We start from the raw sequence: 576,716 nt of genomic DNA on the forward strand, positions 1-576,716 counted from the left end.
ATATATAGAAAACCCTGAGAAATCGACAATACAGCTATTGGAGCTAATAAACAAATTTAGCAAAGTAGCGGGATACAACATTAATGCACACAAATCAGTAATGTTTCTATATGCTAGAAATGAAAGAAGTGAAGAGACACTTAAGAAAAAGATACCATTTTCAAAAGCAACTAAAAAAATCAAGTACCTAGGAATAAACTTAATTAAAGATGTAAAAGACCTATACAAAGAAAAATACATAACTCTACTAAAAGAAGTAGAAAGTAACCTTAAAAGATGAAAAAATATTCCGTGTTTATGGATAGGAAGGCTAAATGTCATTAAGATATCAGTTCTACCCAAATTCATCTACAGATTCAATGCAATCTCAATCAAAATTCCAACAACCTACTTTGCAAACTTGGAAAAACTAGTTATCAAATTTATTTGGAAAGGGAAGATGCCTTGAATTGCTAAAAACACTCTAAAAAAGAAAAACAAAGTGGGAGGACTTACACTCCCTGACTCTGAAGCTTACTATAAAGCCACAGTAGTAAAAACAGCATGGTACTGGCACAAAGATAGACTTATCTATCAATGGAATCAAATTGAAAATTCAGAGATAGACCCCCAGATCTAAGGCTGATTGATCTTTGATAACTCTCCCAAAGCCACTGAACTGGGTCGTAATAGTCTTTTCAACAAATGGGCCTGAGAGAGTTGGATATCCATATCCCAAAGAATGAAAGAGGACCCCTACCTCACACCCTAGACAAAAATTAACTCAAAGTGGATCAAAGACCTCAATATAAAAGATGGTGCCATAAAACTCCTAGAAGGTAATGTAAGAAGACATCTTCAAGACCTTGTATTAGGAAGTCACTTCCTAGACCTAACACCCAAAGCACAAGCAACAAAAGAAAAAATAGATAAATTGGAACTCCTCAAGCTTAGAAACAAGAGATGGAAACAACCCAAACATCCTTCAACAGATGAGTGGATAAATAAAATGTGATATATACATACAATGGAATACTATGCAGCAGTAAGAAGGAACGATGTTGTGAAACATATGACAACTTGGATGAACCTTGAAGACATAATTATGAGTGAAATAAGCCAGGAAAAAAAAAGAAATATTATATGCTACCACTAATGTGAACATTGCTGGGGGAGAATGCAGGGGTGTTGGGCTTCCCCACCTCGATAGTTGCTGATGTGCTCACAAACATTGGGGACTGGTGGATGGGCTGAGCCCTCAAACATGGGACTTACCCTTGGGAAGACTGTTTGTACAAAGGAGAGGCTAGGCCTGCTTATAACTGTGCCTAAGAGCCTCCTCCTGAATGCCTCTTTGTTGCTCAGATGTGGTCCTCTCTCTCTAGCTAAGACAATTTGGCAGATGAAATCACTGCCCTCTCCCCTACATGGGATCTGACACCCAGGGGTGTAAATACCCCTGGCAACATTGAATATGACTCCCGGGGAGGAATCTAGACCCAGCATGGTAGGATGGAGTACATCTTCTTGACCAAAAGGGGGATGTGAAATGAAATGAAATAAGTTTCAGTGGCTGAGAGATTCCAAAAGGAGCTGAGAGGTCAATCTGGTGGGCACTCTTATGTACAATATAGACTACCCTTTTTAGATTCTAATGAATTGGAATAGCTAGCAGTAAATACCTGAAACTATCAAACTACAACCCAGACCCCTTGAATCTTGAAGATGATCATATAAAAATGTAGCTTATGAGGGATGACAATGTGATTGGGAAAGCCATGTGGATCACACTCCCCTTTGTCCAGTGTATAGATGGATGAGTAGAAAATTGGGGGCAAAAAAAAAAAAAATAAAACACCCAGTTTGTTTATTTTTATTATTTTTGTGTGTGTGCTAATGAAAATGTTCAAAAATTGATTTTGGTGATGAATGCCCAACTATAATGGTACTTTGTGAACAATTGATTGTATGCTTTGTATGACTGCATGGTATGTGAATTTATCTCAATAAAATTAAATTATTAAAAAAATGAATGAGTAATGTATTTGTGAAACAGATGGAAATTGTTGTTTTAAAATGTAAAGAAAAAAAAAATCCCCAGCTTTTCATAGGGGCTCTGTGGCCCTGGAAGATGTAAGTGTAGACTCACCTTACAAGAAATGGTTGCAAAATTCCAGGCTAGTAAGTGTGGGACAGGGGTGGGAGAACAGGTCTGTGCATATGTGGAGAGGTAGAAATATAATCAAGAGAGAAATAAAATTTCATTAAGTGCATGCCTTATCCAGAGGTAGATTTTCCATAAAATGAATGAAGTTTACTTCAGGAATATACTACCCCTTCTGAAGTTTGAGAGGGGCCCTACAATGTGTAAACATAGTTTTGTGCTGGTAATTTTATAACTATTTTCTTAAAGAAGGCTCACAAAGTGGAAAAAAAAAACAAACCGTCAGACCCCCAAAACCTGGATCTTCATGGAGCCTTTACCTCTGAAATGAATGTGTTCATTCTTAGGGATACTGGAAATCCACGTTGCTTACTCTTCCTAGAGTTTATATCTGCCAGCCTCTGTGCCATGGAATATGTTCAAAGTTTCATTTGTTGGCACAAAACATGTACTCTCTCAAACCAAAAACCCATAAATGATTGGAAACTCTTCTCAACATTAAATGGAAGCTATCTCCTAGAGTTCCTAGCTCCCCATGGTTCTCAGAGCATTTCCTTTGTTCCACCTCCACTGCCATGTTCACGTTCAGAATCTCACCAACTCTAGAGGATGAATGCAAGAGATTGTTGATTAACTGATGCCAGAGCCTCCAGTCTCACCCTTTCCAGTCTTGTTATCTTCATAAACTCAAACATGATCATAATCATCCATTTTATAAAATCCTCCAGTTACTTCCCATTTCCTAGATGGTAAATGCTGACTTCTTAATAGGAAATTTAAGCTCCTTCATAACCTGGCCAATGCTTTCCTTTCTCTATAGTACCATCTTCTACCACTTACCTTATTCCTATGCCCCGGTACATTGAACTATTTATTACAAACATACTGTCCTACTTCACACTTCTACACTGTCCAGTCACTCTACACCAGGTAACAATGCCCTCAACCCCACCACCTCACTCCTGATTAACCATAATCTGCCTAGTGAATTCCAAGTCATCTCTTTAAAAATCACCAAAAAGAGAGAGAGAGAGAGAGAGAGAGAGAGAGAGAGAGAGAGAGAGAGAGAGAGAGAGAGGAAGAAAATGAAAAAAAAAAAAAAAAGAAAAAAAATTCATCTATATTAAGAATTCCCTGAAATACCCTGGGAATTAGGCAATCTTTCCATTTACCTATTGCTCTTTGTTCATAAACCTTCATGATCATTGCCACATTATCTTTAAAAGCAGGAACCATTTAGTTGCTTCATTGCAACACCTAAAATTAGCATATTTCGGGCATATAGTATGTATTCAATACACCTTTGCTGAAAGACTGATTAAAAGAATAAATGAAAAGAGATAAAGAAATGGTTGTCTAGAAGTCACTGTTGATGAAAAATCTTGCCTTTCCGAGAAATATTTCAATAAGTATGTCATTGACAAGTATCTTGTCTTTTCCTTTTGTATTAGTCTCCTGAGTGCTTAGCATAGTACGGAGAACATTGTAAATACTTCTTAACTGATTAAATGTTGTCAGTAAGGGCAATCTAAAAGACACTCCATTTAACTTCTCTGACAGAAAAGCTAGAAAGTGTCACACAGAAAAAAATAGTAACCAATAGAAACCAACTTCTATCCCAGGGATGGAGGATTTGCCTTCCTTCCATAATGTCCCTAAGAATATACTGAATACTCACTTTAGGGAAGAACATTTCTGTGATAAGAAGTCCACATAGTTTGTATCTTGTAGGAAAAGTCAGTGGGAGTCATGAAATTCTTTAAGAGATTAATCTAACTTAGGTTTTTATTTTCCCATGGCTTGCAATACATGTTGTCTGCGTCTACATTGATTTCACAGCATATAGCACTGGATTCTGCACACAATGTATGTTGATATAATTAATTTATGTTACAATTGCAGGAAAATTATGTGGCAAACTTCAAGATCAGAGCTATTTATATTCTTAGTATAAGCCAAAAGAAGTGGGGATGTGGTTAGTGAAAACTGCAGTTCTTTCTTGCTCTTCCTAATAAACCCATAATTAATATTTTAAGAAGGGCAAAATTCCTTCTTTTAAACATCTACACATTGCCATCAAAAGTGCATGCAAAAAGACCAAACTGAGCAAGATGTGGTCAAGTTCTAGATGTACATGCCAAATATGATTTTTGGAAGTATTCAAGCATATTCCTATAAAAACATACTCAGAAAGAAATACATTTTGTCATTTATTTCTCTAAAAATCTGGTGGGTAAACAAATCTAGATTGCAATGATAAAATTAGCATATTACTATTGTAAATTAGAATAGCAAGGATATGGGCAATAACACATTGCGAGGTGCCATTAGGGAAAAATGTGTTTCCCTCTCCAGGAAATATTGAGAATCCTCTCTCTATTATTAAAGGGAAATAATCATTGTCAGTTACATTTTTTTTAAGAAGCACTTTGTATATCACTTGCCAATCTTCTTTTACTTCCAAACAAAAACTGGGCAAATAATCATTGCAACTGAAATCTCCTTTGAATGTTCATTATGTATATTTTTTATATAAATGCTTTTTAAATCCACACACAGTATCTCTAAGAGTTAAATATTATTATTCACCTTTTATAATTAATAAAACAGAGGCTAGGAGAGTTCAAGTTGTACAAGGACACAAGGAAGATGCAGAGAGAGGAATCAATCTCAGGTTACAGCATCTCACCCACTGAGTCCATTTACTCTCAGGAGAAAGCTCAAACCTGCTAAGCTTCTATCAATCTTGTCATCAGGGAGGTTTCCTTCCCTGTAACTTTCCATTTCCTGTGTAAGTCTATTTCTTCCCATTCTGCCCCTTGAGGAGAACAGCTGGTCAGTGCCTTCCTTCTAATAATGTGAATTGATTGATTGGGTGAGTAATTTTTCTTACGAGAGATTTCAAACCCTAGAGAGCCAAGTATTTACACATGAAGGAAAAAAGTTCAACAATGAACTAATGCAAGAACATTTCCTTAGCATCAAGCTTTCCCTATATATTCCATGGGGGTGGAATGGAAATGTAAAAGAGTCAGAAGTAGATAAATTTTCTTAATTTTTTTCTCTTAACTATGATCTAGAACTTGCTAACTTCAGACAGAAAAATGGAAACTCAAAAACATTAAGAGAATACCCACGCAAACATTTTCGGTGTTTACATCCCAAACAAAATTGTCAAAAACTGCTTAAAGTATCATAAATAAAACTTTCACTACAATAATATTTGTTTTCAGTGTAGCACTTTTTCTCATATTTAACATTTAATAATCATTTTGCAATTATTCTTATTTCATGAACATTTTGCCAATTTTTATGTAAGTTCTCTCATCAGACTCACTTAATGCATCACTATGTTTTTACTCATTAATCTCTGCCTCTCCTTTGAAAGATAATCTGCATTTAATAGTCACCTTATGTAATATGCAACAAGACAGGATGCTCCTATACATTCAAAAAAGGGCAGCATTGAAATGTGTCAAAAGATTTACCTTTGAATCAAAATCCCATTCATTCATTACCAACCTTAGGAATTTTAAGGCTTTATTATATATGTTTTCTCTTGTAGTTAACTTGAGGGATTAGAATTCCAAATCATTCTGCCATTTCCCAAGGGATTACCAACATCATAGAGAAGATAAAGGCCATTATAAATTAAAATGAAATTAGATATTTAAAAATATATTTAAATCCCTAAGTACTTGGAGCAGGGGAGCTCTTTAGTTTTCCTAGTGTTTTAAACATGACTGCAGCTCCTAACATTTACCAGGCCCTGATCATGAATTCAGAAGATAAAGCACTTTCTTATGAGTATAAACACTGCTGGGCCCCATCTAACCCAAAGTGGCTAGACTTCATAATATATAAAAATTATCTCTAAAATAGAAATAATTGAAAGTTAATACTATTTTGTTGACAAGGAGATGAAGAAATGAATCTCTTCAGGGAATGAATGAATGAATGGTGAAGTACTTGAGTCATTTGGATATGATTCCAGCCTGAACTTCCCTCCCCTTTCCTTCCTTAAAAATTTCCAGACTGTGATAAACCCACAATTCCACAAAGGAAAACTCTCACAGAATGAAGAACCAATCCCTTACTTCTGTTTTTTTAATTCAATGTATTGACTTGCTATATATCTATTTGACTACTGTATTGAACTCCTACTATGTACCAGATTCTGAGTAACTCACTGTGGTGGTTTGAAGCTGTATGTATCCCAGAAAGATGTTCTTAAAGTTAATCCATTCCTGTGGGTGTGGACCCATTTGATGAGGCTGCTTCAGTTAAGGTATGACCCACCTCATTCAGAATGCATCTTAATCCTCTTACTGGAGTCCTTTATAAATGTATTGAACACAGAGAAAGAGTGAGAAAGCCATGAAAATAAAAAGCTGAAAGCTGTGGAACCCAGAACAGAAGGGAGGGACCAGCAGACGTTGCCATGTGCCTTGCCGTGTGGCAGAGGAGTCAAGGATCGCTGGCAGCCAGTCTTAGGAAGAAAGCTAATAAATTCCCATTGTTCAAGCTGAGCAATTTCATGGTTTCTTTAGAAGCCTAGGAATCCTGTTCTCATTTGCTAGGCTGCTGAAAGCAGATGCAGATACTATAAAATGCATTGGCTTTAACTATGGGAATTTATTAGCTTCCAAGCTTACAGTTTTGAAGCCATGAAAATATCCAAATCAAAGCATCATCAAGATGATGCTTTCTTCCTGAAAACTGGTTGCCTGTGATCCCAGACTCCCTTATCACATGGCAAGATACATGGTGGCATCTGGTGGTCTCTCCCTTGTCTTCTGGCTTTCATTGCTTTCAGCTTCTTGCTTCTGTGCCTTTCTCTCTGTCTGAATTTCATTTGCTTATTAAGGACTTCAGTAAGAGGAATAAGACTCACTCTGAATAAGGTGGATCACATCTTAAGTTAAGATCCTACTCACCAAAGATCCTACTTCCATGGGAATGGATTAACTTTAAGAACAAACTTCTCTGGGGTACAAACAGCTTCAAAACTTCACAGAAACTGAAACAGTCACTGAGGTACAAAGATGAGTAAGAATAGTTCTTGTCTACCCGGAGCTGACATTCTGTAAGTTAAACAAATGCAATGTGGAAACTATAATGATTGAGATATTAATTCAGTGGAATGAAAGCACAGAAAAGAGGTAACTAACCATTTGTCAGAGCAAGTATCACATTACATCACATTGTATAGCCATTCCGTCTTGTCATTTGCCACTTGAACTTTACCCATGCATGCTTTAGCATGCTACATGCATAATGATAAACCACATAATTACCAAATTATACCAGGCACTATTCTGACTTCTTATGTGTATTAGCTCAGTTAATCCTTCCAACTCCCTAAATTAGATATGATTATTAACTCATTTCACAGATGAGAAAACTAAGGCAAGAGAGGCTAAATTACTTCTCAGAGTCACAGAGCTATTAAGTGGAAGAATTAAAATTCATACCCAGATACTCTAACACTCCAGATACTCTACTCCACTGTTTTCTAATGGTAGAAAGTGCAAGAAAGTAAGGAGACTTTGGTATGCATCCCAGCTGCAGTACTTATTTGCTCTGTGACTTTAGGCAAGACTCTTCTCAACATTTCAACTTTCTTCAGTATAAATTGCAAATAACTACGTTTTTCCTCTTGCAGTGGTTTTAAAATATAAGTCGAAAATTCCTTCACACTACTTCCATTGAGTGAAGGCATCTATATTCCCTCTTGCAACTAGGCCCTGTAATTAAACAACAGAATTCAGTAGAGGTGACACTATGCCAGTTTCCAGGCCCAGTCTTTAAGAACCTGTCAGCTTCTATTTCTTGTCTCTTTGGATTCTCTTTCTTGGAATTCAGTCTCCATGCAGTGAGGAATGCAAGGTCAAAAGGAGAGACTGAGTAGCTGTTCAGACCAACATCTCAATTAGGACCCCAGTTATCAACCCCATACATGTGAATGAGGGAACCTTCAAAATGAGTCTGGATCTAGCCACTGTCTGAATGCAACTGCATGAGATCCCCTAGTAAGAACCACCTGTACACAGTCAACCCCCAGAGCCATGAGAGATCATTAAAAAATGGTCATGTTGTTTTACGCTGCTAAGTTTTGGGTGATTTGGTATGCAGTAATAGATAACCAGAACCCTTCTGTTCCCTGTCAGTATTATTGGGACATAAGTGAAAGTCCTTTGTATATGATAAAGTATTATACAAATGTGAAGAAATATTAGCCTATTTGGGGTATATATAAGCAGGTGACACACTATAGAATAATACAAAATCGCAGAAATACCAGTCAATACCAAGGACCGGTTAGTAAATTTAAATCCAATAATATTTCTTGAGTGTCTACAAATATATGAAAGTAATTTCAAACCAAGCAGCAAATGAGAGGAGATATGCTTTATTCCCTAAAGCATATCTCACTTCTTGATAGAAAATTGGTGCTGACATCAGAATAATCTGGATTTCAATCTTTCCTCTAATGCTTCCTTGAGGGCATACAAAACATCTCTAGGGTTCCTATTTGTACAATGAGGATAATAATTTCTACCTTGCTGGAATCTTGGGATTTTCCTTCCTATGTATCAAGAGCCTTGTGCATGGAATGAGATCAATAATCGACAGCTGCCATTATAATTGACGCTTCTAGGCTTGGTCTCCATTACAAATTTGCCATAAAAATACGCCAGATGCCTGTTATCACAGATCAGAAATATTTCTGTGAAGTTTTTCCAAGTTCAATTTTTAGGAGAAATAGGCTTGTTTATTTTTGAATCATTTCTAAGTCTTCTCTATCACATCCCACATCCATCAGCAAATCCTGTTCATTTTGTCTTTTTAAAGTACTCTAGATCCAACCCTGCTCATGACTTTCACCAGTACCAATCTGGCAAGGTCATCGTCATCTCTCACATGAATTATCACCATAATCCCCTAACTGGTCTCTCTTGCCTTACCCTTAACTCCTTTAGACTATTCACTGCATAAAACAAGCTGCTCCCCGTATCAGATCACGCCCTAGCTCTGCTCAAACCCTCTGGTGAGGTTCCATTTCACCTGACATAAAAAAATCACAGTTCCAAAAGAGGACAAACAGGTTCTGCATGATCTCCCTGTACCTGGTCCTTCACCCATCCAAGGGCTATTTCTCAGAACTCTTCTCCCTGGAACTCATGCCAGTCGAGCCCCATCAGGCCTCCTTTGAGTTCTGGTGCTCCTGCCTCAAGGCTCTTGCACCCAGTGTTCCCCATATGTGGAATTCTCTGTCACTCAACCCCACCCCCCATGGTCCATGATTTGCTTCCTTTCTTTCTTCAGGTTTCCACTCAAATATCACTGTAGCAGAGTCCCTTCTAGTAACTTCATATAAATTAGCACTCCCCTTTACCCTTCACTACTCAGCTTCAGTATCCTGCTTTATATTTCTTCGTAACACCAGTCTCCAAAGGACATATTATATATTTATTTGTTTAATATGTGATCCCCCCCACTGACCCTAGCCCCATGCACATGTGCGCATGCGTGCACACACATACACACACACACATACACACACACACACACACACACACACTAGAAAGGAATCCTCAGGAAGGCAGGGTCTCTGTTTTGTCCACTGTTTTATTACCAGTGCCTAAAATAGCCTTTGGCAAAGTGTAGAATATAGACAGTAATGCATATGTTTCTTGTCCATATAAATACAAATTGTGGTTGGTAGATATTTGACTGATTATTGCCCTGTGGACATTTGAGAAGTTTTGCCAGTTTTTCATTTATTAAGCAAATTTATTTCAGCATTTCTGATGGAAGGTGTTCTCTGAATTCCTTTGAATCACTTGAAACATCTTACTGGTTTCCTCATTAATTATCTTTTACCATCATCCACATTCATAAATGTTCCGGAAAGGGGTGGATATGGATTGAGCTTCGCATACTGGAAGTCAAGAGGGCATGTAACATGTGGGGACTTACAAAGACAAAGATGGCCAACAGGGACCCAGGTCGAGTGAATCCCATTAAGTCATAATTTTTGTAAGGGTAAAATCATGACCCATGCAAATATAAAATGAATGGAGTTGACAATTTTATTTAACTCTTTTATTAATGGAACCAGTAAGATGTAAAATTCACTTGGAAGAAGAATTGGAGTGAGTTATAAAGAGTTAAACTTTCTATTGGACAAAATTCGGTTGCATTTGCTTGAACAGGAATCCCTTGCATCACTATGGGCCTGAAACATATGCATTTTCATCAGCCTGCATGTTAATGTCTAGCTCCACAGAGGTACAAAATAACTAGTCAAAGACAATCAAAAAGCGAACACCCCATAGAATCAGATAATCCCTGGAGAATCCTCTAGACAACATCCAACATTTCATTGAAAGGACATCCAATAATCCTTTTCAAAAATCTTTCAGAATATTCCTGGAAACTATAAACAGATTATGCAAGGTGTAGAAGCTCACATGTTCCTGAGAGTGTTGACTGGTTAGATGAAGGTATAGTCCAGTTGATAGAAGATGCTATAGCAAGGCAAGTTTGGATTTTATATAACAATAGAAAGTCACTATACATTCTCAAGCAGAGGAGTGACTTGATGAAGACAATGTTTGAAAAAACCATTTTAGCAGAAGCATGTAGGATGGAATGTTAGGGTTGGAAGAGAAGCAGGGAGAAGATAGGAGGCAAGAAAAGTCTTAGCAATGTGCTGTAGGAATTCAGACCTGATTTAGGCTGAGTCCATGCAAATAGTTCAGATAAAATTAGGTAGGGAGGTTTGGGCTCTGGGATGGTTAATGTAATCCATTGAGTTGACTGAGAGAGATTCCCTGCAATTTTTCATAGCATACCTGACTCTGGGGAGATTTTATATTTTCAAAATGTGCACTTTCTAACATCTGACAGTTTATTTTTCTGTATTTAGATTACTTCTTAACAGTATGTTAAGTGACTTTTCAATTCAAAATATTGCATTCACCTTTTATTTGAGCCTTGGACTTTTATACAGTTTTCTTTCCTAAGATGTTTTCTTCCCCTAGGATTTGAGAAAGGCATACATCTATTAAATCTTCAAGTGTATCTAATCTACCTTTGTAATAGTTATTTGTGATATCCTTTCTATGATGGATGTTATTTAATTATCAATGCTAGTGTAATTTCTTAATATAATTTACTAATATTTATTTAATTCTTTATTTAAATATAATATTGAATGCTAATTAAAGCCATACTTGCAGCAGACTTAGAGAAATCTACCCCCTCTTTGTAATTTTTTTCTTTAATCAGTAGTTCAATTATATTTTCTCTGTGTGTATATATGTGTTTTACTGGATTTTACCTGGTTTATAAAAATAAGAAAAAATCATGACTCTTCAATAGTAGAAAGCAAAACAAATCATTCAGGTCATTTAAATCTCTAGCAACACATGTTCAAAGTGTTGCTGATTTCAAGGAAACCAAATACCAGGGAACACTTTCATGACAATTGCAGCTAAACAACTGAACTTCAAGCCGTGCTTCCAATCTTTGATTTGTTTATGCTTTCTTCATTTCACTTGTACTTTGTGAAAATTAAACAGTGGTATTTTAAGAAAATGCCCTTTTGTGGCTTGACATATTCTAATAAAACATATGCACTCTAAAAATGCACATCCAAAGTTAACCTTTTGAAAATTCACACTGCACTGAGGACATCATAAATGATTCACCAGTGACAGACATATAAGTAATTTTTATGACCTGAGCCATGAATTGTTCTTTAGTTCTTGATTCAAGTGACTACTTTTCACTATATTGAGCCATGAGTTTCAAAATAAACCTTCTGCTGATAAGGAGATTTACAGAGAACAAAAAGCCTGAGTCAACTATTTATCTACGACCAAATACTGTGAACTAAGCTTAGTTCAAGCAAGAGGTTTTCTAAGCAGTTCATTTATTTTAATATGGTACAAACATTTTGGAGTTTCACTGTAGCTTACGTTCACAGTGCATTGTCAGAAGAGGAGGGGGAAGGCCTCGGGGTAGCATTTCATGCATTCTAAGAGATAAGAATTGAGCACCTGCTAGAAGCAAAGCTCCATGCCAGATGCTCTGGAGATACACAGACCTATCCCTCAAGGAGCTTATATGTATTATGGAGGGAATAAATCACAAATTATAATATAAGACAGAATCTTATAAATTCTACTGGAAGGATGCAGAAGCAAACTTTTTTAGAAATTCCAAAAACAGAGAAAGTAAAGTACATTGGCTTTTTTTTCTAGGGAATGAGAAAGACTTCATGTCATTTGAATGAACAGTTTTTCCCAAACCTCTGCGTTCACCTAGGGAGTTTGTTACATTTAGATTTCTGGACCTTCCCAGTTCATTGAGATAGAAATGGGACAAGTAGCATGCTTTAAGAATATGTGGGTAGAGCCTTAAGAAATAAATAGCATTGAGAAGGTAGAGATGAAAGGAGAAAGATATCAATTGAAAGGAAAGATAGAATAAATGATAAAGGGGTGTGCATTATTGTCTGATCTCCTCTTCCCTCTCCCAATTAATCTATTAAAATGACAATTATTTTCTGATGAGCAGTTCTATACTATGGGAGAGATTTACAGTTTAGTAATAGAAGAGATATAATATCACCAGTCTAAAATTATTCCTAATTGCCCAGAAGTTGATGAAAGAGTACATAAAGCATCAAGAGGTCCTTGCATCCATCATTGGGTGCTTATCTGAACAGCCACAGGAGGACATCTTAGGCAATTCACAGGGAAGATCAGCAGATTGATGAGCTCTGTTTTGGAACAACATGAAGCTACTGGTTTTCTGTGGGCCTGCTCTTGGGAGCTCTTATTTTGCTGGTGCCAGTCTGATATCTCTTACCCTACAATCAGGGGCAGTACTCATGGACATGTGCCAGTGATTGTCATGGCAGACAGAAGGGCCAGGGAGTAAACCACCTTTCTCCTGTGCCCAACTACAAGCGATTGTCCTGTATTTGTGATGGGGCACAAGCTCAAAATCCCTCATTTGCATTTTACTCTCACTTGTGTACCTACTTTACATATTATCTGCCCTCACATAATGTACTACAGGAGAAAAGGAACCTAGTGCATCTTATCTGTGTCCGCGAATGGCTAAAGTAGCAGAAGTTGGGGCCTGCACGCAAGGAAAAAGATGACTGGTAAATAGCACGCATTCGGCTTCCTGTACGTGAGAATTTTCTAAATGCTCATTATCACGAACTGAGTGCAAAAGAGTCAAGCATACTATAGCTAAAGCATGCTGTATGGCAGCAAATGAGAACCAATGAATAAATAGTAAGACAAAGGCAAATTATGAAAGATCGTCAATGTTAGGGCAAGGAACTTTTTCAACAAACCAAGAGGAATCATTAGTGATCCAAATGGGATGTAGAAATTTGAACTGGAATGAGTATGTGGAGCATGAAGAAATTGGCTAAAGATAAGACAAACAGTAAAATCTAAAGAGAACTGCAGAGTAAGAAATATTCCTACGTAGTCAGCCCCCTAAAATATCCCACACTGATCTATGGAAGGCATGCACTTATAGAATTCATTCCAAGACCTTTCATGTAACATCCAAAGCAGAATCCCAGAGGCCTTCTTAGCAGGCACTCTAGTAGAAAAATACTGTTTTAATAATTTTAATTATATAAAATATTATAATTATATAAATAATTTTAAAAGCCATAAGGTGGAAACTTGAAGAAATATACCCATATTTGCTTATTTTTTTCCTACCATATAGTTCCATCACCCACATTTTAACAAGACATTTGCCCATTACCATAGATTCTTTCTATAGCACTCACTGCTTCTGAAAAATAGTTCTCAAAATTGAAACCATTTGTTTTCATCAAATCAGACAGAATTATGTTAAAAAAGACCAGAGCATTTCTCAAACTTGGGTGGATAAAACGGTGAATAGAAGAGCCTCAAAGTCTTCTTATTTAACTTTTCCTTAGTCACTAAATTTTTTTTTAACTGCCCTAGTCACCTTGTCTTTTTATTTTGTCTCTTATCAAAACTGCAAGTAATGGTCAATAATCTTCCTCCAACTCCATTTATTCCACAAAACCTTTCCTGGAAAGTTCAGTTTATACTCTTTTCTGACTAGTGCCCTCAAAATATTTGTTATGTATCTACTTATGCTTCCTTATGGTATTCTGTTTTATGCATAATTGTCATTTGTCCAATCAGAAAAAGTCCTTCTAGGCTAAGAACTATACTTAACGTTATGTTAATGTCAGCATAGCATCTAACGTAGGTTTAAGCACACTGTAGGTGGTCAAGAAAAATTCACTTCATTAACTTCATAGTGATTGTTAGCAAAGATCTTTAACAGTCAGGAAAGATTATTAAGCATAATTGTGGCATGACGGCCAAATGATTATATAATTCCACTTTACCTCTATTTTATATTATAAAATCAAGGAAAAAAAGCTTAATATAATTTCCCAATCCAATCCATGATCTTGCAAGGAATTTCAAAACCATGAATGACATCACTTTCTTGGATGGATTTATATTTTGTGGTAATAAGGGAGATACTGCAAGTTTTTATATATGAAGATGATTCTGGAAGGCAGCATGTATGCAAAGTCAAGTATATGTGAAATTGATAGAATATTAAATGGGATATGTGCTTTGGCATCACAGAATCTCCATTAACAGCAAACAAAAATCTCTTTAAAGAAACCACTTTTAAAAAAATATATACTTCTTGGTAAGTTCAGCTCTCCAACTAAAATTTCTTTCTCCCTTGTGCATTTTGCAACCTTTTGGCAGCTTTATTGTTGAAAAGCAAGGTACATTCATAATTGCACCATGGTAACATGCATTTATCATTGGAAAAGGTTCCATACTATAAATGAATTACTGTAATATATGTGTCATGAAATAGCATCTTATTATCCTCCTCCTCTTCTACTTTCTCTACTAAGCGGGTCAAAGTCGATAACAAGTGTTACTCTTCAGCGATATTTTTAAACAAATTAAAGGAATGGATGAGTTTTAAACCTTTAGCTTTGCAATGCTTCAAAATGATCAACACTTTTTATTCTAGTTATGTCTCTAAATCCCTAAAACACTTCCTGGTCTGTGCAATGTTTTCTCATATAGAAGCCATTGGTTTCTATACTGGCAGTCAGGCTGTTTTCAATCAACAAAATGTGATTGAGAAGTTATTATATTTGAAGTTGCTGTCAAGAAATAGAAATAGATATCATCTCCACCCTTCAAGAATTTATATCTAGTTGGGAGATAAAATATGTTGATATAAAATTGCAAACAAGTATGAAATGGATGGTATAGCCGGTAATGACTATATCCACTGAAAAGATTATCTGTGCAGTAGAAAGAGTTCAAATTTTAAAAATGTAGCTGTGTGTAAATCAATGTCTAATGTAGATTATAAAGTTTCCAATTGGTTTTATTCAGGTGTGTTTTAAAACATCGAGAGAAAAATAATCTACTCTACCATCCTTCCAAAAGCTTTGGCAGGATAGAATAAAAACTTTTCTGGCTATCTGGTATGTGGATAGCTGCCATTTCTTTATTTCTTCAGTAGCTAAAGTGGAGTGATCAGAGACACAGAAGTATTGGATACAGTTACCATGTTTTTTTAGCTCCTTATACAAGCCCAGAAAGCAGGCAGCACAAAAACCTGGAAGGAAAAGAAGTTTTCCCCCAAATAAGTCCCATATGTAGACAACTTAAGTATTGGATCTACACATCTAACCTTGTGAAAACAACTGCTAAGTATCAGATCTGCTGGTATGATGTCTGGGAAAAATAATCCCATCTGGTGATTTTTGCAAGGGTAAATATGACATGCTACTCATATATGTAGAGAGCTTGTTAACACTGGCTGATGGGATCAGGATCACCAAATTCTCACACAACAAAATTTAGCAAGGTCAAAATATGAATTTCTTGGCTTGGTTACAAAAAAATAATTAAGTATTTAGTTTAGGCGATTTGGATTAACAGTAGGCAAGCTTTGGACCATTACTTGACTCTAAGAGCTAAGTGGATCAAGTAGATCTTTATTATGAAACTATGCATATTTATACATTATTAGTGCATAGCACCTAGGATATGGCAAGTAATTTGATCAATCTGTTTAAGGTCTGTATTGCAAAATTAAATCCTTCAAGTGATGACAAATACTATGGTAAATAAGGTAAGTGTCCATAGACAAAGCAAATGAGATAAGTACCCATGAAACTTGGGCAAAGCATTTACCTCCACTCAAGTCATCCAAATAATTAAGAATGACTAGGAACTTGACAAATGGGGGCCTGATTTTAAAATGGATTTGTGACAGAACAAACAGATGCTCATGTATCACCTCCAATGTTAGTTCCTGAGTTTTGTTTCTAATCAGAAAAGGCAGCATGATTTTTTTCAGTTTCATTTATCCAAAGCCAGTTTTTGATATTTCCTTTTGGACTCAAGAGAACACCCATTTTCTATGTACCCAGATATCTACTGAATCTTATTTGACAGTTCTAGAAACCCATGTCACTTTCTATTGAACCCAAAGTAAAAATATTATCCTTCAGTCTCTCTTCCCTAAATCATCACATATACTCTTATATGCAACAAGATGAGAATTTTCAAACTATAAATAGAATAAATTGAGTCTAAATGATTAGAAAACTATTTCAATCTGTAACATGGGCTCTAATTTCTTTTTTGTTTTTGCTTGTGAAAATATGCTTTGTTAGAAATTCTATATATTCTCAATTTTTCTTACTCCCCCTCTTCCCCAACCTAAACACACTAAGACAAAAACACACACAGACATTTAAACACATAAAAACCTATCTAGCGTTTTCTCTTTGTAGCCAATTTGACCAGGATTGAAATTAATATTTACTTTGAAAATTGTGTTTATCACCTGAAACATTCCAGTTAACACTCAATTATTTTCATTCAAATACCACTGGAAAATATTGAGGTCCTCCAAATACAAGAATGCCTTCTGCATATAAAAATATTCATATTGTGTTTAAACTGTCTGAAGTTGTTTACACACCTATTGTATCTTTTCACATTTCCTGACAGCCATAGTCCACTACTGTCTTAAATATGGCAAGTCTACTTTCCAATCCCATTTTTGTGTGAAATGTTGCTATGTGTTTAGCAGATAATGTTGGATAGAAACCATTCTTATTAAGATTTAGCCCTGGGACTTCCACACAGATCTTTGCTTATTAAGCAGTTCCCTCCTTTCCTTTGCCCAGCAGGCAGTTGTTGGAATTCTTAGGTAGATCTGAATTTGTCACAAATGTCTCACTGAAGTTAGCCATCCTAGGAATTCTGATGACTAAACAAGCTACTAACTTGGAAGGTCTTACTCTACAGCAAATTTTCTTTTCTGGATAAAATGGATTCAATTTTAAATCCTATGAAGACAATTTCATATAAGATGAAAGATGGAGAACGAAAAAATGGCAAAAATAGGAAAGAGTGGTGTGTGTGTGTGTGTGTGTGTGTGTGTGTGTGTATTTGTGTCAGACATGTCTCAAGAGTTTCAGAGGTGAAACATTTCTAGTCCCCTTTTTACAAAAAAAAAAAAAAAACAAAAAAAAAACAGAAATAATTTGTATTCTGAAATCTCTAATTAGCTAGAAATTTTAGCAAATGAAAGCAAATTTTAACAACCCAAGAGTGACCAGAACTAAAGGACTGATGAATGAGCAAGACTCAAGAGCACAGCCAAGCAGTTTCAATGTACCCAGATGCCCTTTGGGCCTTGTTTGACAATCCTAGGAACACATGTCATTTTCTATTATACACAGTGATACAGAAACAGCTCAAAACGTTCACTGTATTCTTTTTGCAGCGTCAAGTGAAAATAAAGTGTCTGTTGCTTGTAAAAGGGGGCTCAGTGTTCAGCTGGCTGGTCACATGATAGAGTGAGAGAAAGGAGAATGAAGTAAAAGAAATTGTGAAGAACTAAAAAAAAGGAATAATATTTCCAATGATGATGGTTTATAATCATAGTTTATGGCATATTTATCTCCCTTCTGTAACAATTTTAACACGTGTCATGCCTGGCACTTGCAAGATGATCAACAAAAAGAAATTGTTCTCTGTTCAGAAGACCAAAGGAGCAGTTAGTTCATATGGAAAGCCCTTACAATGGGCCCCTCCTGTATTTGAAAGAAATAAAAAAGTTGAAAAATTGTTATGCTGATAATAGATGTAGATATAGTCATACTCATTAGGACTTTTGAGAAAAAGATTTAAGACAAATTGAGTGGCAAGAAAATGTCAGTGTCAGAACCCATGGAAAATAAGGGCTCTACATGGGAGGTACTGGACATTCTCAGCTTTCTGTACCAGCAGAGACATGCTAGTTCAATAAAGTCACTTGTTCAAACTTCTTGCTTGCTTTCCATCATTAAACCAATTGAGAACACATTTTTGCCTTCTGTAATTGGTGAAGAATGCCAAACCATAATAAGAACATCTTAGAGAAGTGGCACTTTCTTTAAAAGTTCTGTAACTAGTGCTTAAGCTACTTAATGCTCCATTTAGTACTTCTAAGGCAGGGGTTTTAATGCTGGCTGCATTTTAAAATCATCTTGGGCTTTTGCAAAATGCTAATGCCTGAACCCCATGCCAGAGATTCTTCTTTAATTGGTTTGGAGTGTGATCCAGTCATCAGTATTTTTGAAAGCTCTGCAGGTGAATCTGGTGTAAAGGGGCAGATAACCACTGCACCTAGCCAATGTTTCTTAAAGTGTGCCTAGATGGATTGCCTCCTGGAGAATCATCTACATACCTTGTAAAAAATGCAGGTGGCTGCACCCCATCCACCACCAGCTGGGACAGAAAGCCTAGGGTTGGGGGCCAGAAATTGCTTCACAACAAATCCCCCGATGATTCTTAAAGAGGATGCTTTGACAGGCCATGATCCACTCCCCCAATTTTATTTGCATATTCTGCCATAGCTATTTTCTGGCTGCCGTGTTTATTCTGCAGCACGATCATTACTTGGATAGTGATGGTAATGGTGTGTGTGTGTGTGTGTGTGTGTGTGTGTGTGTGTGTACTCCTTTAATGTGGTGCCAAGTAAACACTGGCTATAACCTCTAATAGGAGTATTTTTGAGTCTGGTTTGGAAGGCCTTCCATTTCTTACCCTCATGTTAATGGGAGAGGAGGATTTCCTACGGCTGTATAAAATATCATGGGCAATACTCAAATGGGTGGCTATGCAGAGTCAAGTTATAATGCTCTCAGAATAATCCTTAGAAAGAGAAAAACCCAGAGATATTGAAAAAATATATTTGAGTACTACTTGAGAGCCATGATTATATATATTTTATATTCCTGTTGTTACTGAAAGCTGTTCTTGAAATTCAGGAAGCCTGACAGTCTGACGAATGCAGAAAACCTATTAAAAAGTAATCTGAAATGCATTTCAGGTGAAATCACTTTACCAAAGTGCAGATCATTTCATTTATTCTAAAGGCATATAATTAGAGAGACCGAATCGGTATTTTTTTCTTTATACAACATAGCACAAATATATACTTCTTTATTCTAGCTTCAGCATGTCTATAGTTTTGAAAAAGTCCATGTCAAAAAAGAGAATGACTTTTTTTTTTCTCTTTCATGAGTTCACAAGTGAAAACAGGAGCATAATAAAAAAGCAGAAGGTATTATTTATCTTGGCCTTATCTGCCCATGTCAGAAAATTTAAGACAGTGATGAATTACACATTACTGTACAAAATTTTATTATCAAAGGCAAAATTCAAATTTGTTCTGCTTAAAATACAGAAGACAAATTTCCTCACTTAGAAAAATCCATTTTGTTAGTGTTTGGTTATAATGGAATAAAAATCTCATGTTGAATACATACTGATTCAATTTTTACTGAATAATTTTAAAGGCATACCATAGAAAACATTTATCTGGTAAACTAATTCAAAGTTATGTATTTGGTAAATGCTTTAGTAACTTACTATAAATAAATAACTTACTTTAGTTATTTAAGTAAAAATAACAGTTCTTTTTAATCCCTAAGTCCTAAAATATTAATAAGGGAAAAAAAGTACTTCCATTTGGCATAGTTAAATGTCTTCATTTCGGGAATGGCTTTAGGAAAATAAACTTTGTTACTGAATGCACTCAGGTTCATTAGGAATAGTCCATGTAATCTTTTAAAATAATATCTGATGAATTCAGTGATGTCCAGAATTCTCAAAGGTAGAATTTCTCTTCTTGCTACAAATAACAGGACAATTCACAAACTTCAACTCTGTTTTAACTTTGTAGTCCTAATCTGTCTTCAGAGATTAACAAAATGTAAAGGGACTAAAATTTAGCAAAGAAAAATAGTAAATATATTCATTTATGGCAATGCACAAGTAGCATTTAAAAAGATAATATGAGATTGTTATTGTACAATATTTAAAAATGTAAAATTCAGTATTTGAGGAGAAATATATTTGAAAAATGTTTCTTACTTGAGAAATGACAGATAATGAGCCTATTTTAAATGAAATTGAATAACAAAAAATTGCTAATGGATGTTCTTACCCAATAGGTCATAAGCTATGTAACGGTGGGAACAGAATTGTATACAAGAGCAAGCACAAATCTATGAGCCTAGTAGGGGTTAAAAGGATAACATCTAAACGATTAACTTAGAAAATAAATGCACTGCACCTTCAAGGAAGAAGTTCTTAACTCCACTGTAATATTTGCTACAAAACATTTTCCTCTTTCATTCACTTACATGACATTACAATAAAAATGTAGGGGATTAGAAGTAAATTGACCTGTGCAGAGCCAGGTCAAACCAGTTATCTTAGACTGTATCTACCCACAGCAATCCCACTGAAATTTACTGCTGGTAAATTAAGCAGCTGTAATACTTCTCTGACCTGATTGCAAAGCAAGAGGAAAGTTCTGGCTGGGTTTCCTCCACATGCAGAAGCAGAGGTTTAACCTAATCTTTGTGGTCCACTGGTGCAAAGCTTTGCAATCCACCCTCTCTTTTCACTTATTTTTACATGGCTCATTGCCTGGAGTATCTGTGAATTAACTGGTTATGGCTTAAAACACACTAAGCAACAGTTAAGTAAAACATTTTGATGAGAAGTTTTAAAGGGGGTATGAGGTAACGTTGTAAAGAAATGCACTAATTAATACTTCTTTCAAAGACAATGAGATAGTGAGTGAAATATCCATTTAGTTTCCTAAAAATAACTGTCTGTATGGATAATCATTATGTTTTGTGCATGCTAGAAGCAGATGAATGAGTAATTTGAGCCATAAAGATTTGCATTTTCAGGATTTTGAATACCAGCTAATGCCACTAATAAGTCATATAAGTTAAGAATAGTTCCTCAATACCTCTTAGCCTCAATCTCCTTAGTAAAATGAAACTAAAGTCATTTCACAAAGTTATTAAATGATGTATCTATAAAGTGCCTGGCGTTTAGTAAACACTCAATAAATGTTTGCTCTTTCTCTATGTTGTAATTCATTTAACATTATAGAAGGCAAAAAAATATAATTTGGAACAAAATGGAGGATCAGTACTGTTTGTTTCTTTTTTCTTAGCACAATAAGACACAGACTAGCATGTCCAAAAAAATAAACATCTATCCTTGAAGTGCTAAATATTCAAACTCAGAGCCCTTAAAGTGCTGTTTCCAAAATCTGTATAAAAGTCATTCATCAATCTACAATTATTTATTGCATAGCTACTATGTGCAAGGCATAATATTGGTTGCTAAAATAGATGGATAATATATATGTGGAATATATATGAATATGAATATAAATGATTAAACTGGTCAGAAAAATAACAGAAGCAAAGTTTTAAAATTCAGTTAAACAAAAATGCAATGAAAATTATTTGCTTATGCCATATGAATAATAAACAATACTCAGGAGAAAGATATTTTATGTTCAAATTAATTGAATGTTGTAGATAATCATTAGTAAAGTTTGCTATTTGCTTGCATAATCTTAACTGGAAAATACAAGCTCTTTAGGGTAAGGAACCTATATAATTTCACTTCTTGCTATGAGTTTCCAGTTTTAATTAATTACACAGTACACTACAATAATATAATAGCCGGAAAGATAAGTCAAAATAAGAAGCCAGATTTGTAAAGTAGGGCCAGTATGTGAAAAACCTATTCAAAAAATAAAATTCATGTAATTACACATAAGTAGTGTATTTATAGTTAGAACAAATATTCTCACTTCATAAGTAGTATATTTAAAGTTAGAATAAATATTCTGTTTCTTTATAATATTTAAAACACTTTCAAAACTTTCCTTATCTATGCTCTGAAATAAAATTTCATAAAATAAAGTTGAAAATAAAAGTTACTGGAATACACTTTTATTGGACTACTCCTGAAACTATACTCCATTAAACAAAATATTTCCTTACTAAAAACAATGACACAATTCCCTTATTAATTTAAAGCAATTGATTGGGGGGGTACTTTATATAATTAAATTTGGAATTCTAAAACATTTCATGAGAATAATTTTGCACTCAAGTTCACATAAACTAATTTAAACAAATAAATTATTGCCTAGGATAAGTATTGTTGAATGTGCTTTAAAGAATATGATTATCTTTATATTGCCACGTTGTGAATATAAAAATGGTATGCTAGAAGTTTTAGAAAACTTGAACTACTTTTTCATAAGTAGGTTAAACATTCTTCCTGCAACTTACTGATACCACTAAATTGCTTTTCTTCAAAGAAAATTCTATTCCAATTTATATTCCAATTATTACAGTTTAAACTGTGTGATTTTATTATACTTTCAAAATACTAAACATGTCCATAAAACACAATTAAATGCTGTGAAACCAAACAATGAAACTTATACTGGAGTACCTTAAAATTTTGAGAACTAGTGTATAAAATAATTACATAATATCATCTATAACTAAAAATGATGTACTTCCTCCTCTATAGTATGTAATTATTTTTCTTGTTTCCCTTATCATTCTGATTGGTTCATTATTTCTTTGTTTGTTTCATTCCTTCAGGCCTTATTCATTTCTGCTTTCCTTGTTGCTCATAAAATGACTTGTGAATTAAAAAGTGCTCAATAAATATTTGTTTAATTAAATTGAATTCTGTCAAGATATAACTTGCAATGTCAAGTGATAATTCAGCTATGCTCTCTGATAAAGGAAAAAAACAGGTATAGAAATCTTAACTTCTCATCATATGAGCTTTTGCTACTAGGTATATTTGGTTACCTCTTTGGAGTGCTGTTTTCCAACTGCTTAGAAAAGAGTTCTTTAAAGTATTAATAGCCAGCAGATTTTAATTAAATATATTATTGTAAACTTCTTTAGGAATCCCTTTACAGTATCTAACCCAGCACTACAGTTGCATAAAAATTGTATTTCACTACTTAGTCTGCATAGATTTATAATCATTTTGTCAACAGTATTACAGAATATTATTATCACTGATTTAGATGGACACCATTTTATTTTAGTCTGACCATCAGAGAAATTTGTGCTGAGAGTAAAACAAATGATCAGTATTTTAAGGTCATATTTAAAAAATGTTAAACAAAAAACAATAAACTATAATCGATGAATTATATTCTTTGTTCCAATTTCAGCTACCTGTGATGACCAAAGAAAATGCTGATTAATATTTTCAGCCAGTTGTTTGACATCATTAAAGTTAGAAATATGGAGTTTAAAAATAATTTAATTATTGTACATATATTTAAACACATATTTCAATACTACTTCTGGTATTTGGAAAAGCTCCAACTAATGCAAGGGATAGAGGTATTTTAAATATGTCTTTATAGTTCAGTAATAGGATGGCTGTATACAGGTTATTGCATCTGTTCCCAAAATAAAGATTAGACAATTTTAAATAGTTCATTTTGTTGTTACTCTGAGCCTTAACTTCCTCATCAAAATATTGGGGCTAATAAAATTTATTTGCTTTTGTGAAGACTCAAAATGCAGGCGTAAAAGCTATTTGAAAATGAAATGCATTTTACAAATACATAGTATCTCTTAATAATCTTGTAAAATATACAATTATAATATTTATAAATTGCATTACCACAAAAAGCTCATTTCTGTGATATAATTATACTGTAAATATATAAACCAAAGTGAATTTAAGCTCCAGCTAAAATCCATGTTATTGAAACTGAAGAATACCTCCAGCATTATAGATTATTAGCCTTAGAAGTTGAGATTGTATATTTTAAAAACTTCAAAGATTATAAGAAAATTTTACGGGAAGGAGTCACTGTGTACAAGTAGGGGGAAAATTTTATTTGTAAGTTAACTAGAGACATTTATTACCCAGTGTGGTAACTAATTTAGTCCTCTCTAATTGAAACCAAGTTTTATTATTGTACATGTATTGAAATAGTAAATTATTATGCCTACTTGTTGTACACTTTTCAAACAATCTGTGATTTCATGCATATGATCTGTAAAACAGACAAAGAGGAGAGAAAAGATAAAAACTCTATGTAAAAAATATAATTTTATAACTATATTTTACAGAGTATTCCAAGAGATATCATTGGTTATCTTATTTTGAAAATATTACTTATTTCAACAATGAAAAAACATTAAAGCCTGATGTAATTTTCAACATTGGAAAGGATGAATTTTTGAAATATATGTAGAACAAAAATTCCATCTCAATGCCATTGATACCACTATACTCTAGAACAACTATTACATGAGGTATTGAACAATGCACATAATTATACACTTAGAATTCAACATTGTAGTGAAACCAGTTGCTCAAGGCCACTAAAATAATGAAAGAAGAGATATGATTATTAACAGTGGGAGGAAAAAAGAAGTATAAAATCCCTTCTAAATCAAAGTTGGAAATGGTAATTTCACTCCAAGGAATGCCACAACTACTAAGAATTTTCCATAATTAATGACACAGAACAAGACATCCACCTCTAATTTTTCATCTTTTCCGTTTCATGAAACTAATGGTGATATAGTACATGTTTGAGACCTGCATGGCGGTGTGAAATGTGTTATTATTATGACTCAGAACTTACCCCTTAAGGATTTCACAAATGGGATGTGCAGTAATTGGATAGGTGGATGACTTTTAGTTTTTATACTAAGCAATACCATGCCTTGTTAACACCACATGGAGCCCTTAAAATTCCTGTTTCAATTCAGTGAAGTGCTGAGACATTCAGGTTATTGATAATATATATTAATTGCTAAAAGGAGAAAATTCATTTTAGGTGGTATTTGTTATATGAATTAGGAAATTGCACCTCTTTCCTACAAACTTACAATAAATCTATGGCTCCAGTTTCTAAAATATCTAATTGATTTTTCAGTATTCTGTGACTATTAGAGTATATTTGTTTCAACAGCTTGCAAGGAGATTTGTAGAAGTGGAAAACCCATGAAAGTAGGAAGTGGTCCATAAACATTGGGCTTATGAACAGTAGCGGTAGTGGTAATTTACAGTGGTAAATTTAAAATATGCTAATTTGGGAACATTTAAGCAACATTTGGAGAGCTGGCCTACTGGGTGAGAATACCATTTCAAAAACACGTTACTTAACATACAGCCATGAAAAAGGCTATTCAAAATTCCCAGGTGGAACAGAGTTGTCAATGCCAAAAGAAAAGTTTTTCATGATAACACAAAGAAAGTCACTTTTCATCTTAATGGATGGCACCACTGGCATAAAAGGTCATTAAATACTAATAGACCTACTTGAGGTATGGTTGCTTAATGGAGGATTAGAGTAATATAGACACAAAGACCAATACAGAGGGAGAGATTTTAACTCTCTGGACCATGCAACATGAGATGGGAAAACAAACAAGATGGAAAATAAACACGTTCTCAGCACTGATAATTATAAGTTTACAGAATTGTTTTATGTGATAGGATAAAAATGATGACAGAATCCATATTTAGGATGCAAGACTGCCACTTACTTAAGATAATTAGCAGAGTGATTAGTTTATACATAAATTTAGCATGAATTCATCTTCACGTGGTATAAGAGACCACTGTTGAGGAAGGAGATGAAAAATCCATTATACTTGAGAAATTTAGTCAGGAAAATGTTAGGAAGGACAGAGTTGAGATCAATTCTTTTAACCCTTTTCAAAGTACGCATATGTTTATAATAAGAGATAAATTTTCTCTGATCTGAAGAGGTTCCTTACACGTGTGCAGTGTACAACATACCATATACATATGGGGATTCCCTATGTACATAACCATATGCATACACCATTTCTATGCCTGTTTAAGTTGACACACAGTTTTAAATCGATGAAAATGAGTTAGCAACACAGTAATCATTGCCAGACAATCCAAGTGCTGAAATCAGTGTCATCACTTAAAAGGCTATTTTATCTCTTACATTATATTGAGAATATAATTCCCCTTTTTAATTTTCCTTCATTTCAACACTGATCGTCATGATAATTTTTTGTGCTTTTGCATAATGCCCATCCTAGATGTAACATATATTCACATACAACATTGGACAGTTTTAATAAGCATGCTGAAAGAAGTCAGGACCATACAACCATGCACAAAATATTCTGAATAGGTTTTCCCAAATTGACTGTAACATCAACATGCACTGCTATCATATGTGGTCCTGTATAGCGAGTAATGTACAGCTGAAGCAATCGTGGCTAGTTTCACTTGTCAGAGTTTCTTTAGAAAAGAATGCCCAGTAGAACAACAAAACAGAATGAATGAAACAAAAGAGTCCCCCAAACAAAATAAAACAAAAATTCCTCCCACACATTAACACTTTGAAAATCTGGCCATTTTTCACATAGCACATATTTCTCATTTCACATAATAAGGGTCTTCTCGTAAAATTCCGAGTTGAATTGTTTGTGAGACACATCTTAGTGTCTCAGAGCTTTTCCTAGCCATTGGAAAAGTTCATCTTGATAAAGCATTTTCCAGTGCACATTGGCTTCTACAGTTTCCACAGCTCGTGAGAAAGAGGCGGCAGCTACCCCATCATAGTTCTTCATAAAGTTCTTTAGCTAGAAATAGAATTTTTAAAATGGTAAATTTACATGTCTTAAAATGAACTCATGCTACAATGAACAACAGTGTGCAAATATCTGTTCAAGTCATCATTTTCATTTCTCTTGATATGTACCTAGAAGTGGGATTGCTGGGTCATATGGTAATTCTATACTTAATTTTCTAAGGAACTGCTGAATTGTTTTCCACAGTGTCTCCACTATTTTACATTCCTACCAACAATGAATGAATGTTCCTATTTCCCCACTTCCTCTCCAATGCTTGTTATTTTTCATTTTTTAACAGTAGCCAATCTAGTGGTTGTGAAATGGTATCTCATTGTGGTTTTGATTTCCAATTCCCTAATGGCTAATGATATTGAGCATCTTTTCATATGCTTTTTAGCCATTTGTATATCTTCTTTGGAGAAATGTCTATTCAAGTCTTTTGCTCATTTTTTTTTAAGTGGGTTATCTTTTTGTAATAAATTCTGGATACCAAACCCTTATCAGGTATGTGATTCCATTATTTATAATTTACAAAAGATGGAAGCAATGCAAGCATCCATCAACAGATGAGTGGTTAAACAATATGTGGCATGTACATAAAACAGAATATTATTCAGCTGTGAAAAGGAATAAAGTTCTGATACATGCAACATGGATAACCTTGGAGATGTCGTGTTGAATGAAACAAGCCAGACGCAAAAGGAAAAATATTGTATGATCTCACTGATATGAAATAATTAGAATAAGCAAATTCATAGAGTCAGAAACTAGAATACAGTTTACCAGGTGCCAAGGTTGGGTAGGGAATATGGAGTGGATTCTTTATTAGTGCAGAATTTCTGTTTGGGTTGAAGAAAAAGTTTTGGTAATGTATGCAATGGTGATGGTAACACAACACTGTGAATATAATTAACATCACTGACTCATGTATCTGAATGTGATTAAAATGGGAAATTTTAGGTTGTATATATGTGGCTAGAACAAATATTAAAAAAACAAATAAACATAGGACTGAAAAACACAGTGAACCCTAAGTAAATGATGGATCATAGTTAACAGTAGAGTTGTACTAATATCCTCTCATCAATTGTAACAAAATTACAACACTAATACAAAATGTTAAAAATAGGGCAGGTAAATGGGAACTTGGAATTTTCTGCATGATCTGTCTATAAACCTACAACTTATCTAATAATAAAAACGAACTCATGTCCAACACATGTGAACAAGAATCTATCTGGGACAAAGTGCCACAATCACTACAGAAGTTACCTTTTCATTGAGGTGTGAGTTTGATAATGATTTGCAATATGATAGATTGTTTCAACTAGATGTGATATAATTGCTTTGGGGACTGAAAAGAAAAAATATTGGGCATTACAGTTTAGATAGATCCAAATTCAGTTCCTTGTTTCATGAATAAATATTAAAAACAGATATATTTATTTTTCATAATAGGTTGATGGGATTGTGGCAGACTAGTTCTAATTATAAGGCATATCTAATGTAAGAAATAGAGTTAGAAACTGAATATAAGGACTAAAGTTCACCTTTTGTTTATAGAGAGAAAATTACTCTTCCTCTTCTCCAAATAAGCACTGTGAGGGCTTGACACTATCTTTCATGGCAAAGGTTTAGCAAGGTTATTGGGTAATGGGAAAAAGCAATGATGCTATGAAATTTGGATGATTAATGACACTGCAATCACCCGAATAACCAGATTTAGTAAAAAGTACAGAGGAATGTTGTGTCACTTAGAGAATTTGAGCATTTAATTAAAAAAAAAAACAATTTTAAATATTTTGTCATCATTTCTATTAATATATAATATTCTTTGGAAAGTTCACATATTCTGGGGAGATTCAGGGATTTTATTTACAGATTAAATACTAGCAGTTTTTCTTTCTGTTTGATTTGTCTTAAGAAATTGGCAACTAACCAACAATTGCAACCCTAATAGACAAATGTGAAAAATCAACTTGCAACACAGAAACATGATGTGGCATAATTAGTGTGGGGTGCGATTCACCACACGGTGGGCGCCACATGGAGGCTATGCTAGGGCTTAAAGGCGGGAAATGCAGAGCATCAAGATCGACTCAGGGGCAGGGAGGAGAAAGGAGGGAGGATTTAAAATGCAGTTAATTACACCTTTCTGACTTAATTTAGAAATTGGTTCATGGATAGCTTGGCTTGTTTGTGACAGAGTTACTTTGCTTACATGGTGTTGATGGATTTTTCTCATTTGCAAAGTTTATCCTCTATTTTTCTACAAAACCCTTTGCCCTGCAGGATTAGCAATGGATAATCATATTTCAGCACTATATCCTTTATAACAGTTCCAAATCACTATGCTTTTTAAATAAACATATAAAATATACAATGTATAATAATCATCTGTGCTATCCTTAAAACTGATTTGATATTTGACAAAATTTACACATATTAAGGAGAGCGGATGAAGGGAAGGGATTGAAATTTATTGGCTATCTCCAATATTCCAGGCACCACGCCACATGCGCCTGTTAACATGTGCACACATATAAAATTTTCCCAGGGCAGGCTTATGGAAGCACATGAACCACATTTTTACAATTTAGCTGATTAACACAACAATAAATTTTTATTCATAGATTCATGTTAGGACTCATTCAGTCTCTATCCATTTTGAACTATGTTCTGAATTATGTGTTTTAATTTATTGCAAAAATGCCTTGCAAATGGCATTATTTACATAATACATGTCAATGAAGACAAAAATTATATCTACTCCTTTTAAAGTATGTTCTGCATTATTACATTTTTTTCTTAGGAATAACTGGATTAGCCAGATTGTGATAAACTACCTCTTGGCAACTCTGTCTCTGTGGAGCATCCTTTTGACCTTTTTATGAGATAGTGAGCTAGAATGAATGCATGAGGTAAAACTCTAAGTCCTCCTTAAAGGTAAACTACGGATTTGAATATGAATGTGTTATTAACCCAAGAACAGAAGGTCAGATCATCCTGGAAGAGAAGTCTCAACAGACAAAGTAACTGGCAGGTCTCTAGGGATTCATTTCTTAAATCACTATTTAAATGCACTAAATATGTCCCTCGTCCCTAGTGAGCTCAGAGAGCCTGAGGTGACTCATATGCAGCTTAAGAGCAGCTTATTCATCAAAGCACATCTGCTCCACTTTCCATATTTGGCATAAATTGCTCCTCTTCCCCATATATGTCCCCAGCTCTTACAGCCAGTGTGGCCAGAGCAGCTGTCTGACTGGTCCTAGAGCATGACCACGGACCCCACAGATCCCGGCCTCACTTTAGATGGAAGGCATCTGGCATTGCAGTTTGCTTCTTTCATCAGCAATTTGGTAGTCCTCCTGCTCTCATTAATTTTGTAATCCTATTTTCTGAGAATTTATGCCATTTTATGCTTTTATTCAAAAACATTGCAAGCCTAGACACTATTTATAAAACAATATTTAGTAAGAGGTCAAAATTGTTTGTGCTCACTGTTCTTAGCATAAACTTTCTAGACATTTTTGTTAATTTTTCCATTTAAAAAGTTCTGAATTTCAAACAATAATTCTTATTTTAGGGAACCCTAGACCCAAACATCACATAACAATTTGCATCATTTTTCTAGTAAATTGCAAAACATAATATACTCTTAGTGACTATATAAATGAATAGAATTAGCTATTGCCCTATTATGAGGTTTATATTTTCAACATTAAAACTATAAATAGGATGTCTGTGATGCACAGGATCTATAATCTTCTACCAAAGCCTTGTAGAGTAGGTTTAACAGGCAGGAAACAAGGTGGCTGATATGTTGGGGCACACTGCTTAATAGACATGACTGGAAAAAAAAGGCAAGAGCCTCTGAGGTTCTGTGAGGTTGTACTTATTACTTTAAAATGAAGGAAATAATGAACTGTTTAATGGGGAAATATTGTTAAAATGTCTAGAAGCCATGTAATTAATAAGGAATTCTCTCTCTCAAATACTAGAATGCAATTTTAGGGAAGAGACCATGGTGCAATATTATTTTCTCTACTGAATGGCCAAAAGCTGATGAGATCATTGAAACCCTGAATGAGTTTTCAGAATTCATGAGAACGCTGATTCCCTTTCAAGCCATAAACACTCAGAAATAAGATTATGGCATATCCAAAGGGATCAATTGAGTTTTCTGATTATGAGGCTTGTGGGTTATTGGGGGAAATGACTGGATTTTCCTCAGCCTCCTTCTTATTAAGGAAGGGGATTATTGGCAATACAAATGAATCCACTGCACCCAAGCAACAGTTGTCCCCAATACTACAGACTATGATTAGATGATGAAAGCATGAAAAAACCTACAGCAGCAGTTTTTAAACTAGAAAGTCAGAGCAAGTGGCTCCACAATGAAGGGATTCATCACTGACTCCACTGAAAGCCTTTATTGTGAAGTTAGCTGCCTTGTAAATAATGGAATGAAAGTCACAATTCAGTTTCAGATTCAAAATTGAAACTTTCATGATAGGGGCATCTTGAGGCATGTAAATGCCAACTAAATAAACTGTAAAAAAAAAACAAAACAAAACTAAATATATTAGTGAAATATGTAAAGTGACCTGGTCAGTATTTGATAAAATCAATTATATGTCCATTTAAAACATGCTTTGTCATGGCTTGTATTACCAATAACAGAAAAGAAGAGAGACAGAAGACAGAGAGGGGAAAAGGGAGAGGGGACAAGGGAGGGCAGAGAGGGGAAGAGAAGAGTGGAGAGAGGGGGAGAAAAGAGGAGAGGACTGGGGGAGTTAAAGAGAGGGGGAGGGAGGGGAGAGGAGAAAAGGGAGGGAAGGAGAAAAGGGGAGAGCCAGGATTAGAGGAGAGGAGGGGAGGGGTCCTTTCACTTCTTGTGTTCACTTCATGACTTCACAGGCTGTCACTAAATGCATCGTTAATTCCTGTATTATTGAATGTTAAATCATGAAATTAAGAGTACTTCATTTAAATAACAGAAAATTGGAAGCAATCATTAATTTAATTGCTCTTCCTTTCTGCTTCTTATGGATATGAAAAAATTCCTTCCCATTTACACACAGGGAAAAAAAAATGTGTTGGGTTTTCAAAATAAATCCTTGAGAGGCAGGAACACACATTGCAAGGATAAAAGTTGCATTTCAAATCATCACAATCTGAGACTTAGCTTAGCTTAGTCCATAACATGCAATAATTCAAGTAAGTGCATGGGGGATGATCATAGGGAAATGGGCAATGTCATAAGAAATTAAGGAGGGTGACAGGTCTACACTTCTAAAGGAATGCCATCCAATGTGATTAGCTCTGGGTCACAGCATCAGGCACTTCCATCATGAGGAAAACATGAATCTCAATGCCAACTCCCAGCAATACTTTTAGTGGATGAGAACGAGGAAAGAGCAATAGGTATTGAAGCCCATCTCTTTTCAATTAAAATTATCTATATTTTGTTCCTACCTCCTATCTACTTAACTCTTGCCATATTATACTCCTCTCTAGTAGAGATGTCAGTTAATGGTCAAAGAACTGGCTGGTTTAAATTTCCAGTAAAACACACTGAAAGAGAAAAAGGAAATGCTAGATACTCCACAAATGGGACAATGGTCCTTAAAAAAATTAAGTTTATTTTAATTAATGAAATTCATTTGTGATTCTATCAATCAGAATTTAAAACAAATTATTAATCTCAAGAAGTATTGCCAGATTGTCCCTTTCAACACATATAAATTCACTCATTTTAACACTCTAGATAATATAAGGCATCATTAGCATGTCCAGTTATCCAAACTCTCTACTGCATAACTGTAAAACTGTGAAACTAATTCCCATTTCTGTACCTCAACATTAACTTAGGTTCTTTGTATTCAAATACTAAATCATTGACAGGAGAGTTTTTGCTATTTAGTGGATCCTGTGCTGTGTTCATAGAATCAGCTGAGGAGCAACTGTTTGGATCAAAACTTTCTGGAGTGGCTTATGGGTCCCCAGGTTTGAAAATCACTAGGTTCAAACACCTCCTACAAACAATGCTTATTCTAAATACCTTTGCAAATAATGATCTGAATAAAGTCTTTAACATGGGTGAATGGTTGTATGACTGTGTGTATGTAAAAAGAATGGGTGTGAATCTTTTGGAAACAAATGGTTAAAATAGACGTATGATTTCATATGCATAAAAAAGAAAAAAAACATTAGAACTCATTCTAAAATATTTACCTCCTTGAGTTCACCTTCAGTATTAAGAAATTCTGTAACTCCACTTATAAGTTTGGAATTCATAAATAATGCTTCTCCATACCTCAAAAGATAAAAAAAAAAGAGTCTTAATGTCAATACAGGTAGTTATTTAAGAAATACTACTATAAAGAATTTTACAGTCCTTCTCAAGGGTTCCATTCAAGGAATATTGCCTGGACTGCCATTAAGAACTCTGAGCAATCAAGGCCATTTCTCCAGGGTCAGGTAGATTCAGGAAGGTGTGTCTACAGGATAGCCACCTAATTTGGTGTGATTCCAACTGATTTGGCCAACAGTATTTCAGAGAGGTCTAAGATGCAGTAACGTAAAAATAAATCCCTCTGCAAATGGACTTATGCTAACTGTTATACTTCCAATCCAAGAAATGAGAAAAATTTTGAAACTTTCAACTTTAAAGCAACTTAGCTTACTATAAGGAAAAGGATCCCAGTAAAGGAATGAGGTCTGTAAGATCAACACAGGCATTATATCTGTCTGTCACACAGATCCTCTTGTTTGATCAGTCATAATTGACATTGGCATCCTACTTTTTTATGCTTAGAAACCAAGCCAAATTTCTCAACAACATTGCCAAAATATTAGCATTTTTTTCATGTGGGTATTGAAATAAAATATCTAGTTGTTCATTTGGATTGCATAACCCCTGTACCATAAAAATAATTATTTGACTCACTTATGACCCAAGGCAAGGAACAATCTGTGGTAGTAAGCTGGAAAGAATGCTTATTTTACTTATTTGTTTCTACTGGGCTAAGGACCATCATAGGCTATCATACTCTTAGGATTAAAGTAAACCAAAAATAAGACTAAGTTTTGAAAGCAAAGCTCCAGTCACCATTATAAGATTTTACTAATGCTGCCTTACCAGATGTCCTTAAGTATTTTAGCTTCTGGGACCTCAGTTTTCTCAACTGTAAAATGAGGGAGCTGAACAGGATGACCACAATTTGTTGCAATTTTAACATTAGAACTATTCCATGGGAAAGAGTCAGTTAGGTAAAAGCAAACAAACAGGTCTGCAATTAATGGAAGTAATCATTAGTAATCAGTATATGGTTACAGAAGTTGCCTTCTCTCTAGAAATGAAAATATTTTTCTAAGGGAGTAGCAATTGCTTCTGCTTATACTTTGTTATACTGTCATGTAATGATGAATAAGGCATAATCCTTCCTTCCAGGCATTACCCTATCTAGTTGAGGAGCTAAACATGTAAACAGATAATTTCTATCTAATGTGGCTACGTGTGGTGAAGATAAAATTATATGCTGTGATCAGAGAAGTCTCTGTCACTGTGGGACCTTGGGAAAGGCTTCCGGGAGATGTTGGCATCTGGATTGAGTATCGAGTAGATCTGAGCAGCAGGGAAGAAAGTAATTTTAGGCAGAGGACCAACATAAACATGGCAAGGTGTGAAATGTCATGGTGTGTGCAGACAATCACAAGCAATTCAGGATTAAGAGAGAATAAACTGCAAGTCTGGGGATAGAAGAAGAGGAGGTTGAAGGGGTGAGTGGTCAGGGATTTACTAAGAAGCATAGATTTTAGGTGTGGCAGAGAACCATTGAAGGTTTTATAGCAGGGCAATGTCACATTTGCTTTTATGGGATGATTCTTGGAACAAAAGGGAAGAGGCTGCTGTAGTGGGAGTAGTTTTTATAGGAGGCGGGGAGACAGTAGGCTTTTGTAAGAGTACTGGCAAGAGATAAGAACCTGCACTAGGGCAATGGTAGCAGGGAAAGAGAGGAAAAGGAAGAATTCAAGAAACATTTAGGAGTTGTTGAATTGGCAAGACCTCAAGCTTAATTGTTTATATAAGGCAAGGGAAAGCAGCCCAATGTAGACTTCCATGTGTCTGGCTTGAACAACTGGTGGATGATCCTACAAATCACCGAGAAAAAGAAGACAAGAAGAAACTGATGAGATAAGCTTTGCAGGCTCATCCCAGCAGAGGCCTCCAATGGGAAGCTGGATATCATAGGGTAAAGTTTTGATGAAATGTTTGAGCTAGAGATGTACATCTGGGAATGACTGCAACATGAGAGTGGATGACAACCAAAACCTGCAGAGTGGGAAGAAAATAGTACATTGCACAGGGCTCCCAAGAACTCCAACAGTCAGGGATTGACAGTGGAGTAGAAACAGATAAGACAATCCTATTTATCAAGGTAAACACTACTGTATTAGTTAATACACTGAAACCTTAACCTTTCTACCTTTGGCATAGAGATCACTGACTCTCAATGATATAAAATATGCTTCAGAGGAACCAAATATTTTTTAGCAGGGATTAAACCATATGTGTGTTATGCTAAACTGCTCTGCAACACCATTCTCTAAAGAAGCTCCTGAGTATTGGTAGATATTTGATAATTTTAAAATGAAATGCTTGTATATATTAATTTCACCATACATGTCTAACAATCCATTCTATTATTTGCATGACAGAAAAGCAAACTCTAAGCTTCCAATCATTCCCAGTTCTGAGCCCAAAATATAAAGGAGCCAATGTGCCCTCTAGGATTATCAGTACTTCCTGATAATGCTATACCTGTAGATAGAATGTGTTTTAATATGACACAGCCATTCATATAAATTTCTTATATGTGGGCAACTGATAAAAGTATGCCTAAAAATAACAAATTTTGTGTATCAGTTTTTAAAAGAGAAAAAATACTGTCTGGGGACACTGAAGTTTGAGAAGAACATGAAGCATTTACATGCTCTATAATAAATTTAATTTTAAAATACCACAGAGATTATCAGAGTAATAAATTAACATTTGTTATAATATATTTAAATACATAATGATATATTTTTAAAAACTGAAACAGAAGAAATCTCACCATGAAACAAGACGCCGTGGGAATGAATTCTACTGCAACGAGAATCTTACAGTGATTCAGAATGGTTAATGCTCCTTTTCCATACCATAATTTTATTTCAGATGTTTTATGATATTTATATATAAAGGACATTTAAAACAATTCTACAGAGGTAATTAAAGTTTTCTTATTATAGTACCATTATATCTGCCTTATAAATCATTTTTTTCTATTACACGTTCAGGATATAGGAGTTTTATGGTGTGATTTCCTCAACCTTGGACAGTCTGATAGCTTTTCGGGAAAGCTGCTCCACTAAACCTTTTGTACTTCCTACCTTTCCAAATATAATTAATTTTAAGGTTATTGATATTTAATAAATGAATAATGTTTAGAATTGTTAAAATAATTCTTAGTTTTACAGGAGTACTGATGCCTAACTTGGTTGATTACTTTAAAATCTAATCCTATTACCTGTATCTTGGCTATAACACAAAAAAGTTGGACCTTTATCAGGTCACACTGCATTTACTCACTCATGTATGAATGACTGAACTCTTATTTCTACCTGGTATTTAATATCTTCCATTTATCCCTGAAAAACTTCCAGGCAAGGTCTCGGCCATGTGGATTTCGAGCTACATGGATTATGACATCAATTGCATCTTGATCCAGCACCACCTCAGAATTCAGAGACAGATTCAGAAGCCTTTAAGGACAGATATGTGGAAAAAAATTTAGTTCTTTAACATTTTAATAATCTTCTTAAAAACTTTGTGGTTTATATTGTTAAAAGAAGTTTCAAAAGAAGACTTCATTGTCAACTTTAATAACATAAATTTATCAATTGAACAAATTTCTGCTTATAAAGGGGGGGAGGTCAAATTCACAGTAATTCTCAAGAAATAACATTAATCAAACACTGAAAAATTCTTGTGGATGCAGAACTCACAACTCTGGTTTTATGACGCAATACACACTTTTTTAAACATTTTATAATAAATACTTCCTTTTATAATGAAATATTTTCTTTTTACATGTATGTATGTATAAGAATATTGGCATATAAGAAGATATAAGTATGCATATGTATATATAAAAATTAGTCATAAAGGCATATCTCCCAAGTCATGTTAACATGGCAATTTTCCTAAGCTTTAAGAAGATATATTTTAGAGTAACTAGCAAATATTAGTGACAATAAAAACTAAAAACAATTTCAGTTAACAGAAATATATTCATTACATAGATTAATTTGACCCACCTATTTAATAAATTCCTGTCATCACTGCAAGTTAAGGCTTCCAATAATATTTTCTTCTCAGAAACTGCTGTGGTTGAATGGAATTTCATCCATATGAATTCCCAGACATCCTCATCCAGGAGTGAAACTCCGGTACAGTAGACGATGTCTCTAACATTTAGTGGTATTCTAAAGAAGCAACCCATGGTGGTTTTCTGTTAATTAAAAACTTCATGGTATTGAAAATAAACATAGATGCTGTTGTACTAAATTCACTTTTTTAAAAAATATGATTTTGTTAATTAAATTTTACTTGAAAGAGAATACTACTATATAGTAACAATATTCCAAGATAAAAAAATAACTTGAATGAAATTTCATGTTTTATCAAAAGGTTGTTTTGAATACAATTTTTGTTTTCAATCTTGAAATTATATTTAAATAAAAATAGTGAGATAAAAACCCTCAAAAAATAATAAAAATGGGGTGCTTTATATTTCCACAAACATTATTATATTTTTATATTATATATTTATTTATATTACACTTATTGTCCAAAACTTTTGCTTTCATAACTGATAGACCCAAGAATGACAAAAAAGCATTGGTTGAAGAGAATGACTCATTAATTTGGAGAAAATGGAAAAAAAAATTCTACTAAACCCTTAGATAATTTTCTCAAAGCTCTCCAAATTCTGGATCTCAGAAGATATAATACAGATTATAAAACATAGGTAGAAAATTAGGAGAAACTATAAAGTACTTTTTTACTATATTTATAAAAACTACTACCTAAAAATAGAAAAAACTTTGACTTTATATCCAAACTACAGTGTTAAAGTGGCAAACTCTATTATTTAATTAGTGTTGTGTATTCCTAAATTATAAATTTTCATGTCTAGTTTTGCCATTGCAAATTTTTCAGTAAATACTATTACATCAAATTTTGGTCTATATCCCACATTTCCTGAGTTTAAAAAAAATATTTCTCTGCAGTACTGTGGGAAGATGGTGGAGTAGGAAGCTAGAGAAATCAGTCCCCCCACCTAAACAACTATTAAGCAGGCAGGAACTGCCCAAATCAACCATTTTGAATCTCCAGAGTCCCTATCAGCACTATTGTATTGTATTTTTTGGTATGTAACCCTACTTGCTACTCTGTCCAGGCGCTAAAATGTAAATGCATGTGAAGCAATGATAAATCTATGGTTTTGGAAATACAAAGTACAAAGATATAATTTGTAACAGGTACAAAAAAAGGTGGGGGTGGAGGGGGTAGATGAACAGTGTATGTGTATGCAATTGAAGCCAAGATATTATCAAATAAAATGTGATTGTCATATATTTAGGATGTTGAATTTTAACCCGATGCTACCACAAAGAAAACATATGAAAAATATATCCAGACAGAAATGAGAAGGGACTCAATATGGTACAATAAAAAATTTAGGAAATTTTTTTAAAAAATCAAATAAATAAGACAGCAGGAATTAAAGGAAGAATTGAGGGCAAACAAAAGTATAATACTTGCAAAGACTAAATAGAAAAATTGCAGAAGAAAGCCCTGCCTTATCAGTAATGACTTCAAATATAAATGGATTAAACTCTCCAGTCAAAAGGCAGAGATTGGCAGAATGGATAAAAAAGCATGACCCAACTATATGCTATCTAGGAGGGACTTACCTTAAATTCAAAGTAGCTTTAAAGTGAAAGGATAGAAAAAAATATATCATGCAAATAGTAACCAAAGGAGAGCTATGGGAGTTATTCTAATATCAGATAAAATATACTTTAAGTCAAAAGCAGTTATGAGGGACAAAGAAGGTCATTATATACTGATAAAGGGGTCAAGTCAATAAGAAGACATAAAAATTGCAAATATATATGCACCTAAAAGGAAAGCCTCAAAATATATGAACCAAATACTGACATATTTGAAGGGAGAAACTGACAGTTCTACATTAATAGTAGGAGACTTTACCATCACTTTCAATAATGGATAGAACATCTAGATAAAAGATCAGTAATGAAATATAAAACTTGAGCGATGGTTTAAACCAACAAGACCTAAAAAATATATATATAACACTTCACCCAACAAAAACAGAATACACATTCTTCTTAAGGGCACATGGATCATTCTCTAGGAAAGACCATAACTTAGATCACAAAACAAGGCTCAATAAATTAAAAAATATCAACATCATAAAATGTATCTTCTCTGATGAAAACGGAATAAAGCTAGAAATCAATAACAGAGGGTGAAACAGAAATTTAACAAATATTTGGAAATTAAACAATGTACTCTGAAAGAACTAGTGAGTTAAACAGGAAATCACAGGGGAAATTAGGAAATAGCTTGAAGCAAATGAAAATAAAAATACAACATACTCAAAATTATGAGATTCAAAAAATGCAGTGCTGAGGGGGAAATTTATAGCTCTAAATGCTTACGTTAAAAAAGAAGAAAGATTTCAAATCAGAGACCTAACTTCAAAACTGGAAGAACTAGAAAAAGAAGAGAAACTAAACCCAGAGTGAGTGGAAGAAAGGCAATAATAAAAATTAGAGAGGAGTTAAATGAAATAGAGAATTAAAAAAAAATAGAGAAAATCAACAGAACCAAATGTTGTTTCTTTGAAAAGAGCAATAAAATTGACAAACTTTAGCTAAACTGATGACCAAAATAGAAAGTGGACACAAATGACTAAAATCAGAGATGAAAATGAGGGAAATTACTACTGACCCTACAGAAATGAAAAGGACTATAAGAAGGTACTATGAATAATAACTGTCCACCAACAAAGTAGATAACCTAGATGAAATGGTGAATTCGTAGAAACAACAAACTAGCTACACTGACTCAAGAAGAAATAGAATACTCAACAAATCAATAACTAGTAAAGACAGTGAATCAGTAATCAAAAAACTTCCAACAAAGAAAATCCTGTGGCCAGATGATTTCCCAGGGGAATTTTACCAAACATTCCAAGAAGAATTCATAACAATCCTGCTCAAATTCTTCCAAAAATTGAAAGAGAACACCCCCTAAGTTATTCTATGAGACCAATATCACCATCATACCAGCATTAGATATAGATCCCACATGAAAACACCAATATCTCTTAGAAATATAGATGCAAAAATCCTCAACAATACACTAGCAAACTGAACACAAGAAAACATTAAAAGAATTCTGTACCATGATCAAGTGGGATTTATCCCAGGTATGAAGTGTGGCTAAATATAAGGAAATCAATTAATGTAATACACCTTATTAGCAGGGAAAAAAACACACGATCACCTCAATTGATGCAGAAAAGGAATTTCACAAAATCCAGCACACCTCTTGAAAAAAAACAAACAAAAAAAAACACTTAGAAAAGTAGGAATAGAATGAACTTCCTCAACATGATACAGAGCAGAAAATGAAGAACCCAAAGCTAACATCAGATTCAATGGTGAAAGGCTTAACATTCTCCCTCTAAGTTGATGGAAAAGACAAGGGTGCCCACTGTCACTACTGTTATCCAACATGTATTGGATATTCTAGCCAGAGCAATTAGACAAGAAAAAGAAATAAAAAGAATTTGACTTGGAAAAGAAGTAGTAAAATTTTCCCTGTGTGCAGATGATATGATCTTATATACAGAAAATCCTAAAAAAATTCACAATAAAGCTAATAGAACTAATAAATGAATTCAGCAAAGTGGCTAGGTACAAGATCAGCATGCAAAATTCAGTAGTGTTTCTAAACCCTAGGTATAAACAATCTGGAGATGAGATCAAGAAAAAGAACTCCATTTACAATGACAACTAAAAGGATCAAATACCTAGGAATAAATCTAAACAAGGATGCAAAGGAGTTGCACATAGAAAACTACAAACATTGCTAAAAGTAATCAAAGAAGATCTAAATAAATGGAAGGACATTCCATGTTCATTAATACTAAATATTGTTAAGATGTCCATTCTATAGAGAGTGATTTACAGATTCAATGTAATCCCAATAAAAATTCCAAGAATCTTTTTACAGAAATGGAAAAGCCAATCATCAAATTTATATTGAATGGGGAAATGCCTTAAATAGCCAAAGCCATCTTGAAAAAGGAGAACGAAGTTGGAAGACTCACACTTTCTAGACAGCACGGTTCTGGCGCAAGAGACCAATAGAATTGAATTGAGATTTCAAATATAAACCCTCACATTTATGGACAACTGATTTTTGACAATGGGGCAATGACCATAAATTGGGAAAGAACAGACTATTGAAAAAATGGTGCTGGGAAAATTGGTCTCCACTAGCAAAAGAGTGAAGGTGGACACAACCTCGACTTATAAAAAATCAACTCAAAATAAATAAAAACCCTAAATGTAAGAGCCAGGACTATAAAACTCCTAGAAGAAAACATAGGGAATATCATCAGGATCTTGTGTCAGACGATGGTTCTTAGACTTTACATCCAAAGTACAAGTAACAAAAGAAAAGAATAGATAAATGGGACCTTATCAAAATTAAATTCTTTTGAGCCTCAAAGTACTTAATCAGGAAAGTAAAACCACAACCTACACAACAGGAGAAAATATTTGGAAATCACATATCTGGTAAGGTTTTGATACATAGAATATACAAAGAAATCTTTCAATTCAACAAGAAAAAGAAAAGTAACACAATGAAAAAATGGGCAAAAGTGTTGAATAGACATTTCTCAAAGGAATATATTCAAATGGCCAAAAGCACCTAAAAAGATATTCAACACCATTAGCCATTAGAGACATGTAAATCAAAACCAAAATGAAATCCCACATCCACTAGAATGGCTACTACTAAAAAAAAAGTTAAAAGTGTTGGAGAGGTTGTGGAGAAATGGGAACATTCATTCATTGCTAGTGGGAATGTAAAATGCAGCAGCTGCTGTAGACAACAGTTTGGCAGTTCCTCAGAAAGTTAAGTATAGAATTACCATATGACCTGACAATGCATTCTAGGTATATTCCCAAAAGGATTGAAAGCAGAGATTTGAACAAATATTTGCATACTGATGTTCCTAGTGGCATTATTCACATTTGCCAAAAGATGGAAGCAACCTGTGTCCATCAACTGACACATGGATAAACAAAATGCGGTACCCAATGGAATATTATTCAGCCTGAAAAAGGAATGAAGTTCTTATTTATGTGACAGCATGGATAATCCTTGAAGACATCAAGTTGAGTCAAATACACCAGACACAAAAGAACAAAAATTGCATGATATCATTGATATGAAATAATTGGAATAAACACACTCATAGAGTCAGAATCCAGAATATAGGTTATTGGAGGACAGGCTTGGGTAGGGATTAAGGAGTTAAGGCTTAAAATGTACAGAGTTTCTACTTGGGATGATGGAAAAGTTTTGGTAATATACGGTGGTGATGGCAGCATAACATTGTGAATGTAATTAACAGCACTGAATTACATATTTAAATGTTGTTAAAAGGGGAAATTTTAGGTTATATATATATGCTACTAGAATAAAAATTTTCAAAAATTCCACAGAACTGCAATCAATTGTGATAAATGTACCACACCAATGCAAGGTGTTAATAATAGGTTGGTATAGGGTAATCCTGTATTTTATACATGATTGTTCTGTAAACCCACAACTTTACTAACAAATATATATATTTACATATATATACACATGTACATATCTTTATATGAAAGGTATGCTAGTGCTTCAAGATAAAACAGAAAATGTGTTTCATCTTTGTGTAATAATCACTAGACCATTTTTAAAACCTCACGTTTATAATTTGAATGTGGCTAATTATAACAAAGAACTTTTTCTGGATATGAAAATATTTAGGAATGTGATGGTTAAAACACTATTATTGGTTAAAGAAGTCTCCAGACAACAGGAGAAAGTATCTGGATGACTATCAGTAAGATGTTCTTCATCTTATTTTGTTAAGCAACTACATAGGGCTGGGCTATTGTTCTAGTTTGCTAATGCTGCTGGAATGCAAAACACCAGAGATGGATTGGATTTTATAAAAGGGGGTTTATTTAGTTACACAGTTACAGTCTTAAGGCCATAAAGTGTCTAAGGTAACACATCAGCAATCAGGTACCTTCATTGGAGGATGGCCAATGGTGTCCGGAAAATCTGTTAGCTGGTGCCTGCTCCAAAGTTCTGGTTTCAAAATGACTTTCTCCCAGGACATTCCTCACTAGGCTGCAGTTCCTCAAAAATGTCACTCTTAGTTGCACTTTGGGGTATGTGTCCTCTCTTAGCTTTTCCAGAGCAGGAATCTGCTTTCAACGGCCATCTTCAAACTGTCTCTCATCTGCAGCTCCTGTGCTTTCTTCAAAGTGTCCCTCTTGTCTGTAGCTCCTTTTCAAAATGTCAGTCTCAGCTGCACTGAGTTCCTTCTGTTTGCCAGCTCATTTATATAGCTCCTGTGATTTAATTTAGACCCACCCTGAATGGGTGGGGCCACACCTCCATGGAAATTATCCAATCAGAGTCATCACCCACAGTTGGGTGGGGCGCATTTCCATGCAAACAACCTAATCCAAACATTCCAACTTAATCCCCACTAATATATCTACCCCACAAGATTGCATCAAAGAATATGGCTTTTTCTTGGGGACATAACACATTCAAACTGGCACAGCTATAATCTGGATGTGGTGGTATTCTATCAGATGTGTAGAGTTGTAAGAAGCATCATTCAAAATTCATACTTCCCAGAAATGGCTAAAAGTATACTATTCTGTCTCTTCCAACAAGTAATAAAAGTATTTGGAAAAAAGCACTTGGACTTTGCTGACTGTAGCTTTTTTCTGTGTGGTATTAGAAGGCAAGTGGTTTGTTTGTTTGTTTTTAGAGAAACCAAAAGAACAGAGATATAGAAGGAAGCAGCAAAGAGCTTCACATACTTTTGCTTTCCTCTCAGCTCTGGACCCCTTGTTGTAGAAAGTACCAGTGATACCCTTCCTGATTGCTGGTGATACATTCTTTTCTGGAAGTGCTCTATTTATGAGCATCTCACACACAGCACACCTGAAATCATTAAGGAGGGCATTGCCACCATATTTTGAAGAATTTGCTCAATCCTGTAGACAGAATTTGAGATTATAAACATGCCACTGTCTCTATTAACTTCAATAAGAAAATTAAGAAAACCAATCTTTCTCTAAATCAACTGCTGTAAAAGAGGGTGAGTCATTTAGTCCTAATATTACAGGACATAGAGCATACTGCTGCATTATTGGCATAACTTCAGCCAAGAAAGCAATACAAAACTTTGCAAGAAAGAACAATAAAAATGCCTACTGAAGTCATCAATTCATCAATAAATGCGTACTTTCTTAATGTTAGACCTGATAGTACCATTTTACTTTCTAAGAAAAATTCATTAAGATATCAATATACCAAAGACAGCACAGTGATAGAGACAATTGAAGTAGGTCTATTTCTGCCTACAAACAGATTACAATCTCAATGGCTTCAAGTAGGAAGGGCCTACAGAAATATAGAAAGGACAAAAGAAATGAAGAAGCAAATATTAAACCATGTTTCCTAGAAAGAACTTGAATGCCATAAACTACAGGCACCATCCAAAGTCCATATTGTTGTTTCCAGTAGTGCTATTGGCTGATGCAGAATTATGTGAAACACATACATATATAAAAGGGTTGGCCAGTCCAAAGCCCTGGACACTGGGCTAACAGAGCATTAGATGTAGAAAATAACATTGCTTAAGACTATGTTCCAGGTTACACATCTTACTTTAATCTCTATAATAATACCATAATGTCTATATTAATAACTCATTTGCAGGAGAGGGAACTCTGTTCTTAGAGGGGATATTTTGCACAATAAAGACTAGATAGTAAGTTAAGAATCAGGGTGTGTGAACACGAAAATCTTTCCTATTTTCTTCAGCTTAGAGATGGCTAATGAGAATGAAAGCAACATAGAATGACTTACATTAGTAATAATAATTTGACAATTGTTATTGAATTCTGCTTTTTTGTTGTCCAATAAGACAGACTGATAGAAAGTAAAAAAATGAAAAACTTAAATGACAAAAATAGTCTCTCCTTTAAGAGATTACTGCAGCCAAGCTCCTAACCAAGGGGATGTAGAATAACACCAGTGTAGCTGAGGGTTGAACTGGCCACAAATGTCACTATCACTCTGTTTTAGTTACTCTTTTGTATTTGCAGTTTAATCAGTCATCTTTAAGTAATAGTCAGTATTGGCAAGAGAGGATTCCAACAATGAGAATCTATTTTTCTCACCAGCATCGAAGTACTATCATTAAAATGCAGCATCTGGGTGACTGAAAAGGATTTGCTGTATGGCAATTAGTCACAAACAGAGCAAGGAAAAGAAATCTTGAAAGGACAGAAATGACAGACAAAGCCTGAAGGAATCCAACACAAGGTGTCCTAGGCCAAGGAAGCCTTTGAAGGTAAGGCTGCCCAGAACAGGGACAGTTTCTTCAACTGCAGCTGCAGCCACAAACCATGACAATGACCGCATAATTTTGGTATGTTCTGCAAGGAACTACAGGTTGAGTTTCAGGTTCATCAGCAGCCGTCCTTCTGCACGTAACAGACATGTTAACTTTGATTACTGTGAAAATGAGGCACACATGTTTACAAATATAATCTGAAACCTGTTGATGGTCTTTTGAAAAACAACCCTCGATCTCAGCTACAAATCACCAAACTCCCAGAGAAGAAATGGCTCTATCAGCAGATTCAAGGATGTACACATTGCATGGGTTCTTAGCCCTCCTTGGTACAGCAAAGCAAAGCTGATCAGTCTGAGAATATGCTCCGATTTTCTAGCATCTCTTCCCACCCCATCAACTCCTCATCCTTCTTACCCATCCATTAGAGAATCACTGTACGGCTCACAAGATCATTTGTAACCATCAATGAAAATAAAACCAGATTAGAGAGCATTGTAATTTGCCAAGGGTCCTCAATTCTCAATCATTTCCATTATAATGAAACCCCTTTTGTTGCTAAATGTGTGGATGTTCCAATAACATTTTAGGAAAATTATTGCTCCTGAGACAGTTTAAGATCTCTTTGTATAACCCAAAGTCATTAGGAACAAATTAAAAAGCTCATCTGTGTGTAAAACATGAGCTGAAAAACCCACAAAGCCCATAGTTATGAAGAGTAAAAATGAGTCCTGTGAGGCTCTTGATATCAGGGACACAGGGAGGGAGGGACCCACCTCATGAACATGAAAACTGTTTATGAAAATGTGAATATCCCCATGGTCATTAACAGCTGCCTCAGAAGTAAATATTTTAATGGAATTTGATTATCAGAGAAGAAAAACTGCTCTGTTTTTTTTTTGTTTGTTTGCTTTTGCCTAGGTATAGAAATCTGTTTCCACGGTATGCATATCAACAAGTGAGTTGGCTATCCTAAATACCTTCACACAAGATGCATGGGGTACTGCTTAGCCAAGCCGCCTTTATCTTTTCTATGGCACCAACATTATAGAAATTATTACCCTATTAGTGTAACTTGTACTATACTTTTTATTCCATTTTCATTTTAAATAAGAATATGACAGAGTTCATTTGTATGATAAAATTTTAAAAGCATAAAAATTCAGTGTATCATTTCGAAAGAATTACCTTAGTATTTTGGTGATATGTATAACCTTATTTATCTTTCTAAAAGCAACTGCTTAAAAGCCAAATGCTCTAGAGAAGTTAAAAAATGAAGTAGGTAGAAAAGTAAAGACATATATCCTTCAGGAAAAGTTATTTTACTTAGTTAAGTAATGATGGTGGAATAAGACTAATGCTTTAAATAATAGTTAATTCAAACTTTAGCTATTAAATAAATTGAAATTGTGATGTAATTTATATTTGTAATGTAGATTGGTAAATTCAGATAAATAATTAAAATTTCCAAAGGTTTTAATATGAAAATATTCACTGCTGCATTGTTTTTAAGGTAAGATACCTAGAATCATCCAAAATATCAACAATAGGGAACTGGTTTGTTAAGTGAAGGAACAGATAGAAACTCAGAATGATATCATAGAAAAATATTTATTGATATTGTAAAATATATTATTAAAGACTGAATATAATACTGGTATAATACTATTGTGTTTTTTTTTGTTTTTTTTTTTTAAAGCATAATATGCATGTTCTTAGGAAAGAATAAAGGAAAAGGATAAAAAGAGAATATGAACAATCATCACCTCTGGGTTTGGATTATGAGTAGATAGTTTTTTTTTAAATAATATATTTAAAATGTAATAATTTAATAATTTTTGTAATTACTTTTGAAGTAAGATAAATCAATTACAGCTATAAAGATAAAATTCTGTTACTATTGGAATAAAATATATTCTGGTACCTAAAAATGCTATTGAATAATGTGTAGAAATAATTGCGATGATAAATTTAAAATATCTTCCAGAGGAAATTATATTTTCCAAAGGAAAAAAATCACACTATTTTAAAATATAAATATTGTTGCTTAATCATTATATGGGTCTATTTTAAGCAAGTTTTCAGTAGACCTAATTCAGCCAGTAACTACCTCTCAGACTGGGCAAAGACAAGGTCATTGTCTTGGGCTTCTTTCTCATCCTAATTGGAGAGGGCTAAAGTACATGAGTTCTAAGGTCCCTTTCTGCTCTGTTCATACAAGATTCTTTTCATTAACAATCGTATTAACATTGAATTTGTGGGTTTAATTATTTTCAGAGACAATGAAAAACATTTCTCAAAATGCTAGCCTCTTTAAGAGTACCTCTTTCTTTCAGTGGTACTACATATGACATTGATATTTCATGGGGCCTATCACTTAATTAATTTTAATTAATTAACTTATTTGAAAGATCATTTGCCTACTCTAGAAATTAAAGTTTCCTTGCCAACGCTCTGAATCTTGTTCTGCCTTATAAATGCTTGTAGTCTTACTTCTTCCAGGACAGACACTCTTTAACATTATAATATCAGAATGAAAAATAACTTTCATTTGCCAAAGGTTTCCATGTTCGTACTGTCCCCAACCCACATGTCATTTGACCCATGTCCTTCAGCCCATTGGCTGCTTCTCAAAAATCTATTCTTAATAAAACTTAAAGCTACTTGGAATGAATGAAAAATTTGTGAATTCTTGCATCTATGTGTCCATTTTCTCAACTATAAAAAAGGAATAATTCCTTGTAGGGTTGTTACAATGATTAAATGAGATAATGTTTATCCAGTGTATATCACAGGAACTGGCACATGTCAAAGACTCAGTCTGGGCTTTATCCACATGGTGTACATAGAATAGTGTGGTCGACATCAAAATTGTCTCAATTACCATTGATCCTTACTCCTACTCATCATTACTATTACTGTTATTATGAGGATGAAGTGACACCCCATATTCCTATTGTTTCTCAAATGAGTACTGTTTGTGCCAAAAAGCAGCAATGAAATTTTAGACAATCTCTGTACAAGTGAATGAGTAGTTTATAAAAACATGACTGACAATAAATCCTCAGTTTCAGGTGTTACAATAAAATACATTTTTTATAATCCCATCTAACGTTACTGGTATATTTGTCAACCAAATATGCCACTGAATCCATATAAAAGTCCTGGCAACCAGAAGGGATATTTTGTTTAAGTATCATTACAAGGCCTCCTGGCAAAGGGAAAACAGAATCCTATGTAAAGTGTGCAGTCAGTAACCAGTGGAAGGGACACTGGGCAATGATGCTGTTGATAGGCATCTTTCAGGGCTACATAGGGCTTATTTGCTTCCAGAGAGTCTGCTCGTTTGTGCCCACATGGCATTTGCTCATTCCCCTTGAACATTAAGATTAAGAAAAAGGAAAACTGAAATGTTGGAACAAAGACAAAGGCAGTTCAAAAACAGTCTGCATGGCCCATTGGACCTCAAAAAGTAGTTGGACTTCCCATAGAGACAGAGACAGACCTACCCAGAAAAACATGGACTGTACACATTCATAAAAGTGGAGGAAACTGCACAGCAAAGGTACCTGGTAGGAATTTCAGCCACACCAGGCCCCAACTGGCTGCTCAGAGAGCTAAAAGGATCAGTTTCACAGGAACCTGGAGAACTCATCTCTGGGAACACATTTCTCCAATGAAAAGGCCTAGAAGCTGTGACACTCCAATTGCAATGAGCTCTCCCAGAACTGGAGAATTCACTGATTCCAGGGATGGGGCAGGGAAAGGACAAGATGAGCCCTGGACAGCTGGTTATGCCAGAAATTAATGATGTGGGGCATGTCAAGAGACACAAGGACAACTTGAAGCGTTTCCTACTGATCAAATCTGAAACAATTTGAAAATCAAATAATGATAACCCATTTTATAAAGTAGGAGTTCATGAGTCCATATAAATATAAATGAATGAACAATTTGAAAGTTTGATGAAGAACGTGATCTGTACCTAATCTCAAAGTGATTCCCAACAAAATTATTGTTAATAACAAAAGGGAAAAGAATAACTTTACAATGGAGGAGGCTGGCAGACACCACTGCAATCAAGTGATCAAAGTGAACATCACTGGTAATGGAACAAATCGAAACCAGGGGCTCCCGGACAGGATCATTGAGAAGAACAGAGCATCACTATTGAGTCTAATATAGGGAAGGAATATAATTTCAAATTAAGGGATAGTCTATAAATGCCTGTCCTGTAATCTCAAAAGTACCAAGGTCATAGAACTCAAGAAAGACTGTGAAGCATGAGTAGTTTGAAAGACACTAAGGAGCCATGATAACTGAATACAGCAGATAATCCTTCATTGCATCTTTTTGTTAAAAGGACATATGGGAACAATTAGTCCATTTGTACCTGAAGATTACAGAATAGTAGTGCATCAGTGTTCATCTCCTGATGTTGATGACTGTCTTGTGGTTATATAGGAGAATATCCTTACTTGTGGGAAATCCATATTAATATATTTGGTGTTAATTGGTCATCCTAATGACAACATACTCTCAAATGAGTCTAGAAAAAATAAAGTTCTCTTATTGCAATTTAAAAATATAGAGCGTTAGAGAAACCTGGTGCAGAATAGACCATTTGTACTTAAAATTATCTGAATGTGTTCCAAAATGATGTTCAATGCCTTTTTATGTTTTAATTTTGCAAGTCTGCTGAGAGGCTTACACTGTTCTTTCTATATAAAAGGAAAACAGATTGCTCAGGGATAATCATTTTAACACAACATCCCAAATATATCAAATAATTGTTGTAGGATAATACACTCTCTTTTGGTGGCTTTTAAAATTCAGTTGCGTGTACCTTGAAAGGGGCAAGATTTAAGGTGAAATAAATGAAATAATATTTGAAACTCAAGTTCCATATATAAAGTAGCTATTATTTCTATTATTTACTGAGCTGGGTGAGAAGGGAAAGGAGTGGTGGGGGTTAAGCATCTGGACTATAAGACTACTTTATCAAATATTATTGCTAAGACACAAAAACATAAGAACTGGGGTGACCCAGACAACATCAAAGAGACTGGACAAAAAGAACATCAAAGAATAGGTAAGAAGACAAAGAATATGAGGAGAAATGTTCAAAGAGGTAAAAAAATGCAGAGCATGATGATGCTAAAGAAATGACAGACCTGCAAAAGGTAAAGAAAAAAAGCAAATAAATAGAAGAGAATTTATGACTTGTCTAAAATTTTTCTTTGGTCTGGATTTAAACACATGCTACTGAAAAGCCTAAAACACTGTTATTTTCACAACAAATTTCTTAGAACCCTTATGACTTTGTTCCATTATTTCCAGAATCAATTATATCCATAACAGTGCAAAACAAAACAACAATAAAAAAACACCAAAATGCTTTATAACAAAAAATAAAAATTAAGATATCTATGATGACTCACTCTAAACAGTGAGCAGCAAGCTGCTAATATAAATATCTCTAATAGCAAAATATAAATTCAAACTTAAGAGATATACAATAGTGGCAGAAGTTGTAAAATATCTGATAAATTGCCCTATCTATTTACAGATGACTATGTTAAAGATGAGATAAAATGTTTCCTGATAATTGATGCCTATTATCCATGGCTTCTCAGCTCATCTGCTCTACCCTGAGCCATGAAAAATTTAAGCATCTTCTTCACTCAGCTCTGGTCAGGGCACTGTAAATCTAAGTGCCTGCTATGATATAAAGTCTAAACATGTTAAAAAAAATTAATGATGCTGGCCAAATCACAATAATTAGGAACCAGTACTTGGGGTTAACTGCTAAGAGGAAAGATAAGTGATGGGGATGGCACATTAGACACAAGAACAAATTCTAAAAACACTGTTATTCAAATCATGACCCACATCTGGTTGTCTATGAAAACTCCTCTGGATTATATTGGGGTCCATCCAGACAATGTTTGTTTTCCAGGAATAATTTACAGCAAAACTCATCATCTTCTGTATTCTTTATACAAAGGTTGAAAATTTGCAGATTTATTGTATCAATCAAAGTACTGTATTTATAAATATGAGTGAAGGTTCTATGCAAATACAGTTCACCTTCATCTTTAATGCACTGCCGAGGTCCCCGAGGTTAGCAAAACTGAGTCTCCAGCCTGGGAAGAATCTACTGTAGCAATTCAGTTAATTTTTTAGGCATAACCACTAAGCTGTCATGAGTAGGAAATGACTAATGTATTTTTTCTCATTTGAAAGAGCATCAACTAAAATTATATATTTTTTTGGCCAAAGTCATATTCGCTGTTTACCTGTGTATGTGTGTGTGTGTGTATTGCGCCAAATGTAATTCTGCAGGTTTTACATAGTTTTAATTGATAGCTTCACTATATAAGAAGATGCTGTGCTTTTAGAAAAATACAGAAATGTTTTCAATCATATCAAATCTAGAAATTTCTATGGCTTCACTGAAATACCCTGTTGATCCTCCTGTTATCTTTTTATGTAAAAAGGCAGTGAAGTCCATACTAAGCCTCATATATGTATATGTTTTAAGGAATATGAATTTATATAATTAGGTTTTATAAAGGACCATTACTCAAAAATTGTTACAAGGCATCTAGTTCTGTTACACAAGAACTATTTATTAAAAACAAAATAAACCACCTGGGTTCTCACTGGAAGAAAAGGGAAATGGTATGAGTGAGTGAAAAGAAATTACACAAGTGGCTAAAAGACACATTTTCCATTGGAAGATTATATAATTGAGAAAAGCATACTTTAAAAGAGTTGATATAATTCATTACTTTGTGGAATAGCTGAAATATTAGAAATGCATATATGTACACGCACATGTAACACAGGTAATGATTATAGCGTTATACATCTACAAAAAGAATGAGAAAACAGAGCATGTTGAAACGTGTTGAATGCCTCCACTGTGTATTTCAGGATAAAATAAGCAAGTTTTATTTACATGTTTCATTTATATATGAAAAAAATAAAATGCACTTCAATATTTTTTCCTATTTGAAAATTCTAGAAAAACTCAAATCAACAAGAATCTTAAGATACTTATGGAACATTTTCCACCTACAGTTATAACATTGTTATACAAATATTATCACATTATTATTAGAAACAAGATTAACATGAATTATTTTTATTTTGTATGTCAGGCACTTGATACAGAGTGAATTACATGCATAGAACTAGTCCTAAACCTAATCACAAGGGGAAAAAAATAAGAAAAAAATGAAATGTTATCAGTTATTGAAGGAATCTCCTCAATGATAATCAAAACACATATTATTTTATGAAAATGTGCAGGAAATCTTCTGGTTATAGAGTTGGAGACGTTACAATGAGGCTTATGTTCAATAAATCTGAATCTTTTAGTATAATCTACTCTCTGTATATAAGTAAGAATGTTTTGGAAGCTGCATATATTTTTGTTGGCTAGTCAGTTCTGGGTTGGTAAATAATAATGACTACTATTGAAAGTTTAATCAGCATTTCTCCCTGAGTTGCCCATGTAAATCTATATTCACTTAGCCCTTGTACTGTGATAAACAGTCAGGCAGTTAAAATAGACCCATTCTATTACTGATCAATAGGTATATCTTTCGATAGATGATACAAAAGGTCAATAGTATTATACCTGAAATTGGTATAATATTAGGTAAAAAATACTAGCATGATAGGAAAATCACTATTGGAAGAAATGGAGAAAAACCAATTACACTGAACAGAAATAAAAGTTAAATTAAATCAACTCACCTTAGAAAGTATATGTATGTAAAACTTAAAATACCTTGAAAAAATACTTTAGACTGTTATGCATGGCTAGTAACACAATTTTTAAAAAAGTAAAATATCAGGGAAAACCCCAATGTGTGGAAAACAAAACAAGTGCATGATTATTTCTGTATTTTGAATTAGAATGTAAAAATATTAATGCATTTAGACTAAGAACCAAATGTGCCCATACAAAAATGTACAGAAATATGCACTTACTGGGTGCATATTTAATAGCCCTGGAGGCTATTAAAGTCCTTGCTACACCAAAATGTAAATTGAAAATACATACAGATTAGTTGGCCCCTCAAATAGGACATTCAAATATTTATCATCTTAACTGTATCAAGTGCCTGACATACAAAATAAAAATAATTCATGTTAATCTTGTTTCTAATAATAATGTGATATTTGTATAACAATGTTATAATTGTAGGTGGAAAATGTTCCATAAGTATCTTAAGATTCTTGTTGATTTGAGTTTTTCTAAACTCAACTTAACTGGGGTAGCATGTACTGAATTCTCCAATGGCAAAGAAGCCTTGGTGGGGGGTGGTTCTCATCAGGTATAGCCACTACTTAAGTAATCTTATAAATGAAGACCTGTATTTGTAAAAACAGTAAGTCAGGTAGTGATTGCTGTCTGTAAATGAAGTTTTCAGTTTGACAGAAGAATTCATAATAGGATCAATTCAGATAGCAAGGCCACTTAGGACATTTCATACATTTTTCTTCTATGTAACTTTTCCAAAACACTTTTGTTTGGTAATGCATTCTCATCTTAGAATAGATATCTCCCAAAACTTTGATGAAGCAGCATACAATCAGTTAACAGGGATTTTCGCTATTCTCAGCAAATAAAGACAAAACAAACTGATTAAGTGAGAAAAAAGAAAATCATCTTAACAAAACTTCCAGAGGACATTCTTGAATCAGGACAGATTCTGCCCAATCAGCTAAATTTTTAAAGGTACTAAGGTTTCATCTTGAGTAACGATGTTGAGGAGGAAGACTACTTTTACAGTATGATTAACTTAGTCTATCTTATTAGACTGTAAACTTCTGGAATGCAGGGACCCGTGTCCTTGTGGTCACCATTGGACACCTGGTGCCTTCTACCATGGTGCCTGGCACATGACCAGGACCCAGGGTATATTTACTACATGAATGAAAAACTGTAAGAATTGGAATACATATGCTTATTATTAAAGAATAAATGTGTAACAATACTTTATTTTAGAAATAGAGCTGAAAGTTAAAACAAAGTTGACTATTAATCAGCTATCCCGTTACCCATATGCAGACTGGTAAACCTGGTCCTGCGACGCTGCAACCAGCCATGTTAAAGATCTTATTTTTAAGCCTTAAACCACTGTAAAGGGATAAATTGATAATAAGCTGTCAATGACAACATTGTCAATGAGGGTGATAATAAGTCATCAACTGACAAAAGCTATAAAGTATTTGGGGTCATGAGAATTGTATAAAATGGAGATTGATGAGGATTGTACAACTAAGTGATAATAATGTGAGATACAGATGGATTGTCATGGATATAACATATGCTTTGTGAACATAGAAACCCCTTACTTTATAAGTTAAGCCCTCGATCTTGAGGCTTGCTTTGGTGAAACTTATGGTTGTATAAGGGAGGGTAAGCCCACCTATAATTATGACTAGGAGTTAATGCCAGAGAACCTCTTTTGTTGCTTAAATGTGGGCTTTCTAATCTCTAAACCTAACTCTGCAAATAAATTCATCACCCTTCCCCCAATATGGGACAAGTCCCCAGATGAATGAGTCTTCCTGGGAATGTGGGACACAGATTCCAGAAATGAGCATTGAGGGATTGAGAATGCCTTTTTGACCAAAAGGGGGAAAAGGAAGGCAACAAAATAAGATTTTAGTGGCCAAGAGAATTCAAACAGAGTCAAGAGTTGTCCTGGAGGTTAGTCCTGTGTAAGCTTCACCTAGGTATGCGAAATGACCACAGTATGATAAGCCAACTCAACAGTAGTCCTGAAAAACTTAAAGAATACCTGGGAGAGGCAGGGCAAGATGGCAGAGTGGTGAGGTGGGGTTTTAGTTACTCCTGTGGGGCAGCTGGTAGATAGCCAAGAACTGTGTGGAATGGACACTGCAGAGGAATCTTAGTTTGGACAAATTATACAACACTCTTGATGCATGCAGCAGCTGAGATCAGTGAAATATGTAAGTTCTCACAGCCAGGATGCCTGTGCCCCTCCCTTCCAGGCACAATCCTGAGGGAGGAGGGGCCATCAGTGCTGGGAACCAGAAGGGAGAACTGCAGTTGCAGAACTGATTAACAAACTCAGACTGCTGGACAAAAACTCCAACCATATATAAACTGAAATCAGACACCAGAGAATCTGGGAGCAGTCAGCCTGGTGGAGAGGAGACAGAGCTAGCAAAAAGAGCAAAAATAAATAAATAAATAAATACATAAATAAATACATAAATAAGTACATAATAAAATAAAAAACAGAGACTTTTGGAGTTGGGGGTGAACATAATATGGAGAAGGGCTGGGCTCAAACAGAATCAGGCACATATGCAAACCCAGGGGACCAGGGACCTTCTCTGAAAAACTGGTTCTTCTGGTTTCTTGATTGTTCCTCAGTTACTCTCAAACTCCTTGTCTTTTTGCATTTCAATAGTCCACCAGAACTGCAAGGACTGAATTAAAGGGCTTTTCTTTAAATAGTCTATACTGGGCCTTCTTTTTCTCTTTTCTTTTCTTTTATTTTTTTATCTTTTTCTCTCTTTTTTTAAATAACTATTCTAAGTAGCCCATTACAGAAAGTCTCAAAGACTTCCATTTTGGGCTCAGGCAAGAGCAGAGCTAAGATAGCTCTGAGAGATAAAGCAATAAATCTAGTGGGGGAGAAAATTCACTAAAGACCATAACTTACCCAAGAAAAAGGGAACATGGGCCAGCTTCAGTGGCAGCCCTCCTTTGGAGACCTCAGACTACAGGGGCTGGAATTCAGAAACCAACTTCAGTCAGTCATGCCCCCGAAAGGATCAGGGTCACCAGGAGAACTAAAGGCTCCATACCTCCCCACACTGGTCGGGGAGCTGTGGCCTGGCAAGTGCCACCTGCTGGACAGCATAGGAAAAGCACAGAGTCTAAAGGCCTCACAAGAGGGTCTCATTCTCAAGGAAACTCCACACCCTCCTTCTGAGACCTGGGCCTCTCTGGACTGGGAAAACCTGACTGGGGTTGACCAAATCTGAGGAGATTCTCACACAAAAAGGCTTTATAGAGGCAGGGCAAGACACAGAAAAACAAGAGGTGAGGTGAAAAACTCTGATCAATTAAATAGAACCTAAGTTAGAGGCCTAGAATAAAATGAACTGAACACCAAAGGTTAGAGAACAAAGCCAACCAATAAGGAAAACCCTAGGTAAAAGAGTGAAAACGAACTCCAGAATAAACTAATCAAGAAAGACAGATGTCTACACAGCTCAAGATAATGAGCCATACTAGCAAACATGAAAATACGGACCAGCCAAAGGAACAAACTAATAGTTTAACCAAGATACAGGAGGTGAGGCAACTAATGCTAAATGAATTCAATGAACTGAAGGAAGAACTATTTAAAGATGTTCAAACAAATCTCCTAAATCAATTCAAAAATCAAGTCAATGAACTGAGGGAGGATATAGCAAAAGAGATGAAGGATATAAGGAAGACACTGGATGACCATAAAGAAGAATTCATAAACTTGAAAAAACAAATGGCAGAATTTATGGGAATGAAGGTCATATGGAGGGATACTACAGTAGATTTGAACAGGCAGAAGAAAGGATCAGTGAATTGGAAGGCCAGACATTTGAATTCATACACACAAAAGAACAGATGGTGAAAAGAATGGAAAAATATGAGCAGGGTCTTAGGAAGCTAAGTGGGAGAAAGTGGCAGAAAGAATAATAGAAGAAATAGTCACTGAAAATTTCCCAACTCTTATGAAAGACAGAAAATCCCAGTTTAAGAAGTACAGTATACCCAAACAGAATAGATTCCAATAGACCAACCCCAAGACACTTACTGATCAGATTGTCCAATGTCAAAGACAAAGAGAGAATTCTGAAAGGGAAGCTTATATACAAGGGAAGCTCAATAAGACTATGTACAGATTTCTCCACAGAAACCATGGAGGCAAGAAGACTGTGGTATGATATATTTAAGATACTGAAAAAGAAGAACTGCCAACCAAGAATTGTATATCAGGCAAAACTCTCCTTCAAAAATTAGGGAGAGATTAAAATATTTTCAGATAAACAGACACTGAGAGAGTTTGTGAATAATAGACCAGCCCTACAAGAAATACCAAAGAGAGTGCTACAGGCTGATAGGAAGACAGGAGAAAGAGGTTTGGAAAAGAGTGCAGAAAAGATTATCAGGAAGCGTAAAGGAGAGAGAGGGAAAAAATAAGACATAACTTATAAAACCCAAAGACAAAATGGTAGAAGAAAGTACTGCCCTTACAGTAATAACACTAAATGTTAATGGATTAAACTCCCCAGTAAAAAGACACAGACTGGCAGAATGGATTAAAAAACAGGACCCATCTATATGCTGTCTACAAGAAACTCACCTTAGACACAAGAACAAAAATAGGCTGAAAGTGAAAGGTTGGAAAGAGATATTTCATGCAAACAGCAAGCAGAAAAAGAAGCTATATTAAGTGGGAATAGCTATATTAACATCAGACAAATTAGGCTTCAAAAGTAAAACAATTAAAAGAGACAAAGAAGACACTATGTATTAAGAAAAGGGTCAATTCATCAAGAAAACAAAACAATCATAAATATTCATGCACCAAGCCAGAGTGCCTCAAAATTCATGAGGCAAAAACTGAGAACACTGAAAGGAGAAGATACCTCTACAATAATAGTGGAGACTTCAATACACTGCTCTCATCAATGGATAGAACTTCTAGACAGAGGATCAATAAGGAAACAGAGATGTTGAATTGTACAATAAATGAACCAGACTTGACAGACATTTATAAAACACTACACCCCACAACAGGAGGATACACATTTTTCTCAGTTGCTCATGGAACATTCTCTAGAGCAGACCAAATGTTGGGTCACAAAGCAAGTCTCAAAAATTTTAAAAATATTGATACTATAAAAAACCCTTTCTCAGATCATATTGGAATGAAGTTCGAAATAAATAACAGGCAGAAGATTGTAAAATTCACAAATATATGGAGACTAAGGAAGAAATTACAAGAGAAGTTAGTAAATACCTTGAGGCAAATGACAATGAAAACACAACATATCAAAACTTATGGGATGCAGGAAAGGCAGTGCTGAGAGGGAAATTTATTGCCCTAAATGCCTATATTAAAAAAGAGAGAGCAGAAATTGAGGAATTAACTGTCCATCTGGAGGAACTAGAGAAAGAACAGCAAACTAACCCTAAAGCAAACAGAAGGACAGAAATAACAATGATTAGAGCAGAAATAAATGAAACTGTGAACAAGAAAACAACAGAGAGACTCAACCACCCACAAGTTGGTTCTTTGAGAGAAGCAACAAAATTGATGAACCCCTAGCTAAAAAAGCAGAAGCAAATAAATGCAATCAGAAATGGGAAAGGAAACATAAATACTGACCCTGCAGAAATGAAGGCGATAGGGAGAAGATACCATGAGCAACTATATGCTAATAAACTAGACAACTTACATGAAATGAACAACTTCCTAGAAAAGCATAAACAACCAACAATGACCCGAGAAGAAAGAGATGACTTCAACAGACCAATCACAAGTAAGGAGATTGAGTCAGTCATCAAAAAGCTCCCAAAAAAGAAAAGCCCAGGACCAGATGGCTTCACATGTGAATTCTACCAAGCAGTCAAGAAAGAATTAATACCAATCCTGCTCAAACTCTTCAAACAAGTTGAAGAGGAGGGAAAGCTACCCAACTCAATCTATGAAGCCAACATCACTGTGAAACCAAAACCAGGCAAAGATACTACAAAAAAAAGAAAATTATAGACCAATCTCTTTAATGAATATAGATGCAAAAATCCTCAACAAAATACTCACAAATCGAATCCAGCAGCACATTAAAATAATTATACACCACGACCAGGTGGGGTTTATTCCAGGTATGCAAGGCTGGTTCAACACAAGAAAATCAATTAATGTAATACACCACATCAATAAATCAAGCAGAAGAAGCACATGATCATCTTGACTGATGCAGAAAAGGTTTTTGACAAAATTCAACATCCTTTCTTGATAAAAACACTTCAAAGGATAGGAATAGGAGAGAATTTTCTCAATATGATAAAGGCAATATATGAAAAACCCACAGCTAACATCATACTCAATGGGGAGAGACTGAAAGCCTTCCCTCTAAGATCAGGAACAAGATAGGGATGCCCACTGTCACCATTATTATTCAACATTGTGCTGGAAGTTCTAGCTAGAGACATTAGGCAAGAAAAAGAAATGAAAGGCATCCAGGTTGGAGAAGAAGTAAAACATTCACTCTTTGCAGATGACATGATTCTATATGTAGAAAATCCAGAAAATCTACAGCAAAGCTATTAGAAATAATCAATGAACACAGCAAAATGGCAGGCTACAAGATCAACATGCAAAAATCTGTAGTGTTCTTATACACAACTAATGTGCAACAAGAGGAAGAAATCAAGAAAAAAATTCCATTTACAATAGCAACCAAAAGAATCAAGTATTTAGTAATACTTGATTACTTAATGAAGGCCACAAAAGAACTATACAAAGAAACCTACAAGAAACTGCTAAAAGAAATCAACCAGGACATAAAAAAATGGAAGAACATACTGTGTTCATGGATTGGAAGACGAAATATAATTAAGATGTCAATTCTACCTAAACTGATTTATAGATTCAATGCAATACCAATTAAAATCCCAAAAACTTACTTTCCAGAAATAGAAAAATGAATAACCAAATTTATTTGGAAGGGCAAGGTGTCCTGAATAGTCAAAAATATTTTGAGAAAGAGGAATAAAGTGGGAGATCTCACACTACCTGACTTTGAAGCATATTACAAAGCTACAGTGGTCAAAACAGCATGGTACTGGCATAAGGACAGAGATACCAACCAATGGAATAGAATTCAGTGTTCAGAAATAGACTCTTACATCTACAGACAACTGATCTTTCATAAGGCAGTCAAGCCAAAGCAACTGGGACAGAGTAGCCTCTTTAATAAATGGTGTTTGGAGAACTGGATATCCATATCCAAAAGAATGAAAGAGGACCGCTACCTCACACCTTATACAAAAATTGACTCAAAATGGATCAAAGACCTAAACATTAGTGCTAAGTCCATAAGACTCTTAGAAGAAAATGTAGGTAAATTTCTTGAAGATCTTGTGATAGAAGGTGGTTTACTAGACCTTACACAAAGCGCGAGCAACCAAACAACAAATAGACAAATGGGATCTCCTCAAAATTAAACACTTACGTTTAACAAAGTCAAAGGACTTTGTCAGAAAAGTAAAAAGGCAGCCTGCACAGCCTACACAGTGGGAGACAATATTTGGAAACCATATATCATTTAAGGATTTAATATCCCAAATATGTAAAGGAATCCTACAACTCAAGAACAGAAAGACAAACAACCCAATAAAACAATGGGCAAAACACATGGACAGACACTTTTCTGAAGAGGAAATACAAATGGCTCAAAAAACATATGAAACAATGGTCAGCTTCACTGGCTATTAGGGAAATGCAAATCAAAACCACAATGAGATATCATCTCACACCTACCAGAATAGCCATTATCAAAAAAACAAAATATTACAAGTGCTGGAGAGAATGTGGAGAGAGTCACACTTATTCACTGTTGGTGGGAATGTAGAATGGTGCAACCACTCTGGAAGAAAGTGTAGCTGTTCCTCAAGAAGCTAAGCATAGATTTGCCATATGACCCAGCTATTCCATTACTAGGTACATACTCAGAGGAACTGAAAGTTAAGACATGAACGGACATTTGTAAGCCACTGTTTATTGCAGCATTATTCACAATAGCCAAGAGACGGAAACAGCCCAAATGTCCATCAATGGATGCGTGGATAAACAAAATGTGGTACATACACATGATGGAATATTATGCAGCTGCAAGACAGAACAAAGACACAGAAAATATAATAAAGTAGATGAAGCTTGAGGACTTTATGTTGAGCAAAGTTAGCCAGAAACAAAAGGACAAATACTGTATGGTCTCACTAATATGAACTAACTATAATAAGCAAACTTTGAGAGTTAAAAGTTGATGACACAGGCTATCAGGAGAAAGAAAGAGGGTAGAGGTTGGGCATTTGATGCTGAAGGACTACAGAATGTGCAGCAGGCTTGACTGTATAGACCCAGAAATAGACAGCATAATACAGTGTGATGGTATCACAATATTGTAAGTACACTGAACAAAGATGTCCATGAGTAAAGCTGAAAGAGGTGGGCTAGGGGCATGAATGACACCTGAGGTAAAGATAGAAGATAAAGACTGGGACTGTTTAACTCAGCAAAAACTGGAGTGGTCAACTGTGACTAAATGTACAATTATAAAACTGTTCTGGCATGTGGGAGAACAAATGAATGTCAACCATGCAGAGTGTTGGAAAGGGGATGGTAGTGGGGAAAAAATATAATCAAAAGCAAACTGCAGTCTATGGTCAAAAATGACATTGTAATATGTTCCCATTAAATGTAACAAAGGCAATAAACCAAAGCTAAATGAATATAAGAGGGGGATATAAGAGAGGGACATGGGACTCTTGGCAGTGGTGTTGTCTGACCCTACTATTATATTGTATTGTATGATATTTTATTTTTTTATTATCTTTTTTATTATTTGTTAAAAAAACCTTTTTTTTCACAGTAATCAAAATGTTCAAGGGCTGATTGTGGTGACAGATGCACAACTGTATGATGATACCATGAACAACTGATTGTACACTGTGGATAATTATATGGTATATGACTATAGCTCTATAAAATCATATGGAAAAATATAAACAGGGATAAAAGTGCTGGAGAAAACATGGAGAGAGGGATATACGTATTTACTGTTGGTTAGGAGGCAGAATGGTATAGTCTTTCTGGAGGACAGCGGGGTGGTTCCACATGAAGCTAAGTATGTGGGTGCCATAAGGTCCTGAAACCTATTAGGGGACATTTACTTGGAGGATCTGAGGGCAGGGACATGAATGAACATTTGCCCACTTGTGTTTATGGAGAGAGTATACATGATTTGCAATGGGTGGAGGTGGCCTAAGGGTACATCGACTGAGGAACAGAATGGTGAACTGTTGGGTGTGCATACAAGGAAATATTGAGCTACTGTGAGAAGGAGTGAAGCTGTGAGACACACAACGAGGTGAATGGAACCTGTAGACAGTATTTTAAGTGAACTACGCCAGAAACAAAGGCAAACCCTCTAATGTCTCACCAATATGGACAACTACAGTGTGTAAACTCAGAACTGAATCTTAGAGCACAGCTTATCAGGGGAATGCTTATTGTAATGGTCCCTAGATTGTAAGCTCTTACAGCAGTCACATCTATTCCTGAATTGTAATGGCTCTCTCCAGATTCTGAGATGCTGATCCCTTTTGTGTATAACCTGATCAATCCCTGGAACTTGGGGTATCTGTGTGACACCTGAAACTCAGAGCTAGAGCTTGGTAGATATGACTGTCAGTATTAGCACATATAGCAACTGTTAAAAAAGTTGAAAAAAATCCAGACTTCAAGAGATATGAATGAAGCAGATATGGTTAGGACTAGGGCAAATCGGTCCAAAGGGTAAAGGGCAAAACTGACTGTTCTAAAACTTCAAATTCCATGTGGGACCAAGGGAAGAGAGGTTTAGTTGGTACAAGATCTATTTTTCCAAACAATTTAACTTGCACAATTCATTCAAGTACATAATTACATGAAACTTTTAATAGGAAGTGAGACCTGGTAGGTTTGCATAGCTTAGTGTGAAATAGTGACTCATCCCAAAGTAATCTGGGCAGAGAATAAAAATATATATGCAGGACCTCCCTGAGGAGCTGGGGGAAAACACAGAGGTGTTGGGCTTCCTCACCTGGATTGTTGCTGATGTTCTCACAAACATTCAGGACTGGCAGTTTGATGTGCCGAGCCCTCTGTCATGGGACTTGCCCTTATAAAGCTCCTCACTGCAAAAGAGAGGCTAAACCTGCTTATAATTATGCCTAAGAGTCTCTCCCAAGTACCTCTTTGTTGCTCAGATGTGGCCCTCTCTCTCTAGCTAAGTCAACTCTGCGGGTGAACTCACTGCCATCCCCCCTATTGGGGATCTGACTCCCAGGGGTGTAAATCTCCCTGGTAATGCGGGATATGACTCCCGGAGATGAATCTGGACCCAACAACATGGGATTGAGAACATCTTCTTGACCAAAAGGGGGATGTGAAATGAAATGAAATAAAGTTTCAGTGGCTGAGACATTCCAAATGGAGTCGAGAGGTCACTCTGGTGGGCATTCTTATGTACTATATAGATAACCTTTTTTAGGTTTTAATGCACTGGAATAGCTAGAAGTAAATACCTGAAACTATCAAACTGCAACCCAGTAGTCTTGACTTTTGAAAATAATTGTATAGCAGTGTAGCTTACAAAAGGTGATAATGTGATTGTGAAAGCCTTATGGATCACAGTCCCTTTTATCCTATGTATGGATGGATGAATAGAAAATTGGGGACAAAAAACTAAATGAAAAATAGGGTGGGGGTGTTTTGGGTATTCTTCTATACCTTTTATTTTTTATTCCTATTTTCACTTTTTCTGGTACAAGGAAAATGTTCAAAAAATAGATTAGGGTGATGAATGCACAACTATATGATGGTACTGTGAACAACTGATTGTACACTTTGGGTGACTGTATGGTATATGAAAATATCTCAATAAAATTGAATTAAAAAAAAGAATATCCGGAACCCTATCTGAGACTCTATAGAAGTTTCACTCATGAAGTTTATTCTTCAGAAACATAAATCCTTCAGGGAATTCCTATGCCAGCTAAGTCCCAAAACCCCAAGGCAATGGCCTCTTCAAGAACATCAACCATATGTGACCCCTTTTCTCATAATGTTGACACCTATTTTCAAAAATGAACATGCTAGGGTGGTCAGTGCTTAGACATCCCTGAATATTAGGAAAGTGATTTAATTAGAGGAAGGGGTAGCAACAGACATGATGGAATTTAACAAAGGATTATGAATACTGAATCTCTATACATTTTTTTTTCTTGGTTGTTAGGGTATTATAATAGCTAGAAGGAAAGAATTGAAATGGTGGAACTCCAACCTATAGCATCCTTTGAAACTTGTTCTATAGATACTTGTTAAAGTGTAATTTTAAGACTATGATCTTTTTTTATACGTTATATTTCACAATAAGGAAATAGCTGAAACTGTGGTATTGTAACTCATAACAACTTTGGAAATTCTCTATATAACTATTTGTTAAATCACACTTTGAAAGATATCATCTTTTTGTATAGATGTTATATTTCACAACTTGGAAATAAAAACTGTAGAATTGTAACCCATAATATTCTTTGAAATTTGCTTTCTAACTACTTGTTAAATTGCACTTGGAAAGTTACTACTTCTATGTATATATGTTATATTCTACAATTTAAAAAATATTAAAAAAGTTGTCAATGATAATTTCGATGATAATTATGAATTATGCTAGAGGTTGCCATTCTACCTCCCACTTTGACAAGTCTCAAGAGCAAATTCTAAATCTCTATGCTAGGCTACTGCTGTCAACAATTCACAATGAAGTAACCTGCCATAACTACTGAAATATAAAATTCCTGGGTCTGAAAAGTGAGACAAGGAAAGTGATGATTCCTTCCATTTTTCCTCAAATATACAGTGCCATTAAATGAAAAATGTGCCCTCAAGTTTTGCACTGGGGAAAGGTAAAAGTGCTTTTTAAATCTGCATTACAAATATTCAAGTAGGTAATCACTGTGTTTTTTCCCCTCAATATTAATGGGCCTTTTATGAAAAACGTTTAGGGTAGAATTCTCACACAGGGTAAAATAAGTAGGGTTGCATACAGTTTTCTGTTAGCTGTGTTCCACACTGTGCACAGTGTGAAATAAGGAACTAGTCAAATAAAATTACAAGTGTAAGATGTTATAGTACTTCACATGCAAATAAAACATGAATGACTAAAAGTATAGCTCAATCAGTTTTAACCTCCTTAATATTATCCAGTGACACTATAGCTATCTATTACAGCAACCCTTCTGAGCACTTAGAAATTAAAAATTAAATAATTTCTTATATTCTGATGAATGAAAGAAGTTTTTTATGCCAGGTGAAGGTAGGAGGCAAAGAGATCCATAACTTCACTTGTAAAAGCAGTAATGGCTAACATTCTAAAATACTTTAAGTAAAATACTAAAACACGTGAGAAGACATGAAAACTACTTTGAAGCTATGATATAAGATTGCCTATTTTATAACATGAAATAGAATGCAAATAGCTGTATTTTTTAAAAGGAAATGGGTAAAAATAAAACATAAGACATAAGACATCTCTAAGGCATAAATTCTTAGAATATATTCCATTTTTACATTTCTATATCTGTAGATATATCCATATCTCTAAAAAATAGACATAACTCTTTGTATTTGTAGTTGCAAGGATTAACAATAAATGAAACAGAAGTACAGATTTATGAATATTGAAAGGGAAAATAACTTCTAGAATAATGCTGTAAATGTTAAGCTTTCAGGGCCTCAACCGTGTCTGGCTTCCCCTGTTTTTAAATGTAATGTTCTCCTTTCTTGGGCTTGAACCCTTCTTCTTACCCTATATTCTGTCTCTGGACAATCTCGTATCCTCTTGCTCTTTCCATTTCCACCCACATCTTAGTGCAATGGACTTCAAACTGAGATATTCATACCTGTGAGGGTTAGGGAATATTTTCAAAGGAATCCCCAGGGTAGTGATACAGGAATCAATTTCCAAATCCACAACTTCCACATGGACATTCTTTCATAAAAGCCCTTCTCTCACCTTCTCCCACTTCACAGGAAAAAAGTCTGTTTCTCACTCATACTGCGTCTTCCTAGGGTGCCTTGTACCACAGTATCAAAAAAAGGGGGAAATTCTAAAATATTAGTGTCAATGTTTAGAAAATGAATTTCTATTCTTTTAAAAACCATGTACTTCCATAAAATTTGAAGAAGGGTGTAATCAAGATGCCAGGTGATAATTAAAAAAAAAAAAAAAACTTATTATAGAGCATTATGCAATTTTTGTCTTAAAACTTGGAAAGATTTTGAAGAACTGTATCACATTACAGTAAGAAAACATCTTCCATTCACATTTACTTATTTTTATGTATAATGTTTTTTGGTACTCTAAAGTAAAAATAGAAATAGAACATATTTCATTTAGCAATGAGTAATTTTTATTAGTGAATATATAAACTAATTGAAAAAGGCCAAACTCCTTTTCTGTTTTTATGTTTAACAATTTTTACTTTTGTTTTGGAAATTATTTCTCAAAGTGTGCAATTTATTTATGTTGTTTGAGTTAATTATTTACTAGTAATAACTGTAATAATAACCCAATTTAGAAGAAAAATTTTAATACAAGTTCTTACAATTATGTGAAACAAGTTTTAGAAGCATGTATGTGTATGTTTTGCTGCATAGCAGTATGATAGGGTGACTTATAGAAGATTTTAAAGCAAAACATATATTAAGATACAGTGCTGGGGTGAGGGAGGAATAATATATGTCACTATTAAATAAGAATATAATTAAATTTTTAAATGGCTAATGCTCGGTATAAAATAATTATGATGTTCAGCTTCTTTTGGATACATTTAGAAGTCTCAAAAGAATTTTATTTAAAGATGGTGAAAGCTAAATCTTTGAAAGATTTAAATGTATGATGGAAAATTTTAAATGTAGAATTAAAAATACTATCTCAGGAGACACATTTACATACAAGTTTGAGCTCTAGTGAACTGCTCTAGTAATTCATCCTTATTGTCTTCCTGTCCCTTACTCCTTCCATACTTCTCCTCAGTAATGCTTTTATTCAATAATGCCACTTTTCCTCAATAATGCACCAATCTGTCCACTTCTCTCCATTTCTACTACCAGCTCTCTGGGCTGTTAATTTCCCCTGATCTGCCTGATCTGGTCAAATTTCTATATGACAGTCTCTCAGAACACTAGACTTCTCTCTGATTGCACTCATCCAAGTTTCATTTTTAGATTTGTGCAATTATTTGAACTTCTGTCTACCTGCCACATTCCCCACTTCCACCAGTGTGTAAGGGCAGAAATCATGTATTCTCCACATCCAGCATGTAACAAGGGCTAACATTAGTTGAATGAATAAATTCTGCATTCCAAACATCTACACAATGCCTGACATGTAGTAGTTCCTCAATATATACTTATTGAATGCATACACAAATGACCACATACTCTTTGACGATAAAATCAGAAGAGAACCAAGAAACACACCTACTATGGGGAAACTGTATGATTTATGTTCATGAACAGCAAGCATGGAATTTTGGACTATGAAAGCTGATGCAAGCACTAGAGATTAGCGGGTACGGGGCAATGGCCACACTTTAGAAACAGGGTTAAGATTTTGAGAAAAATGACTTGTCTAAAGCCATAGCTATTTAATGGCAAAACTAGGAGCAAACCTAATTCCTTTCCCCAAATTACTGCAGGTTTGAGCAGCCCTGTCCTTTCTATTTTTCCTTGCAGACTTTGTGCTGGTTTTACTTGCCTGTAAAATGTTTATGCTGGCAATTGAGCACTCAAATGGCAGGTATGGCTGGTATAAGAATTTGAGTTTATGAAAATTTATAGTGAGACAATTTATACTGATAAGAATAGAAAACTCAGGTTAAAGAACAGAGAATAGGACTAAAATAACTTGGAAACATGGACAATAATGTAGGATCTACATTTGGGGTAAAGAAAACATGAGGTTTGTGGACAATGTCATAATGGAAAGAGCCCTTTGTCCCTCCACCTTCGTGTTCCCACACAAGAAAAGCAAACATTGATGAACAGGGAGCAAATACAAGGGAAAAGAGCTTATCTGGAGTTCTTTACCCTTTTAGAAAAGATGAGCAATGGCTGATGGGACAGGTCCATAAATAGCAACTGATTAAAGAGAGCAAGGAGGAAAAAGTAACATTTACCTGGAAGCCAAGACAAGAAGTATTTTTTAAGCTAGGGGGAGAAGGCAAATGCCCCCTGCTCATAATTGAGAATTTCTATTCAAATATTTCATTTTATATTTCATGTTGCAAGGTGCATCCTAATAAACATAAAGAGTAGGTCTAACATTGAGGGCATTCAATAAAAGTTACGATCTCTACTTTCGGTTTAAAATTCACCCTGCCCAGTACATCAGGGAAGTCAAAACAAGTACAGGGGAGCTGCAAAAAAAAAAAAAAAAAAAAAAAAAAAATAGACTAATGCTTTCCAGTTTCTTACTATGCAGGTGTTATGTACGCAGGAAGGCTGAGGGTGGGAGCCCAGTTCCACCCCCATTAGCTTTTAATCTTGGCAAGTTACATAACCTTTGTGAGTTTGGGGTGTGTCTTCTGCAAAAAAAAAAATAAATAAAAATTATGAGGCACAAGAAGCACTTAGCCTAGTGTCTGAAATGTAATAAACACTGAATAAAGTACAGTTTTTTTATTATGATTATCATCTTAAAGCCAATAATATTAGTAACATTATAATCAATTTCATGAATAGTGAAGTTTATTATTAAATATGTTGCAAAGCCCTAAGATGCCCTTTTACTACCATTTCTATTATAGAATAGCCTTAATTTTTCCATATCATTTCAGGTCAATGAACATTTTTAAAATCCTCCTATGTGCAAGGTACTATGTTCTTTCAGTGTTGGATATCACTATAGATTGAGTAATGCTTTAAATACTTTAAATCTTTACCTTATATTGGCTTAAAGCATTAAAATGAGCTTTAAATATAATTTGAAAAATAATTCATTATGACAAAAGTAAGAGGCTGTGTTATTATGGACACACATTTAATTCCAGAAAACCCTATATTGTGGTATCTTTATGGTTAACTGTACAACCTCAACAATGTTTTAATATGGGGATTTTCAAATAATAATTCAACTGTAGTAATAATATATTCCCTATATTTTACTTAGTGAAACATAGCCTATTATTTCTTGTTTATTTGCACCAACCAGTGAAAGGAATATATTACTGTCCTTTTATTATTGTTTTTATACATACAAAAAGGCTATCTTTTTCTATATCTTTTTTTTTCTTTAATAGTGAAATTTCCAGGTCTTACAAGCTCCTCTCATAGCTCCTGATTTCCTGATTTCAAGATCTTTTAATCATTTGTATGGTTCTCTACTGAACATTTGGCAATTTGTCTCTTTTCTGAAATGTGGTGTTCTGCTGAACTTGTTCTCCAAAACTCAGCCTAACAAGACCTGAATGTAACTCAATTCATTTTTTTTTCATTTTTATTGAGATTGTTCAGATACCATACAATTATCCAAAGATCCAAAATGTACAATCACTTGCCCCTGGGTACCCTCATACAGCTGTGCATCCATCACACTTAATTTTTGTTCAATTTTTAGAAACTTTTCATTACTCCAGACAAGAAATAAAGTGAAAGATGAAAAAAGAAAAAAAGAAAAGGAAACTCGAATCATCCCCTATCCCTAACCAACCCCCCTCAATGGTTGACTCATAGTATTAGTATAGTACATTTGTTACTGTTTATGAAAAAATGTTGAAATACTACTAACTGTAGTATATAGTTTGTAATAGGTATATATTTCTTCCCTATATGCCCCTCTATTATTAACTTCTAATTGTATTGTCATACATTTGTTCTGGTTCATGGAAGCGATTTCTAATATTTGTACAGTTGATCATGGACATTGCCCACCATAGGATTCAGTTTTATACATTCCCATCTTTTGACCTCCAACTTTCCTTCTGGTGACATATATGACTCTGAGCTTCCCCGTTCCACCTCATTCACACACCATTCGGTGCTGTTAGTTATTCTCACATCTTGTTACCAACACCCCTGTTCATTTCCAAACATTTAAGCTCATCCTAATTGAACATTCTGCTCATACTAAGTAACCACTCCCCATTCTTAAGCCTCGTCCTATATCTTGGTACCTTATATTTCATGTCTATGAGTTTACATATTATAATTAGTTCCTATCAGTGAGACCCTGCAATAATTGTCCTTATGTGTCTGGCTTAATTCACTCAGTATATTGCCCTCGAGGTTTTGTCATCAACCCATTTTTTTTTTAATATGGTTTTGTTCACTCACCATACATTCCATCCCAAGTAAATAATCGATGGTTCTCTGCATGGTCATACATTTATGTGTTCACCACTTTCACCACTATCTATGTAAGGGCATCTACATTTCTTCCACAAGGCAGGAGGGAGAGTCAAAGAAGGCAGAGAGTCAAAAGAAAGAGGAAAAAAAATGACAGCTAGGAAGCAGCAAAAGGAAAAACAACCCCAAATCAAAGTAGAATAAAGAATCAGACAATCCCACCAATGTCAAGTGTCTAACATGCCTCCCCATCCCCCCCTCTTATCTGCATTTACCTTGGTATATCATCTTTGTTACATTAAAGGAAGCATAATACAATGATTCTATTAGTTACAGTCTCTAGTTTATGCTGATTGCATCCCTCCCCCAATGCCTCCCCATTTTTAACACCTTGCAAGGTTGACATTTGCTTGTTCTCCCTCGTAAAAGAACATATTTGGACATTTTATCACAATTGTTGAATACTCTTGATTTCACCAAGTTACACAGTCCCAGTCTTTATCTTTCCTCCTTTCTTCTGGTGTCTCACATGCTCCCCACCTTCCTCTCTCAACCGTATTCATAGTTACCTTTGTTCAGTGTACTTACATTGTTGTGCTACCATCTCCCAAAATTCTGTTCCAAACCACGCACTCCTGTCTTCTATCACCCTGTAGTGCTCCCTTTAGTATTTCCTGTAGGGCAGGTGTCTTGTTCAAAGTCTCTCATTGTCTGTCTGTCAGAAAATATTTTGAGCTCTCCCTCATATTTGAAGGACAGCTTTGCTGAATATAGGATTCTTGGTTGGTGGTTTTTCTCCTTCAGTATCTTAAATATATCACACCACTTCCTTCTTGCCTCCATGGTTTCTGCTGAGAGATCTGCACATAGTCTTATTAAGCTTCCTTTGTATGTAATGGATCGCTTTTCTCTTGCTGCTTTCAGGATTCTCTCTTTGTCTTTGACATTTGATAATCTAATTATTAAGTGTCTTGGCGTAGGCCTATTCATATCTCTTCTGTTTGGAGTATGCTGCGCTTCTTGGATCTGTAATTTTATGTCTTTCATAAGAGATGGGAAATTTTCATTAATTATTTCCTCTATTATTGCTTCTGCCCCCTTTCCCTTCTCTTCTCCTTCTGGGACACCAATGATATGTACATTATTGTACTTTGTTTCATCCTTGAGTTCCCGGAGATGTTGCTCATATTTTTTCATTCTTTTCTCCATCTGCTCCTTTGCGTGCAGGCTTTCAGGTGTTTTCTTCTCCAGTTCCTGTTTTCTTCTGCCTCTTGAGATCTGCTGTTGTATGTTTCCATTGTGACTTTCATCTCTTGTGTTGTGCCTTTCATTTCCATAGATTCTACTAGTTGTTTTTTTGAACTTTTGATTTCTGCCGTATATATGCCCAGTGTTTTCTTTACAGCCTCTATCTCTTTTGCAAAATCTTCTCTAAACTTTTTGAATTGATTTAGCATTAGTTGTTTAAATTCCTGTATCTCAGTTGAAGTGTACGTTTGTTCCTTTGGCTGGGCCGTAACTTTGTTTTTCTTAGTGTAGATTGTAATTTTCTGTTGTCTAGGCATGGTTTCCTTGGTTATCCAAATCAGGTTTTCCCAGACCAGAACAGGCTCAGGTCCCAGAAGGAAGAAATATTCAGTATTTGGTTTCCCTGAGGGTGTGTCTTAGAAAATTGCTCCACTCTTTGATGCCTCAGGTCACTGTGCTTTTCTGCCCAGCAGGTGATGCCTGTTAGCCTATAATTCTTGACTGGTGTGAGGAGGTATGGCCATGTTCCCCCAGGCTCTGGGGTCTGGTTCTGAATGGAAAGGGCCCCACCCCTTTCCTCCTAGAGAAGACAGACTCCTCAGGTGGAAGTCATTAGCATTTCAATGGTCTCGCTCTCTGCTTGTGCTGTCTCCACCCTTCTCTGAGTCACAGCCCTGGAAACTGAAAATGACTGGGGCCTTCTCCACTGAGCCGAAAAAGAAACAGATAGTCCCCTTCAGACCCAGTCCAAGGCGACCCTCCGGCTCTCCAAGGTCAGTCGTCACCCAAAGCCTCTGTCTGTTTTTTGGGGATGCGTACCTGTAGTGAGCAGTTCACACTCGCTACTTAAAACCCCAGTTGGAGCTCAGCTGAGCTATATTCACTTGCTGGGAGAGAGCTTCTCTCTGGCACCACGAGGCTTTGCAGCTCAGGCTATGGGGAAGGGGGTCTCACGACTTGGATCCGCAGGTGTTACTTACAGATTTTATGCTGTGTTCTCAGGCATTCCTCCCAATTCAGGTTGGTGTATGATGAGTGGATGGTCTCGTTTGTCTCCCTGCAGTTATTCTGGATTATTTACTAGTTGTTTCTGGTTTTTTGTAGTTGTTCCAGGGGAACTACTTAGCTTCCATTCCTCTCTATGCTACCATCTTCAGACATACCCTCAATTCATTTTTATGTATGATGTCACTATTACAATTCAACACTCTGTAGCATTTGAATATTTTAACAGGGATCAGAATGGTGACATTCAATTTATCATCTACCATAATTCTTGAATTTTTGTCTCTGCTTCTACTATCCCTATTCTTCAAACTTTTTGTTTCCATTATATTTTCCTGTACCAACTTTCACATCTATTTCATTTTCCTAAATTGGATGTCATTGATTCTACTCCTCTCCCCAGTGCATCTAGATTATGTTGCATTGTAGGACAGCACCCCAAAGATTTGCAATCCCTGCTACTTCCATGATTCATTTTTCTTGAGATTAATAGCATAAAAATACAACAATTTCTCCAAACATTTTATAAGTATACTACTACATTACCTATAGTTGTTTTTGTTTTGTTTTGTTTTGTTTATCCATGACTCTGCAAGTTATTCTTTTTAATGTTTCTGTTAAACAAAAACTAATAAATAAACAGCACTGACAAATAGGTTTGTTTCCTCAGGCACCTTTAAAAGGAAACCATTTCCTCCTGTTCATTGATTCAATTTAAGAAAGTTTAACTCAGCACCAAGTACAGGATAATATTATTGTTTCATTATTAAGCTATCATCCAAGTGCTATGGATTAAACCTCTGATCTTCACACACAGAAAGCTCAGTGGTAGCATGTGCCCTTGCTGCAGGAGGCCACTTGTGTATGTGTGGCATGTTATACGATTGGCTGAATGGATCTTAGCAAGCAGAGAGTTACTTTCACTTCACATGTGTACTGGCCCAGCTACAAAGAGAGCAAAGTAGGAGTATATCAAAATGATGAAGGAAATGACAAAAGAACCTTAGAATGTTTGCCCCACCTTTAATTATTTTACATGAATAAATGACAAAGCGATTGAAAGCAAAATGAGCTGACACCGTCATGTGAATTTTCATTTATAAGGATATAACAGCAGTGATGGTTTGTTCAAGTACAAAAAATCAAAAACTCCAACTGTTATTAGACTAAGTATCAACCCATCCACTTCACATATTCACACATACTTACTCCTGCCTCCAGTCTGGACTTGCCCATCTAGCAAACTCCCATTTCACCTTCATGGATCTGAATGTGATTCCTCCAAGGAAGATATCCCTTCTCTGTGTTCACAGCTTGTCTTATACCAAGGTCTTGCTCAATAGTATGATTATTTGTTTATAAAGCTATCTCTTCTACTAATTTTGAGCTCCATCTCTTTCTCTTTGCTTTCCCACTACCCAGCTGGCACTGAGAATTGCTCAATAACAATTTGTTAAATAAATGATTTTTTTTAAAGCATCTTCCCAATAACTATCTTTAAATTTTAAATGTAGTAAATGATCTTAGACTCGAATGCTTTCTAGAGAAACTATGTTCATGCACTGGGTGCAAGCCCGATTTTAGTAAAATGGTAAGAACATGGGTGCAAGCCTAATTTTAATAAAATGGTAAGAACATATGCTACCATGAGTAAATTCATTAAAGGTTAAAAAAACAACTATAAACTCTGAGAAAAAGTTTGTGTTCACAGGCAAAATAAGAGGAGGAGGGTTAGAGACTGCAATACATAGATAAAATATTTTACCACTGATCCAGTTTATTTTTTCTCATATGTATATATGACTATGCACATTAATACATTTTGGGATGTTTTGATTTGGATAAATGCTTGTGCTTTTGTAGCCTAATTATATGTGATAGAATTGAAGGAGGTGGTAAGAAATTTAAAAAATGTTCATTTAGTATTTTCAGGTCAAATTTAATCATTTTCAGAAGACTTAGCAAAAAGGACAATCATTAGTAAACGTGTAAAAAATGAGGACTCTTTAGTTCCAGAGAAGACTGATGATGGATTTCATCACTATCTTCAAGCATATGATAAATTAAAATTAAGAGATGATAGTGATAAAATATTTTCCTTCTTAGCTTAGTACAAAACCAGAAACAATTAACTTAAAGGGCAAACAGGAAAATGGTACAGAAGGTGAGATATGATGACAAATTAATAAATAATTTCATGAAAGATACCCCTTGGAGACCTTTAAAATAGGATATCTACCCTTTGATTTGGAATCATTTAGACACTAAGTTTAAATCTAAATAAGTATCAACAAGACAATTACTAATTTGTTCCCTAAGTAGATTACACTGGCTGTGGTTCTCTATGCTCATCTAGAATAAGTCTCTTCCTCTGTTGCCCAAGGTGAGTCATCTGTGTGACCCAGATCAGGAACAAGCCCATTGTGGCAAGTAAAATACCATCATTTTGGCTCCTCACCTCAATTCTTTCCCATCTGACACAGTTAAACATAGAAACTGGAGAGGAGCAGTTACTAGCTGCCCAAAGTGTAAAAAGAAACGGAACATAAAGGTCCTTGGAAAAATGAAGATGCCTTAAGTAGGTTAAAAAACTGTGGTAAGGAGACTAGATAGCTTTGACTGTTTTGTAAAAAATATTCCCTTCATTAACGTTAACAAACATAATTTAGTAATTTTTTCTCAATTACTTAAATAATGTTAAGTAGCATTATATATTAAAATACTCTTGGAAATTTCAAGGTAAGATACAAGTTCAAGGTCATCACTAAGAGTCACAGAGAGATGAAGATCTCTTTTAATAACCTTTTTGTTTTCATTTTTAACATTAACATTATATGCTACTTTGTTATGACATGATGGTAACTGTTTTCCAAATAAATGGGAACAACCTTAATAAAGAACCTTAAAGAGTTTGGTCCAAATTTATTTTTTTCTCATGAACTATCAGAGGTATCAAAACCTGAAATAAGTTGACACCTTATATATGAAGAATAAGGCCCTCAATTAAGAAAGTTAGCTTAAAACTTGAGATAGTCCAAAGGTAAATGGTGTAGCCTTGTAAGATGTGAACCTGAAATAATGTTTTGTGGTGATGTTTACCTTGTCTTATTTTTGACCAGTTGATTATATATATATACAGACTTGCATCCACTGAAAATCTGAAAGCAGTGTTAGATTATATGAGGAATACAGGATTTGGTTCAATTTACCTGTTTCTGTTGCTGGAAATCCAATCTGAAATAAGTGTTGATGCCTGTTGGTGACAGTGCTTGTTGCCAAAACTGCATGCCAGCATTATGACTTCTCTACGTAGTTCTCTATATATTATCAAAAGGAAAAAAAAATAAAAATCAATGTTAATATCCTGAAAGAAAGTCAGGGTAACTCAATACATAAATAGCAGATAAGTAAATAAGTAGCATGAAATCACTTTTTAGATACTGAAATCCTATTCGGCTGAGTAAAAGACAATTAGGCAGAGTAGAGGTTAAACATACTAAGGCTGCTGTGGAAACAATGTAAAATTGAATGGCATGGGTTCAGATCTCACTAGCACCAATGAAGGCAGATCTTAAATTAAAACATGGCAAGGATATGCCTTTGTTCTTCATATCAGACAGTGGAAACCGCTACCCAGCAGCAGTTCTTCCAGAAAAGAGATACGAAAGATGCAGAATGAAAGAAAGATTGCCTCATGCTGCTAAAGTCACAATGGTACTAGTAGTATTTTATTGTACTGTTCTGGAGGAAAGAAGAGAATAAGAAAACAAAATAGTACTCATGTTGGTAGGATGCTTGAACAAGAGATCCGTTAAAATTATTTTTTGGCCATCCAAGCTTGATGTATGTTGTTGCAACTTGCTTTAAAATATATTCCTAAATGGGGAGGTAAGGACAAATAAAGACGATGTTAGTTTTAAACCTCTCTATGTTGATAATTAAAATTCTTTAATAAAATTAAGCCAAATATTTCCTAAATGCACCTACTTTTCAAAAATATCAGAAAAATGACAGTCACAGTTATGGCCCATTATCACTTCATTAAACTTGGTATTCCAAATATAGGAAATAAGGATAAAATACTATTGGGAAGATGGAAGTCTACTCTATACTTCCTATTGAATGACTAGGTAATTTGCACTGTTAAATATTTTAGATGGCAATTTAAACATATTGATAATGGCATCTGTGCATAAATATATATCTATATGTCAGATATTGTTTATGAACATAAGCATCTAATGTTTATACATTTTATGTGAATAGAACATGTTAAATCAAAATTGTTATATGGGGTCAGCCAACAGCCTAGCATTGTTGAACCTGACATATACAGAACACTCTTCAATATAATGATATAGTGTTTCAAAGTCAACAATCTATCAATTCAGTAATGATATATTTAAATATCAGTAGAAATGCAAGATATATTCTTCCTTGCTTTAATGTGATCCTTGAATTTTGTCAAAGGATTGAAAGCACTGAAATTACAGTAAAAGCAGTTTTTAACTTTTACTGAATAAGATTTGTATTTTACTAAAATACAAATATATACCAAAATGCATTTAACTTCTATAGAAGTTTAATATTGCAGTCTTTTTATTAGGAAGAAAATAGAAGTGTCATAAGTTTTTCTCTAGCAGATAAAATGTATACCTTACTGAAATGACATATTTCTTTGCATGTCTCTTGTAAGGGCTTAGACAAAACTAACAAGTTAGGATTTCCCCCATTAAAAAAAAATGATTAAAACAGAGGTGATTTCATGTAAGCTTAGGATAAGAAAGAAAGAATCAACTCTGACAGTTATCATTTAGATGGTTCTAATAAACAGTTTTTGTACCATGGCAATCGAGTTGCAAGTAATTCCACATGTGTAGGTTGTTCAGCAGAGCCAGTATGTCATATGAAACAGGGTGACTTTATAAGACACAGGACAAGCTCTTAAATAACTAAAGGGAAGCAAATAATGTACAAAGGTGACAGAAGGTGCAGAGATACATCCTCAAATGCAAAGACTCGCTGGTGATAAGAAATTTGGGAATCAAAAACTCATTAGCAATACTTAATCCTAATTTTATTCAAAATGATTGTTAAATTAGATTAGGTCGTGTCAGCAGTACAATTCTGGTTTACCTGGCTTCAAGTTTAGGAAATCTGGTCAGGTAACATTTTGGAATGTTTGTCATGTCTTCATGTCTATTTGGATTATCTGTTGTTTGCTCTCCTGTATCCCCTTGGACCCAATTATGAATGGGCTTTTGCCTCAATGTTGATCTTATCCTTGTTAATTAAGGAAGTGAATTGAATTTACTATGCCCTTTTGGATAAAAAGAATGACTAACAATCTTTACTGAGACTGTCTATATTCTGTTAAGATCTTTAGGATCCCGCTGCCGGGGTTAAATCCTTTGTGAACACAGAGCCCTTTAACTATTGAAAAGTAAGTTTGAACTATAAGGATTTGCCATGTATATTTGTTCTTAAATTCTGAAGCATTTAAGCTTAATTGACACTTTTAGGCCAGAACAAAGGGTAGCCTGTATTATGTTCTTCAAATAATTGTCCTCAGTGTTACACAGAAAATCAGGACAAAATTAATAACCTATATTAGAAGAAGGAACTAAACTCAGGATCAGTTGCATAAAGTAGTTTAGAAAATAGTTTGTCTTGTGAGAATAAGAAAGAAGAAAATGTATATCTTTTTACATTGAAGACATTGTAGTTTTCCATGCGATCCAGTAATTTATCTAGAGGATAAAGAGCTCTGCTGGCAGCATGCCAAGGGAGAAAATCCTTCTCTTCAGAAAGGTATCTGATAATCTCCAGAGGGATATTCTGAGGCAAGCAGCCAGCTCTGCACAGTCAGAAAAGTTCATGTTAGTTATATGCAGAAAAGACACATGATGCAAAAATGAAGGTTTTACTTATGCAAGTAAAAAGTAGAAAGCAAGATTCATCACAGTATAAAGAAGCTACACTCAGTGCTATAAAAATAAAATTAGTCACTTTTTACATATAATCTTAGGATGCCAATCCCCCTTAATATATATACAGAGCTGGAAAGTTAAAAATTCACATGACCACAAAAATAACAGAATGTATAGGTTTTAAAAAGGAAAGAATTGTGGAATTTGAACAAAATCAATGCTAGGTATTTTCCTTCATAAAAACTCTTCAGAGATCACAAGTAATTGAAAATAATTGATTGCTAAAATGGAATTTCAATTTCTCAATGCATTCTCTTTACTTTTCATGTAGCCCTGTTTAATAACATTTAATACATGTTGGATTTTTTCAAGAGGATGGTCAAATTAAAGCAGCAACTTACAGTTTTGACTGTACTTATTTTCCATTATTACATTTATTTTACATTATAAGATAAGCATTTTTAAGCCTGATTAAATAAAACATTGCTTTCTGTAATATCTATGAAACTAAGAGTTAGAGTTTGAGTTCAAATTATAAAAATGTTTAAAGAATAAACTCTTCTCTTTTATTATTTTCCTTTCAAATAAGATGCCATGTCTCTTTGAAGACCAATATCATATTCCTTGGAGAAAACTAAAATGTAGCTCCCTAAAATTATTTGAATGTATGTTGTCCACATTAAAAGAGGGCATAGCCAAAAAAGGAGCCAAAATGCAGTATATATATCTCTCCCCTACAGAAGACTGCAAGTGAAATCCTTGCAAACTCAAAGTATTATAAATGACAATCCTTAAGAGAATCATAGCTTCCAATATTTCAGATTTTGTAATTTGTCTCTCCATCCTAAATAATGATGAGCACAGTGATCATAACCTGCCTACTCTTAACACATTCCATGGACTATACCATTTTAGAGTTGTAAAAGATTTATCTAGAAACTATCATTACTTTTCTGAAGAAATAAGAAAAAATAATTATAGTTTCAAAAAAATTAGTAAGTAATTTATTATGACTATTCAAAGCGATTTGAAAAATTTGGAAAATTGAGTCTATTGTCCCACAGATTTAGATAAAATAGCTTTCTGACAATCACAATATATTGTTTTTATTTCCTGTCTTTAAAGGAATGGACATTATTTAATGATTTATGCTTTGTGGACAATATGACAGCAAATGAAAAAGACAAGAAATTATGTTACAGAGAGGACCTGGACTTGTGAAAGAGCCTGGGCCTGACTCTGTCACTAATGCTCCCTATACAATTAGGGAAAAAAAATTAATTTCTCCAGCCCTCACTTTCCTTGTCTGTGAAATAAGAGGGTTGAACTAGGAGGCATCCTTATTAGCCCCTAAACCTTTCATTCTAACCTATATATGTATAATCAAATTTAACATAATGAAAAAAAAACTGAAGTAATATAGGCATAATTCATTTGTTTAAAAACCTGAAAAAATACTTTTTTTCTTACATATTCCCAATTTTTCAGTCATTTAATATATATAAGTCTAAGAAGCAGGGCTTTAACCTAGGTTTTATAAGCCATCTGACATAGTGTAAAGACAATAAACACAAAACAAGACATAAAATTTCCAAATGGCGACCGGGAAAGTAAAGAAAAGTAGTCACTTAAATATAGAAATATAGAAATGGAACAAGTCCTTATGGCAGACATTGCTAACTTTCACCAGAATCCATGTTCTCCTCTTCTTTCTAGGCTCGACTACAATTACCACTCTCTCGTAGTTAGATATGTTCATGTCACTAACATCTAGCCAATAGAATATGAATGTGTCCTACTCTCAGAGTTATCACAAAGACATCTCTCATTGCCTTTAAGTTCGTTTTCCCTAGAATGAATCTTCCAGGGTGATCTTGGAAATCTTGTATTGATGTCAAAGACTCCACCGCCTGGGCCCCTGGATAACCGCATGGTGGAATAACAGTTTTCACACCCATTTGGTTATGTGAGTTGGAAATACACTTCTGTTGGGTTTGATCCATATACATGTTTGGGTCTATTTTTAAAGCAGTTAGCCTTCCTTAATGCAGTCCTCAAATAGAGTAAGAAACTGATTACACTCAAATTGCCCTCATTCTGCTTTGTTACAAACATATGTAAGTAATTATCTACTATATAATTCAATATATTTGCATCTAGGCCCACTAGTTCAAAATATGTAGCCATACTTAATTGGACAAGGGGATGATCAGCTTCATTACAAAATAAAGAATCATAAGAGATAATGTTAGTGAATAAGTTACCAAACCTAGATATGTGTTTGGGTAATTGGCTGGTAATGATATCTGTGATTACTACTACCAATAATGCAATCAACATAGGAAAGTGTGTGGAATCCAGTAAATGGAACTGTACATTAGCTCAAAGTAATCAGCCCAGCAGGGAGCACACTTGGGGTCCTGATGTTGAAATACAGTTTCCCTAAATTTTCATTACCACAGGGAAATGTTGCTAACAAAATGGAAAAAAAATCAGCAAACTTAAATAATACCCCATGTATAATTAATTGTGTGTTATTAATATTATAGGAAGAAGTTGTAGATGATATCTATCTTCTCTATAGTTGGGATGGGAGTGGGAATAAGAAATTATTTGGGAACCTAAGAAAAGACAATGAAGAAGAGAGGCAAATGAGGAATATAAAAGTAATACAGAAAAGATAACCCACAAGCAGTTATACATCTGCCCCCCATCCCCCACACACACCCTTCTCTCCTCCTTCTCTAATTTATTAGAGCTTGCAAGAAATGTATCTTTAGGCATAGAAAAGAGTATTTTTCAAAGAAGGAGATTCAAATCAGACAGATTTGTTTTCACCTAAGATCCAAAACTGCTTTTTTTAAAACCATTCTGAGTTACTGTGAGTGTTAACTCTTGAATCTCCTGAGATGGGTGGCTTATTAACAAATAACCATTTTTACTGTGAGTTTTCTTTAAGAGCCACTGGTTTCCGGGAGCTTGAAACTCAGAATGAAAAAAAGCAAAATTCTCAGACTTCAAAAAATCATATGTTAGTCTTCATTAATCGAGTATTCATATAAAAAGCCTACCATATATATATATATATATATATTTATATGCATATATATATATCACATCATATGTGGAAGACACTACCACTTTACCTTAGGTCTTAGGTATTTAAAAGCATTTGCTAAAATGCTTAATTAAAAGGCTTACAAAGTTTCATTTGTTATTCTTTATTATGAAAAGACTCTTATATGCAATGATCCAATGGCAGAGTTTGGAAAACTCAAATAGTCCCCAGAGTACCATAGACTAGAAAGAGAAATAATGGGGGAAGTAGTTCTGCTAATCCACATTCCAACTGATCAGTTTCTAAAGACAAAAGGATGTGATTCAGGCATTGCTGAACTATTGTCTACAGAGGTGGTACAAGGAAATTACTTATTTTTAGCGCCATAAAATTGGAAGTGTGAAAAGTTGCACAGAAAGGAGTTCACATAACCACTCCTCCTACTCCAGGAAGCCATCTCCTGAGACCAACTTAGATACCTTCTCTAGACTCAGATAACACCTTGATAACACTTACATTCACAATATTTATTATATTAATTATAATGTTACCATACTATTATCTTTCTTAAGATCATTAAGAAAGCAAAGAAAGTTTTGGCCATTTTTTTTAATCCCCAAAGCTTAATGCAAGCCTAGCATGAAATAGACATTCAATAAATGTTCCTTAAACTAAATTAAATTACGATGATAATGGCATAGCTTGTAAAAAAAAAAAAAAAGAGTACTTGCCATATACATTAAAACTTAAAAATAACCATATTAAAAACTATTAACCATTTTCTAAGCATTTCCCCATACACCAGTAGAATGCTGACATTCCTTACAATGATTCCCATAGGATTTTTACTCATCTTGTTTACTAATGATGAAAAAGTTAGAAGATAAGAAGGCCATTGCTATCTAGCCAATATCTTGAATAAGCCAGGCTATACCAAAATACATTTATAGTCAGTAAGAGAGCAGAGGCATTATATGGATATCTTTCTTCTTTTTTCTCTGATTAGCAAATTGTCTGACTAGAAGCAGTAGTGTTATTTTATACCATGCATTTAAATAGATACATGGAGGCTTTGGAAATCTCTGTTTCCAAGTTAGTAAATTGACAAAGGTAAACTACATGATCTCTAGGATCCCTTCTTCAGTAAACATTTAATAGTTAAAAATAAAACATCAGAAATACTGTTTTTGCAGCTTCTGTAGTTCCCCTATCAACACAGTGACTAGCCTTTCCTTTACACATGTCCTTTCTTCCTTATTTCACATAAATTCACATAATTTCACAGAAAATCAGTTGGCCAGCATTTTAATACTGATGGTCCTCTGGGCACTCAGTAGTGTTAAGAAGCAGGATCAATATTTGACCATTAATTGGAAGAGTTAATAGTTGTCAGCTATTTGGTTAAAAGGGGAAGAAACCTTAGCTTTATGGTCAAAATTAACTATTATTTTTAGAAAACTGTCAACTTAATAATTTAAAGCTATCATGCATTGAGGGCTCACTGTATACCAGCTGTGCTATTATGTGAAAGTGGTCTAAGCTTGATTCAGTTTATTATCCTTAGGGAGCATCAAGATAAATACTATATTATGTCCATCTTACAAAGAAGCTCAAGTTAACAAGAGATAAACACCTTGCCAAGCTCACCTAGCTAATACATAGTAGAAGCGGAGTTCACAGTCAGGACTAAAGAGAAAGCTCTTATTGGTCCCACCACAAGAGGGCGCCTCCCAAAATACCACTCTGAAATAGGGTTAAATGTTTCCTTTCTCCCTTCCCTTAATACCTGTTTACCTGTTAGTACCATAGCAATTATCGCATTAGACTTACTACACAAACAAATACATAAAATAATCTCAGGTGCTCTGAAGAGAAAGCAAGCAAGGTTAGAGATGAAAATCATGCAAGAAACTATTCATATAAGGTGGTCAGGGAATTCCTCAGAGAAGACACCTGCATGAAGTGATGAAACTGATTGAGCAAATATCTGGTTCAAGGAGAATTCTGACTAAGGAAATAGTGAGTTCAAAGGTCCTGAGGCAGGAAGAAATTTGGGATTTGGAAGAAAAGTAAGAAGGCGTTGGTGACTGGAGTGGAGTAGGTTGGGAAAGAAGAGTAGAGTATGAGGTTGCAGGGGTTCAGGATGGCTAGATCATGAAGGGCCTTAAATAATAAGGACTTCAGGTCATTTTTCTAAGTGTGATGAAAAACCACTGCAATTTTTTGAGCTAGGGAATGACATGATCTGATTTATGCTTTAAAAGTGTGACTAGTTGCTGTGGCGAGCAAACTCAAACATGTCACTAGGTCTTTCAAGATGAGAATGATGTGAAATATGATTTTTCTAGTTGATCCTCTGTCACTATACAGACTATGCTTCTGAGAAAAATATATAACCTGGTGGATGAAATGGATGGCATGAATACAGAGTTCATGATTTTTAAAGATAAGCCATACATGATATTTGTTTTAGAAACAGTTTCTTCCCCAGGAATCAGAAAAAAAAAATTTCAAAGCCTGGCCATGCATTATTTATTGTTCAATTGTTAAAAGAAGCATCAGGCAGTACGAGGAAGGTCACTCAGGAATCATTTGAGGGATGAATACATTTTTAAAGCCTATGCGCAGGAAATTATGCATTCCACCTTAAGTTAATTAGAAGAGTTATTCCAGGGTATAAATAGGGAAAATAGTCAGAAAGAACACAAGGAAAATTATCCACATGGCTTAATATTTTCAAGAAAAATACAGCACTGAAAGCTGGAAAGGAATTTTATTTACTGGGTGAAATATTCCAATGCTCTACAGAGCCACATGGGAATAAAAGGAACAAACACATTCCAGCAGGACTTTGCAGAGGTTGAGTTTCGTGCCATCAGGATTTCAAATCATTAACCTACAGGTCCATAAATCAATGGTGCTTCTAACTTCCTACACAGGTACATTTTAGAGAAATGTGTGAAAAACAGGAGATGAGAAAGGAAAAAAAATCACTCAAACTAAACCACTTAAAAAATAACTGGGTATACCACATTTTAAGTTAAAAGTTATATATCTCCTTTATTTCAAAAGTTTTGGTTCTTATATAGAATTTATTCTATTGTATGCAAATTTCATGTATTTTTATCACATCATAATTTTCTACATTATTACATCTTTTCATAATTATCCTTTGGGTTGGCTCTAACAGTTGTGTTCTGGAAAGATAAGCATAGTCCACTACTGTTGAGTATTTTGGCTACGTGGTTTTCATACCATAAGTAAGAAGGCTATGAACATCCTTGTAGATGATGCTTTTACATGTTCAGAATGATTTTCCTTGGATGGAATCTCTAAATCAATATTATCAAGTTAAGGTTATATACTATTGTGGTTCTTGTAAATTTCTGATTTGTGTTTTTAGTCTTTGTCAAACAATAACTGATCCCAGACAAAGGAAAAGAGAGCCCAATGCAGTGCAGAAAGACACAGTGATGGCCAACACTGATTCAGCATTCTCTGCATATCAGTCTCTGGCCCAAATCTTTTACTTGTATTATGTAATTAAATTCTCACAGCAATATTTTGAGGTAGACCATATTACCATCCCATTTTATTGATCATAACTGAGGCTCAAAAAAGTTATGCAACCTTTTCAGGATCTTATTGGCAACAAGGGTGATGGTGGTATTTCAACCTGGCCCTCCTGAGCCAAGCCCTTGGTTTTCTTACCATTATTCCACAAAGGCCCAGCTAGTAATTTTATATTCCCCTTCTGATTCCCTGGTAAAAGAAAACATGGGGAGAGAGATACAGGGGTAAAGGAGTTGGGAGCAAACCATGGAAGCCTTATGAGGAAAACGTAATGTAATAGAACATATGGTTGGTTCATGGATGTGATTTTCAAACTGGAGGCCTAAAGGACTCATTGCAGCTTTGGTCATTTTGGGCCACATCTGCCAAAGCCACTTCCTTCACTGCTATCCCGCATCTCTGGGTTCCCTCAGCACCCAGCCTAATTTCCATAAATTAGGGAGAACCCTCAGTCCAGACTCTGTCCTGGAGGGACAGTTAGCAGCAATATACCCACCACCGAGAGAATGTATTATTACAACACAAATATTGTTGACCCAGGTGAAAAAAACAATGGAGTACTGAGATGTGGTCTTAGAAAGAACAGGGGAGGTAGTGGTATAAAATTATCATCTTTAATGTAAATAAGAGGAAATGCTCCAAACAACAGAAGATATTTTCCATCTCAAAGTCTTATAGTAAAGGAGAGAATTAAGGCAATGGAAGGTGGTTTGGGGCATCTAACTTAAGACTGAGAAAAGGAGGGTGAAGAACTGGAAAAGTTATATAGAATGAAGGGGAAATTGCTTCCTGGACATAACTGTAGGGTAAACTTCTGAGCCTGAAAAGAAATCCAAAGATAGTTCACCCTAAGCAGATAACTTGAAAAAAGTCTCAAAACCAAATCAAGCCCAACCATAGTTTAACCATGTGGGTTTCACTGCATATATGAGGCCACTATGATTTTTCAGGTTATTTTCTAAATGCTTGTTGTACAAATAGGTTCTAAATTTTACACTGTCATAAAGATGAATGATTGAACTGGAGAATAATATAATACTCAAAAGAGTGGATTCATTAAAAAAAAAACAACATTCTTCAGAGTATCATCTAGCAATGCAACAATGAATGAAGACTCAGGAAAAGGCTTTGAAAGATCAGCCAAAAGTGACAGAAGGCATCTAATAAAAGCAAAATGCAGCAACCCATTTAACCTAGATTCTGCAGACAACTTGAAGGCACTACTGGTCAAAGTTAGAACAACTTGAGTATCACTAAGAATAAAAATTGCAATGGATTGAAGCATATCAAATGTATTTACTGCAAGGTCAAAATGATACCTAACTGAAAACAAAACAAAATAATTGATTACTATGGAGCATGCAGGGGAACTGGCTCATTATTTGTAAGAGAAAAAATAAGGGAAACAACCAAGCATGTATCCTGTCTTTCCTTTAAGAACTGAATCACCGGGGCACCAAATAATAAATGCAATTTCCTCTTTAAAGAAGTTTTCCACTTAGAAATGAAAATGGAGTGAAGTAATCACCATTGAATAACCTCTAGTGAATTAACAGATCTAGGCATTTAACAGAAATAGTTGAAAAAAAACATAAAAAAAAAAAAAGAGTGAGAGAAAACTAGAGAAAACTAGGTATTTTATGTCTTTGATGGAAAAATAAAGCATCAACTCTGAAGTAATCTTGTCAAAAACAATCTGAATCTAATCAAGCCTCTAGATACAATTATCAATTTAGAGGAAATAGAGTTCAGAGAAACATATGAAAGTCCACATTGGGGATATAGGCAGGAAGATCTAGACTGTGGGAAGTTGTATACGACAAACAACCTCATTCTTCACCAAATAAACCAGAAAGAAAGAAAAAATTACAATATGAGGGGAAAATTTATAATTTAAAAGAGATTGAAAAAACTATAAAAACAATTCATGGGACAATTTAACCATTTCCTGGGTATTTGATGTTATCAAGGAAATGTTAAGTTTTAGGTGGCTACGTTTAAAAAGAATTATTTTTACAGGTACATACTGAAAATTATTTTGATAAAATGATTTGATATCTGGAATTTGCTTCAGTGTAATATGAAAGTTGGGAGAGTGTAAATGGGAATATGGATGAAATAAGACTGACAGCAAGTTTAAAACTGTCGATGCAGAGTGATGGATTCAAGGCAGTGCATCACACTCCTCTGTCTGTTTTTGCATATATTTGAAATTCTTCATAATAAAAACTTAAAACACAAAATTAGGAGCTAAGTCTTATTTATCTCTTTTATCCCAGTGTGCCTTAAAGGATAAAGGATGATATTAACAGTGTTTTAAAACTTAACTTCTGTGTGAGATCAAAGGAAAAGATGTTTATTTGGTGAAAAATTTATATTTTCTGTAGCACACCATATAATTTAACTTGTATGGTCAGTTTATTCAAACACCATAATTACATGAAACTTTGAAGAGGGAGTGAGATCTGGTTGGTTTGCACAGGTTAGTGTGATGCCCTGATACATCCCAGAGTAATTTGGGCAGAGAATAAAAAAGTATTTTCAAAGTCCCCTTGAGGGAAAAATGTGAAAATATTAAACTTCCCCATCTGGGGAATTACCAATTTAGAAGGCTGAGCCCTCGATCTTGGGGCCTACTCTTATGAAGCTTCTTACTGCAAAGGAGAAGCTAAGCCTACTTATAATTGTGCCTAAGAGTCACCCCCAGAGAATCTCTTTTGTTGCTCATATGTGGCCTCTCTCTCTAAGTCAACTCTGCAGGTGGACTCGTTGCCCAACCCCCTACATGGGACATGACTCCCAGAGATGGAGCAACATGGGGGTTCTATTTGAAGAAACTATACAAAAGGGAAAGACTTTAATAAAAAGTTGCCCTGTAACCTTTATTGATCACAAAATAAAATAATACCAACACAGAAGCTTTGTTTCTTTAAGAAAGGTCTATGACTTGGCCATTTATCATTTCTCTGTGATTCCCTTTCAATTTTTTCTTTAAATAATATGAATTTTATTGTCTTTCATGAGTTCTGATTGATAGTACAAATAACTTATTTTTCCCATACATTGATGATTTATCAAAGTCACCACATGCCGAGAGACCCTTTTTCCCAATGCCAAAATAACTAATTTTAAAAAATTTCACTTACCAAAATGCATTCATTATGTTATTAAAAATATATATCTATCAATAGATAGATAGATAGGTGTCCTTAGTAACAAGCTTCAAAAAAGGTAACCTTTTCATTTTCAGTCTTGGTGTCCTCCTTTACAAAATGGGATTTACATCCCAGGTCATTGTGAGAGTTAAAAGACAATAAATGGAAGCATATTTTACAAACTGTAAAATACCAAACAAATGTGGAGAGCCTTAAGTTGACAGACCAGAACTAGAATTCAGCAACCATGTGCTTTGCATCTGTATTCTGACCTTGATTTGCTCCTACACTGAGCCACTAAACTCATGGATAGATCCCAGCACATTCATTTTCCCCTTAGGGACAAAGTACCAAATGGTAGTGTAATTGCCAAGGGAAAATTATTACCCTGTTCTGAATTATTTCCATCATAAATCCAAAACCAGTCAAACAGGCTCTGTCACAAAAACAACAGGGCTGCTGTACAGTGATGACAATCCCACATACAAGCACCCCATAAATCCAAAAGTATGACAACCCTCCAAAGTCATTCTGAATCATGTATTTAAATCAGAAGACTTGGCAGCACATTGGTCAACATTGTGGAAACAATGAAAATGAGGTGATTTACTCAGTTGTCAGTAAGAAACATACCCCATCATCTGTCTCATGCATATTCCAGAACATGTGACAAATTTTTGTTTATGTTTACATTTTTCTGTTGCTCAAAGAAAAAAAACCTTTTTAATTTAGTAATGATAGCAAACATCTACATTTCTCTTAAATTTAATCATCACTGCTATTAGAGATTTTAAATCATGTCAAAGAAAGAAACTCTTTTGTGCAACAGTGAATGATAGAAAAGGAATAGAGGGCACATCTGTGTGTGCTATACATTTTCTCCTCTAATCTTGGTAAAACATCCATCTTTACCTACAGGGAAATGAAATACTTATTCTAATTCTTTATGACTTAAAGAGGTATTTTCCTGCCTTTTGGAATATTATATTCTATTCTAAATTAGAGTTAATAGCCAAAAATGCCATTACAGATGAAATGAGGAAGGTAAAGGTATTTCCTTATTACTGGGTGAGGTAGAAAAAGGCCCTTTTCAGCTATATAATTCACTGAATGGACAAAGGATTAGTATCTTGAAAAAGACAGCAGTGCCCACCTGAAATCATCTTTGGGGAAGCATGTATGTTAGATTTTTTTTTTTTTTTTTTTTTTTTTTTGACATTTTGCTCTTCCTTTTAAGAGCAAAAGGAGCTAAATGATTACCTAAAGAAATATGGGAGAAAGCTAAGCAAATACGCTGAGCCACAAAATGTATTAAATAAATGGTGGCCTTGGAACAACAATATCAACATATTTGAGAATTTGCACCTACAAAGAGCTTTGGATTTATTTGAGGAAAATTTCAATTCTTAGAAGTATAACAATTAGAACCCTACTGAAATCAGCTAATAATTACATATTTTAATAACATAGACACTATTTGGGGAATAGTCTCTGGTAGTCAATTTATAAAACTCCAGGGACAGAAGGTTTGGGGGGATATAGCTTCTTCTATTATCTAGTCTCTCAATTTTAACTTCAACTCCATGTCACAACATTCTGAAGATACACTAGTTACAATAAAATCTTTTAATAATCTGGATGACCATCTTAGAAATATAAAACTCTAACCTTTCCTCGATTTTCTTTAATGCTGATGATGTTTAAATAAAACTCAGGAAAGAGTAATGATAATTATGCTCTAACTCCTTAATGATGATTAACAATTAGAGGACATTAATGGTATAGATTTACTGTGTTCTAACAGTGCCACTCATTAATTTTAATAACAATCCCCCAGATAAATCCTTGCTTATTGTCTGAAAATTTACCCCTCATTACCACTTGTAGGAAGTAATTTTCTGAGGTTGAAGCATCGATGAAAATGCAAAACAAAGACAAAAAATGTGTTAGTTAACTCAAAATAAAGATATGTGTTTATATTATTCCAAAATATATGAGTGCAGAAACAAAATACATACAAAATATTTTTACAAGAATCATGTTAAAGATATTTTATATTTTGCTAAAATGTTCACATATATTTTGACAATAATATTGAAATTGAAAGGTATATGAGATTGAGAAAATTGAGAAATCTCTCTTCAGTAAAAGAACTTTTATGAAAAGAAAATTCTGGAATCTTAACTTACTAAAAGTCATGATCATTATTATATAATGTATGATATTGATACAACAAGAATTGTAACAAAAATCACAAGTTTAATATGTAGAAGGAGAAATTTAGGAGAAAGAGGACAAAGTGATAAAATCTTTATACACATTGATAAAGTGTTAGAAAAATAACAGAACACTGGTACATGCCAAGTGACTAGACTACTTTTAAACAATTTATACTTCCTACTCTTTTTTTCAAAAGAAACTTTTCCTCAATTGAATTATTTTAAAAGAATGCATTATTTTTCTTATAGATTTATCAGTAGTTTAATCAGTGTCCGCTGACTCCCTCCTAAAATAGATAAGGAAATCAACACACTCTGAGTTTCTACCACTTCTCTTGACCCCTGTTATTTTATTTGCTGAATTATTTTTACACTTTCTTTGTTCAAAAATTTACCTCCTATTTTGTAACCTTAATTTCCTTGTTTCTTTAGACTTGAATCCATGCATAAATGGATACAAGATTCAACATCATTCCTTTGTAGTCAAAGGGTAACTCTGTTACATATAAGACCATGTATTCTATCCAGTGGAATATTTTGCTTATAGAAATCTGAATCAGACTGAATTTTCCACTTTCTCGGTAAGTTATTTTATTTATTTAATCCTTGAAGCCAGCATAGCGTATTCATCAGGCTATGTCTCAACATTAATCTCTCTGTATTAACATTTTCCTACAACACACGGTGGTGCCCTTTCAATCTACTTATTTAAGTCTTTTATTTAAGAAAGTTTACTTCCCCTATGTCTTCAAATTTATTTTATTTTCCATTTTCTTTCTCCTTTTCTGAAATACCAAGTACACACACACCAGACTTCTCTTGCTTATGTTGTGATTTTCATTGCTTTACCCATATCATTTATCTCAACAATCCCAAACCAATTGCCCTATGTTTTCCCATGTTTATGAGATTTTTACTGATTCTCACATGGTTTTCTTTTTTGAATGCCAGGCTAATTTCATCTTTTGTTTGCCTCATTTCTTTTTTATTGTCTTATTTTTTTTTTTTTTTTTAAATGCTTTCGTTAAAGCCACATTTCTTTGTTTAATCCTTTGAAAATAGAGATGGGAATATTTGAATTTTTCTTCTTGATATTGTAGTTCTTCTGTTACAATCACGATTTTATACTATTTTTTTATGGTCTCTTTCCATAGTGCTAAGTCTCTCAGGCTTCTCTAAGGGTAAACATCATTCATATTTGAAGAAAAGAGTCCTATTCAGGAAAAGTTGCTGAACAATCATGCCTAAAGAGCAATCTTGGTGAATAGGTTGGAACAGGAGTAGTTTTCATTTAGAATTGCTATTTCAGACATGTTTCTAATCAAATCAGCAGTTCCGTCTGTTTAGAAGCATATTTCTGCTCCATAGTCCCATTTCAGAATGGGCTGGAAAGCTGTGTGATTCACAGTTCAATCCTGTATATTGCAGGTTATCATTGTGGTGATTTAGCTTTTAATTGTTTCTCTCCAGCTGTCTCAATTAATGGTTGCCAAGCCAATAGCCATATATATTTTTCCCCACCCCGCCACTTCTGCCCCCTGTTTCCTGTAAAAACAGGGGATTTGCATGCATTCTCTTTCAGGACAGAATTTGTTTTCTGCTCTTCCATGTGGAGAAAGATTCAGCAATGCAATCTATCATGCTTCTAGGTTTCATTATTTCAAATAAGGAAGTCCCTTCAGGGCTATGCCTTCCACTTTTGAAGATCTCTGTGTTCTGCAGAATATCTGTAGATTCTGCATCTATTTATTCTTAGAATCCTTCTGTGTTTGGTTCATAATTCACTGTACATGTCAGTCATTCTCCATTGTCTGTGGTTTGGACTTGTGTCTGTCTTCAGGTTTCACAAAATATGGAGAAACCATCTGTTTTTCATTTATTTTGTTTTGTTACTGGCATTGGTATTGGGGAAGCAGGGGAGTAAAAATACATGCATTTCATTTTATTTAACTGAAAGTCCTTAAAAAATAAAGCAGAACAAAAACAAACAAAAATGGTGCTGCTAATACAGACTCTGAGAAGGCTGTGTTTAAACTAGATTTTCTCATGTACTTCCGGTAGCATATTTGGATGGTGATCTGTGGGTACTCAATTTTGTCTTCACCAAATCTGTTTTGGTTGTTATCCTGAAGACACAATCAGACTCTATTTTTCCAATTTCCTTAAAATTAGATGTTACCTTGTCATAGACTGTCAGGCTGCTATGATAAATACCACATAATTAGTTGGCTTAATAAGAATTTATTGGCCCATGTATTTGAAGCTAGAAGAACCTAAAATCAAGATACTGGCAAGGCTTGTTTTCTTCCAGAGTCTGTAATGTTCTGATGCCAGCTGCCAGCCATCCTTGGGGTTTCTTGACTTGTATCTCTGCCTCTGTCACATGGGGATGTTCTCTCCTTCCTTTGGCTCTTCTCATTTTTGCAGATTTCTGGCTTCTTCCTGGGTGGCCTTTTCCAACTTCTGGCTTCCAGTTTCTTCTCTTTATAAAGCTTCCAGTAATATGGAGTAAGATTCATACTCATTCAGTTGGGCCACGCTTTCACATGACATCTTCAGTTACTGTTTACAAGTGGTTCACACTCACAGGGATGTGGATTAAGGTTAGGAACACATGTTTGCTGGGGTACATGATTCACTCTACCACATACCATGTGACTGATTTCTACCAAAGGCAAGTGGGCAGGGGCATGTAAGTCTTTTCCAGACTGGCATCATAAAGCCTCTTGTATCTTTCTTCATGCTGTGTCACCTCTGGTTGGTTGTACTCGAAATAACTCCAAGTTGACTTAGGAGCTACTAGTTAAAGACAACAATCTTGGCTCTTGGGGAGGAACATACAGATCAAATAACTCAGGGGAGGAACCTCATGGGTGGTTCTCCTGTTAAAGCCTAATGAACTCAAGAAAACCCCCTATGTGTCAAGAGATATAGAACATCTAAGACCCAGTCTTATAAATAATAGTGGGAATATGTACTCACATATGGCATTTAGTAGAATAAAATAAGAAAGCTCCTAAGTTTTAAACAGAGTTTTCTACTGCCAAAGAAGCTACAACTTGGACTAAAGAGTGTGTGTGTTCGAGACTTGTGTATTCAACCTTCTACAGCAGGAAATGGGTTGATAAAGCCACACACTGCCCAAGGAAGGTAATGCCCAGCACTCAACTCAGATATATCCATGGAGTATAATGGAAAAGGAAGAGACTCTCAAAGGGCAGAGTCAGAGACTACTAAGAAAAGACTGACCGGGACTCTCTTCCCAAAAGAGCAGAATCAGATTCTAATCAAGAACTTGCCCACCTTTAGGACTCTTTCACAATACCTCCGGTGTCTTCCAGCTTTCCCTGTCTTGAATGGAAGATTTTATTCCATGCTCCACCATTAAAAATTGGTTGCATGAGGAATAGCAACTCATTAATTCATAGGTTTCTACACTTGATGTAGATGTCTATGCTTCACTTAGAGATACTGAACTTGGAGCAGGGACATTTGTCTGTATTCAAAAGATAAAATTTCAGAAGGTATTGTTTGAATTCCAAGTTTGCTGTATAAGACTATAGAACAAATATACAAGAAATCAGCCTTTCATTTATTAAAAAAGTAGATAACACTAGCTACTCATATTTTATCAGATAAAGGTTTTTTCTGTGGTTTTGTAATATAAAAAGGAATGCAGAAATTTAGCTGGGAAAACTTGGAAATCTAACATGGATAAAAGCAATGTTGATTATAATCATATCTAAATATACAGATAATGATCACTGATGTTAAACTCTGTTAACTACTAAGCATAAACCAACTGATTAGTTTTCTGTCACATGCTGGGTATGTTAGACAATCCATCTATGGAGGAGAGAGTTAAGCATGCTTAATTAGTTTGAACAATTAAATAAGTATTACTTGTTAATTTTATAAGGTAAATGGAGTTTTAAGAATACTGTATTTTAAGAGATTGTGTTGGTTTGACTCTGTTATGTACCCCAGAAAAGAATATATTCTTTTAATATAGTCTTTTAATCTATTGTGCATGGGATATTTTGTCATGCTATTCCAATTGAGATGTGACCCAGCCCATTCAAGGTAGGTTTTATCTTTCACTGGATTCCTTTATGAGAGGACAAAAGCAAAGACATTTTGGAGAGAGCTTGGAGAGAAATGCCCAGAGACATTTTGGAGAGAGCCATTGGAACCAGAACCAGGAAAGAAGAATCAGCAGGTGTCGCCATGTGCCTTCCCTTGTGACAGAGAAACCCCGGATGCCGTCAGACATTCTTCAGAGAAGATATCTCCCTCTTGATGCCTTAATTTGGACATTTTCATGGCCTTGGAACTATAAATTTGTAACCTAATAAAGCCCTATTGAAAAAGCCAACCCATTTCTGGTATGTTGCATTCCAACAGCTTTAGCAAACCGAAACAGATTTTGGTACCTGAGAAGCATGATGCTATGATTTGTAAATACCAAAAATGCTAGAATGGCTTTATAAATGGATAAGGGGAAGATTCTGGAAGAATTGTGAGGTGCTTTTTAGAAAAGGCCTAGACTGCTGTGAAGAGACTGTTGGTAGAAATATGGATGCTAAAGCTACTCCTGATGTGGCCTTAGACAGAAATAATGAATGTGTTATTGCATACTGGAATAAAGGTGGCCCCTGTTTTAAAGTGGCAGAGAATTTGGAAAAATTGAGTCCTGGTGTCAGATGGAAGGCAGAATTTGAAAGTGACAAACAAGGATATGTAGCTGAGGAAATTTCCAAACGAAATGTGTAAAATGCAGCCTGGCTTCTCCTTGCAGCTTATAGTAAAATGTGAGATGAAAGAGATAAGCTGAGAACTGAATTCTTGGGTAAAAGAAACTCGAATTTGATAGTTAGGAAAGTTCTGAGATTTCAGAAAATGAGTCCCCAGAGAATAGTACCCCACATGAAGATTTAACCAACCACAGAACCAGTCAGCCACTTCAGAAAAAGCCAGGATTAGAAATGGAGTTATCCAGAAAGGATTTCTGGGAAGTTCTTTTGTCTGACGGTTGGGACCCCCGTATGTTGCATGCTAAACTGGCAAGTTTTTTTGAAAGATTTGTATGAACCAAACCACCACCAGCCTGGATTAAAAGGGACAGAAAAGGGACAAATTGAAGGAAAAATAACTTCAAAGGCAGACCCATGGAAACTGAGGTCTGGAGCAAAGAAACCTTGGGCCAGGAAAGCAGACCCACCCATCCACGTGGAAATGGTGAGTCTGTCCCAGAGTTTGCAAAAGGCAGGTCTTCCTCCCCATTGTTCAGGAAGGTGCTACCACCTCAGGGCTCTCAGATGCCCAGGGAATTGAGGGGAGCTTGGTCGCCCTGTTCTTTAGGAAAAGTGTCGCTGCCCCAGTCTTCAGAAAGGGTTGAGGACATTCCCCAGAGATTGGTAAGAGTCTGGTCACCATCCCACTGTTCTAAGGAGATGGGACTTGGGCCCCAAAGATGGTAGTGTCCAGGTGCTGCCCCAATGCCTGAAGAGGGTGGAGCTGAGAACATGGTACTCTCCCCAGTGTTTGGAAATGCTGAAACCCTCACCCCAGGGTTTGGAGAGAGTGGGGCTATTGCATAAGCCCTTGGAAAGGGTGGAACTGCCATTTTCTCAGGCCTCAAGGATAAAATATCTTTCTGTAGATGACTCTCAGACTTTGCAGTTAGTGAAGTATGCCCTGCAGGTTTTCAGAACTGTTTGGGACCTTTGAATCCTGTTTTCCTTTCCAATTTCTCCCTATGGAAATGGGAACATTTATACTATGACTGTCCCTCCTTTGTATATTGGAGCAGATAACATGTTCTAAGTTTCACAGTCCACAGCCTGAGGGAAATTTTGTCTTAGAACAAACCATGCCTGTGACTGATTTTGCTAAGACCAAAATGATTTAAGGCTTTTATGATACTGTGATGGAATGAATGTATGTTGCATATGGAAGGAACATGTCCAGAGGGTGGAATGTGCTATTTGAAGCTGATATGTATTCCATAAAAGGCCATGTTCTCTTAATCTATCCCTGTGGGGGCAGACCTATAGTTGGGTGGAACCTTTGATTATGTAGTTTCCTTGGAGATGTCACCCACCCAATTGTGGGTGGGACCTTGCTGGCGTCTTTTATGAGAGGATAAAAGACAGATGAAACTCAGAGAGCTCAGAGAAACTAAGAGAAGTGCCCAGAGACATTTTTGAGAAAGAGAGTGATTTTGAAACCAGAACCCAGTAGAGAAGGGCCAGCAGACTTCGCTATGTGCCTTCGCATGTGACAGAGGAACCTCAGATCACAGCAGCGTTTCCTCAGGGAAGGTATCCATCTCTTGATCCTTAATTTGGACATTTTCATAGCCTTACAATTGTAAATTTGCAAACTAATAAATCCCCATTGAAAAAGCCAAATCATTCCTGGTATATTGCATTCTGTATTAGCAAATCAAAAGAGATTATTACAGTCTTTCTCTCCTTTTACTTCCTTAATTGTAACATGTAATAGGCAGAAATAGTTTAACATACTAGTGGCTTTAAAGAAGTTTAAAGAAGGTCCATATATAATTTCTATTTTAGGAAATATGTATTCATATATATATGAGTGAATACCAGCTCATGTGTCAAATTGTCTATTTTTCCCAATTAAAGTACAAATTGCTTTGAATAATAATAAAATATAAAGGCAGCCACCAAAATTGCTAAGAGTTAAAAGAAAATGCATGCACTGTAATATTCTAAGCTTGGATCCAACAATAAGAAACTCTATAGATTTCCTGTTCAATGAGGCTTAATGGAGAGAGACATCTGAATTCCCATCTCATCAGTGAGTTCCTATATAGAGTGCATAACTAGAGGTATTTTATATTCTCCAGAGTGACAGATTTTTACTTTCCTATAGTGCTATCTCATTAGTGATATCATTCAGAGAAAGATGGTTTAAAACTTCTTCACATAAAAAAAGTAAAGCTGGTTGGGAAAAGGAACATTTTAAAAGGACTTTCTATTTTAACAGGTCACTCTAACTAGATAAAGCCAACATTTGCACATACTTCAACCTGAGACTTGAAATGTGAGCATGCTTCTTAATCTGAAATTTGGTACAGGGATTTCTTTTTATTATTAAAATTTAACAAAGTTACTTCATTTTATCTTGCCCATGCTGATTTATTCATATTTGCCTCCCTCTTCTGAATGCATCTGCAGCAGTCACTTTATTTTGGAACCTCTTTGGAAAATTATCCTAAAATACTAGCCACTGTAAAATGTTTGAGTCCAATCACCAGATATGCTAGATACAGACATTATTATATTATTTGTATGATGTTACTTGTTTCCTTTATCCAAATGTTTTTTAAAGATCTCCCTACATTCTCAATTGTCACCTCTTTTCCATGAAGGATTAGGAAATTGTCAGCATACCATAAAGAAATTATCTCTCCCTACTTTCAAACATTGTTTATATGTGCTCTTAAGGCATGTAATAGTTATATTAAATAAATATTATTGTGAAATTATCTCTCTAATTTCTAAGCCATTTGCAGATACTCTGTTAGGTCTTATATTTCAGAAATAATACACTGCTACAATAGGTTCCTCATAAATATTTACCTGAGTGAGTGTTTTGGTTTCCTAAAGCTGCTGGAATGCAATAGGCAAGAAACGGATTGGCTTTTACAATGGGTGCTTATTAGTTCACAAATTTACAGTTCTAAGGCCATGAAAATGTCCCAATTAAGGCATAAACAAGAAGATACCTTCTCTGAAGAAAGGTGGATGGCTTTCAGGGTTCTTCTGTCATATATGAAGGCACATGGCCGGAGTCTGCTGGGTCTTCTCTTCTGGGTTTACCTTCTGGTTTTTGAAGATTTCTCAAAAACGTCTCTGGGCTTCTGTCCTAACTCTTTCCAAAATGTCTCTGCTGTTTATTCGCTCATAAAGGACTCCAACGAAGGATTAAGACCCACCTTGAGTGGGCTAGGTCACATGTTAATTGGAATAGCCTAACCAAAAAGTCCCAACCACAATATGTCTGCCCCTACAAGACTGGATTAAAAGGACATGGCTTTTCTGGGGTACATAACAGATTCAAACCAGCACAGTGAGTGAAATGCATGTATTTCTAATAACTATTATTTGATGAAAAATTTTCATTTTGCATGTGAATCTTGTTTTCAGAGGTTCCTTACTCTCAACATCATGAAGCTATATTGACCCATCAATGTTTCTACTTTTTTTAGACATTTAATTATCAAAACTACTATAATTAATGTTAGTATGCAGTTTTTACATTTAAAATCATGTGCTGTATATTGGAGAGATTATTCTAGATTACAACAACATTTCAAAATAAAGCTAAGACATAATACATTATAGAGAAGATGAATTAAGAAGAAAACCAAATCAAGTTCATCAAAATGGACTCAGATGACAAAACTTGTGTATACATTTCCAATAAAATCAATTCTGAATAATTTTATTTAAAGCGAGGTAAAACTAAGTTAAAAAGGTTATATTCTGGTTCCTGTTAATTACTTTTTCCACCCCCTCAAAAATCTAAGTGAAGTATCATATAACCCCAAAATGTTATTACTGAGATACCAGTCAGTCGTAGAAAATACTGTTTGAATGCTTACAGGGGCTAGAGCTATACAGAATGTTTTAACTAGATTAATGCATTTAATGTTCAAAGCAAAGCTATGATGTAGATACTGCAGTATCCACATTTTCTAGATGATGAAACTAAGGATTAGAGAAATCAGTAATTGGCTCAAGGTCACATTTCGTTGGATCTGGTACTAATATACATTTTTAATTCAAGAGCCAATGATCTTAACCATATAATTTTCTAAAACTAAAAATTAAATTTTTAAAAATAATTATTTCTTAGGATTCCTTTAGTCTAGAGAACAGAAAAATATAAAAAGTAAAATTAATAACATCAGTTTTAAATTAGTATGCTGGAAAACACTCTCATATTCTGCTTGAGAGAAATTTGCCCACCTTTTAATGACAACTTGAAAATGTTTCAATACTCTTAAACATGTTTACAACCATGGACTCAATAATCAAAATTCTAGAAATATAACTCTAAAAACAGTAAATAAATAAGAAAAATTACAGGCATAAAATTCTTTAGAATTGTTCATGTAAGTAAAAGTTTGAAAATATCCTGTATTATCAATAATATGAAGATATTTAAGTCAATCATGGCATATTCATCCATATTATAGAATATTAGAAAGCATTTAATTTTTTTTAATCAAGAATTCTTTTGGAAAATGGAAAGAATACTTCAAGGTTAATGAATAAAAAGGCAAGTGGAAAAGACACCAAAATATAGACTAGGACATAGGATTATAGGAGTCACTTTTATTTTTACTTAATGTTTTATTTTTCTAAGTATCCATAGTGGGTATGTGTTATTGTCCCAATGAAAATGAAAATATTACCCAAGAAATTAATCCTTTCAGATTACTTTCGTAGGTGTGACAAGAAAAGAACATGATATTTAGAATCATTCAGATTTGGGTTGGTTGAGTTTCAGCTTTTATATTTAATGATAGATTGGCAATATTATTCAAATAATTTTATCCCCTCTGAACCTTAGTCACCTTACCTATAAGACACAGATACATGTTCTTTTAGACTAGGCTAAGGACAGTCTGTGTAGCATAGACAGGCATACTGACATAGTGGCAGTGGAAGCACATGTGGAAAATTCACATTCTTTCTGTCTGGAGACCAGAAAATTAAGCAGGGAAACTGTAAACACTGAAGAGATTAAGGGAATTCTAGAAGATAAAGAGACAGAGAGGAGATCCCCCAACTCTACCCGCTCTTCTAACTGAGCTCCTTATCACACAAGAGTCAAACAGACTCGAAGTTCAGCTAAAGGCAAAAGAACTTTACTGAGACTAGATATGCCTATCCAACCCCAAAAAACAATGTTTGTATTTCAAACCAACCCAAGAAAATTACCTTGAAAAATAAAGGAAACAATACTCTTCAGAGAAAAATAACAGAAACCAGAATCTCCTCAATTTAGCATGCAAAATGCCAAGGATACAATCTAAAATTAACTAATTTATGAGGGAAAAAAAAGTGTATCAAAAATAGATGAATCAGGGGGGCAAGATGGCAGCATAGCAAGGAATGGAAGCTAAGTAGTCCCCCTGGAACTACTACAAAAAAACAGAAACAACTAGTAAATAATCCAGAATAACTGCGGGGGGACAAACGAGACCGTCTGCTCATCACACATCAACCTGAATTGGGAGGAATGCCCAAGATCACAGCATAAAATCTGTAAGTAAAAGCTGTGGATCCAAGTCACGAGACCCCCCCACCCATAGCCCAAGCTGTAAAGCCTCGTGGTGCCAGAGAGAAGCTCTCTCCCAGCAAGCAAATGTAGCTCAGCTGAGCTCCAACTGGGGTTTTAAGTAGTGAGTGTGAACTGCTTACTACAGGTACGAATCCCCAAAAAACAGACAGAGGCTTTGGGTGACAACTGACCTTGGAGAGCCGGAGGGTCGCCTTGGACTAGGTCTGAAGGGGACTATCTGTTTCTTTTTCAGCTCAGTGGAGAAAGCCCCAGTCATTTTCAGTTTCCAGGGCTGTGACTCAGAGAAGGGTGGAGACAGCACAAGAAGAGAGTGAGACCACTGAAATGCTAATGACCTCCCCCTAGGGGGTCTATCTTCTCTAAGAGGAAAGGGGTGGGGCCCTTTCCATTCAGAACCAGACCACAGAGCCTGGGGAACATGGCTATACCTCCTCATACCAGTTAAGAATTACAGGCTAACAGGCATCACCTGCTGGGCAGAAAAGCACAGTGACCTGGGGCATCACAGAGTAGAGCAATTTTCTAAGACACACCCTCAGGGAAACCAGATACTGAATATTTCTTCCCTCTGGGATCTGAGCCTGTTCTGGTCTGGGAAAACCTGATTTGGATAACCAAGGAAACCATGCCTAGACAACAGAGGATTACAACCTACACTAAGAAAAACAAAGTTATGGCCCAGTCAAAGGAACAAACGTACCCTTCAACTGAGATACAGGAATTTAAACAACTAATGCTAAATCAATTCAAAAATTTTAGAGAAGATATTGCAAAAGACATAGAGGCTGTAAAGGAAACACTGGGCATACATAAGGCAGAAATTGAAGTTCAAAAAAACAACTAGTAGAATCTATGGAAATGAAAGGCACAACACAAGAGATGAAAGACAGAATGGAAACATACAACAGCAGATCTCAAGAGGCAGAAGAAAACACTCAAGAACTGGAAAACAAAACACCTGAAAGCCTACATGCAAAGGAGCAGATGGAGAAAAGAATGAAAAAATATGAGCAACGTCTCTGGGAACTTAAGGATGAAACAAAGTACAATAATGTACATATCATTGGTGTCCCAGAAGGAGAAGAGAAGGGAAAAGGGGCAGAAGCAATAACAGAGGAAATAATTAATGAAAATTTCCCATGTCTTATGGAAGACACAAAATTACAGATCCAAGAAGCACAGTGTACTCGAAACAGAAGAGATCTGAATGGGCCTACACCAAAACACTTAATAATTAGATTATCAAATTTCAAAGACAAAGAGAGAATCCTGAAAGCAGCAAGAGAAAAACGATCCATTACATACAAAGGAAGCTTAATAAGACTATGTGCGGATCTCTCAGCAGAAACCATGGAGGCAAGAAGGAAGTGGTGTGATATATTTAAGATACTGAAAGAGAAAAACCGCCAACCAAGAATCCTATATTCAGCAAAGCTGTCCTTCAAATATGAGGGAGAGATCAAAATGTTTTCTGACAAACAGACAATGAGAGACTTTGTGAACAACACACCCGCCCTACAAGAAATACTAAAGGGAGCACTACAGAGTGATAGGAGAAGACAGGAGTGCATGGTTTGGAACACAATTTTGGGAGATGGTAGCACAGCAATGTAAGTACACTGAACAAAGATAACTATGAATATGGTTGAGAGAGGAAGGTTGGGAGCATGTGAGACACCACAAGAAAGGAGGAAAGATAAAGACTGGGACTGTGTAACTTGCAGAAATCTACAGTTTTCAACAACTGTGATAATATGCACAAATATGTTCTTTTACGAGGGAGAACAAGCAAATGTCAACCTTGCAAGGTGTTAAAAATGGGGAGGCATTGGGAGAGGGATGCAATCAACGTAAACTAGAGACTGTAACTAACACAATCATTGCATTATGCTTCCTTTAATGTAACAAAGGCAATATACCAAGGTAAGTGCAGATAAGAGGGAGAGATAGGGGAGGCATGTTAGACACTTGACATTGGTGGTGTTGACTCTTTACTCTACTTTGATTTAATGTTCCTTTTCCTTTTGCTACATCCTAGCTGCCATTTTTTTCCTCTTTCTTTTGCCTCTCTACCTTCTTTTACTCTCCCTCCTGTCTTGTGGAAGAAATGTAGATGCCCTTATATAGATAGTGGTGAAGGTGGTGAACGCATAAATATATGACCATACAGAGATCCATCGATTATTTATTTAGGATGGAATGTATGGTGAGTGAACAAAACCATATTAAAAAAAAAGAATGGGTTGATGACAAAACCTCGAGGGCAATATACTGAGTGAAATAAGCCAGACACATTAGGACAATTATTGCAGGGTCTCACTGATAGGAACTAGTTATAATATGTAAACTCATAGACATGAAATATAAGGTACCAAGATACAGGATGAGGCTTAAGAATGGGGAGTGGTTGCTTAGTATGAGCAGAATGTTCAACTAGGATGAACTTAAACGTTTGGAAATGAACAGGGGTGTTGGTAGCAAGATGTGAGAATAACTAACAGCGCTGAATAGTGTGTAAATGAGGTGGAAAGGGGAAGCTCAGAGTCATATATGTCACCAGAAGGAAAGTTGGAGGTCAAAAGATGGGAATGTATAAAACTGAATCCTATGGTGGGCAATGTCCATGATCAACTGTACAAATACTAGAAATTGCTTCCATGAACCAGAACAAATGTATGACAATACAGTTAGAAGTTAATAATAGAGGGTCATATAGGGAAGAAAGTTATACCTATTGCAAACTATACACTACAGTTACTAGTATTTCAACATTTTTTCATAAACAGTAACAAATGTACTATACCAACACTATGAGCCAACAATTGAGGGGGGTTGGTTAGGGATAGGGGATGATTCGAGTTTCCTTTTCTTTTTTCCTTTTTTCATCTTTCACTTTATTTCTTGTCTGGAGTAATGAAAAGTTTCTAAAAATTGAACAAAAATTAAGTGTGGTGATAGATGCACAGCTGTATGAGGGTACCCAGGGGCAAGTGATTGTACACTTTGGATCTTTGGATAATTGTATGTATCTGAACAATCCCAATAAAAATTAAAAAGAAAAAAACAAAAACAAAACAATGGAAAAAAAAAAACAAAAAAAAATAAATGAAACAATCGACGCTAATCCTGAGGTGAAACAGGTGTTGGAACTAAAACACAACATTTAAAAATGGCTATAATAGATATCTTCAATGAAATAATGTAAAACATGTTTTTAAGACATGAAGTAAGAAAGGTAAGAAATAGGAAATTTCAGGAAAAAAATAAAAGGAGATAAAAAGAACAAAATGGGCATTGTAGAAATAAGTAGTAAAATTCTGAAATGAAAAAAAAATTAACAACTTGTTGTATATGGGGAAATGGAAGAAGAGATAAACTTCAAGACAGATCTATAGAAATAATCCATGGTGAAGAACACAGATTAAAAAAAAAAAAAAAAAAAGGCGATACCAAATGTCTATTTGTACATAACTGGAATCCCAGAAATAGAAAAGAAAAAGGAGCAGAAAAGAAGTATTTGATAAAATAATGGCCAAAATGTTTTCAAATTTGATAATAGACAAAATTTGCAAATACAAGATTCTAGACAAATACCATGCATAATAAACACAAAGCCCATGCTAAGGCAAATGTAGTTAAGCTGTTAAGACAAATACAAAGAAAAAATTTGAATGCAGTAAGAGAAAAACTATACTGTAAAGAGGAACAGTGGCCAATTTATGACTGATTTGTCATTAGAAACCTTGGAGGCCAGAAGAGAGTGGGGGTAAAGAAAAACTGCTAACAGAAAGAAACCATCAACTCAGAATTCTGTAGAGGAAATATTCTTCAAGAATGAACCCAAAATGAAGATATCTTCAGATAAAAGAAAACTAAAAGAAATTGTTGCACCATAATTGTACTATAGGAAATGTTACTAGAGGAAACTCAGATCCTTAAAAATAAATGAAGAGAGAACCTAAGATGGCGGCTAGGTGAGAGAGCAAAAAAACACCTCCGTGAAAAATACTAGATAAAAGCCAGAAAGTGACCCAGAACACCAGTTCCAGTGATGCACAAGCTGGACAAGGTCTGCTAAAACCACAAGGACTGTGCACTTGGTGAAATCGGAAGTCTGCTTTCTGAAACAAGTGAGTGAGCCGGCTGAAAGTCCCGCAGCCATGCTGCAGTGTGGGGAAACTGGGGGTTGGTGTTTGGAGATGGACTAGTTCTTTTTAAAAAAAACAAAACAAAGTCCAGGAGCAGCTGCAGTTACGATGGTGAGAACCATGCACTGAAGCATGGCAAGAGCAGGCTGTTCCAACCTCTCAGTGTCTGGCATGGAGGATAGCCCGCTGCTGATTCCCTCAGTGCCAGGGGGCAGAGGGGAGAGGCAAAAGGAGAAAGAAACCACTCAACTTGCAGCTGGCTCCCCAGTGGGCTGGAGACACTCTTGCCTGGGACCAGACCCACAGCCCAGAGCCACACCAGGAAACCCAGTGTGACGGGGAGTGTATCCCACAGCACCATGCACACACCACAATATCGGCTGTGGACAGTGGCCTTGGGTGCACACACAGCTAGTTGTCCCAGAGCTGGGAAGGTGGACCTGTGTGAAAAGGAGGGGGGAGTTGAGACGCCCAATTCAGCCATCTTTGCAACAGGCTGGGAGTGCTCCTTCACGGCCCGGCTGCCCAGACCTTCCCTTGAGGGACGGTGCGCACTTGTGACGTAACACAGCCTTCCCTCAGCAGAGGTCCTGGAAGATCACAGCTGAGAAGGGGGCCCGCTTGGAAATCCAAGTTACCCTACGTCAATGCCATGGACTTGTGGGTCAGCGGCAGAGACAATCTGTGGCAAGACTGAAATTAAGGCTTAGACTCTTAAACAGCCTTGAATCTCTGGGAACACCTGGAAGGTTTGATTATTAAAGCTGCCCTGCCCCCGGCTAACCACCCAGACACACGCCCCACATTCAGGGCAGACAGCACCAACAACACATTCAAACTGAGTGCACCGATTGAACCCCACAAGAATCATTTTCCCACACACCACAAAGACAAAGTTGAGGAGAACTGACTTGAGGGGACTAGGTGACTCACAGGTGCCATCTGCTGGTTAGTTAGAGAAAGTGTACGCCACCAAGTTGTAGATCTGAAAAATTAGATTGGTGTTTTTTATAACTTGAAAGAACTCTATCAAGCAAAGCAAATGCCAAGAGGCCAAAAACAACAGAAAATCTTAAAGCATATGATAAAACCAGATGATATGGAGAACCCAATCCCAAACACCCAAATCAAAATATCAGAAGAGACACAGTACTTGGCGCAGTTAATCAAAGAACTACAATCAAAGAATGAGAGCATGGCACAGGATATAAAGGACACGAATAAGAACATGGCACAGGATATAAAGGACATAAAGAAGACCCTAGAAGAGCATAAAGAAGAAATTGCAAGAGTAAATGAAAAAATAGAAGATCTTATGGAAATAAAAGAAACTGTTGGCCAAATTAAAAAGACTCTGGATACTCATAATACAAGATTAGAGAAAGGTGACCAACGACTCAGTGTCCTAGACGACCACAAAACAGAAAATGAAAGAACAAAAGAAAGAATGGGGAAAAAATCAAAAAAATCAAAATGTATTTCAGGGATATGATAGATAAAACAAAACATCCAAATTTAAGACTCATTGGAAGGGAAAGGTAAAGGTCTAGAAAGAGTATTCAAAGAAATTGTTCGGGAAAAATTCCCAAACCTTCTAAACACCATAAATACACAAAGCAGAAATGCCCAGCAAACTCCAAGTAGAATAAATCCAAATAAACCCACTCCAAGACATATTCTGATCAGACTGTCAAATACTGAAGAGAAGGAGCAAGTTCTGAAAGCAGCAAGAGAAAAGCAATTCACCACATACAAAGGAAACAACATAAGACTAAGTAGTGACTACTCAGCAGCCACCATGGAGGCGAGAAGGCAGTGGCATGACATATTTAAAATTTTGAGAGAGAAGAATTTCCAACCAAGAATTCTTTATCCAGCAAAACTCTCCTTCAAATTTGAGGGAGAGCTTAAATTTTTTACAAACAAATGCTGAAAGATTTTGCCAACAAAAGACCTTCCCTACTTCAGATACTAAAGGGAGTCCTACCGACAGAGAAACAAAGAAAGGGGAGAGAGAGAGAGAGAGAGAGAGAGAGAGAGAGAGAGAATTTTAACAGACATATATAGAACTTTACATCCCAAATCACCAGGACACACATTTTTCTCTAGTGATCACAGATCTTTCTCCAGAATAGACCATATGCTGGGACATAAAAAAAGCCTCAATGAATTTAAAAAAAAAAACAATTTAATATATTCAAAGCACATTCTCCGACCACAATGGAATACAAATAGAAGTCAATAATTTTTTATTTATAACTCCACTATTTACTTCCTACAGGATATAAAATGCATAAACTCTAATGACAAATCAGTGGTTTTGGACTCAATGTAAAATATGTAATTTTTAACAAGAACTATATAAAGGTGGGGGAATAGAGGTATATAGGAACATAGCTTACGTGTCCTATCGAAATTAAGTTGGTATCAAAGAAAAACAAGATTTTTATGGATTTAAGAGGTTAAATTTAAGCCCCACAGTAAACACAAAGAAATTATCAGAGAATATGACCATAGAGATGAAAAGTAGAGTATGGGTTACGAGAAGTGGGGGAAGGGGCAATGGGGAGTTAAGAAATGAGTATAGGGTTGCTGTTTGAGGTGAAGGGAAATTTCTAGTAATGGATGGTGGGAAGGTGATAGCATTGCAATTCTAAATGTGATTAATCTCACTAATGGAATGCTAGGGAGTGGGTGGAATGGGAAGATTTAGGCTGTATATATGTTTCCACAATTAAAAAAAAATAAAAGTCTAAATAGATGACAATTGAATGCCACGTATGATCCTGGATGGGAACTGAGGATGGAGGACAGGAGGCTCAAAGGGACACAGTTGGGACATAAGGAAAAAAAAAAAAGGAAATATAGAATGTAAGCTTTCTATCAATGTTGAATTTCTTGAACTTCTTAGCTGCGCTTAATGGGATTGCATAAAAGAATGTTCTTGTTCATGGGAATTGTATACGTGAATTATAGTGTTTGTTCAAGGATGTGTGCAGCATGCTCTCATATGTCAGAAGACAGAGCAATAGGTGATGGATGATAGATAGGGAGGGAGGGAAAGAAAGAAATGGCGGTGTGACAGCATGTTAAAGTTGGTGGATCGGGGTATCGGGGGAGGGGTGTCAGGGTATGCTGAAGTTCTGTGTATGGGGCTTGTATTGTTTTTGCAACTATTCCTATAACTTTGAATTTATTTCAAAATAGAATTATTAAAAAAATGAATGAAGAGAATAAACAATGTTAAATATTATAGGTAGATGCAAAATTTTTCTTTTCTTTTTGCTATTTTTCTTAATTTCTTTATAAATATAAAAACATTTAAAAATCATTACATTTTATTTTGGGGTTTATAATGAATGCATTTTTAATCTATGTTACTATAATATAAAGGTAGAGGAAGACAGTATATGGAACTATGAGGTTGCAAGTTTTCAATGTTTTATGTGATGTACATTATTACTGTAAGTGAATTGAAAAGTTGTTTATTATAGTATGTAGGGTAATGAATGAAAAATGATGCAAAGAAGTACAGCTAAAAATCCAAAAGGAAAATTAAAAAGGGAATCTGAAAATATTCAGATATTTTTTAACACAGGAAAGAAGAGTAAAATAACAGAAAAGACAAATAGAAAACAAAAACCAAAAAATGGTAGATCCAAATCCAAATGGATCAATGATTACATTAAATGTTAATGGACTAAACACTCCAATTACAAGACAATGATTGTCAGAATGATTTTTTAAAAATAAGCTGTTTGCAAATATGCATTTTGAGTATAAAGACACAGAGAGATTGCAAGTAAATAGATGGAAAAAGATATACAATGCAAAAAGTAAGCACAAAAAGACTGGAATGGCTAAGTTAATATCAGATAAAAGAGATTTCAAAACAATAGTATCACCATGGATAAAGAAGGATGCTTCCTAATGATAAAAGAATCAATTAACTAGGGAGACACAAAAATCATAAGTATTTTCCCATAAATAAAGAATAAAAATAAAGCAAAATCTGACATAATGAAAGTAAGAAATAGACAGTTCCCCAATCATAACTGAAAATTGTAAGACCATTTTCTCAGTAATTGATGGAATAATGTGTTAAAAAAAAATCAGCAGACAAAAGATCTGAACAGTATATCAACTACCCTGACTCAAATGTAAAGAACAAGAGCAGATTGCACACTCTTCTTAAGTGCATAGAATACATTTACGAGGATAGACTTGTTTCTGAGTCATAAAACAAAACTGAAAATTTTTAAAATTTGAAGTTATAGAGTATGTTCCCCATCTACAATGCAATTATTTTGTAAATAAAAACTAATAAAATAACTAGGAAAAGAAAACATGTTAACCAGGACATTTCTGAATAATCATTGTACTAAAAAAGAGTTATCACAGAGAAATTTTAAAAGATTTTGAACTGAATTATAACAAATATGTATCACATTTTGTGGGATGTTGACAAAGAAGTACTTAGAGAGAAATTTTAGCTTTAAATACCTAATTTAGAGAAGAATAAATATTTCAATAACAAAAATCAATCAATATAATTCACCACATGTGAAAAACCACATGATTATATTAATAGGTGTGGAAAAATCATTTGGCAAAATTAAACACTCAGTCATTAGAAGAACCCTCAGGAAATAAAGCAGAAAGGAACTTCCCCAGTCTGATAAATGGCATCTACCAATCCTACATCTAACATCATACTCAGCAGTGAAAAGCTCAATGCTTTCTACCTAAGTTCCCGAACATGGGTGTCTTCTCTCCCTGTCTATTTAACTGTGTATAGGAGGTCCTAGCAAGTGTGGTAAGGCAATACAGAGAAACAAAATGCATACAGATTAATAAGTAAAACTATTATTATTTACAGGGGGCATAAATCCTAAAGAAACTATTTATATATATAAAAACTACAAGAACTAAGAAGTAAATTTAGCAAAGCTGTAGCAGACAAAATCATTACAGAAAACTCAAGCATACTTCTATAGGTAAGTGGTGGGCAAAATGTTTTTCAAGGGCCAGACAGTAAATATTTCAGCCTTGTAGTCCACACCGTCTCTTTTAAAAGGACTCAATGCTACCTTTGCAATAGGCAATATGTAAATAAACAGCATAGCTGTTTTCCAATAAAAAAATTATATACAAAAACGGGTGTCCAGGTTATGGGCCATAATTTGCTGACTTCTGCTATTTATTAGAAACAATTCAAGCAGGAAATTTTAAAGCAAACCCATTTACAATAACAAAAAATAAAATTTATAGGAATACATTTAACGAAGTATGCAAGACCTGTACACTGAAAACTACAAAGTATTGCAAAAGGAAATTTATAATGACCTAAATAAATGAAGAGAAATGCCACAGACATGGATATTAAGATGGCAAATCTCACCAACTTGATTTATAGATTCAAAGCAATCATGATCAAAATCCTAAAAGGCATACTGTAAAGTTATAGTAATCAAGAAATTGTGGTATTGGCATAATGACAGGCATATAGATCCATGAAACAGACTAAATAGTGCAAAATTAGATCCACAACTTACATAGTCAACTGACATTTGACCAAGTTGCTTAGGCAATTCAATAGAAGAAGGAAGTCTTCAATAAATGGTGCTGAAAACACCATTAGCCTTAAACCTTTGCAACATTTATAAAAATTAACTCAACATGGATCATAGACTTACATAAAAGGACTAAAATGATTAAAATTCTAGAAGGAAACATAGGAGACAAATTTTAACAATGGGATTGGTAAAGATATCTTAAAAGTACAAACTATAGAAGAAAACAGTAAAATGGACATATCAAGATTAAAAACTTGATCTCAAGAGATAAACAAAAAGGTAAGCTACATATTGAAAAAAAATTTTGTAAATCGCATATCTGACAAAGTGACTTGTGTTCAGAATATTAAGAAAAAAAATTCTTACATGATAATGACACTAACAACCCAGTTAACAAAAATGGGTGAGAGATTTCACCAAAGAAGATGTACAAATGGCAAATAAACACATGTAAAGATACCATCACTAATCATCAGAGAAATGCAAAATAAATCAATTACAATGAGATACCTTATACACACAATATAATGGCTAATGTTAAGGCTGAATAAAATACCAGCATTAGCAAGGATGTGAAGCAATGAGACTCCCATATATTGCTAGTTTGAATGCAAAGTGGTGTAGCCACTTTGGAAAACAGTATGGTAGGATCCTATAAAGTAAACTGATCATACTTCCCAGCAAGTCACCTCCTAGGTATTTACTAAGAGAAATGATATCTATTCTACACAGAGATGCATACTCAAATGTTTATAGCAGCATTATTCATAATGGACTAAAACTGGAAGTAACGCAAATGTCCATCAAGTGGTGAATGAATAAACAAATTGTAGTATATCCATAATATGAACAGGAATGACATATCAGTACCCATAACAATATGGATGAATAGAAAAAATATTATGTGAAGTGAAAGAAGTCAGACATAAAAGATTACTAACTATAATTCCATTTATACAAATTCAAGTAAAGGTAAAATGATAATGAAAGCAAGCAAATAAACTGTTGCCTAGGGTCAGAATGAGAGGAAAGGATAGACTGGAAATGGGGAAGAGGAAATTTTTCAGGGTAATGGAACTATCCTACATAGTGGTAGTGGTTACAGAATTTTTATGCCTGGGTGAATTTTTCATATGTATTACTTTAATAAAAGAATACTTTTCAAAACTAAAAATAGATTTCAAAACTTAAAAAAAAAACTAAAGAATACCCATCTACAGGATTGCTGGGAGAATAAATGAGATAAACAGGGAAAATCACTTGATGCATGGATGCTGCTCAAAGTATATCAATGTCCATTTTTTTCCTGCTTTGAGTGCATAATGAATAATTCGTTTCCCAGGAAATAAATTTCCTTGGGTTTGTTACTACCATCTGTGCATGTCTGCCACTGGGGAGACTACCAAGGGGCTCTGGGCACCTCTTGTTCCTCATTGGGTAAATAGTCTTCAACATTTCTCCTCAGGCATTTTATCTTGTTTGTCCTGCTAACAGGACTCCCTGCTTCTACGCTTGCCCCCTTTCAGTCCATTCTCAAGAGAGCAGCCAGAGTGTTCCTTTAAAAAACATAAGTCTGATCATGGCATTTTTCTGCTCAAAACTCTCCCAAGGGTTTTCCCTCTCACTCTGAATAAATCCCCATATTCTTACAATAGTAGACAAAGCTTTGTGTGATCAGTGCTCCATTACATTCCTAACCTCATCTACCCTATTATACTGCTTACTCACTCCATTAGAGCCACATCCTCCTGGCTGCTTTCTCTTAAAGATGCCAAGCACATTTGCACTTGCTTTTCTTCTGCCTGGGATGCTCTACTCCCAGATAGCTCCCTTTCATCCGTCTTTCAGTTTCCTGCTCAAATACCAACTGAAAATTAAGGGCCTCCCTGACCATCATATTTAAAATAAACTCCTCTGCCTTTTATCTCCAAACACTCCCTTTCTTTACCTCGCTTTATTTTTTTTTACTCTTCGCATACCACCATATGATATATATTTACTTATTTATTTGCTTGATAATCTGACACTCTCCACTGCAGTGTAAGCTCTTTGAGAGCAGAGACTTTGGCTTTTATATTCACTGCTATTCACTCTAGTGCTATGACAGTGCCTGGCACACAGTAAGTGTTCATTAAATATTTGCTGGATAAATGAACTGTCACATTGTCATTTCCATCCCTTTCTACATATATTTTCAACCCCCATGTATTTTCCAATATACAAAGCTGAGTTACTATATAATTGGAATATATTGCTGACAAACTTTGTATTACCAAATTCACCATTTGTGAATTACTCTTACTAATGGACATCAAAATTTAAAATAAAAAAAAGATCAACCCACTAAAAGCATTGTGAAGTGCTTCTCATGCTCCCCATTATTTTCATTTTGCCTCCTTGTGAAAGATGCTCTCATATCACTTATCTGTAGAGGATAAGGAGAACACTAAGTTCATTTCAATATTGTGATGTATATACCCTTTAGAAATTGATTAACTTATCTGTAATGATAGTGGATGATGACAGCAAAAACAAACCAGGTAAGTAAATATTGGAAGATTTTCCTATTAGCTTCTATGCATTTTTCTAATGATGAAATACAGACCAACAAATAAAGAACACTTTTCTACCTTACTTTTAAGTTGGCATATCTTTGAAGTAAGTGAATATGTGAAAATTTCTGCAATCACTTGTAACTTTATATTGTTATATGTGATATAATCATTTCATATGGAATTAATATGTCTAAAAGACTTGTTTCTCAAAACATTTTCCTTCTCACTTGAATTTATTTACCTTAACTAAACATCAACTCTGACCCTCTAATTTTAAAATTTTATATCATTTTTCTCATGACAGTCAGCATGACAAAATAATCTTTTTGAAGCCAAATATAGCGACTTCATCATAGCATAAAATAAGTATCATCACTCAGTCTTTCTTATCCACCTACCTTCCAATCCAATTATTTATCAATCATCTACCTATCAATCAAACAATATATCTGTCAACAAACTCATTGTTTATACTGTACATATAATTTATCGAAATACACTACACATTACTTTTGAGTCTACTGAAACTCAGATTTTCATATGGATTTCTTAAGTCTTCACACATCTAACAAACAACTGTTAGTCCAACTTCCACAGAAGGCAGCAACATTAGAAAAATGGAAAGAGGAATCTTGAAAAACTCTTTAAAAATGGAAGTTAAAAAGTATAGTAGCTAGGAGGCCAGAGGTCTCTGTTCCACACAGTGCTATATTTCTATAGCAATTTTAATCTATCAGTTGAAAAAAGAAGTAACATTTCCCCCCAATATGACATGGATACGATTCATGATCTGCCTTCAGCTTACACCATTAGCTTCCAATACATTTGGATGCGGTAATGCAAAACCAACTAATTTGAACCTGAATTTTTCATTTAAGCATTTCTGACAGCATTCCCAAGAACTCTGCACTAATTTAGAGCATGGTTAACTTAGCATCTACATAAAACTCTGATAATCATTATTCTCTTCAGGGCCTATGAGCCTTATCTGTATTTTCTCAAATTTAGACTGCTAATGTTTTCTTCCTTGTTGCAACATCTCTTTTTTCCCCTTTTGGTTAGCACGGCCACCTGGTGATTTAGAGAATTGATTTTGAACTTCTGTTTAATCCTCACCCTAATTAGGTGAAGCAGCTGAGTAACAAGAAGTCTCATCTCCCTCTCTTTAGAGGCAAGAATCCAAGCCATTCCCAATTCAGGTAGGAATGATCTAATCTGCGATTCAAATTGGCCTGATTCCACAGGGCCCAGCACTATTGCTATCTGAGTAGGCCTGCATGGGTACCTTTAAATAACATTAAAAAGTGGCAATGAGTCAGGTTTTCCTAGTCTGATGTTTTCTTACATCCAAAATAGTGCAGGCCTTTTCACTGGTACTCCATACCACTTAAGGATATTTGAAGCGTTCACACAGAATGGTTAAAATTACATGCAATTAACAGAGAACTTCATGTATTTCAAATCATCTCCCAAGGCTTTCAGATTTACTTCATAAGCAAAAGCATGTGTTAATTTGAATTAATCACTCACCTTCATTGCATAAAATCTTTGAACTGAATTTTCTTTCCTTACCCTTCATCCCAAAATATCTCTTCAGACTTAAAAAAAAAAAATGGAATCGTCTATATTTTCATTGTAAGTAGAAAGTAATGTAAATACCTATTTCCTATAGTTTTTTATTCTAGTTTCATTATCCAGGTAGCACTGCTACCTTAAGTAACAGTAGAGGCTAAAAATAGATGTCATGTGTTCTGGAAGAAACATATGAGCAGCTCTATACTTTGTCAATTTGTCATGTTTGTTAAGAAAGATGAGTATCAGAAAGGCTCCTATGAATCTCTGTTCCAAGTTGGGAAAAATATAATTACAAAATGACTTAAAGCAGTGACTACTCTAACATAAAACCTGTGTTAATATCTATATTCATAAGTTCCTCCTTTTAAATATTTCTTTATAATTCAATTTAATCATAATAGAAATGAAAAGAGGCTTTGTGTAAGCAAAGGAGATATATATAGATTGTTGTAAAAATGAGGCATTTACATGAAAGATCAAATCCCAGAAGGATTCAGTTCAATTTTTGCATAGACCAGCTCTACCTCAAAACTCTTGTTTCCTTCTCTGGGATACTGTAGTGCTGCATTTTGGCTGGGTTCCTATGAGATTCTTCACATCAATCAAAAAGCAAGTAGTTTCCATCATGTTTAGCAGAAACAATAAACAGTTATACATTAGCCATATTCCTCTTTTGTTTAGAGCTGGCATGGCCTTAGCATATGTGATAATGTATGGTTTGGGGCAGGCTAAGAAAGGGACCAGTATGGAAGGAAAACAGTGAATACTGGGATTCTGCAAGATGATATGCAGGAAAGGACTATGATGTTTACTTGCTCTGGAGTGGCTATAAGAACATCCTATGCAGGTAGGAAAGGGAAAGGAAAAGAAGAGAAATAAAATTTATTGATGTCTTTGAAAGTTGCTGGGTTTGACCATTATGTAATGTATTTGAATGCTTATAAAAAACCCAAACCAAACTGTCAGTAATTCATGGGGTGAGAATTCTATTTTGCCTATCTCTGCAGTCAAGGCTCTTGCAATTTAGGAAGGGAATTCAAATTAAACAGACTGGGGTTGGTGTATAAAGTGTAAAACAAAGGAAAAAGAGAAAGGCAGACCCTGAATGTCCAGAATATGGTAAAGACCAACATACAAAACTATAAATAAATAAATGAATAAATAAATAAATAAGAAAAATACAGAAAATAGCTTTTAGAATCTATAGTCCCAGATTAGCTAAGCAGATCCAAGCAAAATGACAAAGGCATCAGGTTTTCCTAACAAGTAGACTCTACTTTAGCTGAATGCTTACTAGGCAAATATACGGGCAATATATTATTGTTTTTAATCAGTGGTACTCTGGTTGGCAAAGAGCAGACTTCTTGGATTTTTCATGTAAATTACCCATTCAATTTATATTCTAATCTACCAGACAAATAATGACCATCCATAGAGTTTTGGCCTACCAAAACTAGTCATGATGTTCTGGGGCTAATCTGGAAGTGAAGATTACATCACATTCATTTCAAGGAAGTATTATTAAAAAGGCTTATATAATTTTAAAATATTATGTGAATCAATACTGAATAAAAACAGAAAGGAGAGGGCTATGATGCTATGTGAATTTAGACATCACGTAGGATCACACTCTTCATTTCCAAGAGACTTAAGGAAGCTGACACAACTGAGTGACTATGTCTTTGGGCGGATATCAAAAGATGCCAAGTTTTGCCCTCAGCGTGCACTTACGAAAGGTCAAAATTTGTCCAATAATCATTAAAAGAACTTTGACCAACTTTTGAGGAGACTGCCAAATTGTGTTGAAATTTGATAAGGTTCTGAATTATCAGAATTAACTCCTCTTCTCAATCTTGTTCTTATAAAATATTCTTGAGTAAAAGAGTCTATTATCTTATGGTTTTTTAAATTTCCTCCATCTTTCAAAGTTCCTGATGCCCTCAAAAAAGATCACGGAATAACTGTAAAACCAAAAGTTGCCCTCTTCTCTTAGTGAACAACCATTGCAAGTGGCAAGTGGCACTATTTGTGTTATCAGGATATTTGCAGAATATTTCAGGTTAGAAGCCAGGAGCCTGTATTTAAAAAAAAAAAAAAAAAAAAAAAAAAAAAGCAAGCACTGCAATGTCTCCCATCAGGACAAACTACAGAACACCTTAAAATTATATACACTGTGGATATGTGCCAGTATGTTTATTTAAACATAAGCACTTCTCCTAATTTCATGAGCACCCTCCAGTACACTTCCGTGCTGCAGAAAATTTCTGAGATTATGATTTGTTTACAGATCTCAAATGGAATATCTGATATGGTAACATATTAAATAATAAAAACAAAAATTCTTTTGAATATTTATACCTGATCCCCTGATATCCTGATTGTTGAAGGACCAGCTCAAGGCTGTAGGATCCAAAGGAGATCATGCTTGCTTTGTGTTCAGGGGGCTTATTTTAAGGCCTCCTAGTTTCAAAGGAGCACTTGCCCTTCTAACCTGCTGCTATAAGGACCCTTGGGCCTCTGAAGTGGTGGGTGTCACGCTGGTGTGTATGTCAGAATCAGGTGACCTGCTCATTAAAAATGCAAATTCCCAGGGAGTCCCAGGAATAAGCATTTTTAAGTAAAACATCCTTGGTGATTCTAATGCAGGTAGCCTTTCAGCTCATACTTTTAGAGAATGTGCAAAAGATTACCATTGAGTAGCAGAAGATATAACGCAAATCCATGAAAGGAGAGACACAGAGATAACACTATCCCCACCCAGGAATCTAGGGTCAGCAGAAAATTCAAGTCTTTATGTTACATGTATAACTTTACAAATCTAGTTAAGTAATATTGGTGGTATAAATGGACATTTTGGAATCAACTCGGCCTAAAAAAACTTTTAAGTTATTTGTGAACAGATGAGTACTTTGAATTCTTGGGAAGTGCTGACAGCCTAGAGCTAATTCCTATGAAATCTCAAACTTAGGTTTCAAAAAAATTAGAGAATCAAAGGAATCACAATTTGTGTCAAATATGACCAAACAGTACTAACTACAATATGAGAGCTATAAAATTATTTTTAACATTTGTGAAGCTAAAGAGCATGAAAATATATACTTATTCAAACAAATTTGTATTTGCATTTAAAATTTAGAATGTTTATTCTCAAAATAGAATGGCTCATGCAAATCCATGCAGGCTCCAAAATCACCCACATTTTTGTAACTCAAGAGTGCAGGCTGTTTGCTATGAAAATTGATCAGAACTCGAGAATAATGTCAAAATACTCTTTCTTACTTTCTACTCAACACTCTCAGACATTAGGCATTAATGTTAAAACAGTTTCCCCTACAGAGCTGAAACACAAATTTGGTACCAGGAGGTTACAAATGTGTTTTTTATTTAATGCAGTACATTTTAGAAGTCTCAAAGAAAGTTTGCTGTCCTCAAGAGCCATAGGCCTGTCCCGAATACAGCAGGAGGTTTGCACTTCTCAGAACTACCTGGTGTAGTTGCACCCCCTAAATCCTCATCGAAAGGACAGCATTTGTGACAACACCCTCAACAGATTTCTAAATATAGCTCAGAGGACTGTGTTAAGTCATTCTCAAACCCTGAGCAAGGCTGTGTAGGCCTGTAGGAACATATAGCTTGAAAATCCAAGAATATACTCAAGGCTTTTGCTGGGTTATCACACAAAGAAAACTGAAGACTGCCAGCCTATTACAGTAAAATGTCCCAAAAATGTTCTCAAACTACTTTTAACGTTTACCTGTGGCAAAGTGTTGTATAAACTAAAACTAATTCAGAGGCCTTTTGGATATGGATTTTTAAATAATTGCATGCAGAAAAATATAAAATGAGATGGCTTCAAGGTGGCTTTTGGCATATCTATAGATGAGCATTTATAGATAATGAGAAGAAAATAATTAGGATCCCCAGACTCAGAAATGTGAGAAATGTGAGTTTTTGAGAGTGGCCACGAAGCTCCTGAATCTACGTGCTCAAAGCTCACAACGACCTGCACTGGTTAGAAGGGGCTGAGAGGATAATTAAGAGTTAATTTGAATGGCTTCTGGTCAATGGCAGAATACTGGAAGCACATTGCTAACAATAAATCTTTTTTTGCAATAAACAATTTTATCACTTTCAGGATTTCATAAATATTTAGCATTAATCCTTTTGCATACGCATTCTAGTGGCTTAACAAAAGATAACTAAAAGAATAATCATACATGAATACTTCTCCGAAATGAATCTAATAGAAACAGCTAAAGAACCACCCTTCTCTCAGCAACCAATGAGTATAATCTACAATACATCTGAATCAAGTTCTATTATTATTAATAACTCTCATGATTCCACAGTAAAATGCAACTAAGAAGGAAAACTGTTTAGGCTGAGGTTATACTGTAGTTTAAACAAAGGGTAGGGATTGAAGAAAGAATTCCAGTACTAGACATTCTTCATAAAATCAGCATTTATAAAGCAGTGGGCAGTATCAGAGAGATCTAGAATCCTCAAACAGTTTTTGCATAGTAATGTTCAGCTGAGGTTAAGTATTTCCATTATCTCTATTACAATTGGGGAAACAGGGAGAGTCCACTCTGCCAAGGTATTTCAAACAAAAGATTTCTAAGTTATTCCTCCTCAATTTCATTTGTGAAAAGTCAGCACAGTTATACATTTATGCAACCAGATATCAAACTAGGAAAAGCAGCTCTTCATCTGGTCTGGTTCAGGGTTGGGTTGCTTTTTCAGGAGCATCACGCTACCATTTTCTGCAATAAGAGAAGAAATGATCAAAAATGTTTTGCAAGAGAAACCTTTAACAAGGTAAGGAGAGCCATCCAGAAGACACAAGAGAACTTCTAATAAGAAACATGTTAGAAGAAGTCCAACAAAGCAACAGATTATTATACATCAGTTTGCAAATGGTGTTAACATTATTTCAACAATGCTGTTACCATTCCTGAAACCAGGTCTCAGAAAGGGAAAAAATAGGTTTTTAATATTCTCAAATTTGCTTCTTCATGAGTTATTATATTTTCAGCAGCTAATATACTAAATTCCAATTTTCCTAACATCTCAGATTGATAAGCTGGGAAACAAGTCGACAAAATGCATTTATTATAATTTTTAAAATTAATATATGCATCAAGCATGTATTAAGCATGACTGGTAACTGCTTATCAATATTTATAACATTTCTAAGGTGACAGAAGCATACTTTTCAGACATGGGTCCTTATGTTTGTTGTTAATAAGGCACTAATATTTTAAAAGAAATAACTGGTATCTATTCCTTATCAAAGTTTGTGAATTAAGTCATAATAATCTCTCCTTATTAAGATTTTTTAAGTGACTGGATCCTCAACAGAAAAGCCTACAAGTCAACTGAAAAAGTACATTATACAGGTTAAAAAAGTATGTCATGATATTAACAGCACAATAAATTGGCATGTATTCTGCATAATTGAATTTTCCAGGAAACCAGTGACTAATTAAATCAATCAATGCAATAGCAGCCCAGGGTAAGGTTGATGATGAGATGATGATGATGATGATGATGATGATGATGATTGTGGTGGTGGTGGTGATTTGTCCCTGAAACACTTTGGATATGTACAAATTTTCCCAATAACTTTTATGCAGTTTGAATATTTTCAAATAAAATGCCATATAGTTCCACAATCCAATGGTATACACTTTTATTGGCTTTTCAAAGTTAACAGGTTTAAAGTTTAAATATTAACAGTTTTAAATATCCAAGCCATTGGTTATTATATTTCCTATTGCAAATATTCTAAATTTCCAGTATCTAGCATATTCCAAGATAATAAATAACTTCATTAAGAATTTTTGCCTTATCTAGCTGCCAATTCCAATCCTGAAAAATCCCAAATCTCTGCTTTGCTTAAATTGTAGCATGACTCATTACTGTTGTAACAGTTCTCCTGCCATAAGTCCATCCTCTAATTTACACTTTTTTCTCTTCTCATTCTAAAGTTTTGGAGTGCTAAATGTTCACTCTCCTGATATTATTTCATACATGATGTTTTCTGTAATCTTCTTAAGCCACATTGTATTTTTACTCCTCAATGCTTTCATAGTACTGTATTCATAGCATTTATACACTGAATATAGTTAATTATGTACTGTGTTTCTTCCCTGCTAGATTGTTAATTCATTGAAAATGAGGAATGGTTTATCAAAAGAAAAACAAAAATATCCTAAAACAAAAATATCTAGGCATTTTAGTGATTCATTTTATTTCAAGTCATAACACAAGGAAATTTGCATGGCAATTGATTAATCGATGCCCTATACTCAAGCAATGAAAACTAAAATATGTAAGCGCAAAAACAGTATCATTCCCCATAGCAACTTATGTCATAAAATAATGAGGAAGGAGCGCAAAATTACCAGAACCCATGAATATACAATTATTGGGCTTGACTTAAGGGCTGAATAAATGGAGATAAAGAATATATTCTGACATTGGAAAGCTCAAATTTGCAAAGATGTTAATTTTCTACAAATTAAGTTATAAATTCAGTGCATATGCAGTCATAGCTGAAACAGGAATTTTATATGGAATTCATCAAACTGATTTTAAAATTCATATTGAAAAAACTCGTAAGATTTTAACAAGAACAAGAGGAAAATTTGACAACCATAATTTGCTATAAAGCTAAATTAACACTAAAAATATGGTAGAGGAGCAGGAATAAAAAAGGGGCCAACTGAGCAGAATTGAATAAATTCCCTATAAATATGAGAATTTATATTAAAATAAAGATATCATTTCAAATCAGTAAATAAAGGAAGGCTTTTCAAAGAGGTAAGAATAGAATAATTGACAATGAATACCTAAATGTTAAAGAAAATTTGACCCTGCACTCCATACATAAAAATTAATTATAGAAGGAAGGGTTGATAAGTTACCTGTGAAAACAAAACAATATTTAAAGAAAAAAATGGAATATTTTCTAACTCACCAGATAGGGAAGGCCTTCTATGCAAGACAAAACTAAAAAGCCATAAAAAGAATGACTTGCCATTTTTGATTACATGTAAATCAAAAATATTTGAATGAAGAAATGCACCATGAAGAAGGATGGAAGGGAGGAAGGAAGGAAAGGAATTGATATAATGTTGAGAGAAAAGTTTGTAAAATGCATGCTAGGAAAGTATTAACATCCAAATTACATTGGAACATATAGTAGGTAAAATACCTTTGCCTACTTCTAGGAGGCATCTTTTTTTTCATTTTTTTAAATTAAAATTTTTATTTTGAAATAATGGTAGATGTATATGCAGTTATAAGGAGATGTCAGTACTCTTCACCCAGTTTCTTTCAATGGAAACATCCTGCAAACTCTAGTACATGTCACAACCAGGACTTTCACTTTGACACAGTCAAGGTAACAAGCACCCCCATCACCACAAGTATTCCCTGTGTTGCCCTTTTATAGCCACACCCACTTCCATCCAGCCCCCACCCCTTTCTTAACCCCTGGGAACTATCCAATCTGTTCATTTCTATAATGTCTTCATTTCAAGAATGTTATATAAATGGAACTGTACAGTAAGTAACCTTTTGAGATTGGCATTTTTCACTGAACTAATTCTCTAAAGATTAATCCAGATCATTGCACGTATCATTACTCTTTCCTTTTTATTGCCGAGGATTATTCCATGGTATGGGTATATCAAAGTTTATTTAGCCATTCAGTTTCAAGCTATTATGAATAAAGCTGCTACAGACACTCATGTACAGGTTTTTGCATTCACATAGACTTCATTTCTCTGGGATAAATATCTAGGACTTCAATAGCTGGGTCATATGGTAGTGCCTTGTTTAGTTTTTTTATGAAACTGCCAAACTTTTCCAGAATGCCTGTTCTATGAAATTCTTCTTATTTTTTTTTTAAACCAGGAAGTATGTCACAGAAAAAAATACAAATGGCAAATGCACATGAAAGGATACACAACCCCATTTAACCAGTACTGTAAACAATTTTAAAAATACACTTTTTGCTATCTGACTGTCAAAAATGTAATACATTTATACTATTCACTGTGATGTAGGATTTGAAGGAACAGAACCTTCTCATACTTGGTTGATGGACGGTTAAACCAGTAAAGCTTTTTGGAATATAATTTGTAATATTTAATAAAATTGATACTTTTAAAACATCTTTGAGCTAAAAATTCTTACAGGAAACAATCCTATAAAAATACACATGTGCACAACAAAAGACTGTTCAAAATACCCACTGCAATTTTGATTCAAATAGTGAAAAATTAGAAACAATGGAATAAAGCTCTCCAGAGAACATTTATCTCTCTCAAATAACAGAACACATTCCTGTTCATGTAGAAAAAAATCAAACCATGTGGAAATGCAAATAAAAATGGCTGAACACATACACACCAAATATTAAATAATTTTACATCTGAGGAAGGTAATGTGATGACAGAATGGGAAGAACTGAAAGAGTTTCACATTGTATTTCTATTTTGTTTTAATCTTTTACAATTAGAATGCATTTATATGTTATTTATATGCTTAGAAAAAACAACCACAACCAGAAAAAGGAATACCCAGAGCTTTTTTACTTAGTTACACAAAAAATAGTAGCACAGAAGTTTATAGTTTGAAAATTAATAATTAATCATCAACTCATTCAAGAAACATGTAGTGGGCACAATCCTGTACCAAAGATGAGGTTAGGCAATAGTAAAACAAGGATGAGACAAAGTCTTGTCCTCAAAATCATCCAAGAATCATCAAGGACCCCCAAAATAAGTGGTCATGCTACAAAGTAATGATTGCTACAACACAGGTCTGCAAGATGTGCTAAAGAAAACCTTACTCTTTCTGGGAGGACAGATGAAGCTACATTTCAGGAGTGCCAGTGAACTAACTCCTATGAAATGAATAGTAATATCACCAGTAAACAAGGAGAACGGGGATTGAGAGGAATTTCAAGCAATGGACAAAGCCACTCCGACACAAGGTCATGGACTCTGCTTGCCACTATTTGGGGATGAATCCCACACTCCATAGGTGTATGAAAAGATTAACGAGATAATTCATAAATATCTCAGCATAGTTCCTAGTATATAAGTACTTAATAAATATTGCCTCTTCTTTTACTTGTTACCTTTAAAAATGTCTAAGAGAACATGATGTGTTCCATAAACTGAAAGGTTGCTATGGATTGAATAGCAAGACTATGGTATATTTACTCAAATACAACAAAATATGAATAGCTCTTAATGCCATAATTAAAGTGCATTTGTCTGAAAAAATTGATTTGTATTTCTTTATTAGCATGCTCTCATAAAAAGTATTTCATGGTCAGTAAAACAAATTAGAAATGATAATGAAATTATTTATTTCAAACTTTTAGGACTTCCAAAATTGGAATTGAAAGCAATGTCCTACCTTATCAACCACTAAAATTAAATAAAGTATTCTTTTTAAAAATAACTTATCATCCTAGGGCATATTAGTCAAAAATCCCTGTTTCCATTTTCAGCTGTCCTTTGTCTTTAGGACATTGCTCCTTATTTGCTTTCTCACCATCATTTCAAGCTCATACGAATTCACATGAACTACTGCTTCAAGACCCCTGAGCCCTTCTTTATTACCTGGTTCTTTTATTAAATAAATACTATTACTACTGAAAAGCTGTACAGTGCTCTGGTTAAATGCATGGGCTCTGGAATGAGACTACCTGAGTCAGAGCATCCCAGCCCTGCCAATTATTAGCAATTATTAGGAAAGTTACCCGATCTCTCTGAGTCTCAGATTCCTCACTATAATGGAAATAATATTAATAATATATATCAATTGTTTGTTTGGAGAATTAAACAGATTACTACATGTAAAGCAGAACAATATCTGGCAACTTTAAGTATTTAATAATTGTTAGCTTGTGATATTATTATTTCTCTTCTAGTTCCCCAACCTTTCCTTGTAGTACTCTACACATGTCTCTCTCCTTTTCCTGCTTCTCTCTCAGTGCAATATCACATTTGGTACACTCTCTTACTGGCTTTCTGGACATTCTAAATTTCTATGTCAAAACAGTCTTTCCATCATACCTAATGCTTTTATCAGTCTTCATATCTTATTGCAAAGCAAAATCTACTTCTTAATCATTTCTCCACACATCACTATCTTGGTAGGCCTTTTCCACCTTTATTATTTCTAATTTTTTTGCCAAATAAGATAGTGTCATGGCATGGAAAAGCTCTCCTTTACTCTTGTTGGAAGTGAACCCTGGTTCTCATTAAACAACCACATTCAATGCATACAAGTTCACCTGAAATTGCTCATAAGTTGTCCTTAGTTTTGCCATTCAGTAGGTAGGCAATTTTGAGCCTGACACTTTGCACACCTGGTCAGAATGAGAAACTGGTACAGTGTTCACTCATAAAGTTAGAAAAAAGGTTAGTAATGGTTCCTGGCTTCTTTAATGACAATGAGCAAGGGCAATGATCAGAAATAATTTTCTAATAGAGAAGCACCTGAAATTTCTTTTTTATCCTTCTTCATGCATTCTTCCCTCTATATTACTTCTTTCTACAGAAACTATTCTCTGTGACCTGATCCCAAACTTTGGCTTTGCTTCTGTCAAAGTAATGATCAGGACTTATAAATTTAAGTTTATTACTTTTAATTGTAGAATGCTACAGGGTATGATACGCTTTTTAGCATTTGCAAGAGAATTGAAATTTGATTGAATACACAGGATGTAAAATCAGTTTCAGACCCCAAGTATATTAATATCACTAAGACAAGTTCTGTGTTCATATCAGCAGAGACACATCTAACTCATTTATACAATTATTAAAAGAGAAAATATGATAAATAATGATAACCATGTAAGTAAAGAGAATGACCATATCCTAATATGTAGCTTATAAAAACATATTAAAATTGAGCTGTACTTGAGTGAGAAAAAGTACAAAATGTAAGTTCATTTTACAGGCTACTCTGAAAATTAGGTAAAGTATCTTGGGGTTGTGATCAACATAGTTTCAGTTAATGACTATTGAAATGAATAACTGATTTTATTATTACACATCTAATAATAAAAATAACACAAATATTACCATAACTACCAGGACTAAAGGCTTCTACTATAAGATCACTATATATTTTGTCCAGAACAGCTTTCCCTTGTGGAATGTTTATTTTCTGTCCTGCAGCACAAGCTTTTCATAATGAATCACATTTTAAAAACACATTAAAAAAGATACACTAGTACATATCAAGAAAAAATTGCTGATGCTTGAAGGTATTTTCTATCAAAAATTAAATATTGCACAACAGTCATTTTATAGAGTTTTAATGAAATCAGGAAGACATTCTTAATCTCCAGAGTATGAAGCTGAATGCACAGTGAAAATTGATCAAGTTTCTCTTAACTCAGAAATATCTTATGGCTAGTATTGATCAAGGCTTTGGGACTCTGATTATAATTCATATTCAAAACACAAAGAGCAAGACATAGGAATTGTTTTAAAAGGTTTCTTAAATTCAAAACATATATACTATTAAGCTTAATAAAGGAAATCTTACAGCCATGAGTGTTTATTGTGGAAATCCACAGGAGAACATACCTGGCTAGGCTGAAGGCGTCGTCAATCAAACCCGCTCTGTTACTGACTGAGAGAACCTATGAAGCCAAACAGAAAAAAAAAGGAACCACTTAAGATTAAAATGGCAGGTATTTACATATCAAAACAGATCTTTTATGAGCAAATCCAGAGTTTACCTTATGGTTCCTTATTAATTGGTCAATTAATAATCTCCAATTCCTTAGGTCATAGTTGACCCTAAAGTAGCCAGTTTGATTGATGTTCCCCAGCAACCAGCTTCCTTTGTCCAAAGTTATTCTGTGGTGCTCTGAAAACAGCATTTTTCAGGGTAAAATAGATTTTAAATTTTAAGGGTTAAAACGGTATTAAGTTATGTTTTCTTAATACCAGATATAACATCAATAATTAACAGAGAACACCATCCTAAATACCTAACTGAAATCCACTTTTTAAGTCAGTTTATTTGTGTATTCAGAATTTGCTAGAAAACTTTTAGTTGGTTACTCACTGTTATCTCAAAATATTGTTTTCTTATAATTATCATTTTTCTTCTTGATTAAACCCTATCACCTACCCCTAATTTTCTTTCTCAATATAACCTAGAAATCTACGAGTGCATTTATGTGGCTTCTAATTAGATTGAATATATGGCTAGAACAAAATAAAATATTTTAGGCACATATTATAGTTATTTTATTCATCAAGGAAGTCTAAAAACAATAGCATTCATCTATTTGAAAGTCAGTAGTTTCTTGCCTTTTTCTCTTGTGCTTTTTTGGACGTATTAATAAAAAACAGACAGTCTACATCATCAATAATGTTGGAAAAGGAACCTCATTTGTTCAAGACTCTAATATTTCTACATATAATTAGAAACAAAGATAATAAATTCTGCTTATTGGAATCACTTTGGAAAATGGTAACTTGATTATGTTCACCAGCTAATTCAATTAAAGGAAGCTAGTAGAAACAATCTTTAATTTCTTATAAATTTAACTTCTTCAAATATGGTAAAGATAAAGTACTCCAATTACCTTTTTTTAATTAGAGAATTTGTAAGTTTACAGAAAAACCATGCATACACTATATAGTTTCCATATACCACCCTATTATTAACTTCTTGCATTAGTGCAGTACGTTTGTTACAATAAAACATTGTTATAATTGTACTATTAACTATAGTCCATGGTTATATTATGGTTCACTGTGTTGCACAGTCCTATTTTTCTTTTAATTTTATTTTCTAGTAACATATATAAACCTAAAATTTCCCCTTTTTAACCATATTCAAAATGTACTTCATTGCTGTTAATTATGTTCACAATGTTGTGCTACCAGCACCACCATCCATTACCAAATCCAATTATTTTTAAAGTTAGCCTTCACTGACTGCAGAACCATAGTGCACAATTCTAACGATTTTGTTGTTGTTTTCAGAACTCATGCCTCATATAAGTTGCATGATGTTTGAAGTTGACTTGAAATATCAATATCAGAACCCACACTTCGAAGGGTCTGACATCCAGGGGTGGAGGAAACTGTACTGGTCTATCTAGTTTCCACAAAACCAGAAAATGCATCACAGAAAGCAAATGCATCAAGTCTGAGGGGGGGACACAGTCTCTCGCTCTCACTTCATCAAGGATTTTATACCTTAAACTCCAAAACAGATTTTTCTCCTCCCCCCCACCCCACCCCACCCCAAAGGACTGCATTTACAAAGTACTCTCTGGTAGAGGCCACACAGGAAGAGATTATAACGCAAAAAGGGGTGTGGTGTGGAGACATTAATGACCATTAATTGCTCAGGTCTGGAATGCGGAGGGCTAATTAATCCAAATTATGTTACAGATTACTAATCTTCAAAAATTTATAGTAAAACAAAATATACTTAAATGTATTAGTATACTGCATGTAAAAATCTGATCTTTAATGTTGCAAACGGCACTCCAACTTCTCGCCACCTTTACCTAAAGGAACAGATAAAGAAATGAGGCTCAGACAGATTGATCCAATTGTCCAAGAAAGCTGGACATGGTCCATCTCAGGTCTCCTGACTTTGCTGTCCTTTCTATTCTGTTATACTTTTTTGATACAAGGTGATATAACACTTTTATTGTAACATGATACACATTTTTCACATTCCTATATTAATTTGAAAGAGAGAAAATGACACTGAAAAAAGTAGAATAGGAGGAGGAAAGCTGGGTTCTTTCTCCAGCTCTCCCATATATAAATATTTGAACTTAGATCATTGATTCTTTTTGGTTCTCAATTTTCTTACCTATAACCTGAGCACCAAATAATGGACTTTAATGTCCCTTCCAATTCTATAGGTCAATGGAAGAAGGGGCTATTTCCCTTAGCTTGAGATTTACCCAGCTTAATCTATGATACTAAGGAAAATAAATTTATCAAATAGTGCTTTAAAATATAAATCACTTTCCAGGTTCCTGAAACTTTATAATTGCATGTTTTCCAAAACTTTATTGTATTCACATGATTGTCATGAATGAGGACTCTCAAGAATGTCACCTCCATTTTACAGATGTAAAAATGATGACAAAAATAATTAATAAGAAAATACAGCATTTTAAAAACCTAAAATAACCTTATAGAGAGAAATTTTAATTTAACATGTCTGAAGTCAGTGAAGAAAATTTACATGGAATTACTGAGGATACAGCTTTTCCTAGGTAACCTTAACTCTGTCTTTATGTAGGATTTTTTATTACCAAAAAAATATTAAAACAACCATTGAATTCACTCCAGTTAAGAGCAAGTTTGATAATTATCATCCAAGAAGTGGTTAATTAAAAAAAAAAAGCTGCAACGTTAAAGCATCAGCTTTAATATATAAACATATGATTTAGGTTTTGCGAGTTTGAAACAGTCATGAATTTCTATGATCTTCAATCTATTTTTAAAGTTACTTCCTGTTCACGTTTAAGAAAATTGGTATGACTTAGCCCCTGGTGATTCCCTTGGCTCTAGTTTTTAAACGTATTCCATTCAACAATTTATAGGAAGAGTTTAGTCAAATTAAAATTAGTATGCATATATAAAATAGGAAAACAATCCTTATGGTTTCTATGTAGTCTGATCAGAATAAGAAAGGCAGGCATCTAATGTTTTTAAGCATGCCATTATTAAATCAATAACCAAAACCTGAATGTTATTGTTCTTCACTAATATTTTTATACCTTTGTTAAAAATGAGATCTTTGGAGAAATGTTTTCCTGAAAGATTTTGCAATAGATTTTTAAATCTCTTTTCAGTTCTAGTTAATTATATCCTTAAAATGTTCTTCAAATTAACTAATAGCAAGCAATGAATTTTAAAGAGATCCTTTTTAATAGCCTAATAAGTTATGGTATGTGATGCGTATCATAACAGCTTTGTATTTTGAGGATTAGCAATAATAATTTAATAACTATATTTAGAATGGATTCAAAATGGCAAAGAGTTAAATAATACCAAGAAACAGATTACATGGTATTTTATAAGATTTTTTGATCCTATAATTTTTTTGGAAATAAAAAAGAAAGAAACATTAGGCATTTCTATCCAAACTTGTCTGGTTACAGAAGTGTTAATAACTCATGCTGCTTTCTTTACTGTACTCTTGTGAGAATCAATTGAGATAAAAGTTCCATAGATCCTATCAAAAAACATGGGCATGTATTCAGTAATTGACAGATCTGCAGGGCAACCTACCAAAGCATTAAAATCTTACCAGTGTGTATGTTGACAAAAAGGGGGAGAATGCAGGGGACAGATTTAGAAAACCCTAACTGAGCTAGTTACCTATCTAACCAACCAAGTTTGGGCAAGTTACATCTTAAGCCTTAATTTCTTCCTTTGCAAAATGGAGATAAAATTCATAATCACTTTAAAATCTTGTGAGTCTCAAAAGAGCTAATGCTTGAGAAGAGCACTAAAGCATTATGCTGTTTTTAACATTTACTTTTAATGTTCAAGATAGATTTCTCTTTTATTTTTAATCTTTTATTTCCCAAAACTTGGCATTTTACTTATGTTTTATTATTTTATTTATTGCTATTAATCCTTTCCATTCCCCATTAACTGATAGTCAAGAGGCAAGCTACATTTATAAATGCCTGCTTTCTCAATATTTTCATAGTAAGAAGAGATAAACAATTTAACCTGAATTTAATAACTAAAAAAATTGTATTAAAAACAATATTTATGCTAAATAATAAATATTTTTATTATTTATCATTTTATTTTTATTATTTTATTATTTTTATTATTTATCTTTGCTTTACATTGAAATTAATTACATATTCATTCAAAGGGCTTAAAAAATTGAACTGTCAAAAATATCTGATGATTCAAATCAAATTTATACTTCATCAATGGCTTTGCCTTAATATCTTATGAGCTCAAATCAATTTCACTACTGAAAAATAGAAAACTACAAAAATATTTATCTAAATGTTATAATTAAAATGTGGATATTTTTACATATATTGATAAGAATTTACCAGAGTGTTTTCTTCATGTTTTTATGGAGAAATATTTTTCATTGATATTAATTGACTATATTTTGAAAAAAAAAAGGATGTGACAACAGATAAAAAGAGACAAGTTACCAATCTTCCATGTTTTTTTCCTAATCTTTGGTGCCAGTTTTTTATTAGTTATTATTGGGATGAAGGACATCAAGTTAAAATTGAATAGAGTTAGAATGAGACTGAAAAGGCAAAACAGGAATGTGCCCTTTACTGTAGGTCCCTCTTGGAACATTTTTTCCAGATCTGTGTATTTATAAATTTTTTAAAAATCAACTTGAGAAAGTATTTACATGCTATGGGCATCTCAAAAAAGCCTCAACATTTCAACTGTGACAATGTTTATATCAAACCGAAGACTCTGCTAGGATAAAAGGGAAAGTGACTCATTATCTAGTGCAGGTAGCACACTGCTTAATGTCAGAGTGGTGTGTGCCCTTCGTATCATGGTCTATGTAAATAACACCTCCTAGAGGTACGCACTGCACAAACTGGGCAGCTATACTGTGACCGTGCATATAAATAAAAGTGATTTTTTAGGCAAAGTTCAGCTTTGGACTGATCTAGATGTTTGATCAGTATCTCTATACCCTTCAAATTTCCCCATTTCCACCCTATCTTCCAAAGGGAAAAGTTTTACTATATTTCTATTGACTGTTTATTTCATTTTCCTACCAATCCTAGCTGGATCATGCAATAACAACTCACTGTTTTCACTCATCATTTCATAACAAATTATGTAAATAAATAAAACTACATGATTGTAAAAAAAAGTACAAAGGTAAATAATATGGTGAATGTGAATACAGAATCATGGGTTGAATACTAACTCCAAGAAATGAAAAGAACAGTTAAAAATAAACTACTTAAAAGGAGAAGCACCAACAAATTTTAAAATAAAAATTTCAATGTCACATTACATATGCATGTTTTATATATAATGATATAAATAAAAGCATACATTTTCTTAAGTGATCATGTGTTGAAAATATAGTCACGTGAATATCTGAATAAAAACCTACCTAGAATAAAAACCTACCTAGACTAAAGTTTATATTTCCTGTAACCAGATTAGATTGTGCTTTAAGAACTTTTCCTTTTATGTATGCAAGTATGAATTTATTTAAGCACTAAAATCTCCTTATAAAAATAAGACTGAGAGAAAGAAGTATTTATGTGTGTGTGCATTTATTTACTTATACCTCATCTTATTTCAAAAAATTATTTCATAAAATGACTTGTGACTGTCTAAAATGATGCTTATGACATAGTAAGACAACATCAATTAGTAGCATGTGAGAAAGGAGTAAGAAAACAAAATCTAGCCACACTTGATCATCTAAATCTAAATTAAGCATTACCTAAAAGATGATAATTGGCTTTTGCTCCAACTCAATGGAAAACAGAAATAAAAGGGACCTGTTTCACACTCTAGCATGAAGAATTTAGATTGAATTCAAGAAATAGCTTTCTGACAGTGAACTGAAATAGGTCACTCTCTTATTTGAAGATATTAAGAAAAAAGAATAGAATCTCATCTCTCTGCTCCTTGAGGTTTGACCCTACCTAAGGATTGGTTTGATGACCTATCAAGGTCTGTACTTTCTAGTCCTATAATTATCTAATTCCATGGAGAATATTGCCTTTCCTATCTTCCTTCCCTCAAAGAGACAGTCTGGTATTAGGAAGATAACAGAGAAATGGATTAAAAATGTGACTTGTGTTTTAGCACTTGGGGTACTCTTCTGTTGGGCATTATGATTATATTTTAATTACATTTAGGATTATAAAATTATACAGTTTAAAACACCTAAGAATAGTAATACAATTAAAAAAAATCTCTTCACCATCAAAGAAACAAATACATTTAATCATTATACAGGCAGAATGAAATTAGATGATTTGGAAGCTATTAAAGTGATAATGTTATTCCTCCTAGTTTTGTCAAAGTGATTATCATTCTTCCATCTTCTCTTTCTAATTTGTCTTTATTCACATTTTTTAACATCTGAAACCAGAGGTTAAGTTACTGAACAATTATCTGAAACCAAACAGTTCTGCAGGGGAGAATATATATTTTACCTGATTTGTTAGACACCCAAATAATTGCTTCTGAGGACACATGGCTTCTATTTCCTACCACAATAGTTAATGGAATCTGCCACAGGCAACTGCAAAATAAAAGAGCAGCTTTAAGAATAAAAATTGTTATATAGATTTCTAAAAAGTATTTCCCACATACCTTCTGCATAATTTTTATTACTCTCATTAGGATTACCAAAATTTTTTTCCAATAATAGTAAGGAATAAGTCAAGAAGATGAATTCATTCATTCAATGTCATTAAGAAGACTTGGCTTCTAAGAGCTTAAATTTCAAAGGCAACTCCTAACAAAATAATTTATCTTGCCAAAAAACATAGATTTATGTTTTGCATTAAGAATAAAAAGTGGCTGAAATCTATAAATCTTTCCCACTCCATATACTGATTAAAGTCCAAAAAAGTCCTTTCTATCTGTTTCTACATTGGATTAATACATATTTTCATGGTTTTGTGCATTAACATGTCAGCGTTCTCTTTATTTATTCGTCTAACTATTCTGAAAGACAGTTAATGTTTCACCGAAAGGTCAATATGACACACCTAAAGATACTTAGTATAGCAAAACTAAAAAGCAAATCCAATCAGACTCCCCTAAAATCCAGATCAGTACAAAGAACAATGTGGAACATACTTAAAGCTCTATTTCCAAATTAATGAGCTAAAGCATTCACCAACATGCAGAAATCAGTCAAGAGTCTCAGCTATTAAAGAGGAGCATTTTCTTATGATTTCTTTTCTATATGATAAAAATTGAGGCCTATGCTTGTACATGAAGTAATATCAATTTAATTTCAAACAAATAGCCAAGGAAATGCTGGATGGTCTTAACCATATGCCCACTGACCACATTTTGTTACCTTCATTGAAATATAGCCATATTACTTTGACCTAACCTTGTACCTTAGCAATAGGGGTAGCCAACATCTGGTATGGGAAAAATATATATACATATTTTAATTTTAGAAGTATAAGAAGAGAGACTGTGTGAGCTCAATAACTGGAAAAGTGAATGGAGAATCAAGAATATAGACACATGCCTAGCATAATTAACAGTACATTTAGCATGTCTTTTTTTGGGGTGGAAGGGGTGACATCTCCTCTGAACCTGTCCTGTGGAATTTGATTGTTCTATAATTTAATGTTTCTCATTCACAATTCATAAAAAAATTCAATAATAGTTAAAAGTTCCAATGGGAGATAGGAAGAAATTCATAATTTTATACCAACTGCTATCTCCAATATGGAAAATTAAAATAATACACTTAAGATGCTGAATTTTTAAATTGCATGCTATACTTAATCAGAGAAACATTTTTGAATGTAAATTATTTGGAGACACTATGCTCTACATCAATGATTTCAGACAAGTGGTAAAGTAACAATCTATAGTAGCCAAACCTGTACTGGTTCTTTAGATAGACGTTAGTGAACGTGAAAGTTCTTTAGCAAATACTTCCAAGCTTTTAGCATAGTACTGAAACCAAATAGTTCTGCAGGGGAGAATATATATTTTACCTGATTTGTTAGCATAGTACTAAGAATATGTCATATATATTTGATGATGTATTTACTATGAGAAAGACACAGGGAATTGATATATTTCTTTAATAGCCCTTCTTTTCTAAAAATCATGCTTCTCTTTTCATTAATTGCAGTAAACAGTCAAGAGGCAACAGTGTCCAATTCTGGATCTGATTCATCAAATTAAACCACAAACTCATTTTTGCATACCTAACACCTTGCTAACTGGACAGAATGAGATTGGATTGAATTTAAGTAAAATAAAGGGACAAAATCAGGCTATTGGTAAGACAGCTTAATTTATGAACTTGACTGTTCAATACATATCTTCCACAGTGAGGTGGGTCAACCTAAATTGTGAAGACAAATGAGAACAAATTAAAGGAAAACACATATAAAATTAATGTTCTCAAGGAAAACTACATCTGTTTTTAGCATGACTATAAAATGTTTGTGAAACATTATTTGGGCATACTATAAACAAACATAATTTTGCATGTATTTAAATTGTATTCTTCCAAATAGCTGAACTAGAGATTATGATAAAAATTGGTATTTTTCGATACTGAGTTTTAGAAAAAGCCTCTAAAATACAAGAAAAAAAGAGATTCTTAGCAATACTTGCATGCTGCTTACAATACCAAATAAATATACAACACTCCCTAAATAGTAGACATTGAATTATATAGTTGTTCAGGTGCAAAAAACAGTTAATTAAAATGCATTGGATACAGACAATGGAGCATTTTGAAAAACTTTGAAATAGACATATATTTCCTAAGAAATTTTTTGCACTATTACATATATACACACACACATACATCCAAAAAGACAAAAGTTATAAGTTACCAAGCATGTCTGAAATTTATAATCATTTTGAAATTCTATAGAAGTTATTTGTCATGACTTTCCAAAGAACACATATTTAGTCTTTTTTAAAATTCGTTTTAAAAATCAAAAAAAGCATGGCACTTATGTTGTTTTATGATCACAACTTAAAAGTCTAGAAGATACTAAATACAGTTGAGATAAGAGCACTTTGTGGTATGCTGCAAAAAAATCTAAGACTGCAGTCAGTGGCTTATGTTTAAAAAGAGATTAGAAAAATGAACTTGTGTAATTAGATTGTGTTCCAGTTGCTTAAGTTGAACTTGAATTTTAGATATCTCATTTTGAGCAACAACACTACAAAAATGCATTTTAAAGAACTCCCTAAGATATATTTTCTTTAAATAGTCCCTCAAACTACTTCTCTTTATTAGTAGTTCACATTTTTTTAATAAACCAATGTTTACTATAATGATTACATTAAGGAAAAGGATAAGTGCATTTTTCCAGTTGGGCAGGAAATTTTTTTTAAAAAAATGGTATTAATTTTAATGAAACATTAATGTAGTGAAAAACTGTCCAGAGATTGCTGTCATCTAGGTCAATAAGAGAAGGAATGTATGCCTGTGGAGGTACACAGAATTCACTATAGCACATGTTACACAGTATATGAGGAGACCTACTTAGCATTGCATTGCATTAGCTTTATAAAGCTTTATAAAGAAAAAAATAATTATACAAATTTACAACTTCCCAAATACCAGAATTCTAGAAAACATTTCACTCACATATTAACATTAACTAATTTTATATAATTATTATTTATGTAGTCATGTAAACATCTTTCCTTTCTACGCTGTAATACAGCTATTGCATATGGAATACACAACTGTGTATAGTTTAAAAATGTTCTGGGCATGCTGTAAGAAAAATTGAGAGGAAAAAAACCCAACTGTACTAATTCAGAAAATATCCACACTTCATGGAATTTCTGGTGTATTTGGGCAGTAAGGTTTATTACATCAACTGTTTGCCTTGTATAGTAAAAATCTAGAAAGGCTATACAGAGGGCAAACAGAAAGCTTGACTAAAATGTTACCATGAATTAAATGATCCATTTCATAAAAATACAAAATACTAAATTTTCACCTACAAGTGCTATTATTTCAAAATAGATAGAAGATAATTTTTGAGACTAATAGAACATCATGCATTATCTTACTCAATATTTTATATGCCAAGTTCTCAGGGTTCAAAACCATCCATATTATTTTATACCTCCAGCAAAAGCAAAGCTCTATAGATGTTCCATATGCCTATGGAGCCTCAGAGAAATTTTTCCCTTAAAAAGTCAAACTCATGGCTGATACATCTAATGCATGTTATAGTTTGACAGAATATTTTTATTCAATATTTGTTCTGTCATCTGTGTGTCCTTTATGTTTTTCTGCATCAGTGATGCTTCTGTCAGACTGATCATTCTCAAAGGCATGGCCTGAATCATCTCTCTAACTTTGCCACAGTCAAGTAGTTTTTATGTACTTTCTGCCAAGGCCAGGGTTGATGGCTAAGTATGTTTAGCCTGAGGCCAGATGGTGGAAGATCAGAAGCAGCAACTGGCAGCGGTGGGGAATCCAGACTGGGTGAGGAAGCACTGACAGAATCAGACCCTGCCAGTATGGAAGGATAGTATTGTATTTCATGAGTCCAAACTGATCGCAAAGGGCAACTTTATATACATATACATATGTATATGTATATATACATATACATATGTATATGTATATATACATATGTATATATACATATATATATATATATATATATACACACACACATATATATATATATACAGAGAGAGAGAGAGAGGGAAAGCGAGAGAGAAAGAAAAGAGAGAGAAAGGGGATTTAAAAATTTAATGCTTTCCTAAATCAGATTCCAAATTTAGTCACTAGAAAACAGTCATGAGTGTCTCAATCACTTCCATTTATAGCCAATCTTGGTGCTAGCTTACTTGGGAATCATTTCCATTCTCCTTATAGATAACAAAGTAAACTTAATGTGTGTTCCAGATCTCCTAGATACTGGTGGATGTTAAGTCAGATTCTTAATTTTTCAAGGAATGGAAGACAGCCTGAATAATCTAATCCAAACACCTCATTTTATTTATTAATGTTAGCTTCTATATCCACTCCATCCCCAACCTCTTATCAGGATATCTTCATAAAAAAATAAAACTGTCTTATTTGGGTTCTACTCCCTTTTTCTTGGCTCAGTCTTTCATGAGATGTAAAATAGTCAGAAAACATGAAGTTGAAAGACAGCAAAAGAAATGCTTTATGCTGAATTATCAGGAATTAGCGTTTCAAAAGAAAATTAAAGAACAAATAAAAATTCTATGCATGTTACGGTTTAGTAGTTTTAAACACTAAAGATGGGTCAAAGAGAAATATTTTTATGGTAAGTGGTACTGATATTTGACCATTTAAAAATATTTAGTTTAAGTTCCTTTGGCTCAGACACTATTTAGTTTAATTTTAGGTTTTTTTAGAAAAAATTGTTTATCTTGATTATTTCTGTTCTCTTTTGTTTTATAAATCTCAAAGGTGCTCAATTCCATTCAATTCACTTCAACACACCTTAACTTTCTTGAATTTAATTCAACAAACATTTATAGAGAAAAGTAAAAATCACATCTTAATTTTTACACTGTGATAATTTAAAATTCTGTCTTTTTTAAACAAAATAACTTTTCTACACCGTCAACAAAATAGCCTTGAGGAGGAAATATTAAGTGGAATCAAAATGAAAATAACATTATTAATACAGAAATGAAAAAGAGAATGCACTTATAGCATTTCAGAATTGGGTTATCAATACTTTTACAATATGAATAGTGAAAAGTGAGACAAAAAATACCCCATAATTGTTACATGCTGAAAAGAGAGTTGTACCTGTTATTTCGAAGTTCAGATGCTTTGGTTTTAGCACTGATGTCATAAATAAAATGTTGTTGAGTAATTATTATCCTATTTTCTGCTGTTGTATTTCCCATGATAGTGATAACAGGATAGCCCATCTGGAGTGTCCACTGATCCATTACTTCTTGTATATTTACATATTTTCCATTCCTTTTTAAAGCCTTTGTAACCAAAATTGCATTAATTAGTTTTCAAACATGAATTATAAACATCATTAACATTAAACAATTTTCATTTTTAACTTTACAATTTACCTAAATATGAAAACATTTAAAATCATAAAGCTAATATAATGTGCTAGTAAAGTTAATCTTAAATTAAGCCCCATGCTTATATATACACAAACACTAAGGAACATTTCATTAACATTAATGTTTTACACAATGGAGGATAAAATACATTTTACTGTTAAAGCAAGTACTCACAGCATCATTAAGTATTCCCTGTATATCTAGTAGCACATTTAAATATTTTTTGTTCATAGATAGAATATTTCTTTTGAAACTCAATATTTCTCTCTTTAATATGAATATCTGACTCACCATATTAAAATTATATTTCAGAATTATTACCATGTTTGAAAATAGGTAATTTTACTCTCATTTATAGTTTAAGTAATTTTGAACCCCATTATCTCTATATCAAAAATAAATAAGAAAGCAGTATGAGAAAAAGGGAAACATAAAAGTAAAAAAAAAAAAAAAACTGTCACTAATAAATATGAGAAGTTATGAATGCCTCATAAACTCAATCCAAATATTCAAGTAGAGGTTTTGATACCCAAGTTCCTATACTTTACCTCCGATAGTGTATTCCAGAGATCATTTCTGGCTGCATTGCCATACTTATGAATAGTTAAATAATCCTAAAAAAGATATAGAATTGTAATTACAATTCAAAGGTTAAGCAGTTACCAGTAAACACACTCATTTTTCAATTCAATTAACTATTTCCTTTTGTTGCAATTGCATTAATACAAAGACACACAAAAAGATATAAGAATCTTATTTTTAAATATTCCAGAGATTTAACCATAGCATATTTCCTAATTAAGTCATCAAACAATGCTTTCTGAAAAAAATGATTTTGTCATAATCACTTCTTATGGATTTTCAAGGTCACAGGCCGTCCCTGAATTCATCAAGTCAACCTCAACAAATTGGGAAGAAACTATCACTGCAACAAAATATTTAGGGTGACTCTGCCCATTAGGCTTTTACATTGAAGTGCTGGGAAAAAATAATTTCTTTTCTGGAAAAATAAAGAACATTGGTTGAAATATACTGAAAATCTTTATTTCATAAGCTATTATTCAAAATTTACATGTGAAGGAACATTACACAGTAGAAAAATATATGCCCGTGTGGGAACTTTATCAGAATAACTAGATCACAGGTTTGATCAGGCTTCAGCCTGGTGCATTTTGATTATTCAGCCACAAAGTCTGTGCTGTTTCTCCAAGCTTCTTGCAGCCATCAAAAGGCCAATGTGTTATGAAAGATTGTTTTGCCAAGTGGAGGGACTGTCTCAGTACCCCAGCCTCTCTATAAAGGAGGTGCTGCCTATTACAAAAGTGATAAATACTGCTCTCTATGAGTTTGCAGTGCACATTAATATTTAATAAAGAAGTAATTCATAAGTTTATTTAATATTTTGGGGTGTAGGACTTTCTATTACCCATTTTCCACCATTCTAAAACATATGAACTTTTCTCTCTGCTTCATGTTTTGCTCCTTTCTAAGAAACATAGTTTATATTGCGAATGTGTTATTTAGTTCTGTCTACTTGGCATTAAAATTTTCCTGATTTCAAAGTGGGGAAATAAATAAAAAAATAGTGTTTTATATTGTAAAACAAAGGATCCCCTCCTTCATTTGAAATTCCATCATCTACAACATGTAGGTAGCAGACAAAATCCTAATTTACATCCCAGTACTGAAATTGGAAAAAAAAAAAAAAAATGCTGACTCTTTTCAGTACTTTATGTAGAGTGTGATACTTTGAGGATAATTAAAGTTGGGGAAGCAAATTTTCTGAAATACAAATTGCAGCACCTGTGACAGATTCAGCTTTTGTTGGTGAATCACAGCACAGCAAACGGAAACTCCCACTTAATCAGATGCCTGGAGAAGCAATGTCCAACACTGTCTCAGCAATCACAAATTCACTATTGTCATAAGACGTTGCAAACAATGTTACTGAAAAAATACATCCCCATACTAAGCAGTCTAAATCCAAATTTGGCTTTGAGCACGTCTGTGAGGTATTTTCCATTTGAACCCAGGGATCAGTAATTAAATAAATTATTTCAGATAACTGTCAAAATTATTTTTAAAGCATTCTTATGCCTTTTATCAAATAAATACATTTAAGAACAATGGGAATCATGGAACATAAATTTGAATTTTATTTAGCGATGCTATAATAAAGTTTATTAGAATTATTTACTATTGGGTTCAGTTTATGGGGATTGCTGCTAGGTTAATACAAAAGGAGGAAGAAAGGAATACTAAATGGATCCTAAAAGATCCAATACCTAACACTATAGGTTTCTCCTCGTAGACAGATCATAAAAGCTATAGACCATCCAACTGTTCATGATCTGAGTTGACCCTGTCCCAATATCAATTATTAGCTCAAATTCTTGATTCCCTCCCCAGTTCAGAATAAGGTTCAAATTTATGTTTCAAACAGGCTGAAAGCAATTATCCAGGCATAATAAGCAGCTCGCAATATACCTGGCATAGTAAGCTGGGCAGATAGCATGCCTTCTTAGCATCCTAACAGCCCCAATATTCACGTGTTATTGGAAATCAACATATGTTAAGCTTTTTCCAAAAATTATGTTTTCCTTTGTTATTTTGGCCTTTCTCTTGCACAAAAATATTCATATTTTGAATTAAGGAAATTTTGCTTTGTCTGTGCAGAATTATAAAGAAAGAAAGGATGGTGAACATGTTTATTTAAGAACCAAATCATTCATTTATTCATTGACTGCACAAAATAAATGGAGTACCCAGCAAGTGCCAGGTGACTTTCTAGGTGCAGGGGGAACAATGGTGGACAAAAGTTCACTGAGAACAACTGCAAATACTGAAATGTGATTTATGCAGGAAAGTCCTTGATACTGAAGCTATGGAACTCTTGGTATAACAATGACTTGGCAAGAAGAATTCTAACTTTGGTTTGTGATTGAATTAGAAGATTCTGAGTTCCTTTCAAACATATAAGTAAATGAATATGGATATGGCTGGAGATATGAATCTAAGATAGGAACATGTGTTTATATTTATGTGTATGAAAGTCAATCAGCAGTACATTAGACATTATGATATAAAGTAGAAGGATATTTCAATATCAGCTGTAAGAATATATATGCTAGGAATTTCAGAAATAGTAGAGTTATTGAAAAGAATAAAACAAGAAGACCACTAGAATATTTTAAAGAGACATAACCAGCGATATAAATTGATTTAAAGTTAAAAGGGTATTAAGCATCTGTTTGTGGAGAGAGGTTGCATAATATAGTGATTAAAGGTGCAGAAACTGATGCTCAAGTACCTTGGTTAAAATCCAAGCTCCAAAACTCACTAGCTGTAAGATCTTGGGCAAGTTGTTTAACCTCTTTATGCCTGTCTCCTCATCTTTAAAATGAGGATAATAAAAGTACCCATTGCACAGAGTGTTTCTGAGAATTTAATGATTTATTATATGTGCACTGCTTAGAAGAGCATCAAATACCTTGTACACAGTAAGTATTCAGTAGACATTAGTTATCGTTTTTTAATCATTTCAAGCTATAGCTTGAAAACAGTAACAGAAGGGAAAGCACCATTAACAATAATTAAGGAATATAACATATCAGAACAATAATATCCACATCCTGTTTTTAACACTGTGTGAGTTGTTTTATATTTTATCTCATTTACTCCATACAACAACTTTATTAGACAGATATCATCATCATTTCATATATTAGAACACTGGGACTCAGTGACTCCAGCCATATTCAAATCTCATACCTGAGTATACACTCCCCACCCAATATCCATTAGATGCCTCACAGGTAGCTAAGAGTTGGGTTCAAAATTGAACTCATTGTCCTCCCCTGTATCAGCTCTAGTGATGACCTTCTATTCACCCTAACCAAGGAGTCATCTTACTGATTTGATGTCCTAAATATTCTGCCAAGTTGCTTCTTCCTTGTACCTATTTCACAACCAATGTATGGTATCTTTCCTGGATGATTATAACCACCACTTCTTCTGCTCTATCCCTTTAAAATCTCTTCTCTACCATGCAGCCAGAATGCTCTTCATCGAATACACACAGGAATCCCTTCTGTGTTCAGACTAGAGTCCAAACACTTTAATATAACTTAAAAATGTCCCTCATGGTCTAGTCCCTCTATACCTCTCCAATCTCTCTGTTACCTTGTCACTCCCTGCCTCAAGCTAGCAACATTTAGTTTTCTGAAAATGCATAATGCATATTTTGTCTCTTTTCTGGTTCTGCACATGACATATTCTTTTCTCCTTTGCATTTTTCAATTCAATTCAGTCTCCAGGTCTCAATTTTGGTGCATTCCTCCAGGCATCCTTTCTTACCCACTCCCATTCCGTTCCTAATTCTGAGCCAAGTGCCTGTCATATTCTCACATCTTGCACCAGAGCACAGCATTTATTACACTGTATTACAATTACCCATTTATTAGTTTGATTTCTGTCCTAGTTTGCTAATGCTGCAGAATGCAAAACACCAGAGACGGATAGGCTTTTATAAAACGGGGGTTTATTTTGCTACACAGTTACAATCTCAAGGCCACAAAGCATCCAAGGTAACACACCGGCAATCGGGTACCTTCACCGGAGGATGGCCAATGGCGTCCGGAAAACCTCTGCTAGCTAGGAAGGCAGCCGGCGTCCGCTCCAAAGCTCCGGCCTCAAAACGGCTCTCTCCCAGGACGTTCCTCGCCAGCAAGCTTGCTCCTCTTCAAAACATCACTCACAGCTGCACTCAGTTAGTTCCCTCTCTCTGAGTCAGCTCATTTATATAGCTCCACTGATCAAGGCCCACCCTGAATGGGCGGGGCCACGCCTCCATGGGAACATCTCATCAGAATCATCTCCCACAGCTGGGTGGGGCACACTCCAAGCAAATCCAACCAACACCAAAACCTCTGTCCCACAAGACCACAAAGATAGCTCCACCAATCAAGGCCCACCCCGAATGGGCAGGGCCACGCTTCCATGGGAACATCTCATCAGAATCATCTCCCACAGCTAAGTGGGGCACATTCCAACAAATCTAACCAGCACCAAAACCTCTGCCCCACACAAGACCACAAAGATAATGTCATTTGGGGGACACAATACATTCAAACTGGCACAATTTCCCACACAGTCTGCAAACCCCAGCCTGGCACACAATAGATGCCCAATATACATGTGTCATTTCTGTCTTTCCTTATGCAAGATGACTTTCTGTTAATAACAGACAATGCAGTAAATAGAGATATCATACACACACACATTATGCTCCCTCAAAATATCGTATTTAGACAATATAGGGCATAATTAATTTTTTATTGCATCTTTGCCAGATATATAATTTGCACTGACATATGCAATTGTGTATGATGTCATCAAAAGATTGTGAACTATTGACTATGAGACCATTTTTGCTTTACTTCTTTGCTCACAAGTGACACAGTTCATAATGTTTCATGTTTTAAAGCCGGTGGGACCAGTAACGGCAAGAGGGAAAGCAAAAATAGTGAGCTGAGGAAATAAAACTCTTATCTTTTAAAATTTACAAGGAGATAGTTAGGGAGTACTTAGTCTCTTATTAATGAGTCCTTCAGCATGTGACAGAGGATTAACTGCATGAATGGTTTATTCCTCAGGATATGGAGGGAAGTTCAATAAAAACCAAAGATGTATGGATTGGTGTATATGTGTGTAGCTACAAGTAACAAAAAATTCACCCTAGAATGACTTTCAAAATGACAAGATTTATTCTTCCTATTATAAGCGGCTCCTTTCCTCTGGGATTCTTTTTCCCTACCCTTACCTATGTTTTGGCTCCATTCTCAGGTTTGTGGTTAGATGGCCCCAGCAATGCCAGGCATCACATTCAGACGTGACATTGTACAGAGAAAAGAGGCAAAGTTTCTTCCTGTGAACCTCTTTTTTAAAAACCGGGAAACCTTCCACTCAAATCCTGCAGCAACTCCCCACGTTTCTCGCTGGTCAGAATCGTATTGTGTGCACTAGCCCAAGCCTGCCCCTGAAACTTTAGGGTGCATTGTTTTGGGCTCACACAAGGCAGGACCCAGTCCTCTGAAGCACATGGCTATACAAGAAAGGGTAAGAACCTGAACAAAATTGGAATTCAGTTAATAAATAAAGAGGAGACTTAGCTAACGAGTAGACCATGAATGGTGCTCTGTGTAAGCCAAGACACAAGATCCTGAGCCTCTGTGACACTGGGAAGTAGGATGCCCTTTACTTATAAGACTAGTCTGAGAAAGACTAGGTAAATTCAGGCATTGATTTTTCTAACTATGTGACAAGAAGTTTGAAGCAGAGGTTTGAAATAGTTTCTTTCTATTAAGAATAACTGTCCCCCAAAAAGTTTTGGTGGACATTTGTCATTTTTTTTTTTTGGCTTTCCAGCATTTAAGCATCACTTTTATATCAGGGCAATAACTCACACTAGAATCTGGGAGGAAGGCAAGGGATCTGCCACCCACTCTTGAAATGGAAGGGACAAAATCCTAAATACTCCCTCTCCACTCTCATTGACAGCCAGAGCTAAGACAAAGCCCTAGCTTAAGACAACTGGATGCTTCTTCCCAGGACTGTGAATCCTACAAGAGTATTGCAAAGGAACACGTATAGTTGAAAAATTATTCCCTGAGATGGTGACACTGACAGTCCAGTGTAGACTACACAAATGGCAGCAATTAAACCAACCACTCCTGTGGTCTGATCTTGGCTAAGTTTCTTGATACTTGAGCCTCCCTTAGTTCCTACTATCTGTTTCCAAAGCTTGGGTCCTTGAGTCTTCACACTGAATCCTACATCCTTCCAATAAATTCCTTTCTGTTTAATTTAGCCCAAGTTTGTTTTTGTTGCTTGCAACCCCAAACACTGGCTGATATAACAATAATGGGTGATATAAACAAAACAAAACATACTTTTAAATTTTATTGGTAACCATCAAAAAGAAAAATAGAAACTACCTCTTACAACTTACACAAAATAAAAACAGAACACCAAGCTCTATTTAGTAAATCTAACAAATACTAGGCTTTTGTTCTGTTTTGAAGAGTAGATATGGGAGAAAAGAGATGGATAATTAAATTTAAAAAAGAAAAGAGGTATACAAAACTGTTGGGAAAAAAGACAAGAGCTGAAAAGGAATGTAAGAAGCCCTGTAGACAGGGGAGGGGTGCCCACAAAGTAACAACTTAAAAACAAAATAAAACTATTGCAAAAGTTTTTTCTTATAAAAAGCTTTTAAAGCAGGGACCCTTAAATTGGGGACCACAAGGTCTGAACTTAAATATTTGTAAGTATGTGCATTATTAGAGTGTGGTGGTCTCAAAGGGATCCCTGAACAACAACAAAAACATAAAAAGCTACCAGTTCAAAGCAATGTCACCAAAGAAGTTGGATAAAACCCATTTGAAGCCTGGCCTGTGCACCTCAGAGCATGTTTCTACAATTTCTGTCCTTGAGAAATGGAAGCAAGGAGACTAAAACAGTGACAGGTGACTAACTAAAATACTAGAAAACTAGACTACAGAATGAGATATTTTGATCAATACTTGGAGACAGGTTGGGAATTATTAGAGTAAGTAAAAATGAGCAGCAAGGACTTGAGAAAGCAGTATGCAAAAAAACAAAAAGTGGTATTTACATTTTAATTCTATTAGCTTCTATTCTATTAGATAATTAAATTTTAATTTCTATTAGAAGGAGGTATAAATAATTATAACCTTTATCATTTAATTATAAAAAAATCAGTTTCCTGAAAGGAAACTCACTATAATAGGGATCAATATCAAACTTCTGGGGTACAGGGGATTCTGGCCACCAGATAGAGTAAAAGAGAGGTGACATTTAGGAAAAAAAGCATTTGGATACATAGAACAATAGTTGAACAGTGATATGGTTGTTTGCAGTGCCATTCTGATTGTTTTTTTTAATGTTATGTTTTTACCCTACATTTACCTTTAGAAGTGGTTTGCTTTGGATAAAGGAGCATTCAGATATTTCTCTAGGATCAAAATGACATTTTGCATGTTTATAAATCTATTTCTCAACCTAATGAATGTTAATTTTGTAAAAATCAGTATACTTTTATAGTTATTAAATACAGAAAAAAATCAGAAAAATTTAACTCAAAACAACCTGCAAGTACACAAACGACTTTTGTTTGTTTCTTTTCAATTATAGACAATGACAAATTTTCACACCAATTTTATTTTCAGGTATCTCTTACATAGTAATTACAGATCACACCATCAATGCTTCAACATACATCACCAGAGATGCAATATTGCCGCTGCTGGATTTGTACTACATTCCAGAACAACCTGACAGGGTCCCACACCTATCAGTGAAATAGTATAAATGTAATCATCTATAGGGGCGTTCTGGGGTACTAAAATATCCCCACCTCTCACTTTTGCTACTGGACTGATATATTACCAAGACATAAAATGAATCTATTGGTAAAACTGAAGCTGGTGAATTGCTTTTTCTGAATGTCCTGATAAAGGTCTTTGGCCATTACAAGCTCACAAAATTGATAAATTATATCCTGGCTGGTAAAAATACAGTGCCTGTTCTAAATCAAGGTGCCCAATGACTGTAAGCCATGTCCACAGAGTTCTCCTCCGCACCACTGTTCTCGCTCAGCCTCCAGTGCTGGAAACTAGTTGAGAAGAAAATGTAATTTAAATGAGAAAGAACTGGTGTGTATATTCAGCAAACCTAAATAAGAATTATGGCTGACCCTTACCAGCCATGCAATCATAGGTAAGATATCTATTTTCTCTAAACCGAATTTATTGTACTAAAAAACATAGATAAGGTAATTCTTAACTTGTAAAGGATGTACAAAGAAAATGACATAAACAAATAAAGCACTTAGAAAAATGTCTACCACCTACACAAAAAAAGAAGTATTTGCAATTTTAAGAGCAAGCTCAAGGGAGAAAAAATGTCTAGAATCAACATCTTCTCCAGTCCAAGAGAAGTCAAAATGTTTTAGGTGTCCAATGAGAGGAAATTATATGCACTAAACAGAAAGATAAAAGTGCCTGGAGGAAAAAAATAAATATGACAAGCAGGAAAACAATTGAGACCAAAGCTTCTTTACACTTTAGGAAATCTTCCTTTAAAGTCTTGGAAAGGAAAAAGGCTTGTAGGGTCCTCAAGGTGTTGGATCTAGCACCCTGTTTGAACATAAAGCTCCACTGAGATGACAAGACCACTGGTGGGGGGGTGGGGTTCAGGGAATGGAAGGATCTAATTAGGTTCTTCAATAAATTTAGGTTCAGCGGATACTAACCTTCAGTTGACCAGAATGGCTTAGACGAGACATACCAAACACACAACATGCACTATTTCTACTTCTCTCCCATTCATTCTTCAGCCCAGCCTCTGAAACCAATGAGTCTGCACATCAGTGTGGATGAGATCAGAGGGCTCTTCCTCACAGGGTCTGGACTGAAAAACCTCCCTGGAACTTTCTCACATTAATGGGCATGACCTTAGGGGAATCCAATAAGGACAGATTAAATTTCCCTTATGCTCAGAGGCATGAGGGAACTCTTTGATTCAATGTTAAAATCATTCATACTGTGCTAACATACTATTTACTCTAATTATTATTAATGGCAGGTGTTTGTCTATCAGATCCTTTCTGCTTTCACTTCCTTGATTATCCAGCTTATATTTAATAGTTCATCTTATTAATCAGTTCCTGGCAAAATGCTTCATCTTTGCAGCTCTGTCCTTCAGTATTTATCTCCTCCAGTGTTTGTCTTCTTCCGTTATTTGTCTTCTCCACACTCATGAAGCTCAGCATCACAGGAGAAAATCATGCAATGAGCAGATTAGTTTCATTATAAATTCATAATCACCCAAACTCAAGTAAACACTCAATATTGCCAGAAAGTTGTGCTTTCCTACTCTTCTCAATCCTGCGCAAACTTCTCCACTTCCCACCATTAACTCACTTGTCTCAAACAACAATGAAATAAAGAGACTCTATCAAATCTCCAAATTTACTGGAAGTATCTCTCCTATTCAATACCAGTCTTTCACCCTCTCAAGAATTGAACTACCAGTTATCGCTTACTGCATTATCAACCCTTCTCTCCTAACTTTATCTCTACCAGACAAAAGGTAGTACAAGTGATTCCCACCTCTAAAAATGAAACAGAAAAGCCTTCCTTGAACCCTTATCTCCCTCCAGCTATTGACCCAATTTTTCTGATTTCCTTCCATGGAAAATTTACTTAAATAGTACTCTCTATATACTATCTCTACATCCATGTTCTCTATTCACTCTTGAACCCCTTTTGCTAAAACCAATCACATCATAGACTGCCAAAAGGAACACTGTTTAGTCTTTATCCCACACCACCTCTCAACTGCATTTAACCTTGTTGTCCACTGTTGTATTCTTGAAACACACTTTTCTCTTGGCCTCAGTGACCCCTCACACTTGGTATTCTGCCTGCCTCTCCAGCTATTTCAACTCAATTTCCTTCCTTGACCCTTCCTCCTCTCTTAACCTCCAACTGTTACAGGCCTTCAGGCCTAGTTCCCAAACCTTTAAGCCAGAAACCTGAGAATCATTTTTGATTCCCTTGCTTCTCACTCCTCACTCTTCATCCAATCTCTCCCTAGGCCAGATTAATTCTAGCTTCAAAAAACATTTTGAATCCATCCAGATCGCTGTATGCCCTACTAACACACCAGCTAAGTCTCCATCATCTCTCACCAGAATAATAAAATACCTTCCTGATTTTATAATCCAGTTCCTCTCTTGGTATGCTGTCCTACCCAATCTCAATGTATTATTTCAAGTAGCCAGATAACTCTTTTAAATGTAAATAAAACCATGTCACATCCAGCTTTAAACCTTTTAATACCAATCTGCTAAACTTGGAATAAAATCCAACCTTCTCAGCAGTCTACTTGTTTCCTGCCCATCTCTCCCAATCAGCTCTTGTCCTTAATACTCTATTCATCCACACCAGTCTCTTTCTTTACCTTGAACACGTTCAATTCTTTCTTTTCTCAGCCCATCGCACAAGCTCTTTTCTCTTCTTGAAAAGATCACACACACACACTCACACTCAACTCTTTCTCATCCTTCAGATCTCAGCATATATGCCATCTCCTCATCTCCTGAGCACCCCATCTGATGTTGCCCTCCCCAATCCATTATCCTCTCTCACAGAATCCTATTTCATTCCTCATAGAACCTACTACATTGAATAAATATATAGCTACTTGCTTTTTTCCTAGTTATTTTACATCTCCCTTACCATATTATATGAATCATGAGAAATGAGGCCATATCTGCTGTGTACAGCATGCACTAGATACTCAGCACTCATCACGGTGTCTGACATAGAGTATGTGCATAATAAGTATGTGTGGAATAAATAAATGACTCAAAATGCCTGATGGGTTGACAATGTGCCTGTAGACATAGATATACAACTAAGCAAAGCTTCTGATGCAGGAAGATAAATCATAATTTTTGTTTGTTAGGCACAAAGTATTAAAAGGTAATTTTAACAGTTAAATGTATTCTTGTCCTTCAATGGAAAAAAATCATAATTTAAATAATCGTAGGTAGAGGTCTGGAGTAAAAGAGAGAAGGTGAATATAGGAGACTGATTCTAAGCAGAAATCAAATCATTATAAAAAATGGATACCACCATTTCTTTGTGTGTCATGTGGACATGGAGTTCTTTCTTCCATAAAAAAGCATTAAAAATACAGAGATAATGGGAGGAAGCCATAGACTAAAATGGGGTTATGAAAGTATTTGATCATTTTGTAAGGCAGGCTCCAAATACATAATTTAGCGTAGGACTTTGTAGCACTCCTTTTAAGCCAATGATTTATAACATTTGGTTTTTCATAACAATAATTTTGACATTTTAGATATCACAGGGAAAAAAATTTTGTAGTAAGTACATTATGGTTCATTATTTTTATTATACAGCATTATACAAAGTTCATAAAAAGAGAATAAAACCCAAATTTTTAAAGGGCAAAATACATGGGTAAATATTTCATTAAACAGTAAATGAAAGGAATGACATGCAAAGGAAATTATATGGAAAAAAACCTTATTTGTGATAAAAATATACACACTAAAATAGCAATGTGATGACTTTTACTTACTAAATTAGTAAAAATATGATTTTGAAATGAAATAAGACACAGTGCTGTTTGCTTAATGTATAACAAAAAAAGAACTTTCAAATATACTGCTAGCATTACACTCTAGTCTAAAATTATGGAAATGCTTCCAGTAATGTATGAGCAGAGATAATCCAAAATAAAAGGGAATATCTACAATTTGAAGATTATTAGTGTGCTGTTTACTTAATGAGAATTGGAAAGCAATGTAGATGTTCACAAATGGGAAAATCTAAATATATTATGGTGCACCTATATCATCTTAGTAATTTTAAACTATGTCTTGGAATTATCAAAAAATGATGAAATATGAACAATGAGGAAAAAATTTTCTCAACTTAAGAGCTTTATTTTTAAGTGTCAATACTTGTAACATTGCCAAATATGTAGTTCTAGGCTATTACATGCACTTTTTGAGAAAAAAGAACATAAAATAAGAGGACCAATAAATTAAAAAAGGAAAACTGCTGATGCAGGAACTAAACAAGTTAGAGAAAAATGCCTCCAAGGCAATTTTATTATACTTCTGAACTAGCAATCTAACACCATGGTAGTATCTACAAAGAGTAAGAGAAATTCCTTGATGGGTGTATCCAAGTGCGTGCATATTTGTGTATTGCCAGGCATTTACACACATGCTAGCACACACATATAGTTATATCAACCCATCAACTAAATGAGTTACTAATTTCAAATACATTTGAAATAAAGTGATCAAAAATATCATTTTATTATCAACTCCATTAGCTAAAATATATTTCTTGTTGCCTTAACTGATAAAAGATAAAAATAAGTATAGATTTATATGGCCACCCATGAGCAGGGCAAGTGCCTGTGGTATGACCAAATAAAAATATTTATATTTAACAATAAGGACTTTCTAGTTAATGCTATATAGCCTCAGTGGTCAGTTATCAACATGCCCTTCAGAGGTAAAATGATAAAGAGTAAATTGTTGGTCTGTATATAAACAAATTAATTGAAACTGATGAATAAAGACTTTTTTTTTCCTGATTCAGAAACAGGAATATCTATGGTTATTTAATTTTTAAGCATTTGTTTTTTATTAGAGATAGACTTCTTTATTCTCAAATTTAGGATTTCTTTTCTTAAATAATTTTTTTCTTTGTAACATGCTTGTTAATTTTAGCTCTGTAGTTAAGTCTTTAATAAATTAAATGCTAATTACGTCAAATCCAAATGACAAGAAACCAGGAATGATGACATCATTATCACATGGTATTGAGAGACAATACCAAATTATGATCAAGTATTAACCATTGCCCCTCTCAGATGTCTAAAACTGCACAGAATTTTAAGTGAAACATGAGACATTTGATCAAAAACTGCCTATGGTCATTCATTTTAGATTACGTATGAGTCAGTTACCATCTGGATGAAAACACAATACCGTCTTTTCAGAAAGGAAATTAACTTTGACACATTGTCTCTGTTCCTCTGTTATTTTCTGACTTTTCTTTTATCAGAAAACCTACATGCAAGGGAGCAACACACTCTCTCACAAACGTAAGCCCGCAGTAATCAAATAAAAATTCTGCATACACATGTTAACATATAACACCTCATTGGAACACAAGTTATTGAGTATGTTTTTGCTACTAATAATCCCTATGGCTTTGTGCCTATCATTACCTTCAGGCTATTAGAATTTTATGAGCACAAACCAATAATAATGATATTTCCCTTTTGCTTTTTATCCACACCTCATTGCCTTACATTGATTTGCATAAGCAATTTCCACCCTGATAATTGGAGCCAAACATCTTGTTGTAAGTTACCTTATGGAAAAGAGCAGTTAAATACTAATCAAGAGAAATCCTTCTTTATTCAACCATATTTTAGATGATGCTGAATTACCCTCACTGGTTGAGTAGAAAGATGACTCAAATTTCTGACATGGATTTCAGAGTATGACTTTCCATCAAGCTTAATAATTGTCTTTCTTCATAATTTCAATTCCCTGATGTTGACTCATAACAACTTGAAGAATGGTACCACTAGGTCCAAATCATTAAAACAATATTGTTTTGTTTGAAAAGAAAAAGCAATAGTACTAGATACTAATTGTTTTTTTAATAGCTACTGAGCCAATCAATGTTTTCTGAGGATTTCTTAATTATAGCTTTTCTCTTTTATTACCAGAAAAATTGGAGAAAAAGAAAAAGATGTAATTAGGGAGATCAAAACAAGTAAAAATAAAATAAGACTGTTCCAAATCATATAAAGAATCATTTACCTGAATTACTTGTTTTAAAAGTAAACCTATAGTTCTTACATACAGGATCAGGATTTGAGCCATAGGAACTAATCCAAATAAAAACAAGCCAAAATATGGAGACCATATTTATATTTCATCCAGAAGCATTGATACATAAGAGTGAAAGTTAATATATAAACAACAAGGAACCTAGGAAATGAAAGAAGCAAGAATTGCCAAGAGATGTTTGGGGTGGACAGTTTTTATTGGAAGGGAAATTTAGAGGAAGTGAATATGAATAGGGCAAGAAAGAGTTCAGGGGGACACTTAAAACCACCAATAACTTGTAGCAAGATAGAAAAAAATAAAGAGGACAAAACTGAAGTGTATTTATGATTCAGTTACCACACAGGAAAGGAAAATGAATAACGTAGGGCACTGAAGGTTGTCCAAATGGAGAAGAAAGAAATGAGGTTAAACTGCATATACTCCACCTCAGTGCCCCACCAGTGAGCACTCTGCTCATGCTTGTGGCTTTATCATGAGAAAACTACGTTCAAATAGTGTAAAAACCAAACAGATGTGGAGCCTCCAAATGATCTTTCTAGTTTCTTCTAGAGGATGACCTAGGAAGGAGTTTGGAGATGCTAATGCCACAGACAAAAATAAGGTCATAAAGGGTAGACATTACAATGTATATAAAAAGTCTAACTTGAGCCTATATGCAAGAGACAGTCGGGTTACTGCTTACCTGCCTATTGCATTTCTCTATGACTCTATGTTCTTACAAGGCATGTGTCATGCAATTGTTTTCTCAGTCATCATTACTCGCTGGATTCTCTGCTAGGCAGAAATCCTAAACTGGGAAAACACGTAAACCCACTTTCCAAATGTCCTATGTACAGTTGGTCTTAAACTAAAACCAATTTAGCCAAATCATGTCTTAGATTCTTCTCTCTGCACTTACCATGTCCTAAGAGGAGTGGTCCACCTGGGGGGAGGGGAGTAGAATGAGGTATCAACAGTTGAGATCATGCAAAAAAAAGTCTTCAATTCTTAAATTAATCCAAAATCAAAACATTTTTCCAACAGTGATTTCTCCTGTCTTTCTTCTTTAACTCCTTATTTTGGAAGACCAGCAACTTTAGAAATTTAAAAATTTTAGACACATTATAGATACTGATTTACCCTAGTATAACTAGCCCAACTCATTCAAAGAGGAGACTAAAGATTACACCAGAGGCATTGCCATGTAGTTACCTAGTGAGTGAAATATGGTCATTGTTGGTTGGATTTTCCTAATTTCTGCCATTATAATTCCTTACAAAATTATTGAAATAAGTCAGTCTGCTCTAACTGGAGAATTATCACATGGTCTTACCACAAATATTACAGTAAGCAATAATAAAAGAGAAAATATAAAAAAAAACCTCTGAATTTTAATATGACAACCTACAAAAATAATATAAATAATATTTAAACAATAGAACAAATCAATGCATAGATTAAGTGTGTCAGATAGTGTGTTGGCAATCACTATTCCCACCACCTTCTATACTCATTTGTGCAGTTCATGGGCTGGAACCCTGGAAGCTATATTTCCAAGATTCCCTGGTTTGCTGGGTTCCAGTTAAAGTTCTGCCAAATGGGAAGCATGTATAAGAGACATGCAAGAGCTAATGAAGCAGAAGCCTTCATTCCCCAGGCAGCAGCAAGTGGGCAGGTACTCTTTGGCAAAGCACAGAGGTCAGGTACTGCCAGTGACTTCCAGATGTACTGCAGGCTGCTAAGAATATGGGTGTTAGTTCCTTGTGATACATGAATTTCTCGATTTTCTGAAGGCTAGCAGTGGCTTCCCTGACCTTCACTCCCCTAACCCACCCAACGGTTTTATAGAATTCATATTCCCCATATTAAATCCCTTCCTGTTTGAAATATCTAGAATGGTTTTGGATTTGCTACTATATTACATACCAGGAATGATTACAGGAAATAGAACCTCAAAGATGGGAATCTAAGGTTGTTCAGCTACCTTGATTACACTTGAAGGATGGGATATCGTTGACAGCAGGTAATAGGACCCTGGTAGTCTACGGTTTTCAGGATCAAACAGATTCTCAAATTATCATCTACAGTTCCCTAAATTGAAGAAAGAAATTTGGAGAAACAAGTGACCGTTTCATTAGAATATTATGGTGGAAAAGAGAATTACAAAGTCTGTGAGGTGGACGGGCTATTTTTGACTGGACTAGAGAGATTACAGAAAGAAAACGGTCCAGCTCAGTGCTTTAAATTCTCAAGTTAAGGCATGAGCAGGGAACAAGAAATCTTCTATGAGTATGTTCAAAAAATCAACTAACTCCTATACGTTTAGAACCAATGTAGTTGAAAACCAAACTATAGTTCAGGTTTCTGAGGGGCAAAACTACAACTCCAGTTGACTTAATGGCTTCATTAGTCATCTAGTGAATGTTAGAGTACTGATTGGGAAAGTGTGGGCACTGAGATTGGAAACAGGAGACTTAAAAGTCTAAATTCCACTGAACATTCCTTAGCATCAAAAATAGCTCTTCTTCTTGTCTATGGTAAAGTAAGTTTTCCATTGCTTGAATCCACTATAATGACACTCATCAAAGTTGATGCTGTATCTTTCCAAGACCAGCTTCCAATGCCATCAGATCCAGAAGTAAAGCTGATTCCAGCAGATTTAAGGAACGCAGGTAGAAAGTTTGATCTCAGAAAAGACTGCATATACACTGATAATCACCAAGAAATTTTCAAAAAGTACTGAGAAAATATCACCTAAGATTACTGTAGCTTAATCACAAAAATGTAGAGTAGACAGAGGGAAACATGAAAGTGAACAGGTAACTAAAAAAGGAAATATAAACTGTTTCCTAATACTGGTAGAAACATATTACCAGCAAAAACTCTGGAACACTAAATGATGTTCTGGTTTGGCTACAGTTATAGTACTATATACATTAGAAGTCTACAGTCTTAATTTTCAAATGCTTAAGCAGATTCAAGAAGAAGAAACACACATTCTTGTACATCTGGTTTACAAATTTTCCCATAAAACTAAAAACAATGGTCCCACATTAAAGAGGTCAACTCCAACTTGTCTAAATAGTTTATTGCATTAAATCTTAGATTCAGAGAATACAAAAGGTGGAAAGAATTTTAGAGATTATCTAGTCCAACCTTTGATTTTATATCTGCAAGCCCAGGTCAAGAGAGGTGTACTGACTTGTAGTAAGCCCACCATTAATTAGAGCTAGAAGCAAGGCTCATTTTGTTTTATCCTGCTCATTCCATTGCCACATACTTTCCAAAATATGCCTGCTGTTATTTTGGAAAATGGATTATATAAACAGCAGCTATATAGAATTTGCAAACATGAAAAAAGATTTACTTGTTTATGAAAAAATAGTTTTAAAAATGTATTATTTACAAGTGGCTTTCATAACCCAACAACAGAAGGGCTCAACTTTTGTTTGCCCCAAGTTTTGCTTTCAGTCAAACATCAAAGTGGAAGCTAAAATGTTAATAGTATCCAGGGCTAATTCTTACATTTGTATATACTATTTATTTACAAAAATGTTTTGAGACAATTTAATATTTTTTTTAAAAAAGGTATGTAAAACTGAACAATTTAAGCATCAAACAAAATTCAAGAAATAAGGAGGACCAGATTAAATTATATCCAAAGTCTAGACCAAGGAAAGTTGTAATTACCCGATATCAAACTGTTTTCTGGACTTTTTAATAGCTAATAAAATGGATTATAGGGCTACTGAGAACAAAACTCTTCTCAAAAAGTCACTATTCTCTTCCTATTGGGGAATAAATACATACAGGACTTGGGGCTTAAAACATATTTTCCCATAAAAAATACTATAAAATGTAGAAAAATTAAACTGAATCTGTATTTAGATATCTTACAATTTAAATATGAACATACGAACTGACCCAGAAACTTATTACCTTTCTATATACTAATTTTATTTTCTTTTAATATATCTATTTGTGGTTTTGTTTGTAAAAAAATATGTCCTGCACCCAAAAGAGCTTAAAATGGGCACTAAGGTTACACACAATTGCAAAAGAACACAAATTTTAAGTAGATAAATAAAGAGGAAATCACCATTAAAACAGTGTACCTATGGAAAGTAAAAGAGACAAAAAGAAAAGAGAGGAAAGAAAAGAGTGGAAAGGGTAGGGAAATTTTAAAAAGGAAAAACAAATATGAAACACAAACTATTTGAAATTTGGAAGTGTCTACATTTGCAAATCTACTCCTGCATCTGTTTGCTAATAATGAGTTTCCATCTGTCAATATAGATATAGCCATAGTTAATCTGAAAACAATTAATAGGTTTTTCAGCAGAGGTAAGCACTGGCATGCTGGATTAGGTGTTCCAACAACTTGTAAATTAAGACTCCCCAGAGTCTTGTGGAAGGGAAGCATATTAATATCAACTCTGTGACCACTCAGCACCATGACAGAAAGTGTCTGTTCAGGGGGTCATCTCCAAAATGCATCCCATACATCTTCACACACAAGAGATGATAATTTATCACCTAGACATAGGGATCTACTGTAAACTAATCCGAAGTGCTGATGATACACTAAATCAGTTTGAATGATGAGTGTAAATAAAGCTGCAAGTGAAGTACTGAAGAATACAGATCTATTTGATCAATGAGATGTTGCAAGGCAAATGAAATGCAGTGTTGACAAACATAGAGCCCCATAGTTGAAAATTAACCAAATCAAATATCAGAGGATAAAAGCACACATGAACACAAGCTTCAAATGAAAGTTTAATATAAAGGGAGTCAGAAGGTATACTCTGTTTCAGATAAAATCGAACAGACAGGGTCACTGGGAAAGGATGTATTAAAGTTGATGTATTTTACATCCCACAGAAAGCAGGACAGGCTAAAGAAAAATGTTGCATAACAGTAATACTTCCCAAATAATATAATTATTCAATCTGCCAAGCAAAGCCATACACAGAGATGAGGAAAAACAATAAAAACTGTACATAGAAAATGAGCACACATCAACTTGCTACCAGGAAATCAAATTCAATTTGCATTGCCCTTATGAAATTTTAGATATTTTCTGGAACTGTCATGCTACAATTTCAATGGGGAAAACCGGAGGAGGAGGGATAAGGGCATTCCTCTAGACAGTTGATGTTCATAGAGGGCATTCCTTGAGAAAAAAAGATTTTCCCAACTTTGTGATCAAAAAACAGCCTTTAGCACATGGCAAAATAGGTCCTATGGATGAAGTTATTCTGAAGGTAGAAATAGCTGATTAAAGTAAATTTCATCCCCTGCTGGAATAAATCTGTAAAATATTTTGTAAGGGAAATTATTCATTAAGAAGTTTTCATTTTTTTCTTTGTTGTGTCAAGTCTATCTGGCTTTATCATAGTATATTTAACTCTTGCTTTGTGCTTTATCTTTTGGCTTATTTTGGGTAAAGGTACAATTATACTACTAAAATATGACCTGATCCCAGATGTAGTTTATTTAAATTTCAAAATGAAAAGCTTACTAAAAAGAGATAAGATTGATTGCTCTCTCTGTCTTAGCATAATTGTATTTCAGGTGAACATCAATTTACTTTAAAGGACACTTCTAAGTAGCAGAATGCATCATAAATAATTCATCAATCACAGCTGCTAGAAACATGATTTGCTCCAGCAGATTTCAATGGAATAAAAATCCTATTTTCCCATATTTGTGCTTGCTTTTAAAGAATTTAAGAATCCCCCTTTTCTATGAATTCCCTTCCAGATTCCATATTTCATACACTAAATGAAGTATAATAAACTGCTTCTTTTTCTTCTTTTTTATAAACATTGTATCTGCTAATTGGATAAAAGCATATAAATATCTCTGGAAAAAATAATCAATGTACATCAATAGTTACACAATATAAAGGGTACATATCTGAAAAATAACCATTTTCTTAAATATATAATTCTACTGAGGTTAATATAATTTTTTTCACCTTACATAAATTTAAATGGATGAAAAGGCACGTAAGATTTCTTAAAAATCTTACATAAATTATTTAAGATCTCATATATTTGAAGATTAGTATATTACATCACTATATTAATGCAAATTAAACAGACTCTACACTGCCTAACAGTTAAAGTTTGTTTGGTGATAGAACATGGTGTCTGTAACTTTCATATATCATACTGAAATCTTAAAGATTTCCATCACATTAAGCAATTAAGTATTAACAATTTTCCAAACTTTGAAAAATCTTTAAAATAAATATATTGATAAGAAAAAACAGAAAGCATGTTACTTACTTGCAAACCTCTCTGAAATACTGAATGGCCCATAAAATTAGCCAGCATTCGAATTAAGGCAGCACCCTGTAGGAAATAATATTTAAAGAGAAGAAAAGAATTTCAAGCTAGTAACATCTTCCAAAATGTTACTCTATCAATCAAAAATAGTCTGCTTCATTCATGGTATTTTATTCTAGAAAACACAGCTAAGATACAAAAGAATCATGAAAACATCCCACTTACATGTAACTATTGCATTTTTGTTTTGTAGGTCTAAAATTTTGTGGATCTAAAGCCTACACTTGTAGAAGTCTTCTGTATAGAATATTTCAAGACAATAATAAGCTATAATTCAAGGGAAATAAACATTTTACCAAGCACTCAATATGATGATGCTAATAAAAGATGGTTTTTGTACTTACAAACTCATAATCTAGTAAGAGAAGGATGGATATTCATGTTAATAAATAATCATATTAAAACAAAGCTTTGGCAAAATAGCTACTTACCTGCATTCTTAGTTTAACAAAGACCAATTTAGTTGTAGGAGTGGAGAGTAAAGAGTACTTGTTAAAAACTTTGACTCGGCACTCAGACTGCTTGGGTTCAAATCCTGGCTCTACCACCTACTCATTGTGTGGTAGATTGAATTATAGACCCTGAAATAGATGCTATTCTTAATCTTAATCCACATTCCTGTGAATGTGAACCCATTGTAAATAGAACTTGTTGGAGATGTGATTTTTGTTAGAGTGTGGCCCAAATGAATGAGGGCTGGTCTCAATTCAGATTACTGGAGTCCTTCGAAAGAAAAGTGGGAAGTCATAGAAGCAGAAAATCAGCAGGAACCCTTAAGAGAAAGGAAAGGGTATTGCTATGAGATGGGAAAGCCAAGGAGCCCCAAGGATTGCCGGCAGCCAGCACCAGAATACTAGTCTTTGGGGAGAAAACATGGTCTTGCCAATGCCTTGATTCGGACTTCTGGCCTCTGAAACCTTGGGCCAATAAATTCCTTTTCTGTAAACCAACCACTGCATGGTATTTGTGATAGCAGGTTGGGTAAACTAAGATATCATGTTTTCATCATTTAACAGCTTGCTCCTCAATTGTCAAGTGTAGGTAACAATAGTCCCTGTTTCATATGGTTGTTCTGAAGATTAAATGCATTAGACTACGTGAAGTGCTTCAGAGTTTGAAAAAACAGTATGCCCTATAAGAGTGCTAGGCATCAATATTACATCAAGCTGGCTAATTATTTTAACTACCTGTCTATTTCTTTTAGAAGTTGGATTTAGCTATAAGCATCCATATGCAAATAAAACATATGATCAATAAAAATATTTACAGCAAGAGAAAAATACTAATTTAAGAGTCTATCTAACCTTGAGAACCATTATTATAATATTAAAGAATAATATAAATGCAAAAAAGTAAACATGCAGTCAATATGAAGTATTCCAAGTAAAGATGGTTAGACCCAAGTTATCACAAACAGCAAAAAAGTCAAGAGAAAAGGTAAACAATTAAATTGGTTATAGCATTTAAATTTCAAGAATCAAAAAAATATTTAAAGTAGACCACTATCAAATCATTCTAACACATAACCCATTTTATTGTCTTTATGGAACTCACTGCTCTGTGCAATTATCTTGTTTACGTATCTGCTTATTTTCTGTTTTCCCCTCCCAGAACATAAATTCCATAATGGCAGAGACATGTCTGTCTTTTTTGACTATAATACTCCTAATGTGTAGAACACTGCCCGGCATATAGCAAGTGCTCAATCAATATTTGCCACATCAACAAATGAAAGAGTGAATGCAAATGTGGACAAACTGTCACTTTAAAATTATAATACTGATACATGAAGACCAAGTATGATTCAGAATATACAAAAAATTGGGGTAGAAAGATGATGGTTATGATATAATGATAGTAATGATGCAAAAGCTTATCTCTATTTTATAAACATTTCTCAAATTAAAAATCCCAATAAATTAATACTATTATAAAAAGGAAAGTCTCAAGAAAGATACAATAATGGAGTCAGTATTATGTCCTAGTGACTTGATAAGAAAAATATAAATGAGCCTTCAAGAAAACAGTTCATTCCACAATAGGGTGTTTTAACTGTGGAGCAGTGGGTTTAAATATAAATGACAGCTTGGTTCTAGGGGGAAAAAAAATCCCTTGTGGTTACATATCCCATGTCACATCTTCCAATAACTCATTTCTTACCACATGTCCCTTTTTACAGTATAATCAGAACTACATATAGGTCCAATCAGCATGGGACAGGTCTGCTGCACAATGTCCAGAAAATGCGAGAATGAATACCACCACACCCCCGCTGCCTTTTTTTAAACCAGAAATGTTTCCTGTGATTTTTGGGATTTTAATACTCAAGCTCCATGAATCACCATTAAAGAAATGTCTCAAAAAATTTCAATCCCCACCAAAATTGCTCCCCAACTTTGTATTTTATTCACCTATCAATAAACGATAAGCTGGACAAACCAGAGTTTTATGCCTTTTTTTTGATATTTTGTATTCCCATATCATCTACCCTTTTCTCTTTCTTTTGCTTCTTCCTCCGTATTTTCTGCACACTTATGTAAATCCATAAAAGATAAGCATTTATGATTCAATCTGGGGACCTGGTTAAAATTCCCTTTAGAACTTATCAGCTCTGTTCCTTGAATTTCCTTGACAAGCTCTCCTGTATACTTTTCCCAATCTAATCTACCTACCCCAAGGGTGTAAACTGTCAGCTCTGCATCAAAACTAACCCTCACCACCTGGGGAGTAGAGTCTTAGAATCTCAAGCAGTTAACTCAAACTTTCCTTCAGAATAGAATAGCCTCTTCAGATGATTTAAGTGTTTCCCTAAAGGTAATGATGAGTTGGTCTCTTGTTGGGCTATAAAACCTATCAATTTAGCTTGATCTAATGACAAAAGAATCCTTTCTAATCATAAAGAATGTACACCTTTTCCTGTCTCAGTGAAGCTAAAGCAGTGTGCTAATAGGAAATAAAACCTAGAATCATAATCAGTATTTTAAAAGTTACTATCACTACTCCTAGTGATAGGGAGTTAATTAAATTTTAGAACACGTTTATTGCCAACTAGAACATTCTGTATTCTATGTAGTATGCACTCTTCTATATTTAATGTAAACTTTTCCTTCCAACGATAAATTTTAAGGATCCCTTTTTCCAGAAATTCCGAGCCAGGTGGGTTCTCCAACTGTCATCATTCAGACACCAACACCAGTCACCTACTATGCCTGGATTATGAGAAAGATCTCATCTCTTAATAAAGATATAACTGATGGTAAACCTATTTTAAAAACATTGAATCCTCTTTCATCAAGTCTTTAAAGTATCTGTTCACCAAGCAAACAGTATTTACAAAATTGTAACTTATACTTACTTGCCATGCAAAATTCCAGCCCCAGTAGAAAAGCTGGACATTTAAGCAGCCTAACTAGGCTTATTTCCCTGCTTATTTATGGGAATTAAATACACTATTTATGCAAGGTTTTTGAATTTTAGAGACTAGCTTAAGAAATCCCACCACTATGTTTCCTAAATATCAGTTGGGAAATGGCTATCCATTTTAATGTTACATAAAGAATATTCCATAAAAATATGCTTATAAACATACTTGTCATTTATTAATTTTTACATTTGAAAAAATCATTTTTCACATAAGTCCTCATATAAAATTTCTTTCATTTCTCCGTTGTAATAATTTGTATGCATTTCAGTCTTGGAGACAAACATCTCCTGAGAAGGTCCTGTGAACTCATGACTTGTTACCTTCCATGCCTGGCTCAGAGGAGGGGCTGAGGGAAAGAGAAATTACCTGTACACATAGCGACTACTTTGTAGTCTTGAAGACTTGCTACTCAGCCAGAATTTATAGGTATTTCTTCATTGATAAGTGTAAGTAATATCACTCTTGAAAAGAGAGAGATCTCTAATTTATTCCTTCAACATATGTTTATTGAGTAAGGTGGTATGTTCTGTATCCTGTAGAATATAAGTAGGAAGGCCACAAGTCTCTGTCCTCAGGGATCTCAAAACCTTATGAGAGAGATGAGAAGATATAAAACAGTATATGATGAATGAAAAAATAAATAAAATTTTCTACTGATCCAAAAGAAGGAGAGGTTATTATTTCTCGAAGGATGAAGGATAGAGAGGACTTAAAGAAGTGGCATTTGTGTTGGCCCTTGAAGGATGGATGGGGTACCATGAGCAAAGATAAGCAGAAAACATTTGAACAGATACAGTAGGAATGGCCTTTGTGTGGTCATGTAGGTGAGAAAGTGGAAAGCAAAGGTAAGGAGCATGATTCTGAAGGGCGAAGGGCATATAACCAAACAATGGAAGATTAGATTGGAAAAGAGGGTTGGGGCAGTTGTTAGAGAAGTTTGAATTCCAGAACTAAGGCATTTGGATTGTGCTAGAAGATTAGAAAGGATTCTGGAAAGGTGGCAAAAAAAAGTTAGGACTTATTTTTGATATTCTAGGAAGGGTATAAAATAACCAGAAACAAATGGTAGCAATGAGGGCAAAAAGAATAGACAGGTTTTAGGAATAGAACAAAGATAACTGTGAAAAGGATTATGATCAAAGAAATAAATTGGGATTTGGAGTGGCTGAGAAAAGTGCTGAGGTTTTTAGTGAAGGAGACAGAAAACAGAACCTTAGAATCTTTCTACAGATTCTGCATGACCTACACTTGATTGCCCCAAAGTAGGCAATCAGTAAATCAGTGAAGGGTATCAGGGAAAGAAATCAATGAAGAAATGAAACTAAGATCAATGAATGGCTATTGTTACAATATTTACTATTCATAAAGCTTCCTGTCCAAGAGGTCAGACATTTCCCACAGACCTGGACTCAAATCATTTCTCTGAAGTCAGAATTCTGACACACTGCTGGTGTGAATGCAAAACAGGGCAGTCACTTTGAAAAAAGGTTTGCCAATTTCTCATGAGGTTAAACACACACTTCCTTTATATGGCCCTGCAATTTCACTCCTGGGTATTTACCCAGGAGAAATAGAAACTTATGTTCACACAAAATATTGTATACAAATGTTTTTAGCAGCTCTATTCATAATTGCCAACAACTGGAAACAACTCATATGTCCTTCAACAGTAGATGGATAAGCAAACAGTGGAACACCCACATAATGGAATATTACTCAGCAACACAAAGAAGCAGACACACACCCACAACAGTGTGGATGAATCTCAAATGCATCATGCTGAGGCAAAGAAGACAGATTCAAAAGGTTATGAGTTGTATGATTCCAGTTATAAGACATTCTATAAAAGGCAAAAATATATGGAAAGAAGGCAAATTGATAGTTGTCAGGGGTGGGGGGAGGGTGTGATCACAGGGGCAGCATGAGGGAATTTGGGGGTGATGGAATTCATCTATATTTTGATACTGCAAGTGGTAAAAAAAAGACAGAAGAACTGGGAATAAGTAATGTCACAGGAGACATGTTTTAAGAACAAGTGCTCCAGATTTCAATGAAAATTATGGCTAAGAAAAGGTCAACTTTAAGGGAAAGCTAAAAGCTATTTAAATAGCCTGGTGGGTGTGAAAGCCAAATTGAAATAAAGACGAAAACAGAAGGAAGGAAAGAGAAAGTCAGAGTATGTACAAGCGAGGTCTGTTTATATTTTTCTTTTTAAGACTAGGGAGAAAAAATAGTGAAAAGAAAAAGATGTTACAGTGGGCATGCAGACTGGAGATGCAGTGTATCAAGAGAAGGTTGTTGGAACAAGATTCCAGGAGAACCAGATAAGAAGAGGAGCAAGGTTAGTCCTGGAAAAGAATAAAGACAATCTTCTTCTGAGACAGGGCTCAGACAGAAAAGAGAAGTAAAGATACATGGAAGATTTTGAAGTGTAAGGCAAAGAAATTGAGGAAATGTATTGCGTGGACGAGCCTGTAAGCTCCATCAACATTAGGGATTTGGTCTGTTGCCACTATAGCTCCATTGCCAAAAACAGTTCCTGGCACATAACAGGTTATCGAAAAATACTGGTTAGACAACTGCATGATTGATAGTCTCGTAGATCTCAATAATATAGGAGGTGTGGTCCCCAGCACACAGGAGTTGGAAAGAGTAGAAATAGGTTGGAAATACTCCCGTGAAAAGATAATTGGGTGTCAAGAAAAAATGGAAAAGTACAGAAAAGCCAGAAATCTTAGTTGAAGTAATTAATAATGTACATACCATCATTTAACACTACTACAAACCACCTTCACAATATTATAAGGAAAAATATTACTGTCTTAATTTTCCAGATTAGGAAATTGAAGTTTAAAAGGCTGTGTAACTTGCCCAAATTGATATTAGTAGTGAGTAATGGAGCCAGTTATATCCACTTATATCCAATTATATGCAATTCCAAAGTCAATCATCTTAACCATTTTAGCTTACTTTACTGTGACCCCAAATCAAAATAGTTATGTGACTCTCTCCAGAAATGCAGTGCATAGCAAGTCAGGAAAAAGAGGAAATTCTCAGAGTTACTCAGAATTTTGAATCAATAAAATATTCACAGAAAAGTATGAAAATAAACCTAATTCAATGAGACATTATTGAAATGGCTGACCAATATGCTCAGAATTGGCGATGGAAGAGAAGAAACAAATGAGCCAGCAGAATAGAACATGTTAATGGAGTAGGAGACATAAAGCTAATCGACAACAGGCTCAGTAAAGACAAAGGGCTTGCAAAGTTGAGAATAATATTTTCATCAGAAGCTAAATGTGGATATGACAACCATGGAAGTGCACTGCTCAGATCTCCTACTGCTGCCCCTCTGCATCCATCACTCCCCAGGTGACAAGCTACCCCCCAATTACTGAAAACAGCAACGGAAAAAAGACTGACCCATTCCAACAAGGCAGAGGACTCTTCCAATGGAAAATTGTAACTCAAAAATTTACCAATTGCCTGGCAAAACATTTCTTGTAACTGGGCTGCAGTCTGAAATTCTTCCAACCCAATCCTCCTCCTTCCCTCTCTCCTTACATGGCTTGTCAGCCTGCATTGTTGCCTCAATGCTCTCCCAGCCTTCTCCTGCTCCTTCCCCAAATATATGTCTTGCATATCATGGTGTTGTAAACTATTCCATTAGGGTAATTTTAAGTGCTCCTCTCAAGCAGTCCTTTGGCTGGTCAATATTACACACTACAGATGTATTTGCTTTAACATTTGTTCTCCTCCAAGGTAGGAAAAGGTAAGGAATAATGTATCATTATTTTCAGTTTACATATGGGAGATACTGAGGCAAAGGGATTAAGTAATTTATCCAAAGTTAAACAGGTATAGTGGTTACTGGAACTTGTCTCCAGGCTTCCTTCCATCCATTCAGTTGTTGAGTTCTTTGATTAGTAGAGAAATTTGTGAGTTATGATTTTCTTTTTATCCTCAGAGTTACTGAAGGGATGAGCCTACTGATTCTAAATCAAAATATACTTTCAAAATTTAAATTTCTAAAAGAGGTCTCTGTACTAAATATGGACAGGGGTGTAGATAATACAATGTTCTAATATGATTTGCTACTGAAGGATGGATTTTGGTCTCCAGTAAAGGCTCATCTTAAATCCTCTGTGGTTTTTCAAAAACATGTTTTATGTTTTTTTCTTTTTTTTTAAACAAGCATATGATAGCTATATTTAAAATACGAGATAGAAAATAAAAAGAAATAAAATGCCTAACTCTGTATATCCCCCACTCACAAATTCATTACCATAAAGAAAGGTTAAGAGAGTAGAAAAGGAGAAGAAAGAGGGGAAAAAAAGGAAAATTAATTTGACATAAGAAAGCAGAATTAATGCCACAGTGGCCCAGTCACCCACGCTTAAAACCTTGAAGTCCTCTCTGATTTATGACATCATGAGGCTAAGCCTTTATCTCTGCACAGCTGAATTATTGCACAGCCTCCCAGTGACAACCCAAATGCATTCTCTCCTTCACAAAACCATCCTATGGACTAGCATCAGTCTAACTTTAATAATTACTTTTGAAGGAGCATAATGCCTGCTAAAAGTCCTAGCTCTGTCACCTACTAGGTATAAGACCCTAGGCAAGTTAGGCAATTTCCCTAAGTATCTATAGAAAATAATGATAATAATACTTGCCAATAATATTAAGCAAACAAGGAGCTTTCTGCAGTGTCAGAAAGAGTAATTGCATGCAAGTATTCAACAAAAGAAATTTGAAATTTAACAATACCGTAAACAAAAATGAACTTAAATGGAAGGATAAAACATAAGAGCAGAAATTAAAATACAGAAAATTATTGAGAAGATGAAAAATAAAATATACTGTATCTATAAGAAGACTAATAAAATAGTAAAGCTCTGGGAAAAATAGTCAAGGAAAACCTAAGAGAAAAGCAACATAAATCACCAATATTAGAAACCAAAAGGGGCACATGAAAATTAAAACATTAAAAATAGTAAAAGAATACAATAGTAACTTATGTCAATAAAAATGAAAAGAAAGATCTACTAAAAACAAAATAAAACCGAAAATCCAGGTCAGACAGTTTTACGAGCAAGTATACGTTTAAGGAAACTTTGTAACATTTTGCCCTTATCTTCTACAAACTATTTCAAGAGAGAAAGAGTAAAAGCTTCTTAGCTCTTTTGATGATGCTTATATAACTTTGAAAGATAAATTGGACACAGTAAAATATAGGTCAATTTCCTCTACAACCTTGTATGAAAACTTAATTATATATATTAAATTATATGTATTACATATATTTAAGTTATAAATCATATAGAATATATATCTATATATACATATAAATCCTAGCTAACACCCTACTTATATCTTATATATAATAATATAAATGCTAAGTAGTCAATATATACTATAATATATATTATATTATATGAATATATATTATATACACATATATAGGTAGGTAGAGATTAAGTAGTTTGTCCAAGTAATTCAATAATGTTTAATAACAAAAATTCTATTAATGTAATTTATCACATTAACAGATTAAAGGAAGCAAACAAATAATCTCAATATATGTGGAAGATACATTTGATATGACTTACCATTCACTCAAAATAATATATCTCAGTGAACTGGGAAGAAAAGAGAATTCCATTCCATTCCAAATTAAGGCATCTTCCAGAAATATACTTAATGGTGAAATATTATATGCATTCCCCCTGAAGATTAATAATTATATTCAAAAGTACAAAAAAAATGAAAACTAAAAGAAGTAAGAGCCAAAAAGATGGAAGTGAGGCAACAAAATTAGCATTGTTCACAGATGATGTAAGAGTCTTCACAGAAAACCAAGTGAATCTATAGAACTAATCTATAAAATCAATAAGTTCAGGAAGGTTGCCAGACAGAAGATTAGTTAATAAAAACCAAGAGAGATGATACATATCAATAAAAAATATTTTAAATTTAATTTATAAATAACTCTATTCTCAAAAGCAAAAATGCAAACAAATACAGAAAAATCAAAAATTATATTGAGAAATTCAAAGTAGCTTGGCGCTTCTATGAAGAAAATTACATAATTTAATTATTTTATTAGGCTTTAATAAGGGTTAGGGCCTAATAAAACAAAGAACTATATTCTTTACAAAGCCGGAATGAGCTGTTATTGAACAAAAATGTCCAGTATTCCAAAATTAATGTACAAAGTCATCTAGAGGCTATTTTTCCCCAAGAAATTGTCTTACCTGAAAATTCATATGGAATAGCAAAGAGTGAACAATAGCAATTTTGAAAGAGAACAAGATGGGTTAACCATCACACCAGATATCAGATCTATGAAACTGTATAGTTAGACTTTAAACAGTATTGTTGGAGTAGGGATAACATAAGACCAGGAGACCAGAAAAAAGGACGGGCAATAAACCAATGCTGATCTCAGTGATAGCTGACAGTGCTGGTATTACAAACAGTAGGAAAGAAGCAGGGAATTCAGTAAACACTGGAATGTCTGATTATCCAAATAAAAATGAAATTACTTCTTACATTAGAACATAAAGAAACAACAACAAAAAGCATGGATTAAAGACTTCATGGTAAAATGTAAAACTTTTAAAATATTGGGAAGACCTTTCAAAGCCTATATTTAGGAACTTGGGATTAGAGAAAGATACTTAAACCAAATAAAATAGAAAGCATGAAACATCAAGGAAAAAATGGACAAATAGACCACATTTGAATTAAAAATATCTGTATGATAAAGGATCATAAATTAAAGGATAAACTACAAACTTGCTAGCAAACAAAAACTATTATCCAGAATACAAAACAAAAACACACCTCTTAGGAGTTAATGATTAACAGAAATAAGTAAACAAAGAACCAAAAACAACAAAAGTAAACAAAAACATCACCCCACTGGAAAATGGGTAAAAGACATAAACAGAAAATTCAAAAAGGAATCCAAAAGGGAAATGCATACTCAAAAGAGACAGCTCACAAATAAACAAGGAAACACGAATTAAAATGGCAAGATAGCATTTCACAGACATAAGCCAGGCAAAAACTTTAAGAGTTTAATAATACCAAGTATAGATGAGGATATCAGAAAATGGATCTCTCAAATAGTCTAGTGGGATTGTACATGTATACAAATGCTTTGGAGGAAGAATAAGGGCACGCTAATGTAAGTCTGAAGATTCATTTTGTGAATTTAACAATTATTGAGTGCCTACTGTGCCAGGCACAGACTAAGGGCCTAAAAACGATGCAGAGAACAAAACAAAAATAGCCTTCATGGAGTTTACATTCTAGGTAGGAGAGATGGTCAATAAACAAATAAGCTACTAAATATAATAACATCAAGTATTAATTACTGCTTTGAAGAAAATAAAGTGGGGTAAGGGAATAGAGAATGCCAGGGGAAGTGAACTCTCAAATTTTATATAAGATAATTAGGGAAGATTTCTCTAATGACATTTGAGCAGAAATATGAATCAAATGAAGCACTCTAGGCAGAGAGAACAAACATAGCTGGATTTTGAAATCTACAATTCAGGACAAAAATTGGGAGTTGAACAAAAGACTTCCACAGGGAGCAAGGTTGCTTGGAGAAGATGAAAAATATGTCTGAAGAATGAATCCTGGAACAATTCAATATTTAGAGGTTCAGGAAACTAACTGAGCCCATCAAAAGAGATGAAGAAGAAATGGACAGTGAAATTGGTAACAAACCAAAAAAATAAAAATCCAAACAAACAAACAAACAGAATGTAGTGTGTGGCAAACAAACTGAAGACAGTGTTTCAAGGAAAGAATGATCATCACTTTAAAATGTGCTTGAGAAAGCAAATCAGCTAAGATGAAGACTGACTGAATTTTGCAATGTGGAGTTAATTTTTGATCTGACAAGAGTTTTGATCAAGTGGTAAGAATGAAAGCATAATTCGTGGTTTTTAAAGAGAAGGGGATAAGAGAGAAGACTGTGGGAAGATGGCAGAGTAGGAAGCACAAATAATTAGTCCCTTCACCTAAACAACTATAGAACTGGCAGGGACTATCTGAATCAAATGGTTTGAAACTAAAGAGTCTAGTAGAACACTGTGCAGCATCCAGAGAAGAGTGGAAGGAAGATGCTGGTAATTTGCAGGAAATACTGGCGAATTTCACCCCCCCTGCCGTGGCTACCATCTCCCACCCCTCATCCTCACTACAGCGAGCAGTGGGGTCCTCAAACACAGCTGCTAATCCAGCTTGCTAGGGCCAGGTTGGGATATAAAGATTTAGTACCCCCAAGATATCTGCTCACTGCTTATGTTCATTGACTTCAGTTCCCTGGGTCCCCAGCTCTGAAGGCAGCCATTGCTCCAACCTGCCTCAGGCAAAAGCAGCAGGGGAGTCTTAAAGCCAATACCATTTCTCAAAACTATAGAAAATAGTTAAAGGGCTGCATTAACTGAGCAAGAGCTGAAACAACAAAAACACAACTTCAAAAAGCTTTAAGAGAAGCTCCTGGTGCCCTTGCTGATCTTTTCCACAAACCCTCCCCAGCACGGTATGGAGCTGGCTTGTGATCCCGTTGTGGGTCCCAGTCTTTCAAACACGAGGGTGAGATTAAGACCTAGAAAATCCCTCTGGGTTCAACATGCTCCCCTGAAACTTCCCCTCCAGGCAAAATCAGCTTGTGACAGCTAAAGCAGTGTAAGAAATAATTAAGTCAAGCAGACTGGGGCAAAGGCTTACCAGTTTTAAATCCTACAATAGAGCACCCAGGAGAGGGGGCAGAGGGAAGAGAGGGGGCATTCAAATTCCTGTAGACAGGAGAACTCCTAAGGTCACCAGCAAACACAAACCCAGGAAAAGACACAGGCATAGAAAAGACAGGAAGGACCCTGTACTTTATTTACCGCTTACTGACCTTCTTGACAGGAAGGCTGAACTCTGAAGACCACTGGCCAAAACCAACTCAATTTTTAGACTTTGAAAGGTGTTTTTTACATTGGTTTGTTCAGTTTTGTTAGTTCCTAGCACTCAAGGAAGTTTCTGTCATATCACTAGCTGGATAAAAACTCAAGAAATACACAGTTCAGGGACTAAATCTCACAGTTAAAACTTTAAAATATTATAAAGTACAGTGTTCAAAAAAAGATTGCAACAAAGAAAGGAGCAGGAAACAATGGCCCATCCAAAGGAAGAGAATGAAAATCCAGAAAGCATTAATGAAGAAGATCAGACTCTGGGTGCTGGAAAAACGGAATCTCCATTTAAAAAAAAGAAAGGCTCATGTTTTGGGGGGAGAGGGGGCCGTGGCAGGGCAGAGAGGGGTGCTTAACTCATGCCACATATAAAAATTAACTCAAAATGGATCAAAGGCTTAAATATAAGAGCCAAAACTATCAAACTCCTAGAAGAAAATGTAAAGAAGCATTTTCAAGACCTTGTGTTAGGCAATGGTTTCTTAGACTTCTCACCCAAAGCACAAGCAGCAAAGAAAAAATAGATAAATGAAACCTCATCAAAATTTTTAAAATTGTGCCTCAAATGACTTTATTAAGAAAGTAAAATGACAACTTACACAATGGAAGAAAATATTTGGAAACCACATATCCAATAAAGATTTAATGTCCAGAATATATGAAGAAATCATTGACAAACAAAAAAAGACAAACAGCCCAATTAAAAAATGGGCAAAAGACTTAAATAGACATCTCTCCAAAGAAGACATACAAATGGCCAGAAAGCACATGAAAACATGCCAATGCCATCAGACATCAGGGAAATGCAAATCAAAACCACAGTGAGATACTATTTGACACCCATCAGAATGGCTGCTATTCAAAAAATGGAAAATAACTGTTGGAAAGGATGCAGAGAAATAGAACACTCATTCATTGCTGGCAGCAATGTAAAATGGTGCAGCCACTGTGGAGAACAGTTTGGAGGCTCCTCGAAAAGCTATGTATAGAACTACCATATGACATGGCAATAACACTACTAGGTATTTGCCCAAAAGAACTGAAAGCAGGAGCTCAAACAGATATTTGCACACCAATGTTCATAGCAGCATTATACACAATTGCCAAAAGGTAGAATCAACCCAAGTGTCCATCAACCAATAAATAAATAAAATGTGGCATACATACAATGGAATATTATTCAGCTGTAAAAAGGAATGTGGCTGTGATACATGCAACAACATGGATGAACCTTGAAGACATCATGCTGAATGAAATAAACCAGATACAAAAGGGCAAATTTGTATGACTGCACTGATTTGAAACAATTAGAATAAGTAAACTCATAGAGTCAAAATATAGAATATAGGTTACCAGGGGATGGGGTAGGGTTAGGGAACGAGAAGTTAAATCTTCAAATGTACAGGGTTCCTATTTGGAATGATGGAAATGCTTAGGTAATGGATGATAGTGATGGTAGCACAACATTGTGAATGCAATTAACCACACTGAAATATATATCTGAATGTGATTAAAAGGGGAAATGTTAGATTGTATATAGAGTAACAGAATAAAAGTTTTTACAAACTCCATGGAAATACACTACACAAACAGGGAACCCTAAGCTAAACCATGGACTTTAATTAATAGTACAATTATAAAAATGTTCCACACCAATGCAAAGAGTTGGTAGTGGGATGGTGTATGGGAATTATTATGTATGATTATTCTATAATCCCAAAACTTCTCTAACAAAAGAAAGATCAGACTTTGGACATATCATGAAAAAACTTTTTAAAAATGATCCTCAATATGCTCAAGGAGATGAAGGAAAATTTAGAACAAGAACTAAAGGATGTTATGAAATCAATGAATGAACAATGTGAGAATCTCAGTAAAGAGAAAGAAATTTTAAAAAGGAAACAAACAGAATTATTAGAGTTAAAGGTAGCAACAACTGAATGAAAAATTCCCAAGAGGGTTTCAACAGGAGATTGGAGCTGGCAGAAAAAAAGAATCAGTGACCTTGAAGACAAGACATTTGAAATGAGTCAGGCTGACAAGCAGAAAGAGAAAAGAACCAGAAAAAGTGAAATTGGCCTAAGAGACCTGGGGAACACCTTCAGGCATACCAATATATGCATTATGAGAATCCTAGAAGGAAAAGAAAGAGAGAAAGGGGCAGAAGGAATTTTCAAATAAATAATGACAGAAAACATCTGAAATTTAGCAAAATACATGAATATGCATATCCAAGCAACAAAAGTTGCCTCTTTGAAAAGATAAATAAAATCAACAACCTTTCAGCTAGGCTGACAAAGAAAGAAGAGACAGGATGAAAATAAAATCAGAAATGAAAGTGGGAAGATCTTAACAAACCAATAACTAGTAAAGAGATTGAATCAGTAATTAAAGACCACCCAACAAAGAAAAGCTCAGATCCAGAATGCTTCACAGGTGAATTGTTCCAAACATTCCAAGAAGAATTAACACCAATACTACTCAATCTCTTCTGAAAATTTAAAGAGGAGGGAACACTTCCCAACTCATTTTATGAGGCCAGAATCACCCTAATATCAAAACCAGATAAAGACATGATAAGAAAAGAAAATTACAGACCAATATTCCTTATGATACAAATGCCAAAATCCTCAACAACAAAGTAATAAACTGAATACAACAACACATGAGAAGAATTGTACAACATAATCAAATGGGATTTATCCCTAGCATGTAAGGCTGGTTCAATATAAGGAAATCAATTAAAGTAATATATGAAATTAATAGAACAAGTGGGGAAAAACCACACAATCATTTCAACTGATGCAGAAAAGAAGTTTGACAAAATCCAGTACCCCTTCTTCATAAAAACACTTAGAAAATTAGGAATAGAAGGAACCTTCCTAAACATGATAAAGAACATATATGAAAAAACTACAGCTAAGCCTACTCAAGGGTAAAAGACTGAAATCTTTCCCTCTAAGATCAGAACAAGACAAGGATGCTCACTGTTACCACTATTATCCATCAATGTACTGGAAGTTCTAATCAGAGTAACTAGGCAAGAAAAAGAAACAGAAGGCTTCCAAATAGGAAAGGAAGAAGTAAAACTTTCCCTATTTGCAGATAATGTATTATAATATATATATATATATATATATACACACACACACACACATATATATATATATATATAATTCCAAAAAGTTTTCAATAAAGCTACTAGATCTAATAAATGTATTCAACAATGTGGCAGAGTAAGAGATCAACACGCAACAACCTGTCGTGTTTCTATACACTACTAATGAAAAATCTGAAGGGAAAATTAAAAAGAAAATCCCATAGCAAGTGAAAGAATCAAATATCTAGAAATAAATTTAACCAAGGGTGTAAAGGACTTTTACATGGAAAACTACCAAATATTCCTAAAATAAATCAAAGTCCTAAATAAATGGAAGGCCATACCATGTTCATGTATTGGAAAACTGAATAGTGTCAGGATGTCAATTTTACCCAAAACATTTTACAGATTAAATGCAACCTCAATTAAAATTTCAACAGCCTTCTTTGCAGAAATGGAAAAATCAATCATCTAACTTAAATGGAAGAGAAAGAGGCCCTAAATAGCCAAAATCATCCTAAAAATGAAGAATGAAGTTGGAGGAATCACACTGCCCTATTTTAACACTGACTACAAAGCTACATGGTCAAAACAGCTTGGTCTGGCACCAGGAAAGAATTTAGACCAACAGAATAACATTGAGAATTCTGAAATAAACCCTCACATCTATGGCAAATTGATTTTTGACAAGAGTGCCAGTCCACTCAATTGGCAAATAGCCTCTTCACTGAGTGGTATTGGGAAAATTGGATATTCATATGCAAAGAATGAAGGTGGATACCTACATCACAGAAAAATCAGCTCAAAATGGATCTAAGACCAAATATAAGAACAAGGACTATAAAACTCCCAGAAGAGACTGTGGGGATGCATCTATAGGACATTGTGTTAAGCAATGGTTTCTTAGACTTTACAACAAAAGCATGAACAACTACAGAAAAATAGGTCAATGGATCCCCATCAAAACTAAAAATGGTTGTGCATTACAGGACTTTATCATGAAAGAAAAAAACAACCTACAGAATGGGAGAAAAATGTCTGGAAACCACATATTGAGTAAGTGTTTAATATTAAGGATATATAAAGAAATCCTACAGTTCAACAATTCAATTAAAAATGGGCAAAAACTTGAATAGACATTTCTTTAAAGAAGATACACAAAACAGCCAATCAGCCCATGAAAAGATGATCAATATCATTACCCTTTAGGGAAAATGCAAATCAAAACCACAAATGAGTTACCTTTTAGCACCCAATAGAATATTCCACTATTAGAAAAATAAGAAATAACAATTATTGGAGTGGATGTGTGGAAATATGAACATTCATTCATTGTTAGTGGGGATGTATAATGGTGCAGCAGCTGTGCAGAATAGTTTGGCAATTCCTTAGAAAGTTTACTATAGAATTATCATATGACCCAACAATTCCACTTCCAGGTATATGCCCCAAAGAAAGCAGATACTCAAACAGATGTTTGCACATCATTGTCCATAGCAGCATTATTCACAATTCCCAAAAGACAGAAGCAATCCAAGTGTCCATCAATGAATGAATAAACAAAACGTAGTATACACATAACAATCGAATATTATTCAAATGTAAAGAGGAACAATATTCTCATTCATGTGACAAAATGGATGAACCCTGAAGACATCATGTTTAATGAAATAAGCCAAATACAAAAGGAAAAATACTGTATGATCTCTCCTATATGAAATAATTAAAAGACAAGCAAATTCAGAATCACAAACTAGAACACAGATTACCAGGGGCCAGGGTGGGAGTAGGGAGTGGGGAGTTCATTCTTAATTGGTGCAGTTTCTACTTGAGATGATGGAAAGGTTTTGGCAATGTATAGTGGTGACAGCAACACAACATTGTGAATGCAATTAACACCATTGAATTATATATACCAATATTGTTAAAAGGAAATTTTATGTGCTATATATGTTGCTAGAATAAAAATTTAAATAAATGAAAAGAGAAGGGAAATGGAGAAATGGGGGGTTTGCACTAAAAGTGCAAAGACAAAAAAGAAATAGCCTGGTGTAGATGTATAGCCAGAGAATTCTATTAGGTTCAAATTATTATAGCATACTTTATCCTGATAATAATCGAGTGGAGAAGGAAGGCTGATTCAGGAGTAAGGGGACAGCTCGGCAGGAGCAATGTCCTTGAGTATGCAAGAGAGTATGCGGTCCAGTACACAATTGAGGGCCTGGCCTAGATTGGAACACCAACATTCGTCCACTATAACAAAGGGGAAGGAAAGCAGCATATATAAGGAATTTACAGGTGGAATGTATAGGTTGGTGGTGGGGGAAAGTGTGCTGTGTTTTACTATCTCAAGTAGCAGAATCATCAGCTGAGAGTTAGGAAGGAGAAAGGAGTGTGAGCCCTGGAAAAGATGAGAACAAAGTAAATTTTAGGTCTGAAAGAAAGGGAAATTGATTTGAGAAGTACATATGAACACATCTTATAACCCAACAATTTCACAAAGTATAAACCCTGTTAGTGAGAAACACACATGAACACAAGAATGTGTGTAGAAAGATGCCATTTGCAACACTGTTTCTAATTTGTAATTCTAAATTTATTTGTTCTAATAGACAAAATTGCACAAGTCCATGAATAGGGGGATGGATTTATAAATTGTGCTTTATTTGTGGAATATATAGCAGTGAAGATGAATGACATAGAGGTATGAGTACAAAAACATGGATGAGATAAAATCACTGTCTGTTTAATGGTTCTCTCTGGGGAGAGAGGGCTTGGGATTGGGCAAGGGATTAGGGGCTTCAATTCTATCTGATGCTTTATTTCTTTGAAATAAATCATAAGTAACTATATTTAAACAAAATGATTAAATCTGTTAAATTTGGACTTTATGTACACCTTATACTAGTATATATATAGCTATTATTATCTGTTTGAAATATTTCTTAATTAATATTTTGAAATAAAATAACAAATGGTATTCTTTGGGAAAATTGCTAACCCAGAATACCTTATAATCAGTCCTCATGTTTTACCTAAATTTATTATTCCTCTTGTCTTAATCTTAGTGGTAGATAAACCCACATTACATGATCTATGTGTAGAGATTTCCAGGTGTATTTTAACATGATATATATATATAAATATTAAATATAATGTTATATATATTATAATATATAATATATATTAATTTAAAATTATTTTATCTGATAAGAGGAAAACTGAAATAAGAAGTCAATTTAAAATAGCCAGACACCATTTGGTGTAATCTTTTTAAAAAATTAAGATCTTATGAATAATAACCTATAAATCACACTAATAATGAGCCTATTGTAATTCCCAAAAAAGTTTAGCAAAGCAGCGATTTAAGCATGAATTACATATATAATTTCTGAACCAGATGTTAAGCTGAAATACTCTGTGATGTTTTGGAGCTGTATGTACCCCAGAAAAGTATGTTCTTAAAGTTAATCTATCCTTGTGGGTTTAAACACATTGTAAGTAGGATTGATGAGTGAGATCTTAGCTTAAGATTTGACCCACCTCATTCAGGGTGGGTCTTAATCCTCTTACTGGAGTCCTTTCTAAGAGAATGAATCTCAACCAAAGAGATAAAACCGTGGAAGCAAGAAGCTGAAAGCAACAAAACCCAGAAGAGAAGGTTGAGAAGAGCAGATGTCACCATGTGTCTTGTCATGTGACAGGGATTGCCATTTCCTGGTCTTCAGAAAGTATCATCCTGCTGATGCCATGATTTGGACATTTTCATGGACACAGACCTGTAAGCTTGTGAGCTAATGAATTCCCATTACTAAAAGCCAGCCCGTTTTTTGGAATCTACTTTCAGCAACCGAGCAAACTAGAACAAACCCAAACCATTAACAGTGTTCAATGAGTAGAACTCATTTTATTCTGTTTTAAGAAGTTAAAGAAACACCATTTATTTAAAAAAAAAAAAAAAAAAAACTTCTTTAATCCCAAATTCATTTTAGAACGTGAGGAAAAACAGGTTGCAAAATAATTGAAAATATGTCGACATCATTTATGTTTTTTGAATATCAGACTACAAATGGTATCTTTGTCACTTATAATGGAATAATTGTTCCTTTTCAGTATTAGACTATCACAGCTGGAAACCCATATGAAGTTTAGCTTATTAAAAAAAATGCAACATGAATTAATGTTAGTGAACAAGACATGTCAAATGTGCTATGTAAATAAGGCTTAAAAGACGTGAACACAATATTGTTCTAACAAAAGTCACAAATTAAACACTTAACAGGATCGTTACAAATCAAGTTATACATTTTAATAAAAATATTTCCTAATTTCCATCTAATAGAAAAGATGGAATGGTACATCTAAGAGACATTGAACAGTAACAAGTATTTTGTGAACAACCATGTACATCAGTTGTAATGAAATTTTACTATCAGTTGTGTCTATTTTCTTAAAGTTATAATACAGAACTAACCTCTAAAAAAGTAGAGTGCTTTTTATTGTCATATATATTCCTGAATAATCTAAATATTCACTTTTGCACATAATCAAAATAAAAAATATTCAAATATATGAGAGTTATTCCTAAACAAGTATATAAATCAGAAAATTTAGTTACCTGATTAAATTTGTGCTTCTTTCCCAGGTTGTCTTTTCTTGTCAAATTCTATTTTTGTTATGTATATTGATGTATATATTTTTGATGTCTATAAAACAATACAGGCAACATATACCCGATTCATCATATTTTTATTTGTATTTAAAAGAAAGAAGAAAAATAATGGACATATGACTCTTATGAGAAAAAAACATCTTGAATGTGTCTCTTATTTACAATCTCTCTCCCAGATTCTGGTCCTTATTGTCTTTTGAGAGGCTATGGAAAGACCGTCTATTTCTGGTCTTCCTTCCTTTTGATTGGCTCTTTCTTCTGGTTCTTCAAACACACCCTGTACTTCCCATTATCCTTGACTTTATACAAATTCTCCTTGCCTGGAATGCCTCAATTGTCCTAAATCAAAGTCTTCATGGGATATAGCTCTAATATCACCTTTTCTAGAAATCTTTCCCAATTCAAGTCAGAATTTTTTTCTTACAATTCACCTACAGCTCTTTTTAAATACCCATTTTAGCATATATCAGTTTGATTTATTTTTTAAATTTTTATATAACAAATATGCCTGTACCACTAGAATGTACCAAGGAGGAAAGTGGCCAAGTTCTGTAAAACCCAGCATTTCTCTGCATGAGTAGATATTCAATACATGTTTTTTAAATTAGATAGCCAAGTAAATGCATTAATGTGTGAAATATTAATATGTAATTATAGGGGAAAAAAAGAAAAACAGTAAATAAATATAATAGCATGTTGGGGACAATTAAGGTAGCATGTATAAAATCCACCCTCAGCGATGCCGGAGATATGCAACATGACAGCTGGGGCTGATGCAATAGCGGCTTAAGTTGCCCTCAGCCTTCTATGGAAGTGATAGCCGTTTGCGCCTAAGATACACATCTAGAGTGCTAGCTTTACTACCTGCCTTCTATCCCAGCAACAGTAGCCACCAATCCTGTGCTAGCCTTACATCTGCCATCCGCCCTAGCAACAGCAGCAGCCAATCCTAGGCCGCCACCCGTTCGTACTAGCCACTCCCTCTACCTTAGGGTATATATACCCTGCCTCTTCAATAAAGTTTTGCAGCTTGATCAGAAACCTGTCTTGCTGTCATTCCTCGCGTCTCTTGTCCCATACCATTCCTCCCTCACAGGATTTGGAGCTTCCGTTGAACGTCCCGCCGGCCGGGACAATAGCATTATTTGGGTCAAAGACTAACTCTTGGTAAATATTTTTTCCTGTTTTCTAGATACCAACTCGAGAGGTCAGCAAGAAAATAATTGTACAAAACTGGATTTTATCATCTATATTACCTCTACTCTTTTGTGATCCCCAAACTAAGAATTCCTTTTCTTAGATTAGACCTAATGCTCTTAATATTCTGATACTTTTACTTAAAGAATCTCATTCATTTAACCAATAAATTATAGCCCTTGGTTATGAGAGATCCTTTTGGTATTTACATTAAAGTTATAAGAAGACATAATTTCAGAACTCAGATATTCACATGCACACACCTTTCCCACTCTGTACTCCAGGTGGAACATTGCCAAGTTTAGCTCTACTGAAAGTGACCTTTGGACAAGGACAAACTACCAGAGAGAAAACGTACTTTTGTATAATTCTCATGGTGCTACAGAAAACTTGTTTGCATTTTATGAAGAACTGATTTTAAAGTATTTGACAGAAGGTGTCTACATAAAATTAACCATTTTAAAATGAACAGTTACTGCACATCAAGAGGTCCCTGGTTCATATCTGGGTGCCCCCTCCAAAAAAAGAAAAAAAAAGAACAATTCAATCACATTTAATACATTCACAATGTTGTACAACCACCACTTCTATCTAGTCCCAAAACATTTTTATTACCTCAAGAGAACTCCTTACTCATTAAGCAAGCAGTTCTCCCCATTCCCCCCTTCTTTCAAACCCTGGCAATCTGCTTTCTGTCTCTCTGAATTTGCCTATTCTGGGTATTTTCTGTAAGTGGAATGATATGTGATCTTTTGTGTCTGGCTTCTTTCACATAGCATAATGTTTTCAAGGTTCATCCTTGTTGTAGCATGGATCAGTACTTCATTCATTTGTATGGCTGAATAATATTCCATTGTATGCATATAGCATAATTTGTTTATCCATTCATCTGCTGGACATTTGGGCTATTTCCATCTTTTGACTACTGTGAATAGTGCTGCTATAAACATGTATGTTCATGTCTTTGAGCACCTATTTTCAATTCTTTGGGGTTATACCTAAGGAGTGGAATTCTGTGTCATACGGTAATTTTCTGTTTAACTTTTTGAGGAACAAACTGTTTTCCACAGCAACTGAACCATTTTATATTCCCACCAGCAATTCATGAGGGTTCCAATTTCTCCATAACCTTGCTAACACTAATAATCATTAGTCTTTTTGATTATAGACTGGGCATAAAGTGCCATCTCATTGTGGTTTTGATATGCATTTCCTAATGACTAATGAAGTTAAACCTCTTTTCACATGCTTGTTAGCTATTACTATGTTTTCTTTGAAGCAATGTCTATTCAAGTCCTTTGCCTATTCTTAATTGGGTTGTATGTGTTTTTGCTGTTGAGTTTTGGATTTCTTTATATATGCTGGATATTAAACCCTTACTGAATATGTGGTTTCCAAGTATTTTCTCCCATTAAGTAGGTTATTTTTCAGTTTCTTGATAGTGTTCTTTGATGCACAAAAGTTTTTAATTTTGATGGAGTTCAATTTATCTATTTTTCTTTTGTTACTCTTGTTTTTGGTGTAATATCTAAAATTCTTTCCTGAATCTATGATCATGATGATTCACCCTACAGTTTCTTCTAGGGTTTTGTGGTTTTAGTTCTTATGTTTAGGCCACTGATCCATTTTGAGTTAATTTATGTATATGGCATGAGGTAAGGATATAAGTTCATTTTTTTTTTTTTTTGCATGTGGATATCCAGTTATTTCAGCACCTTTTGCTGAAAACTTGATTATTTCCTCATTGAATGATCTTGACACTCTTGTTGAAAATCAATTGACCAGAGACATGTAAGTTTATTCCTTTATTCTCAATTCTATTCCATCAGTCTATATGTCTATCCTTATGCCAGTACCACATTGTCTTGGTTACTGTAGCTTCATGGGAAGTTTTGAAATCAAGAAATGTGAGTCCTCCAACTTTGTTTTTCTTTCTCAATATTGTTTTGGCTATTCACAATTCCATATGAATTTGAGGACTAGCTCTTCCATTTCTGCAAAAATATCCACTGGAATTTTTGATAGGGATTGCATTGAATCTGAAGATCATTTTTGGTAATATTGCCATCTTAATATCAAATTTTCTAGTCAATGAACATAGGTGTATTTCCATTTCTCTAAGTCTTCTTCAATGTCTTTCAGAAATGTTTTGTAGTTTTGCAGCATTCAGTACACAAATCTTTCCCTTCCTTGATTAAATTTATTTCGAGGTATTTAATACTTTTAGATGCTATTGCAAATAGAAGTTTTTCTTAATCTCACTTTTGATTGTTTATTGCTGATGTATAGAATCACAAATCATTTGTGTATGTTGATTTCATACCCTGCAACTTTGCCGAATTTGTTTATTAGCTGTAGTAGTTTGTGTGAGTGTGTGTGGATTATTTGGAATTTTTTTTATAAATAAGATTATGTCATCTGTGAATAGAGATAGTTTTACTTCTTCCTTTCCAATTCAGATGCCTATTTCTTTTTCTTGCCTAAGTGCTTTGACTAGAATTCTAGTACAATATTGAATTGCAATGGAATCAATTGCAATTGAAAGTGAATATCATTGTGTATGAAGTTCACTCTGGGTTTTTTTATAAATACCCTTTATTATATTGAAGAATTTCCCTCCTATTCCTGCTTTTCTGGGTGTTTTTATCATGAAAGGCATTGGATTTTGACGAATGCTTTTTCTGGGTCAATAGAGTAGATTATGTGGTTTTATTCCATTGTTCTGTCAATGGTTCCATTACAGTGATTATTTTTCTTATGATGAACCACCCTTGCATTCTTGAGATAAATCCCACTTGGTCATGGTGTATAAAACTTTTAATGTGCTGTTGGAACCAGTTTGCAAGTATTTCGTTGAGAATATGTGCGTCTATATTCATAAGGGTTATTGGTCTTTAGTTACCTTGTCTTGTACTGTCTTTTTCTGACTTTGCTATCAAGGCAATATTAGTCTCACAGAATAGGTTAGGAATTCTTCTATCCTCTTCTATTTTTTTTGTTAGAGTTTGAGAAGGACTTGTGTTAATCCTTTTTAGATGTTTGGTAGTATTCAACAATGAAGCCATCTGGTTCTGGACTTTTCTTTTTGGGGAAGTTTTTGATTACTGATTCAATCTCTAGTTGGTATAGGTCTTTACATATTTCCTTTTAATTTTTGAGTAAATTTTGGTAATTTGTGTATTTCTAGGAATTTGTCTATTTCATCTGATTATCTAATATGTTGACCTACAATTGTTCTTGGTATTTTCTTATAATCTTTTTATTTCAGTAAGGTCAGTAGTAATGTCACCATTTTCATTTCTAATTTTAGTTATTGGAATTTCTCTCTCATTCTTTGTCACTCTAGCTAAAGGTTTGTTAATTTTGTTAATCTTTTCAAAATGCAGACTTTTGTATTTTTTGATTCTATCGTTTTTCTCTCTATTCCACTTTTCTCCATTATCTTTATTATTTCCTTCCTTCTGCTAGCTGTGTGTTTAATTTATCTTTTTTTTTTTTAGCTCTGTAAGGTATAAAGATAGGTCACTCATTTCAGCTCTTTCTCTTTTTATAATAAAGGCATTCACTCTTGAGCACTGCTTTCACCACCTACTATAATTTTGATATATTGTGTTTTCATTTTCATTTGCTTCAAAGTATTTTCTAATTTACATTTTTATTTCTTCTTTGGCTTATTGGTTGAGAGTTTTTCATTTAATTTTCACCTATTTGTGAATTTTCCACTTTTTCTTCCGTTATTGATATTTAGCTTCATTACACCATGGTTGGAAAAGACAGTTTGTGTGATTTCAATTATTTAGAGTCTTCCAAAGTATTTTCTGAGCATGTGTCCTGGCTTGTACCTTTCTCAATCTCCCAGTATGCAGGGATGCTTTTGGATTTTTAATGTCCTAATTTTCTAAAGAAACTCTCTCCCCAGCTTTTCCTTTCAGGGTTTTGGCACTCCATTGTTTGACTTAATTGAAATTGTTTGCTATCCTTTGCTCCTGAGTATCTGGAAGTGCTATTCCAAACATATAAAACATTATTTGATATAATTATGTTTTTAAAAAAATCTATAGGTAACAATGTCAGAGGAAAATCAGAGAAAATTCAGAGGTAGGATCAAAAGTTGAAAAACAAATGAAGTTTTTTTTTTTTTTTTCTGGAAAACAGAAGGCCAGATAAACATGCAAATATAATTTTCAAATATAGGAAAGTCATATAAAGAAGATGCGGTCAGTTGATCTCCAACTTTACTCGGATTTAAATAGCAACTACATGGGGAAAAATGACCAAAACAGAGATACTTAAAAAGAAAAATAAAATATTTCTTAACTATAAAAGACATACTATTTGGCATTAATAATCACTAACAGAACATGCAGACTGTCCTTCAAAAGGAAGTTTAAATAAACTGCATTCTAATATGCCTGAAAATAGAATAATATTCTCTAAGACTTTCAAAAATCAAACAGCTGTGTGTGGACTCTTTCTCAGCCCATCCCCAAACTGGTGCATTCTCTCATTTATTCATTTATTCATCCACCCTAACCACCAGCCTCCTACTAGTATTGTTGCTGCTCTGAAATCCTCCTTTACCATAGCTCTCAGGTACTCCTTTTGTGAAAAACAGAATGGCCTAAAAATTGCCAACCACTCGTGTGTGCACGCGCACACACACATACACACAAAGCCATAGGAAAAACCTAATGTAGTATCTCAATGTGCTGTGTGATTATAAGCAGTAAATGTGAAAAAATCCAAGCCTAAATTTCAATAATATCACCCGAGGTATACTAGACGGAATCTTTTTATTTTTTATTCACCAGGCTAATTAATGTTTAAATATTTCATTATATTGCACCACTATTTAGATTTGAAAGAATTGATAGGAATGGAAATGAAAAACCCCTAAAAAATAAAACAACTTGGTTCTGACTTAAGGATAGAATATTTCTCAATTTAAACATAAGACACAGGTTAAAGGTCAAAATTGTCTTATCTTTATTTTAAAAAGGGATTCCAGATTTTCAAAAGTTCTTTTTTCTACAACATACACATAAAGAGATTTTTTTCCCCCTAATGACACTAAAATGAAGTAAGTTTTAGTACAATTGAATTCCCACAGTAATTTGTGTAAATGTCCATAGCTTGTTGGTCTAATTCAGAAACTCCAAATTCAAACATATATTAGCATAAGTTTTGTCTTTTGGGTGGTATAAATGCATCTTTGGGGGAAGGTATTAAACGAGGCCTCCAAAGAAAACAAGAAAATTCAAGTAAAAAAGATCTGAGACTTAAAGGTCAGTTATCTAGAAGTTTAGGTATACTTTCCACATGAACAAGATTCAGCAGACATAACCATAAATAGTTATGTCCTTCATGTGAACTCAAGATAGTTTTTTTTTCTATGAAAAGAAAGACGTACAAGCTGATTACTCATCTAGACAAAACATTGCTGGGCATCCCCTTACAAGAGAAGCTTTATTTAGCAGTTGTGCTGAACATCTCATATGTTTTGACATGACTGACAAGGACAAAAGCATAGCATATTTTCTCATTAAGCAACCATATGAGGAAGCCTTCAAGGATGGGCTCACACAAGAGGTTGATGAGATTATTTACGGAGATGGGGCATCATGGAGTTCAAGAACAATACTGAATAAAGCCATGCTTTCCAAGCTTCACTGTGTTATAAAGTTGAATTTACCATTCTACTAGATCCATAATAAATAAAATAGCACATTACAAGTGAATACCAGCATAACTAATGCTTCAATCATGGCAATTAATCCAGAAAGGAAAGGGACCAATTGAGATTTGCACATCATTTTTATTACTCATATAAATGTAGAGAAACAAAGTAAAAAAAAACATCTTGAGTAGGGTAAGGAACATGAGAGCTGAATGACAAGCTTTAATCCTTATTGTCAGATTCATTTACACATGACATGACTAGTTTTCTGAAAGCTAAGGAAATTCTTTTACTGTACCAATATTTGCAGGATAAGGGTAAAAATTGCCTGAGTAAGGACTTATCTATCTACTTTTCTACTCTTCTGACTACAGTGCAAGTTTATGGAAAGAATTAAATGCCAAGATTAAAGTTTCACCAAAGTAACTTCAGCTGTTCTTAAAAAAATAAATGAGCATCTTCACATATTTCATGTGAAATGAATTATTTCCTTCCTGGCTTCTCCTCCATAAAGGCAAAAGTCATAACCTCAGTTTGGATGCTTGTGGGTAGCAAAGTGTAATAGGGAGTATGCTGATATCACAGAAATTGATAATATCTAGAAGTCAGTCAATAAAATAAATGTTCATCACTACCCCTTCTCGTAAAGCATAAGGACAGCTTCCACCTCCAGCTTTTGATTTTTTTTCAGTGTGGCAAAGCACGGATGTATTCTGTTCCTTGAGAGTTTCAAAACTCAAAAACATATTGTTCAGGGAACCAAAAGAAGAGAGCCATTTATCATGAAACAAACTCTTCTGACAGTGGTGAGTCATGAGCAGAAAGAAACAGCCCAAGTTTTTATATCAAGACAAGTAAATACTATCTTGCCAGTCTTTACTCAGCAAGTCAATGTAAGAAACTCACTGCTTAAACTTTCACTTATGGCACAATTTTGTGTAATGACAATAAGCTAAATCTGATGAAATCTGAAGTATGAATATTTGATTAAAGAGAACAAAAGTAATTATAAAAGAACATAGTGTAGAACTGGTATTCCACAGATCACACTTTGGGACACACCATCTTTATAGGACAAAACTTTCCAAGACGCACAGGAAAAATATGCACAATTCTCTTTCTCCTAGGAACCTATAAGCAAGCATCTAACATTCTCTAAACAAATATCCATATCACAGGCTCTGTTACTGGCTCTCCAAACTTTAGCTTCTTGTAAATGGTGGCAAAACTTCCACCTCTAACTTTCCTTCATTCTTCTCACCATCAACCAAAACGAGAAACATTGACTGTTACTATTACCAGAAGCCTAGAAGAAATAAAATACCCTCATACTTGATGATCCACACTCTTCAATTTTAGAACAATTAAAGGTCAACTTGACTTTCTTACAATTGCAAATAATTGGAGCAGATTTAAAAGTGAAATAGCAAGCAACTACCATTTTCTTATGTCTTTAAATAAAGAAAGTGTTTTACTTCACTTGTAACAAATTTCTCCCATATTCTACTAGCCAGTTGTCAGCTGACAACAAGGTTACTGAAAATAAGAATGAAAATGAACTCATGAAAAACATTTTGTCCCAAAGCTATAAAAACGTTTTCTCAAGCAGAAGTGGAAAATATTGAAAGAGTTAGCTCTTAAAGCAAACAAGACTAAAATCATGAAGAAAAATGCCATATTGGGGCAGATCAATGGCCCATCCGACCTTGAACTATCTCTGACAGAGGTGACAAGGGATGGTGAGAGGCCGTGTTTGCTCATTACTTTCCATAACCTTCATGACAAAGGTGAGGGATATATTTTGAGCATTCCTAACTTCTCCATCAGGTTTGTCTAAGGAATCACAGGATACCAGAACTAGGCAGTTACACTTGATATTTGAAGAAAGTTAGTTAGGACAAGCAAAAGAAGTTTAACTCAGCATTATCTTGCAGTAGAGGTGTGAAGAGTTCAAACTAAAGAACTCTTTAGAAAGTAACGTGAGCAGTAAGAAAGTATGAATGTTTAGTAGTATGGTGACATATTTACTTCTCTTTTTCATGCTAAACATTTAAAATAAAAAAAAAAGCAACAATGTCCCAAAACTCACTCCTGATAGGAAGAGTTTGATGCAACTAGATATTAAATTTGCATCACTAGCTTGAAGGCTTCTAGAGTTTAGAAGGTAGAGTTAATAATCATTAAATTCATTTGAACTGCAAACATTTAGTGTGCATTCACTATGCAAAGGGGCTGAACTAGGTAATAACTAGGATATTGCTAAAGAGCCAGCTTCACATTTCCAGGACCATGTGTTAGGCAATGGTTTCTTAGACTTTTCACCAAAAACATGAGCAACAAAAGTTAAAAAAAAAAAAAAATTAATAGATGGGACCTCATCAAAATAAAAAACCTTTGTGCATCAAAGGGCTTCATCATGAAAGGAAAAAGGCAACTTACAGAATGGGAGAAAATATTTGGAAGCCACATATCTGACAAGTTTTAATATCCAGAATATATAAAGAAACCCTATAATTCAACATCAAAAAGACAAACATCACAATTTTAAAAATGGACAAAAGACTTGAATGAACATTTCTCCAAAGAAGATACATGAATTGCCAAAAAGCACATGAAATGATGCTCAATATCATTAGTTATTAGGGAAATGCAAATCAAAACCACAATGAGATTCCATTTGTATATCCACTAGATGGCTACTATTTTAAAAATGGAAAATAAGTGTTGGATAAGAACTGGAGATATAGGAACACTCATTCATTTTTTGGGGAATATAAAGTGGTGAGCTGTCATGGAAAACAGTTTGATGGTTCCCTAGAAAGTTAAGTATAGAATTACCTTAATGCCTGGCAATCCCACTTCATGGTACATACCCTAAAGAATTGAAAACAGGGACTCGAATAGGTATTTGAACACTGATGTTCCAAGAGGCATTATTCAAAACAATTACCAAAAGATGGAAGGAACCAAGTGTCCATCAACCAATGGATGGAAAACAAACTGGGTATGTCCATATGATGGAATATCAGATGTAGAAAGGAATGAAGTCTTGATACATGCGAGAACGTGGAGGAACCTTGAAGACATCATGTTGAGTGAAATAAGCTAGACACAAAAGGACAAACACTGTATGATCTCACGTATATGAAATAATTAGAATATATAAATTCATAGAGTCAAAAACTAAAATACAAATTACCAGGGTCCAGGGTGGGGATAGGGAATGGGGAGTTAATGCTAAATTGGCACAGAGTTTCTGCTTAGGGAGATGGAAAAGTTTTCGCAATGGATGGTGGTGATGGTAGCACAACATAATGAATGTAATTAACACCACTGAATTAAATAATTGAATTTGGTTAAAGAGGGATATCCTAGCTTGCATACATGTTACTAGAATAGAAATTTTTAAAAAACCATAGGACTGAGCAACACAAACAATGAACACTAATGAGAATTCTGGACTAAAGTTAATAGTACGTTTACAATAATATTGTTTCATCAATCGTACCAAAAGTACCACACTAATACAAAGTGTTAATAATAAGAAAAAGTGTGTGTGCCTGAGGGTGGATATATGGGAACTCTATTTTCTGCATGATTTTTCCACAAACCTACAGCTTCTCTGATAAAAAAAAAGGCCAGCTTTGATTCTGAAAGGACATATTAAACAGATAAAAACCAGTCTTAACAAAATATAAGAACCCCACTAGAAAAGTAATGAGTTTCTTTTCATGTTTTAAAATATGTGCAACAGGTCTTTTAAATACAGGAAAAAAAATCAAAGCATTAGCAGATTCATATAGTGACTAAGAGCACAGAAAGAACTGCCCGGTTTGAATACTGACCTCACCATTTACTAACTTTGTGATATCAAATAAGTTACTGCATTGGTTTCCTCATCTGTAAAATGGGGATGGAAATAGTATTTATATAATATGATTGTTGTGAGGATGAAATGACTAAACATATGTAAAGAACTTAGGCAAATGTGTCTGGCATGTAGAATTATATAGGTGTTAACTGGTGTTATTATTTCAGCCATAAATGTCTGTAAACATGTTGAATCTTCCCCAGCATTAGCACCATGCTCATTTCAAACTGGAAAAACAGTTTTTTGACATTGAATAGCATTTAAAACTCTTGCTTTTATTCTTAACAAATCTGACTACTGAAATCATTTCAACTAGCTCCAATATAGTCAAGAGGTTCCTGCTGTGACTGATGCCCTTCCAGAAGGAAAATGATGTAGTGATAAATGTTTGCACATTTCATCTAAAAATTGTGGTACTGGAAAACAGTTTGTGGAATATGCAAGCAAAACATAGTCAACTGCTTGATCATTGCTTTGCTTTAGCTTATAGTTAATAATTGCTAGGGGGCTCTGTTTTAAGCTAGATATTTTTACCACACTGAGGTAATTGCATCCTACTGTAAAATTACAACAGGAAGGCAATGCACAACTGAACATCAACATTTGGTTTATATCTGGGTGTGATCCACTCTGTAGAAGCCTAACCATGCCTCTCAAGATCTCCAGACCTCCACTGTTCCACTCTGGCCAATGCCTACTTCTATTCTAGAGTATTTCAGAGGCAGTTTTGCCATAGCATTTGTCTGAGGATCCTAAGTCTGTTGACTCAAATACAGAAAGGGGTGTGCCAGGAAGAGCTAAACAGGGTAAAACTGCGATTGATGGGAAGGGAGGAGAAAGAAAATAAAAGTATCTGATCAAGGAAGATTCTTCAGGAACCATAAAATGATGAGACTGGTTTTCTTAGGCAGGTAAGAAATTGGATCTGAATTTTATTTCAGAAGGCAGATTAAATATATGGTCTTCAAAACGACAGAATCATTTGAATAAATGTGTAACCTTCTCTACTGTGAAACACGACATCTATTTGACTATGTGGTCAGGCAATATACACGAATTGATGAAGAAACAAAGTGACGCTAAGCCTTGAGTTAATATATTGCCAATTCGTTAGACCTTCTCCCTCCTCTTCATCTCTGTGGTATGTTGAATTATGTACCCCAATTTATATGTGCTCTTAATCTTAATCCACATCCCTGTAGGTGAAAACCCACTGTAATAGGATCTCTTGAAGACGTTATTTTAGTTAAGATGTAGAAAACTAAATTAGGATAGGTCTTAATCCTGTTACCAGGAGTCATAAAGAGAGAAGGCCACAGAGGACATGATCATGTGATGAGAAAGCCAAGGCACCCAAAGATTGCCAGCCTACTAAACCCAGGAAGAAGCAAAGCCTTCTAGCCTGTGAAATCATGAGCCAGTAAATTCTTGTTTAAGCGAAAACCAGTTTGTGGTATCTATGATCATAGCCTAGCAAAACTAAAACAATCTCTTAATCTCTTTTTCATATTTTCTTTCTCTTTTTCTCTCTGTGCTGCACTCTGGATAGTTTCTTCAGTTCTATCTTCCAGTTTACAATTCTCTCTTCAGCTTTTTCTAATCTGTGATAAACCATCTAATATGTTCTAAAATGCAGTTACTACATTTTCATTTCTAGGAATCTTCTTTAGTTGTTCCTTGAGCCTGCTGGCATTTTACTCATGCTTTCAATACTTTATTTATTCAAATTTATTAATTTATTTATTCTCTATGCCTAATACATCCAATATCTTATATGTAGAGCTGATTCTGTTCTTGACTGCTTCTGCTGATTCATGGTCATGGAACCTTGCTGATTTTTCACTGTAAGATGTTCTTTTTCCTTGGGATTTATCAGCAGAAATCTTTTGAGGTTAGATATGAAGGTGGGTTTCTCTAGAAAGGATTTGCTTTAGTTTCTATCTGGCATCTGGGACACTTCTCATACAAGAACAGCCATTTTTAAATTAAATCCAGGCTTGAAGTTTGCACTGTACTGTGACGGTTTTAATTTGAGCTGCAATGCCAAATTTTTGTGAATTTTCAGGGGAAATTTTCTGTTCCTCTCTACTCATTGCCAAGGTTTGGAACAATTTCTTTACTGTCCCTTAAAGATGAGGATAGGCATATTTCTAGTTCCTCTGTATGTTAAGGGTTCAGTTCTTTAAAGTCCTGGTTTTATAGGAATCCTCCCATTAAATGTCTTACCTTCAGCTTTGTCTTCTTTTCCTAACTCCATGAAACCTTGAAACCTGATGTTCAATTCTCCAGGTTGCTAAAGCATCCTCCAGCTGAAAGCCAGTTTCAATATTTTTTTTAACTTCTCTTTTCTTTAAAAGTAAGGATATGTTGTGTGAAATCAGGGCCAAGTTTTCTAGAACTAATATAATGACAACTCAGAAAAGATGAAAGGCTTTCTATTTTTAAGAAGATAACGACCAACAACTTGATTATAGTGCTGCTAGGAAATATGCAATAGGATAAGTGATAAAGGATGTGGGAAACATGTAGTCCCTGATAATTCCCTCATTTGGTTATCAAAAGTCCTTAACCCCTCCTGAAGAATTCATGAAAATATCTGTGAAAATGTGTTTAAAGAAATATTTTAATTATTTCACACACAAAAATTGTATGTATACATTAAAAAAGGCTACATGGGCCAAATAGAAGGAAATTTAGCTTTGACAAGAATTGTATCTATCGTGTGTGGTAACACAATTTGGCTGTTTGAAGTAAAAGCTCTGACTGAAACACCTATTTTGTCTTTCATTTATAAAGAGGCAAATTGTTTAATGCTTGGTTAGTGCTTTTTTTTTTTTTTTGGTACAAAAAATAGACAATCCACATTAAAAAGAAACAATAAAAGGGGTCCCTAATTGTGAAAAAATTGGGGACCAGCCTTTTTGAATTTTATATAGCACATTGGTAACCATATAGGGCTGTAGAAGATTGTTTTACTCATCAATATATCATATGTGATTGATTAAATCTGAGCTTACTTCAAGAGGTGAGTCCATCAGATGGTAAAAGTACAACCTATTCGTGATTATTCTACAGGAAAATTGAATTCACTTCAACCTCTTCCAATCTCTTCCATTATTATAATACAAAAACTACTTATATTATAAAAACTGTATTCTGAAGTTTCCCCAGACATTCTTTTTATAAAAGAAGTTGTATCTGTTCTCCTTTTCTTTCTTTCATACTTCTCATTTGTCAGAATGTTAACCCTTTAATTCCAGTTGCCTTGCTTGTTTATCCTTGAAATCTTAATTTGTTCCTAACTTTTTCAACTGTCCTTTTACTAAGCACTGTAGAATCCCTTCATTCTGGAAAAATCTATTCAAAACATTGCAATTCCCTATTTCTAACTATGTGCTTTGACTTTACATTGGCTGATTCCCACTTCTGCTTAGTTTTTATCTTCAATTACTATTTCTTCTCTTTATCTTGTATAAAACAATTTGAAATTCACAGAGCTCCTGACTGAATTGACCTTGTAAGGTTAACAGACACCCCAATCCTTTCTGAGAGGCATTGTAACTGCCTCCTAGCCTAATGGATTGAGTCACATGTAGTTGCAGGGTGAGGAACATACAGGAATGGAATACTCTTTGCATATTTTCTTTAACTGAAATAGTAACTTTTTTATTCTTAATTATGACTACTGAAGAAGTCTTCCATTAGTGAATCATTACAAGAAAGTAACTAGAATTAGGCTTTTTGCATAAGCAAAACACTAAGAACAACTGTAGCTGCAAAAGTATTTCAGAAAGCTACAGAAGATGCTCACTACAGCCAAGTTCTGAAAGCTAAGATTGACAAGCTCTGGTTCTAAGGCTTCATATATTGTGTGATCATCACTCTGGCTTTCACAAAAACAGCATAAGAGAGAGCAGAAGAATAAAGTCAAAACCAGCATTGTATCTTTGTAAGTATTTCAGCAAAGTAAAAGAAACAGAAATTGTGTGCAACACAAAAACTCAAAAGTAGCATACCTAAACCATCAGTTAATAACAACACAATGAAATAAAAGAGGGGTTGAAGAAGATAACCATAATCCATTGAACAGATTAATCCATTCCTTATACTTTTGAATAACCTGCTACATGTATTCATTAAATAATTGACTTTTTCTTTCAATTTCACCAAGTAAATGCTAAATCAGAGAGAAACATCTAGTGGGGAGAAGAATAAATTACTAGAAAGAAAAAAAACAACCTGTTTTAAGTATTAAGTATTAAGGTTTGAGCAAAAATTAAAAGAAGCCATTCAAACACATGTGCAAAAGAAAACTTACCTCTATCAGCAAAATGTACAAATTAATAATTAATTAGTAAGTAGTAAAGGCATTTGTCACAGAAATGTCAATAAAATCATCTCCTTCAACGATGTACATTTTCTTTACAAGGGCAAAAGGGCATTTCCTTTACATTATGTCTTAAAATCAACTTTGGCCTAGAATAATGGTAGTTCATGGCTAAAGGCAAAGACAACACTCACTGATAATAAAGAGAAAAAGTCACTGAAGTGTGTTCCATGCTGAAAATTCTTTTGATGATTTTTTCACACATAGCAGATGATTCAGAGATGGATAGGAATTATTTTAAAATTTTCCCATTTTATCTAAGAAGTAAGCAGTTTGTTTCTGTTACTATGCAAACTTCTATATTCATAACCAAGAAAAAGAAGGAATTATATAAACATAGACATGTACATGCAAACTTATTTTCTTATACACTATGAATTCTTATATTTCATTATTGGACTATCATATACCATGAGGTTAAGATCCAGGGAGAATTTTTCAGTGGGTCCTCCAACTTAGTACACTGAATTAGGACTGGATTTTCAATTATATTTTTAAAGAAATAAAAGAATGAAGATTTTACAAACTTGGATAGTTCATATTGAAACGTTTAATTGCCTTCTATGTCAAAAAGTTCTTTCTTATATTAACTGAAATTCTTCCTGTAATTTAAGGCCATTCATCTTACTCTGACCTTGATGTTGACAGAGAAGTGGTGAGCAGCTTTCCAATGATGATCGTTCATATATTAAAGCCAATTACTAAGTTACCTCTTAGCCCTCTATTCTCTAGGGTGAACATATGTAAGTTCTTTAGACTTTTCTGATAGGCTTTATCTCCAAATTCTTCAAAATCAGTCTCCCACCCTTCTTCCCTCCCTCACTCTGTCTCTTCTTAACTATTTTTCTCAGCCTCATAAACTTATTCACATTTTCTTTATAATTGAGATCATCATAACCAGTGATTATTATTTTCCATATTTGATAATCCCTATTTTTTAATCTTTATGCCAGTACATTAATTCTTTAAAAAAGTTGCATTTTTTCATTTATAAGAAAATTCCTTACTTTGTTATATGTCAAAAGACATGACTTTTCTTATTGAAACTATGGCAAAACAGGCAATTAGTTAAAGAAAGGATCTGGTAGAGTGGAAAGAACATGAGTTAGAGATGAGATGTGAATCTGATCTCTGCCACATGGGAGCCTGAGCACATCATTAATTCACTGGACCTGTGCTTCCTTATATGTAAAATTGAAGATGGTAATATCTACATTATAAGGATGGGAACTTAAATAAGGTAATAAAATGTGCCACAATAGATCCTCAAAATCAATTAGTGATATTATTCCTATTGCATTATGCTATTAAATATCTGACCAAAAAGTTTGTTCTCCTACTTTTTATAGAAATGATTACAAGTGCTATAATTAATCAATATATATAACAGCTACTATAAAGTAAAATATATACAAATCTGTCAAAAAGGACAAAATAGCAATCCATTACATTCATTTGATAGTATGTATGCAGTTGAGATTGTGAGTAGAGAAAGCAAAGGGTAAGAAGGACCTGTTTAGAAGAAAAGGTGGAAATACAATAGAACAGGGAGGCTGATTGTGCCTCAGACCAGAGAGCAAAAGACAGCAGGAAAAGAGCTGAGCTGACTGGAAGAATCTCTCATGAGATCCAAGGCTGAGGATCAGGCTGCATGTGACAGAACCCATTAAAAAACAGCATGACTGGGCAACACATTCTTTCTTCTCCCTCTGGAATTCATTTGGAATTATGTCTCAAACTTTTTAATTCTATTTCTGGTGGCAACACTTTTTTCCTAATTCCTGTAAGTTGAGGGATCTTTCCCTCCAAAACCCCGTAATGTTTTGTTTATATTGCTTTGCTGGAATTCACTTTAATTCAAATAAACAAGTATTTCTTGAGTGCCTGCTATACACAGACTGTGTAAAAGATCTGCAGATACATCAGGGACAGACATAGAGCCCTCTCTTTATGGGGCTTATAGTCAATGATAGGTGGGGAAAGCTAGACAGTGTAATAAACATAATATTGAAAAAATTATATGTTAGAAGATGATCAGTATCATGGGCAAAAGAATAAGTGGAACAGAGTAAGAAATCAAGAGGGAGAGTGTCAATTGCCATTTGAAATAGACAGCCTCTTTGATAAGGTAACATTGAAGCAAAAGCTTCAAGAAGAGAAAGTAGAACCACCATGATATTTGGAGTAACATCAATCCACGCAGAGGGAACAGCCAGTTCAGAGGCCCTAGTGTTGGAGGGAGCTTAGTGGAATCCAGGGAGCCCCAGGAGTGACTGGAGAGTAATAGAAGATTAGGTCAGAGGGAAAAGAGATAAATCAGGGGTCACTGAGTGGTGGGTGGGAAGAGTGGGATAAGTGGAGACAAGGTACAGTCCTGTGAGTCATTGTAAAGATTTTGACTTTTATTCTCACTTTGGTAGGGAGTCATCTAGGGTTTGAAGTGAGCAACTGACACTATCTGACTTAGGATTTAAAATGATCACTCTGACTTTGGTTAAAAATAGACTATAAGGGAGAAAAATTAGAAGCAGAGAGGCCTTTTAGGAAACTATTGCAGCAATATGGTAGTGATTCAGATCAGAGTATTAACAGTGATAGTGGTGAGAAGAGGTGAAGTTCTGGAAATATTTTGATGGTAGAGCAACCAGGATTTCCTGACAGGATGAGGGAAAAAGAAGATCAAGGGCAGCTCAGAACTTGGGAGTGCCATCAATGGAAATGGTGCGCATATGACTTGACTTAACATAGATTTATTTTTTTTGTGGAGGTCGTTACAGATAAGAGCCCAAGATTTGGAGTGAGATCTCAGTTCAAATCCAGGCTTTCCACATGCTAGCTCTCTGACCCTCTGCAAATCACTGAACAGATTAATCTCGGTTTTCCTCATCAGTAAAATGGGGTAAAAATAACTACATTCCATGTTTTCTGTTAGAAGTCAATGGGATAATGCATCCAAAGCATTTCACAAAATGCTTTGTACATAGTAAGTGCTCCTTAAATGATAGATATGCTTTTCTGTTACTTTAGTGTAATTATAACTATCGTTTCCTGTGTTTTATATTTCCACAAAAACAACTTATCATCTCTAGAATTAGTATGTGCTATCTCTGTTTGCCATGTCCTGACTGACATGATTCTGTTGATGGGGAGCCTGATGTGGAAAGTGACAATAAATACAAATAATTAAGTAGCCTTTTCATATCCATTTCTAAGGATAAGAGAAATTGTATATATTTGCCTCTGACTGCCACACAAGGATTTCTGAACTTTAGGCGTGGAATGGATTGGCAGAGCATTGAAAGATGAATTGTCTTTTTTTTTTCTTTTAATTTGTGTTCACCATGTCCTCTTATGGATTTTTCTATGCTTGCCAATTCTTTCCTTTTACTTCATGCAATTTTGTTTAGTCTTTAAATATCAAATTCAATGTAAGAATTACTGAAAAACATTCTTGTTTTTAAAGGATCGTCTTTTAATTCCCTTAAGTCATTTTGAAATCTGTTCCTTTCTTCCAAGCTTGTAACAACCATCTTCAACTTGGCACCATATGCAAATTTAATGAGCATTCTTTGACTTTCGTCCTCCAAGTCATTGGGTCATTGATTCTTATTTCCCTTTGTCCTTTAGAGCCAAGAGACTGTCTCAATCCATCTCCTCCAGTCTTTCCTGTCTATGGATAGTATTGTCCTGTTTGGAATGCACTTTTATCTTTCATCCTCTTTTTTCAATCCACTATTAAAATGGAAAACGTATTTCACTTGACCTAACTTTTTTTTCCTTAAACTAGTTTTCACTTTTTTCTCTTTCCATTCTAATAATATGTATGCAATTTTAGTACCTTTTAAAAAAATACTGGCCTTGGAATTATCCACATTGAATATCACTCAGTATTTCTTCAAAAACATTCAGTTCTTAAATTCAAACTCACCAAAATTAGTATCTGGTCTATTGGTTCCATACCCTCATAACACATTTCTGTGTAAAAAGCTAAAGTGTAATGAAATTACAATTCAAGAAGAATGACAACAGAAGTGGGGATAACTAAAATAATTATTAAGCGCATAATTACAAGAGGTGATAAGCTAGTGGATCACTAATGCAATGAGGGGTTGGCAGTTGGCAAAGGTTAATGTTGACTAGTGACACAGATCTACAAAGAGGACAGCACAGAAGAACAGTAGCAAGAAGTTTATTTATATTAAGTGCTACAGACATTACTGGAAAAAAGTTCTAGATTCTATAACTCTAATCTCCATAATCTTTTCTGAATTATTCAGATTTACTATATTAATCCTGCCTTCTACCAAACCTACAGTAATATTATCTCTAGAATGTGAATCTAATTATGCTGCTCCTCTGCTTTAAACCTTCCTTTATGTACTCTTGACCTGATGTATAAAGTTTAAACTTCTTAGCATGGCATAAGAGGTTCCTGTCTCCCACATCAACCATGCTATGCTATGACCATGCTAAACTAAATCACCATGCTATTTCTTTTCTGAGATCCTTGTAAAGAATGGTCTTCTCCTGCCTTTTTGCTGCACCCCTCTACTCCGTCACTATATTCTGTACATATATCATAACACCTAAAATGCTGAGGTTGGCATGCATTACTTGCTTCCAGTGATTGTTTTCTTTTGGAAATTGCTCCTCCCCTCCTTCATGCGATCCAGTGGAGCCTGTCAAATATGTGGCCTTTCTCTTCCACCACAGAGGGTGAGTTCATGACCCAAGCTGCCAGACAGAATACTCCATCTCCAAGGACACAGGTAATGGTCATTGGTAATCTATTACCTAATCAGAAGCAATCCTAACCATCAGGAGAAAGGAATATGGATACTGTTGGGAGAGACACAATTTACTCTTTCTCTGAGCTCATTGGATCATGAATTTGGGGACCTTATCAGCCTAAACTTCTTAGGGGTCAATGACCCAAGAATCATCCAATAATGAAGCCAGATAGAGGCAAAGAGAGCCAGGAAAATGATGAGACCTAGAATCTTGATGACATTGTTAAAAAGCCTGGATTCAACCATTCCTAAAGCTAATTGTAGACCTCAGACCATGAGGAATTTAGTCAGCAAATTCCTTTTTATTGCTTAACTGGGTTTGAGTTAGGTTTCTACAACTAAAATGGAAATATTGCTGGCTAATACCCCCACATTGTTACACTGATTTATTTTTATGCACTCTCTCCTGTGTGTCTTATCGACTGTTGTATCCCTAACAGCCAGCATGCAGTGCCTGGAACATAAGCAAGGGCTTATCAAATGATTTTGAAATGAATGCTCCAGTCAAGCTTTGTTGATAAAATGTTGTTGTGGTTAAGAATGTGGGTTCTGGAATTTGATTGCCTAGGAAGTATATCCTTGGGTTGATCATGACTCAGATTCCCCATCTGTGAAATGAGGATTATAATAACAACCCTATAAGGTGATTATGATAATTAAGTGAAATAATTAATGTAAAATGTTTGGCATAGTGCCCAGCAGACTAAGCACTCAATAATAAGTGTTGGCAGTTACTACTTATGCCAATGAAATTATTTAGATTACTTGTCATACATCCTGGAAATGAATTGGTTTAGCCAATTCCACCTATAAAATCACTGTGGTTACTGCATCTTACCCACACATTAGCTTCACAAGAGGAAGAGGCTGAGTAAAGTCAAATGGGAAAAATAGACTGAGACTGAATATGAACCAAGGCTTGATAAAGAGATTATCAAAATGAAGTGTCTGAGACTTCAGCTTGATTATTCTGATCTTTATGTTTCCACATTCACATTTGAAGATTACTTTCCATACATGCTAGCAAGTGACTGGCCTACTACTTTTCTCTGCATTTTGAGATATTTTTTGGAAGATTTTGGATGTAACTGAATCCAAAGAATGTTTATGATGACAAAGAAAGAATGACATATGAATTAAAATGATTTCCCCAAGTTTGCATCAACCCAATAGCATAATTTATGAATATATTCATTGAAAAGGACGAAAATGTCCTGCAGAAAAAAAGTGAAAAATAAATCACATAATGAAAAACAGAAAAAAAAATCAACAATAAATAGTAACTAATATATCACAGCCCAAAATTCAATATGATTTGGAATTAATTCTCATTGTATATTCTGTAGAATTTGAAAATATTTCCTCATTTTAGGAAATGCATAGTCTTCTAAGAGAAGTCTTTCAAATGATTCACTATCCTTAGGAAAATTTCAAGAGCTATCCTAGAAAAGAGGAAATTGTTTCCAGCCCATTTACAAATAAAATTAAATTATTTGAAGGTATTCTTTAAGATTCGGAGGAGTTGACTTGAAAGTACACATCTGAAACACTCGAACCAATTTGTAAAGACTCTTTCTGATAGTAGTAAGTCACTGAAATCCAATATCAACATCAAACATGGTCTATGGGATTCTGAAAGCTCAACATGCTAACGTCAAGAATGGGTGAGGCCCAGAATTATTTTAATCTTTAGCTGGGTTTAAAACTACCATTTAGAGAAAGGGCTATTTTAATGGAAGCACTAACAAAGTTTACAGTTTAGTGTTATAGTCATCACATAGAAGATAATACTAGCCATATAGCTTTTGAAGGACGGGAATTCAAACTTAGAATCAAAGTGTCAGTAACGTAATTCCACCTTATTTGAAAAGTATAGGAACAACTAGAATAGTGAAATATGAATTGGACAGTTACAGTCAGTAAGTATTTTTAGTGCCACTGCTTTAGATGTTTCCAAGCTGCTTCCCCTAAAGGCAAGTAATGGGAGGACAAGTCAGAGAAGCGTGTTCTGGGTTACAGTCATTCAGCTTACCCACCAATAGATTGGCACCAACATAAAAGACAGCTAAATCAATGTAAAAAATGACTAAATCAAAATGGTGTGGGTAAAAGGACTACCATGTTTAAGAAATACAATAGTGCACCCTGGAGGAAGAAAAGTTTATTTCATAGGTAGTAAAGTGGGCATTAAAATTCCTCTAATTGGGGGAATTCTTAAGGCCAGACATGCAAGCCAAAAACATGATGCAGGCAAGGAAAAGATAAAGAGGATTATTATTATTATTATTATTTTGCCTCAGGCTGATCTTCTTGATAAGAGGGATAAATGCCGAAGAACACCAGTCAACACAACCAACTCACAAAGCCTGTGAAAGATGTCTTTTGCTTTTGTTTGCCTCTTTTTGTTAGAGCCTGGCATAAAGCAAATCTGCCATATAACTAGTGGATACATACTTAAGGAATACAGAGCTAAGGGACTAAATGCCAGAGTTTACACATTAAAATAATAAAATGTGTACTGTACAACAAAAGATTACATGACAAAGAAAAAGGAAATGCTTGCCTATCCAGAGGAACAAGATAAAAATTCAGAAACAATCAATGAGGAAGCCCAGACTTTGACATATGGACAAAAACTTTAAAAAATGATCTTCATATGACTCCCGGGGATGAATCTGGACCTGGCATCCTGGGATTGAGAACATCTTCCTGTCCAAAAGGGGGATGCAAAATGAATCGAAATAAAACTTCAGTGGCTGAGAGATTTCAAAAGGAGTCGAGAGGTCACTCTAGTGGATATTCTTATGCACTATATAGATAACACTTTTTAGGTTTTAATGTATTGGAATAGCTAGAAGTAAATACCTGAAACTACCAAACTCCAACCCAGTAGACATGATTCTTGAAGACAACTGTATAACAATGTAGATTACAAGGGGTGACAGTGTGATTGTGAAAACCTTGTGGAATGCATTCCCTTTATCCAGCATATGGATGGATGAGTAGAAAAATGGGGACAAAAACTAAATGAAAAATAGGGTGGGATGGGGGGATGACTTGGGTTTTCTTTTTTCTTTTTATTTTTTACTCTTATTCTGATTCTTTCTGTTATAAGGAAAATGTTCAAAAATAGATTGGGGTGATGAATGCACAACTATATATGGTATTGTGAACAGCTGATTGTACCCCATGATAACTGTATGGTATGCGAAAATAGCTCAATAAAACAGAATTAAAAAATAAAATTAAATTTAAAAAATGCAAAAAAAGGGGGGATGCAAAATGAAATGAAATTAAGTTTCAGTGGCTGAGAGATTTCAAATGGAGTCGAGAGGTCACTCTGGTGGACATTCTTATGCAATACATAGATAACACTTCTTAGGTTTTAATGTATTGGAATAGCTAGAAATAAATACCTGAAACTACCAAAGTCCAACCCAGTAGCCTTGACTCTTGAAGACTACTGCATAACAATGTAAATTACAAGGGGTGACAGTGTGATTGTGAAAACCTTGTGGATTGCACTCCCTTTATCCAGTGTATGGATGGATGAGTAGAAAAATGGGGACAAAAACTAAATGAAAAATAGGGTGGGATGGGGGAGATGATTTGGGTGTTCTTTTTTATTTTTATTTTTTATTCTTATTCTGATTCTTTCTGTTATAAGGAAAATGTTCAAAAATAGATTGGGGTGACAAATGCACAACTATATGATGGTACTGTGAACAGTTGATTGTACACCATGGATGATTGTATGGTATGTAAATATATCTCATTAAAACTGAATTTTAGAGGGCGGGGCAAGATGGCAGACTGGTGAGCTGTATGTTTTAGTTACTCCTCCAGGAAAGTAGGTAAAAAGCCAGGAACTGCGTGGACTGGACACCACAGAGCAATCTGTCTTTGGGCATACTTCATACAACACTCATGAAAACGTGGAACTGCTGAGATCAGCGAAATCTGTAAGTTTTTGCGGCCAGGGGACCCGCGCCCCTCCCTGCCAGGCTCAGTCCCGGGGGAGGAGGGGCTGTCAGCTCCAGGAAGGAGAAGGGAGAATTGCAGTGGCTGCTCTCATCGGAAACTCATTCTACTGATTCAAACTCCAACCATAGATAGACTGAGGCCAGACACCAGAGACTCTGAGAGCAGCCAGCCCAGCAGAGAGGAGACGGGCATAGAAGGAAAACAACACGAGAAGCTCCAAAGTAAAAGCAGAGGATTTTTGGAGTTCTGGTGAACACAGAAAGGGGAAGGGCGGAGATCAGGCCTTGAGGCGCATATGCAAATCCCGAAGCAAGGCTGATCTCTCTGCCCAGGGCACCTTTCCTTAATGGCCCTGGTTGCTTTGTCTATTAGCATTTCAATAACCCATTAGATCTCTGAGGAGGGCCGTTTTTTTTTTGTTTTTTTTTTGTTTTTTTTTGTTTTTAAAATCCTTTTTGCTTTTTCTAAAACAATTACTCTAAGAAGCTCAATACAGAAAGCTTCAAAGAATTGAAATTTGGGCACGTCAAGTCAAGAGCAGAAATAAGAGAGCTCTGAGACAAAAGGCAATAATCCAGTGGCTGAGAAAATTCACTAAACAACACAACTTCCCAAGAAAAGGGGGGTGTCCGCTCACAGCCACCATCCTGGTGGACAGGAAACACTCCTGCCCATCGCCAGCCCCATAGCCCAGAGCTGCCCCAGACAACCCAGTGTGACGGAAGTGCTTCAAATAACAGGCACACACCACAAAACTGGGCGTGGACATTAGCCTTCCCTGCAACCTCAGCTGAATGTCCCAGAGCTGGGAAGGGGGAGCAGTGTGAATTAACAGAGCCCCATTCAGCCATCATTTGAGCAGACTGGGAGCCTCCCAACACAGCCCAGCAGCCCAGAACTGCCCTGGGGGGACGGCACTCACCTGTGACATAGCACAGTCATCCCTCAACAGAGGACCCGGGGTGCACAGCCTGGAAGAGGGGCCCACTTGCAAGTCTCAGGAGCCATACGCCAATACCAAAGACTTGTGGGTCAGTGGCAGAGACAAACTGTGGCAGGACTGAACTGAAGGATTAGACTATTGCAGTAGCTTTAAAACTCTAGGATCATCAGGGAGATTTGATTGTTAGGGCCACCCCCCCCTCCCCGACTGCCCAGAAACACGCCCCACATACAGGGCAGGCAACACCAACTACACACGCAAGCTTGGGACACCAATTGGGCCCCACAAGACTCACTCCCCCACTCACCAAAAAGGCTAAGCAGGGGAGATCTGCCTTGTGGAGAACAGGTGGCTCGTGGACGCCACCTGCTGGTTAGTTAGAGAAAGTGTACTCCACGAAGCTGTAGATCTGATAAACTAGAGATAAGGACTTCAACTGGTCTACAAACCCTAAAAGAACCCTATCAAGGACAGCAAATGCCACGAGGCCAAAAACAACAGAAAATTATAAAGCATATGAAAAAACCAGACGATATGGATAACCCAAGCCCAAGCACCCAAATCAAAAGACCAGAAGAGACACACCTAGAGCAGCTACTCAAAGAACTAAAGATGAACAATGAGACCCTAGTACGGGATATGAAGGAAATCAAGAAGACCCTAGAAGAGCATAAAGAAGACATTGCAAGACTAAATAAAAAAATGGATGATCTTATGGAAATTAAAGAAACTGTTGACCAAATTAAAAAGACTCTGGACACTCATAGTACAAGACTAGAGGAAGTTGAACAACGAATCAGTGACCTGGAAGATGACAGAATGGAAAATGAAAGCATAAAAGAAAGAATGGGGAAAAAAATTGAAAAACTCGAAATGGACCTCAGGGATATGATAGATAATATGAAGCGTCCGAATATAAGACTCATTGGTGTCCCAGAAGGGGAAGAAAAGGGTAAAGGTCTAGGAAGAGTATTCAAAGAAATTGTTGGGGAAAACTTCCCAAATCTTCTAAACAACATAAATACACAAATCATAAATGCTCAGCGAACTCCAAATAGAATAAATCCAAAAAAACCCACTCCGAGACATATACTGATCACACTGTCAAACATAGAAGAGAAGGAGCAAGTTCTGAAAGCAGCAAGAGAAAAGCAATTCACCACATACAAAGGAAACAGCATAAGACTAAGTAGTGACTACTCAGCAGCCACCATGGAGGCGAGAAGGCAATGGCACGATATATTTAAAATTCTGAGAGAGAGGAATTTCCAGCCAAGAATACTTTATCCAGCAAAGCTCTCCTTCAAATTTGAGGGAGAGCTTAAATTTTTCACAGACAAAGAAATGCTGAGAGAATTTGCTAACAAGAGACCTGCCCTACTGGAGATACTAAAGGGAGCCCTACAGACAGAGAAACAAAGACAGGACAGAGAGACTTGGAGAAAGGTTCAGTACTAAAGAGATTCGGTATGGGTACAATAAAGGATATTAATAGAGAGAGGGAAAAATATGGCAAACATAACCCAAAGGATAAGATGGCCGATTCAAGAAATGCCTTCACGGTTTTAACGTTGAATGTAAATGGATTAAACTCCCCAATTAAAAGATATAGATTCGCAGAATGGATCAAAAAAAATGAACCATCAATATGTTGCATACAAGAGACTCATCTTAGACACAGGGACACAAAGAAATTGAAAGTGAAAGGATGGAAAAAAATATTTCATGCAAGCTACAGCCAAAAGAAAGCAGGTGTAGCAATATTAATCTCAGATAAAATAGACTTCAAATGCAGGGATGTTTTGAGAGACAAAGAAGGCCACTACATACTAATAAAAGGGGCAATTCAGCAAGAAGAAATAACAATCGTAAATGTCTATGCACCCAATCAAGGTGCCACAAAATACATGAGAGAAACATTGGCAAAACTAAAGGAAGCAATTGATGTTTCCACAATAATTGTGGGAGACTTCAACACATCACTCTCTCCTATAGATAGATCAACCAGACAGAAGACCAATAAGGAAATTGAAAACCTAAACAATCTGATAAATGAATTAGATTTAACAGACATCTACAGGACATTACATCCCAAATCACCAGGATACACATACTTTTCTAGTGCTCACGGAACTTTCTCCAGAATAGATCATATGCTGGGACATAAAACAAGCCTCAATAAATTTAAAAAGATTGAAATCATTCAAAGCACATTCTCTGACCACAATGGAATACAATTAGAAGTCAATAACCATCAGAGACTTAGAAAATTCACAAATACCTGGAGGTTAAACAACACACTCCTAAACAATCAGTGGGTTAAAGAAGAAATAGCAAGAGAAATTGCTAAATATATAGAGACGAATGAAAATGAGAACACAACATACCAAAACCTATGGGATGCAGCAAAAGCAGTGCTAAGGGGGAAATTTATAGCACTAAACGCATATATTAAAAAGGAAGAAAGAGCCAAAATCAAAGAACTAATGGATCAACTGAAGAAGCTAGAAAATGAACAGCAAACCAATCCTAAACCAAGTACAAGAAAAGAAATAACAAGGATTAAAGCAGAAATAAATGACATAGAGAACAAAAAAACAATAGAAAGGATAAATATCACCAAAAGTTGGTTCTTTGAGAAGATCAACAAGATTGACAAGCCCCTAGCTAGACTGACAAAATCAAAAAGAGAGAAGACCCATATAAACAAAATAATGAATGAAAAAGGTGACATAACTGCAGATCCTGAAGAAATTAAAAAAATTATAAGAGGATATTATGAACAACTGTATGGCAACAAACTGGATAATGTAGAAGAAATGGACAATTTCCTGGAAACATATGAACAACCTAGACTGACCAGAGAAGAAATAGAAGACCTCAACCAAACCATCACAAGCAAAGAGATCCAATCAGTCATCAAAAATCTTCCCACAAATAAATGCCCAGGGCCAGATGGCTTCACAGGGGAATTCTACCAAACTTTCCAGAAAGAACTGACACCAATCTTACTCAAACTCTTTCAAAACATTGAAAAAAATGGAACACTACCTAACTCATTTTATGAAGCTAACATCAATCTAATACCAAAACCAGGCAAAGATGCTACAAAAAGGAAAACTACCGGCCAATCTCCCTAATGAATATAGATGCAAAAATCCTCAACAAAATACTTGCAAATCGAATCCAAAGACACATTAAAAAAATCATACACCATGACCAAGTGGGGTTCATTCCAGGCATGCAAGGATGGTTCAACATCAGAAAAACAATCAATGTATTACAACACATTAAAAACTCGAAAGGGAAAAATCAATTGATCATCTCAATAGATGCTGAAAAAGCATTTGACAAAATCCAACATCCCTTTTTGATAAAAACACTTCAAAAGGTAGGAATTGAAGGAAACTTCCTCAACATGATAAAGAGCATATATGAAAAACCCACAGCCAGCATAGTACTCAATGGTGAGAGACTGAAAGCCTTCCCTCTAAGATCAGGAACAAGACAAGGATGCCCGCTGTCACCACTGTTATTCAACATTGTGCTGGAAGTGCTAGCCAGGGCAATCCGGCAAGACAAAGAAATAAAAGGCATCCAAATTGGAAAAGAAGAAGTAAAACTGTCATTGTTTGCAGATGATATGATCTTATATCTAGAAAACCCTGAGAAATCAACGATACACCTACTAGAGCTAATAAACAAATTTAGCAAAGTAGCGGGATACAAGATTAATGCACATAAGTCAGTAATGTTTCTATATGCTAGAAATGAACAAACTGAAGAGACACTCAAGAAAAAGATACCATTTTCAATAGCAACTAAAAAAATCAAGTACCTAGGAATCAACTTAACCAAAGATGTAAAAGACCTATACAAAGAAAACTACATAACTCTACTAAAAGAAATAGAAGGGGACCTTAAAAGATGGAAAAATATTCCATGTTCATGGATAGGAAGGCTAAATGTCATTAAGATGTCAATTCTACCCAAACTCATCTACAGATTCAATGCAATCCCAATCAAAATTCCAACAACCTACTTTGCAGACTTGGAAAAACTAGTTATCAAATTTATTTGGAAAGGGAAGATGCCTCGAATTGCTAAAGACACTCTAAAAAAGAAAAACGAAGTGGGAGGACTTACACTCCCTGACTTTGAAGCTTATTATAAAGCCACAGTTGCCAAGACAGCATGGTACTGGCACAAAGATAGACATATAGATCAATGGAATCGAATTGAGAATTCAGAGATAGACCCTCAGATCTATGGCCGACTGATCTTTGATAAGGCCCCCAAAGTCACCGAACTGAGCCATAATGGTCTTTTCAACAAATGGGGCTGGGAGAGTTGGATATCCATATCCAAAAGAATGAAAGAGGACCCCTACCTCACCCCCTACACAAAAATTAACTCAAAATGGACCAAAGATCTCAATATAAAAGAAAGTACCATAAAACTCCTAGAAGATAATGTAGGAAAACATCTTCAAGACCTTGTATTAGGAGGCCACTTCCTAGACTTTACACCCAAAGCACAAGCAACAAAAGAGAAAATAGATAAATGGGAACTCCTCAAGCTTAGAAGTTTCTGCACCTCAAAGGAATTTCTCAAAAAGGTAAAGAGGCAGCCAACTCAATGGGAAAAAATTTTTGGAAACCATGTATCTGACAAAAGACTGATATCTTGCATATACAAAGAAATCCTACAACTCAATGACAATAGTACAGACAGCCCAATTATAAAATGGGCAAAAGATATGAAAAGACAGTTCTCTGAAGAGGAAATACAAATGACCAAGAAACACATGAAAAAATGTTCAGCTTCACTAGCTATTAGAGAGATGCAAATTAAGACCACAATGAGATACCATCTAACACCGGTTAGAATGGCTGCCATTAAACAAACAGGAAACTACAAATGCTGGAGGGGATGTGGAGAAATTGGAACTCTTATTCATTGTTGGTGGGACTGTATAATGGTTCAGCCACTCTGGAAGTCAGTCTGGCAGTTCCTTAGAAAACTAGATATAGAGCTACCATTCGATCCAGCGATTGCACTCCTCGGTATATACCCGGAAGATCGGAAAGCATTATTCACAATTGCCAAGAGATGGAAACAACCCAAATGTCCTTCAACAGATGAGTGGATAAATAAAATGTGGTATATACACACGATGGAATACTACGCGGCAGTAAGAAGGAACGATCTGGTGAAACATATGACAACATGGATGAACCTTGAAGACATAATGCTGAGCGAAATAAGCCAGGCACAAAAAGAGAAATATTATATGCTACCACTAATGTGAACTTTGAAAAATGTAAAACAAATGGTTTATAATGTAGAATGTAGGGGAACTAGCAGTAGAGAGCAATTAAGGAAGGGGGAACAATAATCCAGGAAGAACAGATAAGCTATTTAACGTTCTGGGGATGCCCAGAAATGACTATGGTCTGTTAATTTCTGATGGTTGTAGTAGGAACAAGTTCACTGAAATGTTGCTATATTATGTAACTTTCTTGGGGTAAAGTAGGAACATGTTGGAAGTTAAGCAGTTATCTTAGGTTAGTTGTCTTTTTCTTACTCCCTTCCTATGGTCTCTTTGAAATGCTCTTTTATTGTATGTTTGTTTTCTTTTTAACTTTTTTTTTTCATACAGTTGATTTAAAAAAGAAGGGAAAGTTAAAAAAAAAAAAAAAGAAAAAAGACAAACAAGGAAAAAAAAAAAAGATGTAGTGCCCCCTTGAGGAGCCTGTGGAGAATGCAGGGGTATTCGCCTACCCCACCTCCATGGTTGCTAACATGACCACAGACATAGGGGACTGGTGGTTTGATGGGTTGAGCCCTCTACCATAAGTTTTACCCTTGGGAAGACGGTTGCTGCAAAGGAGAGGCTAGGCCTCCCTGTATTTGTGCCTAAGAGTCTCCTCCTGAATGCCTCTTTGTTGCTCAGATGTGGCCCTCTCTCTCTGGCTAAGCCAACTTGAAAGGTGAAATCACTGCCCTCCCCCCCTACGTGGGATCAGACACCCAGGGAAGTGAATCTCCCTGGCAACGTGGAATATGACTCCCAGGGAGGAATGTAGACCTGGCACCGTGGGACGGAGAACATCTTCTTGACCAAAAGGGGGATGTGAAAGGAAATGAAATAAGCTTCAGTGGCAGAGAGATTCCAAAAGGAGCCGAGAGGTCACTCTGGTGGGCACTCTTATGCACACTTTAGACAACCCTTTTTAGGTTCTAAAGAATTGGGGTAGCTGGTGGTGGATACCTGAAACTATCAAACTACAACCCAGAACCCATGAATCTCGAAGACAGTTGTATAAAAATGTAGCTTATGAGGGGTGACAATGGGATTGGGAAAGCCATAAGGACCAAACACCACTTTGTCTAGTTTATGGATGGATGTGTAGAAAAGTAGGGGAAGGAAACAAACAGACAAAGGTACCCAGTGTTCTTTTTTACTTCAATTGCTCTTTTTCACTCTAATTATTATTCTTGTTATTTTTGTGTGTGTGCTAATGAAGGTGTCAGGGATTGATTTAGGTGATGAATGTACAACTATGTAATGGTACTGTAAACAATCGAAAGTACAATTTGTTTTGTATGACTGCGTGGTATGTGAATATATCTCAATAAAATGATGATTTAAAAAAAAAAAAAAAAAAAAAAAAAAAAAAAAAAAAAAAACTGAATTTTAAAACAAAATGATCTTCAGTATGTCAAGAAGGTAAAGTAAAACACTGAGAAAGAACTAAAGGATATCAGGAAAATGATGAATGATTAATACAAGAATCTCAATAAAAAAACATAAACTCTTTTAAAAAGAACCAAACAGAAATAATAAAGTGGTAGACCACAATACAGAAATAAAAATGTCCTAGAGGTTTTCACTAGCAGGTTAGAGCTGGCTGGCAGAAGGTAGAATCAGTGAACTTGAAGATAAGACAATTGAAATGATTCAGGCTGAGAAGCAGGATCAAGCAAATCAATATGTGCATTATGGGGATCCTAGAAGAAGAAAGAAAAAGGAGGGAGGAAGGGATATTCAAAGAAATAAAGGCAGAAAACTTCCTGAATTTAAGGAAGACATGAAGCTTGATGAGTTCTAAACAGGAAAAACTCAAAGAAAACCATTACCACAACAGAGTAAGCAAACTGTCAAATGCGAAGGATATGGAGAGAGTTCTGAAAGCTCCAAGAGAAGAGCCATGTGTTAGGTAAAAGGAAGCCCCAATAAAATTGTGTCATTTTTTTCACCAGAAATGATGGAGGCAAGAAGGCAGGGGGAGAAAATATTTAATGTGCCGAAAGAAAACAATTGCCAACCGTGAATTTTGTATCCAGCAAGATAGTCTTTCAAAAATAAGAGAGTGAATAAGACATTTCCAGGTAAACAAAACTGAGGGAGTTTATCACCTCTAGACCATCCTTGCAAGCAATGTCAAAAAAATTCTTCACACTAGACAGTGGATTGAAGCAGAAGAAAGAAATAAAGATAACCACATATGGTTATGGTAAAGATAACAATATGGGTAATTAAAAACACCAGTACTATTGTATTGCATGTTTTTTTTTTTTTTTTTGGCATCTAAATCCATATTTTACATTTTATGTGTTCTAAAATGCAAATGCAAATAAAGAAATGATAAATCTATGGGTTCAAACATACAATGCATAAAAGTATAATCTGCAACAAGTACAACAAAAAGGTGGGGAGACAGAAGAGTAAAGGAACAGTGTTAAGTTGGTAACAAATAAATTTGATTGCTATAGATTTAGGGTGTTAAATTTAAGCTCCATGGCAACCAAGAAGAAAATATCTGAAAAAATACATACACAGAAAGAGACAAGGAGAGATTCAAAATGGTACAATACAAAAAATAAAATAAATATGAAAGGCATCAATGGAATGACTGAGAGACAAAAAATGTAAAAGACTTACAAGGAACAAATAGCAAAATGGCAAAAGAAGGTCCTGCATTATCAATAATTACTTTAAATGTAAGTGCATTAAGCTCTGTGGTCAAAAGGCAGAGACTGACAAGGTACATTAAAAAGCATGACCAACTATAAGTTGTTTACCAGAAAACAAACTTAAATTGAAAGATGCAAGTAGATTGAAAGTGAAAGAATGGGGAAAACATTCCGTGCAAACAGTAACAAAAAGAGAGTTGGGATAGCTATACTAACATCAAATAAATAACAATCAAAAATTGTTACAAGGGATGAAACTCACTATATTGATAAAGGGGCCAGTTCAACAAGAAGAAATAACAATTATAAATATATATGCACCTAATGGCAGAGCCCAGAAGTATATGAAACAAATATTGACAGATTTGAAGGGAGAAATGTATGGTTCTACAATAATAGCAGACTTCATTACACCACTTCAATAACAGAACATACAGAGAAAAGGTAACACAAGGTCTGAACAATACTGAACCAACTTGACGTAACAGACATACATATAACACTTGTCCCAAAACTAGCAGAATACACATGCTTCCCTAGTGCATATGTCTCATTCTCAGGGATAAAACATAGGTCACAAAACAAGTCAATAACATAGAAATATTGAAATCATGAAAAGTATTCTTCTCTGACCACAATGGAATGAAGCTAGTCATCAATAACAGGGGAAGAACTGTAAAATTCATGAGTATATGGAAATTAAATAAACTTTTTAAACATAGAAGAAATCACAATGGAAATCAGGAAATATTTTGAGGTGAATGAAAATGAAAACACAACACACCATAATTTATGGGATGCAGCAAAGGCAGTGTTGAGAGGGAAATCTGTAACTCTAAATGCCTACACTAAAAAAAAAAGATGAAAGATTTCAAATCAGAAATCCTATAAGAAAAGCACTTCAAATATAGACATAAATAGTCAAATATGAAAGGGTGGGAAAAGACATAATTTACTAAGACTAATAAGAAAGAAAGCTGGGGTAGATTTATTAATATCCAGCAAAACAGATTTCATAGCAAAGAATATTACCAAGGATGAAGAAGGTCATTTTATAAGGATAAAGGTGTCAAAACATCAAGAGTACATAACGTCTAAATTTTATGCATCTTAAAAGCAATCTTCAAAATACATGGAGCAAAACTTTAAAGATCTGAACTTAAAATAGACAAGTGCACAAAAACAGTCAGAGGTTTCAAAAGCTATCACTCAATAATTGACAGAACAGGTAAACAGAAGATCAACAAGGATATAGAAAACTTGAACAACTCTATCAATCAACTTGACCTAACATATACAGAACATCCCAGCCAAAAACAGAATACACACTTTTTTTCAAGTGCATTTGGCATATTTACCAACAGACAACAAATTCTAGCCTATGAATCAAGCCCTAATAAATCTATGAAGATTAAAATCAGGCAGAGTATATTCACTGACAATAGAATTAAATGAGAAATGAATAACAAAATGTTCCCTGGGCAAACTTCAAATATTTGAAAACTTAACACACTACTAAATAACCCATGGTTCAATTAATAAATCAAAAGGGAAATTAGAAATTATATTAAAATGAATGAAAATGAAAACCCAACATATCAAAAACTTTGGGATGCCCTAAAGCAGTATTTATGGGAAAATTTATAGGATAAATGCCTGGATTCCAAAGAAGAAAGATCTCAAATTGATGACCTCAACTTGCACCATATGAAACTAGAAAAAGAAGAGCAAATTAAACTCGAAGTATATAGAAGAAAGAAAATAATAATGACTAAAAAAAGAATCAATGCAATTGAAAACAAGGGAGAAAAATCAATGAAACCAAAGCTGCTTTTTTTAAAGAAGATCAATTGATAAACTTCTAGTGAGACTAATAAGAAAAAAAAATAGATGAGACACAAATTTCCAATATCCAGGAGGAAAAAGGTAACATCATTAATGATTCCACTGCTGTGTAATAGATAGTAAGGGAATATATTATGTACAACTTTATGCCAATAAACTAAACATCTCTGATGAGATGGCCCAAAATCTTGAGATAGATACAAACTACCAAAGCTCACTCAAGAAAAAATAAGTTTTACATATATATATATATATATATATATGAAGGAAATATATATATATGAAGGAAATTCCAGGCCAGATGACTGCACTAGTTAATTTGGCCAAACATTTAAGTAAAAAATAATAACAATATTATACAAACTATTACAGACAATTGAAAAGGAGGTAATAGTTCCCAATTTACTCTATGAAGCTAACATTATAGTGATAACAAAAATCAGATGAAGAAATTGCAGGAAAAGAAAACTATAAAGCAATATCCTTTATGAACAAAGATGCAAAATTTCTAAACAAATTTTTAGCAAATTGAATCCAATAATATTTTTAAATGATACTATATTATAAGTAAATGGTGATTTTTCCCTGGAATACACAGTATTCCCTGAAATATAGAGGTCAAACATTAAAAAACTCAATCAATATAATTCACCAGATTGACAAACTAAAAAGACAAAAACAAGAATAAGAACATGATCACACCAACAGATGCAAACAAATCTTTTTTAGAATCAACATTCATTTCTGATTTAAACTCTCAGCAATGTAGGATAGAATGCAACATCTTTGAACAGATAAAGGGTATTTATAAAAATTAAGAGGCAGCATCATGCTTATGGTAAAAAAATGAATATGTTGCCCCTGAAATCAAGAAGAAGTCAAGGATGTCCACTTTCACCACTTATATTCAATGTTGCACTGGAGGCTCTAACCAGTGCATTAAGATAAGAAAAGAAAAAGACAGAAAATTAAAAAAGAATCCAGATTGGAAAGGAAGAAGTAAAACTATTTATTTGCAATTGACATGATTATCTACATATAAAGCCTGATGGAATCTAGACTTTGAACAAATGGTGCTTGAACAATTGGATATTCATATGCAAAAAAAGAAAAAGAAAAGAAACTTGATCCATAACTCACACAATATAAAAAAAAAATTTCAAAATAGATCATAGACCTAAATATAAAATGTAAAACTATAAAACTTCTTTAAAAATAAACAGGAGACAGAAGAAGATGTCAGCATAGAGAGGAGTGGAAGCTAGTCAGTCCTCCTGAAACAACTAATAAAAAACCAGGAACAAATAGTAAACAATCTGGAATAATTTTGACAAATGTGACCATCCACTCATCATACAACAACCTGAATTGGGAGGAATGCCTGAGATCACAGCATAAAATCTGTAAGTAAAAACTGAAGATCTGAGCTGGGAGGCCCCTCCACCCATGGCCTGAACTGTAAAGCCTGGCAGTGCTAGAGAGCAGCACTCTCCCAAACTGCAAAGCCTCACTGTGCTGGAGAGCAGCACTCTCCAAGCAAGCAAATATAGCTTAGCTGAGCTCCAACTGGGGTTTTAATTAGCAACCTAGGAATCCCCAACAAGCAGACAGAGGCTTTGGTTGAAGACTAACCTTGGAGAGCCAGAGGACCTCTCTGGGAGGGAAGAGGAGCCAAAAGGACAATGTGCTATCTCTGGCCAATGGGCGAAATTGAAAGGGGCTGCAGACTGACCCTGAAGGGGGTCTTCCTGTTCCTTTTTTGGCTCAATGGAGAAAGCCTCAGTCATTTTCAATTCCCAGGGCTCAGACCCAGACAAGGGTGGAGATAGCAGAGTCAGAGATGATTCAAATGCAAATGACCTCTCCCCAGGGGGTATACCTTCCCTAAGACGAAAGAGGCAGTGTCAAGCTCTACTACCCACCTCCCATTCAGAACCAGACCCCAGAGCCTGGGGAAAAGCAGCCACAAGTCATACCTCCTTACACCAGTCAGGAGTGGCAGGCTGACAGGCACCACCTGCTGGGCAGAAAAGTACAGTCACTTGAGGCCTCATAGGGTATACCAATCATCTAAGACACACACTCAGCGACACCTGAAACTATTGCCTTCTTCCAAGACCTGAGCCTGTTCTGGTCTAGGAAAACCGGATTGGGTTAACCAAGGAGGCCAGATGCCCACACAACAGAAAACTACAAGCTACACTAGGAAGGGTGAAGTTATGGCTCAAAGGAACAAACTTACACTTCAACTGTGATATAGGAATTTAAACAACTAGTGCTGGATCAATTCAGAAAGTTTAGGGAAGATATGGCAAAAGAGATGAGGCGTATAATGAAAACACCAGGCATATATAAGGTAGAAATCAAAAGTTCAAAAAAACAACTGACAGAATCTATGGAAATGAAAGGCACAACACATGAGATGAAGGACACAATGGAGACATACAATAGCATATCTCAACAAACAGAGGAAAACACTCAGGAACTGGAGAACAAGGAAACTGAAAGCCTACACGTAAAAGAACAGATAGAGAAAAAGAATGGAAAAATATGAGCAACATCTCCAGGAACTTAAGGACAAAATGAAATGCAGGAATGTACATGTCATGGGTCTCCCAGAAGGAAAAGAGAAAGGAAAAGGGGCAGAAGCAATAATAGAGGAAATAATCAATGAAAATTTCCCATCTCTTATGAAAGACATAAAATTACGGATCCAGGAAGTGCAGAGTATGCCAAACAGAATAGATCTGAATAGGCCTATGTCAAGACACTTAAAAATCATATTATCAAACATCAAAGATAAAGAGGGAATCCTGAAAGCAGCAAGAGAAAAGTGATCCATCACATATAAAGGAAGCTTGATAAGACTATGTGTGGATTTCCCAGTAGAAACCATGGGGGCGAGAAGGAAGTGGGGTGATAGATTTAAGATACTTAAAGAAAAAAACCATTGACCAAGAATCCTATATCCAGCAAAACTGTCCTTCAAATATGAGAGAGAGCTTAAAATATTCTCTGACAAACAGACAATGACAGAGTTTGTGAACAAGATACCTGCTCTACAAGAAACACTGAAGGGACCACTACAGACAGAAAGGAAAAGACAGGAGTGAGAGGTCTGGAACACAATTTTTGGAGACAGTAGCTCAGCAATGTAAGTACACTGAACAAAGATGACTGTGAGTATAGTTGAAAGAAGAAGGTTAGGAGCATGGAGGACAACAGAAGAAAAGAGGAAAGAAAAAGACTGGGACTGTATAACTCAGTGAAACCTAGGGTGCTCAACGATTGTGATGAAAGATACAAATATGTTTTTACATGAGATAGAACAAATGAATGTCAACATTGCAAGGTGTTCAACATGGGGTGGGATTAGGGGAAAATTGCAACCAATGCAAACTAGAGACTATAGTTAACAGAAACACTGTATTATGCTTCCTTTAATATAACATAGACAATATACCAAAGCTAAATGCATATGGTTGGAGGGGCAGGGAACAGGGGAAGGGTATGGGACTCCTGGCATTGGTGATGTTGTCTGACTATTCTACTTTAGTTTAATGCTATCTTTCCTTTTGTTGCTTCCTGGCTGTCACGTTTTGTTTTTCTTTTTTCTCTCTCTCTTTTTTTCTTTTTCTCCTGTCTCTCTACCTTCTTTGACTCTTCCTCCTCCTTTGTGGAAGAAATGGAGATGTCCTTATACAGATAGAGGCAATGGTGGTGAATACATAAATACATGACTATACAGGGAACCATTGATTGTTTACTTCGATGGAATGTATGGTGTGTTAACAAAACTGTCTTAAAAAGTGGGTTGATGAAGAAAACTTGAGGGCACTATATTGAGTGAAATAAGACATATATAAGGACAAATATTGCAGGGTCTCACTGATATGAACCAATTATAACATGTAAACTCATAGAAATGAAATGTAAGTTATTAAGATACAGAATGAGGCTAAATAATGGGTATCAGTTGCTTATTATGAGCAGAATGTTCAACTACAGTGAATTTAAACATTTGGAAATGGACAGAGGTGATAGTAGCACGTTGTGAGAATAACTAACATTGCTGAAAGGTGTGTGAATGTGGTGGAAAGGGGAAGCTCAGAGTCACATATGTCACCAGAAGGAAAGTTGGCAGTTAAAAGATGGGAATGTATAAAACAGTGAATCCTGTGGTGGACAATGTCCATGATTAACTTTACAAATATTAGAAATCTCTCTCATGAACTAGAACTAATGTATGACACTATAATTAGAAGTTAATAATAGAGGGGCATATAGGAAAAAAATATATACTTATTGCAAACTATATACTACAGTTAGTAGTATTTTAACATTCTTTCAGCAACAGTAACAAATGTACAATACCAAAACTATGAATCAATAATGGAGGGGGGTGGTTAGGGGTATGGGAGGATTTGAGTTTCCGTTTTTTGTGTCTTTATTTCTTTTTTGGAGTAATGAAAATGTTCTAAAAACTGAAAAAAAATTAACTGTGGTGATGGATGCACAGCTGTATGGTGGTATCATGGGCAACTGATTGTACCCTTTGGATCTTTGAATAACTGTATGGTATGTGAACAGTCTCAATTTAAAAAAAAGAAAAAAATAATACACAAAAGAAAAACCTACCTTTCCTCAAGTTAAGCAAAAATTTCTTAGATATGACACCAATAGCACTATCTCTAAAAGAAAAACATGATGAAATGGACTTCATCAAAATCAAAACCTTCTGCTTTTAGAAAGAAAAGGTTAAGAAAACCAAAGGCAAGCCATGAATCAGGAAAAAATATTTACAAATTGTGTATCTGATAAAGGATCTATACCCAGAATCTATAAAGAATGTTCAAAACTCAATAAAAAGAAAATGAACAAACCAATTTTAAAAAGCAGGCAAGATATTTGAAGTGACACTTCACCAAGGAAGACACATAGACGGAAGATATGCAAATGAAAAGATGGATAGTCTCATTAGTTATTAAGGAAATGCAAATGACAAGCACATAGAGATACCATCACACACATATTAGAATGTCTAAAATTAAAAGGCCTGATTATACCTAGTGCTGGTGAAGATGTGGAGAAACTAGTACTCTGACATACTGTTGGCGGGACTGTACAATAGTACAGTGCTGCAACACTCGTAAGTATTTACCCAAGAGAAATAAAAGCATATAAGCACATACAAAGACCTGTACATGAATGTTTGTAGCAACTTTATTCATAAAAGCCAAAAACTAGAAACCACCCAAATGCTCAACAATGAAATAAATGAACAAAATGTGGTATAGCCATCTAATCCACAACATACATGTTTCTCAAAATAATTGTTGAATGAAAAAAGCCAGACAAAAAAGAATGCACAGTGTATAATTTCATTTATAATATCTCTAGAAAATGCAAAGTAAACTGTTTGAACAGAAGCAGATCAATGGAGGAAGAAGGAGAGATGGGAGGCAGGGACTACAAAAGGCATGAGATAACTTTCAGGTTGATGGATATGTTCATTAACTTGATTGTGGCAATGTTTTCACAGATATATACATGTTAGCAGAATATAAGAAATTGTACCTTTATACGGTGCATTTTATTGTATTTCAATTGTATCTCAAAATAGTTGTTAAAAAAAAAAAGAAAGAAAAATGTTCCTGAGAAGTCTTCATTAGAAATAGGTGGATCCTACCATTATTTGAAAACACGCAGTAAGGGCACTATTTCCAACGATATTAAAGCATAGAGATAAATGGTTAGAAACAAGAGTCAGTATCCATTATGGTGGAGGTTCTGAGCATCATGGTACAGTACCCTTATTTTTCACATTTGTAAATTTGCTAGCCTCTGCACCCAAACATAGGGGAGGTAAAATAATAATCAATGTATCTTCATTCTTTCCCACTCTTTTGATTCTTAAGCATCTTCAATTGATTCAAACTTGCCCAAATCTATGGGATCTTGAATAGATATCACATATTTGTGAAAACATATTTATAACCTATTAAATCAAAAGAACATTTTCCTGATTGCATTCATGCTGAAGTAAAATTAATAATTATAAATAGTCTTTTAGAATTGGGGGTGAGGGAATAATAACTACAGACATGTCTCTAAATTAATTTCAAACTATCTTAATAAATTACACTGTGCTATATTTAAAGAATCAATACAGTTGGTTAAACTGAATGTAATCAACAAAGCCCAGTCAAAACACTCATACATAAAATTAATACCTATTTTAAATATGCCATTTTCTAAACTTTCACTTGTTTTTATAAACATAAAAAGCACCCCTTTCAGGCAATGTAACGATCAGCAGTTAAAAAAGACATTTTCTCTTAACGATTCATATCTTTGCATATAATAACATACAATAACTACTAATCTTTGCAATAGTCATTACCTGAGTGCAAAACCAAATATTCAAGTTACCACAACCAAGGACTCCTGATTATTTGACCTCAATTTTTTAAATAGGAATATCCTTTTATAGCAAAAATCATATTAATAATGGTTTTTAGAAAAAACTTAAAACAATAAGTTAATAAATTATATAGCCTCCTCAGTGAATGCAATTCAATATAAATAAAAGAAGACAGCAGACTTTAACCATAACTTAACAATTATTAAGTGTCTACTAAGTGTTAAACGCTAAGATGCACATTCTCATGTTAAAATTAGAACTAAGGGATAGAGAAATAGGAAAAATTCTAATCCAAGTAACAGTAAAAAGAGTACATCTATAAAGTATCACATCTATGTCTCGCCATTGGTCCAAAATTCTTCTTTGCCACCAAAGTCTGGTCTTCAAAATGCTATTTATTATGCTGATTATCCAGGAAACAAACTTAATCCCCAAAATGTCTCTTTAAATAATATTTATAAAATATACATGTTATGTCTCTGCCTATATCTATTTGCATTAGCCAATCAAATATTTAAGGGGTACTGGTGAAAAATAATTGTCACTATATAGGTCAGCTTTCTTATTAATAATAATAATAACTGGCATTTACATAACACCACTTGTTCAGCTATTTCATATCAAGTCTGCAAACATTTATTCATTAATACTTCCAATATTTCTATGCATTATTTAGCAAACATTCATCTCCATTTTACTGATTTATAAAGCAAAACCATAAATCATAAAATAACATGAACCTAGAGACTCTATGTTTTCTAACTCACGGTCCACTATTATCTGCTAGGAAGAAGAGAAGAATATAACAAATCTAGCAAGAAATAGTTTGACCACCTAGATGGAATGTGAAATATCCAATTGGCACTGGGTCTTATCTATTCCCACCTTTTTATATGCGATCCAGTCAAACACCCTGTCAATATCTGTTGCCTGCAGCACTTCCTGTGATACTGGATGGGAACTGGCCAAGCCGTCAAGCAGCATCACTTCATGCAGAACATCCGTCAGGAACCTCTGTTTTTCCTGCAATATAGTAGATGGGACAATATTATATGTGAGTCATAGTTAGGACAGAATGTATGTGACAACATAAACACAATATGTGTCACTTAATTGATGATGCTCATCAGTCTTACACGGTGACACTCACGTCTAAAGAGAACACAGTAAATAAAATGCCCCTTAAGTTTGAAATGAAGATGGCTGATTTGAGCACAACATGAAACAAAATTGATGGACTATAATGGGCTCTAAATAGATTTTTTTAAGAGTGGACTCTGCTTTAACAGAAAGCAAATTTGGACGGTATGCACATATTGAAAGTGACTAAAACGCAGGCTTGTTTGTGTATTTTACAATGTCAAGACTGCAGTTCCAATCCAAAATAACGTTTATAGGGAAGTTCAACATAAGAATATGAACTAAATTTCAGGGTTACAGCCCTATTTTGCATTTACACCATTTATCTCTAGGACCATTTGAATAGCTCATTCTGTCTCCGTGCTCCCACTCTCTCTCTCTCTCTGTTTCACACACACACACACACATTTATTTTCTGAGATAATTTTAAAAAGATACAAGTAATAAATGCCACTATTGACACTAAACTATAATATCTGTGGATACAGATATGAATTCAGGACAATGAATATAATGTGGCTATGATAAGAATTAATAATCTAGTACTGTTAAGTAGTGAAAATAGACAAAATCATGGGACTTCTATTCCATGCATTGTTGCTCCATTAGTGCTCACTCTATTGAAAGCTGATTTGGCTCTTGAAGTGCTGGCTCTTGAACCCAGCCACCATGGTGTGAGAAAACCCAGGCATCCCCAGGGAAAACATATAAGGAAAGCAACTGAGGCCCCCAGCCCTCCAGCCAACAGCTGCAGCTGAGCTCTCAGCGGAACCAACATCAGTTTGCCAGCCACCTGAATGAACTATCTTGGAAGAGGCTCCTCCAGCTGCATTCCATCCACCTCAGCTGACTCCAAATGGAACAGAGACTAGTTGTCCCCATTAAGTCCAGCCCAGACTACAGATTGCTGATTGCTCTTCCACCTCTGATACAGATTCTGATGCTGTGGTTGGATATTTAGAGGACATTATCATGGATGATGGGTTCCAGTTATTACAGAGAAATTTCATGGACAAGTATTACCAGGAGTTTGAAAACATGGGAGAGAATAAACTCACCTACATACCCATTTTTAACAAATCTATTTCGTTGGTAGAAATGTATATTGAGGAAGAGCTGCTGGAAAGGATTCCTGGATTTAACACGGCAGCTTTCACAACATTAAGCACCATAAAGATGAAGTGGCTGGTGATATATTTGACATGCTACTCATGTTTACAGATTTTCTGGCTTTTAAAGAAATGTTTCTGAACTACAGAGCAGAAAAAGAAGGTTGGGGACTGGACTTAAGCAGTGGTTTAGTGAGCAAATCATCTTCCAAGCTAGCTTCCAGAGCAATCTGCAGCACCAGCTCCCACCCAGGCAGTGGGATGGGTCTGGACGTCACCAGCACAGAGGGCTGGGTGGCTTCAGCTGATGCCAAGAGAGGAATACATCTTGTAAAGACTGTCCTGTGGCTCTTCACTAATATTAAGTATTGATGGGTTGAAAACAAAATTTCTTGACCCTCCCAGGACCTGTTTTTCCTTCTTGTTTTCACTAACCCTAGTACTCCACTCTCTCAGTTGCTTCTGGGAGAAGCCCTTCCCCCAGCATAAATGGAAGGTCAACAGTGTGGAGTAACCCATCATTATGAGCCCTCTCTGCCCCCAGTACCACAGCAGACTTAGCACAAATCTTCTGTGCACTCTCAGCTCTTTCACTTGGGTCAGAGTGTCAGTCCTTCAGCCCTACTGGTCCAGCTGGGTGGGTTTTCTACTTGAGAGTGTTTTTTCTGGGATGTTACTACCCCTGTTTTGAGATTTCTAGAGCTCCTATTATTATAGCCAGTCTTGGCCATGACAATCAAGTGAAAGAGACGCCCTTTATCTAAAAGCTACATGTGAAACTCAGCTTGTATTTCCAGTCCTTTTATCACTGTTTTCTGCTGGTCCTGCTATAGGCCCACTGTGTTTCTAGAAGCCTCTTTTAAGCATTATTTTTGAAAAAAATATTTTTGTAGATAAATATTCAGGCTAACCTAGTGAATCTAATCTTGAAATTTCCATGATTACCTACTTAAAGATCAAAGAATTATATGCTGTGTGCTTTTTAGACATTAGTGCTATGAAGGCAAAAATGTTTTCTACACTGGTGTTCCTAACTTACTGGGCACCAATACATGCAAGCTGTGTGTTGAACGTAAACTAAGAGGTATTCTTTACTTATGGCATGCTAAGTGTGTATATGCAGATTTGCTTAGAATCCTTTCTATATAAATCAATTTGTTAGGTTTTCAGTTGGGGTGGGTGTGAGTTTAGTAAAAAGCATGACTTTGCAAGCTCTGCAATTCCTTCTTCGTGTCAAATCTCTGCTACCAAGATGGTGTTCCACTGTTCTAGCTTAACATGAGTAGGAGGTAGCAGTTTTCATGGCCATCTGTCTGGCTTTGGTTTACTAAAATGTTTGGTGTGACATTACTGTCCAAAAAACATGTATGTCATGTCCCTAGAAAGAAGAAAAAACATGGCTTAATTCCCAAGGTGAACCTTTGAAAAAAATTTTAATTAAAAATTAAAAAATCTGTATTGCCTTTCCAAAAAATAAAACCAGAAAAAAGAAAAAGGGCTGATTTGTTTCGTTAGAAATAAACTGTAAAGCAACAATACTCCTCTGTTGCTTTCATTTTAAGAACCCCTCCTTGAAAGAAACAGCTTGGGTTTTTTAACAAAAACGCTGGCAGCTATTAGTCCTCCTGGCCTCCTGCCTTCATTGAGGGAGGAGTGAAAGAAAAAGAAGTGGCAAGAGATAACAAGGGTTAAATAGCCCCTAGATGGTAGAGATCTAAGATGTATCATTACAGAGATTAAAGACTGCAAGGTCCATATTGCTCTAGCTAATTCTGAGCTCACTCCTGGAGCCTCCTAGTTTTGAGTCAGAGATAAACTGTGTTATTTCTGAGCAAGCTGTAATTTCAAGCTGAGAGTTCACCAATCCTGAATTTAAAGAAATGGAAATGGAGAATAAATATGTTAAGTAAAGGATAGTTAACCAGGGCATATGTGTGCGTTTCTTTAAGTTTTGTTTTAAAGAAACATTTTTGTTCGTCACTACTCAATAATTTAACATGTTTAATCAATAATTCAATCAACTAGCCATTCAGCTATATGGTGAAAGGTTTATTTTCTAATATTTTTAATTGTCTACAGGCTATATATCTAAGCTCATCTATCTTCTTTTACTCCTCTAAGAGTTTCAGAGCAATGGACTGTGCTCCCTCAAAGAGGACCATGTAGCAATGACTGAACCAAACCTCATTCTGAATGCCCGAGGGCTGCTCCAGACCCTGAGAGACCACAGATGAGATGTTCAAACTTAGATTGAATTAAGTCACAAACATGACATAAATTTATGCTGTATTTCTTCTCAAATTGAGTTCCTTATTCAAAATGAATTCAGGAGAACAGAAATAGCCCTTAGAGTTTAATTTTTAAGAATAAAAGGATTGCTATTTACTTTGCTCATTTTAAGTCTACTAAAAAGCAGCAATCAGATCTTGGAAAGATCGTCTGGATTCACAGAATAAGGGAAAACCATATGCCAGTTCCAAAATAAAAACTTTAATGCTACTTTTAAGCAGGTATCCTGTTACTCAGGGAATTTTAAAAAGCACATTACAACTATTTGATATTGGAATTAATGGGCAAAACTATGAAATGTATACTTTTACTTCAACTTGAACACTGAATGCTTTTATTTATAAGATGTACCAAATTGAAGATATAATTACCATTCTGAAGAAGATAAAGTGATACTCAACTCTTCAAATAGTGATTGCCTGCTCCATTACATGTCAAATGAAACATCTAATCTGAAACCACAGTATAAAAGGAACTTTAAATTATGTTTTATTTGAATCCAAACTTTTGATATTTTTCAACAACAAATATATATTTAGCAATATTAAATTTCAGTAACCATTTCTTAGTCTGGTAGCAATGTCATTTTTAAAATGATATATAGTAAATATCTAAATAACATTAAAAATGAAATATAAGGTAAATTTCAAGAAGAAACTTTCATGTGTAAGGGAATATAAGTTATATGTGATATATCGCTGCATGCTTCTGGAGATAATACAAAAACATACCTTTGCCTACTCAGTAGAAATCCAATAAGCAGTGTTTAAATTTAGTACAGCTAAGTCATTAGCAAAAAATTCACTGTCTACATTTTTGAAGAGAAAGATATTGTATAATTGAGGAAAAAAAAAAGCTTATGTACACAAAGAGATTGAGAGGGGAAAAGGAAATTAAAAACCTGGCAGCAGGATAGTCACACAACCCAGAAGAGTACCTTAAATTGAATAGGGAAAATGAAATTCTAGCCAGAGACAAACCCAGTTTAGCAAAACTAAAAAGAGTTTCCAGGAGAGAAGCTACTAATATTTTACAAAGACCTGTGTCAGTATAAAATAAGAAATTAAGCTTGCCTGTCCCTGGCTGGGGCCCTATCATAATTATCATCATCATCATCATAATCAACATCAACAACAAAAATTAAGTATGATTAATTGCCTACTGTTTACCTGGGACTATGAAAGCTTAAAAATGAAGGTAAGGAAACCCTGGCTTTAATGTGAGATAAGAGAAAAACAAAACAGTTGGCCAGAGTGAATGATATAATGGTTTACTTTTAAAGATTAGGAATGCTAAAGAAATTTTAAGAAAAAAAATACCATAAAATAGAATTATTCAGAGAATTTTTAATGGAAGAGATGGAATTTGAAGAAACTTTAAATTTTGGTGTGTAGAGTGTGTGTATGTGTGTGTGTGTGTGTTTATGTGTAGGTGTGGAGTTTGAAGCTATATGTACCCCAGAAAAACATGTTCTTAAATTTAATCCATTCCTATGGGTGTAAACCCAGTATAAATAGGATCTTTTGATGAGATTTTTTCAGTTAAGGTTTGACCCACCAGAATCAGGATGGGTCTTCATTCCCCTTACTGAAGTCCTTAAAAAGAGAATGAAATTCAGACAGAGAAAAGTCATGGAAACAAGAAGATAAAAGCAACAAAATGTGAAACAGAAGGGATAGACTAGCAGGTGCTCGCCAAGTGGCAGAGGAGCCAAGGATCACCGGCAGCTGAGTTTAGGAATAAAGCATCGCCTTCATGATTCCTTGATACGGAATATTTTCTCAGCCTCAAATAGTAAGCTAATAAATTCCCATTGTTTAAGCCAACCCATTTCATAGAACTTATTTTAAGCAGCCTAGGAAACTAAAACTGAAGGGAATATATATTTGTGGTGCATGTTCAATAGTCTGTTTTCATTTTACATCTTGGTTAAGATAACCATGATACTCCAGTCTACCACTGTCATAAAAGCAGCAAAATAAGGCAAAATGGAGAATTTTGTAATCTGATTAAGAGAAGTTTTAATGTTAACAGTAACAATAAATCCAACCACCCTAATACACACACTACTTAGAGCTTTTGTATACATGCATGCATTTAAATAGTTCAAATAATCTCGAATGTACCATTTTATATTCTGCTATTTTCAAAATTACATTGCATTTGAATTTTGGGGTAATAATGAAAAGGCATTTCAGAAAAATGTGAGTAAATGCACTGAGTTTAGAATTAACACCATGGACAGGAAGAAAGCCACTGTTATTTTATTAATTCATGCATTCATTTAATAAATATATATTAAATTCCTATTCTATGCTAATACTGTGCTACATTTTGGGAATAGTAGCTAAAACATAATCCTTAACCTTAAAAATCTCAAAAGTAGAAACGTACAAGAGAAAGACAGATAAACAGTTAACTGTAGTATACTCTGATGCATGTTATGAAAACACAGAGGATGAAATGATTAATTATTTCAGAAAAGGCTTCCCAAGGAGATGACATTAAAATGGACTGTTGAAGGATGAGGGGTTACTCAGATGAATAGAGAAGCAGCTAAAAAGGGCAAAGGAAATATAAAAAAAAGCCACTCTGTTTGAATCCTACACATTATTAGGTTGAAGAATTTGGTCTCAATAAATAGGAAGCAGCAGTAATAATGACATAATAAAGTAGTATCTTAAGAAAATGATCTGTGGTGTGTAGGGTGGCTTGATGCATGTAGAGTTGGGAGATGGGATGTAGCTACTGTTACTAAGAGGGGATGTGATGATGATGTATTAGAACAAGGTGTTGCTGAAGGACTGTTAAATCTGAGAGATATTTTGAATGAAAAATCAACTGACATTGATGTTTTGGTCCCCTTAGTGAACTGATGGAGAGAAAGTACTCAATGACATGGCTTTTAGACTGATGGGATTTAAAAAAAAATAGGAAGCTACTAACAGAAAGGGGGAAAAGGGGAAAAAGTTTAATTTAGAGGACAAGCTAAAAAGATGAGTTTTAGACATGTTGCAAGGAAAGTGACATTGAACATGCCAAAGAGATGCGCTACTGGCAATGAACATACTAGCCTGGGTCTAAAATGAGGAATGAGTGTTAAAAATCTTTTGGCAGTAAATAGTTTGTATAGAACTATAAGTGAATTCTCAGAAAAAATCAACTCTTTTAAAAAATTATTTCTTACAATAGGAGCATTTCATATATTGGCATTTAGTAGTATATCTGAAGGGAATTATTAACACTTATCACAGAATATACCTGAGAAATTATATTCCTTGATGTCTCAAAATGAGTTCTGCCTACTCATGTCGGTCTGAGAGGTTAAAAGAGAATATGCCTGGTCTAGCCAAAGTCACTATTGAAAGGTAGGAAAATCTGCAAGGGAGGCTGACTAATTTTAGTGAAGAGCAATATTGGGCAGGCATTTTCACTTTGTTACCAAAGAAAGAAAAAGAAAGGAAAAAATCAGAGATGAGAGCCAACTCCAAGACAATTCAAGTAGTGGTGAGGTATTCACAGGCATGGAGAGAATGAAAAAAAATTTCTTAGGGCAGATCTGGGTTAGATCATAGCAAACTGCAGGACTCTATTTTCTAGGGAGGACGGATATGAACAGTGTTTCAGTATTCCTAGGAGAAAACAAATACACACTGCTGCAAAGTTGATGACAATGTACTAGATTGGAAGAAAAATGTCTGTCATTCACTAGCTGTATGATCTTGATCAAGTTACTTAACCTTTTCACATCTCAACATCCTCATTTTTAAACTTATTTTGCTGTGAATATTAAATAAGAGGATTTGTTTTACAAGTATTTATTGAGCACCTTCTATATCCCAGATGGTATGTCTGGTTCTGAGGGTAGAAAGATACAAAGATATGGACCCTAAATCAAAGATTTCATAGTACTTGAAGGAGAGACAGAGATAAAAACAAAGTAGGCTCAGGGTATACTGTGACTACACAGAGAAGGCTCTGATTTGTTCTACCTAGGAGAGTGCACGGAAATCTCCCAAGGTGATAGTTTGAGTTCAATTGTTAATGATGATTTGAGTATCCTAAGAGGATGCAGCAGAAAAGGGCATTTAGGGCAGAAAGGAATATGTGAAAACCTGAAATGACACAGGCTTGAATGGGAGATACAAAGATATCTGGCATTGCACGGTTGGCTTATTTTTGCTCTTGTTCTCCATGACTTATACAAATCATGGCAAAGTTTAAATCAGAGGAATATAATCAAACATTCTCTCAAGAAAGTCAAATGTATTGGGAGAAATATCCATCAGATTTCATTCATGTCTTCCAGTGATATGTGATCCGTGTAAATTTGTAATTATTATCTTTTGTAAACACAAAACACAGTGCCACATTTGAGAAATGAAAATACTTGAACTTCAAGTTTCTTATTACATTAAATAAAGAACATTATTCTGACACTTTATATTGTAACCCTAGTTTTTTCTTAGAGTTCTAAAATGTCTAAAAGTATATTAAACTTTACTCAGTTGAAAGTTGATTTACTTGGGAAATATTATATCATCATGTAGCAAACTAATATTTTACAAGAGCTAAAACATAAATTAAATAAAACTAATAGATTAAATAAAACTAAAGAGCTAGTCAAAATAAATCTTACTTCCATGTAGCCATGTACTTTAAAAATTGTCATTTCAGAAGCTCTCATTTAAAATACAAATGCTCAATATGTTAATATCCATTTTCATGTGTACCTGGTTAAAGCAGTCCATTATGATGAAGTTAAACCTGTGTAAACACACACACATACAATACATACATGTATGTACTTCACCACTACTTGAAATGTATACATATATGTGTGTGTGTGTATATATATATAATCATTGAAGAACAATTTAAAAAATAACCATTAACATCTATAATGAAACAAGCGCTACACTAAAAATTTATCCCCGTATTTGTTTACAGAACTTATCACAAAAAGTGGTGCATGTAGAGAAGATTCCAGGAAGATCTCGAATGATAAAACAGTATTCTGTGATCTCACATAAGCTTTATATTAAGTAACCAGAATAGCATGCTCTGTAAAACATAATTTATTTTAAAATTCAATTGCATTTGATATACTGCTAAGCCACAAATTACTCTAATAAAACTCCTTTATCAAGGCATAAGCAAAAAATGAAAGTTTATTTCTTTAAGAATATTTTGGATAATTTTACAAGCCTCTAATAACCCCAAATAATTCTTTGCACATGGTTTTATGAGCTGTTCTACTCTTAAATATGACTAACACAGAGAAATTGGGTTAAATTGTGAGTATGACTACATCCTTCAGCTACCTTTTGTTTTGTTTGTAACATCCAAGCTGAATGTGTCACATTTCATATTATCCAAGATGTGATGCAGCTAAGGGAAAATGAAAGATGGAATATAAAATGTACTACATTATATACAACTGAATTCTAAACCTTCTGCAAACTTACTCAAGAATCTTTAAAATACAGCAATATTGATTTGGCAGAAGTAATCATCAGTCACTCAAGTTCCATTAATTATGGTAATCCTCAGTCGTACAGAGAAATCCTGAATGTACTTAAATAATGTCAGTCATGGTAATAATTATGAACAGATTCTCTATTTAAATACCTCATTCGGATTCTAGCAGCCCAAAAAAGTCACCATGAACAATCACCATATGCTGTGTGCTTTCATGTAACCCTCTTAAAGCATACACGTCATTTGGCTTCCCTTTATTTCTGAGGCTTTTTTGACACCTTTCCCTCTGTTTCCTTTCAAACATATAGACAAGGTAGATTCACATACTTTTAATCTCAGTATCCTTTTCTATTTCAATGAACTAGTTCCTAATATAGACATGGGGACTGTGATAATCTTTCACAAATTATCTCAACCTTCATTTCATAATTTTTTATTTTGTAGTCAGACTTATAATTGAGTACCTCATGCATGATACACTTTGGATTAAATGCTGAGAAATAATGGTAAGACAATCTCTTAACTTGGTGAAGAGTATTGTCTAGCAGGGTAAGTGTTCCATCTGTCCTTTGCTAGTTAACACGAACTCATTCCTACTCTTCTAGAGTGTCATCTCAGAATCCTGTCCAACGTTTCTAAGTTTCTGAAAGATGATATCTTCTACAAACATTCATCTTTTCAATAACCCTATTTCTGCTTAGGCACAAAGAATCTTTCTTCTATCTCTAGGTCAATTTTTTGACAAGCTGATAAGACATTTCAATAAAATAAAATTTGCCAATCATTTTTTGATACTTTCAAAAGTCATTTCTAACATCCATCACAAGGAGTCTCCAATATTTGGCAGACACAAATAAGAGGTGAATAGAGGCACTCTAATAGTTCATTGACGAAATGTAATTCAGAGTATTTTTAAAGGCATACTGATGAATCATCTTAGAGAGGTTCCATTTCTGTTGAAACAGAAATGTTCTCGTGCTGTGTCTGGTCTGGAAGAATTCCAAGGATGACCTCTCTTAGAATCAGCTCCGAGAAGTTATTAACATGGTTGCCAAGTGGCTAATTCGTTTTATGTTATTTTAATTTGTGAAGTAAATAATTCAAACCACATTAATTCTGCAAAAAATTTCTTAATAACTTGATGAATGAACTTATTAAATGGCACATTTTTATACTTTAATTTCAATATTTAATCACATAAACGGTAAGTTCACCAAAAAACTTAGCTTGACAAAAATTTTCACATTGCCAGATCATAGAAGTATTTTTCTTTCCAATGAAAAAAGCATTTTTTTTCAAATTTAAAGTATTTAATAACACATAGCAAAAACTCCAGCACAAAGTAACACATGAAGTATATCAAATGCCCAGCAAGTTAACCAATTCAAAAAGGAAGTTTCATTTTTGTCCCCAGAATCCTATATGCATGTGTGTATGTATAATTGCATCTCAGAAGTAAGCTATTATATATTTATAAAATGATTGTATAATTAGCAGAGAAAACCTTCACTATTCAGACTGCAAATCTGAACTGGAAATCCATTTACAAATTATAAAAACATTAAAATATTAACATTCTGAAATTATTCAGGAATGGATTAGGTGTTCTTGAAAGAATTATGCTCTGACAATTTCTTTTCTCTCACTAATTTTTAATATATTATTTATAATATGCTGCATTAGAAAACAGTTTTTGGACCCCTCTGTACTACCTTTACACTTAAGAAGCTACTAGTAACAATATTATCGGTAATAATTTTAGTAAGAAAAAAAGCTTGCCTTAAAACTATCCTGTGGCATAAATAGCACAGGTATTTTCATACAAATTTTGAAGAAATAAAGCCAAATAGCAATGTCAGAGGGCCAAAATTTTAATCCACTGAATGGGTAGAAAAAATGAATTGAACTTCATTCTGGGCAAAAGTAAGGTAACATTACTCTGACAAAAAATAATCAAATTAAATTGGTAAAACAGTTCTGTGAGAATTTGAGGGCAAAAAGATTTCATACTCATCTGAGAGTTTCCCCAACCCTAACAGAGAAGTTAGCAAAGAACGGGCATCCCATAAATGTTAAATAATGCAAAATGAATGAATCAATACAGATTAATCTATGGAAATATTTGGTAAATTACAAACCAAAAAGTGCTAGCAAAATTCTTAGTAACAAATAGAAAAATAGTAACTTGTGAAAGTCAAATTATTTTCAGAACTGGTAAGTGGTAGGACCAGTCAGCTCTCAAAAGGAGCCAAATGTTCCAAGAAAAGCTCTTTATTATCTTAGTAGGTCAATAAACTTTGTTGAGAGAGTTATTTTTTTTTAACTTAGTCATCACCAATAGTGTATCATGTTTCAAAAACCCTTTAAATTGGATCATTTATGTGGATAGTTAATCTGGGAATGTAATCAATGTTGAGTTTTGTTCTGAAGGTGTGCCTGCTCTTATCTTTAATCAGTCAACTTGGGGAATAAATGAAAATATTTAGATGAAAATACCCCCAGCACCACCTCCATCATTATCCATAACCAAAAGAAGGCAAATCTGATTTTTCAATACTTCTCTTCTAGGCAAAGCTGTAAAGCTTAGAAAAAGAAGCAGGTCCCAAAAGCAGAAGCGACCTGAGCCAAAAGATATATAAAATCTAAATGAAAACACTTGAACATTGGAACTTAGGTAAATCTGAGTTAACATTAGTGAATATGTTTACACCATATAATATAAAAATAATAATAGGAAGCTGAATATCCTTATTGTTTCATGACTGGATTAAACTTATGAAACCTACCGTGCCATATTTTACTTTGTGCTCTATAAGCAAAGCAACTTGTGGCAGGGGCAAGGTTGTTCAGCTAGAGCCAAACACTCCCCCACCCTACACATACAAACACACACACACACACACACACACACACATAATAAAAAGCCTTAAGTGGAAGCATGATAGTAAAGGTAAAATTACAGTGCATATAAGAAAATTGATATATAGTATTCCCATGCTAATAATACCATGAGGTTTATTTCATAGAACTTAGAGCAATGAATGACTCACTTTAGGTGCTTGATAATTTTTTGAATCAATAAATAGAATGAATGAATGAAGTATGAATGAATGCACCAGCAAAAACTTGGCAGCAATCCATCGAACTATATAAAATTTGTGAGCTAATTGTACTGTTAAGAGCATCTTAAGAAAGGTATCACTGAACTATAAGTAAAATTTGGAGGGCAGAAAAGACACTGATTAAAAGAATTATTCAGACACTGATGAATTTTAAATATGTTCTTAAAAAATCATTTTCATATACCTAATGTTTAAAGACAAATATGATACATACGACAAAAGATGAGATTCTGATCATTAGAAAGAATTTCATCAATTCCAGGGAGAGGCAAACAACTAAAGATGTAAATAGTTTGAAAATGGGTTTGCTTGAAGTTTGCTAAGCTCATCATCAAAACATGTTCTAGAAAAAGTTGCCTTTTTGAGTCATGGCTGAGGAGAGCTGCCTGAATGGCGGTCTGAGCCAGTATGGTCCTCTTCAAACTCTTAAGAAAAATGGCAGTAGAGACCTTGTGTGCTCTCAAGATACCTAACAGAATATCTTACCCCATTTTTTCACAGTGAATTTATATATATATAAAGTGTTTAGTGGTACATAGCAAATGCTATATAAGTCTGTCTTCAGAAGCAATTGAGGCACAATCTTCAACTTCAAATTATTTTTTTTTTTTTTTTTTTTTTTGCTTTTTCTTCAAAGGTAGCTCTTTGTGCATTTTTGGATTTGTATCACTTGAAATCACTTTTGTTCTTGACATCCTTGACTAGTAACATCTGAACAGTGTCAAAGTAACACTGACAAAAAGAAGAAAAGAAAGTCCTATAAAGTATTATGAACTAAGACAATCTTTGCATAAAAATGGAGTTCTGTTTGAAAACATACAGTCTGATTAAGGATGATAAATAAGAAAAATAATTAAGTATTCTTTGGTTGCCCACTTAGTCCCCAGTTTTCATTATTGGTTGTGTTCTCATTAAAAGTTTTGCAAGGAAAAAATTTTTAACATACCTGGGAAAATACTGAATAATGTCAAGGTTGAACAATTCATATACTATAGGAAGACAAACATTTTTACAAGGTGTGGTGACAGGGACAGATAAAATAGTGGTATAATGGTATAATCTACTATTGTCAGTAATACATATTTGAAAACGATGATTAAGAGAATATTTCATGATTTTGGCATCAATTTTTAGCATTTACATGTTTTGGTTTGTCAAGTGATGCCTGACATTTTTAGCAAGTTGGAGTAATTTGCTTGCAAACTGCTTTTATTTGAAATGGGAACGAATAGGTTAATTTTCCTTGCAATATTTCTACATATGGAAAAGGATGGCCTTGCATTATTGTTAAGCTCCAGTTTCAGTAAGAGTTTTCTTAGAAAATGTCCAATCTTGTCAATTTATTGGTTGGTTTTGAAATTGCTAAGGAAATGTAGAAAGACCCTGACACAACGCAAACCTGAACACGGTCATCTGAAGAAATACTTTATTCTGAAGGGAATGCCCATTTATCTTTTATCTCTAGGTTTAAAGTATACAAAACCTCAAGCACTTAGTAATTTTCTGAAAAAAAAGAGACTTTGCCTTAAAAAATAAAAAATAATAGCACATATAAAATTTTCAATTTGCAGCTGTGTTTTAAATTAAGAAAAGTCATATAGGAAAAAAAGTGAGCTTATGTGACTAAATGAATATTCCGCATACTTACCTGAATATAAAGAAATATATGTGATTATATATGCATACTAATGGATCATGTTTATTTTCCCTTCCCTTTCAAAAGATATCTGAGTAAAAGCTAATCTTCCATTTGCAGCAGGAAATGAAGCAAGTTTACATTTCCCAAGACTCAAATGGCACCCATTGAGAATATTCAAGCTCTTACAACAGCTTCCATTTCTCAAACAACTGTGTAGCTAATAGTTTGATTTATATAAAAGAACTAGAAGTGTAGACAAAACCAAAAGTATGAATGTATTAATTATTCTTCAGTGCTGTAGTTTTATACTCATAAACGTATTTGTGCCATAAAACCTCTAAATTAGTTAATATATTACAGTAACTAACAAATGAATGCCCTTGCCTCCATTCTTCTTCTGACTGATGCCATTAACTGGAAGATGAGACATAGTTCCTGTTTTTACTGATATTCCTTGCTAGAAATTTCTAATACCTCTTCAGTCACCACTGGTTAGAATCCAAGTCTTGAGCCTGCTTCTTAGCAGTGACACCCTTCTTGGATCATCCTAATTTGTACATTTTTTGAGTTTTAGTCTAATCCTCAATGCTCTGGACATAAGTACATTAGGATTCCTTCTGCATTTACTCAGATTTCAGATATAGCATATGACACACTTTGGTTCAATGGCATTATCTGCTATTCTCATAGCAGATGAGAATATTGCTTTACTTTCTTCATCTTTGTTATAGGCCCATTAGCCAACCATGAATGCCAAAAACTGTTCTGACCACTAACAATAGGGGAAAAGCAACACTTTCTCCCACAATAAGGAATTACAGTTCCCCATTTTCTCTCAAAGGGGGAGAACAGAGAATGGTTTTCTTTTTTTTTTAAATCTATGCTTTCAGTAGAAAAAATAATTGCTTCCAGGGGAGCAAGAAAAGAAGGTTGAAGGAAAACACACTCAGAAGAAATCCATTTGGAAGACTGTGACCCCAAGAGACCCAAACAGGCACTCCTGCTACTTTCCCTTCTAGCTTCTCAATGTAAATGTCATTTTTATGAACAGAATAAGAAATATTGCAGACTCCTGGAACTAGCCCTAAGAAGTCTTTAAATTTTTCAAATTCAATATATGTTGGTGATTAGAGAATAAAAATGTAAGTAACTGGTTGAAAACAATCAGATCACTTTCTGATTTGCTGATTGCTAAGGAATAGAATAGAATATGTGGACTTTAATTATAATAGACAAATACAATTATATGGAAAAGTAGGAGTATAAATTCAAACATCTATCTGATATTCAATATTTATAAGGTAAGATTCTGTAATGAATAGTTAACCTCCAAATGGTCTGTCTCTAACCTCATAGCTCTACTGGGAAAATATATTTTAATGTTGGTAAATTATAGACAATAGTATCAATATACTACTATCGCCAGAACATACATTAAATACCCTTGAAAAGTTTGTGAAATAATTTTTCTCTACAGGCACTAAGTCAAGAATGGACTTAAGAAAGGAAGAAATGAACAAGTTAAATGTTAACCCAAACCAAGTTCTTCCCCTCTAGTTTTCTATTTCCCCTCCTCAGAATAGTCAAAAGAATATTGTGTATTATTGTTTAGAATTATTAGATCTTATATCTTTACATGTATACTGCTAAAAACATTGAAATCCATAAATTTAGTGTCTATTTGTTTTGCCAGTAATTTTCTCAACTTCTTTTTGAACCAAAACAAAATAGTTTAAAAATTGAGGGCAATTTCATTGCAATGCCTAGTACTTTTTAACAGGCAGTTTTTGTTGGAGCATATTAAAAAGACACTGTGTCTAATGGCTGAATACTTTTTTACTAGTTTTGTCTTTCCTGTGATAGAAACAATTGGGAATATTTGTCAAAGTTTTGGGCAATACACTTTGAGAGGTCCTAAGAATTTAACATAATTAAGTTTAGTTGCAAAATTCTCCTTTAATAGTTATCTTTATGCCCAGGTGTGTGTCATCACAAAAATTCAGAAAGAATTCCTAGTCTGCAACGTTTAATCAATGTATAACTTAAGAAGCTATTGTCATGTGAGGCTCTGTAGCATCCAACTTTATTTAATAAAAGGACATAAACTTATGTTTAATGATTCTCATTATAGCAGAACTTTCTTACAATGCCACATTCAGGAGGCTAAAGGATACACCCACCATACAGACTGTGCAAACTATAAGGAGAATCTATGCAATATGTACAGGGCATATGATTTGGCCTGCATCAGCACCAGATCTGTAAAAGAAGTTCTTCATAACAGTATTTTATTATGCATCCTTTTCCTGTATTCAAATTATTTTAGCATGATAAATCATAGCTAGCATGATTTTCAAGTTAAAATGATTGAAAGTTGTTGAAGAATAGTAACCATGTATTGTGTTAGTCTTTCTTTCTGTCCCTTTGAGGAACAACAATAGGATTTAATATGACTGCTATCAATACTGTATCATAACTTGATCCATCCAATAAAGTTGTCACTAACAGTCAACTTTGATAAAATAATGTCAAGTAAAAAGACTACTCGCCTCACATAATATATCTTTAGCCCTGAGTTGAGGAAGTTGCTTCTAATGATCTTGACACTTCTGTTTGATGAATGAAACATTATCTAAGGCTTATGTTCTTATAGAATAGTCCACATTGCCAGTATAGATAAGAATTGATTTGGTGATACTGAGTCTAGATACAAAGTTTATAGAAATTATTTTGTAATCTATACATAATGGATATAAATCTAGGGTGTCAAATGGATTACTGGAGTTGGAAATGTTAGAGCATTCTATACATAAAATCAGTGCATCTTTCTAATGGGTATTCATTTTCCAGATCCTTGATGCCTATTCACATTTGTATAGTGGTTCATATATTTACAAAACCCCACAAGTTACAGAGCTTAGTAAGTCAGTAAGACTGTCCAATTTTTCAAATGATAAGGATGAGTCAGATAACTGATATACCTTTCTCAGAATCTGAAATTCCTCCTTCTTATCCATTGCCCTCACCTCCTTACCTTACATCATACTACCTGTAAATGCCCATACCTATAAAATAGTAAACTTGATTAGTTTGTGGGGAAACCAAATTATCATAAAAGTTTTCTACTTCATGAAGTGTTCTGAATGTAAAAACTGATTATTTCTGTATCAGAAACTGGTTCTGAAAACAGATGCATGCATGCACATGCACACACACACACACATACACACACGCTAAAATTTTATTAACAGTTAAGCAGACAAAACAAATGTAGTGGCTTAGATCAGAATAAGAGGTTTGTTAGGAATGGTATGTAATTCTGGGCTTCTTTATTGATATTCCATTGAAAGCAGACTGTCATAGGTAATCTCCCTAGCAAATTGGTATTGTATTTCAATGCTCGAGTCTTGGTGTCTAAAAACGACAAAAGCCATTTTGAGATTAAAGGCGAAAGAGGTCAGCTTCCTGAATTTCTTTATTCCTGACATCAGCCTGACTTCTGGTTTTTCTATTTTAGGCTCAGCTCTAGTGAAGCCCAAGTCATGAATTCCTAGGTAAGCTTTGGTGTATATCATAACAGTATGAGTTACTGCTGACACAGCCATGACTCTTTGTTCAAGCATTTCTCTCATTCTTTTGCTGATGCCATTATTAAAAATAGTGCTGGTACAGCCTTAAAGCCACTTAAAATCTTCTCTTTTTTATGTGGCTAATTTACATTTAAAACTTTTTTTTGCAATGAAGATATTAATGAAATATAGAAGGAAAATCTGTTTAGGGTTTCTTCTTGTAGGTTTTATAAATTGCTACATTTACAAAAATTGGGTTCTCTATAAATTACATAAAGAGCACAAATAAAAAGCAAAAGCAATCAAAAATCAGGAATGTATTTTTTAATCTTTACAATCTGAGTACAAAGAGACATCATAATAAGGCTTGTTCCTCTTCATTACTAGTATCTAATTTCTTATGATGCAGTTTATGCTTTCATTTCTTAATTTGATATAGGGTGAGCTTTCTGTATTACAGTAACTGTATCATCATCAATTCTCACTTATTAATTGTAAAATATGGGTTTATAAGAAGCAATATCTTAAATCTTGTTCACCTCGAGGTTTTAGCACTCCATGCGACTGGTCTCTATTCTATTAAGGACAAGTCTCAGTTGTTTTATTTATACTTCATGTCCATTTTAAACACCTCTTACAAAAATATTCTGCAAAGGTCTGTCTTTATAACTTAACTGATGAAAATGATGAAGGAATACCAAAAATTATTAAAGACAAAATCCAGTAGAAAGACACTGAGACTTAGGATATATTACTGTGCTAAATCCATCAAAAAACTGTCAGTTTTCACTGCATCTATAATTCTATTGATTACTTTTTAATGCAAAATGTACTTTTCATAATGATGAATAAAAAGGATTTTATCATAGATAGCTGAATAAGCTAAAAAAAAGAAAAAAAAAAGCCTTACCTATGTGAGTACCATGCCATTTGTAATAAGGACATCTTTTAATATTGAAATATAATGAAATTACGGATCAATAATAATCCACAGTATAATGAAAATTAAATAAAAATTTTAAACAAAGTTGGTTGAATGTCATCTAAAAACCAAGATACTTTTGGAAATGTTTCAATATTGTTAAACATTTAAGTTTTAAAATTTCATATATGTTAAAGAATACTTCAAATAATTAATACTGCTTGGTATTCATTATTTTTTATTCAAAAATTTTGGTGCCATTTTAAATTAATTTCAATGCTGTAATAAAACAGTACAAGTAAAATTTTTAAATGCATCTGTTCCAGTTTGCTAATGCTGCTGTTATACAAAATACCAGTAATGGATTGGCTTTTATAAAAGGGGTTTATTTGGTTACAAAGTTACAGTCTTAAGGCCATAAAGTGTCCAAAGTAAGGCATCAACAATTGGGTACTTTCACTGGAGAAAGGCCATTGGTGTCCAGAAAACCTCTGTTAGCTCGGAAGGCACATGGCTGGCGTCTGCTTGCTCCCAGGTTGCGTTTCAAAACAGCGTTCTACAAAGTGTTGCTCTTGGGGCATTTTGTCCTCTCTTAACTGCAGCTCCTCTTCAAAATGTCACTCTCAGTTGTTCTCCAAAATGTCACTCACAGCTGCACTGATTTCCTCTGTTTGTCAGCTCATTTATATGGCTCCAGTGATTTAATTCAGACCCACTCTGAATGGGTGAGGTAAAACCTCCATGGAAATTATCCAAAGTCACCACCCACAGTTGATTGAGTCAGGTCTCCATGGAAACACTCAATCAAAGGGTTCCAACCTAATTAACACTAAATATGTCTGCCCACACAAGACTGCATTGAAGAACATGGAGTTTTGGGGGACATAATACATCTGAACAGCACAGCATCATAGATACATACCTAGTTATATAAATCTAAGTAAACTCATCTCATAAATTTATACCAATGAGCCAAATAAAATATGGGCAGAACTGCATAAAAATAATTAAAACATATGGAAAGTGTGTTAGTGTGGCAATGTTTCCTCTGCGTGCTATGTAAGTTGACATCTTTTACTCAGCAGGTGTCAGTTGAATATATGGTAGAGAGATATCCTGACTTACAGATACTCTCATATTTCACTTTGGTTTACATGCTCTTAAGTTACTCTTGGAATAATACAACTAGATAATACCTAATATTAATAATTTAGAACATCACAAAAGTATTCAAAAATCTCTATATTATCTCCTATGCTATATCATAGGAAATGAGAAATTTGATGAAATGTCAATACTTTGCAATTTTTACATAATACCACTTAAATTTAAAATTTAAGTTCTAAAACCACATATATCTTGGGTTCCATTTAATAATAACATAGCCATTTATTAATGGAAACATATCAAATTAAACACATAAAAAATACATAGAACAACCCTACTGTCCCTCCACTTTTTTTCTGGAATGTTCTAGCCCATCATTGCTTAAGGGAAAATAAACCAGGAAAATTCAGGTTCAGATGTACAAGTATGTTCCTAGAGTATGTGTGTAATGTGCACAGATCTTCACAAATTTTTATGACCTCTTATCAAGTCATTTAATCTTAAATTACATATGTCTACAACAATAATAAATAAAATATTTTAGCTAATTTTTATGTTTCATCATATGGAAAAAATGTAAAGTTCTAATTTTTCTGTATATTGAAATATCTTGCTCATTTAAAATACTACTTACTAATTACTGTTACCTTCTCTATTTTAAAGGATAATTTGTCTTTATTATCAAATACTACAAACTAAAATATTTCCATTTTGATAAGTTGCAGCATTTTGACATCAATGTATTATTTGGTTCCTAATTAATAAAAGATAACTCTTTTGGAATACTACCATATAAGTTTTAGTTACTTTTTCCTTATTGGACCCCTGATTTTTTCCCGCATCCACTGGAGTTTTCAGTTACCTATGATGATAATAGAAGTCTAATGCAACATGAGATCAACCTTTCACTGGGAGTTCCAAACAATTAAAGAAAAGTACACTTACCATGTTCCATCCAGGGTAGAGGTAGTCTGTACCAACAAATTCAAAATAGTGAGCAAAACCTTCCTTCAGCCACACATCTTCCCACCACACAGGAGTCACAAGATCACCAAACCACTGCAGCGACAAAATGAATGGGCATTGGAAATAATTAAATCTATAATAGGAATATTTTATCCAAAATTAAATGTATTAAACTTAGATTACCATAACTGCAATTCATCCCCCAATTGATTGTGTGATCTTAAGATGTGTTATGGCAAGACTGTATCGATTCATTCAACTACTTGGGCTACACTAGTTTTTAATAAATGCATTCAGAGGAGAAGAAGAGAAATGATCATGGAACACAAAAAGAATATTTAATGGAGAAGAAAGACCTCAGGAGAAAAAATGGATGACATCTCTCTTCAAATATGCAAAGGCGTATTATGTGGAAAAGGAAATCTTGTGTCTTGTGGTCCCAAACAGGGCACGCCTGGACTAATGGATGAAAGTTAGGGTTGGTAGATGTCTGCTGAAAATACAGAAACCCTCTAACAGACTGAGATGGCTGAAGATGGAAATTACTGCCTCGGGAGATGGGGAGCACAGACAGTTCCATCACAGAAGGAACTGAAGCATTGCCTTCTACTGGCAGAGGAAATTTAGAGAACACACCGTCTGACTGTTAGAACTAAGGGCTTTTATAGTACTCCACACCTAACTCTCCGTGACTATAATAATAAGGGATTGTGCCATAAAGAAAAAAATTCTCTAAAATCTTTTCATGGAAAAATAATGTGTTTTAATTGGTGCTTTAATTAGATCATGATGCATTTTTCTGAAACACTAGCTTAGTTCAGCAAAAGGTTAAAGGAATTATTTTTTCATTGAAAACATGCATTAAATGTCAGGAGTTATCCTATAGACTTAGGATTCAATGAAAAGTCAGATAGTGTCCTTTGTCATTCAGCTGACATTTTATTGGGGTAACGGTACACTGAGGTGAAATAGACAATAAGAAATTAGTAAGTGAATTAACAATACAATTTCAAATTGTAATAAAGTGTGAGACAACGTTATTGGAAGAGGGAGTCACTTAAGATTGTAAAAGCAAAAACGTCTCTCTAAGCAGGTGACCATGAAATCAAACTTTAATGATAAGGAGGGAGCCATGAGAAAGCCTTGGTCAAAAGGATTCCATGCAGATGTGCCCATTAGTGCAAGGTCATGAGCTATTTAAGAAACAGAAAGAACAGTGTGGCTGGAATGTAGCTCGTCGGGAGGAGAGTGGCAAGGATCTAGAGGGACAGACAAATCCCAGACCAAGTACAACTTCAGGAGCCACAGTAAAGAATTTGGTAACTCAGAGTTTCAGTATCTCTTACCCAAGAGAATCTCTAATTGAAATACAAATTAGCTGGCTCTGAATTTGTTGATGACCACAAAACATGATATTTAAAATAATTTTATTCTTTATCAAAAATGCATGTTTCACCTTTAAATTAAAAGCCTATCTTAAGAATTATGGCAATAATTATGTAGGGAAGAAGAGTGACATAGAAAGTAATTTGGCAAGATAGTGGATATTATTATAGGTGTTTTCCCTAGTTTCTAGTTCATTCTCTTATAATAAATGCCACTAGAGGTCACATAGTGGCACCAATAAGCTATAACAAAGAAGAACATGGAACAAATAAAATCCAGTTCTATGAATAATTGTAATATTATCAGTAGGGTTTTATTTCAACAGAATTGTCCACCTAATATGTCATTTATAGGAATGGAGCATTTGAAAAAGAAACTGCTTTTGCCTCAAAGAATTGCAGGCTTACGTGAAAACCCATCTCTTTAGCACAGAAAAGGGATCCTGGTGATCTCTGAAATGTATCTGAGGTCAGGAACACATGCCCGAATGGACCAGCATGACAGGTGCAGACGTTTAGGTAAACAGTCATGGTCTGTACCAATTTATCATTAAGTCAGTATTCATTTATTAGCATTTAGAAGTTCACCTTCCTTCACTGACAGCATTTTCCATATTATCCTTCCTTAAGTTTTTCTATCTTCTTAAAAAGTTTTTTGGTTTATAACAAATTCAAGTCATGCTATATCACAATGCTATGTCTGGTGTTTTAAATTAAAACTACACATTCTAATAAGTAATCAGGAGAAGTATTATTTTCTACTAGTGTGAACATTTATTTTCTTTTATTTTCAATATAAATCAAGATTCAAAGAAGCATTTTAAAGTCTCTGTAATACCTTCCACTCATTGTAAGACAGTGCTTAAAATCAAAATGAAATTAATTTTATATTAACTTCACTACAAAGTTTACTAATTTACACATGAATTTCTAAAAATGCCAAGACAAAAAATGTCAATCATTTGAAAACAAAGAGACTATGGCTGAGTTGGTGAAAGACTTCCTAAGTGTCTATGTGATGGGAAAAGGGGAATAACAAATTGATTTCAGCAAAAGCAAATTTTGACACATACACAAAACTCAGCTACATCTTGCAGCAATACAATAAATCATTGCCATCACTACACTTGCCATCTATACACACCAACAATCACAAGGAAATAAAGCAAAGATGACAAAGAATAGTGACTGGATAAGGTCTCCAAAGATGGCAGTGCCATCTCACTCCTCAACTAACCTGAATGACCATTGCTTATTAAATTAGGAGGATAATAATTTAGCCCCTAATTTAAGTATCTGAAATAATTCTACATTCTCAATCATTTGTACATTATACTTACACCTGATCTTTATTCCCATACCTGGTGACATATTTCATGAACAATGACCATGGTGACATCCAGCAAGTAAGAAATAGATGAAACACTGGGATCCAGTAGTATTCTTTGCTCCACAAAAATACTTAGTCCCCAGTTCTCCATAGCAGCATACGGATGCTTAGGCACAGCTAAAAGATCTAGAAATAGAATAAAAGAGTTCCAAAGGCTTTAACAAAGATACCAGATTTTAAGTCCATATCCTAAAAAAAAAAAAAAAAAAAATCAGAAATGCCAATTAGAAGGAACACTTGGTCTTTCTTGGTATTTTTTTTCTAAATTAAACTACCTGCCATTTCTACATGACAGCAGAAATACAGGCTATCACTGTAAATGCTGGTTACACCCATTCATCACAGTTCATTTTCAGGCCCAGTGCTACAGGTAGCTGGAAGTATTGGCACCATTATTGATGGGCCCATCCTAATAACATTCAGAAAGTCAAGGAAACTAAATGCGGCAGAATACACAGAGTCGACAGCACTGTGCCTTCTAATAAAAATATATTCAGCTCGATGCAGTAAGTATTATACTCTTACTGTTACCTCACGGTTATCCAAGAGGAAGCATTTTAAATCAGTTTGAAAATGTGATACGTCATTTTCTAATTGCTTAAATCCTAATTAATTTTTGAGTGAAAAAATAAAACATTACATGTAAATACAGCTTGTAAAGAAAAATATGGTAGTGCATATAGTGGCAAAAGGACTATTGAGGAAACCTGCAGGTTTTGGTTCTGTTCCTGTCTCCACCATTAATTCAATATGTGATACTGGTAAATCACTCTGTTTCTTGAGACCAAAATTCCCTCCCCTATAACATAAGGTTACTAGCCTTAATTATCTCAAAAATCCCTTCCAGTTCCTAAAATCTATGATTCAATGATTCTGAGATTTGTGCTTACTCTAAAGATCATAGAGGTATTATCAACTTCTGGTTAAGGTGACATAAAGTTCATGCTTTGAAGTATTCCCTCTGTTCCAAACATATAGCAATGATGAATAAAATATTAGAAGAGAAAACTAAAAAACACCTCCAGGCTCAAAGATAGACCTCTCCCTGAACCAGAAGTGGTACAGAAATGCAAAGTGTGGTTGCATGTGAAGTCAGGGACCTGCTGGATTCTGGCTCTCATAGCAAGCAGTGGAGCTGGGAATTGGCTCTGGCAGGAATCATGGAGCCAAAGGGACCAAAGCCAAGCTCACTGCTTGATGCTAGGGGTTGAGGTAGGGCATTCACACTCATGAAAAGAAATTGGAAATATCTAGTGCCCACTGCCTCCTGGGAAAGTGAGCAAGTAGCAGGGTAAGTATTTGTACCCAGTCACCTGGCTACAGTGCCTGCATTCCTAATCATTGTGCCATATTGTTCATAGTCTCTACTCCAGAAGTTGCACTTCTCAACATAAACCTTAGGGTAATTCCCATGGATGCCAAAGAAAATTGTACAAGAATGTTCACTTCAGCATGATTTGTAACAGCTGAAAAGGAAAATAAAATGTCTTCAACTAGGATAATGGACAAAGAAACCATGAAGCCTCCATATAAAGGAGTATTATGCAACAATTGAAATAAATGTTCTCACCACTGGGTTCCAGTGCTACTTGAGTCAGCATGGATAATCTGGAAAACATAATGCTGAGGAAACAACTAAAGTGTAAATTCATCCATACCATATACAATGTAAAAACCAGCAGAATAATACTGCTATGGATTGAATTGTATCCCTCCCAAACACATGTTCAAGTCCTAAGCCCTGATCCTGTGAATGTGAACTTATATGGAAATAGGATCTTTGAAGATGTTATCAGTTAAGATGAGGACTGTGCTGGTTTGAATCTGTATGTACCCCAGAAAATGCCATGTTCTTTTAATCCATTCTTTTTAGTGCAGACTTGTTGTGGGTGGGATCTTTTGATTAGGTTTTTTCCATGGAGGGGTGACCTGTCGAATTCAAGGTGGGTCTTAATCCTGTACTAGAGTCCTTTAAGAGAGATCATAGAGAGAGAGAGAGCTTAGAAAGAAAACGCTCCGGGAGAAGCAAGGAGGACCCACAGAAACTGAGAGGGAAACATCTAGAGACATTTGGTGACAGCCATTGAAATCAGAACCAGGAGAGAAGGCCCAGCAGACATCACTATGTACCATCCAATGTGACAGAGGAAACCAAGATGCCAGCAGCCTTTCCTCAGTGAAGGTGTCTCCCTCTTGATGCCTTAATTTGGAACTGTAAATTTGCAACCTAATAAATCCCAATTGAAAAAGCCAACCCATTTCTGGTATATTGCATTCCGTCAGGCTTAGCAAACTGAAACGAGGACAAACTGGATCAGGGTGGGCCCTAATCCAATATGACCGGTGTCCTTATAAGGAGAGGGAATTTGGACACTGAGAGAGAGAGAGAGATGGCCATGTGACAGAAGCAGAGCTGGAGATATGCTTCCATGACTTAAGGATGGCCATGGAATGCAGGTCACCCACCACAAACCAGAAGACAGGAAGTATGGCCATACTAGTACCTTGATTTCGGACTTAAAGTCTCCAGAACCATGAGATAATAAATGTCTGTTGTTTTAGCCAACTAGTCCGCAGTACTTTGTTACAGCAGCCCTGGCAAACAAATACCATATGTTGTAAATGGACACTTGCACTCACACAGAAAGATAGTAATGTTAAAACACACATACAAACACACATATAGAAATGAGAAACATGAAATTCAGGATTATGATTGCTTCAGGGAAGAAATGAGGGGAAAGGGATGAGGGGCAGTCACACAAGGGATTCCAAATGTACCCTTAGTGTTAAGTTTTGTTAAATCTGGGGGATGGGTACAGGGGTATGAGTTATGATATTATTGATTTTTTTTCATAAATACTTATGCTTTAAGTATTTACTAATAAGAAGGAGAATAAAAGGTTGTAGTATATTATGGTCAACAGTCTTATGATATGATCAGTTTTTACTTTTTCATGATTTCAGCAAATATCTTTTGAGCATTTGCTGTATTCTTGAGTCAGAAATGTATATTAAAATAAGTCAACTATGGTCCCTTTCTCCCACTAGATTTTAGACTAAGAATGGGATCATAATAGTTATGCAAGAAAGAAAATAAGGGCACATAAGTAAAGATTAAAAAGTGCTGTGAGAGACAGTGAAAGAGAGAGGACAAATCTGGTTGGGGAGATTCTTGAAACAGATAGGATTTGAGTGGGACTTCAAAATCTATACAGGATCTCAACAGGCAGATAGAAGCAATATATACATTCATATACAAACAAATATTTATTGAGCACCTTTTCTGCAGCAGGTATTGTTCTGTCCTTCAAGCTCCCTACAGTCACGGTGTTTACATTCATATGTGGGGGTGTATAAGAGGAAGGTCAATTAAGAAGTAATGAGTGAATGAAATGAACTTAGCAAAAGATAAGCACTACAACGAAAATACAATAGAGGAAGATTAGCTGAGTACTGGTGCGTGGGGGTAGCATGATCAAGCTGCCCGTATGAGGCTATCACATTTAGCTGAAATCTGAATGATAGGAGGAGCCAGCTATTCAAATATCTGTGAAAGTGTGCTCCAGGAAGAGGAGAGCAAGTACAAAAGCCCCGAAATGAGAATGAGTCTCATATGTTGGACAAACAGAAAAAAAGATCAGTGTGTCTGAAGCAGATAAAGGAGAGGAACACAGATCAAAGAACTGGCACATATTGAAAATGCATAGACATTCTTCTGCTTAAGATTTTAACATAAGAACTTACCTAAATATGATATAGGCAACATAACAACAATGCATCGGCAGAGAGCAACGGTAATCACGTCTGGTGTCGTTTGCTATAGGGACATATGGACTCAGCACAACTTAACCTATTGTAAAGCAGTGGCACTTCTGTATTACGTAGGTCCTCCGAGAGCAGAGAGAAGTCAGTTTCCCAAGACTAAGTGAGCACATCAGGCCACATAATGGGATTTGGATTGGCTCAGATGGTACACAGAAAAAACTCCAGCTACATGTGCCAGAAGCCAAGTCTAGGAATTAGGAATAAAGGGGAAGGAACAGGTAGGAGGCAGACATCAGACAGCAAAACCCTGGCAAGCAGCATGGGCAGGTATAGTGAGGGGAACAGTTGAAGACTGGTGGCAGAGATACCAGGCAATGATGGCCACAGCAAGCTGCTGGTAGCATATTGGTATCCAGAGATATGAGGACACAGATGTCAGGCATGGGTAATGAGGCTATACATCAACCCTACCAGACCCCTTAAAACAGAGCCTAGAAAATGGAGCTAGAATTCAGGTAAAGTGATGGAGCAACAGAGGAAACAGAGGGATCTGGTTTAGGGGGAAGATTCTCAGACACAGATGGGCTTTATTATAGATATGGAAGACCCAAGTCTGTAAATGGCAGAGAAAAAAAAGAGAGAGAAACTAAACTATACAAGTTTAGGTTTTGCTGCTACATATATAGTAACCGTTTAACAAAGCACTGAAGAAACATTTACTTTGTTCAAACGATGAGGTAGTTGAACTGTGTCTCTGCTCTACACATACATATGTAAGAATACCTGTGTGAAGAATATAAATGAATGTCTACAATGATGAATACAATGATGTCTACATGGATGCTCGTAGAAGCTTTATTTGTAACAGCCTTCAAACTGTAAACAACCTAACTGTCCATCAACAGGTGAATAGATAAAATCTGGTATATCCATACAAGAAAATTCTACTCAGCAGTACAAAGCAATGAATTATCAATATGTGCAACAACATGCAGGAACTTCAAAATGGTTATACTGAGAAAAAAAAAAAAGAAAAAAACCCACAATTAAAATTAGTACATACTTCAGGGAGTTAACGCTAAATTGGTACAGAATTTCTGTTTGGGATGATGGAAAAATTTTGGTAATGGATGGTGGTGATGATAGCACAACACTGTGAATGTCATTAACACCAATGAATTACATGTTTGAATGTGGCTAAAAAGAGAAATTTTAGGTTGTATATATGCTACTAGAAAACAAATTTAAAAAATCATATGACTGTACAACACAAACTGTGACCCTAATGTAAAATATGGACTATAGTTAACAGTACAATAATAATAAGAAGAAAGCTACCTCACTAATTCAAAGTGTTAATAATGGGGGGCTGTATATGGGAATTCTGTATTTTCTGTATGGCTTTTGTGTAAACCTACAAATTTTCCAATAAAACTTATAAAATAAAAAGAGTATATATGGTATGATTACATTCATAGGAAACTCTAGAAAGTGTAAATAAATCTATAGTAACAGAAAGCAGATTAGTGGTTGCCTGAGGATGAGAATGGAGAGATATTACATAGGAGTAACAAAAAAGCTTTGGGGTGATGGATATATTCACTATCTTAATGGTGGTGATCATTTCACAGTTATACACTAACATCAGAATTTACCCAACTGTACAATTTAAATATGTGCAATTTATTATATGTCATTACAATGAAACAAATCTGTTTTAAAAAATCTGAGTCAGTAACTAAAATATTTTCACTTTCAAGATAATATTTCTACATAATGAATTAAATTATTTTAATTTTTGCAAAATAAATTTGTCACAAGACTACATTCATTAAAATGTGTAACCATAACTCTTTAATATGCCTTGAAAAGAGAAGTAAGAAAACTTAAATGATTTAGAATCTAATTTACTTGGAAATTCAAAGAAAATCTGGATTAAATTATGCATAGTAGTCTGCTTCCTAACATTTAATTACTACAGTCTGAAAACGTATAAGCCCATAGGAAATGTTAATATCATACAAATGAATTTGATAACATAAATTACCATAAAAATCTGATTCCCACTACTTGCCCTCAACCAATTACATTTTTCCTTCTACTCTAAACACCGAGTTAAAACAACTCTGGCTAACTAAAGTCACCATATCTGACAGATACTTTTCTGTTCTCATCTGTTTTGACATCATCGAAAATTATCATACTGTTGATTTAGTGCCCATGATAAGAGGATATCCATGTATCCATGCATTTCCCTCACTTCTCAGGTTAGTCTTTGTTGTTTTGTTTATTTGTTTTGTTTTTCACTTTCTTGTCATCTTCTGACTTTTGAAAATCAAAGTTCCCAGAATTTCTATATGTGGCTTCTGTTTTTTTGTGTGTCGTTTTGTTTTCCTCACTCTACTACTTGTTTTCTTTGAGTGTTATCATCTCTTCCAACGTCATGGGTCACCACCACTCACCTGCTCAGGAGGCACTCTTTGAGCCCACAATGAAAACATCTAAACACTTGGTGGTAGGGTGTTATTTGAAAGGCCCCCCAAATGAGCTATCCTTCTGGCGTAGGCTCCTCTCCTTTAATCTGGCTTAAGCCATAAGGAAGTCTTATAGCTTTTACTTTTGTACTCTGGGGAAAGCCAGTCTCTATGAAAGAATTCCCACTATGCTGAGGAACCCAAAAGCCATATAGAAAGGTCCATAGAATAATCTGAGTCTGTCTAATAGTACAAACAAATCAAAAGTCAGTCACCAGCACCAATGTCAGAGTTACTATAGTTGTGATTGTGATACACAACCTCTTAAACTAGAAATATGCTTTACTATCTTCCACATTGTTAAATAACCACTAGCAAAAACCATGTGCAATATCAGCCTTCCTCTCTGCCACAGCCAGATTCTGATATCACAGATCATTACAGTTTGTCAGTCCAGAATAAGATATACTTGCTCTGGCCTTGGGCTTTAGATAAGCCTGGCCCAGTGGGAGAGAGTCCAGTATCCTCCAGCTGATATTCTCTGCTACATTACCATGTTCACACCCTGTGCTCTGGCCAAGGGTGACAGGGATAGAGAAGAATCCATTTCAGAGGACCTCATATACTTTCTATTGTCCTACTCTCTCTCTCAACACTTTCCCTTTTGCCTAAGCCAGAATCCCTAGAGTCCTGATTTCCCCTCAACAAGATTTCTTCGCCAGCCAATTTCTTCCTTCCAGTTGTCCACACCCAACCTTATCAAATCATTTTAGACTGGTCATCTATGTATTTATCCAAATACTTTGAGACTAGTAAGAGAGTCCCTGGTAAGATCAGAACCCCCATGCCCCAGATTTCAATCTCAAGTCAGAATATAGACAGAAGGTCCTGGAAGATAGGGGTCTCATGCCAGGGAAAGAATTATTACTCCCAGCAACCCAAAGACATCAGCTCAACAGCCAACTCCTCCATGTCTGGGCAGATATACAGACCTGCTACCAGAGTCCTAGCCTGATCAAATGAAGTGGCACTCTCCTTGTAAAGCAGCACTGATGCCTCTAGTTTGGGTAAGAGAGCTATTTCTGCCATAGGTTAAAACCAGAAGTTTTGGTCTCAGAACAGGAAAAATTCCATAGAGCTTTCCCATTGGGTATTTCTTATGGACCTGTGTACTTTGGTGCCATTCACTCATTCATCCATGCATTCATTCAACAAAGTTTATTGAGTAGTTACTGTTCCAGGATCTAGGAATAAAGCAGAAAAAGATAGTGACAGAAGCCCTGTTTTCACAGAACTCATACTCAGCATGTGCAGGTGAGGAGCCAAATAATACACAAAATAGAACAATAAACAGACAAGAAACTGTGAGACTGTGATTGGGGCTATGAGGGAATAACACAGGGGTATGTTAACAAGTAATGGGATTGGAGGGAAGATGCTTTAGACTGAGTGACCAGGAAAAGCCTCTCTGAGGAGAAGACATCTGAGCTGAAACACCAACCCTATTGAATTTTAAGCTCCATGAAGACAGGAGAATTTTTATCTCAATTTTCTGAATCTCCAGTTTCCAGCATAGTGTCAGACACATGGCTGGCACTCAAAAAACTAATTGCTAAATCAAGGACTAATTTGCTTAGTGATGACAAGTCTTACTGAATATACCCTACAGCTAGTTTTACCTGCTACTTGTAGCAGGTTGTTGGTTTTACAAACCAAAAGATGTATAACCATTACCATTTTTCATCCAGAAAGTGCATTCATTTCTACCTAGATCACCAGTTCTGCTCATCAGTTCCATGATTTCACTCTCTTGTCATGTGAAGTGCTCTGTTTGCTCCTTTAATTCACCTCTCTATTCCTATGCTTAGTATCACTTAGATGGACCCCCTCCAGATTCACAGACAGGTTCAGAACTGTTTGTCTTGGCCCTGCTACCATAATCCATGCTTCTCTCAAATCCCCAGGCTTCTGGCTTAATTCTCACTTCTTTTGGTATCTGCCTCACTTCACCCTTTAAATTTCACCCTCAATACTTCCATTCATACTGTAGTAGCATCTCAACCAGAATCCAAGTTCTCTTTCCAGCTCTGCTGACCAGGCCTCTCTTTGCAGAGGGCAATGGCCATAATAGTTAAAGGTTCAAGCTCTGGAGCCTACGCAGTCCAGGATTGAAATGCAGCTCTATTACTTATTAGCTGTAGGACCTTGAACAAATTGTTCAATCTCTCAGCTTCCTTTTCCTCATTGATAAAATGAGGATAATAATGGTACTTGCCCCACAGGTTGTTGTGAAGATTAAATGAGATGGTTTATGTTAAGAATTTAGCCCTTGGCACAAAGCATTTGATAAGCCAATGTTAACTATCACTATTTGAGACCTTTCCAATTAAAACCCACCTTGGGGAATAGAATTGAATTGCAAGCCTTAGTTTGAGATGGGAGGAGGAATCTTGTCTCTGAACAAAGATCGAGGGTTGGTTAATATGTTGGGTTGGGCATTTTGATTTCTGATTCGAAATTGTATTTTATGACTCAAAGCAACATACAACCTTCCTAAGAATGCACTCTTCACCCCACCCACCCCCCAAAAAAGAAAACACCATAGGACATGCTCATATCATCATTCAGGGGCACTAAATTTAAAAGTGTAGTAGGTGAAAAAACAAAATGTAATATTTTGATTATGTCATGACTGGCCCTTATTCAAGATAATACTTCCACAAGCACTTGTGCTTAAGTATAAAATATAGAACTCCATACTTTGAAGGTTACAATATGTGGATGGAAAATATAAATTGCATTCGCAATTATAATACTAATCTAGTAAAATTCAGAGAAGTCACCCAGTACGGATATTTGCAATATGAGAACAACTATCCCAGGTTTTCCTTTCAAGTGCATATTCTGAGGGTTTGTTGTTGTTATTGTTATTGTTTTACTCACAAACAGGTTAAATTCTAAAATACTGAATTACTGTTCTGATAAAGAAGAGTTTAAGCTTTGCCATGCCTGGTACATTCTCACAAAATTTAGGAGGGAGTCAGTCCAACAAAGCTTTAAATCCAAAGGCACTTTTCTTCTGGTGGATTTTCTGTTTGGGCATCTTTCCTGCAAAAAAGACTAGTTTCATTTACACATTTTGGCCTCTAACAGAATTTTCATCAGCAGCACTTGTATTCACAATCTTAGCTTTTAAGTTCTCGAACTTCTAGCTTTCTACTGAATGATCATTAGGCCTTAATATGCAGTAATGTTTTACTGATCCTCCTGCCACACAGTCAAAAGATTTTTTTTTTTTTTCAAGTTTCTGTAATCACTTTTCTTGACACTTACTGATTATTCTCAATTGCCAGGGAGGGACACATTTCATGTTTTGCCTGATTTCCTTTTTCCTTGTGAAATAATTTCTATGTCAAAGGGAACATTTGTCATTTTCTCACCCCTTTAATTTTAAAAATTAGCTCTACTTTAATTTCCATCATCATAATGTGCCTCTCATTTCTAACACTTTCAAAACTCACGTCTTCGCTTTAATGGACATGATTAGGCATAAACACAGCAAAAAGACTAAATGGCCCCTATGTCCATCGGTTGATGACAGGCAAAGTTGACTAACACTTGTTATGTAACAAAGATTTGCTGTTATCTAAGAGAATAAAGTCGGGAAGTGAAAGCGCCTCTCTATTAACGTTCCATTTGCAGTATATTTTCATTTACTCCAAAAATATTTATCCATTACCTAATATAGGCCAGAATGATCTGGGAACTGGATATACAAACCTTGAACAATCAAGGTATAGTCCCTGCAATATATGAAGCTTAAAATCAAAGTGGGGGTACATGCAAGTTAAAAAGCATTCACATTAGAGCTACACAGAAAGGCAAATACAGTGTAATATTTATGGTACAACAAGTACATGGCATAATGATGTGGTATAGGGCATAGATTAAGAACATGGGCTTTGAAGCCAGGCAGGCTAAGTCCTAAACTCACTTCCACTACTTACTGGTTGTGTGACCTGGGGCATGTTACTTATCCTCTCTGTCCCTCATTTTCTTTACCTGAGAGATGGAAATGATTTTAACAACTACGTCACAGAGTTACTGTGAAGAATATTGTTGGAACACAGTTCTCAAGGGTCTCTCACATTTCTTTTTATCTGGCAAGCACAGACACTGACTGTTTTTTGTTCCAAGCTATATTTTCAAGGATGTTTGTTTAGGGATGACAGGACAGTACCCTCTCAAGAGCAAAGGGCAGGCCTGCTTACCACCACTTACAAAAGAATCAGATTCCCTAGGCTCAGAGTTCCTCACCTATAATGTAATACATTGCATAAGTGGGTATCATGTGGCCCTCTTTATGTTGCCTTTGAGAACTGGAGCTCAGGGAACTGTCAAACACACACACACACGATACTCTGGCTATAGCTATTGCTGGAATAACTAAGTCTTGCTCTAATCCAGGAGTTTCACGTCTCCTGCTAGCATCCATGAAACTATGGCAAGCTTACTTGTTAAGCTTGCATGTAGGGTAAGGTAAAATCTCAGACTCTTCACAGTAAGGATTACTGTTATTACTATTTAGAACAAGAGGTAAGAAGCAAGTTCTCAAAAATGGTTAGCTTCTGTGGCAGGCAGAATAATGCCCTTTCCCTCTTGCCCAAAGATGCCCATAGTCCAGTTCCCAGAACCTGGGTGTATGTTAGTATGCATGGAAAAGGTGGACCTTAATGGAGGTATCCTGGATTATCCAAGATGATCCTGTGTAATCTCAAGCATCCTTAAAAGTAAAAGTTAGGGAAGAAGATGGCAGTATAGAGAGGAGTGGAAGCTAGTTTGTGCCCCTGGAACAGCTAATAAACAACCAGGAACAACTAGTAAATAATCTGGAATAACTGTGGGGGGACAAACATGAGTGTCCACTTATCACACATGCAACCTGTGATTGCATGAGATCACAGCATAAAATCTGTAAGCAAAAACTGTGGATCCAAGCCAGGAGCCCCCTCCCCCAACAGCCTGAACTGCAAAGCTTCCAGTGCTAGAGAGTAGCACTCTCCCAGCAAGCGAATATAGCTCAGTTAATTTCCAACTGGGGTTTTAATTAACAAACCCAGACTGCTCAATACAAGCTATGGATCCCCAACAAGCAGACAGAGGCTTTGGGTGATGACTGACCTTGGAGAGCCGGAGGGTGGCCACAGAATGGCCCTGAAGGGGGCTTTCTGTCCCTTTTTTGGCTCAGTGGAGAAAGCCATTTTCAGTTTCCAGTGCTCTGACCCAGACAAGGGTGGAGATAGCACTGGCAGAGTCTATTCAAATGCTAAGGACCTCTCCCTAGGGGGGGTGTCCTCCCTAAAAGGAAAGAGGTGGGGCCCAGCTCTATTACCTGCCTTCCATTCAGAACCAAACACCAGAGTCTGGGGGAAAACAGCCACAGACCACACCTCCTTACACCAGTATGGAGCTACAAGCTGACAGGCGCCACCTGCTGGGCAGAAAAGCACAGTGACTTCAGGCCTCACAGGGTGTACCAATCTTCTAAGACACCCTCAGGGAAATCGTATAGTATTCCTTCTTTCCAAGACCTGAGCCCGTTCTGGTCTGAGAAAACCTGATTAGGGTAACCAAGGAACCCAGATGCCTAGACAACAAAAAACTACAACCTACACTAAGGAAAATGAATTTATGGCCCAGTCAGAGGAACAAACTTACACTTCAACTGAGATACAGGAATTGAAACACCTAATACTAAATCAACTCAAAAAGTTTAGGGAAGATATGGCAAAAGAGATGAAACATACAATGACAACACTGGGTGTACATAAGGTAGAAATCAAAAGTTTGAAAAACTAACTGGCAGAATCTGCAGAAATGAAAGGCACAACACAAGAGATGAAAGACACAATGGAAACATACAACAGCAGATCTCAAGAGGCAGAAGAAAACACTCAGGAACTGGAGAACAAGGCACCTGAAAGCGTACACACAAAAGAACAAGACAGAGAAAAGAATGGAAAACCACAAGCAACATCTCCGGAACTTAAGGACAAAACAAAAAGCAATAATGTAACTATCATTGGTGTACCCAAAGGAGAAGAGAAGGGAAAAGGGATAATAATAGAGGAAATAATAGAGGAAATGATCAATGAAAATTTCCCATCTCTTATGAAAAACATAAAATTATGGATCCAAAAAGCACAGCATACCCCAAACAGAATTGATCTGAATAGGCCTATGCCAAGACACTTAATAATCAGATTATCAAACGTCAAAGATAAAGAGGGAATCCTGAAAGCAGCAAGAGAAAAGCGATCCATCACATACAAAGGAAACTTGATAAGACAATGTGCGGATTTCTCAATAGAAACTATGGAGGCAAGAAGGAAGTGGGGTGATATATTTAAGATACTGAAAAAGAAAAACCACCAAGCAAGAACCCTATATCTGGCAAAACTGTCTTTCAAATATGAGGGAGAGCTTAAAATATTCTCTGACAGACAATGACAGAGTTTGTGAACAAGATACCTGCTCTACAGGAAACACTAAAGGAAGCACTGCAGACAGATAGGAAAAGATAGGAGTGAGAGGTTTGGAAAACAATTTTGGGGGACAGTAGCACAGCAATGTAAGTACACGGAACAAATATGACTGTGAGCGTGGTTGAAAGAGGAAGGTTAGGAGCATGAGGGATGCCAGAACAAAAGAGAAAAGATAAAGACTGGGATTGTATAACTAAGTGAAACCTAGGGTATTCAACAATTGTAATAAAAGTTACAAATATGTTTTTACATGAGGTAGAAAAAATGAATGTCAACATTTCAAGGTGTTAAAAATAGGGTGGGATTGGGGGGAAAATACAATCAATGCAAACTAGAGAACTATAATTAACAGAAATGTTGTGTTATGCTTCCTTTAATATAACAAAGGCAATATACCAAAGCTAAGTGCATATGGGGGGAGGGAAATAGGGGAAGGGTATGGGATTCCTTGCATTGGTGATGTTGTCTGTCTCTTTATTCTACTTTAATTTAATGCTATCTTTCCTTTTGTGGCTTTCTGGCTGTCAAGTTTTTTTTTTTTTTTCTTGCTCTCTCTTTCTTCTTTCTTTTTCTTTTGTCCCTCTACCTTCTTTGACTCTTCCTCTTCCTTTGTGGAAGAAATGGAGATGTCCTTATATAGATAGTGGCAATGGTGGTGAATACATAAATATGTGACTATACAGGGAACCAATGATTGTTTACTTAGGACGGAATGTATGGTGTGTGAATAAAACCTTCTTAAAAAATGGGTTGATGAAGAAACATTGAGGGCGCTATGTTGAGTGAAATAAGACAGACACATAAGGATAAGTATTGAAGGGTCTCACTGATATGAACTAACTATAATATGTAAACTCATAAACATGAAATATAAGTTACCAGGATATAGAGTGAGGCTAAAGAATGGGGAGCAGTTGCTTATTATGAGCAGAATGTTCAACTAGGGTGAACTTAAATGTTTGGAAATGAACAGAGGTAATGGTAGCACATTGTGAGAATCACTAACAGTGCTGAGTGGTGTGAGAAGGTGGTGGAAAGGGGAAGCTCAGAGTCATGTATGTCACCAGAAGGAAAGTTGGAGGTTAAAAGATGGGAATGTGTAAAACAGTGAACCTTGTAGTGGACAATGTCCATGCTTAACTGTACAAATATTAGAAATCTCTTTGTGCCAGTTTGAATGTATTGTGTCCCCCAAACGCCATTAGATCTCTGATGTAGTCTTGTGGGGCAGATGTTTTGGTGCTGATTAGATTTGCTTGGAATGTGCCCCACCCAGCTATGGGTGATGACTCTGATGAGATATTCCCATGGAGGCATGGCCCCACCCATTCAGGATGGGCCTTGATCAGTGGAGCCATATAAATGAGCTGACTCAAAGAGAAGGAACTCAGTGTGCAGCTGTGAGTGACGTTTTGAAGAGGAGCAAGCTTGCTAGAGAGGAACATCCTGGGAGAAAGCCATTTTGAAACCAGAACTCTGGAGCAGACACCAGCCTCATGCCTTCCCAGCTAACAGAAGTTTTCTGGATGCCATTGGCCATCCTCCAATGAAGGTACCCGATTACTGATGTGTTACCTTGGACACTTTATGGCCTTAAGACTGTAACTGTGTAGCCAAGTAAACCCCCTTTTTATAAAAGCCAATCCGTCTCTGGTGTTTTGCATTCTGCAACAATAGCAAACTAGAACACTATTTCATGAACCAGAACAAATGTATGACACCATAACTAGAAGTTAATGATAGAGGGACATATAGGAAAAAATATATGCCTATTGCAAACTATAGGTATATATATAATATATGCCTATTATATATAGTGTGTGTGTGTGTATATATATATATATATATAAAATACTAACTGTAGCATTTTAGCATTCTTTCATCAACAGTAACAAACGTACTATACCAAAACTATGAATCAATAAAGTGGGGGGAGGTTTAGGGGTATGGGAGGATTTGAGTTTCCTTTTTTTGTCTTTATTTCTTTTCTGGAATAATCAAAATGTTCTAAAAAAAATGAAAAAAATTAATTGTAGTGATGGATGCACAGCTGTATGATGGTACCATGGGAAATTGATCTTTGGATAATTGTATGGGTTGTGAACAATCTCAATAAAAAGAAAATCTAAAGAAAAAAAAAGAGAGAGAACAGAATGGTTCTTACATGGATTAATAATTCCTGAAGGAGGAAAACAAACTTGAGGTCTTAGCTGACCACAAGCTCAGTCTGTGACATAGTTTGATATATCTGGCTGTTGATAAGGTCAATTCTGTCTTAGGCTTCATTAAAAGTACAAAGCCTAGAACACAGGGGGTAAAGCCAGTTCAGACTTAACTATCTGGAGTTGAACTACAGAACTACAAACTTTAGAGGCACTAAGGCCCCCCAAAAAGATATTGGTGCATCCACCCTCTACCTCTCCTATATAACTCAAAATAAATCAATAGTAAGTCTTAAAAGAAGGGTGGGTAACATCATGGGATTGAGAACATCTTCTTGACCAAAAGGAAGATGTGAAATGAAACGAAATAAAGTTTCATTGTCTGCAAGATTCCAAATGGAGTCTAGAGGTCACTCTGGTGGACATCCTTATGCACTACATAGATAACCCTTTTTAGATTTTAATACACTGGAATAGCTAGAAGTAAATACCTGAAACTATCAAACTGCAACCCAGTAGCCTTGACTCTTGAAGATAATTGTGTAACAATGTAGCTTACAAGGGGTGACAGTGTGATTCTGAAAGCCTTGTAGATCACACTCCCTTTATCCAGTGTATGGATGGATGAGTAGAAAAATGGGGACAAAAACTAAAAGAAAAATAGGGTGGGGGGGATAATTTTTCACTTTTATTTTTTATTCTTATTTTTACTTTTTCTGCTATGTGGAAAATGTTCAACAAATAGATTGGGGTGACAAATGCACAACTATATGATGGTACTGTGAACAGTTGATTGTATTCCATGGATGACTGTATGATACGTGAATATATCTCAATAAAACTGAATTTTTAAAAAAAGTAAATGAACAACAGGGGGAGGAGGGGAAAGGGATGTTTTGGATATTCTTTTTCATTTTAATTTTTACTTCATTTTTTTGAGTAGTAAAAATGTTCAAAGTTTGATTGTGGTGATGAATGCACAACTATATGACAATACGGCGAACAACTGACTGGACACTTTGAATAATTGTATGTTATGTGATTATGTCTCAATAAAATTGCATTAAAAATAAAATTTAAAAACAAAGTAAAAGTTAGAAAAAGAAGAGTCAGTGTCAGAGTGATGTGATATGAGAAGGACCAACCAGCCATTGCTGGCTTTACAGGTGGAAGGGACCAGGAGACAAGGAATGCAGGCAGCCTCCAGGAGCAGAAAAAAGTAAGAAAATGGATTCTCACCTAGAGTCTCTGAAAAGGAAAGAAGCCATTACACCTTCACATTAGCCCAGGGACACACCCACTTTGGACTTCTGACCTCCAGAACTATAGGATAATAAATTTGTTATTTTAAAGCACTAAGTTTATGGTTACTTGTTACAGGAGCAATAAGAAACTAAATACAGTTATCATTATCATCATTATAATCATACTCCATAACTATTATCATCATCATCATCAATCTCAACATCATTATTTTTATCATTACCATTACTATAAAAAGATTTTCCTCACCCTGACATGAGAATCAGGGAAAGCTTATGGGAGAAAGTCAGCTCTGAAATCTGTAGAATGAATTGGAGTTAGCTGGAGGAAGAGTGTATAATCAGGCCAAAGGTGTAGTATGTGCAAAATAAGAGCAAACACGGTACGTTCAGAAGACAAAAACTGGATCAATAGGACTGAAGCATATAGTAACAAGTCCTGTTGGTCATGCTGATTTTGAGGTACCTCTGAAACATCCAGATCGAGATGTCTAGTAAGAAACTGAATATAGATGTCTGATGCATTGGGGAGAGGTTTGGACCGAGGAAGCATATTTAAGAAGCCATCAGCCCATAAGAGTAGGACACAGTGCTGAGTGGAGAAGGAGGCTAAGACAGATGTCTGAAGAGCACTGAACAGAAGACATAGATGCAGGAAGGGGGCAAAGGAGCAGAGCTCAAAAAGGTTACCAAGAAGATGCTGTCATAAGACGGCAGAAAAAAACCATGAGAGTGTAACATCCCAGCAGTCAAGAGTAAGGAGATCTCCAAAAAGGAAGGATGAGTCAATACTTTCTGTGAATATCCTAGGTATTTATAAAACACAAGTAGTTAAACATTAATTAATGTTTTCAAAGAATACCAGTTTATCTTTCCTTATTTCCAATAGACTTTCAAATTGAATTATAAAATCTTTCACTCAGATATAACACAAAGTCTAATCATACGTATTAACATAACTATCTGAAGAAAAAAAAAAACAATACTCTGTTAGGGGCATTCATTAGTCAGATATTTAGTGAGGGTCATTTGCTAAAGTGGGCCCATCCAACAGAATGGAACTCAGGAGTTTTTCATATTTTAAAAGTATGAGGTAGCTGGGTGTCATTTTAGAGGTATGGATAGCTCTTTGACACTCTTTAATTGACAGATATACATTTCCAGCAGAAGAGAGTATGAAAAATGGTACTTTTTTATAAATGAGCATTCTTAGCTTTTGAAATTTTGAGTTGTCAGTTAAATGTATTTCCAAATTCATACACACTTCAGAAAGTCTGAGTACAAAGTGATTACTTCTAAAAGAAATTATTTAAGTAGGTTTAGTAAAATGGAAACAAAGATTCATTGTGCCTTAAGACCAATTCCTCTTAGCATTAACTGTACTTGTAGTACACACAATTTTCATTAAAAAGATGCAAACATATAATTAAAAGGAACCAATGTTGAGTTCTTAGCCTAAAACTGTCTAGCATTAATTTCAAACAAAATAAAATACTTATTGAAGCTTCTGAGAAAATATTCACTGACATCATTAGTTACTTGTAGAATTTTTTTATCACTTTTTCTTGTAGTACAAAATATTACTTAATATTAACTAGTATCTAAACAATGGATGGATTTGCAGTGAGTTAGGAGTATAAACAGGAGATACTGAAATTCACTTTGAATTGTAAAGGTTCCAAGAGAAATCTCAGAGTTTTTGAAGTAATGAAGGAAGAGAGTGAAAAAGGAAGAAAATAGAGTTAAAAAAAAAAAATGCAGTTATAGAAAAGAAAACATGGTGACACTATTTTACTTTACTAAATTTTGACACTAACATAAAGCTAATTTGCCTATTAGGGAACTAAAATAGAACCTCAACAATTTAGTCTTTGACATGCATATTACTAAAAGACTTTATCTTTTCATAATCCAAACACTTAGACTTATCATTTGAAATAGCTTCAAGTCACTAAATGCAGTGAAGAAAAATGAATGTCATGAACCATTCAGCCTGAATTACGTATCTGCTGGGAGGTATTGATCAAAATATGAACAATGTCTTTCATTATTGAAGGTATCTGATGCTTTATTACAAATATCTTCTAGCAAGTATAAAAAAAACCGCCATTTCCACAGTTTTCCACAGAAGAATTTCTGAGAGCTTCTATTCAAAGTGTTTTTTTTTCAAAACCCATTACTATTGCTCCAGATATTCCCCAGTTCAATTTACGTTAGATCAAGAAATGAAATACAGAAAAACCAACAATGAGCTGGAGATTGAACTGAACCTTTTACCTCTCCAAGCTCCAGTATCTAATGTGCATCACTAAGCTATACTCCTAAATATATTTTATAAGAAGGAAAACATTTGTATGCCTAATGGGGAAATGCTGAGACGAGGGGATTTTTTTTTTTTTTTTTTTTTTGGTATGCATCATAAAGATGTCGCTCCTAATGTGACTACCCAGGGAACTGACTTGATGGAAAATTGCCAGGAGCCATTTTCCTAACGCCACAGTTAATAGAGCATGAGTGTTCTATAGCTCAAAACAACCCATAACTGATCAGTGTATACTTGCAGCAGAGAGACTACCATGAAGAAAATGGTAACACACTTCTTATCATTTCTGTTCTTCTTGTCTTCCTAATACACTATGCAAATCTTTTACTTTTGTACAGGCTTACCTCAGAGGTAGAGCAGGTTTGGTTACAGACCATAGCAACAAAGTGAGTCACACAAATTTTTGGTTTTCCAGTGCATATAAAAGTTGTGTGTACATTATATTGTAGTCTATTAAGTGTGCAATAACATTATATCTAAAAATACAATGTGCATACCTTAATTAAAAAATACTTTATTGATAAAAAATGCTAACCATCTTGTGAGCCTTCAGCAAGTCATAACCGTTTTGCTGGCGGAGCTCCTGCTGCGATGTTGTTGGCTGCTGAATGGTCAGTGTGGTGGCTGCTGAAGGTTGGCGTGGCTGTGACAATTTCTTAAAGTAAGACACCAATGAACTTTGTCACATTACTTGACTTTTCCTTTTACAAAAGATTTCTCTGTAGCATCTGATGCTGTTTGACAACACTTTATAGTAGAGCTTTCTTCCAAATTGGAGTTAATCTTCTCAAACACTGCTGCTGCCTTATCAGCTAGTTTATGTAATATTTTAAATCCTTTGTTGTCCTTTCAATAATGTGCACAGCAGCTCCACCAGAAGTATATTCCATCTCAAGAAACCACTTTCTTTACTCATGCATAGGAAGCAACTCCTCATCCATTAGAGTTTCATCATGAGATTGCATCAATTCAGTCACATCTTCAGGTTCCACTTCTAATTCTAATTTTCTTGCTATTTCCAGCACATCTGTGGCTACTTCCTCCACTGAAGTCTTGAAGCCCTCAAAGTCATCCATGAGGGTTGGAATCAAACTCCCGTTAATGTTGATATTTTGACCTCTTCCCGTGAATCATGAATGGCATCTAGAATGGTGAATCCTTTCCAGAATTTTTCAATTTACTTTGCCCAAATCCATCAGTGGAATCACTATCTAGGGCAGTTATAGCCTTACAAAATCTATTTCTTAAATAATAAGACTTGAAAGTCAAAATTACTCCTTGAACCTTAAGCTGTGGAATGTGTCATTTTAGCAGGCATGAAAACAATATTAATTTTGTTGTACATCTCTATCAGAGCTCTTGGGTGACCGGGTACATTGTCAATGATTGGTAATATTTTGAAAAGAATTTTTTTTTTCTGAACACTAGATCTCAACAGTGGGCTTAAAATATTCAGTAAACCATGTTGTAAACAGATGTGCTAACATACAGGATTTGTTGTTCCATTTATGAGCACAGGCAGAGTAGATTTAGAATAATTCTTAAGGGTCCTAGAGCTTTCAGAATGGAAAATGAGCATTGATTTCCACTTAAAGCCACCAGCTGCATTAGCACCTAGCAAGAGAGTCAGCCTGTCCTTTGATGCTTTAAAGCCAGGCATAGACTTCACCTCTCTAACTATGAAAGTCCTAAACGGCATCTTCTTCCAAGATAAGGCTGTTTTATCTACATTGAAATTCTCTTGTTTAGTGTAGCCACCTTCATCAATTGTCTTAGCTAGATCTTCCGGATAACTTGCTGCAGCTTCTACATCAGCCCTTGTTGCTTCACCTTGTACTTTTATGTTATGGAGATGGCTTCTTTCATTAAACCTCCTGAGTCAACCTCTGCTAGTTTCCAGCTTTTCTTGTGCAGCTTCTTCCCCTCTCTCAGCCTTCATAGAATTAGGTTTTGGCTTAAGGGAATGTTGCAGCTGGTTTGCTCTTCTTTCCAGACAACTAAAGCTTTCTCCATATCAGCAATAAGGCTGTTTTGCTTTTTTATCATTTGTGTGTTCACTGGAGTAGCATTTTTTCTTTCCACTCAAAACTTAAATTCAAAACTTGGCTGTTTGGTGCAAGAGGACTACCTTTTGGTCTGTCTCTGCTTTCCACCTGCCTTCCTCACTAAGCTTAATCATCTCTAGCTTTTGGTTTAAAGTGAGAGATGTGGAACTCTTCCTTTCACTTGAACATTTTGAAGTCTTTATAAGGTGATTAATTGACCTAATTTCAATATTCTTGTGTCCCAGGGAACAGTGAGGCTCAAGGACAGGGAGAGAGCCACGGGAATTGGTGGTGCAGTCAGAACACACACTATCCTATATGGGTGTAGTTCATGGCACCCCAAAACAATTGCAACAGTAACATAAAAGATTGTTAATCACAGATCACCAAAACAGATATAATAATAATGAAAAAGTGTGAAATACTGTGAGAATTACCAAAATGTGAGAGGCATGAAGTGAGCACATGCTATTAGAAAAACGGTGCTGATAAACTTGCTCGATGCAGGGTTGCCACAAACCTTCAATTTGTAGAAAAAAAAAAACAAGAAAGAAAACAAAATATCTGTGAAGTGCAATAAAGTGAAGTACAGTAAGACAGTAAAATGAGGTATGCCTGTACTTTGAATCTGTCTGAATAGTCATTAAAGTGAAACACAGTATTCTAATATAAACACAATGTGGAGTGCTGTGCTAAAATGCTGAGGTCCAAATACACTAAAGCATCTGCCCATGTGTTACAGTAACATTTGGGATATTCATGTCCTGGATGGGGGATGGCACCCTTACAGCCTGGCCACCAGTACTGCTTGGGCCAGTCCAAGTGACAAGCAGAGAATGTTCCAAAGTGTTTGGGATATTGTAAGAGCCATACCTCGAGAAGTCTGTATCCACCTCTCTGGGTCTCAATACAATACTATATAAATATTTAATATATATATTTATGCTGACAGTAGAATATTCTGTATCTAGTCCTGTGTAACTTCAGGCAGATAGAGGGGTTAAAGCTAGGTCATATTTGTGGGTTTTGGCTCAAGAGATCCAACTTGGTATTGATGGTTAATTACACTTTTCAAAGATCATATTCAAGACTCCAAGTTAGCTATACGAATACAATATTTCTAGTTTTACTTTATATATTTATATTTTTCTATATTAGTAATTTTGACAACACTTCTAACATCTCAGCTTGTTTTATTCCTGTCCTCCTGATCTCTACTACTTTTAAAGTGTCATCAAGTTTACTACTAGGTACCTTCTCATATTTAATGTAAAATCATTGGCCCCAACACTTCTATTTGTCACTGGAAACATAAATCCATTTATTAAAGTAATGTGGCACTCAAATCAGGATATTAAAGAGTATAGAAATATTTCAGGAAAACTTTCATGCCTACATAAGATAATCAAGTAAAATATATTAACCCAACTTTCTATACTTGCCTACACAAAAAATGTTTTCAAATTGTTCAAACTTGTTTTACAAAACTTTTTTTGAGTCAAAATGCAGTTTTTTTATTATCATTATATTACATTGATATGTTACCTTCTTATATTAAGCATGGCATTTTTTACAAAGGCAAAAAAAACAAAAAACAAAAACAAGAAAATACCCCATGGAGTTAAAAAAAAATTCTACACTGATCCTATATTAAGAAAAATTTGGCATTTGACAGTGTCACAAATATTATTAAACATGCAAACACCAAAGACATTAAGTTTCTAAATCTGAGATCACCCTTGGCAATGAGATCCTGATTAAATGCTCCTCTCCCTTTTCCCTTCCCACCTTCTTATCCTGTCCTATCAGCTCTTGAAAGACAGATGTGAAAGAACAATGTGTTCAGTGAATCAGGAAGAATTCTCAGCATTCTGAAACACAAGGTACATGAAAGGAAATGGCAGGAGGCAAGTTAGGAAAGAAGGAAATATATATTGAAGTATCTTGCATAACTTTGTGGTTTATTTAAGTAGTCGACCACCATGAACAATTTGTGTTTATGGAGACAATTCTGTTGTCCTCTAGCCTTGGTAGTTCAAGATGTAGTATAAGGATCAGCAACATCAGCATCACCTGGGAATTTGTTAGAAATTCAGAATCTCAGGCCCAGCTCCAGACCTACGGAATCAGAATCTGCATTTTAACGAGATCCTCAAGCAATTCATATGCACATTAAACTTTGAGAAGCACTGGCCAGAGCAAATCTTCCAAGGTTGCATGCTTTCCCCCAGGGTTGTTTACGACCACCCATTTAGGTAAAAGAGTAATTTAGAACTTTTATTTGTATTTAATTCTGTCTCATGCAATAACAAACAGATTAAGCTTTTCCAATATTCAACATAAGAGCTGATAACAATACTTCCCTTGGTCCATGTATCAAAGACCTTCAAGAGAGAGAAGGAATTCTATACATGTCTTGACAACACTGCCTTTCTCATCAGTTCACTTTCAAGGGATAAGGTCTGTGGCATTAAATAAGTGCCCAATAAAATGGATTTATGAATTATCTAGCTTAATTAAACCAATCCTCACAAAATAAATAGGTAGATTTTAAAGATCCCTGCAAAAAAGAATAGATTGAGGCTAACAGTAATAAAGACAAGACACCAAGAAGCAAAAAGGAAATGGCAAAGTTGATAGTTTTCTAATTCTTAATAAGAATAACTAGTGTTTTTTGAGTATATACTATGGGGTCAAGTACTTTCTAAGTAATTTACGTGTATTAACTCAGTTAATCCTAGCAATTCTAAGACATGGGCACTATTAGTATTTCCATTTTGCAGATGAGAATACTGAGGCATAGAGAAATTAAGTAAATTTCCCAGGCTAGTTTAGCATGGCAGGGAAGGGATCCAAATTTTGGTAGTCTGGCTTAGATCCCCCAACCACTAGATTCTATTCATCACTTGCATTGCAAGGTAAAAACAAAGATCTAATTGCATATTTTTAAAATTAACAAAGAAAACACAAAATTATCAACAGCATTTGCACTATGAATTTACATACATTCTCATGAACAACAGTTGCTTATTCTGAACATATATCATTCCTTGAAATTTAGCTAATGAAAGTAGTGTATACACAATATCAAGATTAAATAAGTAGGGGTGAAAGTGCTAAAAGAAAAATCTGATAGTAGTGCACAAACAACAAAAACAGGAACTACTGTTGTAAAGAAGGGATTCCAGAAATTGAGCATGCATCAGAATCACATGTAGGGCTTGTTAAAACACAGATTGCTGGGAACCCTGCCCAGAGTTTCTGGCTTAGGAAGCCTGGGTGGGGGCCCAACAATTTATATTTTTAACAAATTCCCAGGTAAAGTTGTCATTGCTGGTCTTGGGACCACAGTTTGAGAACGATTGTTTTAGTGGAGCATTGAGAACAGAGGTCCTCCAACACTGCAATATATTTGAGTCACCTGGGACGCTTTCTAAAATACTGACACCCGCATTCCACTCCCAGAGATTCTGAATTAATTGTTCTAAGGGTACCAACGTGTCCCTATTCTTTAAATGGCTCTAATGTCCAGCATTGAAAATCACTGCTTTAGATGTGGAGAGAATAGATGCAGAAAGACTGTTCAAAGGCTATTGTAGTAGTGTGGGTAAGATGTGCAACTAGACAAGACTTGGTAATTATTTAAATATTAGAGATAAGAAACCCACCAATAGTCCATGCTACCAAGTTGAATGAATTGTACTCCATTTACCAAGACTGTGAATCCAGGGAACCAGAATGGGGAAGAGGGAGGAAGGGGTGGGAGGAGAAGAAGTTAAAAAAAAAAAAAAAGACGGGGTGGGTTTGAAGGAAAATAAGAGTAAAGAGGTCAAAGGGTAAGTAGAACTATAGTTGTGTATTTAAATTAGAGGTGAAATACTGTGTCCTAGATAATATCTTTCCAAGACAAATAAAACAAATTATTTTCATAATGGCAGCCTCAAAAAGTCCATTTCTGCTAGTAGTGGAAAATTAATACAGAAGTCCCTTCCCATTACCCCATATGTGTCTTTAAATCCTTTTAAATAGCTAAAACCTTGGCAGCCTGGCTTCAGAACCCATGTTCTCAATCTCTATGCTACATCTTTTCTATTTTTATGTTGATGGAAAGGAGACCCAATTAATGGCCAAACAATAAGTCAAAAACAGTGATTAGCACTCCGAGCTATGAGATACTAAAAAGATCTTGCCTACTTCAGTCTGTCTTTCATTTCTTATGATGCAGTCTGAGCCAAAATTTATTGTTTTTAAAAAGCTTTTTATAAAAAATAACAGAAGCCATGTGTCTGCAACACTGAATGAAAGGGTGAAATTTCAGATCACATGGACTTCTGCTACTATTTAGGAAGACATAAAATAAACAACATTTTCAGTTGTATTATGGACTACTAGTGTTGATTTCCACAAACGTTCAACCTCCTCTTATAGAATTTTATTATGAAAGACAAGACTAAATTTCTTTGCTCATATGCCAATGAGTTCATGCAAAAAAAAGCACAAAAATCAGTTAAATCTCTATTTTAAATGTCATTTTGTTGACTATTAAATGAGAGCCTGAATTCTTTAGTATGGCATATTATCTGGTGTTAATGAAAAATATCAAAATCTGCTCCCCCCACACATAAACACTTTATAACAAGAACCAATGAATTTCAAACCTTAAAGGAAAAGGGGGAATTTGGGATCAAATGCAAACCATGCTCTGTTGACATTTTCAAATTAAGAAAATATATATGGCACAGTCCTGACTGCTACAATATAAAAATGTTTCATTTCCACTCTGCTTGAATATAACAGCAGGTGGTAAAATGGCATTACAAGCCAGTCACTTACACTTTAAGCCCAAAGGCAAAGGATCCATTCTATTTGTAGAGTTAGCTTAAGTTATTCTGTTGCCTCTTCTATACACACACACAGAAAAGAAAAAATAAAAAAATTCCCATTACCTCCAAGGGCAAACAAAAATGACTAGTGATAATATGTCTCTTTTTTTCTTTTCTATTTTTCATCTTTTCCTTTCCTAAATTGCTTTCTATAATGCTGTAGTTCAAATCACTGGACTAACCTGTGAGAGCACTTCAAAAACTCGAATTGCTTTAATGTAGGTGTTATTTCTCAATAATGCCATAATTCAAGGCACAGTTCATAATGGACTTGACTTTAACAAAAATGTTCCAAAGTAGTCAAATAAATTAGGTACTAATATCTGGTTTTCAAGTCAATTTTTACTAGGACATTTCTCTGTGTTTACCAGTATATTAGCTAACTAAAACACATTAACTGCTTAACACTGATACCAAACCTACCAATGCTTATTTACAAATTGATTACTTAGACTATTTTTCCTTTGAAGGAAATCTCTTTGATCATGAATTTTTAGTGTTCTTATAGGTAGATTAAATACAGACCTACTGCTAACCCAAATAACACCATCATGCAATTTAGAAAAAGGTGCTTTTTTCTCAAGGCACTGCTCTGCCATCTGGCAGAAAATGGTATTATAAATATACAAATCTACAATGGTTACAAATATGAAAAGGGCTCTCCTAAAGTTGTACAAGGCACAACCTAATTTTAGTAGATTGTCTCAACAGAACTAGCACGAAATTTTTTCTAATCCATAGAGTTCAGAAGTCTAATGCACTCTGCAAGAAGATAGTAAGACAGGATTTCAAAATAACAAATTGTGAAAACATGATTTATGAACCATATTTTCATCAAAAGACCCAGTGATTATTAAGAATATGATGGGAAATGAGTTATTTTCTGCTTTCCAGAGGAGAGAGCAAAGAACAAATGGACTTAAACTGTAAGTGTTATAGCTTTGAGATTATTTCTGACAACAGAGCTATTGAATGTTCAGGTGACATACCAAGAAAGTATCTTTACTTAGCAGTGGTTCTCAGCTCTGTATACATTAGAATCAATTAAGGAGCATTTTTTTTTTTCTTTAGGACCTTTATTAATAGGTGCTTGCAGTTTATTGACTTTTTTTTTTTTTTTGGAAAAAATGAAGTTGTAGACTTTTATTACAAATTAAAAATGAGGTTCTTAAAAATATCAACTTGACCAGATATGAAACAATTTAAAAACCTTTAGATGCACTGAGAAAAAAAAATAGGCTTTTTAAAAAACATGTTTGTGGAAGAGATGTTCATTTGGTGCAAAATCTATATTTTCTGTAGCACACTATATAATTTAACTTGCATGGTCAGTTTATTTGAACACCATAGTTACATGGAACCTTGAATAGGGACTGAGATCTTGTTGGTTTGTACAAGTTAGCATTGCAAAGCCCCCTTGAAGGATGGGGGGAAAATGTGGAAATATTAAACTTCCTCAGCTGGGGAATTCCTGATATTCTTGCAAGCATTGGGGACTACCAATTTAGTAGGCCAAGCCCTTGATCTTGGGGCTTGCCCTTATGAAGTTTTTTACTGCAAAGAAAAGGCTAAGCCTACTTATAATTGTGCCTAAGAGTGACCCCCACAGAACCTCTTTTGTTGCTCAGACGTGGCCTCTCTCTCTAAGCCAACTTGGCAGGTGGACCTGCTGCCTTCCCCTCTATGTGGGATATGACTCCTAGGGGTATAAATTTCCCTGGCAACATGGGACATGAATCCCAGAGATGAGCCTGGACCCAGCATCATAGGATTGAGAAAGACATCTTGACCAAAAGGGGGAAGACAAATGAAACAAAATAAAATTTCAGTGGCTGAGAGATTTCAAATGGAGTTGAGAGGTCATTCTGGAGGTTACTTTTACACATTATATAGATATCCCTTTTTAGTTTTTAGTTTATTAGAAGAGCTAGAAGGAAATACCTGAAACTATTGAACTGCAATCCAGTATCCTTGAGTCTTGAAGATGATCATACAACTATATAGCTTATGCCATGTGACCATGTGATTGTAAAAACTTTGTGGCTGACACTCCCTTTATCCAGTATGGGGACAGATTATTAGAAAAATGAGGACAAAAATTAAATGAATAATAGGAGAGAGACGGGGTATGGAACATTTGGGTTTTTTTTTTAATTTTATTTTTATACTTATTTTTATTTTTCTCTTTTGGAGTACTGAAAATGTTTAAAAATTTTGGTGATGAATGCACACTATATCATGATACTGTGAACAACTGTACACTGAAAAAAAAACCACATTTGTTATTACCAAAAATAGATGCAAAAATTACTGGGTAAAAATAATAACCCCATGCTGCATAGATAATGTAGATAGTTCTAATTATCTGGTCAATGGGCAAAAAGCAAGCACTTAAGGTCTTCAACTCCAATCTTTTGTTCATTTCTTATTGCTGGAATTTCATATTCACTTCTTGTTGGATGACTAATCTGGATTGTGGGACAGAGTTATCGGCATTTACTCAGCACTCACTGCCCCCCAACCCCACTTCCCAACCCCTCACCCCCCACCCAGCCTGGGGAGTGGATGAATTCTCAGCTGGTGCACCGACTGCTTTTGTCTCTTTGCCATCTCGAGGCTTAGGGTTTTCTGCTCGTCTGCATCAGAAATTGAAGTTACTGCGGTACAACGTTAGGGTGGCTGCTGACTGTGGGTCTCATCTCCTTGATTTTCTTTATCACTTTCATTACCGTCCTCTCTAGGCTGTCTTTGGCGACGAGGGTCCCTGAGGAATCGTGGTCTATAACCACGTACATAGTCTGCCTCACTGGTCTACGTTGTTCTCCTGCACCCTGGTTGTCAGCACCCTGCATCACTTTTCCTTGCACAGGAGGGTTGGAATACTGTGGTCGACGTCCATAGGGTCTCCGCATGTAGGGAGGTGGGAATGGTAGCCTGCTGTAGGATGGGAGTTGTTGGGCCCGGCCTTTGGGAGCACTCTCTGATCCCTCTTCTCTTTCCCCACTCTCACTATTCTGGTAGTCTTGCTGGTAATTGTTTGGAGGACCCCTACGACATGGATAACGTCTACAATGTACAGTCTGCTGCATATTTACTGCTTTGCCCTGAAACTCCACCAGGGCCTGTGACGTTTGCTTCCTCCACCCCCTTTTCTCCTTCAACATCATCAAACGTCATAGTCTCTCCATCTCCCACACTGCTAAGGCACTTCCTGGGGTTATTCTTCTTTATGGCAGTCTAGTGTACAGACACAGCTCCCTTGATGTCATTCCCATTGATGAAACCACATCTGTTTGCTACACTGAACCATTTTACAGCTCCCAAAACCTTCTTTGCGATGACCTTCTTGTCACCCCCGATGTTGAGGCCGCCTGGGACGCCGCTCCCTGCACCTGAGCAGCTGCGGGGATGGTGACTGGGGCTGGCTGCGGCTGCAGCAGCTGCGGTTCCTCTCAGAGTGTGACGGTAACTAAGTCAGCGGCCGCGGTGGAGCTGCTCAGGGATCTCTGGGGTCCGCTCTCCCCTCACAATCGAACTCAATTAAGGAGTTCTGAAAAGTACTGACACCTGGGCTCCACCACCAACCAACGCTGTCAGAATCTCTAGGGGTGGGACCCAAGCACCAGTCATTTTTGAAAATTCCACAGTGATTTCTAATGTCCAGCCGGGGTTTAGAACCTCCAACTTAGGTAATTTTAGGAATAGTGTTCCTACTTAAAAGAGTCTAGAACCAAAGTTCTCAGATTTTAATGTGCATCAGAATCACCGGGAGGGCGTCATAAAACATTCTTCAGTAGATGCTGATGCTGCTGATCTGGGAACCGTACTTTGAGGACCACTGGTCTAGAATCTTGCCCTCAAAATAGTGTCTGGAGTGACAACGTTGACATCATTGGGAGCCTGTTAGAAATGCAGAGTCTTAGACCCCTGACCAAGCCTACTGACTGAGAATCTCATGTTTAACAAGATCCCGCAGTGATTTACATGGAAATTAAAATTTGAGGATCCCTGGTTTAGAGCATAGGCCAATTAAAATGTCTGCTGGGTCATGGGGAAATATAAATGGGGATGGAATAGGGTAGGGACCCGAAAATAACTGGAGAGCTCATATTCTAAATTCTTCACCTCTAACCAGCTGGTGCCCCTGTGGGAATGCAGGCCCAATGTTGTCAGATATTCTAATATTTCAAGAAAGCTATTGATCTGGATTTTTATGTGAAATCCCCCAACTGTAAATATTAGAAATTAATTCAAAGGATTTTGTAACACCTTCAAGACAAATAAAATATATCTGTGTGCTATATTTGGCCTATAGCCTGCCTATTTTTGACCTCTGATCTATAAAGAATCAATCGTGAATTGAGTTTAGTTTGAAATAAATCTTTAGAAATCCCTTTAGAGCTCTTTCTTTAAAACCTTAAGATAAATGATGTATTTGTTAATAGCTGTTTTCCATAGGACATACCTCTGCCTGACATGAACTCAGCAAAGTTAAGAGAAATAAATGTTAGACAGCTTTCAAATACAAGTTATGGAAGAAAAAAGATGCAGCTATAAGGTTTTAAGCAAGAGAGGATGCTGAAATACCTCAGGAGGGCCTCCGAAGAATACGAGATTCTCAAACAATCGATCTCAAAATGAGAATGGTTGGGGGATTTGATTATGTTAACTGATAAATACACCTATGTATAATGAAAAAATTCTAGTCATAAGCCTTTCAGGGTGGGAGAAAGATAGTAGTATTTTATATATAGAATTTATTTTCATTTATTAAAGAAGATGTGGTAAAATAAACTAAGTTCCATAGTATCTCTTCATCTTTATTCAATAGGGTTGAATCATATCATTTCCTTTAACTAAAAAGCAGTTTGGAAAAACCTCCAATTGAGGCACACAATATGTTCAATGGACAGCAATTTAGTGATTACCTGGTCCCTAAGCATTTTTATATTAAACATCCATACCATCACTTACTAAAGACATCTTAGAGCTATCTAGAGAAAAACAGAAAGGTACCCTTCAGAAAGGTCACACAGCTCTAGAAAAATACATAGGGAGAGGCTAAGGGGACTGAAAAGAATCATAAAAGTCAAACTATATGTCTGTGTGGGAGAAAAGAGAATAGAAAAGTTATGAAAACTCTGCTAGAGCACCAGCAAACAAGAAAAGTTCCATAAAGTACATGGGAATGATACAGAAAAAGGCAAAGGAAAATACCAAACCTCTTTAAAGGCTATCCTTTTCAACACACCCCTTTTAACAGTTCACTCTTAACTCCATAAGCTCAAATGGCTCTCTTTTCAGTATCATTAACACATTTCTTAGCCTGAGATAAAAGGTATTATATTACAATTTAGTTTTAATCCTACCAAATATAAAATATTACTGGTGACTTCTCTCCAGATATCTTCAATTAGGTCAGCAATCAGGATAATAGATACTTTTCTATATTCTAAATACATACTTAAAAACTTTTCAAGTATTTTCCATTAGAATAATAAAAGTTTATCAAGATATCTTTCTTTGTTCAATGTATTTTAGAGAGCTGCCATCATCTCTTACATTATTCTGTCATCAATCCATGTTTAAAAAAATGTTGTGTATGGCAATGGCACTTAAGTTAACAAAATATATATTAGATAAAACTACTTTTTCATAATGCAATTTTATTGAAATACGTTCAGATACCAGATAATCATCCAAAGTGTACAGTCAGTGGTTCACAGTACCATCATATACTAGTGCATTCATCACTACAATTTTTGAACATTTTCATTATCCCAAAAAAATAAAAATAAGAATATGAATAAAAATGAAAATAAAAAAGGAACACACAAAACGTCCTATACCCCTTATCGCACCCTATTATTTATTTATTTTTGACTTTGTTTTTCACGCATCTATCCATACACTGGATAAAGGGAGTGTCAGTCACAACATTTTTGCAATTACACAGTCACACATTAAGAACTCTGTAGTTATACAATCATCTTCAAGAATCAAGGCTATTGGATTAGAATTCAACAGTATCAGGCATTTCCTTCTAGCTATTCCAATACACTAAATACAAAGGGATATCTATACGATACATAAAAATAATCTCCAGAATGACCTCTTGACTCTATTTGAAATCTCTCAGCACTGAAACTCTATTTTGTTTTCTTTGTCTTCCCCATTTTTGGTCCAAGAAGAATTTCTCAATTCATGATGCCAGGGCCAAGCTCATCCCTGGGAGTCATGTCCTATGTTTCCAGGAAGATTTACACCCTTAGGAATCATGTCTCACATCAGGGGAGGTCAGTGAGTTTACCTGCAGTGTTGGCTTAGAGAAGAGGCCACATCTGAGCAACAAAAGAGGTTCTCTGAGGGCAAATCTTAGGCACAATTATAAGTAGGCTTAGCTTTTCCTTTGAAGGAATACATTTCATAAGGGCAAGCCCCAAAATCAATGGCTTGGCCTATTAAATTGGTAGTCCCCAATGCTTGTAAGAATATCATTAATTCCCCAGGTGGGGAAATTTAATACTTCCACATTTTCCCCAGTCCCTCAAGGGGGCTTTGCAATACCTTTTTATTCTCTGCCCAAATAACTCTGGGATGTATTGGGGCATCACACTAAACTGTACAAACCAACAAGTTCTCACTCCCTATTCAAGGTTCCATGTAACTATGATGTTCAAATAAACTGACCACAAAATTTAAATTAGATAGTGTGCTACAGAAAATATAAATTTTGCACCAAATAAACACCTCTTCCTTTGGTCTCACACAGAAGTTGAAGTTTTAGAACACCGTCAATATTGTCCTTTACCCTTTAGTCTGATTTGCCTTAGTCCTAACTAGATCAGCTTCATTCATATCTCTAATTGAAGTCTGATCTCTTTTTCAGCATTTTTAACAGTTGATGTATGGGGTAATATTGATTTTCATAGCTGCAGAACTCTGGCTCTGATTCTCAGGTGTCACACAGATACCAGAAGTTCTGGGGAATGACCTCATTATATACAAAGAGCCTGGCATCTCAGAATTTAGAAATACCCATAACAACTCAGGAATAGATGTGACTGCTATAAGAGCTTACAATATAGGAAACGTTACAAAATAAGTCTTCCCCTGATAACCTATTCTCTCAAATTCAATTCTCAGAGTTTGCACATTATATTTAGTTCATGTTAGTGAGGCATTATAGTATCAGTCTTTTCATTTCTGGCTATTTCATGTAACATACTTGAGGTTCATTCATCTAATTGCACGCCTCACAACTTCATTCCTTCTTGCAGCCACTCAACATTCCATTGTATGCATACACCACAATTTGCCCTTCCTTTCATCAGTCAATGTACCTTAGGCAACCTCCATCCATTGCTAATTGTGAATACTGCCACCATAAACCCTGGGTGCAAATGTTTGTCTGTGTCCCTCATTTCAGTTCTTCCAAGTCTATACCTAATAATGGAGTTGCAGGATCATATAGCAACCCTGTACTTAGCCTCCAGTGGAGCCACCACACTGCCCTCCAGATGGGCTGCACTGTTCTACTTCCCTACCAACAGTAAATAGGTACATCCCTCTCCCCACATTTTCTCCAGCACTTGTATCTTTCTTTTTATTTTCTAAACAGTTTTATTCACACACCATACAATCCATCCTAAGTAAACAATATATGGTTTCTGGTATAATCACATAGTTATTCATTCACCACCACAATCTATATGAGGAGATTTCCATTTCTTCCACAAAGATAGAAGAGGAAAAAAAATGAGGAATAAAGATTAATAAAATAAAATTAAAGTAAATTAAAAGGAGAAGCAACAACACCAAGAATCCCATACCCCTCCCTTATATCCCCCTCTTATGGATATTTAGCTATTGTATATTGCCTTTGTTATATTTCATGGAAGTATATTACAATGTTACTGTTAACTGTAGACTCTAATTTGCACTGATTGTATTTTTCCCTGTATCATCCCATTTTTAACACTGTGCAAAGTTGGCATTCACTTGTTCACCTTCATGTAAAAACATTCTTATATTTGTACATTTAATCACCACCATTGTCCATTCTAGGTTTCACTAAGTTATACCAGTCCCAGTCCTTATCCTCTATCTTTCCTTCTGGTGTCATACATGCCCTAGTCTTCCTCTTCCATCTGTACTCATACTCAGCTTTGTTCAATGTACTTACAATATTGTGCTACTGTCTACCATGTTGTCTTTTGAATTTTATATGTCTTTTGAATTTTATATGTCCTATCTTATTTTATATTTTTTTCTCTCTTTTTATTCTTACTGATAGTCTTCATTTACATTCTCTTCTCCAAACCTCTCTCTCTTGTCTTTTCCTATCTGCCTGTAGTGCTTCCTTTAGTATTTAGCAGGTCTCTTGTTCACAAACTCTCTCAATGTCTGTTTGTCTGAAAATATTTTAAACTTTTCCTCATTTTTGAAGGACAGTTTTGCCAGATATAGAATTCTTGGCTGGCAGATTGTCTCTGTCAGAATCTTAAATATATCATACCACTGCCTTCTCACCTACATGGTTTCGGCTTAGAAATCCACACATAGTCTTATTGAGCTTCCCTTGTATATGATGGATTGCTTTTCCCTTGCTGCTGTCAGAATTCTCTCTTTGTCTTTGACACTTGACAATCTGATTAGTAAGTGTATTGGAGTTGGTCTACTCAGATCTATTCTGTTTGGGGTACACTGCGTGTCTTGGGTCTGTAATTTTGTTTTTCAAAAGACATGGGAAATTTTCAGTGATTATTTCCTCTATTATTCCTTCTTTCCCTTTTCCCTTCTCTTATCCTTCAGGGACACCAATGACACATATATTCATGCACTTCATTTTGACAATGAATTCCCTAAGACCATGCTCATGTTTTTTCATTCTTTTCCCTATCTGTTCTTTTGTGTGTAGGATTTCAGCTGTTCTGTCCTCTAGTTCACTAATCCTTTCTTCTGTCTCTTCAGATCTGCTGTGTAAATCTCCACTTTGTTTTTCATCTCTTCTATTCTGCCTTTCATTCCCATGAGATCTGCCAATTGTTTCTTCAAACCTTCAAGTTCTTTCTTATGTTTGCCCAATGTCTTCTTTTTATCCTTCATCACTTTTGCCATATCTTTCTCCAATGCATTGATTTGATTTTTAATTGATTTAACATGTTTGTTTGAACATCTTTAATTAGTTGTTTCAACTCCTGCATCTCATTTGAAGTGTTAGTTTGTTCCTTTGACTGGGTCATATCTTCATTTTTCCTAGTGTGATTAGCAATTTTTCGAGTGTCTAGGCATCTGGTTTCTTTATCTGTTTATTCTAAAGGTTGTTTTCACTCTTTTCCTTAGGGTTTCCTTTTTGTTTGGCTTGGTTTTCTATCTGTTCTTTGGCATTCAGTTCAACTTATTCTAGACCTCTTGCATAGCTTCTGTGTAACTGACCAGAATTTTTCAGATCTTGTTATTCTTGTTCTTGTCCTGCCTATATAGAACCTTTTTTTTAGGAGGGTCCACCCAGTTATGATTGACCCCAGACCAGACAGGCCCAGGTCTCAGGAGAAGGGTGTAATCAATTTCAAGTTTCCCTGAGGATGAGACCCAGAAGGTTGTCAGACTTTCTTGTTAGGCTCTAGACTCTGTGCTTTTCCTATCTTGCCCAGCAGATGGCTCTTGTCAGTCCACAGCTCCCTTCTGGCATAAAAGGTGCAGTGCCTTTAATTCTTAGCTGACCCTGTCCCTGCCAGGGAAGCAGTTAAGGCAAGTTTAAGTTGTTTCTGGTTTGTCTTTCCAGCTGCTGGGGTCTGGATTTTCTGTATGAGGGCTGCTGCTTGAGCTGGGCCCCACATCCCCTTTTCTTGGGAAGATATACCCTTTAGGGAACTATTTCCTTCACTTGACTCCTTACTTTGTCTTTCAGACCTATCTTAACTCCACACTTGTCTGGGTCAGCACTGACAATTGAAAATGTCTGAGGCTTTCTCTAATAAACTACTTAGAATAGTTTAAAAAAGAGCGAGAGAGAGAAGAAAGAAATCCCCTTTTCAGATCCAGTCTCCAGTCCCCCAGTTTCACCAGTCAAGTGCCTGAGTTGGTACCCAGGTCTATGTGTCCCTTTTCTTGGCTCACAGCCCTTTTCCAGTATTCTGGACTCAACCAACTCCAAAAGCCTCTGGTTTGTTTTTATTTTTATTTTTTTTTACAATCAGCCCTGCCTCCTGTCTGTTGAGAGAGACCTCAGGGCTCTTTTCCTGCTTTCTCTAGGTTTATCTGTTTTCATAGCTTGTAGTCAGTAGTCCAAATTTGTTAACTAAAATTGTGACTGGAGCTTGCTTGAGCTACCTTCCCTTGCTCCTAGCAGACTGCTTCCTTTTCCCACAGGGAAGTGTTCCAATTCAGCCTGCCATGCCAGTGGCGGAGAGGCACCAGCCTTTGCCTTTGCCACCTTCTTTATATGAAAGTGACCTCACCATTTCAGTTTCTTTACATGCAAAAGGAGGAAAGAAGGAAACTAAGATTTACTCGAAGCCTAATATCTGCTAGACTCTTTGTTTGGCAAAACCATCTGTCAGATAGGATGTTGAAATGGATAATCTTTATAGTCCCTTTAATCCAAAATTTCTCTCAGTTCATGGAATATTTCAGTAAGGAGAAAGACAAATAACATGTAAATCCTGATCACATTAAATCACACTGGGACACTATTCTTTTGGAATCTATTTCCTTTCACTCACAACTTCGACCATCAATAACTCCTTTGCCTACTCATTAGTACTAAATCCAGAACTATAGAAAGGATCTACAGTAGGAATTAAAATATCTCTCTTCCTGGCTGCATTGCCATGGTGCATTACTAACATTAGAGAGGGGATGGAGCAGTGTGTGTGTGTGTGTGTGTGTGTATATGTGTGTTTATACTCATTGTGCCAGTTTGAATATATTGTGTCCCCCAAACGCCATTATCTTTGATGTAATCTTGTGTGGGCAGACATAATAGTGGGGATTAAGTTGGAAAGTTTGGATTAGGTTTTTTGCATGGAGATGTGCCCCAACCAACTGTAGATGATAACTGATGGGATATTTCCATGGAGGCGTGGCCCCACCCATTCAGGGTGGGCCTTGATCAGTGGAGCCATATAAATGAGCTGACTCAAAGAGAAGAAACTCAGTGCAGCTGTGAGTGATGTTTTGAAGAGGAGAAAGTTTGCTGGGGAGGAATGTCCTGGGAGAAAGCCATTTTGAAACCAGAACTTTGGAGCAGACGCCAGCCACGTGCCTTCCCAGCTAGCAGAGGTTTTCCAGATGCCGTTTGCCGTCCTCCAGTGAAGGTGCCTGATTGCTGATGTGTTACCTTGGACACTTTATGGCCTTAAGACTGTAACTGTATAGCCAAATAAACCCCCTTTTGATAAAAGCCAATCCATCTCTGGTGTTTTGCATTCTGCAGCATTAGCAAACTAGAACAGATTTTGGTACCAGAGAAGTGGGGTGCTTTTCTGCTCAGTCTGCAAATACCAGACATGTTGGAATGGCTTTTCAAATGGATGAGGGGAAGATTCTGGAAGAATTGTGAGGAGCTTTATAGAAAAGGCCAAAACTGCTTTAAAGAGACTGTTTGTGGAAATATGGACTCTAAAGATACTTCTGATGAGGACTTGAACAGAAATGATGAATGTGTTGTTGAGAACTGGAAGAAAGGTGATCCTTGTTTTAAAGTGGCAGAGAATTTGGCAAAATTGAGTCCTGGTGCCAGATGGAAGGAAGAATTTGAAAGCGACAACTGGGATACTTAGCTGAGGAGATCTCCAGACTATGTGTGGAGGATGTACCCTGGCTTCTCCTTGCAGCTTATAGTACAATGCGAGCGGAGAGAGACAAACTCAGAACTGAACTCTTGGGTTCAAAGAAACCAGAGGCTGATGGCTTGGAAAATTACAGGCTTCCAGGGGGTGGAATTCCAGAAGCTACAGCCCAACGTGAGGATGTAACCAAACATGGAACCCAGCCGCCATTTCAGTGCAAGACAAGATTGGAGATGGAATTATCCAGAAAGGATTTGTGGAAAGTCCTATTGTCTGATGGCTTTGACCCCTGCATGCTTCATGCAAAGCCAACAGAATTTTTGCAAGACCTTTACAGACAGAGCCATTGCCAGTCTGGACTGGAGAAGACAGACAAGGAACAAACTGAAGGAAAAATGTCCTCAAAGACAGAGCCATGGAGGTTGAGGTCTGGAGTCAAGAGGTCTTGGGCTGGGAGAGCGGAGTGGCCCACACACATGGAAAGGGTGAGTTTGTCCTGGAGGTCGAGGGCGGGCCTTCCACCTCAATGCTCAGGAAATGTCTTGCCACCCCAAGCCCCAAAGAGGGTGGAGCACATTCCCAGGGAATTGGGGAGAGCCTGGCTGCCACCACACTGTTCTGAAGGGGTTGAGCATGTGCTCCAGAGATGGAAGGGAATCCGGGAGCTGCCCCAATGTTTGAGGAGGGTGAGGCCAAGAAGGTGGTCTCCCCAGTGTGTGGATATGTTGGAGCACTCACCCAAGTGTTTGGAGAGGAAAGGGCTGCCACAATGGCCCTTAGGAAGGGTTAGACTCCCACTCTCTCAAGCCCCAAGGATGCAATGTTGTTCTGTAAATGACTCTCAGACTTTGAAATCTAATGGAGTTTGTCCTGCAGGTTTTAGGAACTGTTTTGGTCCTGTTAACCCTGTTTTCCTTACTCTTTCTCCTTATGGCAATGGGAATGTTTACCCTATGCCTGTCCCTCCTTTGTATATTGGAAGCAGATAACTTGTTCTAAGTTTCACAGATAGAGGGGAATTTTGTATTAGGACTGACCACGCCTATAATTGATTTTGATGGGATCTTGTACCTAACTATCATTACTGAAATGATTAAGTTTATGTGATATTGTTGTGGGATGAATGTATTTTGTATATGGAAAGATAATGTCATTTTGGGGTCCAGGGGGTGGAATGTGCCAGTTTGAATATATTGTGTCCCCCAAACGCCATTATCTTTGATGTAATCTTGTGTGGGCAGACATAATAGTAGGGATTAAGTTGGAAAGTTTGGATTAGGTTTTTTGCATGGAGATGCGCCCCATCCAACTGTAGATGATAACTGATGGGATATTTCCATGGAGGTGTGGCCCCACCCATTCAGGGTGGGCCTTGATCAGTGGAGCCATATAAATGAGCTGACTCAAAGAGAAGAAACTCAGTGCAGCTGTGAGTGACATTTTGAAGAGGAGCAAGCTTGCTGGGGAGGAATGTCCTGGGAGAAAGCCATTTTGAAACCAGAACTTTGGAGCAGACGCCAGCCACGTGCCTTCCCAGCTAGCAGAGGTTTTCCAGACGCCGTTTGCCATCCTCCAGTGAAGGTGCCTGATTGCTGATGTGTTACCTTGGACACTTTATGGCCTTAAGACTGTAACTGTATAGCCAAATAAACTCCATTTTTATAAAGCCAATCCATCTCTGGTGTTTTGCATTCCACAGCATTAGCAAACTAGAACACTCATGTATTTAAATTAATGCAAAATGTCCAATCAATATGCTCTCTATTTTCCTTATCATGCTCAAAAAAAGTTTTTCTTTATGTTTAATAGTTCACTCCGTTAGACATTGCTGCCATGCTATGTCTTAGGAAAAGAAAAATCAATAATGCCCAATCCAAATCTTTCCTTCTTAGAACTCAAAAAGATCATTAACAAATAGTTTAAGGACACAGTAGATGCAATATGAATAGCAGGCTAAAAGAACCCAAAAAGGAAGCATCTATCTCAATCAGAGAGCCCAACAAAGTCTTCCTAGAATAGATGATGTTTGAGTAGATTTCTTTAAAAATAAAACAGAAGAGCAAAAAGATAAAAGAAGGGCTTAGGGCAGCCCAAGCAGAGGGAATAGGGAAAGCAAAGACACAAGGGGTGAAGTAGAACAGTATGGAAAAAAAGCTGTAGAGTATTACTGTAGTGTAGAGTTAAAAACAAAGATTATGGGAAAATAAAGCTTATGCGTTAGTCAGTGGCTATATCATGGAGAGTCCTACACGTCATATTAAGAGGTTAGATTTTATTTTAAGAACAATGAGAAGCCAATAAAGGGTGCAGGCCAGCAACATGGCCACATTTCCTTTCTACAAGTTTGAAAGATGAATCTAAGCTGGAAATGACAGAAGGCAAGGGAATCAGTGACAATTGAGGTCTTTAAACTGTGCAGTATTAATAGGACTGCAGAAGAGTGGATAGAATTAAGAAATATTTAAAATATAAAACTGGAAGAGTGATGTGCAGACAGCAAAGTAGAGGAATCTAAGAAGGCTCTTCTTATGTTTATGGCTTTAGGACAACTTCTTATACGGGAGTACAAACAACTGAGGTATAAAATACATGGGAATAGTGGGACTGGTAAGGTACAAAATGGGGAAGAAGGATGCTGAGCTCTGTATCGGTTGCAAAAATATGAGTCATAATCCATGAAGAGAGATCCAGCAAACATTAATCAAAGAGGCAGAAGGAGAAATAGGAGATAGTGCTATCACAGGAAATAAAGTTCCAAGACTGAAGGGAAGGTCGATAATGCCAAATGCAGCAAGGAGATGCAGTTACATAAGTGCTGAAAAAGTGTTTATTGGATTTGGCCAGTTTGCCTTTGCCAGGCAGTTTCGATGGAAGTTTGGGGGTGAGTCTGATTGCAGCAGGTTGTGGAGTGACTAAGTGGTGAAGAAGTGTAGGAAGCAAATCTTACGGTGATTGCAAATCCACATGGCTGGGTGAGACCCAAGTGTCTCTGCCCTCTCTTTGTGGAGCAGAAATTCCTTTTTATTTATTCACCCATCTGTGAGGATCTCTACCATGATGACATGAAGATGGAATAATTTTCCTCAGACTGAGTGAAAAACCTCTATCACATTAAAAAGTCATTGTGAATGACAGTTATCAACCCCTTTAATATTCTCCCAAACAAAGCACCTGGAGAGGAGCTGGATGAGGCAGGATACCAATCCATAAATCTGAAATAATTCCAGCATCTTTAGGGACTATATAATCCTTGCAGGGTGAAATGTTATCCTAACATACTTCAAACATTATAAAGAACATAAAGAGACTTTGCAACTTCAGTTTGGACACTAAAGAGACTTTGCAACTTCAGTTTGGACACTCTATCTTTTGCTTAGTGTTTACAGAGAATTTTCTAGAAGATTCTAATACTGTTACTGTCGGTTGCTCCTAAGCTTACTCAAGGAAGTTGGGTGGCAGAAAAGGGAATGATAATCATCCAAATCAACTTATTTCCTTTTTTAATATATTTCAAGCACTGCCTCTGAAATAATATTGTTCAAAGCATTGGCTTTTTTTAAATCTTGTTTATCCCTAGATTTTAGTGATTAGACTCAACATGCAAATGACATATTTGGCCTAACAACATCAACAGGATTGAATAGCATATGGCTCTCTGGAAATGAGAATGCACCTATAACTGCTTTTCATTAAACTTAAACCCAGGATTACTTACGTTTTATGATTTTTCCTGTAACAGTAAATCATTTAATGAGTTTTTAAGAGATTCTTCCCCAAGAGGTTTAACAGGAAGCTGTACTTCTCATCAGACTTTTCCCACACCTCCTGTTGTTTCTCCTTTCCTGAATGTCTAGCTTGATGTCAAGCACCTTGTGTATAACAATGATGGACTGCCTTAGCCAGAGATACTCATCACTGGAGGCTTTGGTAGAAAGAGCAAGTCAATCATTGTGGGAGCAAGGAGAAGCGAAGCAGACGAAGTAAAGGAAAAAATGCAAAGTTATTATCAGGCAATTTCATTTCTGCTCCAGCCAAACAACAAATCATCTTTTTCCTTGCAAATGACCACATAACTTCCATAATAAAAAGGAAAAAACTTTATCCAAGAGGAAAGTGTCAAATTGAAAGCAAAATAAAACAACAAAAAATAAAACAGAAGGAGATCTGTTATAACATAGCTACTCTGAACTGTAAGAAGTTAAAATTCATCCTTTGATTCTTTTTCTTTAAGCCCTTATCAACTTAAATGATACTAAAATTTAAAGCAATAACAGGGGACTGAGTAAAACAGTATTTTGATCCTCCCTAACTCATTCTGACTTTTTCTTATTTCAGAAACTCATGAGAGACATGATTATCCTTCACTCCAAAAAATCACCATATGTGTCTTGTTTATTAATTGGGTCATTTGTTACTAGCTCCTTAATTAAAATCCATCTTGCATATGGACAGTTCTATTCTTTACAGTCACAATGAAGGTGTGATGTCATCTGAGTCTCAATAATTGAAGTCCTGGTTGCCTTCATTAACAAATACTTACCGAGGACCTGACTGTGCCAGAACCTGTTCAGGGTGAGATCTGCTCCTGACACTGTAAGTACACTGTAGCACCCACTTAGAGAATTGTGGAGGGGTTTAAACCCTGGATGCCAGAGCCAGGCTGCCTACAACTGAATCTTGAATCTGCCACTCACTGTCTCTGCTTAATCTCTCTGCATCTCAGTCCCATGTGTTGGTCTGAAGCTGTTATGTACACCCAGAAAAGGCCATGTTCCTTTAATCCATTCCTGTGGGTGCAGGCCTATTGTGGGGAGACTTTTCAGTTAGGTTATTTCAATTGAGATGTGATTCCACACATTCAAAGTGGGTCTTAATCCTTTATGAAAATATAGAAGACAGAAAAAGCCAAGAGAACTTAGAGAGAAAAGCCCTGGAGAAGCAAGCAAGGACCCACAGAAGCTGAAAGAGCCACTGAAGCCAGAAGCTGAAAGCAAGGAAACCCGGGAGAGAATACCAGCAGACGCCAGCCACGTGCCTTCCCATGTTGCAGAGGTGTCCCAGAGGCCAGCAGCCTTTCTTCAGAATCCAGGTATCATCTTGCTGATGCCTTGAGTTGGGACATTTTAATGGCTTAAGAACTGTAAATTGTAAGCTAATAAATCTCCATTGCAAAAACCAGTCTATTTCTGGTATATTGCATTCTGGCAGCTTTATCAAATCAAAACACTGTGTTTGTAAAAGTAGGATAATGTGAATATATATGTTGTAGAATTGTTAGGAATTATATGTGCTAGCATGAAATATATGCTCTATTTTCTTTATTAGCATTATTAACATGATTTTGGAGATTTTCAAAGAAACAAGTCATCTGAGAACATATATTCTCAAAAGCATGCATGTAAAACATGAATATAGTCAATTTTATATGCATATAAGGATGAATTAAAAATTGACTTCTGGAGATGCCTACTGTGCTATGATTCCATACAAATGATCAAACAATGGGCTCAAAGTCATAATAATAGTTCAAAATGAGTAAGTTATATTCTATATCTATAATAGGAAACATTTATTTTTTTCCATTTGGTATTATTGGACAAAAACTGTGGAGATCCTGAGGAAAAGAGAATGGGGTAACAGTCCTTTTTTAACAGCCTGAAATATTACATCAACAAAAGTTGAGTTATTATGTGACACAACTAAAAAATGAATGATGGAAAGTCAGAGAAGGATGAATTTTGGATTCACTAAGGGAGAACAGGAGGTTAGAAGGAGGCACAATATAATAATAGCTATTCTCACAGAGTGCTCATTTTCTGCTAGGCAATGTTCTAAGTGCTTTACTCATGTTAACGTGTTAAACCCTCACTTCAACTCTAATAGAAAGGTACTAGGATCATAGTTCCCATTGGATATAGAGAGAAACTGAGAGGGGTGAAGTAACTTGCCCAAAGTTGTATGATAGCCATGTAGACAGGAACTGTGCCCAAATACTCTTGCTTTTATTCACTCTACTATATTTCACTCTTGCCTCCCTCAAATATAAAGTGGTATAAGTAGTTAGCTTGACTAGATCATGTATAAGCTCAAATTAGACATATTTGAAAATAGATAATGGAGGATGTGTTTCATGGTACGGTCAATCAGATATTAATATAAATTAATATGTAGAAGATAGGTGGTTGCATGTTAAAATTTTGCTTTATGCCTCCAGGATCTGCGAGGCTCATGAGAATGTTGGAGTATGACACTTAACGAAGGGAGTTCGTATGGCATTTCAACTCTCCTGGATAACACAAAAGAGAATAGGCTTCTAGAAGCAAGAAGGCAAGAGAGTCCACAGAAATACCTTCCTGTTCTTCAATATCTCAGCTTTACTGAAGGTTCAAACATCCTTAATTCTGGGGCATTCTGGAGCAATTCTTTTGGACTATTATTAAAGGAAGCATTAATACTTGTAGCCAGGCCAGATCTTATCACTGGGCCTGACCTCAGAGGAACCCTGTGAAGCTCAGCAGATGAGATAAGCTTCAGTAAACAAAACAAAACACCATTATTTTGTAGCACCACCTCAAAATAATACTAGTGAAGTAATTAGGGTAATGTCTTTATATAAAGAACACTTTAAATTTTAATGGGTTTGATCATCATCAAATCAGACTAAAAACCAACAGGATAAAAGGAAGAATGAATGAGTATTTCAGCTAAACAAGCTCGTGATTATCAGTATTAGAAAAAAGTCTGGTCATGCCCCGTATCTCTATTAATGACCTGAAAAAACCCACAACATGTTAATTAAATCTACGAATGCAACTAAACTGGCATGGTATTTCCAAAGGTTAAGCTAGGACAAAAGTTAAGAAGCATTTTTACCTTAAAGAAAATATTTTTAATAAGTAGAAGTGCTGTCATAAACTCTCACTCAAAGCACCATCAATTATCATCAAACAGAGATGCTCTTTAAATAAAGGTCAAACTCCACAGAATAAAAATGCTTGGGGACTGACACATGGCTCTGACTTTAAGAAAGACTTCACCGTTTACATTTTCATTTAATATATAAAGTATTCCTCTCATTTTTATTGGTCAGGGGGGAAAAGATGTGAACAAGGGAAAAATTAAATTTTCACCTTTATCATTTATACTTTTTTTTCCCTTTCCTACTTAATGAAGCAGAAACACTCTGTTTGCTAGTAATCACATAATTATGTCCTTGGGAACTGGTTTTATATTGCAGCTTTTTATTCCTTTACCTATCAGGTCATTAGTTCAGAATTATATGTTTCTCTTGTAACAGCTGATGATAATAAATTCTTACACTGCATCCCAAAAGAACTATGAAAAAAATGCCTATTTAACCACTTCATTCAGAGCAAACACAATGCATCAGTGGATAGGAGAAATTTAGACCAGGAAAAAATTTGCAACTTCAGCTCTATCTTATTAATAAAACTAAATTGATTGCATTGGAATGATTTTCCAAGAAAAGCAGGACAGTGCTATTAATGCCATTAAACTAGAAAACTTTTTCATATTCTAATAAAACATATAACCTCATTTAGAAAAGATTTAAGTGAGAATCGTTCGTTCAGTCCTGAATAGCTTCCCATCCCTGTTTAGAGGGCTTTGGCCTAATTCCCCAATAGAGGGAGCTCTCAACCTAAAAGACCACCAATGCCAAAGAACTGATGACCTAGAGACATCAATCAACCCCTTACAGATTAGTTAAATAAATTGTTGCACTTTGGGGAATGATTTCTATCATTTTGGAAAGACAGATTATTAAAGTAGATATGAATTTAATCCGATGGCCAGATATAGACAACAGACATGTTTTACTTAACCTGCAGTGCATTTGTTGTCATTGTTTGTTTGTTTTAGTTGTCAGCAGTTAAAAATTTGGACCTTTCACATATCATATAAATCTGGATTTCTGGCCCCTCTTGAAAACAATAGCAGTCATGTCCGTACAGAAGAGATCAGCGGCTGCTGAGGAAGAACTTCTCCCTTTAAAGGAAGGTAGGTCCTCTCCAGTTTGCTTCAATCCCCAGGTCCCTAACTCCCACTAAACACCTGATCCCTGCAGGCATATTTAAATTTGCCATCCTTATTCCACAGTCAAAGACCAATTCTCACTTTTCTTCTACCCTGGAGTGGACTCTGCTGTACAAGGGAGAAGTGAGAGCAGCCACACAAGGTGAACAAGAGGTAGGATCAGTTCCCTTAAAAGTGTGTGTTGGGGCTGAAGAGTGATTAGGGAGACAGAATTCAATATTCTTTGATTCCTTTTTCACCTGAGCTTGTTTTTCCCCGTGGCTGATGTTGCCTGTCGTTTAAGAGTTATGTGTTGAAATATGGAACCTTAGTATTAGAAAGAATTTATGAGATTATTTAATTCAGGCCTTGTCCAAATTGGACCATTTTCAGAATCATTGAGGAACCTTTATTTATTTTTTAGTTATTTATTTTTAATTGAAGTAAAATATATGTGACATAAAAATCATCCTAAGCATTTTGAAATGAATACTACTATGACGGTAAATACAATGACACTATTGTATAATTTTTACAACTATCTACATCTAAAATATTTGCATCATCCCAAACTCATAATTTTATTTTCAACAGGTTTTTTATGGGACAAAGGATCTACAGCGACAGAATGTCTAATCCAGGGATCCCATTTCTAAGATGGCAGTTTAAGGAACTCTCTGAACTCACTTCCTAGAAAAACAATGATAACTAATGAAAATTAGCAAAACAACAGTGATATAACGTCTCTGGAAATCCTCCCAAAGACAAACAACAAATGAAGAAACATTTATAACATTTATTCAAGAAAATCCGATAAGACTCAGTGAGAACTATGACAGTCTGTGGCACTTCAGTCACAACCCCTTCCCTTCCCCACCCCTCAGCCAAGCTCAGCACAATAAAAACTCCACTATGGAGTCACTATAGATCCAGTCAGGGTCTACAGTATCTCCCCTGACAGGGTAGGATGCCAGCCTTCCTCCTTGCCTTCACCTTTGTCACAGAAGTTAAATTCTAGGCACATGTGTTGAGACATCAAGGTCCCCTTCCTACGTCTAGCCTCCACTCATACGATGGAGCCCCTAGCTCAGGGATGGCAAGCTCATACTGGGCCCCCAATTTCTTTGCAGAGGTTTCATGCTGGGAGGAGCAAGTCAAGAAGACCAGAGGCTACTGCTGCCACCCAGAGCCCCATTTGTAAATCTAGGGTTTCACTCCTAGAGAAATGGGCCATTGTTCCAGTCCTTCCACTCCAAAGCAATGGCTCAGAGACTTTGCCTAGGGAGAGGTAGGCCATAAGAACAGATTGCTCAGAAGTTGTTTTTTGGGGAACAGAATGTGAGAAACCCAAATGTGTTCTTGAAAATAATGGAGATTTTGGGAGTAAGCAATTAAGAGGAAACAGGTAGCTCCATGGCAGCAATGCTAAACCAGAGGCCAGATAGTTTACCAGAGAGAATTAAAGACAAAGACAGCTAAGAAGAGCCCTGCTAGGGTTGTAACAAACCTCAAATACAGGCCTTATAAATTATCTGCACAAAAAGGTCCCAATTTAATTGGACCAGGCATTTAAAGAAGAATGAATACCAATTCCTCATAAACTCTTCAAAAAAAATAGAAAAGGAAAGAACTCTTTCCAGCTCTTTCTATGAGGCCAGTATTATCCTGACACCAAAGCCAGATGAGAGACCCACAAGAAGAAAAATCTACAAATCAATAACTCTCATGAATATAGATGCAAAAATCCTCATCAAAATAAGGATTATATGCCATGACCAAGTGGTACTTATCCCAGGAATGTGAGGTTGGTTTAATATCCAAAAATCATTGTTGTTATATATCCCATCAATGAAATAAAGGACAAAAATGACATGATCATCTCATTAGACACATTAAAAGCAAATTTGACAAAATACAACATGCCTTCAAATATTTAAAAAATAAAAAGGGAACTTCCTCACTCTGATAAAGTGCATCTATGAAAATCCCACAGCTAACATTTATTTAATGGTAAAAGACTGACTATTTTCCCCTTAAGATCAAGAATAAGAAAAGGGTCATCACTGTCACCACTTTATTCAACATTGTACTGGAGGTCTAGCCTGAAAAATTAGGCAAGAGAGAAAGAGAGAAAGAGAGAGAGAGAGAGGGAAAGAGAGAAAGAGAGAAAGAAAGAAAGAAAGAAAGAAAGAAAGAAAGAAAGAAAGAAAGAAAGGCATCCATGTAGGAAAGGAAGAAGTAAAACTGTCTCCATTTTCAGATCACTTGATCTTTTATTCAGAAAATACTACAAAATCCATTAAAAAACTACAAGACTAAATATGAGTTCATTAAGGTGACCAGGTACAAGTTTAGTGTGCAAAAATCAATTGTATTCCGATATACTAGCAATGAAAAATCCAAAAATGAAATTAAGGAAACAATTCCCTTTACAGTAGCATCAAAAAGAATAAAATGCTTAGGAATAAATTTAAGAAAAGCAGTACAAAACTTGCACATTTAAAAAGACCTAAATAAATGGAAAGACATCCTTGTTCACAGAATGGAAGATACAATATTAAGATACAATACTATCTAAATCGATCTTGATCCTAAAAGCAGATCCTAAAATTCATATGTTAATTCGATGGACCCAGGAAAACCAAAAAAAAAAAAAACTTTAAAAAAAAGAAAACAAAGTCAGAGCATTGATACTACAGAGCTACAGTAATCAACATTTGTGGTACTGGCATAAGGACAGACATATAGATCAATGAAATGGAATGGAGAGTGCAGAAATAAACCTTCACATTTATGGTTGATTGATTTCTAACAAGAGTGCCAGGACAATTCAAAGAGGAAATAGTCTTTCAACAAATGATGTTGGAACAACTGGATATCCACATGCAAAGGGCCCCTTTCTCATGCCATATATCAAAATTAACTCAAAATGGATGAGAGACCTAAATGTAAAAGCCAGAACTATAAAAGTCTTGGAAGAAAATATAGGAGTAAATCCTCCAAAACTTGAGTTAGGCAAGTCTTCTTAGATACAACACCAAAAGCACAGGTAACAACAAGAAAAAATAGATAAATTAGGCTTCATCAAAATTAAAATCTTTTGTGATTCAAAGAATACCATCAAGAAAATGGAAAAACAACCCACAGAATGGAAGAAAATATTAGCAAATCTTATATCTGATAAGGGATTTGTATCTACAATAAATAAAGTACTCTTACAACTCAATAATAAAAAGATAAATAATCCAATTTAAAAATGGACAAAGGAACCAAATAGACCTTTCTCCAAAAGAAGATATACAATGGCCAATAAGTACATGAAAAGATGCTCAATAGCATTAGTTATCACGGAAATTCAAACGAGACCCTCCTCACACCACCTAGGATGGCTATAACCAAAAGGACAGATAAGTCTTATTGAGGATGTGGAGAAAACAGAACTCTCATACACTGCTAATGGGAAGATAAACGTAGCAGCAGCTTGGGAAAAAGCTCAGATAGTCCCTCAAAATGTTAAATGTAAAATTACCATATGGCTCAGCAATTCCATTCCTAGGTAAGTACCCAAGAGAAATGAAATTATATGCTCAAAGAAAAGCTTGTAGATTAATGTTCACAGCAGCATTATTCAGAACTGACAGAGTGTAAACAACCCAAATGTTCATCACCTGATTAATAGATAAATAGTGTGGTATAACCATATAGTAGAATAATAATTCAGCAATAAAAATGAGTGATGTACTAATTCATGTTACATATGGACAAACCTTGAAAACATTATGCTAAGTGAAAGAAGACTGCCACATAAACCATATACTATATGATTTTATTTAGATGAAATTTCCTGATGGAAAGTAGATTAGTAGTTGTCTAAGGATGGAGAGGTTGGGAGGAGTCGAAGAAATGGAAACTGACTACTAAAGGGCAAGAAGTTTCTTTATGGGTGGATAAAAACATTCCAAATCTGATTATCATAGTCATGGTTTCACAACTGTGTGAATAAACTAAAGTCCATTTAACTGTACACTTTAAATGGGTGAATTGTATAGCATGTTCATTGTATCTCAATAAAGTTATACAATCAAATCAGTTTTGTCAACCAAAGAGAGAATGTTTTGTCTTTTTAATACTGTATGCATAGTTGACAAAAGCATCCTAACAAGTGCCAAGGATACATATATACATATATATTTCTAATGAAAACTTATTTAAAATAGTCTAAATGTAGGTGGGGGGAAGATGGTGGCATAGAGAGGAGTAGAAGCTAGTTAGTCCCCCTAGAACAACTAATAAACCACCAGGAACAGCTAGTAAATAATCCGGAATAACTGCGGGGGGACAAACATGACTGTCCACTCATCATACACCAACCTGAGTTGGGAGGAATGCCTGAGATCACAGCATAAAACCTGTAAGTCAAAACTGCGGATCCAAGCCAGGAGCCCCCTTCCCCCACAGCCCAAGCTGCAAAGCCTTGTGGTGCTAGAGAGAGGCTCTCTCCCAGCAAGTGACTATAGCTCAGCTGAGCTCCAACTGGGGTTTTAATTAACAAGCGTGGACTGCTTGCTACCAGCAATAAATCCCCAACAAGCAGACAGAGGCTTTGGGTGATGACTGACCTTGGAGAGCCAGAGGGTGGCCACAGACTGGCCCTGAAGGGGACTTTCTGTCCCTGTTTCACTCAGTGGAGAAAGCCTCAGCCATTTTCAATTTCCAGTGCTCTGACACAGACAGGCAGAGTCTAATCAAATGCTAATAACCTCTCTCTAGGTGGGGTTATCTTCCCCAAAGGAAAGGGGTGGGGCCCAGCTCTACTACCCACCTTCCATTCAGAACCAGACCCCAGAGCCTAGGGGAAAACAGCCACAGACCACACCTCCTTACACCAGTCTGGAATTACACACTGACAGGCCCCACCTGCTGGGCAGAAAAGCACAGTGACCTGAGTACTCACAGGGTGTACCAATTTTCTAAGACACACCCTCAGGGAAACCAGATACTGAATAGTTCTTCCTTCTGGGACCTCCCATTCTGGTCTGGGAAAACCTGATTGGGGTAACCAAGGAAACAATGCCTAGACAACAGAGAACTACAACCTACACTAAGAAAAACAAAGTTATGGCCCAGTCAAAGAAACAAACTTCCACTTCAACTGAGATACAGGAATTGAAACAACTAATAATAAGTCAATTCAAAAAGTTTAGGGAAGATACGGAGAAAGAGATGAACCATATAATGAAAACACTGGGCATACATAAGGTAGAAATTGAAAGTTTGAAAAACTGACTGGCAGAATCTATAGAAATGAAAGGTACAACACAAGAGATGAAAGACACAATGGAAACATACGACAGCAGATCTCAAGAGGCAGAAGAAAACACTCAGGAACTGGAGAACAAGGAACCTTAAAGCCTACACACAAAAGAACAAGATAGAGAAAAGAATGGAAAAGCACAAGCAACATCTGCAGGAACTTAAGGACAAAACAAAAAGCAAGAATGTAACTATCATTGGTGTCCCCAAAGGAGAAAAGAAGGGAAAAGGGGCAGAAGCAATTATAGAGGAAATAATCAATGAAAATTTCCCATCTCTTATGAAAGCGCAGCATACCCCAAACAGAATAGATCTGAATAGGCCTACACCAAGACACTTAATAATCAGATTCTCAAACATCAAAGATAAAGAGAGAATCCTGAAAGCAGCAAGAAAAAGCGATCCATCACATACAAAGGAAGCTTGATAAGATTATGTGTGAATTTCTCAATAGAAGCCATGGAGGCAAGAAGGAAGTGGGGTGATATATTTAAGATACTGAAAGAGAAAAACCACCAACCAAGAATCCTATATCCAGCAAAATTATCCTTCAAATATGAGGGAAAGCTTAAAATATTTTCTGACAAACAGACAATGACAGAGTTTGTAAACAAGATACCTGCTCTACAGGAAACACTAAAGGAAGCACTGCAGACAGAAAGGAAGAAAACAGGAGTAAGAGGTTTGGAAAACAATTTTGGGAGATAGTAGCACAGCAACATAAGTACACTGAACAACATGACTGTGAGTATGGTTGAAAGACGAAGGTTGGGACCATGTGGGACACCAGAACAAAAGACAAAGGATAAAGACTGGGACTGTGTAACTTAGGGAAACCTAGGATGCTCAATGATTGTAATAAAAGGTACAAATATGTTTTCACATGAGGTAGAACAAATGAATGTCAACATTGCAAGGTGTTAAAAATAGGGTGGGATTGGGGGGGAAATACAATCAATGCAAACTAGAAACATTGTATTATGTTTCCTTTAATATAATAAAGGCAATATACCAAAGCTAAATGTGTATGGGGGGTGAGGTTGGGGAATAGGGGAAGCATATGGGACTTCTAGTATTGGTGATGTTGTCTGACTCTTTATTCTACTTTAGATTAATGCTATCTTTCCTTTTGTTGCTTCCTAGCTGTCAAGTTTTTGTTTGTTTGTTTGTTTGTTGTTTGTTTTTCTTCCTTTCTCTTTTCTTTTTCTTTTGTCTCTCTGCCTTCTTTGACTCTTCCTCCTCCTTTGTGGAAGAAACAGGGATGTCCTTATATAGATAGTGGTGATGGTGCTAAACACATAAATACATGACTATTCAGGGAACCAATGATTGTTCACTTAGGATGGAATGTATGGTGTGTGAACAAAACCATCTTAAAAGAAATGGGTTGATGAAGAAACCTTGAGGACACTATATGGAGTGAAATAAGACAGACACATAAAGGCAAATATTTGCAGGGTCTCACTGATATGAACTAATTATAATATGTAACTCATAGACATGAAATATAAGTTATCAGGATATAGAATGAGGCTAAAGAATGGGGAGCAGTTGCTTATTATGAGCAGAATGTTCAACTAGGGTGAACTTAAACATTTAGAAATGAACAGAGGTGATGGTAGCATGTTGTGAGAATAACTAACAGTGCTGAAACTTGCGTGAAGGTGGTGGAAAGGGGAAGCTCAGAGTCACGTATGCCACCAGAAGGAAAGTTGGAGGTTAAAAGATGGGAATGTATAGAATAGTGAATCTTGTGGAGGACAATGTCCATGATTAACTGTATCAATATTAGAAATCTCTCTTATGAACTAGAACAAATGTGTGACACTATAACTAGAAATTAATAATAGAGAGGCATATAGGGAAAAAATATATACCTATTGCAAACTATATACTACAGTTAGTAGTATTTTAACATTCTTTCATCAATAGTAACAAATGTACCATACCGAAACTATGAATGGGTAATGGAGAAGGGTGTGGTTAGGGGTATGGGAGGATTTGAGTTTCCTTTATTTGTCTTTATTTCTTTTCTGGAGTAATGAAAATGTTCTAAAAACTGAAAAAAAATTTGTGTTGATGGATACACAGCTGTATGATGGTACCATGGGCAATTGATTGTACACTTTGGAACTTTGGATAGTTGTATGGCATGTGAACAATCTCAATAAATAAATATATATACATACCACAATTAGATTTCAGTAATGGATGGTGGTGATGGTAGAACAATCTTGTGAATATAAATAATACCACTGAATTCTACTTTTGAAAGTAGTTAAAATGGGAAATTTTATGTTGTATATATTTTTTACACAATTTTTAAAAATCCATAGAACCATAGAATACAGACTGAACCTGTGCCAGTTTGAATGTATTATGTCCCCCAGAAAAACCCATATTTTTTTATGCAATCTTGTGGGGCAGGTGTTTTAGTGCTGATTATATTGGAATCCTTTGAGTGTTTCCATGGAGATGTGACCCACCCAACTGTAGGTGATGACTCTGATCATTTCCATGGAGGTGTGGTCCCACCCATTCAGCATCGGACTTGATTACTAGAGCAGTATATAAGCTCAGACAGAAGGAAAAAGCTTGCTACAGTCAAGAGGGACACCTGGAAGAATGCACAGAAGCTACAGATGAGAGACAGTTTGCAGACGGCCATTAAAAGCAGATTCTTGCTCCAGAGAAGCTAAGAGAGGACAAATGCCCCAAGAGCAACTGAGAAGTGACATTTTGAAGAGGAGCTGCAGCCTAGAGAGGAACATCCAGGCAGAAAGCTATTTTGAAACCAGAACTTGGAGCAGACACCAGCCACATGCCTTCCCAGCTAACAGAGGTTTTCTGGACACCATTGGCCATCCTCCAGTGAAAGTACCCATTTGGTGACGACATACCTTGGATACTTTATGGCCTTAAGACTGTAACTGTGTAACCAAATAAACCCCCCTTTATAAAAGCTGATCCATTTCTGGTGTTTTGCATTCCAACAGCATTAGCAAACTAGAACAGAACCCTAATGGAAACTATGGGCTTTAGTGAATGACATAATTCTAATAATATTGGCTTATCAATTGAATTAATTTACCACATTAATTTAGAATGTTAATAGGGAGAAATGGAAGAGAGTGGTGTGTGGGAGCTCTGTACTTTCTCTGTAATTTTTCTATAAACCTACAACTCTTCCAAAAAATAAATTCTATTTAAAACAAAAAAGCCTAAATGTCCAAAAGTATAGAATAGGTTAAATAATTTAATACATCCTAATCCTACAATATCTGTTGTCTTCATCAAAAACAACACATAGATCAATTTGTTCCTATGTATCAACTTGGAAATATGCCTCAAACATATTGTTAGGACAAATAAAAGGGTACAATGCAATTTGTAAAGACTGATTCAATCTTTGTAATGTTACATATATATGGAATAATATAAATCAAAATGTTAACAGGAATAATACATGGCTTTTGGGATGATGGTTAATATTTATTTTTTTCTTTAAACTTTTCTATGTTTTCTGAATGTCTAACAATAATGTGGAGCTTTGTAAACAGACAGATCACTTGACCCCACCTGAAACCTTTTCTACTTCTGAGGCATACATAACCTAGGATTGCGAGTCTTCCCCAGGTTCTCCAAGTAATTCTGACATAGCCAATCTGGCACAGCTGTGGAGTTTAGAAATCACTAGTTTATCTAACTTTTGACCTAATAAAAGAAAGCATCTCAGACAAATGGCCATCCAGCCTACACATAATCACTTAAAGGGAAAAGGAGCTCTTGACCTCAGACAACAGACTATTCTATCATCAGAGAATTCTGTTTGTTAGCATGTTCTCTTTATGTTAAATACATTAAAATCCAACCATTGGGGCTAGTTCTTCATTCTCAATGACCCGTCTGCTTCTTCATTGCAATAATGACATAACACATTAAGTCACCTGAGAGAAAGGGAAGAATAACCTGATGAGGGATATTTTTCTCTAGTCCTCTCTCTCCCTCCACCCCACCACATCACACACTTCCAAAAGCCAAAGATACAAGTGAAGGAAGGAAACTGTTATTGATACTAAATGCAAAGAGAAAGACAGTGAGTCTTTTAATGTCATACCTTCCATGAGTTATGCTAAGAAGAAATCATTCTACGCATGTGAAACATGGCAGAACAAAATGACACACAGCTCCACCCAGAAGCTGAAGAGCAGAGACCGGGCACTGGGGAAAGGATGCACAAAGGTTAAAGGTCTGTGGGGCATCCGGCCCAGGAGAGAGGATAGGGCAGGCCCATAGGCAGGGCCCTGGCTAGCTCGGGCACCATGCCATGTATGTGCAAATTAGAAAAAGAGGACTCTTCTTCCAAGTGACCCCAGCCTCTAGAACAGATATTAGCAAACTACAGCCTATGGGGTCAGATGTGGCCACACCTATTCATTACAAATTGTCTGTGGTCATTTTTGGGCTATAAAGGCAAAGCTGAGTGTTGCTATAGAGACCGTATGGCCGGCCACAAAGCCTAAAATACAGCATGGCTCCAGAGTCTAGATGCTACAATATGCCAGAACTGGTTACAGAACTTAAATAACTCAAGATTCATCTTTAATTTTCTGGTCCATCAGAGAGTCAGGACTATAGAGAGATGATATATGGCCACTAAGTGCAAACGGTTAAAATGAAGAATTTCCTTTTCATAGGACAAAGGATTTGAAGAGTGAAGAAAATATGGGAGGAGGGGGAGGGTCAGGGGCGGAGGGAATAACAACAAATGGAGTATTAGCGATAATTTCCTCTACGGCTTCCTGAAGGATATTTTGACTTCCTCACTGCTGATCCCCTTCCCCAGGAAAAAGAATCCACAAAGAAAAATTCCATAAGTAAGGAAATTTTTCTTTAAAGCAGGGATTTTATCACTGCTGTATCCCTAGCACCTGCAACAGTTCCTGACATGTCAGAGGTGTTCAGTAAATAGCTGTTATGCCGTCTCCACCACTGACCTGCTAGGCAACCTCTGGCAAGTAACATAACATCTCTGGTCCTCAGGTCTATAAAACCTATAAAATGAGGAAAATAATAGTTCCTACTGCAAAGGTTACTGTTAGGAGGAATTTACTTGATATATGTAGATTATTTATAACGGAGTCTGGCATATCTTAAAATACTTGATGCTATTTCTGAAAATAGACAATTGAAAGTGACCATTAAAAGTGTTATTATGTTTTCTAGAAATTTTGAAACTTCCCTTTTGGTCTGTTTCACAGAGATTAAAGTTTGCAATTTATACATCTGAAGAGTAAGAATGTCCAACATATTCTACATGCCTACGAAAATGTTTTACCCATAGAGTATCTTAACAATCCTATTATTGCAGTCAACAATGAGAAAATAGTTGTCGTTATTTCTTTAGTAAATCAAACATCTTTATTTAGAATAGCCACACTCTACTACATACTTTGAAAGCCAAATCTGTATTGAACTAGTGAGAGAATAAACATACTATATTCACTTTCCATGTAATTACATTTTCTGCACACTATAGCAAAAGAGTCCTTAATAAAGTTAGCTTTGTATCTACCACTAACTCAACTGGTTCTTTCTGTCACCAATGCTTATTGACAGTAACACTTGGTGTCTTGCTCTTCCTTTCTATACCCTTTATGATTTTATAGCTATGAATTTTGGCAGCTCAAGTGGTTCCAGAACTTCTTGACTTCTTTAGCAAAAACAATTATTTGGTTACTGTTGTTATTAACCACAACACTAAGTATGGATTATTTATCACAAACCTGTGGTAAGTTTAATTAATTCCCCCCATCAAGGGTATGAGGCAGTAACAAGTTCTTTCCCCTTAGAGTATCTTAAAATGGTTTCTCTCAACAGGTGCCGAAAAAGAAGGAGGATACACAAACTCTAAAATTCTAAAGAAACTGTTGCTTAAAACTGAGACAAGAGAAAAATATTGTTTTTCCATTTATTTCCAATCTTGCTTTATAATGAAAAATCTTTCAAGAGCTTTCCATCAGCTGTCACTAAGTAAGGAATCTTCACTCAAGACAAATTATAGAAACTCAATTGATTTGATAACTTAAAGTACAATTGCTAAACTAAATGGAGCTAACATACATATACACAAACTTGTTAGTGAATTCTTCACTTTCCTATAAGTAAAAATTTTAAAGCATCTAAATATGCTATGGAATGGTAGGCAACTATAAAGGAAAACCAAAGATTGATATTAACTATATCTTGTAGGCATATTTAGTGAGAAATATGCAGGTCACATTAGCTGCAGATCTCAAACCAAACAGAAAAACACAACAGATGCATTACAGCTTTTCAAAAGAAATGATTGAGGGTTTTTCTGGCCAACAAATCAACAACACTTTTTGTGCTACACTGGAAAAGCACTCTCAAAATCTAAGCAAAATAGTTTTAGTCTCATTAACAGCAACGACAAAATGCATATGCAATTGCACTTTTTATCAAAATATCCTAAACCCACAATAAAATCTAATGTAAAACACAAGACCAATATTGACTTCATTTCTCTTACACGAGTGAAGTTTTTATAGTAATTTTAAAAGTTAGTATAAAGTGGATTTTTAGTAAATTTTTAAAGGAATCTGTCTTTTCGTAGGTTTCTTCTCTTTCATTTTAGTTTTAAAGTAGCTATTCTGGGGGAATTACTTGACGCTATGACAAAAGGAATTATGTTCTAGATGAGAATTTAACATTCATTTACTAAATACTTATTGAATGGCTATTAGATGCTAGTTACTTGAGGAAATACAAAGATGAAGAATAAATTTCCTCTTCCCTCAAGAAATTTGGCATTAGAGGAACACAGTATACCAAAATAACAAGGAAATGGTTAGTGACTAATATTTTATTAGAGAAGTATAAACAGATTAGAATTGGGAGGACAGATGAAATTTAGTTAGGGAGGTAAGGGATTTTGATAGCATTTGAGTTCTGCTATACATGCTATACAGCTTCCTATTGCTATAACAAAGGACCACAAATTTAATAGCTTAAAACAAAGCAAATTTATCTTATAGTTCTGAAGGTTAGAAGTCCAACAAAGGTGTCACTGGGCTAAAATGAAGGCACTTCAGGGCTGTGGTCCTTTCTGGAGATTCTAGGACACATTTGTCTCTGCCTTTTTCAGCTTGGAGAGTCTGCCTGCATTCCTTTGCTCATAGCCTTGCTCCTCCATCTTCAAAGCTAGCAAGGTCAGGTCGAGTCTGGCCATTGAATCACTTTGACCTCGGCTTTCATCTCCACATCTCCAGCTCTGATTCTGACTCCTCTTCTGCTTCTTTCTTCCACTTTTAAAGACCCTTGCGATTATATGAAAGCCAAACAAATAACCCAGGATAAGCTCCCATTTAAAAGGCAACGGATCAACAACCTTAATTCCATCTGCAATTTTAATTCCCCTTTGCTGTTTCACACAGCATATTCACAGGTTCCAGAGATTAGGATGTGGACATCTTTGGAGCCCATTTTTCTGTCTACCATGGTCCATAAAGGAGAGTGTCTCTCCCCCTATGGTCTGCAGTACACAGGCCACCTGTATCAGAATCACCTTGATGGCTGTTAAAAATGTTGCTTTCTAAGCCTCACTCAGATACATCAAGAATGGGGACCAGAAAACTCTCACTGCTTTAAAAGTTGAGTAGGATTTTTGACTGGTGCTCTTGAAAGGTGAGAGCATACCAGGTGGAAAGAATGGCTTGAACCTTTGTATAGAAATAGGAAAGTGAAGATTGTGATTATGGGCATGCAAATAGTGTAGTTTTACCTTAGGAAAAACCATGAGGATTCATGAAAAATGAGTTTGGAAATAAGGTTTGGGTCAGAGCCTAAAGAAATCTGAGGGCCATCCTACATAAGTTTAACTTACTTGGAAGGTCAAGAAATCAAAGACATTATAGGAATAGAGCAACCTATTTCTTGGAAACATTTGCTTTCATTCCTTACAGAAATTTGTGGCAAGAAGAGTAAAATGAAAACATACTGTTGTCTTTGAAGATATAACACTGAAATAATACATTTTGTTATTCAGTTATGAAGCCATAAAAAATTACTATTCCTATCTTAATCCATTTCTCTCCATGAATAAATCACTGGCTAGCACTGAAAAGATAGATTGCTAATCAAAATGTTTCAGTCACTTGGCACTGCATATAACCAGAACACAGCATCTTGTCTTTCACTGCTGATGAATATAGACTTGGAAGATTGCATAGGGAATGCAAAGATTAAATGGTAGAAATTGTAATAAATGTTAGCCCTTTTCATTTCAACATGACGCTAACTGCTGGTTAACCAATTTTCAAACTCTTGCCATAGTTTTAAGGTGTACTATAAAATCAGCAAGATTATCATACTCTTGTCACTATTTCTAGGAACCATAAAACCCCAACTGAAAAAGAGACTATTTTTAGAGATAAAAATTTAATATAATATGAGAAATGAATAACATCAGTCCCAGAACATCTTAAAACAATTGCTTCAGGATTGAGAAATAATGGATCGTTGTAGATATGAAAAAGACACAAGACTCTCTATAATAATACATCTATGTCAATATTAAGAAATAAAGGTGGACATGTATATATATCTACTGTCTCCGGATCATAAAATATTTAGCATTCTTTTTTAAACAATATTTCTATTTAATAAAGTATTCAAGTATATACCCATCACATCTCCTACAAAAATGTCCTGGAGCAACGGAGATTTTAAAGATCCTAATCAAACTGTCATTACCATCATAGATGAGTGTAAAAGAGCCCAGATGCACAGCAAGAAAAAGCTTAGAGGATTGCCTAGATTTTCACACCTTGACTACTCACTGTCTAAGAAAAACAAAAGTCAAGCAAGCAAGCAAACAAATCCAAATTGCACAGTGTGGTAGGCTGTATTATCCAAAAATGCCCACAACAATATCTCTTACCCTACAGGCTCTTCCATGCTGTGTTACTGCCAATTCCACTCCTCTTGAATCTGGGCCTGATTTAGAATCTGTTTTATAGCCAGTAGAAGATATCAAAAATAATGCTGTGTGACTTCAGAGACCAGAACAGAAGAAGCCCTGAACTTCCTGCTTTGGATTCTCAGAGTGCTCATTTGGGATGCTACTTCTCAGGTCATTCCTTCTCTGAATGAGTTGTCATGCTGTGAGAAAGCCAAACCACATAGAGAGGCCATGTGTTGATACTCTTGCCACCAATCCCAGGCAAGGACAGACTTCAGTTCCTCTCCCCAAGCATCAGGCATCCAGCACAGATGCCTCCAAATAATCCCCCAGCCACTGGAGAGTCACTCTCAGGCTCAGGATTGCCCAAATGAAGCCACAGGCATCATGGAGCAGATAGCTATCCCCACACAATCCATGAACAGAGCAAAATGGTTGTTGTTTGATACCACTAAGTTTGTTTTGGTTTGTCATGCAGCTATAGATAACTGGAACACACAGCCTAGATTCATATTTGATATATCATGTTCTTTTTCTTTTAGGAAAAGAATCCAACACATGGGAGAGATTCCAACATTTAGAAACCCTGCTACATGTACTAAATTCCACCACCTATAGGCTCAGAGCTATTCCCAGCTCACAGATTAGGTTTGGGAGCCCAGCTTGAGAGTATATTAGGAGTTGTTTCCCCAGTAAAGATTGCGATCTGCTTCCACACATGTGATGTCCCAAAGGTGGAGAGAACCTTAGTACATGTGAAATTGATCTAGAACCTCCCTACATACCTTCAGTATGGCCAATCTGTTTGACTGGCTTAATGTCCTAGTATCTGGTGAAATTAGAAAATCAGAACTCAGTGTGTTTATATGGTACTCCATTTATTTTAACTTTTTAAAAAAGTTTAAAAGAAAACACGTGCACACACACACACACACACACACGACTTTCTCCAGGATTGAATTCTGCTTCTAGGAAATCATTCAGATTCCTTTATGACTGACAACCCCATCTGTTGCAAACAACCATAGTTAATATTACATACTCTATCAGACAGACTCACTGAACAGGGTTCCTGGCTTGGATCAGAAAGGTCCAAAGTCCCTTGGACTTGTTTATGTAAATCACTTGAGCCTTCAAGAAATGAGGCAGATTTTTTGTCCCAAGATTGTTCCCTTAGCTCCTGACCTTCATCCTGTGAAAATTAGGTTACTAAGAGTAGCTTCCAAGACAAGGGATCAAGAACACAAAAGAAGACAAGTGTGTAGTTTCCAAAATTAGGGATAGAAGTCAATGCCACTCTAAAGTTTCTAATCTAGAGCCCTTTAACTGCATTCAAGTTAATTTCAGATCTGATCTTAGAGATGTATAGCAGGCCTGAATCTACAAATGCGGTCCAGTGGCTCTAGCTGTAGGATATAGCAGATGTAGGGGTCAAGAAAAAGATACTGTTTACTAGAAATGATTATTTCCCTTCAGGCTCATGTAGTCTTTTAAATAATGCATTCTATAGTTTGCCCTGTTTTTTGGTTAATTTGTTGGCTCGTGGTTTTTCTAATTTGACTGTACTTCTGTGGAAAATGGCACATTTCTCCATTTCCATTCTTATTTCTCCAGATTCTTCAAAGATTGTCCACAATAGTTTAGCAGCACCTTCTGCAATTCGCTAGGGTAAAATCCATCAGGGTCTGGGAATGAAGTGCAAAGAAACTAACTTTGTTAAGTGGCTACTATCTGCCAAAACCTTTACATGAGTTACCTCCTGTAAACTCAAAACATCTAGGAGGTAGATGTAGTCTTCCTAATCAACAGGTGAGGAAGCTGATATTGGAGAGGTTGAATATTTTGCTCAAATTCTAAAGCAAGAAAATGGCAGAAGCTAAGATTTGAACTCAGCCTGGCCGAGTCTAAAACCCAGGCTCCTTCTATCATGTCTGATTGCCATGAAATTTAAACTCATTTTGAGCAGCTATTTGCTTCCTATAATCTCCTAAATGCCGGATTTCTAATTTTCCTTTATAAATATTTTCTTTGGGTCTGAGAATACTTCTTCTTTATAGAGCAGAGGAAAGAAGAGTTAATGTCAAGAAATATCTCTTTTTCCTGCCATCTGCCCCAAAGGGTAAATCATTTCCTTTCTTTGCAGCTCCAAACATAACTTGCCCTTTTGATTATCATTAGCACCTTTTCCCCTTAAGAAGCCTCACCTCATCCTGAGCTTTATCTTTATTTTTGTAAGTCAATGCCACTCTTTTAATATCAAGGTATAACCTTGGCCAAGTTGCTTAACCTCTCTGAGGTTCAGTTGTCTCTTGGAAATAACAATAGTATCCAACTCAAGGTGTGCTGTGAGATTTAAAACAGGGTGTGGCTGTAGTAAATTTCCAGTAAATGTCATGTATTATTTCTATTGTCATTCTTGGCCATCAACCTCTCTTCTAGATCTTTTCTCTAACAAGTTCACCAGGGAGATGCTTGGGTCAATTTCTTTAAACACTGATTATGTTGTAAGAATCTTATTTGGAGTTATTTTCCATTCCTCTTATTCCATCCACCCATTCCTAAAATCTCCATCGAAGTATTCTACATATTGTTTATCCAATAATTTTGAATTGTGATATGTTCAAATAGCTCCTTTCAGATTAACGCTTGAATTGTACAGCTAGTTTTTCCCAGAGTTCCTTCCTATACCCTTCCCTTTTAGTAGTTAGTATCTCCTGGGCCAGAATTAAGTCAGAGTAACAGTATTTATACTCACTCTGTCTTCCAAGAAAATAAAAGTAGCTTTTGCTTGTCATTATCCTTGTGCTCCCTTAACTACTTTTAAAAATAGAGAATGTTCTCAAGCCTTCTCTTCTTTAGCATTAAAATGCACAGGATGTAGCAATGTTCCTTGAGAACAGGCACAAAAAACAAAATTCTATTATAAACTTTATCACTGACTCAGCATATGATTTGACACTAAAAAAAACAAGACCTATTGATACTTTGTTTCTTCACCTGAAATACTGGGATAATAATGTTTTCCCATCATTGGTGTGAGGATTAATGAGGCAATGTTTGTAAATGCCGCTGATGACAGTTGCTCTATTATCACTTTGATTTTCCCTTAAAAGATGGAGAAAGCAATTCACCCATCTCTCTGGAAAAATTTTAAAAATCCGTTTTATTTACTCTTTGTAACAAAGCTAGAGAAGAAAGAAACAACTGACATGAAAAAATACAGGCTCAAGGATTTTGTACTGCATGTTGTCATCAGAACCATGAAACATATTAGACTTAAGAAAATTTTATGCAATCGACAGCTTTTGAACATTTTAAATATGCATTTACCTAAAAAAGTAAATAAGCAATTTTCTAGTAATATCACATATTTTTCAATCACCCATGAAAATATTTATCTTACATTTTGCCACTAAAATGGAATACAAAAAGAGAAAAATTGAAGTAATAAGAACTTTGAGTCATACTTGAGTAAATGCGGGAATTAAAAGTCACTCATGAAAACCATTCTTGATTCACATCTTTATGCCTCAAAGAAAGTCAGCAAAAACCTCTCTCTGCCAATTGGTTTGATTACAGGAATTAAGAAAGTAGGAATTATGGATAGATTTTAAACTTTAGCATGAATTCTAAAATATCTTTAAAAATAATACCTAGAGTATTTGATAACATAAGATATCCCTGGTTGAATTTATGGTGTCTACTTCCAGACATTTAGCCACCCACAGGTCAAAAAATTAGCAAATGCTATACATACAATTTTCATTTTTTTTACTACATATGACAATTAAAATACACATTGGATTTGCCCATGTAATTGGGAAAGACAAAAAAAAATCTGATAAAGACTAATGAAAATAAGTCAGTAGAGGTAAAAGAAATAATATTTGTGGAGATAGAATCACAATAATCTAGAAATATCTAAGTCTTGTTTATATAATTAGTCATAGGAGGAGAAATGGTTATCTAGGAAATTCAGGAAGTTAACCAGGAAAGAACTTCAATAATAATATAAATTGTAAACACCAAATACAACCTCACAGCTTAGTGATTTTGGAAAACAAATTGTATAAATCTGTCACAGAGGCCTGAGTAAATAAAATTCAGTTTAAAAAAATTACTAAAGCTCCACTCCTCCAGTACTATTTCTTTCTCTGGGAAACAACTTTAAATCAAAAATCATCAGCATTATACTTCATACAGATAGCATCAATTGCGTACAGTAACCCCAGCATGGAAAACACAGTTGTTTCACAGAGACTCAGAAATAGCTTAGCTTACCCCAGACTGCACAGGGCATAAAAGAAAACCAGAGTAATCAAATAATCCAAAACTGATGTAAAATTGTAAGAAGAATAAGAGCCTAATTCTGTAATCTTCATCAAGGCTAAACTCCCCCTGATTCCAATTACATGTCTATTGAGAAAATACAATTGAAATTTAAGACTATCAAAGTCATGTTTCTGCTCCCTTGTGGTTACTACACTTGTCTTTTACAGGTTAGTGGCAGAACCAAAAGAATTAAGAACTAAAAAATAAATTAATGAACTGAAGCTATGATTTTCCAAGTGAGGTCAGTTGAGGGACTGGGCAATGTGAGGCAATGCTGATTACATACAGATATTTCATTTGTATGAAGGAGTTCACCACTAAAAAAGTACAGATGCATGAACAAAAAACAGTAGGAGACCATACCATAGGGGCAGCTGCGCAGAAAGATGTAAGTAAATTCAAATTCTTGTTCAGACCATTATTAATTCTGTGATTTAAATTTTCTGAGTCTTAGGCTCTACATTAAAAATAAAAGCATATTAAGACCTCCTTCATGGAACTGTTATAATAATTAAATATTGTAATATATGTAAAGAGACTAGCAGAGATTAATAAATAAATTATATTCTCTCCCACCCCTACCCCCACACCATTCCAGAAGATACTAAGCAGAGATCAATGAATACATCCTCATGCCTCTACCAAAACTAAACACTATACATATTAAAGACTTAGAAGGAAGCAATTTTACAGCTAGCCATCTCTAGTAGGTTATCATAGTGATTAACAACCTTACTGACAAGATGCATGTCCCCAGTGCTTAAATAACTACAAATTAAGTCACTTTTTTCTTGACCTTATTCAATTACCGTACTCCATTCTTAATTCTAGGCTTCTAGACAGAGGATGTCTTTTAAAATTCATTGCTTTAAAATAAAAACCTATGAATGTCTTTAACCTTTCTTTCTTTGTTCTTTCTTCTAATTCTTTGCAAATGAGCAATTATCTCAGTAGCTAGTAATTAATATCAGGTTAGTTCTGTGGCATGAATTTCATTGCTCTCTCTCTCCCTCTCCATTAGTCTTTCAAACTTGTTCAAAGCTGTGCATGGGCTCTGATCCCCCACTAATTTATAAAGTAACCGGTTTCAGTTTTCCTTTAAAACTCCTAAATCCAAATTTGAGCCTTACTTTGTCACTGGTTTGTCATAATCTGTGTTAAAATCATGCAATTATTCATTTCCTTCTGTATAAAATACCACACAAAGCAACATAACCATGACTATAAAATACCAAACCAAGCAACCTAACTGTGCAAGACAATGGCAATTCTTACCCAGAACACAAACACAAGTAAGCGCAAGAGAATCTGTTCCATCAAAAGTCTCCTAGAGGTAGCTAGGTAATTACCAAAATTAGTATCTTTACAGAAACACATATTTTATAGAGTGTTGATTTTAAAATTTGACCCTGGACACTTAAATAGTTTTTCATAATTAGAAACTTTCCTTGGCATTTCCTTCAGGTCTTCCCACAGCAACTCACAATCCATTTGCAGAAGTATAATAAAAACACAAAAGAAGAATCAGGCCACAGCTGTTTCTATGGGGGATAAAAAGATTTAAAAAAAAAAACAGGGTTAACTATTTTGGATAGAAATAAAAAACTAACACACATAAAAACAAAAATCATTATGCTGGAGAATTTCCTTGTACCCAAAATAGTACTGACACTTATGTGGATTTTCCTTCCTAACAGTGTCTTCTTTTATTATTAATTATGAGATAACATATATACAAGGTGCATGGAATATAAATGTAATCTTAAAATACAATATACTGCAAGCCCCCCAATTAACAACCATACAGGTCAAGAAATAGAACTTAACCAACCACTCCATAAGCCCCCAACCACACCACCCTGATCACCACACACTTCTTACTTAGAGGTGAACACAATCCTGATTTTTGTGATAATCATTTCCTTACTTTTCTTCAGAGTTTTTTCACCTAGATATGTATCCAAAAACAATATACAATACCCCAGTTTTCCTGCTTGCTAATTTCATATAAATGCAATCATTATTTGGGAAATTGCAACATCTGCTCTAAGTTATCTTTTGAGATTCATACATTTTGTAAATAGAGTTTATTCATTTTCATGGCTGTTTAGTTGTTCATTGTATAACTATACCATTCTACTGTTGATCGAGTTCTTTCTGGTGTTTGGCTACTATAAACAGTGCTTCTGTGAACATACTTGTCTACGTGTCTTGAAGAAGCAAATGTGCAAGAGTATCTCAAGAGTACCAACTTCAACTTTACTAGATAATATCAAATATTTCTAAAATGGTAAATGAATTTACACTTCTATCAGCAGTAAGATCTGTGCTGATAATTTTTTTGTCCAATGAATGGGAATATAGTATTTCATTGTTTCATTTTACATTTATCTATTAATAAAGTTGGTAACCCTTTCATAGATTTATTTACCATTTGGGTTTCCCCTTTTGCAATGTGCCTTTTGTCCATTATACTATCAGGTTGTCCCTTTTACTTACTGATTTGTTGTTTTCAATATATCCTGGTAATTAGTCTTCTTATTGGTTACACAGATTGTTACTATCTTCTTCAACTGTGTAACTTGTGTTACCATGCTCTTAACAGGATCTTTTCATGAATGGACATGGCTAATTTTAATGAAATCAATATGTCAATCTTTTCCTTTTGAGTACTGATTTTTATATCTTGTATAAGAAACCTTGAAGCCGTGAAGATATTCCCCTATATTATCTTCTAGACCTGTACATTTTGCCCTTCACATTTAGTTCTTTAATCTGCATGGGATCATTTTTACATGGTGTAAGGCAGGAGTCAAGTTTAATTTTTTTTTATTTGGATGCCTAAATGGTCCAGCACTATTTATTAAAACGTCTGTTCCTTTCACACTGATTTGAAGAGCTATCACTTTCACATATCAAATGTCCATAAACAAGTGGGTTTCTTCTTGGGCTCTCTACTCTATTCCTTTGTTCTATTTGTCTGGCCCCATGATATTGTCTTAGTTGCAAAGCTTTAAGATATGTCTTGATACCTGGTAGGGCAATTTACCACACCTACTTTTCCAATCATTTCTCGACTCTTATTGACACTTTGAACTTCCATATGATTTTTGAACCTGCTTGTTGCATTGCACAAAAGAAGATTAGGATTTAGTTTGTAATTCATTTAATCTGCAGATCAATTGGGACAGTATTGACATTTTTATACTTTGAGTCTTCCAATCTATTAATTTTTGTTAATATACATTTAGGTCATTTTTAATATAAATTTTTATATTTTTTCACAGAATTTTTATGCATTTTTGTTAGATTTATTCCTGGGTACTTCATATTTTTACACTAGGGCAAAATGTGTATTATTTCATTTTACCTGTTACGTTGCTGGTATATAGAAATGCAATTTATTATTGTATATGAATGTGTAGCTAGAAACCTTATTAAACTCTTATTAATCATTAACCATAACAATTGATCTATAGAAGTTCTTGGGTTTTCCATATATACAATTGTATCATCTGTAAACAATGGCAATTTTGTATTTTGCTTTTGATCCTCACATCTTTTGTTAATATTCCTGCCTTACTAAATTGTCTAAGGCTTCCAGTTTGATGTTGAAGTGGTGAACAGACAGCCAGCATAACTGCCTGATTCTTGATCCAAAATAGAGAATTTTCATTGTTTTATCATTAAGTTTGATTCACTGTAAAATGATTTTAAATAACTTTTTATCATACTAAGGAAGTTGATCCTAGTTTGTTATGAATTTTGAGACACTTTGACCAAATATTTCTTCTGCATTATTGAAATGAGCATACATTCTCTCCTATATTCTTTTTTTATCTTGAAATAATCTTTAATATTTTAAAATTTAGTGCACACAAAACATGTTTTAGCAGTATAAGAATAAAAATGTGTGTATGATGTTTAATAAAATTTACATTACAAAACAAGACAATGTTAAGAAAAGCTCAAAAGAAGAAGTAAACATTTAAGTAAAAAAACAAATAAACACGCTAAGGGATAGGACTAAAAAAATCTTAATAAATGTAGTTGCGTAAGTCCAGACTTGAGATGTTCAGATTTATTTTGCCACTTAAAAACAACAACAACAACAAAAAGAACATAATGCCCTTCATTTTAAATGCATTTAAAAATATTTGCACATTGTTTTTCTGGGGGCAAGTGCAGCATAAACAACTATATGCAAGGATACCAGCTGGATTCCAATATGAAAATCAAGAAGTGCACCACCTGGTCTTCCTGTTAAGTATACAAGAAAAAAATTTTGCTATATATTACCTGCCTATTGTCAGACCCTTCCTACTTCCCATGTCCCAAAGTGAGCACAGTTGAAAACATACCTTACTTCAGCTTAAGAGAAAATGAAAGCAAAAGTCTCCAGCACCTTATGTTCTCTAAGCATAGGAAAATATGGACATAACAGAAATACTGGAAGAGAAAAAGCCTGGATAAGACCAATGATGTGCTTTTCAATAAGATTCCATTTACACAGCTGAGTAAATAGATAGAATGGCTGATTTAGGCATTGGTTGCTGTAAGAAAAAAAACGACATTCAGAATTTCCTCAAATTTTGGCAGTCCTCCAAATGTAAAGATTAGAGATAATTTATTCACACAATCATTTCCTAGAACTTTATAAAATAATTAAGCAACACCATAACAGTGGAAATAGTGGTAAGGAAAAGAAGTTGGGGAAGAAAGGAACACTTTTTCACTTCCTAAACCCTGCCCCCTACCCTCAATTACTAAGGTTCAATGAGTCCTTAGAAAGCAAAACAATAAAAAATATATTTTATGCAAATAAAGTACTTTCCAGATTGAGTACACCCAAATTGTACTGCTTCCCTTAACATTTCAAAAGTAGTACATAATTCCAGGACAAGCAGGTTTCTCTAAAACTCACCCAGCTTTGCAAAGCCTGATTTACTGCTCAAGCTTGGCAAAGATACACGTAGAAGAGCATCTTGATCACAAAGGGGTAAGGATTTAATCAGCACAAAAGGCATTTGCTGGTTAAGTTATATGCTTAAGAAATCCAAAGTTCAACTGTTTCTTTTTTTTCAGATGTGAACTTCACTGAGAAGGAGATCTCCTCGAGACATCTCATTTTCTTGTTAACTTTCCTGCTGCTTCTTATAAGTAAAACAATTCTAGTTCTGCCTTACATAAAAATATTAAAATCTTATATAAATTTTATCAATAGCCTTAGAAATGCAAGGACATTTACTAAAATATTTGTGCAAAAATTGTTTCCCTCCAAGAGCAGGTTAAGTTGCATGAAAAAACCAATTTCTAGAATAAAATTTTAGAAGGGATTTGTTTAAACAAACAAGGGAGGTCTTATCTAAAATTTGTATACAGCTTTAAATGTACTTAATATATTTAAATTTTAAACAAATACTGACAACTGATATTATAAAAGGTAATTTGGTATATTTGTGAAATCTAAGGACTTAGTAGGTAAGTTTCTAGTACACATTAATAAAATGTCATTGTACATTTCAAATACAATTATGCTTACTTCACATCATTGATTCAGAATGTCCATCCCTTGGTTGTTCTTACAACCTACAACCCTTTAAGAAGTTGTACCAAAGTTAAAAAATCATTAGATTTGATAGTGATAAGTCAGGAGATTCAACTCCTTAAGGACTGAATGAATAAATCAGATATAAATGCTTAAGAAAACATTGATAATTAATTACAAATTGCAGGCTGTTCATCAAAAATGTCTCTTTTGAACTTGAAAATGATGTACAAGTAGGGTTTACATAATGTGAATGTCTTCTCTAACACTAATATAACAAGTTACACAGACTCAGGCTAACACTGCACCTCGGACAGACAGTACTGAGAATGTGCTGCATCTCTAATGCTGTTGATGGGAAGGGACAGGGTACCCAAGTGCTAGGTTTCCAATTCTCTTATCCAATGTCAGTTTCTCTTTAATTAGTAGGAAATGAAGCTTCTGCCTTCCCCATGGCTTCCTCATTGAAGAGCAGCTTTTGAAGTATGTTTGCATAAAATGGTCCATACACTTGTTTGTTGAGATTCACAATGATTGCATGTTGAGATCCCAGCACTTCTAGCTCCTGATGAATGACAGCAAGTACTCCTGATATGGGAGGCATGCATTTTTGAGGGTTTGGAAGACAAAGTAGGCTTTTCATGTACATCTGGATTCATTTATCAATCAAGAATGAGATAGGATTGTTCTCCTCTTCAATGCCTGAAAACTGACCTACAAGATTAGTTTGAACCTCAGCATTTAATGTGGATAAACCTCTCTCCATCAGGGTCTTCTTAACCTCAACACAAGTCTGAACACCAATAGAATTCAGGACTTCCTTCAAGTTAAATGTCTCTTTGTTTCAAGTAGAACAGCTGAAATCCTTTTTAACCTGTTTGCAAGCTCAGGTAGGCCTTCTGTGATAGCACCCACCATGTTGTTGGTAATTAGGGACAGGCAGGCAATAATTTTCAATTGATTCAGTTTTTCTCTCAGTTCCTGAAGACGTGCTCCAACTGTCATGAGTGTCTCTGGTAATTCTTTTTTCTGGTAATCTCACTGTAATAGTTTCAAGTAACCGTTATTTAGCACCATTGTAGGGCTCAGACTTGGCTTGGAACTACTTTCCGCTCCACGAGTTAAAGCGGTCTCAGAAAGAGAAAGTAATTCTTCATTCACAGATTCCTTTATCCATTCTTTAGTTTGATCAAGAGCACTTGGAGTTTATTCTAAAATCTCCTGGAATTTAGTTCGTTCATAATCCACCAGCTGGCGTTGAAAATGCTAAGACTCCTAATTGTAAAATTGACCACGTCCATTTTCATGAGGTCCAGGATATGAAATATTTGTCTCAGCATTTCCACGATGTTGCCGGTCACCTTTAACCCACTGATGTTGTCATTGCGCACCACCAGAGCACACAGCTTTCCCATTGTGCTGATGACATAATTGGCCAGGCCTTGGATGTCAACAGCACCGTGCTCAGCCTGCTGCCTAATGAGGTTGGTGTCCAAAACTTCGCAGATCTAGTTGGGAAGTCGGTTCCACTCAGGCGTCAAAAAGGAGAGAAGAATCTCTCTGATTTCTTCAAACAGTTTGATGGCATGTCCATACTCAGGAGGCTCTGCATTTAGCTCTGACTCCAAGACTTCCCAGAAGGCCTGGTGAACAATGTGCTGCACTGCACCAGCCAAACTGTTCTCAGGGACAGCATCTTGTTTCAACAGAAAGTTCTCGTTTACAGTAATTTCGTGAGCAAGAGTCATATTTGGTAAGTTCCTTGTGGCAGCCATCACTTCGTCAAATGTTACAACTCTGGGAGGGCTTGCTGAAGCAGGAGAACTGGATTTGCTGGAGGAGTCACTGGTAAAGCTCTGCCTGGAGCACTCATAGTCACTGAGTGAAGCCATGCTTTCGGAAAACCGGGAAGGGTCTGAATCGCTCGACAGGTCCTCACCCACACACTGCTTCTTGCCATTGAAAGGCATTTTGTTTCACCTGAGTGTGGATAAAGAGCTAGCACACACACATACACACATCCTCTCTCTTTTGCTTTCTCTCTCTCTCTCTTTCTATCCCCTTCCGGAGTTGCTAAAACATGCTGGGAGCCGGCGATCCCCTCTCCAGGGATAGGTACGCACCGGGTCCCGCGCCGAGACAGGCGAGAAGAAAGGCAACTGAGGGACCTCGGTTCGGGGGGTGGCTCTGGATTGTCCCCTCACCAAACACAGCACGATCACCACAAAAACTCACCAGCTCAAGCAACCCCCCCCCCCCATATTCTTTTAATGAATTGGTTTACATCGATTGATTTTCAAATGTTCAACCAATCTTGCATTTCTGGAATAAATTCAACTTTGCAATGAAGTGTTGTACATTTACATTTGCCATTTTTTTTGGTATAAAATGTTTGCATTTATGTTAATAGATGAGAAAGACCTGTAACTTTCCTTTTCCGTAATAGTCATACCAGGCTCTGATATTCATATTACGCTGGCTTTTTAGAATGAATTAGAGAGCATACTTTCTTTTCTATTTTCTATTGACTTTTTAAATTTGTGCAAAATTGGCATCATTCCATCTTTTTACTATTTGGTAAACTATGGAAGAATTCAATAGTACAGCCAACTAAACACAGAGTATTTTAACAGATATGATTTATTACATAGTTAAAGGATTTCTGATAATTTTCTGTCTCTTCTCTTGTCAACGTTAGTAAGTTAGTTTTGTAGGAATTTGTGCCTTTTACTAAACTTTTGAAACTATTTGCATAAAATATATTTAAAAAGCTCATATTATTTTTTTTAATATACACAGAATCTGTGGTGATAACCATTTTTATTCCTTACACTGATTATTTATACATTATCATTTTTATTCCTTGATTAATCTCACCAAACATTTATAAATTTTATTATTCCTTTCAAAAAAGCAACTTTTGACTTTGTTGATCTCCTCTTCTGGACTGCTTGAGTTATTTGATTTATGCCCTGTTTCTGGACAATGCAAGACCTTAGAACACTTTAACTCCATTTATTCCCCTCACAAAATGTTACCATCACCAACTATTTTGTTTCTATTTTAAACTCCATAATTTGTTATTGTTGTTGTTTTAAACAATTACCGTTAATACACATTTTCCTACCTATTGAGCCAGTTGTGTTCCTTGTCATCGCATCTTGCTTTCCAAAACTTTCCATCTGGGGTCATTTTCCTTCCACCTGAATGACATCTTGATTGATAATTTAGTCCAAATTTTGTTGCAATAACAAATGACTCCAAAATCTTCTTGGCTTACAAGAGAGGTTTATTTCTCTCTCATATTTATGTCTATGGTCAATCAGCTGCAGCTTTCATCAACATACTTTTCATTCCAGGAACAAAGCTGAAAGAGTAGCCCCTATCTGAGACACTGGTTGTAAAACTTCAGTGCAGAAGGGTCATGTGTCACTTCCACCCACATTTTATTGGCCAATAAAGTGATACTGTCAAATCTGATGTCAGAGGTTCATGAGGTTCCTATTAGAAAGAGTCAGAAAACCTTTTGACATTAATAAAATCTACCCTACCATCGATGGTATTTCCATTAGACAGGGCCTTCTAATGACAGACTCAGTAATTTCTTGTGCTGAAAAAAAAAATGTATTTTATTTACTAACATTCTTCAAAGATAGCCACCCCGAGAATGTAATTCTCTGGGTATTTCTCCTTTCAGCAAAACAATGATTTCATTCCACTTATTTCTGATTCCATTGTTACTACTAAGAAATTAGCTGTCAGTCTAACTACTAATACTTTAAGATAATCCGTCTTTTATCTCTGGCTGCTTTAAAGATCTTAATTTGTATTTGGTATACTGTACTCTCACTATGAACCATACTCTGCTTTAGTCAGCCTCAAGGCAACATCCCTCAAAGTCCTTGAGAAATAGGCCATTTTAATTCTAATTCACCCTCATCCTTTGGGGTTCCCAGCGCTGAGTGGAGTGCTGGCTATTAGACTCTCCATCATAAACGGGCTCTATGTTTGTTTTGTGCCTAACTCATCCCACTTGCACTCAAGTTCAACTTCTTTGCTAAACATCCTCAGAGGAAAGTGAGATTCAATATACTCTTTTCACCTTCTGGTTCCAGCTTCTATTTATATTTTAACTCAGTAGATTTTGCTATTTTCTTAGATCTTTGGTGCTCTCAGTGAGGTTTTTTTTCTATTTTATGTAGTATTTTTAGTTGATGTTTTTATTCTAGTGGAAGGGTTGGTCCAAATAACCTATCCCACTGTGTTTCTAGAAATAGAATTGCCTAAATGGATCTTTATCTAAAATTATCTACTTATTTCATTGATGGTTTTATAATTAGTACATGTGAATTGTGAACAAAGCAAAAATTAGCTTTTGTCTTCCATGTTTGCTTTCTGCTTTATTCAATGGAAGAAATCTTCTGCCCTGGATGAAAACTCTAATGGATCTCATACTTTGAATTTCCAGCCCTAGATAACAATAATTTTTAAACCTCACTTACCATTAAATTTTCACTTCCTTCTACCCATCCCCTGCCAACTTTGGTCTGCTTTAATCTGGAAGCTTCTATATTAAAAGGGATATTGATCCTTTTGCTCTTCTATTCTACTCTACTCTCCCTCTACTCAAGTTCTTCCCCATTCACTAGTTGATATTTAGTCCCTCTCAGGATCAAAGTTACATGTGGCAGTCATGGAGATGGAGGCACAAGAGTTAAGGGAACAAGAAAGTGCTTATTTAGATGGATATCTCTAGGCTTTCTGAACCTGGAAAAGGATAAAAGCTTACTCTCATTGGGTGCTTTGTGGGCTCAGTGGATGTTCCCTGTTAGGTTCATGAATTTCTATTCCTGGTGGACATTTGAGATGCCTTCCCTAAGCCCCGAACAAGTGGTTCATCTCCAGCCTCTTTCTACCAAGGGAAACCACTGGGCAAGACCTCAAATGATTCCTCACTGTTCTCTCGTGCAGCCCACATCTGGTCTATCGGAAATGCTCCACATCCCTTGCCCCGACAAAAGATGGAAGTTTGTGCAAACACTTCAGTGCTCCCTTACCTTTGTCAAAACTTTGTATCAACTTTGTATCCCTTCCAGGTTTGTCCCACAGGAGTCAGACCTGTCTAAAGTCCTAAAATCGGCTTTAGTTTGCTTAGATGTGTATTGGACATGAGTCCTCTATAGCTTCCAACTTCAGGAAACACATTTAAAGCTGTCTGAGTTGTCTCACTAAAGCTTGAGGGAAGAGAGCAGATCATCTCACTCTCAAAGGGAGTAGAATGGAGACTCAACACATACACCTCTCTGGAAAGAAATCTCTTTGACAATCCACCCTCCCAAGTCTCCTCTGACTCTTTAAGATCTTGATCTTACTTAGGAGTCCAAGAGTCACGGAACAGCTTGTCATTCATTTTCTGTAAATTGTGCATGAGGGGGTGGGGAACTGTTGTACACTTACCTGACACCTCTTATCTACTGTTTTTACACTTTAGGCAAAAACACAGTATGCTGTACTCTTGAGTGTCATTTGCCATCATCAGAAACAAATGATTAAAATGTACTTTAAGTATTTTTAACACCACATTTAGTCATAATCTATGTGCTGCTTGTGATGAGATGTCTGATATCTATTTTCTCCATTTCTTTTAAAATTAAAAAATAAAAGATATAAGTAAAACAACATGATATAGTCAATTGTAATGGATTGTCATAATTGGAAAATTCCTAAGCTACAAAAAAATTCAAACTCTAGTTGTGAAAATGAAGGCAATAAATATATATCTTGTGAAGAAAGAAGGCAAAAAAGAGGTTTAGAGCTTTCTAAAAGAACAAAGAGTGTTTTAACAGTAATTAGAAGTAGCTATTTAGTCTCCCTCAGGAGCAGAAAAATTCACCATCACTAAAGACATCTAGGTACACTTCCACACATTTCCTATTAATATAGCTGATACCTACCAGTAAAAACACTATTGCCTCAAAAAGTGGAATGCTGCCTACCTGAAGGTAAATCTGAATATCCTGGCCACTGCTTGGAAGCAGTAATATTACAGGCTAAGAGCTCTTTGCTGGACTTTGTTGGACTTCCACTGAGAGCCTCAATGGAAACAATAATCTGTTGACATTATATAGAGCACTATACAATGCCCTGGGTAGCCCTGATTCTCATAAATCAAAAGGTCTACTTGAATGCAAATGATCTATTTTGGTGAGGGCAATCCTGCTCAGAATCAGATTTGTCATGGCATATTCCTTTAATCCTTAGCAGTATGAGTTCTGTAAACACAGTATTTGGAATAATATAACATTATTTTATACAGAAGCTTTCAGAGTCCTGCATCCCTGAATGCTTTCAGTAAAACAGCCAAGTTACTTACTTAAGCTTCTCTCTTTTTCCCCTTAGGCAGAAAAAAAGCAAAAGTCCCATGGGCCAGTGAGCAAAGAAATATTTGAATATTGGGGGAGGTTAATGAGACAAAGAAAGAGCTGTTCCAATTGGCAAGCCCAACAAAGCAAAGGTTTGTGCAAAGGTAATAGTGACATGAAATGACTATCTATTTGATACTTAGACCCCAGAATCTTACCCTCAATAACTGCTCCATGTTCATAAAACTGTCAATTTGCTTGCAAATATAATCCCCATGAATTGATTTTATGTTTTCCTTTACACTGACCAAGCATTCACCATTTTAGAAACATTGTATAGGAGAGGTTTTAGATCAATCTCCATAAAACCTCTCTGAATTAGCCAAGTGTGTTTTGTTTTTTGTTTGTTGTTGTTGTTGCTTATATTTTGTTTGTTGGGGTCTTTTGGTTCTTGCTCATTTCATTTTTAATTTTCCCTTCTGTGGCCCAAACACTTGGAAAACAAATGTGAGAAAAGACTTTGAAGAGAGAAAGAGCCAAATAGCAGAAGACTTCAACAAGATATGCCTATGATAAGTGATGACTTTGGGAAAAAGTATATAATTAGAAATTAATCAAATATCAGAGACCAGAGTTACCAATGTACAAATAGAGAATTAAATCATGATAGAGAAGATAGAGAACCATTGAAGAGAGTAGAGACATCTCAAATACAGCAACAATAGTGATCTATGGAAAGGTCTCTGAAGTAAACAAAGACAGACAAGTTAAATATAAATTCTAAAAGTCAATGAAGAAAACATTAAACATCATCTCCAAGAGGCTTTCCATGACCTGTCCCCATCTCTCCTCCAAATAGAATTGTTATGGTGGCCTGGATTGCTGCTCTGCCATATATACCCTCCTATCATTCTCCTCCCTGTCTCAATTTTGTCTTTTGTAAACAGAGCTAATGATACCATAAGGATCCAACAGAATAACTCCTAAAAGCACCTAGAAAGTGCTTTAAACATAGTGGATACTCGATAAATGATTATTGGCATTATATTCATTTTTTACTTGGATCTATCTCCCGTTTTGCATTCTTCTTGAAGAATTTATCATAGATACTGATAATTAAGCATTTATTATACACTAGTCACTGGTCTAGGTGTCTCAATATAGAAACTATCATTATCCTTATCTTACAGACAATAATACGATAAGTAACTTGGCCAAGGTCACCTATCTGGGAAGTGGCAGTGGTAGGACTTGTAACTCAGGCAGCCTGGCTCATAACTTGTACATAACACAGACTGAGTCCTGATACTAGAGACACACACACACACACACACACACACACACACACAAACACACACACACTTTTGTTTGTGTGCATTCTACTTAGCCACAATGAACCCAGACCTCAATGTCCAAGTCAACTTGATCTCCTCAACATTTTCATTTCTACCCATAGTCTAAATTAGAAATACCCACTAAAACCACTCCATTCCAAATCCCAGTGCTCTGATCTGATCTGGTTTCTGTCCTGTTGGATTATGCCTTTCTGACTATCCTCCTCTGATAAAAGTCTTGTTTGGACTTCCTGGCTGACATTCTATTTTGGCTTCATTCTGGACTTTGGGTTATCCTTTGGATTCAAACTCTGCTGCCTTTGGAGCAGGCTGCCCTACTCCTGCATCTAATCCAAGTCCCTGGGAAGCCACTCGAGGCCCTTATTTGGAATCCATCTTTCCATGAAGGCAAGTATGAATATTTACAATTGGTCCAATTTGGGATTGAATCTCAGTGATCATGAGCAAATTTTTAATCTTTCTGAGCCTCAGTTTCCTTATTGGAAATATGTGGGAAATATTATGACCTGCCTCAAAGGCTTGCAGTGAGGACGGAATGAAATAATATACTTAAGGCATTTAGAATGGTGATTGGTACATAGCAAACAACGCAAAGATGTACTGAGTGAATGAAGGTTGGATAACAGGAGAATCCAGTCTGCTTTCATTATTTTGTCTGCCTGAATATCCTTCCTATTCTTCACTTCACTTCCCCTTCATACTTCAAGACTCAGCTCAGTTATCATCTCTTCAAGGAAGTGGCCTCCTTTGTGCTCTCACAACAATCTGAAAAACCTTTTATGTTAGTCCTTGCCACATTGTATCATGTGTTTCTTGTGTAAACCCCTAGACCGTCAGTGTCCTGACAGGCTGGTGTGTGCACGTGTATGCCAGTGTGTTTGGGATGACTATGTATTGTTCACCTCTGTTTCCCCAACGTGCCTCATAGGCACCAGCTTTTTCTAAGCTTAATTGAACTAAGTATATGATCTTTTGACAGCGTCTCCTAATGAGAAGGTGGTAACTGGCTAAACAATGAGGTTGATTGAACAAAGGGTCTTTAGTGAGGAAGCAATCATCAGCTTATAACTGCTTGTCAGCACCAAGGCAGAATGAAGGAATACTGTACATTCACCTTGTCAGAATTAGGCCGTCTCCCCAACACGGGCTCACTGCCTTTTAACCTAGGAACCAAAGGATGAAACAGGCACGCCCTACTGAGAGAGAGCCAGTGGGGCTATTTCAGAAGAAAGGTAACAATTTCACAACTGGGATGGAACATGTTCAGGAAATAGCAGGGGAACATCAAAAGCAGTGAGTATAGTAGAATTCAGTCAAGAAAATCAGTAAATGTAACTAGTTTAACCTTAATTCAAATCCACTGCTTTATCCCTGAATAACACATCATAACGTGTCCAACATACTGAAACAGAGAACAAGATGTTATGCATCCCAATAATTTTGCTTATTAGCTTATCCTCATTTGTAAAGGCAAACACTCCCTACCCCTCAGGCTTTACTATTCCCTTTGCAAATGTTGGTGGTCCACTCTTGCTCATCTATTTCTATTCTTCCAATGAAACTTTAAGGATATTTTGTTTAGTTTCAAACATTATTATAAGAATATATAGAGCTATTCAAGTAGCTTTTTTAAAAATGACACTCCATTCAGGGTTCAAATATTTATTATTAATGATATTCCTAAGTATTTTATAAGACCTGTTGTTGCTATGAACTTAATTGTTCTTTGTTACATTTTTAAATGATACAATTGTCAACATAAAAAAAAGACTGATTTTTATGTTTGTATAATGGTTAACTTCAGACTCCGGAGCTCACTGCATGAATTTGAACCCTATACTCCTCCACCTGCTTCAAGTGTGACCTTAGATAAGTCACTTGACATTATTAAGGCTCAGTTTCTTCATCTGTAAAATGAGGAGAATGATTGTACTTACTGTATAAGGATGTCAACTTAGAATGGATAAAATGTTTAGAAAACAACTTGTGTATGGCAAGTCCTCAATGAGCTTTAACTATTGTTGCTGCTGTTGTTTGTATTAGGTACGTATTAGTTTCCTAATGAGAAATTGTAAAAGTGGGAACTGTTAAGGGAGTCTGCCTTAAAAAATGACAAATGACCACCCAAAATCAAAATTTCTCTTAAAAATAAAGGAAATGCCTAAAAATCATTTCTGGTTGTTACATCCCACCAAGTATTAGTCATTTATAAACCAAATGAAGCAGAATATTACAATGTTAAGCACAGAATAAAAGAATAGAAAAATGGCTGAATAGGACTTCTTAAAAGATTTTCTCATAAAGAATTGCCTAAACACTACTTAACAGATTAAAGTGTGTCTAACTCAACTGAACACAAAATATAATAATTAAAGAGAGAAATTATTTTAGCCCATTAATGTTCTTCTTTTCCAATTGAAATTACTTCTTTAAGTAAAGAAATGAAATGTTCTACATAAAAGGATGCAAGAGCATTACTCAATGTGCAAAGTGCTTTGCTAATCATAGCACTGCTAATTAAGATAATTTTTTCTCAAATTTGAATAGCATACAATGTACTATGAAATCAAAATGTGTAATTTAGCAAAATATATGTAACTTAGAATTCTGTCTTAATATGGCTTATTTAAAATCTTCTCTGTTTATTAGGGATATGGTTTACTTAAGATACTTATAAATATATGCCAACACCTTAAAAGGTTTTTTTGACATCTCTACAAAAGTCCTCACTTTTCCAAGGTCTAAGAATATACAATACTTGTTAAATGGACACTTCCTCGATGCACAGCTGCTAACTTTAATAACAAACACCTGTTTAAGCTGAGTTTTTATTTTTAAGTATGTGAAATCTGATTTTGCTTACAGCTCCATATTAAATAAATGTGTAGGGGGACTAGGATGTATCTCTCCCTTGAGCAAATGAATGGTCCACATGAACAGTAGTTAATACTAATGCCTAGTTTTCTATATGCAATGGAAAATGTCTCAACTACTTGATACTAATAAACTTGAGTAACAAAATTCCTCTGCTGCAGTGTCCTATAAGTGAATTTTCATTATTAAAAAATTCATTCTGATAATAAACAAGAAGACACAATTGCCTAATTGGACTGAAGGATTTAACATATTTCCATAGGTATCTAATCTATATTCATCAAATAAGTTACTTTCTGATGCAAAAAGCTTGACATCCATCTGTCACTATTCTAGAAAAAAATGAACATGACAAACAGTAAGATCTCCATTTATTAGATTATGAAACTGCGATCCAGAGAGATTTGGGCCCAAGATTAAACAGTGAATTAGTGGTAGAGTGGGAAATTAAAACTGAAATCATTACACTCCATTTTCTCCCGTTAACCTGTTCATCTACATTTTAAAATAGACCACAGACGAATGAGAGACAGGGGCAATAAAGAACCTAGAAATCTGTCAGCTATTTATCAGGGAGAATTTACTCTTTTTTGAAACAGAGTAGTCTATTTTGTAAAGTCATACAAATGACTACACTTTAATGAAGAAGCAGAAGAAACACACAGTTTTATTAATCAAACTTGTGCAGGAATCATCTAAAATCTAGTGAAAGGAGGTTTTTTCCCATCTCTATGTCTCTCTCATCAATTATAAAGTGGGTTGAATTTGAACATTCTGCATGCACATTTTAGCTTTTATCAAAAAGAACTCTAATGCTTTTCATGATAAAAACCTGTTTCCTGGTGAGAAATGCCTGCCTGAAACAATGACATTTATCTGTTTGTATAAATATTATAAATAAATGTTATTCATATTTCCCAAGATTTTATAGAAGCACAAGAGCATTTTATAAGTATTATTCAAATAAACAAAAAAAATTACCAAGTTAAGCATAAGACTATTCCAGAATTTGGAAATTTACCCATATGCTGGTTTGTACCTTTCCCAGTAAGTTATTAGATATTATTCTCTTGAAAAGTGTTTGGGAAATTCTCCTAAACCACTCTGTAAGATTTCTAACCTTGGCCTTCAGGTAATGCCTGGAGTTTAATTTTTTGACTAATTTGGAAACAGCTCAAGCTTGGACTAATAAAATTGTTCCTATTAACATTAAGCATGTAATACTTCAATTTGTACCTCCTGAAGATGCATAGAGTAAGGGAAACTCCACTTCCCCACCCTCACCTATTAACCATAGAAGTCCTACTTTTATTCATTGTCAATATCTAGGCTCCACATATGATTTAATTTTTAATTGGGTTCTGCTTGACTTAATTAAAAACGTGCCCAAATTTTCAGAATAAGAAACTAAGAAATAGTGAATCAAGGGTAATATGAAATTAAATACTGGTATTTCAAGAATTCACTTATCCAATACATATTTATCAAGCATGTATTATGTTAGGCACTACTGGAAGTGCTGAGAATACCATGCAGGGTTAACAAGATAAAATCTCTGGCCTCATGAAATTTACAATCAAATGAGTAGACACTTTGTGTTATATAAATGACAACGTATATAATACAATGGCATATAAAGAAAATATAGCTTATTGGGCATTACTTTTGATAAGGTGGTCAGAGAAGTTTTCTCTCTCTCTCTCTCTCTCTCTTGCTTTCTCTCTCTCACTCTCTCTCTCTCTGTCTCTCACACACACAGGAGGCAGCATTTAAACAGATGCTTGAAAATATGTCTGTAGTGAAAAAGTATTTCAGACTGAAAGAACAGCAATGTAAAGTTTCTGAGGGGGAAATGAAGGTAGTGCATTCAAGTGAGCATAAAAAGATCACATGAACAGAAGTGAGGAAGAGGGGAATAGTGGGTTAGGTCAAAGAGGTAACCAGGGTTCAGAACATGGAGGACCTCTTAGGCCAGATAAGTTCATGTTCTAAATGTGATGGGACACAATGGAGGGAGAGACTTATGTCAAGTGATTTTAAAAACTTACTCTTCAGTCTCGTGTGGACAGTAGATGGACAGTAGAAAGCTGCAAGAATGCAGGGAGAGGAGCTTGAAGTTTGTCTCAATAATCTAGGAGGAAGAAGATGATGACTTGGCTAATGTATAGCAGTGGAAATGGTGAGAATTCATAAGATACAGGATATATTTTGAAGGTAGAAGCCTATATAATTTGCTCATGCATTGCATAAACAATGTACAGGAGAAAATAATCAAGCATGACTCCAGTGTTTTACCTGAGCAGTTTGATGAATAGGATCATCATCTATTAAATGAGTAAGACTGAAGAAGGTGCAGGTTTTGTGGAGAAACAAGAGCTTTGTTTTGGAGGTTTGAGATTGAGATGTCTATTTGACATCTGAAATGTCAAGTAAGTTGTAACTTATAGATGGTCAAAAATAAAGGTGGGAATCCTCAGCATACAGATGGTCTCAAAGCCACAGGACTGAATAAGACCAATAGAGAGACACAATAGGAAAAAAGAAGAGAGTAAGGATTCCATTAGAATATCAATCATGCAGACAGATAAAATAAGGAGGACCCAAGAAAGAAGTCTGAAAAATAGTCAGTGAGGTAGGAAGGTCCTAGTGTGGCATTCCAGGAACTAAGTGAAGAAAGTTTTGAAGCAGTGAATTATCAACTCCATCAAATCCTAACGAGGAGCCAAGTTAAATTAGTTCTGTCAATTGGTCATTAGACTTGGCAATCTTAGAGTCATTGTTGGCACCCAAAGTGGGTAGGTAGGTGGGGTCAAAAGCCTGACTTGAACTGGGCTCAAAGGACAATTGGAAATAAGGAATGGAGACTGCACAGAAAACACTCTGAAGAGTTTTGTTATACATAGCAGGGGAAGCAAGGTAAGAGAATATTTTTAAAAGGGTACATTGAAGCCCGTTTGTATAAAAATGATCCAATTGAAAGGAAATTTAAAACCTTGATGATGCAAAACAGAGGAGATGATTTCAATAAAGTCCTAAAAGCTTCCAGAAGGAATGGGATCAAAGACACATATAGAGGAGGTGGCCTCAGCTGAATGCACAGAAAATTCATCCTTTGTACCAGGAGGAAGGCAGAGTGTATGGTGCAGTTGCAGGTGATGAGTGAATGAATTCAGTTCTGATTGCTGCTTTTTTAAAATGAAATAAGTATACAAGTCATTGGCTGAGATTGGGAAGAGGAAGGTATGCTAGAAGTTTGAGGAGGGAAAAAGATGTGAGATAATTGTCTTAAAGAGGGAGAGAGGGGGAGAGCAAAATGATATGGAAATATAATATGATTGCCGTGTAGTATTAAAGGACCTTAGCTGTGTGACCATAAATTTAAACTGAACATCATGATCAAGTGGATGCAGGCCTAGAATAGAAACAGAGTAGGATTGAACCAGGTTGGAGGTTTTGCCAGGCAAGAATGATAGAGAGAGAAGTGAAAGAGTTGAAGAGAAAAGCAAGGAAGTGATTACATAATGCATCACATCATCTAACTTAGTGAAATGGGAAGCGAAATATGAGAGGGTAATGGCCACCAAATGTGGAAGGATTAATGGATGGAGGCCCCAGGGAGGAGGAAGGTGAAGAATTGTTGGAGCAGAAGAATTAGAAGAATGAAAATGTGGAGACAGGAGGCTGTAAATAGGGAGTGAGATGCTTGAAATGAAGATGTTTCAAGGTGATGCAGTTATACAAAATAACAGAGTCCAGGGTATGACCATGGACTGCATGGGGGCAATGAAAAAGATCTCTAGAAATAAGGAGATCAAGGCCTCTCAAAAGGATGAAGAGACATGGACATTGAAACAAGGATGACAGAGGAGTGGTGGAAAGAAAGTCAGTGTCTCAGCATCATCAAAGAAACATCATTGATGAAAAGCAATGCCTGGGAGGCAACAGCAGATAAATTCAGCCAAGAAGAAGGAGCAAACAAACAGGAAGTGTAATTCACTTGCATCCTTTCAGGTAGTGAGAGTTTTTAGGAAGGTGATGGGAAGGAATAATGATCGAAAAGCAGCTCTAAACAAGGATGACTTTCAGACTTATATATTGTGGCTGTGAAAGAATGAATAGCCCCCACTTGAGAGAGTAACAAGGAAAGAAGTGTCCTCAAGAAATACCCCAGTTTTTAAACAGTACTTGTAGCTAAACAGTACAAGAAATATTTAAAAGAAGTTAAGGACATGGGGGTTTTGCTAATGACAGATAGGAAGTTCCAAAGGGTACAATGCAAGAGTTGGGAACAGATGTGAATTTGAATCAGATTGGGGAATGTACCTGTTACACAATGTGGAAAAGACTCAAGGTGATGAGAGATGACCAGGGGAACGTGGGATTCTGATGGCAATGGAGATGAACATGCTTAATTGTCTCTTAGGGGGAAGCTAGTAATCAAATCTAATTATGACTTTCTTCTTTGTACTGATCTCTTAGGAAGTTTTTTGTGTTAAGAATAATGTTAGGATAGAGGGGCAAGATGGCGGCATAGAGAAGAGTGGAAGCTAAGTAGTCCCCCTGGAACAACTACAAAAAACCAGAAACAACTAGTAAATAATCCAGAATAACTGCAGGGGGACAAACGAGACCATCCACTCATCATACACTAACCTGAATTGGGAGGAATGCCCAAGAACACAGGATAAAATCTGTAAGTAAAACCTGGGGAACCAAGTCGTGGGACCCCCTCCCCCATAGCCGGAGCTGCAAAGCCTCATGGTGCCACAGAGAAGCTCTCTCCCAGCAAGCAAATATAGCTCAGCTGAGCTCCAACTGGGGTTTTAAGTAGCGAGTGTGAACTGCTCACTACAGGTACGCATCCCCAAAAAACAGACAGAGGCTTTGGGTGACGACTGACCTGGGAGAGCTGGAGGGTCGTCTTGGACTGGGTCTGAAGGGGACTATCTGTTTCTTTTTTGGCTCAGTGGAGAAAGCCCCAGTCATTTTCAGTTTCCAGGGCTGTGAAGCGGGGAAGGGTGGAGACAGCACAAGCAGAGAGAGAGACCATTGAAATGCTAATGATCTCCACCTGGGGGGTCTGTCTTCTCTAGGAGGAAAGGGGTGGTGCCCTTTCCATTCAGAACCAGACCCCAGAGCCTGGGGGAACACGGCCATACCTCCTCACACCAGTCAAGAATTATAGGCTAACAGGCGTCACCTGCTGGGCAGAAAAGCACAGTGACCCGAGGCATCAAAGGGTGGAGCAATTTTATAAGACACACCCGCAGGGAAACCAGATATGGAATATTTCTTCCCTCTGGGACCTGAGCCTGTTCTGTTCTGGGAAAACCTGATTTGGATAACCAAGGAAACCATGCCTAGACAACAGAAAATTACAACCTACACTAAGAAAAACAAAGTTATGGCCGAGTCAAAGGAACAAACGTACACTTCAACTGAGATACAGGAATTTAAACAACTAATGCTAAATCAAATCAAAAAGTTTAGAGAAGATATTGCAAAAGAGATAGAGGCTGTAAAGGAGGCACTGGGCATGTATATGGCAGAAATCAAAAGTTCAAAAAAACAACTAGTAGAATCTATGGAAACGAAAGGCACAACACAAGAGATGAAAGACACAATGGAAACATACAACAGCAGATCTCAAGAGGCAGAAGAAAACACTCAGGAACTGGAGAACAAAACACCTGAAAGCCTACACGCAAAGGAGCAGATGGAGAAAAGAATGAAAAAATATGAGCAACGTCTCCGGAAACTCAAGGATGAAACAAAGTACAATATTGTACGTATCATTGGTGTCCCAGAAGGAGAAGAGAACGGAAAGGGGGCAGAAGCAATAATAGAGGAAATAATTAATGAAAATTTCCCATCTCTTATGAAAGACATAAAATTACAGATCCAAGAAGCGCAGCGTACTCCAAACAGAAGAGATCTGAATAGGCCTACGCCAAGACACTTAATAATCAGATTATCAAATGTCAAAGACAAAGAGAGAATCCTGAAAGCAGCAAGAGAAAAGCGATCCTTTACATACAAAGGAAGCTTAATAAGACTATGTGTGGATCTCTCAGCAGAAACCATGGAGGCAAGAAGGAAGTGGTGTGATATATTTAAGATACTGAAAGAGAAAAACCGCCAACCAAGAATCCTGTATCCAGCAAAGCTGTCCTTCAAATATGAGGGAGAGCTCAAAATATTTTCTGACAAACAGACAATGAGAGACTTTGTGAACAAGACACCTGTCCTACAGGAAATACTAAAGGGAGCACTACACGGTGATAGAAGACAGGAGTGCGTGGTTTGGAACACAATTTGGGGACATGGTAGCACAACAATGTAAGTACACTGGACAAAGATAACTATGAATACGGTTGAGAGAGGAAGGTGGGGAGCATGTGAGACACCACAAGAAAGGAGGAAAGATAAAGACTGGGACTGTGTAACTTGGTGAAATCTAGAGTATTCAACAATTGTGATAAAATGTACAAATATGTTCTTTCACAAGGGAGAACAAGCAAATGTCAACCTTGCAAGGTGTTAAAAATGGGGAGGCACTGGGGGAGGGATGCAATCAGCATAAATTAGAGACTGTAACTAATAGAATCATTGTATTATGCTTCCTTTAATGTAACAAAGGTGATATACCAAGGTGAATGCAGATAAGAGGAGGGGATAGGGGAGGCATGTTAGACACTTGACATTGGTGGTATTGTCTGATTCTTTATTCTACTTTGATTTAAGGTTATTTTTCCTTTTGCTGCTTCCTAGCGTCTTTTTTTTTTCCTCTTTCTTTTGCCTCTCTACCTTCTTTGACTCTCCCTCCTGCCTTGTGGAAGAAATGTAGATGCTCTTATATAGATAATGGTGAAGGTGGTGAACACATAAATGTATGACCATGCAGAAAACCATCGATTATTTACTTGGGATGGAATGTATGGTGAGTGAACAAAACCATATTAAAAAAAATGGGTTGACGACAAAACCTCGAGGGCAATATACTGAGTGAAATAAGCCAGACACATTAGGACAATTATTGCAGGGTCTCACTGATAGGAACTAATTATAATATGTAAACTCATAGACATGAAATATAAGGTACCAAGATATAGGACGAGGCTTAAGAATGGGGAGTCGTTGCTTAGTATGGGCAGAATGTTCAATTAGGATGAACTTAATTGTTTGGAAATGAACAGGGGTGTTGGTAGCAAGATGTGAGAATAACTAACAGCACCGAATGGTGTGTGAATGAGGTGGAAAGGGGAAGCTCGGAGTCATATATGTTACCAGAAAGAAAGTTGGAAGTCAAAAGATGGGAATGTATAAAACTGAATCCTATGGTGGGCAATGTCCATGATCAACTGTACAAATACTAGAAATCGCTTCCATGAATCAGAACAAATGTATGACAATACAATTAGAAGTCAATAATAGAGGGGCATATAGGGAAGAACTATATACCTACTACAAACTATATACTACAGTTAGTAGTATTTCAATGTTTTTTCATAAACAGTAACAAATATACTATATCAATACGATGAGTCAACAATTGAGGGGGGTTGGTTAGGGATAGGGGAAGATTAGAGTTTCCTTTTATTTTTTTCTGTTTTCATCTTTCACTTCATTTCTTGTCTGGAGTAATGAAAAGTTTCTAAAAATTGAACAAAAATTAAGTGTGATGGATGCACAGCTGTATGAGGGTACCCAGGGGCAAGTGATTGTACACTTTGGATCTTTGGATAATTGTATGATACCTGAACAATCTCAATAAAAATAAAAAAAATAAAAAAATAAAAAAGAATAATGTTAGGAGGTGAGAGGTATGCAAGTTTTACTAAGAATATGTGGTCTGTGAATCTCCTTTAAATCCTGTTGAATCTTTTTGTTAACTAGAAGTATTAATCAAGTTTCTCTGTGTTTAGAATTTGAGAGCTCAGAAAGTGTTGTCTTGCCCCATTTATTAGACAGCATTGATTATTAACAGATTTAAATAGCACATATTAATATAAGTTTAAACTAAGCATAGCCTGTTTTAAGATTTCTCAGCCTCTGGAATTAATTGTCTAAACTAGTATTTCTTAAACTCAGTGCATATATTGTATAACATATACCTGAGCTTGTTCAGAGGAACAAAGTGTGTCCATTTACCATTACTAATTGTGATCCCCCCCATTCATTCTCTACCAATGAAGCACTGCAGAAAGCAAATGCATGAAAGTTGTATTGTTTTATGAACCTTGATTTAACTATATTTATGAAGAATAAAAGACTTACTTACAGCAAACTTTAATATTTTCAGGAAATTGTAGGAACATATTATGACACAATTCACATCTGAGCTCAGCATTCTAAAATTTACAATTTAGGCTCAATAGAAAAAAAACTATCCACTACGACAAAGCATTATATCAACCAATATAAACCAGCCACCATCCAAGAATGAGGATCAGCATATCAACATATTTTTTCTTTGTGATCATTTATTTGTAGTTTTTCTCATCTTCCATCTCAAATGAATGATATGTTTGACCACAGATACATAAAATCTGACACTGTTAAGCAGAAACTCATTTTACCATTTGCTAGGTTATAAAAATACTTCAGCTTCTGAAAGATGTCTTTTGTTCCCTGAGACTGCTTGCTTCTGCCTTCCCTTCCCCACCCTTGCCTTGCACCAACCTCCACTTGTGAGATAATGCTTCTACAGCATGAGTGCTCTCTTGCAGAGGCCCGAACACTGAAGCAGGGGCAGCCATGAGCCTTGATGAACTTAGTACTTTAAAGAGAAAAATGGTTTCGATAAAGACTAATAATGTCTAGCTTATATTGAGTGCTTCCATTTTAGCAAGAACTCACAACAATACTATGACGTTGGTAATGTGATTCTCATTTACAGATAAGAAAACTGAAACACAGAGAAGAATTACAGCTAATAATGACATAAATAATATTTAAGTCCAATTTTCAGATTCAAAAGTCTGTAGAATCAGCCAGTGCTCTCCACTACCTCTCTCCTTAATTTGAAGCTTTCTTAAAGGTTAAAGAGAAAAATGGGTGTGTTCATCCTGCCAGAAAGATCAAAGAAGTTTCCAGATTTTATTCATGTTATGTGAGACTGTGAGATAAATTATGTGAGGGCATCACCATCAAAGTCTTCATATAAATATGTAATATAGAACATGAATATGTAATATATAAAATATGATTATATAATCAATACATGTAAATAAATTTATACAAAATATATAGTATATAGTTTTTATGTGGTTTTAAATGCATGCATAAATAAATTAATAAAAACATATTCTGTATATAAGTAATATAGTATATAATCATTGCTTATTAATACAAATGTAAATTCCATTAATGCAGGTACTTTTTATATATATTTACGAGTAAATGAAAATGCCCTTTAATAAGAACAAAGTGTACCAGTTATTTTGAGTGTACCATGATCAGTTTGATTCTGAAGCATAATAAAAAATGTAGAAAAGTAAATCCCTAATAAGGCACACTTGGTTGGGGGGATTTTTAGGGTTTTATATTGTTGCACTAAGCAGGTTATAAAGTAATGTTGGGTTCAGCAAGTTACAGCCCATGGGCCAAATTCAGCAAGCTGTTTTTATAAATAAAGTTTTATTGGATTGTAGCCATAGTCATTCATTTATATATTGTCTATGGCTCCTTTCTTGCAACAGTTTCAGAGTTGAGTAGTTGCAACAGAGATGGCATGGTTCAGGAAGCTGAAAATATTTACTGTCTGACCCTTTACAAAAAGGTTTTCTGACCACTGTGTTATCGATTTTGGAGACTTCTTTACATGATTAAAGCCTTTCTAATCATGGATTATTTCACTACAGATGAGAAGGAGAGGTGAAACAGCATAAAAAAGTTTTAAGAAGGTAAATCAATAATTTCTTCTTAAATTATCAAAGTAATTAATACAAACTGGAATTGTGATAGTAAGGCCTGAATAATTCAAGTAGTTAACAAAATCTTTATTCGGGCCATATAAATGACCCAGTTCACATACAGGTATTAAAAATTGTACCCAAATTTGTGCTACAGATATAAAGTGATGGTTTTGTCCACCATATAAATTTGGTTCATCAAGTTTCATATCATTTACTAGCTAGCATTATTAATATTAATAAAAATCGAAAGGGTATATTTCAATGTACTTAAGAAGAGAAATGATCCTAAACATCATCAACCTACCAATTATTTTACAGCCTACTGAATATTTTTCAGTCTGTAAAATAAAAAGAATTTCTAAACAATTTAAAAGCTAAAAAAAATCCTATTCTATACTATTGAAGACACATGGTAGGTCATTCATGAATTATTTCCCATAAGAAGAAAGAACCCATAAGGAGAAAAATAAAACAAATAAAGTATAAATCTAAGTTATTAACCATTAAAATTCCTCCAAATGAAAAACAGGCATTTAAGACTCACCTTCCCTTTCAAAATTAGCCTTAGAGCTTCAGAAATGCCTTAAAGTCATTTATAACTCACTTGCCATGTTGGATTCACTCTGCTTGTGTATTGCAACCTCCCTTACAGGCTAAGGTTTGTTTTACAATTCAGTCTGTTTTACATTTCAAAGTATATAAGTAGTAGCATCAAAATTCTCAAAGACAGTAGTGAAGGTTTTAAGACTAAAGGGTGGACCAGTCATATATTTTCCATTAGAAATCCCTCAAAAAGTTTCTAACTTTAGATAAAGTCATAATTTATTTTTTTTTCAAAATAACTAATTTTATTTAAAAAAATATTTCTCAAAATGATTTTATCACTTTTTTATTAGTTGGAATTTTTTTCTAAAATTTCTTTTTTCTTGCAATAAACTCACAATATCATTAAAGTTAAATTTTACATGATTTGCTAAGAACCCACCTCCTAGATTAGACAAGAAAGTAAGAAACTTAAGTACATCTCGGTCAGGTGACAATAGCACATCTGCTTCTCCCCCTACAAATTAACAAACAGTTATTCCAGGGTCTACAGCATGGATCTTTTTTTAACCCTTCATCATCTGACAAGATCTAAAGACCTACATGTCAACAGAAAAGGATGCCCTGATTATGGTAACCACTCAATGTCCTTAAACTTTAGCATGATAATCCATAAGTAATCACTGTGCATCCTTAGATTGGGAATGGGTCTGAAAAGTTCTGAATTGAATTAAAAAACATTGTCACAAGAATACAGAAAAAGGAGAAGGAAAAAATATATTTTGACTATTTCTCTCCTATGAAGCACTTTGCCTTAAACGACTTTTAGAAGCTTAGCCCTAATTTGCATAACTACCTCAGTCTCAATTTCTTTTAATGAAGCTATTTTGAAAAACCTACTGATCTCAATACAAGCTATTTTACCTCTAAAGTATATGGGAATGGTCACCTTTCTTTTTAAATTGCCTGACTGGCAGTGCTTCTGTCAGAAGTAATCCCCAGCCTAGACTTTAATGAAATGTTCTTCCCTCTGAGGTTTGGATTGCTATTTGGCTGTAATTAACTCCAGATTGACCAATGGCCAATGAAGGAAGCAATTCACTCCAAGAGGGTTATTACAACCATTATTTTGTTCTAAATACAGCTGTTCTGGAAAATACAGAAAATACAAATTATTTATCTTGTTATGGGAAATCCAAATAACCAAGAAGGAAAGAAGGAGGCATAAAAAGACTGTGCCCCTTCATTGTAGCTACACAGGAAAATAAGTTATGGGGAGGTGGGGGGAGAGGAAACCTCCTATTTTCTCAAGCTAGCCACAACCTTCTAAACCATGGTTCAGAGGAATCAACATCGAGCCTTCATTTGAAGCCCTATTGTAATACAGCAAACCCTGTTGGTTCTGCTTGCAGAAAGTATCAAAGATCTGCCCACTTCTCACCACGTCCGCTGCTATCACCCTAGTCCAAAACACCATTATTTCTCAGATTTCAGCAGTAGCGTCTCTCTGCTTCTGCCTTTGCATCCTCCACCCTCTTCCCATTCCAAGATAGTATTCTACATAAGGCAATCAAAGTGATCCCTTAAAAATGTAAGTCATACCAGATCACTCCTCTGCTCAAAATAAAATTGTACGTCATTCAGTGGCCAACAAATAAGATCTTTCCCTGTTTCAGAGAGTTCCCTTGCAGACTTCCTCTCAATCTCACTCATGCTATTCTAGGTACACTCGTCTCCTTGTGATTTCTCCAACAGGTCAGACAACCTCCCACCTCAGGGACCTCTCATCTTTTTCAGATTTTGGTCAAGTGTCAGTCAACATTTCAGCAAGGCATTCCCTGACCATTCACCCCGCTTAAAACTGACCCTCCCCCCCCAACATTTCTATCATTTTCTTCTCTGTTTTATTTTCTCCATAGAAGTTATCACTTGTAACATAATATATATTTGTTTATTTCATTGCCTGCCTACCTCCCCTATTAAAATGTAAGCCCAATGAACACAGTTACATGTGTCACTTTTGTTAGGCACTAATTCTCCATACCTAGGAGAACAGTGTCCAGTATATACTATTCAATAAATATTTGCCAAATGCATGAATAAACAAGGGAGAGAAGAGCTGATAGAAAAATGGATATGTTTCACTGTTGCATTGCAAAAATATCCCAGGTGAAAAGCACAGCTTTTTAACAGCTTTGTCCTAGGGTTGCCATCAGAATAAACCAAAAGCTCAATACTTCTTCTAGATACCAGCTCACTCATTTTTTTTTTACCAATTTTCTTTACATGGATTCTTAATGAGAAAGTGGCTGCAACTACAGCTAACTCATCTCTCATCCCATCTACCTGTATTTATCTAAAAGGAATTTCCATGGAACTTTGTAAGGTAAATCACCAGTATTTCTGCTTGTTTTCTTAAAATGAAAATCATACTTTATTTGATTTACAAAGGGTCTGAAACTTTGCCTTTTCTCCCTTTCCTATATGGTGAAGACTGTTAAAATAAGAGAGAGTTGGCAATCATTCATTCATTCAACAAACATTTACTGAGTACTTACCTTGGGCCAGGCACTGTTCTAGGCAGAGAGAATAGAGCAGTGAACAAAAGACAGAAATGTCTGCTCTCATAGAGCTTATATTCTGTGGGGGAAGATATAGGGATAGATAATAAGCGAAATAAATAAGAAAAAAATAAATACATGCCAAGTGGGAAATAAAAAGTTTTCATGGAGAAAAATAAAGCACTGTTTTAGTTTCCTAGGGCTGCCATAACAAACTACCACAAATAGGAGGATTAAAACAACAGAAATTTATTTCTGGAGGCTAGAATCCCAAAATCAAGATGTCAAAAAGGCCAGGCTCCCTCTGAAGTCTGCAGGGAAGAATCTGACTCATGCCTCTCTCCTGGCTACTGGTGCTGGTGGGTGATCCTTGGTGTTCTTTGGTTTGGGCATAACTCAAATTTCTGCCCTGACGTTACACAGTGGTCTTCTCTGTTCATGTGTCCCCGTGTCTCCTCTCCCCCTTTTTAAGGACATTGGTCATATTGGATGAAGGGCCCACCCTACTCCAGAGTGATCTCATTTTAGTTTGCTGAGTTCCATCTGTAATGACCCTATTTTCAAATAAGGTCAATTCTGAGGTACTGAGGATTAGGACTTCAGCATATCTTTGGGGCAGGAAAGTGAACAGAAAGGCTGAAATTTACATGGTGGGAGTAGACGGTCATCAGAGATGACCTGGCAGGAAAAGTGGCATTTCAGCCACATAAATCTGAAGGAAAAGTGTTCTAGTTTGAGAGAGGATCAAGCACAACGGCCCAAGGCAAAAGCATGCTTGATGTGTTGGAGAAACAGCAAGGAGGGCAGTGCAGCTGGAGCAGAGCAAGCAAGTAGGAGAGAAGCAGGAAATGAAGCTGTAGTGGGAGCCAGGACCAGATCATGTAGGGTCTTGCAGACCAAAGAAAGAATTCTGGATTCTATTCTGTGAATGCATTGAAATCACTGGACGGTTTGAGCATGAGGTCCACATCACCACTTAAATCTGACATCCTTCCCAAGAACTCTGCAAATTCAAAATAACTCATATTCACATACTATTTTAACTTCAAATTTCATACAGATGGAACTCTTGACCCAGGCAGGAGAGCATGGGGGCTCAGATGAGAGTAGTAGCTATAGAAATGGTGGTAAGTGATCAGATTCTGGATGTATTTAGAAAGAACAGCTGAAAGAATTTGTTGATGATTTTGATGTGGGACATGAGAAGAGAGGAATATACATCCAAGTTGGGCTTTTTTGTTGTTGTGGTTTTTTTTTTGTTTGTTTTTTTGGGTTTTTTTTTTTTGCCTAAACAACTTTTGAAGGGATAGAGTTGCCCTTTACCGAGATGTGAAAGATTGCAGAAAGACTAAGGTAGTGGTTTAAGATTTGGAGCTCAAATGTGAGATACTCATTAGGCATCCAAATATAGATGTTGAATAGTAGAATGTAGAAGTCTGGAGATGAGGAGACAGAACGTGGCTGGACATGTATTTGGGAACCATCAGAACTAGCAGATGGTACTTAAAATCACGAGAGCAAATAAGATGCCAAAGGACTAGATCTAGGCAGCAAAAAGAGGTCCAAACCCTGAGTCCTGGGGCACTCCAATATTAAGCAGTTAGAGAAGTGAAGAGGAAAGAAAATAGAATGGGAAAAAATGGCCAGTGATTAGGAGAAAAAAAGGTTTTTTTAACAGGAAAATATGTTACCCTGAAAAACAAGTGAAAAATGTGTTTTGAGGAGTTGGAGAGAGCAGCTGTGTCAGACGCTGCTGACAGCTCAAGATGAAGACTGAGAATGGACCATTGGATTTTGCAGTGTGGAAGCATTATTGAACTTGACAAAAGCAGTTTTAGTAGAGTGTAGGAGGCAAAAGCCTGATGTAGAGTGCATTCAAGAGACAAGAGAAAGATAGAAATTGGAGTCAGTGCAGATAGACAGTGCTTTCAAGCAGTTTGGCTGTAGGAAGGAGAAACATGATGCAGTAGCTGGAGTGAGTGTGTGAGTGTGTGAGTGTGTGTGTGTGTGTGTGTGTGTGCGTGTACATGCATTTGTGTGTTTAAGTTGAGAGAAATAGCACCATATTTTAATGATGATGGGGGAAAATCCAATAAAGATTCAGCAGAAAGAGGGGAGAATTGCTAAGGTGAAGTCTTGAGCAGGTGAGAGAGGAAGGGATCTGGTACACAAAGAGAGGAATTGTCTATTGCTGGAGCAACACCAGTTGATCCACAGTAATAGGAAAGAAAGCAGAGTATTTGGTACAAGACTTAAGAAATGATTAAATATGAAAATAGCAGAAACGGTTATTTCCTAACAACAGCAAAGTTGTAAGGACAAACTACCTCTGTTGGAATATATAAAACAACGCCTTGAAGACCTTTTGATAAATATGCCCTGATTAACTTAAGCACTTCCTAAAACTGCATTTATTTTCAGGATGAGAAGCAATCTTTCACAAGACCCAAATTGAATTAGTGAAAATAAGCTCGGGAGTAAACCCAAAGATGTGAAATTCTGAAACTCTTAAAACTAGAGGGGAAGAGTAAGGCAGTAAGCAAATTGGCGAAGTAACAATACCGGCAAGCTAGCAAAAAATTGAAAAATTTATCTTCAACAAATTTAAGCTTTTAGTGGAAGAGGCCATTTATTATCATTGCTGAGTTCAATGTACACAGTAACTACTCAACAAACGCTCGTTGAATTAATTAGTAAATTCAGTTCTATAGTTGGTTTGTGTTTCATTAAATTGCCCACTCAGTATACTTGTGGTGTGTTAGTTTATTGCAATAATAATCTCATGCATCATTCCTACTAAAACGCCCTGCTTCTATTGATTTATTTTGTCTTTACTGTTCTGTTTGGTGTTTTATCTTTTGGTTGTTTTTTATTTCATTAATGGTTAATTTAAACATTGAGTATCATATATGTGTTTTGCTTGTTAGTTTAGTCTTGGAATTGTATAGCATATAATAGCTGCAAAATGGCTTACCAAGAATAAATGGCCATATATAGAGTAATTAATGTAGTGAAAAATGCCTTGTTAAATTGTGTTAAAATAACTATTAAATATTGAAGTAACTGTGTCCAATTTAGTAAGAGTTGATAATACTTTTGCACAAATAGCTGTCGAGGTGAGGGTTAGGAATACATTAAAATATTTCTCATTGAAAGAAATGGTACTTGTTCTTTCAGTTTCTGAGAAAATCACCACATGGAGGGTTTTTCAGAAATAAATTATGCTTCTAAGGTAGGGAGATACAGTATTTATTTGATTCCAAAGAAAGAGAAAGGGCTAGTCACTTGAAGAAACTTATTTTTCTATGGTTCCTAGTGAACTCAAAAGGGATACACCTGATTCCCTAAGAAGGTACTAAAAATGTTAACCCAGAGAGAAATCTTAAGTTAGTTTCCACTGAGAAAGTGTAAGATTAAATAGCTCCTGTGTAAGTTCAAAGGTATTTGAAAGGAAGCATTTTAGGGATGAATTCACATTATACAGAACTAGGACAAACTAGATAAAGGGCCCCCCAGAGATTTTGCTTTAAAAAGCAGTATTAATTGAAGCCCTCAACAAAACACAAACATGGTACTCAGTATTTGTGTAACACAACATCTAAGCAAAGGCAAGGAAAGTCATAGCTAAAAACCATTAAGAAAGTCTCAAATAATAGTTCATTTGATACGCATTGATCATTATGATACTCATGATCAAGGATGGGAATAATATTTTATAGTTGGCACTAATTCAATAGCCACTAATTCAAGAAAAAAAGTCACAGAGAGTGAATGTTTAACGGTCAATATAAATGTATTATGAAATCTTTTAAAATGTCCAAAAACTTTACTACCTGCAAGTAGCAAACCACCACCACCACCACCACCACCACCACCACCACCACCATCATCATCATCATCACCACAATAAAGACATGGATGTGTCATAGTTTCAACTGCAGCAACAACAAAACAGTCATTCACGCTAGCCTCCGCTATTAATAAAATTCAAAAGGTTAGTTTATGTCATAACTTATCTATTCCATTATAAAAAAATAAATAGACTGTATCAACATGATACTTAGAGCACAAGTTACAAAGAGAAATCCATGGGCTTTCCTCCTACACAATTCTCGAAATGACCTCCCCATCTTTTCTTCTTCACCTCCCATTTAAATTCTTATCTCTTTTCCGGACTGAAGTAGAGATATGGCTTCTTTATATGTATTTTATGACAACAGTATGTTGTGCAATGATTCCCTAACAAGATACTATATTTACCCCACAAAATTTTGGTGCTTGATTATATATGATATTGTGTGAGTCTCTAATCCATTCATTCTTGTAAATGTTCTATTCTCTCCTAAACAAAACCACAATCTCCTTGAGGGCAGAAATTGTTGTTACAAAATACCTGGGCCCCCTTTACAATGACAGCATTGTGCAGGTAGGTAATGAACTCCTCATAAAAGCATGTTGCCCTGAAAAGAAGCAATCAAGCAAACTCCTTTACAAAACTTGTTGACTCCCAAATTACAGAGAAGCAGCAAAAGAAAACTGGAACCCATCTGCCACAATTAATTGGCATCTAAATAGGGTGAATAACAAGATACGCCAACAATTCTGAATCACTTCATCTGCCCCCTGATTAATTTATAAAACATTCATGACAAAAAACACATGTGAAACACTCAAATAAATCTTGTGATAAAAAATTGAATTATAATATATCTGCTTCATATTTTTTAAGTTTCCAAATTTTCTACAAAGATGATGTATTATTTTTAACAAAAGCGGTTATTGCATTATTCCTCTGGAAATCAGATTATCTAGTTTATTAAGGTGACCCATATTTTAATCTCTGAAATTTCAGAATGTTTGAAATCTGGTTCAGCAGAATCCCAAGACTCTGGAGCCAGACAGCCTGGGTTTGAATTCTAGATTCATTAATTCCTGCTCTATGATCTGAGCACATTATTTAGTCACTAAGTGCCTAAGTTTCCTCAACTGGAAAATGAGAAAATAACAGGAGCTACCTCAAAGACTGTAGTAAAGATTACATGGGTTAGAATGTATAAAGTCATTAAGCATGATTGGCATAGAATAAACGTGATATAAGTACTTGTTGTTGCTATTGTTATCTAAATGTCTTTGAGAGAAGAGGAAAGATGATAACCTAATTCTTTACATTTCTATGACAACCTTCTTTTAAAATAACACTCAATGCCTCTGAAAGGTCCCATGAAAACAGGACAAATAGAAAAGGGCTTGCTATATTGTATCAAATAGACCTATATCTTCCATTATAACTTAAAACCAAAAGGAGAACATCTCTGCAAATCTGTACAAATAGTTTTAATTACCTAACGTAGAGATTTTAAAACAAATCATCACACAGTGTACAACGGCTGCCTGTTTCAGCTTAACAGCATAAAAGAAAGAGAGTAAATTATTGTCCTAATAGCAAGCCTAAGAATTCTTAGGGTTTATCTCTGATAAACCACTTGGGGTAGAAACTCATATCCTTAAAGTTAAGCTACTATGAGATGAGGCAACAATAGAGAAAGTTAGAGAAAGTTAAACTACTCAGCATTAGAAATGAAAAAGAAATTGAGAAGGGAAGATAAGAGAAGAAATTACTGCAGAGCTTAAGACAGAGCAGCAAGTTGACTTTTAAGAAAAGGAGGATCCAATATTAAATTTTAAGTGTCACATTCATACATACACAACATCCCCTCCAAAGCTTCAGTATGGTCAGGTCAACTGGTGGAGAATTTTCTTATTTGTTGGTTTTAATTTTGGATTTTCTCATGGAAATCAAAGAAAGTTCCACATCTCATTGACATGGTTTAGGACAAGGACAGACCTGTGAGGTAAGGATATCAGTTTAGCGGGGACAGTGCTTATTCAGGTTTTTCTCTTCTCCCCCTATTCCCAACATGCTCCCCACTGGGAATTTGTAGAAACGCTGATCTGTGGTCTATATTCACTATCTCTATCACTGTCCCTACTGCTTCTGTTCTCTCTTGAACACATGCATAAGTCCTCTTTGCCCTAACAATCCACTGAAACTGCTTTTGTCAAGGTCATCACACTCCTAAAGTCACTACACCGCATACACATGGTTTTCTTAATGCCTCAATCAATTGCTCCTTCTCAGAAGCCTTTACTGGCTCTTAATCTCTCTAATGTCTAAATGCTGCATCAGTCCTTTCCTTGTACCCATTATCTTTTCTATCTTCTCTCAGTGCCTTGGTGATTCCATCCACCCTCATAGCTATATATATTGCTATATAAAGAGAGAGAGCACCAGACAATTCACCCAAACTCCATATTTACAAATTCAATTGTCTACTTGAATTTCTAACTAACATCAAAATATCACCTAAATGTTTAATAGAATGTCAGTCCCAAAAAATATCCCCTCCTACAGTCTTTCCATTTCAGTAAATGGCAGTTCCTTCTCAGGTCAAAAACTTTATAGTCACCCTTGGCACCTCTTTTTCTCTCACATCCACTTCCTGTTCATCAGCAAATTCCGTTGTCTCTACTCACAATATAGATCCAGAATTGGAGTACTTCTAATTGCCTCATTATTAACATACTAGTTCAAGTTAACATCCTACTTCAAATGATATTTTTCCTGAATTTTACCATAGCTGCTTAATTGCTTTTCATGCCTCTGCCCCTACAGCAGAGTCTCTCAGCTTCAGCACTAGTGACATTCTGGGCTGAGTAACTCTGGTGTGAAGGGCTGTCCTCTGCACCATGGGATGATTAGCACTATCCTTGGGCCCTCCACTCAGGGGTGACAACCCAACATGTCTCCAGATATTGTCAAACGTCCCCAAGGGATAAAATCATCAGTGGGTTTTCAACACACCCACAAGAATGTTGCTTTTACAAAATAAGCTAGATCATATAAAGCCTTTGCTCAAGACTGACCACTGGATGTCCATCACACTCAGAAAGAAGCAAAGTCCTTACCACAGCATGTTGACTTTATGTAACCTGACACTTTGACCTCATCTCCTGCTTCCGATACTCTTACTGATTCTGTTCCAGCCATACTTGCTTCCACCAGTAAAGTTCCCACCTCTAGGACTGCACAGTGTTTACTCCCTCTGCCTATAGCCCTCATCCTGAGATACCTATTGGGTTTACTCCTTCACCCCATTAAATTCTTTGCTCAAAAGTTACTTTACTGATGAAATCTTCTATGATCACCTATGTTAAAAAATTCAGTCCCTTTCCCAGGTCCCATCTAACCCCAATCACTTCCTATCCTTCCTTTCTAGTTTTATTTTTAGTGACACTTATCTCCATCTGGTGTGCTCTATATTTTACTTATCACTTTAATGTCTGTCTCCTCCTAACAGAATGTAGCCCCAGGAGAGGAGGGATTTTTGCTTTTATTCACTTCTATGTTCCCATCAAACAGAAAAGTGTCTACAATATGGTATGTTCTCAGTAAATACTTGTAGAATAAATGAAGAAACCGAGAAAAAAAGGAAGAAGGAAGGAAGGAGAGAATAATGGAATAGGACTTGGAAACCATCCTAGATGGATATGAAGGGCCAAGACAATGGCAGCTGATATCTAGGATACATCTGTATGCATCATTAACAAGGACTGAACTGGTTTCCACAGAATTTATTTTTCAAAAATTTAATTCATAATGTAAATGGAAGGTAAAGCTTTGTCAAAATGCTTCTGCTGTAAAGCTGTCCTTCAAATATGAGGGAGAGCTCAAAATATTTTCTGACAAACAGGCAATGAGAGACTTTGTGAACAAGACACCTGCCCTACAGGAAATACTAAAGGGATCACTACACAGTGATAGAAGACAGGAGTGCGTGGTTTGGAACACAATTTGGGGAGATGGTAGCACAACAATGTAAGTACACTGGACAAAGATAACTATGAATACGGTTGAGAGAGGAAGGTGGGGAGCATGTGAGACACCACAAAAAGGGAGGAAAGATAAAGACTGGGACTGTGTAACTTGGTGAAATCTAGAGTATTCAACAATTGTGATAAAATGTACAAATATGTTCTTTTACAAGGGAGAACAAGCAAATGTCAACCTTGCAAGGTGTTAAAAAGGGGGAGGCACTGGGGGAGGGATGCAATCAGCATAAACTAGAGACTGTAACTAATAGAATCATTGTATTATGCTTCCTTTAATGTAACAAAGGTGATATACCAAGGTAAATGCAGATAAGAGGGGGGGATGGGGAGGCATGTTAGACACTTGACATTGGTGGGATTGTCTGATTCTTTATTCTACTTTGATTTAAGGTTATTTTTCCTTTTGCTGCTTCCTAGCTGTCACTTTTTTTTTCCTCTTTCTTTTACCTCTGTACCTTCTTTGACTCTCCCTCCGGCCTTGTGGAAGAAATGTAGATGCCCTTATATAGCTAGTGGTGAAGGTGGTGAACACATAAATGTATGACCATGCAGAGAACCATCAATCATTTACTTGGGATGGAATGTATGGTGAGTGAACAAAACCATATTAAAAAAAAAAAAGGGTTGATGACAAAACCTCAAGGGCAATATACTGAGTGAAATAAGCCAGACACATAAGGACAATTATCGCAGGGTCTCACTGATAGGAACTAATTATAATATGTAAACTCATAGACATGAAATATAAGGTACCAAGATATAGGACGAGGCTTAAGAATGGGGAGTGGTTGCTTAGTATGGGCAGAATGTTCAATTAGGATGAACTTAAATGTTTGGAAATGAACAGGGGTGTTGGTAGCAAGATGTGAGAATAACTAACAGCGCCGAATGGTGCGTGAATGATGTGGAAAGGGGAAGCTCAGAGTCATATATGTCACCAGAAGGAAAGTTGGAGGTCAAAAGATGGGAATGTATAAAACTGAATCCTATGGTGGGCAATGTCCATGATTAACTGTACAAATACAAGAAATCGCTTCCATGAACCAGAACAAATGTATGACAATACAATTAGAAGTCAATAATAGAGGGGCATATAGGGAAGAACTATATACCTTTTACAAACTATATACTACAGTTAGTAGTATTTCAATGTTTTTTCATAAACAGTAACAAATATACTATATCAATACTACGAGTCAACAATTGAGGGGGGTTGTTTAGGGATAGGGGAGGATTAGAGTTTCCTTTTCTTTTTTTTCTGTTTTCATCTTTCACTTTATTTCTTGTCTGGAGTAATGAAAAGTTTCTAAAAATTGAACAAAAATTAAGTGTGATGTATGCACAGCTGTATGAGGGTACCCAGGGGCAAGTGATTGTACGCTTTGGATCTTTGGATAATTGTATGGTATCTGAACAATCTCAATAAAAATGAAAAAAAAAATGCTTCTGCTGTTAAGGATTTTTATGTAAAGGGTATTTAGAAAGCATACATATAAATCCATTAATATAAAGATCTAAATATCTATAGAGACATAAAATAAGTGGGGCTTTAAGAGAAATTTTACAAAGCACCATGGGCTGTGGTAACTCCCCTAGACACATAAAAAGGAGTGTGCTGGGGTAAGTCAAATTATTCAATTATATACACCATAAGGCAGCTTTACAAGTAATAGTAACAGCAAACAAAGCTCTTTCCGACAGATGAAAGCCTGTGTGGTTCAATTGCGAGTGAAATAGTGGAACCGAAATGCTTCCTGCTGTAAGCTGACAGTTACATGGAACCCCCTGAAGTTGTAAATTGAGTTCCTCTGCTAATTACTGGTCTGAAGTGTACAAAGAAAGATTCATATTTTATTTCTCTTGCTAAACTTGTAACATAAGCACTGGTGAATTTTACATTAGGATCAAGCTGGGAAGTTCCCAGCCAGTTTCACCTGGAGTAGAGAACAGTGTCACCTCCCATGCAAATTAGGTCAGGGGTTCCTTTCTGCCCCAGGTGCCTACCCAGGGAGATTTCAGTGTAATGAACTCTACTAGGGAAGTTGATAAAAGAGGGAAAGAAAAAAAAACAATAAAACAAAGCAAAACAAAACATAGTCCCTATTTGAAATAAATTTTACCTATCGATTCTAACAGCATATGCTTCAAATAGATTTCAGAATTTTGTAATATCACTTATTAAAATTGTATGCCTCACCCATTGATAATAATATCAACTATTATATCTATTTCTGAACAACTCATTGTAAGACCAATAAAGTGACACAGCAGGCAAGTACTTTAATGAAATAGGCCCAGTTCTCCAGGGAGGAGAACCTGTGGTTCAAACACTAGCACTTTTAATCAAGTAAGCATTTTATTCTTGCCAATGAGCATTACCTTTTATGTGGATCCTTATCAAAAATATTCTTGGGAAGGAAAAAGAATGGGGAGTCAAGATGAGAGAACAAAAGAATGATGATGAAATATTTCAAAACAGGTTTTCTGAGAAGGAAAAATAACTTCAGCATTTCTAATGGGTATATCTTTCCCAACTTTCTAGAAAGTCACTGTTTACTCTCTGGCAAAAGCAGCCTCATTCAAATTAGGATAACAAAAATAATTAATTTATTCATTCTACAATTAATGAGCATAACCTCTTTCTAAAAGGTGGAAAATAAGAGTATTGATCATGAACACAATCTTTATAAATATTACAAAGTTTCCCGTCTCTCTTTTTTTATTCTATTTACTATAACTATAGATTAAAATATGATTGAATAAAAATAATCTAAAAGATAACTAATATACTGAGGTAAAATATCAGAGAATTAGGTAAGAGAAACTAATAAATGAATGCCTTCGTAGTGCAAAACGTTAAATAGTCTGGAAAGTCATCCAAATCTGAGTTGAAATCCTAGCCTCTACACTCACTGGCTGTCTAGATGAATGGAAAACACCCTGAGTCTCAATTCCTCAATTCCGTTGTGTGGAAAACAGTGAGACAGTACCTAACCCATGCGGTAGTCATGAGGATTAAAGGAGATGCTGGCAAGCACCGCATCCATAGCACATTTCCAACAAATTATAGCTATTTTGGTTATCTTTTAAAATCCTAAACTTGCATAAGGTCTTTCTTAATTCCTATGAGCACTTTATGGCCAGACTCCAGAAATGCTAAATTGTATTTTGCTTCTGCAGAAGAAACTATTTTTCTTGCTCATCTTCTCTAAAAATGTAACCTTTGGAATTTTCATGCTTCCAGAATATCTCAAGTAAACATACGAAGAAATCCGACCTTTAAGGAGCCTTTCTGATAAAATAAGCAAGAAAATTCTTACCTAGTTTTGGCAAGGAATAGGGCACTTTAAAGTAGTCTTCATAAAATTCTATTAATCTCTTTGTTATATGGAGAGCATAGTCCCCAGATCCTCTTCTGATGGCATCAGGTCTTGCATATAATCGTACCTAATTAAAAATACATATAAAAGTTACTTTAGCCTTTTGGTACTCGAGTTTTATCTCTCCTGAAAATATGAATCTACACAAATCACTTTGAATACTACAAAAATTATTCTTGTTCATATTAGCAAAGCACACTGTGGCTGAAAGAACCACACTTAAACAATTAAAGTAACCTAGTTGAGCAAGTTACAATTCCCTTGCTTTACAAGACTACATAGAGAAGATTTACACAGCTTGCATCAAAATAAATATTCAAAGTTATCACTTACATGTGCTCGCTAGAGATATGAAGGTACAATGGATTAGTATAATGGGTCCCTGACTATGCTAAAAGTAGGGAGGATGTGGTGGCTCGGCAGGAAAGAAAATTCATGGTTTGTTAAGGACAAGTTGTATTAAACTTTAGAAGTATTACCAGGCTAAGCAAAATATAATTTATGCTTCCTTCTTTTCTTTGGAGCAAACTGTCCTTATTCCCAATATGCAAACTAGGGATAGAAAACTCTTTCATGTGCATAAATGATCACCACACTAGAAGCCTGTCTGCAACTGCTCCCGGCTTCAAACCAGCTGAAGTAATTCATGTTTCAACACAATCCAGATACTTAATATTGACTTTAAATCAAACGTTGTATATTATCTAGTTCTTGGCCCAACAAAAGCCTAAGGCAAGTAACATAAAACTGAACAAAACTAACAATTGTACAGAAAAGGTTAAAATGAGATTAGTTTTCATGAAGCTTTCATAAAGCTATCCAGCATCTTTCTTTCCAAAGGCTAAATCTATTTTTCACAGAAGTGGTCCCTAATCCTCATATCAATTGTGTGAATAAGAAATATGTATTTTCTGGAGTAGTAGAGAGCACTGTGGCCTGGGAGTTGGGTTTTAGTCCTACTCTGCCACTAACCAAGCTGGGTGATATTGAACCAATTACTTAGTCTCTTTGGGTCTCAAATTTTCTCATTTATAAAATGAAAGAGCTAGCCACCAAATGGTTTCTAAAGTGCTTTTCAGTTCTTAAACACATTACTTCCAATTCCATTTTATAGATTAGGGAGCTTTTTGTTTGTTTTAAATCACTAGAAAAATAAATGCTTTACTCAGTATATGGAAATGGATATTAATATTCAACAGGAAGACAAAAGAAAGTTGTATTTAATCATAACATTTGGTTATATAATTAACTCTATTATCCCTGCTAAAGGAGAGAAAGAGATGTACATAATCAAAGAAGAGTAGAAAGTCAAGAAAACACATTCTGACTTTAGGTTAGAAAGAACTGTAATTCAACATACTTACTGAATAACATATTTACAATAAAAATCACTGGTAGAAACAAAGCCTTTCCTCTCACTCAATACTAGTCAGTCAAGCTCTATGTGTTGAATTAGAAAACAGTTATTTAGTAAAATTGTGAAGCTATCACCAACCAACAACTAAAACCAAATATCAAATTTTGTTCACTGTCACCTACAGTTTGGGTTGACACCTATAAAACTAAAACTGTCCAGAGCTCAGGCATAATCTGATACCCTTTGAGAAATAGTGATTATGGTTCCCTCTCCCAACAACTGCTGTCTAAACATTCACTGCCTTAAGTAGAGTTCCCAAGAAGCTGACCCCAAGACAAGGATGAGAATGCAAGTGATAAATAAGGAAATGTTCCCAAGTGAAACCTACAAGACAGTGGTAGAAGCTGCATAAGGAAGAGTAAGAAGCAAAGCAAGGGTGCAATTTCATGTTAAGTATTGGCTTCAGCCTGATCCCACAAACAGCTCTAGAGTGTAAACTACACTGGAGAGTTTGCCCTGCCTAGAGGCAAGAGAGCTCAGCTGCCACACCACTGACTGCACCAGTCAGTCATTGGCTACTGGTTGCCAAGAGGAGGACATAAAATTCTAGGCACTTCCAGTTCTTGGAGAATCTAAATGATGTACTTCCAGTGGCCCAAGGGTTAGGTCCTTGGAGAAGGTTCAGGTGTGAGCTGTTAGGAGCAGAGCAGCGGGGTATGGGTACATCAAATAATAAAGGTGATCTAAACTATTCACCAACAACATATACAACAGCAGTAATTCATTCATTTGTGCATTCATTCATTCAATAAATATTTATTTGGCTCCCGAACCAGGGCTAAGTATTTTAAATTTAGCAATGAAGAATATGCATTCTCTATTCAAAGGAGGTACAAAGCCTTATCAAGAAAAAAATGAAGATGTAGTCACCATGATCAAAGAGTTTACCATTTATTGGGTAAGTTAGCATTTGTAATTGTAACTGTTCTAGTTTGCTAATGCTGCCAGAATGCAAAACACCAAAAATGGATTGGCTTTTATAAAAGGGGGTTTATTTGGTTACACAGTTACAGTCTTAAGGCCATAAAGTGTCCAAGGTAACATATCAGCAAACGAGCACCTTCACTGGAGGGTGGCCAATGGTGCCCAGAAAACCTCTGTTAGCTGGGAAGGCACGTGGCTGGTGTCTGCTCCAAGGTTCTGGTGTCAAAATGGCTTTCTCCTAGGACGTTCCTCTCTAGGCTGCAGTTCCTCAAAAATGTCACTCTTAGTTGCACTTGGGATATTTGTCCTCTCAAAGCTTCTCTGGAGCAAGAGTCTGCTTTCAACACCCATTTTCAAACTGTCTCTCATCTGCAGCTCCTGTGCTTTCTTCAAAGTGTCCCTCTTGGCTGTAGCTCCTCTTCAGAATGTCACTCTCAGCTGCACTGAGTTCCTTCTGCTTGTCAGCCCAATTATATGGCTCCACTGATCAAGGCCCACCCTGAAAGGGTGGGGCCATGCCTCCATGGAATTATCTAATCAGAGTCATCACCCACAGTTGGGTGGGTCGCATCTCCATGGAAACACTCAAAGAATCACAATCTAATCAAAACTGATACATCTGCCTGCACAAGATTACATCAAAGATAATGGCATTTGGGGGGGACATAACAAATTCAAACTGGCACAGTAACATGAGCCATATGAATATAAAATATAAATGCAAATAGATCCTGAGGAAGAATGAAGAGCTTTCATAAGATTAAGGTGAAGTAACTAGTAAATTCATATCAAAATCACAGTCAAGACCACTAGACCACTATCAAATGGTGGAGCAAGAGTCACTGATTTTACTTCTAGGAAGCATTATATATATATATATATATATATTGGTAGAAACACAGCCATTCCTATCAATCAGCTCCACCAAGTCATTCAAACTATCTACAGGACCAGACAATGGAAAAACAATTAAATCAATTTGGTTGTCAAGAATTGATGGAAATGATCCCATTTGAATGAGAAGATAAAACATACAAATGCTTAGCAAAGTGTCTTCATTTGTTCATGCAAACAGTTATTGCATGCCTGCTGCGTGCCAGGTATTTTACTAGGGAATAGAGATAGATTAAAGAACAACAAAAATTCCTACCACAAAATGAACAAGATATTTATACCTACTGCCCTTAAGAGGTTCACAATATTTGGAAAGACAAACAGATCAACAATAAAAATACAAGGTGAGAAATATTACAGTGTGCTACACCTTCCCTCCTATTACAATAGGACTGAGCTTCTAACCAAGGCCAAACATTTCAAATTATACCCCCTCTTGCCTATCCAAAGGCATCACCCCTGAAATTCTCCCCTTTCTCTCCTGCATCACCAGTTCATGCTTCCATCCTGGATAGTTCTCACCAGCAAAAACTTACTCTGTATCGGCTTCAGCGTTAAATAAAAGATCTTTCTTGACCCCAGTTCCTCCAGGTATTGCATCATTTTTCTGCTCCCCTTTATAGCAATGCTCCTTGAAAGAGTTTTCTATATAGCTAGGATGAACATATAATTTAACATCCAAACCAGAACACTTTGAGAGTGAAAGGGGACACTTACAGCCTAGACAATAGCTGTAAATAGGGTGTTTGCCTATTTATACCCCGTATTTCTAGTCTCTCTTAAGCATACTGCAACCAGGCTTTCAACCCCCTACTCTACCTAAATGGCTCTGATCAAGGTCACTAATAACCTCACAATGACAAATTCACTTGCACATCTCAGTCCTCAATTTGCTTGATCTATCAGCAACATTTGGCTCAGTTGATCACAGCCCTCCTTGAAATACTTTCTTCACCTGGCTTCTATATCACTTTTCCTTCTGTCTCATTGATCACTCCTCATGCCTCTCAGTTCTCAATGTTGGAATGTTCCAGGCTTCAATCCACAGACCTCTTCACTTCTCTTACTATACTCAGTCCTTTGGTGATTACATATGGTTTCATGGTTTAAATTATCATTGACATGCTAAAGATCTCCCCCCAAATTCCAGCCTCATAAATCCAATTGCCCACTTGACATTGCCACTTGGATATCTAATAGGCCTCTCAAACTTAACAAGTCTAAAACAAAACTCCTGATCTCACACTCACAAACACCCCCCCACACACACACACACACTCCTGTTCCTCCTGTAGTCCTTCCCATCTCAATTCATAGCATTTCCACTCTTCTGTCCAGCTTCCCAGACCTGAAACCTTAGCATCATCCTTGTTTCCTCTCTCTTTCTCACTCTACCTATTCACTTGCTCAGCAAATCCTATTGGTGCTACCTTAAAAATATATACAGTATCCAACTACTTGTCCCAACCCCACCACTACCCAACTTGTCAAAGCCCCTCCATTGTTCCCCTGGGTGATTGCTCTGAATTCCTACTGATGCTTACCTTGATCCCTTCAGTCTGTTCTCTATACAGCAACCAAAATGGTCCTAAATGAACATCACACCATTTCACGCCTCTGCTCTTCCTCTTCCAGTGGCTTCCCATCTCATTCAAGAAAAGCCCAAGTTTTAACAAGGGTCTCCAAGTCCCTATACAAACCTAGTCACCCTTATCTTTCTGGCCTCATTTCCTACAACTCTGTTGCACACTAACCACATTCCATTCACACAATAGCTTTCTTTCTACTCTCCAAATATGCTAGAGATTCCCCATCAAGATCTTTCCCTATATATCTCCATGTCTCATTACCTCATCTCCTTTAGACACTTTTCTAATATCTCCTTCTCTGAGAAGCCTTCTTAGAGACTATCTCCCAGGAACCCAGGACCTTCTATATATCTACTCCTTGCTTTATTTATCCCCAGAATATTCATAACCATTTGTGGCAGCCCTGGGGTCAGAAAACCCCCTTCCTTAGGGAAAAGGCTGCAGCAGCCCAAGGTGTGACCAGAGCACAGACAATGAAGGTCATTGAGCCTAATAGCTGTTGGTAATCAACTTTCAGGAGACTCAGCTGAGGCTTCTTTGTAACCAAATCTCATGGGGCCCTGCCGAACCATATGAAGCACTTCCTCTTGTTTGTGCAGATCATTGACTTCCATTTCCCAAATGGCCATTGGGAAAAATCCCTCCTGTATGCAATTCCCTATTTAAAACTCATGGGTAACTTTTTGCCTGGTGCCTTTTTTGGTCTTGGGGCTGAACTGCGTTGGAGCACCACCTAACAAAACATATATTTTACTTATTTCATTTTGTTTCTTGGCTGCCTTCCTCCAAGAATGTAAGTCCCATAAGGGCAGAGATTTTTATCCATTAGATAGAACTATGTTAAACTTCCATTTTGGTAGGTTAAAAGATTTTGTTCAATTTGTCTTTCCAGTGCCTGGTACATAATAGGCAGTCAATAAACCTGTGATGAATAACTGAAGGAAAGAATGAATGAATGAATTGCACAGGTATGTTCAGGGCCCTAAATGATTATATATTTGTGGTAGTTTTATAAGACTTGGGATTTTCAGGGGAGAATCTTGAAGGAAAAGACTTAGATGAATGTAATAAGCTATCAAGTGGAGGATAACCCAGATAAAGTAACAATACATGCTAAGGCAAGAGAGCTGCCCCAATAAGAAGTGATAATGGTAAAACTGGGAGCTTTATTATATAAGTGGTGGTAATTCTTTGGAGGATATTAAGCCAAAAAGTGATAGAAATTAGTTTTGCTTTTCAGAAAGATCACATCAGTGACCTATATCAAGTGAACTAACTATAGGGGGCTACTTTATAAGACTGCAGGTGGAGAGACAGATTGGAAAAGTAAAGAGGCAAGACTGGAGAAGTAAGGATAAACCACAAACCATACTACAAAAGGGTCTGTAACTCAAAATACAAAATACGAATTTAATTCACAGGCAAGTCATTTAAAGATTTTAAACCACAGAATAACACGATCAGAATTAAGTTTTAGCAGATTGCATTGGCTACAGGGCAGATGATGGATTAAGAGGGAATAGGAATTAATGAAAGGAAACGAATTAAACTATTGCAGAAATCCAGGTGGAAAATGATGGTGGTTTGAACTAGAGAGAAGGAAGCAGTGTTGTAGAGAAAAGGATGGACTTGTTCAATTCATCCCAACACACTTTTGAAGAGGTCCTTTAGTTATCAAGTAAAGCCAATCATAGTCCCACTCTCACTTAGGAACAATCATTCACCTTATCTGTCCCACTCCAGTGCCCTGTTAGAATAAGTGAGACTCAATTGAAGGATAGGGAGAAAAGTTCAAAATATTTCACACACTAGGGAATTCCCTTGTGGTAAATCAAGAGTTTCCTATACAATAATTCATCTCATATTTATCAAAAAATCACAGTTGTTTTCTTCTTTTAGAGTAACTAGGTTCTACTTAATCATAATATAGAAACTAAATCTTCATAAATATAGTTATCATTCAAAAAGCAATAAAATATAATTTTATTACACCTGCTTATTTGCATTTTCTGACATTCCATGATAACATTCCAGCTCTGAAAATATAAATTACTTACTTTCATTCTACCAAGCTTCATCTGACCCTCCACATAGCTTTTCCCAATATGAACCAAACTACCCATTCAGCCCAGTGGAAAGCACATAACTCTAGTAACCGGCACACAGGGATTTGAGACTTAGCTCTCTCACTATTTGTGTCAACTTGGGAGACTAAGTTAACTTCTCTAGGTCTCAGCTCAAAGTTCCTTCCAGGACTAATAGTCTATCATTTTATTATGCCAGGGAGAGTGGTATATCATACTAATTTGCCTAAGTTCTTATCCTATAGTACCCACTTATTTTGAGAAGAAAATAATGAAAATGTGTTTTCTTACTTCACACAGTTTTGCACCTTTACATTTTGCACTTCCCTTGAAAATACCAACCAACTACATTTTCTTCAACCTTTTTTCTTGAATCTTCCTCTTCCTTTCCCTGAACTGCCTATAAAGTTGATCCTAATTAGAGAGAAGTAACTGTAATCACCAACGTGCAATGGAAGAGGCTGGTTTTGGGAAAGTATACTTATGGCACCATCTCTGTGGTAACACATCATAGGGACAAGCTAAGGTACAGGCACTACATGTTTCTGATTATTCAGATCACTTACACACCCCAAACAGGCAATCCTAAGGAAGTCTCTGTTGGACCCACTGTACTTTACTTTGTATTCTCATGAACTCTCCATATTTAAAGTGTGTGTTTGTTTCATCTCTCTATTGGATTTAAGTTTTTTAATCCTTGAAAGGGGAAAAAATGCTAACAACAGGCATCATTTGATCCCTTTAAAGTCATCTCACTTTCCATGAAATCAAAGATGTAATTAAATTTCTACTGCACCAAAGACTGAGAGTAGCTACCTAGAGGACATATTGAAAAGAATCCTGAGACCTCATCTGTGCTTGGCAGGAGAGAACGTTGTGATTTGTAAAATGCTGGCTGTGCACTTAAGGGTAGGAGAGGTGGCAATGGTGCCAGATATTTGCCATTATTAGGAGAGAATAATCTTTGGAACAGAGTCATAATGAAAGAGAACTCCAGGCAGATTCAAACTGATTTTGTCTCTGATACTGTGCAACTTAGAATAAGAACATCAGAGACTCTTTAAGGATTTCATCAATGGGATACTTATTTATTTATTCAATTAATATTGAATGAGTCTCTATTAATGGTCAGGACACTGTTTATGTGCTATGTCCAAAGGTAAGCAAAAGAGAAATGTGTTTCAAGGAGCTTGCAGTCTAGTGGGGAGATACAACAAGAAGGATGATTGAATTGGGAAGAACAGAGTGGACCTCATTTCCACTGGCTCTTCAAAGAAGTCCTCTCCATGGAAGGATGATTCAGCTGAACAGGAACAGAATGCCAGTGAACTAAGGAGAAGCAAATAATTATCCTATACTTATATATAAATGCTCTTTGTTTCTCTGTATTAAAATAAATATTTCAAAAGAAAGAAATACATAATATAATACAAAAACTATAAGCAAACACATGCAGTTGTCGGAAAATTATAAAAGCTTTCATTAAAAAATTGGGAGCCTTTCTTCTATTAATTTAAAACTATTAATTTAAAATAGTTCACAGATTTTCTTATTATTATTATGGAATAGGTATGGAGTTAGGCAGTAAATTCTGATTTTGTAGCTGAGGAATTTGAAGAGAAAGTTATTTCATTGTCATTGAGCCACTTTAAAGGACAGTGAAACTAAATCTATCTAATGCCTTTCTACTAGACTATTTTAATTATTTGTTGGGTTAAAAATGAATTGTGGTAGCTGCTAAATAATTATGTGAAACAGTGTGTAGTTACAACATACTGCAAAGTAAAAGAACATTTACAACAGTAGTATACGTGTTAAATAAAGAATTGAATAACATTTTCTCTGATTTGACTTTTGCAGTTTGGTACTTTGGTACTTCTGGCTTGCCAGAGCTATTCGCAAGAAAACTGTAGGCTTAAGAGTACATCAGGAACTTTAGAAGACATAGTAATTGTTTTGCACCTTTAAAATATCACTATAATAACATTAGTAAGCTTACTTTTTCTTTTACCTAACTATAAATCAGCCCGTTTCCTCAATAGCCAATAAATCTGAATTAATTCACCTACATGAATATAATTTGATTTGGGGGTTCTTCATACAAATCAGTAAAACAATGAAGCAAGGAGAAAGGAGCAGGTGCTTTTGGTACTAAGTAGATGACAAATATATGGATATAAGAAAAACGAATGTTGTAAATAAGAAACTAAAAAGCCCAGGTATATTAGTCTTATTCAAAATTCAGAAGATAACAATATTTTTTTACTAAGAAAAAGAGAAATAAGTACACACAAAAGTTTGACAGAAACAGGGAACCAATGCCCAGATGCCAGAGGCAATAAACATAAAGAGGAAGCTGGAAGCAGTTGGGCAAGGAGCTGGCCTGGCCGGAGAAGGTAATATCAGTCAAGCGGACAGTAACTTGGGAAAACTTATAAGTGAGGTGCCTGGATACACATACACTGCTTTGAGAAATTGAGAGACACTTCACAGTCTGAAGCAGGGTAATGTCATCAGAAACAACAAATGAAGATTATTTAGGCAACAGAATTTAAAATGTATCGAGACAGGGAGGCCAGTGAATAAAAAAGCATAATATTACAAGTGAAAAATTTGGTAACTCAGAGAGAGAACAGCCGGTAATAGGCACTCTCCATCACTGTGGTCAAAGGACATCCTGAGAAGGAGGAGAATTTAGAATTGGGCATGGATGGGGGGTAAAATCTCTGTACCAAAAACTGAGGCACCTGGGTGGTGTCAAAACTGCATCTACCACAAAAGCTGTCATTCTGATAAAAACATATAGCAGAAATAATTATCAGAGCTTCTCAGAATCCATGCCACAGACCCAACTGATAAATATTTTGAGAACAATACTTTAAATACCTTAAATGAGGTCTAGACACTCCTTATACTAAATTCCACTCCATATCGAACACTATTATAAGGAGAATTCAGAGTACTGTCATTGATAAATTTGCTTTCACAGACTGCTCTGCTTGTGTTTTTTCAACTTCATAGAATTTTTTTATTGTGGAGTATAACATATTTACAAACAAAAGATACATGAGAAAAACATTTGCCAAGAATTCTGAGACAGGCTTGCTATTCACTATGGGGTTACTTTTGGACCCAGTGGACTTTATTTTGTAGGTTCTTAAGCTTTTATATTTAAAGTATGTTTGCTTCCTCTCTCTATGGGATTTTAAATTCTTTAAGCAAGGGCCTATCTTTTCAATTTCCTTTTTCACTCCTCACCATGTCTAACATAGTGACTTGCACTCAATAGGGACTGACAACATGTTGCTAACTCCTATAAAAATGGCAATAAACTTTGACGGTCCTTGTCCACTCTAGTACTAAAATGCTGTTATAATAGATTGATTACGTCTTCCAACTGCATTTCACTCCAGGCAAGGAAATTAGCACTGTGGCAACCTGTACAGTCTCTTCTTGTAAATTACTTCACATTTATTTGCTAAGCACAGTATTTACCAATTCACTGTGGGGCTCACAAATTTAAGCTACTTATAGATACTTTAAGGAAAGGGCAGGGCTTTGTCATATTCACACCACTGTGATTCTGTTTTTCCAATATATATATGGTAGGCTGAATGACGTACCCGAAAGATGACCATGTCTTAACCCCTGGAATCTGCAAATGTTACTTTACATGGCAAAAGAGACTTTGCAGGTGGGCTTAAATAAAGGATCTTGAGAGGTGGCGCTAATCCCATATTACTCAGGGATTGTGTAAATCATATCTAAATGTAAATCATATCTTTATAAAAGGGAAGCAGAGGGACATTCGACTACAAAAGAGGAGAAGGTAATGTGACAAAGGAAGCAGAGAGAGACTTGAAGACACAAAAGTGGGAGGAGTCGTCAAAAATCAAGGAATGCAATAATGCAGCTCCAGAAACTGGAAAAAGCAAGGAAAGGAATTATCCCCTAGAGCCTCTAGAAGGGACCTGCCCTATCAATATCTTGGTTTTAGGTCTGTAAGACTCATTTCGAATTTCTGACGTCTAAAACTGTAAGAGAATAAATTTGTGTTGTTTTAAGCCACTAAATTTGTGGAAATTTATTAGAACAACAAGAAGAAACTAATGCATTATAACTTTTTTTCTTGTCGGTTATTACATCATTTGTTTTGTATTAAATTTTCAGTTTCTTGAAGATGGGAGCACATTTTGTGTTTTGTTGTATGCCTCTATCTGACACACAAAATTCTTCACAGCTTTCAAAGGGCTGAATTTTGACACACTGGTGTTGCGTCATTATTACCAAGCACCCTTCGCATTACTGCATATAACTGGTACACAAAAAAGTAAAATGAAATGATTGGATATATGTTAAATCATCTACACAGCATTGTTTCCCCAAGTGATGTCTTATAATTCTCTGGGATTGTTTTACAAATCACCTGGGGTAGTTGTTTAAAATTCAGATTCTTGGTCCTTCCCACTCCAGAAAGTCCAAATCATCTCTCTCAGGTAGGGCCCTAAAATCTGCATTTTAACAAACTTACCAGATGAATCATGTGTAACACTAAAGTTGAAGAATCACTGGTCAGGATTACCTAAAGAACCTTTTGTTCATTCAGCCCCACAGCAAGCAAACCGAAAGGCTTGAAAGAAATATTTAGCAGAAGCCTAACACATAGGGAAAAACATGTATCCTTATTCTTTAAATCTCTTTCAACATCAGAGCCTTCAATGAAGATACATTCAACATGGCTGTTATTATTTTAACTCTAAGAACTAATCTTTTTCTCCCCCTATACAATAAACAATAAACAACAGATGCGTCAGATCCAATGTTTGGAAACCAGTAAAAGTTGTTTAAAACTGTCACAGCCCATAGACAAAACAGGAGCATTTAATCACTCTCTGAGATAGAGTACCTCTTTTGTAGTAGACTGAATCGCAGTTACCTTTTTTTAAAGCAAGATAGAATAAATTTAGAGAATTTCCCTATCAAGCTATCTATTTTATGCCCGGTCAAATTTCTTCGGCAAGATTGACAGCCAAGCACATCTATTTGTAAATACAGGGGCTAAGTGCTCAGCAGGATTCAATTTCAATTTAGTTTAGTCCATCTGTCCTTTTTTATCCCCAGATTTCCAACTGCTTGCTGACTTTACTTTCACATGTGCTGTTTTGCCCTCCAAATCAACATTGTCCAGTTGAAGCACATCATCTAGCCTGCACTGCTCATTTCTCCTGTATCTTTTAATGGTGCTGACATACTTCTGCCACCAGGGTTAGAACTTCAGAATTTGTTCATTCATTTAACAAACATTACTGAGAGCCTATTTGCACCAAGCCCTCTTCTAGGCACTGAGTATACAGAAGTGAACCAGACAGAAATCCTACCACAGAGAGCTTATATTCTAGTTGGAAAGAAAGACAAGATAAATACTATATATATATAATGATAATGTGTTAAACATAAAAATGTAAACCAGAGAAGGAGGTTAAGAAACGTTGAAAGCCAGGGAAAGCCTCACAGAGAAGGTGATTTGTGAGTAAAAATATAAAATAATAGAGGGTATGAATAATTGAGGACATGGACATAGATTTCAAGGGGAATGCATTCCAAGAATAGTGTTGGGGATTGAATCATGTCCTCCACAAAAGGCAAGTTTAGATCCCAACTCCTGTTAGGTTCTGTGGGTGTGAATCCGTTTGTAAATAGTACTGTCAAAGATGTTATTAGTTATTACTTAAGGTGTGCCTAAACAGAATGAAAGTGGAGGTTAATCCAGTATGACCAAAGCTCTTAGAAGCAAAAGACATTGGACATAGAAGCACAGGTAGCAGCCGGAAGCTGGAAGTCAATGGAACCCAGAATCTATTCTGGGAGAAGATGCCACCATGTGCATTGCCATGTGACAGAAAAATTAAGGAACTCCAAAGGTTGCCAGCTAACCAGCAGATACTGACCCCAGGAGCAAGCAAGCCTTCTAGCCTCTATAACTGTGAGCCAATAATTTCTTGTTGCTAATCCAACCCACTGTATATTTCATGCAGCTAGGAAACTAAGTATTATCAATGTCCCTAAAAAGTTCATTGCTTCAGGCCTCCAGCATCTTTGTTCTTTAAAGAAACTACAAATATTCCAAGCATAGTAAAGTAGATGCTAATATAACACTACCCTATACCTCTAACATTTAAATAATGTTGATAAAAATGTTGATATTTTCCCATATTTCATATATTTAAGTATATAAACAATGATAAATTTCCTTCAGATAGCACACTCCCTCCATCCCATTCCCTTCCTTCCCATACTAGAATTAACCACAGCCTTAAAGTACTGACTTCCACATTAAATTATGCAGTGTATTTCCAGTTCATGTTATATATTTCCCTTCAGTTTCACCTGATTTTATTTTCTCTTCAAAGGAGTTGTATCAATTTTCACTCCCTACAGCAACACAGGGCAATCCTTGGTTCCCCACATTTTTGGCAAATTTTGTATTTTGAAATTTTTCTTAATAAATGAGAGTGAAATGGTGTTTTGTTATTTGTAATTTGCATTCTCCTGATAATAGTGAGGTTTAGCATCGTTTCATACGTTTATTGGTTATTATTGCTCTCTCTTCTGCAAATTGTCCTGTTCCTTTGCCTATTCTTTCTTTGGATTGTTTATCTTTTCTTGTGATTTGTAGCCATTCTCTCATTCTCTGTATATTCTGGGTAGTAATCATTTGTCAGCGTGTGATTTGCAAAAATCTTCTCCAGGGTATATTATGACCCTGATCAAATAGAATTTTTCTGCTTTGAATGTAGTCAAGCATAAAATATTCCTTTTGGATTTGTGCTTTCCTTAAAAAAAAAAAAAAGTTCACTGTCCTCAAGGCCAAAGAAGCCATTTTTCCTCTATTCCTTCTAAAGGTTTTAAACTTCTGCTTTTCAAACTCAGGGCATTAACCCAGTTGAAATGCATATGAGTGATGTGTAGAGACTTCATTGTATTTTCCTCAATATGGATAATAGGCTCAATACCATTTATTAAATAGTCTCACCATTCCCATCAGTTCATAATGCCACTCTCTCAGATACCAAGTTCCCATATATGCGTGGATATCTATTGTTTTCATTGGTCAGTATGTCTATTACTATGCCAATAGCCCATTTTGTAATCACTTAAAATTGTGAGGCCTAGTAAAATCAGTACCCTCTCCTTATTCATTTTAAGGATTTCTTTAGCTACTCTTAGCCCCTTATTATTCTGTATGAATTTTCCAGTCTTACACACAAAATCCTGTTAGGAATTTTTCCAGAATTGCATTGAATTTATATGCTAAGTTGACATCGTCGGGATCTTAATATCCATGCCCATGGAATCTCTCTTCATTATCTCAGTCTTTGCTCCAATTTTAAGTTTTATAGTTTCCTCCATATAGGCCTTGCACATCTTCTATTAGATTTACTTGAAGATACCTAATAGTTTGTTGTCACTGTGAATGGGATTTGAAAAATCGCATTTCTCATGTATTATTACTGATAGTAGACACTTATGGATTTTTGTAGTGACTTGGAAGCAAGCCAACTTTCTGAATTAATTCTAATAAGTTTTCTGTGTTGTTTTGCTTGTCTTAGCCAGGAATTCTAGGACAATGCCAACAGGAGCAGTAAAAGAAGGCATCTTATGTTATTTCTGACATTGTTTCAATTGCTTCTATGGTTTCACTACCAACTGTAACTCTTCTGCAAGGTAAGGAAGTTCTATTCATTGCTTGCCAAGAAATTGTATCACAAATAATGATGGATTTATTTAATGCTTCCCCCACATCTGTTCCGATGATATGTTTCTTTTTTTCCTGTGATCTATTAAGATAGTGAATTATAGTAATAAATTTTCTAATGTTAAACCATGTTTGCTTTCACAAGGAGGAATAAATCTACTTAGTCATGTTGGAATGCTTTCCCTGTTTTTTCCTTCTTTTGTTTAATAAAGGTTAAAGTGTTTAGCTGCTTCCAAAGATTTGGTTAGGCATACCTATAAAACTGTATGAGCCTGGTGCTTGGGGCAGGGTGGTGGTGGGGTGGTGGTTATCTTTGACTCCTGATTCAATATATTTAAGGTTCCTGATGAGACCAAACTCTCATTGGGAAATGTTTGATCAATTGCAATTTTATGCCTTCCAGTTTTTTTAGTGATTATTTGATTCATATCAGACTAAGAGTTTCAATTCCCATTGTATCCCCTGCACCTAGGAGAATTGGCACAAAGCGGAACTCAATCAATTCCGGCCAAATGAGTGAATGAAAGAATGAATGCCCAGGCATTCCTCCTCTGTGTTTCACTCTACACTGAAAATTCCTATTTTGTACTACTTACCACAAATGACATAATGAATCGTTTTCTACTCAATCTCTCTACTAGATTATGAACCCCTACAGTTCACAGCATGCATTATTGGTATGTATTCCTATCCACCCTCCATACATGTTTATTATTAATTTTATTTAAAATTTTCCAAAATTTACAAACACTGTATACCCATCAAGCAATATCGATGCATGTTTTTACATGTAAGAATATCCAGGAAAACAAACAATATTATTTTATGTGGGTATTTTTAATTTTTTTAATAAATAGTTTCATGTTATACTCTCATTCTCTTTTTTACTTTTTACATTCAACTATTTTTCAGCTATATCCAGGTCTCTGTATATGAAATCTAGGTAAGTTCTGAGCATTTCATAGCATAACCATATGCAGCATATACTAAGCTTTGCAATTTCCTAGGAGAGGGATTCCAACTTCCCACATCCCCACATTGAAGCAATAAACATCTGAGTGCGTATTACCACATGCACTGACTTAAGAGTTTCTCTGTGGAAATGCCCAAGAATGGAACAACCAGGTCCTAAGGATTAGCATACCTGATTTCCCTAAGAGCTACAAACTGCTCTCTAAAATGGCTATGCTAGTTCACATTCTCAGCAATAGTGCAAAAGGTCTCCCCTCATCTTTCCATCTTTACCAGTACTTGATATCATCTGATTTCCACATTTTACAAATATTATTGTTGTAAGGTATTATTTTTTATAATTTGAATATACATTTCTCTTCTCTGATATCTAGTGATACTGAGAATCCACATACATATGAGAAGTTCTGAAGTCAAATTTCCACTTAGCATCCAAGTAGTCATGACTGTATTAGTAATCACTCTGTGACTCAGTTGCCTCTTCTATAAAGTAGGGATGATAATAGTGCTTTTCTTATGAGGAATTCAGTGGTTAAAAAATTAAGCACCAAGAGGACATCATCAATATGGCAATGTAAACAGCTGCCAAAAGCTTCTCTCAGATATTGAGCAAAAAAGTTTGGAGATAACCTTGACTGGTTCAGAACTCTGGGAGGATATGGACAGGAGAGAATAAACACAGGGATACAAGTTCTGGAGAAAATGTGGGTAGAGGAAGGTACCTAATCACTGTTGCTGGGGAAGTAGTCTGGTACAGCCCATGTGGAAGGCAGTGTGGTGGTTCCACAAGAAGCTAAGTATGTGGGTGCCATAAGATCCTTCAACCTCATTATTGGGTATATACTTGAACGAACTGAGAGCAGGGATATGAATGGACATTTGCACACTGGTGTTTATGGTGGCAGTATTCACAATTTTCAATGGATGGAGGTGGCCTAAGGGTACATCAACTGACGAACAGAATGGTGAACTGTGGTGTATGCATACAATAGTATATCAAGTGGCTACAAGAAGGAATGAAGTTGTGAGGCATGAAACTAAGTGGATAGATCTCGAGGACAACATTTTGAGTGAAATACACCAGAATTGAAAAGACAAACATTATACAATGCCTCACTAATATGGGACTAACTATAATGTGCAAACTCTGACAACTGAATCTTAGAGCACAAGTTATCAGGGGAAGGCTTATTATAAAGGTTCCTAGATTGTAAGTTCTTACAGCAGTCACATCAATTCCTGAGTTGTAATGGTTATCTATAAATGCTGACATGCTGATCTCTTTGTATATAACCTGCTCTGTTCCTAGAACTACTAGTATCTGTGTGACACCTGAGATTCAGAGCTAGAATTTGGCAGCTTTGAATGTCAGTATTATACCATATAGCACCTGTTTAAAAAGGTGAAAAAGAGTTCAGAATTCAACTAGAGATATGAATGAAGCAGACCTGGTTAGGACTAAGACAAGTCATACTAAAGGATAAAGGAAATATTGACTGTGTGTATATGTGTGTGTGTTTTTATTGAGATTGTTCACACACTATACAATTATCCAAAGATCCAAAGTGTACAATCAGTTGCCCATGGTACCATCATACAGCTGTGCATTCATCACAATTAATTTTTTTCAATTTTTAGAACATTTTCACTACTCCAGAAAAGAAATAAAGATAAAAAAGGGAAACTTAAACCCTTTCATACCCCTAACCACCATTCCCCTCCATTATTGACTCATAGTATTGGTATAGTACATTTGTTACTGTTGAGGAAAGAATGTTATACTCCTACTCACTGTAGTATATAGTTTGCAAAAGGTGTATTTTCCCCTATATGCCCCTTTAATAGTAACTTCTAGTTATAGTGTCATATATTTGTTCTAGTTCATGAAAGAGATTTGTAATATTTGTACAGTTAATCATGGACACTGCCCACCATAAGATTCACTGTTTTATACATTCCCATCTTTTAACCTCTAACTTTCCTTCTGGTGACATACGTGACTCTGAGCTTCCCCTTTCTGCCATATTCACACACCATTCAGTACTTAGTTATTCTCACAATGTGCCACTGTCACCTCTACCCATTTCCAAACATTTAAGTTCAACCTAGTTGAACATTCTGCTCATAATAAGAAACCGCTCCCCATTCTTGAGCCTTGTTCTATATACTGGAAACCTACATTTCATGTCTATGAGTTTACATATTATAATTAGCTCATATCAGTGAGACCCTGCAATATTTGTCCTTATGGGTCTGGTTTACTTCACTCAATACAGTTCCCTCAAGGTTTCTTCCTCAACCCATTTTTTTTAAGACACTTTTGTTCACACACCATACATTCTGTCCTAAGTAAACAATCGATGGCTCCCTGTATAGCCATGTATTTATGTATTCACCACCATCACCACTATCTACATAAGGACATCTCCATTTCTTCCACAAAGAAGGAAGAAGAGTCAAGAATGTAGAGAGACAAAAGAAAGAGAAAAAAGAAAGAGAAAAAAACAAAACAAAACATGACCACTAGGAAGCAACAAAAAGAAAGATAGCATTAAACTAAAGTACAATAAAGAGTTAGACAACATCACCAATGCCGAGAGTCCCATACCCCTCCCTATGTCCTCCTCTTATATGCATTTAGCTTTGGTATATTTCCTTTGTTATATTAAAGAAAGCAAAATACAATGTTTCTGTTAATTATAGTCTCTAGTTTGCACTGATTGTGTTTTTCCCCCAATACAACCTGTGCCAGTTTGAATGTATTATGTCCCCCAAAATGCCAATATCTTTGATGTAATCTTGTGTGGGCAAACCTATCAGTGATGATTAGATTGTAATTCTTTGAGTGTTTCCCTGGAGATGTGCCCCACCCAACTGTGGGTGATGACTCTGACTGGATAATTTCCTTGGAGGTGTTACCCCACCCATTCTGGGTGGGTCTAAATTAAATTACTGGAGCCATATAAATGAGCTGACAAACAGAAGGAACTCAGTGCAGCTGAGAGTGACATTTTGAAGAAGAGCTACAGCCAAGAGGGACACTTTGAAGAATGCAAAGGAACTGAGAAAGAAGCTGCAGATGAGAGACAGTTTGAAGACAGCTGTTGAGAGCAGACTTTTGCTCCAGAGAAGCTAAGAGAGGAAAAAAGCCCCAAGAGCAACTATGAGTGACATTTTTGAGGAACTGCAGGCTAGAGAGGAACATCCTGAGAGAAAGCCATTTTGAAAGCAGAACTTTAGAGCAGATGCCAACCACGTGCCTTCCCAGCTAACACAGGTTTTCTGGACAACATTGGCCATCCTCCAGTGAAGGTACCCAATTGTTGATGCATTACTTTGGACACTTTATGGCCTTAAGACTGTAACTGTGCAACCAAATAAACCCCCTTTATAAAAGCCAATCCATTTCTGGTGTTTTGCATTCTGGCAGCATTAGCAAACTAGAACACCGCCCTATTTTTATCACCTTGCAAAGTTGACATTCATTTGTTCTCCCTCATGTAAAAACATATTTGTGCATTTTATTACAATCATTGAACACTCTAGGTTTCACTGAGTTATACAGTCCCAGTCTTTATCTTTCCTCTTTTCTTCTGGTGTCCCACATGCTCCTAACCTTCCTCTTTCAACCATACCCACAGTCATCTTTGTTCATTGTACTTACATTGCTCTGCTACCATCACCCAAAACTGTGTTCCAAACCTCTCACTCCTATCTTTTTCTATCTGTCTGTGGTGCTCCCTTTAGTATTTCCTATAGAGCAGGTATCTTGTTCACAAACTCTGTCATCATCTGTTTGTCAGAGAATATTTTAAACTTTCCCTCATATTTAAAGGACAGTTTTGCTGGATATAGGATTCTTGGTTGGTGGTTTCAGCCCACTTCCTTCTTGCCTCCATGGTTTCTATAGAGAAATCTGCACATTGTCTTATCAAGCTTCCTTTGTACATGATAGATCGCTTTTCTCTTGCTGCTTTCAGGATTCTGTCTTTGTCTTTGATGTTTGATAATGTGATTAATAAGTGTCTTGGCATAGCTCTATTCAGATCAATTCTGTTTGGGATATGCTGCACTTCTTGGATCTGTAATTTTATGTCTTTCATAAGAGATGGGAAATTTTCATTAATTATTTCCTCTATTATTGCTTCTGCCCCTTTTCCCTTCTCTTCTCCTTCTGGAACACCCATGACATGTACATTCATGCTTTTCAGTTGTCCTTCAATTCCCTGAAATGTTGCTCATATTTTTCCATTCTTTTCTCTATCTGTTCTTTTGTGTGTAGGATTTCAGGTGCTTTGTTCTCCAGTTCCTGAGTGTTTTCTTCTGTCTCTTGAGATCTGCTGTTTTATGTCTCCATTGTATTTTTCATCTCTTGTGTTGTGCCTTTCATTTCCATTGATTCTGCTAGTTGTTTTTTTGAACTTTCAATTTCTGCCTTATGTATGCCCAGTGTTTTCTTTATAGCCTTTATCTTTTTTGCCATATCTTCTCTAAACTTTTTGAATTGATTTTGCATTAGTTGTTTAAACTCCTGTATCTCAGTTGAAATGGAAGTTTGTTCCCTTGACTGGGCCATAACTTCATTTTTCTTAGTGTAGGCTGTAGTTTTCTAGGTATCTGGTTTCCTTGGTTACCCTAATCAGGTTTTCCCAGACCAGAATGGTCTCAGGTCTCAGAAGGAGGCAATATTCAGTATCAGGTTTCCCTGAGGGTGTGTCTTAGAAGATTGACATACCCTGTGAGGTCTCAAGCCACTGTGCTTTTCCTAACCTGCCCAGCAGGTGGCACTTGTCATCCTGTCCCTCCTGACTGGTGTAAGGAGATGTGGTTCACTTAGTTTCTGTTTTGGCTATTTTCCCCCAGGCTCTGGGATCTGGTTCTGAATGAGAGGCTGGTAGTAGAGCTGGGCACCACATCCTTCCTCTTAGGGAAGATACACCCCCAAAGGAGTTATCATCTGTATTTAAATAGATTCTTTGTCTCTCTCTCTGCTATCTCCACCCTTGTCTGGGTCAAAGCGGTGTGAATTGAAAATGGTTGAGACTTTCTCCACTGAGACACTCAGGTTGAGACAGAGAGAAAGGGACAGAAAGTCCCCTTTCAGGGCCACTCCATGTCCCCTCTTCACCCCCAGTTTCACCCACTGACCAGAGATAGCACCTGATCCTCTGGGCTCCCCATCTTGGGACAGAGAAGTCCTCTGTCTCTTTCAGGTCACTCATCACTAAAACCCTCTGTCTACTTGTTGGGGATTTGGAGCTTGTATTGAGCAGTCCACATTTGTTAATTAAAACCCCAGTTGAAGGTTGATTGAGGTATATTCACTTTTTCAGAGAGTGCTGCTTTCTACTACAGTGAAGTTTTGCAGTCCGGGCTGCCATGGGAGGAGGGGGCTCCTGGCTCAGGTCCACAGTTTTTACTTACAGATTTTATGCTGCGATCTCAGGAATTGCTCCCAATCCAGACTGGTATACAATGTGTAGACAGTCATGGTTGTCCCCCAGCAGTTATTCCAGATTATTTACTAGTTGTTCTTGGTTCTTTATTTATTGTTCCAGGGGGACTAACTAACTTCCACGCCTCTCTATGCCGCCATCTTGACTGTGTTTTAAAACTTCAAATTTTGTGTGAGACCAAATGCAGATATGTTTATTTGGTGCAAAATCTATATTTTCTTAGCACATCAGATAATTTAATTTGTACAGGCAGTTTACTCAAACACCATAAATACATGGAACTTTGAATAGGGAGTGAGATCTAGTTGGTTTGTACAGGTTAGTGTGAAACCCCCATACATCCCAAAGTAATTTTGGCAGAGAAAAGAAATATATTTGCAAAGCCCCTCTGAGGTACCAGTGGAAAATGTGGAAATATTAAACTTCCCCATGTGGGGAATAACTGATATTCTCACGAGCACTGGGGACTACCAATTTAGAAGGCTGAGCCCTCGATCTTGGGGCTTGCCTTATGAAGCTTCTTACTGCAAAGGAGAGGGTAAGCCTACTTATAATTGTGCCTTAGAGTCACCCCCAGAGAACCTCTTTTTTTGCTCAGATTTGGCCCCTCTCTCTCAAAGCCCCCTTCACAGGTAAACTCACTGCCCTTCCCCCTCCATGGAACATGATTCCCAGGGGTGTAAATATCCCTGGCAATGTGGGACATGACTCCTGGGGATGAATCTGGCCCTGGTATTGTGGGATTGAGAAAGTCTTCTTGGCCAAAGGGGGAAGAGAAATGAAACAAAATAAAGTTTCATTGGCTGAAAGATTTCAAATAGAATCAAGAGGTCACTCTGGAAGTTGTTCTTATGCATTATATAGACATCCCTTTTTAGTTTTTAGTGTACTGGAATAGCTAGAGGGAAATACCTGAAACTGTTGAACTGCAACCCAGTAGCCTTGATTTTTGAAGATGATTGTATAACTATATAGTTCATACAGCATGACTACGCAATTGTGAAAACTTTTGTGGCTCACACTCCTTTTATCTAGTGTATGGACAGATGAGTAGAAAAATGGAACAAAAAGTAAAAAAAAAAATGGGGGGTGGGGGATGGGATGTTTTGGGTGTTCTTTACTTATATTTTTATTCTTTTGTTCATTTTATTTTATTTTATTTCAGTAATGAAAATGTTCAAAAATTAATTTTGGTGATAAATACACAACTATATGATGGTACTGTCAACAGTTGGTTGTACACTGTGGATGATTATAGGGTATATGAACATATCTTAATAAAACTGAATTTAAAAAAAAATAAGCACCAATAACCTGTAACAAAGGAGTTGTTCAATGTCTTTAAAATTATTTTAGTGTATCATAGCTTGTTTTATTTTGTACTATAAAATTAACAGTATTAAATGACTTATATTCTTAGAATAAAAAAAAGTAAGCACCAATGAAAGTTGTTTTTTATTATTATTACTATTTATTATTCTTATTCATTCAAGTATCCTTGTCTATAAATTGCCCATTTATATCCTTTGGCCACTTTTCTTCTATCTTTCTTTAATTTTTCTTTCAGGTTGACATAAGCTCCTTGTAGAGTCTGGGTATCAATCTCCTACAAATGTTTTTAAATGAATAGCAGAGTGAGTGATCAGAAATTTAACATGCCAGTTTTGTTTCACAAAACTCTGTTTGCTTTTTTCTGTTCACTGCCTTGCTGGTCATTTTTGTGAACAAAATGTTGAATCTGAATATATTTTTGATCTGCTCAATAAATTTTAAATAAAATTTAATTTACATTCCATTTTTCTAAGTCAACAACACACAAATATGAAATTATAGGGGAAAAAGAAACCCAACTCCAGACTGGAAAAATTATACAATTGTATTTGTGGTTTTTATTGGGCAACTTTTTAAAAAAGGAAAAAAGAAAGTATATAAGAGCTAAGGATTTTGTCAAATCTTCTCAAAGACAAGTACTTTGCCTCAATGTCAAATTCATTATTCAACTGGAACAATCCCTAAAATGGACTGCCAAAGTAGTATAATTTTATGTGAGATAGAATTCTTGGTAATCATTTATAAAAACACACAGAAATCTTAGAAACTTCAGCATAGAACATAAATAAATATTTGATAAGAATTAGTGTTTAAAGAAATTGCTAATGTTTGTGGCCATTCTCCTAGCAACTCGAAACAACACACAAATTGATAACGCAGTAGTATGCAAATGGCCCAACTCAGTTCTACATAGGAAGATTAAGATGATGACTATATTATATTTTCAAGCAATAACCAACAGTATCAGACTAGGAAAAAGTAATCGTCTCCATCATTAAAGAGTGTAATTCATATTTTAAAACGGGCAAAAACAATCACAATTAAATAAGAAATGGAATTGATTACCAGCCATCACTATTTCTACATGCTCCCCCCCCCACCCAGATAGCTTTTTAAATCCTGATGCTGCTATACACTTTTTCTAAAAATGGCAAGATTGAGTGATCTAGGTAAAAATTCATTCACAGTCAGAGAAGGTATTACTAACCTAAGTAGGTAAAACACACAATTAAGTAAAAGTTGGCCAAAACTCTTTTTTCCCATCAGATGCCAAAGCTTAAATGCAGATTCATTTAGTCAGTCATTTAACTTATGTTTAATGATCATCTACTGGAGTCTGGAATTATAATAATGAGAAAAATACTCACAATCCTTGCGGTTATGACTTATTAAGGGAGTCTGATGTTCATTTTAAAATCAAACAAAGGTGAAATTACTGTAAAAGACAGGATCATAGTCAATGTTTCTATGAAAGTCTGTTATAGAAGAATCTGACTTAGTCTGGACAGTCAGAGTAAGCTTCCCTTAGCCAGTATCTTTAGGAAGAGGATGAGTTAAGCTGGTGAACAAGAGAGGCAGAGAAAACAACATACTCAAAACCTGATGGTGCAAGAGAGTATAGTGAATCCACAACTGCGGCTGGGATGGAGGGAATTAAGGGACTGTGAGATAAAGCTGGAGGAAAACAGGGGCATCCAGAATGTGCCTGAATATTTGGCTATCTTAAATATTTATTCATCATTTTAAGTGCAATGAAAAACTATTGATGGGGCTTAAGAATCGAGGCTCTAATGTAGAGAATGAATTGGAGGGACAGTAAGAATGGAAACCAATTATAAAGATGTTGCTGTAGTGCAAGTAAGAGATAGTGGTAGCTTGGACTGAAGTGGTAATGATGGAGATGGAAAGAGATGAAGTCAATAGGCTGAAAGAGGAAAGCAGATGCAACTAAATCCTCTTACATAATTTCTCCAAGAATTTTCCTAGGCATTGTACTGCTTTCTGTATTGTGGTTGCCAATTGGTTACATCCCTCCAGGTTAAAAAGTAACTGCTTTCTTGCAGCTGTTTGGACATCCAGGCAGAATTTTCCATACATCCATTAAAGAAATAATTTCAATGCATTTACATTAAAGAACACTTTTAGTTGTAAATATTCTGTAATCTACACTCCTGTAACATGACAGAACTAATTTTCCAGACAAAAATATGATCCTATTTAACCCTGTGGAATATGAGTTATTTTCATTGCCGTTAACCTCATTTGCTTCTTCAGCACATCTAATATCACACATAGGATGCCTATTTCCCAAGGCTTCATTCTTTTCTAAGGATTTTTTCCAGTTTATGAAATATTTTATCTGCAAAATCTGTCGAAATTTAGAAATAAAATCTCACCTTTCCTCTGGATCTTCCATTAGTTGAACAAGCTGTATATGACAGAAATGCAAATTTGTGCAAAGGTTTTGCTACAATTTTTTTCTTCAAGTTCACAATCAGTCGTATGCAAATGTGTGCCATGTTCTCCCCCAATTGCAGTATCAGATTTATTTGTTTATACCCATTCACATGCTCTGAAAGCACACCCACTTTTAATCTTTAGAATATATGTCCCTCCAGTTTTCTACCAAGCCTCAATTCTTACATGAGCAATCCCAGGAAGGGAGTTTGGTAACTGGAAGATTCAAGCCTAGCCAGGTAAAACTAGCTATCCCAATCTTCTGTTGAAGTTTCAGGGCCATACAACAGCACAAGCAGCCACAGGTTAAAAACACGGACTTTTGTATCAATCTGATACACTACTACTTACCAACTATATGTCCTTGGGAAAGCTATGTAATCTACCTGAGACTCAATTTCCTTAACTGTAAAAGAAAGATTATAATATAATCTATGTTACATATTATGTTACATAACATAATATATTGCAATATATAAAGTGCTTGGCACAAAGTGAAATGTAGGAGTACTTATCCTCATTGTCATCACTGTCATGTTCCCACTTTCCTCCAGGCCTGGCCATCCTTCAAAGAAGGAGGGAGACTCAACAAAAAAAAGTTGTGCCAATGATTTTCTGTCTCCTGGAATATTGAAAGATGCAAGGTTGAGACAGTCATATAGCAATTAACTGTAAATTTAAGGAATTGGTTAAGTTCAGAGAGAGTATGTTGAAAGAGAGGAAGGGATAAAGTGATGTTTGCATAAGTGTTTACTGATAGAAGTAAACTAACTGAAGAAGTAAATTGTAGTTTCAAAGAGAAAAGAACATGGAATATGGAAAATAGTATACAGCACCAACTGAAGAAAAATGATGACATTACAGACTTGATTCTAATATTTCTGTTATTTTATTTATCCTTTGGATCTGTGTAAGAGCAAGTATATTCTTGTTTCTTAAAAAGCTTTTATTTTAATACTTATTTGAATATTAGGAGAAATGCACAGGAGCTGCTCCTAATTTACAGATGAGGCAAATAATACACAAAGAGATGAAATTTTTAGGACATAACAGGGGAAGACCTAAACCAGTTTTTCTCACTACAAACCCATGATCTTTTTAACTACACCAAAGTAGATCCCAAGGCCATGCATTTTGCCTGTCTCTAATCCCAAACTGCATGTGGAATTAGTTACAATCACAAACTGTCACCCTCAACGATAAATGTGGCCTCAGTGTAAAATAAGTGTAAAGAAAGCAGGGTCTACTGCTCAGGACACTGTAAGGGTATGTATTTGTCTACAAGATAAAAAGAGCCAAAGGGGCCAAAAGCCATGTCAATTACCTTTTACGGAAATCCACTTACTAGAATACAGAGGGAAGAAAAACAGAACCATGCTGCATTCATTGTTCCCAGGCATCAAATAAACTCACTCTAACAACAGCATTGCTGGCAATATTCCTTTTAAGATTGCCATATAATGCATAAAAATTTCAGAAGTGTACAGAACGCGTATTTGTCTAATAAGCGCAATAAAATAAAATAAAATAAACCAGGCAGATTAGAAATAAAACTATGTATTTCCACTATGATTGCAGAATATTTGTATGGGTAAATGAATTTTTGATATATATGGTTAACATTTTTAGGAATGCAAAGATATTCATAGGGAAAAATGGTAGAAAAGCATGCTTAGCTAAACTCAACTTTATGTATGAGAAGTTATAACTATGATATAAAACCCACAGTAGAAATGAAACAGGATTACATCACTAACGATTGCTAATATTAATGTACCAAAGGGTACTAAGTTCCCTGAAGCCAGAAACATGTCAGAGGGGAAAGACATACAATTCAGCTTGAAAAAGCAAAATCCATTAACCATGAAATAGGGAAACAAAAAAAAATCAAACTTTCCATACACCATATCCCATTGGAAAAAACCTATTAGTGAAGAAGACCTCTACTACACAAAATGTTTCCAATACCAAACAAATAAAAAAATAAATGAATTTAAAGTCAAGGAAAATTCCAGAACCATCATACTGTTAATATTATTTTGGCCATATACATCCATGGAAGTACAAACACATTTCTCCACGTGTATAGAACTCAAAAGAACGCATGTTTACTGGAGTGCACTTAAATACCTCTCCTTTTTTTAGCTAAAGAAAATATTATACTAGCCGCCACATATTTTATGAGGTGTATTCCAAGTTTTTGTTTCCATTGAGAAATTATTCCAAACATTTCCAATCTGGAAAAGAAGTACTAGGTTCTCCCATAGGAAGAGTAAGGCATATAAATCAGAGATTTGCCCCCCTCAGTAGATTTACATTTGCTAAGACTTGTAATGGCTGATAGAACAATATTTTAAAAATATTTCATATCAAAGAATAGGTAGGTGGCCTAAATCAATTGGAGTTGCTCACATAGCTGGACTCCCAGATTGAAAACATCAGGGCCACAGACAGGGATCAAAGGGATTAACTGCCTCACCAGGGGCCCACGATGATGCAGAAGAAAGGTGATGTAACCTACACATGCTGAGAATGAAACCAGCAAACAGAGGCTTTCTACTGCTTTACTGGGATTATAAAAATAAATTCCAAGATGACTGACACATATAGCTTTTTAAAAGCTGAGCAACTACTAAAAGTAAAAATCTTTACTCACAAAAGCACTAAAGCACATGTGGTAGGCAGCCTCTCTAAGATGATCCCCACTGAATACCGAGCCTGACAGGGTTAACACCCTTGTGTAACCCCCTCCTCTTGAGTGTTGAGTGGAAGTTTCTGGAAGACCTAGTAACTTCCTTCTAATGGGTAGAACATGACTGCAGTGATGGAATGTCAGTTCCAAGACTGGATTACAAAAGTCTGTGAATGGTATATCTCCACCCCCCCACCCCTTAGCTTGTTCATTCTCTTGATGTTTGCTGCCGATGTTGTGAGTTGCCCCTATGGAGAGGCCAGCAAGGCAAAGAACAGACGGCAGCTGCCAGCCAATACCAAGAAAAATCTGTAGCCTTCTGTTGCGGTTTGCTAATGCTGCTGGAATGCAAAACCAGAAATAGATTGGCTTTTATAAAGCGGGTTTATTTGGTTACACAGTTACAGTCTTGAGGCCATAAAGTGTCCAACATAACGCATCAACAATTGAATACCTTCACTAGAGGATGGCCAATGGTGTCCGGAAAACCTCTGCTGGTTGGGAAGGCACGTGTCTGGCGCCTCCTCCAGAGTTTGGTTTCAAAATGGCTTTCTCCCAGGACATTCCTCTCAAGGCTGCAGCAGCGTCTGGGCCTGTGTGGCTCTTTTTTAAAGTACTCCAGAGATCCAATAATGATCCACACTGAATGGGTGGGGCCACATTCCCATGAAAACATTCATTCAAGAGGTCATACCCTAATTAAAGGTGTCACTCACAACTGGATGGGTCACATCTCTGTGGAAACACTCAATCACAAGGTTCCAACCTAATCAACAACAATATGTCTGCCCCCGAAGATTGCATCAAAGATAATGGCATTCTGGGGAGCATAATACATTCAAACTGGCACACCCTCAGTCCAACAACCCCTGAGGAACTGAATCCTGCCAATCATGTGAGTAACATAAAACTGGATCCCCCCATGCCCCATTCAAACCTTTGGATGACAGTAGCCCTGATGGCACCTGGGTGCTGCTTTATCAGAAACTCTGAGCTAGAGACCCAGATAAGCCACATCCAGATTGCTGACCCACAGAAACTGTGAGATAATAAATATTGCTCTTTTAAGTCATAGTTTTAAGGTAATTTGTTACACATTCACAGATAACTGACAAATAATATACAACAAAAATAGCCTCCTCGCTAATGCTTCATCTATGAATAAATATACTGCTGATCTTGGAATGAGAATTATTATTATTCAACCAACAATTATTATTCAATTTCAAAACCTCAGTTCCTCTCACCTAGACTTGGCCTCATAGCCGCCAGTTTTGTCTCCTCTGAATCTACCTTCCACACAACTTGCCAAGGGAGATCTACTTGAAATATGCATCTGATCATGTCATTCCACCTATTCATTCATTCATTCAACAAATATTTACCAAGTCCCTCCTACATGTTAGATTCTAAGTCAGGCACTGGACATATAACAGTAAACAAGAAGTACTGCTGCAGCACATCAGAAAGAGTCTTTGTGCCTGAGAAAAGGGGGTTTTCACCAGGCAAACAAAGTGCAAAGTAGCACCCTCTCTTGGAAAATGAACATAAAGATGTTCTTTTGGGAAGAAAAATTAGAAGAAAGCACCCTTCTTGGACAGAACAAACAATTCTATCTGAGCAGAGGAATTACCTGGTAAGGGCATGCAGTCTGAATTTGAACCCTCTTGGCTGGATGCTTTTGAGAGGATACAACTTGCATAGCCATTAATGAAAGACCTTAGTATGAATCTCTACCTCTCTACCTTAATGGAGTTTTCTAAACTTCACTTCATTCAGTGGCTCCCTACCAATTTTTGCCAGGGATATCCAAGAAACCAGAATTCCATGCCCCAACAGCACAGACAGTGGTTTGCTGGAGCTGGCTTCTATGATAGTTCTCCTCTGAAGCCCATCCATTCCCCTGCCAATGCTCTGGATACCCAAGAACCTGGAATTCTATACCCAAACAACCTAGACAGTGATGAAGATGGCTCCTACTGGTTGGCAAAGATCCACTGTTAAATTTCCAGAAATTTTGCCAGCTGGGTGCTAAGCATGGTCATTATTAAAAATTAAATTTTATAAACTTAAGTTACATATTTTAAAAGGTAGTAAAATACTGAAAATTTACCAATTCCTAATTACTTTACTATTACTTGTATTCTTGGAGTTATTCGTGTCTACTGTATCTGTAAGGTAGAAATACAATACAATGGTGTGTCACACCTCTTCCCAGTGACATCATGTTAATAGCATGAAATTGGACATGGTAAGGGTATAGCTACTGCTAAAAATCAGGCTTGATTTATTGTTTTTTTGATGTCATTGTTGTCTAGACAAAAGAAAGAGATGGAGAAAATATGAGTAATGCAGTTTAAACTTAAAAGTGGGTTGTGTCTATAGCATTACTGGGAACCAAAAATAATTGAGGAAATATTGCTCCATTATTGGAGCAAATATTTCCAGTATTCAAAAACTATCACCCAGTTCAGCAAGGAAATCATTCATGCTCCTCGTTCCGCCTTCATCTTACTCATTAGCAATATTAAAATTGTTATCAACTATCATGCATATAGGAACTGTACTAGAAGAGCTAGTTGATAACTGATCACACACCACTAGGCCCAGAGTCTACTTTAAGATCCACACAGGCCTCTTCTTTGATCCTTCCTCCCAAGGGTGTACCATGCTGCCTCTGTATACATGCATACACCCCTAGGGTGCAAATATGCAATCAGGGGGTGTCCACACATAATCAGTGCCCCTCATGATGCATGACCAAGCCAGGAGTGGGAAGACAAGAGGGCTGGCAGCAGGAGAGGTCTCAGGATGGGAACGGGGGTGGGGGTAGGGGCTCCTGTTGTACTCTGATTCAGTTCTACATCTATTAGGGCAGTCAGACTCCCCATCACTCTCTCTACTTGTCTTATCTTCTTCATGCTAACAATACTGACCACTTACAATCCTCCATGCCCACAACACTGCACTGTTTCTCACCACACTCCTGCTCATGGGAGCCACGTGCATGGAGGCCCCTTCATTTCTATCCTTGTACCACCACCACCCAAAAGTCTGATTTCAATTAATGAATAAATGAATTTTATGGACTCCATAAAATGGTCCACTACTATGAGCTAAGTGGCATTAAACAAAAGTTCTTCAGGCTACAGTTTCCTCAGCAGTAAATGAGGATAAATATATCTCATCTTGTTGTGAGGATTAAATAAGATATAAATGTGATAATTACAATAGCTGATATTTATTAAGTACTTATTTAATCTTCTGACATTTTAACTCTAGGAAATGAGTGTTATCATTATGCCCATCTTAGAAATGCAGAAACTGAGGATTAAAAAATTTATGCCCACATAATAGGACCGAAATAATAGTTCTTTATTCACTCCGAAAAAAACAATATCTTCAGTCCTTATTTAACTTGCAATAAATTCCAAAAAAGTAATTATTGAAATACTAGTCAAGAAGGAGCCCATTTTTAACCTGGTCATATATTAGGTAAATCTTATACGAAAAAAGTAAATATTAGTGAGTCCAATGAAAACATATTATAAGAAATGTGATCAATATAGACAAAGGAGTATAAATATGATCCTATTTTAAAGCTGGTTTTGACAGACAAGAATAACAATCACAAGATACTTGCTTGGGATAAGCAATTTAATGTAAGTTCTTATTCCAAGATATAAACTAGTAAAAGACTTCCCAAACCCGAGAAGGGCTCTCACCTTTTAGAATCAGTGGGCCAGAAGATATTTTTAGGAAGTCCTATAGCTCCATTAAGCCTCTCTATACCATATCCTTAGTTATATTACTTCTTCTTCTTTCTTGGCTCCAAAAACAAAAAAAATAATAATGTACTAAGAAGAGTATTCATCATCAGTTATGAATTACATAAAACAACACTGAAATCATAAACTCTTGGCACAATATGCAGGAGGAAGAATGTTAAATTAAATGTAAAGTAACAGATAATACTGTTGAAAATTAAACCTGGCCCAAGACAAGAAGATGTAAACTGTGTGGATGACAATAAGAAGCATGCAAATCTGAATGACACTTAAATTTGCAATGCAATACTTATATTGAGAAGTGTCTTTCCCTGGTTTCTTTTTTGGGCTATTCATGATATTCCCAACATATGTTATTTATATAGTGTGGTGGTTAAGGACATAGACTCTGGAGCCTGACTGCCTAGATTACAATCCTGGTTCTGACATTTTTTGGCTATATAAAGTTGGACAAGTTATATAACCTCTTTGTCCCTCAAATTTCCTCATTAGCAAATTAGGAGTAAAAATAGGACTTACCTCATAGGATATCAGGAGTACTATATGAAAAGCACTTGGAATAGTGCCTGATATTTAATAAATGTTACATGTTGGCTGTGATTATTAGCATTATCATTGAAATTAAATAATATCCCAAAGCTTAGTTGCTACAATGGCTGACTTCCAAAAAAAAAAGAAAGAAAGAAAAAATCTGTTACGTTTACGAACTTTATCATATGCCACTATAATGAAGAAATAAAATCAATGAATGTGTTCTAAGCCCTATACATAAAATTTCATCTTCCTCTTTTGTAAATACAATAGAACTAATTCTTTCTCAGAGACATCAAAGATGTCCACTTAATACACTCATTGCCTAATCCACTAGTTAATGAAAATAAAAAAGAATAATTGTGTCAAATTCCATATCTAAAGCCCTACACTAACCATATTCACTTCATTATTTCCTTCTTTAGAAAATAGTCAGAGTGTATTAAAAAAAATAGTACCATGGGAGAAATATGCCTCAATTTTTAGTACATAAGAAGGAACTTCCCTCTTCTTGAAAACCTATTCTGTTTTCTGAGAGTTCAAGACACTGAAAATTAGTTTTGAGTACACATGTAAAAAGAAATGATTAGTGGAAAACCAAAACAAATCTTTAGCTCTGGTATATTTATAAACTTGCTTTCATTTATACCACACTTGCAAGTATTTGACAATCTAACAAAAAGATTACATCTATGATTTTTTTTAAATATTAGGCTATTACGGAATGCTGCAATTAAGTAAATAGAATAAAAATAGAACAATAAAACACAATAATTTAGAAAGAGAATTACCAAATACGGGCAATTTTTTCTATCAATAAGCTTCAATTTTATTTCAAATAGCATTCACAAAAATTTAGTTTTTCAGGTCTTTTCTTTCTACTCAATATATTTCTACTCCAAATATATTTCACATATTGCCCCTTGGCTCCATCTTTATTGCTATTGCTAAGTCTGTCCCTCACCACTTCTCACCGAGATTCATGCACTAACGTTGGAACTCTCCCTGCTTCCAGTCTTAACTCTTTCCAATTCATCTTATGCTCTAGTCTTTAAAAGATTTTTCCAAAACAAAAAACTTACAACATCGCTCTCCCAATTAAAACTCTTAAACACACTTTTTCATCCATAGAATTATGTTTATATCTTTAACCTGGATAATATGGCATATTAATTGGGGAAATTTTTGGAAAGTAACAGAAGCAACTTCCAACTTAAGGGAGATACAGAATGGCTCACAATATCGAAGGGAAAAACTAATGAAACAGGAAAGACTGCTCCAGTTTGTAGGAACCCATGGTTGGTTTCTTCAGAACACTCAGTCTTGGAGTCACTCATCTCATATTCAAATCCAATGGACAAAGCATGTGCTTAGCTGGGTTTGAGTCACCTGTGCACTCCTTTGTGTCTAACAAGGCTTTATCCAATGCGAAGTAGTAGTCTCTTGGCAGAGATTGCTAATTCTCCCCAATATTCTCTCTTTTCCTCATATTTTTAACTTCACAAATGATCTCTCACAATAAAGAGATCTTTATCTTCCCTTCTAGATAGGTCTCACCATGTGACTAGGTTCTGACTAAAGCAACATAAACGGAAGTTGCTGTGTGCAACATCTAGGAAATATCCTTAAAGGTAGGTACCCACCTTTACCTCCTTTCTCCTTTCTGCTGGCTGCATAGTAAGTAGACAGGAAAGATAGGGGTCCAGCTACCATCCTGGACATCAAGTGGCTTTGGGAAGGGAAGCCATCTACGATGGAATAATAGTATAATGAAGCTAGGTCCTCATTGTGAAGCACCATGTCAGCACGTTTATACTTTTATGTGAGAGAAAAACAGACACATTCCTAGTTTAAGCCACTGTTATTTGTCAGGTTTCCATCACTTATGGACATTTCTATCTGAGCTAAAAACAGTTCCTCATAGCAAAATCAAAGTGTTAACTGGAAGAAAGAGAAATGGATGCTGGACAGGAAAAAAACAATGGATGCCCGCTGAATACAGCCACTCATGCTTTGATTCTGCTTACCTTTTCCCTTAATTTATGCAGAGTTCACTTTTATTTAGGATTGCCCAAATAGTTCATGCTCTCTTTTAAAACTTAGCAAAACATTTGGCTGCTTGGATTGCTTTTAACCTCTTTATTTGAATGTACAACTCCTACACACAAGCATCAGGTCACGCATCATCACTTACAGTTTTCTGAGTTCCCATACCCCGAGACGAGATTTTTTTTTTTTTTACCCTTTCTCTAAGTTCTTATACAACCCTGTGCAATTCCACCATTGTGATTTTCATATATATTTTTAGCCACTGATTTTTTTTGTCTCTCTCTTACCCTAACTAAAGTATGAACTCCTGAATGGCAGTATCTTAGACTGGTTTCTGTGAAAAACAACTCATTGGGAAAATTACAGGCAAAAGGTATATAGGGAAGTACTCTCAGAAGACATCTGTGTAAGAAAGTGGGAAGGCAAGCATGGCAGAGGGAGAAGTTGACCTTCAGTACAGTTCCAACCAAGGCCTCAGCTGATCCTCAGGAGCTCAGGAGCCTGGAAGGTCCTTCAGCATTGTGACAAATTGAGGCAAAGGGGGCAGGTTTTGATATCGCTGTATCAGCCAGTCATTTTGACCTCCCACTCCAGAGGAAGGCAAACCTGAGGTGAGGAAGATCCCTGTGGAGAAGGGAAATTGCCAGTGAGGAACTCAACTGTGATCCTTTGGCAGCAGGTATCTTTCAGCAGCTGGAGGATGGGTGAGCATCAAAGTATCCACTACAGTAAGGGATTACACTGAGTTCATTTTAAAATAGGCAATGCCTAGAATAATAAAATAAAACAATTATCTTGTCTATTTTTAGACAGATAAGATAAACTCAATGAGGGACAAATAGAAGATGTTCATGAAAGAGAAGGTAACTATGGAAGCAAAGTACTGCTAGGGACAGGAAGACTGCCAGAGTTGAAGTACCATATTAGCCCCAGAATGACGTTCCTTAGAGATGAGGTAAATGCAGCCCAAATAAGGTTAAATTACCTTATCAAGATGCATGCCTAGTACAAAATGACACAGTAGAAGTGAGAGTTGGGGCATGTGTAGAGAAAGTTAGTTTTGAAGACAAGGAATGATACTTGATTTTTTGAGGTAATAGAAAAATAAGTTAGTATTAATTCAAAGCAAAAAATAATGTTGCAGTAGAAAAGGAAAAGGAGGGAAGTTGAAGGTAAATGCCTCAATGTTTTCAGTGAAGTAGTTGGTAAAATAATTAGCAGAAATCATATAAAGGTGAGTAAGAGCTAAAGAAGGCTTAAAGTTTGTAAAATTATTATTGGAGTATGCTGAGAAATGAAAAGGTATGAAAATGGCTTCTTAGGGGATTGTGTGACTATGCTGGAATTTTAGTTACAGTGAGATGGCAATAATTGATCACAGATAAAATCACAATATCCAGGGCTGAAAAGAGAAAAGTTATTTTCAGAATTTTCATTTCAAAAATATCCTTCTACTGAAAATACAGATAGACTGAATTTGTTTAGTTTAATGTGGTCCTTCTCTCCCATGTAAGGTCAATTTTAAAAAGAAAAATGTTTAATGCCCTATCCTCTTTAAAGAACTCTTAACTGTGTTGAAGGTTAAACCGTAGAATTCTTAGAGAAAAAAAATCACAGCCTCTCTTTCTCACGACATGTTGTAGGTTCCAGGGATTCATCTAGAATACATCTTTTCCCTGGGACATAAATACATTACCATACACAACAGCCACAGCAGCTTCATCATCTGCTGTTGCTTGAGATCTTTATAGCACACCATAGTTTGCAAAGGGCTTTACATACATCAACTACTCAGTCCTGCTTACAGCCTTGGGAAACAGAAGAAACTTAAACTCATATAAACAAGTGACTTGCACAAGGTCATATAACTAGTACGTGGTAGATCCAAAGCTAGAACTTATACAGTGTTCTCTAACTCACAGTCCAGTGTTTCTATCATCCCCATGCCACACTCTGACACTCAGATATGTTTTTTCCTCTGCTAGCAGTAATTCCAAATTCTGAAGGTCACCTTAGGCATTAAGCATCTATTACATCATCATCCTTGAATGATGTAAAGTTCACCAGGTAAGTGCCACAAGTAGGAAATACCCAATAGCAGAAGCCACATTTTGGTTACATCATCAATGCCGACCTTTGATGTGACAACTGCCAATCAGAAAAGCAATCGCCACCACCATTCTTCGTTGGAAAACAACAGAATTTTTGCCTGAGGAGGGATGCTGGAATAAAGCCCTAAATTGGCAATAAAATCTTCCCAGGAAAATCTTGGCATCAATCTAATAAATAAGTATAGCCAAGAAAGAGAAAAAGCACTCTTTCCAACATTGTGTGTGAAAACATAAGTAGGCACAGTGTCGCTTGTTCAAAAAGTCATCTGAAACATATTTTCGAGTTCCAATTAGCAGAAAATTCCTGAAGATTGAAACTTTAAGTTACTTTTTTTCCAGATCTGCTTGAAGATATTCTTGATACTGTTTATAGTTTTCACAGACCTCAAGTTCCTACTTAAAAGGATTGCTAGTGTTGTGCTTAACCACAGCCAAGTGTGTACATCAGGAAAACAGTATATTTATCCAGTCTATTACATTTAAAAGTTTGCACTGGGCTGATAAAAAAAAAAAAAAAAAAAAATCCCAGTGCAACTTGTAGATACGCATATTCGGAACAGCATGGAAAACCAGGGAGGCAGCAGTGAATCTAAACCAGACAAAGGCCATAAGCAGGGGCTCTTCTGACTCTAGCAGTTTAGGAATAATGCAGATAAATCACAAAGCAGGCAAAGGGGAATAGAATGTATTTCAGGCTTGGCTCAAAACAAAAGACATATGAGACACACCCGGGAAAAATAAATTTATACAGCCTAGAGAATGAGCTTCAAGTAGGGAACTTGATCATAATCTATAAATACCACCAAGGTAACACCATAAATAATTAAGGGAAGGAACTATCCATTGTCTCTCAAGGAAGCCTAAAAATGAAGTTTTAGATTTACTTCTCTCTTGCTTTCTTCTTGGCCTCAAAACATGTTTGTATTGAGAATCAATTGCTCCTGCTTGGTATATATAGGGGCTGAACACCAGACTTGTGGCTGTAGCTGCTCACCCTGCACGAGAACCATGACTATCACCCTCCAGTCATGCAGCTTAGACCTGCCTGAAAGGAATAAATACAGGAGCAGAAGGATTAGGACCTCTGTAAACTAATGCTTCTGAGCCATGCGCCGGCCACTCCAGAAAGCCAGAGCATCTGCACCCCTAAAACCCAAGCAGAGAATTGGGCAACATGTATTCTAAATACTATTTTCTTTTACATCTATTTGTTCAAATGAATGCTTACCATGTGCTAGGACAGTGCTTCTCAAACTGGAAAGTGCACATGGATCACCTGGGATTTCTTTAAAATGCAGATTTTGGCTCAGTAGGTCTGGGGTGTAAACTGAGAGTCTGCGTTTCTAGCGTTCTCCAAGGTGACGTTGATACCACACTGTGTTAGTTTTCCAGGCTTCTATGACAAATACCACACAATGGGTTGGCTTAAACAATGAGAATTTTTTGGCTCATGGTTTGAGGCTAGGAGAAGTCCAAAATCAAGGCATCATCAGCAACATGATGCTTTCTTCCCAGTCTGCAATATTCTGCTGTTGGCTTGCTGCCCTGCCTCAGGTCACATGGAAATGACCTCTCCTTTCTCTTCAGGTTCCGTTGAGTTCTGGCTCCCATCTCCTCCCTGTAGCTTTCTCTAACTATGACAATTTCTTCTGCTTATAAAGAACTCCAATCAACCAGATCAAGGCCCACCCTCATTCAATTGGGCCACACCTTAACTAAAAATAACATGTTCAAGAGATCCTATTTACAGTGGATTCACAGCCACAGAAATTAAAGTTAAGGACATATCTAAATTGGGGTACATAATTCAATCCACCACACACACTTTGAGTAGCAAGGAGCTAAGAGCTCAGAGTCTTTCGAAAGAGACAATCAGAGAGACAGAGAACTAAAATTCAACATGATAACACACCATACGCAGCTAAGCCAGCCTGTGAGTCATAGAGGAAGAAAGCTTCCCAGAGAGAACAATCCTTGAGTCAAGTCAGAAGAGATATCAGGGCAATGAAATATCAGGAAAGAGCAGCCAGGACATCTCTGCAGTGTTTTCATTCATAGATAATTAATATGACTAATTTGAGGATGTGGAGAGATTCTATTAGCTGCTGGTTTTCTTTGGTTGGTCTATAATTTTACAGTGTTTTAACCTGAGACAGTGTGGAGCGGAGCCAGCACAGGCTTTCAGATTACCTTTCTGAGCTTTAGCTTCCCTGAGGTAAAATGGGTATAATAAAACCTGCCTCCTGCGTTACAGAAAGGATAATAAATGTAATCTAACAAATGTTAAGACTCTTTTCCCCTTTTATTGGCACCTAAAATAAATTGCATCTCCAGCCTCACCACAGAAGTTTATTTTTTTTTCCCATAATATATATCTACTCCCACTCCTGAGTACTCTAAATGTGCTTAACTTCAGGGAAAATCAAATAGAATTAATAAATTTTACTTCTTTTGAAAAAAAAATTATTAAATGAATTATCCCACTTACTCACCAAGCATTTTCAAAATAATTGCTAACAAATCTATTCTTCAACAGAAATACAGAAATGGCAATCATACATTTGTACACCTTGGATTTTTCAGAGACTCCGATCTCATACTCTGCACACTCGTCAAACCTTTGTCCCGATTTCTCGTTTAAAACTATGGTCACCAGAGATATAAAACAGAACATTCTGAATTGTTGCCTCAAACCAGAAATGTCTTAATAAATTTTTATTCAATAGGCTCAATTTGAGGAATGCTTATCTTAGCGTTCCTACATTTAAGGGTCCATGGGGTAAACCCACATGGTTATGACATTGTCCCTGCCCTCAAATCGCTCAAATTTGTACATGTGCAGAGGAGGGGAGGTGGTTGGGAGGAGGTGGGAGAAGGTCTATATGGTAAAAGTACACCCAAGTGTAATCTGACGTTTGGCTCCAAACCTCTTATTTTGGTTTCTTTCTTCTTTGTCTGTACGGCCCATCAAAAAAAAAAAAAAAAAAAAGGACAGGAAATAAGATTGTCTAAATGCAAAGATTATTTGTAATATCACATATGTGTGCTCATTGGTTCATTAGGATTTAATGTCTACAGAACAAACTGGGTCTTCCTAAAGTAGATTTTTTTTTTAAAAAGAGCATTTAAAGGGATTATAAGTGTAGTTTTAATGGGGTCTTCTCCCTGAAATATCTTGCCAGATTCTAGAATTCTCCCTCGAGAGAGCATAAAGAAAATGTTGTGATTGGCAAGCTTCTTAAGACAGGCACACTCATGATAAACTCGAGTTCAAGTGGGAGCGGATTTGGAAAATACACTATTCTTGTCCCTGTTCTATCACGAAGAATCAGACTGAACCTTTGCGCTACTCCTTAAATTATTTTTAGTAAAGAAAATTTCTGGCAAGAAAGGAAAAAATCTACAAATGATCAAAGTGTCAACTGTGGCAATTATGATGATGAATGATTTGCTGAACAATATATTACATGGAGATTTTTGCTCTCTGTGAACATTGTACTGTTATTATTTTATGCCTTGCCCCTTGAAATACAGTTCTAGCAATAGAAGCCACTGTTGCTATTCTCTTTCCACTTTAAAAGAATGAAAAGAATAGAGAGTAATTAGGAAAACCATTCAGAGGACTCTCAACAAGCCTAAAATTATGCCCATTCCACTAGCTCCAGAATATCAAAGGTTGACTTTAATGCCCAAATAGCTGGACCATAAAACATCACTTCTCTCCAAGTACTGTCATTGAAATTTGAATCACCCCATGCAATTATGCTCTTTTTTAAAAAACTATGCTTCTAGAGTAACAGAATTTCCAACAGGAAGTCTATCCACTCCTAGGAGAAAAATATGCAGATAACCAAGGAGCAAAGTAACACTTAACCTCAACCCCGAATTCAAATCACTGACTGAATTTGGTGGTGTCATGAAATTTTTGTCCTCATTTTCTATCTTTGGAGCTACATTCAGGATACATAGACAAGAGGGTCAAACAAGATTCACTAAAGAAATAAGCATGCGTTCCTACGTAATATAGACCTAAAAATTGAGGCTTGTGAATTTCTATCTATCACTTGGTTCTTGTGGCCCAGGTCCATCCGCTTTTAATGACTAGAACAATAAATTGTCAGTAGTGCAGAGCTATTTTTTAACACCATTACTGTAACAAATTTTTCACAATCTCTCCCAAAGTACCTTGTTTTCTAAAACTAGACCTCCATTATTTTCACCTGGATTACCACTCACGTCTATACAAAATTTCTAATTTTTAACATTTCCCCATTCAGACAAACTTCAAATCTACCAATTTTTTTTCCTTACAATTTTTATCCTGGCTGTAGAACTTACAGTAAAGCATCAGTACATATTGGTAAATATTCAGGATAATTATATTTTCTGATCTAATTTTTATTAGTTTCTCCACCACTTAAACATTCATCATTCCTCACTGGGCACCACCACAGCACTTTGTTTCCCCTGAGTTAAGGAAAGAGGAAGAGAAAAAAAGATAATGAGTATGCTCCCCATCACTTGAAACATTCAATCAAAGAACTGACAACCGTTTGTCAGGGATTTTTTTTGCTTCATATCCTCATCTGTTTCCCTTTACTTTGCTGATTCTAGGAAATTTATTCATCCTCTCTTAATTCAGACTATCCTTCACAGAGAATGGTATTTTCAGAGAATGAGAAGAGGACAAAGAGCTAAAAAACAAAATTGGCTACTGTTTCTTAAATGTTAATGTCCTTATGAATTGCCAGAGAGTTTTGTTTAAATGCAGATTCTGATGCAGTGGGTCTAGGAAGGGCATGAGTTTCTTCATTTCTAGCAAGTTCCCAGATGAAGACTGATGCCAACGGTGCTGGAGCACTGAGTAGCAAGGGGCTAGACTCGAAGGTCTCTGAGTACAGAGGTCTCTTATGCCCCGCTCTAGATCCGGTGTCTGGCCTACTACCTAGGAGGTAGTAAATGTTCAGTAAATATCTGTGGAATAAACTACATGTGGAAGAGACATAATTGAAAAAAAAAAAAAAAGAAGAAGAAAGCACAGGAAAGGAGTGCACTCAAATCAACTCAGCTTTCTCTCCTGCAGAGTTGGTCAAATCAGCTCTAAACCTAACTTCCCATCCTGACAATCAAAGTGATCCACAGTCAACTCATGATTCCTATCTGTCTGCTTCCTCCCACACATGTTCTTCTCAGATTGGGCCACTTTCCTTACTGCACATATGTCAATGCCTGCCCATCAGATAGAGTGCCCACACCTGTTCCTCCTAAACCTGGGGCTGCCAACCCTTTCAACTCAAGGCCCCACCTCCTCATTGAAGTCCTGCCAGTTTCCTAGGCTATACCTGATACCACCTGTTATGGATTGAATTGTGTCCCCCCAAAAGACATGTTCAAGTCCTAACCCCTAGTCCCATGAGTGTGATCCTATTGGAAATAGGATCTTTGAAGGTGGTATTAGTTAAGATGAGGTTAAACTGGATTAGGGCCCACTCCTAATATGACTGGTATCCTCCTAAGGAGAGGAAATTTGGACACAGAGAGTAGGAGATAGACAGGGAGACAGGTGGCCATGACACAGAGACAGAGAGAGTCACTTATGTTTCTACAAGGGAAGGAACACTGTGGATTGGCAGCCACCCAACAGAAGCCAGAAGAGAGACATGGAACGGATTCTCCCCTTTAAAAGGAAGCATGGCCCCACCGACATTGTGATTTAGGACTTCTAGCCTGCAGAACTGTGAGACAATAAATTTCTGTTGTTTGAACCAACTAATCTGCGTTACTTCATTACCGCAGTCCTGGGAAACTAAGACACTACCCTTCCCAGGAGATACCTCACAGTTCTTTTGGGGCATTGGAAACAGAGCACAATGATGAGTGAGCAACTACAGAGATAGCTAGCCAGTTTGATGGCAATATAGTGTCCCTCTGTCAGGGTGAAAGTTCACTGAGAATTCACTCTTACATTTGCACTGTCTTTGCTAAAGAAAGAAAATTAATAATTTTCAGTAGCTTTTACTGTTCTTTACTGGGACAGGTCAAAATTTAAGTGAAGCTATATGAAGAGAAAGGACCCTGGGAAGTGCTGTTTTATAGTGGTTGGAGCATGAGTTTTGGAGACCAGTATTTAGGTTCAAATCCTGGCTCCATCATGTTTATATCCATCCATGACCTTGACCTAGTCCTCTGACTGGTGGAGACCCTAAGTTCTCCATTTAAAGAGGAAAATGATACCTAATAAAGCTTTTGTAAAAATCAAATATGATCATATCTTTAAACTGCTTAGCAAAGTGCCTGCCATGCAGGAGACATTGAACATTTGCTTTGGTTACCATTGCCACGGAGGGTTTTCCGCAAGCAGTGGTTCCCAAAATGTGTTCCTCAGAACAATAGCAGCAGCAGTTTCTGGGAACTTATTAGAAAAGCAAATTCTCTGTCCCCACCCCAGACTTCCTGGATTAGAAATTCTGGGAGTGGGGCCCAGCAATCTGTGTTTTGACAAGTCTTCCAGGTGACTCTGATGCACACCAAAGTTCGAGAAGCACTATTCTCAGGATTAGAGAGGCTATATATGTAAACCACTGAGTTTAGTGCCATACTAAGGATTAGATATTCACTAAGTGGTTTTGTTTATTTTTAATAGGGTATGATTTTTGGATCTGAAAGTGCTTTTTTTCTACTTCCTAGCTAACATGTCCAGCCCCTTGTATCAAACTACCTCTGTTGCTTCAGTTACCTGGCTAGCTGCCTAATTGCCAACCTTTGAGACTCCCAAACTGCTGCTCACGAACTATTTAATTGCTTATCCAGTTGCCTACCTAGAAACACTCACGGGTCTAATTACCAGCGGCTGACCTCTGGTTGCAGGAACATGACTGCCGGCTCTCCCGATCGCCTGTGAGAGCAGCACTGGAAGCCAAGTCGTGCTTGCCCAGCTCCAGTCCTGACACTTCCGCCTTCCATTGGCATAGTTAATGTCGCCTCCAGGCAAACCAACTATGCACATGATTCTGAATTGTTCTAACATTTTTGAGGGGGTTTGTTTTTGGTTTCCGGTTTTTCTTTGCTTTTAGTTTTTAAGAATTGGGGGCGGGGGGAGGGGTGAGGAGAGTTGCTTTTGTTTCTTTTAACAGCAGAACAGTAAAACTTTTCCATAAAAACTGCGCATTGCTCAAGGCCAGATCGTTAAGCAGCTGGGGCATTTTGGGCACTGCCTGCTACTGATTTTATTTCCTTTTCACTGCACTTGCAAGCAAGTCATTTATCTTTAAGTCAGCAAGCAAGAAATGGGAAATAAAATATGTTTTATTTAAAACAGTATTTGGGGCTTGGCATGATGGGGTAAATGGACACTACCTATTTTGATTTCATTTTCATTATAGCACATTGACAGGGAAATCATTTCTCTTTCTTTGGAGGCCCATTTTCATCTCTCTGCTTCCCTTATGTTTCTCTAGGTTCCCTAACCCCCACCCCAGCTTCCCACCCTGTCATGCCAGTGTTCTTGAATTTTGATGAGAGAACAAATTGGTAGAATCCAGGACAAGTGATTCCTTTGGCTACCAACTCCCAAGCCACCATTCTCCTCTCTGAGGGAGCAAGTATAGGATAAATTAGACATAATTTCAGGGCATAGGTTATGGGAGAGCCCCATTTTTGCTCATCCAAATGGAACAAATAGTAGACAAATGAAATGTTTTACTTCTACCACTTACCCTCCTTTAAAATGGACATATATGATTCTACCATCTATCAATATAGCCTGTGATGCAGAAATGAAACAAAATAGGAACAAGCTAGAAATTCCTTGAAAACCAAAGAAATCAGTGGTCTTTATTAAGTTCCTTTTGCTTGTTTTTAAAATGTTATGCAATACCTACTACAAAAACTTTGCAAGAAAAGGTACTGCATTACCAACATTGAGGAAAAAGTGGGTTCAACTAATTTATTGTCATTATAGAAATTCTTTGATTTCCCACGATCTGTTCAATATATACCCACCACACTATTCTGTATTTAATATCAGAAAGGAAGAATCTATCTTTACCCTTCCATAATGCCCTATGCTTGTTTATTATAGTAGATGATGTAAAACAATCACTGATTTTCTTATCTGTCTTCCAGTCTGTTGCCCGTGAGCTGGGAAGTAGGGACTATAACTCCAGAGTCCAACAAAACACAATAATATGGCAAGCTCTTCATAAATATTTTTTGGAATGGAATGAATGAAGAATTTTACAAAAGAACTTTGAAGCTATTTTTCACATTTTTTATAGACATGTTCAATTACAACAGAAAAAAAGCGGGGCCAGATATGGGATGGCAGAGGATGTTATTACACAAGTGCTTATATTATTTGGCTGTTAAAATAAACAAGATACTGTAGCATAAACTAAAATAAATAAGTTATTTTACTCAAATAGGGCTATGACAATCAGGAGAAACCTCTGAAATTATGCCACCTGAAATCTGTAAGTATGACAAGGCAAACAAAGTTAGCAGCAAGGAAACTTCCTCACTGTAAAATTATTTCATCCTTTTTGTAAAATCAAATATTGTCATGTTAAGCCATTCCACAAAATTTCTCTCTCACGCGTCCACTTACAGTGCATGTGTAATACAATTTCTCTCTAAAATACAACATTGTAGAAATTTAATAAAAACTCCTGAGTGTCCAGAATAAAAATGATATGTATGCTTCCTTAAAGTCCCAAATCAAAAAAGTGCAAACTGTTTTCCTCTTTTTTCCTTCTCAAGATCATGATCAATTAAATCCTCAATAATCCAAAAGTAAATGTAAGAATATCTCTTAAACTATGCTTTAGTTTAATGCACAACTATTTAAAAAGAAAACCAACAGAAAATGTGAATGCTATTTCTGGAAAAAATATTGATCAAACTTAAACTTGAACCATTAAATTATAGTAAGAGACCTACATCAAAAAAAGAAATTCCAAATCAGTCAGTCACTTATAACATGTCTGTAACATCAGCTTCTGTTGAAACTGCCCTTGTATGCCTAACCCAACCTATCAAAGCCAGTCTGCAGAAATTTAATTTTAGTATGTGTCAATACACAGCAGAAGGAAAGTACACTAAACTAGTAGAAGAATGTAATTTTTGGGTCTCAGCTTTGAATATTTTGGCTTTGGTTGATATAATTCATGACCTGACATTGTTTAAACATAGTGAACCAGGTTTTTCCTTCTGATACTCCTGGGCAATTTACAATGCATGTCAGTATGCAAAACCCAGAGTGACTGGTGTTGATTAGGCAAAAGCCAAGCAAGGATGATTGCTAAAACTGGGCTGCTTGCCCCATACACACTCCTGGTAAGAATACTGATGAGGAAATACGTGAGAGACAAGTGGCAAAAAGAAGCTTGAGCAGAACAAATCCCCCAAACAATCTTTTGAAAGTAAAAGCTAATTCTTTTACATTTATAGTCTGATATGTAATTAAAGACCTGAGGTGTTAATTCTATGCTATATCTTTTTTTTTTTCTTTTGAAATTAAGAAAGAGAACAACTGCTAAAAATTGGTTTCATCTGGGATTTAAGGAGCTTCAAAAGAAAAAAATAGTTTTCAAGTCTGCAAATGGAAGAAAAAAAAAAATCATCCCTAAAGTGATATACCACATTTTTAAATTTTGGTCTCTGAGCAGTTTCCTCTATTGACAGCCATTATGAATATAGTGTTGAATTCTGAAAAGAAAACGTCTAGGATCAGTTTGGTGATGCAATGTGTTCTACCAGATGATCCCCTAAATCATACTGATTCTCCAAATACAAATAGTTTTAGATTATCCTGCACCTAACAGGAGTACTTTAATCAGGAGGAAGAATTAATTCTGTGAGAAAGAGCAAACATTCATTCATTCATTCTCACATTCACTCAACCACTATTTATTACCTTAGGAAAGCTCCTACACCAGACCCCTATCAGTATCCAACCCTCAGTTTCCACCTCTTGTCCCCATTTTCTCAGCAAACGTCCTAAGGTTAATTAAGGAGAAATAAGGAAGAGGTCCCTGACTCAGATGCCATTCCGAATAACAAATTCAGCTCCTGCTCAGTGTCTGCAACCTCCGTGGCCCTCCATCTCATTGGACATGTCGGCTCAAGCCATTTTCTGAAATACCTTTCAGTGCATGGGAAGTATGAATAAGATGAAAGTCCTCCCAAGGAGGCAGAAAAATATCAAAATCTGGTAATAGATCTTCTTTCTTTCTCTAGTCTGCAAATATCTGCTTAAAAGAAGGAACAAAACTTAGAACCCTAAAATCAAAGAACTTTAGAGATAGATAGATAGATATAGAGAGAGACGTACACAAACACATTCACATACATATACACATACACATACATATACAAGTCATCTAATCCAAGAGTTCCCAAATAGGGTTCCTTATTTTGCTGCCATTCTTTGCCTAAAGGTTCACTATGCAAGTCAAAATGAGAAATGTTAAGGGACATGTAGCAAATTCTGAAAAAATTCAATTTGTTCAATGTGAAAGATTATCTATTATTCTGAAAGTGTGGCTCCTAATTTGGGGATGCAGGGGCTAAAATATTATTTCTTTAATGGAATGATGATGATGGTGGTGGTTTGTTAGAGAAAGAGTTACTTGTGCTTACTTGGCAAACTAAAAGTTGGCAAATCTGTGTTGGTCCACAGTATTTTTATCCTTAAATTGTACTGTCCTGTGTATTCCTTAGGCTTGGATGATTTATTTAATCCAAACACTATTATTTTATGGATAAAACCTGGAGCGATAGAGTGACTAGAAAAAATCACACAACCTGGTCAGTGCCAGAATTCCTTTTGTTTTTAAGCTACATAGGTATCCTTTAAAAATAATAACAATAAAAAGATAATTTTACTCATGAACAAGGAACAATTGGGGAGAAGAAGAAAGCAGAGTCCCCTATAAGAGTTCTAATGGTTCTAATTGGTTTTATGAAGTTTGTTAATATCAACCACCTGGAGTACTAGATTGATAATTGTTTTGAGTATTACACAGGAATAAGGCATTTTTTTTCTGAGAAATGTGAAATTTATTTGATTGGATATACCACATCAAATGCTTGATTTATACTCCCATAAACCAGGAATCAAATTTTGTGTAGAGGCAAAGTGAACTGCACAACAGGTACTTATCTAGTGAATTCAAGCAAAAAGTCCCAAACCTACTACTAAAAAAAAAGAACTGGCTGGCTGCATTGTCACCTTCACTAAATAATTCCTCATTTTAAAGTAATTAAACTTAACCTTACAATAGGAAGGTTTCACTGTGGCGCTTAACAAAGACAGAGACTTGGCTTAATGATCATTGATTAAAATCTCTGAAAGGCTGAAAACAATAGTGCTCTACATCTATAGGAAATCATTTAAAAATGTAAAATTCTTCTGATAAAAGGAGGATACTGCCCTTTTATCCAGCCTTTTGTTTTTCTAAAAAAGAATCGCTGATTTTCTTGTTATTGCTGTTGCTATTTGTAATATTTGCATAGCTTCTTTACTCCTAAAGTACCAACTTATGGTTATGACAACAACAAAATCACCATGGTAAATCCTTTACAAAATGTTGTTTGGTTAATAGAACTGTTCATTTGTTTTATTGGCTTTCTTCCTTTAAGTTTTTCCTTCCTGGGATTTGAATAAACATGTAAAAATATATAAATCTCTGAAGATGAAATCTAAATCTCTTTAGTGTACAGTTGTTTGAAATACATGACAAATTGTTAAAAGAAGAATGGTAACTAAGTGAAAATAAAACTAGAGGGTACAGGCTTAAACTGAAGGAGATAGGATTTAATTTAGAATCAAGCCCCTTTTTAAATAACAATGCTGTGACTACAAAACAAAAAATAGGGGTGTTTTCAGGCTTTAAAAATAGGAAGCAAATGGCTATGGGCAATGTTTTATGCAAAAGGATTCCAATGAGTTTTTTTTTCTTCTTCTAATTCTTTTTTCATTTTGTTTCAAACCATTTCGTACTTTCTTGTGCTGTCCCTGAGAGGAATACTTTAGCTCAAAAGCTACCAACCAATGATCAATACCTCAGCACAATTTACTAAAACTAACCTTATTATCACTAGTGTTCTCTTAGAAGTCAAGTCATACCCAAGGTCTAGAAAAAATGTTTTGCAACAGAAAGATGAAAGAACATCACTTAAGTAGTCACCCTTTAAGAAGTTTTATAAAATAATATAAGAAGATAGTTCAGAAGTCTTCCTTCTGATACAAAAATCTAGAGCTGTAAATGAAGGTCTGCAAAGATTCAAAGGGGAAAGAGAATTCTCCTTTTTCAGGAGGAAATTAACATCAATATAAAATTGTCATTTATGCAGAAACATTCACCTCTCTCCCTAATTCTGATTCTTGGCAGATCCACACCACCTTTACCTTAAAACTGGGCATATTTTCCTCATGTCCACTGGAGCCCAAACTCTGGAGTTCCTCCATGATCTGACTCTTCTGGATCATATTTAACAAGTCCTCAGTTCCTGGCTGAGTTTTCATCCCATTTTTCCCACATTTGTCCTTCCCGCTACATACATTCACAATGTCCTTTTCTCTGTGTGAAAGGCCCATCTCTCCTTCACTGTAAATATTCCCCATCATCAACACCCCATCTCCTCCTTGAAACCTTTTCTACCTTGTTGGAGGCAGAATGTAAAGATCAAGGTATGAGTGTCAGGGAGACCCAGGTTCTATGTCTGACTTCGATACATTTTACGTGTAATTTAAGACCTCTAAGCCTCAGGTGCCTCTTAGGTTCTTGTGAGAAATAAACTGATCAACAAATAAATTGTCTAGAAAGTACCCACTAAACATGATCATTTTGATCCCTCCAGCTTTACTGCTGGTTTTGAGTCTTTGGTTCCAACAAAGAGAAAGTCAGTCAAGGGGCTTGATGTAACAGGGAGTTTTTATTTTAAAAATAACCATGCAGACGGTGTGCTGAACAATGGTATCAGGAAGGGTAAGCGTTGCAGTATATTTTCGTCTTGGAAAGCATAAAATTCTGGTATAGCTAAGCCTTGGGGTTTTAAAGTAATATCCTGCCATTAATGTGACTCAGATAGTCATTCTCTGTCTGTTTCCTTCTCTTCCCTCCCTATCAACCAGATCTTCTCCCTCACCTTCTGTGTGTGTGTGCACGCCTTCTCATAACTTCAACTTGCAAGACACCCACCCTAGACAACCCAACCTTCTTCTAAATTCTGACTGCCTTTCAGCTTCAAATCCCATTGCTGCTTCATTGTATGATTAATTCCTAGTTAGAATTCACTAAGAGAGAAACTAATTGGCCCAGTTCCTCTTTTTGCATGAAGCAATGCCACTAGCCAGCCACAGCCTATGAATCGGCTTTCTTTGGATCAGGTGATCTCATATAATCCAATCATTTGTGGAACTGGGGTGAGGAGGTAGATTCAGGATCATGTGGAAAAACATGACTGAGAAAGTGCACCTCCTTTGGGGGTACGACCACTAAATGGAGTTGTGGGAAGCACAAACACCAAGACTGAAACCAAGTAGCTTGTTATCCTTTTCTAGAAATTCATATAGCACTCATTACCAATGGTTCCCAACCTTATTCTCACCCAGTGTTAGCACACTGTGGAGAGGAGGTGTGTGTGCAGTTAATTTGAAAAATTCCGCTCCCCACCAGGTGGTTCTAATAAGCCACTCTCTGACCTCCACATCCAGGTTGAAAACTACTGCTCAATAGGATCTAATTTCTCTCTTAATTATGTATCATAATTAACGCGTTCTCCTCAAATTGATTGTGACCTTCTTAGTTGTAGGCATTGTGCTTTACATAGACACATTTTTGGTCTTTCTCCTTCCCCTTCCCCTAAGGGCATTCAGGAACAGCGTAAGTACTAAATTAATACTTTCATAGATACACATAATTTTAGAACTGGAAAGAACACTGGAAATCTTCACTCTCCTCATGCTTTAGAAATTAGAAAACAGAGTCTAAAATAGTGTAAATGACTTGTCCAAAAGCACATGGCTAATCAGCAGCAAGGCTGGAGCTAGAACCTAGGCAAGTTAAGGTCTCAGCCAGTGCCCATACATTCCCAGGACCCACTGCTGAGTGGTACACAGACCTGAATAATTCAAATCCTGAAAACTTATTTGCAATTTATCATGTAAATGTATGGATATTACTGGATTTTTCAGATTACTTCTTTCAATTTTAAAGTAGTATCTTCAAATCTGTAAACATATTGAAACAGTCAATTACTTCCTTGTTTTCATATATTTATATATAGTCCAGGTGAATAAACTGTGTCCTCTTTTCTCCCTGATTTTTTGTGATCTCTTAACTTGGAGAACTACTAAAATAAAACTAGGAGTCCACAGTTCCCAGGACTAGACTTTTTTTTATATTGTTATGTTATCCACAACTAGGCCAAGCGCATCAAAACAAAGCAAAATTGTACATTATTTACAAATGATTATTTATAATTACTGCTACATTTATGCTCTATAACTGTATTAACTGTACATTTTAGTATATTCCTCTACAGTGCATTCACAATGAAGAGTGCCTTTTAGAAACGAAGTGACTATATTCTGAACACCATGTATAGCTTTGAATGAATAGTCACTAGAGAAAGACTTTGAGGCACATGGTAAGATAGATGCACATTTACTTTCTAAAAACTACTTACATACGCATTCTTCCTGGGGTTTCTTTAACCTCAAAAAACAAGGTAAATTTTTAAAATACTTTCTGTGGCAGAGATAGTGAACTAGTCACCCAGAGGTCAAATACCATGCTCAGTTTGCCCTGAACAGTGTTCACCCACTCAGCATATTATTCTAAATTTTAAGTAATTGTCAAATGTTATAAATTGGGAGAACTTACCAAATAATCTACTTGTCTGGATTCTCTTGAAAAAATATTAAAATCTGCGAATACCACCCAACTCTCCTGCCCAGAAACCTTTAGCTGCCGCTGGGTGGTGATGTCTCCCATACACACATACGCTCTGTCCCCTGGACTGCAGTTTCAGCCAGTTACTAGACCCACTCACACAGTGGCCCAGGGTTGGTTGCCATTTTCCTATTGTCAAATTAAGAGACAAGTATTTCTTTTACTAATGCTTCTGTCAAGAGCGAGGCAAAGAAAAGCTGAGAGTCACAGCTTCTTTTTCTCACATCCTGCCCATTTATATTAGCACTGGAGTCATTGACTCCTGTTCTACATCTAAGATAGAACCCTAAGTTAAAATATCCTACACACAGAATCAAAAGTTAAAGAACGATCTTACGTATATCCCTTTACAGTTTACAGAGGCTCAGACATTATCTAATTTAATCTTTGCAATAAAGGTAAGGTGAGTAGGGCAGGTATTTTCATCCTCACTCTACCAAGAAATCCAAAAGTCACAGACACTGAGAGGCTTGTCCAAGACCTCACAGCTAGTAACTGACTAAGTAAGGTTAAAATCCAGAGCTTTTCCCAATATACTCTGCATATGAGCTACTGGGTTGACCCATATTTTGTCACATATTGTATTTTTTTAATATATCCTGTCATCAAGATAAAACTCCAGACTGACAGAAATCAGGGTGTTGTTTTATATTTCACATTGAGGGGCCAGCTTCAGTAGAATAAGAGTTCATTTGTCCATGTCACTCTGTTAGTGCTATTTAAAAACATATATGTATATGCCTGCGTGTGTATATGTGCATGCACATACACACTCCTCATTCCAAACAACTGAAGCAATTTACCAAACCAGTAAGACTAAAATAATTGAGAAAATTGTAGATAAGAGGAAGTAAAAAGTAGGAGACAGAAAATAAAGCCAGAGGTATGTTTAGTACCGTCATTACATACCATAATTATCAGATGCTTCACTCAGGACCATATATTTTACTTGGAGCTTCCTAGTAATCAGTGCAAAGAGGAAAACATCAACTACTCAATTCACCATGTCTGGAGGTTGGGGCAAGAGCTCAAGATAGGTATAATTCTTCCTGTCATTGATATCTGGAGACATTTTTCCCCCAAAGGAGATATATATATAGTACAATATAAAAAATCAGATTCTCCACAATATCAAAACAGTGAATAAAATAATACACCATAGTTTCCTTGTTTCTTATAATATTTATAATAATGAAGGCTGACAGCATAACAACAAATCACAGCCGTGTAAAAGCAACCCTACTAAGAGCCAAAATAATGCAGTACAGTTTCTCAGCAAATCTAATGGCCAGATTAATAAAGTCAAACATACTGGATAAATTTGTAGATGGATGGATAGATAGATACAATTGAGATAACCTAGAAGACGCTTGCCTCTCAGGCATTCCATACATAGTATTTTTCCCATCCAAGCTTTTGATTAAGGATTGTGCAGAAAAGAGTTCAAGGTTAAAAATCTCTGACAAGATCTTGGTGTGAAATTATTTCACATTATTGATTAAAGACAAATCTGTAACTTTTGACAGTCTACTGATTTGGGCCTAGATTTGACATTACAGATGAAACAGTAGAAGTCCTCTCCCACACTCCCACAGAGGGAAGCCAAGGGAGGACCTGACAGCAAGGTCAGTGTCTCTTCTCTTCTCACTTAGACAGCTGGCCCTCCATGAGACAGCGCAAAGTGACAAGTGCTATGGCACTTGACCTCTCCCCTGAGCTTCAGGTCATGTATTATCAGCAGCTGCTGAACTTCTCCATCTGGCCATCATGTCTTCCCTTTAATCTGCTTTTCTGTTCCTGTATTCCTACTCTGTAACGATGAACTCACTTCCTACCCCTGCATCAAAACCAAAAACATAAGCAGACCACCTGTTTGCTCTCCTTCCCTTAGCCCCACCATCCATAACCAAGTTCTGCCAATGGTAGCTCGCACCAACTGCACCCTTTCTCCATGCCTACTTCCACTGCCCTTGTTTCAGGAGAAAACCACTACTGAATTGCAATCTTAAATCAATCACCTAATGATTTTCTGCCTTACTTTCCTCACACCCACCATCCTCCTCAAGTCTAGAGCAATAATCTTTCCAAAATAATAATAATATTTATTGAGACTTTATTTCATGCCAGGCACTTTTCTACATTACTTTACTTATATTATCTCTTATATTCCTCACAACTGTATGAAGTAGCCCCATATTAAAATATGAAAACTGAAACACAAAGTGGATGAATAGCTTTTCAAAGGTCACTAGGCTAGGACATAATGGAGCCAGGATATGAGACCGATCACTCTGAACTCATTCACTGAACTCCTAACCACTGAGAAAGACAAAAACAGCCCCTGATATCTGGGAATTGACCCAGCTCTCACAACTCAGCCATGGTGTTCTCCTCTTGGCATAAACAATCTCAGAGAATATCAATCCTGGCCAAGATTCCTGTGACTGTGATGAAGTGATACCAAAAACAAGACTACCTCATGATCTTGTCTAAGCACAGACAAAGGTCACTGTGCAAACAACAAAAATACAAAACATCTTGCTCTGCTAATATTAGTGACTGCTGCTTTGAACTTGCTCTTGTCTGAACTCCTAGATAAGATTTATCAAAGTGCCAAATCATAGAATTACTCCCATTTCTTGATAGCACCCAATCCAATATGACATCCCCTTCTTTGGACCCTCTCCAAAAGCATCCAATCATATCTTAAATCCTGTAAGTCCTTTCTAACACATCCTATTGTTGAGATGCCTTATGACTGCCCATGGCCTGGATTTTTCCTCATTGAATAAAGCAATAAATCCAACTCATTCTATTATGGGTTCATTACTAGTTATCTTTGTCTAAAGGACACTGACATTCACTAGGCTGTACTTCCTCCAATATGGATTTTTCCATGATGAAAAGCCCTTTCATGATTCAAACTCCCAACATGGAAAAGTTCAAACTCATTAGTAGGAAAACCTAGCCCTCCCTGCTCTTATCCATGTCTTCTTCTTCAAACTCACTCTTAACTACATTCTTCCTTCTGTGACCCTTCCCCATGCCACCCAACTTATCTGTCTTACCTACAGCAATGTTCCCCAAATGAACAGCACTTCCCCTTTCCATACACTTCACATGCTGTTGTTGTGCCCTGAATATTCCATCCTGGAACTTCCTCCCCTTTTCTAGCCCCTTCCCCACTCTGTAGGCTGACTTTGATGTCTTTCCTCCATATAACTATAGCTTCCATACCTCTACTGCAATTTTAATCTGTTGTATCAAAATTCTCATTCAATTCATCAAATTTACCCACTTGCATCTCCAGCCCCCACCAGAATGCAAGCTCCAGGCATACAGGGACTATGCCTAAGTAATATTTGAGAGGGTATAGCCGAAAAGCATGAATTTTGAGTTCAGGCAAAGCAGCATAAATTCACAGTTCTACCATTAAAAACTGTGCTTAAAAAGGCAAATAACAAACTTTGAGCCTTGCCTTCCTCACCTGTAAAAAGTGGAACTATAAGACCCTCTAAGGTTGTTGTGAGGACAAAAACTACATATTATAGCATCTGATACTCAATATATGCCTAATGAATATAATAATACAGAGCATGACAAAATACACAGAACTCTTTTAATATGTATTATGCTTAAATATCTCTATCAAAAATATGTTGCTATACCCTACTTTAACAGAAATTCGTGTTTGTATTAAATGCTGTCCTATATGATCTACCACAAGATAACTATGTAACTTATACATCAGAACCCTACTCTCTGAATGATTATTCAATTATAAATTCAGACCAAGAAGAAACTGTGGAGTTACTTAATTCAATGTACTCTTATTTTTTAAATATATAAATAAACTTTGGAATATTCATAGGATGAGATTTTTGCTACATACATCAAATGAATGAATTTTACAGATATGTTGGTGAATGAAACAAGTCAGAAGCAAAAGAACATGTATGTACAACTCCATTTATATAAGGTTAAAAACACATGCAAAAACTAATTTATGAAAAAAAACTAATTTATGGTTTTAGAAGTCAGGATAGTATGTTTCTTTGGGAAGGATGGTGGGGTTTGTGACTTAGAGAAGTCTGAGACAGCCTTAGTGAGTGCTGGTAGCATTCTATTTCTGAGTGGCAGTTAGAGAGGTGTTTTCATCTTGCAAAAATTCATTGAGACATAAGCATATGACATGAGCATACTTCTATAAATATGCTATACATTAATAAAAATGTTTAGTAGGAAAAAGAAAAGGTAGTTCCAAGTATCAGCTATACTGTGGTAGCTGCCAAGCTCCCAGCAATACTTGTTTTATGGGCAATGCACTCATTTTTTAAATGAGAAGGGTCTAGCAGCGTAAGTGACTACCCCAAAGTCATATAACAAATCCATGGCTCAGAACTAAAACCGCAAATCCTGATTTTCTTCCCAGGGCTCTTGATATATGTGTATATAATGCTACTCCAAGTAAATATATCAGTGTTTTCTCAAGGAAATAGTTCCTTGGATCTGTGCATTTGGAAGCTGGAATAGAATATATTCAATGAAAAGCTGTTCTTTGGCCATACCCCAGCTATTACATTGACTGCTGGCAGAACATCCTCTGAATCCATGAAAATTTGCAAATCAAGGCCAGGCCTCAATCTGCAGCTGGCACAACACATTTTTATTTGAAATGAAATTTAGTTGCATATTTTTTTCTGGCTAAATTACACATAAAGGAAAAAAAAAATGGCTGCTTATCCATTTAAAGTAACCATATGCTAAGGCTACACAATGCAATTAAAATGCTGCAGAAAATCAGGCTACGTGGCAATAATGCTGCATTGCCAGCTCTCCTTTTCCATTAGCGCTGACAGGGCTGGTCAGCGTAAGCTAGAAGTGAGAGGGCACCACACTGTTCCAGCAACTGGAGAGCCCAAGGTTGAACCACAACAAGGCCAGGCTGCTCTGGCAGCCTCAGGCTCCTGCTGCCAGCCACAGTCTCCAGCAGCTCAGCAGATGCATCTCTGAGAGGCCTTGATTTGCAGATCATCTGCTCAGGTACAGAGAGGAAGTGCACACAGTAATTTTATAGCTCCTGGTCCTAATATCCTGCAACACTTTACTGATTTAAGTATTTATAAGACAATAGGGCTGGGGCTATGCATAACTAGATAACTGATTAAAATGCATAAGAAATCGTGAGTGATGGCTGCTTGAAAATTATATATATACACATTACATATATATGCATATTATATATATGCACACATTGCACACACACACACACATATTTTATAAAGTATATATGGCCCTTACAAAATATGAAGTACTTGTTCCATAAAATATTGCCACTTTGAGGAACTTGTGTAAGACCTATCAATTTGTTCATTTTTTTCTTACAAATTTAGTAGAAAGCGACTCACAGCTATCACTTAGAAATATTTCCTAATCTCACCAAAGTCTAAGGTAAAAGTTTATGTTCCTCAAATAGATTAAGCAAATGAAAGGTCCTAGGGCAAGTAAATGAGAAAACCTTTTCAAAAGACAACTTTATTTTTTTTACATAGAAGACAGTTTTCCTTTAAATGAAACAAAAAAATCTTTAACAAAAGCTAAGGGTAAATGTGCTCTAAAACATTAAGGTGCCATCGTAAAGTAAATTATATACACATAACTGCCTAAGCAATTTATTTTTAACTAGGTAGCATTGAGTTTATCTCATAAATTTACAATGAAAGCATGAGTTATATTAATAGGAACTTGTGGTTCACTGAGTGCAAACTTGCTATCAAACCATCCAAACACTTGTTCTGAATCCAACATTAAAAAAAATGTTAAGTATAACTATATTTCCAATTCCAATTCCTAATTTCAACATTTATTCAATGGAGCCAAGTGGAACAAAGGTTTCAATACCAAAAGCAGAACATTAAGATCGCAGTCACCAAACTTCTTTATTTTTTAAAACTCTAAAATATTTTTAATGTGCTTGTTACAATTCAGATATAAACTCCAACAACAACTCTTTGAAGGGCCAAAGGGTTGAACTCCACAGACCTACAAAATATTGACACATCAAATCCAAAACTATCATTTCGGTAACCAGTCTTTCCTACCATTTTTACTTCAGTGACATTCATCTGAGACAATAACAATTTTATGCAAATAAAATTAATTTCAGATTCATGTACTGTGTCTACAATAAATGCTGCAGAGTGGATTATGTTTTATAAGGCAAATATTATATATGAACAGTTTATTCTCAGTGCATTTAATCTGTAAAATCAACCAGAAATCAGGAATAACAGATTGCAAGTTTGCAAATTATAAGGTGTTTTTTTCTTTTCTTTTTTTTTTTTTTTTAAGGAAGATCTGGCATTCTGGTGTATTTGGTTCAGTTTATAAGTGATAAAACAGGTTTTTTGTCAAGAGCTGAGAAGGGTCTGAGATTTTATCTTGCTTACCAACTAACAGTTTGGCTTGCCACAGTTTCATAGAAGCTGACAGCAGACACAGACCCCTGGGACATTATCACTCATAGCAAAGCAGGCAGCATGCATTTCATGTTCAGGTGGGTTCCCTTGGCCCCAGTCCCATGAGGCAACAAGGAGCGGCTGAAATGAATACTGCACTCACAATGGGTCTTTGTCACAGCTGAGAAATCCTAAACTTAAAAAAACCTCAATTTTTTAATGTGTTGCAAGCAAACCTGCCTAACCTTTGCCCTAGGGAAATTATCCTAATTCAAGAAACACATCTGCCCTCTTCCCCAGAGGAAGACACTATCTCTAACTTCTAAAGCTGCTTGCTATGCAAACAACTTAAAAAAAAAAAGTCCAGACTACGAGCTGTCACAAACACAGAGAAACACCACCACGGGGAACTGCCCCCCAAAAGTTTTGTGCTATACGCTCTGTACTTTCTTGTAAGTATTTCTTCTATACTTGGACTCTTTATCTAACAATAAAGGTATGTACTAAAGCTAGGAGAACATTGTTCTCAATCTTAAAAACTGTACAGTTTGGTACTGACAGATAAAAAGAAAAATAATTCCCTTTTGATGGTAACATTAATTTCAGTACAATAGATATATTTTGGCTATATCTTATACTGCCACAGTTATCTGTTATTTGCATAAAATATTATTTAAAACATTCATTTGAACATCTAATAAGTATTACAAATATTTTATATCTTTTAAGCATATTATATATGCTTAACATATATGCTTAAATATATATAAGCATATATAAATAATATTTATATATAATATATAAAAATATAATGTATAAAAATTTTTATTAATATTTATATACAAATAATACATATGCTTATATATATCTAAAGCATAAGAAAGTCAAAACAAAAGGGAAAAATATGAAGAGACAATGCAAAAACTTATACTAATATTTGGTGATTAGGCACTCTACAATGCCAATAAAATCTATGAAAATTTTAAAAATCATTCCAGTATAAATATAAAAATATTCTGGAAGTAGCTGAATATTTTAGCCTTTAGGAAAGAGTAGAGAAGTTATTTAGCTACCTGACTCCTTTGTTGAAACTGCAAATACTATTCAAAATAGTGAAATCATAAAATTTGATTGCTGTTAGGATAAGAAGAAAGGGAGGAAGGGAGGGAGGAAGGGAGGCTTAAAAGTTAAAATAAAATGTATAAGAAAAGTTTTGCTTTAAGACTTTTAAAAACTTGATAGAGATTTCTTCAAGTATATATCAACAGATGGAAGAAGAAAGAGGGAGGAAGGGGACTAATAGTGGAGGTATGGGTAGCTACTTTAATATTTAATAAAATTCCGGCACCAGATAGTTCTTCATTAGTTTAAGAAGTTGATGGTAATCTCATAATTCTTAAATGACATAACCTTAAAAAGTTTACAGACCTATAACCTTCATGAAATTCTATTCAAGTTTGAAAGGATAATACACTCCAAAGAAATCTGGTAAATTCAGAACCTACCGGAAAATATATTCATCTACTCTGTGAGTGGAGTAACGGGAAATAGTCACAGGCTACCAATATTACCTTTTTAACACCCACCACATGGCTACATAATAACCAAAGAATCATTTGTTGGGTTATTAATTTTTTTAGTATTTTTAAAACAATGGCTGAGTGCTCTCGGATCATAATTAATAGCAGGCTGGAGAAGTCTGGTCATTACTTTACAGGAAATGTCTGACCTAAAGGTCATCATATTTATTATAAGTTGTTCTAACCTCCTAAATATAGACAATAAAAAGCAATTCCTGTTATTTGTTGAACAATTGTACATAATCATAAAGTTGCTGCTCTGTGAACAATATCAATACGTTTAGCCAGTAAATAAATGGAGCATAAGGGATGACGATAAAGTCATCAAATGGCATCATTAGCAGCAAGGTGAGAAATCAGCAAGGTGAGGTACATTAACTAGGCTAGTAGAAAGCAGACTTGGTTTTGCCAGCTGAGTGACCCTGGAACACGCCCCCTTTTAGTTTACTTACTTGTAAAGTGATAACAGTACTTATTTCTCAGGGTTTTCATGAGGATTAAGTGAGACACATTTAAAGTGTCTATCACACTGCCTGGTATGTGGAAGAAACTCAACAAATGCTGATTCACTTTGCTTTTCCAACTATCTATATCTATGGTAATGCTCCAATCCTGACTTTGAAATCTATATAAGAGTCCTAATAGAGGGGAGAGAAAAAATTGTAAGAAAAGAAGCCTTTATGAAAGGAAGGTACTAAATGATTTGAAGCTATTGCTCACAGCAGACAGCTAAATAATGAGTCTCATGCTTTCCCATATGTTATGGGAAGAATTCCTATTGCCCCTCAATTCATCATTTTGCAATTTAGTTTTCTCCAGCTGTAGTACTGGACATTCACCAAAATGTACTGACTCAACTATGGCACTCCAAATTGACCAGTGTAATGAACAAAATAGCATTAATGCTGCTAATATTATTATCGTGCTTACCAGACAGACTGACTAGAGTTTCTCCTTGGCAGTAGGCAAGGCTATTAAAATGTCATTCATTTGATCAACAATCAACAATATTTACTGAGAGGCAACTGAGAAAGACAAACTCTTCCTTCCCCTGGATCTTTAGCAATGTTAATGTGCTGTCATCTAAGAAGATGACCCCAGCCCTATGTGCTTCAAGTTATAAATGAAGCTTGCATCTGTGGGCTCATTAGCACCATCTTTAATCAACTGCCCGTCACCAGCCACAAACACAGACACATACGTTCATGCATTTACACAGGTATTGATGAGGAAGACATTTGAATGCAATTAGTAACAGGGTCCAGTATGACATTTCCAGGCTCTCTTTTAAAATAGCTAATTTACATAAACGACATTCTGGAAAAGAAAATGATAGGGACAGAAGGAAATTCAGTGGTGGCCGAGGGCTGGGGATTGAGGAAAGGGACTGAGCACAATGAGGCATGAAGAAACTTTGGGGAGTGATGGGAATATTCAATGTCTTGATTGTGGTGGTGGTTACATGACTGCATGCATTTGTCAAAATCCATAGAACCACACATGAAAAAGGGTGAATATCATATATAAGTTATGTATCAATAAACCTGACTTTAAAAAAAAGCTAATTGGAAAAGGGAAAAGAAAGTAGAGGGAACTCATAGTAACAACAAATGTTATAATTTATCCTCCAATAATGCTCATGAAGCTAAAATGCAGAGTTGTCACAAATCTTTAAAAGATCTTGCAACATTCTGTACATGAATAAATTCTTAGATTCAATACCATTAGAGAGTCAGATTCAACTGAAACTGGTATTGATTAGGCATCATCAAACTTCAACTCCACATGCTAAAGCAAAGGGAAGAAATGAGAGCCACAAGGAAAGCAAAACTTCAGTTTATTAGGAATTTTAACTGAGTGTCTTCTCTTCTCCCCAATAAATTTTTTCTTCAGAGCTACAGGTTAAAAATGTAATCATATAAATATGTATTCAATAGCATTTGATAAAAATCCACAAAAGATACACAATTTTCAATGCTGCTCTACAGTTTTAAAGCTCTTCGTATTTGGTAGCATTTTCACAAGCATTGCTTTCTATAATACCTATGTTATCAAACATAATACAATATGGTATGTGGGAATAATAAGAATTCTTTATTTTCTACACTGTTTCAGAGTTACAAAGCACTTTCATGTATATTATCTCCTTCAACCACCACTAAAACATGTCCAATAAAGATTATTAAACCTTATTTTACAGATTCAGTAAGTGAAAAGAAAAGGCTTGGGTAGTTTGCCCAAAGTTGCAGCCCCAAGGATCTGAATTTAGACACGAGACTTGAACTCAGGTTTTCTGACTCCTTATAATAATAGTTAGACTTACCTATTTGGTTATATGAAAGCAGTTAATTTTCACAATAACCGCATGAGGTGAGTAGTAATATTGTCTCCCTTTCACAGTTGAGGAAACTGAGATACAGAGGGGCAAAGTAATTTGTCCAAGGTCACACAGCTAGAAAATCAAGGAAGCAGAATTCAAACACAGGCAGTTGGGCTCCAGATTCCCCAACAACCACCACTTAATATATGTGCACGTGGCGTCTTCCATTAGTCCTGTGCTTGGCATAAGACCCACTCAAACCAACATACACACCTTATTCAGCTTTGTTTTAATGGAAACTGAAGTGCATGAACATATAACAAATTACAATGTCTAGAGCTTCACATCTTTTTCCTACAGGGCTTCAGAATTGACAGAGAAACTGAAATGTTCTTCACCCAGTCCTGATCCTGACTCTGGTTTCCTAACCTGCTTACACTCAAGTGGCATAGCCTCAACCACACTGTTACAAACATTCAGCTTCCTGATTTTTCTGTCCTTCTGTACTCTCCTTGCAACTTCTCTCCAATTTTGCAAAAAAAAATCCCATCTTCTTCTTCTTTTGCTGCTACATCCTGGCCACAAATAGCAACAGAAAAACAAACAAGAAGCTAAGATGGTGGCTACGAGAGACAGGGCAAAAAACCACTTCCATGAAAAATACTAGATAAAAGCCAGAAAGTGACCCAAAACACCAGTTCCAGTGATGCACCAGCTGGACAAGATCTGCTAAATGCACAGAGACCATGCACTTGGTGAAACTGGGAGTCTGCATTCTAAAATGAGTAAGGCTGCTGACTATCCGGCAGCCACGCTGTGGTGTGGAGAAACCATGAGTTGGCATTTGGAGGCAGGCTAGTTCCTTTTTTTTTTTTAATTAAATTCAGTTTTATTGGAATACATTCACACACCATACAATCATCCATGGTATACAATCAACTGTCCACAGTATGATAACATAGTTATGCATGCATCACCACAATCTATCTCTGAACATTTTCCTTACATCAAAAAGAACCAGAACAAGAATAAAAAATAAAAATGAAAAAAGAACACCCAAATCATCCCCCCATTCCACCCCATTTGTCCTTTAGTTTTTATCCCCATTTTTCTCTCATCCATACACTAGATAAAGGGGGTGTGATCCACAAGATCTTCACAATCACACTGCCACCCCTGTAATCTACATTATTACATAATTGTCTTCAGGAGTCCAGACTGCTGGGTTGGAGTTTGGTAGTTTCAGGTACTTACTTCTAGCTATTCCAATACATTAAAACCTAAGACATGTTATCTATATAGTGCATAAGAATGTCCACCAGAGTGACCTCTCAACTCCATTTGAAATCTCTCAGCCACTCAAACTATTTCATCTCATTTTGCATCCCCCTTTTGGTCAAGAAGATACTCTCAGTCCCACGATGCCGGGTCCAGATTCATCCCTGGGAGACTAGTTCTTTTTTAAAAAACCCAAAAGCACCTGCAGATATGGCAGTGAGAACCGCACGTGAAGCATGGCAGGAACAGGCTGTGAGAACACCTCAATATCTGGCATGGAAGATAGCCTTTCACATACCCACTGCTAACTGTCTCGAAGCAAGGAAGGCAGTGGTGAGCCAAAAGGGGAAAATAACCATGCCCCTTGCAGCCATCTTCCCAGCGGGCTGGGAATGCTCCTGCCCGGCACTGGCACCACAGCCCAGAGCCGCGCCAAAAAACCCAGTGTAACAGGAAGTGTTTCCAGCAACATGCACACATGCCACAATACTGGGTATGGACAATAGCCTTTTGCGCACCCACAGCTAATTGTCCTGGAGCTGGGAAGGCAGAGCTGTGCGAAAAGGGGGAAATCAACACGTCCCATTCAGCCATCCTTACAGCAGGCTGGGAATGCACCTACACGGCCCAGCGGCCTAGAACTTCCCTTGAGGGACAGTGCACACATGTGACATAGCACAACCTTCCCTCAGCAGAGCCCTAGAAGGGCATGGCTTGGAAGACAGACCCACTCAGAAATCCCAGGAACCATACGCCAATACCAAGGACTTGTGGGTCAGGGGCACAGACAATCTGCGGCAAGACTGAAATGAAGGTTTAGACTCTTCCAACAGCCTTAAATCTCCAGGAACACCTGGGAGGTTTGATTATTAAAGCTGCTCTCCCTCCCTAACTGCTCAGACACACGCTTCACATTCAGGGCGGACAGCACTATCAACACACCCAAACTTGTTGCACCAATTGGACCCCACAAGAATCAAACACCCACACAACACAGAGACAAAGTTGGGGAGAACTGGCTTGAGGGGGATAGGTGACTCGCAGATGTTATCTGCTGGTTAGTTAGAGAAAGTGTACTCCACCAAGCTGTAGATCTGAAACATTAGAGACTAGTCTTTGAATAATCCTACATATCGTAAAAGAACCCTACCAAGTAAAGCAAATGTCAAGAGGCTAAAAACAACAGAAAATTTTAAAGCATATGAAAAAACCAGAAGATATAGATAACCCAAACCCAAACCCAAACACCCAAATCAAAAGATCAGAGGAGACAGAGTACTTGGAGCAATTAATCAAAGAACTAAAGACAAACAACGAGAGCATGGCACAGGATATAAAGGACATGAAGAAGAGCATGGCACAGGATATAAAGGACATGAAGAAGACCCTAGAAGAGCATAAAGAAGAAATTGCAAGAGTAAATAAAAAAAAGATGATCTTTTGGAAATAAAAGAAACTGTTGACCAAATTAAAAAGATTCTGGATACTCATAGTATAAGACTAGAGGAAGCTGAACAATGAATCAGCGACCTCAAGGACCACAGAATGGAAAATGAAAAAACAAAAGAAAGAATGGGGAAAAAAATTGAAAAAATCAAAATGGACCTCAGGGATATGATAGATAAAATAAAACATCCAAATGTAAGACTCATTGGTGTCCCAGAAGGGGAAGAGAAGGGTGAAGGTCTAGAAAGAGTATTCAAAGAAATTGTTGGGGAAAACTTCCCAAATCTTCTACACAATGTAAATACACAAAGCATAAATGCCCAGCGAACTCCAAATAGAATAAATCCAAATAAACCCACTCCAAGACATATTCTGATCAGACTGTCAAATACTGAAGAGAAGGAACAAGTTCTGAGAGCAGCAAGAGAAAAGCAATTCACCACATACAAAGGAAATAACATAAGACTAAGTAGTCACTACTCAGTGGCCACCATGGAGGCGAGAAGGCAGTGGCATGACATATTTAAAATCCTGAGAGAGAAAAATTTCCAACCAAGAATACTTTATCCAGCAAAGCTCTCCTTCAAATTTGAGAGAGAACTTAAATTTTTCACAGACAAACAAATGCTGAGAGATTTTGCTGATAAAAGACTTGCCCTACTTCAGATACTAAAGGACCCCTACTGACAGAGAAACAAGGAAAGGAGAGAGAGATATGGAGAAAGGTTCAGTACTAAAGAGATTCAATATTGGTTCATTAAAGGACATTAAGAGAGAGAGGGAAAAAATATATCTGATAAACATAAACCAAAGGATAGGATGGCTGATTCAAGAAATGCCTCCTCAGTAATAATGTTGAATGTAAATGGATTAAACTCCCCAATTAAAAAATATAGATGGGCAGAATGGATCAAAAAATATGAACCATCAGTATCTTGAATACAAGAGACTCATCTTAGACACAGGGACACAAAGAAATTGAAAGTGAAAGGATGGGAAAAAATATGTCATGCAAGCTACAGCCAAAAGAAAGCAGGAGTAGCAATATTAATCTCAGATAAAATATACTTTAAATGTAAGGATGTTATGAGAGGCAAAGAAGACCACTACATACTAAAAAAGGGGGCAATTCAACAAGAAGAAATAACAATCATAAATGTTTATGAATCCCGTCATGGTGCCACAAAATACATGAGACAAACACTGGCAAAACTAAAGGAAGCAATGGATGTTTTCCACAATAATTGTGGGAGACTTCAACACATCACTCTCTCCTATAGATAGATCAACCAGACAGAAGACCAATAAGGAAATTGAAAACCTAAACAATCTGATAAATGAATTAGATTTAACAGACGTATATAGAACATTACATCCCAAATCACCAGGATACACATACTTCTCTAGTGCTCACAGAACTTTCTCCAGAATAGACCATATGCTGGGACATAAAACAAGCCTCAATAAATTTAAAAAACTTGAAATTATTCAAAGCACATTCTCTGACCACAATGGAATACAATTAGAAGTCAATAACAATCAGAGACTTAGAAAATTCACAAGCACCTGGAGGTTCAACAACACACTCCTAAAATAAATAGTTTATAATGTAGAATGTAGGGGAACTAGCGATAGAGAGCATTTAATGAAGGGGGAATGATAACCCAATAAGAACAGATAAGCTATCGTGGGTAAATTTAATATTCTGGGAATGCCCAGGAATGACTATGCTTCATTAATTTCTGATGGGTATGGTAGGAACAAGTTCACAGAAATGTTGCTATATTAGGTTATTTTCTTGGGGTAGAGTAGGAATATGTTGGAAGTAAAGTAGCAATTTTAGGTTGTCTTTTTCTTACACCCTCATTACGTTTTGTGTGAAATTTTTTTTATTGTATATCTTTTCTAAAAATTTTTTTTATACAGTTAATTTTTTTAAAAAAAGGGGAGTTAATTGGAAAAAAGGGAAAGAATGGTGAGGGAAGTTTGAAGAGCCCCCTTGAGGGGCTGGTGGAGAGGGCAAGGGTGTTGGGCTTCCCCACCTCGATGGTTGCTGATATGCTCACAGACATAGGGGACTGGTGGTTTGATGGGTTGAGCCCTCTACCACAGGACTTGCCCTTGGGAAGACTGTTGCTGCAAAGGAGAGGCTAGGCCTCCCTATATTTGTGCCTAAGAGCTTCCTCCCATATGCCTCTTTGTTGCTCAGATGTGGCCCCCTCTGTCCAGCTAAGCCAATTTGGCAGGTGAAATCACTTCCCTCCCCCTTACATGGGATTTGACACCCAGGGGAGTAAATCTCCCTGGCAACGTGGAATATGACTCCCGGGGAGGAATGTAGACCCGGCATCGTGGGACGGAGAACATCTTCTTGACCAAAAGGGGGATGTGAAAGTAAATGAAATAAGCTTCAATGGCAGAGAGATTCCAAAAGGAGCCGAGAGGTCACTCTGGTGGGCACTCTTATGCACAATATAGACAACTCTTTTTAGGTTCTAATGAATTGGAATAGCTAGCAGTAAATACTTGAACCTATCAAACTACAACCCAGAACCCATGAATCTTGTAGATGATTGTATAAAAATTTAGCTTATGAAGGGCGACTATGTGATTGGGAAAGCCATATGGACCACACTCCTCTTTGTCCAGTGTATGGAAGGATGAGTAGAAAAATGGGGGAAGAAAAAAAAAACAAAACCCAGTGTTCTTTTTTACTTTAATTCTTCTTCACTTTAATTTTTATTCTTATTATTTTTGTGTGTGTGGTAATGAAAATATTCAAAAATTAATTTTGGTGATGAATGCACAACTATGTAATGGTATTGTAAACAATTGTGTGTATGCTTTGTTTTGTATGACTGCATGGTATGTGAATATATCTCAATAAAAATGAATTAAAAAATTGCTTATGTGGATGTATGGAAAAGAGGATGATTTTGAAAATAAATGAAAAGTTGAAAATAAATTCTGCTTTTTATGTAGAAAGGAATGCAACTGGTGAGAAAGTAATTTATTCTGAGCTTCTAATAGATTTCTATGTGCTTTAAAAAAATCTACATTGCCTCTCAAGTCTTAGACTTTCAGTACCCTAAATTATACTAGAATGTCCTTGCTAATTTTTATTCTATATAAAAATAGAACATTATTTTATGTCTTTGAAATTTTGCATTTCTCATTACCAAAGTTCATTCTGATAGCAGGTACTTTGTGAAATATCTTTGTCCATAATTCACACATTTATATTAAATAATGCATTAAAATAGGAAAATAGGTATTTTAGATAGATATGTGTCTGCAGTATATAATCTAATGTGATTATAGTAATGATCAAACTTTTTGTTTACTTTAAGATTATGTAACTATTTTTAATTTGGAAAATGCATTTTTCTTAATATTCCAGTCTATACTTTTTGTGAAGACAAAAAACTTCCTGATAGGCTCTAGTTGTTCTTATTTCTGTAGAAAATGAAAGGTTTGGAAATTGTATTGTTTGCTATGACACGTTGGAAAAGAAACCATAATATTTGATTTGCTTCCTCAACCTTGTGTGGATTGTTAACCCATGTTATAATTTTGCTTCTGTAAAATCAGCAAAAGATTGACATTTGCTTTCATGAACCAACCATGTTTGCATTTCTGATATGTTTTTCCATGATGCTGAATAAATTCGGATTTTCATACTTTGGTCGGGAAGAATACTGACTAGTTAAGAAGCAGACGATTTCAGAGACTTAATTGTTTTCTCTGTATTTACCTGATATTTTGTAACTGTAATGAAGTAGAATTATGTCCTCCATAAACAGGTTTAATTAAAGTCATCTTCTTGTTACAGGACAGATATACAATTATTTGAGCTTTGCAAACTACATCTTTGATAAGGGAAATGGTTTTGTGACATAAATACAATTGCTATTAAAATGTAACTCTATATTCTATATGATTGTAAATATATTATACAACAGTACAAATAAAATGTTTTTTATTATATTTAAAAGAAAAAAAAAAAAACAGCACAAGAATAGTTCCATCATGAAGTACTGATCTCAGCTAGGTCATCAGTACCACTCAATAATCCTTTTCAGCCAAAACTCACTCTCCCTTTCTCCACAGCTGCAATTCCAAAATCTCATTACCTTTATTTACCTTCTCACTCATTTTCTCCATATATGTCTCAATCCACAAACTTTTCTCTTACTTGATTGAGAAAATTGAAGCCATCAGATATGAATTCCTCAACTCCATGTCTCTGTGAATATAAATTTACCTATTATCTGCTCCCTCTCATACCTCTTTACCTCCACTTTTTGAAGAAAAGCTGTTTTTCCTCCTGTTTCAGGTTATTCCCTCCACTTAACGCGTTTCACCCCGGCCACTGTTTCTATCACTGATCTCCAATCTCTCTAGTAGCTTTAAAATCTCCCTCTCCACTGTTTCTTCTATTCCTCACATAAAATCTTTTTTATCTCTAAAAATCCCTCTTTTAGTTTTATGTCTGACAACCGTTCTCAGATTTTCTCTTCCCAAACATCTTGAAAAAGTAGATGTTCACTGTCTCCTCTTCTTCATCTCCTCTTTGCTTCTCAAACCAGTACCATATGGCTTCTACCTCCCAAATGACTTTGGAAAGACTTGTAAAAGTAAACTCAGAAAACTCATTCCTTGGGGCTGGGAATGGAGGGATGGGCATGAGGAAACTTTTGGGGGCAAAGGAAACAATCGGTATGCTGATTGTGGAAATAGTTTAACATCTGTCAAAACTCAATGAACTGTACAATTTAAAAGGGTGCAGTTTATTGTACATAAATTATACTTCAATAAAGTTGGAAAAAAACTCAATATGAAAAGAATTCTAACTTTAAGAAATGGAACAAAGAAATGAACTGAAATGAAGTGGATTAGGGTAATCAAAAGCTAAAAATAGAATAAATTATGTAGCTAGACACTGACTTGAGATGTGAATTTCCTCTCAATCAAGTCAGAAAGGGATTAATACTGGATTAGTGAAATGTCTTCATGGGATGGAAATTCCCAGAGAAATCTATCACCTGGTTTTAGACATGAGTTTTTGGGTAAATAACAACTTTACAAAAAACAGAACTAAAATTTAATTGAACAGTTTATGCATCACCTTCTATTTAATGCATAACATTAAATAATTACTCAATGGAAGTATTTCTACAGCTAATGAGATAATCAAGACTGTGCTTGGTGCTTTCTGACAATATAATACACTGCAGGGAAAGATAAGGATTGAAGAAACCTCATCCTTCATGTGCCAGGTACTTTATACATAGAATCTCATTTCATCTAACATGCATAATAAAAGCTTGATAGATGAAATGAGATTATGTATTTAAAATGATTAAGTAATACAACAAATACATAGTAAAACCAGAATTAGTTCCAAAATATGTCACACTTTAGAATCCTTTCTCTCAAGGAGGGGATTGTCAACATATCCATTAAACGATCTCTCTCAGATATCAATTGTTTGAGGAAGCCACTGGCAAATGCTGGGCCTTAGGCAACTTGTCCTCATGTTCACTGATATATGCATGGATTACAAAAATCTATGGTACTGAAGGAAAAACAAATGAGCTTTAGCCACCAAGAAATGCAGGAATCAGAGCAGTAAGGCCCTGAGAGGCCTACTTGTATTCTCACCTAGTCCTCCTTCCATAATGATGTGAGCCAGAGAATCTTTAGGAAAGCAAAAAATATATTACGAGCCATGATTCTATTAAAGATCTCAGGCAGTTATTGGTTGGATTCCCCCAAGATTTCTACACCATATAATATGGAAGAGACAGGTATAACAAAAAGTACCCTGACCATAAAGCATCTGATTTTCAATAAAATCTTCATTTTTATAGGTGCACATAAAACAGGTTAGCTGCAAAATTCATTCTCAAATGCTCAATTAATTACCTTGTTGGGTGGAGTTATTTAGTACTACCCATTTAGAGAATGGAATGATTATAATTTTAGTTTTAGCTGAGATGATTTAAGGCTGTTCTTTCTGATGACCATGAGAAACTAGCTCAAATGTTTCCTGTATATTCTAGAAATTCTAGATATTTTCTTAGAATAAAACAATCCTGAGAATATTCCTTGAATTTTCTCATTTTCTCACAATCCACATCTAATATATCAGGAATCATGATAATGCTACTTTCAAAATATATCCACAAACCCAACACTTGTCTACATCTCCACGGTCCAGACATTAAAATAACCACATAGATGGTCTTACTGCTTCCACCCTTACCCCTTTATAGTATATTCCCAAACTGCAGCCAGAGGGATGCTTTTGAAATATAAGTCCAACGTCACTCCTTTGCTTGAAACTTTCCAAAGGCTTTCCACCACACTCAGATTGGAAAAAAAAGAAGGCGCTATGTGAATACACACACACACACACACACACACACACACAGGCACACGTACCCACACACGTCTGACCTCATCATCTACCATTCTCCTCTTCAACCCAGTGCTCTTCCTGCAGCACGGGGAACTCTCCAGGCATTCCTTCTGCCTGGAATCTTCTTTCCCCAGATATCCCAAGCCTCATTCCCTCAGTTCATTTAAGTCTTTGCTCAAATGTTCAGTCTCAGGGAGGCCTTTTCTAATCATCCTATTTAAACTGCATCCCTTCCTCTCCCTGCTTTGTTTTTCTCAGAACATATCAGCATCTCATATATTACATGTTTTTGTTGTTGTTACTCTCCCCACCCCCACCCCCACTGGAACAGAATGTAAGCCTCATGAAGTTTTGTCTGTTTTTATTCATTTCTGTGCCTTCGTGGCAGTACCTGGCACATGTGAAAATTCAAATTTTTTTGAGTAAATACTATTATGTGATTGAATAAATAAAATCATGACATCTACATGGGAGAGGAATGCTTGTCTTCTCATTTGTCATAACTGAAATATCCACATCTGCTTCCTCTAATACCATCAGCAAGTTGTTTAAACATAACTTTAAAATTAAGTGAGAAATTTAGAGCAAAACTGTACTTCACATGGTTTAGTACCAGAAATGTGGATTTTATAAAATGATTCCTGCCATACCTGATTTAACCATACTAGTATTATGCAGATTTTTAAGAAAAACATTACTAGCCTGTGATTTACACAGATATTAGCCCATAATTACCTTCTGGCATGGAATCAAAAACTGATGGGGGGATTAACAAATACTGTCCTTTTTGTGTGTTCTCAGCAAATACCACAGAAATGAAAGTTACCCATAAGAAATAGTTGTGCCTGAATCCTACTTGCTCCTCATACAAAATATTAGATAAAGTCACCTAATTCCATAAATTTTTATGAAGAATGCTTTAACAGTTTTACCAGCAGAACAAACTCTTAGCCATAGAGTGAAGGAGTAAAGGAGATGACAGAAAAAAACAAAATTCACAGGACCTATCTTAGGACTAGTGTCTCTCAGCAGTAGTAAGCCCAGTTGTTTGTACAATTGACATCTCAAGTCCAAATAGACTAAGAATAATAATAGTCAAGGCAGAGAGGGGTAGAACACCAAGAGAAAAATTCAAAAGTGTCTGCCAAGATTTGGAATATATAGAAGGGTAATCCAGCTGTGATTGAAGAGGAAAAAGGAGTTTTAGGCATAGAGTTCAGTGAAACCAGTGGAAATTACTGGAGAAAATTATCTGTCTTCAGTTACACAACACTCATGTAACCACAACCCAGAATTAGCAAATTATAAGGGTTTTCATTTTTGTTGTGATTTTATTGGAGTTCTTTTATTTTCTTTTTTCTTTTTTGTGGTCTATCTTAACAAAAAGGCTCTTTGGTCTATCTTAGTAAAAAGGCTCTCTCTCTCTCTCTCTCTCTCTCGCTCTCTCGCTCTCTCGCTCTCTCTCTCAAGCTTTCACTTTCATACTGTCTTTTTCTCTGTCAGGATCGTCATCTAACCCAGAATAAGATGACAGACACATAGGACTGATTTCTATTTATCTACAATCCTGTACATAGTGTTAGAGAAGAAATACCTCCCTAAAGAGACCAGTGCATGGAGAATTATTTAAAAAGTCAGCCACAAACTTGGAGAAATACGTGCCCTATCCTAACAATTTCCTAAATCATTCCTGGCACAGTATTTCTAAAATCTGGCCCAGTGTTAGCAGAAGTCAAAGAAACCTAAGGGAAGACTCTAGACGAGAACAATTATCTGATTATTAACTGGCCTCTTGATCAGATAGACATTGCTCTAAGACATCCCAGAGGTTGCTGATCAACTGTGCCATCTCACATTGATGAATAACCTTGACCAGGTATTTTTCTGTTTGATTCATGAACTAGCTATCACAGAGAGTGGCCTATATATTTATATAAATCAAAACCAGATTTTCTATGAATCAAATGCTGGCAGGATCACTGCTACTCCAAAGTTTCCTAGTATTTATGAATGATCTGCTGGATTATTGAGCACCAAAACTCAAAATGTTACTAAATTAACTACATAACATCATGCTCTCCATGAAGCTGGCCCATGTCTCCCCATTTGAAATTAAAATAACCAAGTAAATATTAAATTTAAAATATTATCTAGTAAAATCTAAAGTATAAAGGACATTCCTGTTACTATTAAGGGCCAAATACATTTTATATCTAAACCTAAAGAAACTAAAATTGTAACAATAAGGTCTTGGAGCAACTGAGGTAGTATAATTAGATTGCCTCGTGTAAATCCTTGTAGAACAAGAGAAACTGTTAAATCTTTCAGTTCTGAAACCCACCAACTATATGTCAATGATCAAGTTGTTCAGCCCTTTGTCATTTCTTTCTCTCATATATAAAATAGGTATAATGATAGCAGCAACATCACATGGTTTCTTTGCCCAGCTCCTGGCACATTCAGCATTCATTAAATAAGATGCTGTTAATGTGTTTTAACACAATGATGTTCTGTAGCAGAGACTGTTAATTGTCCACAAATGTCCACCCCCCTTATTCCTTAATTTTATGTAGAATACTTCATTTTTTAACTGGGCACATGGCCTTTTAGAATAAAGGCAATATTTCTCAACACCTCTTGCACCTAGGTATAGCTTGTAAGAAAGTTCTTACTGGTAGGAATTAAGAAACGCTCTGTGTTTAACTTCACAGATAAACCCTTAAATGGAGGGAGCAGGATCACAAAAGGTCATTCCAGATATAGAAATAAAGTAAAAAAAAAAAAAAAAAAACGCTTTAATCCATACTTCTCATTCAGGTGTGTGCATCAGATCATTTTTTATATACTCTCAAAGCTGAGGCCCCACATCTGAAGATTCAGATTCTGTAGGTCCAAAAACGTGAATGTTGAAAGGTAACTGATGTGCACATGTCATTTAAGTCTCATGTAGAAGATGAAAAATAAATTAATACCAATCATCAGTACATTGGAAATACTGCAAACTGCACTCAGTCTACCTCTAAAACAGCCAAATGACTCCTGTAGAACACAGTATAAAAAGTTCCTTCTCATTTGTTCTTTCTATATGATGAGCTATTTCGTTTCTTTTTCTCTTCATTTCCAACAACTATCACAGAAAGATATAAAAACTCTTTGCCTCTTAATCCTTAAGTTCCCATCCAGAACCTCAAAATCTCTAGTGATATAGCCTAGATTTCTTTTTACTGCATTTGTATCCATACATATGTGCAGAAATACATAGATATTGGTGGGTGAGATGAGTCTTGATAAGCCCTGTCATCCCTGAATACATGCTCCAGATTGGCTGCACATTTTCAGATAGTCATCTCTGTTCCTTTTAATATAGAATCATCAACCATCAAGTCATTCCAGAACAGTGGTTCCCAACGGGAGTGGAGGTGGAGGATGATTTTGCTACCCTCTCTCTGCCATTACCTTTGGCAATGTCTGTAGACAAGTTCAGTTGTTACTGGAGATGCTACCAGCATCTATTGGGTAGAGGCTAGGGATGCTGCTAAACATCTTACACACACAAGACAGACCCACACCAAAGGATTATTCAATCCAATGTGCCAGTAGTGCCAAGGTTCAGAAACTCTGTTCCAGAGAAACCTGAAAAGATCTTTGCCCCTAAAGATCTGTTGTTAGAATGCCCAAAATACATACTTGTCTCATATTTAGCTAGAAAATAATCTCCATGAAGATAGAGACCCCATTTTTCATGCTCACCCTGTGTCTGCCCTGCAGACATCTAATCTCAACTTCTGTGAGATGCTACAGCATTGTAATGTGGAGCATGGACTCTGCAATTAGACCACTTGAACCTGAGCCTCAGCCCCAGAATCTCATACTATTTTATGGTGTGCAAATTATTTCATCTCTCCAAACCTCTTTTTCCTCATCTATAATACGTCCTCGTATAACTGTTATGAAGAATTAAAAAGATAACACATGTAAAATTCTTAGAACAGTACTAGACACAAGATAAATGATTAAGAAAATAATGCTAGCTATTATTAGACAAATGAATGAATACTTTTTGGAACGCTCCAATAGTGCAGAAAATCTCATTTCCATCATTTTAGCCTGTGGTGCCCTTTTCATCCACTCCACCTTTAATCATAGCCTGGTAAGTAGCAGGATATAATTTTATTATTTTATATTGGCTGCCTTTCATAGACACCTTTGTGATACTGGTTTAATCTCCATCTCTTCAAATACTTTTCTCTTCCTGGTTTCTTTCTGGGAGCAAGTCTTTCATAACCTAAGGAGATTCCATCTTCTCTCACATGACAGAGCCACAGAGACACATCCCTCAAATCCATCTCACTTCCTCTAATAATGTCATTGTAAGTCATCTGCACATACTGGCAATAACAGAGAAAATAAGCCCTACAAAATTTTGCAACAGTTTCCACAGTGGCATTATGCTGGGTTGTCTAGATGAAATAGCAGTACTGCCAGTCTTCCCTTCTAAATGATGCCTGTTTACCCTTTGCGAACTACCTCTTTTAATCTGTTCCCACAAAAGCTCCCATTTTAACCTTTTGTGTTCTTTCTCCCCCACACTCCTACCCTGCTCACTAGTGAGACAGACTTAGTTTTGCCTGTGTAGCTGCCTTGCATTCAGCAAGCTTAGGTGTCAAGCACTTTGATCAGCACTTCATTTCCACCGCCCCTTTCAAGTCTCTCAACAGCATTACAAGACAGACATTGCTGTGCCCATGCTATTTAAGAGAAGACTGAGGCTTCATTTAAGAAACCTGCTCACATAAGTGGCGAAATCCAAAGTCCAATCCCCGTCTGCTGAATACCAATGCTATTTTCACTAACCTTCTCTGCCCTGCCTGTGCCTGACTCCTCTCTGGTCTCCCAGAAAAAACCACATTACTTAATAGATTCTATACTCTTGGGTCCTTCTTTTACACAGAGCTATTTCACTCACTTGTATACTTAGCCATTCACATTGCCACTCCCTGTGGGAAGGTGAGGCAAAAGGATATTTCTTTATCCCCACCATAAGCACCTCTTATCACAAAGGCCTGTCTGATGAAATTTCTGATTGTCCAATGAATTAATTAAAAAAAAAGAAGACTACTTTCCCATTCAGACAAAGTGATCCTGTTTCAATGGGCTACTTGTTCCTATGTGAAATGCTGAGACACTTCTGCATTAATTCTAGGCATGGGCGGAGATAACCTAACTTTCAGCCTGACTTGCCATTTAGAAGATTTACATTTGTTCAGAGAGACACATGTAATAAATTTGCCATATATAAAAAAAGAACCCTGTCTTTCTTTATTTTCTTTCACTGGTATGACAGAATTGCATCGTGTTAAGTTGGAAGGGAAGAAAGGAAGTGAAATGCCTCACTCTGGCCAGCTCTTCATCTTAAACCTAGAGCTCTACAGAGAAGGGTGGGAGAAAGTAAGAAAGGAGGTGGGAAGAGAGCAAAATGAAAAACTACCAGAAGTCAGAGGGCAGTACTAATGCTCCATCTCCTCGGTCAAGGAGACCTGAAATCTTGAGGGTTTTTTTTAATTCACTTTTCTCCCTCATCACCCAAATCAAAGAATTCATCAATCCTACCAGTTTTTCCTTCAAAAAGCATCTTATGTAATCCAGGCATGCTTTAAATATCTACTACATAACTGCTATGAGCAAGGATGTGTGCAGTGAACCAAGGGGTATGCAATGTGCAATATATAGTATATATGTACATGAATGTGTTTATGATTTATAATTACATACATAATATTTTACATGAGTGTGTATATTTCTCTGGAAAAAGATCCTGTCCTTACAGAGTTTAAAATTTATTAACTGAGAAAAAATGTGCAGATAACTACATTACGAATTTATTAGGACACTTATCCAAAGAGAATTACAGTTGAGGGGAAAAAATCCAGCTGTGGTGATTCATCTAGTTTTCATGAAGGAGATGAACCTTAAAACTTTGCCTGGAGGAACAGTTAAGCTCTTGTGCTCTTGGTTAGTTGAACTCACGGAAGTGTGTTTAAAAAAAAAAAAAAAATGTCTCATTGCCATGTGCAAAAGGCATCTGGACATTCCATGAAGTTGTCTTTACCAGGTCTAAACCCCCACTGTCCATGCCAGACCATGACTTTCTGGTGAGCTTTCAAGACCCGAGGCTTTCCCAAATTATTTGACAGACTGCTTCAAGATTAATATTTCCTATATCTCAATTTAATCATCCCTTTATCCTTTGGGGATCCTTATTTTCTTCCATCTCCAGTATAAAGTTGTCTTTCTGATCCCACTCTACTTATCCAATTTTATTTCCTGTGACTGTCCATCTTCCATCTTCCTCAGGATCCAGTGTGGTTAAGAATACAAATTCTGAGCTCATCTGCCTGGGTCTGAACCCTGGCTCTCCACTCGTGAGCCACGTAATCAAGGGTAAGTTATGTATCCATTCTTATAGTGCCTCAGTTTCCTCATCTGAAAAATGAGAATATGATTGTTCCTGCCTCAGAATATTAAATGAAGCATTAAATTAAATGATACTTTGAACGGTGCCTGTCAGCTAATTAGTGCTCAATAAATAAGCTGGTGTTTCTATTTACAGGATGTGCTCTCCCTCTGTTTAAATAATGTCATACTACTTTTCCTTTGAGAAACTACCTCCTTCCCAGCTTCAATTTGCCCCTGATAGTAGGGCTGATGAAGAACCCTAGAATCTACATCATCCATTGAGGTAGGCACTCAACTCAGGGAAAATGGATCTCAATCTCTCCCTCTCCTTCTCTGTCTCCTGGGAATCTGAGGATTGTAGCTGAAACATTCTGATAACAGTGCCCCAAGGGACAGTTCATTGGAATCTGCTATCTAGATCCTCAAGACTATGCTTCCCAAGGCATCATTGTTTAACTCTTCATTTCTGTGAGCTACCCAGGACCCTGCCATTGATTTTCTCTTTTACTTGTTTTCCACAGTTGCTTTGAGACATTTGCAACTAACTAACTGATACACTAATCTCACTCTGTGAAGAAAGCTCCATGGTCATCCCTTCCATGAAACTTTCCCCTTCTCACTAAGAAGGCCCTCTAATTCGTCTTCCACCTACTCAGATCCATCCATCTTTCAAACTCCAATATTTTCAACATTAATCCCTATTCTTCTTTGACATCTAACATTCTTCTGAATTTGCCTTTCCCTTATATAGTGCCAGGTACCATCCAGTGTGTGCCAGTGGGTCTATCTCGTCTCATCAACTGGCTCCTAATCCCCTTGAAAGCAAAACAAAATATATACTTTGCACATTGGTTTTTGCAAGGCAGTTAAGGTGCTAGGCCAAGAGAAGGCACTGGGTATCTATTAGTCGGCTGATTGAAGTTAATCAGAAAGGTTTACAAATTTTTTCCTCTCCCTGTCTCTCAAAGTCCTACATCAGTGTGAACTTCTTGTATATTCTGCCAAGTCTGTTCTCTCCTTGATCTTCTTAATTATGCCAGGTTTTTCCAAATATCTCAGTTCAGTATTGAATACACTAGCTCAATATGCATTTATGAATGAATGAAGGAAAGGTTCTTCTATGGTTTTAAGAAATATGGTAAGAAATAAATAATTTTTAGCACCCTGGGAACAGTACTTATGGATAGTGACTGGTTTGAGGCATCCATTAGCCAGTTCCTCCCCCAGTTAAACCGAATCAGAGAACAGCAGCATCTCACAGACCCTGCGAGTTTCCATCCTGCCATCTGGTCTGATAAGGAAAAGGAGAAACATTAGTAGGTGTCAGTGGCTGAGGACAGGCAGTACTACCAGTACTTCTGAAGTCTTATTCCATATGGAATATTCAGCTTTACTTATCCATCTGAATAGAGAGGCCTTTCAAGAAGATAATAGTTAATTTTTCAGCAAAGAATTTTCCTCTTTATCTCCTGCAAGTTCCACCCCAGAAATATTAACATCTCTCAGCCAAATATCCTGGTTAGTCTTTCTGAAATTAGACATCAAATCCTGTAAGAATCATTTTAACCTGAGTAATATCAACCTTTAGGATACGATTTGGTCTTATGCTATAGAACCTTATTGCACGATTACCCAGAGATTTTTCTCTGGACTGCAGAATATTTTGTAGCTCAGACCAGATGAGAAGTTACTACTTTTTCATGCCAGCTGTGATCTAAGCAACTCTACTTCCTTGCCCCTTAGTCTGCTTAATGCCTATTCCTTGATCCTCAGGAAAGTTGAGCCCAGACCAGCAAGACAGCCTCAACCAAGCAAGAAAACAGATCCCAGTCAGGTGAAGAGTGGAGAAAATGGCCTAAGAGACTTAACAAAGGTGATAAGACATTATATACTATACACATGCTTCTACAGAAAACTCCTGATATGATGATCGGAAGCTGTCCCAGGCTCCAAATCATTTAGTGGTTCCTCTCTGCCTGAAGGATAAAAGGCAAACTCCCTAACATGACACACAGATCCCTTCAGGATCTTACGCTGCATAGATTTCTAACCTCATCTCTCAGCACACCCTCCTCAACATTACACAACCCTCTACCTCTTTTTGATACTAAAGGCTTTGCCAAAACAGTCCTTTAAACTAAAAGTTCTAATGAATTTGAAGAAAAAGGGAAAAAGAAGATCAGATAATAATAATAATAAATCTGTAATTAGAAGGAAAGGAATCAGCAAAGAAAGTAAAAGCAAACTTTAGATTATTAGGTTACATACTATTTCTTTACTCTAGAAATGCCAGGATGATATCTAAGAGACAACTGAACTGGTAGCCTCCTTAGCAGTCACCCAAAATCCTACCTGGAAGACTGAGGGTAAAAAGGATCCCAGCCAGAGTTATCTTCCTCTTCTCTACCGAGAGAGAAATGAACCTGGCTATGTGCCAAGCCATCTATCACATACATTATCACATATAAACATATAACCATGAATACTCTACACTGAATTCTTTTGTGGGTTGGTTTGTTTCCTTTAGCTTTCTATTAGAATCTTCAATATGTAGACTCTTAAACCTCAGGGCAGTTGATAAACTGTGGATTATATAACAAAACCTATTATGGCTCATCACCAAGCCAGGCCAGCCACTAAGGGATGGCGATTTGCTGAGCACACTCCATTACACCAACATCCCAATAGAAACCTTGGGGCTGAGTAGTTCTATTAGCTCCTCCATTAGCTAAATCCTGTCTTCCCCCTCTTTTGTTGTTAACATGCCCCTCCAGTCCACCATTCCACCCTTGCATAAGTATTTCTTATTATTAACAGCTCTTATCCTTTACACAACCCCTGATTGCCACTACTTCTGCTCACATTTTCATGCCTATTTTAGATCAGCTCTCATTCATGTCCAGAGCCAGAAAGAAGGATGAGCATAGTCCTAGTTCCTACCATTGCTGCTTTACACAACTGTTCCTCCATTTCCATGAAAAACTATCCTCTTTTAAAGTACATGGCATTCACTAATCTTCTTCCTTACTAATCTAGGCCTCCAGATAATACTGCTGCACTTCTTCAACGTTTCTGCCAGCATTCTCGAGGATTCCCATCAACATTTTTGATGTTTGTTCCAATCCAGACTCACAGTTTCCTTACATCTGCTCATTCCATGATTTTATTTTCCTTCCCCTTCATCCATCCAACTTTTCATAGCAGGTTTAAAATTCCTCTAACTCATTCTGAAATCTGAAACTCTCCTTTCTATCACACATCATCTTTCCCCACCCCATCCACTTGATCATTCCATCCAACTGAACACACTTTTTAGTCTCATGGTGACTTCTATTCCTAAACCCCTCCCAATCCATTGGGAGGATCACTGGGAGGACTATCTCCATGACTATCACCACACTGTGCATTCACTTGTTGAATGATTTCAACAATACCTTGGTTGTAGCTCTAGATGTCTTACCATCTTGACTGCTGGCCACATGCATCTTGTCAATCCTTCAGGTTGAATGTCCCCACATCTCCATTCTCTATTCCTATTTCTGGTTTCCTAAAACTTGCAGAAAGGCGCAAAAGAGTGCTGGATATTTCTCCTAGAAAGGCAAGCCACCATTAAACACCAAGTAAGTAATTCTTTGCTGCTATCTGGAAACTTTTGTGTTCTCTTTTTGTAGATTCACCTCTGCCAAAATCTAAAACTCACATGCTCTAGGCTCTGCAGAAATATATTCTCTTATCTCTTCCCTTACCTAGCACACTCTTGAAAGCATAGTCTACAATCACTATGTTGTACAATCCAGTACTTAATAGAACCTATTCCCTCTGTTCCCATAACATTAGGGAAATTTTTTGAAATTGATCAAAATTATATTCTTTTTCTTTTTAGTTTCTCAAACCCTTGGACTCCAGTAAACCCTGCTCTGGCCGTCCAGCCTGCTGACACTAGTGCAGACCTGAAGGGTGACCCAAGCCCGACTCTGGCACATCTGTCATGCAGCAGAGGCAGGCTGGATGCCACAAGCCACGGCAGAAACCCACATGGCAACAGACCACCTCCAGCCAGCCCAAGCCTACTTGGCCAACAAGCCCAGCTATCACCAGCCCACTATCAACATTGAGGGATTCTGTTTTCTGAATAGAAAACAGGAATAGTTCCTGATATTTCAGTTTTAAAGAACCACCCAATTTCTCTTCCCCTGAACTGGATCTTCCTGCACTGGACTCAGTTGCCTGTTTGGCAGTAACACTTCCCCCTTCAGTACTTAGCTCTCCTTAACAAATCTTCACCTATATCTTCCCACAGAGTTCCTGAAAAGTAATGATATCTGCGTTACCACATCTGCTATTCATATTTCAATATTGGTCAAAATTACCTCTCATGAATTTTCATGCCCTCCATATTAACCTAATCAAAAAAAATTTCAGAAGTCCCTGACACTGTGACTTCTCTGAAGGGAATTCACTCATTCAGAAATCCCATGGATTTCCACTGATTATCTGTCATTCTCTACACACAATACAAACTACTGAACGTATAAAGATGAGTAATACATGGTGTTTGCCTTCAAAGAGTTCACAATGTAGAAGGACAAAGAGACCAGTGAGAAAGGACAATGGACAGCAGGATAATGGCTAAGAGAGATGAGCGTACAAAGTATTCTAAAAGTAGTGAGGAGCAAGATGACTAACTCTCTGGGGGGTCAGGAAACCTGTGCTTGCATTCTTAAAAAGATGATAATCCAACTCTTGTTAGTATTTATTTTTGTTTCTCTCTGAGACATTATTATATTTGAAATGCAATCTATTCAGAATATCTAATGACAGCAGGACTCCTTTTTTAACACTTATTTTGAAAACTGGAAAATATGCTTAGAGTAAGTTAAACTACACTCCTCTACTTCTCTTGTTAAAATGAGACCTCAATTTTTTCAGCACGAAATAATACAGAATAATAATTCTGTGTTTTAAATGTGAATAAAGAATATCTTCACTAGGAGCCTAAGCATCAGAAATGTGCATTACATATATACGTACATCTGCACTTCCCTGGGTTTGGGTATATGTACATATACACCACTTTGAAATCTCAGTGTATCCTTCCTATTGTGGTCAGTCCACAACAAACCTAAAAAGTATACTTTGGGCACTAGTAGTGGTCTTCTGCAAGCATCCCTTTTTTAGAAATTCTCTTTTTTGCAACACAAACTCTCATCCACAAGGTCATAGCAGAAGACACCATGTTGCCATAAGGTGGCCTCACACACACACCCTCCAGACATAGATCGAGACGATCACTCGATTCATGCCAGGCAATCAATTCATTTCCCATGTACTTGGGAATTTATAAAGGCCACTTTTGCTCCTGGGGACTGCACAGAAATATGTAAAACTTGGGAACCTTTTGCAGCCATATTCCACCATATGAGGACACATGAAGCCTGTCCACCGGTAGAGGAGGAAGCAGAAGACGCACTGGCAAGAACCTGAAAGAGGATTCCTGAGTTCCCCACAGAGCTCCAAGCCCCAAGTCCCTCCCTGACCTGTGACTCCACGAGATACCTCAGTCTCTTTCTAATAAATTTTCCTTTTCATCTGAGCTGAAATTGAGTTTTTGTTACTTGCTAATAAAAGATTGCTGACTTATATAATTCCATATAACCAGCATAAAGGAATGAACAGAAATTACCTGGGCAGAGTAGGTTATGCCTCTAAGGAATTGACTAGGGAGAATGAAAACCCTCATTGGTGGCTATAGCCAGTTCAGAACACACAGTGAACCTGCAAGACAAAACTAGAAAACTGTTACTACGTTAAGCCTTAAAGTCTTTCTTGACTTTTTGCTCTTCTGCATCCCTAAATTTTTGCTTTTCCTACTTCTTGTCTCTTGCCCAGCCTTACTGATTCTTTCTTTAAAATGTCTTTTATATCTTTCTAAATCAATATTCTTCTATCCATGTCAATTATAACTATCCTAGTCCAGAGTTTCTTACCTAAATGCACCCTGTTTCCTTCCTTCCAGTCTCTCCTCATGTCCACAAATTTTGCAAGCTTTTGCCAGGCAGATTATAAAAATTATACATGTCATGTGTCCAGCTTTAAAATGTCCAGAGGCTCTTACTGCTTACTGAATAAAATCTTATATTTTAACCAGCATCAGTCCTCTCCACAATCTAATTTCCTTCTATTTCTCAGGCTTACATATCATTACTTTCTTATATGACTTCTGAGTATATTGTTAATTTAATTATCTTCATCAGAGTGGCTATTACATGCTGGGCACTGTGCCTATGATTTTATATACATTATCTCTTACAATATTATAGCAATGGTGGTGGTTTTAAAATATGTCTGCAAATTCTTTGTCCAACTCCCATTGAGAGATGACGTCTATATTCTCTTCCCTAGAACCTGGGCAATCTTAGTGTCTAGCTGATAACTAACAGAATGCAGCAAAAGTGAGACTATTTAACTTCTCAGGTTAGGTCAGAAAAGACAACGTAGCTTCTTTACGCCTTGCTAGAAAAATAAAAGATGGTGACTGATACAATTCTGTGCCATCATTTATAATGGGACAGAGAGGAGGTGTAAACCTCTTGGTACACTCAGCTTTGCAGGCCTGAGTCACCAGATAACACATCGAACCACTATGGGGCCACCATGTATAAGGAAATTCAAGCTATAAGGAGAAACCATATTTAGATTCCCCCACTGAGAGACCCAGCTGAGGTCCAGACAACAGTCAACATCAGATAAAGACACTTGGGTGAAGACGCCTCCAGGTGCTTCTGACCTCCAGCTATCAAGGCACCCTGAGGCATCAAGCATCCCCAGCAGAGGCCCCAGATACTGTGGAGCAAAGACAGGTTGCTCCCCACCATGTACTGTCCAAATTCCTGACCCACTGAATACATGAGCATAATAAAATGGTTATTCCTGTATCATTAAGTTTTAGCAATATCTTAATTTATTTAACAATATCAACTGAAACCTGTAAGTTACCTATAAGTAGGACACTGCCATAACCAAAGCCTAAATCATGTTGCATTGGCTTTGGGACTGACTGTGGGAAAAAGCTGGAAGGGCCTTGAGGAGATCACTAGCAAAAGTTTTATAGGCCTTGGGGAAGGTGTTGGTGAGGACATGAAAGATAATAATGCCATGTCATGGGAAGCTGAAGGAAAAGGGACCTTTTTTTATGTGGTGGCAGCAAGTTTGGTAACACTATTGCCTGTAATACCATGGAAAATGAGAAATATAAGTATTGAACTATATTTTCAAGCTAAGACTATATCCAGGCATAATATTGAAAGCGCCACCTGGCTTCTTCTCGCCAACCATGAAAAATGCAAAAGAAGAGAGATGAACTTAAGAACTAACTATACATTTTTAAGCAAAATTTGGGGGAAATATAAAATATATCTATAAACATAGAAGAAGTAGGACTTGCTGAATTTGAAATTAAAACTGTTTCTCCTTCCCAGCCTCTCTAGATAACAGAGAATCTAATAGAAAAATTAAATCCAAGACACCATCAAAAACAAAACAACATCAACAAAAAACCATGGTCTAAAGATGAAGCCAAGGGTATAACTTTGTTAACATCTCTAAAATTCTTTAGACCTTTTTGAAGAGACAAAAGGATTTCTGGTTTCTTAATGGCATGCCTTATAAACCCTCTCTGTTAAACAATGGGGCATCTGAGAATCTTAAGGGCATTATTCCACAAGCCCTTGAGGTACAGAAAGGCTCATCTCTAAAGATCTGTGAGTATAGTTTTACCTAATGAAGTGGATAGAATATGATACACAAGAAGGTTGCAATTGTTTCATAATTATATCTTCTAGGACTTAAAGCCATAGAGATAATGCAAAAGAGAAATAATCCTTTAGACCCCTAACCTTTTACTAGTAGGAAGCAGATTGAGAAGGTTGTTCAATTGCAAACACAAAGTACATGTTAACTGGAAATGAAAGGATGACTTAAAGGGCAAAAGCAAGAGCCCAGAGGATGAAGCTAAGGTAGAACAACTCACAAGGTAACATGTGCTCAACTGGATTTCAGAATTGCTATGGGCCAGAAACTGCTGTTTCTTCCCATTTTTCTCCATTTCTTGAATGGGAATGTCTGCTGCAGTATTCATATGCCTGTCCCACCACTGCATGTTGAGTATGAAGGGGATAGATAACATGTCTATTTAGTTAATGGATTTTCATAATGAGACAAACCATGCCCAAGAAACCAAACCCAGACTCATCCATACCTGCACCTAAATTAGATGATGACATCCTGGACCTCAAACTTGAGCCTGATGCTATAATGGGATGAAACCTACTGGTGGTTTTCCTTAAGGGGTGAGTGTATTCTGTCATTCTGTCTGTGGGATAAAGGCAAATAATTTATGGCCAGAGAGAAGACTGTTGATTTTAAAACAGGTCCATAAATTCTTTACACTCCTTCCATCAAAAGATAGTCTATGTCCTCTTCTATTGTAACTGGCCATCCTTACTGACTCACTTGTAATTATGAGAATGCAGTGGAAGTGACAGCATTTGACATCTGAGTATAAGTCAGAAAAGGCCATAAGCTTCTACCCAGTTATTTTGGGATGCTCACCATTGGAGCCCTGAGCTATGGTGTAAGAAGTCCAGCGACCCAGAGACCACCATGCCTTGAGGAAGCCCAAACCACATGGAGAGACCAGATGTAGGTGCTCCCGGCAACAGCCCCAGGTAAGGTGCCAACAGACTGCCAGCACCAACCACCAAACACTTGAGTGAAGGTCCCTCCAGATGACTCTGGCCTCCAGTTGTCGAGTCATGCCCCCCCAACCGTCAAGTCTCCCCATCCGAGGCTCCGGACATCCTTGAGCAGAGACAATTTGTCCCCACTGTGCCCTGTCCAAATCCATGACCCATGGAAACTGTGAGAATAAAGAAATGGTTGTTTTATGCCACTAAGTTTTGAGGTGGTTTATTATGTCAGAATAGTAACCAGAACAACAATGTAGAGGAAGAATTCATACTTTCAGTTTCCAAACAATAAAACTGGGATAAACGGATGTTGAACAATGGCGGTCACACAGAAGCATTTGGAAACAGGGCTATCTGATTCTAAAAACCATCTTTATAACCAGGATATTACACCATCTCTCATAGATATCCCTGCCTCTGTGTCTCTTCTCATAACATTTCCCCTACTTAGATAGAATACTATGCACACATCATCTGTGTCTCTAAGACCAAACCATCAGTCAGGCCATACTAAATCCTATCTCCTCCATGAAAGAGTTCCCTAAACTCCAACCCACAGCAATTTCTTCCTTCTCCAAACTGTCTTGAGCTTATTTACTACAACCTGCACTTGACAAATTGTAAATGCTATTGTCACTAATTCACTATTAGTTAATTCATTGCTTTTCCTATGCACATCCCTTGACTCCCCTTCTGAATTATGACCCTAGACAAGGGTTGAAAATCAAAATACCTACAGGATCAAAGTGCGTAATATACAACAGTAAAGTGGACTAGGTGCAAAAGGATGAGAGTGATCTGAATTAAGTTAAACTGGGAAGCAAGCGCCCCATGTAAATGGACCAGCCACTGCTGAACTCTAGTGTACCAATTTTCTTCAGCGTATTTAGCATCATGTGACATACTAGACACTTATTTATTGTCTCTTCCTCCTCATTAGAATGCAAGTTCACAAGTTCACTGAAAGCAGGAATGTTGTGTGCTTTGTTCCCTGCTATATCGCCAAAGCCTAGAACAGTGTTTGACACACAATGCATATGCTATAAATAACTTCTAAAGGAATAAATGAATGAACAAATATTGCCAAATGGGAATGTGGTCCCAGTGTTAGCAGATTTTCTAATTTTTAAAGGGGAGCCAGAAATAAATAATTTTATGTACAATCTCCCAACTTCTAAGTGTTGACAACTAATTAGAGAAAAATGTTAGGCCATTTTAGCAATGGGTAAACAAAACATATCTGCAGTCTTAGATTCAGTTTGAAGGCTGCATTTTCAATCTCTATACTGGAGAGATGTTAGGCTGCCTTTTATCTTTCTAATTACCTAGGACAGTGCCTTGCAAAATGTAGGTAGCTTAATAAACATATATTGCTAATGATACCGATCAAACCTCAGAAATGCTCTCTTGAGGCACTGCTGCAATTCAGCTGTGCATTGGAAAGATGCTACTGGAAATCCTCTCTCATATCCCAAAGGAAACAGCTTCAGTTTTTGATCTGAAATGACTATCTGGATTTCACATGACCATCCTACACCCAAGATTCTAAAGTCAAATTTCCACTCCTTCCAGCTGTTAAGGGTTGAGAAATGTCATTCCCATGTGCTCCCAATAATAAAAGGGAAAGGCAGTGGAAAGAAAATAGATTGGATTTCCAAGGGGTGACAGAAAAAGAGAGTCAGGTTTTAAACTATATTTCCACAGTTGATAAATAAGAGCTCCCTATGGCAATTTTGTTTTCCTTTTTACTGATTTTAGTACTCTTAGATTATACAACCTAAAATTTCATTTCAGTTTCCCTTTTGATATTCTCTGAAAGATGTTTTATCTTTTCTATATACAACTATTAGCTAGAAAGTTTAAAATGTTTACTAATTACTTAAATTCTTAACTCTAATAAAAAATCGTATGTAAATAATTGGAGTTGATTTGCCTTTAAACAAAGGTCACTTAGCAATAAACACAATTGTGTATGGCTGAAAACACTTCTAATATACTTTAAAGAAAACATACTAGGAAAAAGCATTTCCAGTATACCCTATGCTAACTGACCCACAGCAAGTCAATCATCAACTTTTGAAAATGTAAGAGGGAGTGAGATGTCATGGTGTTCTTTTTCTGTGTATGGTCCAATGAATACAGCCTTAAAATGTATATAGGAGACATCAGCAAACATCGGAAGAATTCAAGATTTTAAAGAGTCCAAAAGAGTAAAAGGCTGTTAGTCCTCTACAGCCAGCAGGCATAGCATTTAGGACATTATTTGAAAGATTATGGAGATGAATTCACTATACACAGTTCTCCAATAATGACATAAATTTTGTATGCAGCAGATTTTAGTTTTTAAACAGGTTTCACAGTGATTTAAATTATAAGTAACAGAAAATTTTTTAGCCAAACCTATTTTTCAAAAGTTATGTTATTATAAAGCTATGAACTTCAAACAGAATAATACAGATTTCTAATCACCTCTCTTGTTGTGTTCAAGCAGCACTGAACGTGATAGCCATTGAATGGGGAGAATCACCACATGAATTCTTTTACAGACACATAAGTGAAATGGTTAACTAAGAGCTCAACAGGCATAGCAGGAAAAGCCCAAAATTTGGGTTCAGACTAACATAGTTTTGGCTCTACCAGTTGCTTACTTTTTGACACTGGGCAAGTTACTTAATCTCTATTTACTCTAATCATTTAGAAAAACAGAATCATAATACACTGCTTTAAGGTTGACAAGAAAGTTAAAATAAGTTTATATTTATCTTTTAAGCCATTGAAATGCGGAGGGCCCTGGTTGTTAACTCGGCATGGCCTAGCCTAGCCTGACTAATGCAATGCAATAGCATGTTAAAAGGATCTAAACACCAAGGTTTTACAAATGGTAGCTATCAAAGAGAATCAAGGTGATTCTTTCACCCTCACCTAAGGAATACAGTCCTATACACTTGGGGGTTAATGGGCTAAAAGCTTTATACCGTACAGAAATTCTAGCACACGGCAGAAGAACTTAGGTACAAAAATATTGACTAAAGCATTATTGTTAATAGTTGAAAATCAGAAAAATTAAAATGTACATCTACAGGAGAACAGGAAAATTAAGATATATTCATTCAACCATTCTATTCAGATTAATCATAAAAACATAATCTTAAGCAAAAAAATCAAATGAAATAAGTTGCAAAATGATATCGAAATAAGTTGAAAAATGATATCTATAATGTAAATCCACTTACATAAGAGTTTGAAGCATGCTATGTGTTGTAAATAGACATATACATATTTAATAATTGTATAATATACATGGAGATGGCAAACACCAAATTCTGGAGAGCACTTATCTCTAAGGGATAGGGCAAGGCAATGAGATCAGGGAGGGGTACACAGAGGGCTTTAACTCTATTATGTTTTATTTTCTCAAAAATTAAATTAGACTAAAGGAAAGATGATAAAATGTTTAGAACTGCTTACTAGGTGTATGGAGCTTATTATACTTTTCTCCACATATTCCATATATTTGAAATCTTTCACAATTTTAAAGGAGGCAGTTTGCCCTAGTCATAAATCAAAACAGGCAATTACCCCAAAACAGACAAAAGCTGCTCCAAAGATACCCAGAAGAGGGGCTGGAAGAAGAGATGCAGGGGTGGTGGGGAGAAAGGGGAAGACACTAGGGAAGGGAATGGGGAAGTTAAAGGAATCAAGGGCTGAGATAGAAGAGAGGTTCTTCTCTGACCCTTTGACATTTGGGGTAAAGAAAAGATTCAGTTGTATAATGTGGAGAGGTTAGAAATGAATCACTGTTAATCCATCAGGTTACTTTACTGAGTGTACATTACCCAAAATCATCATTAAGCTTAAAATACTTACTACGACCCCACTTTTGGTGGCAGTTTCTCTGTATGTGAAGTTGCAAATTGCCCAGGCTAAGTAGTATGTAGACATGAGAGGGGTCTGCGAAAAGTGATCTGTAACCCATCCATCTTCCTCAAACACGGAAGTTTCCACTGGCATATTAGATAAAGATAAATAAGTTGCTTGATGCTTGATGCTGATTTTGAAAGTAGCCTTGTAGATTGGCTCATCAAAACAAGGAAATGCTTTTCTGGCATGAGTAGGCGAAAATTGAGTAACACCAAGGAATCTGGAAAAAAGAAAATGACATTCTCAATTACATTTATGGCTTGAGTAAAGTTATGGCCACATTACATGCTTCTGCAGATAAAAGAATATATTTCTGCCAAACTGCAAGATTTTTTTTCTGAACCAAATTAAGTGCATAAACAGCACAAAAGCTCAATTCATATATTATGTATTTCCCCAACAATAAAAGTTCTTCAGGGAAGTTTCTGTCTCAATTAAAGTACATTCTCTCAACCCAGAGCAGTGCTTGTAAATGAAACATTACATTCTACAGAAAAACAACTCATTGACATCACATTGGCAAATATCAGAAAATAAAAATTCTCATTTTTGGTGTACCTCACTTTCTACCCTGCAGTTGTACAAGGTATGGAGAGAGTGAAACCAAAATCCAAACTTGGCCTTGGATGTGCATAGAACATAGACCATCACTGGGAATCATTTGTGCCCTCAAATTTCAAGAAGACATATTCTGGTTTTGTTAAGCCGGACAAAACCTGAGTGAATCCTGGTTTCAGGCCTTTCTTAGCCATATCATCTTGGGCAATTACTAAACTTCCCTAAGGTGTGGTTCCTTATTGTTTAAAAAGCAAATACCCAAGCCTATCTCCAAAGGTACTGTAAAGCTGAGAAAAATAAAAATTAAAAAAGGATGTAAAGTACCTATCACTGTTTATAGCACCAAGCAGGCAGTCAAGAAATTGCAGCTGCTGCTATCTTCAACCTTTCCTAGGGCACTATGATTATGTTTCTGTTTATTACACAGATAATGTATGTTTGGTTTTTGCTACTCATAATATATAATATATAATATATATTAAATATATTAAATATTTATATAATTATATTAAATTTATCAAATATATATTATATATAATATACATAAATATATATTAAATATATATGATATTTAATAAATATATTGAATATATTATATTTAATAAATATATTACATTTAATAAATATATTAAATATATTATATTAAATATATATGTGTATTTAACATCCTCAAGTTTTCAGGTCAAGCTACCTCTCATTAAAACTCTTAACTGGAAGTAAACTCTACATTCTCTCATGATTCATGGTTACAAATGAAAAATACTCAAATTAAGTACTTTAAAATTACCCTTGTAATTTTTTTAAAAAACAGGTCATTATTCATGAAAAATTTCATGACAAAAATTAGTGAAAATGTTAAAAAGATCACTAGTTAAAAAATTTGATATAAGACAAGTCAATATAAGACTCTTTTTAAAGCATTGTTGAGTTCCGAAGCAGAATCTTTAAAAAGCTCTTTTCCCAAATACTCTCATCTCCATTACCCATGGTAGACATGGCTAATCTAACATGGCATGCTTTCCCACTGAGCCCAAACTTAGCTTCAAAATTATTCTCAGCACAAGCACTTTCAGGCGGCTACAACCAGTCAATAGGGTTGACATGCACATTGAATTTCATTGGCTATCTCTGGCTCAAACCATGAGGAATAAATGTTTATACCATTTTTAAATTATGGAGCTTATATTTATCATTGAAAGCCTACTTTTTTAAAAGCTTAGGCTTGAAATAGAGAAAAATAAGATATTCCTAGGATTAATTGTATGTTTATTCCTACAGAGAGGGTTTTTTGAGAGTTATCTTGGAAATAGCTCTAGGCTGCTACATATCAGCTTGGGTAAGTCACCCACCTACCTGAGCATTTTCCATAGGCTTTGCTTACAAAACTGTCAAGATGATAAAGTGAGATAATGTGTGGGAAAGAAGAATTAATTATAAATATATTCAAACTTACATTTGCATAGTCATACAAATAAAAGGTTAAAGTTGGAAGGAATCAGAGACAAACAGTCCAGCTCTCCTAAATTTTCAGATGAAAAAGTAGATCCAGTAGTTAGGTGATTTGTCCTAAGTTACACAGGCAATTAGTGTAAAGTTGGGTCTAAAACTCACAATTCTTGTCTCTGAGTAAAAGCTAATTATATCCCCAAACCAGTAAAATTAATTTTAGCCATAATTTATAAACAATATTTTATTTCAGCTGTAGGTAATAAAAGTTCTTCCTTCCAAATTTGCCAGCATCGTGGTAATATTTTTCCTTATTATTTGCTGCTGATAGTAATGTAGTTTTTGCTTAATGAAATGTCAGTACCTTTTACTCAAAATCCACCCATTTACAATTTTCTTTTCATGTGCTTTTGTCTTCCATAATGCTGTAGAACCTTATCTTTCAACCTTGTTAATTAAAATGTCCACTGAGCTTGATTGTTCTCTATTGAGGCAATTTAAAAGCTATCCATGGGATTTCATATATAAGAAGTGTTCTCTTTTAACTTTCAAGTACCTGAAAACTCCAATTCCAATCAATGAACAAATAAATAGTGTGAGCTTCTCACTATAGTAGGTACTTGGTAAGATTTTTTAAAAAGATATAATCATTGGTATTTGTCCTTAAGGTCTTTGTAATCTAATTGAAAAGAAAGAAGAAAATACATACACGTGAAAAGACAACTAATAATTCCAGGAGAAAAATTCTAAGAGTTCAACAGAAAGGTTGCAATTAGAATGTGTTAGTCTTTAAGTAAAAATGAAAGGTGTCTTTGACATTATGTAATTAATGGATAGGGATTTATTAGATGTAAAAGATCTAAATACCTCCAGGCTAGTTAAAAATTAATAAACCAAATATTTATTCATATGAAACACTTCATGAAGTCTCTTTTTGCCTTACTTAATAAGTAAATATGTTAGTGGAGCTAGCAATTTAACTCACCGATTCTCAGGGTTGAAAGGAACTATAAAAATCATCTAGCGACTTTCTCTACAATTAATATTCTTAACGAATTCATACACACAGTGTATACCTATGCATGGAGGGCCACCATATATTCTGATAATGTCTAAATGAGGAAATACCAATTTCACAGTCTGGCACCTGAGGAAGACTGTAATTGAATTTCAATTCAGTATTTAGGAAATCAAAAAAAAAAAAAAAAAAAAAACAGTCCCTTGGTGACGAAGAGAGAGCAGTTAGAGTAGATTATATTTAAGGTTATTTTCTAAGCTTGAGACTCTATAATTCCAACAAAAATTAGAAATGAAATATTCCCTGAATTTGATGAGGTGCTTTTAAAATGCTAAATTATGCTACCACTAAATAGCTTTTTTACTACAAGTTCTATCATATATTTACTTATCTTTGTCATTCATTTTCTGAATGTTCAATTCTGGGGAGGAAAAGATAAGAATTAAGCATATATGTGCTCTTCCCTCAAGGAGTTCATACTCTAATAAAATAAATTAAACGTACACCTTAACAGGTATTATATTTAAAAACCATGAAAAAGAGGGATGATGTATGAAGAAATTATATTTGCTTAAAGCAGGGTTTCTCAGCCTCAGCACTATTGGCATTTTTGGCTAGATAGTTTTTGTGTTAGGGCCTGTCCTGTAGGACATTTAGCCATAGTGCCTCACCTATTGTAACAACCAAAAACAGGCATTGCCAAATGTCCCATGGAGCCTGGAGAGAGGGCAAAATTGCCCCAGTTAAGAGCCACCCAACTACAAAACACAAGAAAGGAATGTTTTATGGACAAGGAAGTCTAAGTAGATTTTAAGAATCAGAGACAGATGGGAACATTAGCAAGTGGACTAGCACAATAAATAAATAAATAAATAAATAAATAAATAAGGCCTTTAAAAAGTTTTGACTCACATATTAAGTTAGTGCCCTATCGGTGCTTGCAGATTCTGGGTATGTAACAAAGAGAGCCAGCTTCCGGATCAGTGCTCTCAGCAGGCAACAGTGCCTGTTGGATTTCAACAAGATTTTGTCTTTCTTGCATATATTTTGTGGTTGCCTTTGATTGGTGGAACTGAGACTTCTTTTCTGCCCTAAACACCAAGAAGGCTTTAGAGTTGGTGATTTGGAGAAGAAAATAATGAGTTTGGTTTTTGGATGAATTTGAGGAGACCAGGTTGAAGAAATACAAAAAAGAAATTTTAAGGGAAAACACTTCAATACACAGTATATATACGAAATAGGTATTTGTAAATAACAGCAAGAAGAAAAATAAAACCTCAACAGGCAGAAGGTAATAGGACAAGTATTTTGTGGTCTGCTTTTCTCCTGCTTTCATAAACAAAATCATTCTCATCTTTTAATAAATCCCTCTATTACCATAAAAAATTCCACTTTCAAAAGTGACATTCTGGAAAAGTCATTCCAAGAATGTCACTTTTGCATAACTAGAAAAATGTGAATAATACACACATATTTTAATCCTCTTCTATCTAAAATAAATTACTTCATTTTCTTAACAACTTGTCTATTTGACATTTTGGTTGAGCGAAGAAGGGCTTAAAGCTCTGTGTTGCCTCTGAAGGATATAGAGAATTGATTTCTTCTTATTTCTGCGGAAGTACACTAGGCAAGCTACTTGTGTCGAGTCATTATGATAACATTCAGCAAAAGTAATGCATTAATGTTCGTTGATATTGCCAACAAATTACAGTATATGACACAAAACAATTTCTGCTCCATTATTTTCACTTTGCCTTTTCATAAGGTAAAATATGCAGAGGAAGCAAACATTTGCATAATACTGTTAGCAATCTGATTGATTCATGACTTTTCACTGTGGCATCTACCAAAACCAAGAGAACGTCACAAATGGCATGGCATATTTAAAAGGTTTCCATCTTGGCCACATCTGTGCATATTGCATGCACAGCGCAGTGAAAATTGCTCTTTGAACTTACTTCTGTAGCAATCACAATTTGCCTAGTGTTGCAATATTTTAAGATTGATAATAAGAACTCCCAAAACCTAAAGAAAAGTTCCAAAGGACCATCTAGTTACCGTTCAATTGTTTGCAGTAAAATGGACTAAATTACAAGGTCATGGAAGTTACACATGTCCCATTTAAAATGATCCAAGTTACCAGGTCATGAAAGCTACACATGTCCCATTTAAGTGAAGGTTGTTAATCAAAATGCAAATTATTACTCCATGATAAAATGTTTTAAACCAAAACGGGCCGTTGTTTAGACTGTGTATTTCTATGTACTTCAATGAGTCATTAAACCTCTGCCATTTCAGTAGAGGAGTATTCCTGCTGAATATTCAGTGCTATAAGCAAGTGTGCAGTCTATTTTTTAAATAACCATTCTAGTAAACTAAAAACATAATGCAATAATGCCTGCAATATGTATGTAGGAAGTGATGCATATGTGAATAATCGTGTTATAAAAGCAGAGCATAGTATTCATAATTGTTTTTCCGTTTGTATACGAAATAACCTTATCAAAAATGAGCACTGAGTATTTTACCACTGTTAATGGAGAATATTATGAATACATTAAATTACTTTCATAAGTCATAATATTAGTTTTGGGTAAAATATAAAATAGTGTCTGACATTCACTTGCTTTTTATTGGAAAGATGCAAAGTATTATGTAAGTAGTACAAAGCACTGCTACTGTCATTGCTCAAATTAAGTCTCTGCAATAATATCTAATGACTGATCTGCCTTTCCCTTGGTCCTTAGGGTTTTTCTACTTGCTGGACCAGCTTCCAGCAACAAGGAAGATACCCTCTTGACCCTTCAGTCGCAGCTTCCTGCTAGCTCTACTGCTGGTGGAAAGTAGTGTCATAATAGGACGGTTGGACACTTCATTGATTTCCTCAAGTCTTCACCTCCCCATCTCCAGCAACCATCCCCATCTCCCAGCATCTGAACCAAGCATGGAGTTTCTTTAGCCATGAAAAATCAAAGCCTTTCTCTTCCCTCTCTTCCTCATAGTAAAAGGGGATCTGCTTCTCTAGTCCCCTGTCTTCTGATCTCTGCTTAGAGGGCAAAACCAACCAACCAAAGCATATCCACAGGACCTATTTCCTCACTCTTTTGCCAGCAAGAGGAAACCCCAAGACTAGAAGGATGTTGGTCCTACAATACCCAGTACCAGCCCAAACAGTGAATCTCTAGCCATGAAATAATATAATAATATGTAATACTCACAGAGCTGGTTACCAATTGCCAGACATTCTTTTAAATGCTTTACATTACTTAACTCATCTCACAATCTTATGAAGTAGGGAATCAATATTCCCATTTTTCAGATGAATATATTGGGCACTTAAGAAACTTGGCCAAGGTCATAAAGCTACTAGGCGGCAGACTCAGGGAAGGAATCCAGAGTCCCTGCTTCAGGAGTAGGAGAAGGAACAAACACACACACACACACACACACACACACACACACACACACACACACACACAGTTCTCCATCCAGCAACACACAAAAAAAGGCTTGAATCTACTCTTAAAAGAGATTAAAAGTAACGAACAATGATAATTTTAAAACTAATTTGTTTCATTGTATGATTTTTGCTTTTTTTTTTTTTTTTTTTGAGTTGCGCAGCCAGAAGGAAAAATCAGGAACACAAAATTAAGATTTCATCCTTCAAGTGAAAACATGTTTGCATTGAGAGTGATCAATTCATTCCTTTCCCTGAACGACTAATCCAGAGCGCCTTGTACACCAAGTCCCTCGGGTGTTCAAAAGCGTACCTGGAGGCAAAGAGGAGTGAGTCTGGGGCCCTTCACCCCAATTCAGCCTCCACCTAACCTTGCCAATCTTGTTCCACCGTCAGAGCTCCACCACCACCAGCCAGCTGTGCATATTTGAATCACTTCAGATTGTCCCGGAAACTGGGAAGAGCAGGAAGTGAGTATTTTTCATCTTTGCAGTCTTTCAAATTCTATGAAGTAAAATTCTATGTGGGAGAAAGCATCCACTCTCTAGTGGTAAAAAGCAGGATTGCATGGGACTTTGAAAAACTCTGGCGGAACCCAACTACTATTATTAATCTGCAAGGATGTAAAGGACATGCAAAGAAATGAGATGATGATGATGGTGGTGGTGAGTGGGGTGAAGAAGGGAAGCCCTGCCTTACAGACTGTAAAACATTTATGTATTAAAGATAAACTTCCTCACTCTTTTTGTATCACTCTTTGAAGTCATACTTAAAGAGGTGAATCCTATGTTGTAGCATATCGACCAAATGTCCCCTTTCTCAAGCAAACCTAAAGGGTTGCCTTGTCCTGTTATCTCAAGCCCATCCACATACACAAGGGCAGAAATTAATTTAGGTAACAAAACATGTTGTACAAACCAAATATCAGGAAAGCCAGTAGCAGGCCCATCTTTATTTGAAAGAGAAACAGAGCAGATAAGCTGTTTGGAGTAGCTTTTTAAAAAACACAGGCAAACTAATTTAACTCTTTCAGAGAAAATATATACTTTATTACTACTATTCAGTGTGATCAAATCAGGCGGGACCATGGAAAAACACAGCAAGATAAACATCATTGTATTAATTTTCCTCCGAAGGTGAGTCGTTATTAAATGGTCAGAGTTGCTTTTTGTGTGTGTGATTTGTTTTGTTTGGTTTTGTTAATATTTACTAGATTTGGTTTACTGATGACATTTTGAATTGTGGCTGAAATCCAGTCCTGGGCTCAATTTGTCTATATGGTTATATGTGCCTGATGGGAAAACAATTAGCTAAGTCCATAAAGGAATCATACTAAAAAGTTTTTACAAAAACAAATAGTCCTCAAAGATTTTTTAGTTCAGAACCTTACATAGAGGGGCAAAAAGCCATATATTCCTACTTGCACATGTAAAAAATATCTCTTCACCAGAATGAAGGGGAGAAAAGAGGCTGCTTTCAACATAAAAACAGTACAATGATTTTCTTGTTTTTACTAAATATCATGATTTTTCAGTCCAGAAATAGTACAAGGTATTAAACCATGTACACTGATACTACAAAAGATCAAATGCCTGTCCAGAGATATCCTTCATGTTCTCCATAAGATTTTTGCAAGAGTGGTCCCAATTTTCTCTGAGAAACATAATCATATTTTTCCCATTTTAATCTGAGATCACGGTTTCTCTCTGAACAAAAGAAAAGTTTAAAAGACCTCCTATTTTTTATTCTGTCTTCTGTCACTTTGGGGTAGACCCAATCAAAGTTTGTCAAAGAAAACTGTCTCCCTTTTGAAAGTGACTAAGATGTTCATTTACCTTGGGTAAACCTTCTCTTTTTCAATACGACCATCTGGATCTAAATCAAGGTACCCTACTTTGAACATGGGTGTGCTCACCATCTGTCTACCAAAAGCGGCAGTTATTTCAGGTAAATGAACATTTCACCTAATTCTAAGCAAGCATATTCTCCTATAGGAGAGTACAGCATAAATATGCAACCCTTTCATCTGCCCGCTGCACACCTATTTAAGGAAAAAGTGAATGTGTGTTCTGTCTAATGGAAATAATTTACTGCTTGTGCATAAACATTTCAATTTTAAGAGAATTTGTGTATTTGCAGTACTCAACAAATGACAGATTCTGCTCTTAGAAGGCCAAATGAATAACCAAGAAAAGAGGATTTTCCTCAAGAAGGGGAATCTTCAACAGGAAGTGTCCACAGGGTCTGTTACCCTTTCTCCACTACAGTATGGGAACCATGCAAGGCAAGTCTTCCCTGTAGGATAAAACCAGGTCCAATACCCTCCAATACCTACTGGGAGATGAAACCGTCCATGGACCAAAGGTATACAGCACGCAGTGGAATCTAATTTTCCTACCCTCTCCCATATTCTTTCTCTCAGAACTTTGAGAAGTGAGTCAAAGACTCATATTGACTGGTATTAATGAGTCATTGTTTCCACAGAGGCTAAGTAAAGCAGACAACTTTGTAGCATCGCTCTTTTAAATAGTTCAAGTTGCTCAGTGTGACTCCTGATTGGCAGATTAAATATTTGTTTTCACTACAGAAATTATCCTATAATTAAATTGGCAAAAGTTGTGACTAAAGACCAAGATATTTAATCATTAATCAAATGAAAATTCAGAGGTTGTATCCGTGTCCTTTCGGAAAGTGGGGTTTTTAAATGTCAATTCATTGCATTTTTGTGACAAAATCATCACCAATAAAAGTCCAACCCTGGCTGAGTTCCTGATATTGGTCTGTTTAAGGAAAAACAAAAAAAAATCTTCAAGTAACCATAGTAACAACAACAACAAAAAGGTTTAATATATTGACTGTTAACATAATTGTGAAATGGTTTATTAGATTTCCTTTGGCCTTACCAACTCTAGTAGAAACAACCAAGAAATTATCAGATTTATTACAGAATTGAAGGAAACAGAGAGAAAAACAAGGACTTTAAGATAGTGTTTAGAAACAAAACCATCCTGGGGTCTCCAGAAACACTGAATCCTGCAATTTCATTGGGATGCAGCATTTAGCCACATGTGCACTAGGTTAAACTTGCAACTAAGTTATTTACATCTTTAGGAGAAAATGAAGAAGAGTGTTTGAATGCAAATATGCACCAGGGGTACAAGAAAGCAGTTATGGGTCAAGCAGAAACATCTGATCTTTTTCAGGATCCTGTTAATTTGAAAGCACTGACCAAAACAAGTTCAGTGCCACCAAATATATTTTGGCATGACTCAAGAAACAGGATTTGTTGGAATTATTTATTTTACCACAGCATGATTTATCAGTAGTGATATTCAATTCCCACTATTGACATTTTTATATAAGAAACATGTTTCCAAATATGACATGCAAATTTGCCTTCTATGCCTTTCCCCTATATTTGATATGGTTTTGGATTTTTTAAAAATACTTTAAATCTATATTCTTCAAAACATGTTTCAGGGTATGGTGGAAGGGGGTTTAAATTATGCGTATCTGATCTTAGGAGTAAGAAAGTGAGTAATTTACAATTCACTTACGGGAGGTTTTAACTATCATACAAGTAGTAAACCATTGGGTGTTTGATTTGTATGAGGTTGCCTCACAGCACTCCATAAACAATGAAACTTTTGTGTACTCGCACAACACACTGACATTTTCCCAGCCTTGCATGATAGCACCTTCCTCCGAGAGTTTCCAGACACCCTGAGTGCTAGTCCAGAGATTAGAAAAGTTCAAGTCCCAGCTCTCCACTCACAAGCCCACTGACCTCAAGTGCCCTCAGTTGCTCTGAGCCCCATTTTTCTGCTGTTGTGAGATTCCCCTGAGAACAGGAGAGGCTCTGCCAGTGGTTTCATTACTAATCACCCACCTGCTCCTCTTTTAAGGTTGGTAATTTCATTTTTTAGTTCACTTTGGTCAAAGTTGCTTTAAATGCCATGTCAAAGGAAACAGCAAGAATCACTTATTCATTTATTCACCAATATATTTAAGAGCTTGCTACTACTGGATACTCATAAAAGCTAACATTTATAGTGGGCACTAGCATGCCAGGCACAGTGTTAATGTTTTGCCATGTATTCGCTCATGGAACCTGCAACAATCTTATGAGCATACTAGTAGTAGTAGTATTCCCAAATTAGAGCTAAAAGTATGGGTTCTGTGGCCGACCTGCCTGGGTTCAAATAGCAGCTTTGTCACTTTATTGTGTGAACACAGCCAAACTATTTCACTTCTCCATGCCTCCATTTCCCCACCTATAAAATAGAGAATGATGATAATAGCACCTATCCCCTAGGGTGGTTGTAGGATTCCGTGAATATTAATTGTGTTCAATAAGCACTAGGGGAATTAGCAACTTAGGAAGACTAATCATGTTCCAAAATCAAAACCATAGCTTTCACCACAGCTAGAGGAGGATCTGGAATTTGAACCCATTTCCTATGGGCTCCAAAGTCTGAGCTCTAAACTATTGATGAAAAGCCCCAAAGCCTCTCAAAACTTTAAAAAAGTAGTAATGCTCAAATCTAAAACGCATCAAAGGCGCGCTGGAACAAGGTATAAAGACTGACAGCTGGCTATCCCTCCCTTCATCAATGTAGTCATTTCCAGGGGCAGCAAGTCACGAACAAGCAACCAGAATCACTGTTAGTTCCTAGAAAGCTAGGAGCGCCTGCGAGGACATTTCTTGCTGTCCCTTCCTGCCCCAGCCCGCATTAGGCTGTCACAGGGAACCGCTGTTACCGCTCGCAATTTTAACTTCCAGTTTTGGAAAACTTTATGTGGCCAAAGCCCATCATCTGTCCAGCGCCTACTCAGGGAACTAATAGTCAGGGGAGGTGGCCGTGACGGGAGGAAGGGGTCTACGCTGTCCACCCTGACATATGACCGCAATATGCGGCTGCCCTGGTCTTGACGCTCGCGTATTTTCCCTCGACAGGAACTTGGCAGGCTTTTTATGTCAATTTGGCATCGCTCAGATTACACACTCCCCTTTAGAGAAAGAAATGTGCACCCTGGCCAGCTAAGAAACTTTGACGGGGTGGGGGAGTCCCGACTAGAGGAGGAGGCGGCATCATGTGGCACTAGTGAGTGAGTTGGCGGAGTTGGGAGCAGTAAGAGCCCAAGCACTGGCAGAGCCCAAGCACTGGGGAGACCCCAAGCATAGGGGTTCCGGGTGATTATCCTACCTCACCTTGGCTTCCTTCCTCCACCCATACTTTCTCGGGGTATCGGAAGCCAGCCTGGTCCCCAGGGTCGCTGGCTGCCCAGGGGAAGGCGCTGCCTGGTGGGGTGGGGCGGCGCCGGGCACCGCCTCCCTCCATACCTTCTCTCCCCGTGGAGCAGATAGGAGCTACGGAAGAAGCCCAGGAGCTCGTTCTCAATCAGGGCGTTGTAGATGATCTTCAGGTTGTAATTCCTCTGTGCGTCCAAGGTTCGATTCAGAACTACTACCAAGACTTGGGTTTGCGGGTAGAGAAAAAAGCCGGCCACTGGGACAGCCCCGGCCGCCCGGTCCTCGGCCACCTGCACCTTCTCGACCGCCACCCGGGAGGCATGCAGCACGACGTAGCGGGTGGCGTTCCTGCACGCTATTTCCACGTTGACCTCCCCGGAGAAGGTGAAGTTCTCCATGAAAGCGGTGAGCATCAGATTGTAGTGCAACGGTTTGAGGTGGCCGGACAGGCGCAGCTCCGTCCAGGGCTGCCACTGCTCCCTCTCCTCCTCCAACGGCGGCTGGGCGGACGGGGTCCCGGGGGTGGCCTCCCCGCCGGCTTCGGGCGGCGAAGAGTCCCCACCCGCGTGGTGGTTACGCCGGGCTGAGCCCGGAAAGCTCGCGTTGCCGCCGCGCGCTGGGAAGCCCGCGGGGCCGCCGTCGGCGCCGGGCGCTGCGCTTGCCCCGCACTCGTCGAAGCGCAAGCTAAGCAGGACGGCGAGCATGGTGACCGCGAGCAGCGCCACGATGGACACGGCGAAGGCCAGCACGAGCCGCTTGTGCACAGTGATGTGGCGCTCCGTGGTGCGGGGGCGCACCCCCACCGAGTCCGCCCACTGGTTCGAGAGCCCCCTGCCGCCGGCCCGGAGCGCGGCGTTGTCCTCCCCCATCGTGGCTGGGAAGGGTGAGCTGCTCTTCTGGGTCCCCTCCTCTTCCTCCTCCTCCTTCTTCTTCCTCTTCTTTTTCTTCTTCTTCTTTTTCTTCTCCTCCTCTTGTTCCCCCCGCTCGCCGTCCAGGGCCATCACACTCCCTCCTCCTCCTCCCCCGCCCTCTCAGGCACCCCCCGCGGGCGGGCCTCCCGGGCCACCGCCAGCGCTGGCATCAGAGATCGCACGCTGGCCGAAGGCGCGCCGCCGGTTGGGACCCTGGGGATGCTGTCCCGGATTCTTTTAAGACGGGCTCTGGCCGCAGGCGACCGCAGCCTTTGCGCCCCCCATGAGCCCCGCCTCTCTTCGGACACCGGCGGCCGAGGCGCGCGGCGGCGAGCTCCGGGACGCGCCCAACTTGGAAAGCGTCTCCCCCGCCTCACTGCGCGCTACTTCTCCGGCGGGTGCCGGGCGCCAGGGCACATGCTGCCCCCGCCCCTGCGCGCCTGCGGCTGGCGGCTCGCCTCCCCTGCGCAGCGGTCTCTCTTAGCTTTCCGCAGGAGCCTTCCAGCGGGTCCTCGGCTGGGGAGGAGGACAGGGAGCCGTGGGGGAGAGCGAGCGGCGTGGGGAGGGAAGTTAAGGCTTCCGCTCTCTTCCCCCACTCCAGCCGCGGCGTTCAGTCCTCCGGGCGGGATGTGCTTGCAGCAGCGGCGGCGGCGACGGCAGCAGCACCGGAGGCGCTAGACTTTACACTTCGCAGCCAAGAAGAGAAGATTATGGCCGGGTGAGGAAAGACCGAGGTGCACCAGCTGGAAGAAATCCCGGGGCCGCCGAGCAGCGCCGGGGATGTGTCCTGGAGACGCCTTCCCCCTCCACCCTGGACACTTTAAGCAGCTGTGGCGGCAAACTGTGAGCTTGCAGACAGGACCGCGAGCCTCCCTCCTTCTGATGTTGTTCTGCCCTCAGGAGATGACAAGTGAGCAAGAAGTGTCCGGTCCGGCCATCCCCTTCAGGTAGATAAAGCTCCGGGTTTGCTCCGTATCCCCGTGGGGACAGCTGGAGTCGGTGTATGAGAAGGCGTGTGCATGTGTGTGCGTGTATGTGTACACACACAGTCTCCGGGTCTAGATTGCCAAGGCTACTCTAGCTGCATTCAGGGGACTGAAACTCCCCGAGAAAGGCAAAGGAGAGAGCCTGAGAGGACGAGGAGGCAGGGAAGGCGGGAGGGAGGGGAGCGGCTGAGAGGCAGAGGCAGGCACAGTGAGATTAGAGAGCTTTTCTCCGCTCTGTCACACCAGACACCCACAGCCACAGAGGGGGTTGCTGAGCCGCCTGCAAGAAGTACATTGTAAATCTTCAGCGCAACAAGCCCCGCTGTCACCCCTCTTCCCGACTCCTTAGCCCCACCGCGGATCCCCGAAGGGATCCTTGGAGCCTTTGGCTATTAACACTGAGAGCAAAGAAGATCCTGCTGGGGAAATGTGGTCTGTGTCAGATTTCATTTCAAGCTTGCCAGAGGATTTGGAGGATTGTATGTAAACTGAAATAAATTCTCGAAGCCTGACTACATATATTATACTATACTGTGAGATGTGTCCAGGTGTGCAGTACTAAAATGATGGTTAGCAAGGAAGCTTGTGAATCCTCCCAGAAGGGATTTTCCCCCCCATAGGATAATTGCTATTTTTTGCTTGGGGGAAATGATTCAAATATAATGCCTACAATGTAACATTCAGGACCAAAAACTTGAGAGTGAGAAAAACTGGGGATATGAACCCTGTTATTTTAGACTTACTAAAACAGCAAATAAATAGCAGTCTGTGATTTTTCACTTCATCTAGCTACGGAAGAAGTGTTATCATGAAATTGTTTAAACTTTTTTAGAACAGTTTTGAATAGGAAGTGTTTGCTGACAGCAGGAAGCATCAAAAACAAGTTCATAGCCCATTGACTGGGTATGGACTCTAAATTTACAGAACTTTTCAATTAAAATGCAGAGATTACTATCCGAATTTGTCTGAAAAGCTCTGATTGGAACAAATATCAGAAAACAGATACCCCAAAGGTGGCTAGAGACCGCTGCAAAGAGGCAGAGGATCTCTTAGTTTTTAATAAAAGAAAATGTGATTAACTTCGGAATCAATTCTTTTGAAAAGTTCAAAATATCAAGAGAATGAAGTAATTCCCTTTTACATGTTTCTTTCAGGTCTTCAAATCCTGAAGGTATTTAAAAAAATCTTGTTCATAATTATTTTCCTTACAAAAAAGCAACATTTAATGCTACTTGCTTTAGAGTCCTGAAAATATGCAATCAAAATATTGTGCTTTCACTTTAAAAGCATGACCAAAAGTAAAGAGACTAAGTACACATCAACTTTAGCCTGACAACCACTAAAAACACAGTCTTTCTTGATGAAGCCCTTTTACCATTTATCCACAGATGGGATGTGTGTCCAATGCCATACATTCTAAGTGTCCATTTAAATCATTTTAAAATGATGAAAAGAACCCTGAAGAGTTTTGTGTTTTTTTTGTTTTTTTGTTTTTTAACCATGTTGTGTGTGGGCTGTTAGCAACAGACCAAGTGAAATGCCACATTCTGTTCAATTTACGTTTTTCTGCTCTATTTTTAAATCTCTGTGCTCTTGCTGCCCTTCTGTATCTGGTTGTATGCATTTTAAGAGTTGAGGAGGCGGGGTTACTTAGTTTGTTTCCACAGAATCAGGATACATATTACAGGCAGGGGAAAGGAGCCATGCGACCCTTGGCAGGTCACAGCCTCTGTGACTTCAGGGTGCTTACTTGGTAATTCAGGATTATTGATTTAAAGTCCATAGTGCATTTTGATTATCTCAGGGTGCTGGAATCACCCCCAGGCATCTGAGAACCACTGCCTACTAAGGGGGTCACCTACTCAAGGATCTCTGAGGCTTTCTTTCTCTAAAATGCTAATAGTCAAAAAAATTTAAGAAACATTTTCTGTTCTTTGTATTTTATCAATATTTTTATGTACTTCAAGGCAATTTTGATTACTACAAGGCAATTCTCAAATATTTTAGAGTTAAAGTATACATTTACTAATTAGTAAAGGCTCTGCTGCACTGACTGTGATTAAATTAGTAGATGAGTTATTTTTTTAAACCCAAGTAAAGTAAACACAAGTTTATTAATGCAGAGTAGATGCAGCTTATTAATGCATTGATTCCCCTAAAATGTAACTTTACCCAATAAATTCAATATCAAGTTCAAGTGGGTAAATATTTCTGCCTCTCGTATCAATGTTATAAAAGAGTCATAGTGAGTTTTTCTTTTTTTAAATTTCTGAACGCATATATCGCTCTTCCCTTGAGAAGCAAGCATTTTGGTAAAATAGTTTTTAGCATTATTTTCTTAGGGACTGTTCATTCTCCCTCAAACAAAAAAGAAATGGCAAAATTTCAGGTGGCGTACCTAACAAAAGTATTAAACAGGTGATTCACTAATGTTTCTACGAAGAAGTTGTCTTGGGTGTTGTAGGTCACTGAACTAAAAATAAGTCTTGACTTTGCCAATACTAGCGCATGTAGTATCCAAAACAAGGGAGCAGGGCTTTCCAAAGTCCCTGATGCTTTCTCTCAGAAACACATTTATTTGTTGAAAGAGTTTTGTGATTATTTTCTTTAACTAATAAATGTCAATAAAGTCAGTTTTGTGGCCATGTTTGATTCAGGGACTTGTAACAGTGAAAACAGTCTGAATGTTTAATATACACAAGAACAAACAGAAGTTATTTTTAGTTAGATCCACACTTCACCTTGATCCTGCAGGCAATCAAAATGAACTATCTTCAGTGAATGCGCTGGCTTCAGAGTCTTTACTCTTTAATTGTTTACACTTGAACTGCTGTTTTTTTGGGTTTTTTTTGTTTTTTGTTTTTTGTTTTTTTTCAACTGGTTTGTATGTAGAGGCACAACTTAAGTGTTTTTCAAGTACTCATTTCCTTCAAGTGTGATTAGCACTTCACATCCAGAAACAGCTTGGCTCAGAAGAAGGAGCTAGATCAGGAGTCTTCCCCACCTCCCTACCTTATCCTGGCCAGTTAGTTAATAATTTAGTCTGTCAAATGAAGGAATTGGACCAAAAAAGAAATTTGGTCTTTCAAATTCTATGAAAAAAAATTCAGAAGCTAATACATTATCCTCTTTATGTTCTCAGGGAATTTTTTTTTCCATTGTGAAACAAAACTTTTCAATTAAAACCTTAAAGTTTAATGGGTAAAGAGACTTTATTTAAAAATGCACCATACTAGCAAAATGTAGGGGAAAAAACAAACTCTTACTATTCTCTTTTCTGGCAGTCAAAACAGGGCTGGATATATTTCATGAGACAAATGTGTTCCTGAAGACTTCACATAGCTGGAAACCAGTGCTTACAATGAGTGGCAGAAATCTCTTTACTAAAGTGGTGCCGCCATGTGGCAATAGCAGAAAAGCAGTTTGAAATTTATAACTGTGTTAATTTGATGAAAATTATAATTTGGAGAAATTCATGTTATTACAAACTAAATTAATATCTTTATATTGCACAATTTCAAAAGGTTACATTTGACCCCATACCGTCTGATGACATTGCTGAGGGATTTCATACAAGTACCACCCTTTCAGATAGAACATGCCTGGAGATCTTAAAGATGGAGAGAGAATTGTTTAAACCAGCCATAACATCAAGACAGTGAAATTTTCATGATACTTGTAGTGACAACTATAATTAACACCCTTGATTTAACTGTTAGTTGTCTGACTTCTGTTTATTTTTAAAGATTTATCTGAATGGAAATTGAGTCTAAATTTGATTGTCATTTTTTCCTCACATAAAAATCTGAAATTATGAAGTTGTTAAAAAAAGTTCCTTAAACTATTAATATATTACTACATGATATTAGTTCTAGAAATCTCATAATTATGCCTACACCAAGACAGAACAAGTCTTACAGCATTAAAAGGGCCTCCCTAGTTGGCAAATTTAAGGAAAAGCATGACCAAATATCTGTAGTGTCTTTCCCAATGCCAGCATCCAGAAAAGAGATAATTAGGATCTCTACTAAGTTGTATTTTTATTTGGAGGGTTCTAATGCTAGGTTAAAATTCTTCAGTGTTCCCTCTGGGCTCTTTGGCTTATGATCTCTGTAAGAAAGCTCCATAAAAAGACAAAGTATGTATCATGGAAATGTTTATAGTTTATTTATGAACCATGAAAACAGTATTAACCCCAAATTCTACAAGCAGAATAGGAGATGAGTAACTTTTCAGAAATATTACTGTTGAGCTAATCAATTTGTCTAGTTGCTCAAATGGAAATCGAAAATATAGTAACAGTTTTTATCATGAATTTAAGTTGCTCGCTGAAATACATGCTTCCACATAAATATGGCAGGAAATCATTAATGATGATGATGATGGTAGCTAAGTTTTAGCAAGGGCTTACCTTGTGCCAGGCATTTGTCTAAGCACCTTATATTGTCCCATTTAATCAAGAAATTACCCCCATAAAAGTAATAATTTAATTATCTGCATTTGACAAATGAGGAATCTGAGGCTCACAGAGATGAAATAACTTGTCTAAAGTCATTTAATTCATAGGTGGCAGAGCTGAGATTCCATACCAGGAAGGACTACTCTGTGACTTGTACACTTAACCATTATGCCTTACAACTTCTTGAAAGTTAAACCAAATCTAAACTATCCAAGTACAAACCAAACACTGTGGTCTCCACCCTCATTGCAGGGTACAGTGCCTGGCACATAATAAGTGCTATGTGAGTGTTTGTTAAATGACATGAATAAATAGAGAATAATGTAGCCCAGCCCTGAGAAGAATGATTATAATTTTGTGGAGTAATAATTAAAAAGCACATTATTCATCCTGGATTGAGAAGTAGTTGAAAAAGTTGACTATAGCTTATTTTCATATTGCAGAACAAGCAGTTTGCATGCCTTAGAAATCTTGTCTCTTGAATGCATTAAATAACGTGTCTCTGACCCAGGCTTATTTGACAGTTCAAATTTACATGATTTGAATGATACTTCACCTCTTTCAGACCATGAAAATTATCTGCTTCAAAGCCACACTTAGATAGATATTAATTTAAAGTCACATAAAGATGTAAAATATCCTGTTTTATTTCTTCTGTATGTATCTTCTAATCCATACATGTTTATTCTCTCTTCCAATCATTTATTTCTTCCATTTAATAGAAAAAATCATTTCTTGAAACCTGAACTTACTACAGATAGACATATTATATATACATGTTCATCAATGTAGTGCTTTAAACTAGGTAATTATAATAATTTCATAAATTTAGGTATCAAATGATCATTGTAAATGGAGAAATTAAGAGACATGAAATTTTTCTCTTTTATTATTGAAATATCACTAATATTGAGGTCACATACCTGTGGGTAAATTTTTGATTGCTGATTTGAGCCATAGTGTCTTTTATTTTTAATAATATAAAATCCTAACCAAATACAGTTTTGCTGAGTCAGTATTTTGGTCAAAAAATGCAGTCATTCCTGAGTGAGAAGCACAACTTCTGTTAAATATTTCATAAGAAATATATATATAATGCACAATAGTAGTAAAAATTAAAATTGCATTTTCAACCACATTAAATTCCTACTTTGAAACAAGAAAAAGGTGAATTATATTTTTCCTTCAAGTTTTACACCTGTGCATGAATAACATAACTTCTTAGTCATAAATGGAAGAATATCCTCTTTTCTTGGTCTTTTCCCTCTCCTTGCTCATATTCAGAGATGTTTGCTAGTGAAGGTCCAGTTCCTTCCACCACATGGATTCCCCATACCTCTTTACTTTCATAGCTATATAGCAATGTTATGCCAAAGTCACACAATTTTTCCTTTCTCTGCACATGGTTTTCTGACAGCAGTTGCCTATTCACATCCTCATACCAGCCTAGAAGCTATTCTCCAGGTGCTTTGAAGTTTAGCTGAAATATGTATTTGGGGATCTGGAAATTATTGCTGAAATTCAAACAGACTTTTAAAATGCATTTTTCTTAGCCATTTAAAAAACTTATATATGAATATTACTATAAATATTAAAAGTCTATATACATTATTATAATATAGATGTTATAACGTTAAATATGTTGTGTTTTTTTTACATTTATCTTAAAACATTAAATACCAGACACCTAACATAAAAGAGAAATGGTCATAGTTTATACCCAAATAATGAACCTCGAGTCTGTATCTGGACAAAAGCATCCCTGCAAAAGAGCTACACAGAGAAATTCAAACTACTAACTCTTGAAAATAACCAGCTGCTTGATTGAGTGAAACTTTTTTTTTTTTTTTGGCTCCAAAACAGTCTGTAGGGAAAAAAGCAATGAACTTGAAGATGACTGTTTTGAGTTATAAGCATATTAAAATTTGGATGATCATTTTATGAAATAGTTTTAATTCTCATAATAGAATTGATTTAGTATGTAAGTTGCTTGTGATCTTTACTTTTGTCACTTTTCTCTTTAGTGCCACCTTGTGGGTTAGCCAGTAATAATAAATACATAGGATTCTGAGCTTTTTTGAGTTCTGTTCTCTGCCGTGTTAAAGCAAGTCTTAGAAAGCAGTGTGGTAAAGCTCAGATGTGAAGCAATTCCTCCTCTTCGACAGAAGTTACTTGCCATACTTCTACATTCGAACACCAAAACAATTTCTCAGAGATTGGAAATACTGGAATCTACATAAAAATTTATGTTCATTTACAGGATAATCACCACACCTATCTTGGATAACATAAGTGGCAAGCTCTCACTTGTAATTTTTTCCATAAGAAAAATATTTTCTTAACTAAGTATCATTATTTCTACACTAGTGCCCCATGAGAATTGATTCTAGGTGATTGCAAACCCTGCTAATCTTTTAGAAAATGTTCCTGTATCTGATTTTGTCTCAGATGCAGCTTATTTCTCACATTGGACTAAATTTGCATTGAGTTACCTTACTGTTTGTTTTTTAACTATGCTGAAGCCAAAAGAGAATAAGGAATAATTTAGTACAGTGTGCTAAACTGTCTCTCTTATTTGAGACATGCAGGAAATGTGTTTTATATTACTTAACATTCTCCACATACTGGAGACATCAATAATGATTCTTTGAATAGCCAAACAAAAATATAATGGGTTCTCTTCTTCAAAACACCTAAACTTATGTTAGAATTTATCACTAAGTGGTTTGTTTTGTTTTGTTTTGTTTTTTGTAGTATGATGGAGAAATAAATTTCGAAATTGCATTTTATGAAGTGATTTCAGAGCAAGTGAAAATCATAATCTGCTCACTGTGAATGCATAAATGTTCATATCTGAACTCCTGGCTTATTAAGAGTTGAAGTTTGTACCATGTGTTAATTCAAAAAGTAATTTTCGGAGTCGGGAAACGATTTTAAACTGAATAGGCGGCTGAGGCCTAAGTTGCCGCTTCTCAACGGCAGGATTTTAGAGCTGGGCTTAGCCTGTGAGGGCTCACATAGAGAGTGTGAATTGGGGGCACACTGTCCTTTGCCCTACCCGCTCCGCGGGGAGGAGCCGCCCCAGCAGGATCGAAGGTCGCCGAGGTGGACGGCTGGGTCAGAGGGAATGTCCGTCCCGGGGTGAAGTCTCAAGGGTCGTCCCGCGTCTGACCGAGCCGAGGTCTGCTTATCCCGCGCGATTGCGTCTCTGCTGAACTTGCTTGTTGTGGAACGAAAGGGAATTTGGGAGCGCCAGGGGTGTCTCCGGGCTCTCTCTTAGCTGTCACTTTGGCGACGTTTTTACTTCAAGGAGTTCAGTCTCGACAGAGTTTTGAATCCAGACCTGAAGAATGATTCGCGAAGCAGGAATGGGTGACAGTGTCATCACGGCATTTTATTGACAATGGATCCTTGTGATGCATCAGAATTGACTCCTAGACAAAGTGCATCTTCAAGTCCTAAAGATTACTTTATAGGTGCCACCCCACTGCAGAAACGATTAGAATCAGTCAGGAAGCAGACTTCATTTGTCCCAACTCCACCTCGAAGGAAAATTCCGCAGTGTTCACAATTGCAGGAAGATATCGATACTCAAAAGGTTGCATTCCTTCTGCATAAGCAATGGACTTTATATAGTTTAACTCCCTTGTATAGATTCTCCTATACCAATCTCAAAGAGTATTCTAGACTTCTGAGTGCATTTATTACTGCAGAAAAGCAAAAAGGATTTGCTGTGGAAGTGGGAGAAGACTTCAACATCAAAGTGATTTTCTCTACCCTCCTAGGAATGAAAGGAACACAAAGGGACCCTGAAGCATTTCTTGTCCAGATTCTTTCAAAATCTCAATTGCCATCTGAGAACACAGAAGGTAAAGTGTTATGGACTGGTTGGTTCTGCTGTGTATTTGGAGACAGTCTTCTCGAGACTGCTACAGAAGATTTCACCTGTCTTCCCTTGTTCCTTGCAAATGGAGCAGAATCTAATACAGCCATAATTGGAACCTGGTTTCAGAAAACTTTTGACTGCTATTTCAGTCCATTAGCAATCAATGCGTTTAATCTCACCTGGAGGCTGCTATGTGGACTGCATGCAAAATAGACCGTTATATGGCTACTACTGAATTTCTTTGGTCTGTACCCTGTAGTCCTCAAAGTCTGGATATTTCCTATGCCATACATCCAGAGGATGCAAAAGCTTTGTGGGACAGTGTCCACAAAACACCTGGGGAGGTTACCCAGGAGGAAGTTGACTTATTCATGGACTGCCTTTATTCACATTTCCATAGACATTTCAAAATTCATTTATCAGCCACAAGATTAATTCGTGTTTCAACATCTGTAGCTTCAGCACATACTGATGGAAAAATAAAGATTCTTTGTCATAAATACCTTATTGGAGTGTTGGCATATTTGACAGAACTGGCAATTTTTCAAATTGAGTGAGGCCTTGTGTGGACTATTGAGTTATGGATTATATACCTTTTTCTCATTGATTGCTTGCTATGCTGAGAGAGACTGCAGGAAAAATAGGCATCTATCTCTATGTGTTTTCCTCAAAGTGCCTTTGGGTGGCCCAGATGGAAGCCAGGAAGGATCCAGAAGAACAAAGAAGGTGGTAATGGATAAGCTATTGCCAGGTGTCGAGATGATCTAGAATGCTAGCCTCTTGAAATGTTGAGTTCTTAATTTGTTGGTTTTTTTTTTTTTTTTTTTTTTATATAATGCTTATTATGTCAACTAGGGATTCAAATGAGATATTTCTAATATGGAGTATTCTGATGTGGATCTTTAAAACCTGTAAACCCTTTTGGGCCTTTTAGTCTTGCATTCAGAGAGAATTTCTGTCTTCTAAAGACATTTTCTTAGCGTCATTTTGCTGTAGAGAACTGGCAATCAAAATCCCCTCCAAAGAAAACTAAAGATTAATATACAAGTTTTTTAGCCACCAACCTGCTTGTTTTTTAATACTGTTCAATTCTTATTGCAATGTTGAATTAAATATTCACTTTTTAAATGAAGCAGTGTGTTTATCAGTGTCTTGTCAACAGATCTCTTAATGTTTAAGTGTGGGAAGTGGTAGGCTTTTTCTGTAGCACAAAGGTTACAAACCAACAATTATATAAAATCATAAAAATTATAGAGTTACAGTGCACCTGTGAGCCCCTTTTGAGGGCGAAATGATCTTGTTTAACCTTTAGTCCCTAGTGTTTTGCACAGGGCTTGATAAATATCTGTATATTAAGTGAATTTTAAAGAGCTGTTCCATTTTACAGAGGAAAACTATGAAATCAAGCAACTTAAGATACTTGCTGGAGGTATTATATGTAAATCTCTTCTTTTTATGTAGTGAACATAGAAAGATTTTGTTTTACTTTAGAAACAATGTTTTTAAAAATCCTGTTTGAAAGCAGTTTACTTATTAGACTGTCATTCCAAAAGCAAAGATTGACTTCTGAAATTGGCTATTATTTCAGATATACAAGGGGCAGCACAGATAGTGGAAAGAGCATGGGCTTTGGAGTCAGACATTTATTCCTTTATTTATTCAACCAATATTAAGCTCCTACTATGTGCTTAGAATTGTATTGGGTAATAGGGATATAGTTGTGAAGAAGACAAAAAAAGGCCTCTATTCTTGGAAATTATATTCTAGTGGAGTAAGGCAAAGAAATAATTTCAAATGGAAATACACATTATGAAGAAAATAAGGCAGCACAATATGAATAACGGTGGCTGCAGTGGGGCCTACTTCACACAGAGAAGTAAAGGAAGATCTCTGAGAAGGTGATATTTGAGCTAAGTCCTGAATGAAGAGAGGGAGGAGAGTGTGCTAGGCAGGTGAAATAGCAGGAGCATAAGCCTTAAGATAGATGAAGAGCTTGGTTTATTAGAGGGACAATGGGAATCTGTGTGGTTGGAGCATAGAGAGTAAGGGGAGAATAGTATGAGATGAAACTGAAGAGATTATTCAGCAGAAATTTTTTCTTTGGTGTTTTATCTCCCACTTTTTATCTGGGTGTTTTGTCTCGGCACCTGGCTTCCTAAAATAAAGATGACATTTTCCAACCAAGGGTCTTTATAGGCAGGTGTAGTCATGTGATTAAGTTCTGACCCTTGGTATGTAATTGCAAATGTTATATAGAGCTTCCAGGAAACTTCCTTAAAAAACAGCTGGCATTTGTCCCTTGCCCATTTTCTTATTCATCCCTTCTTCCGTCTTTGCTGCCTGGGAATTGATATAATGACTGGTTCTCTAGCTGCTCTCTTTTAGCCTGGGGATGAGAATCAGGATGGCAGAGCATGGCCTGTGGGGACCTTGTGCCCTGAGGACTTCATGAAGTTGAATCTCAATGCCAGCCTTGGACAACCTTCCTCCAGGCTTATGTGTTAGAGAAATAAACTTCTATCTTGTTTAAGCCACTGTTAATTTGGGTCTTTGTTATTCATGGCCAAATCTAATCCTAACTGATATGGAGAGACAAGATCCATTTTAGTTCTTGTAGGTCCTGTAAATAGATTGGATTTTATATTAAATGCAATGAGAAGCCACAAAAGGGTTTATCTAGGACAATAATATGACCCAGTTTGTATAAGACTACTCTGCTGAAGGAGAATGAGTTGTAGGTGGACAAGACTGGAAGTGGGAAAGACAGTTAAATGGTTATTCCAAATTGTACAATCCCTAGGAGAAGTTAGTAATACCTTGCAAAATTATGTGTGCTTACCCTTTGACCAGCAATCCAACATACAGGATTCTATCCCAAAGATTCACTGGCAAAAATACAAGATGAAACGTGTACAAGACTATTACAATCTTATTTGTAACAGCAAGACTAAAAACAACTCAAATGCCCATTAGAGGGGACTGGTTTAATAAACTATGATGTAGGTGCATAATGAATTGCTATGCAACTTTACAGAGAATTGAGGAAGCTATCTGTATACTGCCATGAGTTATCTGCAGGTTATATTAAGTACAAAAAGCAAGGTGTGGGCAGAGTATGTGCTACCTTTTATGTAAGAAAGAGGGCAAAGAGAGTATGTTTATTTCCTTGTTTACAAAAAATGATGGAAACTAATAAAAGTGGTTATGTTTAGAGGAAGGGTAGGAACTGGATAGAGGTGACAGGAATGGAAGCTAGACTTATCCGAATGTTCCTTATTTATAATTTGGAATCACGTAAGTGTTTTATATAATTATGAAGCAAAATTAGATAAAATAAAAAAAAGGAAAAAGCAAAGCAATCCTTAAAAATTGAAAACAAATGAATCTAACCATATCAAGGTCATGGCATAGTTGCACAAAGAATTATTTTTAGTATCTTTAAATCATGGTGTTTTCACTGTGCATCTTTTTTAGTAGGCTATATACTAAGGAAACAAGAACAGCAAAGAAATCTTAAGTTGCATTCCGTTATCTTAATATCTTAGTATTGTTATTTTGACACCTTATAATAAGATAAAACAGGTCAATATTAGGAACCAAGATTTTCAGTGTAAGCAAAAAATATATACAATTATAAAATCAAGTAGGATAAGTAAAACTCTATACTATTAAATTTTAATTGCAAATGTCAGAATGGGCTCATGATTAGTTTTTGAAGTAAAAAATTTTTAATTTTGATGAAATCAGTTTATCAATTTTTTTTTCTTTTATTTCTTATGTTTTTGGTGCTGTATCTAAGAAATTATCCTTCAGCCCAGAGTCCTGAAGATTTATCCCAATGTTTTCTTATAAGAATTTTATAGTTTTAGCTTTTAAATTTAGGTCTATGATCCATTTTGAGTTAATTTTTATATATGGTGTGAGGCAGGGGTCTAAATTCATCACATCCTTGCATGTAAATATCCAGTGACAATGCACCATTTGTTGAAAGGATGATTATTTTCCCATTAAAATGTCTTGGCACCTTTTTAAAAAATCCGTGGACTATAAATGGAAGAGTTTATTTCTGGACTCTGTTTCATTGATTTATTTGTCTATCCTTATGCCAGTACCACAAAACCTTAATTATTCTAGCTTTGTATTGAGTTTCAAATCAGGAAGTATGACATTTCCAACTTTGGCTATTTGGGCCCTTTGCATTGCCATAGAATTTTAAGATCAGCTTGTCAATTTCTGCAAAAAAGCTAGCTGGGATTTGAGAGAGATTGTGTTGAATCTGTAGCTCAATTTGGGGAGTAGTGCCATCAATGATATCAAGTCTTCCAATCTATGGAACATGGAATGTCTTTCCATTTATTTAACTCTTCTTTAATTTCTTGCAACAATGTTTTGTAGTTTTCAGCATACAGGTCTTGTAGTTTTGTTAAATTTATTCCTAAGTATTTTATTCTTTTTGATGCTATTGAGAATGAAACTGTTTTCTTAATTTTATTTTTGGATTATTTGTTGTTAGTGTATAGAAATACAATCGATTTTGTCTATTGCTCTTGTATTCTGTGACCTTGATGAACTTGTTTATTAGTTTTCCTAGTTTTTTAGGGGGGAGTTCCTTAGGATTTTCTATATATAAGATCATATCTATGAATAAAAGTAGTTTTACTTCTTCAAAAAAAAAAAAAAAAAGTAATTTTCCCTGGATGTGCAATAAGGCCTCAGATTTGACCTATAACCTGAATGTCATAAGCTATCAGTTATCAATGCTGGAAACACACCAACAAAAAAAAAGGTATTTTTATAGGCTTGCTAAAATCCTATTATAGAACCAGGGCTGTCAAATACCATGGGTAAGCCTGCAAAAACCATAGAACTGAACTCCGTAGTCATCTTTCAACTTGAGCAAGTCTTATGCTTTGCCTCTAGAATTACTGTATTGTGTTTTCCAATTCAGGAAATGGATTTTAATTGCTAGTTTTTGCACTCTTTTATATTTGAATTTCTCCATGAGGTTTCTGACACACATTGAATTTTCCCAAGATTTGGTGAAGGAGCAAATTAAAAGACCTTAGAATGGTAACATCTAATCTATAGTCTCCACTTATCCTTTGCATGGCTGTCATTGAACAAGTTCTTATTCTTAGAGTGTAACCTAAAAAAAAAAAAAAAAAAAAAAAAAACCAAAAGTTTTTCCCTAATACTTCAACTTAAGCTTTAATATGACTAGTGTATCTTCCTTAAATTTAACTGAGTTAAGTGCTGCATGATGCCATTTAGAAAGTCCCTTGCATACATATGGTATAAGTGGTAGAGATAACAGTACCTTGATTTAACAGCTTGACTCCAGTGATGAATTTAATCCCCTTCTCATTTTTATCATGTTCATGTTAAATATACAGCTTTTCTAAAACTAAGATACAGAACACATTTCACACCTGCTCTATTACAGATTTAACCAGATCCTTGTTAATTGCATTATATGATATACCAATAGACTTTTATTTTAATATGGAAAGGTATTTATGACCTCTGTTCATTTCCTCTTAAGTGAGACTGCACAAAATAGTTTCTTGACATTTCTGAGTATTTCATTTTCTGTTCCAAAGGATCATTTATTCCTTTAATCTTCCAATGTGGAAAGTGATGAATATTGACTCATTTTTAGAAGTGCTAACATTCAACTAGGTAAACTCAGTAATTAATGGCTATTAATGTTCTGTTTTGTCTTCTAGACAGAAAGTCAAAGCTGTTTAAAGTAAAGGATGTGTTTAAAATCAATGTATGCCCACAAGTTAACATTAATGTTTACAATAACACTTTCTGTGATCATTGTGTCTTGGGATGTGTGTGTATATATACACATCTTGTGTGTCTGTGTGTGTATCTTTATCTATATCCATAGATCTATAAAGATACAGGGATAGATATAAATAGATGAGGGGGGAGGGAGGGAGGGAGAGAGATCTATATGTTTCCATATTGTCTGAAGAAAAGTGTTTTGTTTGTCATTACAGTAACCTGCAGTGCTATAAAATGGACAAATAGTCTTTGGGTCACTCCTTCATTTTAAGTGCATGTCAAGATAGCCAAATTAAACTGCTGATGTGATAATCATCCAATTACATAATTCTAAAATGGTGATTATAAGATCATTTCTTTATTTCCATTAGATTTATCTATAGTGGTTCTCTGTTTAATGTTCAGAGTTTTGTAGCAGTTCTCCTTTACATGTTCAGAGCAGGAGGTATATTTTCTAGGATGTGCAAATAATCAAGTTATAGGAACATTATAAAATATAATCCGCATTATGAATTGAACTGAATGAGCACCAGATCTGATTGCCTAAGGCTCAAGATGTTAATGCTCTTGAAATGCCTTATTCATTATTAGTTCATTGAAATTTCATTAGCCATGAGAAAGAATCTTGGTCTTGGTCTCAGCCTCACTTCGCCAGCCTTTGCCTGCTTTCTGCCTACCCAAAAGGGGAGCTTCTGCTCTGAAGACAGAGGATAAGTGCAGGCTGAAGATCTTCACTTCCTGTCTGTTTCCACAGCTCCAAAAAGGAGCAGGCCTGAGAACCTTTGTCTTCTAGTTCCTCTGTGAACTGATTTAATTACATCTTTCCCCAAAGTGCAGCTTTCTCCAGTGCAAATTGAGGAGACACAGAAACAGGTCAAAATGAAATGAAACATTTTTTATTTAATTAATTTAAAGTAAAATGCCATGAAAAAACACTTTGAATTTTTTAAATTCCCAGGCAATTGGCTCTAAAGAAGAAAAACATTCTAAATTAGCAACATGCTCTCATCTGTTAGTTTGGAGTTCTTGCCCAAGAAATTCTTTGCAAAGGTAATATGTGGAACATCATGGTGATTTACTTGCTTTTCTAACACCTTTTTGACCACAGACTCTAGAACTGAAAGCACTGTAGCAGCAAAAGAGGGTCTGCTACTGGCTAAGAGATGTCTTATCAGTAAACAGTAAAGTATCTAACAGAAAAAAGCCAAATCCATTTTTAAGAGTTATATTCCACAGTAAATACAACAGACATCATTCCTTATTTATTTATAACCACTTAAGAGTACTCTATAATTTCTTCCATATTCTCAAAATAGGTTCCTGCTAGACCTGTAATCTCCTAGGGAGAACTTTGTTATGAAAAGACCACCTGGTTTTGTAAAGTCCAGATAACTTTAAACTGAGCTGAATACCCTTCATTTATGCAATAGCCATTCAAACAGTTTTACGGGTAATAAACAAAATAACAGTTAACAGTGCTTGGACTGAAAGATAATTTTCCACACCCTTTGGGGTCCAGTCCAATAATATCAGAATCTAGAAAAATGCAGCCACTAAGTACCATAACTTTTTCTCAGAAAAGCATTATCTATTTGCTTGGTACTCATATAGCAACTAACGAAGGAAAAGATGGTATTGTAACCCATAACATTCATGGAAATTTCCTATATAACTACTTGTTAAATCGTACTTTGAAAGTTATTACCTTTTTGCATATATATTTCACAATAAGGAAATAACTGAAACTCTGGAACTGTAGCCCATAACATTCTTTGTAAGTTGTTCTCTTTCGACTTGTTAAATTGCTCTTGGAAAGTTATCTCTTCTATGTAAATATGTTATATTCCACAATTTAAAAAAAAGAAGGAAAAGAAAGAATGGGGGGAAATATCCTATATAAATATAAAATTCTTGTCTAAACCCTTCTTAAATGTTGCCTTTCAAATACGTAAGATACTGTGTGAAATGGGTTTTTAAAGTAGTATTTAAAAATGATTTTCAAACTCTGTTATTATAAATTGGTTTAAACCTTATGGAAAATAATTAAGCAGTAGCTATGGAAATCCCCCAAACTAAATAACTCCAGTAAGACTGTGGCATGACTCTTCTAAACTGCAAGCTTCTTCAGGAGGGGGATCATGAATGTGCAAAGCAAGCAGGGTCTCTCAGGTACACTGAGTTCTTAATAAATGTATATTGAATGAACGAATGAATGACTCTATTCAGTAGTAATCATCAGTTTCTTTGGCCTTCCTTGCCTCCTTCTCTGGTTTATGGCTTGTCTCCCCCTCCCTGACCAGCACTCTTTGGCTAGCGTGCCTGGAAAGAGTCCTCTTCAGTGTGGCTTCCTATTTATTGCCCCAGTGAGTCATCCTGTTGGAGGGGATCCCACAGCCAAGACCTGCTCTTCCCTTGCTCTGGCATAGAGACTTGGCACCAGAGTATTACCTGAGAGCATTTTCATCTGCATTTTAGAGGGAATAAACTAACACCCATAAACTATACCATTTTCCGAGTAAGCCAGTAGGTAAGATGGATCTAGAGTAAGTCACCAATCCTCTCAGTTCAATTCTGGAAACCAAAGTGTAGTGTTCTCCTGGAGGGAGGACTTGACTAGATAGATGTTGTAACAATTTAGGCCGTAGAAAACAGTCATACTTTACATAGTGTTAGATTCTGAAGTCAGCATATAAGGTAAGAAACATCTATGGTCAAATTGGCCTGTTAAAAATGCCCTAAACTGCCACTAAAAAAAGCAGTAAAAAATGGTTTTGTGTATCCATTCCAATACAGCAATATGTATATATAAATGTATTAAGTATACAGTATGTACAGTATATATATTTGGGTACTTTAATTGTTTAATTTGAGTAGATGAATGTCCCCATGATGTGACCCTTCTGTTTTAATAACACTGCTACCAATTCACTACTGTCTATATGATGGCAAAATAACCAGCCAATGCCAAAAATTCAGTTACAAAATAATGATAATGATCTTCTTCCTTTCTTTCGAGCAGGAAGTCAGTCCAGTGGGGGTCAGAGCCCATACAAGTGGGACATTGGAGTGGGGACTCAGGATCCCAGAGGGAAGGTGTCTGAGCACCTCAGAGGCCCAGCAGGATTAAGTGATTGGCAACATACAGGGAACCAGTTTTCTTAACGCTGGAGAAGAAAGGTACAGATGTAGAAAGAGGGAAAAGTTCAAATGAGGTGTTGGATTGAAATTGGTAGTATAGACATAAACTCAAGCTCAGGAAAGGAATATTGGTTGAAATGCAGTGATAACAGCAACAGTAAAGTGGAAGAGATGAACTAATCATGTGAGTTAATCGACTAGTTGTTTAACAATACTTTTTGGTTTCCATCTACTCTCCTTGCATCCTGTAAGCATGAGCTATCTTGGCCCAGTCACAATTTCTCCTCACATAGCCCTTTGCCCATTTTAAACACAGCAAAAGACAATTTTGAGAATACCTTCTGCAACTACTTTTTGTCTTTTTCTTTCCTTTCCTTTTCTTTCTCCCTTCCTTCCTTAAGGTATTTATTTTTAGAAGAAACATTCACTCTGCTGGAAAAACCTATTCTAAGCAGAAAATACCTTTCCCCACTCCACCCACCCCACGAAGACAGTACAAATAGCATCTGATGAGACAGAGGAGGGAAAGAATAACTCTCTACTTACTCCTCTTTACCCACCCAGCCTTCTTTCATATCACTCCCTTTTTATCACTATTTTCCTCCTTTCTTCTCTGGACTAGGGATGTAAAACTGTTCTTGAAATTAATTAAATGGAAGTGGACTTCCAGAAGTTTTTCTTGCCTTATAATCTAAAGTATTCAAATCCCTCACTTAAAACATGCAAAGAAAGGAACTCATGACTCTAAACACCCCCCCTTTTTAGCTCTTTTTTTTTAAATGAGCTCCTCTTCCCCTGCATCAAGTCAGGGCTATAAAACAGTCTGCCACTCTAACTAGCACTTGTCAGGAATGTGAGAGATTGTAAAAAGAGAAGAAACTTTAGAAGATCTAAATTCAAATTACCTTTATTACAATTAAAATAGGCACTATTCTTTAGTAATGAAAGACAGGTGAGGTAGAAAGATGGCAATGGCAATCAAATAGATTGTCTACAATCTCAAACAATATTCATTTATCAGAAGCATCTGAGAAACAATGGCCCCAGGTTATATTTGGTGATATATTTTAGTTCTCTTGCCTGATTCTGCCTCACAGAAAATTGTGAAATATACTGTTAGATAGCCCAGCGCTTTCCTCCTTGCAATCACTATGATTCCAGGATGATGATGATGGTGATGATGATGGTGATGATGATGATGATCATAGAAAATACAAAACAACTAGACAGCATTCATTTTTTTTACCTCATGAAAACCACTGCTAATACCTTATTCCCTTTGAGATCCCTTAAGACAAGAACTGTTACAACCCAATCTGCAAAACACTGTTATTGGTCATTTTACGAATGCAGTGTTCCAACACAGGTGGTGTGAGGTGCTGTTGTTCAGTTTCATCTAGTGGAACGCCTCTCAATAAGCTGTAACTCTGTGCTGGGGAGGATACTGAGCCTGTGTTCTTCTGGCCGCACATCTGCTCCACACCTGTCAAAGGACTGTAGCTCATCTTACATAATCTGGGTTCCACAAGGAGGGGGCTGGGATGTGCTTCCTGATTTATATCAGTTGCTTTTCAGCATGGCCTCTAATGCAAGCATTAGTCACAAGATTTTTCTTCTGAATCTTGTCACAAGGTTGGTCATTCCTGTTATTAATTTATTCAGCCATTTATTCGGCAAATATTTATTAAGCCTCATCTATGTGGAAGGTACTGTCCTGGGCATGACAAACAAAACAGATGAAAATTCCTGCCTGCATGGAGCTTATGTCACAATATGAGGAGACAGACAATAAAAAAATTTTAAGTTAAGTAGATCAGGATAAGATAAGAGAGATAGGGAGTGCTGAACACAGGAAGAGGGTTTACAGTATTAAATATGACAGTTAAGGAAAACCTTCACATTTGGACAAAGGCTTGTGGGGAAATGAAGTCTGTAGATACCTGGGGAAGAGCAGAAAGGGTAAAGGCCCTGAGGCAGGAGTGTGGCAGTGTGTTTGAGGTATATCAAGGAGGCTGGTGGCAAGCTTTAGGGAGAAAAGGAAAGAAATAGGAAGTGATGTCAGAAATAATAAGGAGCCGAGATTGTATAGGCTTTTGTAGGCCTTTATAAAGACTTTGGCTTTTATTCTGAGAGAGATGGAAAACCCCTGGAGAGTTTAGATTTGAGTAATGACATGATCTGCTGTGGGTTTTAGAAAAATTCTTCTAGTGAATTTGTTAAGAATTCAATGAAAGATATAAAAACAGTTTGGGGGCTATTGAAATAATCCAGGCAAGAGAGGACTGTGGCTTAGACTAGGGTAGCACTGTATGTGGTAAGAAGCAATTGGGTTTTGTTGAAAGATTGTGTGCAGAGCGTATGTGAGAGACCTCAAGGAGGATGCCTTAGCCAGTACAAAGACGGAGTTGACTTACTAAGAAGAGGAAGGCTTGGAAAGAGGCAGGTGTAAGTATCCACCAGGATCAAACTAGGAGTAGAAAGGAACTTGCTTAATCTAGTAAAGAATATTGCGGGAAAAAAAAATTCTTCAGCAAGCATCCCCCTTAATGTTGAAGTACTGAAAGGTTTCCTTCAATACTGGAAACAGTAGAAGGTAGCCTGCTACCACTATTCTGTTTTACAGTACATTTTTCTGTAGGTGCTAGCCAGTGCCAAAAGGCAATAAAAAGAAACTTAAAAAAATAAAGATTGGCAAAGAAGAAACAAAACATTCATTATTCACAGATGACATAATTGAGTATGTAGGAAATCCAAAAGAATCTACAAACCATTAGAATTAATACATGAATTTAGCAGTGTCACTAGATACAAGGTCAAAATAAAAAATCTATTGCAACAAACAGCTATTTAAATATTTTTAAAAGGTACCATTTATGTTAGTATCAGAAAACATCAGATCTCTACAGAGAAAATTACAAAATATTACTTAGAAATTAAAGAGGATCTAAATACATTGAGGGATATGCCATGTTAATATTCTGGAAGGCTCAATAATGTAAAAATATCAGTAATACACTAATCTCTAAATTTCATGCAGTCTCAATAAAAATTTCAGCAGTTATTTTTTGTGGAGGTTTACAAACATTCTAAACTAAGTATAACAGCCTCTATTTTAGAAATATTTTTTCAGCCTCTCGCTTTCTCTTTTCCTTTAGGACTCCAAGAACACAAGTGATAAATCTTCTGTTATAGTCCCACAGGTCTCTGAGGCTCTGTTCATTTTTTTAGATTCTGTCTTCTCTCTGTAATTCAGATGGGTTAATTGCTATTGTTCTATATTTAAGTTCACTGATTCTTTCTTCTGCCCTCTCCATTTTGCTGTTGAGCCCATATAGTGAGTTTTAGTTTTAGCTATTGTATTTTTGCAATTCTAAAACTTGTTTGGTTCTTCTTTATAGTTTTTGCTTCTTTGCTGAGACTTTGTATTTTCTCATTAGTTTCAAATGTGTTCATAATTGCTTTTAGTAGCATTTTATGATGGCTGCCTTAAAATCCTTTTCAGATAATTCTAACATCTGTTCATTGTCTTTTCTCATTAAATTGAAATTTTCCTAGTTCTTGGTATGACGGGTGATTTTCAGTCATATCCTGGACATTTTGGGTATTATGTTATGGGAGTCAGGACTTTATTTAAATCTTGTTTTTGCAGGTATTCTTTGACACCGCACAGGTGCCGATACCACCATGGCTGGAAGGGGCAGGGATGCCTCCTTACTGCTCTCTACATGTAGGCAGCTTCCACTGACTCTACAGGGGGATGGTGGAAGTACTGACTCTTCACTAAGCCTTCTCTAACACCACCCAGAAGGGATGGGGAGAGAAGTGTCAACACAAGATCTCCAGTGATGTCACAGGGCACAGCCTCATTACTGCTCTACAGTGTTGAAGTTCTGACCCCTCTTATCTTTTTTGATACTACACCAGTTGGGGGGCGGGGGGTAAGTGGACTGTGTAGGGTGCCTCATGACAGTTGAGAAATAGTGGAAATTGAAGATCCCCTCTGCCTCTGCTAGCAGGGATTGAAGTGAAATACATTTTTCCTCTTGGCTGGAGTAGAACAGTTATTAACTAAAAATTTTCTGGTTTCCTAGGCTGTCCCTTTCCTGGTCCTTTGGGCAGGGAGAGTAGGCTTTCCTTGGAATTTTTTTGTCTGCATCCAATGGCATTTCTTCATTACCAGCTTCCCCAGCACCTAGTCTGGGATATATGGGGCAAAGAAAAATTCCAGAGAATTCCCCACGTCATTCCTCAGGTCTTGAGGTTCTCTGGCCAGTCTGCCTTCTCTCTATCTTGCAAAATCTTCTTGTATTTGTTTTTATATAATGTCTAGGCATTCTAGGTGTATGTGGTGGAAACAATAGGGAAAAGTGCATCTATTCTTTCTTTGCAGAAGTGAAAGTGTCAACACAGAATTCTATATCTAGCAAAAATATCCTTCAGGAATGGAGAGGAAATCAAGACATTCTCAAATGAAGGCAAACCAATAATGTTTCTACAGATCTATCTTAAAAGAATGACTTAAGGAAGTTCTATACAAAAGAAGAGAAATGATAAAATAAGGAATCCTGGAGCATCAGGAAAGAAGAAATCACAAACACAATAAACTTTCTTTCTCCGCTTGAGTTTTCTAAATTATGTTTGGTTGTTGAAGGAAAAATATAATGGTATCTGATACAGTTCTCTGTACACGTAGAGGAAATATTTAAAGCAATTATATTACAAACAGGGGAAAGTGAAGGGACATAAAGGGAAATAAGATTTGTGCATTTTACTTGATCTGGTATAGCCACTCTAGAAAAAAGTTTGACAATTTCTTAAAAAAACTAAACACACACTTAACATGCAAACCAACAATCTTACTCCTAGAGAAATGAAAATTCCTAGAGAAAAATGAAAACTTAAGTACACATAAAGACCTGTACAAAAATGTTCATAGTGCTCTGTTTGTATTAGCCAAAAACTGGAAGCAACCAAAATGTCCTATGATAGGTCAGTGGTTAAAAAACTGTGGTATATCCATACCATGGAATACTATTCAGAAGAAAAATGGAACTATTCACACATGCAACAACTTGAGTGGATCTCAAGGGCATTATGCTGAGTGAAAAAAGAAGCTAATCTCAAAAGGTCACATAGTGTATGATTAGGGTATGATTCCGTTTATACAGCATTCTTGAAGTGATACATTGAAGACATAACTCTCAATGTAAGTGTCTCAATTCCAACCCTATTTGTTGCATAGGTTCAAGGTCTTAACGAGAGCCCTTGCAAGATAGTTAATAACCATACACATTCATTACCAGGATGCACATTTCATAATGTTGACTGAATCCCACTTTCTGATTAATCCTTCTCAATTTTCCTTGAGAGCCATTCCTTCCTCCTGCTTCTTTAGTTTTAGGAGTTTCCCCAAGTATCACTTCATGCCTCAGACCAGCTCATTTGTCATGTCTTGTGCTCCATAAAGCTTTTTCCCTGCTCCCCTCTTTCATTTCCACTTAGCTCTGATCACCCATAACCCTTTATCTGGCCTCACTTAAGGTACACATCCAGGCTGTATATTCATTGAACACACAGACTGTGATTTAAGTCTTACTGGAATTAGAGTCCCTAGCATGGATCCACTGATTGACTAAATGAATCAGTGAACAAATTCCAACACATGTCTAAGTGTTTCATGCAGTAGGCAAGCCCTGAACCTAGCCAGAATTCTAAAATTTCTTGCCTTTGGATATAGGGGAACAGGAAAAGAAAATTTTGTTGAATCAGCCCAACTAATCCAGTCTAAGTGGTGCTGAATGAAAGAAGAGCCAGTTACTTCACAGAGGCTTCATATAAACTTCATGAGAGTTGATTCTGTCTGCCAGTGGCCAGAAAATACAGTAAAACTCTGTTATTTTTTAAACGTTAGTAAAATAAACACTTTCATTTTTTAATATTTAGAGCCAGTCATAATCAGTGGAGCAATACCAAACTATTTTCATGACAAAAAGATTTGTCCAAAAATGTGCCTGTTTTTCCTGCATTTATTTTTAGCTTATTGTGCTGAAAAATTACTACATTACTGAACAATTTTAATTTGGAGGCTTGCTTGGTATGTTTGGTATATATGATTACATGCTTTGTAAATTAAGTTTTTTGCTAAATAAAGCCAAAATCATTTAGTAGAGTCAAGATTTGTTTTCATTTTATTCTTTGAACAGCTTTTCCAAGATACAAGAGAAGGGAAAAAAACAATTCTGAAATTAGAATCATACACTAAATTATAAATTATAAAACTTCTAAATTATGAACCATAAAACTGACATTAAAATTCTTTGTAATTGAAGAAATTACTTAAATTACACAAGATAATTAAAGTATTTTAAAATATTGAATTACAAAAATGGAAATATTAATAACGTACATAATTTGTACATGTAGCATGCAACATACTGTACATATTTTGTGTCTCTGTAACTTTAGTCACGTGCAGCAAAGTTCATACATGTTGCATCAATGGAGAAGTTAGTTGTTAACTAAGAAATTATAAATAATCATCTAAGGTACTTCAAATTTTTAAGTAAGAAAACATATTCTTCTTTGAAAAATTACTTTATTAAAACTAGATAAATTTTAATAAACTTTTCTATATTAAAAACATAAAGCCATGATATTTCTTTTGAATCTGCATATTTATAAAAATTACCTTTTTTTAAAAAAGAAGGAATTCCATTTCTGGAAATAGATTAGATTGTTCTGTACTAAGAATAGTTTTACTTGACCTAAGAAGGTCCAATCTATATGTAATATGACTTTTAGAAAAATAAAATAGAAATATGTATCCTAAAAGATATTCTGCAATTAAATATCAGGAGATTCTGGATGAAACAAACATGCTTTGAAATATGAAACTGAACTCTCAAGAAAGAAAAAGAATTCCCCAGGCAACAAAATTAAAGAGAAAGGTAGAAACCAGAGCAAGTAAATGCTTTGTTCTGGGAATATTACCATCTTGGTAATGAATGTGCATGATGTTTAACTATCTTGCAAGGACTCTAGACCTTGAAACTGTACAAGAAATGGAATTGGATTTGAGACTCTTACATTGAGAGTTAAATCTTCAGTGAAAAGATGAACCAGGAAAAATAAATTCCTCACCAGCAAATGCAAACAATAAGGCAGCTTGTCTCTTTTGGCAAAAAGTTTTTCCTTGAGAATTCTTAATCACAGGCCTTCTCCCTCATAGACCTGGCGTAGTAGACTAAATAATCACCCCAGAAAGGTTCCCACATCCTAATTCCCAGAACCTGTGAATATGAGAAGATTATCCCAGCTTATCTGGGTAAGCTCAGTGTGATCACATGGGTCTTTGGAAGAAGAATGCAGGAGGTTCAGAGTAAGAGAAATATTGAAAGATGCTACACTGCTGGCTTTGAAGACGAGGATGGGACCATAAGCCAAGCGATGCTGGCAGCGTCTGGTGACTAGAAAAGGCAAAAAATTTGATTCTCCCCTATAGTCTCCTGAAGCATCAAAGCTGGGCCAACACCTGGATGTAAGCTCTTTTGACCTCCAGAATTATAAGAAAATAAATTTATATTGTTTAAGCCACTAAATTTGTGGTAATTTGTTACAGCAGCAATAAGAATTAATAATTGTTATTTAAATTTATCCTCCTTGTGCATTCTAAGAAATCTCATTTTACAGTTTTTTAAAAAGACTATTCTGGTTTTGATAATAGCTCCTAGCAAATGCAAACACAAAATTTCTCTGAAGGGATACCTCCTCAACCCAGGCCTTGCATGATTTTCACAGATACAGCACAACCAAACATAAGCTCATAATCAAAAATTACAAAATAAGCAATAAAACAAGCCACCTTGAGTGCAGTGAGCAGAAACAATAAACTGCAAAATTATATCCCAAGGATAGATACTGGTGGTATCTGATACAGACTATAAAATGTAGATTTAAAAATGTAGACTCTAAAAAGTAGATTTAAAATAATTATAAGAATAAAATATATAATTTGAAATTATTTAGGAGCAAGACATCTAAAATTGATTCAAAATCCATCTCCCTGTAGCTGCTACCCATTTCTCTCAATTCTTGTTTATCTGAAGTGTGGTGTTCAGGGTGTATTGTAAATCCATTTATCTGTCATTTTCCAGAAGTTGAGTGGCAGTACAGCAGAGTGGGGATGGGCATATGACTGGGCTTTAGAAGATTTGGGTTAAAAGTCCTGGTTCTATTTTTCCTTAATGTGTGATCTTGGACAATTTCCTTAATCTTCAAAATGGAGATAATAATATTATTATCTGTTGGGAAGAATAAACAATATATTTAGAATGCAATGCATAGCACATAGTAAAATCTCAGAATCATACATTGAATAAATACTATTTACCAGGCACTCTTGTAAGCACCTTACAAGCATATTTTAACTTATTAAACTTTCACATCAATCCTTTGGGGAAAGTTCTGTTATCCCTCTTTTATAGATGAGGAAACTGAAAATTACACTATGTGAAAATTTATCCTGTTTTTGTATTTTTTTAACTTTTAAAATCTGTCAGCTTGATAAAAGGCATTCACTTTGGGAAAGTGACATATCTGATGTATATAAGTTTGGAGGTATTGTGAATGTGTGTATGTATGTATTTATGAAATTATTATTTCTGCAAAATGTTGTGTATATCAGTTATTGGCAAAGAGAATAGTATTTAACATTGGCCTCTGAGTTTGGGCTCCCTAAGACAGAAGGGCCAATTATGAGGGGTGGGGAGAAAGAGGTAGGTATGTGGAAATCACAGTCACCAAAGCATTCAACAAAATCAACTCCACTTACAAACTGGGTTCGTTATAAATTTTTTATTGAACAAGAGCCCCATTGCTAGAATAAAGTTTTAAAAATCACCATAAAAAAACATAAATAAGTGCTTACCCTGCCCTGGAAGGGCTCCCTTTCTGATGGGGTAAACAAAATATTTTACCAAAGAGAGAGATCAAAAATCGAGCAGTAAATACAATTGCAGAGATTTTTACTATGAGTAAATATTGCTTTGCATTTCCAAGAGTGCATAAAGATAATGTTGATCAGGCTTTGCTTTAAACAAGTAGGTGTTTTTACAAATACTGTCTGGAATAACTGCCCTTAAAACAAATATTAATAAATGTTACTGACCTCTAATTAGTGTGCTGCCATTTTCTCAGCACCCCTTTTCCTCCTTATTCCACCAGGATTTTACTTCTGTCCCACTCTTTTTATGAAACTGCTTTTTAAAATTCATCAGTGAACTCAATGTGGCCAAATCCATGTTTCCTTTGGTACATTCATGGTAGAAGATTAAGCTGGTTTTCCTCTAATCTGAACATGATTCTTTTTCTATATCCTTCACTGGCACCTCTCCCCACTAACTGCAGATATTCCCAAAGGTTTTTCATGAGCCCTTTTCTCTTGTTTTCATACATCTTCTCCATGAATGGCTTATGCATTATTAGAGTTAAACAACATAAATCACAGCAATGCAGATGGTTCTTGTGAGGGTTGATATCACCTTATAGGTGTGAACTTATAAGGCTGTTTATTTCCTGCAAAGCACTATGTCTGCAGCCTGGATTAATGCCGCCACACAGGCAGTTGTGCCTGATTAAAAAATAACTTTTAAATGAGTTTTCTGGAGGTGGCGTAAACTTACTTTTCCCTGCATCTCCCCACTAAATATACTAAATACTCTGGAAAGGTAGAAAGATGAAGGTGGGCTGTCAGGAACTTCAAGACTTGAAGAAAAATACTATGATGGGTTTCTAGACTTTTTATTTTTTAATCCCCCATATATTCTGGACTGTACACTGTAGAGTCCTGCAACCCTGGACCTCCAACAGGTGTAAAAAAATGAAAGAGAAAGAAGGAAAGAGAGACGGAGGGAGGGAGACAGGAGGAGGAAAAGGAAGGATGGAAGGAATGAAGGAAGCAAAGAAAATCCTGTTGTCTCTGGCAAAAGGACCAAGAAAGGGGAAGCCCAGCACTGACACTGCAGGGAGAACCATACCCAGTGGCAGCAGTGGCTGATTTGCCACAGCAGTGTTGATAGCAGAGCCCAGGAAGACCAATTTTTCACCTGCCTAACACTAGCTGATGGCGATGGTCCAATCTGCCAGAGTCACCAGCAGCGTAGGGTGCCACGTACACTGACCTAGGGTATTGGCTACCTGATTGACCCTCTATCAGCATTACCAGCAAGACCCAACTTGGCCAACCAGTCTTCTCCCACACCCACAGATAGGAGCAGGTCCAATGTCAGCAGGGCCAGGGAGGGCTGTCTGACTCTGTGCTAAATCTAAACAGGGCAATTGCCTGCTAAAATAGATGATTTAAATAGAATCGAGAGTCTCCTAACATACTATCTAAAAGTCCAGGATACCAAAGAAAATCATTTGTTATACCAAGAACAAGGAGCATTACAACTTGACTGGAAAAGACAATCACCTGATTCCAAAACTGCAATGAATCAAATATTGCTACTATCTGACAAAGATTATAAAGAAGCCACCATAAAATTGATTCAAGTAATTATGAACTTCTTTCAAACAGAAGTAAAAATAGAAAACATTAGCAAAAAAATAGATGTTGTAAAAAATAACCAAATGGAAACTATAGAACATAAAAATATCATAATGGATGATGACAAGGATAGAATCAGTGAACTTGAAGAGAGATCAATAGAATTTACTCAATCTGAACAACAGAGAGAAAAATCTACTGAAAAAAAAAAAAAAAAAAAATGAGCAGAGCCTCGGGAACCTGGTAGACAATTACAGAAAATCTAACATCATCAGAGTCCCAAAGAAGGAAGAGAAACAATGTAGAGCTGAATCAGTATTTGAAGAAATAGTACTTGAAAACTTCTCAGATTTGGTGAAAGACATTCAAGAGGTCAGGAAACCCCAAATTGGATAAATCCTCAACACCAAGACACACTGCAATTGAACTTCTCAAAACTAAAGACACTAATTCAAATGGCAGTGTATTTCTCATCAAAAAACAGGGAGGCCAGAAGGAAATGGCACTACCTTTTTTCAATACAAATCAACCACATACTCTATGTCCAGTGAAACTATCCTTCAATAATGAAGGATAATTAACAACATTCTCAAATGAAGGAAAAATAAGAGAATTTGTCACTAGCATATAAACCATTAAAGAATGGGTAAAGGAAACCCTCAAAATACAAAGGAAATAATAAGAAAAGAAAGATTGGAATTTCAGAAAAGAAAGAAGAACAATTAAATGGATAAAAGTTGAGGTAATATAATAATCTTTCTCCTTGTGAGTTTTTAAAATAACAAGGCCGATTTAGGCTGAAGCAAAAATTGTAACAATATCAATTTTTTTATTAGAGAATTTGTAGGTTTACAGAAAAATCATACATAAAATACAGAGTTCTTATATACCTCCCCTATTTTTAACACTTTGCATTAGTGTGGTACATTTGTTACAACTGATGAAAGAACATCATTATAATTGTACTATTCACTATAGTCCATGGTTTACATTAGGGCTCACTGTAACAATATATATTTTAGTGCTCACTGTATATAGAGAAAATACATAAGACAATTTTGTTTAAGTGGAGAAGATGAAAAGACTTAAATGAAATTAAGGTTTCAGTACTTCAGTTGAAGTGGTAAGGTGTCCACATCAGTAGGTTGTGATGTTATATTTTATATCTATTGTATATTTAATAGTTTTGGCAACCACTAAGAAAATTATACAGAAAATATACTCAAAAATAAAATAAGTAAAAGAAGATCAAATTCCAAAAATTGTTTAAGTAACCCATAGGAAAGCAAGAGAAAAACGGAGGAATGAGAAACAGTAGGGAAAAAAAAGAAAACAAATAATAAGTGACAAACTGAAGCTCTAGCATAGCAATAATTAGTTTATGTGTATATGGTCTAAGTACACCAATTAAAGACAAAAGTGTCAGAGTGAATTAAAAAAATATAACCTACCCTATAAGATGCCTATAAGAAACTCATGTCAAATGCAATTACATAGGTAGGTTGAAAGCAAAGGGAGGAAGAAAGATACATCAGGCTAATTATCAAAAGAAAAACAGGAGTGGCTTTATTAATACCAGATAAAGTAGAGCAAAGAAAATTACTACCTACAGAGAGGGTCCTTTAATTATTACACAATCCACCAAGAAGTTAGAGCAATCCTAAATATGTGTGCACCAAACACAAGAGCATAAAAATATATGAAATAAAAAGCAGTAGAGCTGAAAAGAAAAATAGACAAATCCGTAATTTTGATTGGAACTTCAATACCCCACTATCAGCAATTGATAGAACTAGACAAAAAAATTAGCAAAGACATAGAATAACTGAACAACACCAACAAACAATTGGATTTAATTTACTTTTATAGAACATTCCACCCAGCAACTGCAGGATACACCTACTTTTCTAGAGCACATGAAGCATCTACCAGGAGAGATCATATCCCTGGTCATAAAACAAACCTCAACAAATTTAAAGTAATTGAAGTCATACAGAATATATTCTCTGACCATAATGGAATCAGATTAGGGAGCCTAACAGAAGGGCAACAGGTAAATCTATAAATGCCTGAAAATTAAACAAAATATTACTAAACAACACATGGGTCAAAAGAAAGCCTTAAAATTAAAAAAAAAAAAATACATAGATTATGAATGAAAATGAAAGTAAACATTAAAATGTGTGAGACGCAGCTAAAGAAGTCCTAAAAGGAAAATTTACAGCATTAAATGCTTACATTAGAAAAGAGGAAATGTCTCAAATCAACAATCCAAGTTCAAGTCTCTACCTCAAGAAACTAGATAATGAGGAACAAAATCATTCCAAAGCAAGCAGAAAGAAGGAAATAAAGATAAGAGCATATATAAAATTAAAAGTAGAAATTAATGAAATTGAAAAATGAAAACAATAGAGAAAACCTAAAAAGCCAAAAGCTGATTCTTTGAAAATCAATAAAATAAATAAACCTCTAGCAAAGATAAAAAGTGAGGGCACGAATTACCAATATCAGTTATGAAACAATCAGTTGCTAAAACAATCCAAAAAGAAGAATAAAGTGGGAAGAATGATTGTACCTGATATTTTACTATGTATCTACAGGAAGCAAGTCTGTGTTGAATTGACAGAGGCATAGACACAGAGACAAACAGAACATAATAAAACCCCAGAAACAGACCCATAGGCACAAACAGATATTCCCAACAGATTTTTGACAAAAGTACAAATCAATTCCATGGTGGAAGGATCGCTTTGTCAACAAATGGTGCTGGAGCAATGGACATCCATGGGCAAAAGAAAAAAAAAAAAAGAACATTGACCTTAACATCACGTTTTATTCAAATATTAACTCAAAATGGATAACCAATTGAAGTGTAAAATGTAAAACACAGAAGAAAATCTTCAATGCTAGCAAAAAAATTCTTAGATTTGACTCTAAGAGCGTAATTCATAAAATTAAATATTGATAAATTGGACCTCATCAAAATTACAAAAGTTTGTTCTTTGAAAGACCCTGTTAAGAGGATTAAAAAGACAAACTATAGACTGGGAGAAAATATTTGCCAACCACGTATCAAACAGAGAACTAGTATCTAGAATACATAAAGAACTCTTACAGCTAAATAATTAAAATACAATAACCCAATTAGAAAATTGGCATGAAAAGGCATATCACTAAAGAGAATGTATGGATGACAAATAAGCACATGAAAAGATTTTTAACTTCATAAGCCATTAGGGAAATGCAAATTAAACCACAATGAGATATCCCTATACAACTATCATAATGGCTAAAAGAAAAAAAAAAGAAGAAAATAGTGACAGTATCAAATACTGGCACATATGTAGAGAAACTGGATCATTCATACACTGCTGATAGGCATGTAAAATGATATAATCACTCTGAAAAACAGTTCGGCAGGTTTGGTTTTTTTTTGAGCTAAACATGCCATCACTATGCGTCCCAGCAAGTCTATTATCCAGCATTTATCCTGGAGAAATGGAAATGTGTGTTTACACAAAAGCCTGTATATGAGTGTTCATAGCAGTGTTATTCATAACAGCCCAAAATTGGGAACTACCCAGATGTCCTACAACATGTGAATGGTTAACTGTGATATATCCATACCTTGTGTCTTTGTTCACCAGGCTCTCGTGACAAATGCCACACAGTGAGTTGGCTTAAACAATAAGCATTTATTAGCTCATGGTTTCAGAGGCTAGAAGTACAAAATCAAGGCATTGGCAAAGCCATTCTTTCTCCCCAAAGTGTGTAGTGTTCTGGTGCTGACTTGATACAACCCTTGGGGTTCCTTGGCTTGCATCTCTGCCACAGGGCATGCTCTCTCTCCTTTTGTCTCTCCTTCAGTTTCTGCTGACTTCCAGCTTCTGGCTCCTCCCAGAGGCTTTGTCTAACTGACTGTCTGAATTTCTTCAGGTTTTAAAGGTGTCTAATAATATGGACTAAGGCCCCCTGATTCAGTTGGGCCATGCCTTAACTAAAAATAACATCTTCAAACATCCTATTTATAAATGGGTTCACACTTACAAGAATACGGATTCAAACATGCCTTTTGGGGATACATAATTCAATCTATCACATCTTGGAATACAATTCAGCAATAAAAAGAATGAACTATGGATACGGGCAACTTGGATGTATCTCCAGGGAATCAGTCTGAGTGGGACATTTGACTGTAGTAGTGGTTACACAAATCTATCCATGTGGTATGATTGCATAGAACTAAATACACACACAAATGAATGCATGCAAACCTTTTGAAATATGAATAAGATCAGTGGATTATATTCAATGTCAATTTTCTGGTTGTGATATTTTACCATAGTAATGTAAGCCATTAACACTGGAGGGAACTGGGTAAAGAATCTCTATTATTTCTTATAAGTATATTATGATCTCAATTATTGCAAAATAAAAAGTTAAAATAACCAGTCAATAAGTAAGAACCTGTGGAGAACTCAGGTAATTTGGCAGACTTTTTTTTTTAAAGGAAAGTATGTAATAAAAATCAATAACAAGCCTGTTATTTATATTGAAAGTGACACACCATTTTGGGCAAAAGTCAAAGAAATAAAAACAGCAGCATATATTTTGAGCTTTAACATTAATCTTTTAGACTATCTCTGGCCTTTCTCTGGTCACAATGAAAAAAATCTTCAAGCTCACTCTGAAACCTTTCTTAGACTAAGAAGCCTCTGATCAATGTTCCAAGTTGCCATCTCACCATACACAATGAGTTCTCTTTTTATATGGTTGCTAATTACTCTCTAACCTTTAGCAAAACAGAGAAACATCTTTCAGCTCCTTGCAGTTTATAATAACAAAATTGAGATGAGAGGCAGCATACTCAAAGCTAGATTATCTGACTCTCAGATCAGTGTGATCTCCCTACCATCTTACACAGCCTTCCATAGAGTTTTTAGCTAGGCCTGGCAGTTCTGCATTATAAGCTGCCAGCCTTGATGATCTCTTCATCTATAAACTTTTGTAGCACTTATTATCTATACTAATATGTTTATTTTAAATTGAGGGATAATTTATGCACAATGAAAAGCACTTATTTTAGGTGTATATTCTTGTTAAGTGAAAAATAAGATGCAGGTTGACAAATTCACCCCTGGGTAGCCATCATCACAATCAAGTTATAGAACATTTCCATCACCCCCAGACGTTCTCTTGACCTGTTTCTCCAATTCCTACTCCTAGGCAATCACTATGTTGCTATAGATTAGTTTTGCCTGTTCTAGAATTTCATTTAAATGGAAGCATAGAGTATGTATTCATTTGTGCAGCTTCTTTCACTCAAGGTAATGCTTTTGAGATTTATCTATGCAATTGCATGTATCAGTATTTCCTTTTTACTGCTGAGTGACATTCTATTGTATGGATATATAAACATTATTTAGCCATGTACCTGTTGATGGATATTTGGGTTTTTTGTAGTTTTAGGCTATTACAAATAATGCTTCCATGAACATTCATAAATAAGTCTTTGTATGGTATCATATGCTTTCATTTCTTTTGATAAATACTTAGGAGTGGAGTGACTGGATCAATTGGTAGGTGTATGTTTACCTTTATAAGGAACTGTCAGACTATTTTATATTCCCACCAGCAAACTGGGAGCATTCCAGTTATTCCACATCCTTGCCAACACTTGTTTTGTTTTGTTTTGTTTTATTCTTTATAATTTTAATCATTCTAGTGGTTGTGTAGTGCTATATCAGGTGGTTCTAAGTTGCATTTCCCTGATAACTAATGTTGAACACCTTTTTATATGCTTTATTGGCCTTTATTCATCTTCTTTTGTAAAGTGTCAGCTCAAACCCATTGCCCATTTTTAAACTAAGTGGTTTGTCTTCTTATTATTGAGTTTATATATTCTAGATTAAAATCCTCAGTCAGGTATACGATATATTGTGAATAGTACCTCCCAATCTGTGCTTTACTTTTTCATTTCCTTAAAAGCATCTTTTGAAGATAAGAAGTTTTAATTTTAAAAAGATCCAATTTATCACTTTTTAAAGTTTGTAATTAGTGCTTTTTTGTGTCTTGTCTATAAAATTTTTACCTACCTTTAGGTCATGAAGATTTTCTCATATTTTGGTCTAAAGGCTTTATAGTTTTATCTCTTATATTTAGGTCCATGATCCATTCCCATTCTCTTTTGATTTAAAAATAACAATAAAAGCCAGACCCCAACTCTCTCTGTCCCCATTAATATTAAGCTTCATTATTTAAATTGAATTTATTAGAGATTCACTGTTTTATTTTAAAACCCCAAAATTACCATGAATGTAATAAGTAAGAACAATAATATCTATTAATTAGGTTTCCAAATACATACACTGTTTCATTTCTTTTAAAAAGATACACAGATTTTCACATATAACAAAGTGAATGTATTAACTGTAAGAGTTTTTACCTTGATCATGTTCTTCTCAAGAACTCGTCTCTAAGTCCCTCTTTACTATTGATGATAATAGACAAATGATTCTCTTGAAATGTCCACAGCTCAGTAGATCTTACAAGGATAAAACAAAAAAAAAAAGGAGAACCCGATAACAATTCCACCCCTTTCCCACACTCAAGAGGAGTTGGGAAAACTACTTATAAGCTCTAATCCTTCTATTTCTGCTCTCCTTCTTCCCTGATTTTTCTAATGTATTTCTGGTGATTTATCCTCTGAAATGAGTTTGCCTCAGGAGAAACAGGAAGGAGTTTCATAATGACTTGGGGAAAGCGTCTTGTAATATTGATTCATTTTTTAATATAAGTAAATGTGAAAAGGCATATTGATAAACATTTCAACATTTAATTTAAATATTCCATTCCATTAGTAACATATATATAGAAATATTAGCTTAGATGATTGATGATAGATGATAAATAGAAGGGAGAAAGAGAGAGTATCAGTGGTCTATACCTAATAGAAAATGAGGTTTTAAAACACCATTCTAGTTTGGTAATTTTGAGAGAGAGGTTCTTAAAATTGACCCAGCCCTTTCTCCAAACAAAATAACCCTGAATTAACACAATATGACCTAATATAATGTTGTGTAACTTTGTCTTTTAATTGTTTTTGTGCTTGTAGGTTTTTCAATACAATCCCAAAATAGATTCTGAGTGCCTGTAATGCAAATGGCACTGTACCATGCTCTATAGCAGTAATTTTCAACTTTGGTTGCACACTAAAATAACCTGGGGAGCTCTGATTAGATATCAATGGCCAGGCTTACATCAGATCAGTTAAATCTAAATCTTTGAGGCAGAACCCAGGGTCGCCAAATGTTGCCGTGCTCAGCCAAGATTGAGAGCCATTGTTTTAGATTACTGTTTCTCACAGTGTGGTCCATGGACCATTGAAGGTCCCTGTGATCCTTTCCGGGGATCTACAAGGTCAAAGGTCAAAACTATAATACTAAGAGGTTATTTGCATTTTTCACTGTGATGTCATTTGCACGATGATGCAGATGCCAGTGCCTCAGCATGAATTAAGGCAGTGACACCAGACTATCCTGGTAGTCATTTATTCATCACCTCTGTGCACCCATAAAAAAAAAAAGAAAGAAATTCACTTAAGAATGTCCTTGATGAAACAGCATAAATCATTTATGTTATTAAATGTCAACCCATGAGAACACATCTTTTTTTAAGACAGTGTGACGAGATGAGAGGTGCACATAAAGCACTTATGCTATGTATTAAAGTATGACAGTAGTCTCGAGTAAAAACACTAGTGTGACTGTTTAAACTGTGAGTTGAATGAGTCATTTTTATCACTGTACACCATTTTTATTTGAATGAAAGTCTGGGAAGCAAATTTTGGTTGTTCCTACTTGGGTATTTGGTAGAATTTTTCTAAAAAACAAATTGAGCTGTCACCTTTAAAGAAAATGCACTAATTGTTACCAGTGATCAAATTTGAGTGTGAAGAAAATTTTTGAAAAATTTTGAGCAACTTGTGTCTGCCATCGTGAACTTGATGGCTATCAATTTTTAAAAGACTTTTCTAATGAGATCAGTGGTGACAGCAACAAAAATTTTTGATATGGTATGATGATAACATTTGTAAACTATGCATAGTTCAGCAAATCAATGTTTTCCAAACAGCCATGCATAATGTTACAATTCTGCACATGATAGACCAATGGACTTTAGTTTGTAGTACCAAAAAATAATTGATACAACTTCAGATTCCACATTGCAACTAATCTTTAAGAAACTAACACTTGAGTCAGATGAAGTATTGATGAAAAATATTCACAATCTCTGAAAAGGCTTTTAAAATACTCCTCCCTTTTCTAACTAATACCTGTGTGTTTTTTCAGCCACAGCACATACTGCAACAGATAGAATGCAAAAACAAATATGAGAATCCACTGGTTTTCCCTTCAGCCATAAATTAAACAGATTTGCAGAGTGTAAAACAATGCCATTCTTTTCTTTAAGCTTTTGTTTGTTTGTTTTGGAAAATATAGTTACTTTTCATAAAAATATGTTATATATTATTTATATTAACATAAAAATGGATTTATTGTTGTTACTTTAAATGAATTAATAAGTATTTTGAATATCTTTTTTTTAATTTCTGATATGCTAAATATGGATAGATATATCCATCTAAACCAAAATTTGGGGGGGATCCTCAATACTATTTAATAGTGTAAAAAGACCGAAAAGTTTGAGAAGGACTGTTCTAGACAATAAACTTCTTGGGGACGTACCTGTGACTTAACAGTATTTTTGTTCATTTCCTTATTACTTCCTGTCCCTTTCCCCATCTTATATAAATACTGAGTAGAACGTTAGCATTCTATATATAAATTTTTGTAAAATTGAATTAAATTCTTAATCTTGTAAAATTGAATTAGATTCTTAATCTTGATTTTGATATTCTTCCACCTTAATACAGTACTCCTTTAATCATGACATTCTGTGGCAGATATTAGAAGAATTGACAGGATAAAATAACATATTCTCAGAGCTTTGATTTTACTCAGAGGTTTGGAATATGAAAAACTAATTATTACTTGCAGGTTCATTCTTCTCTGCTCATAGCAGCCATTTGGTGGAAAAGTTTCAAAAGCACCACCTTAATATAAAGAATAAAATAACTTTTCCCACACTTAATAACAAAGTGTTAGAAGCTAACCAGGAGTAAGAGGGATGGAAGGTGAAATGATTATTCCTTTGGCCTTTCAGGGAGTGTCCTCAGTTTGTGTTCTTGCCAGAAGCAATATCCTTATTTATCTTTAAGCACATCAGCTGCTTGAGGTGAAAGTGTAAACAGGCTTGAGGAAAACCTCTCTGTACAGTTTATCAAGAAAGATGAAGCCAAAATAGAAAGGAGGAAATGATCCAAAAAGAAAACTGGAAAATATTTCTTAGGAGGCAGAAGGGAATCAAAAACCATATCCAAATGATACTAAACAGATACATATGGCCTAGGGGAGAAAGAAAAGTAACTCAGCATTCCTGAAACTCAAATTGGTGCATGCCACTCCTCAGGCACTAGGAGTCAAAGAAATGCAAATTAAAATGTGTACAAAAAGCATGCTTTGTCTATTTGATTGGGAAAAAGTTTTAGAAGTTGATAATATGCATTTTTGATGAAGCTGTAAGGAAATATACTTTTCTTCTTTTGTTATCTGAGTGTAAAATGGCAGATACTTTGAAGGCAATATCTATAAAACCTTAAAATGTGCAGTCTTTGGCCAATTAATCCCACTTATAAGAATCTTTCCTGGAGAAATAATGAAACAAGGGCACAAAGATATATTTACAAGAATGTTCTTTGCAGCATTGTTTGTGACTAAGAGGCTAAGTGTTGAAAACCTCTTAAATAGCCACCAATAGGGACATGGCTAAATACAGTATGATACTTTTTACTTTGTTGTAGTTAAGAATAATGAAGTAGATCGACAGAATATACATTATGGTTCCAGCCATATAAAAATACCTAAACTAAAGAAATGTGTGTATATATGAATTTAAATACTTAGAAACTCTTAAAAATAATTTCCAGGGTCAGGAATGTAATGTGAGAAGATATAGGGAAAAAAAGTATATACACATATATGTGTATGTGAATGTGCATGTGGGTAAATATATTTTTTTATTTTAAAATTTTAAAAAATTAGTAAATTTAATTATTTATGTTTCTATGTATATAGATACATAAACACACCCATATGAATAAAGGTGGAACTTTTGAATAGAAGGCAATATCCTGCTACTTCTTTAGAAATCAGAGAATGGCAAATTCCACAGAAGAGATGTAGGAATCTTCTGCGGGGACTATGAAATCTTGGAAAGAAAACAGAAACATTTGTAGCTGTGTAAGACTGTGGGATGGTGGAATGCTTTCACTGATATTTTTTTCTCTCTGAAGGCTGGAACTTTTGGAAGAAAAAATAGGATATAGGATGTGAGTAGCTCTGAGATGTGAAATAGCATCAAATAATGGGATTTGGATTTCTAAACTGTGGAAATGGTGAGTTTGGATTGCATTCATGTTGCACAATTGGTGAGATAAAATTGACACACACACAATTCTTCCTCAAGAGGAATTTATTTTAAATAGGATGATTTGGGGAAGAAATTGCCCTGGGATTTTTACTCTACAGCAGACTTAAAAGAATTCTTCAAATTATTGATAACTCTTTCACATTCTTGAGTTAAAATTTTATAAGTATAAATGTTGCAAAGACTGTAATTTCTTATATATTTTAAATAATGACATTTTGAAATAGAACCTTTGCATCATGTTTAATGTGAGTCGATGGAAACTTAAGTAACATAGAAATTTTAAGAATACATGAACAAGCTCTTCTCTGGCAGTCAGAAATTTTACATCACTCGTTTTTCTCTCTGACTTACATTTTCATTCCCCACTCCCCCCAAAATTTGATCTTAATTTAAAATATTGTTATGCTTGAAAGTATTTTATTGAGCAACCTATAATGTTCTCTTTAATACAGTAGGTATATAACCTAAATTTTTAATTTTTAAAAGTTTTATGGGACCATTAAGTATGGTGTTCTGGTTTGCTAATGCTGCCATTATGCAAAACACCAGAAATGGATTGGCTTTTATAAAGGGCATTTATTTGTTACAAATTAACAGCCTGAATACCATGAAAATATCCAAATGAAGGCATCAACACGAGTATACCTTCACTGAATGAAGGCCAATGGCATCCGAAAAACTTCAGCTAGGAAGGCACATGGCTGGCATCTGCTGATCCCAGGTTGTGTTCTAGCTCCTCTCTCAGCTCCTGCACATTCTTCAAAATGTTGCTTTTGGCGTATTTTGTCCTCTCTTAACTTCCCTGGAGCAAAGTGTCAGCAAAAGTCTGCTTTCAATGGCTGTCTTCAAAATGTCTCTCTTGGCTACAGCTGCTCTGAGTTCCTTCTGTTTGTCAGCTCTTTATATGGCTCCAGTGATTTAATTAAAACTCACGCTGAATGGGTGGGGCCACACCTCCATGGAAATAGTCTAATCAAAGGTATTACCCACAGTTGGGTGGGTCTCATCTCCATGGAAACAGCCTAATTCAAGGATTCCAACCTAATCAACACTAATACGTTGGCCCCCACAAGACTGCATTGAAGAATGTGGTGTTTTAGGGGACAAAAGCATTCAAACTGGCACATATGGCAACACTTCTTCTGATTTAATTTCATTAGAATTACTTTTAGGAATATATATATATATATATATATATTTGTATAATTAGTAAATATAAAAATAAAATTTTTTTGGAAAATCCATCTCACTGAGTTGGCAGTGATCTTTTTTTTCTAATTAGTCCATTTATCCATGGATGATTATTACTTTTACCTATATTAAGAGGTAGTGGAAATTAACAGCCAAATGAAGAGACATATTAAGCCATAATTAAGAACTGGACTTACAAACAGTGTTGTTAAATGCATTATTTGCAATGGAATCCACAATACATTACTAATATGTTACCCAATTCTAATACCATATCCTCTGGAGTGGATTCATTTATCCCCAGCATTATGTATGCCCCAGTTTGAAGAGCACTGATAAAGAATATATCAGGATAACATAAAATGATGGTAAAGGTCCAAAAGGTAACATGAGAGAGTTACTAGGAAAGAGATCAGTTACTAGGAAACATCATATCTCAGATATCTATGAACCAATGCACAAATGTTGGATAATAAAATGAACCAATAACATAGGGTGATAAATGGAGCCTCCTACTGAATGGGAGGGCTTATTAAATGATAGGAGATGAAGAAAAGCTATAATTTATTCCAAATGAACTGAGATATTTGAAAGAAGGCAGGGCAGGACTGTATACCATACATACTGTATACACCTGTGTGGTGTATCCTAGAAGTTGCTAATTGAAATACTATAATTAAAATATACCACAGATGACAAGGCCAGTTAGAAGAATTTGATGATGCATTCCTGAAATAGATTGCAAGGCTTGAAGAAGCCCCAATAAACAGTATTACTCTTCCTCACCATAGTTTCTAACAGTAACTCCTGATTTAGGAAGACAAAGCCTCTCCCTCACAGGCAATGATGATTTTAAGCAAGTCTAAACCCCTAGTTTATAGCAAGGAGAAACAGAAAACTTAAATTCTATTTCTATGATTTTGCTCACTCCCAAGAGAAATAAGGACAGAACTGAGACAAACATTCCCATTTGCTCTTGCCAAATTTACCATGTCACCTAAACCTCCCAGGTGCAAAGTGAGTAAATGGGGCAGAGAGAGGCCCATGGTTAAACTACTTCAGCTCCTTACACAGGAAAGAAAAATCAAGAGTAGAAAAGAAGCATTTCCCAATAGCATAGATCATAAAACTGTCAAAAGTGTAAAAGGGGTATTAATTATGAAATTAATCACCTGGACATTAGTAAATTGTCTGAGAGGTTCTTAATTGCACTTGCTAATATTTTCAGCCTCCAAAAAGGAAATGAAATAATGGGGGAAACTACTCTGGTGTTATTACTTCCTTCTCCTTTTTTTAATTTAAAATTTATTTCAATATGGAATAAAAGCATATAAAAATTCAAAAGATACGAAGGCTTAGACTATGAAAAGTAAATCTGGGTGAATCTTTAGTATGAGAAAGAGAAAGGATTCATTCATAGCTGTACAGTGTGTGCCGGCCACTATTCTAGATAGATGATGGAGATTCAGCAGTGAATAAGGTACACAAAATTCCTGCCCTTATGGATCTTTTATTCTAGTTGGTGGGAATGGGGAGGGAGGAGACAGAGAATAGTAAGTATCTAAACTGTATAATAGTTATAAGTTCTATGGAGAAAAATAAGATCAGTAAGGGAGACAGGGTGCATTGGAGTGGTAAAGTCTCAGACATTTGAGTAGAGACTCAAAGGAAGTAAGGGAGCAAACCCTATGGATATCTGGAAGAAAAGCTTTCCAGGTAGATGGATCAGCACATGCAAAGACCCTGCAGGAGCTTGCTCAACATGTTCAAGACAAACATGTAGGCCACATGGCTGGAGTGAAGTGAAGGAGAGAGAGAGTAAGAGGAAATGAGGTCACAGAGATAACAGGGCCAGATTTTAACCTCTACTCTGAGTAAGGTGGTAGACCACTGGAAGGTTGTGAACAGAGGAGTGGCATACTGTTACCTCTTAATAGGGCCATTCTGACTTCCATTTAAAATACAGACTGCCCCAATAACACAGGCAGTAGATGATGGTGGTTTGAACTGAACTGGAAGTATAGAAGAAGGTGAAATGTGTTTGAATTTTGAATAGATTTTGACACTAGAACCAAGAGGATTAGGTGTGGGATGTGAGGGAAAGAAGGAACCAAGGATAATTCTGAGGTTTTTGGCTTGTGCAGCTTAAAGGACTAAGTTGTCATTTACTAAGTTGAGGAAGAAAACAGAAAGAGCAAATGTGGGGAGAAATTTAGGAATTTGGTTTTGGACATACTGAGTTTGAGATGCTTATTAGATTTCCAGGTGGAGCTGTTCAATCATCAGTTGGATATTTGAGTCTAGAATTCAGAGGAGAGATCTAAGATGAAGATGCACATTTGGGAGTCATCAGCATAGAGAGGGCACTGAAACAATAATGTGAGATCTTATAGAGAAGGAATATAGGTAAGAAACAGAAGAGGTCTAAGCTCTCAGCCCTGGATCTCCAATGTTGAAAGGTCTGGGAGCTAAGGAGAAACAAACAAAGGAGACTGATAAAGATCAACCAATGTGGTGGTAAAGAAGAAACAAGTGACTGGTGAACTGGAATCCAAGTGAAGAATTTCACAAAGGAAGAAGCAATAAGCTGCATCAAATATTGCAGATATGCCCAGTAAAACCAAGACTGGGAATTACCCATTAGACATAACAATGTGGAATTTGTTAGTCACCACTGAAATGGCCGAGTCAGTGGAGTCATGGGCAGAAATCCAATGGGAAAAGAAGAATTGAAGATAGCAAGTACAACATTGAAAGAAAATGGTAATATTTTCTTAGATTTCATATAGTCAAACCTATGATCTATAATAATAATTCCAAAGTACTGGTCAGTGAGTGTTTATTAAAAATTCAGATTTCTGGACTCCACCTCTGACCTGATGAATCAGAATCTCTGAGGATGGGACTAGAAAAATCGGTCCTTTTTACAATAATAATTCTCTTTTTCTCACACTCCACATCCAAAGACATCAGCAAATACTTTTGATTTTACCTTTAATATATATATGGAATCTGAACACTTCTCAGCAGTTCTACTGCTACCACCTGCACCCAGTACCGGACACCATCTTTTCTCAGCTGGGCTATTACAGTAGTCACAAAATGAACACCCTTCTGCTGTTCGTGGACACCTACACTCCACTATGCTTTTAAAACATAAGTCAGTTCACGTCACTCCCCTGCAAAAACCCTCCAGTGACTCTTCATTTCACTAGGAGTAAATGCCAAAGTCTTTACCATGGCCTTTCAGGCCCTGAGTGAAATGCCTCCCTTCTTTTCCTCCAGCTTTCTCCCTTGCTCACTTGGCTCTAGCCACAGTGGCCACGTGGCCTCCTTGCACCACCAACTGGGCATACTCCCACCTCAAGACCTTCACGTTCGTTCTTTCCTCTGCCCAGAATTCTCTGCCTCCAGATCCCCACATACATCCTGGTTTGCCTGAGAGTCCCCAGTTGTGCCTGTTATCCCAGCACAATTATTAGTAGCACCCCTTTCAATCTTAAAAGCATCCCCATTTGGATGACAAATTATATGGTTGTTCCACTCGCGGCTCACTGCCTCCTCTCTTTCAATTCTGTCCAGTCTCACCTACCCCTTGAGGACTCTCTGGGATGTAGCCCTCACCCCTGTAACTACATATTTCTTCCCTGCTTTGTGTTCTTTTCACCTTCTAATGTGCCCTATTACTTTCTGATTTATTGTGTTTATTGTCTGGGTTCTGCTGCTACAATATAAGCTCTATGAAGGTAGATATTTTCTTTTTTATCTTTAATACTGTATCCCCAGCACCTAGAACAGTGTCTAGTATAAAGCAGCTCTCAATAAATGTTTGTTCATGAATGAATGCACTAATGAGTGTTAGATCCCAGAAGAAGAAACTAACATGTAGAAGGAGTTTCTAACCCAGGGGCCCCACAGCTTATCTCACAGAAAACAGGTGCCCCATAAACTAAAGAATGAAGGCTGTTCAAAGCTGCCAGCCACAGTGGCACCTCAAAGGCGGGTAAGGCAAGGTCAGATATATCCATAAGACGAACAACCAAAAAGGCCTGCTCTCCCTAGTTAAATAATGCAGCTGCTTTCCTAAAAAGGATATTGTCTCAGAATTCTACCAACCAGTCAGCCCAAAACTAAATAAGCACTCACCCAGTCGAGGCACAGAACACCACAGCAGACACCCTTCCCAATGTGGGTTCCTTTTTTCATTAAAAAATGCTGCTCTCAGATAGAGAGCTGGAGCTATTATCTTTCTTTCTTTCTTTTCACTGGCTTCCACCTGCTTTCTTCCTCTAATGAATCTTAAACTTTATACTTAAACTTTGACTTGCTGCATTGTGTGGATTCCTGAATGACTCCAACCTAACAATGAGTGCCTAGAAAATTGTCTCACTAGATACCAAAATAAATAAAATAAAAATTTGTGCTTTGGTACTTAGAGGATAAATAAATATAAATATTCCTTGAAATCGTATCATCCAAAATGCCTTATTATCTAATTAAAATTCATCCCTGGTTTTAAAAGACATTGGCATTTTAATTTTAATATTTTCCTAATTCAAATAAATATTTTCATAAATACACATAATGTATTGATTCCTTTGTTTGAAAGTGATAGAACTTTAACTTGAAATTCCTGAAACAAAAAAACAAGTGGGAGGAAGGAGAGACATTTCTTGAAAGAATACTGTGGAATTTCACAGAACTGAAGGAAATTTTAAAGGACCAAACCTTAGGACAGCAGCTTCTGGGATTTTAGAGCCTAGACACAAAGATTCAAACACCAAAAGATTCTTTCTTCTCTCTTCTCTGCTTCTTGCTGCATGCTAACCTCATTCTTCCCTATTGCACTCTAACTATGGAGGGACTTTTTCTCCCAGCTTCTAGCTTCATGTTCCAAAAAAAAAAAAAAAAAAAAAAAACATGGGAAACAGTTGACTCCTATTGGCCCAGGTTGAGTCACATGGTCTCCTGTGGATAGGGGAAGGGAAATACTATGATTGGTTCAGCTTGGGGGAGGTACTCCCCTAGAGCAAGCTCTACATCAGAGATGCTGGTTCTTTTCACAAAAATGGTAAGGACTCTCCCATATGAATGGGGGAGAAGGTGGGAGAAGCGTTTCCTCAAAATAAGCAGGGTCCTCTTCCCAAAAGAAATAAATGGTGCTGGGAAGACAAAACAATAAAATAAAAATAAATAAAATAAAATTCCACTTCAATATCATTTTATATTTTTGAAGTGCTTCACAATGCTATAACCAATTCCAGAGATTACTAAATCCCAATACTTTGTTCACACCTAAATGTATGATTTTTTTCTATGCATTGAGTCTCTATATTCAGCACTTTGATAAGCTTTTTGCAATTTCACCATCCAGTAGCCAATTTACTCTGCTTTACTAACGCATGTAGCTGAAATACCGTACATCCCATAGCCATAGATACTCTCTTTTTTCACTATGTTAAATAATGATATACATTTTCAATTTATCTATGGGGAATGTTAGAATATGACAGCTGTATTTGTTTTTCACGATGTAAAGTGAATGATAATATCTCAGAAGCTGACTTATTTCCTTCTTTTCTACACACAATGATCTTACTGTGCTATTTCAGCTTAAAAATATGGATATTAAGGCACAAGCTGCTTTAACTCTGAAGAATAGTTCTTTCCCATGAACCAACAATTCTGCTTAAAAGAGGAGAAAGAGAAAATAAAGGAACATTTCTCAGGGCCACCTAAACCAAACAAATAACAATGAAAAAGAATAAGTTTCTAATGGCACCAAAAAAGATTTCTTTTGTTACACTACAAGGGTACAGAAATTCCCATGAAAATAAAATCAATTAAAGCATGAATTCTCATAATTAGAGTTGTCATTTTTATTTTATCAACACAGAAATGCCTCATCCACATTCCCAATTAAATTTGCTGCCTAACTTTTGCACCATGCAAATGCTATGAATTGAACTGAAATGTTATGGATGATATGTAGCAAAGAATTTTTTTTTTTTAGTTTTCTTTTGTTTGGTGAGTTTTTCACTTAAAAAGAATCTAACAGATTTTATCTCCTTTTAGAAAATCATGCATGCAGGGGCTGTCAGCAGTGATTTATACTGTGACATAATATGTTTTTGACACAAAAAGTACTTGTCAAAAATGCAAGATACAAAGGCACCTGTTCTAAGTGCTTTAAGGGGAACAAGAAATACCTGGCTTTCATCAGTCAATAATGCATCTGACATAACTAATGATTGAAAAGTGACAGCTCCAAGATGTGATTTAGATGCTGTAAGTGCCTATAAATGAAAAGCCAAGAAATATCAATTTTGTATTTTATAGTAATTTTGCTATAATATAATTGAACTTCTAGTCATTGCAACAAGTGTTATAAGAATTGTATTAGTAATTGGTGAGTCATCATGAATAACATCTTTAATTGAATACTTGTTTTCATAGTATAGCTGCAGCTCTGACTCAAAATTGGGCTCAATTTGGCACTAGAGAAGAATGGATTTAATCTTTCATCTTCCATCTGTCTTTTATGAGTAACTTTTTTATTTTTAAATAATACAAAAAAAGAAAAACCATGAGATTAAATAATGATGTAGAGTTTTAACTGGTGATGGTCAACAAAAATGAAGATTAATTTTGGAAAATGTGAATTTTTGGGAAACCTGCAGAAAGGCAGACTGCTTTCATAAAACCAAAGAGCAATGTCTGCTCTAAATGGTTTCAGGAAAATCATGCCATCACAAAATATTTTTCTCAAAAGACTCATACTCTGCTTTAGGACTTCAAAACTTCCCATTTGTATATATAGACTTTTTTCCTGGTATAAGCTATGGGCTTTCATACTCCAAGTTCATTTTCACAGGATGAAATATATTTTGGAATAAGTAGAGGTGGTTTCCTACACTCACATCACCACCATGTGCCCACCTCACTCCTCCTCAAAAGGCCAACACTTTATTGGATCTATCTTAAAGCTATGATTTTTCTTTTTCTGGTATAGAACTTTCATTTATTAATGATGTATTTTTTAAATTTATTTTTTATTGAAATTGGTCACATACCATACAATTATCCAAACATCCAAAGTGTACAATCAACTGCCCATGGTACCATCATACGGCTGTGCATCCGTCACCACAATTAATTTTTTTTCAATTTTTAGAACATTTTCATTACTCCAGAAAAGAAATAAAGACAAAAAAAGGAAACTCAAATCCTCCCATAACCCTGACCACCATTACTGATACAAAGTTTTGGTATAGTACACTTGTTGCTATTGATGAAAGAGTGTTAAAATACTACTAACTGTAGTATATAGCTTGAAATAGGTATATATAGTTTTTCCTCTATGAACCTCATTATTAACTTCTAGTTGTAGTGTCATACATTTGTTCTAGTTCATGAGAGAGATTTCTAATATTTATACAGTTAATCACGGACATTGTCAACCACAAGATTCACTGTTTTATACATTCCCATCTTTTAGCCTCCAACTTTCCTTCTGGTGACATATGTGACTCTGAGCTTCCCCTTTCCACCACATTCACACACCATTCAGCACTGTCAGTTATTCTCACAATGTGATACCATAACCTCTGTCCATCTTGAAATGTTTAAATTCACCCTAGTTGAACGTTCTGCTCATAAAAAGCAACCGCTCTGCATTCTTTAGCCTCACTCTATATCCTGGTAACTTATATTTCCTATCTATGAGTTTACATATTATAATTAGTTCATACCAGTGAGACCCTGCAATATTTGTCCTTATGTATCTGTCTTATTACACTCCATATAGTGCCCTCAAGTTTTCTTCATCAACCCCTTTTTTTTTAAGATCATACATTCTGTCCTAAGTAAACAATCGTTGGTTCCCTGTATAGTCCCATATTTATGTATTCAGCACTGTTCTAGTTTGCTAATGCTGCCAGAATGCAAAACACTAGAGATGGTTTAGCTTTTATAAAAGGGGGTTTATTTGGTTACACGGTTACAGTCTTAAGGCCATAAAGTGTCCAAGGTAACAAGTCAGCTTTCAGGTACCTTCACTGGAGGATGGCCAATGGCGTCTGGAAAACCTCTGTTAGCTGGGGAGGCATGTGGCTGGCGTCTGCTCTGGAGTTCTGGTTTCAAAATGGCTTTCTCCCAGGACGTTCCTCTCTAGGCTTCAGCTTCTCTCCAAAATGTCACTCTCAGTTGCTCTTGGGGCATTTGTCCTCTCTTAGCTTCTCCAGAGCAAAAGTCTCCAAAATGTCTCTGTAAGCTGAAGCTCCTCTCTCAGTTCCAGTGCATTCTTCAAAGTGTCCCTCTTGGCTGTAGCTCCTCTTCAAACATCACTCACAGCTGCACTGAGTTCCCTCTGCCCATCAGCTCATTTATATGGCTCCACTGATCAAGGCCCACCCTAAATGGGTGGGGCCACACCTCCATGGAAATATCCAATCAGAGTCATCACCCACAGCTGGATGGGGCACATCTCCAAAGAAACACTCAAGGAACTCTAATCAAAACTGATAAAGTCTGCCCACACAAGATTACATCAAAGATAATGGCGTTTGCGGGACGCAATACATTCAAACTGGCACAAACACCATCACCACTATCTATATAAGAACATCTCCATTTCTTCCACAAAGGAGGAAGAGTCAAAGAAGAAGAGAGAAAAAAGAAAAAGAAAAAAGAAAGAGGAAAAAAAAAAACCGTGAAAAGCTAGAAAGCCACAAAAGGAAAGATAGCATTAAATTAAAGTAGAATAGAGTCAGACAACATCACCAATGCCAGGACTCCTCCCATACTCTTCCTCGATGTCCCCCCCCCTCCATATGCATTTAGCTTTGGTATATTGTCTTTGTTATATTAAAGGAAGCATAATATGATGCTTCTGTTAATTATAGTCTCTAGTTTGCATTGATTGTATTTTCCCCCCAATTCTACCCTATTTTTAACACCTTGCAGTGTTGGCATTCATTTGTTCTATGTCATGTAAAAACCTGTTTGTACATTTAATAGAATCATTGAGCACCCTAGGTTGCACTGAGTTATACAGTCCCAATATTTATCTTTCATCTTTTGTTCTGGTGTCCCACATAGTCCTAACCTTCCTCTTTCAACCATACTTACAGTCATCTTTGTTCAGTGTACTTACATTGCTGTGCTACTATCTCCCAAAATTGTTTTCCAAACCTCTCACTCCTGTCTTTTCCTTTCTGTCTACAGTGCTTCCTTTAGTGTTTCCTGTAGAGCAGGTATCTTGTTCACAAACTCTGTCAGTGTCTGTTTGTCAGAGAATATTTTAAGCTCTCCCTCATATTTGAAGGACAGTTTTGCCAGATATAGGATTCTTGGTTGGTGGTTTTTCTCTTTCAGTATCTTAAATATATCACCCTACTTGCTTCTTACCTCCATGGTTTCTATTAAGAAATCCTCACATAGTCTTATCAAGCTTTCTTTGTATGTGTTGGATCACTTTTCTCTTGCTGCTTTCAGGATTCTCTCTTTATCTTTGACATTTGATAATCTGATTATGAAGTGTATTGGTGTAGGCCTATTCAAATCTATTCTGTTTGAGGTGTGCTGCGTTTCTTGGATCTGTAATTTTATGTCTTTCATAAGAGATGGGAAATTTTCATTGATTATTTCCTCTATTATTGCTTCTGCCCCTTTTCCCTTCTCTTCTCCTTCTGGGACACCAATGCCATGTACATTCCTGTGTTTTGTGTTGTCCTTCAATTCCCAGAGATGTTGCTCATATTTTTCCATTCTTTTCTCTACCTATCATTTTGTATGTAAGCTTTCAGGTGTCTTGTTCTCCAGTTCCTGAGTGTTTTCTTCTGCCTCTTGAGATCTGCTGTTGTATGTCTCCATTGTGTCTTTCACCTCTTGTGTTGTGCCTTTCATTTCCATAGATTCTGCCAGTTCTTTTTCCAAACTTTCAATTTCTACCTTATGTACATCCAGTGTTTTAATTATATCTTCATCTCTTTTGCCAAATCTTCCCTAAGCTTTTTGAATTGATTTAGTATTAGTTGCTTAAATTCCTGTATCTCAGCTGAAGTATAAATTTGTTCCTTTGACTGGGCCATAACTTCATTTTTCTTACTGTAAGTTGTAGTTTTCTGTTGTCTAGGCATCAGGTTTCCTTGGTTACCCCAATCAGGTTTTCCCAGACCAGAACGGGCTCAGGTCTTGGAAGGAGACAATAGTATCCTGTTTCCCTGAGGGTGTCTTAGAAGATTGATACACCCTGCGAGGCCTCAAGACACTGTGCTTTTCTGCACAGCAGGTGGCACCTGTCAGCCTGTAGCTCCCAACTGATGTAAGGTGTGGCCCATGGCTGTTTTCCCCCAGGCTGTGAGGTCTGGTTCTGCATGGAAAATGGGTAGTAGAGCTTGACACCACCTTCTTACTCTTCAGGAAGGTACACCCCCTAGGGAGAGATCATCTACATTTGTATAGTCTCTCTGCCTGTGCTATCTCCACCATTGTCTGGGTCAGAGTGCTGGGAATTGAAAATGGCTGAGGCTTTCTCCACTAAGCCAAAAAAAGGAGAGAAAGCCCCCTTCAGGGCCAGTCCACAGCCACCCTCTGGCTCTCCAAAGTCAGTCATCACCAAAAGCCTCTATCTGCTTGTTGGAGATTCATAACTTCTGTTGAGCAGTCCACGTTTGTGTATTAAAACTCCAGTTGGAGCTCACCTGAGCTATATTCACTTGCTGCGGAGTGCTGCTCTCTAGCACCATGAGGCTTTGCAATTTGGGCTGTGGATGGAGGGGGCTCCTGGCTTGGATCTGCAGTTTTTACTTACAGATTTTATGCTGCAATCTCAGGCATTGCTCCCAATTCAGGTTGGTGTATGATGAGTGGACAGTCACATTTGTCCCCCCACAGTTGTTCCAGATTATTTACTAGTTTTCCTGGTTGTTTATTAATTGTTCCAAGGGGACAAACTAGTTTCCACTCCTCTCTGTGCTGCCATCTTCTTCCCAATGGTGTATTTTTTAATGCAATTTTATTGAAATGTATTCACATACCATACAATTCATCAAAGCTATGATTTTTTTTATTTCTATAAGATCTTCTATTTTTTATTTACTCTTGCAATTTCTTCTTTATGCTCTTCTAGTGTCTTCTTTATGTCCTTTATATGCTGTGCCATACTTTTCTTCATGTCCTTTATATCCTGAGCCATGTTCTTGTTGCCTGTCTGTAATTCTTTGATTAATTGTGCCAAGTACTGTGTGTCTTCTGATCTTTTGATTTGGGTGTTTTGGTTTGGGTTCTCCATATTGTCTGGTTTTATCATATGCTTTAAGATTTTCTGTTGTTTTGGCCTCTTGGCATTTGCTTTCCTTGATCCCTAATTCGACAGAACTGCAGCTTGGTGGCGTACACTTTCTCTAACTAACCAGCAGATGGAGTCTGTGAGTCACCTATTCCCCTCAAGTCAGTTCTTCCCCACTTTGTCTTTGTGGTGTGTGGGGGTCTGATTCTTGTGGGGTCCAATTGGTGCCCCAAGTTTGGGTGTGTTGCTGGTGCTGTCTGCCCTGAATGTGGGGCATGTGTCTGGGTGGTTAGGCAGGCAGGGCGGCTTTAATAATCAAACCTCCCAGATGTTCCCAGAGATTTAAGGCTGTTGCGAGCTTAAGCCTTCATTTCAGTCCTTCCACCGATTGTCTCTGCCGCTGACCCACAAGTCCTTGGTATTTGCATAGGGTCCCTGGGATTTCCAAGTAGTTCTCCCTTCCCAGCTGTGCTCTTCCAGGACCTCTGCTGAGGGAGGGCCACGCCACATTACTAGTGCACACTGGCCTGCCAGGGAAGCTCTGGGTCACTGGGCCGTGCAGGGGCGCTCTCAGCCCGCTTCAAAGATGGTTGAATGGGATGCATTAACTTCCCCCTTTTCGCACAGCTCCACCCTCCCAGCTCCGGGACAATCAGCTGTAGGTGTATTAAAGACCACTGTCCACGGCCGATATTGTGGCTTGTGTGTAGTGCTGTGGGAAAGATTCCCCATCACACTGGGTTTCTTGGCACAGCTCTTGGCTGTGGATCTGGCCCTGGGCAGGAGCGTCCCCAGCCCTCTGGAGAGATGGCTGCAAGGAATGCGGTTTTTTTTCTACTTTTGGCTCCCCTCTGCTCCTCTGGTCTCGAGACAATCAGCAGCAGGTATGGGAAGGGATATCCTCCACGTCAGACACCAAGGCGTTAGCCCAGCCCGCTCCCACTGTGCTTCACTGTGTGGCTCTCCCCGTCATATCTGCAGCCACTCCTGGGCTTTTTTTTTAAAGAACTAGTCAGTCTCCAAACACCAGCCCACCATTTCCCCACACTGCAGTGCAGCCACGGGACTTTCAGCTGACTCACTCACTTGTTTCAGAATGCAGGCTCCTGGTTTCACCAAATGCATGTTTCCTGTGGATTTAGCAGACCTTGTCTGGCTGGTGCATCACTGGCAGTGGTGTTCTGGGCCACTTTCTGGTTTTTATCTAGTATTTTTCATGAAGGTGTTTTTTTGCCCTGTCTCACCTAGCCGTCATCTTAGGTTCTCCAAAGCTATGATTTTTATCATAAGATTTTTAATATTCATTTTAGAAGTCGACTAAAAAGATTCAAGTCTTCCTGATTTGGACTATATTACATTAACATGAAGCACAAGCTTAAATGCCCATGCTTTGTTGTACACTCACGTAAATGCCTTTGCTCTTTCAAAATTACTTTGTCATTCATTGCAAGTACAGGCTAAATGCTCACCAAATCCAATCATCCTTTCTCCTGAGCTCACAACTCTATTTCACTTTCCTGCTTCTCTTGGAGTTACACGTTTCCATGTGACTGAGTTCTAGCCAATGGAAAGTGAAGTAATGGATGCCATTTCCAGACCTGGTCCCTAACAAGCTTTCACACCCAATCCACTGTTCTTCTGCATCTGCTTGCTGAATGGAGAGGTCTCTGAGGACCTAGATAGAGGTAGAACCAAGCGTGCATTAGAGCCTAGTTGAGTCCATGTGTGAACATTTGGGATACTGCCCAAATGTCATGTGCATGAGAAATAAGCTATTATTGCATTTAACTGTTGAGGTTGAGGGATTTATGTAATTCAGGAGCTAGAATAACCTTAACTAATACACATCCTAACTCCTAAGTCTGATTTTGTGGTAGCCAGGGATAGAGAGTGGTGATATGGATTATTGTTTGGGAAATATTCACTTCCCCTTCCCTCCCACTGTGGGAATAATGTCCTTCCCTGTGCTACTGATGTTAGTCATTGGCCAATGGCATCTTATCAGATGCAAAGTGAACAGAGGCCTTAAATATGCTTGTACAGTTTGTCTTGGTTGCAGCATTCTGGTGTTCTGCCTGAGAAGAACTTGCCCCAGGTAGCTGTTCCTCTTCAGCCTAAGACCCTCAACAAAGACATCTGGAGTAGACTGGAATCCAGCCTACAGCCTGGAGCCAAGTCCAGATGACCCACAGTTGGAAGCAGAGCTATTCAGTCTAACCCTTCTTAGGTCAGCCAAACCAGGTTAACCTGAAGACCTCTGAACAAGAAAGTTATATTCTTGCTGTGAACCACTGATTTCGGGGTGATTTGTCAAACAACATTACTGTAGCAAAGGCTGACTGACACAAATGTGCAGCCTTGTGCAATGAGGTTAAGAGTATAGACTATGAGGTCAAACTCTTTTATGTCAAGTCTCATCTCTACCATTTACTAGCCCTGTCTCCTTGGACATGTTATTTAAACCAAGCCTCAGTTTTCTCATTTATAAAATAGGATGATATTAGTCCCTATTTCATATGCTTGAAATTTATAAAGTGACTGGCACATAGTAGCCCCTATAACAGTGTATGTTGGATAAATTAAATAAACCTTGTCAATCTATAAGTGTATCAGCAAAAGACCCCAATCAAGAACATGATCATTTATGTAGTGTTTGCTTCTGTAAGAGGGTACTTAGATCTCTAAAGAAATTCCATAATCAGGAGTCAGTGCAACATAAGAGTTCCATTTGTTGAAAGCTTCTTTCTGACAAGTCCAACTATGTGGATTTTAATTCTGGCTCCACTGTCTAACATCTTGGACCCTGGGCTAGACACTGGTTCTCAATTTCCAATAAAATATGGACTGTAATAGTAACTTAGCTCACAGTGTTGCTATCAGTATTATGTTAGATGCTCTAAGAAAACATTTTAGTACAATGAATAATGCATTATAAACACTTAAAAATGTTAGTTATTAATTTGGGCTGACAATTTTAGGAACTGTAAGATAGCATATCAAGAAGTGGATTGTAACTTCAAAATATTATTTACCTAAATTCACCAAAAAGTAACCTTCTCTGATCTTATTTAAGCCAAAGCAGTTATTTTTTAAAAGCATTTAAAACCAACAAAAAATAAACAAAATTGTAGTTTTTTCTCAACAACCACAAATCTCTTTAGCTTTCATTTTCATGTTGTTTTATCAGTATAGTACAAATCATGAAAATCATAAAAATGATTCCTGTTGTTATGTCTGTGTTATCTTCTCTTTTCATTTGTATGTAAATAATGTTGTCTCTACTTTCTATTTGCTAACACTATTTCTTTTATTAATCAAAAAAGCCCTCAGATCATATTCATTTCAATAGCAGTTTAATTTAAGAGGTAAGAGTTGTGTATTATGTGAAATACTAAGCCACAGTGAGTGTATCTTTTACATGAAAATAACCTTAATCTCCCTGCTTGACTGAGAAAAGAAATAAAAAGAGTGATTGCTATAAATCAGGAAAAATTCATAACTTGCTGGAGGTGTAACAGCTGTTGATTTAAGGTTTGCATCTTTGATAACATGATGCTGCCGGGAAGATAACATCCTTTTGACAAAGCTGTGAACATAAAAATTACAAGGCTTTACTCAACATTTAAATATTTTCTCTGTATCATTTACAGAAAAAATATTTCATTCACTTATAGTGAATTTGAAATGTACCAGGTCTGATAAGCAAACTTTACAATAAAATTTAGTATTTTCTTGTTATATTAGTATACAATAGACATGTAACATCATAAAGAAAAATAAATCACACTCAATTTAAATAAGTGGTCTATTATAATTGTATACAAGTACTTCCTACCTTTGGTGATACAGACGCACAATTGAGCCTACACTGGGGATATTACTCATTTTTTCTATTATCAGCTAGTGATAGGTGATTGAAAAATTAGGTGACAAGACAAAGCAAGTATTGTACTGACTGGGAAAAAATATCTCCAAAGCAGAATCTTAAAAAGCGTAAAAGAGAATAACTTTGCCAAGCAGTAGAAACAAATAGCAGTGTTTTTTGTTTGTTTGTTTTCTTAATCATATTTTTTATTGTAGAATATAACATACATACATAAAAGTGGTAACTTTCCAAGTGCAATCCAACAAGTAATTAGAGACATTTCAAAGAATATTATAGGTTACAATTCCCACAGTTTCAGTTATTTCCTTATTATGAAATATATATACAAAAAGGTAATATCTTTCAAAGTATGATTTAACAAGTAGATATATAGGAAATTTCTAAAGTTATTATGATTTATAGTACCACAGTTTCAGTTATTTCCTTACTGTGAAATCTAACATATATACAAAAAGATATAGCTTTCAAATTACAATTTAACAAGTAGCTATAAAACAAATTTCAAAGGATGCTATGGGTTACAGTTCTACCATTTCAATTCTTTTCTTTTAACTATTCTAATAGCCTAGAACTAAGAAAAAGAAAATTATATAAACATTCAGTATTCATAATCCTTTGTTAAATTCCATCTTATCTGTTGCTACCCCTTCCTCTAGTTTAATCACTTTTCTGATCTTCAGGGATGTCTAGACAGTGACCACCCTAACCTGTTCATGTTGAAAAGGGGTGTCAACTTTATGAGCAAAAGGGACCCATCTAGTTAATGTTTTTGAAGAGGCTGTTGCCTCTGGGCTTTTGTACTTAGCTGGCATAGGAGCTCTCTGAAGGATTTAAGTTTCTGATGAATAAACTTAGTGAGTGAAATTTTATAGACTCTCAGATATGGATCTGGGTATTTAAGGTTTTCGGGACTGCTGTTGACTTGGGCTTATTATATTGTGGTCATTTGGCATATCTAGGTGAAGCTTGCATAGGAGTAACCTCCAGGACAACTTCTTGACTCTATTAGAATTCTCTTAGCCAATGAAACCTTATTTTGTTGCCTTTCTTTTCCCCCTTTTGGTCAAAAAAGCATTCTCAACCCCTCAATGCCAGGGTCAGACTCATTCCCAGAATCCATGTCCCATGTATATTTGTGGTGCTGATCTGTGGAAAACACACCTTTAAAAAACCCCTTTCTTTCCTGTTCATCTTCAATACAGCTCTGATACTTATAATCCCATTAATAATCGTCATCTCCATCCATTAACACACCTTTGAATTCACCATCATTAACATACCTGAACATGTTAGATTGTCACTCCCCTTCACTAGCTATGTCTATCACTAAGTCCCCAAAGCAGTGTCTTCATTTATCTAAAGGCTACTGCATTATTGTACAAGTTGTTACACTGTTAACTTACAGACTATGGAACTTTATGTTGAGGTTTTTTCTTACATATCAGCAAAATGCACTGAGAGCATCATCAAGGAAGTACGAGAATGACACTAGTAATGACCTTCCAAGTTCCCTTACTCGTAAACCAAACTCACTGTGCTTCCTTTCTTCCATGAATTGCATTTATCTTAGAAAGACAGATTTGCTTATTATTAAATATGTTTTTCTTTTAATATCCCTGTCTTTTATCTAAGACATTCTTGCAAGGCCATTGTAACCCATACGCTTTCTAGCCCTCTAGCCACAGACAGTCACTGTTCCTTTTCATATTTATATTCAAATAAAATGATTAGAATCCCCAAGCCACATGCTCTGGGAAACCAAACCCAGAGTTGCCCACAATTCTTCTGAATACCAATCACTTTGAATTCTTGCTCTTGCCTAATTCTTGATCCCTACCAGTGGTTTCTCCTCCTGGAGCTACAGCCTTCTCCTGTACGATTTCATCCCAAGTTGGACACTATTCTTTGTTCATTGCACAATTGAAGGTTCAAGGGAATAGATAGTAGCTTTAAAATGAATGTTGGACATCCCTGCTAATTCATTTATTCACTCATTCAACACATTTTTATCAAGCACCTTCCATGTGCAGACCCTGTTCAAGACCAGTAAAAAAAACAAGAAAAGAAAAAGAAAAAAAAACTTGCTTTGATAGAGCTTGCTGCCTACTGATGGGACACAGACTAAAAACAAAATTAATGAATAAGGTATATAAGTTAGAGAGTGGTAAGTGCTATCAAGAAAAATAAAACAGGGAAGGTGGGGAGAGCAGGGGAGATGCTTCCTGGGAAAGTAAATTTTCGTAAATATTGCATAATTTATCCCACCTTACCTCCACAAATTTGGAGATTCGCCATGCATGTTAGGCTCTGATAATGTATAATTTGAGTTGATAAAATAAATGTATGCTATAACCAGTAAAAACCTGATCTCAAATACTGTGGGCATCTCTATGAGTGAAATTAAAATGTTTTATTTTTTTATTTTTCATTATTTTTATTTTAATGTTTGTTCTTGGTTAAAAAGTAGAATGTTTATGTTTTTTAAACAAAATTTTTCTCAAAAGACAGTTAAAACTCTTAACCAGCTAAAATTCTGCCTGGTATGTGAATTAGTTCTACAGGAACAACATAGTTTTGACTTCCAAATGTTGATAAATGTCCATGGCCCAAAAATGACAATACCATTTCTGTTACCCATTTTATTTTCACAGTTTATGTTAATTCTTAGTTCTAAAACAACTCCAGTGTGTTGTTTTTCAATTACATTTCTATAGAGTGATGAAAACAGAATGATGATTCATAGTAACAATGTGTTTGCCTTAAAAAGAGTTTTGTGCTATTGGAGGGGAAAGACTCCATAGCTATTTAACACATTACCATATTTTCTGGTTTATAAGCTTTGGCACTTTATAAGGCACAGCCGACTTTTATAAGCATATGTTGTGGGGGGAAATTTTTGCATACGTTGTGAAGGGAAAAGGCATCTCTTAGCCCTGGCAAGGACAGGGGGTCTTTTTGCTAGGGTTCCCTGAGCATTTTGCCACAAATACCCACAATCAAGCTTAAGGCTCTGAGTGGCGAGCTCTGGAATTTCTTAAAATATACAACAGGGTCATAAGATCTCACCATCTAGCAGCAGCCACTGCAAATTATAGGCAGTTACCCCAAATGAGAGGCATTTTGGATGTGTGACTAAACAATTTATTTCTATATACAGCATTTATTTGACAGCATGTATTTGCATATTCTGAATCAGATATGATGTGATTGATTAATTAGAAAACATGTTTTGCAAAACACAGATTATCTGTTATATTAGGATCAGGTCTGGGTGCCAATGCATTCATGCAAGAAAAAAAATTGCAGCAACTGTTACAACAGCTGCTTTCTTTATCATAATAGGGGTAATAAGGATGATAAGAATGTATGCAAGCACTGTGCTAATGGGTAGGGTTGATGATGATGAGAAAACAAAGATTGTTGTTAATAACCAAAAGCTAGATGGGATCTAAGCACTATTTATTGAACTTTCTACAGGAAATATAATTTTATTATTCTACAGTTGCCAGACCCCTTAGGTCTTAATGCCCTTTTTCTCACTGACACAACTGTTTTTAAACACAATTTTTGATAACCCAGTTTTCCTAGGAACAAAACTATCAGGTAGTGGGCAGTCTAGGGACCCTCTTGCTAGCATTATCCACCAACCGATGATATTTGCATCATTTCTCATATTGCAAAAATATTCATTTTTTTTCCCAGGTCCTTGAAAACGAATATTGAATTGTAATAGTTGAGAAGTCTGTAACACCGCATTAGCTTCTGGACTCACTTCCCTTTAAACAGTTCTCCTTGTCTTTAGGGACCAGTTTGTCCTGCAGTGCCCTCTCGGGGCTTTCACCACCCCTCTTCCTCAGCTCATATACTGCTGCTAAATCTCATCCTCCTTTATTTATTTATGAGTTTATTTCAGGCTACATGAAAGTGTAAATAGATAAGCTAATTTTAATTAAAATTTTAAGTAAGCTTTCATAAGGCATAAAGCAAATGATTTAGTAAAGTCCTGATATATTACATCTACTGAATTCCCTTCGTCCACTTTGTAATTTGATCAAAGGATGCAATTGAACATGTCTGGCATGATCTGTTCTTTATAAACCCATGCCGCTTACCACCTGGGCTTTCATCTCTCTTGATAATATATAATACCTTTTTTTCTTAATATCTGCTCTATTTTACTAAGAATTTAAGGTAATAATGGTCAGGAGGGATTTTTTTTCCTTCTTTCTTTCTGAAGGAGTTTAAACTTTGTTATTGTTCCCATTGTTTTTAAACGTCTTTGCTTGCCCCAATCCCAAGAAATATTTCCCAAAGGAAACATAAATACAATGGGCAATTTTCCCGGTGTCTAAGGGCGCTTTTTTTTTTTTAAATTCAGTTTTATTGAAATATATTCACATACCATACAATCATCCATGGTATACAATCAGCTGTTCACAGTATGATCATATAGTTATGCATTCATCACCACAATCCACTTCTGAACATTTTCCTTACCTCAGAAAGAATCAGAATAAGAATAAAAAATAAAAGTGAAAAAGAACACCCAAACCATCCCCCCCAGCCCACCCTATTTATCATTTAGTTTTTATCCCCATTTTTCTACTCATCCATCCGTACACTAGATAAAGGCGGTGTGATCCACAAGGTCTTCACAATCACACTGTCACCCCTTGTAATCTACATTATTATGTAATTGTCTTCCAGAGTCCAGACTGCTGGGTTGGCTTTTGGTAGTTTCAGGTATTTACTTCTAGCTATTCCAATACATTAAAACCTAGGAGGTGTTATCTATATAGTGCATAAGAATGTCCACCAGAGTGACCTCTTGACTCCAATTGAAATCTCTCAGCCACTGAAACTATTTCGCCTCATTTTGCATCCCCCTTTTGGTCAAGAAGGTACTCTCAGTCCCACGATGCCGGGTCCAGATTCATCCCTGGGAGTCATATCCTGCATTGCCAGGGAGATTTACACCCCTGGGAGTCGGGTCCCACATAGTGGGGAGGGCAGTGAGTTCACCTGTCAAGGTGGCTCAGTTAGAGAGAGAGAGGGGGCCACATCTGAGCAACAAAGAGGTACTCAGGGGGAGACTCCTAGGCACAATTATATGCAAGTTTAGCCTCTCCTTTGCAGTAATGAGCTTCATAAGGGCAAGTCCCATGATTGAGGGCTCAGCACATCAAACCGCCAGTCCCAATGTTTGTGACAACATCAACACCAGTCCAGCTGAGGAAGTCCAACACTTCTGCACCTTCCCCCAGCTCCTCAGGACTGGGGGTGGGGGGGAGGCTGTAAATATATTCTTTATTATCTACCCAAATTACTTTGGGATGTGTCACTATTTCACTCTAGCCTATACTAACCTACCATATCTCACTTCCTATTCAAAGTTCCACGTAATTGTGGTGTTTGAACAAACCGACCATAGAGTTGTACTGTTTAGAAAATATAGATCCTGTACCAAATAGACATCTCTTCCCTTGGTCTCATATGGAAGTTGAAGTTTTAAAACACAGTCAGTTTTGATCTTAACCCTTTGGCCCGGTTTGTCCTGGCCTTAACCAGACCTGCTTCATTCGTATCACTAGTTGAAGTCTGGGCTCTTTCTCAGCTTTTTTTTTTTTTTTTTTTTTTAACAGTGGCTGCATTCACTAATACTGACATTCATATCTGCCAAGCTCTAGCTCTGAGTTTCAGGTATCTCAGAGATACGCATTGTTCCAGAGACCAATCAGGTTATACACTAAGGGATCAGCATCTCAAAATTTAGAGATAGGCATTACAATTCAGGAATAGAGTTAACTGCTGTAAGAGCTTACAATCTAGGGACTATTACAATAATTATGTCCATGTTAGGCTAAGTTCTAAGATTCAATTCTGAGTTTACACATTGTATTTAGTCCATATTGGTGAGGCATTAAAGTGTTTGCCTTTATTTCTGGTGTACTTCACTCAAATACTGTGTACAGGATCCATTCACCTCGTTGTGTGTCTCACAGCTTCACTCCTTCTCGTGGTTGCTCAATGTTCCACTGTATGCATACACCACAGTGCACCATTCCGTTCTTCAGTCAATGTATAAGGGTGCTTTATTTTAACCAAATGTGCTTAATTGCTGTGTTCCATGCATTCATTTTTATTCTGTTGAGTTCAGATAGCTTATTGATATTATTATTAATCTTAAGTAACATCTTCATCTTTTCAGCTAATTATTCCATGTTAATATCACAAGAAAAATCAGTAGTTTCTAAATGATGTGCTACTTCGATCAATGATTGTGCCTATTTGTCTGTCATACATTTTAGAGTACTTTCCAATACCTTATAGTAACTCTACAATATATTCAATTATACCAGCTTCAGCATTTTAAAATGATGATTCTATTTGTCGTTTGGGCACATTCCTTAAGACACTAAGTCAAATAATTACAAGTAGGTCTCTGGGAATTCGCAAATCAGCAATGAGTCTTATTTTACTATTTATTTTACTTGATAAGCTAAAGATTGTTGCTTAAAGTTCCACTGATCAGAATTTTTATTTTATTAATGTAACTATTTTTGGTTCCAATATCCTACAATTAAAATCAATTTAAAGAGTTCCCACAGAATAAAAAGACTGTTTTCACACTGTGGTATACATAGGAGTTTAAAGAGAATGAAGATGTGAGCAGCAAGAAATAATACTAATCCCTTTAGAAACTCTCACAAGCAAATGAGGTAAGGTGTGCAGACTAATGTAATCAGTTACTCGTCATACTCAAAGTGCTAGAAAGTGGCACCTTTCTTAATTTTTCTAGATCAAATTGAAGCTACTTCTACTTGACATGGTCAGCAACATCAGTCATGTTAAAGGCTCCCTTCCCATACTTGGGAGAAAGACCCCTGGGTTTACAGTGTGCTGAGGAAATAAAGGCGGCACTATCTTGGTCGCAGCCGAGATTCTCATCACTCCCACCCACACGCCAAGGTGGCCTGATCTACAGGCAGTATCCAAATCATCTCTGCTCACCTCGGCTGTGGCCCCATGTGACAGCCCTTACAGCACTGCTCTCCCTTGTATCCATGCAGATGTCACCTGGGCGTTGTAACACCTCTTAGTCTACACTTTTGGGTGAGATCCTGGTCCTCATACCCAAGGAAACAGTCAACCTCTGGCACCTTCTCTGAGGAATCCTCCTGCCTCCAGGTCAAATCTTCATTGCTCCAGCCCCTGAAAAATAGAAAAAACACCCAGTCTCTCTTCTTTCTTTCCCTGACCTTTTTTTTTTTTTTTTTTTTTTCATGGCACATCATAAAGTACTGGGCACTCAAACAACTTCAAACCTCAAGACTGCAAAAAAACTATTCATTTTCCTGATTTTTTTAGGAATATAATGTCTGGTATTCCACCATCTAAAGAGGAATGACATGTTTCTTATAAACAAGAGAAAAGAAAACCACACCATTGAGTTTTCATATATTACCACATTAAATGCATATTATTTCATCTTTTACACAAGTAAACAAACACAATCATTTTTTTCCAAACTGGAAGGAAGTGTTTCTGGATGCATTTCAGTATCTGTATTTAAATCTAACTATTTCATCCCATTTCACATTCCCATTTCCCGGATTTCTTCTATCTTTCCACTGGCTTTTCCCTCACTTCCAAGACAGGTGGAGCTGAATTCATGCAAAAAACAGTTGGCATCAGGCTTTTAACAAATGATAGATTGTGATCTGTAATAGTAATAATTGTTATTCAAGCAGTTCACTTAGTGAGAGCTTGTGCTGGTAATGAAGCTAAGGTTGCACATTCATTCCTTACCCAAGTCAGTAACTTCATAGAAAGAAAAATCCTTCTACAACAGGACTAAATCTCTAACTACATCCAACAGAGTAATTCAGCATGATTGCTAGAAAAAAATTTCAGAGAACATTTCCTGACAGTTGGTCAATTGCATCAGTTTAGTGTAAGACAGACAGCATACTATTATATTATTGTTCTCTAGAAAGGAAATTATTTCTCTGAAGAACTTCTTGCAGAATCAGGACTTACTAATGCTTCCAGCATAGGAAAGTTGTCTTAAGTTCAAAGGGGATAAAATTTGTGCTATTAATTTCAAAGTAAACAGAAAGTGACTTATACCAAGTGCTAATAAATAAAATAGAATGAGTATTAAGTTAAATGATGCAATTCTGAGTGAGCTAAAAGGATCTAAAAACAGGGAGGCAGGTGATTGAAATGTAACCATTATGTATATTTGTATTAGTGGAGAGATACAACTAATATTCACACTACTAAGATTATTTGTGATTCATTTTAATGTGACTAATAGGATATGTATGCTGCAAAATACTTACGAGAATGAAACTGTATCCCAGTTGTTAATTTCATTGTTACTGACATATAGATTGCTGATTGTTGATTGAAGTATAGCTCGTTGATCTTGGCCTGAATAGTTCATTGTGACAATCCAGGGAAAGCATCAGTGTGATGAAAATCCTACAGGAAACATGACTCTTTACCAAGGACACAGAACTCATTGCCATATCTAAAAGCAACCCCTCCCCACAACCCTCCATTGGGGAAACATGTGGTCCTGATGCCGATTTTCTCACAACTAAATCCCAAGCAAAAATAATATTTTGCATTCATACAAGTAAGTTTGGTTATATAAAGCAAATTAGTATGGAACATGACATGATATTGACAGATCAGCCTAACCAGCTGGCACCATGCCAAATAGCCCCAGGCTCCTCTTTCTCTTGGTTTCCACACTTTTCAGTCCTTTCTTCAGTAGACATCATCTGCAAGGGTCTAGGGCTGTTGAGTTGTTTTGCATCTCACAGCTTCTGGTGACCAAAGGCACCCTTCTTATTTACAACCATAGTTATGAATTTATGTATATATCATTAGCTCTAGGGATATGACACAAAGAGGGAGAGATTACAACGTGTTCAATCTGCAATCTTAAAAATCTTGTTATTTTATCCCAACAGAAAAAAAATTATTATTTTTAAAAACAGACACTCACATGAAGCAACGAAAGCAGAGAGAAGAGAGGGTAGGAAAAATAGGATAAAATTAACAATGAAGTTGTTCGGGGGGAGGGAGCATTCAAAGTCTGTAAATAGGGGAATTCCTGAGGTCACAAGCAAGCACAAGACAAGACTCAGGCTCAGAAAAGACATACAGGACCCTGTACTTCACTTTTCCTTCAGATTGATCTTCTTGATAGGAAGACAAAATTCTCAAGGAGAGGAGAAGCTAACCCAGAGCTAACTTTCAAAGGCTGTGAAAGGTGTATTTTGCATTGATTTGTTTGTTTTTGTTAGCTTGTAGCAGTCAAAGAAATCTCTGTCATGTCACTAACTGGATACATACAAACTTAAGGAACAGACTGTTCAGGGACTAACTCCCAGACTTAACACTGTAACATATTAAAATGTACAGTGTGATGAAATATAGGTTACCAGGATATAGAATGTGGCTAAAGAATGGGGAATGGTTGCTTAATATGTGCAGAATTTTTAACTAGGTTGAACTTTACTGTTTGGAAATGGACAGAAGTGATGGTAGCATGTTATTGTGAGAATAACTAACAGTGCTGAATGGTGTGTGAATGTGGTGGAAAGGGGAAGTTTAAAGTCATGTATGTCACTAGAAGGAAAGTTGAAGGTTAAAGCATGGAAATGTATAACACAGTGAATCTTATGGTGGACAATGTCCGTGATTAACTGTACAAATATTAGAAATTTCTTTCATTAAATAGAACAAATGCGTGACATTGTAACTAGAAGTCAATAATAGAGAGGTATACAGGGAAAAATGTACCTTTTGCAAACTATATACTACAGTTAGTAATATTTTAATATTCTTCATCAATAGTAACAAATGTACTATACCAATACTATGAGTCAGTAATGGAGGGGGGTGGTTAGGGGTATGGGAGGATTTAAGTTTTCTCTTTTATTTTTATTTCTTTTCTGGAGTAATGAATCTAAAATTGAAAAAAAATAATTGTGGTGATGGATGCACAACTATATAATGGTACCGTGAACAACTGATGTACACTTTGGATGATTGTATGGTATGTGAATAATCTCAATAAAATTGAATGTTAAAAAAATGTACAGTGTGCAACAAAAGATTATAAGACAAAGAAACAGGAAATGGTGGTCCATGCAAACAAGATAAAAATCCAAAAACCTTCAACCAAGAGTACCAGAGTTTGGACATATGAATAAAAAACTTTTAAAAAATGATCCCTGATGTGCTCAAAAAGATAAAGGAAACATGGGGAAAGAATGAAAGGGAAATAGGTAAACAATGAAAGAACAATATGAGAATCTCAAAAAAAGTGACAGATATTTTAAAATGGAACAAAACAGAAATACTAGAGTTGAAGAAACAATAAATGAAATGAAAAATTCTACCAAGAGTTTCAGTAGCAGATTAGAACTGGCTGAAAAAGAACCAGTGAAATTGAAGATAAAACAAACTGATTAAAGCTGAAGTGCAGAAAGAAAAAAGAATTAAAAAAAAAAAATGAACAAGGCATAAGAGACCTGTAGGACACTGTTCCAGTTTGTTAAGCTGCCAGAATGCAAAATACCAGAAATGGATTGGCTTTTACAATGGGGGTTATTAGTTCACAAAATTTACAGTTCTAAGGCCATGAAAATGTCCCAATTAAGGTATCAAGAGGTAGATACCTTCTCTGAGGAAAAGGCCGATGGCATCCAGAACACCTCTGTCAGCTGGGAAGTCATGTGGCTGGCAGCTGCTGGTCCTTTGCTCCCAGGTTGCATTGCTTTCAGCTTCTTATTCCAGTGACTTTCTTCTTAAGCATCTGTGGGTTCTTACTTAGCTTCTCCAGAGCAAACTCTGGGCTTCATCTCTTAGCTTAGCATCTCCAAACATCTGGGTCTGTGTCACATCCAGTAAACTAAGACCCAACTTGAATGGGCAGGGTCACATCTCCATGGAAATAATCTAATCAAAAGATCCCATCCACAATAGGTCTGCCCCCACCAGATTGGATTAAAGATGGTCTTTGTAGGGTACATGATGGATTCAAACCAGGACAGACAATAGATCAAGCACACCAATAGATGCACTATGGGAGTCACAGAGAAGAAGAAAGAAAGAAAGGAGCAGATGGAATATTCAAAGATATACTGGCAGAAAACTTCCCAAATTTAATGATAGCCCAAAATACGCAAAATAAGATGAACTGGAACTGAGCCCAGAAACAGTGGTCATACTGTCAAATGCCAAGGGCAGGAGAAACTTCTCAAAGCTGCAAGAGAAAAGCAGCATGTTTTGGACACAGGAGTCCCCAAAAGATTAAGTTCTGATATCTCATCAGAAGCCATGGATGCAAAAAAGGCAGTAGAACAAAATATTTAAAGTGCTCAAAGTAAACAATTGCCAACCAAGGATTTTATATCCAGGGAGACTGTCTTTCAAAAATGAAGGAGAAATTAAGACATTCACAGACTAAAAAACAAACAAACAAAGCAGACTGAATTTGTTGTCACCGCTAGATCTTTCCTACAAGCAATGCTAAAGAAAATTCTTCAGCCTGAAAGGAAAGAAAACTAGAGGTGGATTGAAGTGGCACACAGACATAAAGATCTCTGATGAAGGTAACCATCTAGGTAATTATAAATACCAGTACTATTGTAATGTATTTTTTGGTATGAACACTACTTTTACTTCTTACAATTTCTAAAATGAAAATGAATAAAAAGTAAGGAAGAATCTCTGGTTTTGGTCATGCAGTGTACTAAGATATAATTGTAACAAGAACAACAAAAGATGGGAAGAATGGAGGGGTAAAGGAATAGTGTTTTTGTATACTATTGAAGTTAAGCTAGTGTCAAATAAAACATGATGTTTATAGACTTAGGATTTGCATTTAAGCTCCAAGGTATCCACAAAGAAAATATAGACAAATGAAGTGAGAAAGAACTTAAAATGATATAATAGAAAAAATCAAATAAATATGAAAGTAGGTATCAATTGAAGATTTGAGGAACTAAAAATACCTAAGATTTAGAAAGAGGAAATAGTAAAGTGGCAAAAGGAAGTCCTGCATTATCAATAGATATATTAAATGTAACTGGATTAAGCTCTGTGCTGGTTTGTATGTATTATGACCCCCAGAAAACACCATGTTCTTTGATGCAATCTTGTGAGGGCAGATGTATTACTGTTGATTAGATTGGAATCCTTTGATTGAGTGTTTCCATGGAGATGTGACTCAATCAACTGTGAGAGAAACTTTTGATTGGATAATTTCCATGGAGGTGTTACCCCACCCATTCAGGGTGGGTGTTAATTGGATCACTGGAGTCTCTAAAGAAATTCACAGACAGAAGGACCAGAGAGCAACTGAGAGTGAAATTTTGAAGAGGAGCTGCAGCTAAGAGAGGACAACATGCCCCAAGAGCAACATTTTGGAGAATGCCATTTTGAAACACAACCTGGGAGCAAGTGGATGCCAGCCATGTGCCGTTGAAGCTAACAGAGGTTTTCCAAACACCAGTGGCCTTTCTCCAGTGAAGGTACCTGTTGTTGAGGACATACCTTGGACACTTTATGGCCTTAATACTATAACTTTGTGACCAAATAAACCCCCTTTATAAAAGCCAATCCATTTCTGGTGGTTCGCAAATGGCAGCATTAGCAAACTGGAATAAGATCTCCAGTCAAACAGCAGAGAATGGCAGAGTAATTAAAAAAAAAAAAAAAAAAAAAAAAAAAAAAGCATTACCCAACAATATGCTGTTTACAAGATACCTTAATTCTAAGACACCAGTAGGTTGAAATTGAAAGAACGGAAAAAAATATATCAAGCAAACAGTAACCAAAAGAGAGCTGAACAACTATACTAACATCAGGTAAAATAGGCCTTAATTCAAAAACAGTTACAAGGGACAAAGAAGGTCACTATATACTAATGAAGGGGTCAATTCAACAAGAAGTCATAACAATTATAAATATGTATGTAACTAATAGCAGAATCCCAAAATATAGGAAGCAAATATTGACAGATTTGAAGGGAGAAATGATGGTTCTACATTAATAGTGGAGAGTTAAATACACCACTTTCAATAATGGATAGAAAATCTAGGCAGAAGATCAGTAAGATGTAAGACTTGAACAATACTATTGTTCCAATTTGCTAATGCTGCCATTATGCAAAATACCAGAAATAGACTGGCTTTTATAAAGGGGGTTTATTCGATTACAAAGTTACAGTCTTAAGGCCATAAAGTGTCCAAGCTAAGGCATCAACAATCGGCTACCTTCACTGAAGGATGGCCAATGGGATCCGGAAAACCTCTGTTAGCTGGGAAGGCATGTGGCTGGCATCTGCTGATCCTGGGTTGTGTTCCAGCTCCTCTCTCAGCTCCTGTGGGTTCTTGGTTCCTTCTCCCAGGATGTTTCTTTCTAAGCATCTGGGAGTCCTGTCTTAGCATATCCCAGGGCAAACTCTGAGCTAGTATCCCCAAAGCATCAGCTTTCAATGGCCATCTTCAAAATGTCACTCTCAGCTGCTTTCCAAAATGTCACTCTCAGCTGCTCTGATATCTTTTTGTTTGTGAGCTCTTCTATAGGACTCCAATGATTAAATTAAGACCCAGCCTAAATGGGTGTGGTCCATATCGCCAAAGAAATAATCTAATCAAAGGTATTACCCACAGCAGAGTGGTCACATCTCCATGGAAACATCTAACCAAGAGGTCACACCCTAATCAAAAAGATTAATCAATCTGCCCCCACAAGATTGCATCAAAGAATATGGCTTTTTTGGGGGGACAGAATATATATACAAACCAGCACAACTATAAACCAACTAGACCTATACAGACATATATAGAACACTTCACCAAATACCAGGAAAACATACATTCTTCTCTAGTATAGACCATATGTTTGGTAACCCAGAAATCTTGAGGAATTTGACAATATTGAAACCATACACTGCGTCTTCTCTGATCATGATGGAATTAAGCTAGAAATCAGTAACAGATGGAAAACTGGAAAATTTGCAAATATATAGAAATTAAAAACACACTGAAACAACAAATGGGTCAAAGAAGAAATCAAATGGGAATTTAGGAAATACCTTGAGGCAAGTAAAAACAAAAACACAACATGTCGAACTTGTGGGATGCAGCATGTTCTAGTTTGCTAATGCTGCCGGAATGCAAAACACCAGAAATGGATTGGCTTTTATAAAGGGGGTTTATTTGGTTACACAGTTACAGTCTTAAGGCCATAAAATGTCCAATGTAAGTCATCAACCATCAGGTACTTTCACTGGAGAATGGCCAATGGTGTCCGCAAAACCTCTGTTAGCTGGGAAGGCACACGGCTGGCGTCTGCTCCAAAGTTCTGTTTTCAAAATGGCTTTCTCCCAGGACATTCCTCTGTAGGCTGCAGTTCCTCAAAAATGTCACTCATAGTTGCTCTTGGGGCTTTTTTCCTCTCTTAGCTTCTCCAGAGCAAGAATCTGCTTTCAACAGCCGTCTTCAAAATATCTCTCATCTGCAGCTCTTGTGCTTTCTTCAAAGTGTCCCTCTTGGCTGTAACAGCTTGCTCCTTCTGTCTGATCTTATATGTGCTCCAGTAATTTATTTCAGACCCACCCTGAATGGGCAGGCCAACACCTCCATGGAAATTATCCAATCAGAGTCATCACCCACAGTTGGGTGGGGCACATCTGCATGGAAACCCTCAAAGAATTAGTCTAATTAACACTGATAGGTCTGCCCACACAAGATTACATCAAAGATAATGGCATTTGGGGGACATAATACATTCAAACTGGCACACAGCAAAAGCAGTGCTGAGAGGGAAATTTATAGTTCCAAGTGCCCGTATTACCAAACAAAAATCTCAAATCAGAGACCTAACTTTGCAACTGAAGGATCTATAAAAAAATCAAACTAAACCCAGAGTGAACAGAAAGAAGGAAAATAATAAAGATTACAGCAGTGAGAAATGAAACAGAGAACAATAGTACAATAAGGAGAATCAACAAAACCAAACATTGGTTCTTTGAAAAGATCAACAAAATCAACAAATCTTTAGCTAGACTGGAAAAAGAGTGAAAAAGAGGATGCATGCAAATCACTAAAATTAGAAATAAGAGGGAGGACATTTCTACTGGCATTACAGAAGTAAAAAGGATTATAAGAGGATACTATAAACTGTACACTAGCCAGTTAGATAACCTACAGGAAATGGACAAATTCCTAGAAACAGACAAACTACTTACACTGACACACACACGCACAAAAGAAGATCTCAGCATAACAGTAACAGTAAAGAGATTGAATCAATAATCAAAACATCACAAAAAAGAAAAGCCCAGAACCAGACAGATTCACTGGTAAATTTTACCAAACATTCCAAGAAGAATTAACAACAATTCTGCTCAAATTCTTGCCAAAATTGAAAAGGAGGGAGCACTTCCTAACTCATTGCATGAGGCAAACATCACCCTAATACCAAAGCCAGATAAAGAACCAAAAGAAAAAAAAAATTACTGATAAATATCCCTTATGAATACAGATACAAAAATCCTCAACAAAATACTAGCAACCTGAATCCAACAGCACATTAAAAGAATTATACACCATGATCAAATGTAACTTATCCCTGGTGTACAATGGTCTTTAACATAAGAAAATCAATTAATGTAATCCACCATGTTAGTAAAACAAAGGGGAAAAAAAAAAAAAAAAAACCACCCACTCATCTCACTTGATCCAGAAAAGGCATTTAACAAATTCTGGCAGCCCTCCTTGATTCCAACACTTAGAAAACCAGAAAAGAAGGAAACATCCTCCACATGATAAAAGGCATATATGAAAATCCCATAGCTAACATCATACTCAAGGGTGAAAGACTGAAAGCCCTTCCCTTAAGATAAGGAAGAAGACAAGGATCACCACTGTCACCACTGTTATTCAACATTGAATTGTAAGTTCTGGAGCAATTATGCAAGAAAAAGAAATAAAAGGCATCAAAATTTGAAAGGAAGAAGTAAAATAGTATCCAGCTCACATACCATATAAAAAAAAATACTTAAAAATCCACAACAAAGCTAATAAATTCAGCAAAGTGGCAGGGTACAAAATCAACATGCAAAAAAACATGAAGAAATCAAGAAAAAAATTCTATTTACAAGAACAACTAAAAGAACCAAATATCTAGGAATAAATTTAACAAAGGATATAAAAGACTTGTACTTGGAACACTAGAAAACATTGCTAAAAGAAATCAAAGACGACCTAAGCAAGTGAATGATAAGCTATATTCATGGATTGGGGGACTGTAAAAACAAAAACAATTCTACCCAAAGCAGTTTACAGATTCAATGAAATATCTATCAAAATTCCAATGGCCTTCTTTCAGAAATGGAAAACCACTCATCAAATTTATAAGGAAGAGTAAGGGGCCCCGAATAGCCAAAAACATCTGGAAAATGTAGAACAAAGTTGGGGACTCATCCCTTCTGATTTTTTTTTTTTTTTTTTTTAATCATCATTTTATTGAGATATATTCACATACCACGCAGTCATACAAAACAAATTGTACTTTCGATTGTTTACAGTACCATTACATAGTTGTACATTCATCACCTAAATCAATCCCTGACACCTTCATTAGCACACACACAAAAATAACAAGAATAATAATTAGAGTGAAAAAGAGCAATTGAAATAAAAAAGAACACTAGGTACCTTTGTCTGTTTGTTTGCTTCCCCTACTTTTCTACACATCCATCCATAAACTAGACAAAGTGGAGTTTGGTCCTTATGGCATTCCCAATCCCACTGTCACCCCCTCATAAGCTACATTTTTATACAACTGTCTTCGAGATTCATGGGTTCTGGGTTGTAGTTTAATAGTTTCAGGTATCCACCACCAGCTACCCCAATTCTTTAGAACCTAAAAAAGGTTGTCTAAAGTGTGCGTAAGAGTGCCCACCAGAGTGATCTCTCGGCTCGTTTTGGAATCTCTCTGCCACTGAAGCTTATTTCATTTCCTTTCACATCCCCCTTTTGGTCAAGAAGATGTTCTCCATCCCACGATGCCGGGTCTACATTCCTCCCCGGGAGTCATATTCCACGTTGCCAGGGAGATTCACTTCCCTGGGTGTCTGATCCCACGTAGGGGGGAGGGCAGTGATTTCACCTTTCAAGTTGGCTTAGCCAGAGAGAGAGGGCCACATCTGAGCAACAAAGAGGCATTCAGGAGGAGACTCTTAGGCACAAATACAGGGAGGCCTAGCCTCTCCTTTGCAGCAACCGTCTACCCAAGGGTAAAACTTATGGTAGAGGGCTCAACCCATCAAACCACCAGTCCCCTATGTCTGTGGTCATGTTAGCAACCATGGAGGTGGGGTAGGCGAATACCCCTGCATTCTCCACAGGCTCCTCAAGGAGGCACTACATCTTTTTATTTTTTTTTTCCTTGTTTGTCTTTTTTCTTTCTTTTTTTTTTTTTTTTAAGTTTCCCTTCTTTTTTAAATCAACTGTATGAAAAAAAAAGTTAAAAAGAAAACAAACATACAATAAAAGAACATTTCAAAGAGACCATAACAAGGGAGTAAGAAAAAGACAACTAACCTAAGATAACTGCTTAACTTCCAACATGTTCCTACTTTACCCCAAGAAAGTTACATAATATAGCAACATTTCAGTGAACTTGTTCCTACTACATCCATCAGAAATTAACAGACCATAGTCATTTCTGGGCATCCCCAGAACGTTAAATAGCTTATCTGTTCTTCTTGGATTATTGTTCCCCCTTCCTTAATTGCTCTCTACTGCTAGTTCCCCTACATTCTACATTATAAACCATTTGTTTTACATTTTTCAAAGTTCACATTAGTGGTAGCATATAATATTTCTCTTTTTGTGCCTGGCTTATTTCGCTCAGCATTATGTCTTCAAGGTTCATCCATGTTGTCATATGTTTCACCAGATCGTTCCTTCTTACTGCCGCGTAGTATTCCATCGTGTGTATATACCACATTTTATTTATCCACTCATCTGTTGAAGGACATTTGGGTTGTTTCCATCTCTTGGCAATTGTGAATAATGCTGCTATGAACATTGGCGTGCAGATATCTGTTCGTGTCACTGCTTTCCGATCTTCCGGGTATATACCGAGAAGTGCAATCGCTGGATCGAATGGTAGCTCTATATCTAGTTTTCTAAGGAACTGCCAGACTGACTTCCAGAGTGGCTGAACCATTATACAGTCCCACCAACAATGAATAAGAGTTCCAATTTCTCCACATCCCCTCCAGCATTTGTAGTTTCCTGTTTGTTTAATGGCAGCCATTCTAACCGGTGTTAGATGGTATCTCATTGTGGTCTTAATTTGTATCTCTCTAATAGCTAGTGAAGCTGAACATTTTTTCATGTGTTTCTTGGCCATTTGTATTTCCTCTTCAGAGAACTGTCTTTTCATATCTTTTGCCCATTTTATAATTGGGCTGTCTGTACTATTGTCATTGAGTTGTAGGATTTCTTTGTATATGCAAGATATCAGTCTTTTGTCAGATACATGGTTTCCAAAAATTTTTTCCCATTGAGTTGGCTGCCTCTTTACCTTTTTGAGAAATTCCTTTGAGGTGCAGAAACTTCTAAGCTTGAGGAGTTCCCATTTATCTATTTTCTCTTTTGTTGCTTGTGCTTTGGGTGTAAAGTCTAGGAAGTGGCCTCCTAATACAAGGTCTTGAAGATGTTTTCCTACATTATCTTCTAGGAGTTTTATGGTACTTTCTTTTATATTGAGATCTTTGGTCCATTTTGAGTTAATTTTTGTGTAGGGGGTGAGGTAGGGGTCCTCTTTCAATCTTTTGGATATGGATATCCAACTCTCCCAGCCCCATTTGTTGAAAAGACCATTATGGCTCAGTTCGGTGACTTTGGGGGCCTTATCAAAGATCAGTCGGCCATAGATCTGAGGGTCTATCTCTGAATTCTCAATTCGATTCCATTGATCTATATGTCTATCTTTGTGCCAGTACCATGCTGTTTTGGCAACTGTGGCTTTATAATAAGCTTCAAAGTCAGGGAGTGTAAGTCCTCCCACTTCGTTTTTCTTTTTTAGAGTGTCTTTAGCAATTCGAGGCATCTGCCCTTTCCAAATAAATTTGATAACTAGCTTTTCCAAGTCTGCAAAGTAGGTTGTTGGAATTTTGATTGGGATTGCATTGAATCTGTAGATGAGTTTGGGTAGAATTGACATCTTAATGACATTTAGCCTTCCTATCCATGAACATGGAATATTTTTCCATCTTTTAAGGTCCCCTTCTATTTCTTTTAGTAGAGTTATGTAGTTTTCTTTGTATAGGTCTTTTACATCTTTGGTTAAGTTGATTCCTAGGTACTTGATTTTTTTAGTTGCTATTGAAAATGGTATCTTTTTCTTGAGTGTCTCTTCAGTTTGTTCATTTCTAGCATATAGAAACATTACTGACTTATGTGCATTAATCTTGTATCCCGCTACTTTGCTAAATTTGTTTATTAGCTCTAGTAGGTGTATCGTTGATTTCTCAGGGTTTTCTAGATATAAGATCATATCATCTGCAAACAATGACAGTTTTACTTCTTCTTTTCCAATTTGGATGCCTTTTATTTCTTTGTCTTGCCGGATTGCCCTGGCTAGCACTTCCAGCACAATGTTGAATAACAGTGGTGACAGCGGGCATCCTTGTCTTGTTCCTGATCTTAGAGGGAAGGCTTTCAGTCTCTCACCATTGAGTACTATGCTGGCTGTGGGTTTTTCATATATGCTCTTTATCATGTTGAGGAAGTTTCCTTCAATTCCTACCTTTTGAAGTGTTTTTATCAAAAAGGGATGTTGGATTTTGTCAAATGCTTTTTCAGCATCTATTGAGATGATCAATTGATTTTTCCCTTTCGAGTTTTTAATGTGTTGTAATACATTGATTGTTTTTCTTATGTTGAACCATCCTTGCATGCCTGGAATGAACCCCACTTGGTCATGGTGTATGATTTTTTTAATGTGTCTTTGGATTCGATTTGCAAGTATTTTGTTGAGGATTTTTGCATCTATATTCATTAGGGAGATTGGCCGGTAGTTTTCCTTTTTTGTAGCATCTTTGCCTGGTTTTGGTATTAGATTGATGTTAGCTTCATAAAATGAGTTAGGTAGTGTTCCATTTTTTTCAATGTTTTGAAAGAGTTTGAGAAAGATTGGTGTCAGTTCTTTCTGGAAGGTTTGGTAGAATTCCCCTGTGAAGCCATCTGGCCCTGGGCATTTATTTGTGGGAAGATTTTTGATGACTGATTGGATCTCTTTGCTTGTGATGGGTTGGTTGAGGTCTTCTATTTCTTCTCTGGTCAGTCTAGGATGTTCATATGTTTCCAGGAAATTGTCCATTTCTTCTACATTATCCAGTTTGTTGCCATACAGTTGTTCATAATATCCTCTTATAATTTTTTTAATTTCTTCAGGATCTGCAGTTATGTCACCTTTTTCATTCATTATTTTGTTTATATGGGTCTTCTCTCTTTTTGATTTTGTCAGTCTAGCTAGGGGCTTGTCAATCTTGTTGATCTTCTCAAAGAACCAACTTTTGGTGATATTTATCCTTTCTATTGTTTTTTTGTTCTCTATGTCATTTATTTCTGCTTTAATCCTTGTTATTTCTTTTCTTGTACTTGGTTTAGGATTGGTTTGCTGTTCATTTTCTAGCTTCTTCAGTTGATCCATTAGTTCTTTGATTTTGGCTCTTTCTTCCTTTTTAATATATGCGTTTAGTGCTATAAATTTCCCCCTTAGCACTGCTTTTGCTGCATCCCATAGGTTTTGGTATGTTGTGTTCTCATTTTCATTCGTCTCTATATATTTAGCAATTTCTCTTGCTATTTCTTCTTTAACCCACTGATTGTTTAGGAGTGTGTTGTTTAACCTCCAGGTATTTGTGAATTTTCTAAGTCTCTGATGGTTATTGACTTCTAATTGTATTCCATTGTGGTCAGAGAATGTGCTTTGAATAATTTCAATCTTTTTAAATTTATTGAGGCTTGTTTTATGTCCCAGCATATGATCTATTCTGGAGAAAGTTCCGTGAGCACTAGAAAAGTATGTGTATCCTGGTGATTTGGGATGTAATGTCCTGTAGATGTCTGTTAAATCTAATTCATTTATCAGATTGTTTAGGTTTTCAATTTCCTTATTGGTCTTCTGTCTGGTTGATCTATCTATAGGAGAGAGTGATGTGTTGAAGTCTCCCACAATTATTGTGGAAACATCAATTGCTTCCTTTAGTTTTGCCAATGTTTCTCTCATGTATTTTGTGGCACCTTGATTGGGTGCATAGACATTTACGATTGTTATTTCTTCTTGCTGAATTGCCCCTTTTATTAGTATGTAGTGGCCTTCTTTGTCTCTCAAAACATCCCTGCATTTGAAGTCTATTTTATCTGAGATTAATATTGCTACACCTGCTTTCTTTTGGCTGTAGCTTGCATGAAATATTTTTTTCCATCCTTTCACTTTCAGTTTCTTTGTGTCCCTGTGTCTAAGATGAGTCTCTTGTATGCAACATATTGATGGTTCATTTTTTTTGATCCATTCTGCGAATCTATATCTTTTAATCGGGGAGTTTAATCCATTTACATTCAACGTTAAAACCGTGAAGGCATTTCTTGAATCGGCCATCTTATCCTTTGGATTATGTTTGCCATATTTTTCCCTCTCTCTATTAATATCCTTTATTGTACCCATACCGAATCTCTTTAGTACTGAACCTTTCTCCAAGTCTCTCTGTCCTGTCTTTGTTTCTCTGTCTGTAGGGCTCCCTTTAGTATCTCCAGTAGGGCAGGTCTCTTGTTAGCAAATTCTCTCAGCATTTCTTTGTCTGTGAAAAATTTAAGCTCTCCCTCAAATTTGAAGGAGAGCTTTGCTGGATAAAGTATTCTTGGCTGGAAATTCCTCTCACTCAGAATTTTAAACATATCGTGCCACTGCCTTCTCGCCTCCATGGTGGCTGCTGAGTAGTCACTACTTAGTCTTATGCTGTTTCCTTTGTATGTGGTGAATTGCTTTTCTCTTGCTGCTTTCAGAACTTGCTCCTTCTCTTCTATGTTTGACAGTGTGATCAGTATATGTCTCGGAGTGGGTTTTTTTGGATTTATTCTATTTGGAGTTCGCTGAGCATTTATGATTTGTGTATTTATGTTGTTTAGAAGATTTGGGAAGTTTTCCCCAACAATTTCTTTGAATACTCTTCCTAGACCTTTACCCTTTTCTTCCCCTTCTGGGACACCAATGAGTCTTATATTCGGACGTTTCATATTATCTATCATATCCCTGAGGTCCATTTCGAGTTTTTCAATTTTTTTCCCCATTCTTTCTTTTATGCTTTCATTTTCCATTCTGTCATCTTCCAGGTCACTGATTCGTTGTTCAACTTCCTCTAGTCTTGTACTATGAGTGTCCAGAATCTTTTTAATTTGGTCAACAGTTTCTTTAATTTCCATAAGATCATCCATTTTTTTTATTTAGTCTTGCAATGTCTTCTTTATGCTCTTCTAGGGTCTTCTTGATTTCCTTCATATCCCGTACTAGGGTCTCATTGTTCATCTTTAGTTCTTTGAGTAGCTGCTCTAGGTGTGTCTCTTCTGGTCTTTTGATTTGGGTGCTTGGGCTTGGGTTATCCATATCGTCTGGTTTTTTCATATGCTTTATAATTTTCTGTTGTTTTTGGCCTCGTGGCATTTGCTGACCTTGATAGGGTTCTTTTAGGGTTTGTAGACCAGTTGAAGTCCTTATCTCTAATTTATCAGATCTACAGCTTCGTGGAGTACACTTTCTCTAACTAACCAGCAGGTGGCGTCCACGAGCCACCTGTTCTCCACAAGCCAGATCTCCCCTGCTTAGCCTTTTTGGTGAGTGGGGGAGTGAGTCTTGTGGGGCCCAATTGGTGTCCCAAGCTTGCGTGTGTAGTTGGTGTTGCCTGCCCTGTATGTGGGGCGTGTTTCTGGGCAGTCGGGGAGGGGGGGTGGCCCTAACAATCAAATCTCCCTGATGATCCTAGAGTTTTAAAGCTACTGCAATAGTCTAATCCTTCAGTTCAGTCCTGCCACAGTTTGTCTCTGCCACTGACCCACAAGTCTTTGGTATTGGCGTATGGCTCCTGAGACTTGCAAGTGGGCCCCTCTTCCAGGCTGTGCACCCCGGGTCCTCTGTTGAGGGATGACTGTGCTATGTCACAGGTGAGTGCCGTCCCCCCAGGGCGGTTCTGGGCTGCTGGGCTGTGTTGGGAGGCTCCCAGTCTGCTCAAATGATGGCTGAATGGGGCTCTGTTAATTCACACTGCTCCCCCTTCCCAGCTCTGGGACATTCAGCTGAGGTTGCAGGGAAGGCTAATGTCCACGCCCAGTTTTGTGGTGTGTGCCTGTTATTTGAAGCACTTCCGTCACACTGGGTTGTCTGGGGCAGCTCTGGGCTATGGGGCTGGCGATGGGCAGGAGTGTTTCCTGTCCACCAGGATGGTGGCTGTGAGCGGACACCCCCCTTTTCTTGGGAAGTTGTGTTGTTTAGTGAATTTTCTCAGCCACTGGATTATTGCCTTTTGTCTCAGAGCTCTCTTAGTTCTGCTCTTGACTTGACGTGTCCAAATTTCAATTCTTTGAAGCTTTCTGTATTGAGCTTCTTAGAGTAATTGTTTTAGAAAAAGCAAAAAGGATTTAAAAAAAAAAAAAAAAAACGGCCCTCCTCAGAGATCTAATGGGTTATTGAAATGCTAATAGACAAAGCAACCAGGGCCATTAAGGAAAGGTGCACAGGGCAGAGAGATCAGCCTTGCTTCGGGATTTGCATATGCGCCTCAAGGCCTGATCTCCGCCCTTCCCCTTTCTGTGTTCACCAGAACTCCAAAAATCCTCTGCTTTTATTTTGGAGTTTTTCGTGTTGTTTTTTTTCTATGCCTGTTTCCTCTCTGCTGGGCTGGCTGCTCTCAGAGTCTCTGGTGTCTGGTCTCAGTCTATCTATGGTTGGAGTTTGAATCAGTAGAATGAGTTTCCGATAAGAGCAGCCACTGCAATTCTCCCTTCTCCTTCCTGGAGCTGACAGCCCCTCCTCCCCCGGGACTGAGCCTGGCAGGGAGGGGCGCGGGTCCCCTGGCCGCAAAAACTTACAGATTTCGCTGCTCTCAGCAGTTCCACGTTTTCATGAGTGTTGTATGAAGTATGCCCAAAGACAGATTGCTCTGTGGTGTCCAGTCCACGCAGTTCCTGGCTTTTTACCTACTTTCCTGGAGGAGTAACTAAAACATACAGCTCACCAGTCTGCCATCTTGCCCCGCCTCGGTAGAATGCCCATCCCCTTCTGATTTTAAAACTTATTACAAAGCTACAGTAATCAAAAGAGCATGGTACTGGCACAAGGACCAACATACAGGTCAATGGAATCACACTAAGAGAGCAGATATAAGCCCTTACATCTATGGCCAATTGTTTTTTTTTTTTAATTCAATTTTATTAAGACATATTCACATACCATACAATAATCCAAAGTGTACAATCAGTTGTTCACAGTACCATCATATAGTTGTGCATTCATCACCCGTTTTTTGAACACTTTTCTTGTACCAGAAAAAGTGAAAATAGGAATAAAAAATAGAAGTAAAAAACAATACCCAAATCATACCCCCCCACCTTATTTTTCAATCAGTTTTTTGTCTCTGTTTTTCTACTCATCCATCCATACACTGGATAAATGGAGTGTGATCCATAACACTTTCACAATCACACTGTCACCCCTTGTAAGCTACACTGCTATACAATCGTCTTCAGGAGTCAAGGTACTGGGTTGTGGTTTGACAGTTTCAGGTATTTACTTCTAGCTATTCCAACTCATTAAAATCTAAAAAGGGTTATCTATATAGTGCATAAGAATGCCCACCAGAGTGACCTCTTGACTCCATTTGGAATCTCTCAGCCACTGAAACTTTATTTTGTTTCATTTTGCATCCCTCTTTTGGTCAAGAAGATGTTCTCAATCCCATGATGTTGGGTCCAGATTCATCTCCAGGAGTCATATCCTGTGTTGCCAGGAGATTTACACTCCTGGGAGTCAGATCCCATGTAGGGGGGAGGGCAGTGAGTTCACCTGCTGAGTTGGCTTAGCTAGAGAGAGAGAGCCCATCTGAGCAACAAAGAGGTACTCAGGGGAGACTCTTAGGCACAATTATAAGCAGGTTTAGCCTCTCCTTTGCAATAACGAGCTTCACAAGTGGCCAATTGGTTTTTGACAAGGGTACTAAGTCCAGTCAGTGGGGAAAGAAAGGCTGGGAAACTAAATATCCATGTGCAAAAGAATAAAGTTTGTCCCCTACCTCACATCATATACAAAAATTAACTCAAAATGGATCAAAGATCTGCATATAAGAATCAAAACTATAAAACTCTGTGGTACTTTGAGAGAAACTCTTATGTACCCCAGAAAAGGCCTTGTTCTTTTAATCCATTCCTGTTAGTGCAGACCTACTGTGGGTGGGATTTATGGTTAGGTTATTTCAACTGAGATGTATCCCACCCCATCCAAGGTGGGTCTTAATCCTTTTATTGGAGTCCTTTATGAGAGGATAAAAGGCAGTAAACACCCAGAGAGCTAAGAGAAAAAGCCCTCAGAGGAGCCAAGAGAGGAAGCCACTGAACCCAGAAGCTGAAAGCAATGAAACCTAGAAAAGAAGGACCAGCAGATGCCAGCTTTGTGCCTTCCCATGTGACAGAGGTGTTCCAGATGCCACAGCCTTTCTTCAGAGAAGGTATTGTCCCATTGGTGCCTTAACTGGGACATTTTCATGGCTCTAGAACTGTACAACTGTAAACAAATAAATCCCCATGGTAAAAGCCAAACCATTTCCAGTATATTGGCATTCCAGCAGCTTTAGCAAATTGATACAGACTCCTAGAAGGAAACAGAGGGAAGTACCTTCAAGTCTTGTTAGGCAATGGTTTCTCAGACTTTACATCCAAAGTACCAGCAACAAAAGAAAAAATATATATAAATGGAACTTCATCAAAATTAAAAATGTTTGTGCATCAAAGGACCTCATCATGAAATTAAAAAGACAACCTACAGAATGGAGAAAGTATTTGGATACCACATATCCAATAAAGGTTTAATGTCCAGAATATTTGAAGAAACCCTTCATCTCAACACCAAAGTCAAACAACTCAGTTAATAAAAGGGCAAAAAACTTGAATAGACATTCCTACAAAGAAGATACACAAATAGTCAATAAGCACAAGAAAAGATGCTCAACATCATTAGCCATTAGAGAAATGTAAATCAAAACCACAGTGAGATACCAAAATGGCTACTATTAAAAAAAAGGAAAATAACAAGTGTTGGAAAGGATGAGGAGAAATAGGAACACTCATTCATTATTGGTGGGGTTATAAAATGGTGCAGACATTGTGGAAAACAGTTTGGTGTTTCCACAGAAAGTATAGAATTATCATATGACCTGGCAATCTCACTTCTATGTATATACCCAAAAGAATTGAAAGCAGGGACTCAAACAGATACTTATATATATAATGCCACTATATATATCAATATAGTGGCATTATTCACAATTGCCAAAAGGTGGAAGCAACTCTAGTGTCCTCCAACAGATGAATGGATAAACAAAATGTGGTATGTACATACAATGGAATATTATTCAGCTATAAAAAGGGATGCGGTTCTGATACATGTGACAACATGTCTTGAATACATCATATTGAGTGAAATATACCAGACACCAAAAGATAAATATTGCATGATCTCACTGATATGAAATTAAGTAAATTCATACAGTCAGAAACTAAAATACAAGTTACCAGGAGCTAAGGTGGGATAGGGAATGCGGAGTTAATGCTTAATTGGTGCAGAGTTTCTGTTTGGAGTGATTGAAAGTTTTGGTAACAGATGATGATGGTAGCACAATATTGTCAATGTAATTAACACTAATGAATTATACATTTGAATGTGGTTAAAATGGGAAGTTTTAGATTACATATATGTTACTAGATTAAAAGTTTTTTAAAGAAATTGTTAGGACTATACAATACAAACAGTGAACACTCTCATAAATTATGGCCCCTAATTAGTAGTATAATAATATTGTTTCATCAATTGTAACAAAGGAAACACACTAATGCAAAATATTTATAATAGGGAAAATGTATATGATGTTGGTTATATGGAAACTCTGCATTTTCTGTGATTTTCCTTTAAACCTACAACTTCTCTAATAAAAATAATTAAAAAGTAAAAAATAAAATGAAGAGAGGCTTGAGTGTTACAGAGTTGAAGGCCTCTTGTAAAGATGGAAAGTATTTGCAGAGAAAACAGAAAAGCATCTCACATCATGACTGGACATCCACTTACGTAGCATATTAGTTGATCTCACCCTGTGCCTGAGTGGACAGCGGAATGGGGATTAGAGTGAAATATTGGGATGATCAGTGGGCTAGCCTGTACCCCTACCATTTGGGGTGGCTAGGATGCAAGTATTGAGTTTTGAGTGGGAGGAAACACCAGAGAAGCTAACTGGGTTTGAATTCAAAGGAGTTGTCTGATAGACAAGTGAACCCCAGCAGGGGGAGCCTCTGGGGTGTACCACTCAGGGCCCTAACTGATAGGACTTGGAAGAGGTCTTGCTGGAGCACATCTCCCATGTCAGGGATGATGCAAAAGAGATTCTCTCTTGGGAGCCTTGAAGAACTAACCCATATACCCGATAAGAAAGTCAGCCTTTAGGTGTCTGTTACACAAAAGCCATCAAATGCTAAGGGGACCACAACAGTGTCAGTTAAGTAGGAGTCATCCCCCACTCCCCATTCCTCTTGTAAACCTCAACACCCAAAAGGATAAAATAGCCCAGAAGAGAGCAGGGAAGGGAGGATGGGTAAGACTACACCTCCCTTACCAGCAAGTACCCCTCCCTGGTCAAGGGTGAATTAGAGGATAGGTAGTGTTTTAAGCTGTATATCAGACAGAACTCTTAAACTAGACTTTTTAATACCTGGAAGGAACTAGAAAACAATGGACTCTATCCAAGTTGTAGATAAGGAAGGAAAAGGGCAATTCAACTGAATATGTGTGAAGGCAATTGTTAGAGAAATATCAGAATCTTTTAAATCTAATCATACTGAGTTAATATTGCTGAATATACTGATTAATATAGAGCTAGTTGATAGATAAATATAGATAGATGGATAGTTTTCTATTAAGCTAACAGCACTATAATTTGAAGTTAGAAATATTCTTTTAAAAAAGTTGAATGAAGAGCATTCTGTGTCCAATTAGACAAGATGTAATACTAGATTAATAATATGCACAAATGGACAAGAATCAGAGCCCTTTATTCAGTGTTGCCCTTGGACAGTAATGGGAAAAGATGCTCTTCTTTGCCCACTTTATTTGATTTGAGCTTTTAAATCAACCCTGAATAAGTCTTACCAGTCAGAGTGTACTAGTCTCTACAAATTTCAGAGTTGCTAACCTTGCATTGTAAAACTAAAAAATTAAACCTCCAGATGTTCCCTGGATGGTAAGTCTCCATTACTTCATCATCAAATCTCTATCCCAGGTGTCTACATTGTATAATCTGCCCCCATTTTTTAATCTAACAGCCAAACTCAGGTCCTCCCGCGTCACAGCTGAACTTCCTAAGCCATAATAGGAGTGTAGTGGTTTGAAGCTATATGTACCCCAGGAAAACACATTCTTAAATCTAATCCGTTCCTGCTGGTTTGAGCCCATTGTAAGTGGACATTTTGTTGAGGCTACTTCAGTTAAGGTGACACCCACTTCAGTCAGGATGGGTCTTAATCCTATTACTGGAGTCCTTTATAAATGGAATAAATTCAGATATGAGAGAGAAAGCCACAGAAGCAAGAAGTTAAAATCAACGAAACCTGGAAGAGAAGGGAGAGACTAGCAGATGCCGCCATGTGCCTTGCCATGTGGCAGAGGATCCAAGGACAGTTAGCAGCCAGTCTTTGGGAAGAAAGCATCGCCTTGATGACATTTTGATTTGGACATTTTCCCAGCCTCAAAACAGTGAATGAATAAATTCCTGACCCATTTCATGGTATTTGCTTTGAGCAGCCTAGGAAATAAAAACAAGAAGATTATAAGAATATTTAAATTTGCTAAAATCCCAGATTGTACCTTGTAATTTGTGTCGTAGGTCACTATTCCTCCTTGGTGGGCGTTTTCAGCAATACAGCAGTCCCCATCATACAGAACCCTAAGAGGGTGTTGCACGTTCACCAGCTTCCCTTAGGGTACCAGCAGTCTCTTGACAGAAGGTGAAAGGAAAACCTTCACGCTTAGCACCAAGGCAGACTATTTTTAAGTGGTCAGAAAGCAAACAAGTTCTGTTCTGTGGTGTTTCTTCCCACCAAAAACTTAAATATCCTTTCATCCATGCCCCTCCAAATGGTTGTGGTAAAGGCTAGCCACCAAGACTCACAAATCCCTCTATCCTTCTTAATCTGCTAATTTCCCTACGCCAACCATAAATGCAGATGGAGTCTGAAACAAATCTGAAAAGGAGTTAAACACATAGCAAAGTGTTATTTTCTTCTTGGCCCATAGTATCCACCTGAGGGATAGTAGTAAGCAAAGAACAACGCTATGATCTAGAACAGTAGTTCTCAAAATGTCTTCCCTAGACCAACAGCATCTGAATCCCCTTGGAACTTAATAGAAATGCAAATTCACCCCTCCCTCAGATACGATGAATCAGAAATTCTGGGATGAGATCCAGAAATCTGTATTTTAAGAAGCCCTTCAGGTGATTGTGACACATGCTAAAGTTAGAAAATCATTGATCTATGATGCTGGCTCTCAGAGTAGAGAGATGGGAAACTTTCTCTCAGTTTCTTCCATGAGGTACCAGTCAGCACCACCAAATCCTGATCACCGATGTTTTTAGTCTTCCTTTATATCCCAACCCCCCACTTGAAGGACTCTGGATTTTAATTGTTTACTTTTCTGTTTCCTCCCCTAGTCTCTGAATTCCTAGCATAGGAACTATATCTAATCCCTAAAGTTGAAGGGGTAGTTCATATTTGATTTTTCTTCTTTGCTGTTTTTAGCATAAACTTTATGTATATTTTTAAAAAATGAAGATTAATGTAAATTCTACACTCTACTGAATATTGTTAAACACAATTAATTTTTATTTATCATTTTTTAAAATTCTAGAAGATATCAAATCATGGGCAATTCTCCTTTACATCAGGTTGTTGTAGTTTCTGATCAGAGATTAATCCTGATGCCTGTTAATAAAAATCATCACAATATATAGTTGTGCCTACTATGTGTCAGGCACTGCTCCAAGTCCTTTTCTAATATTAATTCATCTAGTTCTCATAACAACCCCATTAGTGAGGTACTATTATGATCATCATTTTATAAATGAGGAATCTGAGCTTGCCTTAAGTCACACAGCTAGTACATGACAAAGCCAGAATCTAAAGCTAGGTAGTTTGACTTCACAGCCTGAGTTCTTAACTACCAAGCCACATTGCATCAAAGAGCAGCCACTTGTTTTGTTGTTGTTGTTTTTTTTAATGAGTAGAATAATATTGCTCCTGCATTTTGTTTAGTCGAATATTCTTAAAAGATATGGCAGAGGTATTTTCAGGCATCATCTCTCATCTCTGCTTGGCCATTTCCTCCTAGAAACTTAATTTTATACTAGAGGAAAATAATAATTTCTGAACAGAATGTTTCAAATATATTTTTGTGTTTCTATTTCGTCACTTTCTGAAAGGTTGAGAAGAAATAATGAATATCCCTGTTGCAACCTATTTAAGCATCAACACCTGCTTCTTTTACAAATTACCCAATATTGTACCTGAGATTCAATTATAAATTAATTGCCCTGTTAGTCGGTGAAATTAATCCAATTGCATAGCACACAGCAATAGGACCACTAGAGCAGGAGGCAAGAAGGGATTTTGGATTTCACATGCTTGTTCTCAGCCTTTGGCCTCTACCTCTGTTATTAAACTTCTCTTTCTCCAAGGTAAGGATCCTCTTATTCCTCTACCTAGTTCTTGGTCATCTGAACCAGGTTTAAAATCAATTCATTCCTGGATAGTTTCTAGTATGTTCTATTTTGTGAACCTGGCCAAGGTTCTAAATTTGTATTTTTTTGTTTTGTTTTGATTTCATAAATTTCTTGAAAAACAGCAACTACCACCATAGCTATAATAACAGAATAGGAACAAGGCATAGGAAGCCCATATTTGCTCATACATGGAGAAGATAAGCCTAGTTTCAATTATCAATAATCTGCAGATAAGGAGACTGGAAGGAGGGGATTCACTTAATAAGGGGAGTAGCTATTACTGATGAATTCAAGAGCCTTTCACCCATTTCAGTATGTATCTATTCCCTAAGTCCAGTCATGGGTAGAGATGGTTTCAGAGAACACGGGATAAATCAAAGAGAAATGGATAAATCAAAGGGAAAATATTTTCTTTCAACCCAACCCAAATCTGTATCTGAAAATGGTGAGGTCCAGGCCTGACTGACATAAATATAACACTGGCTTCCAGAGAGGCACAAAACACAAACACCCCCTGAGATTAGTTCCCTAAACTTATATATAACAATCTCAAATTCTGCTGACAAAGAAATTCAGCGAAATATTTCCCATTTAAATTAACCTGTGGTCCTTAGAGGAAGCAGCTAGGGTGAAAATATCCTTCCCTTCCAAATCTGCTGCAGGTAAAGTCTTGGTCTTCAATCCACCTACATTTGGGTTCATGTCTCCTGAGAGAAATGCACGTTGATGCCGAATTTTCAGCTGCTGCTTAAAAAATATTGGGAGCTGGAGACAGGAGTATGAACGGACAGGAAAAGCCATGCCTGGGGTACATTATTTCCAACATTTTGGAAAATTGGATCTCATGTATGAACTTTAACTTAGTCATGGTCCTTCTGGAGCCACCTTAAATTAGTGAATGTTTTATTCTTACCATCACCAACTTTTTTTTTTTTTTTTACCCTGGTAGTAGCCAAAGAGACCCGAATCCTTGAAAATGTGAAATTCCAAACTTCAAAGTTACATAAATATTCAATTTTTTCCAGTTCTTTTTATTGTTTCATTTATTAAATTTGTTATATTTAACTCATTCTAGCTGGTTTCTATGTGACATGGTAAGGCAGACTGCATTTTCCAAAGATGGCTGGAACAATATATGCCATCCCACAAGCTCTTCTTAAAATGATGTTGTCGACACTCCTCCCATTAGGGGGGTGGGTCTGCTTCCCCTACCCTTAAATCTGGACAGAATTGTCCTTCAGTTGTGACTGACAGCATGCGGCAGAAGGAATACTGAATGACTTCCATAGCTCCATCACAAAAAAAGTGATTCAACTTCTAATCTTGTTTGCTGGAATGCTTGCTCTGGAAGCCATGAGCCACTGTGTAATCAGTCTGAGTCCCTCAGACTTCCATGCTGTGAGCAAGTCCAAACCAGTTCATGCAAAGAGACCAGCTAGAGCAGTCCAGAGACTATGTGAGGAAAAGATGCCTGGCGGGTCCCCTACTGCTATGACACTGGTGTTCCAGCTCTGGCCGCTACTGTCTGATTGCAACTGCAGGAGGAAAGCCAAGCCACACCCAACCATCTGGGCCCTCCCCAAATTCCTGACCCACAGAAACTGTGAGCTATAAAAAAAAATTTTAAAGAAATTAAAGGTTATTGTTTTAAGCCACAATATTTAGGTGGTGAATTGTTTCATAACACTAGATAGCCATAACTTATGGTAAGCTGTGATTGAACCTCATTTCTTCCCAAAGTTAGCCAGTCATCCTATGCTATTAATGAAATAATCCACCTTTTCTTTGTTCATCTTGAAAACCACACTTTCATATTCTTCAGTCTATTTCTGGACTTTTTTTCCCCCCTCTAGCCATCTGTCTCTCTATTCTTACACCTTCTCTAAACTGTTTTAAATATAGCTGTGTAATGTATTTTAACAGTGAGTAGGACTATCCCTATCCTGAATTGCAATTTTCAAAAAAGTTGTCTCTATTTTGCTGGGTGAATTTTAGAACTATTTTCAAGGTCTAAAGATAAATAACAAAAGACTACTGAGATTTTATGTGAGTTTATCTTAAATTGGTAGATTAACTTGTTTACAATATCAAGATGTCCCAATGAACTCAATACATTTATCCATTTATTTAAGTTTTCTTTCATGTTATGCAGTAATTTGGGAATTTGTTTCTCCACATTGTCCTGAACATTTTTGGTGCATTTATTCTCAAGCATTTTCTATTTCTGTTATTAGTGTTATTAGATTTCATTGTCTTCTCCCCAAACACACATATATTACATACTTTCTAACAGTGATACAGTAAAAGTATTGTCTATTTATGAATATCTTACTAAATTCTCTAAATAATCCTTATAACTTTTCAATTTATTCTCATAAATGTAATGAACAGATTTTCTTTCCAAGTAGATAATCACATCTTCTGCAAATAATTATAATTTTGGTGCCTTCTTTCCAATATTTATACCTCATTTCATTTTCTTGTCTTGTATTGGTTAAATATTTCAGAAAAAAAAATAATCAATAGCTATATATGTTTTAAAAATTTTTTAAACAGAAGTTGTTATATTCCTTTAAAACTCTAACTTTCTTAGAGACGATCTGCATCCCCTTACCCAGCTTTCAAAATAAGGAAAGGCAGCAAAATGAGTCCTAGCTAAAGTATCCAGTATCACTCCTTTGTGGAAGAGAAGTCAAGTCAAAAAATGCACCTGTTAGAGCAAAGCTCATGTAGAAAATTAGACAGGATGCCGTGTACATAAATGACCATATATGTTAAATATAATAAAAGAGATTCAAGCAAAAATGCTATGAGATGAAAGAAGAAATTATTTCTGGCTTGGGGAGATGGGGACTGACCTTTGAGTGGGAGTTTGTAGTCTGGGTAAGATTCCAACAGATGAAGATAAAACAGGAAGTCAACAAAAGTGGAAAGAAATAGGAGATATTTGGGGAACAGTGAGGAGCACAGTTTGGACAGAGCACTGTATCTGTAGGAAAGCAGTAATAGAAAAAATTGGAAGGAATAATCTAGCTAACATCAAGAATGCCAAGCAACAACACCAATAGCAAGGTAACAAACATGAAATGAGTCCTTTATATGTGACAGGCAGTGTCACAATTCACTTGTATTAACTCTAAAACAGCTATAAGCTTAGACCATATGTTTTAGGTCCCATTTAAGTTTAAGTGGGTTTTTCATCAGGAACATGACATGAACCATGCAAAGTTTAAGAATAACTTGATAACAACTTTCAGAAATGAAGAATGGAGAGTTGGGAAGTCAAGGGAGCAGTTAAGAGGCTTACCAAAAGATTCAACCCAAGGCATATTCTACTTTGCAACCTCTTGTCTCATTTCCCACTCTCCCCACCACATATCGTTGTCCTAACTACCCTAAACTAATCTGAAAATGGGCTGTCCCCTTTAAACACCCATGCCTTTTCACATCTCCTTTTTATCTGTGCTTGGAATGCCCACTCCACAGTTCTCCTTCCTTTGTGAATCTTAACCTATTCCAGGCATGGTTAGGCGTTTCTTGATCTCTGCAAAAGGCACTTTTTCCATACACTGATGAAAGCAGTTGCTGTGCTATTTTAATTAAATGTTTAAAATCTTTCTTTCCCAGATAGGAGTTACATGTGGGAAGGGCCTGCATCCTATTTATCTTTATATTCCCAGCACCAAGCATAACGTCTCAGCAAATCTTTAGTGAATGAATGCATGCAATCAACACAAAGATGGACAAAAGACCCATGGAATAGCAGTGAAGACTTGAGACTGAATGCCACAAATTTGCAACCCCCCCATCTGCTCATCCCAACCCCAAACCCCACCCCCCAGCCAAAAGGAGCTTTGTGATACTCTGTAGCAATGCTCAGTTTCCTAGTAGCAGAGGATCATCAACATCTCTAGTTTGGAGCTATGTAGTGTCTCTTCCCTCCTTCTAGCAAGAGGCCTACCATGCTAACCCCAGCTGAGCTTGTAACCAATCACAGTGCCTCACTCATAGTTACAGTGATGGGTACAACAATGGGCAAGACATATAATCCAGGCCAAGGCGATCAGAATCCTTCCCTGAAAACAGTTCTCAAGAGAGCTCGTGGAGAAGATTCCCTATATCTTGGTGGTTAGGTTGAAAAAGCGTGAATCACTACAATGTGTACCTCATGAGAACAGGGGCCTATTTGTCTTGTTTTGACTGTATCCCTAGTATTCAGACAGTGGTGGGAACAAAATAGGCATGGGGAAAATATCTGTTGGCTGAATAAACGAGTTAAGAGCTTCCAGCAGCTATATTCTCAGCCACAGTTGGGATTTTTTCCACTAGCAAATATGAGTCCTTTTCAATTGATAAGGAAGTCAGTTTAGGGGATTCCATCCTTAGAACAGGTTTTACCAAAGTATGCCAAGGTGAGGGTGAGGGACAATTGAAAACGATTGCTATCTTCTATGACCATCACATTTTAAAAAGAAGAAACTAGGAATGACTAATCTCAGAACAAAGAATCATTCTCTACATTTAATTAATTTGGTTTTATGAAGAATTTGTTTCATTGTCCTGCTTTTCTTATTTCTCTATTATCTGGTTAGATTTTAATTAGTTCATGGAACTAGGGGATTAGGGAATTCAAGTTGGAGTTTGATAAAATAAAAATGAAAGAAATCAGAGGAGTCTCTAGTTTGAGACAGTCCTCTGTATTTGATATTTTATGCTAGAAGAAGAGTATCAAAATGATAGTACTCTACCTTTACATTTCCTTTCATTGAGAGGTGGTAAACATATATAGCCATAAGCTATATTTTAATCATATTTATTTGACCAAATTAACACCTGATCCAGAAACCACAATGATAAAATTTTCCATTACTTGCTCTTAAAATCTAGTTGACATGAAATCATGATCATATAGAAAGTAACTTCACATTTTGTTCTTTACCTATACTACTGATAACACACATTGGTTTCAGTAGTATAACCTTTATTTGAATAGATAGGTAATATCATTTTATCACTGACCAGTGAATAAATGTAATGTATGCTACTACATCGTGAACTGAGCTACATCATGGTTCAGAATCATATGCATATTCTTTGTTGTAGACAAGGAAAATTAAATTTTAAAACTGTTTTTAAAATTTATTTTCATAATATGTAGAAACAAATGAGTATATCTGACTTTAGGTTTCTGCAAGGTAAGTCCAATATTTGGTTCTAACATTTTCCCATCAAACATAGTAAAAAAGTTGGGTTGATGTTGTTCTGCAACCTGACATTTAGGCTATGTTTTAAAAATTTTCATGTTTGTCATGTTTCTGATTCATTATATTGTGCAACGAAAGCATATCTTTTTCACTTAGCATTCTGTTGAATCTGCAGAGATCTTGCTATTTAAAATGTATACACAGTGTTCTTCCAGCATAAAAATCAGCCATTAAGTTGGAATGATGGAGCAACGATTTCTGGGTTTTATAGAGATTAACAAGGCTTACCGCCTCCTGCAGAGATCGTGTAACTGACATGCTGAACATTGATGACCAAATAACAGATTGACAGATAAAGTTACTCTCATGTTTGGTCACACATCCACAGGATTTTTCCAAATATAGTGTATAATCTTTGGCTTTTTAAGAAGCTGATGAGGAATGCTATCATCCATTAATTTCTAAAGGCACTAGGGAAAAGTCCTTAACCAAGATATGAATGGATAGTTATTTAGGAAACCGAAGACTAGAATGAGAGCTATTTAGTATTAATGAGGTTATAGAGTAACTTGATTCCTTATGGCTAGTAGCTGAAACTGAATGGAAAAATCAAAGTTCATTTACTAGCCTGATTTCCAGGCCAGGAAACACTGGAGACATTCTGTACATGCATATCTTCCCTACAGCTTCATCTGTGCACTTTAAAAAAAAAAAAAAAAAATTCTTATCAGTAAACAGTATCCTCTTCCTATTTGCTTTTCGATAGGTAGCAATGCATTCCACTAGATATTCCAAAAGTAACCATTTATGGTATGTCTGAAATAAGAAAACTATAATTGCTCATTTGAAAATTCCCTTAATACAACCTAACTTTTTAAAAAAATCTGACCTTACATTAAAATCCTTTCAATGACAAAATGCAGAAAAGCCATCAAGCTAGGTTGCTGTTTACATTCCATGGCCAATACCATTAAAATGAAATGCTAAGAATTAACTTTATCTAAATTTTTTCAGTTAAATTATTTATAATAAGAAATTCTCTCACCTTTCTGAAGTGAAATAAATGCAAATGTAATTCATTAGATGACTAGACTGGTATAAAACTTAGGAGGAAATGTAAATGATAATTGAAAATACAGAAATTATGTTTGTTTTGGTGAAACAACAAATCAATCAGCATAAATTGTCAAGCTTACAAAAATATAACTAAAATGTATTCTATGTTGCCCAAAAAAGGTTATACTTTTCTATTGAAGACATATTTTGCAGAAAATAAGAGAAGTAGAAATTGTTGGTCCAAGTTGCTCTGAATGCCATGAATCTTGCAGCATCTCTCGAGAGAGTCCCTTAATGAAGACATTGCTGAAAACAAAAGACCTGGCTTTTACCCTGGCTTCCCTACCTGGCAATTCTGAGGCTATGACTATGTTGTCACCTCTCTAAGCATTAGTCCCTTCATCTGTATTAAATGGAGCTTAAAGAGTGTGCATATAAAGTACCAGCCCTGCCTGCACCACAAGGATTTTATAATATTCAAATGAAATAATGGGTTGAAAATGCTTTGTAAATTATAAAGCACTACAGAGCTGCCATGCCGTAGTAACTACACGTGAGTCCCAGGCTGCCAGCCTATACCCTCAGAGAATCAAATACAAAATCTACTAGAGCAGACCTTTGTTAGCTGCCCCTATTCATTGAATTTCTGGGAATCATGGAGCATACTAAATGTTGAGGACTACTCTCTAAACGTTATTATACTCTCATGTAATTAAACCCCATGAAAATCGGAGAGATATATTTTGCTATAAGTATTCTACAAATGAGGAAAGAAACTCAGAAATATTGACTAACTTGTTTAATGTCATCTGGTAGTAACAGAGATGAAGTGCAAAGCCAGAGAGCTCTATTTTGTTGCAATGCCTGTACTTTTTTCCTAACTCATCCTATAGCCCATCCAAATTTCTCCTTCTCATTAAAGTGCACTTGGAGCAGAAGATGCAGAAGCAAACTGTAAAAAGAAACACATCCTCTTCCATGTTCAGATTGTCAGTCCCCAAACTTTTCCCGACTGCCCATCCCCTGCCCTCAGGGACTTCAGGTGTCACTGCCACCACCCAAGGAATTCCTTGGCACAGTGCCACATGCATATTTCCATTTTTTCTCTTAATATTCTTACCGGAGATACAAAACAGAAGCTTTCTGAGCCCAAGTTAATCTAAATCTTCTTGGGCCCTGAGAACCTAACTGTGGGATCCCAGGTAATACTCCAGCATGACTCTTTGAAAAGAGCAGTTGAAGATGGGCAAACAGTTATTGAATAGGGTGGCAAAAAAGTGTAGAATAAATTTAGGAACCAGAGCTGGCACTAATCCTTGCACTACACATTACTAGCTGTCTGACCTCTGGGACCCTTGTTTTTTCTCATATAAAGAATAAAAGTTATCTCAAAAGTTGGTTGGAAATGAGGGATAAGTGAGATCATGTATGGGAAGCGCCTGACACAAAGAAGGCACCCAACAAATGCAAGTTTGAGTGGAATTAAAAAGTTAAAAGGACAACTCTTCCTCTCTAATCCCACAATTCTTTTAGAGATCCCAGACTACTGCTGGGGTGAATAAGCCATCTAGGAGAACACATATGCCGAAAGAAAATATGTTTTGTTCCTTCAGTCGGGGGTAGGATGAATGGAAATTATTTCAGAGGATAAGAAGTGTAGTTAAATATAACTTCAATCATAATTTATATTTTTTCTTAACAGGGTCTATTTTCTTTTTTCTTCAAGTAAGTGCTAGTGTATTCAGCATTGGGTCATTGATTTTTAGTTTGTTTGCTTTATTGTTTTGTATTGCAGTCATGGGATAATTTTGTTTAAAATGTTTTATAAAAACCCAGGTCAAATGTAAAACATTGAATACTTTATTACAAAGTCATTGAAGCCATATCATTGGCTTTGTTACATAGCGATTGAGTAAGGCAGCACTTTTAGACATCTAGAAAACCAAATTCATGACCTCAGAAAAGCAATAATTGTTTTGCAAATTAAAATTCTCTCCCCACTCCAGCTAGTAACTTAATCTTCAAATGTAAATGTATTGTGCAATGAGAATAACCTGAAGGAGGAATTGCACATCATTCTGCCATGGTGCCAGCAAAATATCTCCAGTTGACAGTTATTAATTTCCAGTCAAATTATCCTGGAATAGGGTCAAAATGAACTAATGGTTTTATTTTATATTCCAGGAAGTGTTGCATTTCAATATTCAGAATGCAGTACTCTAAGAAAGCTGCAGAAAAAACAGGTTATTAAGTATGTCAACCCTTCACCATTTCTCAGGCACTTTCCTAAAAACTATATTAAAATTATCAAAGCTGTTTGTTTATACTTGATCTGCACTGAGTGCAATTTACAAAGTTTTAACGTATCTAAAAATACAAATGACTGGTTATATATGAATGACCAAGGATTAAGAGTTATTGTTTTCATGCACTTGTCAGTTTGTGATGCCTTTTGATTTCGGAATTTAGCATGTTAAATATACATATGTAAGTAAAGGGTATCTAAAGAGTGTTAGTTAGGCAAAGCCTTTTTTCACCCTTGTAATGTGGATTTCATGATGATAAAATTATTTTATTCAACTCATATGTAATTCTTTCAGCTGGCTCACAAAAAATTAACCAAATTCAATTTTATGGTGTGCCATGTCAAATAATGCCAAGCAATTCTTTTTTGGATTTTGCAAAATTGTGGTACCCATACATATGCATAAGTTAGATAAGTTAAGGAACATGTTGAAATTTGATAGTCACAGGATTAATATAATCGGTAGCATTGTATGGTGGAAAGAGAATAAGGTGTAGATTCAGAAGACCTAATAAACATGTTCTAGCTCTGCTACTGCAGCCATGAGCAAGTCACTGCCTACCTCTGAACTTCAATTCCCTCCCTTCAAAAGTAGGTTAAAAATAAAATCTATTATTAAGAAATTGTAACAAAGGTTACTGTGATGTTTAAAAGAAATGCCTCGAAAAGTGTCCTTCATAATTGTAAAACACTATTAAGTTATTAGAATCATTTTAACAGCTTTATTGAGATATAATTCACACATCATACAATTCACCCATTCAAAGTTTACAATTTAATGTTTGTTTGTTTGTTTTTGTATATTCACAGGATTGTGCAACAGGCACCATAATCTAATTTTAGAACATCTTTGTCCCCCCACAAAAATAACCTCATACCTGTTAGCAGTCATTATCAATGCCCCTCACTCCCCCAGCCTTCTTCCCTGAGCAGTCACTAATTTATTTTCTATCTCTATAAATTTGTCTGTTCTGGACATTTCATATAAATGAAATCATGATATATAATCTTTTTGACTGACTTCTTCCATTTAGCTTAATATTTTCAAGATTCATCCGTGTCACAACATGTATCAATTCTTCATTGCTTTTCATTGGCAAATATTTATTTATCCATTAATCAGGTCATGGACATTTGGATTATTTCCATTTTGGGGGACTATTATGATTTATGATTCTATGAACATTCATATCCATGTTTTTGCATGAATGTGCATTTTAATTTCTCTTGGATATGTATCCAAGAGTGAAATTACTGGATTCTACAGTAATTCTATGTTCAGCATTTTATGGAACTGCCAAACTCTTTTTCAAAGCAGCTAAGCTATTTTACATTCCTATCAGCAATATGTAAGGGTACTGATTTCTCCAAATCTTGTTGTTGTCTGCTATTTTATTATAGCCATCTTAGTGGGTGTCAAGTGGAATCACACTGTGGTTTTGATTTGTATTTCCCTGATGACTAATGATGTTGAGTATCTTTCATGTGCTTATTGGTCATTTATGTATCTTCTATGGAGAAATGTCTATTCAGACTCTTTGCCCATTAAGTCTCTCATCAGATAAATGGCTTGCAAATATTTTCTCCTATTGTCTGGATTATCTCTTCATTTCTTTGAAGTTATCATTTTATCAGAAATGATTTTAATTTTGATGAAGTCCAATTTTTCTATTTTTTCTTTTGTCATTTGTGCTTTTGATATTGTACCTATAAAGGCTTTGCCTAAAGATCTCAAGGCTTTCCTCGTACATTTCTTCTAAGAGTTTTACAGTTTTATCCTTTACATTTAGGTCTAAGATCCATTCTGAGTTACCCTTCTTTCATGGTGTGAGGTAGGGACCAACTACATTATTCTGCATGTGGATATCCAGTTGTCCTAGCACCATTTTTGAAAAGACCACTCTTTCCCCATTGAATTGTCTTGGCACCCTACTTGAAAATTAATTGACTATAAATATAAGGGTTTATTTCTGGACTCTCAATTCTATTCCACTGGTCTATAAGTCAATCCTATGTCAATATCACACAGTCTAGATTACTGTAACTTTGTAATCAGTTTTGAAATGGAGAAGTACAAGTGCTCTTTGTTCTTTTTTAAAATGTTGTGACTATTGAGAGCCCATTTCCTTTCTATATAAATATTAGGATTCACTTGTCAATTTCTCAACAACAACAAAAAAGCCAGGTGGTATTTTTATAGGGTTTGTGTTGAATATGTAAGTAATTTTGGAGAGTATTGCCATATTAACAATGTTAGGTCTTCCAATTTATGAACATGAGATGTGTTTCCATTTATTTATATCTTCTTTCATTTCTTTCCATAATGCATTAAATTTTCATTATAAAATTCTAGCAAATATTTTGTTAAATTTATACGTAAGTCTTTTATCCTTTTTGATGCTAATATAAATGGAGTTGTTACTGAATTTCATTTTCAGTATGGTTATTGCTAGTGTATAGAAACATAATTGATTTTTCTATGTTGATCTTGTATCCTACAACCTTGCTGAACTCATTTATTAGTTCTAGTAGCTTTTTAGTGGATTCCTTAATATTTTCTATAACCAAAATATGCAATCTGCAAATAAAATAGTTTTATTTGTTCCTTTCCAATCTGGATTCCTCTTATTTCTTTTTCTTGAAGTCTAGAACTTCCGGTACAAAGTTAAGTGGAAATGGCAAGAGCAGACATCTTTATCTGATCCCTAATCTTGGTGGAAAAGCATTCAGTCTTTCGCCATTAAACATGATGTTACCTGTGGGGTTTTTTTATGAGGTTGAACATTTGTTGAGTGTTTTTATAATGAAAGGGTGTTGAGTTTTGTCAGCTGCATTCTCTGCATCACTGAAATGATCATATGGTGTTTGTCTTTTTTTTATTAATATGGCCTTTACATGAATTAATTTTTGGATGTTCAACCTTGCACTCCTGACAGAAATCCCACTTGGTCATGGGGTATAATTCTTGGGCTTCTTTGGCTCTGTCCCCATCACATGGTCTTCTTCTGTGTGTTTCTCTGACTTCTGGCTTGTCTTTGTTATGCTTCCATAATATGGATTAAGATTGGGAACCCCTATTAATGGGGATCAGATAGGGAAGGGACACCTGGTACTCTTGGACTTACCTGGCTGCAATAGAACTTCTGCAACACGAAAGTTGTGTGTGTGTGTGGAGGGGGGGGGTGGAATGAGAAATGCTGGCAACCTGCCCCTCCTGGGGTGAAATGTGGCACCACACTGGGAGCTGGAAAGTGTTAAAGAGAAAACTACGCTGGACAATGTGCACCAGGCAAGCATGACTTTATTTCTAGCTACTGTGGTACGAAAGAGAGTGAAAGTCAACTCCATGGCAATAAAAGACAGGAAAATTTTTAAAGGCTAGGTGAAGGTTAGCAGACAAGCACTGGAAGATAGTAAGGAGGCTTGGTCACTGGTATGGGTGAATGATTCACTGAGTCGCCATTGGGACCACTTGCTTTGGAATGTTTTTCTTTGTGATAGATAACTAGACCACCTAGAGTCTGAAAAGACCTGGAGGGAGGATGAAAGAGTTAAGGGACTACATAATTAGGAGCCCCTCAGGTGCCTGGATAGTATAAAGCCTGGATGGGAAGGAACTCTAGAGGCCTGGAGTTAGAGAGAAGCCTGTCTAAGGTATAGCCAAGCTAAAGAGAAGTTAAGGCAGTCTTAGTCAGAAGAAAGGAGCTCCTTAACCACTTCTGCCCTGATAAGAGCACACTAAGTAGATGTTTACGGCATTTTGGAGGGTGTAATACATGCAAACCAGCACATTCCACCCCCTGGACCCCAAAATGACATGACCTTTCCATTTACAAAATGCATTCATCCCCACACAATATCAAAAAAGCTTAAATCATTGTAGTAACAATAGGTAAGTACAAGATCCCATCAAAATCAGTTACAGAGAGGTGGGAAAAGATGGCAGCATAGAGAGGTGTGGAATTTAGTTAGTCCTCTAGAGCAACTAGTAAATAGCCAGTAACAACTAGTAAATAGTCTGGAACAACTGCTGGGGAAAACTGTTACTGTCCATACATTGTACACCAACCTAGAATGGGTAGAATGGCTGAGATCACAGCATAAAACCTCTATGTAAAAACTGCAGAACTGCACTGGGAACCCCATTCCCCCATGGCAGGCTGAGCTGTAAAACCTCGCTGTGGGAGAAAGCAGCAGTCCCAGCCAGGAGCAAGTGAATATAGCTCAACCTGGCTCCAGCTGGGGTTTTAATTAACAAATGTGTACTGCTGAATGCAAGCAGTTTAAAATATTCTCTGACAAAGAGACAATGAGAGAGTTTGTGAACAAGATACCTGCTCTACAGGAAATACTAAAGGGAGCAGTACAAACAGATAGGAAAAAATAAGAGTGAGAGGTTTGGAGCACAATTTTGGGGGATGTAGCACAATAATGTAAGTACACTGAATGAAGATAACTGTGAGTATGGTTGAAAGAGGAAGGTTAGGGGCATGTGGGACACCAGAAGGAAAAAGGAAAAATAAAGACTGGGACTGTATAACTCAGTGAAACCTAGAGTGGTCAACGACTGTGATAAAATGTACAAATATGTTTTTACATGAGGTTGAACAAATGATTGCCAACCTCACAAGGTGTTAAAAATGAGAAGGTATTGGGGAAAAAAATAAAATCAATGCAAACTAGAGTCTATAGTTAACAGAAACATTGTATTATGCTTCCTTTAATGTAACAAAGGCAAAATACCAAAGCTAAATGACTATGAGAGAGGGCTATAAGGGAGGGGTATGGGATTCTTGGCATTGATGATGTTGTCTGACTCTTTTATTGTACTTTATTTTAATTTAATCTTTTCTTTTGTTGCTCTTTAGCTGTCATTTTTTCTTTCTTTTTCTTTTTCTTTTGTCTATCTACCTTTTTTGACTCTTCCTCTTTCTTTGTGGAAGAAATGGAAAGGTCCTTATCTATATAGTGGAGATGGTAGTGAATGCATAATTACGTGACTATATAGAGAACCATCGATTGTTTACCTAGGATGGAATGTATGGTGCATGAACAAAACCATCTTAAAAAAAAACAGGTTGATGGATGAACCTTGAGGACATTATATTGAGTGAAATAAGTCAGACACAAAAGGACAAATATTGTATGATCCCACTGATAGGAACTAATTATAATATGTAAACTTATAGACATGAAATATTAGTTACCAGGATATAGAATGAGGCTAAAGAATGGGGAGCAGCTGCTTATTATGAGCAGAATGTGCAACTAGGTTGAACTTAAGCATTTGGAAAGGGACAGAGGTGATGGTAGAATGTTATTGTAAGAGTAACTAACAGTGCTGGATGGTGTGTGAATGTGGTGGAAAGGGGAAATTTAGGTTCACATAATGTCACCAGAAGGGAAGTTGGAGGTTAAAACATGAGAATGTATAACACAGTGAATCTTGTGGTGGACAATGTCTGTGAGTAACAGTACAAGTATTAGAAATTTCTTTCATGAACCAGAACAAATGTATGACACTATAACTAGAAGTTAATAATAGAGGGGCATATAAGGAAAAAATGTACCTATGGCAAACTATGAACTATAGTTAGTAATATTTTAACATTCTTTGATCAACAAGTAACAAATGTACTGTACCAATACTATTAGTGAATAATGGAGGTGGGATTAGGGGTATGGGAGGATATGAGTTTTCTTTTTTATTTTTATTTCTTTTCTGGAGTGATGAAAATGTTCTAAAATTGGAAAAAAAATAATTGTGGTGATGAATGCACAACTATATAATGGTTTCATGAACAAGTGATTGTACACTTTAGATGATTGTATGGTATGTGAATAATCTCAATAAAATTGAAAAAAAAAATCAGTTACAGATGTGGTCTTTCCTAAGGCAAACTTCCCTCTAGCTGTGGACCTGTGAAACTTAGAGCAAGTTATCTGCTGCCAATATACAAAGGAGGGACAGTCATAGGATAAACATTCCCACTGCCATGAGGAGAAACTGAACAGAAAACAGGATTAACAGGGCCAAAACAGTTCCTAAAACCCGCAGGGCAAACTCCATTAGATTTCAAAGTCTGAGAGTCATTTATAGAATGATGTTGTATCCTTGGGGCTAGAGAGAGCCGCAGTCCCACACTTTCCAAAGGCTTTTGCAGCAGCCCTTTCTCTCCAAACGCTGGGATGAGTGCTCCAACATATCCACGCATTGGGGAGACCACCTCCTCAGCCCCACCCTCCTCAAACATCGGGATGCCACCTGGATTCTCTTCCATCTCTGGGGCACATGCTCAACCCCTTCAGAACAGTGGAGTGGCAGCCAAGCTCTCCCAAATCCCAGGGGAATGTGCTCCACCCTCTCTGAGGCCTGGGGTGATAGCACTCTTCCTGAGCATGGAGGCAGAAGGCCTGCCCTCTGCCTCCCGGGCAAACTCACCCTTTCCACATGCATGGATTGCTCTGCTCTGCTTGCCTCAGATTTCTTGCCTCCAGACCTCAACTTCCATGGTTCTGTCTTTGAAGAAATTTTTCCTTCAATTTGTCCCTTCTCTGTCCCCTCCAGTCCAGACCAGCAGTGTTCCATTTATTTAGATCTTGCAAGAATTCTACAGACTTGACATGCAGTATACAGGGGTGAAAACCATCAGAAAATAGGACTTTCCACAAATCCTTTCTGGATAATTCCATCTCTAATCCTGGCTTGTACTGAAATGGCGGTCAGTTTCCATGTTTGGTTGAATCCTCATGTGGGGCTGTAGCTGTTGGGGTTTCATTTTCTAGAAACCCAGAGTTTTTCCAGACCATCAATTTCTGGTTTGTTTGTATCCCAGAATTCAGTTCTCAACTTGTCTCTTTCCTGTCGCATTTTCCTATAAACTGCAAGGAGAAGCCAGGCAAATAGTCTGGAGATCTACTCAGCTAGGTATCCCAGCTTGTCGCTTTTAAATGCTACCTTCCATCTGACACCAGGACTCATTTTTGCCAAATTCTCCACCACTTTAAAACAAGGATTGCCTTTCTTCCAGTTTGCAATGACACATTCAACATTTCTGTTCAAGGCCTCATTGGAAGTATCTTTAGAGCCCCTATTTCTACAGTCTCTTCAAAGCAGTCTAGGCCTTTTCTATCAAGCTCCTCACAATCCTTCCAGAATATTGCCCTTATCCATTTAAAAGGCTGTTCCAATATGTTTGGTATTTGCAAACTCAGCAGCACCCCACTTCTCTGGTACCAAAATCTGTTCCAGTTTGCTAATGCTGCTGTTTTGCAAAACACCAGAAATGGATTGGCTTTTATAAAGAGGGTTTATTTGGTTACAAAGTTACAGTCTTAAGGCCATTAAAATGTCCAAATTATGGCTTCAATACAAGTATACCTTCACTGAAGAAAGGCCATTGGATTCCAGAAAACCGCTGTTAGCTCGAAGGCACATGGCTGGTGTCTTCTTCCTTTGGTCCCAGTTTGTTTCAAAATGGCTTCTCCCAGGATGTTTCTCTGGGGTATTCTCTTAGTTTCTCCCAGGCAAACTCTGGAGTAGCAAAAGTCTACTTTCAGTGGCCATCTTCAAAATGTCTTTCTTGGTTGCAGCAGCAAGCTCCTTCTGTCTGAGCTTTTATAGGGTTCCAGTGATTTAATCAAGACCTATGGTCACACCTCCATGGAAATAATCCAATCAAAGGTCTCACCCACAGTCGGGTGGGTCACAGCTCCATGGAAACAACCTAATCCAAAGATTCCAATCTAATCAATGTTAACACATCTGCCCCCACAAGATTGCATTAAAGAACATAGTGTTTTGGGAGACATAATATATCCAGACCAGCACAGTAGAGTTTCCAAAACATGGAGCTGGAGGGAAGAATGGTGGTGAGTGGGTCGTGACTCAAATGCCACAAACCAAGATTTAGTAGATTTTCTTGAATTTCTCCATTTGCTGTATAACCCTAGGATAATTTCCAGAGCCTTTAAATACTTGCTGTTTTTTGTTTTCTTTTTTATAATTTTCACCAATTAAATAGTTGTTTTGCTGGAGAGAAGGTCCACTGGGCTCCTTACTCTGCTAGTCCTACTATGATGAATTTTAAGGCTAATGAAATTCCTAAGCAGTAGAAGCTTTCATGGAAGAAAGCACTATAGGCTCAGAAGCATTCTCTTAGAAGAGTCCAAAATTCTTGTCTCCTAAGGAGTAACAAACACAAAGAAGGGACCTACAGACAAAGGCCTAGGGATGCTGGTATCTTCAGGCAGGTCCCAAAAGAAACTGTGAAGTCCTTACAATAACAATGAGTTTCAGATTGTGCTGATAAGGTTTTCAGGACAGTTAAGATTGGAAATTGCCCTGGGGTGGCACTGCTCTTAGATCTGTTTCTAAAATGGACCTTTAAGGTTCACAGGGTGGTGAATGACAGCCAACAAGCTTGTGTTGCTTTTTTTTTCACAGCATCCGAATTAAAACAAAGTCCAGGACTCCGTATTGCGATATGACCCATAGGCATTGGTGTCTGTCCTTTGCATAGTCCCTGGGGACAAGATGAGGTTTTAGAGGAGGGAGAAGTTGGGGGTAGGAGGAGTAGAGGAGAGCAGGAAGGGAGGATGCTGGGCTGAAAGACAAATTTGGATGCAGGAAGAAGAGGTAAGTTTCTTGTTCCTTTAGTATTCACCTGACCCACAGAACCCTCTTTAAGTGGGAGTGGATAAATGCTGAGGGGTTGGGAGGGTGAGGATGAGGTGGAGGCATGGCATCAATGGATAAGTGTCAATCATCTGGTCAGCCTGCTAAGGTCCCATAATTTCATTAAGTTTAGAATAAAGCAATATTCCCTTTTACACTGTTAAAAGTTTTTACCATACTTATGTTGTGGTGGGATTTAAGTATTTTGCATGCAAGTGTCAAAAAAGTTGTGAACGACCTCAAAATGGTAAAATAAGCAGATAGGTAAATAAATAGATAAATTGATAGATAAAAGAAAGGAAAAGAAAAGAAAGGAAAAGGAAAAAGAAAAAAGAAAAGAAAAGAAAAGAAAAGAAAAGAAAAGAAAAGAAGAGAAAAAAAGAAAAGAAAAAAGAAAAGGAAGAAAAAAATTGGTGGCATCCTGTCTAGCTCAACCATTTGAGATATCTTCGTGTTTGGATGTCTTTGACTAGTCTATTTAGAAACTGAAATAATAAAACAAAAGTTTCCTGCCCAAAGCTGTGCAAATAATTCCTGTTCATGAAAATGCAAATATATTGTGTCCAATAGAGAATATATATCTATGTAAGGTAAATTCTCATTTTAACCAGTTGTAACTTCTTACCGGTTCCCTCATTAATTGAGTTAAATAAAATATTTGCCATTTTTTCACTTTACATTTATGTAAGAGTCATTATTTTGCAATTCAAAAATATTATCCTTTAAGACAAATATTCATCATTATTTGGGCAATAGTATGTTTTTTTCTGTCATTTTTGGGCAATAATATGTTTACCTATCTTTTTTTTTTTTTAATTTTCCCCACTTACCTAAGCTTTCTTTCCTACTCACTGAATTTAATCTCCAGGGATAGAAATGGGAAATGGCAGATACATTGCTCAGAGTTGATAGAAAAGGGAAACAACAAAAGCCACCTTCAGAATTCTGTCGTGTCAATAAGAAGCCAGAGTCCACTGTATGAGAAAAATGTTGCTGAAGATTTTACATCCTAGATTAAATGAATACACATTCAGAGAGTAGGTATAATACTTTGTCAGAAGAAAATTTTCTAGAACTAAGAATCTTTGTGATTCTAGATACTAAAAAATTACTCTTTAAATTATAAAGTTGAAAATTTAAATAATTAGGATTTTAAAATTCTCTGAAAAAGTCCATATACCATTCCACTTGCAGTTATTATAAATATCTCAACCTGTTTTAAATAATGCCATATTACTTTTGTTCTTTTTAAACCTTGGAAGTGTCTATGTCTTGGTCTTGGGACATTTTTCCCTGATTTCTTTACCCAACAATTCAGTGATAATAAGCATTCAAGCAACGTGAAGGATTTAATCAACACTTGCATAAATGCATCAAAAACACTACATAAGCAAAGATAACTTTAAATAAATATGTACCATCCTTGCAAGCCATGATTTGTTTGAAAGTAGGTTAGTTCCAGAATAAAGTATAAAGTAGTTGTTTTAACCTTAGGTGAAAGAAGCTTGCCTCCATCTCTTACCAAGGAGAATCTGTACTGATATATCTTAACATAATAAATATGTTTACCCCTGTTTTAATATAGAAAGAATCTTTACAAAAGGAAATCAGATAGTCAAAGTAAATGACCTAATATGTTAGATGATCTAAACTCATCTTTTTTCTTTACCAACAGTAAAAAAGAATTAATTTGCTTTCTTGCTTTGGTATTTATGCATGCTAATTTAATCACACAAATTTAGACTTCCTGTGAGAGAATTTGAAGCCACATTGTGCACATGATTTTCACATAAGGTTTTTCATGAATTAGAAAGTAAAATGTAAGACTCCATGCTCCCATTAGACCCCAGACAAAATCAGCGTAGCCCTGACATCTCCTGTTAAGTTGATTCAGGACTCTAGGGAGCCGTGTCACCATCTGGACTGGAGTGCATACGGTCAGAGGGAGTCCTGGCAGTGTCCTCAAGAAGACCCCAGCTGGCTGAGCAGCCACCTGTTACCAGGATAAACAAGGGCACAATTTATCCTATTTATCACAATCCATCTGCTTCTCGTCTCTGAATATCTGATCCTGTCATGGCAGGGCACAGCTGACAACAGGAAGGGACTGATTCAGAGAGACCAAGACTATAATTATGTCCAGCTAAGCAGAAGATGTCTGGAAGGGATGAGTCCAGAAAGGCCGGGAAGGTAGAGGTGGGAGTCTGGGAGAAGCAGAAAAGCAGAATTATATAGAGCCCCAGGGCCCAGAGGCACCATAAGAACAGGGTTGAGGCTTCTGATCCTAGGCCATGGGGATTGTTTAATGGCCTGCTGACCACAAGTGGCTCTGGATCTCCAAGACAGACAGACAAGTGTGGATTAATTCAACCCCTGATTAAGGGAAGAATATAAAACCTCGAATTAACTTATAGGCAAAATGGCAAATGAAAATAATAATAACCAATATTTATATAGCCCTTACTAAGTACTTTGCATATATTAACAAATTCAATCCTCACCACAACCCTGTGTGGTAGATATTTTATTCCCAGTTTGCAGATGAGTAAAATGAGGTGCAGAAAGTTTCAATAACTTGCTCAAGCTCATATAGCTCTACTCACATGGAGCTGGATTTGAAACCCAGCACTCTGCATTCCTAACCACTGCAGTGTGCCACTGTCATTTCTTTTCATCTTCAAGAGACTGCAGTGGCTCTTCTCTTATTCTCTTATTTTACTCTTTTTCTCTCTTTTCCCTATCCAACCCCTTACACCCTGATTTCCCCTATTATATCATGAATATCAGGTTCGTGAGGGAACCTGAGCAATAAATGATTGCACATATATGAAACCTGCCCTGCATCTCTTTCTCCCAACCCAACTGCATGATTTGGAATGAGGAAGGGCTCTGATGTTATGGCTGAAGGTGAAGTTTGGTGCTTGAGTGACTGAATTGTGTGAGGGGTGTGAGGTGTGCATGTGTGTGCACACGCGCAAAGAAGGGGCATGGAGCTGGGTATGGAAGGTGGAAACTGGGAAAGGCTAAAGTTGGAGAGACTGTGTTTAGGAGGAACTCCCTGAGACTTCTGCTTCAAATAAGCCAAATAGAGCCCAAATCATGAAATGTGGGACATTTGGAGAGAGGGCTACCAAAGGGATTGAGATACTCGGTAAATCACCAGAAGCAGTGACAGTGGTGTGACACACGAGCAGCAGACATCAAAGAGACACAAGCAAATTAGTGGCCTTTGCCTGAGATCTCATCGGACCCCTTCTAGAGATGCCTAGAAATAAACAGGGAGACTTCCACAGGCGGCAGGGAAGGGTTAAAGCCTCTCATGCAAGCACGTGAGCACCACCAAGAAGCAAAATGCAGGTACTGATGTTAATGTGGCCTCTTTGAATGCAGACTAATGAGGCCTGGGGACAGCCAAGTTTGCTGGAAGCACAGGAATAAGGAAGGGCAAGAGCAATGCAACATCAACCATCCCCTTCGAGCATGTAAAGAACAGCTGCTGACATACTCCACTAATAAAGGGCAGCACAAACATCTTGTTAGAATAACTTGTAATCTGTTGATGCTTTTTAGTTGTTGCTGAGGTTTTATTTTTTAACCACATATTAAAGTGGTTGTCCTTTTTGATATGGACTTCTTTCTTATAATGTGCAAATTTCAAGGCATTTCTTTCATTAGTACTGAAGTTTGTTACTCACGCTTATTCCTCTAGACATGATCCCATTCACACCCTAAGAAATTTGACTGTGTTCTTTTAACTGTCCCACCAACTTGTGCTTTCTAGTTTGCCTAAAGTCAGACTCCAGTGGGGATCAGATGGCATAGGGGTAAAAACTAGAATAAGCACTTTTGATCTCAGCTAATGTGTTAATAGCCCTGCTGTTCATCTCCCATTTTCTATTTTGTACACGTCTTTTCTGGTCATTGGCTGCAATCTTAGTAGGAAAGAGACCTTTAAAAAAATTCTCAGGTTTAAGTATAAGCAGATGTCCAAGAGAAAGATAAAATGGCACTGCAAGTAAAATGTAGCGATTTACTGATGTACTTTAGCAAGCGTTATAATAGAAAATGTGGAGGGCCTCAGAGTACATTAAAAGAGAAAAGGAAAAAAGTCTTACTTTCATCCCATTGAGTTCAGTAAATCAAATAGTTCCAATTGCTTTCAACAAGTTAGTTCACTTATTATGAGTATCATGAGTTGTCAAGTCCAATTCATTATATGCAAAATATTTTCTACATAGGTTATTATATGTGGATAAATATATTACATATAAGTAAGCATAAGTAAGCATATAAATATAATGTTATAGCAAATAACATTATTTTAAAATAAAGCATTACATAAAAATAATATAATTATATTTATTTATTTTTAAAATGTTCAACTTCATTTGGGAACAAAAATAGAATGATTTCATCAACAAGTCTGTTGAATTCCATGGAAAAAATAATAGTGAAACATAGTTCATGTTCTCCTATTTTAAAAAGTAGAAGATATTACTTGTATTTGAGAAATCAATTCTTTTTATAGTGCTGTCAGAGGTATAACTGATAAGATGTGGAATATTTACTTGCTAACAGGAATTAAAATAATAATTATGTATTATTTAGCAGCTACTGTGAATTAAATGGCTCAGTGAGGTTACCATGAGTAGTCAGTACCTACTCTGTGGTTAGTGAAGAGATGGATATAAACAACTAACTTGAATGCAAGACAGAATAAATAAGAATCAGTGCTTTGGTAGCACAAAGGAAGTAGTAATGTAGTAATTAATTCAAATTTAGAGGATCATAGCCTCAGAGCCATGGCAATATTTGGCCTAAGTTTTGAAGAGTGCATGTGCTGGTTTGGATGTATTATGTCCCCCAAAATGCCATTAGCTTTGATGCAGTCTTGTGTGGGAAGGAAACATATTGCTGTTGATTGAAGACTTTTTTTTTTTTAATCTTCATTTTATTGAGATATATTCACATACCACGCAGTCATACAAAACAAATCATACATTCGATTGTTCACAGTACCATTACGTAGTTGTACATTCATCACCCAAATCAATCCCTGACACCTTCATTAGCACACACACAAAAATAACAAGAATAATAATTAAAGTGAAAAAGAGCAATTGAAGTAAAAAAGAACACTGGGTACCTTTGTCTGTTTGTTTGTTTGTTTCCTTCCCCTATTTTTCTACTCATCCATCCATAAACTAGGCAAAGTGGAGTGTGGTCCTTATGGCTTTCCCAATCCCATTGTCACCCCTCATAAGCTACATTTTTATACAATTGTCTTCGAGATTCATGGGTTCTGGGTTGTAGTTTGATAGTTTCAGGTGCCCACCACCAGCTCCCCAATTCTTTAGAACCTAAAAAGGGTTGTCTAAAGTGTGCGTAAGAGTGCCCACCAGAGTGACCTCTCGGCTCCTTTTGGAATCTCTCTGCCACTGAAGCTTATTTCATTTCCTTTCACATCCCCCTTTTGGTCGAGAAGATGTTCTCCGTCCCATGATGCCAGGTCTACATTCCTCCCCGGGAGTCATATTCCACGTTGCCAGGGAGATTCCCTCCCCTGGGTGTCTGATCCCACGTAGAGGGGAGGGCAGTGATTTCACCTTTCAAGTTGGCTTAGCTAGAGAGAGAGAGCCACATCTGAGCAACAAAGAGGCATTCAGGAGGAGGCTCTTAGGCACAATTACAGGGAGGCCTAGCATCTCCTTTGCAGCAACTGTCCTCCCAAGGGTAAAACCTATGGTAGAGGGCTCAACCTATCAAACCACCAGTCCCCTATGTCTGTGGTCATGTTAGCAAACATTGAGGTGGGGTAGGCCAATACCCCTGCATTCTCCACAGGCTCCTCAAGGGGGCACTACACATTTTTTTAACTTTTTTTTCTTTTTTAAATCAACTGTATGAAAAAAAAATTAAAAAATAAAACATACAATAAAAGAACATTTCAAAGAGACCATAACAAGGGAGTAAGAAAAAGACAACTAACCTAAGATAACTGCTTAACTTCCAACCTGTTCCTACTTTACCCTAAGAAAGTTACCTAATATAGCAACATTTCTGTGAACTTATTCCTACTATATCCATCAGAAATTAACAGACCATAGTCATTCCTGGGCATCCCCAGAACATTAAATAGCTTATCTGTTCTTCTTTGATTATTGTTCCCCCTTCCTTAATTGCTCTCTATTGCTAGTTCCCCTACATTCTACATTATAAACCATTTGTTTTACATTTTTCAAAGTTCACATTAGTGGTAGCATATAATATTTCTCTTTTTGTGCCTGGCTTATTTTGCTCAGCATTATGTCTTCAGGGTTCATCCATGTTGTCATATGTTTCACGAGATCATTCCTTCTTACTGCCGTGTAGTATTCCATCGTGTGTATATACCACATTTTATTTATCCACTCATCTGTTGAAGGACATTTGTGTTGTTTCCATCTCTTGCCAATTGTGAATAATGCTGCTGTGAACATTGGCATGCAGATATCTGTTCGTGTCACTGCTTTCCGATCTTCTGGGTATATACCAAGAAGCGCAATCGCTGGATTGAATGGTAACTCTATATCTAGTTTTCTAAGGAACTGCCAGACTGACTTCCAGAGTGGCTGAACCATTATACAGTCCCACCAACAATGAATGAGTTCCAATTTCTCCACATCCCCTCCAACATTTGTAGTTTCCTGTTTGTTTAATGGCAGCCACTCTAATCGGTGTGAGATGGTATCTCATTGTGGTCTTAACTTGCATCTCTCTAATAGCTAGTAAAGCTGAACATTTTTTCATGTGTTTCTTGGCCATTTGTATATCCTCTTCAGAGAACTGTCTTTTCATATCTTTTGCCCAGTTTATAATTGGACTGTCTGTACTATTGTCACTGATTTGTAGGATTTCTTTATATATGCAATATATCAGTCTTTTGTCAGATACATGGTTTCCAAAAATTTTTTCCCATTGAGTTGGCTGCCTCTTTACCTTTTTGAGAAATTCCTTTGAGGTGCAGAAACTTCTAAGCTTGAGGAGTTCCCATTTATCTATTTTTTCTTTTGTTGCTTGTGCCTTGGGTATAAAGTCTAGGAAGTGGCCGCCTAATACAAGGTCTTGAAGATGTTTTCCTACATTATCTTCTAGGAGTTTTATGGTACTTTCTTTTATATTCAGATCTTTCATCCATTTTGAGTTAATTTTTGTGTAGGGTGTGAGGTAGGGGTCCTCTTTCATTCTTTTGGATATGGATATCCAACTCTCCCAGCCCCATTTGTTGAAAAGACCATTATGACTCAGTTCAGTGACTTTGTGGGCCTTATCAAAGATCAATCGGCCATAGATCTGAGGGTCTATCTCTGAATTCTCAATTTGATTCCATTGATCTATATGTCTATCTTTGTGCCAGTACCATGCTGTTTTCACAACTATGGCTTTATAATAAGCTTCAAAGTCAGGGAGTGTAAGTCCTCCCACTTCATTTTTCTTTTTTAGAGTGTCTTTAGCAAGTCGAGGCATCTTCCCTTTCCAAATAAATTTGATAACTAGCTTTTCCAAGTCTACAAAGTAGGTTGTTGGAATTTTGATTGGGATTGCATTGAATGTGTAGATGAGTCTGGGTAGAATTGACATCTTAATGACATTTAGCCTTCCTATCCATGAACATGGAATATTTTTCCATCTTTTAAGGTCCCCTTCTATTTCTTTTAATAGATTTATGTAGTTTTCTTTGTATAGGTCTTTTACATCTTTGGTTAATTTTATTCCTAGGTACTTGATTTTTTTAGTTGCTATTGAAAATGATATCTTTTTCTTGAGTGTCTCTTCAATTTGTTTTTTTCTAGCATATAGAAACATTACTGACTTATGTGCATTAATCTTGTAGCCCGCTACTTTGCTAAATTTGTTTATTAGCTCTAGTAGCTGTATCGTCGATTTCTCAGGGCTTTCCAAATATAAGATCATATCATCTGCAAACAATGAAAGTTTTACTTCTTCTTTTCCAATTTGGATGCCTTTTATTTCTTTGTCTTGCCGGATTGCCCTGGCTAGCACTTCCAGCACAATGTTGAATAACAGTGGTGACAGCGGGCGTCCTTGTCTTGTTCCTGATCTTAGAGGGAAGGCTTTCAGTCTCTCACCATTGAGTACTATGCTGGCTATGGGTTTTTCATATATGCTCTTTATCATATTGAGGAAGTTTCCTTCAATTCCTACCTTTTGAAGTGTTTTTATCAAAAAGGGATGTTGGATTTTGTCAAATGCTTTTTCAGCATCTATTGAGATGATCATTTGATTTTTCCCTTTCGAATTTTTAATGTGTTGTAATACATTGATTGATTTTCCTATGTTGAATCATCTTTGCATGCCTGGAATGAACCCCACTTGGTCATGGTGTATGATTTTTTTAATGTGTCTTTGGATTCGATTTGCAAGTATTTTGTTGAGGAATTTTGCATCTATATTCATTAGGGAGATTGGCCGGTAGTTTTCCTTTTTTGTAGCATCTTTGCCTGGTTTTGGTATTAGATTGATGTTAGTTTCATCAAATGAGTTAAGTAATGTTCCATTTTCTTCAATGTTTTGAAAGAGTTTGAGTAAGATTGGTGTCAGTTCTTTCTGGAAAGTTTGGTAGAATTCCCCTGTGAAGCCATCTGGCCCTGGGCATTTATTTGTGGGAAGATTTTTGATGACTGATTGGATCTCTTTGCTTGTGATGGGTTGATTGAGGTCTTCTGTTTCTTCTCTGGTCAGTCTAGGTTGTTCATATGTTTCCAGGAAATTGTCCATTTCCTCTACATTATCCAGTTTGTTGCCATACAGTTGTTCATAGTATCCTCTTATAATTTTTTTAATTTCTTCAGGATCTGCAGTTATGTCACCTTTTTCATTCATTATTTTGTTTATATGGGTCTTCTCTCTTTTTGATTTTGTCAGTCTAGCTAGGGGCTTGTCAATCTTGTTGTTCTTCTCAAAGAACCAACTTTTGGTGATATTTATCCTCTCTATTGTTTTTTTGTTCTCTGTGTCATTTATTTCTGCTTTAATCCTTGTTATTTCTTTTCTTCTACTTGGTTTAGGATTGGTTTGCTGTTCATTTTCTAGCTTCTCCAGCTGATCCATTAGTTCTTTGATTTTGGATCTTTCTTCCTTTTTAATATATGTGTTTAGTGCTATAAATTTCCCCCTGAGCACTGCTTTTGCTGCATCCCATAGGTTTTGGTATGTTGTGTTCTCATTTTCATTCGTCTCTATATATTTAGCAATTTCTCTTGCTATTTCTTCTTTAACCCACTGATTGTTTAGGAGTGTGTTGTTTAACCTCCAGGTATTTGTGAATTTTCTAAGTCTCTGATGGTTATTGACTTCTAATTGTATTCCATTGTGGTCAGAGAATGTGCTTTGAATAATTTCAATCTTTTTAAATTTACTGAGGCTTGTTTTATGTCCCAGCATATGATCTATTCTGGAGAAAGTTCCGTGAGCACTAGAAAAGTATGTGTATCCTGGTGATTTGGGATGTAATGTTCTGTATATGTCTGTTAAATCTAATTCATTTATCAGATTGTTTAGGTTTTCAATTTCCTTATTGGACTTCTGTCTGGTTGATCTATCTATAGGAGAGAGTGATGTGTTGAAGTCTCCCACAATTATTGTGGAAACATCAATTGCTTCCTTTAGTTTTGCCAGTGTTTCTCTCACGTATTTTGTGGCACCTTGATTGGGTGCATAGACATTTATGATTGTTATTTCTTCTTGTTGAATTGCCCCTTTTATTAGTATGTAGTGGCCTTCTTTGTCTCTCAAAACATCCCTGCATTTAAAGTCTATTTTATCTGAGATTAATATTGCTACACCTGCTTTCTTTTGGCTGTAGCTTGCATGAAATATTTTTTTTCCATCCTTTCACTTTCAATTTCTTTGTGTCCCTGTGTCTAAGATGAGTCTCTTGTATGCAACATATTGATGGTTCATTTTTTTTTATCCATTCTGCAAATCTATATCTTTTAATTGGGGAGTTTAATCCATTTACATTCAACGTTATAACCGTGAAGGCATGTCTTGAATCAGCCATCTTATCCTTTGGTTTATGTTTGTCATGTATATTTTTCCCCTCTCTCTATTAATATTCTTTATTGTACCCATACCGAATCTCTTTAGTACTGAACCTTTCTCCAAGTCTCTCTGTCCTTTCTTTGTTTCTCTGTCTGTAGGGCTCCCTTTAGTATCTCCAGTAGGGCAGGTCTCTTGTTAGCAAATTCTCTCAGCATTTGTTTGTCTGTGAAAAATTTAAGCTCTCCCTCAAATTTGAAGGAGAGCTTTGCTGGATAAAGTATTCTTGGTTGGAAATTTTTCTCACTCAGAATTTTAAATATATCATGCCACTGCCTTCTTGCCTCCATGGTGGCTGCTGAGTAGTCACTACTTAGTCTTATGCTGTTTCCTTTGTATGTGGTAAATTGCTTTTCTCTTGCTGCTTTCAGAACTTGCTCCTTCTCTTCCATGTTTGACAGTGTGATCAGAATATGTCTCAGAGTGGGTTTATTTGGATTTATTCTATTTGGAGTTCGCTGAGCATTTATGATTTGTGTATTTATGTTGTTTAGAAGATTTGGGAAGTTTTCCCCAACAATTTCTTTGAATACTCTTCCTAGACCTTTATCCTTTTCTTCCTCTTCTGGAACACCAATGAGTCTTATATTCAGATGTTTTATATTATCTATCATATCCCTGAGGTCCGTTTCAATTTTTTCAATTTTTTTCCTCATTCTTTCTTTTATGCTTTCATTTTCCATTCTGTTATCTTCCAGGTCACTGATTCATTGTTCATCTTCCTCTAGTCTTGTACTATGAGTGTCCAGAATCTTTTTAATTTGGTCAACAGTTTCTTTAATTTCCTTAAGATCATCTATTTTTTTATTTAGTCTTGCAATGTCTTCTTTATGCTCTTGTAGGGTCTTCTAGATCTCCTTTGTATCCCATACTATGGTCTCATTGTTCATCTTTAGTTCTTTGAGTAGCTGTTCTAGGTGCTGTGTCTCTTCTGATCTTTTGATTTGGGTGCTTGGGCTTGGGTTATCCATATCGTCTGTTTTTTTCATATGCTTTATAATTTTCTGTTGTTTTTGGCCTCTTGGCATTTGCTGTACTTGACAGGATTCTTTTAGGATTTGTAGACCAATTGAAGTCCTTATCTCTAATTTATCAGATCTACAGCTTTGTGGAGTACACTTTCTCTAACTAACCAGCAGGTGGCGTCCACGAGCCACCTGTTCTCCACAAGCCAGTTCTCCCCTGCTCTGCCTTTGTGGTGACTGGGGGAGTGAGTCTTGTAGGGTCCAATTGCTGTACCAAGCTTGCGTGTGTAGTTGGTGTTGCCCGCCCTGTATATGGGGCGTGTTTCTGGGCAGTCAGGGAGTGGGGGTGGCTCTAACAATCAAATCTCCCTGGTGATCCTGGAGTTTTAATGCTGCTGCAATAGTCTAATCCTTCAGTTCAGTCCTGCCACAGTTTGTCTCTGCCACTGACCCACAAGTCCTTGGTATTGGCATATGGCTCCTGAGACTTGCAAGTGGGTCCCTATTCCAGGCCGTGCACCCCCTGGTCCTCTGTTGAGGGATGACTGTGCTATGTCACAGGTGAGTGCCATCCCCCCAGGGTGGTTCTGGGCTGCTGGGCTGTGTAGGGAGGCTCCCAGTCTGCTGAAATGATGGCTGAATGGGGCTTTGTTAATTCACACTGCTCCACCTTCCCAACTCTGGGACAATCAGCTGAGGTTGCAGGGAACACTAATGTCCATGCCCAGTTTTGTGGTGTGTGCCTGTTATTTGAAGCACTTCTGTCACACTGGATTGTCTGGGGCAGCTCTGGGCTGTGGGGCTGGTGATGGGCAGGAGTGTTCTCTGTCCACCCAGATGATGGCTGTGAGTGGACACCCCCCTTTTCTTGGGAAGTTGTGGTGTTTAGTGAATTTTTTCAGCCACTGGATTATTGCCTTTTGTCTCAAAGCTCTCTTAGTTCTCCTCTTGTCTTGACCTGCCCAAATTGCAAGACTTTGAGGCTTTCTGTATTGGGCTTCTTAGAGTAATTGTTTTAGAAAAAGAAAAAAGGATTAAAAAAAGAGAGAAATAAAAGGGCCCTCCTCACAGATCTAATGGGTTATTGAAATGCTAAGGGACAAAGCAATTAGGGCAATTAAGGAAAGGTCCACAGGGCAGAGAGATCAGCTTTTCTTCGGGAGTTGCATATGAGCCTCAGGGCCTGAGCTCTGCTCTTCCCCTTTCTATGTTCACCAGAACTCCAAAATTCTTCCACTTTTATTTTGGAGTTTTTTGTGCTGTTTTTTTCTATGCCTGTCTCCTCTCTGCTGGGCTGGCTGCTCTCAGATTCTCTGGTGTCTGGTCTCAGTCTATCTATGGTTGGAGTTTGGATCAGTAGAATGAGTTTCTGATAAGGGCTGCCACTGCAGTTCTCCCTTCTCCTTCCCGGAGCTGATGGCCCCTCCTCCCACGGGACTGAGCCTGGCAGGGAGGGGTGTGGGTCCCCTGGCCACAAAAACTTACAGATTTCACTGATCTCAGCAGTTCCACGTTTTCATGAGTGTTGTATGAAGTATGCCCAAAGTCAGATTGCTCTGTGGTGTCCAGTCCACGCAGTTCCTGGCTTTCTACCTACTTTCCTGGAGGAGTAACTAAAACATACAGCTCTTGCCCCGCCTCCTGGGTTGAAGACTTTTGATTAGATATTTCCATGGAGATGTGCTCACTCAACTGTGGGGGAGATCTTTCATTGGATAATCTCCATGGAGGCATGGCCCCACCCATTCAGTGTGGGCCTTGATTAGTTCACTGGAGCCCTATAAAAGCTCAGACAGAAGGAGCGAGCTTGCTACAGCCAAGAGGGACATTTTGAAGAATGCACAGGAGCTGAGAAGAGAGAAGCTGCAGATGAGAGACAGTTTGAAGATGGCATTGAAAGCAGACTTTTGCTCCAGAGAAGCTAAGAGAGGAAAAATGCCCCAAGAGCAATGACAAGTGACATTTTTGAGGAACTGCAGCCTAGAGAGAAACATCCTGGGAGAAAGCCATTTTAAAATGAGAACTCTGGAGCAGATGCCAGCCATGTGCCTTCCCAGCTAACAGGTTTTCTAGACACCATTGACCATCCCCCAGTGAAGGTACCCAATTGTTGATGACTTACCTGGGACACTTTATGGCCTTAAGACTGTAACTTTGTAACCAAATAAACCCCCTTTATAAAAGCTGATCCATTTCTGGTGTTTTGCATTCCAGCAGCATTAGCAAACTGGAACAGTGAGTAAAATTTTGATGAACAAGGCTGTTCTGGTTTGCTAAAGCTGCCAGAATGCAAAATACCAGAAATGGATTAGTTTCTATAAAGGGGGTTTATTCAGTTACAAATTTATAGATCTAAGGCCATAAAAGTGTCCAAATTAAGGCATCAACAAAAGGATACCTTCTCTGAAGAAAGGCCAATGGCATCTGGGATTCCTCTGTCACATGGAAAGGCACATGGCTAGAGTCTGCTGGGCCCCTCCCAGGGTAGCTTCTGTTTTCCATTGCCTTCTCCAACATCTCTGAACTTCTGTCTTGGCTTCTTTCTCTCAGCTCCTGTGTGTCCTTGCTTGTTTCTCTTAGGGTGTTTCTCTCTAAGTGTCTGAGGGGTCCTCTCTTAGCTTATTCAGGGAAAACTCTGTATTTCATCTCTTAGCTTCTCTCTCGGTTCTGGTTTCAATGACTGTCTCCAAAATGTCCCTCCCAAATATCTCTCTTAGCTTCTGTCCTAGCTGCATCTCCAAACATCTGGGTCTGTGTCAGCTCTGAGCTCTCTTAAGAACTCCAGTAAACTTATTAAGACCCACCATGAATGGGTGGGGTCACATCTACATGGAAACAACCTAATCAAAAGTCCCACCCACAATAAGTCTGTCCCCCACAAGATTGGATTAAAAAAGCATGGCTTTTCTGGGGTACATAATAGATTGAAACCAGCACAAAGCCTATGGAAAAGTATCAAGAAAATACGCAGAGGAATCAAACTTCATGGTTGTTTGAGGAACAGGTAATCTGGGGGGCTGGAATATAGGCTGTGATAGAATCAGCTCAGACCATTAATCAAACAAGTTCCTTTAAAGGACAGTAACATCTTTTCTATTATATAACAATTTACAACTATCTTACCAGGATAGAATACTATTTTATGTTCTGATTGTAAAAATCCTGTACATTATAGCATATTTAGTACCTCTCCTAGAAAGAGTGAAAATAAATGAGGATTGTGATTCCACTAAATCTTGACCTTTTTGCATTAAATTTTGAACAGCAATTTTTCATGGCCTGGCAGAGGACAAAGTAACTCAACCTGAGAAACACAGACATTGAAAGTACTATTGAGAAAAACAGTATATAAGAAGCTCATTATTTAGTTTGTGATTCTGATATATAGAAGGATACATTTTGGTATCGTCAAGGTTTTTTGTTCTAAGATAGTTATCAACCTTAATGGCCAAATTTTATTCCTGTCTACTTGATAAGGATGTCAATAAATAGAAAGTGGAGGAGAATTGAGAGTAAAGTGATTAAAGTTGGGCATGTTGTGTTCAAAATGCCTATGGGACTTCCAAATGGAAACGTTAAACAATCAATTAAAGTAGGAGATTGGAGCTCAGGAAAGTGGTTTTGTAGAAGGAAGTTGATGGGAAGCATCAACCAAAAAGTGGTAGTCAGTCTAAGACTTGACATAATCACCCAAGAAGAATGCGTAATGGAAGAATGATAATGACTGTAGCAAATCCCAGGAAGTAACAGCAATGGAAAGTTGGACAGAAGAGGAATCAAAGAAAGTGAGACAGTAAAGGTGAATCCGATGTGAGTGATGCCCTGGAAGCAAAGACTGTAGGGAATTAGATGAAGGAATAGGTGTACGAGTATGTCAAATGCTGAAGCAGCCAAGTAGGAGAAAATTGAAATGTGCCTGTTGACCAATTCTGAGGATAATTTGCTAGAGAAATCTGAGTAGAAAAGTGAGTGAATTCAAGAGTTCATGTGTGATAGTTAAGTTCGTATGTCAGCCTACCAGGTAATAGTGTCCAGGTTGTTTGTTCAAGCAAGCACTGGCTTGATTGTTACTGTGAGGTTATTTCATGGATTTATATTATCAGTAAGTTGTTTGCATCTATGGCTGATTACATTTACAATCAACTGAGGAGACTGCCTTCAACAATGAGAGAAGTCTCATCCAATCAGTTGAATGCCTTAACTGATGATTTCAGCAGTCAGAAGAGAGGATTTCCATCTCTTCTTCAGCCGGCCAGGTTCTCCTGGCAAATTCATTGAAAACCTTCATCAGAGTTCCCAGCTTCCAGTCTGCCCTACAGAATTTGGACTTGCTCATCCCCAATGTCACATGAGACAATTCTTATAAAAATCATATATCTCTCCTGTTAGTTCTGTTTTCCTAGAGAATCCTAATACAGTATTTTTCCAAAGTATGACAAATAGATAGCTTAAAACCCTCCTAAAGCAAATCCTAGAAAATCTGGCTAAAATTTAACATTCTTAAAATACATTGCTAAACTCAGAAAAAAAGCAGATGAAATACCCAAGTCCCAAACAAGAAAAGAAATCTGAAAACCACCATGGAAATGACATTAGCTGATGATGTGACTAGGGAGTGATTGGAGTAGGAGAGGAGTAAATCTTACTACACTATCTCAGGATTTAGCACACATGCAAATATAGGACAATGCCTCTGGCCTAAGTGAAGTGGGAAGTTGCAACTAAAATATCTCACAAAGGATTGTAAGCTTTATTAAAGGGTGAACTAGAAAAAATTCACCTCACCCCACCCCCAGCACAGAGTAAGTGCAATGAAGCTTGCTTGACTCTTCCTATGCTCTGAGTGGTAAAAAATGAAAACATTTCTTTTGATATATCGAAACAACACCTATATAGGTGTATGGTGTTCAGGACCCCAAAGCTCAGAAATCAACATAAAAAGGGTTTCAGACTATTTTTATATCACTGGAGCTCCTGGCAGAAACAAACATAAAATGCTTTACAGGGACATTCCCACAATCTATACTACAAATTTTCTCTCTCTCTCTCTTTAACATACATATGTATACAAACATACACACACAGCTCAATTAAAGATGGACACACAATAAACCAAAAAGGGCATGAAGAGAAAGTTCACTATGTGTAGAAGTCAGCAGAGATAAAAACAGCAAGATAAGAATTCTAAAAACCTGCAATTGTAGAAATAAAATTTGAAAAGGATTTCAAAATGTTTAAACTAATAAAGATATTAAAGAAAGAAACAAAATCCAAAGTAAAAACTAAACACCATAAAAAAAAACAATAGGGAACATGAAAAAGAACCAAACAAAGCATTTAGAAATTTAATAATACATATAGTCATTGAAATTCCAAGCTCTGTAGAGGGCTTACCTAGCAAATTTGATACAGGTGAAGAGAGATTTCATGAACTGGAAAATAGGTATGAGGGAATTACATAGAAAAGACCATAAAGTAAAAGACACATACTCTCAGATTAGATTGTTTTTAATCACACTATATTCTATTTATAAGAAAGCTATATAAAACATAAGGACACAGAAAGGCTGAAAATAAAATGACAAATGTAAACCAAGAGAGAGCTGATGTAGCAACAACATTAGACAAAATAGAATTTATGGCAATTAAGAGAGTTATGAAACACCAGAAATATCTAAGAATTCAGTACTTGTAAGCACCTGAAACCTCACCTCAAAATCTGAAAAACAAGAATCCTCAGAATTACGCAGAGAAATAGGAAAATTAACAATAACAATGGATTTTAACACAGCTCCTTCAGTAATTTATAATGTAGTCAAAAATTACAAAGCATATAAAAAATTCCACATGATATAATTAACAAGTCTGATCTAGTATGCCTACATAGACCACATTCTCTAACCACAATGCAATAAAATTAGAAATCGATAACAAAAGTTAACTCCAAAAGACTCAGACATTTTAAATGTTCAAAACATACTTCTATACAATTCATGAATCAAAAAAGAATTCATAATGGAAATTCAATAATATGTAGAAGAGAAAACAATGAATTGCTACCTAACATGTATGAATGTTGCTCTAGTAGTAGTTACAGGGAAAAAAAATGCAGTCTTAAAGGTATAAAATAATAAAAAAGGAAGTCTTAGATTAGTAAACAAAGTGTCAAACTCAAAATGTTACAAAAAGAAAAAGAGTTAGCCCAAATTAAATTCAGGGAAAGAAAAAATAAAGGTTAAGAGCAGAAATTAATAAATTAGAAAACGTAAAAGCAATAGAGAGAAGAAACAAAACCAAAAGCTGTTCTTTGATAAGACTTATAAAATAAACCTATCTCTGAAAATGCTGATGAGGAAATATAAAGAAATTGAAAGAATCCAGGCCTGAGACCCTTGGTTTACACAAGCCAAGGGCCTCCTCCCGCTCCCTCCAGCTACTGGGATGCCCAGATAAAAAGCAAGCCAAAGGCCCCCTCCCATTTCCAGAATGCCCAAATAAAACCACAAAGCCCATCTTATCTAGTGAACAGTCCAAAATAGGTTTCTATGCATGTGCTGAAATAGCGACCCTAAACTTAAAGCAACCCCAGAGCATAAAATACCCCATGAATGGAATTAAAGTGAGCTGGAACAACAGGAAAAAGAAACACTGGATCCAAAAACAAAGCTAGAGGTCTGTCCATTACCAGTTCCAGCAAGGTACTTGGTCCCATTTATCACAACAAAGGACCAATTAGCAGAAGCAGCTAGTTTGCAGTCCCTAATTTGAATGTTTTAAACAGCCAATGGCAATAGTTAACCTGCAGTTGCAAATTTAGATATTTACTAGCCAATCACCATATGCCGATTTCCCAAACATCCTTGTCTCCACCTCCTTTTGTTTGATTTTAATAAAAACCCACATTTCTCTAGCTCCAGGAGGCAGATTGAGTGGTAGACTAGTCTCCTGACCTCTGCCAGCTTACTTTACAAGAAAGCTCTTTCTTTTTAACCCTAAAATCTTGGTGTCTCTTTTGGCTTAGAGCACATCAGGTAAGGACTCACCTTTGAGAAGATTTACTTCAAAATCTCCCCTAAAAAATTCCCACATGTGTGCACAAAGAGATGCATTCAGGAATATTCACTGCAGATGTGTTTATATACTGAAAAAAAAAAAGAATGGAAGCAAGCCAGTAGGAAAATTTGTAAATAAACTATGATTTATCAACCTTGGTTTACATTTATCAACAGATATTCCTTAAAAATGCAGTGTTGATTGCAAAAGGAAATTTCAAAGATTCACATATATTTATTCATATATGTGATGCTATTTATGTAAATTCATTCACTCATATTACAATTATGTAAATTGGTTTATTACTGAGTATTGAGGGAATATTTAAGTAGTTACATTGATGTTCAGAAAAAAAACAGCAATGTGACAATGGGGCAGAAGGACAAGCACATGTAAAAGTACTACGTCAATCAGGGCACACTCAGAAAAACTCGGGGAATATTTCAAATAGAGAGGATTTAATATAGAGAATTAGGGACAATCATGTCTCAAACAGTAAACGTAGGCAGCCAGGGTAACCAGAGCTTAATAAGTATAGGAAAGAGCCATTGCCTTAAAACAAAATGGAGAAAGTAGGGGTAGGAGCAAGCTGCCTGGTGAAGGTTATGGGATTAGCAAATAAACAGTTCTATTTTGAACAGGTTATATTTGAAATATGTATGAAACATCTAGGTAGAGATGTCTAATGGCAAATTAGATGCAGGAATCCAGAGCTCAGGGTAGGGCTCAAGCCTCAGGATATAAATTTGGCAGCCTTCTGCAGGTAGATACTATTTAAAGTTGACACAGTGGATGAGATACCTCGAGGAAGAGTCCCATACAGAGAAGATAGCCAAGGACAGAGTTTGGAGCACTCCGACATTTAGAAAAAAGAAGAAAGGAAAAGCCAGTGGAGAAGAATGAGCAGAAGCAGGCAAGGAAATTGGAAATAGGAAACAATGGTGAAAAAGAGGCCAAAAAAAGAAAGTATTTCAAGAAGGAGGAATTAGTCAACTGAGTCAAATGCTCCTAAGAGGTAAAGTAAGATGAAAGCAGAGAATTAAACATTACCTTTTAAAAGATGGAAATCATTGTTTCAAAGGATGGGTGGGGGAAGGAATCTTGAATCAACAGAAGAAATTGGGATCAACCACTTGGATGAAAAGTTAACTTTGCTTAAAAATAGGGCTCTTGCTTCAGCTAGAGAAAGAAAGGACAGGTAAAAATATAGGTAACCTTGACATTGAAAAGCATTAAATTGAAGACATTATTCTGTGGGTAGTTGAGATTGTGAGAGGTATTTAGAAGGCAAGTGGTACATTCAGAATTGCATGTTAACTTGGCTCTGCCTGAAAAAGGCCTGGAGGCAGGCAATAAATAGTCCACGCAAGATAGGACAATGGCTACAAGTCAAGAGTTCCAACAGAAGTGGATGACACACTGCAATTAGGAGAATTCTAAGAAGATTTATTTTTAAAGAAATTCATTTAACAGTCTGAGTACAGGTAGAGATGGTGCAGGAATCTGTAACTAGCAGCAGTGATGCTAAAACCAACCTTAGAACCAAAGGAAGATGAGGATAGGCTACCAAAATTCAGAAAGAAGTGAGTTGGGGAAAGCAGATTGCCTTGAGAAGATCAGCTTGAGAGTTTACATGTGCCTGGGACTGTGCTAAGCAGTTTACATACTCTAAACTTCTCAAAAACCCTGTGATGTATACCCTATTTATAACAAACAAAAGTGGTGGGCTCTCTGCCTGATATGCCTAACAGCCAATCTATGACACCAGGGTTTCAAAGAGAGAAAGAGTTAATGCCAGGCAAAGCAAGGGATCAGCTGGCCTATCAGCCCAAAAATCTATCTAAAGAGTTCAGGATTTTTATGGATTTAAACAAGCGTGGGGGGGGGGGTTTGGAGGAGGAGGCAGGGGATGGAGTTGTTACCATTACAATAGTAGGTGTACATGAGGTTGAGACTGGGCTAGAATAACCATTTCAAGAGTAAGTATAAACAAGGGTGAGACTAGCTGAGTTTCAGTAATTTCAGGTATTCTGCCTATTCTACAATATAGAAAGAAAAAACATTCATATAGTGATTCAGGAATCATAATCCTTTGTTGATCCTTAATTTCTCAGTTACACTATATGAAGAATCCAGGGGAAAAAATACCTTGAC

At 36.1% G+C, this 576,716-nt stretch overlaps 2 protein-coding genes and 2 pseudogenes across 2 annotated transcripts; 1 reads left to right on the top strand and 3 right to left on the bottom strand.

The window, feature by feature from the left end:
• Window positions 1-24,801: 24,801 nt before the first annotated feature.
• On the bottom strand, window positions 24,802-452,427 carry TRHDE (thyrotropin releasing hormone degrading enzyme). Its single transcript, XM_037846765.1, has 19 exons — window positions 451,517-452,427; window positions 439,640-439,913; window positions 349,995-350,121; window positions 245,677-245,831; window positions 242,910-243,023; window positions 222,472-222,609; window positions 160,246-160,311; window positions 140,019-140,084; window positions 139,193-139,380; window positions 133,869-133,957; window positions 127,428-127,558; window positions 127,273-127,328; window positions 79,225-79,372; window positions 77,294-77,391; window positions 76,725-76,832; window positions 37,587-37,754; window positions 36,891-37,031; window positions 33,459-33,540; window positions 24,802-27,230 (listed from the first exon to the last, which is right to left on the bottom strand). The coding sequence occupies exons 1-19, from the start codon at window positions 452,425-452,427 to the stop codon at window positions 27,087-27,089; spliced, it is 3,204 nt and encodes a 1,067-aa protein (XP_037702693.1). The 3' UTR covers window positions 24,802-27,086.
• LOC119541557 lies at window positions 265,148-275,645 on the bottom strand (annotated as a pseudogene).
• LOC119542194 lies at window positions 315,591-317,142 on the bottom strand (annotated as a pseudogene).
• Window positions 452,428-460,719: 8,292 nt separating the features above from the next.
• On the top strand, window positions 460,720-462,469 carry LOC119542196 (centromere protein L-like). The gene is given in 2 exon segments (XM_037846767.1): window positions 460,720-461,849; window positions 461,852-462,469. Coding segments are annotated over 2 exon segments (1,038 nt in total). The 5' UTR covers window positions 460,720-461,185; the 3' UTR covers window positions 462,226-462,469.
• The last annotated feature ends 114,247 nt before the right edge of the window (window positions 462,470-576,716 follow it).

Source organism: Choloepus didactylus, chromosome 8 (genome assembly GCF_015220235.1).
Source record: "Choloepus didactylus isolate mChoDid1 chromosome 8, mChoDid1.pri, whole genome shotgun sequence".
In the NCBI taxonomy this organism is placed as follows: domain Eukaryota; kingdom Metazoa; phylum Chordata; class Mammalia; order Pilosa; family Megalonychidae; genus Choloepus; species Choloepus didactylus.

What these genes read in the sequence shown, in the direction of transcription:
- TRHDE (XM_037846765.1), bottom strand. Translation starts at nt 452,427, where the DNA reads ATGGCCCTGGACGGCGAGCGGGGGGAACAAGAGGAGGAGAAGAAAAAG. An exon ending in CCACCAAAAGTGGGGTCGTA is followed by an intron (nt 350,122 to 439,639) that starts GTAAGTATTTTA and finishes ATTTTTAATTAG; the next exon opens with GTACGATTATATGCAAGACC. An exon ending in AATTAATAAGGAACCATAAG is followed by an intron (nt 127,329 to 127,427) that starts GTAAACTCTGGA and finishes TTGGCTTCATAG; the next exon opens with GTTCTCTCAGTCAGTAACAG.